Source organism: Apis cerana, linkage group LG11, assembly GCF_029169275.1.
Source record: "Apis cerana isolate GH-2021 linkage group LG11, AcerK_1.0, whole genome shotgun sequence".
Classification (NCBI taxonomy): Eukaryota; Metazoa; Arthropoda; class Insecta; order Hymenoptera; family Apidae; genus Apis; species Apis cerana.
The window spans coordinates 6,567,255-7,021,446 of record NC_083862.1 but is presented as its reverse complement, the minus strand read 5'-3'; the positions used below and the strand labels follow the sequence as shown (position 1 = coordinate 7,021,446).

General features: G+C 21.0%; 34 protein-coding genes and 5 long non-coding RNA genes across 104 annotated transcripts; 20 read left to right on the top strand and 19 right to left on the bottom strand.

The window, feature by feature from the left end:
- Positions 1-24,494: 24,494 nt before the first annotated feature.
- On the bottom strand, positions 24,495-29,718 carry LOC133666947 (uncharacterized). Its single transcript, XR_009831856.1, has 4 exons — positions 29,000-29,718; positions 28,637-28,784; positions 26,680-26,941; positions 24,495-24,873 (listed from the first exon to the last, which is right to left on the bottom strand). It is a non-coding gene; the product is annotated as an uncharacterized LOC133666947 (long non-coding RNA).
- Positions 29,719-35,318: 5,600 nt separating this feature from the next.
- Positions 35,319-92,020, top strand: LOC108000112 (uncharacterized). Of its 2 annotated transcripts, XM_017060291.3 has the most exons (12): positions 35,319-35,685; positions 53,458-53,669; positions 74,604-74,816; positions 79,678-80,065; positions 80,134-80,236; positions 87,580-87,739; positions 87,825-87,903; positions 88,271-88,505; positions 88,622-88,760; positions 88,866-89,006; positions 89,078-89,362; positions 89,570-92,020. In XM_017060291.3, the coding sequence occupies exons 1-11, from the start codon at positions 35,494-35,496 to the stop codon at positions 89,325-89,327; spliced, it is 2,112 nt and encodes a 703-aa protein (XP_016915780.2). In that variant the 5' UTR covers positions 35,319-35,493; the 3' UTR covers positions 89,328-89,362; positions 89,570-92,020. The 2 variants fall into 2 exon arrangements, with proteins under 2 accessions (XP_016915780.2, XP_028523620.2); XM_028667819.2 differs by having other exon boundaries at positions 89,078-92,020.
- On the top strand, positions 72,683-73,758 carry LOC133666946 (uncharacterized). The gene is made up of 2 exons (XR_009831855.1): positions 72,683-73,211; positions 73,698-73,758. It is a non-coding gene; the product is annotated as an uncharacterized LOC133666946 (long non-coding RNA).
- On the bottom strand, positions 80,242-86,629 carry LOC108000140 (uncharacterized). 6 transcript variants are annotated; one of them, XM_017060331.3, is made up of 8 exons: positions 86,398-86,605; positions 86,183-86,316; positions 85,627-85,869; positions 85,021-85,405; positions 84,551-84,932; positions 84,031-84,153; positions 83,654-83,786; positions 80,242-83,567 (listed from the first exon to the last, which is right to left on the bottom strand). In XM_017060331.3, the coding sequence occupies exons 3-8, from the start codon at positions 85,866-85,868 to the stop codon at positions 83,519-83,521; spliced, it is 1,314 nt and encodes a 437-aa protein (XP_016915820.1). In that variant the 5' UTR covers position 85,869; positions 86,183-86,316; positions 86,398-86,605; the 3' UTR covers positions 80,242-83,518. The 6 variants fall into 6 exon arrangements, with proteins under 6 accessions (XP_016915820.1, XP_016915822.1, XP_016915819.1 ...); XM_017060333.3 differs by having other exon boundaries at positions 85,627-85,828; XM_017060330.3 differs by lacking the exon at positions 86,183-86,316 and having other exon boundaries at positions 86,398-86,629.
- LOC108000111 (serine hydroxymethyltransferase) lies at positions 91,498-97,246 on the bottom strand. Of its 3 annotated transcripts, none has more exons than XM_062081633.1 (7): positions 97,094-97,246; positions 94,884-95,072; positions 93,817-94,010; positions 93,425-93,636; positions 92,990-93,314; positions 92,376-92,875; positions 91,498-92,283 (listed from the first exon to the last, which is right to left on the bottom strand). In XM_062081633.1, the coding sequence occupies exons 2-7, from the start codon at positions 95,058-95,060 to the stop codon at positions 92,117-92,119; spliced, it is 1,575 nt and encodes a 524-aa protein (XP_061937617.1). In that variant the 5' UTR covers positions 95,061-95,072; positions 97,094-97,246; the 3' UTR covers positions 91,498-92,116. The 3 variants fall into 3 exon arrangements, with proteins under 3 accessions (XP_061937617.1, XP_061937618.1, XP_061937619.1); XM_062081634.1 differs by having other exon boundaries at positions 96,944-97,158; XM_062081635.1 differs by lacking the exon at positions 97,094-97,246 and adding an exon at positions 95,345-95,502.
- A 1,116-nt stretch (positions 97,247-98,362) lies between these two features.
- Positions 98,363-115,999, bottom strand: LOC108000127 (ubiquitin carboxyl-terminal hydrolase 7). Of its 5 annotated transcripts, none has more exons than XM_017060311.3 (18): positions 112,713-115,999; positions 111,522-111,620; positions 110,680-110,952; positions 110,412-110,530; positions 109,998-110,132; positions 109,524-109,718; positions 109,188-109,359; positions 108,900-109,092; positions 108,666-108,819; positions 108,246-108,440; positions 104,734-104,955; positions 104,160-104,454; positions 103,701-103,920; positions 103,463-103,630; positions 102,881-103,385; positions 102,732-102,803; positions 102,571-102,670; positions 98,363-102,429 (listed from the first exon to the last, which is right to left on the bottom strand). In XM_017060311.3, the coding sequence occupies exons 1-18, from the start codon at positions 112,804-112,806 to the stop codon at positions 102,305-102,307; spliced, it is 3,336 nt and encodes a 1,111-aa protein (XP_016915800.1). In that variant the 5' UTR covers positions 112,807-115,999; the 3' UTR covers positions 98,363-102,304. The 5 variants fall into 5 exon arrangements, with proteins under 5 accessions (XP_016915800.1, XP_016915802.1, XP_016915801.1 ...); XM_017060313.3 differs by having other exon boundaries at positions 98,363-102,408; XM_017060312.3 differs by having other exon boundaries at positions 102,571-102,664.
- A 1,590-nt stretch (positions 116,000-117,589) lies between these two features.
- On the bottom strand, positions 117,590-124,194 carry LOC108000129 (inositol polyphosphate 5-phosphatase E). 2 transcript variants are annotated; one of them, XM_062081630.1, is made up of 7 exons: positions 123,293-124,194; positions 122,405-122,919; positions 121,094-121,312; positions 120,165-120,477; positions 119,520-120,079; positions 118,983-119,451; positions 117,590-118,891 (listed from the first exon to the last, which is right to left on the bottom strand). In XM_062081630.1, the coding sequence occupies exons 2-7, from the start codon at positions 122,874-122,876 to the stop codon at positions 118,777-118,779; spliced, it is 2,148 nt and encodes a 715-aa protein (XP_061937614.1). In that variant the 5' UTR covers positions 122,877-122,919; positions 123,293-124,194; the 3' UTR covers positions 117,590-118,776. The 2 variants fall into 2 exon arrangements, with proteins under 2 accessions (XP_061937614.1, XP_061937615.1); XM_062081631.1 differs by lacking the exon at positions 121,094-121,312 and having other exon boundaries at positions 122,405-124,192.
- Positions 124,195-124,282: 88 nt separating this feature from the next.
- On the top strand, positions 124,283-134,170 carry LOC108000143 (uncharacterized protein CG5098). 9 transcript variants are annotated; one of them, XM_062081625.1, is made up of 8 exons: positions 124,283-126,998; positions 128,033-128,227; positions 128,427-129,635; positions 129,711-131,822; positions 131,994-132,175; positions 132,271-132,589; positions 132,692-132,901; positions 133,252-134,170. In XM_062081625.1, the coding sequence occupies exons 1-7, from the start codon at positions 126,854-126,856 to the stop codon at positions 132,892-132,894; spliced, it is 4,365 nt and encodes a 1,454-aa protein (XP_061937609.1). In that variant the 5' UTR covers positions 124,283-126,853; the 3' UTR covers positions 132,895-132,901; positions 133,252-134,170. The 9 variants fall into 9 exon arrangements, with proteins under 9 accessions (XP_061937609.1, XP_061937611.1, XP_061937613.1 ...); XM_062081627.1 differs by having other exon boundaries at positions 124,297-124,856; XM_017060338.3 differs by having other exon boundaries at positions 124,320-127,002.
- A 3,589-nt stretch (positions 134,171-137,759) lies between these two features.
- Positions 137,760-174,731, top strand: LOC108000152 (uncharacterized). Of its 2 annotated transcripts, XM_017060354.3 has the most exons (6): positions 137,760-138,079; positions 171,948-172,266; positions 172,341-172,493; positions 172,559-172,703; positions 172,922-173,146; positions 173,285-174,731. In XM_017060354.3, the coding sequence occupies exons 1-6, from the start codon at positions 137,992-137,994 to the stop codon at positions 173,531-173,533; spliced, it is 1,179 nt and encodes a 392-aa protein (XP_016915843.1). In that variant the 5' UTR covers positions 137,760-137,991; the 3' UTR covers positions 173,534-174,731. The 2 variants fall into 2 exon arrangements, with proteins under 2 accessions (XP_016915843.1, XP_016915842.1); XM_017060353.3 differs by having other exon boundaries at positions 172,922-174,731.
- Positions 152,222-156,961, bottom strand: LOC133666944 (uncharacterized). Of its 2 annotated transcripts, none has more exons than XR_009831853.1 (2): positions 156,735-156,961; positions 152,222-152,623 (listed from the first exon to the last, which is right to left on the bottom strand). It is a non-coding gene; the product is annotated as an uncharacterized LOC133666944 (long non-coding RNA). The 2 variants fall into 2 exon arrangements; XR_009831852.1 differs by having other exon boundaries at positions 156,731-156,871.
- On the top strand, positions 154,799-159,552 carry LOC133666945 (uncharacterized). Its single transcript, XR_009831854.1, has 2 exons — positions 154,799-155,480; positions 156,762-159,552. It is a non-coding gene; the product is annotated as an uncharacterized LOC133666945 (long non-coding RNA).
- An 808-nt stretch (positions 174,732-175,539) lies between the features above and the next one.
- LOC108000130 (zinc finger protein 271) lies at positions 175,540-192,895 on the top strand. Of its 21 annotated transcripts, none has more exons than XM_062081613.1 (13): positions 175,540-175,679; positions 176,448-176,553; positions 177,430-177,537; positions 177,619-177,825; positions 178,311-178,807; positions 178,885-179,026; positions 179,094-179,426; positions 179,511-179,755; positions 180,396-180,661; positions 185,762-185,983; positions 187,714-187,797; positions 187,882-188,099; positions 189,174-192,895. In XM_062081613.1, the coding sequence occupies exons 2-13, from the start codon at positions 176,503-176,505 to the stop codon at positions 189,645-189,647; spliced, it is 2,847 nt and encodes a 948-aa protein (XP_061937597.1). In that variant the 5' UTR covers positions 175,540-175,679; positions 176,448-176,502; the 3' UTR covers positions 189,648-192,895. The 21 variants fall into 21 exon arrangements, with proteins under 21 accessions (XP_061937597.1, XP_061937595.1, XP_061937592.1 ...); XM_062081611.1 differs by having other exon boundaries at positions 178,308-178,807; XM_062081612.1 differs by lacking the exon at positions 175,540-175,679 and adding an exon at positions 175,795-175,934 and having other exon boundaries at positions 178,308-178,807.
- On the bottom strand, positions 189,795-209,472 carry LOC108000117 (chitobiosyldiphosphodolichol beta-mannosyltransferase). The gene is made up of 14 exons (XM_062081622.1): positions 208,444-209,472; positions 207,877-208,219; positions 207,548-207,795; positions 207,297-207,470; positions 207,107-207,221; positions 206,572-206,744; positions 201,560-201,616; positions 196,980-197,103; positions 196,317-196,367; positions 194,950-195,024; positions 194,627-194,781; positions 194,447-194,553; positions 194,164-194,392; positions 189,795-194,085 (listed from the first exon to the last, which is right to left on the bottom strand). Exons 1-14 carry the CDS (start codon positions 208,718-208,720, stop codon positions 193,946-193,948), a joined length of 2,268 nt encoding a protein of 755 aa, XP_061937606.1. The 5' UTR covers positions 208,721-209,472; the 3' UTR covers positions 189,795-193,945.
- On the top strand, positions 204,922-205,905 carry LOC108000118 (NHP2-like protein 1). Its single transcript, XM_017060297.3, has 2 exons — positions 204,922-205,108; positions 205,365-205,905. Exons 1-2 carry the CDS (start codon positions 205,106-205,108, stop codon positions 205,743-205,745), a joined length of 384 nt encoding a protein of 127 aa, XP_016915786.1. The 5' UTR covers positions 204,922-205,105; the 3' UTR covers positions 205,746-205,905.
- A 951-nt stretch (positions 209,473-210,423) lies between the features above and the next one.
- On the top strand, positions 210,424-214,495 carry LOC108000153 (MATH and LRR domain-containing protein PFE0570w). 2 transcript variants are annotated; one of them, XM_017060357.3, is made up of 5 exons: positions 210,424-211,282; positions 211,356-211,663; positions 211,906-213,088; positions 213,162-213,579; positions 213,745-214,495. In XM_017060357.3, the coding sequence occupies exons 1-5, from the start codon at positions 210,624-210,626 to the stop codon at positions 214,477-214,479; spliced, it is 3,303 nt and encodes a 1,100-aa protein (XP_016915846.1). In that variant the 5' UTR covers positions 210,424-210,623; the 3' UTR covers positions 214,480-214,495. The 2 variants fall into 2 exon arrangements, with proteins under 2 accessions (XP_016915846.1, XP_016915845.1); XM_017060356.3 differs by having other exon boundaries at positions 210,441-211,282; positions 211,903-213,088.
- Positions 214,496-226,336: 11,841 nt separating this feature from the next.
- LOC108000147 (eukaryotic translation initiation factor 3 subunit L) lies at positions 226,337-228,298 on the bottom strand. The gene is made up of 3 exons (XM_017060348.3): positions 228,142-228,298; positions 226,606-228,066; positions 226,337-226,523 (listed from the first exon to the last, which is right to left on the bottom strand). The coding sequence occupies exons 1-3, from the start codon at positions 228,160-228,162 to the stop codon at positions 226,389-226,391; spliced, it is 1,617 nt and encodes a 538-aa protein (XP_016915837.1). The 5' UTR covers positions 228,163-228,298; the 3' UTR covers positions 226,337-226,388.
- A 104-nt stretch (positions 228,299-228,402) lies between these two features.
- LOC108000148 (developmentally-regulated GTP-binding protein 2) lies at positions 228,403-231,453 on the top strand. 3 transcript variants are annotated; one of them, XM_062081594.1, is made up of 5 exons: positions 228,403-228,564; positions 228,955-229,262; positions 229,391-229,821; positions 229,971-230,172; positions 231,103-231,453. In XM_062081594.1, exons 1-5 carry the CDS (start codon positions 228,414-228,416, stop codon positions 231,187-231,189), a joined length of 1,179 nt encoding a protein of 392 aa, XP_061937578.1. In that variant the 5' UTR covers positions 228,403-228,413; the 3' UTR covers positions 231,190-231,453. The 3 variants fall into 3 exon arrangements, with proteins under 3 accessions (XP_061937578.1, XP_016915838.1, XP_016915839.1); XM_017060349.3 differs by lacking the exon at positions 231,103-231,453 and adding an exon at positions 230,483-231,058; XM_017060350.3 differs by lacking the exon at positions 231,103-231,453 and adding an exon at positions 230,367-230,722.
- A 668-nt stretch (positions 231,454-232,121) lies between these two features.
- LOC108000115 (ras-related protein Rab-40C) lies at positions 232,122-234,150 on the top strand. The gene is made up of 4 exons (XM_017060293.3): positions 232,122-232,669; positions 233,067-233,260; positions 233,458-233,680; positions 233,741-234,150. Exons 1-4 carry the CDS (start codon positions 232,510-232,512, stop codon positions 234,046-234,048), a joined length of 885 nt encoding a protein of 294 aa, XP_016915782.1. The 5' UTR covers positions 232,122-232,509; the 3' UTR covers positions 234,049-234,150.
- Positions 234,151-234,439: 289 nt separating this feature from the next.
- On the top strand, positions 234,440-238,522 carry LOC108000121 (uncharacterized). Its single transcript, XM_017060300.3, has 3 exons — positions 234,440-237,050; positions 237,113-237,447; positions 237,521-238,522. The coding sequence occupies exons 1-3, from the start codon at positions 236,723-236,725 to the stop codon at positions 237,707-237,709; spliced, it is 852 nt and encodes a 283-aa protein (XP_016915789.1). The 5' UTR covers positions 234,440-236,722; the 3' UTR covers positions 237,710-238,522.
- Positions 237,834-243,033, bottom strand: LOC108000139 (glucose-induced degradation protein 4 homolog). The gene is made up of 4 exons (XM_017060328.2): positions 242,634-243,033; positions 241,737-241,904; positions 241,426-241,658; positions 237,834-240,078 (listed from the first exon to the last, which is right to left on the bottom strand). Exons 1-4 carry the CDS (start codon positions 242,778-242,780, stop codon positions 240,015-240,017), a joined length of 612 nt encoding a protein of 203 aa, XP_016915817.2. The 5' UTR covers positions 242,781-243,033; the 3' UTR covers positions 237,834-240,014.
- A 455-nt stretch (positions 243,034-243,488) lies between these two features.
- Positions 243,489-246,533, top strand: LOC108000138 (BTB/POZ domain-containing protein KCTD5). The gene is made up of 4 exons (XM_062081599.1): positions 243,489-243,706; positions 244,146-244,442; positions 244,699-244,827; positions 246,342-246,533. The coding sequence occupies exons 1-4, from the start codon at positions 243,515-243,517 to the stop codon at positions 246,369-246,371; spliced, it is 648 nt and encodes a 215-aa protein (XP_061937583.1). The 5' UTR covers positions 243,489-243,514; the 3' UTR covers positions 246,372-246,533.
- A 6,277-nt stretch (positions 246,534-252,810) lies between these two features.
- LOC108000137 (ragulator complex protein LAMTOR2) lies at positions 252,811-254,472 on the bottom strand. Its single transcript, XM_062081600.1, has 3 exons — positions 254,334-254,472; positions 254,021-254,183; positions 252,811-253,112 (listed from the first exon to the last, which is right to left on the bottom strand). Exons 1-3 carry the CDS (start codon positions 254,399-254,401, stop codon positions 252,963-252,965), a joined length of 381 nt encoding a protein of 126 aa, XP_061937584.1. The 5' UTR covers positions 254,402-254,472; the 3' UTR covers positions 252,811-252,962.
- A 79-nt stretch (positions 254,473-254,551) lies between these two features.
- Positions 254,552-259,840, top strand: LOC108000110 (queuine tRNA-ribosyltransferase catalytic subunit). Of its 3 annotated transcripts, none has more exons than XM_062081591.1 (8): positions 254,552-254,688; positions 256,965-257,217; positions 257,727-257,816; positions 257,987-258,140; positions 258,275-258,407; positions 258,907-259,068; positions 259,144-259,312; positions 259,455-259,840. In XM_062081591.1, the coding sequence occupies exons 2-8, from the start codon at positions 257,086-257,088 to the stop codon at positions 259,797-259,799; spliced, it is 1,185 nt and encodes a 394-aa protein (XP_061937575.1). In that variant the 5' UTR covers positions 254,552-254,688; positions 256,965-257,085; the 3' UTR covers positions 259,800-259,840. The 3 variants fall into 3 exon arrangements, with proteins under 3 accessions (XP_061937575.1, XP_061937576.1, XP_061937577.1); XM_062081592.1 differs by lacking the exon at positions 254,552-254,688 and adding an exon at positions 254,830-255,084; XM_062081593.1 differs by lacking the exon at positions 254,552-254,688 and adding an exon at positions 254,839-254,993.
- On the bottom strand, positions 259,786-262,114 carry LOC108000135 (coiled-coil domain-containing protein 25). 2 transcript variants are annotated; one of them, XM_017060325.3, is made up of 5 exons: positions 261,360-262,114; positions 261,212-261,259; positions 261,047-261,138; positions 260,519-260,901; positions 259,786-260,448 (listed from the first exon to the last, which is right to left on the bottom strand). In XM_017060325.3, the coding sequence occupies exons 2-5, from the start codon at positions 261,231-261,233 to the stop codon at positions 260,367-260,369; spliced, it is 579 nt and encodes a 192-aa protein (XP_016915814.1). In that variant the 5' UTR covers positions 261,234-261,259; positions 261,360-262,114; the 3' UTR covers positions 259,786-260,366. The 2 variants fall into 2 exon arrangements, with proteins under 2 accessions (XP_016915814.1, XP_016915813.1); XM_017060324.3 differs by having other exon boundaries at positions 261,393-262,114.
- Positions 262,115-262,784: 670 nt separating this feature from the next.
- Positions 262,785-265,397, bottom strand: LOC108000132 (ubiquitin-associated domain-containing protein 1). Of its 2 annotated transcripts, none has more exons than XM_062081590.1 (8): positions 265,255-265,397; positions 264,994-265,187; positions 264,761-264,936; positions 264,326-264,537; positions 264,152-264,246; positions 263,461-263,651; positions 263,225-263,363; positions 262,785-263,141 (listed from the first exon to the last, which is right to left on the bottom strand). In XM_062081590.1, the coding sequence occupies exons 1-8, from the start codon at positions 265,290-265,292 to the stop codon at positions 262,996-262,998; spliced, it is 1,191 nt and encodes a 396-aa protein (XP_061937574.1). In that variant the 5' UTR covers positions 265,293-265,397; the 3' UTR covers positions 262,785-262,995. The 2 variants fall into 2 exon arrangements, with proteins under 2 accessions (XP_061937574.1, XP_016915809.2); XM_017060320.3 differs by having other exon boundaries at positions 264,761-264,921.
- On the top strand, positions 265,315-269,788 carry LOC133666943 (coiled-coil domain-containing protein 28A). 4 transcript variants are annotated; one of them, XM_062081598.1, is made up of 5 exons: positions 265,315-265,456; positions 266,353-266,509; positions 267,841-268,051; positions 268,410-268,526; positions 268,601-269,788. In XM_062081598.1, exons 2-5 carry the CDS (start codon positions 266,354-266,356, stop codon positions 268,798-268,800), a joined length of 684 nt encoding a protein of 227 aa, XP_061937582.1. In that variant the 5' UTR covers positions 265,315-265,456; position 266,353; the 3' UTR covers positions 268,801-269,788. The 4 variants fall into 4 exon arrangements, with proteins under 4 accessions (XP_061937582.1, XP_061937580.1, XP_061937579.1 ...); XM_062081596.1 differs by lacking the exon at positions 265,315-265,456 and adding an exon at positions 265,632-265,765 and having other exon boundaries at positions 268,446-268,526; XM_062081595.1 differs by lacking the exon at positions 265,315-265,456 and adding an exon at positions 265,632-265,765.
- A 405-nt stretch (positions 269,789-270,193) lies between these two features.
- Positions 270,194-276,449, top strand: LOC107993335 (ATP-dependent zinc metalloprotease YME1L). Its single transcript, XM_062081582.1, has 12 exons — positions 270,194-270,743; positions 271,100-271,228; positions 271,306-271,689; positions 271,774-271,996; positions 272,281-272,372; positions 272,459-272,702; positions 273,273-273,405; positions 274,051-274,288; positions 274,620-274,862; positions 275,592-275,738; positions 275,965-276,117; positions 276,199-276,449. The coding sequence occupies exons 1-12, from the start codon at positions 270,717-270,719 to the stop codon at positions 276,388-276,390; spliced, it is 2,205 nt and encodes a 734-aa protein (XP_061937566.1). The 5' UTR covers positions 270,194-270,716; the 3' UTR covers positions 276,391-276,449.
- A 2,471-nt stretch (positions 276,450-278,920) lies between these two features.
- On the bottom strand, positions 278,921-291,763 carry LOC108000109 (DNA-binding protein RFX7). The gene is made up of 6 exons (XM_062081579.1): positions 291,423-291,763; positions 288,738-288,992; positions 288,411-288,603; positions 287,459-287,672; positions 287,245-287,387; positions 278,921-286,201 (listed from the first exon to the last, which is right to left on the bottom strand). The coding sequence occupies exons 1-6, from the start codon at positions 291,761-291,763 to the stop codon at positions 283,652-283,654; spliced, it is 3,696 nt and encodes a 1,231-aa protein (XP_061937563.1). The 3' UTR covers positions 278,921-283,651.
- A 265-nt stretch (positions 291,764-292,028) lies between these two features.
- LOC108000142 (presequence protease, mitochondrial) lies at positions 292,029-297,012 on the top strand. Of its 2 annotated transcripts, none has more exons than XM_062081581.1 (2): positions 292,029-292,164; positions 293,863-297,012. In XM_062081581.1, exon 2 carries the CDS (start codon positions 293,893-293,895, stop codon positions 296,992-296,994), a length of 3,102 nt encoding a protein of 1,033 aa, XP_061937565.1. In that variant the 5' UTR covers positions 292,029-292,164; positions 293,863-293,892; the 3' UTR covers positions 296,995-297,012. The 2 variants fall into 2 exon arrangements, with proteins under 2 accessions (XP_061937565.1, XP_061937564.1); XM_062081580.1 differs by lacking the exon at positions 292,029-292,164 and adding an exon at positions 292,497-292,793.
- An 853-nt stretch (positions 297,013-297,865) lies between these two features.
- On the bottom strand, positions 297,866-299,773 carry LOC133666942 (uncharacterized). Its single transcript, XR_009831850.1, has 2 exons — positions 298,926-299,773; positions 297,866-298,722 (listed from the first exon to the last, which is right to left on the bottom strand). It is a non-coding gene; the product is annotated as an uncharacterized LOC133666942 (long non-coding RNA).
- A 1,396-nt stretch (positions 299,774-301,169) lies between these two features.
- On the top strand, positions 301,170-306,815 carry LOC108000108 (methyltransferase-like protein 25B). Of its 2 annotated transcripts, none has more exons than XM_062081584.1 (6): positions 301,170-301,666; positions 302,120-302,326; positions 302,429-302,647; positions 302,734-303,316; positions 303,394-303,528; positions 303,804-306,815. In XM_062081584.1, exons 2-6 carry the CDS (start codon positions 302,120-302,122, stop codon positions 304,049-304,051), a joined length of 1,392 nt encoding a protein of 463 aa, XP_061937568.1. In that variant the 5' UTR covers positions 301,170-301,666; the 3' UTR covers positions 304,052-306,815. The 2 variants fall into 2 exon arrangements, with proteins under 2 accessions (XP_061937568.1, XP_061937567.1); XM_062081583.1 differs by having other exon boundaries at positions 301,170-301,671.
- A 161-nt stretch (positions 306,816-306,976) lies between these two features.
- Positions 306,977-311,858, bottom strand: LOC108000107 (mediator of RNA polymerase II transcription subunit 8). 5 transcript variants are annotated; one of them, XM_062081589.1, is made up of 6 exons: positions 311,730-311,858; positions 310,335-310,506; positions 309,800-310,045; positions 308,865-309,035; positions 307,849-307,966; positions 306,977-307,758 (listed from the first exon to the last, which is right to left on the bottom strand). In XM_062081589.1, the coding sequence occupies exons 2-6, from the start codon at positions 310,497-310,499 to the stop codon at positions 307,682-307,684; spliced, it is 777 nt and encodes a 258-aa protein (XP_061937573.1). In that variant the 5' UTR covers positions 310,500-310,506; positions 311,730-311,858; the 3' UTR covers positions 306,977-307,681. The 5 variants fall into 5 exon arrangements, with proteins under 5 accessions (XP_061937573.1, XP_061937572.1, XP_061937569.1 ...); XM_062081588.1 differs by having other exon boundaries at positions 310,335-310,507; positions 311,718-311,856; XM_062081585.1 differs by lacking the exon at positions 311,730-311,858 and adding an exon at positions 310,807-310,983.
- A 51-nt stretch (positions 311,859-311,909) lies between these two features.
- LOC108000145 (tuberin) lies at positions 311,910-321,846 on the top strand. The gene is made up of 29 exons (XM_017060345.3): positions 311,910-312,184; positions 312,386-312,522; positions 312,593-312,786; positions 312,891-313,094; positions 313,177-313,351; positions 313,466-313,666; positions 313,752-313,893; positions 313,964-314,112; positions 314,190-314,362; positions 314,465-314,633; positions 314,766-314,987; positions 315,103-315,364; positions 315,450-315,568; positions 315,682-315,846; positions 315,939-316,104; positions 316,173-316,369; positions 316,454-316,570; positions 316,637-316,818; positions 316,903-317,116; positions 317,238-317,669; positions 317,726-317,897; positions 317,974-318,169; positions 319,721-319,907; positions 319,984-320,160; positions 320,298-320,476; positions 320,562-320,910; positions 321,005-321,145; positions 321,227-321,397; positions 321,596-321,846. Exons 1-29 carry the CDS (start codon positions 312,106-312,108, stop codon positions 321,803-321,805), a joined length of 5,481 nt encoding a protein of 1,826 aa, XP_016915834.1. The 5' UTR covers positions 311,910-312,105; the 3' UTR covers positions 321,806-321,846.
- Positions 321,847-322,308: 462 nt separating this feature from the next.
- On the top strand, positions 322,309-326,962 carry LOC108000155 (calcium channel flower). Of its 2 annotated transcripts, none has more exons than XM_017060360.3 (5): positions 322,309-322,468; positions 322,553-322,673; positions 323,077-323,284; positions 323,398-323,505; positions 324,011-324,170. In XM_017060360.3, exons 1-5 carry the CDS (start codon positions 322,466-322,468, stop codon positions 324,132-324,134), a joined length of 564 nt encoding a protein of 187 aa, XP_016915849.1. In that variant the 5' UTR covers positions 322,309-322,465; the 3' UTR covers positions 324,135-324,170. The 2 variants fall into 2 exon arrangements, with proteins under 2 accessions (XP_016915849.1, XP_016915848.1); XM_017060359.3 differs by lacking the exon at positions 324,011-324,170 and adding an exon at positions 325,138-326,962 and having other exon boundaries at positions 322,310-322,468.
- A 6,217-nt stretch (positions 326,963-333,179) lies between these two features.
- Positions 333,180-371,165, bottom strand: LOC108000116 (adenylate kinase isoenzyme 5). 4 transcript variants are annotated; one of them, XM_062081575.1, is made up of 12 exons: positions 371,024-371,165; positions 353,142-353,675; positions 340,499-340,666; positions 340,081-340,191; positions 339,451-339,593; positions 338,850-339,032; positions 338,513-338,635; positions 337,712-337,871; positions 336,849-337,117; positions 336,531-336,728; positions 335,514-335,796; positions 333,180-334,412 (listed from the first exon to the last, which is right to left on the bottom strand). In XM_062081575.1, exons 2-12 carry the CDS (start codon positions 353,161-353,163, stop codon positions 334,153-334,155), a joined length of 1,920 nt encoding a protein of 639 aa, XP_061937559.1. In that variant the 5' UTR covers positions 353,164-353,675; positions 371,024-371,165; the 3' UTR covers positions 333,180-334,152. The 4 variants fall into 4 exon arrangements, with proteins under 4 accessions (XP_061937559.1, XP_061937560.1, XP_061937562.1 ...); XM_062081576.1 differs by having other exon boundaries at positions 336,531-336,695; XM_062081578.1 differs by lacking the exon at positions 353,142-353,675 and having other exon boundaries at positions 371,024-371,162.
- Positions 356,358-371,768, bottom strand: LOC133666884 (E3 ubiquitin-protein ligase MARCHF3-like). Its single transcript, XM_062081098.1, has 4 exons — positions 371,744-371,768; positions 371,024-371,187; positions 368,817-369,043; positions 356,358-356,553 (listed from the first exon to the last, which is right to left on the bottom strand). Exons 1-4 carry the CDS (start codon positions 371,766-371,768, stop codon positions 356,358-356,360), a joined length of 612 nt encoding a protein of 203 aa, XP_061937082.1.
- Positions 371,769-375,815: 4,047 nt separating this feature from the next.
- LOC108000150 (general transcription factor 3C polypeptide 5) lies at positions 375,816-379,204 on the top strand. The gene is made up of 7 exons (XM_017060351.3): positions 375,816-376,378; positions 376,499-376,672; positions 376,813-377,377; positions 377,465-378,028; positions 378,102-378,310; positions 378,383-378,566; positions 378,882-379,204. Exons 1-7 carry the CDS (start codon positions 376,235-376,237, stop codon positions 379,058-379,060), a joined length of 2,019 nt encoding a protein of 672 aa, XP_016915840.1. The 5' UTR covers positions 375,816-376,234; the 3' UTR covers positions 379,061-379,204.
- LOC108000151 (uncharacterized) lies at positions 379,182-404,505 on the bottom strand. Of its 2 annotated transcripts, XM_062081574.1 has the most exons (5): positions 404,367-404,470; positions 404,145-404,293; positions 400,503-400,638; positions 383,870-384,049; positions 379,182-380,296 (listed from the first exon to the last, which is right to left on the bottom strand). In XM_062081574.1, the coding sequence occupies exons 3-5, from the start codon at positions 400,633-400,635 to the stop codon at positions 379,914-379,916; spliced, it is 696 nt and encodes a 231-aa protein (XP_061937558.1). In that variant the 5' UTR covers positions 400,636-400,638; positions 404,145-404,293; positions 404,367-404,470; the 3' UTR covers positions 379,182-379,913. The 2 variants fall into 2 exon arrangements, with proteins under 2 accessions (XP_061937558.1, XP_061937557.1); XM_062081573.1 differs by lacking the exon at positions 404,145-404,293 and having other exon boundaries at positions 404,367-404,505.
- Positions 404,506-434,465: 29,960 nt separating this feature from the next.
- On the bottom strand, positions 434,466-441,564 carry LOC108000146 (signal transducing adapter molecule 1). 2 transcript variants are annotated; one of them, XM_062081572.1, is made up of 11 exons: positions 441,108-441,135; positions 440,917-441,031; positions 440,062-440,222; positions 439,746-439,991; positions 439,352-439,427; positions 439,079-439,285; positions 438,789-438,908; positions 438,526-438,714; positions 438,226-438,452; positions 437,920-438,152; positions 434,466-437,312 (listed from the first exon to the last, which is right to left on the bottom strand). In XM_062081572.1, exons 2-11 carry the CDS (start codon positions 440,930-440,932, stop codon positions 437,198-437,200), a joined length of 1,590 nt encoding a protein of 529 aa, XP_061937556.1. In that variant the 5' UTR covers positions 440,933-441,031; positions 441,108-441,135; the 3' UTR covers positions 434,466-437,197. The 2 variants fall into 2 exon arrangements, with proteins under 2 accessions (XP_061937556.1, XP_016915836.1); XM_017060347.3 differs by lacking the exon at positions 440,917-441,031 and having other exon boundaries at positions 441,108-441,564.
- Between the last annotated feature and the right edge of the window lie 12,628 nt (positions 441,565-454,192).

Sequence of the window (454,192 nt, the reverse complement as noted above, 5' to 3'; positions counted from 1 at the left end):
TTTTGATGATTTGTGAAACGATCTTATCTCGATTTGGTAAAATTTAAGCGATAATCGATAACATTGTGCAACGTTATAAATAGAAATGTTATGGATTGAAAGTGAAACCTAACTCTGAGGACACAACGAGGAATCAATTGATGGAATTTTATAATTTTGTGTGGAAGATTATAATGAAATATTGATTCTTTATTGATTGTTTTTGTAAAATAATATTGAAAAAATGAAATAGATGTTATGATAAATGATTGTTAATTCATGATTCCATTGTTTTTTTGAAATTTTTTAAATTCTAGAAGATTTCTTTCGAAAAATGTTTCCACGATATCACTTAGAATATCTTTTTTATTTTTGATATATTCTAATGTAATTAATCTTTTTATAGATCAATAAGAAATTAGGAAAATAATTTTGAAATAGAATTTTTATTTCCTACAAAACATTATTTATATCGAAAAATTATTAATTTAAGAGATATTTTAATTGAATTTTATAAAACTTGACGTAGAATCAAAAACAATACGAATAAATAAGTATCATTTTATGTATTTCTTCTTTTATAAAATAAATTTTATTTAATGTCTTTTTATAAAATATAACGATTAGAGAATTCAATAATATACAGTTTTATTTAAAAACCAAAGTTAATTTTTATAAATCCTGTATAATCTATCCATGAAAATTAATAACATTAATAATCAAAATATACCCTTCTCGAAATTATTTTTTAATAATATTATTAAAATTAATAATAAAAATTAATAATATTGCTAAAGTATTTCAGATGATAATGTTAAGAATATAATTAGATAAATTAGAAAAACAAAAGACATAAAATTATGATAAAATAATATAAATAAATGAAGAAATCCTAAAAGAAATAATAAAAAAAATTATCAAATATCATTTTACGTCATATTTTCTGATTTTTTATTAGGGAACAATCTTAAAATTCAATTTTTAAGAAAATTTTTAAGAAAAATCTTAAAAATTATTGCAAATGTGTGTCTAATAATACAATTATTATTGAAAAAGTTTGAAGATATTAGTCAACATTAGATATCGATAAATATACTTCTCGTATTATTTATTTATCGATTTTTACCATCCATTAGAGCAAAATGTGCTTATATTCCAAAGAAATAACAGTATCATGTGACTATAGGTTAAATAACAAGGTAACAAAATAACAGCCCTTTCCATTTCTTATAAGAAAACCATCTAATGCCTCATAACATCCACTCCTCCATCATATCTGACATCCATCAATAGATATTCAATATTACAATTACAAGTTGTCCATAACAAAAATAATAACTCCAAATTTCCGTTCTCTCTTTCCCTTTTCTTTCGTAATCATACATGCATCGTAAACAATGAAATATAACCACATATCGTTAAATGCAAAATATTAACAATGCACGTCAATAGACGTCAATAACTAAGATAAAAACGCCCAAAGAAGCACATCATCCATATTGTATATCTAAAAAAAAAAAGAAAATAATTGCAAAAAAGAAATCATCCATTTCGAATTGAATTTATATATTGTTGTCTTATTTCGAAAAGTGTATAGAATGCATCGTATTTCTAATGTTTAAAATAAATTTGACTTGCAATTAATTTAAATTAGACTTAAAGGTAACCCAAATTTAAATAATTTAAATTAAACTCGTTATCGTGAACTCATTAAAAAACTAATTAAATTAAATAATTATTTAATCGCATTTTTAGTAAATGATGATAAATAATTATGACATTGAAAATTCATTACATATTATTCCATTTGAATCACTCGTACTATTCTCTAAAAACATTATATTAAAAATACGTTAGTTATTATTAAAATCATATTTACGATAAAATATAAATTCCTAAATAACTATCATCGAGTATCGAATTCGATTTCCATATCGTAAAAATCTTTAACTTATTTGCAATTATATATAACATATATTATATTTTCCTCTAATTAAGATTAACACATGAATAAAATTAGCTTATGTAGAAATAGCAATCATCGACGAAAAGATTATTCAAAATGCTGACCTCGACAACGTATCTCCAATCGAAAATTGATAAAATTTATTCCTTTTCTGCACAATTACAAAAAAAAAAAAAACAATTGCGAAAGATAGAAGCGCGATTCCGAGGAACCAGCCTCTCCTCGCTTCCGATTCCTCTCGAAAAATCAAAACCATCCTCCTCCTCTCCCCCTCCTCCCAGTGGGAAGCTCGCGGTTCCCAGAGAAGAGAGCCCCGGTAAAAATCACAACGCGTCGTCGGCTCACCCGTTTCTCCATATATAAAGATAGCACGGATTCGTAGAAATTCCAGGGTGAGAGAGGAAGAGCTAGGCTAAGGAGTGGAAGGTGGCAGTCGGGGGATCCTCCGACACGGGAAAGAGAGGAGGGAGGGATGAGTTCACTCCCGAGGTGGAAGGCAGGGGTATGGGGGATTGCAGCAACCCTGCAAAGTACAAAGAACCGGCATACCCGTGCACCCCTGCCCCCTCCTCACATCTCCCTTCGTCCTCTGCTCCCCAACCCTCCTTCCACCCTTCCTCCAGTTTCCTGTCTGAGGTGACAATTCCTCATCTGCCTCTGCTCACACCTCCGCCCGATTCCTTTGCAACCTTCCACCACCAGCGCCACCACCACCACCATCATCATCACGTGTGTGACACGCGCGCGCACGCACACACGTGAACGCGGTTTCCTCGTTCGCCTAAATGCACCCCCAACACCCGCACACGGCCACGTATATCGACACGTATATATCCACATGCACAGCCGGGCCGGCATACATAACGAGTCGGCTTCTGTCACACACAGAGTATAATATGCAAAGACCCGCCTCCAGGTTGCTATGGAAACTCGAGGAACCGGCGCGAGAGGTGGAGAAGGAGAATGGAGAGCTGGGGAAAGGAGATTCGAGGGTGGTTGAGGGGTGAGGGGGCAGACACTCTTGGAAATTTGTATAACTACCCCCAGAAGGGGTGGGGGAGGAGGGTAAGGAGAAGCTGGGTGACTCTTGGAGGGCGGGGGCACACACATCGATCCGGGGAACCACCCCGCGCTCCTTCGTCATCTCGCGGGGAGAGAGAGAGAGAGAACTATTGCCACCCATCCACCATCCCACCCCCTCCCGTGAACACCACCAGGGAAACTCGTGCATGCCTGCAGTGGCTCTGCCCGGCGAATGTTTATGCCTGCATTAAAACCACCCTTTCTTCTTCGTGCCTCCCCATTCAGGGAGGGGAAGGAATATTATCCATATGTGGACCGATCGTGAATCGCGTTTAAGAGCAAGGAATCTCGTAAGGAATCTTGGACGTGGGATTACGAGGGAGGGAATATTTGATCGAATGTAAATAACGGAGAAGGGGATTGTTTAAATGAGGAAGAAGGGAGCGCGAGGATCGTGCCGTTCGAGGAACGTAATTGAGGATGCTGGTTTCTTTTGATGAGGGTGTTGGTGCGGGTTGCACGGTTGAATTAATATTATTGGTGAAATTTTGAACGTTGGCGGAATTAGGAGCTGCTGGTGCGTAAATTGTCTTGCAGGAGTGACAGGAAAGAGGGATGAAACGAATTGAATTTATTGAATTAAATTAAATTTATTATTTTTTTATTATTTATTACTCGTGAATTATTATGTAAGGATCTAGCGATTGATTTATTTTTATAGAAATAGTATCCAGGTGAACGAAATTTGAATATTAAAATTTATAGTTTTTTGAATTATTGACAATTAAAAAGAAATTGTTGCTTATAGTTTTTATTTTTCAAAGCTTGGAAACAATCGATCAATTAATATCAATGAAGTCAATTCAATCGATCAATATACGTATATTATAAAAATTCTCTCATTATATTAATTTATTCTATGAATATTGAGTAATTGATAATTTTTATATATATATATATATATATCAAGAATTCTTAGTATTCATTTATTCGTATCCTAAAACATTATTAAAAATTCGATGATTTATGAACAATAATATAATTCTTATAATTCTCTTATTTGCGTCATAACTAAATTTCATTTAAATATGATTAAATCGCACAAAAGAATAATCATTAGACATAAATACGAAAACCAAAGATTTCTATAATTTACATATAATTTACATTAATTTCTATTATTATTATTTATTATGCATTACTTCTCCTTACCATTCAATCTACAAAATAACTAAAATCAGTTTCCATCCAGAAATAAGAGCCTCCGGTAGCCGGGCAATTTCTACGCATCTCAACCGTGGCCGCGTCAAACGAATTTCACCACGCTCGTAATCATAATCTATGTACAAATTAAAAATCCCTAGAACCTCGGTTCTAAGACAAAACTAACAGTAATGAAATAACAGTAATAATAACGGTAATAATCGCACAGTTTCAATAACCCCTTTACGTTTCACATAGAAACGATAATTTTCTCGGCCTATTAAATCAAGATTTCACGAACGACGTCAAAGCGGGACGGCTATGGCCCCTAAATAGCGATGGGATCAAGTTCGATTTATTTTGATATTTTGAAAACTTGATAATAAACTGACTTTTTGAATTTTGAAACAAATGTTTATCATGTTTTCGAAAATCAATTTGTAAATAATTAAAATGTATAATGTTTCTAAAAAACTAAAAAAGAATAATATTATCTTATGAGTTATATATAATTATTACTGTATACAATAAATCATAAGAGTAAATAATAAATCACAATAATATTTTCAAAGATAATTAAAAGGATTAATTTAAGAAATTTTATTCTATTAAATATTATATCTATATCCAATTACTAGAAATTTTAATCTAATAATAATCAAGGGTTCAAATTTATTCAAAATCAACTTTAAAGTCTATTTCTCATTTCTGTATATACTTATAACAAATTCCTATCTCTCATGTATCGTTTCTACTCGAAATTATCTTCCTTTACTTCGCTTCACAACACACTTGCAAAACATTCGAATCTTACGTTCAATAACCTACTCGCGATACGCTTAATTCCATCACTACCCCTAAATACAAAGCTCATTAATCCCCGTGGTGGAAACGCAAACACCGTGGTCGAGGGCTTAAAACGCGAGGATCGAAGAGAGCCATCAACACCAGGAAGTCCGATAACACGATGCCGGGAAAGGGGATTAGAGTGTGCCTCTCTCGTAATCCGAACGTAAAGCAGGAGATCCGCGATGGAGAGTCGCTCACGGCGAATCCTGACCACCAGGTTATACACCAGGCCGATTCTAATCGAATTAACTGAACTTTCACCCGGCCCCGTAGTCACCTAACGACTACGGTCCGCGGCAATTACCGGGCCCCTCGTGTTTCGATCATCTTCTCATTCCTATCCCTCGCCATTTTACTCCTAGCATTCTCAAGTATTTGCCAGTTTTTCGTGTAAACGGGGGCACGTTTGTCGGATTTTTCGACTTCAAGTTCCAATTGAGGGCCTTGCAACGAACATTTATTACAAGTTTTGATAGTTTGTTTCGAGTTATTGAGTAAATATCTGGAAAAAATTCTATATATTTTGGGATGTCTTTTGAAGCTGGTCAATAAAACAAATTACAGTTTTAAAATATCTTTGTTAAAAATTAAAATAAAGATTTATATGCTCGATTAATTAATAAAAATATTTTTTTTCAATCTTCTTTTAATTAATATCGAGTTGAATCAATAATTTGTTTAATTTCTTTAAAATTAGAATATAAATATTACATGTGTGATTCATTTTATATATGTATATAAAATTATCTTACAATATTTTTACAATAAATTTAATGCATATTATTATAACGTTTAACGTTTCCAATAATGTATATCTATACGTTAAAATATTTTGTAAGTCAATATCAAAATTCAAATTACAAGAGTTCTACTGCCTGAGGTTTCACTATAAAACTTTTCTATCTATAAAATTTCGAGAGAAAAATAGTTAATAGTTAATAAATTAATTCTACCGCTTGAAACACGTTGGACAGAAAATGCTTGCTGGACAAGATCGCTCCAAGCCTTATCCATCTTTCCTTCTTCAACTGTTTTTCTACGATGCAAATGTATATACAAGGTGTTAATACATTAGATAGAACAGCTTTGGAAAATCGATTCTAAAGGCCAAAATAAATATAAAAATTCGATTGAAGCTCATTTATTAAATTACAAACAACTTACTTGTTAAGCAATTTACATTTATATTGAAAATTTTTACAAAAATATACAGTCCAATAGAGACGTTTCTAACTTAAATTGCTTATAATTTAATAAATAAGCTTTAACTGACATTCTTACGTATCAACTACTTTTATAGTAGATTTAGAAAGGAATTTGATGTCCTTTTAAAATAAAATTATCATTTATTTAAAAAGAAAATCATACAACTTTTACTTTTTGAGATATTCTCCATTACTTTCGATTTTGTCCCATCTCTTAAACATATTTCAAATCCACCAACAAAAATCGACTTGAATACTTGAATGCACATCGATCAAATGAAACGATTTGAATTATAATTAAGAAATCACTAAATAATAATTTGCGATATCTTTACAAATTATCCTTACCCTTTCCAATTAATTACTCTCATCATCGATCAATAATAATTCGAGGATCGAAAGAAATCGTAATATATTACAAAGATATCTCACGAATATATACACCCTATATACGCTCGAATACCATTCATACGTAGGTATCCACGTACGAGTTCCTTGACAGCTCGAGGCGACTGCATCTTCGAGGCCCACTAATAAGTTTTCGTCCCTGGAAGATGGAAGGAGAGGTTAGGTTTGAGGAAAACGCTGTGCCACGAGTGGATTCCATTGATTACATAGTCATAATCATCGTAACGATAATTATGTAGGTAAATGGTACAAGGGAAAGAAGAGACGTGGAGCAAGGAACGAAGATGGGTCCCGATTCCTTCGCTGGCCAGCTGCCTCCTCATCCTTCGCTAATTATCCTCGTAAGCATCGAGTTAATTGCTATACACTGTTCGATCGGTCCTGCTTTTTCATCTTCCTACGGATCTCCATCGTTCCATCGTTGTCTCTCCTTCGTCTCGTTGCTTGCCGCCTCGCTCGATACACTCCGTGAACCTCTCACCGAGGAGGAAGTAGCAAAAGTGTTACGTGGGAGCCGGATGTAGATCACTGGACGATGAAAGAGATAAGTAGGTAGTTAGATGGTTGGGTTGGAATTTGATTTTTAGATTCGTGAAAAATGATTAATCAGATCTCAAAATTTTCGAGATTTCGAGCTCTTGAACAAATTTAGAATGTTTATCTCTTTTTTATTTTTTTTTCTATTTTTGGAATTCCTTGAAGTTATTTATTAAGTTAGTTTATAGCAAATCAGTTAAAAATCACCCTTTCAGCATGTAAATTGATATAATGGGTTAATGAAATGGTATTAATTAAAATGAGTTTGAAATGTAAGCATAAACTCAATTTGTGTTGTTTATGTGTATTATTCTTCACGTGAATTTCAAGAATTTCGATGATTTAAAAGTTTCAAATATTTCAACCATAGATTAACTACTTTCAAAATTGATGATATTTTTTAAAAAGATTTCACTGTTAGAAAAATAAATTTTAATAATAATAATATGAAATTTCTAATGCATACAAAATAAATAATTATACCATTATAGAATTTAAAAACTAGAGCTTTTTCTGAAAAATAATGATTCGATAATAATTATAATAGAAATATTAGGTATGTAGAAATTAATTAAAGAAAATTTATCATAAAAAATTATAACTATATATATATAAAATATTGTAATATTATTAGTTTATATGATTTTTATAAAAAGATTACAAAAATAAAAAGAACAAAAAAATATTCCAGCATCTTTAATTTTTATTAAATATTTAATTTTTTATTTTCTTTAAAATTGTAATTTTCGTAATTACATCATTGATTCAAAAAATAGATACTATTCGTTTCAATTGTTTAATATATATACATGCAAAACATTTTGAGAAACATATTTATAAATAATTAATAATAAATTAATACGAAATCTTGATTTAACATTTATCACATTTTAAGTTAACAAATAAACAATTACAATACTATTTTTATCGTAATAAATTCGATTTACAAAATTAAATTTTTATTCCACGCTAAACAAATTAAAAATTTAAAACGCAACGAAACACGAAAATGAATCGTGTGAACTTTAGAATCAATAAAGTTTACCCATGGCAATCTGTTCCTGACAATCATTAATGTATTAACCTGACTAGTTATTTTCAACACGTCACCAGCGGTAACAAGACAAGCATTCATTTAACAATTCGAATCCAACAAGAATGATTCGGCAGATTCGTAATCAAGATCGGTGAGACGTAGGTTCGCGTGCGTCGAGAAGATTGGTTCCGATATGTTGAGAGGGAGGGCATGTGATACAGAATCAAAGGTATGCATTATAATGTCATACTTAATATAAAAATAATCTTTTCGTGTTATACTTAATCTTACATCGTTATTTAGTCGATAAATTAACGAAGATATTATTCTTTCTGCAGCAAACTTCATAATTGAAATCATTTCTAACAACAGGAAGACTGTAACGAAATAAATTGGAATAAATTTAATGATATAATGAATAACTAAGTAACATTCTTCTGTTTCGTTGAATTATATTATTGTATAAAATCTACAACGATAAATTATAAAAGGAAATAAATTAATTTAGAATATGTATAATGTAGTTACGTTTGGATTTATATATATACTTTCGAATTATTTGAACCATTTATTTCTTCATTTTCCTTTATTTTGAAATATATATAATAACGATGTTTAAAGAAAAATATTCTTCTCATCAAAATACTTACAACATAATCCATTCATAATAAACAAACATTTCATATTTCCAAACTAACACACCTTATCTAAATATAAAAACACACTTTCTTTATTTACTTTTTCCACCGCAACAATTGAACTTACTTCATTTAAAAAAACGAAGATCAAAAAAACATCACAATTCTGAACGCCAATTTCTTCAACAAAATCCGCTGAAAAAAAAGGTATCAAATCTTATCCTCACCCTTATCCCCTCATCCTTGCCACCAAATCCGCCACGATATCTTCCTAACTTAATATCACGCAACGATTCACGGTTACGCTCGATCGTAAACTCGAATCGATGGAACAGAAACAGAGAGAAAAAAAGAGAGAGAGGACCTAAGCACGATCTCACAGCAATCGGTTCCAATGCCTAGATAGGCCGAAGAAACGGCCGCGGCACTTTCACGTGATCGCTAATACTAGATCGGGCAGGGGCGCGAATTCAAATGAGCCGAAACGACCACGGCACGGTTACCGGGGCGCAAAAATGCACGGTACGGGGATGATTACAATGTTACCGGCACGGTAGAACGTAGAATTGCAGAATCGAAGGTGGGACGGGGCCCCAGCGGTGCGGAGCGGAGCGTGCAAACGATGGAGGGGGACGGAGCGCGTAGCCGTTGCGCTGGATAGAAGGAGAGAGGGGAAACGATAGGACTTATGTGTGCGTGCGCGCGCGCGCGCACGATGGTGTTGTGCGTGGCGTGGGTGGAGACTGGCCCACGAAGCCCTACGGGCAGAATTATCATACCCACACACCGGCACCGGCTCCGATCTAATCACACTCCCATATACATAAAATAACCGCTCTACGGGGCCCTATGGGGGCCGCACGGTTGTATACGCGGCGGAGGGTAGAGGGGCGTGAGCGGGACGGGGGACGGCCGACAGTGAGAGGGAGGGAGGGAGGTGGATTGTTTTCAGCTGGGACTCGAGTATAAATTGGCCAATTATTCGGAAATAAGGTAATTATATAAGAAGGGAGTGATCTCCGATCGCGCGGAGGGGGCGAGGGGGGAGGGGAGGGAGAGAGGCGGGTCGAGGGGAGGGTGAGCAGAGGGAGGAGGCAGAGCGGAGAGAATCGAAGAGAGAAATCAAAGGCGATTATCTGCCTATGAGGTAGGAATCGTCGGCTGGCGTCGGCCCGTTCTCTCCTCTCTTAGAAGAATTATTCGCCGTGGGCCCCGGATCCTAGTTGCTCGCGGTGCAAAAGGGCTCGTTCGGAAACGGCAGATGTTTTTTCTAAATGGAGACGAATTAGTCGATAAATAACGATCGATCGTGAGCCCCGCGACGAGTATCGCGGGTATCCCGCGGGAAGGGGACGACAGAACGACGAGGGATCCAGCCTTCCCCTTTTCCGAGTCGTGATCCGAGATGAAAGACAGTTTCGAGACAGGTACGAGGAAGAATTTCCTCGGCGTGCTCGACGTCGAAGCGTTTCCGGGTTGCGAGGATATTCTTGATGCTATATTTTGATTGGTACGAGAGGAGATTATATTTAGAATAGTTAGTGTATTTCGTAAAATTGTTCAGTGTTTAACATTTTCCAAATATTAGAAAGAATGTTATAGAAATTGTTATTTGTGTAAAAATGATATTTTTGTGCTTTTTATGTACCGAATTTTTTTTTTTTTGTCCTTTAAATCATGTTAAGAAAAATTTTTAATTTAATTAGTAATAGTCTTAGAGGCTATATATGCGTCATTTATAAAAATTATATTTACAAAAATGTATAATTATATTTTCTTATTATAATATATAATTATTTTAATTATCACATCAGTTATTAGGAAAATATTTCTTCTTTATAAAAAATTTGGATATATTTAGAATCTTCATTGTTTTTATTATTTTACAAAATTTCAATAAATATAAAAGATTAATACGTAAGAAAATAAACAAAATTTGTCCGATTAAACATTCTAATAAAAATATCAACATATATATTCACATTCTATAAAAATTTTATTTTTGATAATTTTCATTTCTCGTTTGATACAAATACGTAACCCTTCCTATTTATTATTAAGATCGATTTGCAAGAATTTTAATCTTTTCTTATCATAAAGTTTTTCATTTTCTGAATCCTTTTAATTATATTTTAATACGTAATCAAACACACAATTAGATACTAAATAGATACAAAAACATCAAAAAATATTTACCAAAATCCACCATTGCATAATTAATAACAATACAGTTCTCAGATCCCCAATTTCCAATTTCTCACACATACAATCTGTGACGTGGATTATCGAAAGTCACGAGCTGAATTTCTAGCAAAAATATCAAAAAGAAAGAGAGAAAGAGAGAGAGAGAGTAACTATTCAGCCATTGGAAGCGCACGTATACCCCCGGAGGTATATCCGTACACGGCCATTTAAACTCCCTCGCTTAAATACGATAAAAAGTTCCGAATACCTGGAAAACGAGTAATAGAGAGGCGAGATAGGGTAGGAGAGGAGGGAGGAGGGGGGCAAAAGGAGAGTCTCGACGCATTATCCCAATTACACGTACGAGCGCTAATCGTCGACATGAGCCGAGCAAAGGGGCGCCTCTACCGGGACATTAACATTCCGAAAAACCGGTGATTCTCGCCGTCGGTACCATCGACGGTACAGGAGAGACCTCTATAACTACGAGAGATACACACCGTCCCTACACACGCTGTATATACGAGCGCTAGTTGCTGGCATAAGAGCTGTTCAGCTTGGCTATTAAGGGCTGCGTGGTGGCCCGAGGCCGGAATTAGCATACCCTCGAACCGAACTCCACCTCCGCACCGATATCTCGGCTGCACGAGGAGGAATATAACTTAAGTTCAAGCGGATATTATGCCACCATTCCATCCCTCCCCCGTCTGTAATCCGGCATCCCCTGGCCATCCCTTTTTATAACCATTATAGGCGGGTGCATCGACTGGAGTAACAGGGCGATAGAAGAGGAGGAGGAGGAGGAGGAGGAGGTGGAGGAGAAGGAGGAGGATACGGGGAGGATGGCGTAGGATCGGGTCGAAGAGAAGGAACGCGTTGGACGCACGGAGGTCCACTTCCTTCTTATCGATGAGGATCGGTTTTAATTGTAATTATATGCGGCACGGTCAGATAAGAATCGAACGAAAGAAGTCAGGGATACCCAATGGGTCCTTGGTACCCAAGAGTTCCACCCAAGCGCGTGCCGTTTACGCCCAGGATTTTGGGAGGGTTACAAACGCTGCAACGAATGTGAACGAATTTACTCTTTGCGAGTTTTTAATGCAAGTTTTATTAAAATTTATCCATAGTTGCGTAGAAAGAATAAATATTCGTGTGTATAATATATTCGTGAAATATTCGTCCAAGTGTCTAAAAATTAAAATAAAAAATAGAAAAATATCGGCTGAGGTTTATTTATTAAATTATGAACAGTTTAATTAGATAAAACAAAGTGAGAACCGAAATAAAAAGAAATTTCAAAATTCGATTATTTATAATTCAATTAATATATCTTGATCGATAATTTTATATTTCAATTCTCAAAAATCTTATATGAATATTCAAATAAATTTTTAGATTTGAAATTATTCGAATAATAAATAAAGATAGTTATATCTATAGTAAGTATGTGAATATGTAAATTGTTAAATTAATTCATAACAATTGACGAGCTTTATAAAAGATGATAAATAAAAAATGTATTATATAGACATTTTAATTTCAGAATTAATTCCCAGATTTCAGGGAAATATTCGAAATTTAAAGAAAATACATCTGTAATTATAAATGAAATTATTCTAAAGCAGAACGAATCGTATAAATGAAAAAAAGTCGCAACAATGTTACGAAATTCACATACCATTTAATTTTTTCCCTAGACTCCTTCGTCTGGGGGAACATGCGCGCGCACACGGTTGGCGGGAACGCGGGAAACGCGTTTAAACGGTCAACAAGAAGATTCGGTGCTCTTATTACAACGTCTGCTACACACGAATATTGCTTAATGATAGCCCGCTTAGCGGGATGATTACAGCCAACAGGGAAACACAGCCATCGTATACGGCGTTCCTGAATCGATGGATTACAAAAATAAATCGGACGCTGTGATATACCTTTTTTTAAGGTTATGCTATGATTTAATATCTCCCGAATCTCGGCGCCACAATGATTCGTTGCCTCGGGCTTGTTCTTCGTTTTGATTGCACGTTTAATTCCGTCGTCGACGCGTTTTTACCAACGAAACTCGCGTTTAATCCCTATTTTGATGTTACAAATTAGTTAAATAGCTGAGAAGCGGAATTTTGTCGGGATTATAGCTAAGAAACATAACTGGTTAATGAAATTCGAGGAAAGGGATTGAATGAGTTTCGAGAAATGTAGTCTCGCGGACAGATTGAGCCTAAATATTAAAATTTGATCTTTCAGTTGGGAAGATTGTAGATAAAGTCATGAAAATATTCATACAGTTATTAGGAAACTTATCGACTTAAATCTCATTTCTATTTTAATTTATAAAAATTCATGCTATTTGCAGAAAATTATGATAATTGTAAATGTAATTCACAAATTGGCATTCATTATCTATGATATTGTAATATTAAATTCATTAAAAACAAGATTTGTTTCTTCAAAAATTATTATTTTATGAGTACTATTAATCTAATATTATTAAACATTGCATTAGTCTATATTACAAAGTTACTACAAGTTACAATACAAATTTAATTTTTCAAAATTTCTTAAAAGTACTTAAAATAAAAGTAGCAAATCATTTCATAAATCTTCTTTATGTTATGGTTGTACAAACTAATAATTACTTGATATTTTTTTAATAAATATACAACTTTATTAAAAAACAAACAAATTTAAGTTTTTCGATAATTATTAATATAGAAATATTAGTAATCTAATTTAACATTATTCAATATCTTAATACAAACGCTCTATCATCCTATATTACTACAAGATAAAATCCACAATACACATTTAATGCAAAATTTGAATTTTATCACCATGCATAAAACCATCACAAAATCAATACAAAATAAACGCCACAGTGCAACATTTAATCCTCGCTCAACCGCGTTTTTTTCATCGTTCATTTAAAAATCTTGAATAGATAATGACCAGTCAGGCGATTCGAAATTTAATTTCTCGAAAATATTCTCGAAAAATATTCGAAACGGGATTGGAAAAAGATTTTTTAATTGAATTCATCGGGTCATATATTGTCCCATCGTGCATTTTACAAAAGAATCTAGACAGATTTTATTTAGCATCGCATCTGCCGCGGTAGAAAATTCTTTTATAACGCTTTTTCCGCGAGATAGGAAACCGGATACGATTAATCCGGGCCCGCCGGGCTTCGATGATATTATGGCTGATAATTGGTCGTTCAGGTATCTCTCGAACACGCGAGACCAAGAGCGAGAGAGAGAGAGAGAGAGAGGGAGGGAAGGATGGACACAGAGGCGGCGGGGTGGTAACCAGCGAGATAACACGGCGCAACTTGGCCTCGACCAACCCATAACTAAGCTACGCCTTATTTAAGGCATTATAAGGGCCCTAATTAATACAATGTAGGGGTAGGCGAGATTTTTTTACGAGGCCGCGAGGTTTTATCGCCAATTAAGCCACGGTGCGCTACGGAGCCGGCTGAGAGAGTTAAGTAAAGAGAACGCGGAAAGCGTGCTCGAGACCGTGGTGGAATGAGAATAAAGAGGAGGGAAAATTAAAAAGAAGGAAGGGGGATCGTGGAATGCATTTTGCTCTAACTGCTTTGAAACGATCGAAAAGCAAGTGATATATTTCGATATTTTCAATCTGATCTTGGGTATGTATTTTTTTTTTTTTTTGCTTTCCATTTTGCTTTCCAATAGAGTATATTGTAATATATGGAATTCTCCATTATCAAAATTGGGGAAAGTTATATGAGATTAAACGTACGATTTCTGATCTATATAATTTACAAAAATAAATTGATAATGTAAAAATATATGAGCGCTATTTCAAAGCAATATAAAAAATAGAAAAGACGAATAATTACCTTCGAGAAATAAATTTATTTGAAGATAATTTATAGATTAAATTTATTTTCATATAAATATAGAATGATAGAAATATAAAGATTCAAAAATGAAAAATTAATTTAATTCACAAGCCAAGCTAATAATAATCCGATCATTTTATAATTATAAAAATAGGCAAGATATAAGAATAATTACAATTTTAAACTTGTATTATAATTATAAAACAAGCTATTTCTTCTTATCGATTTATTTCGAGTGACCGAACAACTCGAGAAAAGCCAAAGTCGGATGAAGCAACGTTCTCTCAAGACGTGATACTCGAAAAAGAAACATCCGTTGGAATTTAATCCACTTTCCGTTGCATTTCCTCGCTCCAGCTTCGGTTCTAATCGAAGACTCGCCGATTCTATCGTGGAATTGATTTCCTTCTCATCTGAATATAATTTTCCCCGGACGATCACGGCCGCCGCGGATAATGACGGAGTTACGCCGTAACACCTCCGAGGCATCTCTATCTATCCGTCTCCCTTTCTCCATCTCTTCTTCACTTTCTCTCTTCTTATTTCTCTCCATGCCGGTGTATACCGTACGTGCATTGTACTGCATCGGGAAATATTCAAGCGTAAACCAACGTTGTACACCATACAAACTGGCCTCTGATACGCGTCAACGTTTGTGCACTCGCGTTCTGTAGCAATAAACTGACTATCATATGCTCGGCTGACTGGTCAAGACTAGAGGGCTCGAAAATTTGATAGACACGACTGTAACGAATCACAGGAATGTGTCTGGCTGGTTGGATCGAGGAACGGGTATTTACCTTGCGAATATTTAAAAGTCGATAATTTTTCAGTTGTTAACGTGTTGAGTCGTGTAATTGAAAAGTTAGCTCTCGATCGATAATCATATATATCCCATATAATAAAATTAATTTTAAAATTGAAGGTTTGTAAATTTGTGATGAATATATTGGCATTTATTATCTCTTTTATTGTTAGAGGGGACTAAAGTTGAAACATAGAATTTTAAATTTTTTTAAGTTTATGGTTTTATAGTTTTTAGTGGAAGATTATTGAATATATTGATGTTTTTATATTCATACAATAAATTTTTCTAAAAAATTTTTGAATTCTTAAATATAATAATTTAAAATGTTAATTATATATTTTGTGTAAAAATTAAATATATGATATATTAATTCAAAGAATTAAGAATTAAAGATGATAAATCCGATAACTTTTATTTTTATAACATTTAACCCGTAAGAAGCCCGTGTCATATTTTTGAAATATTCAAAAAAATCGAAATTATATATTATACAAAATCAAATAAAAAGATAATTTTGTTATTAGTTTATAGTATATTAAATTTTAAAATTGCTTTCTTACAAAAATTCAAAAATTCATCTTATTAAATATATTTTCTTCATAAAAACTTTCAAGAAAAGGATTCATAAAAACTTCAAGCTTCATCCTTGAGTAACAAATTCCAAAGAAAAAGAATTTTCTTTATTCATTAGCATTACTAATTTTTAAATTAACTTTCCTATAAAAAAACAAAGAATTTATCATATTTTCTTCTATGATCTTTTATAGTCTTTAATGAACCAAATTATTATAATGTAATCATAGCTTTAATATCATTTCAATTTTATATAGATATTATGAAATTGTTATACAATTTAATAAGTTTTTTAATGTATGCCAATAATTTTAATGTGTATAATATGACTGATTAAAAATAGAAATATCATATTTATATTAATTTCTAAATATATAAGAGTAAAATATTTTTCTAACCTAAAAACCTTTTCTTCTTACTTACTATTTAATATTATAAATATGCTCTCATTTTATATTAAAATTTTCAATATCTTTCCATATACCTTTCATCTTCTTTCTAAAATTAGAAAGCACATATGAATTTTATAAAAATGAAGAAGTATTCTAATTTATTTGATCTAATAATACAGACAAATGATAATAAATCAAATTTTCAGATATTGCAAAATAATAGATTGGATTGAAAAAAAACTAAATAATTAACTTTAAATTATTTATTGAAATAAACTTATTTCAATCGTTAAAATTTAATCGTAATTCTCTCTTCAACCCTTCTCTCTTCAACCCTTCAAAATAGCACATCTCGTATTGTCCATCGAATAATCGTCCAAAGAATTCTTTCCAAAAAATTAAGTCTTTTAATTAAGATTAAGAAACTCGTATATTTTATAAAAATTGGAAAATAACAATAAGATAAAGAGAATAATAAAAGATTTATAGGATATCCTATATATAAAAAAAGAGAAAAATAACCTAAACCTCTCATCTTTCAAACGACAAAAATAATAATACATTTCGCGAACGCAAAACATCCCCTATGATCTATCACAATCGTCCAAAGAATTCTTTTCGAAACAACGCCTTTTAACCGAAGCAAGGAAATTCATACAATATAAGAGCTTTAAAAACTCCTAATATTCTAAACTTTATTTTAAAAAGTCGAGGAAAATGATAAAGATCCCGATTTTTCGAATATTTTTCGAAGAATTAAAAAAAAGGCAGAATACAATCGCGGTACTTGAGAAAACTTGAAAAACCTCTCACCCCTCCGAGGCAACGAAAGATGGCGCATCTCGCGAGATGGCGAGACAACCCATCCTCCCTCCCCCCTCCTCCCATCCCCATCGTCCATCATAATCGTCCAGAGGATTCTTCCCGAAACAACGGGCCGTTCTACCAAGATTTATCGGCCGTTCAAGCGTATTTCATTACTCGGGGCTGACCCTCATTGTCCGGCGCGCGCGACATATTTCCATCGGTTGTAAACGGCCGCACGTTGGAGGAGGCGAGCGGAGGCATGCGGCGACCGCACATTTCGTTCGGTTAGACCTTCGCTGGCTAATTCCCGAACGTCCGGCCGCTGGAGAAGTGCATAAATAACCGGGCAATCGTGGGTGACGAGTTTTCGCGTCGCGTACGACGAGCTTAAATCTCCCCGGGGCCCAAAGTGACGCCTCGTAATGCCCGGTTTGCCCCTCTCCCCCCTCCCTTCCTCCCCCACACGTCCATCGACGACACAAGCCCGTCCAACGTTATACCGGTCCCCGGCATTGGCAGGCGTTTGAAATACACTCGGCTGAATTATGAACCGTAAAAACACCAAGTATAGCGGCCGGAACGAAACTCCGTAGGGCTTTAACCCGGCTGGTAACCGTAGGTAACCGTATTCACCCTCGCCAAGGGTTATTACCGTGCGTGACTCGGTGTGGTCTGCGGTCCAAACACCTCCGCCGATGTAAGGGGATTGGACGGAGAGAGTGAGAGAGAGAGAGAGAAAGAGAGATGCGTAAGGTGGTTAGGAAATGGGGGAGAGAGGTGTAGAGAGAGACAGGATGGAATGGATGACGGGAACCACCTCCGGTCGCGAATTCGAGTGGCAACTGTGCCTCGTTAACAGCTCGTCTCGTTTCGAATACGAATGGGGATACCGCGGGATTTCTTTCGGGTTTCTTTCGTTCTTTCACGCGTGCATTGTTCTCCGGGTGTGAGGATTTCGTGGTGGAACACGAAATGTGTTTTACGATACGGAGGATTCACGGGATACCTTTCCTTGAAATTTTGTAATTATTAGAATGGAACGGGCAAATTTTGGTTACTCGAATCGATTCGAGTGAGTGGAATGCGATCGTGGGATGGATATAAGTAATATATTCTTCTGTTTGGAAATTGTTTGTACAATATCCGCTACACTGTATTTTCATAGGCTTATAAGTGAGAAGAAAATATTATCAAAGGTAAATATTATGAAAATTCTTGTCAAAATTTAATGTTTCGTTACATTTTTTTACTGTGATATTTCATTATATTTTTATCGATTATATTTATATTAATTTATTTTGATTTTATTTGATACATATTATATACCATTGTTGTTTGTATTTTATGAATTATTAAAAATGAATGTCAATCATATCATATCAGTTAAATATAGAATAAAATTTTATTATTCCAAACACAAACAAATGGACTAAAATATAGACAGTTTTATCCAAATTAATATTTATATTTATTGAAATAAAAATATGAATTGCATACAAAAAATATATAGAATATAATTTACAATATACGTTAACAATAAAATACGTTTTTCTAGTAATTAATAAAAACTCCATAATAATTCAATAAAATATAACAATTCCAAAAAATCAGTTTCATCTATCTCCTATACAAAAAATAAGAAAAAGTATCTCATTTTCAATTTGTATCTCCAAAATATATTTCCTAAATATTACTTAAATTATTTCAATAAATTTCAAGCAAACAGGAAAAACTTGTCAATCATTTAATATTCACATTGCTCTTCTTCTCCTGCACTTATCGCGCGTCTCCCATTCTCCCATTCTCTCCACTCAAAATCAATAAACATCGCCATCACCTGTTTCAAAAAATTTCTCCAGAGTGCTATAAACAACGTAACAACCTATTAAAAGATCTCCTCCGATCCCCTTAGAACCGAAACACAATGAAAACAGGAATGACCACCTGGTAACGAGACAAAGAGGCATAAAAGAAGAAGAAGAAGAAGAAGGAGAAGAAGAAGAAGAAGAAGGAAAAGGAGAAAAGGTGAAGAGACTCGAAGGTTAAGTACCAATCGGAATGGCCTTACGCGCGTCGTTTGAGGGAAGGTTGGAGGCGGCAAGGGCATCGGCTGTTCAAGGATTGGAACGCGAACCGTGTCAAGTATCTTTCGACATTGGAGGTGTGGTGACCAGAAGAAACGAAAGGCACCGGTCCTCTTCCCGGGATGAAGAATAAGAAAAGGAGATGGACATTAGCGTAATGACGTCCAGAGTGAGGCGTAATGACACCAGGGTCATCGGGCGATACTGCAGCGGATCATACGGCGAGGTCGTGATGGCGAGGTCGTTCCCTCCACCTGAACCACCACCTCCAACACCGTCACCACTATCACACTTACCACCGCTCCCCCCTCCCTCTCTCTCTCTCTCTACTTCCCTCTCTCCCCCATCTTCCTCCCTCCCCTCCTCCTCCTTTCATCCTCCTCCTTCCACCTCTACTCCCCAACTCCTACAGCTCCTCTTTTTCCTCCTCGTATTCGCAAATGCGCCCGCGGAATGAGCCGGCTTGCCGGCCCCGACTTGCCCGCCAATAATAATTCTTACCGGATTCAATTTGAATAATGCCGCGTGCGGTTTCCATCGGCATGCCCGAGCACGCCTTATTATCTCACGTACCAACTCGCCTACTCGATATCCATCGATGGTATATATCCCCCTCCTCTCTCTCTCTCCTTCCTCCCCCTCTTTCCCTCCCTCCTCGCCCCATCCACCATTATATTTTTCCCCTCTCCACAAACCACCACCACCGACACACACACAGCGGATCCCCCGATCTCTCCTCTTCCATCCCATTCCACCCTGCTCTCCACACCGAGTTAGTTTCCTCTTCGTTCTTCCTTCCTTCCTTCCTTCCTTCCTTCCTTTCCCCCTCCCCCGTTCTGCTAGTTCGCGCGCGAGTATAACCCTCCCGATGGTTACAATTCTAGGATTTATCTCTCCTTTATCCTTTCATTCCTGTCTCTCGGTTAATGTCGTCGCGCTTTTTTCTCGGCCCCCTTCTCGGCCGCGCTCGGCCTCGACGAGTTTCGCCGTGTTGCACGCTCGTTTTATAGAAATCCGTGAGCGGGGAAGGAGGAGGACGAGGAGAAGGAGGAGAAGGAGGGGAGGAGGAGGAGGAGGAGGAGGAGGGATTTCTTCGCTCCTCCACGAGCGAAGGGATCGAAGAATATCGAGGATATCGAGGGGGAGGGGAGGGGGAAGAGAGAAAAGGAAGGAAAGGGGCGAGAGAAACGAAGGTATAAAGTGTTTACTTCGGAATCACCCCGCTGGATCGGTTGGAAATCGATTCCAGAGGGGCCTGACCCCTTCGAACGATCGATACATATGTACGTGTATGCCCGCGAAGATTAACGCGATATCGCGCCAACTTTCGTCACGTCGAATTACAGGTCCCCAACAATCTCCCTCTCCGGGGGAGAAATTAACCCACACTTTGAAGAATATTTTTGATTTTTTTTTTTTCTTTTTTTTTCCCCCCCTTTTGTTTCTGCTACTGATGTTCGTTCCAGAGAGATTATCCTCGCGCCTCCTCGCGTTATTCCATCCTTTCATGTTTCTTCCGAGAGATTTTTGTACATCTTTCTTTCTACAATATCGAATATTTAAAATATATTATAAAGTTATTTAGATGTTCATCTGGATCTCCTTTGATACGATACTTTTTTATATTAAAATATTTTCATGTTTTAAATTGCTTTTTGTGTAGTTTTCTTCAGTTTCATATAAATTTTATACTTTTTATTACAAGTTAATTGTTATATTGTTGTGAAAAGATTCAGTAAAAATAGTATTTATTAATCTTTAATTACATCATAAGTGATAATCTTTACTGCATAAAATGTCAAATACGAGTAACAACTTTCTAATCGGGTAACAGGATATATGATGATCTTTTAATCTTGCAACAAACAAGAATTCTGCGTTTCCTTGAAATATTATAACTGTCAAGTAATTTCGACACTCCATATTGTTAATGTTCATAACATACAATTAATTAGATTATATATTATAGATTTTTATTCAATTAATTTATATAGAAATTATGTTATATATAATAATCATTTCCAATGTGATTTTTTCTGTGTAATCGTCACTGTTAATCAAAAATATTTCTTGTCTTAAATATACAACGTTAAAAGAAATGATATAATTTTTATGTAAAATATTATATCGGTCAAACGTTTACCAATAATTGCTTTACAATTGCATATTCCTTTAATAATATTCTTCCTAACACTTCCACGTTTTTTTTTTAATCATTCAACAAATGTTATCCTTCGAAATATGCATATTTATACAAATCTTTCTCTTTAAATATCTCCAAAAATCTCTTGAATCAGAAGAATGGACTAATTCGTTCAGCCAACACTCTTCGTATTTCTTGGGTGATCGATTTTGATAATAAATTTTCATTACAATAACGCGTTTTTAAAGTAGCAAACGGTTCATAATAAAGTTACATAGCGAACATCATATGATTGTTAAATAATAATCTCAGAAGGAAAAAAAAAAGAAATAAAAATGGTGAAACAAAAAGGTATCCACGATACGGAGTTTAACCAATTCTGTTCGCAAGGATGGTTTATCCTGTAATCAGATTCGCATTTAACCATCGCCAAACATAAGATCCTCGCGAAAATTCCCAGGACACCAATCATGCCTTACTTGTATGTGCCATATCAAACATGGTATGTGCCTCGTCACGGTCCAAGCAGACTACATAGTCTGTTTTCCTCACCAGCTTGTTCCATCGCGTCAAGGGAAGCAAGTACATCATCCAAGTGACGACAGATCCTCTTCACAGAGATGTAATTCTGGATTGACATGTTCTAAAGGACGATGTGCAGATTGTCACGCATTTTCTTGTCCACGATTTCGAGTCATGGCTCACCCTTTTTTGGTACTTTCTGTTTTACGCCATTTGCAAAGAACAATTTCATTCGATCGTTTATTAAATTCATGAGATTTTGAACTGTTTTTATAACATTGTATTTTAGGAAATAGTTGATTTCTTATTTAATAATGAGTTGCATAATAAGAATTATTTTCGATCGATATTTTAAGTTGGTAATCGTTTCGATATCAGAAATGTCTACTTCGATGTTCTTGATCTTCAAGGTTGAAATTACAAGTTTTAAATGTAGCAAACCAGTTACATGAATTTTTTTGAAATGAACACCTTTTCCATAAACAGTATACTCTTGTTTTTCTGATAAAAGCAGAGCATCAAATGATAGAAATGAATCATATTTCCTGTCGTCTGTCACGAGATTAATTAATATGTTAAATATTTATTTAAAATATTTTTAGAAATGCTAATATATCAAACTCTAAAATATTATAATACAAATAATTTAATATATTAATATGTTAATATGAATTTATCAAATGATCCAAAAATATTAATTAAAATTGAATTTATTCATTTTGCAAAATACAAAAATTCTTTCGCAATATAACTTTAAATTTTTTAATAAAGAATATAATTACTTTACTTATCTAAGAGTAATACCATTACTTATCTATCTAAAAAAAATACCAAAATAATAAGAAAAAAAAACATGATATAAAATGATTGCATTAAGAGATCTAATGTTAAAATAAGATTAATATATATACTGAATTTTTATTATTAAATAGTTCTATTCAAGATTGATTTGATTAAAATTTTTTGTTTTTATTAAATTTTTATTAAAAATTTTAATAAATAAGAAATAATTTAAAGAAATACACTTTTTATTTTTTATACTTACGTAATGTGTATTAAAAATAAAATTAGAATTTTATATACATTATAGATATATAATAGTTAAATATCATAAATTTTGAATAACAATTATGTTTGAGGTATTGAAATAATGATTATTTTTTATTACAAATAAAAAATAAAATTTTTATGAATAATATTAATCCAAAAAATGATATCTACTATTTAATTATTATTTAATTATTAATTTGATAATTTTCAAACAATATAAAATACAATAAAATGATTTAAATGTTATAATATATAATATATTTTAAAAATTAAAAAAATAATAATTAAATTATGTCAAATTACACGAATACTATCTATCATTTCGTTTATATTATTAACGAATATAAACAAAATGAAATCTAATATTAAATATAAAATGTAAAATAATTAGAAATATATTTAATATTTAATACGTCGTTTAATTTTTACATATTTTTTAGAATTATTCGTGAGATATTAAATTTCCTTAAAAAATTTAGTTTATCGTTACCTCGTCACAAAACAGCTGTAAGTCACAACATTTTTGATATCAAAGTTGAAGTTTCGTGCTACTAACTTTGTAGACCGCCGTCCCTTTCCTCGTTCGTCGACATAATGTCCTTTCAACCCCCTTTTAAAACCCCTAAGCAGTAACAGTTACAATGTGATAGGGAGCTCTCTAGCCTCATCGACTCCGACATTTCAGTCAGAGAGAAAACTGTACGTGACTGCCATTACGAAGGGACCATCTTCATCAAAGTGGTTTAAGTTTATTTTTAAAATGGTTTCTTTCATACAAAAATGTATTACGACAAATAAATTATACGTTACCATCTTATACAATTTTATAAATCCAATTTTATTGTTATAACATAGAGAAATAAATAAAAAATTTTTGAAATCCAATCATATATTAATTGCAAAATAAAAAATTATTCTTAATAATAATATTTTAATTTTTTAAATTGCGAATTATTTATATATCTTAGAGCTTTTTAGTAAAAAATTACTTGTAGAAAATTTAAAATATAGATTAAACAAAATATTCTTTATTTTTAGAAAAATCCATTTGTAAACTACATTTTTTTTACATAAATTTAGAAAATTCTTAAAAATTTTTTTAATAATATATTTTATTCAAATTTTTTTAATACTAGAATTATATAAAGAAAAGAATAATTCATATTTTAAATTTATTGTTCAAAAGCATTTAATTTTTAAATAAAATATACGAGAATTTTCTTTCTTGTATCTTAATATTTATTTATTATGTGAAATTATTTTACATTATCTACATAGACAAAATAATTATTCTTTATAATAATTAAATATTAAATATCTTTTAGTCATTGTTGTCACCAAAAAATTGCGAAAAATAAATAATATTTATTACAGGATTTGTAGCAATCGAATGATAAGCGCCAATCGTAGTTATCGATTACCTGTCGTTAGAATCAAATAGGAGATTGAACGGACTTGTGGTTTGAAAGAAAAACCACTGTAGCATATGTGTCCCGCAGGGGTGCTTTTTATCGGAACCATTATAAAGGTTTTCAGAAAGTTTTCGACGGTCCACCCCACCAACATCCATCGCCCGAGAAACATTGAATGTAGAGCTGCCACGACAAAACCATTTGCTTAAATTTTAAGGATAAAACACTCTTAGTTAAAATTTATATAAAATGGATGAAAATAATATCGAACAAAATGTATATCTGTTAATGAAAAAATTATAAAATATTAATAATTATACGTAATAATATGTATTGTTATTTTTAAATTATCAATTTATTATATAAAAAAAAAATAAAAATAATATCGAACAAAATATCTGTTAATGAATGAATTATTGCTTAAAAATTATATGCGATAATATATACTGATTTAAATAAATTTTTAAATATACAAAACTTTTGATAAATATAAATATTATATTTTTAATGGTATTCTTTAATTTTTTAAAAAAGAAAAGTAAATCTCTTAATTTAAAAATTAAAGAATTGATATTAAGTAAATTTAAGTTTTAATAGAGAAATATAATTTTTCATAAATTCAATGAATAATAAATTGAAAATAAATTGAAATAGATAATGACAATATTTAAAAAAATAAAAATAAATAAATAAATAAATAATAAATAATAAATAAACTATTAACGATATATTATATGAATTTAAAATATTTAATTTAAAATATATTTAAAATATTTTATTGCACGTTAATATAAATTTATTGTATTTTATTATTGTCTTAATAATATTATTGCTTTTTCTTCAGATTTAAATTTTTAAATTTCTATTTTTAATAACAATTTTTTCTGAAATTAAAAAGACAAAACTAAAATTTATTGGATTAAATTAGAAAATATATTTAAAAGCAATTTTATATTTCCAGCAAAATTTGCATCTACGTGAATTCTCAATATTACATCAAATTGATTTCTTTTCATTATTAAATTAGTTTATTAAGTTTCATTATTAAATATAAACAATCTGTTCTTAAAATTACAAATTTGAATCTAATTATGCATTTTTTAATTATTCTCCAATTTTCTAAATCCACTATATAACGTAACCTGTTTAGATCAAATAAATAAATAAATATTTTTATTTGTGATTATTCATAATCTCAGAATTAACGTTCAAATTTGTAACATAAACTCGCCTGATATCGAAATTAAACAAAATCTGTTTATCATTACGATCGAAATCTCGAATCTCATTCAGCGTCATCTGCTTGAGGGACACAACACAAAGGGATGATTCGGTCATGCTGTCTCTCTCAATTTAAAACTCGTCAAGGGAAATTAAAACGCCGCGCAATCAGTCAACAAAATGCTTCTATCTTGGTCGAAAAAGCAGAATCCGCAAGAAGAATAGGTAAAAAACAAAAGGATAAAAATAAAATGGAAGAAGTTGATCCGTAGCCGGGTTGCTCCTTTCGCAAACGTTTGGCTGTTTGCGATTCAATACGACAGAAACATCGGGCCCTGGCGAGTCGCCGAAAGGAAAAAGACAAAACGAGCCGACATCGGGGCCACAGCAGGCTCCACCGCGAGGTAAATCGAGAAGCTGCGCCGCTAGTCGGCCGTCCGGGTGCGGACGACCAGAGGACTCATGATTCAGTTAGGAGTTTGAGGTTTGAGGTCTGGCCGTCATTATGTCGCCTGCCGCCGTAGCTGGCGGCTTGTCTGACGAAGAACGCCGAGGTGGCGGTGGCGAAGGAGGATGGAGGCACAAGGAGGTGGGGAAGTCGGTGGTAGAGGATCAAGAAGATGGAGAACGAAGCAACAGAAGGAACAGGAGGAGGAGGAGGAGGTAAACTGAGGAGGGAAGAGGACAAAAACGAGGCATTAGCGCTGCCCGTGCTACTGTGTGTTCCATGCTCTGACTGACCGCCCGCTGATGCCCATTTCTACTTACCAAATTAGCATTATTACCCGGCACGGACGCAAAAATGCAATCAATGTGTATATCCGTCGGTACGTATGTAGAATCGAAAAAAGAAGGTGCCGACCCCCGTCGGACGTCGATGTACCCGCCGCGAACCAGTGTTAACGACCCTGATCCTCACCGTCCCCGAAGACGTACGAGAGTACCTGCGCCGAGCATCGGTTAGCGCCTCGATGCTTTATACGCGCCACAATTCCCAAAACTTCTTTTTCCGTTTGCTGATTGAACAAGGCTGAAAAACAGGATTACCTTAAGATTGGACGTGGCTCGTGTGTGCAGTAGTAGTCTCGCACTAAATAAATCTTGAAAACTCGATCGTTATGAAGGGGCGGGAACGCTTTACGTATTACGAATATAAGAGAGAAAAAGAGAAAGAGAAAGCGTGAGTGATTTTGTACGCGAGCGAGGTGTAAGAGGAGAAATACGTTATATGGTATATAGACAATCAACATTTGAAAAAACATGTACACAAATAGCTTATAACAATTACTAATTTTTAATATAATTTTAAGATTTTGAAGATCCTTTTTTTATAACACGTAAATGTAAAATATTATGAAACGCTATCTTAATATACATCGATTACGCGGGCAACTTTTCGAACTATCTGATCCGCTCGTTTAATATGCATATTTAAATTTTATGCATATTAGTGTCAATCTTGCAAAAATAATTTTATTTTTAATATCTTGACAGACGATATGTCATAATTAATTATTTCAATATGAACGAACAATGTAGCTTTAAACAAAAAATATTAAATTATTCTTTATCGCGTAATAAATATTACGTTTCTTTTTATTATGTACAACTTTGTTTACATTTTGTAGTATGGTATATCTTTTAATGACGAATAATTTTCATATCTAAAAATAAAATTATTTTTATCATTATAATTCGAATAAATAATATTATGTAAATAAATAATTTACATAGGAATATAAAATTTTATACGAAAATTATATATATATATATACACACACAGTTTTTAAAATTCATACTATATTTTCTTACAATATTTAAATTGTCTTTTAAACTTTAGAAATTCGATTGAATAATTTTTCAATTTAAAATTTCGTTATTTAATTTATATTGTGATAATTATAAAAAAAAATTAAATATCTAAAAACTTCATGTTGAAATTTTATAATCTAGATATTCAAGCATTTATTTTATATTTTCATTTTTAATTTTTGTTATTTAAAAGTAAATTAAATCTTTAAATATACTCATAATTCCATGTTATTAAATCATACGACAATATGAGAATCTAACTATATCATTAAATCATACTTCAACATAGCGATTAAAGTGAAAAGGCATAATCTAGCAAATTCTTGTACCCTTCTAATTTGTCGTGTATATAACCTCTATAACGTCTAGTTTGGCCTCCAAATCAAGCAGCGCACGCCTCACAACGTTTTTATGAGAGAGCTTTAAAATTTATCACGCTATTCACCGTTCATCTGCACTCGAGAAACATACATTCACGTGGCGCATAATCACTTTAATCTTCCGCTAATGAGAGTACCCGTGACCCATAAGCAACGAGATTCCATAATTTTTCAACGATGCCTAACACTCCTCTGTCGGCCAAACAAACACGAACTCATAAAATGGCGTTCTCACGAGAGTTCGATTCGGTTCTTTTAGATGTATACATGACATGCACATGCACACGTACACGTATATTTATATAACATATATTTATACACACATATATAAACATATATAAACATGCACATATACGTGAACACGCACGCATATTGTATGTATGCATGACAAGAGCAGCGAGAAGGCTCGACTTTGGAAGCCTCAGGGCATGTAAGACGTATAGGCTCCCCGTGTTACGCATGCTGCCGCACACGGGACATACATCACTCCACGTGTGAACTCTCACCACTACTAGCAGCACTAGCGACCTCACCTTTTAGATAGCTGTTCCTTTGCTGCTGTGTTCATACTTCGGTGTGCGGCATCGATGTGTTGGTAATTATTATTACGAAGAATAAGAAGAACGAGCTAGGAGAGAGAAACAGCAGGGATCAGTGCGTGGATCTCCTTTCGGTGTTCCCCTGTAATCAGACAGCCGGACTTGACTATAGGACGGGCAAGTTGGAACACAGAGAGAGAAACTTATAAAAGACGTATTAGTGTCGTTTCTGATTTAAGCTGCTGATCGACTTAATTGTTTCTAATTTTTTTCCTACAGAGGGAATCACTGTTGATTTGTCTTCACGTAAAATGAATATTTTTGTGCAATCGGTAATATTGATGGACTTTTACTTACGTTTACCATTTGAGATGCTCTATCCGATGAAAGAACGAAAAGTGACGAACGAAAAATATAGTCGTTTAAGACATCGATCAATGAATAGAAATTGGAAGAGAAAACTGAACAGTTTCATAAATTAGAAGATAATCATAATAACGTAGCGATGATTTATAAGTCAAGTAGCAACTTTTTATTTGTCGGTAATTGAAACTCGGCAACATCGGCCGACAAGTCGCGTATGCGTGAAATAAGAAAGCAACAGTGCCGCGCAGGAAATGTACGCTCAGTTCGGTGCGGGTTAACATCGAATTATCGTTCCGGCAATTATCGTTAGTCGGGTGTAATTAAATTATTTCTCGAAGCCTGCGAGGAATTTAACCCGTTTTACCGCTTTTAGAATATCGCTCGATAGCACGATTGTACACACACAAACCATGGGTTTCAACTACGTAATTACAGGTACGATAATTCATCGACGCGCGCACACGTATGAACCGCATTCATTTGTATGTGTATTCTACATAAGAGTATTCGTTAATAACGGTTTGCACCTCTACCGAGGCTAATTAACGTTTCCCACTCCCGTTACCGCTAATTACACTCTCTTAAAAAAAATTGTCCTTATTATCTTAAACACCGGCTTTCGGTAAAATTTGGATTTGTCGATCGAGGACGATGAGAATAAAACCGCAACGACCGATTTCCTGCGTTTTCTCTTGTCCGTGCAACGATAAATTTTCAACGCAGAACGAGAACTTCGGAAATACTGCTTGGGGGCACGTTTCGCACTGCTTTGTCCTTTCGACTCCTTTTAACCTCCCTCAACCACTTTCCTTTCTGTTTATCATCTCTTTCCAACTTCATCAGATCTCTCTTTGTCTGTGCTTCTTTTCGTTTCGACCTCTTTCTAGCCTTCTTTCCTGCAAATTTACAATGCTCTCGCTTGTAATAAGCGGTTGCGCTCTTCGTTCACGATTATGAGCTCACTTCAGGTACCGAGGAGACTTATCGAGTTAAGGCCCTTCCAAGCGTGCAACCCTGAAATGTCTTCTCTCCCTCAAACTTCTCTGCCACCCTCTTTGATAGAAAACGGATTTTCATTTACGCTGGCGATCCATGATTCACGCAGTTGAACAATCGTTTTATATGAGTATTTAAAATATTATAGAACGTTTTTTTGAAAATCTGAAAACATTGCCATTGTAAAAAAGTAAATAGATTGAAACTCAATGTTTCAAATAAAAATAATTACAGATTTAATAAATCACAATAATATCTACCAGTTTTAAATATAATTGATTATAAAAATTCTTTTCAATATTGCAAATAAATGTTATATGTGACAATATATAAATTTCTTTAAGTTTCTTCAAAAATCATTATTCAAAAAAAACCGTTGACATTTAAAAATATAAATATTTTTTTAATATAAATTACTTTATAAAAGTATATTTATATATAATAATGATATATTATTATATAATAAATTCGAAAATTAACGTAGTTTACATTGTATTTTTGGATAAAATATATGTATAATAGTTTATACATATGGCTTATTAATGTTCTTACCTTGACATTTTCAACTGATGCTTTCAGCAGTTACCATGTTCACATAAACGCCTTAAATTACTTTCTCATGAATAAAGGATTTTAGTAATTTAATCGTTCCTGATTTATAGTTAATTTCATGTCGTGCAAGTGCGTCTATTTAAGAAAAATTATGGTCCAATATTTCAATACCTCTATCTTTCAAATCATTTTCGAAATTTCAAATCTATAGATGAAAGAGAAAATTCAAGAATTTAATATTTTTAACCAGATTTACTTACTTGTGAATTTCTGTTCGCATATATTAAATAATTATAAAAATCAAAACCAGAAAAGTGTGGTAATATTTGATAAGCAACTAATTACCGGATAGCGATAGTAAAAGATATGTAAATTTTCGTACAAACGTGTGACATTTCAAAAACTTGTCAGAAACTTGTCTACGAAGAACTTAATTTTATTAGTTAGTAACCTGCTAATTATTATTCATCATGTTAATATTTTATTTTCGAAAATACTTTCTCAATTTGTTTCTAATGAACTTTTATGATTAATTATTATATTCTAAATATAAACAAAAAAATAAAATAGGAAATAAATAAAAGTAAAAAAAAAAAGATAATAAATGTTTCATTTTAATAATTTAATTTATAATACACTTTTCATTTCAGATATTTCATTTTTTTGTGAACAATTGAAACTGTAGTTTTGTAGAATCAAAATAGATTATATAATAATAACATTGATTTAATATCATCATGCATAATTGAAAATATCTTCTAAGGAAATATAGTATATTTTCTCTTTATTAAAAAAAAAAATTATGTTTACTTTTTTTATTTTTTACTATATATCTTATTTTCTAATTAGTATAGTGTAGTTTGCATTATTTACATTAGAAGCAATAAAATCTTGTGCATGATAAATAAAATATCTAATTAGAAATTTCGTGTCTGCCTTACAATTTTTTTGTTTACAATTCGATTACTATGTTAATAAAACAAATCATCTAATAAATAAAATATTTATTTTCTAATACAAAATACATATATAAAAAATACATATATTTAAATATTTTAAAATTATGATATACGATGAAAATAAAGTAAATAAAAACTGAATGAAGAAATTTTAAATTTAAATCATTGATAAGTTGTTAATATTTATTTATTACTATTTTTCACATATTAAATAAATTATTTTATTTTTTCTTCAATTGATTCCTTCAATAAATATATTATAGTATAATAAGTATAATCAATAATATGATAAATAGGATAAATCATTTAATTATTTTGTTTTAATTTTATTATTTTTGTTTTAACCTTTAATTTAAAAAAGAAATCAAAAGATAAAAAACAATTATTTATTAATTTATTTTATGGTACTTCTTTAAAATATTTATGAATAATTTTTATTATAAACAATGCAGCTAAATTCACTGTTGTTCTTTATTAATCTAAAATTCTAAAAATTGATTTTTCCAGTAAAATATTTCCTTTCTTGTCCACTGCTTTTTCCCTTTACTTTTCAAATATGGTTGAGTAGCATGATCACATATATCGTTCAATAAAAAAAATATAATACGATATCGTTACACTAATGCTCCGCTCTGTAAGTACATACCTACGATGTATGCGAAGCTTCTGAATACTTGGAGGGAAGATTAGGGATTCGAATCAGTGGAATACCATAGCACGGTGTGCTTTGTAAGGGGAACACGTGCATCACATGTTTAAGCTTTAAGTGACGGTCACAGTCCAAACATGTCTCAGACAAGTTAGAGCTCACACAACTCACTGCGACAGCATCCTTCTTTAACCTTTCGCGACTCGACGCACTTTAGAATCTAATAAACTGCTTGAAAAAAAGGATCGTAAAATTATGTACAGGCAACACGAGGTGAATTATTATATGAAAATGTGATGGTTCCTTATAATGTTAAAAAAATGTTGTTTGTTTATTCTTATTCTTATTAATATTCTATATAATATTTGTACCATGAAATTTAAAATATTGATTTTAATATCTTATAATTAAAAAACTATTTTTTTTCTTTATTGAATATATTAATGATTTATGTTAAAATAATATTAATAATAGCAATGATTATTTTTATTATATTTTAAAATTCTTTTAAAAAAATAATATTATTGTTTAATTTATATGATATAAATTTTTATTCATCTAAATATAAAAATTCATTTAATTTCAACAATATAGTGAAATTATTAAGAAAGTAATAAAAAAAACAAAATTATTATTGAGTATTTATGGCCTATGAATTATATTATATTTAAATATTAATATATAATTATATATTTTACAAATTAATTATTAATTAATTTCATACCAATAATTGATTATTTTTTAGATACTGATATTTATTTTAAAAACTTTGAATATATACAAGAGTGATCTATAAATATATTAACTTATATATCCAATTTTATATATATATATATATATATGGTTTAGTGATAATTTAGATAAATAATATATATATTTTTAAATTAATTATAAATATTTTGTACTTATAGTTTACATCACTTATAGTTACATAAAATTACATCTGAAATGTAAGGGTAAGGTTGTTAAAGATAACATAATTTTTAAATTCTATTATTTTTTTTTGTTTTAATATTTATTAGATATAAAAATTAATAGATAGAAAAGATAAAATTTAAATAAATAATTTTATATTTTCTTGTTTAATATATGTAAAATTTTCTATTATTATTATTCTATATATTTTCTTGTCTTTAAATTTATTGACAACAAATTTAATATTTGTTCTAAGTTCCATACAATTATTTTTATTATATGTAGTAATCAACTAAAAATTGATAATCAAACACAATTTTACAAAAATGATGTCATATATTAAATACATCTTTTGAAAACAAAAATTTCACATTACAAACTATAAAAGATATTTACATTCCGTCACATGACATAGTAATATGAAAAAGAAATGAAAGACTCAAGAGAGGGTGTCACAATGTCAGCGACGGTGAAAAATTTGCCAATTAAAAAAATCTCATTTCTCCCGGTAACGAGGGGCGGCGTGCAATTAATGTCAGCGGTGAAAATGATTTATGGGGTGAGGAGGGGAGGATGTAGGTCGTAGGCGAGAGGCTAGCTTATCATAAATTAATGAATTATCAGTTCTCAGTACGGGGAGCACGAGAGAGGAAGTAATGCGCGCGCGCTACGTCAATATGGTATTTAAAATATTCATCGATGCACTCCGGTGTACAAGAAATTTTCTTTAAGCTGTATTTATATCGCGTAAAACTTTTATACGTGTCGATAAAATTGGGATGTAAAATCACCTGATGAAAAAAAATAAGGTCAAAAAATATAGTACAAGTAGTATAAGTATGCATGGGATGATCATAGATATTGCCAGTAATTATTAAAAAGCTCCATCAATCTTATGATATCGCTTATGATTTATTTTAAAATATATGAAAAATTCAATTAAAAACATAGATTATACAACATATAATATTTATAATCAATTAATAAGATAGGATCGCTATTAACGATAATATTAATTATAACATAATTAGAATGATATTAGAATATATGATCGACAAAATATATATTATGGTTCACAATACGAATTGTGTTTATGTTTATTATCGAGAACTACGTCGATATTCCACGATTCACCTCGATGCATTCTTTAACCTCTGTTCATACCGCTGTCTCTTTTTTATTCGTTCTTTTTCTTTCTTACTTTCACAATCGTGTATTTTCTTGTTCTTAATCATAATTCTTTTATTATTTTTGTTTGTTTTTTAACAAAGAAATTTTACATTTAATTTTACATTTTCTTTTCTTTTCATTTGTTTAATCTCTATTAATCTCTAAGAACTCCACTGAAATTCGGATTCAAATCAAGATTAGATGTAAATTAATAATTTTAAAAAAGTATGATTATGAAGATATTGCATTGAACGCCACTGATGCATGAATGTGTTTGATATATATTTAAGTTTTTAATTAATATGTTTATTATTGTTACAGAATTCATTAGAAATTTATAACTATGCATATTATTATTGTTATTTAAAATAAAAAAACAAAATTATATATATACATATATGATATAACTTAATTTTAATATAATTTAACTTTAATAAATAATTTAATAAATAATAAATAATTTAACTTGTCATAATACCTAATGAATTAAAATTTTGTAAATTTATTAAAAAATTAAAAAATTAAATAATAAAAAATATAATTTTTATGTTATATATAAATAAAATTATATTTTATAATATATTCCATATGTTCAAGTGATGATTATGGAACATATATAGAACATATTATAAAATAACATAATATATAATATAATATAATTTTAACAAAAATATTTCTATATTTAAAATTATAATAATATTATGAGATTATCAATAAAATAATTAGCATTAAAGTAATATTAAAATATTAATTTTTCCGATTTTTGAAGATCAAAAAGTAATTACTTAAGAATCATATAATTTTCACAATTATTTCCGTAAATTTTATCGACATATTACCAAGCACTAAATTCAAGTCCTTTTTAAATATGTATGTCATTTAATAACTATTCTCTCCTTTATATGAATACAAATTAACGAAATCTATAACTTTGTATACGAATAAAAGATATATATCATGACATTAAACACCATATTTTTTTGAAAAATTTTATTGAAACATTATTATCTGTTCCTACATCGTCGACTGTAGCTGCTTACGGGAAACGTAACTCACTAATAGAACTGCAGACGGCGCTATCGTCGCCAACATGGCCACGTGCTAGACATGTTTACGCGAACTGCGTCATCTTTCGTATTTTTCTTGCTCGTATACCAAAGTGTTAGCCACAAGATTACGGTGCCGAGTATCGTCATGTCATGTGTGTGTGGTGACTGACAGTCATTAACGTGCTCCTCGTGGGTATGGCGAGTGCGGATGCGCCTGTACCAAGGTGCACCTGCGACGTCAGGAATTTGGCTACCTGTTCTACTGTCAATCAGGATATACCCACGAGTAGAGTCGTAAGAAGTTACAGACCACATGGAAGTCTTGCCAGGCTACTTTACGACAAACAAAAGGCAGACGAACAGCTTGAAGCATACGACAAGACTCAGGTAAATATTATCTTAACTAGGTTACATTTCTCATTCAATCACGTACATTAGACATCTAAACCGCGCGTACTCCCTTCTTCCCATCGCCGCCTGAGGTCACGTCAGTTGTTTCAGGACCGTAGATATATGTGGTACTTTTACATTTAACTTTAAAATTATGTTTTTCTTTTATTAAAAAACTTATTAAAACATAAAACATTATGTTGATAATTATAAAATTTTTTGAACTTTTTCTTGAACTTATATCAAACATATTTTCGATATACGTAAATATATACATAGTGAATATTTATCAATATCATAGGTTAAATCCTCGTTATCGCTTCACGTTATGAATTTGACCTCTCAAGTACGATACAGACTTGAACGTAGATTATGTATTGAAAGCTGAGATTTGTTTAGTGAATCAGATAAGATAGCGAAATTTCGAATGCAGCTGATTCATATGTTATTTTCGTATTATTCCACTATCTACTATGGTCCATTAGTTGTTGATCTTAATCGCGTTTAATTAAAGTAACATCGAGCAGAAATTTCTTTTTCCAAGAATTAAGAACCTCTCGAATCTGATCTCTGGTAAATTCAGAGTGGCGCACAGGACAGCAAGATAATTGAGTTGCCGGGGGAGGAAGCAGCCCCTTAGGCGAATGCAAGGGAGCGGGAGTGAAGAGAGCAGTAATAATTAGTACAATTACCGGACAAGGCCAACCACCGATTACCTTCTCCTTCCTCGAACGGCACTACTCAAGAGTTAAGAGTATACTCGGTAATTACTCGGGATATAATTATGTTCTCGATATTCTTGAAATATCCTCAAACACCGATTCTGACCATTGTTCGCGTCTTAGTTCATCCTATTTATAATAATAACCTACAGTTGCCTTTAATTTAACTTTTCTGAAAGTCACAAACGATCACGCTAGATCCGTGATCGTGTTGCATTTACGGATTACTACAGAAACTATTGGGAGGAAAAGTCTGCGAACTTGGACGTTGCACGCGGCGCTAGTTACACAACTTTCAACATACATTCTATTAATACGACAACAGTGTGTCATGGTTCGCGTTTCAACTCGTCGTTATCCATGATTGTATGTGATTATAAAGAGCGTTATAAATGATGTTAAAAAAAAGTAGGATTTTAATTTTATGATAAAAATACAAAATATAATGTCCTTGTGAGAAAAAAAATTTGTAGATCGATTACATGTGCCATATAATAAGATTGTAGAGAGTGTTTATACATTATATGCAAAATTAAATAAAAAAAATAAAAAAACTCTAAATATTTAAAATTACAAAATATATTTATTTAGTGAATGTTTTAAATTTTTAATGATGATAACTACAATGTATTTATAATATATATGAATTTTTATTTTTATCCATTATTTTAAATTATTCAGTCGAGCATTATAATCTGTTTATATAATATATAAAAATAAAATAGGTATAGAAATCATTTAAAAATAGATATAGATATCAAGAAAATGTATAATATGTACCGATATAGTAATCTTATATTGACATAGTAATTAGTATATATATATATATATATATATATATATATATATATATATATATATAAATAAAAGATTCAGAATCTCTTTACAAACTTCATTCTACACTTTTTATTCTCACTTAAAACATTTTGCATTAAAATTTGTAATGCAAAATATTCCATCATATATTATACATATTTCATATATTTTCTATCCTTAATTAATTTCTAATAATCAGCAAGAAATGCAAGAATCTTTCTGCAAATTTTATATATTTACATCTTTAACTTGCTCTCCTTAAAAATATGATTTCAAAAATGTCTTTTTCACTTCACTATATAAATAAATAATCTTATGAATTTCATTCTACACTTTCAACTTATTCTCATAAAAAACATGCCCTTTTAAACAATTTCCAATACAATTTTTATTTTTACATACATCTTTTAATCCATAAATAATCATATATATTATACATTATATATTATTACAAAACTTCTCTACAAATTTTGTTCTATATTTCCAAATTCCCCTCACTTGGCGAAAGCACTTTGGCTCAACAAAGCAATCTCAAACGGCCACATCCATGTCGTTTTACATTCGACCATAGGATAAAGGAAAAGAGAAAAATATCACACCCTTTGCGTTTTCCATTACGTATCTCACATACGTTCGAGATTCGTAAGAAGTCGACACGGCGGAGGTATATAGCTGCATGCCCCACACGCGTATTTATTCATCTAGCGGAAGAAAGAAGCTTTTATCGGTGTTTGCGAGAACCTTTCGCAGCGCGACAGAGAGCGGCAAATCGATTCGTTGGGCAGCACGCTTGAGCAGGTGCTCGCAGGAAAAGGGAAGAATCCCATTCGGTCGCGTGAAACGAGAAATTTGAAATTCGTGCGGAGGGACGCCCTCGCGAGATTTCCCTCCACTCTCCGCGCGCCCATCGAATCGAGGCGAGACGTCGCTCTTCCCCCACTCCCTGCCACCAAGTCTCGTGCCTCTATCGCCTAATATCAGCCCGAACAGTCTGAAAACTTTACTCTCAGACCGAGTGGCGTCGACTCCGGTGGTGTTTTAAGGTTTTTAAAAGACTGCTGGCACCATTCGTTTCCTCGCGGATCCTCGTGGATGAAGGGATGGGAAAGAGAAACGGGGTGAGAGGAGGATGGAAAGTAAGGCGCTGCTTTGAAATATTAAGTGACTGATGGATGAGACTCCTGAGGGGGAGAAAGAGAAAGCCCCTGCGTCTAGGCAACCACTGTCGAGATCTTTTCGTACTTTTACGCCCCCTAGCCGCGTGTCCCATTTCTTAGGAATTTCAACTCGTCTTCGCGGGGCTGGCTGTCGTCGACTCGCTTGCACAGAAGCTTGCGAAACACGCGTATCTCGAGCCGGCTCGTAATAATAATAGCAACGCTCGTGATAGTAATGTTTATTACCTTCGCGGAGTAGGGGAAGGAGGTATACTGATTGCGGGCAACTTGAGCGAGGCTAATGACGATTCGCTTTGACCATGTTAAATAGAATTTCTCTGTTTGCTTGATGAGAGAAAATGAAGGAAGAGACTTTTGCCTTCTCTCTCGAAGCTTGGACGAGATATCTTTCTTGTCTCCTTTTTTTTTTTCTTTTTTACTACAATCCATTTGCATTGCGTACATGCGGCCGATATTCTTGGTCGTTATCGTTATTACATACTACTTATTCTTAGATCATGTTTAACACAGTAGTTGTGAAGATATTTCATGAAATAAAATGAAAATTGAAAATTTTGATTTTTTACATACGATATAATGATAGAAATACTAAGATATTAATTAATGATTATTATTAAATTATTCCAAATGTACAAATATAAAATTGAAGATATAAAATTTTTTTATTCAAAGCCTTTTTTTAAGCAAATAAGTTTAAAAATTTGTTAAGTATATATGAATTTAATTATTGGATATAATTTTTTATTGGATATAAATTCCAAATGATAGAGAATTTTTATCATAATTCTAAATGTAAGATAAAAAAATATAAAATAAAATTCTTTTATGAAATAAAAAAATTTATAAAATAATTTATAAAATATAAATATATAAAAAAAAATATGAAAATTCATTTTCGAAAAAATTGAATATTATTGTTATTATAATAATTTATTACTATTGTTAACATATCATGATATATCAATTAGAAAGCTCTATACTGTATTGTTAAAATTTATAAATACAATTTTTTTTTCTTACGTAAAATTATATTTATTTGTAAATAAATGTATTAAAAAAAGAAACAAATTAAGTTCCAAAAAACAGATAAGTTATGTAAAGAAATTAAGAAAATATATATATTTCGTGATTTTCTATCCGAAATATAATAAATATTGATCGAAATTATTATAAACCAAGAGCAAAGGAAATATATATTATAATATAATTATAATACAAGATAATATGCTTATAAGAAAGATAAATATTGTATTAAATGTAAAAGAAATTATTTTTAAACTTAATAGATAAAAAATACTTTTCAAAAATTATTTTTCTTTTGTTAAAGTTTATGTTATAGTAATATGTTTTGAGATATATGCAAATTTAAACAAAATTAGCGCGATAAATTTAACTGTGACCTATATTGTCACCTATAAATGGTCAAAGATATAGTAGTAATACTTGCTATTTATATTATTTATTTATTTATATTTTTTATATTATGATTGAAATATGGATCAATGAATATTAATTATAAACAATTACAACATCAAATTTTAATTGCAAAATTTTTGGTAAAAAAAATGTCTTAAACTTTAAGAATTATTTTTTTGAGTAAAAGAATTTTTGTTTTAATATATAAATATATCTATGAAATCAGATTTACTTCATACAGTAATTTATATATTATATATTGAAAAATTTGTCATTTATAGAATAAAATCATATTCTATTTAATATTACTTTTCATAGATTTTATTTTTCATAGATTTTGTTTTATTTTGAATTTTAATTTTTTTTTTTTATTATAATATGTAGCTAACAATATTGTTTTATTTTAATTATCATAAAATGTAAAAGCAATATTGATCTAAATAAAAACAAAAAAATACCAATTTTATCAAAAGTATATAAGATATACAGATAGATTTTTAATATAAAGTATGATAAGAGATAATTTTTTAATTAGTATACGAGTAATAATATTATAGTATTATATTAGTAATACTATTAATAATAAAATAAGTAATAGTTATATTTATTCTATGTGAATTTAAGTCCTACATATAATAATAAATAAATAATAAATAAATTTAAAAATATATAATAATATCTACTTTAAATAATTAATCTTAAAGAAAAATTAACAATTGAATTCTAACTCTCATTATTATTTCTCTTTATATAATAATAATTATTCAATGTAATTATAATAATATTAATAATTCTCATTATAATTCTCAAATAATTATTCATCATTCTTTGAATGAATTCATTCAATTTAAATTAAATATAGATTTTATTTAATAAATTTTGAAAAGTTTATCTAAAATTACTTAAATATCTATCAATTATTTGAATATCTGTATTTCTAAATAAAATAATTTGTGAAATTTTAAATTACTCCCAATTAATTAAAATAAAATGCTATAAATAAATAAATCAATAAATAATAATATATAAGAAGTATCAAAATTGATGCCTTCGACTTAAAATATATCCTTTTAGAAAAAATAAGCCAATCAGAAATCAACTTCATCAGAAATCAATGTACATATGTAATTTTCAATTATATATCATTTGATCTTTGATAAAGCTAACTGCAATACTTGCGAAACATTGAAATATATTTCTTCCAAAAGGATATTTATTTATGTCTAGAACATTCAATTGTGATAATTAATTCAAAAATGTGAAGATCATAACATATATATGTTTGCATAAAAAATAATCCGCTCTAAATAAATTAGTTGACATAAAATTACATATAATAATAAATATTTTAAAAATAAATATAATAATGAATTGAATGAATGAAGGAAATATAGAAAAATTACATAAAATATTTAAAAAATTATTATTTAAATAGAATATAACCTTATTTAGCTCAAAATTTTGGAATAAAATTTGCATTTATTTTTTTGAACAAAAATAATTTTTAACTATTTGAGTATCAAATCTTATATTTTATTTGAATGAGTATAATTTTTTTCTAATCTAAAAATGTCCAAAATACAAATATTATAACTTTATATATTTATTATGTACAATAGTAATTGAAATAAGAATTGTAGCAAATATATGTTATATTGCAAAATAATTAAAATTTATTATTACTTGAACATAAACAAAACATTTTTTAAAACTACAAATTATTTATTATTTCATTAAAATAAAAAATTATTTTTAAATTTTTTCAATCTTATAATATTATTTTTCATAAATCATTCTTTATCTATTTTGAATAAAATTTTTTTACATATTTAAATATTAAACTTATGATACATCTGAATCAAAACTGAAAAAACCATGATCAATAATTCTCAAAATCGAATAATCCATCATCACTAATCAATACATAAAAAGAAATGCAAATGCCAAAAATAAATTTCTCGTATGATAAATACACAGATCGAATATATACTCGTTCATAACACGCATGACGGAGACAAAATAATGACAATGTAAATAATATCGAGCCGCGGTTATTCATGCGCAGAGAATATTGCGACGAGCAAACGAAAAGATGAACGAGAACGAAAACCAGTGACCGTTATCGTTCATGCGACGCGGAATTGTTTCGAGAGAAGAAAAGTAAACGATGATACTGCCCGCGTTTATGGCCGTGGAACAAGATCTAGGATCTTTCACAGCACTTTCACGGCTCGAATCACGGAGAAAGATGTTGTATCCGAGATAATCGTATCCCGGTGGATCTTCGTTTATCAAGTGGTATAATCGCATGCGCGCGTCGTGTGCGCGAACGTGCGTGCGCAGTGGATCGCCGGTCGAAAAACTGATTTCTGGACCGTAGATCCGCGGTCTCGATCCCCGAACAAGTTGTATTTATGTCTTTATTCGTACGCAGAATACCGGTTTCCACGGTGGTGGACAACACACAGATCCGTTTGGATTCCTCTGGTTGTACACGATACGCTTTGTCGCCGAATTTCTTGCGCATGCGGATCCCCGAGCGATGCGAGAGAGGGCCGACTCGATTTGAAATTCGCGGGGTAAAAAACCCTATGGTTCGTGGAGAGGTGAATCGGTGAAACGGAAGATTTCATTAGAGCCACTCTTTTGGTATTTCGCATTTTTGCCGATTTCTTCGACGCCGGCTCCGTGGACTTTTCGTCTCGGATGGACCGTGAAAAAGCGATGTGCTTGTCGTAAGAGATGTTAAACTTCTCGAGGGGACGAATTTATTTAGAAGTAGAAAAAGATGTGGAAGGAATATAATCTACACATTTGAGGATATAATTGGATATTGAAGTTTGTGTTATTTTTGAGAAAGGATTTTATATATTTAATTGGAAATATTTGATAGAATAGAAATATGTATGAAAGATTTTGATTTGTATTATAATAATTAGATTTCTTGACTATAATCAAAATTTAAGTAAAATTATAACGATTTTTCATGACAATTCATTAATTTTTTTTTTTTTTTTTGTTTCTATAGAGAAAGTTTTCATTTTGATATGTTTAAATGGAATTTATCCTGTAAATTTATTATGAAATTTATTTTGTAATTTTTAAAGAAACGAAGGAATTATTGTATAATAATCATGATTATAAAATGTTAATGGAGATTTAAAATATTTTTGATTGCAAATAAAAGAAAAAAATATAAATAACAAATTAATAATATACTTAACATTTTTAATAAAATTTAAAAAGACTGAAATTTTGAATTGAAATTTTAAAATGTTTATTATAGTCACAAATTTTACATATGTCATTATTGTTATATAAAATAAATTGTGATTGTTATATTTGACATTATGTGTTATGAAAATTTTTACTTTCATTATATTAATTTACTTGAACACACAGTTTCATAATTTATCTTTCTCAAAAATTACATTATCTTATATTACCATTTTCACTTATCTAATTTTAAAATATTTGTTTAATTCGTTTAATTAAAGATTTACAATATTTTATATTTCATACAAAATTTCTTAATGTTATTTGTTTGATTTTCTTATTTATATCTATTCTAAAATTCAAAAAAATTTTTTATCAAAAAAACAAAGAAAATATTTTGTATTCTTATTCATTCTTTTAACATTCGTTATATGTCTTGAAATTTATATTAAAATACTACTAAAATATACTCGATATGCTTTAAGAATAATAACATCACAATTGCAAACATTCTAAAATATTTTTTATAAAATAAATAATAAATTGAATTTTCCAATCTTAATGAATTTTATTTTAATTTCAGTATTTTTTGAATATTTGATTAGATGTGTTACATAATATTCTGCTTGTATGAAATAGTAGCTAGTACTTGATTAACTGAATTCTAACTGAGCTCTTAGCCTGAACAAGTTCCTATTGTCTGAATAATTGCTAATCTAAACGTCACTCTATGAAGGTCTAAGATATAAACAGCAATAACGTAACATTTTCATTGTTATGAATGTTTGAATCTAATAATGTATTTTATTAACTGAATAAAAAAATCATAACATAGATAAAAAAATTAAATAAACTTATAGTATCTATATATCTGCATAAAATTTGCTATTCTTCGAATTTACATAAATTGAAAAATAAAATCGTGTATAAGTTGGAATATAATAAATAAATTGTTAGTATGATATAGTAAATATAGTTATATAGTTACTACGATATTATATTTAATTATATTTAAATAAATTCATAGAATTTAAAACAAGAAGTCTAAATAATTCCAAAAAATAATTTAATTTCGATATTTAACTTCAAGACTTTGAAATCAATCAATAAACAAAAATACAACATTTTACTTTTAAAAGTAAAAATATAAATAGCTTCACGTAGCAAAATTTTTTTTAATTAAACTATCAAATAATGTGCTAATTTAAACATTGATTATTCATATATATATTCATATATCCTGTACACTTATAAGTTAAGCTTTTAAAACGTGCCTCTTCAATTTTGATCTACTTTCATAAATTAAAAGCAATTCGTTGTTATGGAGTATAAAACATAAAACGTGTCTGCTCAACAATTTCAGAGATATAAGTGGTCAAAATGATATACCTTAGCGATGTGTTAATAAAACTTGAATTCACCAAAATCACCAGTATGAAGGTGGAATAAGTGGTCTCTTAATAGATCTCGTATCGCAGGATTAAATCCGGTTTACACAATTTTCTCTTGCTAATTGATTTTTATTCGCTTATCTCTTTTAATACGAAATAACTGTTATCGCACATGCACGACGAAAATAAAAAATGGATATTTTTGTCGACGTCAGTTATTGTTAATCATTGATAAAAAAAATATTTCGTGACTTCGATACATCAAAGTAATAATACTCAAGTATAAAAAAAAGTACAAAGTATTTCGCTAAATAATTAAAAATTATTTAACACGTTCATTATATGGGGCAGATTAAAGTGAAACCGGATCTTAAGATCTTATATCTATCTATAATAATAATAAAGTAAATTTAAAATTTTGTAACTTTGATAAGTAATATTAAGCAAAATAAGTGAAATTAAAATTTTAGTAGAATCAATCATTATCAAATCTGTTAAAAAAATCTTTCGATAAGAAGATAAGAATTTTAAATTTTATCTTTTAAATGAAAAACACCTTGGTATTTAAATATTGGCGTTGATTGATCCAAAGTCTGAGGAAAACAAAAAAGGCAAACAATAATTTCAATTATATTATATAAAAAAAATTTATCTAAACACACGATTAGATCTCGAGCCGAATACAATTAAAACAATAAAATTTTACTTATAATTTCCAACGAAACCAACACCACATTTTCTTATCGCTAAAACAAAATTATCGCGCGCAAAATATTATCTTTCTCGACAAGATAAATTAGCAGTTAACATTGAAAAAGAAGAAAATAAGAAAAAGGGGGGGGAAAAAAAGGAAAAGAAAGGAGAGAAAAAGTATACTCTTATAACAACTTATACAACAGCGTGTGGACGTGGAAGAAGAAAAAGGAAAAATATTATCATATAGTACGATACGATAATCCTCGTGTACGTGTACATATACGCGAGCCGATCGATGAGGCGTAGGGGAAGAAGAAGGCCTGTCATAAAAGCCGTGGAAAACGTTGGAAATTCTTGAAAAAAAGCCGAGAAAGGGGACGATGAGACGGTCGAGCCGCACACATCGTAATTTGCAAGTTATTTTACGCGGCTATACGGATCGGATAACGAAGCCGCGGGACGGACACAGATCGTTATCGGCTCGTTCTCGAAATATTCCTTTGGGGCACCACCGGTAAGCCGTGGAACATACGGAGAGTAGATACGTAACCAGAGAGTGCTCTTCGAGCCGTTTCACGCATGATCGATCGCGTCTCGCGCCGGCCAAAGGGACTCGAAATGATTATATCGGTTCCATCGAACGTGTATACGTAATGCACGTCGTACAGTTACACCACCGGTATATATATATATATATATATATGATAGGTGTGCGTACGTGCGTGCCCTTACCATGATAACGATCCGATTCATTTTGCATCATCCGTGGATAGCGCTTGCAAATAATTTCGAATCGTTTCGATGTTGGTGAAACGATCATTCGTGAAATAGTTATAGCTCTTTCCGCCCAGGAAAGACTATACTGTGTATAGTCGGGATAGATAGTTGATTGCGATTGGTTTAGGCATTGGTTAGCTAGGGATGGCTCGTGGTACTGATTTTAAAATTTTATGGCAAGATGGGCGTTCTCCCCGGTTTTATTACGAATTTATTTGGTTGGATTAGAAGATGTTCGGAAATGTGTGTTATTATTTCGGTTTGTTGTGCTTTGCGGTAATAGAGGGGAATATTTATATCTTGGTTTTTGCTCGTCGCAATTATTTGGTTATACGGGTATTTTATTATTTTATACTACGTGTTATGTGTGGAAGTATGCGTATAATTGTAATGTTGTTGTACAGAGACCACTAGGGAAAAATATGACGAGTCATATTTTTTATTTCGTTAATAATCGTAAAGGCAAATAACTTTGAAATTCAATATTTTTTTTTTTTTTTTTAAGAAATTTCGTATTATGAAACATGTCTTTTTATTATTTTAAATATATTCTCTTGAACATTCTCTTTCGTTGTGGTTGAAATTTTTTTTATGAAATTTTATGTTTGTCGCCTATTATTAACGAAAAACTCATGCTTTTTTGATGCTTTTAGTCACCAAGTCAAACATCAAAATCAGAAAATTAATAAAAATTATTATTTTTTTTTTTGTGTTAAAAAACTGCATCATTTATATTCCAAGCAAAATTTCATTCCTTCAAAGAAATTCTTATTTTTATTGGTAAATCTTTTAAATATTTGGTTGAACGAATATTTTCGAAAACCTATGATAAGTAAAAAATATAAATAGCCGTAAAATCATTAAAAGGATTAAATAAATAGAAAAATATAATTTGTTTTTGTGCCAATTAATACGATGCAATCTATAAACGTGATAAGCACAGCATATTGTTCGTTTATTTCCACGAAAGTATGATCTCAAAAATCGTGGATCATGTCGGCAGCCTCGAGGATTTAGGAAACTCGAATTGCCTCCCTTTTCGCGTAAACGAACTGATATTCTAGGCGCGGCCAGCTTCGTTAGCCGATCATCGATCTCGATAGAGAAGCTTCTCACGGTTAGTTACACCGACACTTTCTGCACATTGCTGCTCTTCCAAACAAGTCTTTCCGACCCGAAATGCTCACGGCGTGAATCTTCTAAAAAGAAAGCACACTTTTCTTATTTTCGTGCCTCCATCTTTCGTCATTTTGAAAATTAGATTCTCGCGCTGAATTTTAGAAAATTTGACGAAAGTTTTCTTAGCCGGCGCGAGAAGTCGATATTGATATTCGAAAGAAAATATATGAGTGATTGGATATTGTTATCTATGAATGTGAATTTTTGCCTAGTTTTTTTATTTAGCGAGTTTTCTAATTTAACAGGATGTTAATGTATTACTGGAATCTCTTGGTGAATATAATAAACCTTTTTCCAAATTTTTTCCATTTTTTAATCGATAATTCGAGACTTCGTACATATCATAAAACTTAATATACTAAATAAAAGTAGTAGCAAGAAGAATTCACATTCTTACCTCACTTATAATTTAATAAATTAATATCCTGTATGTTTTGATCTCTGATCTAGAATTTTAGATCCATCAAAAATATCCTATGAATATATTAACACTTTGTATAGCAAAAACAATTACTTTCTTATTCTAAAATACCATAACAAGAAGCGCGCGATTCTGTTTGAAAATTCGTTCGTCGATACTTCAGATAAAATAAAAAAAATTTCTGAAATATCGATCGAGTCGGATCAACAGACTAACATACAATCGAAACGAAGACAAAAATTCGTAGCATTTGCATCGAGTTAATCTCGGGGACGTATCGTGATTCCTGTGAAATCACGTGTAAACGTTCAGAAACGTGTAAAGATGGCGTCGATTTTCTCCCACGGCGCCAATATAACGCCCGTTGGCTCGCGCCCGCCACCGCAGCCGCCGCCCGGAGTAATAACATAATGGCACAGGAAGAGAATGCGTTTGACTCGCGATCCAACACGGCCGTGGAATCCGAACAGCCCCCTTGTACCGACCGAGCAAACATCCCTAGTATTCCTCGCGGTAAGCATAAACTGTTCCACGCCGTTGTTTATCGTTCGCAGTTTTACGCGTACTTTGGAGGCCCTTCTCTTCGATCCTTGAATACTGGAGAGATTTCCAGAAAAAGGAACTCGAACAGAGGCGAGAGACGAAAGAAACGTGCCGGTGATGGGAGGAGACGGATAGAGAGGAAAGAGAGACAAAAATTCGTGATCTCGTGATTCGATCTACGCTTGGCAGAACTCCGTTTTATTGGACGAATGCCGGATAACCGAGGGCAGAAATGATCCGATGTAATCGGTAGATACGGAGACAATGTATGTTGTATACGTACTTGTTCACACTAGGAATTGGATTTTCGTGGATAATAATAAGACGTGGTGAAATATTTTGATAGAGATAGTGTATAGTGTTTGATATATTTTGATTATTAGTTTTAGGAACTATAGAATAGATGTGTAAAAAAGAGGTGGGATTGAGATTAATTGTGTTCAATTGTGTGTAAGTCAGTTGTTTAAAAATTAGAAATTGAAAAAGAAACGAGAAATATTTGTTAAAAATATTTCACGAAATTGTGTAATTTCATTCATATCCATTTTAATAAGTACATAATAAATATTAATTAATCAAATATTATTGAAATAAAGAAGATTTTCTTTTTTACTTAGTTAATTTTATTCATTTTTTATATTGTTCAGAAAGAAATAATGAACATAGAAAAATAATTGATAGATAACAAACAATAGATATACTTTTAAAACTTATTAAAAACTTTTAAATCATCATTAAACGGATCATTTACTTTATTTACTACAAAGAGGAAAAACAGAATATTGTATATATGACAAATACTATAATTGAATTTAATTTTTTTAACATTGTGAATAGCAAAAAAAGTAAAAATTTCTAAAAATTTAATATATTTTCGTTACTGATATTTTCTTCCACAATCCTAAATTTTATAATCTAGATCCAATTAAATAATTACATAAATTGCAAAATTTTATTGAAAATATTAATTATCATATTTCTTATTATATTCTGAGTTCAAAAAAATAATGAAGATGATATCGTACGATAAACTATTACATTTTTTTAAAATAAATACAAAATTTAAGACTAAAATTTATCATATTATATAATCAAAATTGCATATAACAAATAAATTATAAAAAATTATGGAAATAAATAGAATTAAATTTTAAAAAAAATATATATTTATTATTATTCATAACATGTTCAAAAATGTATCATTTTATTATAAACTTATAAACGAAAAAGTGTATATTTTTAGTTCTCTTTATATTTTTTTTCAATTGAAAAAATCAATTAAGAAAAATCTCATTTTCAAAAATTCTTAAAACAAAGATTTTATATATTAGCATTAAAATTGCTATATTATATTATATAATATATATTTTAGATTAAATATATATTATAAATATCAAATAAAAAATTGAACAATTATATTTAACATCAAAAAAATATTTAAACAAGTATCTACATATTCAACAACTGTAAGCAAGACAATAAAAAATGTCGTAACCTTGAAATACTCCCATTGACGAGAAGTAGCGCTAAGTTTACGTTTCACAAGTTTTCCTATGCGCTATAGTATACTGTCATAAAGAGACACATAACCATTTCGGACAAGTGTGTTGAACACAAGTCTCGCACGATGAGCTAGAGAGACTTCATGAACTCGAATTGTGACATAAAACTATATTTTTTTTTAACATAAATTCTGATTATCAAGCACGTTTATCGCATTGTTTTTTATGTTTATTTTTCTGCTTCTGCGAGCATATTTTACATTAAAACACTTGTTTAAGATTCTTCATATAATTTAAAATTTTAATTTAAATTATGAATAAATTAAAAAAAAAAAATAGAAAAAAATATAGAATTTTTCGTTTTATGACATACAATTAGATAAATGAACTATTTAATAAAAATAATTTATTTTTATCGGAAAATTTAATGAATATATGTATAAAACAAATATAATTAAAAAATAACTGAAATATAGATTTACATTAAAAATATAGATTTTTTAAAATTTTAAATTATATTAACCTGCAATCGTAAAAACAAACATGCAGTTATAAATATTTCTTTTCGTTCTTTTACAGTAATAAATTTGTTATTACTCGTCTTAAAATAAAAAATAAAATATTTTGACTCGACAATATCATGTGAAAAATAATATAAGATCATGATCGTGTAAAAATTGTTCAGATATAATAGTTTTTCAATCATCGTTATCGTTCCAAAGTGTGTTACTCTCGACACCTAATTACTGCTATAATTCACTTTTATTTCATTCTATTCGCAAATGCGTGCATCATTGTAGAAAGATCGAGTCTCCATCCGTATCGTTTGTCGGTGCAACGCGAGACGTTGATTTAGATGAGCGTGATTTCCGAGTTGGCTACTTGTTGTCCGAGTCATGGATGGCGATTGGTGCGTGCACTAGTCTGTACGAAAGGTGCGCGAATCTGATTCCCTTTTGCTCCTTCTCTTTCAACCGATTCGTCCCATCTCTGTCCTCCATCGCTGCTGAAAGTCGCCACTAATGGCACAAAGAGGAATGCTGTCCGGCTGTGCGCGACCACGAAGTCGGTAGCCATTTGTAATTCGTCGAGAAAAAAATCGCGAAAAAGTCGAATTAAAGCGTATTGGAAGGCTGGCTACCTGCAATTAGCGATGCATACTATAATTAAAAACGTATATCGCTCCTGGTTCGTTCCCTTTTCTCTCCTTTCGGTTGCTGATTTTCAAATTCTTTTTCCACTGCTTCGTGTTTATTACTATTCCAATTCAATTACCAGGGAAATGTTCCTCGAAAGTTCATCAAAATAATGATATCGAGTCACATGATTCGTTGCTTCGACAGATGTAGAGATATTTTTTGAATATTTTTCTTTTCTTCTGTGTTTCTTCTGATTAATTTAATTAAAGTGTTGGTTTGGGATGAGTAATTCAAATGGATTTAGATAATTTAGTTTGTTAAAATATTTGAAATATTTTTATAAAATAATTAAAGATATAAAATTTAAACATAATTTTGAATAGTTTTAAATTTTAATTAAAACTATTTTATTCTAATTCTAAGAATGAAAAGAAGATTCAATTTTAACTCAAGAATCTATTAATGATTAATTTCTTTGTAAATAAAAAATAAGTAAATAAAAAGTACATATTTTTAATATTTTGCTTTTGAAAAGAAAAATTCCATACGAAACAAAAATCAAGTAAATAATCGAACGTTAAATTAAATTAAATACAATCAGAGATGGAATAATTTTAAATTTCGAAAATTTAAAAATTTTAGAGTTTCGAGAATCGTGGAATTAAAATCAAATAAAAACTTGATAAAATACTTTCAAAATACTTATATTCTCTTATATAGACACATTGTGTCGCTGCCAAAACGATACAAATGGCAAAACCGAAAGTTGAGACGAGAAGGAAATAAGAAAAATAGGAAATCAAAGATGCCTGAGTGCCCGACGATGACAGAGTCGACAGAATATTACAGAGGTTTGCCGGGAGTTAATTCCCCAGAGCCGAGAAGGGACTGTTTTAATTAGAGAATCTAATTGATGGCCGCGTACGGCGTGGCTGCCGAGCAATCCATAAACGACTTCTTAGGGCCGCGCACCTGGGCGCACCACGGCGTTAATTACTCTCCTTCTGTGGCCTGGTCCTTCCATCCCACCATTCTCCATCCTCCTTCGCCGCTCTCCTCCGTTTTTTCAAGGTCTCTTAACTTGCGAGCCTGAGAGAAGCACGGGGAATAATAGGGTGGGAGACCAAGAGCGAAATAAAAAAATAAAAAATAAAAACAGAAATAAGAAAAAAACGGGCAGAGAAAAAAGAAAGAGAGAAGGGGAAAAACGAACGAATTGCCGTGCGAGGAAAAAAGAAAGAGGGAGAGAGAGAGAGAGAGAGGGAGGAAGGGAGAGATAGATAGAAAAAGGTAAGAGAGAAATATGCGGAAGGGGGGAGACAAGGTGAGGGAGAGAAAGCAACAAGTGTCCCCCGTCGCGAGGCGCAAAAGCATTCCTAATTACGCCCCTGCCCTTGGAGCGAAACGAGACAAAAACCGCGTTGATTACATTTTCGTATAATTTCATCGGTCGGCGCCCGCCATTAAGAGCCACCACCGCGCGCAAATTAGATCGATTCCTTAATGCCCCGGCCCGCGTAATTGGTTCTCATTCTCGGAAGCTGACGGTGAAATCGGATATCTGTCGTGTAGTACCACGTTGAACCGCGCCGCTGCCGGCGTTGCTGTTGCTGATGGTGATAGTGGTGGTGGTGGTTAGTGGTAGTCGGTGGTGGAGGACCGGTCAACGGTAATTGCTTCTCCGACTGTTTTGCGGTTCCGCACCGAAACCGTTCGCCGGAATATCGTTAATGTCGCGATACGCGGCTCCGATAATGAAGCGAGAAACACTTTTTGCCGGACACCTTGCGGGATGTTAATGAATCGGAAGGAGGCCGCGGCTCTTATTCCAACGCATTAACCCACCGCGAAATTTTGCGGAGGCCGCGGTCGCGGAACGTGATGCGTATCGTGATTGCCTGCGAAATTGAAAATATTTTCGCCCGATACACAGCCGAATCTCGGCCGATTCGAATTATGTATTTTGCCTCGGTGTGGACACGGTGCGAGCAAACGTGATTCGGGATTATAATATCCCGGAGCGGACAATCACGTGACGACAATGTAGAGAGAATGTTTATGCGCTTGTACGATGTTTTGCACGTTGAGATAAGACTTATAAATAAGCACGATGGTATTTTGTTCGCTTGTATAGCGATATATCGAGAATTTTGCAAGAGGAGGAGGAGGAGGAGGAAAGGCAGATTTATAAAAGATCATTTATAGAATTGTTGGTTCGATTTGCAGAGAATTTTTGTGGGATAATTAGTTTTAATTTGCTGAAATAATAAAAGAAATGATTTGTTTTTTTCTTGTTAATAATAAGAATGATTAATTTAGTGTTATTGTATTAATAAAATAATAAACGATAAGAGAGACAAAGGTAATCTGGGTTTTTCTTGCATAAAACAATTCCAAATTTATAATGATTGGTTAGAAATGGCGATTAAAATTTTTCAAAAAATAATTTTTTCAATGAAAAATCATCTTAACTTTTTTTAAAATTTATAATTTTGTAACTCGTGTTAGTATAAAACGATAAAATTATTTTCATCATTTGGAATCAATAATAATATCAATAAATCAATAAATAATATAACAAATCTTCAAAAGTATGGAAATCGATTTAGAATATTTGATTTTTTTAAAAATTACGTGTACGATAAACGAAAAGTAATCGTAAAATATTAAATTATATCGATTGTTAAAAAATTCCTTTGATCCACACATTATTAAAATTAGTAACAGAGCTTTTAAATTATTACTACAAATATATAAATTCTTTTTGTTACAGTGGTACAAAGTAGATAGAACGAAGATCCGGGAAGATTTGCTCCGTTTATGGATTCCTCTTGGTGCAGGATTCCACCATGATCAACCTGATAAAACCGCCGAAATCTTCCTAATGAAATCCATTGAGAGGTCGGATTCCTTACCATTGCAAGCCTGGCATTCTTTAGCAAGATCTGCTTTATCGTGGTTCATCAGCCGCACTTCTATAAATGGGTAAGTAATATATGATATAAAACATATATTTTAATGCATGATAAATATTAATATTTAATTTTTATTATATATCATTATTGTTTTTTTATTATTAAATTAAAAATATCTTATTAATCTTATTTAAATTGGTATAATATTAATTTTGAAATTAATGAAATATTAATGGAGAAATTGGGGGAATATAAAAAAGGATATAACAATTATAGTTATCATAATTAATTTGTATTGATTTATATGCACATTTTTAAGTAAATCAAGCACATCATAAGTAAACATTAATAGCACAATTATTTTCAAATAAATTATTGCCATTATTCTTAGAAAAAAAGAATTATCTATTTCAAAATATCCAGTTTTATTATAGTTTTGTTTTCAATTGTTCTTTAATTCTAAAAGATAATCCTCACTTTATGAAAAATCTATACAACCACGTGAATATTATGCTATCTACAAATATTCATTTGCAAATCGAATTAATTTAGTCCATATTCTAACATATTATTATATCGAATAAAAATTATTAAAATCCATTAAATGTACTAAATGTCCCAAGCTTTTGGATCAAACATCGTTTTAAAACAAGAGAAAATAAAAGGAATTTCATTCGAAAGAAAATAGCTATCAAATGATATTTATATTATATTCCATTTTTTTCAATAGATTCTTTTCAATAATTCAATACCTAAAAATTACACATGATTCACAAACCATTGATAATACAGCTAGACTATCTGTGGATTAATTTAAACATAGATACGTAAATTCATAAAAATTAATACTTTTCTCGACGATCAAAAAATTATCTTCGACAGTTATTAAACCCTAACGCAACAGCCACAAGAGAAAATATCCATAGATCCCGATCTCTCTCTGAAATATCTCTCTAACAATTACAAAAATTACGCAATAAAAAAAGAAATATCAACCAACTTGCAAAATCAGAAAAGATTGCTTTTCAACATCCGTTAAAGATTAAAACCTATCTAACTCGAACGAATTTCTCCTCGCACAACCGGAAGGAATTGAAAAGGATCCATCCAAATATCCACAGATCCCGATCTTTACGAATCTCTCTACATCGTAGAGGCAAGGCCTCGGCCTTGCTAAGGCAGATCGTTTGCGAGGTGATGAAAGGAGGCTTTCCCTTCTCGCCGGTTAATTAATAACCACGCAGATACGATCTCCGCCTATCTAGCTGTCCGATGAGGCTCGACAACCTGGTGGCAAAGCCACCTCTCCCGGTTGTGCCGGGTCGGCTCGTGAGGTGGGTCCCTTCTCGGGCCGTCAGACGAAGATAGAGCGGCGGGAAGAAGGTCGAAAACCGACAGAGACAGCCTTCCAAAGGGGTACTCCCTGTTAGAGGGAGAGGTTATTGATGACCAGCTTTGTTTGCCCCCCGAACCGTTTATTAAAATCCAACGCGGGTGATTAACCTCTCTCCCGAGTTGTGCGTCGTCCTGCCAGCTACCAGGCGAAACACCTCCGCGTCCGTTACACCGTCCGTGTATATATGGGATTGACCGAGGAACCGTTTATTAAAATCCAGCACGGTTATCCGCGTGGCTACTAGGCGGGCCTCTCGCTTCGTGAATTAGAATGATGCACAGATCTCTCTCTCTCTCTCTCTCTCTCTCTCTCTCTCTCTCTCTCTCTCTCTCTCTCTCTCTCTCTCTCTCTCTCTCTCTCTATCTTCTTTCTTTTTTTTTCGATCTTTTGCTCTGGCCACACTGGATTGAGCAATTAACGCATTGGGAATGATTCGGAACGGGATAAATTCTTCGGGCAAAATATGAATTCCCTTTTGCGGGGGATTTTATTGATCGTAAATGGAAGAACGATGTATCGTTTTGTTGCAGTGTTTCCCAGTGTTTGTGAGTCGTGAAAAAGTGTCGTGAAGTTTTTTTCTCGTGATTATTTATATATTTGCGAGACATCTTCGAAGATGTCGGTTGAAATTTATTTATTAAGTTGTGAGATATTTAAGTTCGTGTTGTGACGAAGAGAGAGGGAAATAAGAAGTATCTAATATCATTTAATTTGTTGAATAGATAGGATTATGGAGATTTTGGAGTTGTATTATTATTTGTGATATTATTTACAAAAACTTTTATAATACAAAAAATGTAAATTGGTTCCTGTAAAAAATTTTCAAAATTTGATATTAATATTGATGATATATTAAAATTATTAAAATATCTAGTGATTTAATAGTTTAGGGAATTAAGGAATGTTAAATAATTTTCGAAAAAAAATTCGTAATGTCGAGTTTGAATTTAGGAAGAATATTATTTGTCAGGTGAAACAAGGGAAATAACTAACCAAATATAATATTCCACGTTCCAAATTGCATTCCCTTATCGGTTGGCCCTGTGCCGTATAATATCAAGATAACCTTCGTTTATATACGAAAAATAGTAATTCGACGATATCAGATAATTTTCCTTATGTTCAACCTCTTAACTTTCATAATCTCGCATTTGAGGTTATTTTGAAAATGGAATCGTATTATTTCCTTCGAAATTTTTCACGTTCAATCATTACAAATCTATATACCAATTATTAACAATATTTAAATTTTTGAATTTTAATTTGTATTAAGATTGATAATTATTATTTATTTTTGTTTATTATTTGTTACTTAATATATATTATTCATCATTTATTATTTGCAACAAAAGAAAAATCTATAGAAAATATTTATTGTTTACAAAAAAAAAGAAGATTAATTTTTTTCATTGAATTCATAAATTTGCAAAATTTAACCATTTGATAATTATTAATTAAATTTATACACATTTAATAATGTTTGATAAAAAAAATTATAGATAATAAAAATTCTCTTTAAATAAAAATTCATTTTTCAATGAAAAATTAATAATTTTACAAATCAAAATTATCGAAAATTAACAATATTAAATTATAATAAAAGAATTTATGTCTGATTTATTTACTTTCATTTATTTTTTCTCAAGACAATACTTTTTCTCAGAATTGGATCGATGCACGGTACATGATCGATATGCACAGTAGCCTAATGCAATAATATTAGACACGAGTTTATTTTGTCGCGATTAATAATCGATAATCCGTATTTTATTAATTTCCAAAAAAACATCATATAGCATTTTTAAACTAAATTATTTAAGCGAAATTATTATTGTTAAAATTCCAATACAAATAGTTGCATAATATTAAAATTCAACAAATACCAAATTGTTCATGAAAAATTTATTTATAATAATGAATGATAAAAGAAAGATTTGAATTTTGTTTTAATTTCAAAGTTGCATTTAATCTTTCTAATGAATACAGACTAAAATAACATTTATTTTCATTAAACTTTGTAAAAGTTTAAATATATATATATATATGGAATATTGTTTTAATTCTATTAAAATATGAATTTTTATAGATATTCGCAAATTTATTATCAAATAATTTTTTGGATAAATATACTATCTATTATAATCATCTGATCAGTATATTACTCGTTAAAATTGTCGTAAAAGTTAAAAAATAATTGTTGAATACATCAAATTGTGGATTCCTTATTTATTTTCAATTTTAATTTTTATATTATTTTTTTTTTTTTCAAAATTCAAAATTTCATGCGAAATGAAAGCATTCCAAATGTAGTTGATATTCTAAAAAAATGAAGACTTTCGAAATGTCTTCATCGATACAATACTTACATATCTCTTCTTAAAAGAATCATTTTTAAATATGCTTTATTTCTTAAAAACATATTTTTATAAAACAACTTTTATAAAAATAATTTTATCATCTTCTATATTTATGTTTAAACTGAATATTTAAACGTAAAAAGTGATAAACTTTAAAAAAACAACTGAAAATAATTTTTATAATTATGATTTGAAAACATAGATTAAACGATATTTCACAATTACAAATTTGTTATTTCATTATTAGATATTAAATAAAAAGTACTAATACGAGTTGAAAAATCATTAAAATCAAAATTTTATTTAGATTGAACAATTATTATTTGTTATTGGATTGAATCTTATGAAACAATTTAGATATCAAAATTGATTTGGATTTATAAAATTGGCTCATATATGTTAATAATGATATGTTATCGCAGCTTAAATAATAATTAACAACCATCGTCCTTCACCTTTCATTATAAGAGTATTCATAAGAGAAAATTCTCTAAAAAAAAAAAAAAGTCTCTAAACTAGGATTGAGAAGAACGATGGAGGAGTCACCTGGATGATGTTCACGTGACATTACAACGCAGTCCTGCTGAGAATATTAATTACATTTCCCCCATGGGTGATCCTCTGTATATCTTGGTAGCTCCCAGCTTTGAAAGCCATACTCTTTTTCGCTCGTCTCACAAATTAATCATAATTAGCGGTGAGATGTCCTCCATTCGTTATCAAGAGAGATACATGAGAAGAGGAGACTTCGTGCGAAGGAAAGGCAGAAATGGCGATGAAAAAAAAGAGCTGATGGATATTAGTAAGGTTAAAACAGATGATGAGGATGAAGAAAGGAGAAAAAGAAAGAGAAGGAGAAACGAAAGTGATCAATTGATCGAAACATCTTTTATAACAACAATCTTATTTTCCTTTATATAAACATAATTATTATATTAAATTATTTCATGAGTGACGACTTTTTTAAAAATTTTTAAAAATTTTCAATAAAAAACAATATATATAATACTTACGTTTTAATCTATAATTTGTTTCTTTATTTTAAAATTCCATTTTCTTTTTAATGTAATTAAAATACTAATTTTAATATTAATTTAAATTAATTTGTTATTATTAATTTAATTTACAATTTCGCAAATTTAAAAAGTTTTGTAATGAAAAATAATTTGATTAACTGGTCGATATAATGAATCTAATAATATTAATATACATTTTCATGTATATTCGCAATTATTTCTATATCAACAAGACAAAGATATTAAAAATTAAGATTGCTTATCTTTCCTCTAAACATGAACACCTTTATTTAACGAAATTACAAATTTTCCCGAATTCTTCTCGATACTCCTCCACCGTTATCCAAAGAATCGTTTAATCTCGATATTATCCTATAAACCGTGGTAAACGAATACGTAGTATCGAATCGAGACCCACGAAGGTTATAAAAGCGAAACATTCAATTAGACCTTTCGTTCATCGCGAATCGTCGCTCATCCGCGTTTCCCTCGTTCGCGGAAGGTATCAAAAGTGGCAGTATAAACAGGTCGAAGACACGCATCCACGGGAATCGCGAATGGAATACCTATATTAGAACTTGAAACTTGTAATAGAACGGGCTATAATTATTCCATGTTCCGCGGAATAAGCCTACCCGTAACAACCGAATTTGCATCTGGATACAATCGAGGATCCGTGAAAATAACAGAAACTCGGTGGTTGAAGAGGAACATTTCCGGCGGACAATTAGAAATAATGGGTGTTCGGCGTCGACGTACCAATCATTGTTAATTGACATCGGAGGAGCTGCGAAACGATTTGTTCGACGTGAGGCCCCTGCTGGATTCCCCTTGGTTCCTCGAAAATTGCGCGCAATTTCGTTCGGGAAAATAAAATTAAGAGGGCGTTGAAGATTTAAAAAATCCACGTCTGAATCCTCCTCCTCGTAGAGCGAGCAGCGATATTCAATGTGCTGCGCATAGGGACTCATATTTTTATAAAAAAAAAAAAAGCTGTTAGTAAAGTAAAAATAGTAGAAACAAAATTAGAAAATAAAATTAAGAATAATTCATGAATAAAAAGAAATAATTATTTGATTGAAAAAACTCGTTTTAAGTCATGTATATAATCCGCTATGTGTATAATTCATCGTGTAAAGATTAATATGAAGAAATAAATAAATAACATTTTAAAAAGATTTTCCAAAAAGAATATATAATGAAATTTTCTTCTCTCATATCATTGAATGCATAATCATTTATATATAACAATAATGGAGAAAATAATTATTTTATCGTTCTTTTGAAGCAAAAATAAAATAATAATAATAATAAATCATCCTATGAGTAATATTGTTTTAGAAGCTCAAATTTAATTATAAAGGAAAAACATGGATTTTTAAACAAATAATATTTAACTTTGATAAACATACAACTTATATAAATCGAAAGAAATTTTTTAATACCATACATAATTCCTGATTACATATATATATATATATATAATAAATATATTAATATGTAAAATTTTATTAAATTATTTACTCTTTCCTATTATTGCAATAATAAATATATAATATGCTATATATCGAAATTAATCATTCAGTTAAAAATATAATAAACATAGTCGAGAAGAGAGGAGTGAAAAACATTTACTCGGCTGTAACAAAGTGAAATAAATCTAAATTTTGAAATTAGAACGCATTAGCTAGTTTTTCCTGATAAGCTTCGGTGATACATAAAATTTTAGAATGATATCTGTCAGAAGATAATCTAGGAAAAGGGTTATTTAATTTCGTGCGCCATCTATTATCTTATTTTCTTTTCCATCTTTGTAAATTTGACATATTTCTTTTATAAATATCAGATTTGAAGAAAATTGAAATAAATTAAAATAAATATTGAAAAGCTGAAATTTATTGAATAATTTCTATTGGATTCTATTGAAAAATCTATTGGATAATTTGCAAAATACACTCAAAATTCGCTCATAAAATTAATTAACTATTTTCTAAGTTTATTATTGATATTTATATTTTTATTAATACAATAAAAAAATTTTTATTGATACAATTTTACAATTATTAATACAATTAATAGAATGAATTATTTTGAAATGATTGAGTCGTGCATACAGAAATATTAACTTCACTTATTTCAGAATCTTTTGGAAATTTTTTAATTTTTCAAAATTGTATTTGATTTTTATATTGAAAGATATTGTAATAGCTATAAAATAATTGAGTTTTATATTATAATATTTGCTGATATCTTGTTCAATGTTTATAGATCATGGTCAACTAAACACGTATATATGTTATTAATTCATTGAGAATCTTCAATAGAATAAATTGATTTATTGATTCTATTTTGCTTTTCCTTCATTGATATGATTCAAATTTTATTCAAATACAATATTATTTTAAAATATATTGAAATACATTTTAATGTTAATATGTTCGATTGCAATATCAGATTACAATAAATACAAATATATAAATACAAAAATAAATAATAAATACAAATCAAAAATATCAATATTCTTTTGATTTTCAAGATGATATATAAGAATTTTTCTTCGTTATTTTTTTTTTTTATATTATTTTTAATGAAAAACAAAGGAAATCGCTTCAATATTCGTATCTAATAAAATTAAAAAAATTAAATTTATAAAATTAATATCTTATTATCTTTTTAGATAATAACATTATCTAAAATATATATAAAAATACTTACCTTACTATATATAAATAAAAAATACATTAAAATTATAATTTAGATAATATTGATAATTTTTTTTACTATGACGAAATAAAATTATCATTAATTTAACTTGTTTAAAAGTACATATGAAATTTTTATATAAAATGATAAAAAAAACCTAATCATTTGTATCTTAATATTTATTTATAATAAATATATATCATAGTTGAAGATTTATCGACTTTTAAATATTACGTCAAGTCATTCGTTTCTATTTCGATGCAAATTGTGTAAACTTATAGTTATACAAGATAAATACGATTTTAACGAGAAAATAGAAATTACGTGAGCTAATAATTCGCGAGAAACCAGACCGAACATTTTCATAATTACCGCCGCGCCGATCGAATCGGTAATTTTCCGGAAACGATTGGGAAACACATGTTGTCGAGAAGGAATTACGTGCCTGTGATGTTTATCACGTGGAAACACGTCATTATGTTCCACCTCATTTTCGTCCGTCGTCGTCCAAATATCGATAATTTTGTAAGTGCTTTGTCGATTCATGATTATAAGTTCAAATTGAGCATCCCAACAATTTTATGGAACATGAAAGTTAATAAGATTATAACAATGTTATTTATCATTCATATTTTATATACTTGCATATTTTTATTGATTGATTGTTACAACGCTATTTCGTTTATTCGTTAGAAATTTTTAAAGAAATTTAATATTAAGGAAATAGAATTGAAAGAAATTAATGAATATTTAGATAATTAATAATCTAATCTAACTTTTAATTAATTAAAAGTGTTGCATTTTATTGATGAAATTTAAAATTAAAATAAAAATTCTATAAAAAAGGAAGGAATATAATTGAAAGTTTAATTTATATTTTAATAATAAAAAATTAGAAAACAAAGAGATATATCTTGATTGCTGAAATTCATATAGAAATTTTTTTTCTTTACTTCGTATTATAAATAATCCTTTAATTATTTAATAAAAAAAATTGCAAAATAATAAAAATTTTAAATTTTAAATTTTAAATTGCATGTGGAATTAATGAGAAATAAAAAAAATATGTTTCACATATTTTAATAATTTTTTCAGATGCAATAAATTAATTGATTTAAAATTTTTTAACCTGTTATTATTGATTAAATTTTTTTTAATCAGTATTTTTCATTATAATATTTTGATTATTAAAATATTATTAAACTAAATAGAAATAATGGTATTTCGATAGTGTTAGTAATGAGAACCTCTACTTCTATCTTAATGATTTTTTATTAGAGGAATAGAGAATTATTATAAGTTGGTATCACTACTTCAAATAAAAAATGCATTAATAAACGATTATGAATTATTGTGAAAATTTCATATCATACGATATAAAACTTGTAATTTTTATTTAAGTAAAATATTGATATCCCATTTCATTTCATTTTGGAATAAATTGTCCCATTTGGCTACGTAAAATATGATAACTTGGAAAAAAAAACTAATTACTTTTCTATTTTATAATATATCATACTTAAATTTCTTATTTAAGATTATTTTAATAATTATTTCTTTCGTCAAATTTAAAATAATTAGAAAACAATTCATTATTTGATATTGTTTTAAACGAATCGATCGATATTATCTGCATTATCACAAATATCACAATATTAAAAATAAAAGAGTTCGAGATATATCGAAAAGAGAGTCGGGATTCAAATTACTTCAATTATAAATAAAATTTGTTACATCCACAATTCACAATCAATAAACATTATATTTCATGTTCACAAATCGTTCTAATCGAAAACAGACTCATTTTCTGATTTCTAATTAAATAAAATTCCCGAAAATAAAGGATTAATGAATAATTAGCACGGCGCAAACTCGCTATCGGGGCTGCGTGGCCACGAAAAGGATAGTACACATGAAAGAAGAACCGCCCCTCGGTTGTAATTAGTGGTCACAGTATTGGGAACAGAAGAGAAAGCCAGAAATCCGCCAGTTTTCGAAGGGGTCGACGCCCACGATGCTTTTCCATTAGACGCGAGAATTCGCGCCTGCGCCCTTCGATTAATTACGGACAGGGTTGCCAATCGGAAAGAGAGCCGGGAAGCGCCGCGCAAACGCGCTAATGATAATTACTGACCAACGAGGCAGCGCCCAGTCTGGACCAATCGTAGAATACTGGTCAAGGAAAGAAACGATTAAAGGGAGAGAAAAAGTTTGTTACAAGATAAAGATAGAACGAGAATAAGCAAAACCTTGAACTAGGAAACTTGTGTACTTAGAAAAGCTTGTTTTGGACATATTATTTTTACAGATTTGATTTTTAATCAATATAGAAATAATAAATAGATAAAAATAGAACTTGTAAAAAATTATAGTTTTGTGATAATATTAATGTTTTTATAAAGTGTGATTTATTTATTAAATATGGATATATTTTATTTAATATAAGGATGAAAAATAATAAAATAATTTTGAATAATAAAATAACATATGTTATAAGTAGGCGCATAATGCAAATTTTCATAATAAGATAAAAAGAAATAATATTTATTATATCGATAATATCTTATAAATATTTTAAAATTTGTCATAAATAATTCTATCTTCGTCATTTTTAGTATTATAATTAATACCACACTACAATATTGTACCATTACTACAACCCAGAAACTTTTTATTCTTATAATTGGAAAAATTCAATAGAAATGTATGAATAATATATAGCTACAAAATCTATTGAAACATTTCTAAAGTAAAGAAATATGTTTTAAAAATAATAATTTTATAAAAGCAATTATTTATTTACTAATTAAAGGTATAACTTAACGATGTGTATAATAAACTATCCATTTATAATAAATAATATATAAAAAAAGTAACAAAAAGAAATAAGTTAACGAGCATCTTAAAAATCATAAAAATGAATGCAAATAATCTTTGAATAGTATATTTCTTTTTACGAATTCGTGTAAAAAATATAAAGAAGAAAGTTCACATAATGAGGGTTTGAAACATGCTGTCATTTACAGAATTATACTTCAGTATTTACAAAGAAAGAAAATAATAGTGGTTAATGGCACCCTATTCTTAGTAACTAGCTTTATTATTTTTACATTAACTACGTCTTTCAGAAAATATCAGAATAAAGAAAAGAAAAGAACCGATCGAATTATGATTGGGATAAGGATTTTTAAAATTCACCCTTACTACGCACGCGATACGTAAATTTAATAATAGATAATACCGTTTCGCAACATTACATAAAATAATCTTTTTATTTTCAATTTTGATTAATTTATTATATTATAATTATATCTAATTTGTTATATTATTGAATAAAGTTTAATTCAAAAAATAAATTTCTTTCCTTAAATAAAAGTTCGAGATACTTTTTTTTAATAATAAAGCAAAATAATATTCTAAAGAATTAATAAAGAAAATAATAATAATATTAAATAAACATGATACAATAATAAAACAATATATTTATATTATGTTATAACATATAACATTATCAAAATACCGTGAAGAATAGATTTTATTTTCAAAATATCGACATTCTATCTCATCAAATAGATTATGAAAAAATAATCTGAACAATTTTGGGATGTCAATGAAATTAAACAATATTCATAAAATTGTCAAAATCGATATATCAAAAGAAAATTGCAACGGAAAATTATTTCCCATTTTCAATTTACTTTCCAATCACCCTTTCCCAAACATGTCTGGTACATTCGTCGAACGCATCGAATCTCGCTCGAATGATCTATCCGATACAAAAATAAACAGCTCGCCACGATGAGAGTTAAAGAGGAAACCAAAAAGCATCCCTTCGTAACAACGTGTCGGCGATACAGGCATGACGAACACATCTTTCCCGTATATATCAGTATAAACCGGTATTTCCATAGGACAGAGAGAACAGAATTGCGTAGGAATGATCCAATTGCAATCCTACGAATTACGTATGCACAAGTGTCGTTCGTAAAGTCGCGCGCTCGCATAAATCGAATGATATAAATTGGACGAACTGACCAATCAGAATAGTTGTTTTAATACCAGATAAAAACTTGTCGCAATCCGTCGCTACCATTTAACTTAACGATCGTGACGAACATGTGTTCTTAAAGTATTGTATTTACATTTCACGCAACTGAGCGAAAGATTATATTTTTAAGTCTTAATTTCGTAAATGAAGTTCCGAAAAACCTTTCTAATTTCGATAATTTTTTTATAATATTTAAAACATGTTATAGAAGACAAAGTTCTAAACGAGTTTTTCTTAATCATATAACAGCGATATTATTTAATAACTTTTAATTTTCAAAATTATGATATTACTATTACATAGAATTTTTCTTATATGTATACGATCGTGACAAAATATAACATATCAGTATTTATCTTTTATTAATATAAACGTTATAAACATATCGTAACAACAAGCAATCAATAAAATGTATAAATTTCCTCGTCAATTTGAAATATCCTGCTATATAAAATATATATATAAATCACAAATAGTTTTTAAAAATATTTGATTAATTATAAATTAGATAACTAATATATTTGAATCGTAAAAAATTAAAAATATTTTGCTCAATTTGCGTAAAACAGTTAGTGAACAGAAAATGGATTATGCGTATATAGTGAAAAATTACCGCGTAATTTTCAAATTAACCTCTTGACTGATTGAACCTTTTGATGTGTATAGATAAATAAAATATTTACTAAGTACTATAAGCTGCATGACAATGCCACCAGCGCATATCTATTTTATAGTTGAATGAATGAAATGAAATGAAAAAATTGTGCACGTAGATGAATCTATAAATCCTTTAACCCTTTAATTTTTTCGCTGTGACATCCTCAATTCTTTGGATTAATATCTTTTTCTTTTTATTGATCAATTTATCCATAAACTCTTTCCTCAATTTTAATAATTTTGAATTATGCTGTCAAAAGCATCATTATAAACTTCTTCTATTATATACAGTCATTGAACAATTAGCTATAGTCGGTTTTCGAATTACGTCTCAACAAATTTTTAATATTCTATAATTCAATTCTATTTATATATGTGCATATACATCAATATACTGCTATTTATTAACTGTTTATATAAACACAATATAATATAAAATTTATAACGTCTAAGTTTTTTTTATGAATCTGAATATATTTCTTTGATCAGACAATTCGGATTATATTTTTCCGATACAAAATATTTTTGATATTTTTGACGGCAGAAATATTTGTTTAAATTTATGATTTTGTATTCGGAAAACATAATTCGAAATAGAGATAGCATATGAAATTTTTCTGGAATTTGATATATTTATTTATCTATTTTATACATATAAAAAGAATTCAACTATATAGTATATTTAATGATTTTATATACCAAAAGTTTTTTGCGAATAACTCGAAAAGTAAAATCGATTGCTGATTATGTATAAAGAAAAAAATTATTCAAAATAATATTTTTTGCAATATATTTTAACATCATTAAAATCAATAAGAAGTTACATTAATTTTTTTACATATCTACTAGATAATTCTCTAAATGTTCTTATCTTTTCGGCGTATATATATTCAATTTCACATGTAAGCTGCTTGGTAGAGTGTATGTCTGTCCTTTTCTATCTTTTCTATCTTTTATGACGCAACAACTCTTGGGGATCGTATTCGAATCACAGTGTTTAAGGCGTCTAAAATTCAGAAATGTCTCCAAGGAAGAGGGGGATTTTCTGTATCTGGCGCCGAGAAGAAACGAGTTATAAAAGCGTGTATTTCCCTCGCGAATAGTCCACTTCGTGCTATATTCTTCCGCGACAATCTTGCTGAAAATCAGACAATGTTCTCGAACTCCTTGCAAAATTACAAACCGATATAATATATCTTCACATAAAAACTTTAAATATTACAATGTTATTTTATTAAATTAAATTTTTAAAAAACTTTATAAAAATAACAAAAATTTTAGAGAATTCAAAACTTTGATTTCTTAACTTTAATAAATTTCGAAATTTCCACATTTCCAATGATTCATTTTAATTTTTATTAATTTTTATTAATTTTTTTTATTTTAAAGTTATTTAAAACTTTTAAAAAAGAAATATTTTAATATGATTAAAGAAGAAAATAACTTGTTAAGATCAATTATAGTATAAATCTATTAAAAATAAGTTATAAATTCATGAAGTTTTATAAAAGTATGGGCATAATTAATGTTATAATAATAATTGTTTAAATAACAAAAAAATATTGTCATGCTAATCCCCAATGTAGAAATTTATTTATAATTTTTTTAATTATTTTCTTTTCTGCTTATATCTTTTGTTTCAAAAAAACAATTATTACAATATTATTGCAAACAACTATTTACAAATGCTATCAATCCTATATAATATTTAATGTGAATGTAATGTGAATTAAATATAATGTGATGTGAATTAAATAATAAAATTATTATTCTAGTATATTATTATACTATTATATATTATACTATTATATATTGAATATTCAAATATTTTCTTGTATTCACAAAAATATTATTCTTTGACACAATCAATAATAAGAATTTCTTTCTTCATCGAGTTCTCGAACAATTTCTTTACGATTGCGACTTATCACAACGGAACATTGAATTCTTCAAAAATTGACGCGAGAAAACAAAAGATAAAGAAACGTAGAATATTGCAATTTCTTCACCAGCGCCCTCTTTCTTTCATCGCAGCATACACAGAAGACATTGCATGAAGAAGGAACCGAATTGGTTCGAATGTGCGACGTATCTAATATCTATGTCTCGATGCTGCGCACACGTTGCTTCATCGACAGTATTGAGTCACGACGAATGCAACACAAACGTTTCAAGATTGCTCGAAAAAAAAAAGAAAAATGAATAATTTCCAGGGATGAAACATTTTGAAATTAACGAAAAAAGAAAAAAATAAGATAAGTGAAAAGTGAAAAAATCAAAAAAAAAAAGAGAGATAGAATAGAGAAAAAGTTTTATATACAATTCTATTTAAGAATTTCTACATATTCTATCTTACCATGAGACAAATCCCTATCTTGTTTAACTTCTAGGCAAAATTAGACAAAATAACAGACAACTATACTCGTTAGTCAATATCTAATCTTTTTTGCCGTTTCCGCGTTCTTATCTGACAGAGGATAATTTGCAAAACTTCAACATATATAATAATAATTATTGTCTGCTGGATACTTCTATCTAACCTCCCTTGGCGTTCTCCGATCTCCACTGCCACCACCACTGTCACCACTACCAAGCTGGCGTGGCCTCCCCTCCATCGCTCATGGACAGGGTGGTCCATGGTCCACGCCTACCCAACATCCCTAACTCGAAGCTACGTCCGCCTTCCCCTCTTTTCTTCTTCTCGCTTCTTTCTTGTACTCTTCAGTCCGTCTCGCATCCTCTTCGGGATTTCTCGTTTCTCACATCCGCGCTGCAAGTCGAGAGAATGAGCAGAAAGAGAAGGAGCGAAAAGCCAGCTAACGAGACTACACCGCCACGGTAGGAAGAATGCTAAATAGACGCTATGTTTCTCTCTGTCTTCTTTGCTTTCCTCGTTTTCCTTCATAGGAAATTGTTTTCGTCTCTTTTTCTCATTATATATCTTTCTCTTCTCCGTGTTCTCCCCACTATTGCAAAGCCCCCTCTACGCGGTGGTTTCTCGTAAACTGATGATATAAGCTAGCCCCCACCGTGACAAACGAGCGTTGACGGGAACGACCGAACGAATCCGAGAGTTGCTACATTATCGTCGCGGACACACACTAGCTGCGCATACGCTGTGTCGAGCGTATCATTTCTTGCTTATATCCATATGTCGTCTTCTTCGTCGCACTTGTACATGAACTTAGAGCGTCGATTCTACAATAGTGGTAAAAAAAAAATGGATGGAAACTAGAGAAAGTATGAGGAGCAACAATATCGAGATAAAGAACCTTTGACTCATTCTTCGTCCATTTTTTTTGCACATAATCTCAAGAGTTTTTAAATTACAATTCTTTTTCATCTGATAAGATTGCAAATTATATTACGTACATTTTTGCGTTATCTATTTACATAAATGAAAATTTAATACGTCTGAAATTCAAAGCAAAAACAATTTAATAAAAATATAATGCGATTTATAATTTGAAATAATAAAATAATTAAATATTGATTTGAATCTTAGAATAAAAAACATATAAATAGTATAAGATAATTCAATTATTAGCGATTTAATTATATTAATATATAATTATATTATTCGAATTTTTAACTTTTTTAAACTTAATTCTTTTAATAAATATATATTAATATATTTATAAGTAAATAATTTAGAATTTTAAATTCATATTTAAATAAATTCTAATTTATATTTATTTAATATCAAGTTTTTAATATTTGACTTTTAATATTTATATTAAATAATAATAATAATAAATATAATTAATATATTAAATTTCAATTTTTTTATAATAGTAAAAAATTGTTATAAATTAAATAACAAAAATATTTATTTCTGTAACAAACTTAATTTTTGTCTATAATTTAAGAGTGGATAAAATAGTTTGACAAAAGATAGTTTATAATTGAACAATTCACGAAGAAATATTTATATATTTAAAATATCAATAATGCTTCATAACAAAAAATATAATTTATACAACCGTTCCATTAATATTTATAACGAAATCAATAAATACATACTTGAGGGCTTGGAATTAAAAGTTTCATGAGTGATTTGAATTTGTAAACATTCGAAAAATTTTTTTAAAGGAAAATTGGCAAAAGATGGATAGTTTTATATACAATAGATTTATCAAATCGCCGTGATTTCTTTGCTTCTCAGCAATTCAAAATATATTTTTCACATTTGTAGACATTGATTGATACACACATACACACACACACACACACACACACACACACACACACGCACACACGCACACGCACACGCACGCACACACACACACACACATATATATCTTAAGAAAATAATATTACAATTGACTATTGAATTAAATAAAGTTTTAAATATAACTTTGAATGATCTTTTATTAGTTATAATATAGTTATAATTATAATAGTTATAATTAATAAAACTACGCGAATACATATTTTAAGAATGATATTAATCTGCTTTTTAATGAAAATTCCTTTTCACTAGAATAAAATTCTTTTTTTAAAATAATTTCTTAAAAATAATTAATATTAGATACTTATTTATCTAAATGTCTATTTTCATGTACAATTAATATATCATAAAATTGAATATATGTATTTATATAAATAAGTACATATATATTATACATAATACAAGAATACATAATAAAAAAAATTTTTTAAAAACTAATTGAAGATAAAAAATAATGAACTACACCTATGTTATTCTACTGATAATTTGAATTCATTTTTATTTGATATCATTTTTTTATTTTCATCGTTATATATTTTATTTTATTTTTATTTTTTTCATATTTAACTCTGAATATTAAAATCTCAAATTTTGAACAATAATATAAATTGCTTATATATAATATTTTTTCTAAACAAGAATCGTTCAATCAATGAAATTATCAAAAAACAAAATTTAGAAAATTAAAAAAGAAAAATAAAAAAGAGTACAACTACATATAGACAACTAATTAAGTTGCACAATGAAAGATGATTTTTATGATGTGGTTGAAAGGTAATCTAGAGCAACAATATAAGAAAAATGAGTAAGAAAGAGGAAAGAAAGATGACACAGGGAGGAAGAATAAAAAGAAAAAGAAGAAAGGTCAGGATAACGCGTTATGCTCGTTCAGAACGACAAACGAAGATAAGGATGACTAGACAGATTTGAATGTTGCTTCAATCAGATCCCATGTCACTCGGTTCATTAATCCATTCAAAAAGTATTTCGAAAAGTTTCACATTATATTACAATGTTACACCGATTTCGAATGTAATGATGTGAATATTATAATAGTTCAGAACTTGGAATCTTGAGCGTGACAAGATTCAATCAAATTATAATTGTACGTCGATGTATCTCTTAAAGTAGTTTACGTTGATTCGAACTTTACAACCATAAATACATGTCTGTTATGTCCTCATGGAACTGTATTAACGTCTGAAAATTGAATACATATACAGTCAATCACAAAAGTCTTTGTATACATTTTATGAAATTTCTATGTATTGTTACTTATTATATTATATGTTACGAAATAAATATTTTAATAAATAGTTTATTTTAATTTTTTATCTTTTAATCTTTTTATAGAGTTAAAAGTATAATTTTTCTTTAAAAATTTGAATATATCTATATATATATTATAGACAAAGATTTTAAATATATGTTTAATATTTTAAGTTATTGAAATTGTTTTAAATCTCAAATTAATAATCATCAATTTGAATTTAAAATTTTATAATTATCATTTCCAGTTTCTATTTCAATTACAATTTATTACAAAAATTCTCATTTTTCTCTTAAAATTTGATTTTCTCTAAATATATAGTATTTTAACTTAGATATGTTTTCCATTGATTTCTTAATACAAATGCAAACACTAAAATCGTACATGAAAACGGTCAGATGCATCTCTCATCGATTGTCGTTAGGTTTCTTCGTAATGTTAGCTTCGATTATTTGCGCGTCCGGTATTGAAAAGACGAAGGAAGATAGATCATGAGTAAAACGATTGGTAAAAGAGAAAGAAATAGGTATATCGAGAGCTCCATGGCAATCCAGCAGAGAGCAGCACGGCTAAAGTAAGGGATTTGCAAACAATAGGCCCGTAGTGGGGTGGATTCTTTAGATGGCGGCTTGATACGCATCGCATTTACATATTATTGCTATTATTAGGTAAACGGTCCTTCGAGCGCCTCTTTAACACTACGCGCTCGCCCTTCGAGGTATTTTACGACCAACCACGAGAGGTCCCCACCGATAAAAGCCGAGACCATAGTGAACTGAATCGCGCCGTCTGTCGGCAAAAAAAATTGAACCACCACCGGGCCGAGTGGGTGGCTAGAATTGTAAATAATCGTCCAGAACCACTGGAAAAAGATCCTTATCATCTTTATACGCGCTACTGTCTCTTTCCATGTAGACATCAGTCATAGACTAACATTAATATTTAAAAATTTATTACAGTCAACTATTTTAATGTTGATGAGATTTTAAAATTGATACGTAATTATTAATAGATACATAGATACAGAGATATTATATAGATACAATATTAAGTTTAGTATTGTATTATGGAAATTTGTTATATATAATATTATGCATAATTAATATTTATCAATTAAATTGATTGAAATTTAAATTATTTGTATTGAAAATACAAATTATAATTAAGCTAATATCAAATTATACAAAAATTGTAATGTCAAATCATCATAAAATCATATTCACAATATAGATTACGAGTATAAATATAAAAAGTAATATACAAATTTTAAAATTTGATAAAAAAAGAATTGTATATTTCATTAAGAAAAATTTGAATTTTTCTATATATAATATTAAAAAATAATATTTATATCATCCACATAATACACATCTATATAAATATTTTAATATTCAACAAATTAACACAGATCTTAATCTTAATTATTTTTTCTTTAATTATTTAAAAATAATAAAATATATTGTCTATAATATAATTAAATGATAAAAATTATATAATCAAAATAAATAACGATTCGATTTAAAATCAGCATAATAAGTAAAAAGATCTTTGATAGATCAGTTTTTTAAACCTGGCAACACTGTAATACGCATTGGACTTCTCTAGACCGCGTGACGCCAAGATCGAAATTAAAGACGCAGCTTTCAAAGGTAGGGGCCCTCCGACGACGAAGTCGTGAAAAACAAAAAGGGCGAAGAGAGAGGGATCGGGATCGCTCGATAAAACAGGGCGATGTTGGAAGCACCGATAGGTCCCAAACGATTCTCCATTGGGAGAAACATCGTGACGCGAAGAGAAGGGAGGAGACTACGTACACACAATGGGATCCAAGAAGAGGAGCTGAGAGCAAAAGCGGTGAATTAATTGTCGCTCGCGCCGCCGACGAAGCCGCTACGATCCGCAAGCCTGATTTGTGAGCTGCACGCGTGTATATCGTATGTGTATCTGCCCGTTCCTTTTTCTCCCTTTCTTCTATTTCTTTCCTTCTTTCGTTTTTTCTTTCGTGCGTATTCTTCTCTTTCCATTTTTTTCATTCTTCACTGGTTGATCTCCGGTGTGCAACAAGATCTGTGTACAGGTTATACACGATCACAGTGGTTAAGACTGACAATAAAAACAAACCTCAAGGATTACAAACTAAACGGATAAGAGAGATAAAAAATGAGAAAACAAAAGACAATAATGAAAAGAGATGTATAAGAAAATATAGAGAAAAAAAGAAAGAATCGTAAATGAATCTGTGAAAGAAATAAAAAATAAAGTAAAAAAACAAAAAGATGCTACAAAAAATACAGTTCATATTTTTTTTCATTCATTCTTTTATTCTCTTCTTCTGCAATTCTTTTTGTCCCCTGCATCTTCTCTTCCTTATTTTCCTCCTACTTCATCCTCTTTTTTTATTTTTATTTATTATTCAATAGAAGCCAGGAGGTGCTCGTTAATTGATGGCACCGGCTATGCTCGAGCACAGAGAATGGTAGAGAGGGAGAAAAATCGAGGTGGGATCAAGAAGAGGTCCACAAAACCACCATCGCCTTATTTATAACGCCGGAGGTAACCGAATTCACGATCAAAATCCCGCGTTCCGCGGCATTGATGAATCACCATAGCCCATGCATCGCGTTGTAGCAGCGCTGATATTTTCAAGTGAACCCGTCCTTTTTCCTCGTCAGCCCTCGCCATCTACTGTTAAGATTTGCCAAAAGATTTCTTCCGATATGGAAATCATCGATATCATCGAATTCTGCAAATTAAACTGTGCCACAAATATGTTGGATCTTTTAATTTCTATATACATGGAAGCTATATCAATTCTTACAATGAGATGTTGAAATATGTATTACTGTTGCGTTGATTTATTTGTATCAAACTTCGGATCTCCCTATCAAATTTTGACATTTATCTTATAATTTATACATTTAAAAATCAAACGATGTGACGAATCAATGGATAAATTTTATAATTTGGCATAAAATGGAAAATAGAAAATTTTTATTTATAAATGCACTTTTTCATTTTAGAATTTATTCGATATCTATTTATATTTATCTAATTTTAATTTTTTTATGTTTAAAGTATTTTTAATTTTTATAATTATATTTAATAATTTTTTCATAAGATGTAATAAAAGAATACATGTTTTTCTGCAGAAAAGTTAGAATAATCTAGAAAAAATTATTTTCTTCTATAATTTTCTTATATTTTCTATTATTATATTATCACTATCATATTACCAAATTTTGATAATATCATATTAAATATTATTTCATCGATATTGAAATTAATATTTTAATTTTCGTTTCCATGTAATAAAATAATTCTTTCAGGTTACTCGGTCGTGGTTCCATGCATGTCTTTTCTTGCGAACAATTTCAAAAATTGATGGTGGCAAGCGGCTTTTTAGGACCATGGCATTCGTTGGTGGATTTAGGGGCAGGCGACGGTGCCACCACTGCTCATGTAGCTCATCTCTTCGAAAAAGTTTATGCTACAGACATATCAGCACCGATGAGATGGGCTCTAGCAAAAAGGAAGTTCACGTAAGTCACATTCAATTTTTCGTCCAATTTGCATCCCACGAGGTAAAAATAAAAGAAGACAAATTTGTAACTCTTAACGAAATTTATTGAATAGAAATTTTAAGAATTTACGATACGTAATAGTGTTATACAGAATTTTTAATATTTTTATTTATATATTATATATATTATTTTTCTTATATCGGAATTTCATATTTCTATATACGTTTAAAATGTAGAAGAGATTAAATTCTTTGCACAGATATGTGAAATAAAATTTTATGTGATACTATAAATATTTCGAATAAAATATAAATATTGAAATATGAATGATGTCTATTAATTTTAAGATATTTTATAAATATTTATAAATCTGGAATATTCTTAAAAATTGATAAACTTTTTATTAATCAAAACTTTTTTATTGGTTAATAATTTTATTATATTAATAAGGAATTAAAATAAGTTAGAAAAGTTCATTGTATAAAAAAATATATTAAAAAAATATACAGAAATAAGGATAAATATTTTAAAATTTTTATTGAATAATAAAGCCTATTCTATTAAAGACAATTATATTATAAGTTTATTAATTATAAATTTATAAGCCTATAAATTGTAAGCTTGAATTTATAAATTTTATTACGTAATTTGTAAAATCATATTCTTAAGAAAAATATAATCTTAAATGTAATCTAAATATAATTTTAACAAAAATTTTGATTCTAAATAAAAATTTTCCTTCATATAAAATTAAAAATCAATTTATAAAAAAAACACTACTATTAATTCAAATATCTCTGTTTAACATTATAAATAAAAAATATAATATAATTTTGTCTTTTTTTGTTGTAATTCTAATATTTTATTTTTCTTTCCATGTTCTCTCTCTCTCTCTCTCTCTCTATATATATATATATATATATATATATATATATATATATATATATATATATATTATAATTTAAAGGTTTTGTTTTCTTGTATCTAGAATATTTTGACTTACTGTTATGTAAAATTATATTATATATATATTTTCATCATCAATATTGATATTATATTACTATTTTTATATTCAAAATTCATTTCTTAAATGTTAAAAAAATAATTTCCAATTAAATCTATTTTTATGACAATTGCAACTTCAAATAGAAATATTAGAATATATTTATATATCCTTAATAATTATTAAACAATCACTTTTATGATTTTAAATCTTTTTATGAAAATAATTAAATGTTATTTTTATATATATATATATATATATATATATATATATATATATATATACAATTTTTATAAATATTATATTCTTAGTTTTTAATTCAAAGTTTACTTGAATTTTAAAAATCATTATATATATAATGTTTAAAATTTTGTAACAAATTCTATCAAGTATTCAGAGAAGTTTTTATCATTTTCATCTTAAAAAATATTTCTATCAAGTGTGAACATTATTTAAATTAAAAATATTTACTGTTATCATAAGATCAATTTATTTTTAATAAAAAAGTGAATAACTGAATAATTAATTGAAGATTATTTTATTTATATTATATTATTTATATTTTATTTATATAAGTTATTATTTTTATTCTTTTATTTTTATTTCAAATCAATTTGTCTAAATCTAATTACATATTATCTTTTTTCTTGTGAAAAATATAATTTTATATATCGAATAAGAAAAAACTTCGTAAGTTTAATAATTTTTACTATTAACAATAATACTATAATTTGAATATATTTAAGTTTTATATATAGAATGTGTATATATTATATGAATTCAGTTTAAAACGAATAAATTCTTCACTCTTCTTCACAGTCTCACTAAGTTATAATTCTTCTCTTAGTTATAATTAAGCGTGTAGATGTATCCAAGAATTTGAAGAATATTTAATGACGCAGTGTCGTCGAGAATAGTGCATGTAATAAGCCGTAGTGCACACTAAGTTTATAGCACCAAATTGATTGGAGTAGAAGTTTATGATGGTTTTTACATCCGGCTTGTCTCGTCTCGATATGGTTGCAATTCGAAACTATTCGAATTTTAAGTAAATATTCGTAGAATACGATATACCCGTAACGTTTTATAGAACATCCGTTTCCTCTTTTCCAGACGAGTTTAGAACCCTCCCTCCTCCGTGATTTTAAGCGCGAATGAAGATCTTCGATGAAAAATAAAAAGAGAAGTACGTGTTAATACTAAAAATATGATTATAGTTAGAGATATTCAATCATCATAAAGAATTAGAAGAAAAAGAATAACATTGATTCTGATCCATGTTCAAGGTGCGGCATTATATGGGATCCAGTTATAGGAACGAATTCGATGCTTGAAAATAATAATAATAATAATAATAAAAAAATAGGTTTGTACGAAAGTATGGTTTTTGCTTCGCTTTGAAATTGACTAATTTATATCAATTGCTATAATTTTATATCTAATTTTATATTTAATTGCTATATTATGAAATATGCAATTCTTTTTTCATGGCTTATGTTATGCACTTTTATTTTTAATTTTTAAATAATTTACAACCTATAATATAAATTTTTATTAATTGTTGAACTTTTATAAGATTATAAAGAAAAAAATGATTAAATAGAATATCAATCTTATTTAATTTTCTTTACTGCTTTTATTTGAAAATTTATTTTTTAATTTAATAAAAATTAAATAATTTATAAAATTAAAGTTTTAAAGTAAATTTATTTTAATAACATTATAAATTAATTTTACATTAAATTTACAATAAATTTTAATAAAATTATTGTAAAAATAAACTATGCAACTTAAAAAAAAGTTAAAATTAAATATATATATATACATATTTTATTATATGAATATATTTTATTGTTTTTAAGTATTGAATCTATTAAAATAAATCCCACATATGATGCTGTATTCTTCAATAGCAATTCATATTTTAATCTATAACAAAATTAATTATTTAAATTGTAATATCACTTATATTTTTATTATTTTAAAAATAAATAAAATTCTAAAATTTAATATCAAATTAATAACATTATATGCTTATTATATAATGTTTCATTCAACATTATATTGTAATAATTATATAATAATGTTTAAGATTATATTTATATTAATCGTTTAAAACTAATTATATATTTATAAATCACATATTCTAATTTGATATCACTACATATCACTATAAATTAAATTTTTAATTAAATTTTCAATCAATATTTTTAATTTAGAATATAGTTAAAATATGCAATATATATTGATTTAATAAATATATATTATAATTTATTATTAAATATAATATCAAAAGTATAATACTTTCATAATATTAAAGTATAATATAAATTATAATATTTATGTATAAATAATTTTAAATCTATAAAATTAGTATTTTTTAAATATAATTTTTAAATATAAATAAAAATTATTAATAATAATAGTATTATACTTTTAATAAAAAATATTGTACAAATATTATTTCTATATCTTTAAAAACATATGTATCTTTATATTTAAAAAAATTAACAATATTTAAAAATTATTTTGCATAAATTATTAATAATAAATTAATAATAATAATATCAATTAAACTATTAATAAAATGAAAAAAATTTTAATTTTGAAACGTTTAAAGATTATGTTTTATCTTTATTTAAGTCATCATCATTACAATGTAATGTTAAACTGATCTTTGTTTATTTATATGATTATAATGTTTTAAAATATTAATTTCTATTCAAAAAAAAAATTATTAAATATCTAAAACTCATCTCATCTCATTTTTTTTATTTGAAATATTTTTGTGAAATTAAATAAAATTAAATTAACATTAACATTAACATTTACATAATTGTAAGCAATTGAAGTGTTTTAATAAAATATTTTAATTAAATAAAAACTTTAAATATTTCGCTTGTTTTTGATAATAAAATAATATATTCAAGAAAAAAGATATAATTAATATCTATATTTCGAAAAAATGATGAACAACAAATTTTTCTCAAAATCATCTATATTCTTTTTAATTTAGCTAGTATTAATAGTATTTTTAATATCATAATTCAATAACTAAAGTTAAAATTAATTTAATTTTTTATAAAACTATAATGATCTTCATATAATTTGATGATATAACTTTGAAAGTGAATAATTTAGAAATATGTGAGTACAAATATAAATAATATACAAAATTTAGCAATACATAGGATATAAATAGAAAATAATTTAATAAAGAATAGAGAAGCAAACATTATTTTACTATCTTATAACAAATACTCAAAATAACTCTTATTAAATATTTATAATCTCTAAATACTTATTTCAATGTATATATTTCTATGAACAATAAATGATTAAAATATAATTAATATTCCTTACAATTTATTATAAATAATATTATCACATATAATTTTTATGCATTCTTTGATATTAGAAATTTAAGAATATTTTTATAGATTACTATTTTAATCTAAAGAAAGAAATCTGAATATATAATCAGATATAAGTTATTAAATATATTGTGATTAATCCAATTATTAATCCAATATGGAAACTTTTTTATTAAACGTCAATCTAATATTAAGATATATCTATTATTTCAATTATATCTTAAATTCAGTATCTAATGATATAGAAAATTTTCATTTAAAAAATACATTCTCATTGTTTTTAAATAAAAATTAGTTTTTATACAATTAAATAAATATTATATACATAAAATATTAATTATATAAGCTAAATTATAAATAAATATACATGATGATCATATTAAATACCTTGTATGAATTAATTATAATAATATACTATTATTCTTTTTAATTACAAATAACATTATATAATTTACTAAAATAAAATATAAATATATATATATATATATTTATTATTTTCTAGGGTGCTCGATGTAGAAAAATGGTACGAAAATAGTCCCTTCAATGTGATTCTCTGTCTGAACTTATTGGATCGTTGCGATCGACCTAACACTCTACTTCGCCGCCTAAAGTCATCTTTAACTCCAGGTGGTCGTTTGGTCGTAGCTTTAGTTCTTCCATTCAGTCCTTACGTAGAAGTTGGTGAAAGAGGTGACCACAAACCGTCAGAATATTTGCCAATAAAAGGGAACGGTCTAGAAGGTCAAATAGCTAGTCTCGTCGACAGAGTTTTCACACCATTAAATCTAAGATGTCTAGCATGGAGCAAACTGCCTTACCTCTGCGAAGGAGATCTCGGTCAAGCATATTATTTTCTTGACGACGTCGTATTTGTTCTAGAAGCACAGCCAGTTAGTACGCAATCGTGTGAATTTCCAATAAAAAATTTTCTATAATCTTATACGTTAGAATATTTTAGGATAACTCACGATACTCTGCTTCTGAATGGATGAATACAGAACCATCTGGAAGAAAATGCTGTAACATACTCGAACAACAGAGTGGTAATGAACGAAACACAGGTAAGTCACACTTGTAAAAACTTTAATGATTGCTGTTCATCAGTTAGAATTATGCAAGAATACAGAAGAGCAATACTGGCAAGCGACAACGAGCTTAATGTGCAAATATAGCGGTAGCATTGGTATTATAATTCATCATCATTAATCGATTGTCCATTTATGCAATCGCTAAATGAACAATGATGGTGCGCATGTTATAATGATCTTACTGTCAAAGTCAGAAGGTGCAGAAAACTTGTACACGGTTCCTATTGATATTAAATATGACGAGAGCGATAAAACTTGGAAATTGAATTCGAATAATAGTTCAATACAGTCGCAACTCTATCTCGCATACACCTAAAACATTTAATTTGTTTCGAGACTCGGTTTTTTGTACCTTTTATCAGACTTTGTTTCCGTGCTCCCTCTTTTTTTTCTTTTCTTTTTTTTTTTTTTTTTTTTTCTTTTTTTTTTGACATGTATCTAGCGACTTAATCATGGATATGCTTAATCGTGTCAACGCTCAACAAGATAAACGGCGACACGTTACGTTAGTCTTGTAATAACTACTAGAAGAAATAGGTCCATTTAGTCATTTTTGCAAATACACTTTGGCGTGTAACAGGTAAATCGTCAAAAATTATTTAATTATATTATAGCAGCTTTACTTTAAGATCATATCGATTAACAAAAAACAAAGAATATACAGGACTTAAATTTCGGTGATATGTATTTCAGATTGCATGCATTGCGCAATTTCTAACATTTTGTGTATTAAATGTAGATGACTCATAATTGAAACTATGACATATTTTATTTGTTAATTTCAACAATTTAAGAAAACATATTTGAAATTTATATATATTTGTTATATATTTATTAAATTTCATCAAAAAATTTATAATAATAATAATAATAATAATATATTTAATATTTCATGTTATTTTTCCAATATTAAGATAACAAAATTAGTTAAAATGAAAACATAAAATTAAAATAAATAATTTAATATTTTATTGTATGTTAAATATTTTTATATTATTATATATATAGACATATATATCTTTATCAACTACATCCAATTTCATATTGCTCGAAAATTACGAAAATAAAATATTTTTGCTTTATATATTTTTTTATATATAATAAGATCCATTATTTTGCAACTTGTATATGCAAACAAATTATTAAAAAATATATTTTAAAAAATGTAAGTAATTTCAAAATATTTTTGAAATATTATTTTAGAAATTAATATAACTAATAATTAATAATTGGTATTTAAATATAAAATTATAAATGAATTGGTGTAAAAAATTATTTAAAATTGTAAAAAATTAAGATAATAATAATTTTCAATTCAACTCATAATATTAAATTAAACAACTTCAAAAAAATTCAAATTTTATTATGATTTATTCATTAAATTCTATCTTACTTAGATTCATTTAAATGTTATCGTGTATAACTAATAACAAAAAAATTACCATTATATTATATATTTTTTATATATTATATAATATATTAAATAATAAATCTATGAACTCAACAAATAATTAATAAATTTAAATATAAAATAGTCAAAGTATTTCAAATAAATAAAATTATTGTCCTATTTTATGTAAAAAATATAAAAAAATTTAAATTTATGAAAAGAAATTTAAAAAGAAATATTCAGATAGGTGTAAATTATTGATCACAGAAATCTGAGCCCTGTTAACGATTGATCATTATAATTGCTGCAGATGTTATAAATAAATATACATGCGTTTTATAACAGACACGTCTATAGAAAGATATTTAAACAGAAACACACATTCATACACGTTCATATAAAATTTTGCTATTTGATAGCCGAAACTTTACAATCATCGAACTTGTATATAACAAGATTCAACTATTCATCCATTTTACACACATTCCTTACACAAATTTACTGTTTATATTCAGAAATATAGAATTCAATATTTTGATATTATCGAGCAAGAAGGAAACATTTTACCATCGCAGATATGCGTATAACAATTGAATTTAAAATGATTTTATTTTTACAACCAAAATAAAATGCATTTTATCGAAAAATTTCGATTGAAATAACGCATGATATTTTTTTTCTTTCTTTTTCTCTCTTTTTCTTTTCTTAGTTTATTACGCATTTCGCGGTTGTCAAAGATAATACCATTTATAAATAATATCAGTGCACAGAGAGAAAATTTTGAGCATTGGTGCAAATCACGCTACAAACATTTTTTAATAATGTAATTCTTTATTCTTTTCTTTTTTTAATTGTATATAGTAATGAAATAATTTATTTATTGAAAAATATCTATAAATTGACCAATAATTTCGTTTTTTACATGTGCACACCGCATGTTACTGCCTATGAAGCTTATAAATTATTGTAAGTTTTAACATTAACTCGACAGATAATAATATTAGACATAACAACAATATATGTTTGATCTATTTTTATAAATAAACAATAATTTATATAGAGCAATTTCTAAAAACTATATATATACGTATATATAGTAATTAAATATTTATTTTAACTGGATAATTTTTGTTAATTCATTTTATTTAAATCAAAACAATATCCTATAATTTATATAATAAATATTCAAAAATTAAATAATGCGAGGTCAAGTAACAACAAGAATTATGATTGCTTATATATACTCTCGTATGGAGTATTTATAACAATGTTTAATTAATAAATTTTTCATATTTATATGCAAGATTAAATTTAATATTTATAGTTTGTGTAAACTTCCAATACATACATAAAATTTACTCATATAACAAAAAACATCTTCATAATAATGTTGATCAGGTATCATTGGAACACAAGTGGTGAGATATTAAATCAATGCATAACAATAAAATATAAATGCCATTTTATAATACATATTCATAATATGTAAATTATTTATTATAAGGTAGATAATTCAAAACTATCTTGCCCCACAATTATAATTTAAATAAACCTCATAGGCAGATTATAAAAATTCACAAAAAACTTAAAACAATGAAATAAAGCTAATTTGAATATAAAATAACGGTGTGAATTTCGATTGACTATATATAAATTTATTTTCACTACCCACGTTTATCACAGTCCACGCATGACTCGTTTTGTCTCTTAGTATTTTGAAGTCCTAAACGCCAACAACATTTGAGCAATCCTTCGGGTTGTTTAAATACAAAACACCCATCTAACCCATAAACACCACATGACTAGAACATCATAGAGCGCAAAGACAAAACTTAGTCTGCCGCTTAAAAAGCGAAGACATATGTTTAGTCTAACTTGCGTTGTTCGCATAACTCTTCTAAACCTCCAGTCTTTCTGCATAAAAATTATAACTCTTTATTTGATATCTCTAGTCATGTAACGAGGGTATACTTAAAATGTAAACCATAAGAGATACTTACAATGATGGGAGATAAGGAGTACCCGTATGATCTAATCGATGTTTATCTTCATTTTTCCAGCTTGAAACAGGAATATGTGGAGGTGGCAGAAAACTTCTTAATGACTGTACAAGCTGTATTGTATCAACCAATGCTGTAAAATCAATCCAAAATATATATATTTCTATTTCATTAATGGAAGAAAATTGACAAAAGATATATAAAATAATCACAGAAGCAGTATTTGATAATAAAAAAGCAGTATATCTGATAATATCATTCATTAATATGATATAAAATATAATTAATTTATAACAAAAATTTATTTGTAAACTTAACAGAAATATTACATTAAAAGATAAATATTAAAATAAATTATAGATAATATATTTTATTACTTTTTTGTAAAGCTTCTGATTGTTTTCCATATGGTTTACACATTGCAGGACGTACACAAGCTTTCATTCTTGCCATATTCTTCATAACTTCTGCAAAAGCTCTTACGATTTTTTCTTGTCCTCCTACAATATGATAATCATTAATGATCATTTAAAAAGTACTTCATTATTTTTTACAGTAAAAAATTTTGAAAAAAAATTTTATAAAAAAATACATGAATTTGAAAAATACAAATTGCATTAAAAATTATTTTAAAGTTTAAACTTCTTTTTTAAATATAAGTTATTTTAATACAAATGAAAACATTAAATTATATAACATATAATTTTCACAAAATATAATGATATAAAATTTAATGATATGTATTTGATAAAAACTATCATAAATATTTAAAAAAAAAAACTTTATGAAAAATTTAAAATATAAAAATTAAAGATTTAAAAAATAAATAAATATTTTATGTTCATCTTTTTTAATGTTCATTTTAAACATTAATTTTATAAATTAAAATCTATTAACCTTCTGAATTTGAAGATGCCCGAGATCCTTTCTCATTTTCTAATGGCCAAGCTCCATTATGTAAAGCTAATAAATCTTTATTTGCATTTCCTATTCCTTGTAAATTTCCCAAACCAAGTCCACTGAGATTGTCCAAATTATCCAAATTCGTTCTTAAGAAATCTGTTAATTTATGATCAGATATTGGAATATTAGATACTAAAGATTCATAATGTTGCTTGCCAGTGGTTTTTTTTTCTTGTGACACAGGTCGATGTGGAATATTTAATGATGGACGGCTTGGAGGACGTTGAAGATTTATTTGATTTCCAGCACTTCTCATTTCAGTCAAATCTGCTGTTGATCCTCCCATATGAGTATTTGGATTAGCAGTGCTTAATGTCTATGATAAAAGAACATAATTAATTTATAAAAATATAAAAATAAATTTAGAATGTACATAAATTAATAACAAAAAAATTCATACTTACTGCTTGAAAATCTGTATTATGAGGAAAACTACTACGTAAAAGAGAAGCTGTTGTTTCATTTTCCTGAATATAAGTTGGTGCCATATGTCCCATTTTTTGAGTTAATTCAAGTTGATTTTTATAATAACGACAAGCAGGATTTGGACAGTTTTGTACCACTTCTATTATAAATTCTTTTTCCATACCAAAACATTCTCGTCCAATAGTATATGATTCCATAACAGCTCTAACTGTTCCTTCCAAGCCTAAATGTAGACCATGTGGACCATTCATATGCTTTAACATCACAGCATTTGCAAAATGTTCATATGGCAATATTATTTTTCCATTTTCCCTAAGAACTAGTCTTCCTTGAGAATCCAGAGCAATTCTTGATGCCATCATCCTATTTGTATATTATAAAACGTATATTTAGAATTTTATGAAAAATTATTTTTTACAAATATATTAATAATTATTTTATTCAAATATATACATATATTTGACTAGAGATATATATATATATATATATATATATATATATATATATATAATGTAACTTTATATAATTTTTATATGCATAACATTATATAAATATAAAAAATATAAAAATTTAAGTATTCTTACTGCAAATAAGCAGCACTTGGAATCATAGATGCATCCTTAAATTCAGAAAAGCATTGCAGCAGTTCGATGCTTGGATTCCAACCTTTGTTTTGAAGATAGGCTTGTAATAACATATACATTTTCTCAGTAACATAACCAGCACTACTTGGTGTTCCAGGATAACCTGATCCTCCACCTGGTGGTCCCATTTCGGTTTGCATACCTTTGGCAACAATATTTTTCATAGTTTCTGCCAAGTCCATTCTGTATAAATAAAATTATCTCTATTAGCCCCCCCCCAAAAAAAATGAAAAAAAATTTCTACAATTAAAAAACTAAAAAGCACATCGTAAACATAAATAAAGATAAAAATTAGTCGCTAATATTATGTGTAATTATAATTTTTATTTTTTTTTTTGTAGGAAAATATAATTTTAATTAATAGAATACTCTTAATTTCAATTTGACGATTATATTATAGATTAATTTGCAGAATCGAGTATCTTTGAACGATTTTAATTTAATTTTAATTCGTACAAAACTAATGTTTAAAATATTAAATGTACAGTAACCGTACCGATGCTAATTGACACATGTAATAAAAAAGGGTCAGGAAAATGTGTGTAGGTTGCCAGGGTAGCAAGCTTGGCATTTTAAAAATCCATGCATATTCGAATCCTCCGGCCATTGTTATTTTCGGGATGAAGACGTCTAAAGAAACGATAAAAAGACACTGATGCGAGCCACCGCCCCCCTTTAAAAGCGGAGGGAATGAACGTTTTGGACACTCACCCCGTACCGAGCACGACTTTCACTCACTCAAAGTGTAACCGGGAACACTACAGGACCCGTTTATCACTCTAATCGCCGCTATTTGGCATATTCTCATTAATGATTCTCCTCACATTTACGAATAACATAAATCGTGATAATTATTTCTGCAAGGATTGTTTGCGCAGCTGGCCGCCAGAGGCGCATTGCCTTCACGATTTTTAGCATATCCATGTATATATGCATCTAAGGCATTTCAACGCTTATGCGACGCCACTTTGCGCATTTATCAATATTACTTTTTATAATTGATAGATTTGACAGTATTCAAATATTTCCTATTAATTGAAAACCGTGTATTACGATTTATCTTGTCTCATATTGTTTTATTCATATTTTAAATTATATAAATTAAATAAATATTAAAATATTCATTTTTTTATAATGTATTTATATGTATATTTGATTATCTATATTATTTAATTAAATTGTACAATTATATTTTTTAAAATAAAATAATTATTTTATCTTATTTAAAAATCAATGCATATATATTTGTTATTTTAATTATTATTCATAAACATATATATATATTATTTTAAAATTCAATAATCATAAATTTTATATTTTGATATAATTTATATAATAAGCAATTAATATTTTAATATTATTTTTAAAAATCTAGCGTTTTTTATAATACTTTTTTAGTAAAAGTACTTTTTTAAAGTAAAAATAATTTAATTTAAAAATAAAAATAAAAGTTTTATCAATTTATATTATATTATTAAATAAATTACATTATTAATATTTAAATATTTTATATGCACTTTTATAAAAAATTATATATAAAAATATAATAATATTATTGTTATTTACTTTATAATATTTGCTTACTTAATATATGTTTATCATTTGCATTAATTTATACGTACAATTAAAATTAAATTTATACCTTCAATATTTATTTTATTAGCACTTATACAATTATATATTTATAAATAAATATATATCTACATGATTTAATTCATATAAGTAATCAATTTATATTAATCTATAGTCTTTGTAATATTTATCGTTACATTTATAATATTTGTAGTATTATATATAAATATTTTATACTTATACATGTAAATATATTAAATTTACTTTAATTTTACTTTAAAAGAAATTTAAAGAAAATTCAAATTTAAATTGCTTATACAGTGATACCAATTACAAAAGTAGAAAAAAATATTCCAAAGAGCGTAAACATGGCCTCGCGGTATAATCACGCTATTCAGCGAGTTTTAGCAAAATTAGAAGCATCTATAAATTCGGAAAATTATTATGAAGCTCATCAAATGTATAGAACTTTATACTTCAGGTAGGTTAATAATGTAATTAATCAACATCGTCAAAGAATCATTTTTACACAATCATTAATATGATTGCTTAACCTCTTTTTTCAGATATCTTGGACAGAAAAAGTATTCGGAACTTTTGGAATTACTATACAATGGTTCTACACTTTTATTACAGCACGAACAAGTATATAATTTATTCTTTCTTTTTTTCTTATTTTTATTAATTTTATTAAACATAGCATTACGAGAAATATCAAAATGATGTCATAATGCAATTTCTGAGCATTATTTAGAAATTTTTCTCGAACAATCTATAATTATATTTTATTGTCAGTTATTAATATTTACTACATTAAAATTTTTTTTGTTTTTTAAATAAAAATTAAAATATTTTAAAATATTTCAAAACACAATAAATAAGAATGTTTTATATCAATTAATAATAATATAATATTTTGAATTTATAATAATATTTGTAACATATTTGCAATTTATTCATATTATATTAATATATAAAAAAATATTGTATTATTATTTTTTATTATTTATAGCATGCAAGTGGAGCTGATTTAGGAATTTTATTTGTAAATGTTTTAACACAATCAGGAACAGAACCTTCTCAAGATTATTTTGAAAAAATTACAAACTTGTTTAGTATAATGAGTCCTTTATCACCTGAAAGAGATGTTTTTGTACAATCTGCTCTTCGATGGAGTATAAAAAATACAGATTATAAAATAGGTCATCCAGATTTGCATCAAAAGATAGCACAAGTATTTTGGAGAGGTAATTATTTAAGATTTATAATATATTAAAACTAAATTATGTAATTATGTATATGTAATTATGTATTAAATATTTTAAATATTCAATCATTATCAAAATAATATATATTTTTTTAGAAAAAAATTATGTAATGGCAAGACAACATTTCATATATAGTCGAGATGGTTCTGGATGTGCTGCAATGCTTGTTGAGCTTCATGAACAACGTGGTTACAAAAATGAAATAGATCTTTTTATAGCCCAGGCAGTTTTGCAGTAAATATTCTCACCTTATTCATTTAAACATCTAAATAATACTTAATGCTTAAAAACAATGTAAAATATATCTTAAAAATATATCTTATTTTAACTCATTTTTAGATATCTCTGTTTACAAAATAAAACAACTGCACAAGAAGTTTTCAATTCTTATACTTCACAACATCCGAAAATAAACAGAGGTCCACCATATCTTCTACCTTTATTGAATTTTTTATTTTTTTTATTAAAAATAGTTGATAGGTAAGTATAAATTTTAATTTATCTATTTAATAAATAAAAATTTATATTAATATATATATTTTGCTTTTTAGTGGTAAACTTGCTGTATTCACAGTACTTTGTGAGCAATATCGAATATCTTTAAATAGAGATCCATGTTATCGACAGTACTTAGATAAAATAGGACAATTATTTTTTAATGTTCCATCCCCACGTCCTCGCAATCAAGGATTATTTGGTACACTTTTACAATCTTTTTTTAATGGTCTTGAAGATGAAGGTTCAGATGATGAACAAAGAAATATTGCTTCAACTTCACAAACAGCACAAGAGCTTGATTGATTAAAAGTTACACGTCACTGTGCAATGTGATGAAAGTAAATAATTAACTTATATATGTGTATATATATATATGTGTGTGTGTTTGTGTATGTATGTATATATATACATATATATATATATATATATATATATATATATATATATTTATAGTAGTGTCCCATATATTTTCAATATACACATTATGTTGATCTTTTTAGATCTTTAAATATATTGAAATTAATTTTTTTAAATGATTTGTACAGATAAACTTATTTAAAATAAAAATATGTGGGATGCATTTCTAGAGGAATTTTTCAAAGTTATAAGTTAGGATTCATCAAAAAATGAACCTGCAGAGACAAAACTTTCAGGAAAAATAGTGACTCATATATATCTTTCTTTCATTCATCGGTCTGTTTTAATATTATATTTGAAGATTATTTGATATATTGAAACTGGGATAAAACTTTCGAATCAGACATATAGAATCTTATTAAAATTATTGTGAAATTTAAAAGTAAACATGAACTTTGAATAAAATCCTTGTACTAATAATAATCTACATATAATAATGTATGTTTAAAAAAAACATGTATTTGAGTATAACTGCTGAAATGAAGATTTATTTTATATAAATTTAATCGTATGACAAATAAACGTGACATAACATTTATAGCTACAGAAAAGAGTGCTTAATGAAATTACTTGTTGCTGAAATACTAAATAAATGGAGTGAATCATACGTAAGTAACTATAGCAGCAAGTAAAATATTTATTTATTAAACTCTATATTAGTATAATTTATATCGTTTAAAAATTTTAGCAAAAAAAAAAATTCCTATTTAATTATGAAAATAAAATGGCCATAATTCTATAATAAAGCACGTTTCTGTACTGATAAAAATAATGTACAATTGCTGTGTATTGAATTGAAAAATATAGAAAAAAAATATGATCAAGAATATAAATTTGTAATAAGTATAAACATATACAAACTTATGTATATTCTTGTAGTACATATGTAGCATACAAAATATTCTTTTATTATGAGATTTATTACAATTTATTTTTCCATAATTTATCAACACAGCAAATATTGTACAAATATTTAATGGTTTAGATTTGTTACAAACACACCTGGTGTGTTATTTTTAAATTTTTAAACAAAAGTAAATTAAATTTTGTTAATAAATTAAATTTCTCAAATATATTAACAGAAGTGATATGTAATTGTTTTCTATATTAATAATGATATAATATATATATCATATTATTTAAGAATTTATTAAAATTTATATCGTACAAATACCATACAAATAATATATGGACATATTATTCTTATATATAAAAAATTTATCATAAAACAATAAATTCAAATATAAAATATTGAAATATTACAGATATATAATATAATAGTAAACGAAAATAACATGCAAATAGAAGATTTGTGTTATGTACAATTATAATTTAAAACTTTTTATTTTAAATTTATTTTAAAAATATTACTTATGTACTTTATAAATAGAATTCATTGTTCATAATTTTGTGAGATATTTTAATTATTTAATGCTAAAAAAACATTTAAACTAAACAAGGAATATTAATTCTAATAACTATTATAATTCTAAATAAATTTGTTTTTAAGCAATAATTGAATATAGATAATATAGATAAATTAATTATAACATTATATTGATTGATATAAATATTATTATTAATGCACGTTAATTTATAATAATTCAAATGGATTCTTAATGGATAAATAAATTATGGCCGATTGTTGATTAAAACTATATAACAAACAAAGAAATATGAAAATAAGATTAAATATTATATATAAGATATATATAAGTGGATTTTGTGGGATAGCTTCGGAAGATTTAGAGGTCAAAACAAAAACACAAAAAATACACAAAATGTTATTTGAAGCTTATTTATTGAGTTATGAGCAATTTAAATTTACATTAGATAAAGTGAGACAGTTTTATTTTTCTTTGTTTTTCTTCATTTAACGTAAATCTTAATTGCTTATAACAATAAATAAATCTTATCCGTCATTTTTGTATAATATTGTGTTTGATATAATCTATACAATTCTTCAAAGATGTCCCATAAATATATTAATATCTTATATATAATTAAATTATGAATTAATTTTCACTTATAATTGGTAAAAAATGAATAACAAATATTTCAATGATTAATACAGCAATATATTTAGAATTTTAAACAAAAAATTATATAAACAAATTATAAATGATAAATTTCTTATGTGTAATGACACAAAAAAAAATTTTAATATTTTTTTATTTGTATAAACTTGGAATTATATTTTGAAATTTTTTAATTTGTTTTAATAATAATTTTGCGAATAAATTTTCATTTTACATTTTACAAAATTTAATTTACATATATAAAAAATATATTTAGTTGCAATAACAAGTGTACAAAGTTTTTAAAAATCGTAAAAAGAAAAAAAGAAATTTATTATATTATATAAGTAATGCAATATTGTAATTCACATAATCTAATATTTTTTAATTGTAATTAAACATTTTCTTGTATTTAATTTCTTAATATACTCATAATAAGCATTTTTTAAATAATTTACATCTGTAAAAATATTATATATGTATATAACTACATATTTCACACAAAATTCCTACATACATACGTTTGTATATCTTATGAGTAAAAAGTGTTCATAAAACAAAGATGATCTTTGTTCATTTTTTTTACAAAATTAATAAAAAGTAAATGCAATATAAAAAATTAATTAAATTTATATAATATTAAACGAAATAATATGATTAATATGTTTCAAAACCAGGAATAGGAAATTGTTTAGAAAATGTTTCAACTTCTTTTCTTAAAGCTGCAACTTTTGCCTTTATATTAGCATCAGTACTTAATACTCTTTTATAATCAACAAGTTTCGGACCAGAAATATTAGATACTTCTTTAGAAAGTAATAACCCTAAAAAACATTTAGATATTTATATAAATATTTTTTATACATGATTGCATTAAATTTTAAATTCTATTTTTACATTCTTTTAAAATAAATACCTTTATGTATAAAGTTTACAACTTTATCAATATCTTTTTCAACTAAACCACGAGTAGTTAATGCAGGTGTACCAAGTCTGATACCACTACAATTCAATGCACTTTTATCACCAGGCACTGTATTTTTATTGCAAGCAATAGAAATACTTTCCAAAATTTTTTCTGCTTTAGCTCCAGTAATACCTGTAGATCGTAAATCTACAAGCAACATATGAACATCAGTTCCATCTGTATTAATTTTATAACCATGCTCTTGTAATTTTGTACATAGTCTTTTTGCATTAGCTATAATTTGTTTCTGATATTGAATAAATTCTGGTGATTTGACTTGTTTCATTGTTGTAGCTATGCCTGCAATTGCATGATTGTGAGGTCCACCTTGTAGTCCTGGAAATACAGCTTGATTAATTTTATCTTCTAAATCATACATAATTTTTTGACCATCTTTTCTAATTTTTCTAATTCCTTTGCGAAAGAAGATAACACCCGCTCGAGGTCCTCTAAAAATTTTAAAAAATTAAATATTATCTAATGAAATATGACAAAAAATTAGGTTAAAAATAAAATTAGAAATTAATTAAAATCATTTATTTATATTATTAATTATAAATTACCTTAAAGTTTTATGTGTTGTAGTAGATACAATATCACTATATTTAAATGGGCTAGGAATTAATTCAGCAGCAACTAATCCTGCTATATGAGCCATATCACTAAATAGATAAGCATTATTTTCTTCTGCTATTTCTTTGAATCGTTTGTAATCTAAACATCTACTATAACAAGATACTCCTGCTATTATAATTTTAGGCTTAAATAATCTTGCCTCTTCAGCTAATTTATCATAATCAATTAAACCAGTATTAATATTAACTTTGTATGGATTTGATTCAAAAAATAATGATGTTGCAGAAACTTTTTTATTTGCAGTAAAAAAACCTGAAAAATTCATCCAAAAAATTTTAATAGTTTTAACTTTAATTTATAATATTCTTATGAATTTATATATAATATAATACCATTATATTATATATAAATTTATATAATACCATGTGTAAGATGCCCTCCATCTGGAAGATCTAGACCCATTATACGACCATGAGGTTCAACTACACCTGTATAAACAGCAAAATTAGCTGGACTTCCTGAATATGGTTGAACATTACAACCCCATTCTTCAGGATTTAAATTAAATGCTTCTAAAGCACGTTTTTGTGCTAATAATTCAATTTCATCAATATATTCATTTCCTCCATAATATCTGAATATGATGATAAGGATAATTATAACAATTAATTTTAATTATTAATAAACATATAAATAAAAAGATATTAAATAATAAAATAAGAATAAATTAAAAGATAACAATAATGATAAATTATAATATCATTATTAATTAATAAAATTAATAAAATTTAAATAACAAAATTATAAACAATACCTTTGACCAGGAAGACCTTCGCTGTATTTGTTATGAAGACAAGAACTTAAACATTGAAGAACGCTAAGAGATGTAAAATTTTCACTAGCAATCATTTCAAGACCAGATTCTTGCCTTTTTTTTTCTTTTTTCATTAATTCAAAAAGCTCTGGGTCTGTTTCCCAGACATTTTTATAAATTAATCCAGGCATATGCTATATAAGTAATAATTTAAAATTTCTTAATATTTATTTTATACATTAAAAATACATATAAATTAAAAATAAATTGAAATTTATTTCATATAAGAAATATATTGAAATAGCTATTTTAATAAATATTTGTTTATTTTTTAACTTTGTAGGAAATTTTATTTCATATTATTATGCAACTTTTAGTTATTATTCTGATAAAGTTCAATGTTTTCGTTGATAACCCTTTGTATAATGACATAATAAAAAAGAAATCTAAATATATTATATACATACATATGAAATATACTTTGATTACTATTATTTATTATTTATTTCATTTGTTTATTTTATATTATAATTATATATTTATAAGAATTTTAAATAATACTTCTTATAATTTAATTAATACATAATATATATTCTTATTTTAATCAAAAAGATATATAAAAGATATAGAAAAGATATATAAAAATTAATATATTAAAAATATATAAAAAATAAAATAAAATATATAAAAATATAAATATTAAAACTTTCAAATTTTTATTTAATTAATTGATTAATACAATATTATTTGTCAGAATAATAAAATAACAAAAATTAAATATAAATTATTTTATATTATTAAAAACATTAAAATTATATATAGAAATTAATAGAAGATTAATAGAAAAAATATATAAATATATATAATATATAATAAATATGTATAATAAATATACATAAATGTATAAACAATAATTCTAATAATTCTAAATAATATAATTCTAATAAATTAAAAAAATTAATATATGATCTATCTAAAAATATACATAAAATTTGTTAAATTTGTTTTATTACTATTAACTATATGAAATCTATTTTTAACAATAAATAATTTATAAAATCACTTACAAGTTTTGATGTGCAACAGGTGGTTGAAAAATATACGTTGAGATTCGAAACGCCGCGAAAGATTTCTGATATACATTCTTGAATAGCATGACCTTTTATATGTTTTGTTCGAGTGATTAACCAATTTTCAACCAATCGAAAATAGCGTTGATTTATATTTGACCAATTCACAGTCATAATTAGAGTTTTCTTAAATTATATATAAAAACTCATGAAATACATACAATGAGAAAAAAAAATATTCATACATTTTTTAAAATGGAATAATTTTTTTAAAATTAGATTAAATTTTTTTTGAAATATTGGATATAAATAATAAATATAAATTTAATAAATATATAAAAAAAAATTTTATAAATTGCTATTAGATAAAATTGTGAACAAAAAAGTAAAAATTATGATTTTTAACTTTTTTATTTGAATATACAATGAAAATTTTATATTTTTATATCTTTTTATACCTTTTATAAATTTAAAAAAGTTATATGCACAGAATTTTATTAAAATCTATTAATATTATTATGAATTATAAATACGATCGAAAATTCGCAATTTTTCACGACTTTCAGCTTATGATTATAATAAATTTAATAAATTTTTCATTTTTCGATATCTTTAACTTTTCATGCATTTATCGATTTCGATGAAACTTTATGTGTATATATATGTATATAATATTATATATATATACAGTCAATCACAAAAATTTTTATACATATCACGCAAATGCAATAATTTGTTGTCAAAATCATATTTCTGTTTTATATTATGAATGTAGATCATGATATTATATATGAAATAATTTTTTTTAAATGAAATATCATTTCAAGATAATGTAATTAATTTTTAAAGTTAAAATTTTATTATTTCATTTTTTAAAAATATAATTTTATAATAAAACCAAAAACAAAATTTTGAACTATATTAAAAATTTTGAATAATATTTAGATTTTAATATTCTATTATCCTCTTATAAAAAATATTTTTATGTAAAATATGAAAAAATGATAAAAATTTAATTGATTTTATTTAAAGAGATTTTTTATCGGAAAAAAATAAATTGCTCTATGTATAATATATTATGTTCTATTTACATACATACAAATTTTTATTAAAATCGAATTTTTTTAATGTAGATAAATTTTTTAAAATATAAAAATTTTGTTGAAAAAATTACTAATTGTAATTTAGATTTATAAAAGATATGTTTTAGAATGAAAAGAATGTTTTAGATTAGTAAATTCAAATAAAAAAATTAAAAATTATGATCTTTACTTTGTTTCTTCACAATTTCATCTATATACACAATAACATTATTATTATTTAATTTTAATTTTTATTATTATTATTTAAATTTAATTTTTTTATATTATTTAATAAACAAACTAATCCTTCTAACATTCCAAAAAAATTTAAATCATTTGATTCAATAAATTATTCCATTTTAATATAAACTATATATGAATACTTTAGTTTCTTACTATATGTATATGACAACTAGAAATTTATTATATTTTGCATATATTAGTTACAGCTATGCATTTAATAACATATGTAATCATATTGTCTAACCTAAAAATTTTCGAATTGAAAAATTTTAAATCAACAACTATTATTAATAACCATCATGTACACGCGCGTAATTTTCAAATTTAATTTCAAACGTTTTCATTTTAATTCAATATCAAAATTAATTTATTTAATTTATAATAGTTATAAATATTTAAAAATTAGTTTATATAAAAGTATAAAATTTTTTCTTGATCAATTATATAATAAATATAATTATTTAATATTTATTGTGTATATATAAAAAAATTTTTAAAAATAATATTTAATATTATATTATATCTAATATAATAAAAATATTGAATATACATAAGTATTATTATATAAATTTTAAATAATTACAACGTCATTTTTTTGTAATTCATTTAAATACTTTTCTTCAGTTCATATTTTTAAAAATAAAATAAAAAGAAATATTATAATTGTTACATTATAATATACAAAATATTTTAATACAAGATGTTATGAGATTATATAATTAGACTTCCTACCAGAATATTCCCTATTAAAAATATGTTACAGATCTGATCAGAAATTTTCTATTAATTATTTATCAATTTAATTAACATATTTTCGATAATTTAATTCCACTTTTTAATTGTTCAGTTGGAAATATTTCACTGCATCACAATGCAACTTACTCTATTTTAAATTTTCAATTAATACGAATTTACAACAACTTTTGTGATTTTACTATAGCAATACCACTTGTTTGAAAGTAAGTAGTTCACTCATATTTTCTTCGAATATATACAAAACTACAGTATACACATCATATTTCTTACTGATCAACTATTAGTTAACTTATTTTGAGATTTTTTTTCTATTACATTATATAAAATATAAATGTATATTGATGATACTTTAATTTTTTTATTTATCTTTTAATGAAAATTTGTCAAATAATTATAATAATCAGAAAATTAATATAATAATTCTTACGAAATTTTTAAAACTTAATTATCATTTCATAATTAAATCAATATTATAAATTTATTATTATTTATTATTATTTTATTATTATTATTATTCATTTTAAATATAAAATAATCATACAAATAAAAAGACCAAAATGTAAAAATTTAACAATTTATTTAAAGAAATTAAGATACACTTACTTTGTAATAAACATTTATTGGCTATAATTTTCATTCCATTTTTTATAAATTAATTTTTGTTATGATAAATATACTAATCTTATTTGTACATAGCATTTTTTTTTGTTTTTTTATATTATTATTATTTTCGAATTTATTAATTTCTTAATATTTAAAGATTCCAAAAAAATTCTAATAAAAAAACTTAAAAAAATAAAATGTTATCATACATAAAGTATTAATATATTTGCGAGATATTCTTAGAGCGTAATTTTATTCCAAAACAAATATAAAAACTGATTTATAAAATTGATTTATTAAATTATAATCAATTGAAAAGAATTTTATTACTCTCTTCATCTAACTTAAATTGTTTATAACTAAAAAAATAAACCTAACTGATATTTTTATGTACTAATTTTCGTTTCTTTTGGGTTTTAAAATCAATTCTTCAAATATGTTTCACAAATATATTAATATTTTATAAATTTTTCTTTCCTTTATTATAGTAACTATTATAAGATAAATAAAAAAGAAAAAAAAATAATAGTATAAAAGTAAAAAATATTTCATTAAAATAAATTCTTATATTTTTCTTCAATAAATTTTTAAAATTAAAATTGAATGAATTTAAAGTATTTGACAGAAATGTATAAAAAAATAAATAATAATAAAATAATATTGAATTACAAAATTTCATGAAAAATATTTACATTATATTTCAAAAATATAGTAAGGATTTCTTCTAATGACAGTAATTATGTTATAATATAATCCGTAAGGAATGATAATAATTATAAATATAACATTATATAATAGTATTAATAATAAATTTAATTTAATATTATAATATTGTATAATTGTAATGATTATGATAATTTTTATTTTAATATCAAATATTATATCTAACATATTATAACTACAATAAAATAATAGTGATATGAATAAAATATACAATATTAACATTCATTATATAATTATTAAATTGTAAACACAGGTTATATTAATTGATAATAAATTAAAATAAATTAACTATTTTAACATCAAATAAGAAATTATTTCATTACAAAAATTAAAAATTAAATATTCAATAATTAAAATATTTTAATTTTGAGTATTCTATTATTCTATTATATTTTGAATTTATTATTAATTAAAGAAAATATAAAATATAGAAATTAATAATTTCAAAAATAATATTAATTATGTAATACGAAAAATTTTATTTAGAAAATCTTTTTTAAAAAAATTATTTCAAATCATTGTTTAAATTTAAGTTTCATTAATTTCTTCTATATTATATTATATAAACTTCTATATGTTTTGCAAATTGTATAATAAAAAATATTTTGCAGTTAAATAATAAAAAATCATTTTACAATTTTTGATATTGTTTAAATATTACATTTATCCAACAATTTTAATTAATACAGCAAATGTGCTTTCTTATACATTAAATCTAAAATATAATTTTTTTTTAAATTTAAAATATCTTTTAAATATGTAAATTTGTATAAATAACAAATAATTTGAATTACTAATTTGGAAAGATAGATAAAAAAATATTTAGTTCTTTGTTTCTATATTGGCCTACTTATATTTTTTATATTTAAAAAAAAAATCAATTTAATTACATACAAATGTAAAAGTTTTCAAGAATAAATTTTTCTTGTAATATATTCCTATTTGATTTTATATTTAGTATTACTACATAGTTTAATAAATTTATATTTTTACATAAGTTAATTTTTTAATAACAATTTGTAATATTAAATGTAATTTGAATTCTTAAAAATAAAATAATATTAACATAAATGTGTTAACAGAAATTAAAATATATGACATTGTTGTCAAATAAGATAATCGATTAAAATCGTAAAACATTCATTTTATTCTATTTATTATCAACTATCTCGTTTACGCATTTCGTAGTCTTGTTTATTCTGTTTTTTATTTATTTAGAAAAAAATTATTGAAAAATTATTGATAAATTTTACAATCGCAATTGAGCAGCTGCTACAATATTAGCTGTACAAAAACAGAAATGCGTTACAATTAATTACAAGCATCATATTATGTATTAGAAGTGCATTTTTTGCGGATTATTTATTATATGTAAATCTGATATATTTTTGTTTTCTTTTTTTTTATTATAATACAATAACTTAAATAATTTTCTTCCAATATAATTTTCATATGATTTAGTGCAAAAAATACATAGTTACTATTAACATTGTCACAAGTGATATTCATCTATCTTCAACTTCGAAATCATCGTTACTGTTAGTATTCATTGAGGAACGTAACAATAAAATGTATATGTATACAATTAATATACATATGTAATTATATATATAAATATATATATATATATGAATAATAAAATGTAATTTATATTTTCATAGTTTCCAGGTGTGTGTATATATATATATATACACGCTATTCCTTCGATCAAAACTTCTGCATTGCTTTTATCAGAAAAGCAAATCGTAAAAATTATCATTAGAAAGAATCAGACTAATGATTTTCATACGTAATTTAATTATAGAAATGAAATTATTAATTTTCTCAATTCTAAAAACTATTTAATATTTCTTTAGTATTTTATCTTTCCATGATTAACAATTTTATGAGTTAAAAGAAAAAAAAAAAAGAACGAAGAAAATTTGAGTTTGTTCAAAACCACATAATAAAATAATTGAAGAAATTCTAAATTTTTAATAGGATATATATTAAAATTATTTTCAAGAACAAAAATAATCAACTGCAGTTGAATGTTTACAACGAAACATATGAAAGAATATACATGATTAAAATTACGGCTGTAGTTAGTCAAACTAGCTGTACAATCACGTTTGGGTTTACAAAATATTGCAATCTTCACAACTAGCATGTCCAGTCTTCATAAATATTACTGCACATCGCATAAATTTCTTATTTATTATCAATTTATAGTAATTATTCGTCGATGTTGAAATGCGCTTTAAAAAATGTGGCATCATCAGAATAATAACATACTCATAAGAGCTACATTTAATACATTTCTTTAAATTATATAATATACCAATATAAATTATCGTTCCAATTGTATTGTAGCAATTATTCTAATAGACTAACTAATTAACTTGAATTAAAATCATCAACTTGATATATTTTAAGAGTTTTGTATTGAACTTTAAAATTCTTTCTTTTTTTTTTAAATAACTATAATAAACTAAACTCTTAGAAAAAAATTTATTTATTAAATAAATTGAATAAATCGCTCCATCTTCTCTCAATATTTAATAACATTCTTAGGTATTGTGGAGCCATGAATTAAAACGTCTCGAAGAAAGACTTTAATCACAGTTACAGACAGGAGAAAATGTTGAATAAAAGATGATTCATAAATAATAGGAAATCTTGTAATAATATCGTGGCAAGTTATCGCGTAGAATGTATGCAGTGAATAAAAAATAAAAGAACAAAACTATGAAATAATTAATAAAACAAAAAAAAGCTTGATTAATGAAATTGTGAAATGACCCTTCTTTTTAAATAATTTTTATCTTCCAATATATTCTATATAGTTTGCTCAAATCGTGATGAATTTACTATATTCAATGAGTTTTTTTCTTTTTTTTTTGATATTGTAATTGAAATTACTTCATTATTAATATTAATCTATTATTACATATTTGCAAAATTTTATAGAATTTCAATAAAATATATAGGAAATACGCATAAAACACACACACAAAAAGAATATTCAAACAAAAAATTTCAGGATGCTTGGAAGACAATCCAGAAATTTTATTTAGAAATTATTTTGTAGATATTTTGTAATGATAATTTTGCTATGAAATATATAATTTAATTATATCTTTCTACAATTAAAGTTTAATTAAATTACATTTTATATATAAAAATGCATTAAGAAATGATATAAAATTTTAATTAATATTTATTATTTTGCAAAAAAATATATAGAATATAAGATTACAACATTAATTATAAGTTTGCGTTTCAAACATCCTGAATATGATATAAAACAAGAGTATATATAGACAATTTTTTTCTGATTATGGATATTAAATATTACATCACGTAGAACAATACATAGTGTTTCTTTGGATCTTGTTATATTCAATTACAAAGATTTTACGTGGCAGGATCAAATAACTAAAATTTCGAAAAAAAATGTACTGTACAGAAGTAGTACGCTATATTTATAAATACCTTTTTGTTTCCTGATACGAGTTTTCTTCATTCTGCAGTTCTTATCCGTATTTCTTTATTTAATAATAAAATATGTATTTAAATAAATTCTTGTTCTTGATAGACTCGAATATAATGAAAACAATGTTTTCAAAAATATTTGTTAAATAATTGCCATTGATCAGCAAAATATTTACAAACATAAAAATTGATTTCGTAGAGAGAAGTGTCTAATCCATTGCTGGAGCATAGTGAAATCAATGTAGTACCATCGATCCAGCCATTACGTAAAATCCCTGTCGATTCGAAAGGGAGAACTTCCATGATGCATAAAGTATCATTGCAGGGTCATTACAGTCTCTTAATCCATCGTATACAAAGCGTAAATTTACCTTTCGTTAACATGATCATAATATTAAAACTGTGTACTATCTGGCTGAAGAACCGAATACAAACGCATTTCCAACCATCGTATATCAGACGTTGCTTTCTTACTATAGAGTCGTATAAATTATATGAGTGGCTGCCTAATTTTATTCTTCTTCGTATGATGAAAATTTAATTGTAAATTTTAATGGCCTTTTCGAGGTAGTTGATACGAGAGCGCTTCGGCGCTTTGTTGACGTGTTCTAGGCCAAGCCAAGGCCTGAGTGGCGATGTGCCTGCATTTAAAAGTGGATAAACTACAAAATTTATTTTTCATCGATGTTAATTTAAAATTTTTTTTATTAAAAAATAATTCATTATTTCATTTATTCTAATATTTTAAATCAAATTTGAATTTATATATATATATATATATTTTAATACTTTTTAATACTTACTTTGATTTGGATGAATACGAAAATCTGCAAGATCCATGCAATATTCTGGCGAATCCATAATAAAGTGTGGTTTACCCATTGTTACCACCGCGAACTTAAACTTCAAAGTTTTTTTATGAATTCTCATAAAATATCAAATAAAATTAGATTAGGATGCCTACCTTTTCAAATTCTTTTTCCTGTACTCCCAATTTCTTCAAAAGTCTTTCCTTCATTTTTGGAAAAGGCTCACCCTATATAGATACAAATAAAAATATTTGTAACTGAAATTAAATTATTTATTTAGAAAATTTTTTTTTATTATACTTACATGTTTGATTTTAAAGAAAAAGGGAATACCAAATGTTGAAAAAATATCCTTATGGAAATGTGCAACAGGAACCAACATTTCATCATCTGCCAAATTTAATTCATCATTTGGAATTTCTTCTATCCTGTATAATTTTGTACCAGATGTATTTAAGTTATCTAAAGGTACATCTTCTCTTGGACCAGGTGAGACTTTACTAGAATTAATTTCTAATATCCTTAATTTTCCGGATCCATTTTCTGATAATTCTACTTGTTTCTTAGCTTCTTCAAGTAATGTTGCTACTGTTCCGTTTTTGTTAGGATAAAGAATAATTTCTTTTTCTTCTTTAAGAGATGGACCAACCCATATACATTTGAATTGCTTTTTATTTTCAAGTTCATTTACTCTAATACTAAGCTGTTGATAATATAATTTTTTCGCTTTAGGTTTACAGTAAGAAACCAAATCTTTCAATGAACCTTCAAATGTACATTTTAATGGATGTCCAGGTGAATCTTTGTAACTGTAAATATAAAAAATGTAATATTTATATATATATATTTAATTATAATATTAAATATTACAATTATATTTTCTTACGTTTGACATTTAAAGAACTGTAGAAGATAAGGATCTGTACCAAGTCTCTGTGCCACAGCTCTTGCCATTTGATCATATGTCATTCTTAATGAAAGTTCCATTGTAAAACCAGTATCATTAGGAATCGTTTTATCACAAAATGTAACTTCTACTCTATGAAATAGATCTCTAAAATATAAAATTTTCATATTAAATTTTTTGTGAAAAATATTAAATTTCGTAAACAATTCTAACTTACTTAAAATATTCTCTACATGTTGGAAGCTCATACATTTGATTGTCTCCTTCTTTTTGAAAAACAATAATATCTCCATCCATTAATTCTTCAAGAACTTTTTCTAATGGTTCTGTTAGATTATCTATTTTTTCTACCAAATTTGGCTTAATTTCTTCATAAAGAGCTAATTCCGTATCAGGTGGAAAACCAGCTCTCTCATTTAAAATTGGTATAAGTTCCTCTGCACAAAATCATAATAATTATTTCTTATTGCTGTGAGATAAAAAATAAATTATTAACTAAAAATTGAATTCTAAATTAATATCTAATTAAAATATTTCCAGAAGATCTATAAATCAAACAATAATTATACAAACAATAATTATAAATTAAATTTTCTTTATTATTTTTAATATTGATAAAATAATATTAAATAAAAAACAAATTAAGGAAAGAAAATTAATTAAAATAAAAACTTACGGACTTTAGCTGTGACAGGCATATAATGATGTCCACAGTAATGAATCTTTTTATTTTTAGGATCATATAATTTAAAAAATAAGAGAACATCAGTATCTTTATCGAAAGGTGGCAATGCTGTTAAATCAGAATCTGGAGGAACAAGTTCAACAAATACATTCCATACATTCGGGTTCTCCGCGCATTGATAAATAGATTTTTGAAGATCATTTTCTAATTCAATTGGCATTGGTCTACAAGTTTGGTTTGAACGTACATTCAGTGGCCATAGACGAATTTGCTCTATTGGATATTTCTGTAGAAATAGAATGAATTCCACAAGATTAATTATTTCAATTTCATAATATTTTAACTCCATAAAATTTTGTTACTCTTAAGTATAAGTTTTCAATCACCTACCGTATTTGTAGATGATCACAACAATATAATATATAATCAAATAGCAGCACATATTATGAAGTCACACCAATATTTCAATCAAATAATTAAAAATATCGATAAAAGAAAATATCGATACTAATATATTAATATAATATGATGAGAGTAATAGCATGAAAAATTTTTCAACACTTACCAAGCTATCACTCAGCAATTCGAGAAACTCGTGCAAGGTACACTGCTTACGTACGCGAAATACACGATACAAAGCATGTTCTGGATCATATAAGTCATTCCCTTGGTGACCGTCAAAATTATCCTCAAGAAGGACGTTGACGGTTATATACAAGTATGCTTCTGTTCTTTCCTTTCTTCGTATTTGTTCCAGCCTCTTCTCCTCTTGCAGCCTCTCCACCAGCTAGACCAACAAAATTAAAATTATCCATATATGTACTAAATTCATCTCATTGGTAATTTTTCCTCATCTGTCTTCTAAAATTTAAACTTTTAGAAAAGCAGTGTACTAGTATCATGCTTTTGAGATTCGAGAACAAATAGTATTCGAAACATCAAAAGAATGAATTTTGTTTGTCCTTTATATAATTTTAATTTTGTTCATCTGCCGCAATACAGACTACTAAGTCAAACAATTACACAATGAAAATTATTCAGCTGTGAATGATGGTTACATACTTCATAAATTAATACAAATAATATTAAAAAATAAATGTAATATTTAAAATATTAATGAATCACAAGGATGATTTTTAATGCTTATAATAATTTATAAAATCTATTAAATTATAGTCTATTATCTAATCTATTAAATTATAAATTTCCTAATATTTTTATTTTATCTATAGATTAATTTTAAATTTTGATAAAATATATGCTCAGTTAAATTTTATTAAAATCTGACCTATTAAATAATTTACATTCATCCCTATTTTTTTCTCATTGTTTAATCTTCTAGCCTTTGTTTTTGATTTCAGATTTGATTTTAAATAAAATAAAAATAGATATAACAAAAAAAAAACAAGATAAACATTAGCAAGAATACAAAAAAAAAAAAAAGAAAAATATCATGCAATAAAGAAAAATTTATTTTCTTTAATTTTCGTTTAATTTTTATGAAAATTGTATGAATTATTGAGATACTTTCAATTAGAATAAATTCAAACATAATGTAATAGTTTTAATATTCAAATTATTATAAATAACTATAGATTATTAAGTAAATAATTATTAATAAAATGAATCCATCTTCATGTCATGATTAGATTTAATTTAATCAAAAAAAATCTCAACAATTACTAAGTTTTCATAAAAATAAAACAAAAATTATAGAAAGTGAAGTTTTCATTGTTTTTTTTTCAATGTTTTTTTCTTGCAACATCCCTTCAGATCTTGATCATTTTATGACTGCACAATGCGTCTATTCTATTTTGTTTAATTATAACTCTATATTTTATAATATTTTCTTGTTTAATGAATTATATTTGAGTCAATTCTAAAAAAAAAGTGCAACATTGTTCGTAAAAATTTAATTATTGTTTCAAACTTAATTAAATTTAACTGAGCCCTATTTTATATAAAGTTTCATATTAAAAATATATTTTTTGTTAAAATAAGAATAATATAATAATATAAATACTGATAAACAGTATGTACAGATCTCAACTATCATATTTGTGTATTATGAATATTTATCAAAATACATGACCATCATTTATGCCAAATAATAATAAAAATGTAATGTATAACTATAGTAGTGTGGAGATGCTTCACATTTGAATTATTATTATGCGGATGTTTTAAATAATAATATAGCTACACTTTTAAGTAAAACGTAAAGATGGTAACAAATTAACTAATGTGATTTTAGTGTTTGAAATTCTCTAGTAATCAATAGTTTATTCTATATCTTTTCATTCACTTTATGTCTAAGATAAAGATTAATATTATATAGGTATTTTATAGTTGTGAAATATGTACATATATATATATATATATATATATATATATATATATTCACTTTGTTCATGAGGCATTGAATTTTTCTATTTATTAATATGTAACAACAAATAAATAGATAGCATCTCTTAATGGTGATACTGACTATTAACATTGACAAAATTTAATGAATTAACGACTCGATTGATTTAGACCTCATTACAAGGTTCGATATCCTAATTTTATTATTAACGTTGATTCAAAATATTAATTCATGAAAATCATAAATTGATTAATATAAATCACATTTCACCTCACTCACTAAATCTTCATTAAATAACAAATACACCTTAGAAGACGTATTAAGGAAGAAACAGACATTAATAAATCCTATTCATAATTCATTTTCTCTTTTTCCACAATATTATCTATTTCATGAGTTTAAAACTCATTATTTCAAATTAGATTTTGAATAATTATCTCATTCTATTAACTAATAAGTCTTCCCTGCCAGTATTTTTCTTATAATTATTCACACATTTTCAACCTATTCTGCGATATGTCTGTGCATTTGTTACCCAAAGCTTTAGAACTACAATACAATTATTTTTTTAGGTATAATATCATACAATATTTATTACAATAAACATTTCAAAACGATTCTAAGGCTCATCATAATAATATCATCATGATAATAGCCTAATAATCAGATTTATGCCAACCCGATTGCAATTTTTAAAATACCTGAAGTGCAACGCGTACATTAATTATAGCTGTATAACCTTTAGACAACTAATATATAAATATAAAATTTGTAAGTAATGAAAAAAATAAATTAGAAGAATCAACAAAAATTTTTTTTACATGACTCAATCGTCCATACAAAAAAATCCTCTGTCGAAAAGATAAAAATACTTTCATTTGAATAAAACAAATCTCTATATAACATTAATTAGTAAAGATCTACTGATAATATACATTTCAGACAACTGTAATATAACATTTTACATTGATTAATTGATTAATCATATTAGAACAAAATATTTTTGTATATAAACTTTAATTAGATGTATGAATATATATACGTAAAGAATTTTTTTCTCTTTTTTAAATATAAAATAAATATCAGCAAAGTAATGCGCGCGTAACACTTTACGTCACACAAGTGTGACATATTACATGCAACATGTACCTGAAAATGGAGACAATGTATACAATATCAACATTTGGTGACATAACAGCATGAAGCTGATAACGCTATAAATTTCTGGTTATTAAAAAATATTAAGAGAAATTTTATAACAAATATTTGAAAATATATATATGTATGTATAGGTGCTAAAAAAAATATTAATTTATTAAATTTAATTTGTAGATATTATTTTCTGATTTAATTCATATATCCAAAATATTGAATCTATTCAAATATGTTTCTATGTTAAACTCATTTCATCTTCATATTTAACTTGATATAATGTTTTATGAATTTAATGATTTTATATGTTATGAGTTAAAATTAGCTCAAAACATATTTAAGAAATGGAAAGTTTTGTTGGAAAAAAATTCAACCAATTTACAACTCTTTCCATCTCTTTAAAAATCATGAATATAGAGATTTGGATTTCGAGAATTTTGCGTGCACGGACGAAGAGTCGTAGTCTCTGTATGTGAGTCTTTGATTGAGTCAGTCGCGTCTTTGTCACGTTCAAGGTCGCTCAACTCCTGGGAAAGCTCTCTTTGTAGGACGTTTCTGACCTCTTGAGGTATATCCTCTTCCTTAACTTCTTGTAAGACGTTTTCCAACTCAGAGTCCCTTATATACACCAACATATAGGCGTTCGTACAATGTTTCACAGCTATAGACATATCCTCATCTTGACCACCATAATTGTGTTCAATAGCTTCTTGTTTTGTACACCTTGAGACGACATCATCGTCGAATTTGCACCACTGTTTCAAGATTGAGTATAATCAATGGTATTTGCATGCAATTATTACTTAAAATTATTTAAGAACAAAATTAAATTGAAAAATATATAATAAATATATAAAATTATTTTTAATAAAAATAAAACATATAAGCGATATATGCTATTAGGAACAAAAATATATAAATTATTTTAAATATAATCTCTATATTTTCATATTTACGTATAATATAAAAACTACACATACTTTTCCATCACCAGCTGGGTTGATAAATACAACATAATGTCCACCATGATTATCCCCACTATGAACTAAGACTGCATGCAATGTGTAATCTGCACTTGTTGTTTCTTTACTTTGTAAATATTTGCCAAGACTTATTTTTTCATAAAATTCAAACCTTATTAAAATAATATATATATTTATAAAGATTAAAAATATATAAAAAAATAAATAATATAATAATAATTTATTTCTTACCTATCATTAAATTTCACAGAACAATCTGTAACTGGATCATATTGAAATCGCATTAAATGTAAATGCAATACTGGTGGAAATGATGAAAAGATAACACCTTTTTCCGCCTCTTGTAAACCATTTTCTCCCGCATCATATTTATTATCACCATCCAGGCTTTCAGTACTCACATAATCATTAAACGACTCATAAACTAAAGTTAATTTTTAATATAATATATTTTATATAATATAAAAAATATGAAATTTTTATCTAATTAAAAAAAGATTTCTTCACATATATACTTACTATTTTTCTTTCCTTTAATATTTAATTGAATATCATAGAAAGTTTCAACCCTAGTTGATTTATAATCAATATTTTTACACTTGATAAATGACACCATTTTTCCTTCAAATAATTTTGGCACTGTACCTTCTACACATGTACCTTTCATTTTACTTTCCAACTTATCTAAAAGCTATAACAATTATTAGTAAAATAATAAAAATCCATTATCTATTTATAGAGATATATAATTAAGATATTTTAGATTAATATGTTAAATATATTATAAATTTTATAATAAATAATTGTAATAAATTGTAATAATAAACTAATTCCTTAACAATATTAATTCCTTACCACTCGTAAAAATTCTTGTACATCATGTTGCATAAAAGAATCCAATGTTTCCCAACCAAAACTTTTAGTTAGTTTTTTTGTACCTACTGGTTTATCAGAGAATTGCAATTCATGAAATACCCTTTGTAAAGCCAAAGCAACACTTTTGCTAGAGTCATCACTTTCAGTCGGCATTTTATAGACTGCTTTACGTAACTGAAAATATAAAAAAAAATAAATGATTAAATATTTGCATTGCAATTTCAAAAATTTTAGACTCTAAAAAATAAAATTGCTTATTAATTTTGAATTTGAAAAATATTGTAAAATTTATTTTACTTGAGCTAACCTGATAATCTCATAATATCCATATTTTGTTGTGTTCCACTATTATTTTATATTAATATAATATACACAATATGCATTGTAACAAATTTTAAGTTATAAATTTAATTTACAAATTTTCAAATATTTAAAATGATTTTATTAATTTACCTGATTAGTAAAATACAAAGTTTGAAGCAAAGAATTCATATAGCATGTAGCACCTTGATTTTTTAAACCTACAAATCCTGTATGCTTTTTACTATCCCAACTGACACCATGTGGAGCATCAGCCATGACATGAACCTGTTTTAAAAAAATAAATCTTATAATATTTTTTATAATATTATAAAAACAAATGAATATGAAATAGAAATTAATGATATTTATTTCGTAATTCTAATTTGAAAAATTAGTTTATAAAGGAATCAAAAAGTTAAAAATTTCATCATATTTTAATTGAAAATAATTTAAATTAAATAACATAATAAATAATGAAAAATTTAAAAATCTATATATTATATTTAAATACAAAATGTTTATATTATCTTTTTTAATTTAAATAATATTTATAACATCACTAACCTCAAGTGTAATAGAATCATCTTTAATAAAACCTTTATCAGGATCCAAGACATCCTGCCATGTCATAAAATGACTAAATCCCCAATCATTTTCTTTACTATAGAAAAGATGTTGAATCTCTAAAATGAGAATTATACTTAAATATATTTAAGAATACAATAATATGAGAAATTATAATGTATAAAATCTAAAAAATTAAAAATTAAATGAAATTAATCAATAATTTATTGGAAATAAATATATAGATATATATTGTATATATACTAACTTCTACTAAATGGTTCCTGTCCTTCCTTACAAGAAAGTAATCGAAGATCTGCAACTGCATAACAACTCCATGATGATTCACTTTCTCCATTACATTGCAAGAAGAAACCAAGTGATTTTTGAGGAGCTCTATCTTGTGTTTGACTTGATCTTGGCATTACCATTATCTTCCATGGCAAATTACGAACATAACATGGAGGTGATAACTGAGTTTCTTTCATTTTAGAAAGATTTTCCACTGTATAGCGAAATGTTGCTTCTGATCTTGCTTCGTCTATTAAAAAAATATTAATAATAAAATTTAAAAAAACAAAAAATTAAAATTTAAAAAATTTTTTTTTATTTTAGATATTATAATAATTACTCTATTTTAATAATTCATAACTGATATTTTCAAATTTTATAATATAAATATTAAAGAAAAGAAACATTAAACAATTTTTAAATAATATAAATGTTTTTAATAACATAATATAATAATATAATTTAATAAAATAATAATAAATAATAAATAATAAATAACATAAATTTTTTTATTTTTTTAGTTGAAAATGTGTACTAAAAGAATTAAAAAATTCTATTTTTTCTTATTTACATAAAATGCTATTTAAACCATATTTTTATATTAATAACTGTTTTTTATTAAAATTTATTCAAATTTTCATTATTATAACAAAAGTTTTTTGAAGATTATATAAAAAAAATTGTTATTTTATTTTTTATAACAAATTATAATTATAAACCATAATTTTAAAATTATATAAAGTTAAATATTATATTTAATTCAGAGTCAAAAATATTATCAATAAAATAAATCCTTTAAAAATATTATTTTTTTCCTACCTTCCTCCATTTCTTGATCTTGAACTATACAAGCTAATTCTGATTCTCCGTTCATAGGACTAGTATCATTGCCATCTCCTCCACCATCATTTGGTGTTTCTAGAAGGTTAAGACATCTATTACTGCAAAATTTTTAAAAAATTGCTTTTTGAAAAAAGCTTTTATAAATTTAAAAATAAATTGGATGGATAAAATTACATTTTACGATGAATTATGCACTGTTTTATATATGATATATAAATTTTTAACATTAGTGTACTTTATATTTTTTGTACATGAAAGATTGCACATTACCAAATATAATAAATATTTTTGTGCTGTAGATTACCTATAACATTAAATATGAAACTAAAAAATTTAATTAATATTTTATAATCTTAATAAAATGATTTACAGAAATATCCATGTGGTAATTTATACAAATACTTAGTGAAAAATGCTGTGTCTGATTTCAATCATTTTGACATAATTAAATAACAAATGAATGTTTCTACCAAATGAAGAACTACACATTTATAAATTGTTAAAAAAATTATGCTCAAAATATTTTTATTAATATAGTAAAAAAAAATAAATTATAAATTATACAAAATATATTTAGAATATTTTCATTTTATTTTTTTATCACATTAAATAATTTGTAATATTTTTTATACATACTATATTCATATATATATGTATATATATATATATATATTATATATTTATATGTATCTAATATATATATATTAGATGTTATTGATATTCTTATAAAATCTATTATAAAAGATATAGATAATTGGATATCATATATATAATAACTTTTGATTTTATTCTTTTACTTTTTAATATAAATTGTAACTATATAATAAACTAATCTAATCAACTATAATAAGTCAAAATTATTCAAAATGTAACATGCTGGCAAATTATATTAACATAATATAATATAAAATATCTATTATATATATAATTGCATTATTTATATTTTTAACTATAAATTTAATATATATTTTTTTTTATTTTAAATTCTATTTAAAATCCTTTTTAATAAATGTACATACATATGGAAACAAAATTTATTGTAAAATGTTCATAACGTATAATATTCGAAGTATTTTCCATAACCTTCAATATGAAAATCAAAACATATGAAACTAATTTAAAATTATAAAAATTAGATAAAATATTACAAATGAATGAAAATTGTACCTCCTTCTTGTGTATCCATTTCTTCAACTTCATTAACCTGAACTGGTGCCAGGTTGAGTTGTTTAAGATTTTCTTGATCGTTAACGTGGTTCATCGCAATGCCGATATTGATGGTCGTCTTGATTGCGCCGGGAACCTCGGAGGCGGCTTCCGCCGTCGAGGTTACTTCTGAAGTTAATTTAACTGGTGTAACTATGAACGGATTGCGAGCAAAAATTGACTGTTGTCGTTCGATAAACTGATTATTCTCGTCAGGGACGAAAGATTTTTGCTCAAGCAAATTTTGCTCTTGTACTTGTTCAATTCCAATCGTAACCGGGCTCGCGTCACTACTACGACTTGAGAGCGACGTCGTTTTACCACACGACGACGATTGATATTTACTTGTGATGAGCCCAATTTCTGCGGCTATCAAATGCCCCCGCTTTTTCGGGGGACGCCCACAACATATATTCCACCCTTGTGCAATATCTTCGTAATTTCTACGTTGTCCCTGCTTTTGTCGCTACAACTATTTCTTTTCTTATTCCTGTAGTATCTATCTTGCTCACACTTTTCACTCTGTACTCCCTCACTCTTTCTCGACCGATCCGAGAAACGGTTTCCGCACCGCGGGACCGGCGCGCTACTAATCGTGAAACCTACGTACTTCTTGCAAACTTCAGCTCCACTATGTTTCGATCTTAATACTCTTTCCAACCTCTGCCAATAATTCTTCGTGCTAACAAATTTTTTTATCAGTGCTTCCAGTTTTTTAATTTGATTACTGAAACACTCAGCTGATGTTTTCACGAACAAAGATAGAACGATCTGCTTTGATGATCGTCTCTCAAATCTCTTTTACGTGAAAATAAACAAAATGGCGACGAACTACACTGTTCTATTGCTTACCTCTTGCCTGTCTGTTCTGCATGCAATTCGTATAGGCCACGAAATTTTCATGATTCTTTAGATGGCATACTCAATACTATATTTTAGTTCATTAATAAGAAAAGAATAAGGATAATATGAGTATAAACTATTCTATATATTTTTTTAAAAAATATTTTTGTTTTTATACTTTTAAATTTATATTAAGAACAACAAATTAATATCTTTTTTATTGTATCAATTACTTAAGAAAAATAATAATTAGTTATTTATTAATTTTAAAAAATATTTTTTAAAGCTAATTATGGTTATAAAAAAAATTGAAATTAAATATTTTATATATTTATATATTAATTTTTATAATTGATATCATTTTTATAATAATAAAATACATATGTATCAAAAATTTCAAAACAAAAATACAAGAATAGTATAATATTTAAACAATAACAAATATTAAATACTTATAAACTTTTATTATCTTATTTATAAAATAAAATTTAAATATCGCGCTTAATATTAAATTTATATATCTTTTATTGAATCAGTAACAGAAATAAATAAATCAAATCATTATTTAAATATATAAAAAAGGAAATAAAAATATAAAGAAATTTTTTTAAATAAATGAAATTTTAATGAAATTGACAAAATTGAAGAAATTTTTAATAAAATTAAAATGTTTAATAATTATAATCAGTATAAATTATTGCATTTGTAGAAATCATTATATATTTTATGATTTAGATCTATTTTATATCTAATTTAATATTATATATTTTGTACATTTAAAAATATTGCATTTTATATATTTTTTTATATATATTTATATTTCTATATATTTTTATTTATTTTATTTTATTTAATTAAACTGGAATAAAATAATTAAATAATTTATTAAATTTAGAATAAAGTGATAAAATGAAAATAAAAATAATTATTGATATAATTACAATTAATTATCTATATATAATTTGAATATAATTCAAGATTAAATTAGTTTTAATATTAAAATTAATATTAAAATATAGTTTTACAAAAATATTGTTATATTTTTGTATTAGAATAAATTTATTTTTAATTGTAGCAATTTCATATATTATATTATATATTTCATATATTATATCGTATATTATGTTGTAAATATTACAGGTTTAATTTATACTATATAATTCAACAAGTATAATATAAGAATATATAACTTTGAATTAAATTTTAAATACATACATATATAATAATATTATGAAAAATGCATATTATAAAAAATTCTGTTATATTAATAGATTTAATTTTAGGTTATAGGTGAAAAAAATTATTAAAAAACATTATAAGTTTTAACATTCATGATAGAATATTGTTGTTTTTAAGTTCCAAAAATAAAAAATATTTCTAAAATTTATAAAATTCTATTTCATTTTACACACACACGTACACACACACGATAAATGTTTTAAAAATACATACATAATATGATAGATGTTTTAAAAATTTAATGTATAATACAGCATTTTTATAATAAATATTTTTATTGATATATTAATAGTTTTCAATATTATTAATATATTAATTTTTGTAATATATGTTAATTTTTATATAAATTTTATTTATAATTTGTTATAATTTGTTAAATATTCATTAATTATTTTATTTTTTAACTTATATTTATAAAATCCAGTTAAATATATATTTTAAAAACAATTTTTTCTATTTTAAATTAATTTAAAATAATAATAAGTTAATAAAGTTTTTAAATCTATCTATTAATTAATTCTATTATTTCTATATAAATAAAATAATTTCATTAATTAATTATATTACTTACTTCTCATATTCATAATAAAAATAACTTTTCATATATTATGTATTATTATTAATAAATAAAATTTATATAAAATATTATCTAATTTTATATAAACTACAAGCATATAATAAAAATAAAGAATAATATTATTAAATAAAAAATATCTTAAATATATAGATTATGTTAGATTATGTTAATAATTTAATTATATATATATAATAAATTTTATTATCACAATAAATAAATTATAATATGAATAAATAATTATAATTATTTATTACATTTTATAAAAATTGATATAATAAATTGCTTTAAAAATTATACAATAATAAAATTATAGAAAACAAAAAATTATACAATAACAAAAAAATATATAACAGAATTTAAATATAAATTAATCTTAATATAAAATAATTGACATTTATTTTCATAAAAAATAATAAGATTCTACTATACAAAAACTTCCATTAGTTATTTAAATACTGATAAAAAAAAATTTTGTATTTGTAAATATTTATATTATAACTATGATTATTATATGTTAACAAACAATTTTTTAATAAAAAATATTAATAGAATTAAAAAAAAAGAAAGAAAATAAATAAAAAAAATATATAAAAAATTAAATTTTATTTATAAATTGAATAAATATATACATAATTATTAAATGAAATTAATATATATTAAAAATAAATACATTGATAATTTAATATAGCTATTATTTGAAAAATAAATATAATATGATACATAAATAAAATACTATTACGTTAAAATTATTCAAAATTAAAGTAAATTATTTAAAAATTATTCAAAGTAATAATTATTCAATTATATTATATTGTTTAATTATTCTAGTTCAGTATTTTATATATTTTAATAATATATAAATCTTCTTTATTTTTTCTCTATAATTTTTACAAAGAACAAATACGATAATTTAAAAAAACCTCCTTATAATTGTAATAAAATAAAATGAAAATCTATTACCATAAATTTCAAGCAGATATTAGTTTTTAATAATACATTAAATCAAAAATTTATAGAATTTGTTTATAGTAATATATATGTATATTATTTATGAACTATTAAATATTAAATAAGGATTGTTCTATTGAAATCAGTTAATATTTAATAGAGAAATATATATTTAAATTTTATAATACATTTTTTAATAGATATAAATTCAATCAAATTAAATATTATTATTTATACATATAAATTCATTATGTTTTTATCTTTAATTCAATTTATAATAAAAGATATTAAAGTTGATAAATATAAAAAATAATTAATAAAAATTTATTTTTTATAAATAGAATACTTATTATATTAAAATATTTTTTAACAAATTCAAATTTTTAAAACATAATAATTAAACATTATTAGATCAATAATTATTTTTTATACATATAATATTGCATTTCTGTTTCTATTTTGTTTTATAGCACTTATTTTCTATTTCTAATATATAATATATATATAATATAATATATATAAAAATTAATATATATATTATATATTATACATTATATATATATTTGTATAGATCCTCAAATAATATATTACTATATTATAATTTAATATAAATAAAATATTGAATTGGATTATAGGAAATAATAAATATAATGATAGTAAATAGTAAATAATAGTAATATGTATATATAACAAATATAATTTATTTTAATAATCTTTTTAAAAAATATTTTATTATTAAATAATAAATTATTAAATAATTAATATATATAATTAAATAATATTAATAATTATATTATGATAAATAATTATTAGCTTAAGCTTTATTGAACATTAGAACATTAGAACAATTGAATATTAGATCTTATAAATATCAATTGTAAATTGAAAATCTTTTTTCAAATATGTATATTGTTGGAAACTATATTTCCAATATTTATATATTATGTACTAAAAAGATAAATAATATATTTCTATTATAGGTTCTGTAAATTTAATTAATCTTGATTATCAATAATCAAGATTAATACAAAATACAACATACAGTAATACAAAATACTTTTTTAATTTTTTAAAATAAAATATTTCTTATTTCAAGATAAAAAAATTAATATATAAATTAATAAATTAATAAAAATAAAATAATAAATATTTTAATTTTTTAAATTTATAATATTAAATTCAAAAATCAAAAAAATTAATAATTATAATTATTAATATTTAAAACTAATACTGAACAAGTTATATAATTTTTTTATTTTGACTATAATATTTGACAATATAATATTTTTAAGTTTTCATATAATACTGTTATCAATTTTTTAAAATATTTAGAATAAAATTAATTAAATTTTATTATTATATTTAAATAATTATAGTAATAAAAAAAACAAATTTCTTTTTCAAATTTAATTATGAAATAAAATTTATTATATAAATAATTTAATTATTAAAAAATGGAAATTTCGAAAATTTTTACATTGAATATAATGGATGGCCCCAAAAATTAATTATAAAATTAATATTTCAAAATATAAAAAATATATATTATAGTACTGGAACTACCAATCTTTAATATGTTCTTATATATATAAATGATTGGAATTGAATAAATATAATGAAAATAAGTAAATATATATCAGATGTTCATTTCAATAAAATTTAACATTAATTTTACTATAAATAATTGCATGATATTGACATAAGTACAAAAATAAAAAATACATAATTTTTAAGAATTTCATAATTTTAATATTAATATTATTAATATATTTTTGTAACTTACATTACATTTTAGACCTTATATTTTTTATGTAAATTATTTACTTAGAAAAAATATTCAAAAATATAATTTTTTTAAATAAAAATGATTATTATAGTATTTATGTTTCTTAAATTTTTGAATATTTTTATATTTTTTAAATTTTTTAAATAAAATGACATATATAAACGTAATGATAAAATAACATTAAAATTTACATATACCTGTAAAAAAAATGATGTCTTTTATAAATATTTTAAATTTTAAAATAATAGATTATTTCTGCTTTATTTTTCTTCTTTATATATATTTTTTAAAAATGATATATATAACATCTAGCACTTTTATTGCTAGTTATAAGAATGGAAATTCTAATATATTTTGATTAAACATTACAAAGTGCACATTGTACAATATCAGCGTATTCTATAAACTGCACTAAAAAACAGTATTTGTTATTCATATAAAAAAGTTATGAACAGTTATAAATTTATCATATATCGAGCATACAAAAAAAGAAGTAATATTAATTGTAAGAATTGCAATATTTGTGATCTCACATTTTGGCTTTAAAAAATTATAAACGAATATAATGCTCATATTATATAAATTTTATCAATATGAAATTTTTTCTTTAATGAAATTTATATTATTTATATTTATTGAATTAAACATACTTTTGAAGTTCCATGAGATTCATCCATAGCAGCTGCTCGTCTTTTTATACCTTCTAAATATATTTCACGATTAAACAAACCTCCACCAAGAGGTATACTATAAATATAATTAATATAATATAAACATTAATAAAAAAATATAATATAATTTAAAAATAAATTGAATTATATGAATAATAAGTACATACGTATCAATACCAGGTCTTATAGTTGTTTTAAAAACTCCCCATACAGGTTTATGATCTGAAGTACAAATACTTGGTACAGAATCATAAACCAAACATTCTATAATTCCATCTTTATATGAACTAGAGCTTTCATGACTAACTCTTCTAATATATCCTCTTGTATGTCCTTTTCCTTTAAAGAGAATTCTATCAGTGTATGCAGGTGTACGTTGTTTACTGCTTGAATCAAAATTTTGTGTTCCAGGATCATATTTATATGTAGGAGGAAATGTAATTGGAGCTTCTTCAAAACCACGTAAAACTGCTCCTTCATTAAGAATTGTTTGTAATTGATCTTTGTGTAAATTTACAGGTAATTGTTGTGGAAAACATGTATCTGTAACCCATTGAATAACTTCTTCTCGTGGTTGTGCTAATCGAAAATTTAAATCACCACACCAAAATATGCAATCAAAATTTTGAGTTACATCTGAAAATATAATATTCATTTATTTTTATAATACAATAATAATAATAAATAATTATATATATATATACCTTTGCTTTTATGTCTTATAGGTAAATCTTTAGGAAGATCAAGATTTCTAACTATTCTTTTAATATCATTTACTCTTTCTTTAACTTTATCTTGATGTGCAGTTAAATGTGCAGTAACAAACAGAAAGCTTGTACCAAATAACATTAAAGCTATAGCTACTGCTCCTTTTGTTCTAAAAGCAGTTCCTGTCCTAGTTGAGAAACTAGCATCTTCAGGAATAGAACAGAACCAAATTAAATCTCTTCTTAAGAAAAGTGCAAGATGCAATGTTCCTAAACTAGTACTATAAAGTAATACATGAGAAGGACCAAGAGTTTCTTGTAAAGCTGCTTCCCATTCGCTTCGCTCAGAACAAGATTCTTGTGTTCCAATTGCTAATAAATCTGGAACAGTTTCTATATCTGAAGGTAACATAAAATCGTTTAACTCTTTTGGTGGATTTTGTCCATTCATATTCCATGTTCCAATAAAAATTTTTAATTCGCGATTCGGTAATACTTTTTCAAGTTCTACTGGTCCAAGCAATGAATTTGCAGCAATTCTTCCATGAAGAAAATTTCTGTAACAAAGAAATAGTAATATTTATTATTAAAGATAAACACACACACACACACATATTATAAAAATTTTATGAAAGTTTGTACCTTTCTCGTGCTTTTTGTGTAGGAATCAAATTAAGAACTTGAGCAGCTAATAATGCTTGTTTTGCTAAACTATCCATAGATGCTCCAGTTGTTTGAGATTGATGACGTTCTTTTTTTTTGGACAAAGCATCATGAGATGTGGAACGTGGTTTTAGTTGAACAGGTGCACTTTTTATAGATTCTGGACTTGAATGCCTCATAGAATTTGTTGGTGAATTTCCTACTAAATTATCCACAGATCGTCTATGAATTAGTCTTTGTCTTAAATATGCAGGAACATTTGGAGAAATAGATCCAGAAGATGAATTTTCTCCTAAAACAATAAAATAATATAAAATTATGTAAAATAATATGAAAATACAAAAATATAAAATTTAAATAACAGATATATAATTTAAAATAACATCATATGTAAAATAGAATGTTAAATGATATTACAAGATGTATTTGTAATGAAATTAAATTGGTTCAATTACTAGTTATTCTTGATGCTGACAGAGTTATTAGAAAATTAGCAGAAATGTCTGTGATTCATTTGAAGTTCATATTTTATTCTTTTTTCCATAGATATGTAATTATATATATAAATAAAATTGAATTATTTCTAAAATAAGAATACTTATTTATACATAAATAAATAAACATATATATATATATATATATATATATATATATATATAAAAGTAAAAATTCAAAATAGTCACTGTAAAGATTTTTCAATATGTATTATTCAAATTATATATAATTATATAATATTTTTAATAATATTTATCCATAAGTAATAATTCTATTTAAATATTATTGTACTTTACAAGTGGCCAAATCGAAGAAATAATGTAATACTTATATAATAATAAAATAAAAATATTTGAAGAAGCATAAGAATCAAATTTTAAACTGCAATGTATATTTCATTTATTTTGTTATACCTTCTTTTCCTGGTTTTTCAGTATTAGAGTCATGGTATTGAACCATATTGTAAACGTCAAAAGGATTGTAGAACTGCCGTTCCATTTCCAAGAAGAAATAAGTGATATATTTTCCTTTTGTAAAATACTCATCCTTTAATTTTATTTCATTTTTTTCATTATCAATAAAAAGTTCGTTTTCATCTTCTGATGATTCCTCAAATGAATCTTCTGTTGACTCTGCAGAGAAATCACTATCTTCACTATTCTCTTGTGACATTATATTCTTTCTTTTTAATAAAAATTTATGCATTTTTTGTAAACAATTTATACTATCAGAATTTATAATTTTTAAAAAAGAATCAAAATATTTTAAAGAATCACTTTTATTTAATAAATGTATATTTTTTATGTTATAATCTTCTTTTAAAAATACAATTTTTTTATTTCAATATCTATCTGAATTACATTTAATTTTTTCCATTTTTTTTTTGAATATTATTTTCATTAAATGCTTTCCTATGTTTTTGAATATGCTTATATGTGAATTATTAGGATATAAATGATCATTTTGTTTAAAAATTGAGTTATATTTGATTTATTTTTATGAGAGATAATTTTATTGTTTTGAAAGTTGTTATATAAATTAATATTTTTTGTGTTATCAAAATTAATATCATATTGAAATTTAAATACATTTATTTTTTTATAATATTACGAGATTTAATATTTAAATTTTCAGTATATTTTTCAAAAGCTTCTTCAAATTTTAAATTTTGCTTTGCTTCACTTTTTAATTTGCCACTTTTATTTTATTTAAATATTTCATATAATTTATTAAAAAAAGAAGTTTTTTTATTTTATTACTTTATTTATTAGATTAGACATGTTTAATATATAATTGAATAAATAGAATAAAATATAATATTTAAAACAATTTTTGAAATATGTTTATATCAAAGATTAAGTATTAACTGACTATCAGTAACTGACTATCACATCTTCTTACTTAAATATAATATAATGAAAGCAATTTTGCATGTAGAAGAAGATAAGGTGGGGATATGCAAGGTCGTTATCTCATTTAGTTAAATTGAAAGAAAAACAGATAAACAGAAATAACAAAAACAAAAAATTTATCACAATGATCATAAATAAAAAATAATATTAATTAATCTTATATATTTTAATAATTCTTTAATGAATAAAAAAATTATTTATGGAAAACAAATCATTCATCAATTAATTAAATAATTAATCTTAAATTTTTAAGATAAATAAATTATTTTTAATACAATATAAATTTTTAATAAAATATGTAATGATTCTTACCTTCAATAAATGTACTTTGTCGATCTTTATCCATAAAAATATTATTTCTTTCTATATTTTCTTGGACATTATATGTATTATGTAAATTTGCTATGTAAATTTCTTCTTTTTCTATCATTGCATTTGTTTGACAATTCCCATTAGCAGAAGCTACTTCAGATTTAACAGAAGTATGACTCAAAGTAGTGGGAGATAATCTACTGACAGTTAAACTTTGCGGCGGTGTTCTGCTGCGTTCAGTCATTGCACAGCATAATGAAAGTTTTGTAGTATGAGATCCATGTTGTGAATTTTCCAGTTTAGAATTCTTATTTGAATTACCATTTTTGTAAGATGTTTCTAAACATCCAACTTTGGTTTTTTTATTCATAAGCATACGACAAAGAGACTTTTTCTTTTGCTTTGATTTAGGAGAAATATCAGTTTTAGCATTTGTTATGCTAGAAATATCAGTTTCTTCATATTGCTCCATTGTATTTGCAGTTTTATATTTTAAATATCATATAATTAGTTCACTATTAATAAATAAAATACTTTATTACTGCATATTCCAAATATGTTTAAAAAAATTATTAAACTATTAATAGTAATAGTTTAATATAATTGATCTATTATATATTTCACTATTAAATAAATCAAAACAAAATCATTCGTAATTTTTTCATATAATTTTTTTTTTTATAATTTAATATATAAAAAAGAATTCTTTTAATATATTTATGATTATTAATTATAGATAAGTACTTGTACGTATGTAGCTTTTATATGAATAATGTGCAATTATATTAAGAATAATATATATTTTATTGTACAATATAGACTAGAATCTTAAAACAAGACATTTATCTTGTTAACATCTATAATACTTTTATCATATTAATATATTACCATTATACTTCTCATATTTAAAGAAATACATATAATGTTATTTTAATAAATAATTGCACTTCAAATATTAATAAATTTAAGACTTTCATATAGTGAATTATTTATGAAGAATAAATATAGTAAATATAAATAATGCATATTTGTAAATATGATATTTAGAATGACAATTTAGTTCCCACTTCTTGATTTTTTTTTATAGATATAACATTCATTTTCTTTACACAAACATATATTCTTTCATAATTAATCGAAGGAACTATAATTAAATTTTTCAATATTGTGCTGTAAACTAAATTTGATAAAAAAGCATTGTGCTCATTAAAGATCAGGTTAATTAGATTCCACTTATATATACTTCTCTTATATTATTACGAAATTCACTTTGACTTTGAGTCTCACATTGACTATGCATTGACACGTCATTCGCACTAAAATTCATAACAAACTGCATTGTGATTGAAAATACTTGAAAAACGATGATTAACTCTAACTTCCGCCTCCATATTTAAATAAAAATAAAATAAAATATATAACATGTATGTTATATTTTCAAAAATTCAATACAAACTTTGTTAAAATTATCATTTTAATAATAATTTGTTCCTATTTCGGATGAAATTATCACAAATCTAAATACTCGTATCTTTTACTACTTCGGCGCTGATTTCTAAACCTGCGCAGCTGTCAATCAAGCAGACGACAACATCATTACATTTCGATATTTCATATAAAATAATATTTTTCTAATTAATACTTAATGTAAATCATTATAAAAAAAGAATTATTAATATTTTAAAATATTTTTAAGATCAACACGTAAAAAAATTATATTTTTAATTTATTAAAAACATAATTGTCAAATCTAGCAGACGACGGTCATTGGCGCTTTAGTGTTGGCAGCCATCTATGATGCAATATACTTCATATACTCAATATATGCATATACATATACAAGTATACATATATATACATATATATATATGTATATAATTCATAGCTAGTATCGTTTGGCGGGTTGCGTCACTATAATGTTTGTTTACGTGACGATAAGTGTACATTTAAAGAAATATAAATATACAATTGAATTATAATAAAAAATATATATATGTTTAATTACTATAATTATATTATTATAAACAAAAAACAGCTATTTATTCCAACTTTATAATTGTTTGATAATAAACAATGTAAATAACATGTATTTAAATGTAAACAAATAATTGTGTGATACATGAACAATAGTGTAAAATACATATTTAAATTTCAATCGTATAGCAACTAATATAAAGATTATTAACTATATAAATTTATATATTTATCAAAGAAGATTCCAGAAAGACGTAGAAGCGATACTGTACATAGAGAAATGTTTGTATATGTATATCGCCGCGGTTTTTGAAAAATATTCGTTTGATGTTAACAGAAACAATATAGATTTGACGGAACAATATAACATAGATTTGTTAATTATTAGGACTTAATTATAGTGAATTATTATTATAAAATTACATCGAACTATTCTAAAAAATATCAAACATAATAACAAAAGAAATGCCAGGATATGGTAAGTATTTTTTTTAAATGACGTAATTTAATTTAATTATAAATATAATATATAATAATATTTGTTAATTTTTATATGATATTTTATAAATAAATAATTTTATGTATCTTTAGAAATATTTTTATAAAAATTTTTTAATTATTAACTTTTTTTAAAACTAATAATATTTATTGTTTATAATATATATACATATTTTATAAACATATATTTTAAGTTTAATATAAAATTTTGTTTTATATAAAATTTAAAAATATAGATAATTAATATATAAAAAGAAAAATATAAAAAATAATAAAAAAATTATTTCTAAATATAAATATCGAATTTTTAAAAGAAACTAATTATTAATTCAAATAAAATAATATATAGTTTATATTATATTAATGATAATTTCTTATATATTAAAATTTTTAATAAAAAATTTTTAATTATATATATATTTTATTTTTTGAATTATCAAATTTTTCAATTAAAATTTATACGCGCAATTCTTGATATATAGTATATACATATGAGTAGAATTCTAATAAAAAGAAATAATTTAATAGATATAGATCATGAATGTAGTTGATGATAAAGGTAGTTTCAAGTTTTCATATAATAATTATTAATAATAACATTATTAATATTTAACATAATGTAATAACATTAATGCTATCATTAATAAATATGATAGTACACAAAATTTAAACATAAAATTGTGTTTAAAATATTAATTATATTTTATATTTCGAAAATTTAAAAAATTTACAATTATAAAAAAGATTTTAAAATGTATGTTTTAAATTTTATTATTTATATATAATTTTTAAATACATTATATTTATATATTATTTATATACAAATATATTTATTATTTATTAACAAATATATTTTAATAAATTTAAATATCATTTAATATTATATTAATGAGAAAATATTATTTGTAAAATTTAATTTAACAAATAAATTTAAAATATACATATATATTTTATATGATTATTTTTGTTAAATAATTTAAAATAATATGCTTAAACAAATTTTAACAAATATAATAATTTTTTAATTTAAAATCTGTTATTAAATATGTTGATCATTGATATGAAAAAATAGTAGTAATAATAATTCATCAAAAAGAATTATACATATATGTAAGGTAGAATGTATGATTGTGAACGGTGAGTGCAAAGAATTAGTAAAAGAGGAAATAAGATAGAAACGTAATTCGCGCCGCCACCGCGAGGTGTCAGCATTGCATGCGGCTGGCTCGCTAGCGGCCACCATTGTTGAAATTCTGCTTTGGTTGATGCCCCGACGATTTTTTGACCAAAAATCGTAAATTCGCCAGCCCCTGGCAAGGGCCCTGTGCGGAAGGTGCGTATCCCGTGGTAATCCCGTGATTATGTCAAAATTATAGCAACCGTCAGTAGCATGTTTTACGATAAAAGGCCTACCGGGAAAAGCCAGTGAAATTGAATGTGCCCATCGATTTACGCGAAAGAAAGAGGCATCCATGTCCGTGTCGTACGTCTTGTCGGGGTGTTGGTGTTGTGTGCGCTGCTTGAATTGTGCATGGTACGTGCGTGCATGCGTGCCGGTACAATGCAACGCGTCTATCTTGCGCACCATGCAATCTGTCGATCTTAGATCTTGGTGTATGAAGTGAAAATTTCAATTATCAGAATGTTCTGGGAGTAAGATATTTGGGCGTTAGATAGAGATCGCGCGGAACTTGCAATTTTTGAATAAGTGCACATTGTTCCGCGTGTCGGCACGCGCGGCTCGCGCGTTATCGACGATACTGCTAGGTGCGGGAACTACATCTTTGCTTGGTGTTTCGTTGTGTATGTGCGTGAAGTTTACGGGGTTAGATGTCTTCTTTCCACGCTTTGCACGTTGTGCGTGCATAGGCGTGTGCACACGCAACGCACGTCATTTATATATGTATACATTCATAATATCCGTGTGTTTCTATGGGTGTATATGCGCGGCTTGGTTAACATGCTTTCTTCGTATATATGCGTGCTCTAGTGTCGTACGTGTACGCATACTGCATGCCATTGGAATTCACGAAAAAGTACACGAACTGTATCCTGCTACCACGCCGTTGGATGAAGAAATCGAAATACACAGTGTTACATTCGCATGTCCATCGCTTCCCTCGTGGGTAACATCGGCTATGAAACATTTACAGTGTTATTACTTACGTTGTGCTTCTGTGGAAACCGTTAGAATTTCTTTTCGATACTATTGTGATAGTTTAGTTTTTTTAAAAGAAATAATGATAAATCTATGATGAAAAAATTTCAAAATAAACTTAACTTAGTGCTTTAAAATTGTTGAATATATTAATGTTGACACAAATGACAAAATACTGTGATTTTTCTTCATTATTCTTAAAATTTATCCTCAGATCTTCAATTAATTTATATTTTATAAATTATACATCTCTTATTATTTAAACATATTGTGAAGGGGTACTTTCAATTATGTATTCAATTTATATATAATTATATATTATATATATAATATAATATATAATATAATATATAATTATATATAATTATTGATAAAATAAGATTGTTTTTTCAAATTTCAAATGGTTTTTATCAATTTTTGAAGTTGGGATTATATTTACATTTTTTTTAAATGCAAATACATTAAAACTATTAATAAAGTGGTATTCATTTATAATATTGAAAATTATAAAATTGTAAGACAACCACCATTAAAAAATGTAAATATTGCAATATATCATAAACTTTGTTGCAAAAAGAATTTGCGCTTTGTGAAATACATAAATTACATATAAATATTTTAATATAAAATTTTTAATTAAGTAATTTACTTAATTTAAAATTAAGTAAATTAATTTAATTAAAATTAAATAAATAAATTTTTTATATTCTACAAATTTATGCAATTATATGAATTGTTACAGAATATCAAGAAGTTATAATTTTATATTTATATTAATTTGATATTTTTATTTATATTTCTTTATTATGAATATAGTAAAAAATAAATATTTAATTATTTTATATTTTTTTATAATAATTTCAGAAATAGAAAATATTTGTAATTATAATATTATGTTAATAATATTTCAAAAAGAAATGGCCAAAAGTTCTGATTTATATCTTATATTTTTGTGTTAATTATTACTAATATAGTATGTTTTCTTATAATAATTTCAGAAATAGAAAATATTTATAATTATATATTACAAGGAGGAACGGCCAAAACTTCTGATTTATATAATTCATTAAATAATTGTCAATATTATTGCACACAATATATATCATTAATGAATATTAATGAACAAAGCGTAAATATTTTATATCAGCATTATGGTGTGAATTGTCAAAACATATGGACTATTCCCAGTAATGGTAAACATAATTTTTAGCACCTCTTTCACATACAATTTATTATAAAAAAGGAAATTTATTTTTATGTAATTTTTTAAATATTATTTATTTTTTTAAATATTTGTATTTAAAAATTTGTTTAATATATAATTTTTTAAATTCTTCATTATAAAATAAGTTATGATTGAAGTCAATTTTTAATGATAATATTTGTTTACAGGGCCATTTATACTTGGAGTTGCGCCAAAATGGGCGCTATCAAATAATTTCATGCAGTGGGATTATATACAAGAATTGGTAGCACATAGTGATGTGCCTGATGTATATGATTTACGTCACAAGGAAGAAAATATAAATGCATCAGATTTAGATTTATCTTATGTTAATCAGTTTATAAATTTCATACAACCTATAAACAATAATAAAATAACAAATTCTGATATACAGAAAGATATAACTGATAAATGCTTATCAGAATTCTCAGAACTTGTGCTTAAAAACCATAAGGAACATTGTAGTACCTGTCATAGTGACGATAATAAAATAAAAACAACTAATTTATTGAATACTAACAAAGACACAATCATTTATTCATTTTGTAAAAATAAAATTGAAAATTTACCTGAAGCAAAGAAAGAAATTGAGCATTATCATAAAGTTTCTGATTGTTTTACTTGTTTGTCGGAACAATCAAATATACAAAATATTACACAGTACAAGACTTTGTCTAAAATTTTGGAACAATATAAAAATACTTATAATCTTCTTTGTGGTTCTGAGGAAGATAAGCCACTTAATTTAGTAAAAAATTTGGAAGATAACAAAAATTGTTGTAATAAACAGAGTGAAGATAACAAAAAACTTTGTAATTTTACAGATATAAAAGTATCTATAAAGGACTGTGCCATTTCAAATCAAATAAATCATTCCAATAACATAGAAAATTGTTACATTACAAAGTACAAGGAAATAGATTATGGTTTATTAAAATTCTCAGATCTAAATGAGATATCTTCTAACATAAAAATTGACAAAACATTACTTAAAACTCCAAAACATAAATTATGTAAAAATTTAGAAACAAACTCAGATTGTGTACTAAATAAATATTTAGAGCAAGAAAGTTTTCTTGCTCTTGATAAACATTTGAATGATAAAACATCATTACTTCTATGTGAAAAGAAAAATAAAGATCTTTCTTATATACATTCATATCTGAATGTCAAAAATACAGGTATTAAAAGTGAATCTTCAGACGAACAGATAAATAAATCAAAGCACACACATTTTGCGAGTGCTTGCAAATCAATATTAATTAATTGGGAGGATTTCGAAATGTCAGGACAATATCCAGGTCATAGCCGACCTCCGGTTGGTACTCCTCCTCCTCAGACGGTTTGGAATCATCTTACAATGGCACAAAGTCAAGGTAATATTTTTAAATGTTTTTAAGATATATAATATAAAACAAAACAATTTTTTTTGTTAAAAATAATTTTTATAGTTTCAGGTTTGAATATTCATCCAACAGCTTTATCAGGTGCTGCATTAAGTCCAGCAGGATTTTATACACACCCATCTATGGCAAGAGCATCTCATATAACATCACAACTTACACCACAACTTGCACATACTCAAGCACCTCCAACATGGCATACACCAACTGTTCCATCAAAGACTGTAACTCCAGCCAATACTCCAGGAAATCCTTTGTTTAGTTTACAAATGTTGGTAGATAATAGGCAGAACCAAAATCAGTATAGAAACTCACCAGGTTCACAAAATACATTAGATTTATCTTCCACATCTGAAATTATTCCTGAAAACTACTCTCGAATACCTCAAGATATTCCAATAAGTTTAACTGCAAGAAATGTAGATAAAGGTAGTAGAAATGGAAATATTATTTCTCCTCCAATACCTCTAAATGGAGAAACTTCGTCTGATAGTGGAATCAGTTCATCGGTTCCAACACCTAATTCAGTTAGTGAACCAGTTTCACTTTCAACTAAAGAAGTTACAACACCTAAAATAACAGTAAAAAATTTTGAAAGCAATTTAAAAGGAGTGGCAAATCTTCATGATAAGATTAAGGAAATGAATGTCGATAATTTTACGCAAAAAGTTATAAATTTACCACCTAGTGTAACAATTGAAAGGGTAATTCCAGAAAAGAAAGAACTTGAAGTTACAAAAAATAAAGATACTTTAAGTGTTATTGCACAAGTGCCAAGAAATGTTCTACCTGTTATTGTAAACCTTACATCTAGAATGGATAAAGATGTAACAGATAGTCCAAAAAGAGAATCATCTTCAGAACGAGATAAAAAAATTGAAGAGACAAATGTTAGATCACCTAAAAATTTGCCAAAAAGAGGTAAAAAAGGTGTAGATTCTCTATTAGAAAAATTAGAAGGTGGAAATAAAAAGCTTGGTAGCGCAGAAAATATTGGATCTGTTATTGTAATGCCAGTAGAAGAAAAAGATAGCTCGAGCGTTAAAAGTATGTCCCCTGATAGACAAAAATCGAAATCTCCAAATAGAGAAGATGAAGTAGTATCTCCAGCATTTAGCAATGATGATTCTAATGATAATACTAAACAACGCAGAAAAAGAAAACTAGAAAAACCTGTACGACTTAGTAAAGACTCTAAAACAGAAGTAGAAGATATGGAATTAGAACCTACAGAACCATCAGAAGCTAGAACAAGTGAACTAGTACCAGAAGAAAGAACAAATACAACTCCAGTTGTAAAATTAGAAGACAATATTGACACAATAGAACAAAGAATATCTGAAAAAATTGAAGAAAGCATAGAAGAAACAAGTGAAGAAAATCAACCTATTAGAAGGCGGAGAAGTAGTGAAAGTACACCTCCTAGTTCGACTCCATCAAATCAAAGGGTGAGAAGAAAATCTAGTGATGATGCAACTGAATTTTCAAAAGTAACAAGTCCAAAATCTGTAAATAATACAAATCCATTTAATGAGGTTGAATCAGAACTTGAAAAAATGTTTGCTGGTATTGTTGAGACAGAGACAGATGTCAAAAAAGAAGAATCAAAATCAGAACTTACAGAATCCGATCTTCAAACTGGCAGTACAACAAAAACTGAAAATTTGGAAAATAATATATTGCATACAAAAGAGACACAAAATGTAAACCCCACTGATGTTTCTTCTACTGTCGATACCAAAATATCTGGAAAGAAAGGGAAGAAAACCAAAGTTCAGGGAGGTAAACGAAAAATGTCTAGATCATCTGAAAATATTTTTGGGACTGTTGGCAATGATATACCTCAGAAAGAAATCAAAAAGAGAAAAGTTTCTAAAAGTTCAAAAAAGCAAGACGCCTCGAAAAAGACTAAAAAAAATGTAAAAATAGATGGAATAAGAGAAATGGCATATGATTCTGGATCAAATGCAAGTTCTATTAGATCTCGTGGACCAGTAGTTCATGTTGAAGGTCCAAGAGATAGCCCATTGAGTATTCAGGTAGTTAATGCTCCACGGGAAGAAGAAGAAGAAAAAAATAAAGAAAAACGAAAGACTATTGGAAATAGTAATGCAGGAAGAAGTAAGAGGCTCAGTCATCAAAACGATTTAGACTATAGAGGTATGTAGTTTTGATTTGAATATTTGTTTAAAAGAATATTTATAGATATAAATTATTTATAAATATAAATTATATTTATAAATAATTATATTTATAATAATTATATTTATAAATAAATAATTTCATTAATAATATATATTTATAATTTAATTTGTTATATATTTTGCATAGGTAAAGTCAGTAGAGCGGGTCTCTTTAGTTCAACATTATCATCGCGTTATGATGCACATACAACAGATTCGACATGGGTTTGTGTATTTTGTAAACAAGGTCCTCATTCTGTAATTCCTGGGGATCCAGCTCGACCACATCCTAATTTAGCTGGTCCACATATAGCACCTGGAACATACACTGTATGTGTATTTTTTTTCAAGTATTTGTATTAAATATCTTTCAATTCAATTATTGATTATACATAAGATTTAGAAATAATATTGTTAAATTATAGGTTCCAGCTGGTGTCTTGAGTGATTTATTTGGACCATATTTAATTGGTAAAGAACGTTTAGAAGATGGAATTCTTTCTGCTGATGAACAAGAAATTACTACAGAACAGAAAAAAGGCGGCAAAAATAAAAGAAGTTTGAGGTATGCTGGTTTAGCCGATCAATTTACTGCAAAAATGGGTAAAAAGAAAAGAAATTCCATTGAAAGTAACACTAATGCCATGTTTACGGGAATGACAATACTCCCTGGAGAAGAACAACGTTGGGAAGTTTGGCTTCATGAACAATGTGCTGTTTGGGCAGCTGGAGTATACATGGCAGGTATAGCAAAAATAATTTCTTTATAAATGTTTATTATAAAAAAAATTGATTAAATATAAAAAAATATGATATTATGAGATTCTAAAAAAAATATTATTATAGGTGGGAGAGTAACAGGTTTGCAAGAAGCTGTGTGGGATGCAGCAAAATCGATATGTGACTCTTGTGGTTTAACAGGGGCAAATATTGGTTGCGTTAAACGTGGTTGTAAAGCTGTTACACATTATCCCTGTGCATTAACAAAAGGTTGGCACTTGGATACTAATCAGTATATACCGAAATGCAACCTTCATCGGATTACGTGAAACTTCGGTGAGTTTGCTTATATAGATTATTATGAAATAATATTCAGTATTTTACAATATATGGCTTTAATTTAGAGCACCGAGTGATGATTAATAGTTATAAAAATTATATTCAAATTTATTTGTAAAACAAATTTGTTATAAAAATATACATTCAAATTAACAAAGCGTAAAACAAAACATCTTCACATATTTATATATATATATAATGGGATATATTTAACAGTTTAATATTTTGTTTACTATTTATTATAACTAATATATTTTATTGAAAAAAATTGAATTCTAATTTCAATTTTATCTCTAATCAATTTTATCTCTCAATTTTAAATCTAATTATTAATTTATATTTTTCAGCATTTAATAATTTTGAGACGTTTTGAAATTACGCTTTGCATCATTCGATGCATAAGTGTGTTTGAAGTGTGAAAGTAAAAATGTTAAATGTATAAAGGACAGAAGTATTGTAATTTGCATACACGAAATATCAATATGCTCGACAGAAATATCTTCCAATGTACAAGATGTTGAAACGAGAATGCTGTTACTGTCTTGAGAATTAAAAATGAAAATGGAAATTAACGGAAATGAAGACATGGAAGTTCTTCTCGTTAATTAAATTTAATTAATTTTCTTGGCCTGTGGCCTTGAACAGTGGCCTTTTCGACCTAATGTAAAAGGAAGATTTTTAATTTAAAATCTGTAGTATAGATGAATTGTTGCTGAGGAACAATATTAATCAAAAAAGTATTTGCTTTTTTACTAATATTTATAAAATTTGAAAACAAATTTTTCCCTAAAACATCATGTACGCGGGAATAAAATATGGGGCATATTGTATCAAAATTTGAACAAAAATTATAATTCAACAAAAGAATGAAACAGCACTGAATTTCTTCTAAGTTGTATGTGTGTATATAAAATGGGATGGATTATTAATCAATTAAATTGATGGAATTTGAAGACTCTTGACACGTTTCGAAAGAAGTGTGGATAAGAAACATATAGACAAGTGTTCTCCTGTGAATGTAAGAAATCACCTGTAAATAACAAAGTTCTTATGTGAAAAATGACTATTATATTATTATACAATTTCAATCATAGAAAAATATTTTTTTGTTTTTTAAAATCATATTGCTTTAGTAAGCATGTGTAGTTAATGTTCTTTATTGCGGGAAAATATTAGTGTAATAATACTTATTTCTATTATAATTTTTTGAAGATCAATTGTGACATATAAATCTCATGTAGGTGTAAATAAATAGATTTTCGCTCATATATTTCCTTTTATTTCTTAACCTTGTCTATTTTATAGCTACATATTGAAATCATTTTTTTATTTAAAGAGAACGAGCTCACATGTTTACTTGAAAAGAGAACACTTGTAATAAATGTAGCTATTGTTATAATCTAAAAAAAAATGAAGATTTGTTTCAGAAATATTATCTTCTCTTTTTTTTGGCATGTGACAATTATAATTTCATTGTATATTATAATTTATGAGTGTGAAACCAGTGATTAAGATTTAATAGCATATATACAATTTAATGATTAAATTAATTGCTACTTATTATTATATAATTTATGATAATTATTACTGATTTATATTATTTTTTTCATATTATTATTATTGTAATCATTTGCGCTACCATTATTGTCATTGTCGTTTTCAAATTTTGTAAGAATATAAAAGAATCAAGATTTTGTAATAAAAAATATAAATTGATGATATTGATTCTCTTGATGTATCAGGGAGAAATAGTAAAAAGCAGGAAAATTGTATAAAAATATATATAGAATAAAATGTATATATAATATTACTTTGAATAGGCGATATATATATATATATATATATATATATATGCATGCTGCGCGCGCCTGTGTGTGTAATATATATGTAATATATATAAAATGTATACACACACACACACACACGCACACACACACGCGCGCGCGCACACACACACACACACACCCGTACACACATCAGCAAATATTAAAAAATGATTTGCCATTCCTCCTCTCACAACATAAAGTATGGCAAAATAAGAATAATCATTTTTAATTATTAGTTATATAAATACAAAAAATAGTTGTCAAAAAAAAAGATTATTTGTATATATATGTCATATGTAGTAATAGATATCTTGTAAAAAGAATTCAAAGAACGTAAAAAATGCATTTTATTTAGAATTGTAGTATATCTGTTTTAATATAAGATCAGACAAACAGTTTACTTAAAAGTAAACGTATTTAGATTTTTTTAAATTCCTCAAGACAGAGCTCATTACTTATATGTAAAGAGCAGTCTTTGTAACATAAAAAACAAAGAAACAAATAGCCAAAAAATACTGCTACTGAGTTTAATAAGAAAATTGAATTATAAATAAAACGCTTATATTATATAATTATGTATGAAAGAGAAACAAAATTCTATCTTAGATGGAACTATAATTAACTATAATTAATACTTGTGATACAAAATAATTTTTGGATTGAATGGTGTGATGAATAATTGCAGTAATATTTTTTTTTTAAATTTAACTTTGCGTACATAGAGTACATTATAAGTACATATTCTTGTACAGTTCAATTTTATGGTAAGGTCATTATATATATATATATATATATATAAAACATATTTAATCTATTGAGAAAGATATAAATCAGGATATTACAAAAATTTTAAATATTCTAGAATTCTCTTTGTACGCATAGTTCACTTAAATTTAATTAATTTTGAAAGTGATAAGAAAAATCTTTTATGATCTGTCTTGTATAAATGCTAAATTTATTTGGTTTGTAAATTGCGAAAGAAATAATTTAAAGCACTGAAATAATAATGCGCAAAAAATTTGAATATTACAATGCCTAAGTAATTTGTAAAATAGATCTGTAAAATAAAATTGTCACATCGTGATATATAATGAGAGAAATAACGTAGTAATGTTCGTGAATTGAAAGTAGCAAAAACAATTATGTAATATTAAAAAATTAATAGGTATTTTTATTTTTTTCCTTCATATTTTTTGAATCTAATTTAGTTACAATTTTTTTTTCCTTTTTATTCTATCCTTTTTCGTTTCTTTCTATATTTATTTTCGGAAACTATTGTAGTTATATATATTTTCTGTGACCTGGCTTAATATTAGTAATTAATAGAAAGAAAAAAAAAATATTGATTTTTTTTTTAATCTATTTAGTAATATCAAATAATAGAAAGAAATTCGCGGAATGTATTTGAAATCGATACAATAATATAACTAAGTATACATTTTTGTGTAATATAAATATAATGAATAATAAAATACATGATATAAGTCATAAATCGGAATAACTACAAACAATTTCAAAATAGCCCTTATATAAATAAAATTTATGAATGTACAAAATTTAAAAAAAAATTGTGAAATTAAATTCTTGTACCAAATTTAACTCCATTAATCAAAATAAAGTAAGGAAAAATTATGTGAAAGAATATGTACAAAGAATACACAATTTCGATTGCATAATGCAAAGTTTTACGTATATAATAATATAAAAAGAATAGTATTATTTTAATTCGTAATATTTAATTCTTTTTTGTTATAAAGCGTAATGAAATCTTTGTATATATATTTAAATATAGTAAATCTATAACTAAAATATATACTTTTAAATTGCGATGGCACCAATGAGTTACAGTTTTCTTTTTTTGTTATTATATTCTGTTTTTTGTATTAATATTTAAACATGATATCTATCAAAATAATATTATAGTTATCTTATTTCATATATAGCACAATAATATTTTTAATAAAATATTTTTTTACTTAATCATTAAAATAGATTAAGAGTCTTTTTATTTCAATTCAAAATGATTTATAAACAGAAATTTACAATTAAATTATATTTTTAGTTTAGAAAAAAGTTTTTATTAATAAACTATAAAAAATGCGTTTAAAATGAAGAAAAAAAAATAAGTAAAAAAATATATTGTAATCATTTTACTTTTGTGACATTATATTTTCTATATGATGTATAATATAAAATATTACGAAAATTAAATAATTTTCAATATTTTATTTTATAAAGATGTTTGAAATTTATTTAAAAATTGATTATATATCACTATTTACATAACACGATATATTTGTAAAAAGATTTATAAAAATTTATGTTAAATATGATTATTAGATATTCGTATTTTTAGTGTGAATCGTAAAAATACTTTGTTTAAAATATTAATTTATTTTTTCTTTTAATATATAATTTATAATGATATATATATGATTTATAATGATTCATACTAGACTATAAAATATAAATATTATATAATAATAATAAGTATTTTGTTTTATTATTATAGGATGATATTCTTTTAATAAAACTATATAAATATGAAGAAAACGACTTATTTATTGTTTATTTTTATATGTATATATTATATATATATTTATTAAATTTTTATATATTATGAATATTATTACAGTTATTAATTTATAATCTACAATTATAAATTCATATTCATTAACAAAAAATATTTAATATTTTTGCTCATAAAAAATTGCTATTTTGGAAAAATGTAGATTATATTATATGATAACCATATTATAAATTACATATTTTATAAAATTATTATGCTATAATTATTATTTTTGATTTTAATGAAAAAAATGTTTTCAATTATTCATTATTTGACTTTTCTTTAATATAAACATGAATTATATTTGTTATAAAAAATATAAAGTAATATAAAAATATGTATTCACAACAAAATTCTTCGCGTTTAAACTTAATTTATTACTTATATGTTTGTATATAAAGTAAAATTTAAATATACGCATGCGAAATTATATATTGCGCTTAGTGCGCCATCTCGAAATTTAAAGAAAGACATGCAATGTTGTGTCTTATCCCTAATATATCAATGGTTTTAATCTTCCTGTCATTGGTCAGGGAATGAGAAAGTCTTCCCACTTTCTAGTAGGATTCGTTTCTTCAGTATGTTACTGACTGCGGTGAGATATGAGTTTGTTGTGCAGTGTTCATATGATGCTCAAGTTTTCATGAAGTTTTGTGACTTTTGCATCGACATAGAAATTATGTCGACTCAAAATGGGTAATTTATCAATACTAGTGAAATTTAGTGCGGTACTTTTCTTTTGCACTTTGGATTATACGCAAGCTGATAACGAATTACAAGGTAATGAAAATTTTCTATATCTTTTGTATGGTGTTTTCATCATCATGTTACATCAAAAACACGTGGATATTCTAATCTATCATATTTAACTGATTTTTATTTATATTTTTTGACAATTAATATTTTGATTTTATACTTTATAAAACTTCTTTATAGTATATAAATTAATAACTTTTAAAGATTAATCAAATATCTGTCAATATTTTTCTCTTACTTTTTAAATTTTAATTTATAATTAAATTTGTAATATTATATGTATATATGTATTATAAATATATACATAATAATGTATACATAATAATAATATTTATATATTATGTTTAGAAATATAAATTAAATAAAAATGGAAGATAAGATATTTTAATCTTATTTTAAATAATTTAAATTTTATTTTTTTTTTACTCAATATATAATATTGCTTTTTAAATTATATTTTTTAATTAAATTTTAATCATGTGTTTATTAGATCTGAATATATTAATCTATATATCATGTTACTATATATGTTATTATATTTGTATTTTGTTTTATTGCATTTGAAACACAAATAATCGGTCTATTTCATCTTGAAATTAATTATTATACAATGATAATTTGTAAGCGCATTATACCAGAAATCCTTCTTTCGTATCAATTTTGTTCCTTCATTTTATATTTATTCTATTATCATTAATTATTGTATTAATTATTCATAGAATTACTATTTAATACTAATTGCATTTTGCTTATATAATATTTAAATTAAAATAATAATTAAAAATTTAAATATTATATAAAATTTAATTTCACTTTTTATTAATATTCTTGAATTATTCTTTTTATTTAATATATAATATATAATATTATTTTATATTAATAAAATATATAAGAAAATATTTTTAATTGTATGATTACATGATTATAAATTGTTTTTTAATTATATTGTTTAAATGTTATTTGCAAATAATATTATAAGTTTTGTTTGGATTAAATTTTTTAATTTCGGCATTTTTTTAGATTCTTTCGAATCCACATGCAAAAATGCAAAAATAAAATATAAAATAATTTTTAAAATAAATTTTGATAGTAATAGTGATATTAATCCCATACTTAAATATCTATTTTGTCCAATATTATAATGACCAATCTCATAATGAATAGATACTAAATAAATGTAACCATAATTCAATGTAGCCGTTGTACATTGTATTAGATGCCGATTGTCCTGTTCGATGTGTTTATATAAACTGTTGATAAGGGATAGTTGGCATACTGACGCATACGCTGTCACATACTTAAAGGCAAAATCAATTTAATAACACTTAAAATTTTTTGTAAATTAACTTAAAAACTTAAACTAAAAACGATGATGGCATAGAAATAAATAATATATATAAAAAAAATTATTTAAAATGTTGATTTTTACTTAAAAAACGATTTAAGTCGAGAATGTGTTCATTTTCTAAATAATTAAAAAAAAAATTTTTCTCTTTGATATATACATATATATAAATATAATACATATACGTAATAATACAATATATATATAAAACATAATAATATAATATATATGTATATATTTTAGCAAAATATAAAATATTTCATATAAATTGGGAATACATAATTTTCTTTAATGTTGTTCAATATCGGAAATATTCGCAAATGAATTTTTTATAATTTTTTTATTAATAGAATCAAAATTTAGAAAATAGAATTTAAAATTACAAATGTACAAATATTTGTTTGACTTTCAAATTCTTCTATTTTTTGTACTATTCTGATTGCACATTATTAAAATTTAATTTTCATATTATTTGTAAATAATAGACTAATATTTGAAATAATTTTTGTTTGAATATTATTTGTCTGTATAAAATTCAACTAAATATATGAATATTTTTTAATTTTATAAGATATATATATTAAATCAAATTATTTTAAATCTTAAATTAAACTATATTTATATTTTGTATATAATAAATTAATGTAAATTTAATTTCCATTTTTTTTCAAAATGATCTTCTTTTTACACTGAAATAATTTTTATTTCCTATCACATATAACATACATTTCCTATAACATACTTCTTACAATTCATTTTAAATTTTCTTAAATATAGATATACAAAATATCTCATTAATTTCATTCTCGAATATGAAAAAATAAATCAAATTAAATTTTGTCAATAAAAAAGTTCTAAAATAATTGTTTATTTTATTCATAAAAATATTTATATTATTTTAATGTAAAAATTGATAATTGATAAAAAAATTCAAATTGAATTGCAAAAGATCTTTTATACAATTGAAAAGAAAGACTTTTAGAATATATTTAAAATAAATAGAAGTGAAATCGTGGAATTAATATAATAAGAATAATTAATATTATATTAATTAATATAGAATTAATATAGATATTTAAATTAGTTTAAATTAAAAATTTTCTTAACACAATCTTATTTCTTTTTGATTGCACTTTATGTATACCATATTTTATCGATTTTAATTTTAATTTTATTTCATTTAACTTAAACTTTGAACTAAAGAAATTATACCAGCAATTAGTTACAATTTTACAATTTTGTTTACAATTTTGTGCACAAATAAACTTTATATTATATTTCGAAAAATAAAACATACAATTTAAATAAAAATTTAATGTTTAAAATATTCTAAATGTATTTGTGTATATATAATATATAATGTTAATTAAAATTATAAATAATAAATATATTTAATTAAAAATAAGTAAAGTTTGAAATATAATAATGTATTAAAAATATAACTATATTTATAAATTTTTATTATTATTTAATTAAGATTAATACAATTTATGAAAAAGATTTTAATATTTTATTTTGCAAAATTTTTATCAGTTATGCTAATTAATAAATTTGACTTTAAATCATGTAAACCTCTGAATATGAATTGAAAATCTTTAATTTCAAAAATTAAAATCTCCAGTGAATTGCAAATTTTTAAAAAAAAATTTTTTTTAAATTTTTAAAAAATTAAAATCACATAATTAAAAATTTTGTTAAAATTATCATTACAATGACGTCAGTTATATATATATAATATTTATTGTCTAATTAATTTCAAATTATATGAAAATTTAAATAATATTCGACAAAATCTCTACCTGCTTTTTATTAAAATAAATTTAAAATAAATTTGGTTACAAATTAACATCTGCAATAAATAAACTCAATATGAAATGAATATAAAATTTAAATTAGATTAAAAATTTTACGAAAATTTGATTATAGTAACTCAAATTCAAAAATTACATAAATTATATAAAATCATATAAAAGATTTTTAAAAAATTTTTAAAAAATATATGTTCATCAAATTTATTTTTATATTGATTAATGTTAAATCTCGTTATCGATTAAAATGAACTTGATTATAAATCATACAAATCTTTGTTATAATCAAATAAAAATAAAAAATTTCAAAAATTAAAATTATTGTAAATTATATGTTCGAAAAAAAAAAGAAATAAATCGAATACTAAAGGTGTTCATTATTAAATAAGTTAAATGATATTAAACCAATATTAACTTGTTTGTGCAAGTGAAAGGAGATGAGGATCGCTTTTACATTGAAATTCCGTTGTATGCAGGCTCTATGTTAAATAAGGCTGTGCTCACCGGCCCTGACCAGGACGTACTACCATTATGCACAAGAGCATAGATGTAGGGGAAAGGTATAAATATTTCTAAGATAGAAGTATACATGAAACCTTCTAAAAGCAAATCATTTGCAATCACTTCTAACATAGTTGTAATGATTTAAAAATTTCCGATTTTTTTAATATTAGCATATCTAGATAAATTTTATTTCAAATTGAAATAATAAATAATAATAAATATTTCAAATCAATATTTTCAATATATTTACATTATGATATAAAAATTTATTTATTTAAAATAATAGTAGATAATTTTAAATAATAAATAATTTCGTTATTTATTCGTATTTTTGATAAATAATTCTAAATTCTAAATATATATATATATATATATGTATATCATAATATTTCAAATAAGATTAATAAAGAAGTAGATGAATAAATTCCACTTAATGTCCGAAATTTAATTTTTCATTCATATAAATCCATTAATTATGTTAATTGTTTTCACCAGATATAAATGAATTCACTAGTTACATTCATAACTTTTATTGAATTCATTATTCTTCAAGAAGTTAAAGACATAATGTTAGAAATTCATTATTTGATATCGTATAATGCTTGAATATTGCTTTAGTAATTTAAATTCTTGAAGTTAATATTAGATTGTCCGCAAAGTTACATATATATTTAAATACAAAAGAATTAAAGTCAAGAAAAGGATAAGATACATATGAATTTTAAATATGCATATATAAATTAAAAAGAAGATTCTTTTCATATACTTTTGGAAAAATTTTATTTTATTGTTTAATTTTTTTTCATATAACTTAATGATAAATTTATTTGAACATAGGGGAAGAAATTTTATATTTGAATATCCTATTTACTATTTAAATTTTGATTAAAAAATATCAAATAATAGAATAAAATATTAGTAAGCATATTTAATTTTTTTTAAATTTTTTGGTTTCTAAAATTCTATGGAAGCTTTATTGCATTTTTTATTGAAAAAAATGTCATTATAAATATGGTAGGTATTCCTTTTGAAAGGAATTCTAAAATGATTTTTATTCGTGAAAATAAAAAAAATATTGTTTATGACTTTTATCAATTATGTTTTATTTTTTATAAATATATATTAACGGATATATAAGTTTTTATATTTTTTAATGATCTTTCCTTAAATAAAATATTTATCTTGAATCATAGAGTACAATTATTCGTAAATTGCTTACATAATTGAAAATAAAGTATGTTGAAAATATATTTTTGGTATAAATTGAAAATATATTTTTTCAATTTAAAATATTTAATATTTCACAGTAATTCATAATAATTATATTTAAAATATATATATATATATTTCACAATTTAATAAAAATAATGATTACACCTATATTCTTTTTATTTTTCTATGATTTTTATATATAAAACAAAAGTTAGATATTTTTGTAATTATAAAATATATTTACTTATATTTCATATTTTTACTACAATTTTTAAATTTTTTTAATTTTACAATATTTTTCATTTTTTAATAATCTTTATATCCATATATGTATTTCTAGTACTTATATTCTATAATTATACACATTTCTATTCATGACGATTTATTCTATTAATAGATTTTGTTATTTTATTCAAGAGCTTCGTTCAAAATGATAGAATACAGTTCGTAAATCGCTATATTCATATTCCATTTAATTACATAGAATGTAAAAAGATTGTAATGAATTTTTTAAAAGTATGTAACATGTAAAATAATAAAGTAAAGGTATCTATTATATAAAACTATTTGCACCTATAATATATTAATGTTTCAATGAAAATATTATATGTTAAAATGATAATATATAATCATTTCATGATATATATTTTAATTAAAAAATTTTGAAAATTAAATTAAAAAATTATATTTTTGATTCAGTAACTTTTAAAACTTATAAAAATTTCTATAATATATTAAATATATCTGATATAATAATAAAATTAATTTAAACTATATTAATAATTGAATACATCTGACAATAAAAAAAAATTAAAAAAAATTATAAAAATAATAAAAATTATAAAAAATTATAAAAAATAATTATAAAAAAATAATATAGCTAAATAATAATAAAAAATTTGCAACATATATATATATGATTATATATATTCTTAAATCAAGTACATATTCTTAATTTCTTAAATTTCAATTAATAATTTTTCGTAATATGTTTTTATGATATAAAAACAAAAATCACGATTTATTTTTTATCTGATTTTTCATCTTCTGCGAAGCAAAAAAGAAATTAAAGATATATTTATTTCTTTCTACTCAATTGTTACTTTTAAGTTGAAAGAAGCTAACGATTGATTTTAAAAATATGACAATGATAATATGTTTTATCAAATTAAAAATAACTCATTGAAATACATAATTCTTTACATACGAATTACATAGTTCCTTAGTGTATAATTTCTTCATGTATCAAAAATTTTAATTATTGGCATTTAAAAAACATTTTCATATTTTATTAGATCATGTATAAATGCATTGCAATGCATTGCAATATTATAATATATTATAGAATACATAATATGAATTTATAAGAAATATATACTTAAAATTGAACTGGGAATTTTATTAGAAATGTATTAACGTCATGATCATCATGATTTTCTTAATATTGCACATTTTTAATAATATCTATTCTACTCACATTAAAATTATCAAATTTATAAGTTTTTAGATTTTTAGTTTTTACAATTAATAAAAATAAATTAATATTAATTAAAATTAAAAATAAAATATTTAATTAATTTTGATTTTTACTTAAACAATATTCATATAATTATAATTAATGTCTAATCATTTGTAATATATTCAAGTACATAATCAATAATTCTTTTAATGTTTAAAATATTAATATTATACTATTATTGCTTATATTAATAAGTTAAGTTGTATTCAATAATTTTTTTCATTAATTTCAATAATTAATCATTTTTTATTTAACTATTCTTATTCATCAATATTTTCTATATTGAATAAAACATACATATGTATATATACATAGTATATATAAAGTCACAATTATAATATATACATAAATGTTCACACATTTTAAAATATGGAAAATAATTTTATTTTTTAAAAATCTATGCATTGTATATTTAACACAGTAATATTCATTTAATTAACACAATGACATTTGAATTTTTATTTAGTTACGTAAGATTTTTGATTATGTGTTCACCAAAAGGTGAGATAATTAATCTTAGACTCATGAATTTATTATTTTTCATTTTTATTATTTCTTATTACATCTTTAACACAACTTTAACATCTTGGACACTATTCACATTTGTAAGGATATTTCGTGATTATTTCTTTATATTATGCTTTTGCGATCATAGTGAATGTTAGTCGTTATGATGAAAGCGAAACTTGTACATAAATACTTGTTACTTTTTATATCGCATTACAAGTAGAAAGCAGGTACTAGTTACTCGTACCGACTAAATTACTGGCAATTTCTATCATAACATTTATATAGAATAGCACTATAAAATGTTCGTATGAAAAAATGTATTTTAATTATATATATCATTTTATGCAAAAAATCAAAAGTAGAATTTTATATTTTTATTATGCATAGATATTTTGCTTTTTGAAATTCAGTGAATTCTTAAGCGATTATTTAATATGTTTGAAAATATTAATAATATTAATAATAAAAATATGAAATTATATATTTTACATTTTTACATAATGAATTTTAATTGATTATTATATATATACACACTTTATATTTATTTAATAAATTTTTAAATAATAATATTATTTTTATTTCATATATACATTATTTTTTATTTTAATATTATGAATCAATTAGTAATAATTTCGCATATTCAAATTAGAAAATAATTAAAGTATAAAATAGAAAATAAAAGTAATCGTAAAATCAATGATTTTATTGAATTATTTGCTTTATTTAATTAAAATTCACAATTTTATATAATTTCTGATTTTTGAATATAAATATCCAAGTAAAGTACCAAATTTTTGAATATAAATATTACAAAATTTGATTAAAAAAAAGAAATATTATATTAATAATAAGTAATTAAAAATTAATAATGATAAATAATTCATATATTTAATAATATTATTTTTCCATAGTACTTAATCATAGTGATATACACAGAGAAATTTTATGTCATTAGAAATCAAATTGTGGCAATAATTAATCAAAAAAAATTAATTATATTAATCATTATATATCTAAAATTAATATAAAATGGTACTTTAAATGATAGTATAAAATTATATAATGTAATATTATAAAATATATAAAATTATATATATCATAAAAATACAAAATCTTGTTAAATTATTATAAAATTATTATCATAAAAAATGTTATTAAATTATTATATTATACAAATTTACATTAATTATAACTTATTTTATCACAAACAAAATTTAATTTCTTTATTTTCTGTATTTCATTTTTTTTATATTTAGATATATTTGCTTATATTTATTAAAAAAAAATAATGAAGTATGATTTAGATAATTAATATGTTACTTTTTAAACAACTTTTTCTTAATAACAATAAATAAATATTTTAGTTTCATAATGAGATAGTAGTAAAATATATAAAATATATAAATATTATATATATAAAAAAATAAAATAAAATACAAGGAAATATAAATTATACTATAGATAATAGATACTCTATTTAAATTTGTAAATTTGTTAATTATTTCTCAAATTAATTTATTAAAAAATATTTCAAGTAGAATTTATTTTAAATTTTTAATTTGATATATATTTTCCTGATTATAGTAAAACACATTGAGAAATGATTTTTCTGAAACTTCAGTTTAATTGATTGTAACTTCGTAATCAAATTAATATTTCTTATAAATATAAATGAAATTGATTATAAATTATCCAATAAATTTATCAAAATCTATTTAATTTTATTATATGTCTTCGTTTATTATATGTACTTATATTATGTACTAGTATAAAATAATATTTCATCAAATCAGCGTTTTTGAATTATTTTACGAATAGAAATAAAAATTTTATTTTTTTTTTCGTGTAAAATATAAAATATCTTAAAAATTTGAAATAATCGAATAATAAAATCGAAAAAATTTCTTGCGAAAATATGCGATAAAAATATTTTTATAATTCTAATTTTATATCTTAGTATAAAATATTCTTATAGTTATAATTTTATAAACATATAACCAAAATATATTGATATATAATAATAATACTAATATTTTATATTTCAATTAAAGTCGCTGTTATAACTTTCCGAAATGTTTATAAAAAAATATTACGATATTTCGTTTAAATGAGAAATATGCATATATGCAACAATTCATTTCTTTGTCAGAAAATTATTTCCCCTCTAATTCACCAAGCATGTCGGGAGTTGGCACTTATGTACACATTTAGTTCTCTATCGTATACACGTGCCAGTAGTGGATCGTTGATAAACGGTGGCATCCTGTGAGCAGTATGCTTAATATAGTACTAAGTTATCATTTAGATGAAAAGATTATTTTAAGAGTTTTTTTTAATTGGTATAATTATATGTGACTTATATTTTACAGTTTCATATGCATCGATATGATTAATAATTACAATACGAAATAAATAAAATACTGATTATTAATAAATATTAATAATTAACTGAAATAAATTAATACTGATTAACCTCTACATATTTTCAATAAATAAAAAACTATATACATATAAGCGGTGTTACTTAATATGATGTTCCTATTTTAAAGTTAAAGCTGATGAGTGTTTTTAATATGAGGAATGATATTTTAATTTTTAATATTTATTGGTATTTTCGTCAAATATTTAATTTTTATTGAGATAATTATCAATAATATATGTATATCTTTTGATATATTTTAGGACAATATTATTCATATTATTTTTATTTTTATAGAATTAATTATTAATTACGAATTTTCTATTCTATTTTTAATTTTTATTTCATATGTTTTTATAATGTTCAATATTGGCTATTTTTATAGAGTTAAATTTTATTTTAATTTATTAATAATATGATTTCAATATAGAGAGAATATGAATTATTTTAAGATTTCGATGATATTATTTTAATAATTAATAATGTATTTTTGATACACAATAAATATTTATTTTAATTTCAAATTTTTATTCTTATACGTTATGACAAAATAAAAATAATTAATATTAGACGTTAGAATTTTTTGTATTAATATGATAAGTTAATTGAAATTATTTATTTATCAATTAACTTTTTTTACTTCATTGAAACGTATATATATAATTTTTCATTTTCTAATTATTTTGTATTACTTTTATTGTTATTTGTATTTATTTATATTGCTTAAAAAAATCATGATCCATAATTCTATATTAATTTAAGTTTTTTTTATATATTATTTTATGTATTATTATTGTATATTATTTTTATATATTAATTAAAGTTTTTTTTTTTATAATTCAAAAATTATTTGAATAATTATATTTCATAAATCAAAAACAAAAAATCAGCAGTTTTTAATATTTTATTTCTATTGAAATCGTTTTTATAGTATTGTGAACATTTTAATTAACATAACTATCAGTTAAATTATTTATGCGCAACAATACTTTACAAATTATACATTTTTTGGAATTAGATCAGAACTGCTGTTTTAGTCTATGCATATACATGTTTAATCTATGTATTTACACATAATTTAACAAATCGAATTAAAAATTAAATTTTGAATTACGATCATTATCTAATAGATTATCTTTTTATTAATTAATATAATAATATAAAGTTAAAAATAAATGTTTTTTATTTATTTTGAATTTTATAACTTTAATATATGCTTTAGATTTTTCAATCTTATTTTGAGATGCTCCATTTAGGAAAATTAAATAACTTATGATCTTCTCATAATTATATAAAAATGTATATTTAGGATACTAGAGTAAAGTTTAATAAAATAAATTAGTAAAATTTAATAAATAAAATTTAATAAAATTTAAATAATATAAAAATTAATATAAAAATTTGGATGATTTAAAATTTAACAAAAATATTAAAAGTCTATCATAATAATTATAAAATAATATATTTCTAATAATATACATATATATGTATTTATGATAATATTTACGCGCACGCACGCGTGTGTGTAATCATAATTCCATATAAATATTCTATATAAATAATTGTAAATAAGAATAGCTATTGTGATTCTTTAAAAATCCTGTTTTATTTTTTTACGAGATATGTCTTTATAGATTAAAAATCCATGCTCTAGATATTAACATTATATTACTACAAAATGATTTACATATATTTAAAACAATGATTTTACTATAATGATACAATATATAATACAATCTATATATAGAGAAGACTTGGTAATATAAAACATTTTAATTTTAAGATATCGTATTTTTAAAATTTATGTAAATTATTAAATTGTGTTAATTATGTATTGTTAAATAAATAAAATATAAATAATTAACATATATAAATATATGTTAATTATATAAATATATCATATATAAATTATATATAAATTTATGCAAAATTAATTGAACTATGACAGTTAAAATAGTTTTCGCATAATTCTTGGAATAAAATAGTGAGTTATTATACAAATGTATAGAATAACAAATATTTTGTAAAAATTCTTTTCATACTTTTTATCCAAAAAAGGTTATATTCTCATGATTTAAAACTCTTCTCATGTCACAAAAAGAATCCATTTGTACCATTTTTCTATCAAACTCCTCAATTTAATCTTCGCTCAATGATCAAAATGAAGCCAATTCTAACTGGAGTTCTTCAGGTTCGTTAAGATCAAGCGAAGGAAGACTTTCTTATCTAGAACCATACTCAATCTCTAAGGCACCGTAGGTAAGCGGAATCTAGATTTTTTCGATGCGGAGCGTTGGTATATGGTAGAAAGGGAAGTGGGAACAGTAGTCTCTCCGCACACAACTCCTATTTGATTTTCCAAGGTACCGTTTTCTTCCACGAAACTAACCTGATCCATCAGAGTCCTGTACGAGAGGCAAATTAACTTCTACCTACGTAACGAAACTTGCATTTTCCATTTACAGCTCCTGTATATAATGTTAAAGAAATTATTTTTTTTTTTTCTATTTATCTATTTATCTACGCTTTCGAATCGAACAAATGAACAGTAGTATATGATCCTACAGCTGATTTCTGAGTATATTATATAGTATGTAATATATAGTATATAGTAAATAGTGTATAGTAATTAATAAATATATAATAAATATAAATAGTAAATAAATATATAAATATTTAATTATTTACTAATTAATAATTAGTAAATAAATAAATAAAATATATAAATAATGCTGATGAAATGATCATTTTTCAGATGTTTTCGTTTCTTTGTTTCCGTTGTTAGATATTCGATTTATACGATGAAATTGCTATTTTATAGTTCTTAAATATCGAATTAAATAATTATTTAAAAAAATTTAAAAAAAAGAAGCGGAAATTTCATAACAGAAAAACTAAATTACAATTAAAATTTCTAATTAACATAAGAGTATGTTATAAATCATCAATTGTAATTTATGATATTAATTAAATCATTGTACGGTTCAAAAAAAAGAAAATAAAAAATAACGAAATTGAGATAGAATATTTAATCAATTAATTAAATACATATAATATATAATTTTTGAAATTCAATTTTTTAAAAAGAAGAGATTTAATTTTTTTTTTTAAAGGAAAATTTTATTTTTTATTTATTTTTGCAAGTAAAGTATTCGTTGTTTATTCAATCGATATTATATATTATAATTAATTATAAAGTCATCAACAATATCTCAAACGTAATTTCGTTATTTTCGTTTTTTGTTTTATTTTGAATTAGAAAATCTCTTTAAATTCTGTATTAAAAATTGTAAGACATTATGTATATATAGAAAATATATACAAAATATATACAAAATGTACAATGTATATATAAAAGATTTATTCTTTTCTAGATAATTAAAAAAAGTATTAATTGTTTATTTTTTTTAAAGTTTTGAATAATCTTTAAAATCAATCTATTAATAATGAAAAAAATAACATTGATCGAATTATTTTTTTATAAATATTGACTTTATTTTAATTTATATATCGTCAGAAAAAAATTTGAATAAAAATTTCTAAACCCATAATTATAAATTAAAAGCAATTGATATTGAGTTATTTTTTTTTTATAAATGTTGATTTTACATTAATTTTTATATCATCAGAAAAACTGAATAAAAATTTCTAAAATCATAACCATAAGTTAAAATAACACGAATCACTAATATTATATAATATGACAGTAATACTTGAACATAAAAATTTTATCTTTGAAAGTTTCATAAATTATGAGGAAGTTCAACAAAATTTACATTTGTCATAAAGGAAATAACTTTAAAGGAAAAAAAAGAAAATTATTGCTTGGAATGTAGATACATGAAAAAAATTACAACTTTCATATTTTATAAATTTATTTGTAGATATTTTTACAATTTTATTTTAGTTTTTATTTTACAGTTTATTTTTTATAAGAAAACAATAATATAGAAATAAAATTTCAAATCTTAATAAGAATATTAATAATGTAATAATTATAAATAATATAAAAATAAACTTTTCAGAAATAATATAAAAAATAATCTTTTTATGATTTATATTTAAATTTATCTTGTTTTAAAAGTGAAATAATTTAATAATTAATTTTTAAAAAATTTTATAATTATTTTTAATTTAATTATATAATTGATTTGAAAAAAATTGAAAAATATAAATAATTTTACATTTATTATAGCTGAATTTATTATTTTTCAATATGAATTATTATTCGATAAAGTATAGTTTATTTTTATGTATAGCTTCAGTAAAACTCCCAGCAAGAAAGATATATTCTATTAAGATATAGTTATCGCTGTTTTAAGCATATTTTATGATAAAGCATAGAATACCTCAAATAATTCATTGCTTATGTTTTCTGTTTATTTTTATTATATTTTAAATTAAAATATAAACTATTAGTTTTTTAAACTTCATTTTTTTAATGCTAAATTGATATCTATATTTATTCTATATTATTCTAATTATATTTATATATATTATATATTGAGTACTTATCAAGTATGATGAGAGAAATTAAAAATATTTCAGATTTTTATTTTTTTAATGTTTAATTTTGCTATTAATGGCAATATTAGCATAAAAATAAAATTCAAAAAAAAAATTCTTCAATGTATATTATTTTATTACCAATATTTAAACATTTATTTTATTTAAATTTATTTATTTTTTTTTATTTAAATATTAAATTTATAGAAATCTTAATACTTCTTTATATTATTCATAAATAATTTAAACTTCAATATGTCATCAATAATTAAATATTTGATAACATTATTGCAAGAATATAATTATAAAAATATAATAATAAATATAAAATATAATAAATATATAATAATCAACATAATACTATTTTTATTAAATTTATCATTTTCTAATGTTTCATTACAACATTGATAATAAATATAGATATTTGTACGATATAAATTTCAAAATTAGAATATAATAAAAAGTATAAAATTAATAAAAAAATTTCTAATATAATGTAAGTTGATGCTGTAACGTAAATATATACAATTTGACATGTGTATGACAAAGTGACTCTTTAAAGAAAGCAATAAGTTTATCGTCCAAAGTTTTTACGAGGTACCGAAGCAGTCTTACTATCGGCATCCGGCCTGACAACTTCCGTCTCGGCTCTGGTAACTCATCATCAGTGAAACATCTGCATCCTTCTTCTCTCCACCGCTTTATCATTTTCCGTTCCCCTTATCCTCAGCTATCTCGTTACCTGCTATAAAGGATTTTAATTTGCTGAGAATAATTTCGAAATGCAATACTCGTGCGATAAAATAAATAAAGTGTAAAGTACTTCGAATTTTTATAATGAATTTTATATATATTATCTATTTACATGATTAATTGATTCTAAAGAATTTAAATAATATTTCTATCAATATTTTGATAATTGATATTCTATTTATATTTTATATAAGTAATTTAAAGAATATAAATTAGAAATTAATAGTATTTTATGTATGTGATAAAATAGTTTTAATTAATATTTAATTTAGAACGTTTAATATGATTCATTCGTTTTAATTTAAAATAATTTATTAGATATAAGATTTATTTCTTAATTGAGTTTATTTTATTAAATTTATTGTTAATGGTTATTTTTATTCTTTATTTAGCTAAATAAATGCAAATATAGTAATGTAAATATAAATGTATATAATCTTGTATATGTCATTGGATTGATATATTTTATAATTTATATATAAATAAATAATTTAGTTTAATATTTACACGTATATTTTATTTTTATTCATTTTTTACAATTTGTTTATACAATTTTTGTAATTTGAAAAAAATATTAGATAATTTAACATATATAATAATTTAATATTTTTACAATCAAATTTAATTTTTGATAAAAATATTTTTTTATAAAATATAATTTTTTTAAATTAACTTAAATAATTTTTTATAATTAATTTTCTTAATAATTGTTATAAATTTTAATTTATTGATTTATTTTAATAATCATAAACTTCATAATTTAAACGAAAAATTATTTTATAAGTATAATATACTATATTACTTTCTCCACTTGTAACATGTAGTAAAATATTATTTATGGCTGAATAAAAAATTTTCAAATTTATACATGATTTCATACATTTAAGCTACTATAACTAAGATATTATGACAAAATATTACTTTATTTTTCTCAATTTTGTGGTTGTTTTTATATTTTTATTATGATGTAGTATATTTGTATTATGATGTATTAGAAACTTGAAATCAATGAATGTTGATTCATTTTGATATTGGGAAAAAGTATTATCACAATATTTAAATTTTCTCTTTTAAAAATTTTAATTATTTTAATGAATTTGTAAATCTTATTATTTATTATAGATCTAATATAATATTATATTTTTGAGTAATTAAATTGAAATGAAATTTCGTAAAAGAAATATCCTGATTTATTAAATTATAAATTAATAATTATAAATTAAATATATAGTTGATTAATATAAATAGTATCAATAAGATATCAATAATTATATTTATTTTTAATATATTTCTATGAAATATCAATGTAAACAATTAATAGATTTTTAAATAAATAATTAAAATTATATTTAATTTTATTAATTGTATTATTAATTATAAATTGTATTAAGTATTAATAAAAGTATAAAATAAATTACTTTATTATTAAGTATTAATTCATTATAATTTAGAAAAAATTAAAATTTTATGGATTACACACATATAATTATATTAATTATAATTATTATATTATATTAATTATAAATAATTATAATTTTATTTATAATTATAAATAAATATAATATAATATTAAATTCGCAATCTTTTTTATTCAAATCCAATCGTGTGAAATTACGAAAGCACGAATAGTATTTTTTAAAAATTATTATAATTTCAAAATAAATATATTCAAAATAAAAAAGGGAATTATTTTATTTAGTATCATTATAAAATGGAGTATAATAAGATAATATAAATTATATTTTAAATTTTATCTTTATGAAGATATAATTTTTTTAATATTATGCTTAATATTACGTTTCTTAAATATTATTATAAATAATATTATTAAAATAAAAGAGAATGCATAATCTAGCAAAAATTCTTCAAGGATTTGAAAATATTTATAACAAAGTATATTTTATATTGTTTATATATATTTAATAATAATATATATATATATATATACAAAAGAATTATAAAAATAGTAAAAATAAAAAATAATAGTAATAATAAATAATAAACTTTTAAAACCATTCAAATTAGAATTAAATCAATCAAATTATGTATATAAATATATTTTCAATATATTTAATCAATAATTAATCAAATTAATTTATGTAATTCTTCAAATATTATAAAAACTGATATTGGATAAATTTATTAACAAAAATACTTTTTTTACGCATAAAAATCTTTATAAATAAATGAAAAAAGTTTATATTTAAATTTATTTAAATAATAATTATTTAAAAAATTATTGTATATATGAACTTGAAAATTTTGATGAAATTTTTTTTCTAAAAAGGGAAAATTTCTAAAAGTATTTTTGAATTATATAAATAATACATAAGATTATTCAAAGTTTACATTATTGATGAATTGTGGATAATAATAATGTATTAAATTATCTCGTTAAGTTGAGAAAAATATGGAGTATTAAATTAAACATGCATCTACAACAGGTGTTTGGATGCAATTCGATTGTTATGCAAACGACCTCCATTACGAATACATTCTCTCTCTTGTGAATCTATTCTGAAGATCGTTACCTATATTTGAAAGTACAGTTTAACCGATATTCTGTGAACGCGCGCGTGTAACGGTGTCGTGTGAATGGAAGAACGTATAATACATTAAAAATTATATTTTTCTTTCATTGCAATTCTTCACTGGATAATAATATTTTGCTATTAGATTAAAGTTGTTAATTTTTCTATTCAATATTATATTAACATTAAAATTTTGTTCTACTTTTATTGGAATTTTTATGCATTTTTATAATCTGTATTCTAAAAAGAAGAAAATAATCAATGATAGAATAGAAGACGATAATCGATTTTAATTAATTCATTAGGCTAATTATTAAAGTAATAATAATTGATATGATTATATAAATTACATATAAATAAGTTAGAATTAATGATAGAATAATTAACAATTACTAATGAATCAGTAATAATATAGACATTTATTTTTAGAAAATATGAGTATTTTAAGAGATAGAAATAAATAAGAAAAAAATTAATATTAATTATTAACAAAACATAAAAATATTTCTTCAAATAAATGTATCTAAAAAATACCTCATGAATCATACTCTTTTAACTATTACTATTCTTTCAACTACTTCAAGGACAAGTTTTTAGAACTAAAAAAGAATGATTCAATTTTTCATTTAGATATATTTAAATGAAGACAAACTTATAATGTTGCTAAACGAAGAACAAAAGGATATAAAGAAAAATATACTAGAAAAGAAATGTCATACTTAAATGATATGTAGCTATTGTACTTTAATATAATATAATATATGAATTCTATTTCTATTTTAATTATATATTCATTCTTGCTAGTATTATATAATATTTAAGAATATTTGAAAGAAATAAATCTTAATATTAAGATATTTTATTCAAAAAAAACATTTTGTGAATAATATTTTAATAATATTTTAACCTGTATTAATTAATTAATTAGGAATACAAATTGTATGATATAAAATCTATTTAAATTTAATTTAAAAAATTATATTTTTTTATATGTTTTACATTTATTTACGAAAAAATTATTATTTATTTTAGAATTAGAAATAGAAAATTTTGGGATTCACGGAAATTTGAATCCGAAATTTTGTAAAGTTTCGAAAAAAATTTTAAACTTTCCAAACTATTATTCTTTCTTCATAAAATTGTTATAAATTATAAAATGTGCTAATTAAAATGTTAATTAATAATTGAAACATAAACTCAATTGAATTATTATCCATTAATTAAATAACAGTGTATAATATTTTCTTAAATTTCAAGTTACGAAAATTTGTGCAAATTATTTTTTTAAAAATAACAAAAAATTTCAAAATTATTGAAGATGACACTTTTTGAAATTTTAAAGAATTTCGACGTTTTTCGAATATTACATTTTTAATTAGAATATTTTTATTCAGAACTTATTCAATTCTGTTTTAACCATTTTTTCACAAGCTAGATAATTTATAAATAATTTATAATATATAATTTATAATAGATAGATTAAAAAGGGACACTTTGTATATTGCTAAATAGCACCACTGCGCATTTCAAGATAAACATAAGTCATTTATAGATGGGAGTGTACATACATACTTAAATCAACTGGTAAATATTTTTCAGGTCGATGTGATTCAGTTTCAAATACCAACACCTGTGCGTTTCCTCGCAATTTAACAGAGAAGCAGGTTCTTGTATAGGAAGGCAAATATTCAAGAGAAAATGAATTCGAAATCGTGAAGCGGGATACTGACTTCATTGTTATGCGGACAACGTTGCTAGGTCACCAGTGCATTTCACGCGACAATGCACGACGATAATCCTCCTTTGATTTGACGTCTCTTCCTTTTCATTCTTTCCTCCCTCCTCTTATAATATTATTATTTCACGGGACCAGGCCTCGAGTTATAACTGTACATTTCTGTAGTGGCACGATAGGTCTTGGCATTAACTATGTTACGTAATGACTGGTTTTCTCGGAGAATGAATTCTTGGTGCGCGACCTGCCTCTTTTTCCTTCTTCGAGACCGTTCGCTTCAGGGACCACACGAGTAAATCCCAATGTACAGTTACTTATTTGTACAAACATGAGAAACTCGAGCGACGATATCGGTCAACGGACCCCAAACTTGTCCATCCTCTTTTATAATATAATTGACAAATATTAAAAAAACTTCTAATTGCGAAGATAGTGAAATTTACTTATATCTTCTACAATTTTCATATTGAAATTCTTGTCATTTTTTCTTTTATAATAATTATTAGATCAAATTCTAGATCTTTAAAAACACTTTTATTATTATTAAAAATTGAAGGACGCATTAAAGTTAAATTATTTTTATATATATTTTGAAAAGTAAAATACTAGATATTTAAAAAAATACTAGATAGTTTAAATGGCAGAATCTTTATCCAAAAAACATAATTGATTGATGAACATAATTGAAAGGCGTTTTATTTAAAGAAATGATCTTTCGTGTGCAACATGCAACAGATGTTGCATGTATAGTCAGTTACAGAAATACTTTTACTCTATATTACAAGAAAATTCAATTTATCCGATTTTATTAAAATTTTGATTTTATTAAAAATTTGAGTGTATATAAAGCAATAATGAATTATATATTGGAACCATTTTTTTTTTCATTGGGAAATTTCCGGTGAAATTTCTGAAGAGGTGAAATCAATTGAAGTTTCATTATTTTTTTAATTTTACAAAATACAATTTCGTTTAAAGATATTATTCATAAGATAATAGAATATTAAAAATTAAATTTATTATTTAAAAATTTTATAATTTATAATTTAACTTTGTAATACAAGATAAAGTAAAATTTTAAATTATTTTGAATATTATACTTCATTTCCTTAAAGATTTTAATTTTTATATATAAAAGATTATATATAATATATTATAATTATAAATATATATATAAATGATTTATTGTATTTGATATATACTCAAATTAATAAAATTTTTGGATAAAGTAAATTCTTATAATATATAGTAATATTTCTATGATTAATTATATTTTAATAAGTTATTGATTTAAAATTATAAGCAAAAATTCATTTTTTTAATTGATTATTTAAATTATATATATAAAACTATGATAATATTTATTATCTATTTTTTATTTAATCATTAATTATTCAAGAATAACTTCTTTCGTAAATATGTCTTTATTTTAATAAGTCCTGTTGTAAATTCTTAGGTAAATTAAAATAAAAATGAATAAAAATATTATAAGTTAATAAAATTTAATTAAAATAAATTATTCTCTGTTTAGATGTTTAAATATTTTATTGATTTTTAAAAGAAGATTATGAAAAAAGATTATGAAAAAAACAAATTAAGATATAATCTAATAATGTTAGTAAATTTTGTTATTTCCATATTGCTGCAAAAATTGTTGAAGATCAATGTATGAAATTTTATATTGCTATTAATATTAATTTTATTATATTAAATTAAAATAAATTAAAATTACATGGATATTTAAAATACGAAATATAAAATATTGTAATCAAATAAATTTATTGAATGTTATATATAATATATATATAAATATAGAATTTATTATTCTATATAAAGACTAGTATAAGATATAAAAGATATATCTATTACATGTGTGAATAAAAGATAAAAATCATTCAAATAAGTATGATAACTATCTTGAAATAGACTTAAATGTTCTATTATCAAAATGATGAGAGACCAATGATACTGTTATATTCTAGTCATGTGCAAGTCTCAATTGAGGCTACTCGACTACACGATTAGGATTCCAATAGAATTTGGTCACTTCCTGATGTTATCGCAATTTCGTCATTTTGGTGCCAAAGAAATCTGAAAGTTAATTTCAAAATATCAGTTTATACATTGCAATTGAAATTAGAAAATTAGAATCATCATTTAATGATGAATGCAAAAAATAAAAATTATTTCTATTAATTTATTTAATTTAATTTAAAATTAATTTTTGTAAGAGCTTCCAAGTTTTAATTTTTTAATTCCAATTTTTATTGTTATCAATTGTATTTTATTATATATTATATTGTTATCAATTGTATTATATTATATATTATATTTTTATTATCTATAATTGTCATTATATTATTATCTATAATTGTATCATTATATTATTAATTATAATATTTTTATTTTTTACCTTATATTATAAATTTATCTTGGTATTTTAAAATAAATATGCAAAAGAATTACAATAATAAGTAAGCAAGATAATTTTTGCAAAATAATTCTTTAATCTATTTTAAACTTAGTTTAAATTAGTTCTGTCCAAAATTATTTTTATATGATAAAAAATATTATTTGTCTAAATATAAAAATATAAAAATTAAATTAATTGTAAATTAATGAATAAAATTCAATAAAAAATATATAATTTTTAAATTGATTGCGATATTTACTAAAAAAGTTGATTTATTTTAAATTTTAGTTATTAGAAATCATTTTCATTAATTTCACTATATAATTATATTATTATATTACATTAATATAAACATTATACATATTTTAATATAACATATTTTAATTAATGTATTTAAATATATTATTGTTAAATTTGTTGCACTATATATCTTAACCATATTTGATACAGCTTTAAATAACGAAAGGAGAAAAAAGGTATCATTTTTTCAATTTTTCTAAGATAAAGATAATAAATATTTTTAGAATGGAAATAAAAATTGATTTATCCAATGATATCCAATGAGAATGGCAAGTCATTCCATTTTCCAGTATTTCACTGCCTTTGTTATATTCATTAATTAATTCCTTTAATTCCTTCATCTGGTTCAATTACATACCATTTAACTCTACAGTAGAGAAGATTAAATTTACTTTTTACTATGATAATTATATAATCGTTGCATTAGAACTTTTATATTTTTGGAAAATGCAGCCAGCAATTATGTCCGATTTAAAAGGCGTGACAGCGTTTAATTACATCAATCCGTGAAGTATTTTCATACTCTGTTTAAAGATTTGACGAGAAAGTTTCTCTTGGATTTAAACATTGATTGTCACACGGTGGCCGAGGAACTTCCACTTTGTGAAATGGGAACGGATTCCGCAACGAGGAAACGTTTAAGAGAGAACTCGGTTCCTACTTTGGCAATGATGCAGATTGTCGTTCTAGATAACTAAATTGATCGTGGGTACATGGAAAGGTCTCATAAGCGTTTGACAATTTCTCTTTCACTAATTGACCGAAAACGAATTTAAATATCATGTCATGCGTAATCAAAAATAGGTTACCTTTGGTACTTTTATGAACAAGGTTGATAATGGTCGGCTTTTCACTTTCTTTTTCTTTAAGTGGGAAAGTGAGTAAGCATTGTTCACTTTGAGAGTTTCAATAAATAATAAATATTACATTCAAAATCATTTGAAATGAAAATAATGAATAATTATTTCAAATAATATAGCAATTAAAGTTTGGAAATAAAAATATTTAAAAAATTATTTAAAAATAATTGATTATTATTTGAATATCATTTGTTTGCCAAATGATTATTCTTTCTAAATTTCAAATAATAATAAAAAAAATGGAAAATAATAAATAGGAGAATTTAAGGAAATAAGTTTTTTTTTATATAAGAAACAACGATTTTATCTCACAATTAAATAAAAAAATACGAGAAAATACTTAAATTTAGATACCTATCTCTCTCTAGATATCTATCATTGAATAAATCAGTTTTTATTTTCATTCCAAAAATATTTATTATCTTTATTTTTTTCTATATTTTCTTATTATTAATATAATAATAATAAAATATCTTTTCAGTTATATTCCTCAATATAAATTTAGAAATACATAAATCAATAATAAATTAAACAATAACTTAATAGTTTAAATATTTTAATTTTTAAAAATTATAATTTTCCTTTACGATGATATATTGAATCGTTCAATCGTAAATTTATTAATATTATATTCAATATAGAATTTATGAATATTATTTTCAAACATAGAAAATTATTGAGAATTTATAACAAATTTACGCAATTATCTAATATTTATCTAAATATTAAATTTATTTCAATAATTTATCATAAAATTTCTAATATACAAATAATTCATAGTTACATAGAAATTACGTAATCAGTTCTATTTCTTATCAGGAATGATTATCGATTCAAATATAAAGATAGAAATCAATCTGCAACTAGAAACTTATAAAATGTAGTTCTATGAATTACTGGCTTGAAATGTAAAAGTCGAGACTTTCTCCTAATGTTCGTCGATCATTGCCTGAGAATTCACGAGAAATAGTTGGAAAGTGAATGTTAAGTTCTATGTCAAAACGATAGAATTGAATTGAATTATTGATAATTGAATTATCGAATTCAAATAATTTTATATGAAACAATTTTATATGAACATTGAAATAATGAAATTTTTATATTACGAAAAAGAATAGGAAAAATTCTAATAAAGAAAATTATTTTTACAATATTGAAATTAATAATAGTGTGCATTTATACATATGTATATTTATTAATATAATCAAATTTAATATAATATAATATAATTATATAATATATCTAAGAATTACTTACATAAAATGTGATTTTAAAATTAATAAAAATAAAAAATGTTTTAATTAATTAATTAAAATGCAAATAAATTAATTAAATTATAGATTAAAAATTAATTAAATTTCAATATTTCATCGATATTGTTGTTATATATTTTACACATCTTTCATGACATGTATCGAATCATCGAATTAAAAGAATTTACATAAATATTATTTATCTTAACAATGTAATATTTAACTTAAAAAAAAAATAAATTTCATTTATTTTATTATATTATGTATTTATTTATTCTATTTTATTCTCATAAAATGAATCTTTAAAATCTCATTTTTTTCAAAAAATCACTTTGCGCAAATATCTTTAATAATTAGATTATATAACGTTTATTAATGATCTGTTTAATTAAAGAATGAAAATTTAATTGGCAACAACTCAATTATGTCTATATATATGTGTGTATATATATATATATGTGTGTGTGTGTGTGTGTGTGTGTGTGTGTGTTCTTTCTTTTTATATTGAATATACAAGATGATCATTGTATCGCTAAACAAAAGCGTTGCACCAATGACGTAATGCATTTATGCGATAATATAGCATCGTAAGAGAACTTAACATCAGTACAACGCAGTCAATAAAAAGCAGTAACGCAGTTCGACATTTAACAATGTGAATTTTTTAAATACAAATGTTAATTGCGAGATGTCACGGATTTATCCATGTTATAAATCATATCATAGATACGACATAACAATTCATATATTTGAGATAATTTTGTGTTATAAGATTTATTATGATGTGGAGATTTTTGGCGCATAAATTAATTTTTATTGATAATTGTCAATAATTAATGTCATTAAAATTAGAGAATCGAGAGTATAATAATTTATTTTAACTTATTGTAATACAACTTATCATAATAATCGTAAAATATATTTTTAATAGCAAATTTTTAGTGCTTATATTTAATTATTAATGATAATAATATAATAGACTTAATAATTATTGTTATTTGTTAATAATTATTGTCATATTGTCATATCTAATATTGTAATATTAATATATTAATGTGTTTAATTTATATAGTTAGAAAAATTTTTCGGTTATTTTTTGTGCATATTCTTCGTACATATAAATATCATACATTTTTCCAATAAATTTGCAATCTAATCATAATAATAATTATTACATATTTATAAATATTTTATTTCATAATTTCATAATTTTAATAATTTTTAATTTTCTATAACAATTTCAATAATCTATTTATTTCAAAACAACATTATATACTATAATAAAAAAGCGAAAAAATTTATCAATTAATGATTAATTATCCATTGCCTCAATTGAATAATTAAAGTAATGCGATAAGTAAAATGTACCATATCTTTATTCGACCTCGCGCCATATTTATCGCAAGCATAAATTCGTTTCGTAGTTAATTAAAATTCGTAAAACAATCGCCTATAAACAGTTGCGATAAACTTGAAGAACGGATCTTTCTGGATATTTATGGAAAAAGTGCTGGCACAAAATCGCTTGTTCTACGCATTTTATGTCAGATTAAATGCGCGTACGCACGAATCGGTCACGAGCATCTGCTTGCCATCCGGCTCCATTTACCAATTGTGCTTGTTAATTTCATGACACTCCGTTTCTTCGCGTTAATTGGCCGTTTTAATAGATTTCATGCAGGTCAAAATGCCCGAAAACATATAAGTCGTCAGCAAATTAAACATGGACGACTTAATTGTTTATTTAGATGTTAACGAAGATACATCCTGGATGTTGTGAATTAATTTGTATCAAATGGAAAGGGATCTATTTTTATAAATTGTAACAATTTCAAATATAATTTAGTATACATTTTAATACTAGATAATTAATAAATATATCTTGTATAATATTATAAATGTTGCAGTCATTTCAAAATCATTAAATATTCGAAATTTATTTTCATTTGAATATTATTCTCTACAAAAGATTTGAGGTTGTTAAAATAAAAAATTTTTGATATTTTATTGTTGTAATTATTAAAATAAATATTTAATAAATAAATTATTAAAATTTCAATTAAAATTAATATTAGATTATATTAAAATAAATATTTAATTATGCATATTCGTTTATTTTCATGACATTAATAAAATTATGATCATTTATATATTTATTGTATACATTTATATTAAGTGAATTTAATAATTAAACTAGGTTGAAATTGAAAAAAAAAAACTAGAGAAAAAAATAAGAGAAAAATTTTGCATTGTTTAAATACTTTTATCATTTTATAGTTCGATTTTTTTTCTTTTTCTTCATAAAAAAGCTTGGCATTTAATATTAATGAAATCAACATCTTGAAATGTTTCAAATTTTATATGATTTCTATTGTAACATTAAATCTTAAATCTAATGAAAATCATTCCATTTAAAAAAAATTCATAAAAAAAATTATCATAATTTTTTCCATTATACTGCATTAAATTGCTTTTTGAATTAATCAAACGTAAAATATTTATAGTTAATTCTTGAATTACTTTACGACTTAAAACACACACATATACGTTTTCTTTTTCTCTCTATTTCTTCTCTATAAATTATTCAAAAAATAAAACTTCAAAACTATTATTATAACGATAGTAATTATACACAATCCGCCTTTAACATTTAAAGCGGTCCACATTCTGATTCCTGTGATCACATTGTGAATACACCACGAATATCAAAATTTATCGTAAGAAAATTTTTTTAGTGAAATTATTGCTCGCAATATTTCCTTTACCCGTTTTTTTCTTTATTCCTAATGAAAAATTTATAATTTCATACAATTAATATTCTCATTTAATTAGATAAATATAGAATTCATCTTTGTCTATAATATTTGAAATATTAAAAAATAACAGAAAAAAAAGTAAAATATTTATAAGACATAGATAAGTTTTAGTATAAGTGCTTATATAATGTGATTTTGATATAATACAATTTACAAATTGTAAATTACATTTAACAAAATGTTTCGATGTAATTTATATATAATAAATTGATTCATAAATAAAATTTATATTTTACTTAAAAGAGTTATGTTTAACTTATTTTTGAAACATAAATCAACTTTTTATATGTAATCTGAACTTCGTATAATGCAAATCAATTTTACAAATTATATATCATTGATATATATATAAATATAAATATATATAGATATATACATATATATGTTAAAATACAATTTTTAATATTCCAAATTTATAAATTTCTATATATTCAATTAAGTATTTATATATTGTTATAGATATTAAAAGTAATATTAGAAACAAAACTCAATTACAATTTTCTATTATACAATTTTCAGATATTTATATATCTAAGATTTATGTTTATTATCATGTTAAAATTGTGTTATTAATAGATTTTATTAATAGATTATTAATAGAAATCCAAATTTAAAATTTCATTACCAGAAAATTATTTAAAAATTAAATTGTTAAATGATGAATGATTTTAAATATTAATATTTATTTTTTTCTAAAAGATTATAAATATAAGTTATTATACATAGATATGTATATACATGATAGAGATAATTTTAATTTATTTTTCATTTTTTTAGTTGCAACAATTCATAGATAACTATTAATAATCACTATTAATAATATTAATTGTATTATTATTATTAATTTATTAATTTAATAATATTATTAAATTAAATTAAATAGTTTAATATATCTTAAAAATTGTCTTAAATGTCTTAAAAATATTTCTCGTTTTTAATATTTTTTTGAGATTGATTTGAAACAAGTTTCTTCCACATTATTATAATATCTTCTGCAAAATGTAATGCAATATACAATCATGATTTTCATATTCTGTCAATATTAATTAAAGATTTTATTCTAGTTTAATATTTGTCTCAATGCATGAATCTATACTATACTTACTATACTTACTATACTTACTATACTATACTTACTATATGTTCATTCATTTCTTTAAAATTTATTATATAGGTTAGTTATTGCGAAAAGGTGAATAAATTAATTGAAACATTGCCAGTGCTTTCACATTTTCCAATTAAAAAAATCAAGAATTTTCTTTTCATCCTTTGTACATCTGGCGCACAGGAAATGACTAAACATTTGCGTTCGCAGATTTATATCTTATATATTACGTGTTTCGATTTCGCAATAGATTTATTGCTTTAGCTTATCGACCTCTTAACGTCCTTGCAGTGATTCTCAATGAATTGATACTTTTTGATAGTTTACTTTATTTCACCAAAATATTTGATGAATATGTTATCTTTATTATTAAGAATAAAATCTATTTCATAAAAAATAGTTCTTAAAAAATTACTTGTAATTTTCTTGTAAGTTAATCAATTTTATTATAAAAAGATAAATTCTTGAAATATATTTAATATTTTTATATTATTAAACTGTTTAACTATGAAAAAGTTGTTTAATTATGAAAAAAAATTATGAAAATATGTGATAAAAATTATAAATTTTAATTAATATCATCTATTTTGATTTTAAAAAAAATTGTGAGAAATAAATGCGAGATGAAACGAAGTATGATTAAATGAATACATAAAAATCTTAAAAATAATGGAAATAAGTTATATATTTGTTATTACTATATATATTGTGTATTTTATCATATATTTATTTGTTAAAATTCATATAAAATTAAAAAGAAATTTTAGAATTATATATAAATAAAATTATATTGTATCTTGAAAATTTATTTTAATAAAAAAAAGTTAATATCTTTAAAAAAAATTGGTTTTAATAGTGCTTGTACTAGATGTTTTTTTTTATCTTATTATTTATGAAATCTTTCAATCCTGAAAATAGTTCAAGTTTATTTTTATTTCCTATTTCTTAAACAATTTTTTAATTTGAAAATAGCATAATAAAACTTTTCATTTTAATAATATGTCAAAAATTCTCTTTTTTCAGAATTAGAATTCTTAAAAATTATTTTTAATAAAAAATATCAAAAAAATATCAAAAATCAAATCGAGAGCAAATTTCATCAATGAAAATCAAGTTAATCAATCTTCATAAAAGTCAAATTGTTTCTCACAGAACTGATACAATTGAAAATTGAATCTTTCATCATAAAATTGATCGATAACATGACTTCAGAATATCTTTATCTGTAAACGTTACAATTACATTGAATTATTAGATTAATTATATGTTTTTTTTAAAGATAACGTATTATTATTTATTCATAGTGATTTTCATACTATCGATTGGTATGTATGCTATAATTTACTCTTTTATCAGTATAATTATTACTCTTATATTATTTTAATATTATAAAGATTCAAATTGAAATATAAAATAAAATATGTAAAAATAAAAGTGTGAAATTCCTTTTATACATAAAATAATCATTATAAAGTTTTGTGAGATCTTTTCTTGGAAATTATTCACGATATTCAAAATAATTAAGAAAGTTCGTAGCAAACTTGAAAAAATCTTAAACATAATTTATATATATGTAATTAAACTTTTATAAAATAACATGAGAAATTAGTAATATAGAATTTTATGGATAAATATCCACATGATAAAAATAATATTTTTATATATATTTCAATATGGATATCTATATGCATAATGACTTAATTATACAGAATGAGGTATAATTAGAACAATTTTATAAGTAATAAAGTTTTTTTTTTTTTTTAGTGATAATTTATGATCTTATAATTATTTTAATAATTTTAATAATATTTTTAACTATTATTAAAATTTTTAAATTAGAAAATAAAATAAGCATTTAATTTTCTAATTAGTTTATTCAATGTATTCATGTTAATATATGCATTAAATCAGAATTTTATATTATTAGCACTAAAAATCTTGACTAAAAAACTTTTTTACTTTAAATAAAAATAAAAACTATTTAATTAATAATAATATATATAAACTATTTACTAATATACTTACTTACTAATACTACTTACTTACTTAAATTTAAAAAAAAGAAAAAGTAAATGAAAATCAAGAAATGGTTTTTTATTGTTAATTACATGAATAAAATAAAACTTTAATTAAATCGATCGAGAAAGGTTGAGAACCTTTTTTAAGGTAAATCACCAGCACTTGATGTTATGAACAGTGCACCAATGGCAACAAGAGGGAAATGCCGCATACGAACCGTTGAAAAGTTTCACTTGATTAGTAATGGTACTTCCTACTGATCAGGTGAACTATACTTTGATTCATTGGGGGCACATACCCTTGATTAGATTGGCAGTTTTAAAATTGTACAACTTCCACAAATGTGCTGTTAGAGATACTGAAAAATAATGTTATTTCTTCTTAAAAATTTTTATTTTCGATATAGTATACAAAAATATTAGTTATTTAATTGTCACGAGATAATATAATTAGGAAAAAATTTTGAACTTGGATAATCAAATTGATAAATCAAATTTTTTTTTCACACTTGATTTTCTTAAAAATGAAAAAATGTTATTTCATTGAAGAACAACAGAATCATTGTTTTTTGAAAACATTAAAATAATTTAATTACTGCAAAATCGAATATTTTAAATAAAATATTCTGTATGTATTAAAATATCAATGAAATTGTGCATTTTAAGTTATTGTAATTTCAGTCTATCATTTATAATTAAATATCTAAATAATATTGTTTTAGTCATTATTTTGAACTCTCTTATTCTATTAATAATTTTTACCATTTTAATGTTAATTTTAATATTCTAATATTAATTTTTTTATTTGTTATCGAATGAATATTAGGATGATTTGAATTGAAATCATATAGATATTTGTTATTTCATTAAAAATAAAGAAATATAATATGTCATTTGAAAAAATAAAAACTTTAAAATAAAACTTCATTTGCAGAAAAATTATCATATTATGATTCTCTTCATATTAAACAATTTTTGTAAAAACATTTTTTTATATTTTATTATTTCTTTTTGGAATATTTAATCGAATTTAAATAAAACTCATATCTTGTATATGTTTATATTTAATTCATGTAACTCAGTTAAAAAATTAATAAACAAAAATAAATACAAAATTAATAAAACATTAATTATTAATTATGAAATGATATAAAAATTTTATTAAGATATTTTACTGTTTTTTTAGATCAATATAATTAATTTCAATTTTATTGATATTAACTTTTTTAACTTTGTCAATTTTTATTTATATTATTTATATTTCAAACCATTTTTATTAAATTTATCAAAATAATATATAATTATAATTTTATTAAATCAATTTTGTATGAATTAATATATTGTATTAATTAATGTATTATCATATATGTACATTTTATCGTTATCAGAATTTTTAAAATCATTATTTTTAAGAAAAATTAAATTAAAAAAATTAAATTTGAAATAAGAATATTTAAAGCATATTTCTTATAAAATATAAATTTAAAATAAATATAAACTAAACTAGATATATAAATAGAAATTTGATTAAATCAAAGTAATCAAATAAAAAAATTCTTTAATGTTTCTTTAATATCTAGAAGAAATTTTTTTTATTATCTTGTTATTATATCATAAGAATTTTAATTATATTTATTCATTTAAAAATATAAATGCGAATTAAAGTTTCAAAAAAAATAAAATTCAAATAAAATTGGAAATATTGGAATTTGCTTAGTTTTCTTTTTGACAATTTGCATAACGATCATTTAAAAATAATTTTTTAATTTTCTTTATTATTCCTTTTTTCATTTGATATCTCAAACAAGATTGCGAAATCAAATTTTTATTCATTCTAAATATTATTTTCATTTTTAAATTTAAATTTAAAATTAAATGAAAAGTTAAATACTTTAATTAAAGAAATAAAATTTTAAGAAATATTATATTAAAGAAAATAATTTTAATAAAGAATTTTAAAAAATAATAATATAAAATGAAATTAATCCTTATATATATTTTTTAAAACTCAATTGTAATATATATAATCTAAAGAAAAAGATATAATTTTAATCTAAAATATGTATATATAATAATTTTAGAAAAAAACCTGTAGACACAAATTAGATTAAAATATATGCCATTAAATCAGTTTCATTTTTACATGTAAAAATGTTATAATGATATCAAAGTTGTTTTTATATATGTTAAAATATTAATATGAATATTTTGATTATTATATTATCATATTAATACATATTATTTTAATATATATTATTATGATAATATAATATATGATGATATTATTTTAATATATATTATTATTATTATGATATAACATTTTATTTATTAGAAACTATCAATTAATAAAAAAATAAGAAATTATTTGAATTATTTGAAATAATTATAATAAAATTATAATAATTATAATATTTAAATGAAAAATAAATAGAAAGTTTTTGAAATAAAATTTTATATTATAAAATAGTTCGCAACTATTTAATGAAGAATACGAGATATTTATACAAGATGAGTTTGATAATTGAACCGAATTATAGTTTTCTTTTTTTTAAATATAATTAAAAAGTAATTATAAAGAAAAATTTTATATAATTTTATACTATATAAGATATATCTTTTATACACATATATATATATAAGATATACATTTTATATATATATATTTTTATACATATATATATATATACATATATACATATATGTATTTCTATACTTTTAAATTATTTTAAATTATTTGCAATCTGATATTATATTTTCTTATTTTTTTATATTTAAAATAAAAATGAAATAAATTCAAATAAATTCAAAAATTTAAAATTTAAAACAAAACAAAAGAAACGGTCACGGAAATGTTCTCGACTTGGAGAATATGATTGTTGATCTTTTCGCCATCCTATAAAATAGATTGGACACGTAATCAAGAAACCAACAACCACATTCCTCATATATATGCTAATAGATTCTTGAAAAATTTACTTGATACGAGAAATCCATTTCATTGCTCTTCTTTTCTTAAGATATATATTTTTTTTTTATATAGAATTTTAAAATTTGATTATATTTGGTTATGAATAATATAATATAAATAATATAATTTTTCCAAAAGTAAAAATAAACTCATCAATATAAAAATTTCATAAAGTAAAAATAAAAAGATACAAAAGATTTTAATAAAAAAATAATTAAAAATAATTTAAAAAAATAATTAAAAAAAAATAAACAATTCTTGTATTTTAAAAATATTTCATAATATTTTTAATCTAAAATATATTATAAAAAAAATGTATTATAAAAAAATTTTATAACATCATAAAATATTTTATGAAATGTAAATAGAAATTATTAAAAATTAAATACATTTCATAGTTTAAAAATATCTTTTGAGAGAAGAGAAAAAGAGAGAGAGAAAAATTAAATCCATTAAAAACTAATTGTATTCCATAAAATTTTTAGATAAAGAAATTTATAATTTATTTATATAATTACATTATATATTTAAGATCTATATAAAAATAGATTTATAAACTGTATATATATAAAATGATTTTAGAAAAAAAATTTATATTGATAATAACTTAAAAATTTTATTATGAAAAAATTATATATACATAAATTACATGTATATGTACTATATGTATACAATTATATATATATATATATATATATATTAAGAATATATTACATTATTATACACACACACACACACACACACACATAATGTATATCTACAAAATATATTATATATAAAAATTATTTTATTTTCTTTTTAATTAAAATACTATGATAAAATATTATTTTATATTAATATTTATATTAGTATTATTATATTATATATTTAAAAATTAAATCTTGTATAATATGTCAAATTTGATCCATAGCATAGTTTCAAGCTATGGATCAAGATAAGAATTCGATTTATTACGTTTCTTATTTCTTATACGCGATTCATAAATTGTCAGAGAGTTTCTTATAGAAAAATAAAATGTTTATCAAAATAAATTTATTATCAAAAATTTAAATATTATAAATAAATTCTATAAAATATTTTTTACAAGCTTTTAAAATTAATAATATTTTTTATTATAAATTTTGAATAAGGATAATCAGAAAATTTATTATATTTAATAATATTTGCTTTTATATACTTATATATAATATACTATTTATATATTATTTATATACTTATATACTATTTATATATATATATATACTATTATAATATATATATTATTTATATACTTTTAAATATTTATTATTTTATCAAAATGTATTTTTATGTTTTCAGAATGTATTGAAGGACAAAGTGGTTGCAAAAGATGTAGAGATGGAACATGTGCAAGATGTGCAATTCTTTTACATCAAGGTACTTGTGTTGATACTTGCCCACCAGGCCATATTGCAGATTGGTCAACTAGAGATGAATACATGGGAAAAATTTGTAAAGAAACAGGATATATGTTTGGATTTACTGGTAGTCAAGTAGCTATTTTGGTGGGAGTTGTTTCTGGTGCAACTATATGTATTCTGATAATATTATGTGGAGCTATAATTGTACATAGAAGAAAAAAAAAAGCTGCTAAATTAATCCAACAGTTTGAAGACAGGTATTTTATATATATAAATAAAAAATATAATTAAAAATAAAAATATTAAAAGTTTAATTTCAATCATATTTTAGTGCAGAGAGAAGAGAATTTTTAAAACATTTGACAATATTGAGAGGAGAAGGTAATACATTTCTTTCCATGCTCAATGATACTAGAAAACAAGTTAGGGAATTATACTATTCTGGAAATAATGGAGATGGTGCTGTTGGAATACAAGCATATAGGTATAATTATATAATTAATATAAATTGACTGATATATTCTTTTTTATTATGATTATGATTTACAGACCAGTTCTACGTGATTTGGCAAGAATATTAGTTCTTATTAATAGAAGAGATGATGAAATACCAGTTCCTCCAGATGATTGGCAAAGACTTTTTTCATGGGCAGAAAGACTATTAAGGCGATATAAAAGGCATAGTTCTCCTGAAGTAAGATAATTAATTTCATAATTAATTTTAAAAATATTATAATTTTAAAATGCTTATTACTTTAAATTTTTTTTCATGCAAGTCTCTAAAACACTTTGGTGAGTCATGTATGTTAAAGAAATAGTTAAATATGTATAAAAAAGATTATTTTTTAAATGAAATGACATAATCAAATTTATATATTATGAATTTTAAAAGATAATATCTTATATTTCAAGGTGGCTCAACTTGTAACATTCTTGCAACAACCAACAGTATCCGTCCAAATGAATTTACCACAGCAAATAACAATCACGCAATCACTTCAGTCTTATGAACCAAGAACCACTCCAACTAATCTGACTACATTCCAACCAAATGTACCACTTACAACATTTCAAGCAAGTGACAAATCAAGTATTAGTCCTGCTAGTTCCAGTCTTGGATATGTAAAAGACAGTCCTGTAAGTTCCAGTCTGGGACAGAATAGTTCTGGAGTTTATAATGAGAAACTTAGTCCAAATGGATCTAGCATAGGTCAAACAACTCCACTAGTATATGATAATCAAAAACGACTGAAACCTTCAAATACACATTTTCAGGAACTTGCTATTTCAACTTTTAATCATAATTATAATACTGGTGCATTAACAGAATCTAATTGTACAATAGATGAATGCGAGGCAAATGGACTTGATCGTGAATTAAATCCTCAATGGGAATTTCAAAGTAGTACAGAGGCTGCTAATTATACTATTTTATCAGATTGGTCACCTGCTCGTGAATACCTCATTGATGACTTTACAATTCTTGGTTTTCGACCACAAGATGAAATTACCACAGAACTGTAAATAATATATAATAATATACATAATTTATATATTTTTTTTATACTATTTCCTCATAAAGATACATTTTCTATATTAAAAGGACATATTTTATATTTTTTCATTGATTTTAAAATTATAATATTTGAAATTATTCAAAAATGTTATATATCTTCATATTATTGGATTAATTTATTTGTATTTAATATATTTTCAATATAATTATAATTATATAATTCATTTTTATAAAATGAAATTTTAAACAAATTTATTATTCTATATTATTTTTTAAATGTTCAAGTATATAAAATATTTTATAATCATGAGACAAGTTGAAATATTTTCCATACTAAAAGAAATAAAAAAGTTTTTTATTATATTTTAGATCAAAGTTCAATTTTTAAAAATAAAAATTTAAAAATCACATTTTTAATGTATATTATTTAAATATTAAATAAAAAAAACATATTGACTTTATCAATTCATTTTGACGAACCAGTCGAACAAAAAGAATAATAAAAGAAAAATATATTTTAATTTATTAGTTTACATTTAAGTTTTAAATTAACATAGCAGATATAAGATACAAAGATATAATATTATTTTTTGATTTTATAATTAAAAAATATACATATAGCATAATTTAAAATCTAAAATTTTTCAAATTGTACTTTTTTATTTCTTTTAGTTTAAACAAAATTATTCTGTACATGATTTTTAAAAAAAAATCTGTGTGTGTGTATGTGTATGAATGCGTATATGTAATGTATGTATTATGTAAGTATGAATTTTTCGATAGAACGAATTTATAATGATACCAAATAATTATAAGCGTTTTGATTTAGATAATATTCTTTATTTAATTTTTATATTACAAATGTTTAATAATTATTATATAATTACTATACTAGTCAATATTTTCTTTCATAAAATTGTGTCACAAAATTACATTCTTTGATCATCAATGTTTGAAATAAATTCATTTCAAAACATAGTTTTAATTAAAAACAAAATTAAAAACAATTTTAAATCTTTATTACAAATATTTTTTATTCATACACCAACATATCGTTATTATATAAAATATTATTAGTATATACTGATTGTTATAACATTTGTATATTGTTACATAAAGAACCAAAATGGTCAATTGTATGTAAAATTGATGTAAATATTATTAATAACTGTAAGAGGATTATAAATATAATATATATATTCATAATTAAAGTTTTTTTTTTATATTTTTAATCCTTTTTCATATCAGATAAATTAAATAATAATAATAATAAATTATAAAATAACAAATTTATAATATTATTTTTATAATTTTAATAATATTATTTTTATAATTTTAAAATCTCTTTCTTATCTTATATAATAAGATAAAATTTTATATTTTTTGATTGTTTTTTAATTATAAGAAGATACATAATGAATGATACATATGATCGTAAGAAAATAAAAATAAAAGAAGAACAAAAACAATAAATATTTTAAATATATAATTGATTAATATTCAATCATAAATTGTATTCATACTATTTTAGATTTTATTGAATTTCTAACTTGGCGGTTTTTGATACAGGAAGTGATCAAACGGCGCACGCACCCGGATGCTGCGCGCGCATGCTGAATGAACTAACAAAGAGCACTTGACAAATTTCATTTTGCTATATTACGAATTAGATAGTTTATTTCCATATAATTTTAATAGAAATTTGTTTTCCATCGTAGCAAGTTTATTTATAGAATGATTTTTAAATAGAAATCAATCAAAAGATGGTCGACCAAATGATACCCTAAACGCGTAAGTTCCTGCGGGGTGGGCGAAGGACGCCATGACAGTCGTATTTTCTGTTAACTGCGAGCACGTATGCTCTTGCCAGCGTTTTTGTGAAATTCTTGCCCAGTTTGACATCTATCTGGATCAAAATTGGCAAGCCCGTTTCCTGAATTTGACAAACTTTGCTTGGAATATATTCTGGAAGTGGAGGGCGAGGGCGCGTGGCCATTATCAGGGATTTGCTTGTGGGTACCCGTGGCGAGGTGAGACGTCGAGAGGTGGCGAAAGGCGTCCCCCCCTGCGTCGGGACGCGCGTCTCCCTGTATACGAGACGGCCTAGGGCCGACGAAGCGAGATGCCAGAACCGCCGACGGCACCGTACACCACGTGAGTTCACTTTTCGAGCTCTCTTGATTACCACTTCGGCCCTCTTAAACAGTTCTGTAAATCCCCTTACCCCGAATCCCGAGGAACCTCCATCTTGTAGCCTCTTGTCCTCGTTCTACGAGTCACGATAATTGACGCGTCATATGCTTGAGACACCAGAAGATGGTGCCCGTGAACCCTCTCTTAAATACGAGAGGATATACGGCGAGTCCTGGCAAATGTGGAAGCACAACTGCGTACTCATTCAAGCTGCTGGTACGCTAACATTTTAGTATTTCATTATCAATCTTTGCTGTTTTAAAAAGATGGTATCGGATGACTCACCCTTTCCCGCTCACTTGACAAAAAACTCTTAAATATCTATGAGGTTAAATTAACTACTTTCTTTTTTCTTTAACATATCGATACTTTCTTTACTATATTAACCTAACATTTGAGCATTATATAATAATAAGTATCCGCCCAATGATGTTCTGAGTTCATTGTATTCAGAAAGAGTTATTTCGCTTATTAATATTAAACCAATTGATTTCGAGGTTAAATCATAAGATTTATTTTACTAGACAATTCCAACGGTACAAAGGGCAATATAGTTATTTTACTATATATAAATATATATAATTATATATTATATTTTTTTCTATAACAATATTAATTTCAATATTAATTTTTATTTTATAATTAATGAATATATATTATTAGATTTTATTTAAATATTTGTATAAAATATCAATAATAAAAAATAACTTTAATTAAATTATTTTACAGGATGAAAAATGAAATATATCAAAAACATTTAATTAGCATCCTTCAGTGAATAAAAATGAATAGTGAGCAGCATGCATTGCCAGCGACTACGCAGGCACAACAAGAGGTAAGAATATTTTCAATATAGGCTATTTACCAAACTACAAATGCGCAACTAATATGTCAAACAGTTATAGTTTAAAAATACTATGAAATAAATTTGAAGTTTACATTCATTAAAAAATTCTTATAAATTTTAAATTTAAATTTATAAATCTTTCAACAATTATGTATATATATGTATATATATATATATATATATATATATATACACACACACACGATATTTTTTATTTTAATGCATTAATTTTTTTTATAGTATTTGTTACTATTTTTGTTTATAATTTTTATTTATGTCTGCTTATTTTTTTTGTGCAATTTTATATAATGTATGATTATTTGTGTTTGGCACTAGAAATCAAAATTATATGTTGATAATAAAATATTATATAAAATTTGTGATATTTTCTTTCTGAACTTAACTGCTTGTAGTAAATTTGTAAATGAAGTAGCTTTTGCTTGAATATTTTATATTTATCAGCTTGTTCTTTTTGCAATAAATATTTATAAAACATATTTTTTATATCAAAGAAAATAAATCTCTATAAATAATATGATGCATTTATGATATTTTATAATTATATTTATTATGCTAATAATGTTAGATATATAAAAAAATATATAAATTTTTAACATTTAAAATTAGAAATAATAAATATTAGATTAAAATATTTAGATTTAATTTTAATTTTTGTTAAAATATAAATTTTATTTATAAGAATGGAAAATTGGCTATGGTTGCACGAATTTAATTTAATTTATAGCTTTTGTAATGCTGAAAATGAATTTAGAAATTAGCGCATTTGTCGATTGGATTTAAGCCTGGTGCATGCTATTGCATGCTCTATCAATGTTGTACAAATGTTTGAATGTATATCGGTAGGATGTAAACGCGGGTCAAAGTGGTCGTCCTTCATACCCAGGTGGTTTGGCTACAGCAACCAGTCTTGGCAATGTAGGGAGTACCCCGCATTCATCCGCGGACCTGCGTGTAGGTACAGCTGTAGCGTTAGCCTCCTCGGTAGCTAAATATTGGGTCCTCACCAATCTCTTTCCTGGACCGCTACCTCAGGTCTCAGTCTATCATCATTCCCACCACAACTCCTCACATAGGAGTAGTGGAAGTGGAGAGGCATCTTCCAAAGAACCAACCTCTTCATTGAATCAAGAAATGGCGTTGACTTCCAATTCGCATCATCAGTCAACACCTACACATCATCATCATCAATCTTCAGTTAGCAGTAGCAGTCATCATAGTTCTTTACAACCAAATCCACAGGTTTGTTTTCTTAGAGATATGTGATGACTAGTTATTGAGTGTAGCTTATAAATGACCCAGGTTTAGTATCTGCATTTGCAGGAGTGTGGTAATATACTGTGATATACTATAATACTATAAGTGTGAGTAGAAAGTAAAATTGCTTGTAATACATAATAATATATGGAATGCTTGCACATTTATAATTTAAAATATTGCTTTTATATTATATTTTTTTTTATATTATTTTTTCTTTTTAATATTTCATATATAATTATATGCTAATTGTATTATAAATATGTATGTACACACACACACACACACAAAATACTGATACTATTTTCAGTTGCATTTGTTATTTAATTTATTATTTAATTTATAAAATGAAAAGAATATAAATAAAAAATATATTTTATTATTAATTTAATGATATTTTAAACTTATCTAATTGTTTATTTATATAAAAAAAATATTATAATATTTTTTATTTGTATTTTATTTAGCAGATACCAGTTTCTCTACCAGGCCTTAATTTAGACGGAGCACATATACCTGCCAGTGTCAGTCATTTACAGGCAGCACATGCACAAATGCAACAACAAATGCAGGCAGCCCAACAACAACAGCTGCATCAGCAGCAACAACCTCAACAACAACAACAGCAACAGCAATCTCATCATCAAATACAAAATCATCAAAATGCTCAGAATAGTGGACCAACTGCACATAATCAAAACGCACAGAGAGATGATAATAAAGTGAAAGATGAAGGTGGAAGTTGCACAACTGAACGTTGCAGTGATAATCAAGTTCACTGTCAAGTTCAATGTGATCTCCAATTACAAACGTCTCAAGATTTGCAACAAAGCCTTATGCAACAACAACAGCAACAGCAACAAATTGGTGTGAATATAAGTGGAAATTCATCAAGTGAAGGTGGAAGTCAAAATAATACAGAAAAGCCTGAGAAAGAAAAAGAGCTACGTCAATTAAACATGACGCAGTATGTTCATACAATTTATATATATATTAAATTCAATAATTTTTATAGTTTGATAAACGATTATAATTTTTATGTAGATTCCAAGTGCCAGATTTAAAACCAGGAGGTCATATGATGGATGTAAGAACAGCTGATGGTTCAGTTGTAAAAATTAGTGCTGGAAATGAACAGGATTTAGCAAAAACGCTTGGTGTTGAAATGGTGCAAAATATGTATAAGGTGAGAAATAAAATATTGTAAAATATAGAACATATTTTATATACACAATTTTTATTATTTTCTACAGGTAAATGTTGAGGATATTAATCAACTTTTAGCATATCATGAAGTATTTGGGAAACTACAAAGTGAAATAGCAGCCGGTACAACCTTAGTTGGAAGTACAGTTCCTACCCAAACAGTTACCACTATACAAAATGGAACTCCAATTGTGCAACAAGTTCAATTAAATAAGTTCGATATTAAATCAAGTGATGGTGAAGCTACACCAGGACCAAGCGCTTCACCTGTATCAGTTGGGAGTCATGCATGTGAAATATGTGGAAAAATTTTTCAATTTCGCTATCAACTTATTGTTCATCGTCGATATCATACAGAAAGGAAACCTTTTACTTGTCAGGTATGTAATAAATATTTTTAACTTATTTTGTTTTATTTAATTTTTATTAAATAGAGACAATTTAAAATTCTTTGAAATTTTTAGGTGTGTGGGAAAGCCTTTTTAAATGCAAATGATTTAACACGACATGGAAAGTGTCACTTAGGTGGATCTATGTTTACTTGTACAGTTTGTTTTCATGTGTTTGCAAATGCACCATCTTTGGAACGTCACATGAAACGACATGCTACCGATAAACCGTATAATTGTACCGTATGTGGAAAAAGTTTTGCAAGAAAAGAACATTTAGATAATCATACACGTTGTCATACTGGAGAAACACCTTACAGGTAAATTTATTTTATTTTATTGAAATTCATATAAATTAATAAAAATAATTATAAAAAATAAATTTAAAATATTTTTGTTATTTTAACATTTTGAATTATTTATTTTATTTATTTTAACATTTTTAATTTAAATTTAATTTTAATTTAATTTAAATAGGTAATTTATCATATTTTTATTGATATTTAATCTTAAATATTAATATTATAATTTTTAACAATATATAGTATGTTAATATTATTAATAATATTTGAAAAACATTTAGAGAATTGATTTCAGAGATTGAAACAAACATAAAAATTTGAATTATTATTTATTAAATTAATATAATTAATTTAATAATTAATTTACATTTATGTTAAATAAAAACAGACACGTGGAATATTAATATGATAAAAATAGATCTATTTCGTTCTATTTTATCTAATGCATAATCTATTCATTTAATGCAAAATTCAATTATTTATAATTTATTATTTATAATTTAATAAATAAATCTTAATCACTATTTTTATAATCAACTTTTTGCATATGTTTAGCCTTTAGAATTCAATTATAAATATAAATGCATGCGAGCACAATTTTTAATTATTTATTTAAATAGAAATAAAATTGAAATTATTTTATATTTATATTTTATAGATGCCAATATTGTTCAAAAACATTTACTAGAAAAGAACATATGGTAAATCATGTTCGTAAACATACGGGTGAAACTCCTCATCGATGTGACATTTGTAAAAAGAGTTTTACTCGTAAAGAACATTTTATGAATCATGTTATGTGGCATACAGGAGAAACTCCTCATCATTGTCAAGCTTGTGGCAAAAAATATACACGTAAAGAACATCTCGCAAATCATATGCGTTCACATACCAATGATACACCATTTCGCTGTGAAATATGCGGTAAGTATTTTATTTTTTTAATAATTTCAAATATTACATATACATATATCATACATCATATATATACGTACATATACATATATACATATATACACTATTTACATATAATTTCTTATATATTATAATTTATATTTCAATAAATATTTTATATGCTATGCATAAAAAGTCATTAAAATAATTTTGACAATATATTTTTTTAAATTTCAAGGTCATTTTTATTATTTTAAATTTTATATTATATATCATAAAATTTATTTAAAATATTAATCATTAATAATAATATAATTTTTATTTTTAACATTTTTGATAAAATTTTGATTTTTTATTTTACCATATATTATGGTCAAAAAGTAATAATATTATTCTATGAAAATAAATATAAAAAATAAAAATTAATATAAAATCTTTAATATCTAAAACTTGTTAATTTTGTTAAATTTTTATATGAATTTTGTTTAATTTAATCAAAATTTAAAATCTTTTAATAAAATGATCTTGAAATTTTTATAATGATATGAAAAAAGATAAATATTATGTATTTGTGAAATTCAAATTTTTTTTAGCAATTTTTCAATAAATAAATATAAAAATATTAATTAAAAATATAGATTATCCAATGTATAGCTTTATTTTATAAAATGAAATTTAATACAGAACAAAATTTAAAATTCGAATATTCATTTTAATATGATATATATCAAATATATAATATATATCAAAATTTTCTCAAAATATAAAATATATATTATATTATGTATAAATGATTAAATTCTGAGAAAATTCTTTTAAAATAATAACTCTTATTATAAAAAAATTGATTATAGAACTATTTTTACTATTACTTAATAGATATTCAAAAATATTCAAAAAAATTTAATTTATTCATTTTAAAAATTTACTAATTAAAAATAGTTATTAAAAAAATAATCTATATATAAAATGATAATATTAAATTGATCAATATTATTATTATATAATATAATTATATAACATTTTTTTTTTTAATCGAAACACAATAATGGGGCGATTCCAAAACATTTTTAAAATTAATGATAAAGAATTATATAGAATGTAATATTTTTAGTTAAATTTTATTTTTACTTCAAAAACATCTGTCACACATACTATGATATATCACACATAATGGAATGAGTTTATAATATGCATGAAAATAATTTTTGATTTTATTTCTTTAATATTGTATTTATTATAATTAAGGTAAGTTCCAAATTCAAATATTGATTGATAATTAATATTTTAATATTTAAAGAATTATTTTATTATCGTGTGAATATAGATATTAAAGAAATATCAATTTAATAGAATAATATTAATATATAAAATGATAATATTAAATATATAAAATATTTTAATAACGAATAATTGAAATATTTATATATCTTTTTTTATGTTTTTCATTTAAAATTAATTATATTTCTTATGCATTTGATTTGTTAGATTTTTTAAGAATATTAAAAAATAAATGATAAGAATATATAGTAAATATTCAAAAATAAATAGTGAAAAAATATTATATTAAAGTATATTAAAAAAAGAAATAATAAAATAATATTCTTTAAAATCCTATATTTAAATTTCTATCTATGTTTTTAATGTAGTATAATATTAATAATTCATAAATAAAAATGCACATATTTATAATTCATAAATAAAATGCATATAATTGCGCAGATAAAATTTCTACATTTAAAAATAAGATAATAATATTTTTTCATTTAAAACTTTGTTTTGAGTAAATTGTGTGAAAATTTTTCAAATTAACTAACTATGAATTTAATTAATTCTGGATACATATGGAAACGTGTATTATATATATGTAATATTTGGAATAAAATTTCATTTCAAAATTGATTTTTGAGGAAATTAAATTTAAAAATTCAAAAATAATATATTAAATATATTAAAAAAATAATATTTTATACAAGTATATTATACAAATATTGATTAACATTTAATTTCAATTTTTTTGAAAAAAATTTGAATAAAATTTTTTTATTTTTTAATTTTTTTATTCTGCATTTATTACTTATTTAGGATATAAAATAATTAATCAATTAATAATTCTCTCATATTTAATTAAGAATTTTTGTTTTTTTATTTTTTTTATTTTTTTATTTATTTTTTTTTTTTTTTACATTTAATAAATTTTCAAATTTACTTTTAAGGAAAAACAATAAAAAAAATATTAAATCTTTTTTTGACATTTTCCTTCATATAAAATCACTCTTCATCTTGTCTGTTTTAACCATTCTTATGCAATTATTCATATTAATATTCAGATATTATCTTATTATCTTTTTTTTTTATGGGAAAGAATTATTTAAATATCTTATTGCCTATAATATATGAAAATATGAATCAATAATTATAAATACATTAATAAATTTATAAATATATTAATAAATTTTTAGATATTTATACAACAGATTTTAAAGAGAAAAATATTATATAAAAAAATTTTTTTAATCGCAAAATATTTAAATATAGTTATCAAAAAAATAAAATTCATATTTTTTTTATAAATTTTACAAACAAGTATTTCTTTGTCATAAAATATTTATAGTATTTTGAAAATATAATACAAACTTGTTTAAATTCTATTTTACAAATAAATATCATTATTATAACAAAAATTGTTTATATATTTATAAACTTAAATAGTTTACATATTTTACAATATAATAGTTTACAATATAATAGTTTATATATTTCATAAGCAGTATAATATCATGTAAATTAATGTTGATAAATGTTGTATATAATAATATTGAAAATATTATTGAATATTTATTATTAATTTAATTTTTTAATTTGTTTTGCAATTAAATATAAAAATATTAAAAAAATAAAAAATTTGAAAAAATGATTGCCCATATTTATCTATCTTTTGTCATAGGTCGCGAATTCTTTTACAGAAACGACTTTTTAACGACCTTCGAATTATCAGCATGTTTTAGTCGACTTATATTATTTTTTTTAGTATCCGTTACTATCAGTGATGGGTTATTTGCCGCCATACGTCTACACTTTATCACATACTTCGATGTCATGATTTATTTTGTAAATCTAAGCGGTTGGTATTGCAAACAAAATTTCGTCAACAAGATTCAATTTTATTTTCTTGAATTTCATAAACTTTTCAAATTTTCCTTTATTTTCGATCATAATCTTTTTAATCAATCAATTAATTAATAGTAATTTAAACACATTAATTCAATTTATATTCAAATTTAAATATATTAAGATTTTCTTCGAGAATTTGAATATTATATATGTGTATATATATATATATATATTATTAGAGTTTTATATATATTTTTTAAATCAAATCTGGAATTTTATTATTATAGCATCATAATTTGATTTACAAAAATTAAAAAAATATTTGTTAAATATAACTATTTACTGTTAAAATGCTGATTTCTGAAAATTAGTCATTATCCTTGATAATGATTATGACAAAATTCAATAATTAACAAAGGATAATTATTCATTTTTTTTTCTTTTTTATATCTTTTTTGATATGTTATAATTTAATACTTCAATTTATTGTAATATTAAGATTTTATTATGAATAAAAAATATCTTAAATTTCGAATGATATTTTGTATATTTAATTTTTTAAAGATATTTCTAATATGAGAATAATAAATTTTCTGTGTCCCATATATTATGTATAATCATTTTATTTTATATTTATTAAAAATATAAAAAATTGATTTATATATATATATTGTTGATATTCTATATTTTATTTTTAATTACATAATATTAAATTACAAAAAGAAAGTTTTTAATTCTTAAAAAAATAATTAAATATGCTACAGTATAAAAGCATATTATAAATATTATTTATAAGTATTTTTGGCATTATCTTTGTGTATGTAAATTTAATTAAAATATTCTTTTTAATCTTTTAATTTCAAAAATTAAATAATAAAAATTGTTTATTCATTTCATATAATTACAAAATAATATTTAAAAATTATTTAGTAATTTTTAACGATTTATTGATTTTTTATTGTAATTAATGTGTTTATAATTTCGTGATTATTTCATAATTTATAATCTTGAGATATTATAGAAAATTATAAATAGTATAATACCTTAATTTAATATTTATCATACTTTATAATAGTAATTCCATCATTTTTTCCATTTTTTTTGCATGATTAATTGTATAAAATCACTCCTGTTATTCTTCAAAGTTCATTTCTTTTTCAATCCATTGATCTTTGTAAAATTATTACTAGATAAAACACCAGCCAAAACATATGCTAAATTTTGAAAATATCGTTCATAAGTCAGTTATTTTAAATAAAAATTGAATATTTTATACTCTTGTTCTAAAATTCCTTTTTTCGAAATAAAATATACATAACGAATATATAGATAGATAATAAAGACTTTTCACGATAATATGTGCTTTTTTTATTCACGTTTCATCATATATTCTTTGAATCTCAATTGCAAACTCTGCAATTTTTAATTTTGTAATGCTGTGATTTACAAATCCTATTTTTAAGAAATTATTATATATTCAATTTAATTACATAAATTATACATACTCCGTTCTTTATCCATTTTTATTTATCATTCTCTCGCATTGATTATTTTATATTTTCATTCGCTTAAATTCACGTGTATTCATTTTTATTTTCGCATAATTCATCTTCCCATATTTATTTAAATTTATAATATTTTTTTATATATTTTTCACTAAAACATTTTTAGTAAAATATAAAGATAGCGCCAATTGCAATATTCAGAAACAACAGTTATTGTAACAATTTTTAATTATGTAAAATTAAATAAAATAGAGAAGAACATAATTCTTTTGTTTATCTCTAATGTTTTTATCGTTTAGATCGGTAAAATTTTGTCATAATACTAAAGAATTAATCATCTTGGAATCGTCCCATATATGTATGTACATATTATATATTTATATATTTAAAAGTTTAATTACAGTCTGATTTTGTATTACAGTTTAATCAAAACATTCGTGTTTTTTTTTCTTTTTTTTTTCTTTTTTTTTTCTTTTTTTTTTTTTTGGTTCTTTTATCGCTGCGAATACAGGTAAGTCGTTTACGAGAAAGGAGCACTTCACGAACCACATAATGTGGCATACGGGTGAGACGCCGCACCGCTGTGATTTCTGCTCGAAGACATTCACACGAAAGGAGCATCTTTTGAACCACGTTCGCCAGCACACGGGTGAGTCTCCACACCGATGCGGCTTCTGCTCCAAATCGTTCACCAGAAAGGAACACCTTGTTAACCACATCCGCCAACACACAGGTGAGAGCGGTTGGCAGATGTCCACTTCACGGACAACCGATTGTAATATTTGTCTCTAAGAATAGTAGTTTTATACGTGATTAGAAAAATCATATTTAGTTAAGAAACACGAAATTTAGGTTACTTACCATATTCACCATATTCATATAATAACGTATCATGTAACACATTATATCGAAAATTTGTTCGTGTATTCGTCTAAATCTAAATCAATCCATTGTCTAATGTCCTAATTGCATCGAGAAAAAAAAAAGATCGTTCAAGTGCATTTTGCTTTCAAACGCACAAGTACATGCATATAGAGTCACTCGATTTCGCTTCTACCCGATTTTTAGCTATGATTTGCATATTTGCATGAGAATAAAATAGACATTCGTTCGTGTACATATTTCTTTTCTATCTTTTTTTCTTTTTTTTTTTTCTTTTTTTCTTTTTTGCTTTTTGTTTTTCAATTTTTATATATTATAGAATCATATATAATATATATTATATATATAAAAATATATATAATAATATATCGGGAGATAATGCGTTTATCGTTCGTGCATAACAATTCACATTGTGTCTAACTAGCAATTAGCTTTGACCGATCACGATTATCCTATTTCATCATCGAATCCTATAGAGACATTTACTGTTCTGCCTAATACACCGCTCTCATACATGCTTTTTATTAACTATTTCAGAACCTTCTTGCTAAACAAAACGTTCTTATAATGCCTTTACGTTGCAGAGACATTTTTTATTACTTGACTTATTGTTATTATTATTTTTTTCCTTTCTTTTTTTATTTCTTTTTTTATATTTAAGATTTATGCATAGTTCCATTTTCATTTTCATTTCATTTCGTAGGTAATAAAATCTTAACAAAATTTAATTTAATATAAAAATATATATATAATCATATTATAAAATAACGGTTTATAATTCTTTCTTATTTCTTGTTATTTTTTAAGTATTCAAAGTTTTAACATCTTAAATATACTGTTATATGAATTTAATTTTTCATCGATGCAACGCATAAAAAAAAATATTAAATATTAATTTAGTATATTTTACTTTACATTTACTTATACTTTATATTACTATAAAAATAATTAAAATTAATTATGATAAAAATTTATTTTAGAAGAATAATTTTTTTATCTTTTATTTTTCATATTTATCTATAATTCTTGAAGAATTAAAAAATATTAATTAAATGGAAAATAATAAATTTTAAATAATTTATTTAATATTTTGATGATCTTAATATTCATGTACATTTTAATGACACAGATTTTTTTTAATATTTTAATACATATATTTCTATAAATTCAAAATACAATATTGATCAATGTATCAATGTATGTAAAAAATAGATGCAATGATAAGTAAACATTTGATATATTCTTATGCATAAGACAATAAAAATTTAACAATATATTTCAAAATAAATGAACATTATAATTTTTTTGTGCAATGTTATTAAAAAATATTATTAAAATATATAATTATATAATAGAAATAATCCATATAATTATATACATAGATATAATAAAATAAAAAAAAAAGATATATGTATTGAAGTAAAGATAATCCAATTTTAATTAATGTTATTGTTAAATATATATATATCTAAATATTTTTATCTATATGTTGCATCGAGGAAAATTGATTGAATCGCATAAAATTAATCATAATTGGTTGAAAAAGTAAAAGTCGCGGTATTGTTGTTTAATGTTGCGCAGGAGAGACGCCTTTCCGCTGTCAGTACTGTCCGAAAGCATTTACGCGGAAGGATCATCTGGTGAACCATGTCAGGCAACACACGGGTGAGTCACCGCACAAGTGCCAGTATTGCACCAAATCCTTCACGAGGAAGGAACATTTGACAAATCACGTGCGTCAACACACAGGCGAATCGCCACATCGATGCCACTTCTGCTCCAAGTCATTTACTCGTAAGGAGCATTTGACGAATCATGTGCGAATCCATACTGGTGAATCACCACATAGGTGTGAATTCTGTCAGAGAACGTTCACCAGGAAAGAACATCTAAATAATCATCTCCGTCAACATACTGGAGATTCATCGCACTGTTGCAATGTATGCTCGAAACCATTTACAAGAAAGGTAGGTTCCGATTATGGATGTGTATTTATTCTAGATGAATAAAATATAAAATCTATTTGAAAAAAATATATAGAAAATAAAATAAAATTTGTTCATATAAAGTTTTGTTTTCGAGGAAATTTACTTTAAATAATTGTTTGATAAGTGTAAATATAATTATATTATGTTTTAATATAGTAAACTTTACTGTATATTTATATTTGTATTTATTATTCAAGTAATATTTATACTTATTATTTTTTAATACTTATTTATTATTATTGAAAAAATAAAAAAAATAAATATTGGAATAGATTAAATATTAAAATGTTAAATTGCATTCTCACAGAAACAAAGAAGGATTTTTTTTTGATAATTTTCTTATGTTACGTAAAATATGGAACTTTATTTAAAAATTTATATGTGATCTTATAGCGGATTTTTGAAATAATTATAAAATAATTATCATCATATATATGTTCTTTAATATGTTCCTTCATGCAAATATATTTTCATATTTTTAATGTACATACTTATAAGTAAAATGTTCAAAATAGTAACATAAAATGTTTTATTTATTATATGTTTTATTAATTATATAATTAATAGAAGTGTAGAAAATATGAATATTCGATGAATGATAAATATTTAAAGAATACAATGTTTTAAAGATATTTTAAAAATTGTTAATAAAACATGCTTCATTCAATTCATGTCTTCGATTTTCTGATATCTAAATTTATTCAAAATCATATTTTTTATTTCTTCTTTATTTCATGTTTGATATCGATAAATGCTATAATTCTAAAAAATAAATTTTTTTAATTATCATTCATTAAATATCATTCATTATCATTGATTTGCGTTTACTTGCTGACAAAAAATGCAGTTTTGAAATCGAAATAAAATCCAAATGTTATTACATTACTTTAACGTAATATTTTTAAAAATTTATGTTTTCTAGAAAAATTTGGAAATAAGTTTCTCGTTACTCTTTTAATGAAAACATAGTTTTAAATTTCACTCTATTTTATTGTCATAATACGATAAATATTATCACAATCTCATCAAAATATTTTAAATTTTTTGTTACAGGAACATCTCGTAAATCATATGCGATGTCATACTGGTGAACGTCCGTTTGTATGCACAGAATGTGGCAAAAGTTTCCCCTTAAAGGGTAATTTACTTTTCCATATGCGTTCGCACAATAAAGGCAGTAATGCCGAGAGGCCATTTCGTTGCGATCTTTGCCCAAAAGACTTTATGTGCAAAGGGCATTTAGTATCTCATAGACGATCGCATTCGGATGAACGACCGCATAGCTGTCCAGATTGCGGAAAAACATTTGTTGAAAAGGGCAATATGCTTAGACATTTGAGAAAACACGCGGCAGAAGGACCACCAACTCAAGTTAGTACTCCCTCTGCAATTCCTCAATCTGGTGTTTTGCCGATTCCGGCAGCAGCAGTTCTTGTCGGCCATCCTTTGGCGCCACCCGCACCACCTGTAGTACCGCAACACACTGTAGTTGTGCCTACTCCACCAGGTGTATTGACCTCCTATTAAACCAAATCAAGAGAGCAAGCATGTAAAGGAAAAACAAAAAAAAAGCATTTTTCATAAGAAGAAGAAAAAGTGAGTGTATACATGATGAATGTCTGTGTTTGTTGATCAATGAAAGTGCACCGTTTGACTGTTTTCTTTTTTTTTTTCTTTCTTTTTCTTTTTCTTGTTCAACTGTTTTTCTCCAAAACAGAAGAAGAAAAAGACTATTGAAACTTGCAGTTTCTACGGGCACGAAAGTGAGTTGATTGATAAAGTGTTGTTATGCGATAGAAAGATCGTTATGAATCGTGACTACAGCGTCCCATTGTTCACGTTTCAAACGTTTTTATCGCAATACTCGTCTGTTGCTAAATACAGAAAAAACGAGAGAAAGATTTATATGAACTTCATCAGTTTTGAAGAATTAATCGTGCTGCTACGAACAATAGCAGTGTATTATCCAAAGTTTGAATTTTTTTTGTTTTTGTTTTTTTTCCTCCTTTCTTTTGTATAATAAATATAATAGATCTTTTATGAAGAGAAAGAATATTCATTATGTGTTATCGAATTCCGCGCGTTGAATGTCGTTGCGTTGGAATCGATGCTCGGGTCTTTGCGATTCGATAATGGGCACACGTAACTTTGCTATTAATTCGAATATAATTAAAACTAACTGCGGTAAGATATAACGCTGTATTAGTTTTATACAATAATTTCGTGTAAAGAAGAGAGAAACAAAAAGGAAAAAGTAACGAAATTAATGTATTTACTAGTTAAAAAAAAAATAAAATTCAGCGTGATAATGTAATATACGATATACCTCTGAGAGATTGTATAATCGTAATTTAAAAGATTTATCGGGTAGTTTGCTTGGAGTACAAAGTGTATTTGTGATTCAAATTATGTGCAGTTTTCTATACTTTCTGTTAAATTAAATATCTCGTATATTTTATAAAAAATTTTTTTATTTATATAAAAAATCGTTATTGGAAATGATTCTAAAATTATATTTACATCTGCCACTTTATTCAGTATCATTAATCATTTTGCATTAAAATACATTTTGTACTATTACTTCCATAAAGCAAAAATTGGCTAATTTCGTTAAATATGGAGTGGTATTTCTTATTTCTAATTATAGATATCTTTAAGATTACAATTCTGAAAAAGATTTTTTTTTTTCTATTTTAAACAAAAAGCATTATAAGTTTGCTTTTTCTATATATTTATCTCTAGAAATAGAGAAACATTTCTATACAAAATCTAATATCATAATAATAAATATATCATTTTATTATTTCTGTAAAAAGAATTCTACGTAAACGTGAAAAAGATAACAATATATTATAATAATTGATATTCGATTTATTTAAATATCTGTGTTTACTTATTTGGCGTGTAGTTTTCTTTAATAAAAAAAATTATATTTAAAAGAACTTTAAAAATACTTTAAAAAAACGATTGATTAATATGGATTCTTTTATTAAAACGGATCCAGATATCGAATTAAAATATCGTGTCAATTGTCCGTTTTAAGTATAGTCAATTGTTTTCTCTTTTTTTTTTTTTTAACTCTTCTTGTTTAATTATAATTATCGTAATCGAGTGCAATATATTTTTGCGAATTTCACTAAAGCGTTTATCCGCAGCAAATACCAAGTTTTAATACATCAGATCTTAAGTAATAAAAGAAATAAACGAAAAAAATAAATAAAGAATCAGATGATAGCAATTCAATACTTTTTTATATATAAATATAGGGACAAATTTTGATCATTTTGATTTTTTAAATTAATTTTAAATGTTTAACGAGATTTACGTTTCACTTTTGAAAAAGAAAAATATTATTGTCTCTAGCGATCTTGTAAGGCCATGTATTTCATATTTACATATTAAGGGTAAAAAATAAAAATATTGTAAGCTTGGTTTTGCGACAATGTTGTTTAATGCTTTAAGTTACCTGAATATATCGTATATATTTGAAAGATCATTTGACACCAAATTTTTAAAATGTAAAACAAAAAAAAGTTAAAAAAAAATCTTACAATTGCATATTAACGATTGTTGCATTATCAAGCTTATTCTACTTATGTATAATATTATAATGATAACAACTACTGAAATATAGACATGAAAAAGATGATAAATTTATTAACGCGCGTGCATGCGTCACATGGAGTTAAATGTACGATATCGTTCATCACTCCGTAGAAATCTAGATTAATATATTACGATAAATATATCTAAGTATATCCAAACAATTAGATATTACGTACTATTTAAAAAAAAAAACAAGAAAGAAAAAAATAATGAGGGAAAAATTAATGAATATTACAGGGTCACTTTATCAGTGACACACAAAATATATGTCACATATGGAGCATAAAATTTTCATATTATATTCGTAGAAAAAGAAAAAGAGATATATAAAGAAAATGAGAAATGGTAATAGAAAGGAAACGTATAAAATATGCGTTGTGCAAAGATACATCTAGAGAGGAGAAACAAATATATATATGTATAATATATATTGCTCATGCGTATATACATTATGTATATATATGTTGTACACGACATGAATATGAAAAAGAGATGAAAATTATGATGCCGTACCGAAAACACTTGATACAAGTAATTTTTCCAACAATACATGTAAAGAATTCCTCTACAATTTATTTGTGGCATCGTTCCTTGTAATTTGCTAAAAAATCTTACAAGGAATAAATAGAAATAATGTTTATATGAATAATTATTATTATCTTATTATTATTGATAATATTATTATTATTATTATTATTATTATTATTATTATTATTATTATTATTATTATTATATTGATAAAATTATACGTTACAAGAATAAAATTAACAGTTGGTTCATGCTTTTAAGAGATTTAGTTTCGTGCTTGTTCTAAAAATAGCAAGCAAATATCAGATCCAATCGTTCCCTTTGAATCAAAGCGACTTTATAAAATATATTAGTGAAATAGATGTTATTTTATTTTTTCACTAACAATCACGATTTGTTATTTTTGTGTATAATTTTTAATAAAATTTCTATCTAAATGATCTTATATTTCCTGATAGAGATAAAAATCATTTGAATGGAAACGCTTTGATTCAAAGTGAAGTATGATGGTGAAGGAAAAAATTCAAAATATGATTTACTTTAGATAGAATGAAATATGTATAGAATTTTATTATGCACCATTGTAATATTATGTATCCCAGTTGTGACACAATATACACTGGTGTTATGTTAAATGTGAATATTACGTGTTCTGTCTTATATGTAATAATTTCCCATGCTTTAATTCTATTTTAAATAAAATTTTTAGCATAAATCGATAATGTTGTGATAACGAGGATTTATAAATTCAAAATCAATCGATCAATATTTTATAGTAATTCTAAAAGATATAACATTCCTTTTGACACACATAAAATATACAATAAAATAATAATTAATATTATATAAATGTTACAACTAAGTGAAACAGCAAAATATCTTGTTGAAATAGAGAGAAGTTGAAATTCTCAACAAAAAATTAAAAATTTTAGTAATTGTTCAATTCAAAAAGAGACATCATAAATTCTTTTTTGCAGAAAGATTTTAAAATCAATTTCATTTTTTTAAACAGAATCATATAATTTACATTAATTAATTTATTTTAATTTAAATATTTCGCTTATTATTAGAATTCGAAAACTGAAAAGATACATTGCATTTCACAGTTAAACATATATTAAATAATAGAAAATATGAGCAATTCAATATATAAATAAGGTAGTAAAAACTTAAAACAAAAAAAACTATTTAAAATTAGTTCAGATTATTCTTTGATTTTTCTTCAAAAATTTATGAATGTTTTGATTGAAAACTTTTAATAATGCAAATTAAAATAACAAAGTAAAGTATTTAAATTAAATAAAATATTTTAAAAAATTTTACTTTATTATATTATATATTTCAGTTATAGAAAAATATAGTTATAATAGACTCAGTTCAAATTAGATAAAGATTAAGAAAACAAAAATAAAAATTACGTCACACAAAATATTAATAACAATTCGTAATAATAAATAAAATTATTAACGTTGTAGACAATATGTAAATATGTATATATTGAATATTATTTATAAAAATAACCGAACTATATTTTTTATATATATGAGTTCATTTTTATTTAAAAAATATATCATCATAATTATTTTTCTACTATATATAGTTAAAAAAATGGAAAGAAAATCTCAATTTTAAATTACAATTATAAAATTAAATTTAAATTAGATAATATTAAATAACAAAATATCGATAAATTATATTGTATCGGTTTTCTTGAATAAATAACATTGAAGAAATGTAGACTTTTTCAATCCAGTATAAGTTATTGGATAATTATAAATTAAACTCCGAGATTCTTCATTTTCATCATCAAATTTATGATTATTTTTACGTGCTGCACAAAGAACAATTTTAATTCAAATTAATTCTTAATTTTAGAAATAAGAAATAAAAATATTTAAAAAATCGGTACCTTCGTTAACAAAGAAATTAGCAAAATATTGTGCAATTATAGTGGAATCTTTCCCATGCGGAATATTTTTCTTTTTAATCCATTCATATAAATTTTTCTCAGGATGAAATTGCAAAGCGTAAAAAGGTAAAGTAACGTGTTCTAATGAAGAAATAAATCGAATTTTAGTCGAATCATTATTTAAAGACAATATCCTAAATTTGTCTTCTATACCAACATCGTTCAAATTCTGAAAAAATCAAGGTTATAGATTTCAAAATACTATCTGATAAATATAATTTACTTTTGTCGTAACACAATATCGATGATAATTTCCTGTCACGTTTTTAGTTTTTAATATATCTATAACATTAGATGAAGTATTGCGAAACATTCTACTATTCCGAAAATCTGAAATATATAAAGAAATATGTTTTTCTTCATAAAAAAAAATTATTATTAAAAATATATAAAGATAATAAACCTTTTGTGAATTCTAATGGAAGTGGTTGATTCATACTATTACAATGTGTTCTGTGTTCAACGCGATTAGCAGCAACATATGTTAACAATTCAAATCCCAAACATATCCCAAAAAGTGGAAAATAATCACCATTTTTATTCATCTTTTCCGCAATGCTGAAAAAATGATTGTAAAAAATATTAAAAAAATTTTTAATACTGCAAATTAAACAATTTGAATCAATAGATAAATACATATATATATAATCTTTTTTATAAATATGTAAGTGAAAAATTTCCAGTTTTATCTTAAGAAACAAATATTTTTACAAATATCTTTATTACTTATAAATCATATAGCCTGCATCTGCATATCCATTACTTTGATTAAAATACGTTGATCCACCAGGCCATAGAACTCTATAATAATAAAAATAATCATATCAATTCCGAGAAAATAGATTTGTCAAAAAACTATTTTTATGTCGATATACCTAAAATTTTTATCAATACACGAAAGTATTTTTTTATAATGTGTATTAGACTGATTAGATTGAATTTGTGTTAAATTTCGATTCGATGATTACTGATGATCGAAATAATTAAAATAATCTTGTTTTTAACTAATTTAAATAATAAGGATTTATTGAATAGTAATCTACAACTTAAAAAGTTGCTTTTTTTCAATTGATACAAGTTGAACTAGACAAAAATACGACGGTTAAGAAATGGCTGTCTATATACATTTTAAAAGCAGACCATCACACTATTTAATTATCTATATTATTGACAATACAAAAAAATATTTCAAATAAAAGTTTAATAATTTTAGCGAGCATACAATTTAATATAAGTAATTAATTTTTCTTGTAAAATATAGAGAACAATTTTGTTTTTTTTAAATTAAATTATATGTTTTTTCACACTATTCGTTAGAAACATTTACATTTTCTTTAAAAAAATATTTTAAGATTTTTATTGGCATAAAATTATTAATTCAAAAGATATTTTTATTTTTTGAACATCATATTTTTTTTAATTTTTAAAATTCAAATATAATTTAGTTCTTTAGTTTGGATTTAATTTATTTCTCAATGATTATTAATTCTTTCTATAAAAATTATTTCAAATTTTTAGATGTTGTATAATTTATATTTCAATAATTGGATACATAAACAGTTTTATTGAATTTCCACTAAGATCGTCTGATTTGATATGTTTAGACTTCTTTTTGTAGGAATATTTAAAAAATAAAAAATATATATAAAAGAATGTAAATTTCTTAAAATAAATAATTTGAAACAAATTATTGAGAAATATTAAAAAATTTCTATAGAAATATAATATATATTTCTATAACCAGATTGAAAGATATACATTAAAACATTAGACTTTAAAAAAATACGTAATATTCAAATCAAAATATCTTCTAAATTAATAATTTCATTCCATAAAGTTGTTTTTATAAGAAATATAATAAAAAATATATAATTCAATCAAAAAATAAAATTGTTCTTTTGTACATCTATTTACAAAAAATTAATTATGCCAAATTATATAGCCTCTAAAAAAATTAAACTTTTATTTCAGATATTTTTTTATATCATCAACAATATGGCAGGTATTCGAATGGATCGATTATATGCGAAATATAACTTATATATATTTTTATATATATTTAACAAAATATAAAAATACATTTTTTTTCTCACCCATTTATTTTACTTAAAAGTTCTTCGTAGTACGATTTATTCTTTCCGATCCTAAGAAAAAGCAAAAGAGATAATTTTAAATAAATTTTGCAATAAATTTATATCAATGTAAATAATATGTTTCTTAATGTATAAAATTACATTTATATATAAAATATCTGATAAAAGAAAAATTAATAGAAAAATCCTAAATAAATTCCAATAAATACTTATTTCTTATTCATAAATTAATAAATAAAGTAATATAACTTTGATATCATGTATTCTTCAGTTATTTAATTTATATATTAATATCAGATATTTATGATTAGAAATTATTTGTTATTATTAATTAATTATTTTTTATATGAAATAACTAACTTAATTAAGTTAATTAGTTATTCATTTCAATATTATTTATCTTATAAATTCTATATATCAATGTTATTAATAATAATATTAACAATAATAATTTGATTTATTAATCATTATTATATAATTATGTTATGATAATAATATTATTATAATAATATTATATTTAATTTTAGTTATTAATCTTATTAATAAATTTTATTAATTATTAAATCTTATTATTGAAAATAAAAAAATAAAATTAGAAAATTAAAAATAATAAACATTTAGATATTAAAATAAATACAAAAATATAAAATGTCATATACTTACCAAATTGGAACAACTCTCGCACCAGCTCCTTCAATAAATTTTACATATGATGCAGCAATATAACTATCATATTCTCCTGGATATTTTTTATTCAAACTGTAGCTTATTTCTTGCGATAAAATACCTTTTTGAAAACAGTTTAAAAAAAATTCATATAAATATCTTTAAATAAATTTACATAAATTTTTAAATCTATTTTATATTCAAATATCGTACGATAGATATAATTTTATCTTTATATATTCTTAAAATATAACATGATAATATAAAAAACTATTTGCAATAAGAAAAAAATGATATAATTAAAATAATATTAACAATCATTTAAAAATTATTATACATTAATGTAAAATCAATCTTACCAATTCCACATGAAAATAGATAACTATATACAGAATGTTTATCTATAGCTATTTGAAAACTTAAAAAATAATTTTTCGAACTAAATTAGACGAAAACCAAGAATAAAATCATTGTATTATCAGTTTTATATTTTTATTTAACAATTAAAAAACGGCGGAAATATTCATAAATGTAAGTAAATTTTTCTAAATGAATTAATAAAAGATAGCTCAAACTTCAAAAAACATAATAATTCTTAAAACCCACACAAGAATCAGTTTTGTCTCATACAAAATTATAAAAGAGAAAATTATGATATCGAAGAGTAACATAAAAGATATTTCAGCCATGTATTTTCTATATATTTCATATATTCTATATATATTTCATGTATTTCATATATTTATATTTCATAAATTAAATATGTGAAAAATATTTTTGAATATAATTTGAAGATTAACAGAAAACTGATCGTTCTATATTATGAAAAAAACTATTCAAAATAATTAGAAATTCTTAACAAAAAATTCAGAAAATATAAATGAAAAGATATATAATGACAGATTTATCAAATATGATTCAAATTATATTTTGTTGTTCCATTTTAATAGAAAAAATATTATTTACATATATAAATAATATTTCATAAAACTCAAATAAAATATCTATATGTGTAAATAATATTTTATGAAATTGTTTCAAATTCTTATTTATTTCATTGGTAAAAAATGAAATTTAATCAAGAAGTGAAAAAAACAAAAGAACAAAAAAAAATTCTTCTAAAAGAAAAATCTAAACATTTTTAGAAATTTAAAATATATTTTTTCGATAATTTTCTTTCATAATATTAACTTTCTTTTCACTGAATTTATTCTGAATTTCATTGAATTGCAACTGAAAATTTTTTTATTCTAATATTATTTATTCATATTCTAATAATATTTATTCATAGAAAATTATATTCGAAATTATACAATAAATAAAATAAATACTTCAAATAAAAACACTAATTTTCCAATATAAAATGATAATAGCAATAATAAGAAATATATAATAATATTGGTCGTGTTTATACATACAAATGCAAATAAAAACTTTAATAAAAAAATGAAATAATTTTAAAGTGATATATCTATGGTAAAAAATATAATAATCAAATCAAATTTAATTCTAGGAATGAATAATAATATACGATGTTGACAAAAATATTGAAAAAAATTACGATTTTACTTTCGTAAATATAACAAAAATCGATATTTTTTATTCATTTTTTTTCTAAAGATAAGCAATTTTTATGATTAAATTCAGATTTAGCACATGAAATTAATAATATACGTAAGAAATTTTTTTATTTTCAAGTAACAAGATTTTATTGATTTATTTTTTTCTTACATTATCGTTTTGTCTAATTATTTTTTATATAAACGAATTAAATTTATAAATAAAAATATTAATTTTGATTATTAAGCCTTTTCCTATATTATTAAGAAAAAATATATAAGCATATACATTGCACTAATTTTGAGAAATGTTAAAAACCATAAAATATATTATATACTATTATTTTGTTCAGGAGTATGTCATATAAAAATTAATGATAAATATATGCTTTACAAGAAATTTTTTAGAAAAAATACGAATCTGATTGATTTCGATGATACTAATATATTTAATAAAAATATTATATTTTTGTACTGACCAAAACATCTATAGATAAATATAACATCGCATATCAATAAAAAAGAAAATATCCCATTTCGAGAAACTTCTTATCAGTATTAGTTGTCTTCACAATCCACGTGTAAAAATTGTGTATTTATGTTATTTATTGTTCATCAAAGGTAGACATATTTTAAAAAATTAACTAATTAAAATTTCGAATAAAATTAAATTAATAATTAATTATTTTATTTCTGTTAATAACTGTTAAGTAATGTGGCATGGAACATATATATAGATCCTATAATGAATCTTTTTCTTGGGCTTTTTTTTATTCAATTTTCTGTATGTTCATCATATTTCCATAATTTTTAATTAAATAAATACTAATTAAATTTTTATAAAATAATATAATATAATATATAATAATATAATATATAATAAGAAACCACTTATTATTAAATCACTGTAATAATTTAGATATAGAAACCTTTTCGATAATTTTGAAAATGTGACATCTATATAAATGATATGTTTTTTCAATATATAATATGTCGGCACGTTAAAAAAAAAAAAGAATTTTATGGCTATATAATATCAAATTGGAAAAGCATCTTCATACTAGAACCAAGAAAACTTCTAGCAAAAAAATTTTTGACGACATTTTTATAAAATACAATATAAAATGATATGAAATACAGATCTCATAATTAGTGAATGATATCTAGCAATTTTTTATTATATTTCTCTAATAATTTTCTTTTTTTTTTTTTATTTAATTCTTGTTATTTCATGTTTGCATTTCACATATAATTCTTTTGAAGAAATCAAATTAAAAAAGTATATTATTTCATAATGTTAATTTATTATAAATATATGCAGAAATTTATCTAATGAATGAAAAAATATTAGTGACAAATTATTTACTTTTTCAATTTATAATTCAAAAGGAAAATATATTATTCTAGGATTAGTAAAGATTAGATTTTTAAAATTATTTATCTCTATAATATTATAGATTTTTATCTTATTTTTTTCTGATAGATTTGATAATAAATGTTATCATAACGATAAAATCTATTTTATATCAATAAATATGCTTTTTAAATAATTAAAACATGTAAATAGAAAAAATCAGCAAATTGAAAAATTAAACATTTACAATAATAAAAAAAATGTTTTTATTTTTGTTTATTGTCGTATTATTAAATTATTAAATATATTTCTAACAATAAATTCCTGTTAATTTAAAAAATCTTTGTTAATTTAAAAAATAATGAATTTGTTTTAATAGTTATGCTGTAGAGATAGATTTTTATTTGTGTTAAAATTTTGTATTTTATTAATTATGAATATAACTGATTATGAAAAAAATAGGTTATAAGATCTTTTCTAGAGCCAATAATAAAAAAATTTCAGAAATATTTGATATTTGACAGCATATTTATGATAAAAATAAAATTTTTTAAAACAGATATTTAAACAATATATTAAAAATAAAATAAATCTAAACTTATTATTAACTTAATTGCATATCCTAGCTTTTCTAATATAAAACGCAAACAATTATAATATTTAAATGTTAATTCATAAAATTTTGATATAAAAAAATAATATTATTTGACTATTAAAATTAAATTGTATTATATAATAAAATAATACTAAAATAATACAGGATATTTGGAATTTATCATTTGAAAATTTTGATTTTAAATTCTACTAACTCTACTCATTAAATAAATGTGTACAATTTAAAAATAAAAAAAAAAGCTAATTAAAAATTAAAAACAGTTGTTTTATAAACATAAAATAAATTCATTAGATCGGTGGTTCTTAAACTTTTCTTTATCATGGACATCCTAATAATTTTTCGTTATTGTGGATTAAAATTAAATATTAATATTAAAATTTAATATTCATTAAATACATAGAATTAATCTCAAAAGTTAATCAAAATAAAAACATAATATACATAAAATTTCTATTAGTAATTAAAATTGGCCATTTTACAGAGTGCATAGATTTATTGTGCCGCGCCAGATTTAACTTTTTGATTTTGTTCAATTCTGGTGACTCATCATCGCGGTGACGTATATATTAATACTACCGTCACAATATAAGTCTATGTATTTTATAAATATATATTTAATTAATATATTTAATTAATAACTAATTAATTAAACCAAAATGAAAATTTTTGAATGAAAAAAGTTATTTAAAATCATATCAAGACTTATTGGTTAAATCTTGTCAATTAACTTTTAAAATATTCACAATTCAAATTTAAAAAAAAAAATTATTTTAAATAAATAAAGCAACGAATAAATATCGTATATTCTCAATATAACTCAATATACTCAATATAACTCAATATAACTCAAGACTTTACGACCATTTAAAGATTCACAAACCACAAATTAAGAACCACTGACATTGATTATTATATATTTCATAACAACAAACAAATATTTTATAAAATTGCTGAAATCCTCCATTATTATCTTTTCTTATATATTCTTTTCTTATATATAAAGTTAGAATATTTAAGTTATGTATGAAATACATAAATAAATACTTGCCAATTATTGGTCGATTATTCAAAAATGTATTATCTTCAATTGAAAGAATAGAAATTCCTGAAACAGATCGCATTGCGATGTATATTGAAGTAATAAATTTAAATACCAATAGTATTAACATTATAGATGATAGATGCTTCTGAAAATAAATAACACCAGCGTGCACTATAAACGATACTAAAATGAGATTTTTTATTAGATTTTTATTAGATTAAATTGAAATTGTTATTTTTTATTTTCGTTATCGATACACATCAGATATACTAGATTCAAGTACAGCATGAAAAGAAAACACTCGGAAAAAATACAATCTAATTGATTTAATACAAAAAGATACACGTATTTATCGAAAGTCTCACATCTATTAATAAAATCATATGACGGAAGCAAGGAAACAAAATATGTACTCCTTATCAGTACGAGTGTCGTCATTCTATTTCTAAATGAATTCAAATTAATTCTCTGGAATTTTATTTATTTTATATCAAAATGAAAAATTAGATCATTTGCACACAATAAATATCATGCACATAAAAATGAATTATTATTATAATATAAAAATTTATGCAATATATAAACTATCAATATATATATATATATATAGTCAATACGTATATATGTTTCAAAAATATTGGAATATTCATAAATTGGAGATTCTTAAAATAATTCAAAACAACATTTTCTTTTGTAAAAACTTCTGTAACGATTTTATTAACGTTTATTATTAACAAAAAACATTAGCTAATCACAGAACGTGTAATTTAATCAAATCGCAACAATAGTATTGGTTATGTGCTGCTGATCAAGCACAAACAAGTGCAAATAACATATTTCTTACAAAGAAAATGTGTTGAATTAAATATTAATATTAATATTAAATAAATATTCTTATTGATAAAAAATTATATCGAATTATATCAATGAGCAATGAATAAATAAATAAATACAATTCAACACATTTTCTTCGAAATATATTGCCTGGATTTGTTCGTGCTCAATCAATAATGCATAGCCAACACTACTATTGCGGTTCAACTAGCTACATGTTCCGTGATTGGCCAATATTTTTTGTTAATAATTTTTTGTTAATAAAGTTTTTGTAAAAAAAAATATTTCTTAAAAATTTATCTTGGGAATCTCCAATTTATGTATATTCCAATATTTTTGGAATTATGTATATATACTAACATACTAATATACTAACATTAACATATATATACATATAACATATAACATATATATACATATATATATATGTGCTCATTGCTCGAAAGAAATCTTGCGAAATAGCAAAAGAGCAAAGAAGTCTTTCATCAAGACAATCTATGTCCTTGATGCTTTTGGAGAACTCCCTCTTTAGCTCCCTAATATCACATGCTATATAATAGGAAATTTTCTTTGAATAATTCAAAATAGTGAATCAAAAGATTCTATTGTATAAATAAGACAATAAATTTCATTTATTCAATTATATGAAATTAAGATCCATGTCATCTTTCAATAGATTTTATTGCTCCTCTTTGACAATTGAATTATTATATTAATATACATGTCCATATAAACAAATAGTATGCTAAAAAATGTATATGAAAATTGTTACTTTTCTTATACTTTGATCAATCAAATCTACATTTTTTCCGTGGGATTTCTTTTCATATGTATATACATATTAAATATGTGCAAAATATATATATATATAATTTTTTATATTTTTATATATATTATGTAATATTGGCAGCACCTTTATCTGTTTCATCATTTTTATTCACATCGAATTTTTGTTTATATAATTTTAAGATTTTTCGATATAATTGTTTTAAAGTATTATTATTTATTATAAATGTTACTTTTTTGGAATTTGTAAGTATTGACTGAAGAAAATTGACCGAATTTTTCATAACTATTACTTTTGAATTAAATCATTTATATATGTATTTTATTTGCATACTTTAACATATTTAAAATTGACACATTTTAATATTCATAATTTATGCATAATAATTCATTTTAAACAAATGAATGAAAATGAAATTTATATATATATATATATATATATATATATTCATTAAAAACTAATGTCATTTTTTTTTTCAATTATTCTGTCCAATAAATAAAAAAAAATAAAATCATGTGATCAAAATCTAGGGGGAATAAAATAACTTTGAAAATAAAAAAACTATTTTTCTAAATGTTAATATGTTAATATTTAAAATGTTAATACTATAAAATATTTATATTAGAATTCATATTATATAAAATTGTCAAATATATCTGTTAAATTCAAATATATTAAATCAAATATATTTATTGATATTAATCAAAATTTAGTGATAAAATTTAAATAGAAAATTATCACTGAATTATTCATAATTTATTACTAACTATTAGCTAATAATTAATATCGTAATATTTAAAATGTGATTTGTTTACTTATTTTTTTTATACGACACATTAAAAAAGTTATATATGCTTTATTTATATCAATCTCAAGTATCTTTAAAATTATTTTTTGTAACTAATCTTATAACTTTTTATAAAATTGAAAATATTTTAGATAAAATTTAATAAGATTTAAACAATACATAATTTGTAATTATTTTATAAGTATATCCTTATTTCTTAATAGAATTATATTTTAGTATATTAACTTTTTAATAATAATTTTTAAAATTATTTAATACAATTTATCTATATAAAAAACTATAATATAAAAGATATTTTAATTTCATTTAAAAATAATATATTCAAACTCAGAAATTATTATAATCATTATTATTGTAACGTATATAAATAAATTTTCCAATTATTAGATTGATATTATAGATAAAGATAAACATTTTGAATTTCTAACATTAAAAATAAAAATTTGATATTATTTTACTTTTATCAAAACATTTAAAAATGAAAAATGATTATTTATTAAGAAGAATATCATATATATATGTATATATGCTTATTTATTATTTGTACTCAAAATAATATAAGATATGAAATTTAAGAATAATATCTAAATTTATCTAAAAAAATACTTAGTAAGATCGAAATTAACCAAAGAAATTTAATAAATATTTAATATATTTATATATAAAAGATGTGAATTTTAAAAAAATATATAAATATATTATAAATTTTATGATAAATGATAAACTTTATAATAACTTTTAATATAAACAATAATTCTTTATGAAAAATGATGAATTATATTATTCATATTAATCTAATTAAAAATAAAAATATCTAAATACATAAATTAATTTATATATATATAAATGTTTAACTTTTATGCAAATTATTTTAAAATCAATATCAATAAATTCCAAGATATTTATAGAAATTGATATAAATAAAACACCTTGTATATAGCTTTGAAACTTGCGGAAAGTTGGAGAGTGAGAGTAATAGTATTGTGTTTTATGAGTGAAGTGATTTTGAACGTTTGTCCTCAGTGAAGCGGTTTTTATATAAAAACGCAGAGAGGAGTATTTAATTTTTAAAAATTATTTTTAACAAAAGATATAACTTAAAAATATAATTTCATTAACAAAAATGGTAAATTTTCTTAATAATTATTCTTCTATAATTATTTATTTTTTTATATATATATCTTATAGGTTAAGTTTCATACACGTGGTTATTTGATCATTTTAGTTAATGTAAAATATAATTATAAATAACAATAATTTTAGTTATTTATATTTATTTATAAATTAATATTATATTAATATTATATTTATAATATATAATAATTTTTTATTATATTTATAATATATAATATTATTGTTTATTTTTTTATATTTTTTTTTAGGGAGATGAAGTTAATCCTAAAGCATATCCTTTAGCAGATGCTACATTAACTGCTAAGATCTTAAATCTAGTACAACAAGCAATGAATTATAAACAATTAAGAAAAGGAGCTAATGAAGCAACAAAAACATTAAATCGCGGTCTATCAGAATTTATTGTAATGGCTGCAGATGCAGAACCTTTAGAAATTTTATTACATTTGCCATTATTATGTGAAGATAAGAATGTACCATATGTGTTTGTTAGAAGCAAACAAGCTCTAGGTCGTGCTTGTGGTGTATCTAGACCTGTTGTTGCTTGTTCTGTGACAGTTAATGAAGGTTCTCAATTAAAACCACAAATTCAAGCCATACAACAAGAAATTGAACGTCTTTTAGTTTAAATATTTTGTACCTGATTCAAAATCATTCTTTTTAAATATAATAACCAATTATTTTTATTTTTTAAATTTGTGAATAATTACAAATAATTAAATTTCATGTACTTTTCATACAATGAAATGTATAAGTTATCCTTATGAATAAAAAATTTAAGTAAATATATATTGATTTGTCTGTTTTATATATATATATATATATATTTATTTATTATACAATTTATAATGAATAGAATAAAAAAAGACAAATATATAATAATAATATATTTCATTATATCATAATTTTATAATATATTATAATTTTTATAATTCTTTTATATTTTTTGATTTTATTTTTATACATAATGCAAAAGAATGATTTATATAGATTTATAGTTATTAAAAAATATTTTAATAAGTTATTTTTGATAAAACATTAATGGTAACTTGTTTATTTATCTAAAATCTTATTCAAACTTTTAAATATATATATATATATATTTAGAATTTATTTTATTGGAAAGTAAATTTTTAATATTTAATTATACATAATTAATAATTAGTATTATAATTTACATTGATTTTAATAATATTTAATTCAAATTTGTTTAAATAATATTTTAGTCTTAAAATAATTAAAACTTTTTAGGATTTATTTTTTAAATTAATAAAACGCTTTATTATATATAAAAATAAGGAAAAGGATATAGGTTAAATTTTTAAAGATACAGAAAAATTAAAAATTATATAAATAAAAATATATTATTAAAAGTTAGAAAATATATGAAACAAAAAAATTAACAAGCCATAAATTGTTGATTAAAATAAGGTAAAACAATAGAAGTCCAATTACCGTGCCATCGGTTTTTTTGAAATTTGTGCAATTCTTCTCGAAATTTCTTATCTAATTTGTATTGAGTATTATTATTAGGAAAGTCTTCAAACCATGATATTAATTGTATTGCTAATTCTTTCTCATTTACAAAAATCATACTATTTTCATTGTGTCTAACAAGTTCTGATAAACTGAAAAATAGAAACCTATATAAAAAATTTGGTAATAAATATATTGGTAATAAATAAAATATAAATATTTATATATTCCTTTTTGAAATATATTATAAACTAAACAAAAATAACATAAAAATAAATTTATTTTTATTAAAAAGATATTGAAAACAATATTAATATTAATAAAGATTAAGATAAAAAAGACAAAATAAAAGTAAATATAAATAGATATCAAATAATCAAATTTAATATATTTTAAATGATACTAAATCTGCATGTAAATTAAAATTTATATTTATATAAATATAAATTATATTTATATTTTATATATATATATATATATCATACTAAATTATTTATAAAATATATCTATTTACCATTTAAAATTATATGCACAAACTGGTAATTCACAACCAAACATATCAATAACTTTCATTGGTAAGTCTAATCCACTAGATGATATATGAAGACAAATACCTAAATCTGCACTAGCTATAAACATGAATTATATTTTTTATGCACAAATATATATGAAAATAAATACAAAATTTAATTATATTTTAATACCTAACATTTTTGGATAATCTTCATTTTCAAGCCAAGGTGTTATTATTGTAATATGTTTCCAATTCTTTAATTTTATAATAGCTGTATAAAAATTTTTTAAAGGACCTTTACCAGTTATTATACAAATTAAATTAGGCAAATTATACAAATTTTGTACAATTGCATTTTCATATTCTATAATATAAAAGATTTAAAATATAATAAATAATTTGAAAATAAATAAATGACACATATATTAAAATATAACATACCTTGTAACGCATTTAATAATATTGAAAAATCTTCATCTTCTGTCCAACTTGTACTTGATATTATAAAACCTGGTCTTTTACAAGATAGTTTTATTTCATTTTTAATACATTCTGTAAATATAGTTGAGTTTTCTTTTAGTCCTTTGAATGTATCATATTTTTTACTTAATTTTAATAAAAATTCATGTTTTTCTTTTAATGATATAGGTTGAAATTCATTACTTGGACGATCATATAATACCTCTGCACTAAATAAAAGAAAAGTAATGAATTATAAATTCATATATATTCATAAAATTATATTTTTTTAAATTATAAATTCTACTCACATAATTTTCCACTTTAATTGTAAATCTTCTTTCATTGTTTGAGATACACAGAAATTATAATTTGCTTTAGAACCAAAATACATTTCAATTGCTTTTGCAAATCTTACAAGTAAATGGTCATCTTTTAAATTTAATGCCATAAGAGTATATGCATAATTATGCCAATCAATAATAAATTGTGAACCAACAATGATAGAATAAAACCAACAAATAGGAATTGTTGGTATTGAAGGTGGATTTTGTACCAATATATAATTTGATAATTTTTTACTAAATAAAAACCATAAAAGATTAAATGTTTGCCATATTGTTTTTATCACATAATAACATAAAGGAGATAATTCTGAAATATTTAAAAAAAATTATTTTTTTCAAAAACATTCAAATTTATGTTATATAACATAATCCTTTTTCAAATAAGAATTTTTAAGAATTATTATTTTAAAAAAAATAATTTGTAATTTACAATTTTCAATTTATACATGAAATAAAATATATAAACATTTATATTATGCTTTAAATAAAATAAATTATAAAATTCTCATAATAATGATATTAAGCACATACTATTTTCTATTTTTGGAAAGGGATAAAGATAATAAATATGTATACAAGGATTTTCTCTTATTTCTCTTAAAGGTATTGAACCAGGATAACCTATAATATCTACTGTAAAACCTTCTTTTGCAAATGATAATGCATGGTATTGCATTCTGGGGCTCCTGCCCAAATCTCCAAGAACAATGATACAAACATTTTTATGTATCCTATATATATTTAAATATAATTTTCTAATTATAAACAAAATTAGAAAAATAGCACAAAATAAATAAATATTCCACATTTTAAAGGGATATATTATTCAATGAGTTATTAATAGAAGTTAAAAGTGAAAGTATAGAAATCAAATCAAAATGACAAGTGCCATTGATTATTGGCTACTAATATCGGTATTTTTATGTATTCGCTTATATTATTTGATTCAAGTTAAACAACTATGATAAAAATTTTTATAGAAAGCGTAATAATGTTTTATTATATTATATACAAATAATATTATAATAATATTATTATGCAAATTATATGTTTAATGTGTTTAATTAATAAAAATTCATGATAAAATATTCACTTTAAAGAAATCGTAATTAAAAATAATATGAATTATCAATCAAAATATTATTAAAAAATTGATTTATTAAAATTTATTATAACAAAATAAGAAAACATCATATATAAAAATTTAATTGAAAATCTTAATTTATCTAATCGTATATATGTTTTCAAAAAATATTATATAAATATAAATAAAAATATAAATATTATTAAAGTTCAATATAAATTCAATTAAATCTAAATTACAATTTTTTTTAAAGTATAAAAATCAATTTAATTATTAAAAATTATTAAAAACGAATAAAGTATTTCAATATTTGATGAAATTAAAAAATCAAATAATAATTTCTTTCAGAACAAACATACAATATATAATATTAAACTTTTAAATTTAAACTATTAAATTTAGATTAAAATTACACATTTTTACATTCATGCATATTGACAATCACTATATATCAAACATCAACATGTTTTTATTTTTTTTTTTTTAAACTAATCACATAACTATTAAATTGACATTTTATTAATTCAAAAAATATAGAATTATAAATATTAAAATATTAAAATCTAATATTAAAAAACTTAATTATTTATATAATAAATAATAAAAAACAAAAAATTTTCATAGAAAATTTTTTAATTATTTTATGTATCTGTTATATGTAACCATACTTCTTATTTTTTTTAATTTATCATTTATATTTTAAATGATAGTATTGAGTAAAGATAGTATTGAGAATATATAAAATGAAAATATATAGTATGATAATATTTACTAGCAATCATTAAACATATATATATATATATATATATATATATATTATATATTTAATATTTTAAAAAATAAAAAAATCTTACATAAAATTAGAAATTGAATAATTAAATATGTTAATTTTGAATACTAAAAATTTTTTTTATTTTATTTTATAAATTTTAATAAGGAAATTAAAAAATGTTAGACTTCTATTGATACAATTTTTGATACAACATTATGATATAATTTATATTCTTTAACCGAAAGACAATTTGAATTTGATGAATATAATTATCTTCCAATGTGATTAAAGTATCGGATAAAAATTCAAAATGGCATCATATAATTAAAAAATATTAAATTTTATATTAAAAATATTAAAATTTATATAATATATGTATAATTTTTAAATTTTAAAACAAATTTTAATAATTATTGATAAAGATAATCAATTATATGTAAAAAATAATCGATTTTATATATTAAAATTTATGAAAAATATAAAAACAAGTTCAAAAAATAATAATTCTTTAATTAAAAATTTAATCAAGGTCGTTATTTTTGAAATTTATATATGAAAAAAAATCTATATAAAAATTTATTTCAAATTTTCGAAAAAATAAAAATAAAAAAGAAACAAAAATAACTAAATTGGAATATTAAATTTTAATAGTATATCTGAAAAAACCCTAGAATAAATAGAATAAATAGAGAGCAATAATACTATAATGAAATTCATAGCAATATTTAATGTATTTACACATGTATTGTGGCGCCAAAATCTCATTCTACTATGAGTAAATAATAAATATTATCTATATCAATTATACTTTTATCGCCATTTTAACATTCTTAAAGTCTCATGTAGTAATGAAGGATGAAAAATATTACACAGTATTTTGAAAATACTGTACACTCCAATAATAATATATCGATATATTCTAATGATGATACAAAAGAAGAAACGAAATATAAAAATTCAAAAAAAAAGCGCAATCGTGTAAAAATTAAAATATCTCGAACGAAATCAAAAGAAAGAATATGTGACATTATAGAAAGTAGCAGTGATATGATTGATAAAACACCTAGTCCATTTTCTAAATTAAATAATGAAAACAAAAATTTATATAAAACATCCAAAAATTGTTCTCTTTCTGAAAGTTTTCAAAATCATTTTGAACACAATGAAACAATAAATCATACTTTATGTGATATAGATTTGCAAACAAATAATTATAATATCAAAAATGAAAAGAAAAGAAAAGAAAGAAATTTTAAAACTTGTTTAACCAGTAACAAAAAATATAAAAGAGAATCAAATGATAAAACAAATATCAATAAAGATATAAATACAAATAATAGCAATGATAAAAAATATTTTAAAAGAAAGGTTGCCGATATAAAAGAAAGTGAAAAGATAGAAAGAATAACACAAAATCATGTAAAACCAAAAAGAGAAGAGAAAAAAGATAATAATACAAATACAACTATTTTAAATCATAAACAACAAACTAGTAATTTATTAAATTATTTCAGGTAAAAAATTAACAATTTATATTTAATTATAAACTATGAATTATTTTTAAGATTTATTTTTATTTTCATATAGCAAAACTCCTGTTAATTTAGTACATACAAATATGACAAATGTATCTACTCTTGTAGTAAAAGCTGATGTACATATAGAAAACACTATTAGACATGGATTATATAAATCAAAGTTAAATAATGGAATATTATCAAATAAAAAAAATAAACCAGAATTTTCTGAAATAGATGATATTCAAGTCATTGAATCTGAAAATATTGATATATCGAATAATAAGGAAAAAAATCAAAATGTTGAACAACATAATAAACATAGATGGTCATTAAGAATCAAACTTCAAACTCATAAAAATGAAAATATTATATCAGGTACCTTAAAAGTGGTAAAGATATTAATTTTAATTCTTAAAAATATAATATATAAAAGTTTTGAAGAAATATATATGATGAGAAAAAATGTATATAAGTCTCCCAAATTCTAATAATACAAATTTTGGTTGATGGCAATGAATTTTTACACTTTGATCGCTGAGTTTTTTTTTTCTAATATTTTATTTCATATATGTCTATTAATTATATTTGTTTTTTACTAACTATTTTTTTTCAAGCAGATGGAAGCAGTGATGAAGAATTATTTTCACCAAAGACGAGAATTATATTAAATAAAGAAAAACATAAGAATTTTAAATCAAGTAAAAATATAAATTCGGAAAATTTATTGAAAGAAAAAGATAAAGAAATATCAAAGCAAACAAATGTACATACAAAATTAAAAATATATGATCAATTGAAAAATCCAAAGTACAATTATATAGCAAACAATAATAAATGTTTAAATAATAGCCATAATGAAAATAAACAGAAATTAATTAACTTTAATAAACATGAATTGATAGAAGACAAAAATTTATGTAAAAATCATAATTCTAATTTAGAAAATACTATAGAAAATGAACAAAATCATGATAATAATTACAAAATTATTGGCGATAACAATTTAAAGAGAAAAACATCTGATAAATTAGCTCCTTTATTTACAAAACGAAAAAAACCAGATCCAGAAATAATAGCAGCTCGCCGGTTGTTTTTACAACCAGATGTAATTGATAACAGTAATAGAAATGCAAACAAAAAAATAAATGTTCATGGTACATTACCATTTCCTCTTATAAGTCATATTACACAATTAAGCAATGTATTATGGAATGAAAATAACATTTTTCATATTCCACAAAAAATTCATAGGAATTACATTCCAAATATAAATTTAAATCACTTTAAACATATCATAGATTTTTCCAAAAAGGAATTAAAAACATTAGAAAGAATTAATAAACCAAAAGTTCAAGAAGCCTTAACAGATTTAGAAAAACATTATACAAATGTAAAAGATATGTGGAATGTTATTTCACATATTGTTAAGGAAAAGCCCAAAATATCAATATCAGCTACAACAAGAACTAGAAAAAATAAACAATTACAGAATAAAGGGACAATGGAATATAAAACAAAAGTAGATCAATTTGAATGTTATAATTGGACTTATAAATATAGACCAAAAAGTTCTTGTGAAGTAATTGGAAATGAAGAAGCAATAATAAAATTGAAAGAATGGTTACTTGGATGGAAAGCAACTTTTACAAATGAAGATATCAGCAGTGGAGATGAATTTTATTCGTCTGATAATAGTCGATCAAAAATTATTGAAAATAATCAAGTAGCAATATTATTGGGACCATATGGATGTGGTAAAACTGCAAGTGTTTATGCAATAGCAAATGAATTTGGTTATACGTAAGTATTAAAAGATTTAATTAATGCAATCTTATATATTTTCTAAGAAAAGAAATTTTTTTTGTATCTTTAGTGTATTAGAATTGAATGCATCATCTAAAAGAACTGGAAAAAAACTTTCAAAAGAATTAGAAGAAGCAACTAAATCACATCGAATTAAAAAAGATGAAAGAACATCTATTTTCTGCAATTCACTTTCAAATGAAATAATTACCCCAAAAATACCACAAAATTCACTCATTCTTATAGATGATGTTGATATTATATTTGAAGAAGATGAAGGATTTATTTCTGCTACATATCAATTAGTATTAAATTCGAAACGACCAATTGTTATGACATGTAGAGACATTTGTCCACATTTGAATAAAATGGCACCTCAACAAAATAGGATTTATTTTAAAGATGCTCTTAACGATAGAGTTTCTATTTTACTAGAATTAATTTCATTGGCAGAAAGCGGTTATAGACTTCCTCCTAATTGTATAGCGGTAAGTTATGCAATTAAACTAATTGAGAAAAATTCATCCAAAATTAAACATTGTCTTAAATATCTTTTTTAAAGATTTTTTAAAAATTTAGTAAAAATCTAATATAATTTAACTTAATATCATATGGTAAATATAAAAAAGGCAAATATTTATTTTCTTTTATAGGAATTATTGCAGTATGGAGATTTACGAAAAGCTATATTACAATTACAATATATATTACTGTCTGGTCCACCACAAATATTAAAACAAACTATAAATTTTAAAGATTCATTTTGGCGAAAGATGAAATATTATATATATAAGCCAGTAATTAAAGAAAATAATTATAAAAGAAAAAGAGAAAAAATGATAAATAACGAAAAAACGATTGCTGATAAAATTATGTTATATGATGTAGCAAAAAAATTAGATAATATAGCTTTATTGTCATCTTTAATTGATATAGAAGATTCTGCATTAAATTTAGAGCAAATAAAAATGCATCCCAATTTGTCTTTAGTTGAAAATAGTGCTCAATATTCAGCTTCCAATAATATTTGTTCAGAAATAGCTGAATGGATGGGTAATCAAATTATAAACAAAGATCAATTATTTGGCTACAATGAAGTACAGTATCAAAATAATATTATGTTACGAAAACAATTAAGTAAAGGATTAAATATAGCCTTATCTCATACGACATCATTATTGCTCGATCGTCAAATTATGGCAACAGATTATCTTCCATCTGTGAGAACGATATGTAGAGCTGAAGAATTGAGAGCTAATAGTAATAATAAAAGAGGAAATCGTTTCTTTCATTATCTTCATAATTTGAAAGCACCATCTACATTTTTCAAATCTAATGTTTTAGCAGCAGCATGCAAAGTAATGTATGACGAAATTGACAATGAATAAAAATAATATTAATACATCATGAACATTTTTTTATATTAAATATGTTATAAAATTCGTAAATAGTGCAAATATCATTTTTAAGCATATTTTTAAAAAATATCATTAAAAAATATTATAAGAATTATTAAAATTATAGTATTAATATGTTCATTGTTTAAATTTTAGAGGTCAAGTAACATAACAATATAAAAGTTAGTATAAAAAAAATGTTAGTTAAAATTTATTTATTTTAAGCAATTGAATTAGATGAAGCGAGTTGAAAACAGCGAAATGTGACAAAAATCGAAGTGTTTCACTTTGTTTATCTTGCTTTATTTACGAATTTTAATTATTTATAACTTAATAAAAAAGATGTTTAAATTAATATTTTTGTATATTAACTTTTATATTTGTTTCTATTTAATAAATTCTCCAAGTGATATCCCATGAATATATTAATATTCTATATATCATTTGGTCTCTCATTTTAAAAAAAATAAATTAGAGATTATTCATCATATAAATTTTTAAAATATTTAATATATTTCAAAAAAATATGTTTAAATGTTTTATATTAATAATATTATAATAATAATTAAGTAAAAAATAATTACATTACATAACTCTTTTCAAAGTGTGAATGTATAAAATTATTAAAGTTATATTACAAATTATATTATACATGATGCCTTAAATCATTTATTAAAATGACAGATTATGGTCTATTTGATTTATCATCTATTATGGTGATTGATTTTAAACTAAGTATATGAATAAAAGATATATTTATTATTAATCAGTGTTTTTTATTTTATGATACTTTTAATAATATTATATAATATTTTATATATAATATTTTTGATATTTTTTATTTTTTACTTTTAAAATGTAAATTCTCTTTAAACTTTTCACATGATAAGCAACGTTGTAATATAACATGGTATCGACCAAAATTAAATTGTTTACATATAAGTTAAGAAGTAAATCCTAATCAATATTTTTATACATTAATTATAGTATTTTTTTCGATGTCTAAAATTAAAAATATCTTTTATATTTTTTAATACTTTTTCCTATTCGCGGATTTAATATTCATTATTTCACTTCTCTATGATCCAAAAAATTTATTATATGTAACCAATAATAATAAAAATAATAATGGGTAATAATTCTAATTATAAAAATTTAATTCTAGTTAAAAAAAAAAACTTAATAAAAAATTAATAAGCAAGTAAAATTTCACATACAATTTTATGTGATAAATAAAATATATGTATATATTTTATTTATAAATATATTATATATATTAGATATATAATAAGGTTTTTAATATATAATAATATATAATAAGGTTTATATATAATAAGGTTATTAATCACAAATTAATCTTCTACAAATACAAGAATTCTATAGTACAATACATTATGAAATAATTATTTTTTCGGTTATAATACACTGAATTATTGAATACATTATTTGCTTATAAATAATTGTATTAAATATTGAAATGAGAAAAGTATCAATTCGGATTCGTATTTATTATAAAATGCATAATATTAAATTAAATAAAATAACAATTAACTGAAATATACAATTAAGAACATTCTTGTTTTTATTCCCTAAATGTTTTTCAAAAACTATAATACAAAAATACAAAATAAACAAGTATAAAATAAACAAAGTTTTCCATTTTAAATAAAACAATATAATGTATATAATATTCTCTCTATATATTATTCTATATATATGACAAAAAATTTTATCTTTTTCTAAAAGTTTTTTTCTAAAATTATTTCAAATTTTAAATATATTGAAATTCAAGTTATGAAAATACTGATTGTTTAACTAAATTAATTGATTAATAAAATACTTAAATAAAAATCGATACTCTCATACTTATTTGATTTGAAAATTTTCATAAATTTCAACAAATAAAAATCCAAAAATATCGTAAAGCAATAGGAATTCATTAAAAAAAGATTTTATTTTTATAATTATTATAATGATAAATTAATACAATGATTTTGACTTATTGAGAGTTTATTGAGCTTATGATCATTATAAATCTCTTATAGATTTGAATCAAAATTCAATTTAATTACATTACTCTCTCACATAAGTGTTATCAAGTGTTTCAAAGTGTAAATATGAAAATGATTCGAAATTTGAATTATATTATATATCTATGCTATCTTTGTAATTTATAACAAATCAATTTACTAAAACAAATAATTAAGTTATAAAAATATTCTTTAAATATATTAATTACTAAATCAAACATATTAGCTTATTTATATATCTCAACTTTTTGAAAAATTATAATTTTAAAATTTAGAATAAAAATTATAATTTATTATAACATATTAATTTATAAATATAAATTTAAATATATAAATATTGTAGATAATTGTATAATAGCAAAAACAAATCTTATGGAGATTATCAAGATTTCAAATAATTTAAGATTTAAGATTTAATTAAAGATAAAGATTTAATAAAAAAAGAAACATTAGATTAAGATATATCAATTAATTAGTAATGTAGTTGAATTATACAATTGAATAATATGTATATATTTATAATAATTACGTCATTTTTTTCATAATTAATCAATCGAAATATTGCATTATAATATTAGATTCATTATATTAACCTATTAGATAGATTGTTAAAAAGAAAACATATAATTATTATTTTCCTTTAGTTATAGTTTTTCTTTCGTTATATTTTAATAATATTGTAACTTTTCTCAATTTTTATTATTTTATTTTATTTTTTTTTAAAAAAGCTTTTATCTTATTATTAAAATGAGAATCAAGTATCAAGAATATAAAATAATAACTAAATTGGTCATGAAACTATTTTCATATATCAATTTATAGCGATGAATATTTCGCAGAAATGCGAAAATAAAATATAAAAATAAATAAAATAACACTTGAATGATTGAATAAATTATTAATATCGAAATTGCATTATAACTATGACTATGATTAGTTTTATATTTATTATTTATATATTAATTATATTATGATAAAATAATAGTAAAATAATCTTTTTATAAGAAGAATATATTTTTATAATTTGAGTTATATTTTTGAATAAAATATTTGCAACAGCACTAACTATATTGAATATCTGATACATTACAATATATCATGATCATAGAATATTTAATCAAAAAGATTTATAAAACAATTGTTTTAAAATTTCTAGAATTAAAATTTCATGAAAATTTTAAATTTCAAAAATCATTATTTTATTTACAAAATTTCTTAAAATTATTAGAATGTAAAATTCTAAAAATATATTAGAAAATTCTGGTATAATATTTTGTAATATTTTGTATAAATAATTCTATTAAATTGAAAATAATGGATATTTATAAATATAAATATATATAATCATATTTACTCTGAAACAGTAGCATTATAATATCGATTTTATATTTTTCATAGCAATTCATTATTTTCTGTCATTTTACATGTAAATTAAACAAATTTTCCAATAAATTTTTCAGAAACTTTTATCAATAAATAAGATATTAAATCATTATAATAATATATAAATTTCTTAACTTTAAACAAATATTAATTTCAAATTTTTAAAACAATGTAAAATTTCTAATTTTTATCGTTTAATTTTATCTACGTTTTGCTTTTTTAAAACTAAAACAAAAAATATTTTTAATGGTAACAATTTAATTAAATATTTTTATAAATCTCTTGATAATGTTAAATTTAATAATATTCTAATAATAAATTTTTATATTACACAATTTTTAATAAATAATTATTAATTTTAAAATAATTTTATAAAGAAACTATATACAACATAATGCAACATTAAAAACAACATTATAATTAAGGAAATGTTAACAAATTTTACTGCAAAAAATATTAATCCTATACCAGCATATGATACAACAAGATATAATGGAGCAATTAATCTCCAAGAAAACGGTAATAAATATTTCGTTGATTCGAATCAATATTCACCACGTAGTACAAATCTTGGATTTCCTTCAACATGTACGAAGATAGATAAATGGTCAAAGAAAGAATCGGTAAATATATAATCGATTATTTAAAATACTTTTAAAGATATATACTTATTCGATTAAGATTATTACTCTTACATATTATTTATAATGTTATTATATATTTTAATTGCATCAAATGAAAGAAATGATTTTAATGTAAAATAATATGTTAACCAAAAATTATTGAATATATGTATATTCACAAATTTCTGATTTATGTATAAATTATATCGATATATTTTATTGACATTAATAAGATGAAATGAAAAATGATATGTAAGTATAATCATATAAATTCTTTATAAAAAGTTATACAAAAAATTATGATACATAAAAAATAGATTTAGCTGAAATAAATAATGTATATTATTAAAAAATAAAATAATCAATATTTGTTTCATTTGAGTATTTATCAAGCTATATTTAATACTTTTATCCCAAATAGTTTATGAAGTAGTTTCAAAACTATAAATATATATAAATTTGATTATATTTTTATATTTTTGGGATTAACACTATATATTTCTAAATTTATTTATATTAAAACATATTAATTAATTTTTAATACAAAAAATACATTTTATATGTTAATATTAAAAAATGAAATAAATTATCAGATTCCGTAGTTTAACTTATGACTTCAAAATGAATTAAATATAATAAAATATAATAATGTGAATTAAAATATCGATTTAATAATATAGTTAATATCAATACATAACGTAGAGAAGATTTGGCTAATTTTTGGATGATTTTTTAATATATTGTTGACAATCATATTTATATTGGATTAAAATTTTTAAATTTAATTTTAAAAAAAAATTAAAAATTTATTTTTTTATAGACATGAACGAAATTTTTCTTAAGATTTCTTTTGTATATGCTACTCAATATATATTATCTAAAATTTTACTAAAAGTATCAATTCAATATAAAAATGTTTACTAATAGTTATATTTTTAGTAAATATAAATGTTTACTAAACAATGCATACATTTTTTTTAATACATTAATAAAAATATGAATTAAATTTAAAATAAATCCATAAAATAATATCTTTAAAATTATTGATTAGATTAGATTTTTCTTTCAAACGCAGTAGACAATCGGTAATAATAATATATAATGATTGTTTTAAAAGATATTGTTTCAATATTGAATCAATTTATATCGAATTGAATAAATGAAACAATATTAACATATTAAAATAAATTATAAATCATTGGAATCATTGAATTATTATTGAATATTAAAAATTAATGAAACCATTTAATGTTGATATATCAAATAAGCCCCTAACATAAAAATATCATTTACTCTAATTTTTTTATAAATAATTTTTATTTTTTTTTTGTTTAAAAATTTCTAGTTTTTAATATATCATAAAGTAATATTCTAAAAAATTATACTGTGAAAGTAAATAATATAAATTTATATTATTATTTATATTAATATTAAATATATAAAAATATATATAATAAAAAATATTAAATTAATTTATGTTTAGAGAATTAAAAAAATAATAGAAATAATAGAAAAAGAAGACATCATATGCAATAATTCTACAAAATCCAGTATTCTGTCAATTTGTAGAAATGTCAGTAAAGAAAGCAGTCATTGTACATGTAAAGACGAAATATGTACGTGCTTAATAAAAAAGAAAACATTAAGCAAAGTTTCTTCGATTTGTTATCCGCATTGGACAGAAATTTATAATTTAACAGACACTTCTGATACGAAATTAGTAGAATCATTTGAAAAATTATGTGATTATGTAGAAAATAGCGAAAATACAAATATTTATTTCGATTTATTGGATCCTTATCCTCGAGAAGAACAACAAATAAAAGGCAAAAATCCGCCATCTGGATATAATGTGACCTTAATTCTCCCACAATGTCTTTGCTGTAAAAGTAAGAATTTTGAAATTTTCATTTTATTTTGTTAATTATCATTTTGATTGTATACAATTTTCTTAATTTATATTTATAGTAATTTTTTTTAACAATTTCATAATTTTTTGAAATATTCAATATATAATATTGAACAACAAATAAATTTCGATGTATAACTTTTTTGCAAATTTTAATAAACTTGAAATTTTTTAAGGATATTCAATCAATATAATTCAACCAAAATGAAAATAAATTTTTAGGTAATGAAATAGAGAGAATAAAGATTGAATATTTTAGCTTTATTAGTTGTGAAATATTAATAAAAATTTTCTATATTGAGTTCTGTCTATAAAGATATTATTAATGAAAATTAGTTCATTATAGTTATATTATTGTTATCGTTATAGTATTTGTTATTGTCCATTATTAAGTAATCGATAGCATTTCATTCATTCTCAAGAAGTTAAATATATTTATTTGTACTAAATGCTATAAATATAATGTTCTGTACAAGCAAAAAAAAAATTAATTTCCAAATGACAAAAATATTTGATATATAAATGAATATTTTGAGTATTCAAATAGAAATAATCTCATAATAGCTATTGAATAGAATAAAAGTAGTTTTTTTTTTAAAAGTAGTTCTCATGAAGAAAGCCAATATTTGGTTTTATTTATTTATTTTTAAGATTGTTATAGAAATAATATATATTTTTTATATAATAATTTAATATTATATAATATTATATATAATATAATATATATTCAATGTATCATATATATAATTTCTATGTATGTAATATTTTAAGATCATAGAATATTGAAAAATTTTATCAATATTTCAGAAACTAATAAATAATTAAAGTTAAGATTTTAAATCTTCACTGCTTTATCCTTCCTTCAAATTTTGTATCGATTTTTTTTAATAACCAGAATTTTTTTTAATAATTCTTAATATATATTTTTAATAAGTTTAAACATTCTAGGAATTTTCAATATATATGAAATGATTTTAGTTTTCAATAGTTACTTGCAAAAATGATTATTTATTATATAAAAAGACATTTATTATATAAAATTTTGTTTAAATATATATTCCTGATTGTATTGATCGATTAGATTTTATATATTATATAAGATAATGATTCGTTAAATTTTATTAAATATTACTATTTTTTGCTACAAAGAATATGAAAAATAGAATATCGCTTTTATGTTCTTTATTTTTCATATATTAAATTTTATATATACAAATTTCAAATTAAAATATTTCTTATTTAAAATTAATGATTTTTGGACATAAGTAGATATATTTTTTATAAAAAATGCCAATTTATCAGTTGATGCTATAAAAAATATATTATTTTATTTAAAAAAAATTTGATTTTATCAAAAACGAAATTTCCAGTACAATTTTATTATTTTTGATATTTGTTTTATTTTAACAAATTTTATCTTTTGAATTTCACTTGTAGCACAAATTAACTCATGCTAATATAGTATAATTATTTAAAATCTTTATATATTACTATTTAATTATAGTATTCTTTATTTTTTTCAAAAGTTTAATGCAATTTTTGTAATATAAAAATTTTAATAGAAAATTTTTTTTACCAGATCAATATAAAAATATATAAAAAATGTATTTGAAGTGAAAATAATTTTTACTGCTTTCGTGAATTTTTTAAATCTATATTTTTACATTAATAAATTTATTTAAAAATTTCAAAATGATATGTTTCACTTTTAAGAAAAAAATACTATATATGTTACTATACGTACTATATATGTAAATATTACGTATGATTTTAAATAAATTATTTCATGAACATTAATATATTTCTTTATATTTTTTATATTTCTTATCTTCATCATTTGTACAAATAAATATTATAAATATTAATAAATTATACTTTTTACTATTTCTTAACATTTTAAATATATTATTTTTCATATTAACAGATTTTAAAGATAATAACAAAATTGAATTAAAAAAAAGTAAAGAAAACTCTGATGAAAAATTACAAAGTATAACCAATTTATTATGTATATCCAGTATTATGGACCTTTCATGGGATATAATGCAATCTGGAATAATTGAAAAAATACCTGAGAAATATACAACAAGTATTTTTGAGTAAGATAGCAAAGTATTTTGAATAAAATCATAGAATAAAACATATAATTTTCTAATCTTATACTTCTTATGAAAAATTTATATATTTTAAATTGCAGAAATAAAAAAGTTAAACCAACAAATAGTGAAAATTCCAAAGTTTCAAAAGATGTAGATGCAGAGGTAGATGTAGAAACAGATTCTCATACAACATATTGTTTACATAAAATATTCTTGGAAAAGCTAAATAAATTTAATTTTTTAATGTAATTGATATTGATAATTTATACATAAATATAAAAAATTTGTGATTACAAATATTATTGATCAATTTGCCGATTAATTCTTTCTTTATTGATTTTAATAAGTTTTAAATATAACCGACTTAACTTTAATTCTCGAATTACTTGCAAAAAATTTTAATAGTACATTTTTTTTAATAATATTATTAAAATATAATCTTGATTTCCTAATTTTTTATTAATTTTCTTTATGAAATTATAATAAAAAATATTTTTTTCTTTTTTATAAGAATAACTATATATTGTTATACAATTTAATAATAATGAATTTTTATATTTTAATTGTTAATTTTTTTTCCTAATATTTTATTCTATGTACATTATAATTGTATTTGTTTTACTAATTATTTTTTTTTGAAACAACGATGAAAAATTATTAAATTAAGAGAATTATATTAAATAAAGAAAAACATAGAAATTTTAATTCAAATATAAATTCAGAAAATTCATTGAAAGAAAAAGAAGATAAAAAAATATTAAAAGCAAACGAATACATACATATACGAAATATACAAATACATATATATACGAAATTAAAAATAAAAATATGTGATCAACTAAAAAATTCAAAGCACAATGATATAGCGAACGGTAATAAATGTTCAAACGATAAACAAAATGAAAATAAACAGAAATAATAATTAACTTTGATAATTATGAATAGACATTAATGAAAGGAAATTTATAGAATAATTTTATTTTAAAAAATATTACAAAAAATAAATAAAATTATGATAATTATAAAAATTATTATATATATATTATAAATTATTTTATAACAATTTAAAACATCTGTTAAATTGCTCCTTTATTTACAAAACGAAAATTTAGATATAGAAATAATAATAATAATAATATTTATATTATTTATATAAATAACGGTAGTAAAAATGTAAACAAAAAAATAATGTTCATAATATATTTTCTCTTATAAGTCATATTACGCAGTCAAATAATATATAGAATAAAAATAACATTTTTCATATTCCACAGAATGTTTATAAAGATTACATTCTAAATATAAATTTAAATTATTTTAAATATATCATAAATTTTTTCAAAAAGAAATTAAAAAGAATTAAACGTGCAAAAAACCATAAATTTTAAAAAAACATATAAATATAAAAGATATGTTAGATATTATTTTATTTATTATTTATAATATCATTTATAATAAGAAACAACCTAAAATATCAATATTAGTTACAAGAAGAATTAGAAAAAAATTAAAGAAATGAAAAAAAAAAAGAACAAAGGATAAAACGAAAATAGATCAATTTGAATACATTAACTGAATTTATAAATATAGACTAAAAGTTCTCGTGAAATAATTGAAAACGAAATAACGATGTTAAATTGAAAGAATGATTGATTGGATAAAAAATAATTTTTATAACAAATAAAGATATCAGCAATGAAGAAGAATTTTATTCGTTATTTTATAATAGCTAAGCAAAAATTAATGAAATAATCATATTATTTTATTATTTAGATGATATGATATAATATAAATATAATATAATATAATATAATATAATAAAATTACAAACATCTATCTAACAAATGTATTCGGTTATACATTAAAAAAGTTTAGTTAATATAATTTTCTTGATAATAAAAAAAAAAAAATATCTTTTATATCTTTGTTGTATGTATATTGTTTGAATATATTAGAATTAAATGCATCAAAGAAATGGAAAAAAAATTTTTAAAGAAATTAGGAAAAGTGACCAAATTATATGGAATAAAACAAATTTCAAATCCAAAAAAAAAAAATCATAAAATTCACCAATTTTTGTAAATACAATTTATTGATATTTGAAGAAGATTAAGAGTTTATTTAGTTACATATCAATTAGAATCAAATTTGAAACATCAAATTGTTATGAAATGAAACACATTTATCCACATTTGAATAAAATGGTATTTTAATAAAATAGGATTTATTTTCAAGATCCTTTTAATATTACTATTAGATAGAATTAAAAACTTTTTATTAAAATTAATTTCATTAACAAAAAATGGTTATAATTTTCATGCTAGTGTAATAAATTAAACTAATTGGAGAACTTTTATCCAAAGTTAATTATTATACTGAATATTCTTTTTTTAAGATCTTTTTAAAGATTTAATAAAAATCTAATGTAACATATTTTAATATCATATGGTAAATATAAAAAATGCAAAGATTTTTTTTCTTTCACAGAAACTATTACAATGTAGAGATTTAGAAAAAGCTATACTATAATTACAATTTATTACTGTTTGATCCACTATAAATATTGAATAAATTATAAATTTTAAAGATTCATTTTAGTGAAAAATAAAATATTATATACAAGATTATTGTATTGTAAATAAAGAAAATAATAAAAGAAAAAAGGGAAATAAATAATGAAAGAACAATCAATAATAAAATTATATTATTTAATGTGGCAAGTAAATTAATTAATATAATTTTGTCATTTTTAATTGATATAGAAAATTCTGTATTAATTAATTTAGAAAATAATTATTAATTTAGAAAATAAAAATAAAAATAAAAATACATCCCAATTTGTTTTTAATTGAAAATAGTATTCAATATTCAACTTCTAATAATTATTTATTTAGAAATGAATGATTGAATAAATTGTAAACAAAATATTGTTAAATGTTTGATTATAATAAAAACATACTATTATAATAATATTATGTTAAGAAAACAATTAAATAAAGAAATAAATAGTTTTATGCTATTATTACTTGCTATTATTATTACTGATAATTAAATTATAACTATAAATTATTTTTCATGTAAAAACAATATATAGAATCAAAAAAAGAGAGAGAGAGAGAACTAATACCAGTCATAAAAGAAATCGGTTTTTTCATTATCTTTATAATTTGAAAATATTATCTATATTATTTAATTTCTAATATTTAACAACATACAAAGTAATGCATATTGTTATATTATATTATATATTAAATCAATATTATATTATATTATATTATATTATGTTATATTATATTATATATTAACAATAAGTAAAATAATAGTAATTTGTATTAATATATCATATTTTTTATATTAAATATATAAATGAAAAATATAAAAATTTATAAACAAATGCAAATATTATTTTTAACATAATATTTTTAAAAATATTATATGAAACATGAAAGAATGTTAGAGAAATTGTTAGAATTATTATTTGATTTCTCATTTTAAATAAAATAGATTAGAGATTGTTAATCATATCAATTTTTAATATATTTCAGATAAAATATATTTTAATAATTTATATTATGTTAATAATATGTTAATAATGAAGTATAATAATGAAAAAATAAATATATTATTTTTATATAAATGTCAATATTTTTTTTTAGTTTTAACTTAATTCTTTTTAGTTTTATATAAATATAGGATTATTCTAAATATATATTATACATAATGTTTTAAATTGAAATAATGAAATTTAATTTATCATTTAATATGGAGATTTTGAATTTTATGATTATATGAATAAAAGATATATTTATTATCAATTTTTTTATTTTATATAATATATATCATTGAAATGACATATTTAAATTTTTATATGATGTAATTTGCGATTTAATTCCTCAAATTTGAGAATTTTCCGGATAAAAAAATCTCCATAACGATGTGCCACTTTTGTATCCGCAATGTGAATCATGTCATGATCAATATAAAAATCCAGCTATAATAAATATAAAAAATAATATATATAGTAATAATAATAATTATAATTTTTTTAAATGTATAATTCATTTATAAAATACCTCTGAACCAGATTGAAATTTTCCATCTAATCCTGATGCTCCTTTTGTCCAAACAATATTTTTCATTTTATGTTTAAAACATAATAGATGAATAGTTAATGCACTAACTTCTTTATCTAAATCCCAATTTTCATCAGGTCTAGTATTACTACACATAAATGTAGCTAGTTTACTTAATGGTAAAGTGGTATATAATTTTAAATATGAACGAATTGTTGGTAACATTTTCTGTTGAACAACTTCATCCATAAAGACTTGAGTTTGATGTTTAATTGCTTCTCGAACATAGTCTTCATTTGGATTATCAGGATTTGGTGGTGTAAGTGACAAGAATTTTGGACATGCAAATAAAAAGCATGATTCAAATTCAACTAAATCTCCATATTGCATTTTATACATTTTTTCATGATAATTCTTATCACGTAATGCTTGTTGTAATCCTTCATCTATACATTGTGGATGAAGAACAAGACAAATTGCTAGTAAATGATACATTTGTTCTGTTTGTTTATTAATTTGATCATTTTGATAACTTCGTGTTGCAAACAATTGTTTTGTTCTTTGAATATATAATAATATACCAGAGAAAGTCCTAATTGCATCTGCATATCTACGCATCATCATATAAGCGAAACCAACATAGTATGCTGTTGATATTTGACAACCAGGAACATGTGAATATGCACTTTTTTTATAAAGTTCAACATTTTCTAATACTTTAATTGCTTGATAATAATCTCCTAAAAGAGAATGTAAACGTAATAATCCTACAAGAGAAAAATATCCAAGCATTTTGTATAAAGAATGTCTTCCAAATACACCAGCAACAGAATCTGGATCTCCACCACTTGCATATACTTCTAATTGACTTTTGATTTTTGATTTATCTACTAAATAATGTAAGACATTTAAAACACACAATACATCCCATGTCTTACTATGTGCATTTAAGTTTTCAATTTCTTCAGGTGTCTTATTTGATAAATTAGCACGATATTGTGTAAAAGATTGAAATTGATAAACAAATTCATCAATAAGCTCCCATAACCATTGATCAGGTAATTCCAATTGGACTGGTGTCTCAGGACGTAAAATATAATTAAAAAGATCACAATAATTATAAAAAGAACCGAGACGTTGTTCTAATGTTGGACCTTGCATACGAGCATAAATATGACGATAATAAAGTTCTTTATACAATGTAAGAAATACTGGATCATTGTCAACTATATGTGCAATTGTTTGAGTATCTGGCCAAGAAGATTTATCAAATAATTGTTCTGAGATTTTTGGAAATGTTGTTTCATAAAGATTTTGAATTTCAAAAATCATTCCTTCATTTATACAATTTCGCAAAAATACTAAAAAATTTCGTACAACTTCTGGTACTTGGCGATAACCTAATCTGTCATATTGATCGCTATGAACATCTGGTGGTCCATAATCATCATAAGCATCGTACTAAAAATAATTTAAATTATATTTCTATTAACATAATAACGTTATAATATAAACATTTATTTAATTAATATTTACCTCATTATAATCGTCATACATGATTACTACTTTTACCTAATTATGTGAAATATTTTATATAACCTCTAGTTTGAAAATCTACAAATTAATGCAAAAGAAAAAAGTTCATACGTACGAATTACTGTGAATAATATAATCATAAACTAGTATAATTTAAGATATGTTTCTTTCAAATTATATTTAAACATAAAACTCAGCATTTATATTAAACTGTTAGATGGCGTCATTGAATAGTGATGGACGTACTTCTAATAATTTATTGTTTATGGTAAATGGTTTATATATCACGCACACCACGCGTAAGAGTGTATGTCATTTTTGTAAATGTAAATTTATTGTACATTTGTTACTTTATTAAAATGGGAATATTAGAAAAAATATCTGAAATTGAAAAAGAAATTGCTCGGACGCAAAAAAATAAAGGTTTGTTTATATTTTAAAGCTATTTTTGTAATCTTATATAAAAGTATATTCGCTTATGCATTTGTGGCATATGCAAAAAATTATAAAATATTAAAAATTTTAACTTCTGATGTAAAATATTTTATTCTCAATTAAAATTAAATAATTATTATAAAATATAATAATTTAAATTAAATAAATCATTTTAAAATTAATTTATAATAAATCTTTATTATATTTTTATTAGATTTTTCAATATTTTAATATAACAGTTGAAATTAATATAATCATAATATTTGATAATAATTTAATATCTAACATAATATTATCATCATAATAATATTTAAAATAATAATGATTCCTATAAGGATCAAATTTATTGTAAATTAATTTAATTTAATTAATTTTTAGCTACTGAGTATCATTTAGGTTTATTAAAAGCAAAACTTGCGAAATATAGATCACAACTTTTAGAACCACCAAAAAAATCTGAAAAAGGAGAAGGATTTGATGTATTAAAATCAGGAGATGCAAGAGTAGCTTTAATAGGTTTTCCTTCTGTAGGAAAATCTACTTTATTAAGTACATTAACACATACAGAATCTGAAGCAGCATCTTATGAATTTACTACTTTAACTTGTATACCTGGTGTTATTGAATATAAAGGAGCTAATATTCAACTTCTTGATCTTCCTGGAATAATTGAAGGTGCTGCACAGGTAATTACAAAGTTTTTTAATATAGTTTATTTAATATAATTTTAATTAATAATTAAATATATATATATAATTTTTATATCAATGAACAAAAATAATATATAAAATTTTTATATCTATAAATATTTTAGGGTAAAGGAAGAGGTAGGCAAGTAATAGCTGTTGCAAGAACAGCTGATTTAGTTCTTATGATGCTAGATGCTACTAAACAAGATGTACAAAGACAACTTTTAGAAAAAGAATTAGAATCAGTTGGTATACGACTTAATAAAAAGAAGCCAAACATATATTTCAAGATAAAGAAAGGAGGTGGATTAGCATTTAACTCAACATGTCCATTAACAAAAGTAGATGAAAAACTAGTTCAAATGATTTTACATGAATATAAAATTTTCAATGCAGAAGTTCTATTTCGCGAAGATTGTAGTGCAGATGAATTAATTGATGTAATTAATGCTAACAGAGTATATTTACCATGTCTTTATGTACATAACAAAATAGATCAGATATCAATAGAAGAAGTGGATAGAATTGCCAGGCAGCCTAATAGTGTAGTAGTTAGGTAAAATTTTTTCATGTATTTTTAAATATTTTTATTTATTAAAACGATTCATTTTTTTTTAATTTTTGTATTGTTTAACTAATTGTATTGTTTAACTATTGTATTGTGAACTAAAAAAATTATAAAATAATTTAACATTTTTCTTATAGTTGCAATATGAAATTAAATTTGGATTTCCTTCTTGAAACATTATGGGAATATTTATCTTTAATAAGAGTTTATACAAAAAAACCTGGTCAACCACCTGATTTTGAAGATGGTTTAATATTAAGAAAAGGAGTTACAGTAGAACATGTATGTCATGCAATTCATCGTACACTTGCTCAACAATTTAAATATGCTCTTGTTTGGGTAAGAATTATTTATAATATATATTTAATTTTTATATTTTTATATTTATAATCTATATTTCTTACAATTATTGATTAATATTTTTTAATAAAATGAAAAAAATTTTGATTTTATTAATTATTAGATGCTTACTATTAGAATAAATAAAAAAAAATAAATATAATACCAAAAAAAATATATATATATTTTTCTAGATCAGTGCTGTCCAAACTTAGTTACTAATAAAATGGGCTCCATCTACATCCTGTTATTTCGCGCGAGATTTTTATCTCTAATATATAGAATTCAAACTTTAATCGATTATTTTCAGAACAATCAAATAAAAGGATTGATTATATTTGGTCTTAGCTGAAGAAAATATATTAATAACACTGAACATAACATATGCTATCATTGAATATAAAATGAGGAAATGTGACTGAAGAATTCATAGAAGATGGAAATGCATGAGTTACTCCACTACTTTTGAATACTAGCATAAAGGGAGATAAAACCGCGTAAAGGGCCCCATCAGTGGACAGCACTGTTTTAGAACAAAAAAAAAAAATTGGTAAAATATTCTCCTAATAATCAGAGATTTTAATTTAATAACTTTTTAATAAATGATTTATTTTTATTATTTATAATACAATATTTATTTTTATGAAATATTTATAAAAAAATTAAAGAAAAAATTATTTAACAACAATTAAAAATAACTATAAATATATAATAATAAATATATATTCTAATTATAAAATATGTAAAATGTATGTTCTATGCATTTTTTTTGCTAATTTCCAAAATATATGTAAATATAATAAAAATAATAAATTATAAAAAAATAATACATAAAAATACATGTAATTTTTCAAAATTAAAAATAATATCTTAAAAAAGAAAAAAATTTTTTTAAATATATATTATCTTTATAAATATATTATTTTTCAGGGTACAAGTACCAAGTATTCACCTCAACGAGTTGGATTACAACATATTATGCATGATGAAGATGTTATTCAAATAGTTAAAAAATAAAATTTATAAATTATAATTATAAATTTATAATTATAAATTATTTGTGAAAATAGCAAAAGTAGAATATTATATAGTTTTGTTTATACGTTTTATACATGTTTGCTGGAAAAAAAGAGAGAGAAAAAGAATTGTCATTTAAAACTTAAATGCTAGATTTATTCTATTTAGTATAAGAAAGAAATATTTATACTAAATCTTTTTTAATACTTTAAAAATTGAAATTATTTAATAAATTTAATAAATATTAATCATGTATAAAAATAATTCTAAAAGTTATTCTTTTTATTATATGATAATCATATATTTGTCAAAAAATAAAAAACAGTTTATTCTATATATTTATTATAACTTATGTATAAATATATTATTATGATGCATATTTACATAAAAAAAAATAAATAAATACATAAATTAATCAATGAAATTTATTATATATTAATATTTCAAAAAATATTGTATATAAGTTATAATATTTAATATTTATCAAATTATATATTATAATTTGATTTAAAAATATATAAAATTGTATTCGAAATTTTAATATTTTAAATCTTTTTTATTAAAAATTTATTGCATATTTCATAAATATGATTATTATTATAAAAGTACTCAAATTTAAGTAAACTATTACTTTTAATTATCATTTTACATAAAAATCTATTTTACAATTAATAATTTTATTTCAATATTTTTTATTCAATTTTAAAATTATTAATATATATATATTTATTAATAATTAAAATTATTATTTTTCTAAAATTGACTGATTTAAGGGAATTTTACATTGTCTTAAAATAAATTAAATATAACATTAAATTATTTATCTACTTGCTTAGTAAAAGAATAATATTTCTTATCAACAAATGATAATAAAATATTTTTAATAAATAACTAGAATAACTAAATAAGAAAAAATAACTAGAAAAGATACTAGATAATGATTTCTTATATAGTTGCCTTAAAAGTTAGTTAGTTACTTAACGAACATACTTAACCTTCGATAATTTTAAGAATAGATACCTCAACTAAACAATTAAACATAAAATAAATAATATAGTGGAAAATGATGGAAATTCATTCTTGTTTTGTTATGATTTTGTTTAAAAGAGTAATGGTCATTAATAAAAAAATGTCATAAAGAATTATTAATATGCAAAGAGAATTTTAGTTTGAAGAGTGAAACATGGTCTGATTTGCAATAACAATTTATTAAAAAAGTTTATCCGTCCACGGATGCTTAAATACAAAAAACGTTAAAAGAGCGATCAGTGCATAGAGGTTTGCCTGCAGTATGCTCAGGGTTTCCAATACAGGATTATTATGGCTGCAGGTGAGGCCAGCACAACGAAATCTCGTCAAGAAAAACAATACGATTATCTCCTCAAATTTTTGCTGGTGGGTGACAGTGACGTTGGAAAACAAGAAATCTTGAGTGGACTTGAAGACGGTGCTGCCGAATCTCCGTTTTGCAGCGGCAGTGGTATTTAGAATTTTTCTTTCTATTATTTATTCTAAATTACTTTTTCTATTTCAACCTAATTTTGCATAGAAATATAAATAATATATTTATATTGAATTCATTATAATAAACTAATATTTATTTTTAATTATATTATATTTGGAATTGAGTAGTAATAATTATTATATATACCAATATAAAAAAAAATTTCAAAATTTCTTTATTGTTATTGAAAATTATTTATTAACGTTTATAATGAAATTTTTTATATAATATTTATTTTATATTATTTTATATTTATTTTTATATTTTATATCATTTTTTATACAAATAATTTTAAATTTATTTTATTTATGTTAAAACATTATGTTTATATATTTATTTTATGGATAATAATTTATCATTATTTATTTTCTAGCATATAAAACTACTACTATTTTACTGGATGGAAAAAGAGTAAAATTACAATTATGGGACACATCAGGTCAGGGTAGATTTTGTACAATAATTAGATCTTATTCTCGTGGAGCTCAAGGTATATTCTTAGTCTATGATATTACCAATAAATGGTCTTTTGATGGTATCGACAGATGGCTAAAAGAAGTTGAAGAAGTATGTAATAATTATTTTAAATATGAAATATATTAGAAATAAATTATTTTTTAGCATTATTTTTTTAAACTAATTTGTTTGAGATATTTAAATTTGAGATACTAAATACTATTATTATTAATCAAATTTAAAATTTACTTTTTAAAATAAAAATTAACATATATTGAAATTATATTTAATTTTTATTTATATTGTAGCATGCTCCTGGAGTACCAAAAGTACTTGTTGGTAATCGTCTTCATTTAGCTTTTAAAAGACAAGTAGGAGAACGTGATGCTGAAGCATATGCAGCTAAAAATCACATGGCATTTTTTGAAGTTTCACCTCTCTGTGATTTTAATATTCGTGAAAGTTTTTCTGAACTTTCTCGAATGGCTTTACATCGTAATGGTATGGAAAGATTGTGGCGCTCTAATAAAGGTAATGCATTTCAATTTTCGTTATAATTTCAAAAAAATTTCATATCATCTTATGTTTTAGTTCTCAGTCTTCAAGAACTTGCGTGTCGTGCAATAGTTGCAAGAACAACAGTTTATGGTATTGATCAACTTCCATTGCCTAAATCTATTAAATCTCATTTAAAATCTTATGCAATGACAACTACATCACAATTGAGATATAATGGAAATAGATCATTGAGCTCTAGTAAAAGTTTAGGTTCTCATCATCGAAAATTACGTTTTGTTGGTGTAGGCCATAATGGATTATCAACTCCAGGTAGTTCACCTGGTAGTATAACAGATTCTCGTACCAGTTGTGTTGGTCGTAATTCTTGCACAATATCTTGAGAATAATTTTAAGATTATAATTGTAAATATACAATATTAATTCTTCCTTCCTGTTTTGACATAAAAAAATTTGTTAAAATGTGCCATCACAAAAAATAAAAATATAAATTTTTTTTAATAGCATGAAATAGCAATAAAATAAAAAAACAAAATAATTTGCTTATAATCAAGAAATAGAAATAATCATGATACTTTTATATTTAATTTAATGATTATTTAATATTAAAATTCTTTTTATGTGATATTTTTTTAAATTTCAATACAAATAGAATAACAATAAGTTCAAGAAGAACTATTTCATAATTTTTCATCATAATTTTATGATTTTATATAAATCTTAATAATATTTAAAATAATAGTTTACATTTTCACGAAAGATCTTGCAGAAAAATATATTAATAAAATATAATAAGTAATATAAATTGTATTGATACTTTGTCAAATCTTTATGTAATATTTTTTTTTTCTTTACATGTTAAATTTTGATGAGCAATGCTTTTTAAGTTGAATATATATTAAAACAGGAAATATTGAAGCAAAGTACAAGTTCGTTAAGTCTACAAAGGTTGTGGTGTAGACTAAGATTAATGTAAGTTTAATAATTTAGAGCAGCTAATTAAATAAGAATATATGAAAATAAATCTTGAAATCATAATCATTAAAGTTTTTAAAAATTATATTATTTTTTAAATATTCAATAATGAATAAAGAAACTTATCTTAATATATTATTTTTGAAATTCTATTTCAGTATGTATCTCAAAGCAATCCAAAATTAATATTAAACAATTAATTCTTTTTCTGTTCTTTTTAAAGATTATGCACAATTGAATTACATTTATAATAATGCAAATATTATTTTTTATTTAAATAACTTAAAATAATTGTATATTATTTTATGTGTACAGTATAAATTTATAATATGTATTATGTAAATATAAATAGACTCAATTGTAATCATATTTTGATAAATTTTATTACAATAGATTACTATGATCTCTTAATATCGGTAATATAATAATATATATATAATAATATATAATAAGTGTTTTAATTTATTGAGTTTTTTATAATTTCATTATAATACTTTTTTTGCTTATAATATTTATTTTAATGTTTTAATAAAAAAATTATTGTTATTATCATCATTAAATTAAACTATAGAAATCTGTTGTATAAAATTTATCAATCTGTAATAATAATCTAATGATAATTTTTTTTTAAAATTATATGATATCAAGAAATTGCATCAAATGTATTTATACTATGTAAAATTCAAATTAAATTATAAATGTGTATATAAAAGCAGCTATTAATTAGTATATTATATATGATATGATATATATATAATCATAAATGGACTTATCTGTCCAGAGGAATATATTAACATATATATATAATATTTATAAAATAATTTTAATATTATAACAAAAAATATGATATTATTTATTAATATTTTTTAATTCATCTTTCTCTTGCTACTTTAACTCATTTTTTAAATTGTTAATCTTATATTTTAGTTAAAAAAAATAATATAATACAAAAAAAAATATTAATTTCATTGCTGTATATACATTATTGTAAAATAATAGAATTTTTTACAAATATTAAAAAAAGAAAGGGGCCATTTGAATAATTGAAAAAATAAAAAAATTATCTTCTCATTTTCATTTTATTAAAATTTGCTTATATTTTAAATTCAATAAATAATTTTATTATAAAAAATAACAATGTAAATAATACATGCACAAAACAACTTACATAATTTGTAATCATATATTTTATATGTTATTACATTTTAGCATTATGTTTTTAAAGTGCATTGTAAATGCATAACTGATTTTTTTTAACTTATTAATGATCAGCGGTAATAATTTTTAAAAATCAGTCAGTATGGTTGTGGTTGTCAAAAGATTAATAAGAATATATGATTTAATATTTGATTGTATATAAATAACTATTTTAAAATTTCATCAACTATTTCAAATTAATGTAATTTTATGCAAATTGTGTCTTTAATAATAAAAATTTTTATATGTAATAATTGGATTTAATTATATTATAAATACAACATTCAGATAATAGATTAAAATTAAAATCTTAAATCTTATCTATTTTATAAAATTTTATGAAATTTAAGTTATAAAATATTGTTTTGATTATAAAAGAATATTCAATTTTAATCAATGCATTGTGGTTGTATAATAAAAAAAGATATCTATAAAATTGCTTTTTTAAAAAAATTATTTCAAAAATAAAATGAAAAATGCATTATATGTAATAATTTATTTATAGATATTTTTTAAATATATAAATTTTGAATGTCTTAATATCAATATTGTTATTATAATTTTCATAATTATATCCATATAATTATTTTCGTGTTAACAAATCTATTAAAATTCAATATCTTGTAAAGTAAGATTTAAAAAATAAAATAAAATTGTTTTATTGTTATAATGCATTTAATTATTATTACACAGAGTATACTTAAAAAGTATTCAATTGTTTGATAAAAGACTAATGCAATCTAAATTTATTTCAAATTTATTTCATTTATTTCAATTTATTTCATTTATTCTTATATTTTTTAGTTCTTACTATAAACTTTACAGACAGATATAATCAATGTTTATTTAAGTAATATATTTGTATAATTCAAAGAAAAATTAGAAATGACAACAATTGATAATATATCTATGATTGAAGATAGTGGTGATCTTCCTTTCAATAAAAGGAATCCCTGTATTCCTCAACAGTTATTAGAAGCAAATGAATTGTTAAAGTCAATCAATACAAGATTGGAAGATTGTGCTTTAGAATGGCAAGCAGAGATTTCTCGTAAACAGTGGAAAATTTTTAATTCTAATATCATTGGTGTAACTTTATCTGAACGATCTCTATTAGCAAGAACATATTTTACAGAGAAAAACCTTGATGAAGCTTTTCAACATTTACTTTCTTGTAATAAAATCTTTTCAGAATATTTAAAAAATTTTATTGGTAAGTTAATTTAATAATAATATATTATTAAATTTTAAACTATTATAATAATTTATTATTAGATCTTTTACAAGATGAAGTATCTACTTCAAATATCAAAAAAACATATGATCTACAAAATGAAACCAGTAATACAAACAAAAATTGTAAAGTAGTAGATATTAATAATATAAAACAAATACAACTTCCTTCATTAAATAATCAACAATTAAATAGGGAAGGAAAAATTCAAGATTATATTGATAACATATTAACAGTTCAAAATTCATTTACTGATGTGATAAAAGCTAAAGTTAATTTTGATACAAAATTTTTAGGATTTGAAGCTATATTACATAAAGCTACATCTACATCAACTGATACAATTTGTCTTTGTCAATATTGTTCTAATATTATGGTAAATATATTGTTATATCATATTATATTGCTATTATAGTACTATATCTAAACAATTAAATTGTATAATTTAGCAAACTACACATGGTACAAATAGAAAATTGAGAAGTGTAACTCTTAATCAAAGAAATCGAACAGTTTCAAAAACTAAACGCTTAACTAGATCTATAAAAACATTATCCAAAAAGAAAACAAGAGAGAAATCATCTATAATAATTGATAAAATTAGTGATCAACCACTTGAAACACACACAAGTTCTTAATTCAATTTTGTTATATTATATTTGTTATATTATATTTAGTTTATCATTAAATTTTTGTTAACTTATATGGGTATTCAGAATTTAAACTAAATAATATATACATATAAAGAAATAACTAGCATAATTTAATGGAGAAGTTTCTTTATTGTATTTTACATTATTAATACATTTCATTCTAATGTTAAAATTGTTTAAAATGAATAGATTGCACTAAAGCAATCAATAGTTTTTTATTTTGGAAGAAATTTTATTAACTTTCAATTAAACTATTAGAAAATTTAAACATTGAAGTGATTTGTACCAGTTATATTCCTTAATTTATTTATAATTTTATTTTTATATTGAAAATATCATATAATAGTTTTAAAGATATATTTAATAAGCAATTTACAATATAACAAGAATCTACATATTTTTTTTTATACTTAATTTTGTAATGATGAATTGATATTTTTTTCTTTGTTTTAATATTAAAGTAATTACAATGTACATGAATTCCAAAGAAATATTAAACTCTACTTTCTGCTAAAATATTAATTTGGAAGAAAATATATTATACAAAAAAGTCAATTGTTTGTTTTTAAATGTATATTACATAAAAATATTACAACAATTAGTCAAATAAGATATGAATTTATATATATATATATATATATTCCAGATTTTTAAGATTTATATTTGAAAAAATATTTTTTGTAAATTAACTAACAAATGAATATTAATAAAATTATTTATATAAGTAACAATTATTTACTATTAAAATTTTATGTCGAATAATAAGTTTGCTATTTTTTAGTTTCATTTAGTTTTACTGGAATAAAAAATAACAAAAATATATTAATCAATATAATAAAGATATTTCAATATAAGCTACATATAATGCTTATATATTTTATCCTGTTCATATCCTGTTCTACAAAAATAAAATAAAGAAATTAAATTTTTTTTAAATAATATACAAATTTTATTATTTTGATAATATTAAAATTTTTTTTAGTGATTAAGATTAAAAAGAATAATTTTTTTCATTTCTAAAAAGAGATTCAAAATTAATAATAATCTTTAATATTTAATAATTTACTGAATAAATATATCAATTTAAATTAATTTAATCAGTAATGAATAATTAGTATTCTATATCTATAACAGATTCAATATCTTATTATTCAACATTATATTATGATTTCTATAAACAGCCAACTTGTATCAAATTTTTTATTTTATTAATATTATGAATATTCATAAAAGATTTCTTGTTCATTTGGCTCATTAAAATTGTACCACTTAGGGGAATCTTATAAGGAAAGGCTTTCTTCATTTGGTATGTTTTTGTGACTAAGAATTTATTAATTGTATTAAATATATAAAACAGAATTAATGAATACATAAACTGATTTATATAGATAGAGTAAGAAAATTCTTCCTAACAAAATTCTCCTTAAATGGAACGTTTAATCTGAATTTATCATTTAGTTTGTATCATGCTGATGCAAGACAATAATATCAACATGAAATTTTGATATCTTAAATTAATATTAAAATTACTTTCATATTCCAGTGTAATTTTTATTACATTCACGCCAATTCATTCAGTCATTATCGTTCTTTCAGTTTAGGCAAACAGATCTCATAAGTATTTGAATGAATAAAATATAAAACATTAAATTTCCCTGCAGTAAAATATAAATCTATGCAGTCATTAGATTGTCTAATAAGTAATTCAAATATAATTATATTTATCTTTTTAATTTTAGAAAATTATTCTTATTTCGTGTATTTCTAAATATATAAATTAGTAAGATTTTTAACTATATATATTAATTATTAAACTTAAACAAAAAATAGATATATATTGCTAATAAACAATAATACAGTCTTATATAAAAATATCAAATAATTAACAACAATTTAATTGACAAAAAATATCAATTAATTTATTTCGATAAAACATCTTACAATGAATATCAATAATATCTAATTTATAATCAAGCGTATCAATGACTGCAATCTTTGTCATTTTTTTTAATTATGACTTTTCTTTATGACATTTCTAATATTTATATAAATTAAATTTAATATATGTATATTCCATATATTATATACTACTGTTTAAAAAGAAAGAAAAAAAAACCTAAGAAATAAGTAGTTAAGTCTTTCAAGAACCTTATTTTTAACATAAACAATTTAAAAATTGTTGCTTGTTCAAAATTGAATTAAACTACTTGACAGATTGATTTTTATGAGATCTGTATGCTAGGAGAGGCAAAATATGAATTTGGAGAAATAACTGAGTGAGTCATTGATTTCACCTGAATTCGTAGATTTGTATGCTATGTTCTGGGACGTGTTTTAAATTCAATGATTGATACCTGAAATAATAAAAATTTTGTTAATTCTTTGCAAAATAGAAATACAATAGAGAAAGAAATATAATATTGATATAATTTTTTATAATATATTATTACAAATTTTTATTTTTTTAAAATACAAAATATATATAAAAATAAAATTATAAAAATATTAATATTTTAATAAAATAATATTTAAAATAAAAAGTAATATACAAATAAGATTTATATAATGAATAAAGTTTAATTACACACAAAGGATATTGAGTATTTTTACAGATATCCAAAAATTTAAGAGATGATTCTATAAATCAAAATATGATGAAAATCAAAAATAAAAAAAATTGTAGTTTCAGTTTTATTTTTGTAATTATTGATAATTAATAATAAATTGATGAAAATATTAAAAAATATTCTTTTCAGCATAAGTCTTCTTATATGAATAAATATTAAATAAGCAGCAGGAAAAATCTCTCATTATCAAACCCAATATATGGATAGCAGTTTATTTTATATAAATTGTAAAAGAAAAAATTCTATTGAAAATTATGATCTATGTATAAATATATAAAGAGTTTAATTAAAGTGTTTAATTAAGTGTTTAATTAAATTTTAAACATAGAAAATTTTTTGAGTTTTATTCTTCTTTTATTATTCTTATTTCAATATCCAATTCTAATTACAAAAGACAAAAAAAAAGTAGATTAGAAAAAATAGAATAGATTTCTCGAGCAGTAATAATTAAAAATCGATATTTCAAAGAAATACCTAAATATTTAAAGAGAAAAAAATAATGTAATAAAAATAATCTCACTTTCTAATTTTCATCTTATATTTATGAAAATAAAATTTATGAATTACTAAGATTCTTCCAATCAAAATGAGATAGAATACATACATATTTTTATTAATAATCAACATTATCAATAATTATTGATAATAATTTAATTAAAATTAATCCAATTCAAAATTGTGATTATTCCAATTACATTTTGAATTCATTTTAATTATAAAGTTTTCATAATTTATTGGGATTGTTTTTATAAAAGTGAGATCAAATCAGAAAAATCAAAATAAAAAGTGAAATTTTTTTTATTATATGAATATCTTTTTCTCTTGTAGCATTTGAAGTGCTCAAATATCTCTATTTGATATATTTAATCTATTATTTTTTTTAGTTATTTTCTCTCACTTTATCAAGATAGATTTAAATTAATTCCTGAAAAAAAATGCTAACCTGTTCATAAGAATTTTAAAGTGATTCAAACTTTTTAAAATTTAATTATATACCATTAATATATAATATACATATTTTTTTATATTATAGAAATATATTATAGAATAGAAATATATATAAAATATAATTACCATTCAGAACTACGATGATAATAAAAGCCTTCAATTGTAGCAGCAGATTTTTGAAAACAAATATAATAAAATCCTGCAAATGAGGCACCGTTGATATCTTTAATAGTATGATCAGGAACCAAAAAGTGTTCCTTCCACCTCATAAAAACAAAATCAGTTCCTTTTAAAGCCTCATAATCAAATGTATCAGAGTTAAATGTTTTAGCATATTGACGAAATGATTCAAATTTGCTCTATAATTAAAAAAAATATATAAAAAATTATAAACAGATATTCATTAGAAAAAATATATATTGAAATATAATACAAACCCAATGTTTTCTGTCAACATCTTCATCTGCATCCCATTTTCGAGTTAAAAAGGGATATTTCTTTGATATAATTTCACCATCAAAAAATGTAGTCAATGTAGGAAATTCTTCTGTAAGACCTTTAATTTTTAAATAGCCACATAAATAGCTATTTTCTTCATCTACATGCTGTAATACAAAAATATTTATTGAAACAATAAATATATATATATATATATAGAGAGAGAGAGAGAGAGAGAGAAAGAGAGAGAGAGAGAGAAATATAACTATATTAAATATTTATCTATAAATACATACTTACACATCATTTTTCAATATAAAAATTTTAGCTATCAAATAATTTTGCAATAAAAGAATTAATTTAAATTTTAAATCAATCTTCATAATATTTGTAAATTATAAATTATAAATAAATTATAAATAAATTTATTAAATAAATTAATTTTTTTGTTCTCATTAAATAATATTATATATATTAATTTTATATTAAATTTTATAAATATGTTATATAGATATATATATACAATATATTAAACTGTAAATAGTAAAGTAATATGATAAATATACATATATATATATATATATTAATAAATAAATTGAGAAATATAAAAAAATTTTTTTAATTTTTTTAGTGAGTTATTTTTTGAATTATTTAAATATGTAAACAATATAATAAACTAATACAAATATATTATATAAATAAACTAATATAATAAATTAATTTCAATAGAAAAAAAATTATAAAATAGAAAGAATATACATAAAAAATAAAAGAGATATAAACACGCATACATACACACATACATACATATAATCATTATGCAGTAGCAGATGTCAAAAGTGCAATAGAAATTTTGGATATTTGTGGCGCAATTTCCAGAAAGACGAAGAACTAACCTGCAAAACTACTTCTACGTCATAACTGTTGCCTTTAGACTTTTGAGAGCCTTGAAATCGCGAACCGTTGTAAAGCAAAGATTTTGTGACACCCGGCTGCTTTGAATTTGCGGGCGGTGGTGGTACTACGTCAACTTTCACCGGCATTCTCGGCTCAAGTGAACGCTCTTAAAATTTGCCCTCCTTGGGCGACAATTCCTTCATTACAAAATTCTCGCAATGACTGCCGGTAATTTTCAGGACGTAGATGTATTTATATAAAGCCTCGAACCCAGACACGCTCGCGGTCGTAATTTTTACACGAAGATTGAATTCGATGTGTCTTAAAAAAATCTTATTTTTTCATACAAATATGCATTTATTATTATTTTTAGTACACACTGAAGATAATCTTCTGCTACTAAAACAAAAAATTATATTTTCACTTGTTTTATTAACTTACGCAAATCATGTCCTACAAAATTTTAGTTCTATTTTGCCGGATGTATAGGTACTTATTACTTACTAACAATTTAAATATTAAATTTCTTTTCTCTCTCAAATTATATACTTATATTATTAGTTTTATTAATATCATCGTGTCATATCTTATAAAAGATATATAATAGGAATTTTATTTTGAAAAAAATAACAAAAATATTGTTTATATTTATTTTTTTGTAAACAATGATTTAATTTGTTTTCGCGCCATAAAATACTAATCTTAAAAATAATATTATGTATTAAATTGCATCAAAATATGTTAATAAATAAAATATAATATTCGAATTTTGTTTAAGAAAATATTATAATATAATTTTTATTTTCACAAACTTACAATTAAAACATTGATTTGATTCTAGAAAGCTATGAGCTGAAAGTACTTAAGTTTCAAAGCAAACATGGAGGATTTCAGTGATACGAATTCGCACGAAATGACAGAAAATCACATTCAAAAACGGTGTAACAACCAGTGGGTTCGATTAAATGTTGGTGGTACATATTTTTTGACGGCAAAAACTACTTTAGCTAGAGATCCCAATTCATTTCTCTACCGATTATGTCAAGAAGATTCTGAGCTTATTTCTGACAGGGTTAGTTGATGTTTTTAAATAAGCGCGAATTTTAAAATATCACTAAATTATTAAATATTAAATATTTTCATCTATATGTATATTATTTATAATTTTTATATAATTAATAAGAATAATATCTTTATAATTAATAAGAATAAATCAATTTAGATATTATATATATTATTATTTTTCTATAAAAAATATCTTCATATTTAAAAAATATTAAAATTTAAAAATTTAGTATATATAAGCAAATTTTGTTAATTTTTAACAATTGTAGAAATTTATATGTGATTTAAGATATATTGATATGACATAACATATATTATTATTATATTAATATAATTATATAATAATAATATTTAATGTAATATGAATTTTAATTTATTTACATAAAAATATATTTTTAAAAAATTATATTAAATAAATCAATTTATTTATATTTTTTATTATATAGGATGAAACTGGAGCATATTTAATAGATCGTGATCCAACATATTTTAGTCCTGTTTTAAATTACTTACGTCATGGAAAATTGGTTATTAATAAAGATTTAACAGAAGAAGGTGTCTTAGAAGAAGCAGAATTTTATAATATTACAGAACTTATTCGATTAGTTAAAGAAAGAATTATATTAAGAGATACTAGACCATTAAGAGATTCAAAGAAACATGTTTATAGAGTCATTCAGTGTCATGAAGATGAATTAACTCAAATGGTATCAACAATGTCTGATGGATGGAAGTTTGAGCAGGTATTTTTTTATATTTTAAATTAAATATAATTTTTTATTTTTATTTTATAAATATTTTTATTTTAAAAATATAAATAATTTATAAATTATATTTTTTTTTAAATAAAATTATTCTTTGAAAATGTTTGTTATATTTCTAACAACTTTAATTTATTATAATATATAAAATTATATTAAAATATTTAAAATGAATATTTATATATATTATATATTATTTTAAATATTTATTTTCAAAATTTACTTCTATTTGTTTTAGTTAATCAATATAGGATCCCAATATAATTATGGAAATGATGATCATGCTGAATTTCTATGTGTGGTTAGTCGAGAATATGGAGCCAGTCAACTTAATAGCAAAGAACAGGAATCAACTGATCGTGTTAAGGTACAATTTAATTGTATTTTTCATATTACTTTTTTCAATCAAAGTAGTATATTATATATATATTTTTATAATTTTATTAAATAATTATATTAATTTTTTTATTTAATTTATATTTTATTATAACTTTAACATTATATTATTAATATTAATAATTAAATTTATATTTTGATGTCATAAATTATAATTAACAAAATATCGAATTGTATATAAAATATATAGAAAATTCATAATGATTTCAAGAAAAAGATTTATAGATAAAATTTTTGCGTCTTCATTTATATATATTCAATGATTTCTGATTTATCAATAATAGCATATATATGGTTTTTATGAATATTTATATAACAGTTTTTTTTAGTAATTAATTAAATTAAAGCTTAAAAATAAATAGAATATATAATATAGAATAAATATAAAAGAAAGAAATATTAATATATAATATTAATATATAATATATATATATAATATGATAATTTTAATAAAACTGCAGAAATATGTAATTATTTTTATATAACATATTAAAAAAATATATAAATATATTTGAAATCATGTAAATATATATTTCTTTAAATTTACATGAATAATTATTGTTATTGTAAATAGAATGAATAATTTAAAATACATAATAAAAAATAAATAGCAATATTGAAATAAATTAAATAACATATTATCATTTTATTTTTTACATATAAATAATTTATGAATTATAAAATATTTATGAAAAATTTAAAACATTAAATATATGTCAATTATATTTTTAAATATTTTATTTATTTTTTAATTTCTAATTTTCTTAATATAGTTTTTGTTATAATTATATTATTTTATAATACAAAATATAAAAATACTTTATAGTTGATATTAAATGTATTATTATTATATTTTATATTGATTATTTAAATTGAGAAATGTTATTTTTTCTTTTTTCTATGACTTTTTTTATGACTATAATGTGAAATATAATATAATATTTTTGGTAATTAATTTATTTATTTATTATTTTATTTATCAAAAATTTTCATATTTCATATTAATTCAGCCTAATATAAGCACAAGATTTTACCTCTGTTATTTGTTGTACATATCATGGTTTTTGTATTGCATGCTATATATAAATATAAAATATAAATATATAAATATAAATATAAAATAAAATACAATTTTTTTTATTGATTTAACTGATTACTTTTTCTCCTATTATCTTATATTATTTTTTATTTATTATATTTGAATTGATAAAAAAATATAAATTTGTAATGAAATTCTAGTAATAATTGAATTTATATTTTATTTTATTTTTATTAATAATATATTTTTTTGTAATGATATTTTATCATATTAAACTCAAATTATACAATAAAAAACAGAGGTTAAACAATATTAAAGATAATATTTTTATGTCTCAAAAATTTTTTATAAATTAATTAATGCTTTTCTTTATATATATATAAAATGTATTTTTAATATAAATATAACCTTCTACTAAACTTAAATTATTAAATTTATTATTTTAGGTTCTGCAGCAGAAGGGTTCTCGTATGTAATTTCTATATCCGTCCTTTTCTTTTTTTGCTTCATTTAATTAAATTAACCGCGCAGCAACAAGATGAAGACTGTTTTTATTTCTATATATAAAAGTTTAAGTTTATGTAATATCTTCATTACTCCATTAATGTATAATAATAACAAAAAAAACACACAAAAGTATAATTTATAGATACATAGTTATTACGCAGCAACATAAAACATAAAGCTTTAAAATCGAAAGTATCACACATCGATAAAAAAATCTTTTCTTTTATTTTCAACTGATGTTTGGCAAAAATGAATATAGATTATAATGATAAAAATAATATAACTATAAATTAATTACAAATTATAAGGGATCATACATTTTATAATGAAAAAAATTAATATTAAAGCAAAACTTTCTATCTCACTTATAATCTATAACACTTTTCTTATAAAAAAAAAAGTGTATTAAATATAAAAACTATAATATATATATATATATATATATATATATATATATATTATATATTATGTATTATATAATATATATTATATTATATATTATATATTATATATTATATATTATATAATATATATAAATATAATATCACAAAATATCCTATAAAAAATTATTATTTAGTAATGTTTCAATTTCACACTAAATAGTTTAAAAAGACAATAGCATTCATGAACGCAATCTTTTTCATACAAATTTGTACAATGAATATAAATACTCTCTAGTAATAAATAATTTATCTTTTTGTAACAAGTCTAAAAAAATCATTCTTTTCTAATCATATCTTTGTCATAATATTATCTAAATTACTTACCTTTGCACTGCCGCTACAAAACATAAAATAATATTTGTATATCTAGTATGAGACTTTTAATTATCTGATAAAAGTTATAATTACAAACATTAAAATTAATTTTGATGTAATATGGATAAAAAAGAAAAGAATGTAATTTTTAACAAAAGCAATTTATTATATCATTTATTAATATATAATAATGTACAGTGAAAAGATTTGAATATAAAAATTTTAATCATATAAAACATTTTTAACAAATTAAATAATTTTTAATTACTTTATAAACTTTTATAAATATAATTTTCATTTTTTAATATTTTATTTTATATTTTATAAAATATTAGGAAATTAAACTGTAAAATTATGTCAAAAGCATATTATTTTGCTTTTTTTATCTTTTCTTCTTTTATTACTTTTATTAATTTATTTATGATTTATTTAGTGTAAATGAACTTCCATTTTTGTATATATTTAAAATTATAACAAACTATTAATTTTACGTTGTTATAAAAATAAAAAATTTTATAAAAATATTATAATTATGTTGTCAATTGTTGAAGGCCTATTAAAAAAATATTGTAGACAATATACTTATATTTAAAAACATTATTCATGAGAAAAAAATTACATATAGCATTCAATTGTTATACTGTTAGAATTATTGTTAGAATTATATATAATATATAATAAATTATACATTATATTGTAAATATAATGTATAATATATTATATATCTCACGCGTGCGCGCGCACACACACACATAATAGTTTTATGAAAAAGTTCTTTTTTAAATATTGTAATACAGTTTAATGATCTTATTAATTAATTACATATAATATTAATTTATATTCATAATATTACTTAATAAATATTAATAAAAAAATATTTGATTGTATGTTTCTAACAAAAAACATAATTATAGTAAAAATTAGGATCAAAATTATTTTCTGCAATGTAGTGTAAGTTAGGTTAAAAAATGATATTATGTTATATTCATTCTTATATTAATAATTTAATTGATATTAGTATTCAGTATTATATTAAGTAGATATATATAACTCTATATGTAAAAGAGTTTGTACTTTCATAGGCATATTTTTAAATCTATTGTAACTGTTTGATGTTTATTGTTAGAAAAGAAAATAATATTTATATGCATTCAAAAATAAATTTTTTAATACAAATAATTATCTCTAATTAAATAAAGAAATGATTATAAAAGGAAAAATACAAATACAAATATGACAAATGAAAATTTATTATGTACAAATTATGATATACATCTAAAATAAAAGCAATTTCATTTATATATATATAGAATATATACATTTATTTTTTTAATTATAATATTATATAAAAATATAAATTTAACATAAAATTCTAAAGTATTTTTATTTTTTTTTTTTTTACTCTATATATACAGAATTTATATAAAAGTTTTGATTTCTAGAATTCTTCAAAAATATTTCATGAATATATTATCTTATATATGTATATAATAATAATGTTTTGTTTTGTTGATCAAAAAATTTAAGTTATAAATATTTTATAATAACAAATAGTAAATAGAAAATTATTTTAAAATTATGTGTATATCTTTTATATATTTTAGTATATGCTCAAATTTAAGCAAAATAATAAATATATACATACTTATTATGTTAATCTGTAACTATATTATGTAATCTAACTATATATACATCTGTAACTACATATATATATATATATCGGTATCCAAATTGTTCAGATCATTAATTTAATTAATTTTAAATTTCAAACTGAATCATAGGATTTATTAGGATTTTTACAAATTTTTTAACTTATATAATTTTTAGTCCCGAATTTTATAAAATTTAAGTTTTTTTCAATTAAGAAAAAAAAGAGAAGATAATACTTCTAAAGATATTCAATTTTCAATTTTTCCTTAAATTAATCGCGAACAAATATATAAAATATAAAATATAAATAATAATCGTAAAATATATAATTATAATTTTAAATTTATTTTCAATTTTATTACAATGTATGAAATAATATCATTTATCAAATAATTAAAAAATATCTACATAATTTATGTAACTATAAATTATCTAAATATTTAAAAATTATTTACCAATAATATTATTTTTTATAATATTTTTAATATTATTAATATTCGTTTTATTAATACATGGACAACATATGGTTTTACAAAATAATTAACTAAACATAAAATCATAAAATTAAAAGAAAATCTTTCAAAAATATTAATATTTTTTTTTTCATTAAAAATATAATGAAGGATTTTCATTTGCATTTGTACAAGATTTCAGCATGTTTACATTGTTATACATTGAAATATGTAAATATATTTAATAATGCATCAAATCTGTCAAAAATATAATAAGTACAAATATAATATAATGAAGACATATCAATTGATAGTTTTCAATAGTTGAAATTGAACCATAAATCATTAGTTATTGATAATTATTGTAATTTAGTTATTGAAAATTATAGTAATAGTATATAATATATTTTGTATATTTTACTATTATTTTATTTAAAGAATAAAATATATTTATAATTTAAATAAAAAATCATTATTTCATTTTTGTACATCATAAAATTATTAATTAATAACTATGCATTTTTGTTTAAAAATATTATATTAATATTATTTTAGTTTTAATTTATTTTGTAATACTAATATTTCTTTCGCTCAAAGATCCAAAAATATAAATATTACATAATTATATAATTATATAAATATATAAATACATAAATATAAAATTTAAACATTAATTAATTCAAAATATTTATTTTAATTTTTATATTAATTATTTTTTTTAATTATTCCAAATAAAAAAAACTCTATCGATTTTAATGATTGATTGATACATTATGGATAGATAGAAAAGTTTAAATAACCATTTGGCCCTACTTTTCGAAATATTTACAAAAAAAATTTGATAGATAGAGAAGATTTCTTATATATAAATTATATACATAAGAATTATATAAAATTTTTCTTATATATATGATTGTAAAGAAAAAAGTAAAAAAAGAAATTGTTCAAAATATTGATTTTTATAACATCTAAAAATCATAAAAACTGGTAGGAATCTTTTATTCTAAATAATATATTAATATTATTTAATACTACATATATATTTCTTATTTATCTATCTTTACGAATAAGCATGAAGATATATCATAGAGATATATATCATATAAAGATTTTTGAAGTTAGAAAAAAATAAATTCGGATATATGTTTGTCTTGTAATCTTGTTTAATTGGATAGAAATCAGCATAAGTGATAGAAAAGAATGTAAACAGTTTCTGTAATTTTTTTATAATATTTGAAATGTATCAAAATGACACATTTCAATAGTTAAAATACTTCAAAATTTTTTTTATATCTTCTGAAATTGTTATACATATACAATGTTAACATAACATAACATATATGTTATACATATACAGTTCAATATTATCCAGTATTGCATAATTTGATTATTGATTTATTGATTACATCAAAAATTTATAAAATTTTTTTAATCATATTGTAAGTTATTAATTAGAACTGAATTAATTAAATGGAATTCTAGCATGTTTCTTTGATTTAAAACTTTCTATTATTTTAAATTTTGGGTTCTATTCTTTAAATTTTAAAAAATATAATAGATAATTGATTTTTATTCGGAAATTTCTCAGAATATAAATTACATTCAGCATAGATATGGACAATGTCAATACTTTTTTTATCTTTATATTTTATTTTCATTACAATTCTATGATTTGTACAAATATATAATTGCAACAAATGATGAACAAAACAAATATAAATATATAATATTAATAAATTTTATCATATAAACAATATTAAAACATATTAGGGATTGAAACGATATCAAAAAAAAAATATGAAAAAATAAATTATCACAAATTATACGTAATTGTCATATTCTGAAATAATACAATGTTATAAATTCAATAATTAAGTGATTTTTAAAAAATATATATTTTTAAAATATATTTTTAAAATATAAAGTTAACAATTACAATGGATATCTTTTTTGAATTTTTATATAATTTTGTTCATAATAAATTATCAGAAATAATTATTAAATATTATTAAATATTTAAACTAATTATTTTTCATTATAAATAAGTTAATACTTTTTTATAGGAATTGATTCGGTTGGATCAAATAATTTATTAAAATATATATGATTTAAAAACATAATTTTTAATAATTTTCATGTCTTCCATACATTCATATAGCAAAACTAATCATATTAAATTATGAATATGATAAAATATTTTGAAATTATTTAATTTATTTCTAAAATATTTTTTAATATTATCAAAAACAAGAGATATTCGAAATAATAAAATAAGATTGAACATCCTGTATAAAATTAATTTAAGCTAAATCTTTGATAAATAAAATATTTTTTTTTTTCATAACAAAAAACATTGCTATCAATCAAACAAATTATTGATAAGTAGTTAATATATTTCTTATCAATATTTTTTTCCAATGGATTTTGATAGTTTTTATAAATATAAAACTTCACTATTAGTATATATAATATAAAACTGATCATTTTTTATAGTGATCAATAATCATTGATTATTGATAATTTTTCTGATAATTTTTCATTAATAGCAAAAATATATCAAGTTTTATTATATCTCACATTTATTATATTTTTACATTTCAAGTTCATACTTCATTGCATTACAATATAGAGTCATATTTCTTATGTTTCTAGGGATTAGAATGTTAGAATGAATCTATGGAATGTCATTTCCATAGAAAACAGCAAATTATAAATAAAGCAATATTAAATATTAATAACTTGTAATTATTACAATAATATAATAATAATAATATATAAATAATAATATAATAATATTGTAATTATTACATAAAATATAAAAAGACATAAGATCTGTGTCATTAAAACTTATCTTATGTTTTTTATTTTAAAACAAATATAATTATGTAATTGTATATTCTTTTTCATTAATAATACTTACTTGTATATCTATTATATATCTATATCTATATATATATATATTTTCTATTATTAATATGTATTTTAATTTTTTTATATATTCAAAACATAATAACATAATAAGCTTCATATAATGACTAATTTTTTTTCCATTTATTTATGATATTTATGATATACAGTTGCATAAATTATTTTTCAATTTTATAATTAATTTTATAATTAATTATCATTATTGTATATTTCATTAATACAATCATAATGATACATAATAATAATAATAAATATATAGACATGATTTAATCTTTGTAATGAAAATGTTTCTAAATGTTTTTTGCTACAGTTTCATTCCATATGTGATTTGCTAATCATTATTATCCAGATCAATATGTGATAGAGTAAACATTAACTGAATGTGATTTTTTCAAATCATAAAAATATAATTTGTAATAATTATTAATTTAAAAGAAACAAATATAAACAAATAGCATAATTAATAATATAATAAAAATTAAAATTAATTAATATAATAATAATATATATAATTATTATTATTATTATAAAAATTATTATAAAAATTATTATTATTATTATTACTGAAACTTTTATGTGGTATTATTTTAGTATAAAATAACTTTAATAAAGTTAATGTATAAATTTTAATACATAAAATTTTTATTAATTGAAAAAATATTATTTACAAGACAATACTAAGAATTAATTTTTACAAAAAATTATAAATATTAGAATATAAAATTAAATATTATAACATAGATAATAATATATATCTATAAATATATAATGATTAAGGCATATTGGCTATTGTTTTCAATGGTTTATCAAGATATCTTGCCAGAGCTTGTGCTTTTTCTCTTAATAAACCAAACCCCACATTTTCTTTAGCATACAAACATAGTAATAAATTTGCTACTTCAGTGATTACAACTTTGCCCTCCTAAAAGGAAATTGTTTTATTGAAAAAATATAATAAACTATTATATTTGATACCATTTTTCATTATATGATTCCATATTAATAATCTGTAAATTCTATGCAACATCATTTATATGACAAATTCATGAATGTTTTAATAAATTATTTCAATATTTAAATATATTATTATTGAATTATATTTAAAATTTCTTTATAATAATTATGAAATTAAAATTACTGATTATAAATTTTAATTAATCATTATAATAATATCAATTATAAAAATTAAAATAATAATATTTTGATAATTCTTAAGTAAAAAATATTTAAAAAAATATATTTTATATATTAGATAAAATTGAATTTTCCTACATATAAAATTTTAATTAAAAGATATTGTTTTATAAATTGATAGAATTTGACAAATAAATTTCAAGAATCACAATTTTAACTTTAAGAATTTATGTTTAAAAATCATGAATATTTAAATGTAATTCAATATTCATCTCGGTTCAAGAAGCAAAATCAATAAAATTAAAATATAAAATATAAAATTAAAAGATTTAATTAATATTTCATTTAAAATGTATCTTTAGATCTTATACATTTCTAAGATTAAAATTATGATTTTCTTAAATATACTTGTTAAGCTTTATCTAAAATATATAAAATTTCTTGTATTTTAATTTATATTAGATTATTTATATTATTTAAATTATCTTATATATAATTTATTTTTAATTTATATTTTTACTTCATTAAATATATTTTTTAATATATCATAAAAATTTTTATTTTTAAATTAATTAAGAAAAAATATTAATTCATATAAAAAATTTTGATTATATATATGTATATAATTTGATTAATTAGCATTTGAATAGCAAAAAGTGATAAACAATTAATTAACAATAAAATATTTATAATTACCGCACAATCCATCAATATAAATTGCAATTCATCTTCCTTAAATGCATTTCGTCCATTTTTTTCATAAGCTGACCAAATGTTACTTGTAATAGCAGCAGTTACTCTTGCATCCTTATCACCATAACCACTATAAGCTAATAAACCACCATCTCTATTTAATAATCTGAAATGCATTTTTATTTAATATTTAATTATTAAATTTTATCATTTTTTTAGTTACAACAGAAATAAAAAAAATAATGAATTTATTTATATAATTAGTTTAGAAAATATATGTAAAGCAATAAAAAAAATATTTATGTATTTTACTTACAATGTATTTTCTACGCCGCCAGTATTAGCTTGACTAAGCACTTGTGTCAAAGCTTTTGGTTTTAACATAATTTTATAAATAATAAATACAAATTTCTTTTTTTTGTTACGTTTTTAAATTAATTTTTTTTATTTCACCGTAAATTTTGTATAATATAATAACAATAAGCACAGTCTACTTTCGATACAAATTATGATAAACGTAAATTTGGCAACAATGCTGAACATATGGCTGAATTTACATACACTCAAATTTCGATATAGTCAATCAAGTTACTAAAAATTATTAGTTTCGTTATTTCCTGCAATTTTATAAAATATTTTATAAAATATTCGTATCAATATATATTATCATGGTAAATCAAAAATAAAATATTATATTATTATAGTTTAATAATATATATATAATAATATATAATATATATATATATATATATATATATATATATATATATATATATATATATAAAATACTTCAATAATATAATATAATATATAATAATAATATATATAATTGTAACATTATAATATGCAAATATAATGCAAATATTTTTTATATTTATTTTCTGTTAATTACATAGTTAATTATTAGAAACTAAAATTTTTAAATTCTTATTTTAAGCATTTTAATTTTTAATCGTTAAATACAATAATTTAATAAGTATAATAGTTTATTATTACTACGTATAACAGCAATAAAAAGTTTTTAGTATTAATTTATGTAGTATTAAATTATAATATTATTTTTTAATGTAAGAAATAATATAATTTTGATTTTCATAATTAATTTCATAATTTTTTGTTGAATTGCATTCAATTTTATTTATATTTATATTCAATATATTTTTATTTAATGATAGAAATCTTACTTCTTTTTCACTTTTATTAGCTTGTTATTTATTTTTAAAGCTTTCTTTAAAAAAAAAATAATTTAAAGTTATTTTATTTGATATTCATATATCAATGTAAATATTTTCAATATAAGCATTATAACCTCAAATGTAAAAGAAATTCATAAATTTTTTTTATTTTTGAATATTTATATTTATTATATAATATTTATATATTATATATTTTTTATTAAAAAAATTATATCATTTAAAATAATTTATTTGAAAAGCCTTAATTACATTTCGGTTTTTCATTTATAATAATACAATATATAAAGTTACAATAGGATTAAAAAGTATCACGTATCTAAGTTTAACATTATTTTTTGTATCTAAAGTAGATTTGAGTATATGATTTATATTTATTATTAATTTATGAAACATGAGATTCAAACATCATTGAATCTCAATCTCATTTGTTTTTATTCATTACATAGATAATTTACATTATATTAAAAAATCTATTATTTCATTTTTTTATATTACATAAATTACATTAATATTAATCAACATCAATTTTCATTTGTTATATGGATTTAATATTTTTATAAAAAAAATAATGCATTTATTAATTATCATTGCTTTCGAGCAATTATATTTATATTAGCAATTTATATTTAAGATAAATAATTCTAAAAATAAATTAATATACAAAAAAGTTTTTTATTTCAGAATTTTGAATTCAAATTTGATTTTCTTAGAAAATTATTTTGTTTTTATATCATTAGTTTTATATCTTATATTTACATTCAATGATTTCACTGAAAAAATATATTAATATTAATTTAAATTTTACAATCGCATATAATAACAATATATATCTAAAATTTATATATATAAATATTTTATATCACATATTGATGAAAATCATTGTACAAATATATTTTTTATTATAAAAAATATTTTAAAAATGTTAAATTATTATATCAATATAAATATAATATTTTATTGAAGATATTTATATATTTATTTGAAAAAACAGTTAACAAATTATTTTATGTGATAAGTATTTGTATACATTCATATGCATATACACTATTTTTAAAGAAAATTTAATAATCATACTTCCAATTTCTTAAATTTTTTTTTCATATATTTAATATAATTCATTAATTCTTAAGAAAGTGTATTTGAAAAATGATATAACTTTTAAGGTCTCAATCAATTTCTTGAAAATTAATATCATTGCTTAATTTTTTATTACAACACATTCAGATTCAAGAAAATGGAATTTAAATATAGATTCTAAGCTGATTATAATATACAAATTATTAGACAAATATTTTAAACGATAAAACTGCAATTTATCAACTTTTCCCAATTTTAATTATTTCATTATACTGATATATTCACATACTTTTTTTTTTCAAAGAACTTAATTTTATTATTAAAACGAGAAATCGAAATGAGTGGCAGAAATTTAAAAAATGTTACACTTTTTTTCATTTCTAAAAATAAAAGATTGCTGTTATTATATAAAATTTCGTCTATACACATGCATTCGTGATAATATAAACACTATCATTTATTTTTTATTTATATAGAATATACGAAACAACAATTAATATATATAATAGATAAATTGATTAAATGTTTTTTCATGATTGCGATCGAAATATTGCGAGACGAAATATTTCAATTTCAATCTAATATAATTTAATTCAATATTCAAAAGAATATACAAATATATATCTTTAATAATATAATTTACAAACTATAATATAAATATTTTTTATTTACAGTAAACAGTTATTTATTTAAGATAAATAATCAATAGTTATTAATAAAATATAATATATAATAATAAGATTTATAAAATTTTTTATTAATCGTATAAATTTAAAAAAAAAATTAATTAAAAAAATGTTACAAGTAAAATCTCCATTATTTTTTGAAATATTTTATGAATGTCAAACAACAAAAGCTAGAACTGGTAGAATATCACTTATTCATCATCAAATAGATACACCAGTATTTATGCCAGTAGGCACACAAGTAAGTTAATATATTAAATAAAAATTAATATTTTATTAAATATATCATACATATATATATTTTAAAATATATTAGAATGTTCAAAATCAAAAATATTTTAAATTTTTTATGATATGCTATAATAAAAATAAATAAAAAATAAATAAAAGTAAATAAAAAATAAATTTTTATGTTTTTTATGTTTTTATTTATATTATTTATTTTTTTATATATATTTTTTATGTTTTTATTTATAAAAAAACTATATAATATTTCTTTTTATAATAAATTTTATAATAAAAAATTGTTTAGAAATAATTCTACTAAATTTTCTATTTTATATAATAATTTTATTTTATTTTAATTTAAATATTACTTTTTTAATTATTTAGAAAATTTCTAATATTTTGGAATATTTATAAATTTTATTTATTTATATTTTATTATATATATAAATAATATATATATTATTTTAATATAATATATATATATATATATATTATATTTTTATAATAATATTAATATTTTAGGGTACTTTAAAAGGTTTATTACCTCAACAATTAGAACAATTAAATTGTCAAATTATACTTGGAAATACATATCACCTTGGAACAAGACCTGTATGTAAAAAATATTGTTACATAAAAGAATTTTTTATTTTTAATTTATTTAAACATGATAATGTAATTAATATAATATAATATAATTATAATAATATAATTAAATAGCTTGTTCAAATAATTTAAAATAATTTAAAAATAAGTTCATTACTAAAAGAGTTATTATTTAGGGTCTTAATGTTATGCAAAAAGCTGGTGGTTTACATAAATTTATGAATTGGAAAAGAGCTTTATTAACTGATTCTGGAGGTTTTCAAATGGTATCATTATTAGAACTTGCAAAAATTACAGAAGATGGTGTTAAATTTAAATCACCATATAATGGTAATTATTATATAGAAATAAAATTTAAATTTAATTTGTATTTATATTATATTATAATAATTTTATGATATACTATCATTTTTACAATATTAAAAAAGAAAATATGAAAAATATAATATTTTAATATTTCATAGAATCAGATTGTATGTTGACACCTGAACATTCCATACAAATACAAAACATAATAGGTGCAGATATAATTATGCAACTTGATGACGTAGTTAAAAGTACATTAACAGGACCAAGAGTAGAAGAAGCAATGTATAGGTAATGTTGCATTAACGTATGAATGAAAAATAATTGTCATAACTATCATAGTATAATTTGCAATGATAATCACAAATAAATCGTTTTTGTAAAAAATGATTTTAAAATTATTTCAAGTTATGATTTTCAAATTATTATTTTTGACAATATATTTTTGTGTTATAATAAAAATTGGATAAATAACTGTTGTGTTTCCAACAGAAAGTTTATATTTCCATATTTCAGCGAATTTTTATAATAATGTAAAAACAATATTTGACACTGCTTTTCAGAAAAAAATCCATCAATTCGACGCGATTTCCAATAGCTATATGAAAATTTAGTGATCAGAATAGACAGATTTCTGAATTAGAAGTGTACAATTACTATAATAATTATAATATTAATATATATTAATAATTATGATATATCATTATTTTTCATATATTCTGTACATAATATAGTTATATTACTTAATTTACATTAAAAATGTTTTTGATACTTAATATATTATTTATAGAACAACTAGATGGTTAGATAGATGTTTGAAAGCACATCAAAAACCAAATGAACAAAGTATATTTCCAATTGTACAAGGAGGACTTGATCCCAAACTTAGATCAGAATGTGCAAATCAATTAATTAAGCGCAAAGTCAATGGTTATGCAGTGGGAGGATTAAGGTATTGATATTTATACATATATAATTAGATAAAAAAAAATATTATTCTATATTTAATTTTATTTCTTTTTTGTAGTGGTGGAGAATCTAAAGATGAATTTTGGAGAATGGTATATCTCACTACAAATATACTTCCAAAAAATAAACCACGATATTTAATGGGTGTTGGATTTGCTATTGATTTAATTATTTGTTCTGCTTTAGGAATAGATATGTTTGATTGTGTATTTCCTACAAGGACGGCAGTAATTAATTATAAATATTATGTTTTTGAATTAAATTTAAAAGAATTTACATAAAAAAATATAATAAATTAACGGAATGCGATTTATATATATTATATTTAATTATATTTTTATAATTAATTATATAAATTATATTTTTCAGAGATTTGGTTGTGCATTGGTACGTACTGGCCAATTAAATTTAAGACAAGTTCAATATCGTAAAGATATGAGACCGATAGATGAATCATGTGAATGTAATACATGTAAAACATATACACGTGCTTATCTTCATCATATTGTAACAGTAGAAACAGTTGCATGTCATTTGTTATCTGTTCATAATATTGCATTTCAAATGAAACTAATGGAAAATATTAGACGAAGTATTAAAGAACAAAGATTTCCAAAATTTATACAACAATATATGTTAGATTTATATCCAAATAAGGAATACCCTTTATGGATTGTTAATGCCTTGAAAACTGTTGATGTTATATTATTATAAGAGATGTAATTTATTTTCATAATAAAATTTTTCTTTTTCAATACATATATATTACAGAAATAAATTATAATAATATTTGATATTTGATTTTATAATAACTAATTTTTTTTTTTTAATTATTGATAATATCAATATATAAATATAATATCAATAAAAATTATCACTTGTGAATAGTTTATACAAAATAAGTATTTATATATTAAGATATATTTTTGATTAATTTAATTATTAATAATTTATAATTAATAATTAATTATAAATTAATTATTAATACACTTAACATGTAAGAAAACTATGTAAAAAAAAATTTCAATGTTAAATGTTTAATATAGTTTTGTAATTTATGCAAAATTTATATATATTTTAATTGAATTTTATAAAATTTTATTAATTTTCTCATTATTTTGTTTTAAATTTTTATAAAGATCTTATAAATACTTTTTTACAAAACAATTAACCAAATTAAATTTCAAAGTTATACATAATAATTTTTCTTTTAAATATATTTATCTATTACTAAATTATAGTAAATAGGCACAAAAATTACAAATAATATTAATAATTTAATCACATAAAATCATCTGAATCATATCCACTATTTTCTGTATTTGATGTCATATTAGATGTATTAAATAAAGAATTATAACTCCTGTAAATTAAGTTTAAAGAATTTAAAAAACTTATATATTTTAATAATAGTATAATTACTTTTATTTTACCTCATTTCTGCTTCTTCCTTTCTCCGTTTTTCTTCTGCCTTTTCTCTTTCCTTTTGTTCTTTTAAAAGTTTCTTTTTATCTTCTCTTTCATTTTTGTCTCGTTGTTCTCTTTCTGCTCTTAAATTTACTTGTTCTGAACGTTTAGTTTTGTTCAATCGATTAATAATAGTATTTATTCGTTTTGTAACATGAATTTTTCGAACATCTTTATCTTTATGGAAACCAACTTCTCCTATTTCCATTCCTTGTGTTTTTTTCAGATTTGACCACATTGTATATACTACATCAACATCATTCATTTTACTTCCTTCAATACTATTTGCTTTTACTAATTGTGCAGCATCTTCTAAAACTGCACTAGGTATATCATCTATTGTTTGTCCCTATAAATTATGTACATATGTATATATATACATACATACAATATTTATATACAATTGTATATAAATATTGTATATATATACATACATACAATATTTATATACAATTGTATATAAATATTACATGTTTTTAATAAAAAATATTTACAAGATGAAGACGAAGGTATACATGTGCTGAAGAATATTTATCAACATGAAACCAAACATCTTCTGGCCATCCCCATCTAATAAGATCTTCATCTAGAAAATCATATATTAAAAGAATATATCTTAAACATTATAATTACATTTTAGATTTTATATTTTTACTCACTTTCATATTGATCAACTCCCATAAATAATGTTACTGGTGGTTGCACAACTGTAATTTAAAGTAATGATTTTTAATTCTAACCTTATTTAATGTTGTTTTAGTAATAATTTTAATGTATATATATAAAAAAAAAGATAAATATACATACACTAAATATGAAACCAATGATAAATATTATTACCTTCACTTGTAAAATAATAAACCATTATTACAAAAAGTTTTGGTTGAAACACGTGAAGCAATTTATCTGTCAAATTTTAAATTTATATTATCTTGGTAATTGTGCACAACTAAAAAGAAAGCACTTAGAAGAAAAAATTTAGATTTGATTGGTTATTTCTGATAGATCCAATATAATTATGTAAATAAGCATATGTATTGGTTGATAATTTAACATCTAAAAAGATCATATAATTTTAAATAACGATAAACAAAAACATGAGAATAAAATAATCCGTTGATCTATGTCTCTTTTTCGTTTTATACAAAACTTCTTGTACTACAAGTAATTGCTCATAATAATATAACATTTAGATTTCACAAAAATATTATGCTATAAAAATCGCATTATGTTTACATTATATATAAAAAATGAATATATATTTTGAAACAATATTTTTAAATATAAATTTTATCTATCATGTAAATATAAATTGTTATATCGAAATTATTGTATAAGTACTGCATTATATAAAGATCGTTACAATTTATGAATTACGTTATATCAAAACTGTATTGTAAAAGTATGGGATTATTATAAATAAGGTTATCATATTTTTATTTGCTAAATCAATAATATAACTAAAAAATTATAATAAAGAAAATTACTTCGAATATTTTAAATCGCTGTAAAAACATCACATTAAAATATTAAATTAGAAGTTCACAATTTCCCTTAAGTTGGCCATACATATTCTTATTTGTTTGCTCAGGATTGCCAATAGATGCAAACTGGATTTGTAGGATTTAACATCACATGCTGATTGGCAGAAAAAGAAAAAACTAAAGAGAAATAACTGCATGCGATTATTATATTCAAACACATATATAAGGTATGTTTTCATGCAACGATGCAACACTAAATCATTGTTAGCAGTGTTAGCATCGCAATGTTAGTAGTAATGATACTATGATACTCTATTATATTATAGTAAATTTAATTCCATGATGTGATAAAAATCATCAAAAGTTTTTTTTCTCTATTATTTCTAATCAAAATGAAATATTAGATTTTAAGAATACAAAATTTGCATTTGGCAATCCTGTTCTAGACATATTTGAAATTGATTTGGAACTATGATATATTATTGTAGAATTGATCTTTACATTATTATAAAAATTAAATGACATAAAATAAAATAATGTTTATTTTATCAGAAAGAATAAAGAAATGATTGATATAAAAAATATATAACTATATAAATATAATTTTTCAAAAGAATTAACCTGATTCTATATGTTTATATACGTATATAATTTGTATATTATATAAAAATTACATATAATTACAATGAATTATGTTATTATTGTAAATACATGTTACATATTATTAACAATAATATATTAAAATATATTTTTTTATAATGTTACAGAAATTTATTATTTGCATATAAGTTTAATACAAGTATATCAAATATATAAACATGATGTTGCTAATAATTAATTTTATTAACATATTTATTATAAATTTGTATTATTAGAATTTGCAAAATTTTGCAAATTGTAATATTTATTTAATGATATTGTTTATAACATGATATTTATTTTAAGAAGTAATTTTCTAATTAAAAATCAATTACATATTGATTCATATGAATTGCATGTTTTTCAGCATGATACATTGCAATAATATGATCAAGTACTGGTCCTATTTCAGGATCCCTTATTCGTTCACCTATAGCTACAGGTGTTTCCAATAGGGATAAATATACTAAAAATTCATTTTTCATTAATTATATTATTTATATTATTTAATTATATTTTTTTATTACTCATTAGTAAAAGTAATTTTACCAAGTAGCATATTAGGATTTGTAAGACTAAGTTGGATGCGAGGATCATTCATAATTGCTTTATAAATTGGATTATCTGAATCAAGTTCTTTATCTAAATCTTGTAAATTGTGTCTTCTTTCTCCAAGTAACCACTCACACTAAAAATAAAAATATATTAAACTTAAAATTTTATATTATGTAAAATTTATAATGAATTTAAAATTTAATAAAATTAAAATTGTATAAATTACTTACAGCATTAATTTGATTGTTTCCAGTAATTTTTAGAGCCTCAATAATATTGCTTTCTTCAAATCCCATTTCTAATAATAATTGTACTGCTCTAGAATTAGGTTTAAAATCTATTTTTCTACAGTGATGATAATTTTTTAACAAACGATCTACTACATTAAGTATATTCTCTTCCTTATTTAAATCTTGACATCCTATATTATTATTAAACATTATTTTATATACTATGGAATGAAAACTGACATATGTAAATATATATAAAACTAAAAAAAATTTTTAATATCAAAAAAAGATAATAGTTGAAATAATAATTATTTTCATTTTTAATATATTTTATATATTTTTAATATAAAAATTTTTAAATATATATTAAGCATATGAAAATCAAATGAAAATATAATTTAGAAAAAAAAATTGTAAGCATATTTATTAAATGTTTATTTGATAAATATCATTTTCAATAATAAAACCAAAAATATTTGTTTCATATTTATCTTTTTTCATTGCTATAACTGTTACTTTCTCAATTGTATTATTATTTCTTATTAGTTTTTATTAAATATTGTTCTTTAAATAAATACTTACTTCAATACTTATTTCATTAAAATATTTTTGATAAATATATCAAAAGAGATCATTATTTTTACGAAATTATTTTTTTAAGAAATCATTATTTTTACTTTTTTATCATTACCTGTTTCAATAGATTCTGAATCTAAATCATTATCATCATCTTCTGGATCATTTTGATGTTCTGTTAACCATTCCAAAGCTTCCATTATATTTGATCTATAATAAATAATCATAAAAATTTAGCTTTTAATTTATTAATATTTATATAAATATTAATTTAAATGATAAATTGTACTTTCGTAAGCGAAGAATTTTCAAGACTTTTTTCTCAGAATAACCCATTTCTGTAAGAGTTTTTATAGCATTTGGATTAATATTTGGTTTACATCTTGCTTCTAATTTTTCTTTTAAAATATCACAAAATTTTTGTGCTTCTGGACTATATAAAATAATTCTTGCTGATGCTTTTACAAGTGTTATTAAAATTTTTCGCACTTCATTTTGAAACTGAAATATAAAATGTATAATATAAATTTTATTTATATAGAAAATGTATAGAAGTTTTTGAAAAAAATGAAAATAAGAAAAATATAAAAAAAACATAATGTATAGATAAGTATATATTATATATGTATGTATTATTATTATATATTATATATATTATATATGTATGTATTATTATTATATATTATATATATTATATATGTATGTATTATTATTATTTATTTACATCTGCAGGACAATAAAGTGAGGGAATATGTTTAGGTGGATTACGTATAGGTAAATTTTCTGTTACTTGTAATATTAATTCTTTACTTGGACCTTTCAAAGCCTTTTCAGATAAATCGTCATTCGTAGATGTAGAACGAATGTTTATTAACATTAATTCCTCTGTAATATAGAAAACTATTTTATATCATTATGAGTTTAATATAAACTTCAATAGTTTTTTTAATATTTTACCATTTTCATTAATGTTTTCATTTGTTATATTATAATTATCTATGAGACATTTGAATTTAGTTGAATGAATTAAACGAAAATCACTTGGATTTCTTGATGTATCATCACCATAAAAATGTTTTATTGCAATATTTTTAATAGCATTAATAGTCATATCTGATGTTATATTAAAATTTGTAATCATTCCTTCAGGACTATATAAATAAATTATGTTTAATAATAATTTTTAAAAAAAATATCAAATATTTAATAGTATATTACCTTATAATATTAATTAATAAAGATTTTGATTCAGACATTGCGCAATTTTATAAATCTTTGTTTTAATAAAAGAAATCGTCAAAAACTTTACTTTTTTTTGATAAATTTTTTATATTGTACTAAGCATTTGTTATATATTCTTGAAGTTTTAATTATAAAGTATATCTATAACATGAAAAAATTTTCATTTTTGATCAATAAGGTAAATCAATTTAAATATTTAGTTATTATTAGATTAAATAATATAATATAATAAACTTCAAAAATTAAAACAATATTTATAAATTTATCTTTTACATATATATTACCAACAAATACTATTTAAATAATTTTATAATTGTATTTATAATTTCTAATTTTATAAAATAATTATTATATATTTATCTTTAAAACGAAAATTTTTACTTATATTTATATGTATTTTAAATAATATGTCACATTGTTTACGTGTAGTTCATATCAAGACACAAAGAGTGCATCCAAAAATATATAACCATGAAAAATTAATTTCGTAAATGTTTATTTTTGTAAAATATTTCTTTTTAAATAAATTAAAAAATTTATTTTATTTCATTAATGTTCTAAATATAATAAAATATGACAAATATAATATAAAATATTTTATAAAAATATTTCTGTGACATATTTGAAAGCACATTAAAAATATTTTTGTAATATCATGTCATTTAAAACAGGAATCAAAAAAAACAAAACAATTATTAATAATGTAATCATAAATATTATAACATATTTAGATTTTAATAAATTATAGATAATAAAAATTATATAATTATAATGTTTTAAAATATATTTTAATAAAAAATTGTTTATAACAAAAAAATAATTTTTTTTAGATATTTTATATATATATAAATTTTATATTCATTTTGATATACATATATATTTAAATATATACAATATTATATCAATATATCAATATATATTCTTTCTTTCTTTATAAAATATTATTTAAATTTATAAATATATATTAAGATTTTATAAATAATATTTGAATTTAGTAAAAAGAATAATAAAAAATATTAAAAACCAAATAATAAAAAATTAATAAAAACTTTTATCAAATAATAAATTTGATAGAATGGCTGAAAAATCTGGATGTGGCGAATTACAACAATTAGTTCAAGAAGAGGAATGTGAAGAACCATTGAGTCAAGGTGGAGAAGCTACACCACCTTCCACACCAGCAAAATCTCATCATCCAAGTAAAAATGATATACGTAGTTCTCATATATCGGTATGAATTTAATATTAGTTATCTATTTATCTTATTAAAACATAACTAATATTATTTATAATAATATTAGTTATATGATATATATTTATTATTGTTTGTTTTTAATATTGTTTAAAATTTTTATTTGTTATTCTAAATGAAATACAAATATTATAAAAGAATTGTATTTTTTATAATTATAAAAGAAATAATAGTATTATTCCAGCAGAAAACTTATATATCAGTTTTTTAAAATAACTATTTATTATTATTAATAACTATTTATTAATTAATTTTTTTTATTATTTTGTTTCTATTTTGTTATTACATTTTAATATGATATAAAACTATCTCAATAAAAAAATAAAAAATTTTTCTATAAAAAAAATTAATAAATTACTAGATTAATAATATACATAAAAATAATGATAATAATTATGATATATATGATGATGTTGCATATTAACAAAAGAAATAAATATTGTAATATAAATTTAACAAAGAATATATAAAATAATAAAATTTGTCAACTTGAATACAATATTGATTAAAAATTATTGGATAACATAATGATACAAAATAAATAACTCATTTTAGTCTATTGTAAAATCATATAAATCATAATAATGATATTTCTTTTAATATTGTATTATTAAATATATATTACAATAATATAAGTCTAAGAGAAAATGGAATTATAATATAATATTACATTATTTTCAATTAACCATGAATTTCAATGTATTAAATATAATAAAGCTAACACAATATTAAGATTAGAGAATATGCAAATATATAAATAAATGAATTTTTAAAATATTATGCTTCTTTTTTAAATATCAAATTATAAATAAATTTTTAAAATATTATTTGTAAAGATTTTTAATATATATAAAAATATTAAATAAAAATATAATAAAAGATTTAAAATAGATTTACAAAAAAAATCAAATTCTTTTCTTAATTTGTATTAAAAAATTATTTTTTTGTTATTTTTTAAAATAGAATAAATATTTTATTTTCTTCATTCTTTTTAAATAAAATTCAAATATTCTTTTTGAATTTTTCAAATTATTTATATTTAAATATAAATAATTCATACTCTTCATATTTTTTATTAATTTAATTCTTTCCTATGTAAATGCATAGATATACATTATCTGTATATTTATTTTTATGAAATAATACATTTAGATTTATAAATTAATTTTAATTAATTAATAAATATTACATATAAAATATGTAAAATTAATTAACTTTTTTTTAGATAATTATAAATTTAGATAAACATATTGTTTATAAGTAATGTTAATAAATTTATATATAATATAGAAATTTATATATTATTTTAGCAACAAGTATTGTGGGAAACAAATATACAAACATCACCTATTGTTAGTAAAGGAAGTTCTGGTCAAGCAACAAGTCAAGGATCTATGGTTTCTGGTCGAGCCGTGAATCTTTCAAATCATAGTAATCAATCTCGATTAATGTATATGAATGAAAAAGAAAAACAAAAATCACATCGACCAGAATTATCAAAAATTAATCGTCAACATAGAGGTAATTTTATTTTTTATAATAAAATATTAGATTTCTAAGTATCATTTAAAATTTATTACTATAGTATTTATTACTATAAATTTATTACTATAGTTCTAAAAATATTTGCAATAATTTAAAAAATATCTTTTATATTATTTTTATATTTTTTAATAATATATAATGTTATAATTGTATAATTTATTTGTATATTATTATGAAATTCTTATAAAAAAAATATTAAAATAAAATCCTTAGTTAATGATAAATTTTTTTTAAATTAATAATAAATTATAATTTTTTTATATATTTTTTATTTTTAAGTTTTTTTATGTTTTCATTATATTTTTTCGTTGTGTTTTGGTGTCATAAAATAAAGCTATGGCACCATGCAAACATCATTGCTTTTTGTCAGAGGTTCCTGATGTTCGACGTATGGAACAAGCTTTATTACAACTTTTGGAAGATTTTCATAGTGGCAATTTACGAGCATTTGGTATGTAAAATATGTAAAAAATGTATCTAAACATATTTTAGCTTATATAAAATTGAAATATTATTTTAATGTAGGAAAAGATTGTAGCATGGAACAAATGACAGAAATACGAGAACAACAAGAGCAATTAGCCAAACTTCATTTTGAGTTAGGTCAACGACAAGGAATTGGTGGAGATCAATCAGGTCTCAGACATTCAAGTGCAAATATGGATAATTTATTGGAATGTTTGCAAGAACTTAGTGTTTGTATTGAAAAATTACATAGCAAGTAAATATAATATATATATATATATATATATATATATATATATATATATATATATATATTATATATATATATATAAATTTTAAACAAAAATTTAAATAGAAATATGAACATTGATATGATATTTTAAAAATATGAATATTTTATAGAATATTTTCATATTTTAAAAATTTTTTATAATATTGTTTTTATATATAATTGTATATTTAATTTCTCAAATAATGAAATCTTGAATTTTTTGTTTTAACCTACTTAAAAATTCCTCTTAAAATAATAAATTATAATATTATTTGATAGTATTTAATAAACAATAAAATATAAGTAATGTTATTAATTAATTATTTATTCTATTAAATTAAATTTGATACTTATTAATTGTATATTTATTTAATTATCTTTATTAAAATTATATATAGAATAAGATTGAATAGATAATATAAAGACAATCCGTAATTTTTTTTTAAAAATTAATTTAAAATTTTTTTATCGAATTTAAAAAAAAAGAAAAATATAAAATTTTTATAAAATAGTATAAGATTTTTTTTAGATCAAGATCTTTCTTTAAGAAAATTAAATTTAAAAATTCATTGAATTATACGAATATCTAATTACTTTTATTTAATTTCTATTTTCTTGAAAGTAAGTTAGGAAAAAAAATTTTATTTTAAATCTAATATTTTTTCAAAAACAAATCTTTAAAGAAAAGAATTTTATTTTTTTTTTAGTTTTATATTGTGTGATTATATTTTTGTTTAATTTTCATGTTTTATGTATATGTCTCTTTTGATTTTAATAAATATTAAAGAATATAAATATTATTTATGTCTACTTTATTATATACCTTATATATCTTACATAATATATAAAATGCATTAAATTGTACATTTAAATATATGTTAATTAATTATATGTTACAAAATAAGTACTAAAAATGTTTATTTCCAAAAATGAATTATAAAATAAAAATTATGAAATAAAATTTTATTTTTTTAATATATTTTTTTAATATTTTTAAAACTTGATATCTTTAAATATTAAAATATTAATATAATTTAAATGAAAAAAAGTAAATTTAATTTATTTATATTTTTCAATCGTAATTTTTTTTTTAAGCTTTTAAGTTTATTTTAAAATAAAATAAAGTAAATTATTTATATTATTAAACAATTTATTTCTAAATAATTTAATAAAAATAATATATTATATTCATTTATATATTTATTTTCACTAGTAATTCAAGGAAAACAAACTATTAATAGTTCAATATTGTAAGTATAAAAACACTGTACTTGTGTAACAAATGAATATATTCATTTATTTGTATTATTATAATTATATTTTATATATAAAATATAAATACTATATAAACTTGTATTTGAAATAAGGTTAATATGTTTTTTAATGAAAAACAATTTGATTTTAATTTTTTTTTCATAAATTTAAATTAAAATTTTTATTTCATAGTATTAAAAATGTTATAAAAATGATATATAAAGTAAATTGTTTTACGTAATTAAATTGTATTTTAAAATAAATGAAGCACGCTTAAAGGTCACAAAACAATTGTTTTAAATTGTGATTATTAATTCAACAATTTAATTGTAAAATAAAATCTGTTGTAACACATATAACAAAATCAAATTTAAAAAAACATAAGTTTTATGATAAAAATTTAACGTAATTTTAATTTTATAATCCTCAATCAATTATCAATTAGTTTTAAACATTCGGAAGTTTATAGACAGTAGTCATTTCCGTTACCTTGCAGTATCAAAACTATATTTCGTACGAAAGATATCGATGTCATGTAGTTAATTTTTTTGGATATGCAATAAAAGGAAACAATCAGTTGAATTTAGTTCTATTTAAAAAGGTGAAACTTCCATTTATTTCATTACATCTGTTAAATAGGACTAATCTTCAATGTTTTCTTTCCAACCTCATAATCAGGTCTGTATTATTATAATATTGATGAAGTTATAACCATACAAAATCAAATTTTATAGATAGCTCACTAAATATAATTTTAAATTTTATAATATAATATATAACATATTTTATAATATAACAAATATATATTAAATTTATTTTTTAAAAATATTTATATATTATAATTTTAAATATACTGTATTAATAAAAATTTTCGAAATTTGCATTATCTTATATTTTTATTATTAAGAATATAATTTTTATTTTATTTTATTTAATATTACAAATCACAAATTAATTAACTAATATTGTTATAAATTGTTATTTAATAATAAAATATTTATTTAAGAAGAGATATTATTATTTAACATTTTTAGGTGTTATATCACCTGGCACAATTAACTTCAGTAGTTAGTCCAAAATCTACGTCATTTTCAGTTAAAGTTAAAAAACAAAATGAATTTAAAAAATCTATGGATGATATTTCCTTTAGTAATTTTTCAGAAGTAAGCTATTATGATAATGTATTATATAAAATGATAATGATAATGATAATCTATTAAATGTATATATTATATTTCAGGCTACTAAGAATTATATTGATAAGTTAATAGGCAAATTAAAAACATGTGATGTAATTGCAATGTTTGATATAAAAACAAATAATATTTTGGTAGTATTAGATAAATTTTCCACAAAAATTTGTAGAAAAAATTTAGAAAAAAATAATAAGTGGAAAATATCAGATATATCAGAATTGAATTTCAAAGAAAATAGAAAGAAATATCATAATTCTTACTATCAATGTACGAAAGAGATTATTTTACCTACCTTACCTAGAAAATCATCTAATTATTATATACAAATTCGTAATTTTAGAACAAAACGTAATGTAAATGTTGAATTAGAAAAAAAGGCATCATTTGTAAATAAATTTAAAAACTTGTTTGGTCATTTTTCTGGAACAGTAAGATTATATATTATATATTATATTGTTATATATTATTTATATTAATATTTTAGAGATATCACAAATAATTTTATTTCGTAGAATATAGGATATAGAGCAAATATTCTGAAAGAAAAGGATTTGACAGCAATTAAAAATTTATTCAATAATCAAACATCAGTAGAAGAATATAGAAAAATTATATTAGCTTTCATTGAAGGATATGAAGCAGGTCTAGCACGTCAAACATATCCTTATTTTGGATGGTTTAAAGTAATGTGTACTTTAATAACAGGAACTATATTTGTAATGTTTTGGTATGGAGGTACGTAAATTTAGAGATTAGTTTCTTTTTTACCCATAATAATATAATGACTAGATATAATTTAATATTATTTTATAATAGTTATGTCTTATTATTATTAAATATAGTAAATAAAAAAATTATAATATTCCAATAATTAATGAAAAATTCAATTCATAAAAAACATTATTTATATATTAATTATTTGTACATAATTATTTTATAAATAAACAAACATTAGATTATATAATATTTAAATAATATTAATATGTTTTAAATTAATAATAATGTATCTTTTCTTGTAGTTTATTTAGTAGGAAGTGGGCTACGATTTTCAATGGATGGTATTAAATTTAGACCAGAAACAACAGATATAACTTTCAATGATGTTAAAGGAGTAAATAATTCACTCTTAGAATTTTAATATTAATCATTTTTTTTTTCATTTCACTATTTGTAATTTATCTATTTATATGTAATTAGGTTGCAGAAGCTAAACAAGAATTAAGTGATATTGTCGAATTTTTAAAAAATCCAGAAAAATTTTCTGCACTTGGTGCGAAGCTACCTAAAGGTGTATTATTAGTAGGACCACCAGGAACAGGAAAAACATTGTTAGCGAGAGCAGTAGCTGGTGAAGCTGGTGTACCATTTTTTCATGCAGCTGGACCAGAATTTGAAGAAATTTTAGTAGGACAAGGTGCACGCAGAATGAGGGATTTATTTAGTAAGTTATAATAATATATATATTGAAAAAATGTAGTAGGTTATAAATGTAGTAAGTTATAATAATATATATATTGAAAAATATTCCAATTATTAAATAAAATTTAAAGAAAGTTGTTAAAAATATTATTTATATTTTTTACTTTTATTTTTTTTTTATATATATAATTGATTATATAAATGTTTATATTATAAATGTTATATATATGAATCATTTATAATCTATTTATTTTAATATATAGACATATGTATATTGAAAATTTTTATTTAAATCTATTTATGATTTAATGTTATAACTATATCATTCTAAAACTATTTCTAATGTTATCTATTTATATATTTATATTATAATTTAATAAATGTTCTAAATAATTGCATTATATTAAAAAATTTTTTTTATTTTTATTTTAAATTATAATTAATTATAATATTTCACAAAATATTAATATTAACATAACATTATTCTATGTTATTCTATATGCAATTGTATGAAAATGAAAATTTAACATCAAATTTTTATTTTCATTCATTCATAATTTATTAATATTATTTATTACTACTATTTTTTCAGAAGCAGCAAAAGAAAAAGCACCTGCTGTAATTTTTATAGATGAAATTGATTCTGTTGGTGCAAAACGAACAAATTCAGCTCTTCATCCATATGCAAATCAAACAGTAAATCAATTACTTACAGAAATGGACGGGTAAACTAAAAATTCTATTTCATTTTTTTTGCAGTATACAGGATGATTTTAGCAATTAATATGAAATTAATGATTTCATGTCATATTATCATATGATTATATGAAAAGAAAAAAATTGGTAGAAAAGGAAATGAAGGAATTATTAAAAATTATTTCTTATTATAATATAATTTTTTTTCTAACTAATTATTCTATAATACAAGAAATATATAGTACTTATGTTAATTGATTTTTAAATTATTATTTTTTTTAATTTAATCATATATTATGTTTTGAAAAATTTTTTATTATTTTTTTCAATATATTTTTTTAAATTATTTTTTTTTATTATTTCATTATCGAAGAAAATCAATTTACGAAATAATACAATATAAATAATATATATATATATACATATGTATGTTATATTTAATTATATGGAAATTAAATGATTTAATAGCATGAATAAGTAATACATACTAATTAAATAATTCAATTTTTTTTCCTCTTCTCTGTAGTTAATTTTATTTTTGCATTAAAGTTTATTTTAAAATTTTTAAATTATTAATTTCGACTATCATAATTTATAATTATAATATATTAAATTTGATATTGATATTATGATTTATCATTTATCAATAATTTTCTTCTTTTTTATATTTGTAGATTTCTTCAAAATGAAGGGGTTATAGTATTAGGAGCAACAAATAGACGTGATGATTTAGATAAAGCATTAATGCGTCCTGGTCGTTTTGATGTTGAAGTTGTAGTTGATATACCAGATTATTCTAGCCGAAAAGAAATTTTTGATTTATATTTATCAAAAATATTAACACGAGATGTTGATACAAGTTATTTAGCAAAATGCACTGTTGGATTTACTGGAGCTGATATAGAAAATATGGTACTTTTTTAATTATATAACTTTTCATATAGTATCTTAATCTCTTACATGATCAATTTATGTATAAAATAAAAATGATAAAAAAATTAGAAGATAATAAAAAAATAAATTCTTGTTACAAAATATATACAATTCAAAATTAAAATTTTTTTAATTTTTCAAGTTATTTATGTTATTATTTTTTTTTTATTCTAAAATGAACTATTACTACTAATTTATTTATAATAAAAAGTATTTTTTATTTTTATTGATTATGTTAGAGATTAATTAAAAATTAATTCTGGAATTTTAAATCAAATTAATTTCATTATTATGGATTTAATTTTAAAAGGTAAATCAAGCAGCTTTAAGAGCTGCCATAAATGATGCTGAATATGTTTCAATGAAACATTTAGAATATGCTAGAGATAAATTAATCATGGGTCCAGAAAGAAAATTAAAAATTAATGATACCGAAACTAATAGTATTACAGCATATCATGAAGCAGGACATGCATTAGTTGCATATTATACTAAAGATGCACCTGCATTGCATAAAATTACTATTATGCCTCATGGACATTCTTTAGGACACGTAAGTATTATAATATATATATATATATATATATATATATAATATATATATATATATATTAACGGTTTTATTTTATTGATATTGTTACAAAATTTTTAGAAATAAATTATATCTAACCATTTATTTTTTTTTCTTAATATAATCATTTATAATTACTGTCTTATTTTTTTAATAATATATATATATACAGAGTAGGAATGCGATATATTTATGGTATATTGGACCAGTTTTTTTTTAAAAATGATAAATTTTTTAAAAAGATAACAAAGAAAAAAGTTAATATTTTTTATGACGAACATAATGTACAAGAAATTTTTATATTTATAAATATAAAAAAAATCATCTATAATATTATTCAAGCAATGAAAATCAGTTTTTTTTAAAAAATATCATAAATTTGTTTATGAAAATCAAAAAGAAATGCATCAAAATAAATTTAAACATGTAGCATTATGGCATATTATGGCCTTTAAAATCAGACAATATCAGAAATAAATGAAATAAATTGAATTTCATACAATTTATAATATTCTATTTAGAAAATTTCATTTTTGTTTCTTAAATAATATTGCATATGAAATATACATTATCATGTTTGTCATAAAAAACATTAAAAATTTTTTCTTTATCACTTTTTTCAAAAACTTATCATTTTCAAAAAAATTGATCCAATGTATTGAACATTCTGTATATATATATATGTGTGTATATATATATATATATTTATAGACTGCATTTTTATCTAACAAAGATCAAATTCATATAACAAAATCAAAATTATTGGCTCAAATGGATAGTGCAATGGGTGGTCGTGCTGCAGAAGAATTAATTTTTGGTCCTGATAAAATAACAGCAGGAGCACAAAGTGATTTTAAGGTATTTTCAGTTTATTTTTAAATTAATAATTTTTTCCATATTTATACGTATGTACATTATAAAAGTTAAAAATTAAATATCTAATATAAAAATGTTTCTAATATTATTTATATATAATAAAATAAAATATTATATAAGAAAATAATATATTATATTATAATATATATATTGTATTATATATTATATCGTTATATTATATTATATATTATATAATTATATTTCTTAGGCTGCAACTTCTATCGCAGAAGAAATGGTAAATTTATATGGCATGTCTGAAAAAGTTGGTTTTGGAGTTCGCATGGGAAATCGAACAGACGGATATCCATCAGGTCCGAACGCAAATGATCTTAGTGATAATGAAGTGAAACGTCTTTTACAAGTAAATATTGCCACCATATGATGTTAATTCCATGGCATATAATATTCTATAATATATACATTAAAATATTTTTTATTTTAGGAATCATATGAACGAGCAAAAATGATATTACAAAAACATGCAAAAGAACTAAAAAAAGTAGCAGATGCTTTGCTTAAATATGAAACATTGAGCTCTAAGGATGTAGAAGCTGTAATTAATGGAGAAAAAATTTCAACTGAAACTTTAAAGAATCAATCACGAATTATAGATCCATCTGAACATGTATTATAATTACCGTACTAAGATTCAATTTAAAATAATAAGCAAAATAAATTATTTGGTGCAGTATCGATGTTGCATTTTACAATTAATATTTTATTATAATAATCATAGACGCAGAATTATACAATTATTCAATTTTAATTAAAATGTATTAGATTTTTCAATTGAAAACTTCGTATTAAATTACTCTTATTTTTTTATTTAATTATTTTAATATATTGAAGTTTATATAGTAATTAATGCAAATTTATTTATCATTATCATTTTAGAGAATTTCTAAACACGAAACAATATATAAATATAATAAAAAGCGATATATAATGTATTATACATAATTATATTTAAAAATAAAATTGTATATAATTATGTATTGTAATGTAAAAATTATTATATTGTTTAAAATTTATAAGAATAATTTTACAATTTTAAAATTTTAACAAAATATATAATTCTGCAAAAAAATTTATTTTTTATTTATAAAAAATCAGTTATATTAATTTAAATTTTATTATTTGCAACATTGAATGGGTAATATCAATCTTAATTTGTAATATAATTATATTTTGATTGAAAATATAATAATTTTTTTATATTAACAAATTTATTAATTTAAGATTTTATATAAGAAAACAAATTATTCTCAAAAAAATATCTTTAATAAATAATTCTTTTTTTTTAAAATGAATTTAAATTTTATTTACACTAATTATTAAGTAATATATTTTGAAGAATAATATTTAATTTTTATTACCATGCAATTATATTTGATTGAATTTCATTTTCATTTAAAATATGTATGCAAAATATTTTAAAAATAATATTAATAATATTAAGACCATATAAGAATTAACATTTTATTTACCATATAGACATAAATTAAATACAAAATTATATGTTACATGTATTTACATACATGTTTTATGTTTTATATAATCTATTTTCTTATTATATCTATAGTACGTTTTGGTATGATTAAAATTTATTTAACATTGCTTCTTTTTTTTTTAATTAAAAATATAAAGTTTGAAATATTAATTAAAAAACTCATAAAATCAAAGTAAAATTTTTAAAATAAGAAGCTATAATATTCTAATAAATCTGTGTTTTGAATAAATAATTTGTATAAAGTATATTACATTTATATGTGAGCAAATGTAAACCAAAGAAAATGATCTGTAATATATAATTCTGTAAAATTAAAATACATATATACAATAAAAAAATATACAGAAAAGATCATTTATAGAAGTATTGATATACAATATTTATAAATATCACAGTATTTATTAACTTCAAGAAATCACAATAAGTAAAATTCTTTAAATAATTTAATACAAGATAAACAAAATTTGATAATCTGGAATATCTTAGTTGTTTATAATTATTGTTTATATTAAAAAATTTAATGTAAAAATTGGTTTTAAGGAACCCATATTTTGATGTTATTAGTTTTTATAAATTGATATATAAAGTCGATTTTGATTTTTAAATGAAATCATATAATTTTTTATTAATGCAATATGTTATTTGCTATAAAAAAATGTTAAACTATATATTATATTTTATATTATAAACTATATATATATATTAAAAAATCATTAATTTTTAGAGATATTCTAATTTAAATTATATAAAATTTGAAATATGAAAAACGAAAATACGAACAAGTATTTCTTATTTTTTATATAAAGTCTAAAATTCAAATTAAAATATCTTTTAAATTAATATTCTTTTGATATAAACAGCTTAATATTTTTTGTAGAAAATAATGATTGCATCGAATAATGTATTCAAATATATATAATTTCATTAAAAAAAAAAATTGATTTTTATAAGTCCTTTTAAATATTATCTTATAACTAATAAATCAAAAAATATCAAAATATACGCTCCTTTCAACTTCCGTTTGAAATGTTTTTTAATATTAATTAATAACAAGATATTTTATAAACAATCCACGATCAAATTATTTTGTTCATCCTATATATATTAAAAACATCCTAAACATTAAAAAACCAGTAATGAAATATAAATTCAAAGACTATTATTTCATAATGAACGAAATAGAAAATGAATCAAATATTGAGATGTATAATTTTATTTTAATGTAAAAATGCCTAAAATAAAATAGTAAAAATTTGTTCATATTAATATAAATTTTTCAGTAATTAATTTTTTTAAAACACAAAAATTACAATTACTGACATATATAATATAATAGAAATACATAATATTAATTGAACAAAAATAATTTCAAATATTATTAAAAATGTTTATATGATACATATTTTAAAAATAGTTTTTTTTATAAAAATATTATTTTTACTGTAAAACAAATAAAAATTGATTTAAACTTTAAAAAAATTTTTTAAAATAAATACTTCACAAGAATTAAATTTAATATCCAATTTAAAATAAAATAATTCTACGATACAAAATATTACTTAAAAAAGAAAATTTCTGCGAAAAAATAATGGAAATTTATCATTATTTTATAAGGAATAAAGGGAACTGCATTTGTTATGTTTCTTTTTAATGATTTTTTTTGCACTTTTTTTTTTTACTAAAAAAGAATTTTTATTTACAAAGCAAAATAAATTGCCAGTGACACTAGCACATGCAATGGGAATACCGTTTTCCTATTGCTTGGTTTAGTCTACCTGACATTCGACCATACAAAATAGGTAGAGAAATTTTTATTTTTTTCTTTTTTTTTTTTTTTTTTTTCAATAACGAAGCAAAAGGATCTTGAAGAATCAAAAAAAACGATCCTTCGAAGATCAATAAGCCTCAAAACGGCAGTAAAGCCGTATAGTATCGCCAGGTCTATTTTTTTCAGTGTTGAAAGTAATACAAAATCTTTGACAAGAAACAAAACGCAGATCGTTTAATGTGGCAAGATTACGTATATTATAAATATATTTGACGGAAAATAAGCAAGGCGAGTTTTTTTTCTCTTTTAAATTATTAATAAAATCAATCTGCGAAAAACAATATTAATTTTATTCATATTTTCTTTTGGTTTTTCCGTGCAAATATATTTCATGTATTTTTCACTTGATTGTATAGGATAATATTCATTCATGATGACGTTAAAGAATAGAAAACTCGAATTAAATTAATTTGAATCATATTTTAAAAATTAAAAAGAGAAAAATATCTTCGTGTTAACTTATGATCGATGGATCTTGTTTTATGAAAATTATTTCATTCTACGTATTCCTAATTATAATTGATAAATTATTGCATTCTACAATTACGACATATAATATTTTACTGATCTATAAAACTGTTCTACCCCATGCAATATTGTTATATCCGAATAATTATTTATTTGTACTCCATTTTTTCTCCGTCGAAATTTATAGTTCAATTCGAGAAAAAAAATATTAAACAACATAAAAAAATAATTACATAAAATTTTTGTTATATTATTGAATTATACATGGTGGAATATATATAAATAAAAAATTATTTAAAAAAAATATAAATATCCTAAAAAAAAATTTAATTAATTTTAATTATTAATTTTCGATGGAGGAAAAAATACAGTGCAAAGTTAGATTTAGTTATACTATGCCCATTTAAATAATCTTGTCTCATTAACGTATATTCGTTTTTTTATTGAAATAACATAGTATTTAAATGTTTTATATAGACAAGATCATTATTATTATTTAAATATAACTATATCTATTGACTGTTCTTGTAAATATGAATGTATATATGTTTCAATATAATTTGTTTCCGTTGTTTTATTTTTTTTTCTTTTTTATAAATCGGTGCTGTTATGTTACAGATTTCTAGATACTAGTATCAATTTTGACAATTTCTTGTATTGTTAATTTGAATCGATAATTTTATAATTTTTTTTTCTTTTCTCTTTTCTTCCTTTTTTGACAAATAAAGAGTACAATTATTGCACATTATAATTATTTTGTAAAAATGTTTCTCTTTTTTTCATAAATATATCGATATTTGCATCTAGATGAATTCATATCGTAAGTCAAACAGCACAGACAACCCTGATTACACGATAATATCGAATAATTCCTACTTAAAATCTTTGTGCGTTACAACAACAAGTAATATCATAGTACATATTCTCTTTTACTTACGAGTATAAATAGCTGTACTATTATAGAAATTTCCAAGATCTTCGATCATTTGGTCAAGGTAATGAAAGTTATTTATTTATGTTTAATAACTTTCTATACTTGCTCGATTTATATTTTTCATTAATTTTTCTTTCATCATTTTTTTTTTTTTCATTTCACATTTCACAATTAATAGGTCGAGTCCTCTTTTCTCTTCGTCCATTTAGTTAATTGCTAGTGTCAAATAACTACTTGGTTCGACGAATGTTTCTTTTTATATTTGTACAATTCACAACTCGCCTTACAGTATGATTACCGTCTTATTAGTTGTTTTAATAGTTTTTAATAGTTTAAAATATTTGAAACTACGTTGTAACTCATTTCATAGAAAGAATGTGTTACTCTCACTGTATTTCAGGTTGCGTGGGAAACTGTTTTCTTGTTGCTTATAAATGTGTGATGTAATTATCAGAAATATTTATTAACTCTTTGAAGTATTTTTTTTTATTTTTTTATCTGTGATCTTATTCCACATTTGAATAATTTGAATCCAGATATAAAAATAAATTTATTATGTTGGCGCACTATTCTTTACAATGCTTTATGTTTTTTCAATAATATTCAAAAAATTTTTTTTGATTTTCTATTCTTAATTTATTATTAATTGTTATTTAAAAATGTTATGATATGCCGAGAGATTACTTTCATTGAAAAAATTTTCGTAGATATTTTAAAAAGTTGCTTTTCAAACTATCTGATCATTGTCTTAGATCGATGAATACTTCAAAAGGTTAATAGAAACGTGCAGATTACATTTCAAATTCTTGATTAACATTATGAATAACATTATCTAGATTCCCACATATAATTAGTTACGGTTCATGAAATGGCGATTAAAAACCGGTATTAGCAATGTAGTGCCTTAATAACATGGTAATAACATAAACCAAAAACGAATATTCGAAATATAATTTGAACTTACAATATTATTAATGAAAAATTAACAAAATAAAAACATATAAACTATGTTTATATTTTAAATAAAAAATATAAATTATAAATAAATCATTATTTTTAATTTATTTTCTTTTTTCCTTTTTTATTGTCACAATAATGGGTAAATTATTAATTATTAACAAGTTAAAGATTAATGAAAAGATAAGATTTGGTTTATGTTATTAACATGTCATGTAATAGTAACTTTCAAAGAACAAGATTTCACAAAAATCATACTACATAATATTTTACATGGTGTTAATATATTCGTAACGCCATATAATTTTTTTATAGAATGATAATATAGAATTCTTGCAAATGCCGTGCATTCGTGATCATTTGCGAGTAAATAACATTTACCCAATATTTTTATAAAAATCTAATACTTTACGACATGAAGCGCACCATTTAAAACTTCGACATGAAAAATAATTTTAAGTGATAAAATTCATTTAATTGTGATCGACCGTACCATATCCATTTTCACATGGATTTTTTACGACTGATCTATCTTTTTCTGCTTTAAAAGCTAAGTAACCACGATGTGTTAGGAATAAAAATTGATTAAATAACTATCCAATTCATAAAATTCTTGATTAAGAGCGCCATAGAAAAATATAAATTGGCGGTGTATTTATGGTAATTCGGATTTCATTGACGAACAAAACGACATACCAGGAAGACCCGCCATTGCAATAATTATTTAGCACTATTATCGATGTAGAATCCAGTACATATCATAAATACGCAATGTTATATTTTTTGAAGTTTTTTTTCATTTTATTTTTTGTTTAAAACAAAAGTGCTCAAACTTCAATTACCAAATTGTATGAATTTTAATTAATTTTTGAAAGATCCAACTAATATTAAATATAACAATTTGAAATCATATTTAAAAAAAGCTTATGATAATATTCAGTTTAATAGATATATTAATAATAAAATCTAAAAACATAGAATATATAATAAGAAAAGAAAAAATATGAAAAAATGAATAACATGATATTATGAAGTTTGAATACTTCTGATCTAAAATGTGATGTTTCATCAATTAAATATAAATTTGACAAATATATACGTACAAATATAAGATAAAATAAAACATTTACAAATTTACATATTTGCTCTTTGACAATCTTCTAATTCTTTTCTAGTCAAAAAGAGCATATTACATACTGGGTTCAATACCGATTGTTATGTAAAAAGAAGCTCACCAATGTCCAGCAGGTGATCGTAAATATTTCTTAGAAACGCTTGAATAACAAAGTCGCAATAACGCGTTCTTAAATGACTTAGAAACAAACGTTTCGAAACGACGAATATAAAGTATTTATATAAAATCAACTTCCACTTATTCGAATCTCAAATACTTCACAGCGACAATCGCTCCATTTGAGCAATTTCTTTGTCATATTTTTTACACTTGTAAACTTAATGTTCCACCAAAGATATCTAAAACTTCACTGAAGAAGACATTTACACTTTTTAATTTCACTAGTGGCAAATCCAAAATATATAATGTTGAGAAATTTATGTTTGCATCACAGTGACTTTTTTTTACTTCAAAAAAATAAACAATATAAATCTAAGAATATAATTCTTCATTTTAAATTATAAATAGTAGTGATAACTAGATTAAAATTACATATAATTTTGTAGTCAACTTTTTTAAAAATTATTTTTTTTATATGAATTTTCCAATACGTTGCTTTTATTATTATGTTTGTACAATACTGCAATTAAAAAGATAAATTAATTCTGATAATATTTTTCTTATTATATATTATATAGGTAATAAAAATTTAAATATCTTGATAAATAGTTACAAATGACAAATTCATATTTAATAAATATAAACAAAATAAAATATTTATTTTAACAAAAATTGATTTAACTTTATGTTAACTTTATATAATCACTGTGATATAAATTATTTGATATTACCACAAAAACTGAGATTTTTTTAATTAATTAATTATATTGCCACTATAATGCTTTGCATATTGAAATGGAATATTTATACAAAGTATTATTATCATTATAGAATGTTGTCATGCATACAATTTAAAAATTATTTTTTCAACTTTTGATAGATCATTTTTAGATAGATCACTATACAAAATCACAAAAAATTCATGAATTATTTTTGTATAATTCATGTATTTATTTTGCATATTTCAACGATTAGGCTCTGTCACTTCATTAAACAAAGGCGTCAATGAATCAACATCTTGTAATCCATCAAAATTACCAAGTGTATCTAAATCATTTGTTTCAGTATCAGTTTCTCCAAGAAAATTAGCTTCAAGCAAATCCACAACATTCCTACACAAACTGTTAGAAGTAGACTCATTAGCAGTTTCATTGTGCAAATTTAAAGAGTTCAAAGTAGGACTTGAAAGCATAGGTTCATTAGTTTCCTGATACGTTTCTTGTGATTGAACAGTATGTAATGGTGTGGAAGGATATGATCTTGATCCATTACTATCTTCTGTATAAGATGGTGTATATGTTGATACTGGCACAGGTAATGGTGTATTAGGGTAGGAGCGTGACTGTATTATTTTCTGTAAAGCTCCACCTACTGGAATATCAAGTACATTTGATGGATCTAACATATCTTCTTCTGATAAGTTTAAGTTGGAATTTGGTAAAGCATCCAGCACTATTGAATTATTTTCCATTAATCCTTCTTCTGTAGGTTGCTCTGGTATAATTTGCAAACTCTGAGTTCCTTCTTCATCTAAAATATTTAATATATTTGTTATGTTTTCAGGTGTAATTTCTTTATCACTCATTAAAAAATTTTGATCATCCGATATAAAATTTGGATCAACATCATCAAGTAAATATGTTGAAGGTCCTTCTGATTGCCCTATTGATCCAAAATCATTGAATTCACTAGGTACCGGTGTAGGTGCTATAGAACTGTTTGTAGATGGATTAAAACTTTGACTTTGAAAAGACGATAAGCAATGTTGTGTTGAAATAGGTGACATCAATGCAGGATTAACCATTCTATGTAATGGAACTGATTGTGATCTATAAAGTTCATTAGTAAATTGTTTATTATTATGAAATAATTCACTAATTTCTTGATCAGGTTGGTTTTTTTGATAAACATTTTTAATTTCTTGCAAATTTTCTTGACTTGGATAATTAATAAGTAATTGCTTTTGAGGTGCTAAATCAGAAGATAAAAATGCAGTACATTGTGATCCTTGTCCTTCTCTTTTTGTAACTGAAATTTGAGTTGAATTACTATCAACTTGCACTTCCGATGATTTAGTAGAAATTAACGGTAATTGTGGTGTAGATGATGCTTGTCTAACTAATTCTGGACCACTTGTAGGAACAACAAAAGTATCGTTTTTACTAGTATAAGGCATACTGCAAGATATTGAACGTGATAAAGATTTATGAACACGAGCTCTAGAACTATTTGCTTGCAAATTACTTCTCGAACGTGGCACAGGTGTATTTCGTGGTGAAACAAATGGACTGGCATTTGCAGAGTTAGATTTGGAAGCGCGACCATTAATAGGAGAATGTGGGCCCGGTGATATTGGTGTAAAATTAAATATTCGACGACGTGTATTTGGACTTTGTGGAACTGTATTAGTAATAGTATTCGAATCTTGGACATGTTCTATAACATTCGTTTCAAAACTAACTCTACGTCTGGTATTATTTTGATTCGAATGGTTTAATAAAGTTGGTAATATTAAGTTATGTTTTTGAGTAATTTCACGTTTTTCAACATTCTGTCTAATGATAGTAGTAGGTAATACATCAGGTGCATGTACAGTTCCTCCTTTTAAATTCTGTTGTAATATTAATCTTAATTGAGAAACTTTATCAGATCTTGATATTTGTTCATCAATAGTAATGGTATTTGCTTCCACATCTGAACTCGATGAATTGCTTTGTTGAAAATACTGTAATAATTCCTCCTCTTGTTCTTGAGAGTTGTTACCTCCATTCAAATAATCATCTAAAGCATCCGAATCAATAGAGCCAAGTTTTTCAGTTTTATCTGCAAGATTTGAGTTTTCTTGCAATAATCGAATTTGATCTTTAGTTAAAACTGTAGATTCCTCTGTTGCACTTGAACTAGACTCAAAACTAGTACGACAACCATTTAATTTTATGCAACTTTTGGAACATGTTGATTCATTATCACAGTTTTTAATAGATTGATTATTAACTTCATTTGTTTTACACTTGGTAGGCTTCAGATTACCAGCTAGTATCACTGAAATCTTCCTGGGACGTTGTATAGATGTAAGTTTAGGCAACAACATATTGGAATGCTCTACATTCTCTTGTATCTGCTGTTCTGTAAGTTTTGTTTGTTTCTCAGGACTTGTTTCTGATGGTTGACTCAATACATTGGCACGCTTTCTGGAATTTTTAGATTTGATATCTCTCTGTTTATTTACGCAGTTGGTCATTACTACACTAGGGTTGCTATTATTCTGTATTTCTTCAATTGATTGTACCACTATATTATCACAGTTGGATTCCAGGGAGATGTTACATGGCTGACTACTAGCTTTAAGAATTTTCTTCTGCCGATTATTTATTACAGCAGATGAACTCATTTTATTTAATGTATTTTGCCCACTTGATACATTTGTACCTTGAGATGACTGATTGAATTTAGTTTTTTTATTTCCTTTATTTGTCCCTGTTTTATTATCAACAGTCTTCTCTTTATTCTGATTCTGAAAAATTTACAAAATATTCATTTCTTTCATTTAATATATTTATTATATGTACAAAATATGAAATGAAAATGAATATGTGAGACTTGAAGATAGAAATCCAAACAAAATACAAAAATTTATATACAAAAATATCAGTTAGAATTTATTTTAAAAACTTATTTATTAAATTATAAATAACTTCAGGTTTGTCTTAAATGAACTTAAATGGCAAAACTTAGATAGTAACTGTTTTGGTTAAAAGATTCTCTCAATGAAAAATTTATAACGCAACAAATTCAGAACATTTTAAAGATAAAATTTTTTATAACAAAATATAAATATAATGTAATGCATGTTATATCATATATTATCAAAAAAAAATTTTTTAACATCTATTATTTTAAAAACACTTTTTTATTATATAAAATATCAATGTAATTTAGTGAAAAAAAATTTATCTTATACAATCTATGGTGCATCTTATGTAATTTGATATTATAAAATAATAATTATTTTAAATAACTATATGCACCACAATTTATATAAGCTTTTTTTAAATTAATAAATTACAATACATTTTTTATAAAGAAACATTTGTTATAAAGAACATTATAAAGAATACATTTGTTATAAAGAAATATAAATTACATTAATATTGCTTTATATAAAAAATATTTTTAAAACATTATTAAAAAAAATTGTTCATAATCATATGCGATATAACATGCATTATATTATTTTTATTTTATAATAAATGTATTCAAAAATTATGTGTATTTAGAATGCTTTTTGTCGTTATAAATTTTATTATAAATTTTTTATTGAGGAATTCTGCAAATAATTAAGCAATATAAGCATTATAGGCGATTTAATATTCTCCTTCACTTAAAATAAATTTAAAATTGTTTATATTTTATAAATGTCAATTAAAATTATTTCAGTTATTATTTATCCATATTTTTGCATGCACATTCTATTTTGGCTTCTAGAATCAACTCTCCAAGTATCTTCTATGCTACTAATATTATATTTTCTCAATTCATTTAAAAAATATTTTATACCTGTATAATAGCATCAAGATGACAGTGTTTTTGATCCCTTATATGTTCTCGCTGTTGTAGTTTTCGTTGCAACTGTAATTGTGCTTCTCTAAGCTTTCCAGACTTTCCACTTATAGGTGTTGCACGTATATCTGTATTTGACTCTGAACATATAAAATAATTTCTAATATATATTCAGTAAAAATATTCTTGTAAAATGTGGTAATCATCAAACCTTTATTTGTTGATGCATTAGAATTTCCTGAAGCACATAATATGCATATAGCAGATAGAGATTGAGTATCAACATACACATTATCAACAAGATGACGCGCTAAGGCACTCAAAGTTGGAAATTTCAAACCTAAGAGACTTTCTGCCCATTCTCTGATCAATGTAGATGCAGCTCCCAACATTTCTTCAGTAATATTTTCATCTACTTCATCACCCTAAGAAATTTTGAAATAAAAAATTTTAAATTAGAATTAATTCTATCAAATATATATATATATATATATATATATATATATATATATATATATATATATATATATTAAATCACTAATTAAATTCTACAGATTGTATGCAACTAATAATAAATTGCAAAATTTTATATAAATTTTATATAAATTTTATATAAACTTCGATTTTAATTTTTATTTTAATTTTTCTATTTCTCATGAATTAGCTATTTTGATATAACAAAATATATAAAATATATTAGTTCAATAGCATAAAATAGAAAAAAATTTATATTATAAAAAAATTTTTCAAAAAATTAAAAGAAAGATGTTCATGATAACATTAAAGTAATAACTATCTTATAATATAATAATATTTTATGGTGGTATTGCTTACAAATTAAAATAATCTTATAATTTTACATTATATATTATAATAAATTAAAATAAAAAATTTATTTTTAATTAAATTAATTTTCAATTTATTCTAAAGATATTATGTGTTGAAATATATTAATAAGCATTTAATCAAGAAAAAAATTAGTAACATTATTTTAATAAATGTTTTAACATAAAGAATTCATAGATATTAGTTTACATTCTAATATTTTAAATTAGTTTTAAATTATATTATTTTTAGAAATATCTATGAAATTATATAATTATATATATTAATATATAATTTTTTAAATAATTTCATATTCTATATATCTTTATATATCTTACAGTTTGAGTGCCAGATATATTAGGCAATGTTGGAGAATCCAATTTAACTCTTTTGCGCATTCCAGCATAACAATAACGTGAATTTCCACGTGTGCCTAGTCGACGTGGTCGAACTCTTGGATATACTTGTTTCATAACTTTGCCAAAATCAGCAGTTGATAGAGGTTTCATAGAATTTCGCATACAATACATACTATAAATAAATTAAAAACAAAATAGATTTTCAGAATTAAATATTTTATGAAATATTCAAGATATTATCTTTAATTTAATAATTCTGAAATTTATAGAATAATATTTAAAATATATTGAATTTAAATAACTTACTTATATTCATCATAAACTTCTTGTTTTGGTAAAGAAACATCTGGATCTTCTTCCAAATGTGTTTTAATCCACATGATAGTTTGATGAATTTCATAACGATTCCCTAATGGATTTAATGGTTGTCTCAAAGGATCAATAGTTCCTCCAGTATTAGTCAATGATAATGGAAGCTTCAGGTACAACAATAATTTTTCTTCTATTTTCAATTGTTCAATTTGTGAAAAGATTTCTTGAATACGTGTTTTTGATTCATCACTAAAAGACAATAAAACTATTATAATGAATGATTTAATATTAATATTTAGTCAAATATACATTCATTGAAACAATAATATATAACATAAATTTCTACAATATGAAAAAAATTATAAATATTTAAAAATAATTCAAATTAAATTTAGTATAGTATAATATAATATGATATAATATGATATAGTTATTGCATATATATAAAATAAAAAATATATAATATCCTTATTTATTATTATATTTATATATAAAAATTTTATTTTATAAGGATATAATAAAAATACTGTTTAGAAGTAGTTAATAATAATGTTATAAGGAATTCTCAATCTATAATTTAAATTTTACTTTTATTAAATTATTTATTTAATTTAAATATACTAATCAATTTTTTAAATTTATACAAAGAATGTCATTTTTATTTCATATATTATTAATTCTGAAATTACACTATTTTGGAATACACATATATATATATATATATTATAAGTTATTATATATATATTATAAGGATTATAAGTAATCTAAAATAAAATATAAATATTTTAAATATTATTGAATATTTAAAGATTTAAATTTTTCATTTTCTTTAAGAAAATGATAATTATAATATTTTATTTTCATGTAAAGAAAAAATACCAAAATATAAAATATTTTAATAATTTTCTTATAATATATCTTTTATAATGTTTTTGATTATTTCATTTACTATTATTATTATATTAAAAATATAATTTATTTTATATAAATGTTTTTGATATTTTTTAATTTATTAACTATTTTTTAACTATTTTCAATTATATAATTAGAATAAATAGCAATTTGATGCTTTATAAAAATATTTTTTCTACTTAAAATATATATCTTTTTTTCTTTTTTTTTTTTTAGGACAAAATGAACATCTTCCACTTAATTTTTTTGTTATTTGTACATTTGTGACTTTTTTTAAGTTTTAGTGATTCAGATATAATACATCAATTATTCAATATATTTTAAATATAATTATTTATAAAATGTTTTTTCAGATGATTTTTTAATATCAATTTGTTAAAAAAACATGTTAATAATTGAATCAAAATATTATTATATTTTTAATATAATTAAACAAAAAATAATCTATTATTTATTTTAATAATTAAATGCTTAAGATATAGATGTCATTAAAATGAAGGATCATTAGTAATTCTAAAAATTAGAAAAATGTTTTTTCTAACTTTCTACTAAAAACATGCAAAAAATTTTTCTTTTTCTACTATTAAATAAATTAAGATAAATTAGAAAAAAATAATATTCTAATATTTCAATATTCTAATATTTATATATCATAATTAAATTTTGAAGTATTGACAATTCCATAATATCATTTCAGTATCATTCTATATTTTAATATAATTATTTTAAATATAAATTTAAATTAAATTTATTATTAAATTTCATAAAAAAAATATTAAATTTCATAAATAATAAAATATCAAATTATAATTATTTTAATAATTCTACAAAAATATTTATATAATATAAATGTGCATTAAAAGAAGAATGATTTAAAAGAAAAATGTTTTCTTATATTAACATAAGATACACATAATATTCTTTTCTAATTGATACTTGATTTATATAAAAATTATTATATGTAAAATATTTTATTTAATCATAATATTATAAATTTTCCAAGAATAAAATAAATATAATTAAACATTATTTAATTAATTAAATAATTAATTAAATAATTATTTAAATTAATTTTTAATTTTAATATCTTGGAATAAATAAAAATAAAAAAATACATTTTACTTAAAAAGGAAAATTCCATTTTATATCATCATTTGAAATAAAATTTTATTTATATATTTTATGATAAAATATATATAATTTTTATTTTTAAATATGGATAACAATAAATTTAAGTAAAATATTGTGTATATATATAATTTAAATTATATATATGCATAAATAATAATATTTTACATTATTCAAAAAAATATTTAAAATAACTTTTAATCATAAATAAGGAAAAATAAAAAAAATAGTTTTCATAGCATATATTTTGAGAAAAATATGTTTTGATACAATATATATTAAATAACTTTAATTTTACAATTGCTAATAAATAAATCATTAATAAAAAATATATATAATTATATAAATATATATAAATTAAATTGAATATAACTCTCTAAATTGCAAAATAATCGAATTAGTTAAAAAACAATATATTATACATATCAAAAATCTAATAATTTAAATTTTTACAATATTTTGTTTTAATATAAAATTTATTATTATTATTAATTTTTCACAAATACAAATTATAAAATTACAAAAATTTTTAAAACTTATTAAAAGAAAAATAAATGAAAGAATAAAAAAGCAAAGGAACAGAAGAGTGAAAAAAAGGAAAAAATGAAAAAAGGAAAGAGAAAGAACAATTGAATTAACCTGATGCTATCTTCGATCATGAGCCGAATTTTGTCGTACTTAGTGGTTGTGCTATGATTTGCCAGGGCCGTGAACTTGGCCGCGATGATATCTTGAAGTAGGTCGTCGTCGTGGAAGCCGTTTGAAAATCTGCCGGCAGCCGGTCGCTGACTCGACTGTATTTGCTTATTGGTATCATTAATGCCAGTACTGATGCTACCATCACCATTTTCAAGCGAAACGTCAGTTCGTTCCTTTTTAATTCGCCTGCCGTCGAACGCACTTTCGTCGGCATTAAGCTCGATTCTTGCGGATGGTTTGCTGACGCAGGGCTTCGTTTGATCATGGTTATCAGTACTCATCGTACCCCGTCAGCGGAGGCGCTTCAATTATGTATATAAAAATTTATCACCTCCCGTAGGACAACGCGAGTACCCTACCATTTTGTCAGAGTCAGCTGGACTACTTGTTAACATTGCACTCCCGGTGATTACACATAAGCGCCATTCGAGACCCTCCACTCGCGCGAACCGACAAGTCGCCGAAGCGCATACAATATGAGAATAACCACGAATCCGTCATACCGATCTCACGTGCAACATTTTATCCATTCTTTTTGGCATAGTTCATTTTGACGGAATGCACTTATGCGCAACCCATGACGAACTTAAATCGTAGGATTTGTGGACGGTCTATCAGGCACGGAAATCCGAGCACTTTGCGCGTTCTTCAATCGTCATAGATCTTGCGTTTTGTCTTATGAGTATGTCGCTTTATGCTGCTTTCTCCTATTCATTAAGTTGCGTTTTCATTGAACTCACATATTTCTTTAAAAATAATAATCATTGGTAGATTCTTTTCCTACAAAGCAGAATGAATTTACATTTTTTTAAATAAATATATTATGTGTTTTATTATTAAAAATTTATACAACTTTTATTTTACAAAAAATAAAATTTAACAATAAAAAATATATTTTTTTAGATTATAAAAAATATATTACAATTTTATCTTTTTTATTTCTTTAATATTACATTTCTTATTGGATATTTATAATTGAATATATACAATTATTAATTTATATATTATGATTCTAAAAATATTAATAATACGATAAAATAAAATAATACGATTGATTAGTCAACACGTTGAACGCATTAAATTAAATTAATTAAAATTAATATTTAAAAAAAAATTATTTATATTTTTTAAATAAAAAAATATATATAATATTGTAATATTATATGATATAAATTATAATAGTGTTATATCAATAATAATTTTTAATAAATTATATATTATTCACGTTTGATCGAGATATCGAAACAAATAGAAGAAAAATTATAGCTAATATCAAGAATAAATATCTAAAAATTCACATATAAATAAAAGGTAAAATTAGAATATAGAATTAATTTATTGATTTCGTTAATATTGAATTAAAATTTTAATTTTTTTCATATATTTAACTATTTCCATATTATATTTAATTTTATTATTAAGTATGTAGTATTAATAAATTTCATAATTACAATCATATACTAGTAAATCATAATTTATTATTGATTTTTTTATTTTATGAATTTCAATGCAATTACTTTTTTATTTTTCATTAATTATTTTACATATATATATATATATATATATATATATATATATATAATATATTCAAATGAGATATAAATTAATATTATATTTAGTTTTAATTAGTTTAAATAAATTTAGATTAAATTTGGAAAAAAACTGTTTAAATTTATATATATATATGTATATTTGAATATAAAATTTTAAGATATAGAATTTTAAGATAAATTTAAATTATTATAAATTCAAGTTTCAATTTAATTATATTTATATTCACATTAGTTAATATTATATGTATAATAGAGTTATTGGATTTTTATTTAAGAAAGGATACATTATTTTCTTTCATTTTTTCAACAATAAAATTTTTTCCGTCAATTCTATTATTAGTTTTTTAATGTAATCAATTATACATATCAATTATAATAAATATAAAGATTTTTATTGAAAATTTTTCAATAATTTAATAATATATATTATAATAATATAGTATATAATATAATATATAATATATATTAATATATAATATAATATATCAAAACAAATCAATTCATATATCATATTTTATTTCATAAAATATTGCTTTACTATTAGTAGACTCTTGCTATTAATATAATTTTCATTTAATTAAATATATGGTTTAATATTAATAATTATCATTTATAATCATTACATTAATATTCATTGTCATAAAAAATTATGTTGTAGATTTTTTTTAGAATAATTTAATAATTTATAAATTTATAAAATTTATATTATATTATATATTATATATTAATTTTGGTTAATATGATATAATATGATGAATATATAAAAAGATATTATTTTTAAAAAATCTTTTGTGTAATAAATGATTGACATTTTTAATTTTTTACAGATATTGAATTTTCAACGTATATAGTTGAAAATGATGAATACATCAAAAAATTTTTATTTATATCAATTTGGATTGAAACGTTATGTAAAATATTATAATTTTCATTTAAAAAGAAATATAACATTTAGTACTACAAAATACAATAGAAATGTAACAGAAAATTATATTAATCAATTTAAAACTGGACAAATTATTAATGGTTTTATAGTAGATGAAATTGCAAAAATAGATGAAGTATATCTAACTGCAGTGAGATTGAGTCATTTGGGAACTGGAGCACAATATTTACATTTAGCTAGAGATGATAGTAACAATGTATTTTCAGTTGGATTTCGTACAACTCCAAAAGATTCTACAGGTTTACCTCATATATTAGAACATACTACTCTCTGTGGTAGTGAAAGGTATCCATGTAGAGATCCATTTTTTAAAATGTTAAGAAGATCATTAGCTACATTTATGAATGCTATGACAGGACCTGATTATACTATATATCCATTTTCTACACAAAATTTGAAAGACTATCAAAATTTACAATCAGTGTATCTGGATTCTGTATTTAGACCATATTTAAGAGAACTTGATTTTAAACAAGAAGGATGGAGATTAGAACATGCAGATGTTAATGATAAAAATTCACCTATTATTTTTAAAGGAGTAGTTTTTAATGAAATGAAAGGTGTCTTTAATGAAAATCAGACAATATTAGCTGAAAAATTTTTAAATCATATTTTACCTAGTCATACATATGCAGTAATTTCTGGTGGAGATCCTCTTGTTATTCCTACTTTAAAATATATTGATCTGCTTAATTTTCATCAAACTTATTATCATCCTTCTAATTCTCGTTTCTATTCATATGGCAATTTTTCTTTAGAAAATCATTTAAAATTTATTAATGAGCGATATTTATTTCTAATGGATAATATTGATACATCTATATCAGAAGTTCCTTCAGAAAAACGTTGGGACAATCCAAGAAAAGAACATATTACGTGCAGATCAGATCCTATGGCTGCAGATCCTAGTCGACAAGGTAGCATAGCTATTGGTTATTTGTGCAATGACATTACTGATGTACAAAAAACTTTTGAAATCAATATTTTATCTCAACTTTTGTTAAGAGGTCCAAATTCAGCATTTTATAAATCTTTAGTAGAATCAAAATTGGGAACTGCTTTTGGATCAATGACAGGTTTTGATTCTCAATGTAAAGATACTATGTTTATTGTGAGTTTGCTTGGTACTAAACCAGAAGATTTTGAAAAAATAGATGATGTCTTTAATAAAACTGTACAAAGAGTTGTTGAAGAAGGTTTTATAGAGGATCATGTTGAAGCTGTTTTACATAGTATTGAGCTTCAATTAAAACATCAAACTTCCAATTTTGGATTGCAATTACTTTTCAATTTAACACCATTATGGAATCATAATGGAGATCTTATTCAATCAATGCGAATTAATGATGCAATCAGAAAATTTCGAGAAGAAATAAAAAATAATCCCATATATCTTCAAGAATTAGTGAAAACATATCTTATGGATAATAATCATAGACTGACATTAACAATGTTGCCATATGAAAAATATGATTATGAAAAAGCAATTGCTGAACAAAAATTATTAGAATCTAAATTAAAAGAACTTTCCAAAGAAGAAATAGAACATATTTATATATATGGTAAAATTCTTCTTGAAGAACAACAAAGACAAGAAGATGTAAATGTTCTTCCAACTTTAAAAATAGAAGATATAAAAGAAGATGTAGAACGATATAAATTAGAAAATAAAAAAGTAATAGATGTTCCTTTACAAATAGCTACTGAACCAACAAATGGTGTTTGTTATTATCGAGGAATTCTTAATACGCAAGGTCTAACACAAGAATTAAAACCTTTGTTACCACTTTTTAATAATATCATTTCAAAAATGGGTACAAAAAATTATGATTATAGAAATTTTGATCAAATGATTCGATTGAAAACTGGAGGTTTAAATTTTATGAATCACATTGCTGAACATAAGAATAATTTGTTGCAATATGAAGAAGGAATATTAATAGAATCATATTGTTTAGATCGTAATATAAATGATATGTGGAGATTATGGTTAGAGTTGTTCAATAATGTCCAATTGTCTGATATTGAAAGATTTACAACACTTGTTAAAATTAATGCTGTTGATTTGATTAATGGAATTGCAGATTTAGGACATACCTATGCAATGAGTAGTGCAGCTAGTTTAGTCTCACCAGTCACTAAATACAAGGAAAGTTTATCAGGATTACAATATGTCTCAAATATGAAAAAAATAGCACAAATGTCAGATTTAAGTCCTGTATTAAGTCAAATGCAAGAAATATCTGATTATATTCTAAATAAACAATATTTGAGATCAGCAATAAATTTATGTAAAAATAACAAGGACATGATATTAGAAAGTGTTACTAAATTTTATAGTTTATTAAAAGGCACACCTAAAGATATATATACTTTTACTCATGATCAAAATCTTGAAATAGGAGATAGAGCTATTCATTATGTATTACCATATTCTGTAAATTATACAGCTAAAACAATTTTTACTGTACCATATACAAATCCAGATTTTGCACCTTTACGAGTACTTTCTAAATTGATTACATCACTTTACTTACATCCAGAAATTCGAGAAAAAGGTGGTGCTTATGGTGGTGGTGCTACATTATCGTCAGATGGCATTTTTGCCTTTTATTCTTACAGAGATCCTAATTCTACTCGTACTTTAGATTTATTTGAAAAAACTTATGAATTTTTATTAAAGCAATCATTATCCCAAAGTGATATTGATGAAGCAAAATTAGGAATATTTCAACATTTTGATGCACCAGTTTCCCCAAGTAATCGTGGAATGATTCAATTTAAATACAATTTAACAGATGATGATATTCAAGAACAAAGAGAGAGATTAAAAGCTGTAACTAAAGATCAACTTATACATGTTGCTACTAAATATTTGCAACCTGATCAAAAACATATTAGAGTAGGACGTGCATTAATTGGTCCTGTTAATCATGATTTATTAAATAGACCTTCAGAAAATTGGAAAGTTCAAAATCAAGAAGAAAGCATTCGAGTAAGAGCAGTTGAATAAATATTTTTTTAAAATAAATGTCGTTTTTATTTATTAAAATATATTTGATATTACCATTTACATACAAATGATTTAGAAATATCAATTTCATATTTTATATTTCAACAAATACATTTTTTAATTTCATTATTCAAATAAATTTATAATAAATAATAAACCCATCCAAAATACATATCCATTTTTTAAATAAATAATTCATTTTTGTTATAACTTATAAAGAGAGAGCATAAATGTGAAAATTATAAATTTATTTTTAAGATATTTTAATATAAATAATTTTATATAATATATTTAATATAATATATTATATTTATTAATTTAATATAAATAATTTTATATTGGATTATTTTATCTTATTATGTTATATTATATATATTATATTTAAGCATAGTTAAGTTATTATCATGTTATTGTTTTTTTTTGAACCTAAGTTTCAATTCAGAAAGTTTGTGAAATTTCTTTTTTTTTTCTTATTGTTCATGTTTTTTCTTTTTTTTTTTTTAAATTTTACTATAGAAACATACAACTGAACATATTGATTTAATATATATTATAAATATATTTTCAATTTTATAGTTATAAAGTTGAAAATGTATAAAATATATTTGTGAAAAACATATATATAATTTTTAAATTTTTATGATTAAAATAAGTGAAAAAAAATATCTTCTATATAAACTTTCTGAAAAAAATATATATTCAGTTGATTTCATTTTATTGGAAATAATAAAAATATAGTTGCTAGAATTTGATTTTGAAAATAATAGAAAGAGAAAAAATTAATTGGAAAAAAAAGTATATAGAATGCTATGCTGCCTGGGACGTATTGAAGTATATTTTCATGTCAAACAGAATTATTAAATAAGCATAGTTAATCTTCTTATTAAAAATGGTTTAATTCCCTTCCAGCAAATTTCTACATAATGTTACATTATCTCTATTACTATTGTTAGAGATACATTATGATACAACAATTTTGGCAAAAATTTGATGTATTTAACCTTATCAAACCACTAAACTATTTTTGGATGTGCAATTTGTACTCTTGTAGTATGTTGAATTTTCTTAATTTGTTATTTTTAATAATTTACAGTTTCAAGAAGTTTCATAATATTGTTAAATAAGATAAATATTTTTGCTAATATAATTTAAAAAATTATTTAAAATTTATAATATATAATAATGCTTATTTTATATATAGATAATAGCAAAGCTACAATAACAGGAAAAAGAAAACAATTATTTCGTAATGCATATTTAAAGGACTCAAATTTGAAATTCAAAAAATGATGCACTGATGATTTATAGAAAATAAAATGTAAAGTTTACAATAAAATTATATATGATATCAAAAGAATGAGTTTTTGAAATAAAATACAATTAATAATGCAATTATGATTAAAAATATATTAAAAATGCAAAATTATATATCCTCAATAATATTTTGCCATATTTAAGAAATATGAGACTATCACTATTTTTTAACTCCATAAATAAAAGGGAGAAATAAAATATTAACAAGAGCAACTATTTATTTGACTGCAATTTTATTATTTACATTACATTGTTATTTATATATTTATTTAGATATTTATTTAGATATAACCATCTGATTTATATTCTTTCACTCCCGCTATCATTATTCGAAAGTTATTATTAATTATCATTAACGTTGAGTTTCTAAAGTAATAATTGATTAGATTTTTTTTAGGAAATCCTTTATGTGCACTAAAATAATATAAAACATTAAAATTTAAATATAATGAGAAAATATAATATTAATAATTTAAAAAGTAAAATAGATATTAAACACACGAAATAATATTAATAGATGATATAATTATATATATTATCATTTATATTCAAATGATATAGATTTATATATATGATTTAAATCTAATTATAAATCTAATTCAATGACATAATTTTACCTGGTTTTGATGGTTGAAAAAATGATCTACCGACTCATTAAAATATTATATTATTTAAGAGTTTAAATATATTGAATTTGTTATACAATATACAATATATATATATACAATATATTATACAATTAATGTATGTAATTAATATGACTATAATACATGTTATATTATATACAAATAATTCAAACTGTTAAGAACAAAAATTATTTATGTTATGTTAATTATTTAATTTTGATTATTTAAATGATCATAATATGGAATAAATTATCACTGTATATTGATATAATAATATATTGTAGTGACATAAAATAATATTTAATATTTATATACATTTTGATTCTTTTCAGAACACATCACATCTTAAACTTGCTAAGCATGACAAATCAAAGACACAACTTTATTTAAATATATTTATAATTGTCTTTCTTTTCCTAATTAAGCAAAAATTTCTATTTCTTCTTCCATTTTTTTTATAATATATAAAAATAAATATGTAAAATAAATAATATATAAAAGAAAATTAATATTTTAAATATAAATATGTATACATTTATTCAAAAAAAAAAATAAAATTAAATAATATATATAATATATATAAATTTTGAATATATATCATGAATGAATTGAAACAAATTATAATCATATGACTTACATTTTTATCACTAAAAGAAATTTTTATATTATATATATTTTTTTTGAATATCTTTTTGGACATTGTTTTTTCCTAAGTTCTTTAAAAACAGTTCACAATAAAAATTTTGATTTATGTAATGTTATGATTAATATATATTATAATATATAATATTTGTTTAAAAATTTTGCACAAAAATAAATTTAAGCATATTTGTTTCTATAACAATGTTTTTGTTTAATTTGTTTATCCAATAAGTTCATTTTGAGTTAAATACATTTCATGCATACAAGTGATCTAATTTTTTTTTAAAACAACAGCAATTTTTTTAAATCAAGAAAAGAAATGTAAAATGAATTATCAACAACATTCTCATATAAAATTTATTTTTATCAAAATATAATATATTATCTGCTATAATTTAATGAATGAGATAGTTATAAAGTATATAGAGTAAGTATATAAGTATATATAGAGATAGTTATAAAGTAAATTTTTATAAAATATAATATATTATCTGCTATAATTGTTTTAAATAAGATAGCTTAGTTATGAAATAAATGACTGTTGTTATATAAAAACTATTAATAAATAATAGTTTTTGTCGTTGTAAAACATTTGATTGCTGTTTTTGATCATATATTTATTGCTCTTGTGAATCATTTACTCATTATTGTTATTGATTATGTCTCTATGCTTGTAGATGTTCATGTTTGTAGATCCAACTGTTGTCTTTATGTGATTGTTGCAATGAACCATATTGCTATTGTTGACTATATACTTGTGAAATATGTTACTGTTGTGAATTTGGATTGTTGCTCTTATGGATTATTTTATTACTATGAAATAAAATAAAAATTGTGGATAATATTGCAAATTTTGTTTTTTCTTTCCCATATATAAAATAAAAATTTATTTTTAATCATTTATATGAATTTATATGAATAAATTATTATTTTATTTAAGATATATTAATAGCATTATAATAATAGTATTTTTTTGTTTCATTTTTCATCACATTCACGTCTTTATTCGTTTATAACAAAAATATTGTTAACTTTTTTAAATACTATCAATGTAAATCATACAATTAAATACAATTTAATTATATACAAAAAAAAGTATATTTATGTTAAATTTTTTTTAACAATTTTATACATTAATGTTGTGTTTAAACATTAAATATGTAATTCATTGAATATTATAAATTTTGTTAAGTTATACATATCTATCAATTGATAAAATTTTCTAGAAAATTAAATTTATTAATTGTAAGAGATTTTATGATGTGATATTTTTTAGAATACAAATGTTTTTTAAATTTTACAAATATTTTTTAAAAGATATTGATAAATTTAAATGTTTATTTATATTTATAATTATAATTTTGAAAAATTAAAATTTTTAATTTTATTTCTATGTTTGTATAAAATAATTTTCACTTTGTTTACTTTTTTTCATTATAATGTTAAGTTGTTAATAATTATTCAATTTTGTTATTATTATATTAATACTATTTTATTATTATTATATATATTATATTATTATTATTATAAAATTAATTAAAATATTAAAAAAAATAATTGTAAAATTTATGTAAATTATATAATTGTAAATTTGAAAAAAATGACATTTAATTTATTATATTTATTATATATAATAAATATCAATATCTATCTGTAAAAGATCCATAATTCAAATTAGTCTATTTAAATATTTCATTTAGTAGAGAACTATAGTTCTTAAAATGATGTGATGACTTTTATGTTTCTTTAAAGAATATGACAAGATAATATATTTGAAGCGAATATCAACTTTTTTGACACGATCATCACTAAATATTAATCTTAGAAATTTAGTATGTCCAATATGTTTAAATATTTTAATTGAACATTGCTGTGCACATATAATTTACGTTTGAAAAATACATGAATACAAAAAAATAGAAGTCCTCTGAGTAAAATATGAATCTGTTCTTCGTTACGTATTGTAACGAAGATTGAAATATTAATTAATAACAATTTTTGAGAATTAATTCAAACTAAGTTTTCTAAAGAAGTTGAAAATAAATATAACGGTGACAATAAAAGTTGATTTGGATGTTGATAAATTTCTAGTAAGGCAAGATAAATAAATATAACATAATTTAATTTTTTAAGAAATCAAATTATATATCATAATTTTGATTTATATAGAAATATATAAAATATATTTACATAAACAATATATTATTCATATTTATTATAATTATAATTTTTTAATGTTATAAATAAAATCACATTTCAGAGAAATATATTGTTTCTTTATTATTTATATTTATTGATAATTAGAAAATTATTTAAATCTATATATTTAAATATATATATTTGTAGGCTAATTAGATTTTCATGAAATATGTAATATATTTGAGAAATAAATCTTATATATATATATATATATATATATATATATATATATATATATATAAATAATATAAAAATTAATATTATATTTGTACTATATTTAATACAAAATTATAATTATAAGTTAATAATTATCCTTAAAAAAATATTTTTTTTTTCATAATTAGATGGCAAATGCAAATGAATATATAGCAAATATATATTTTTTGGATGCTTTGAACTTATTTATTGAAACACAATGGCTCTATAATATTCCAGTTACTAATTTATTAACTGAAAAATTACTTGATTTATTTCCAAAAGAATGGTTAAATGTTTTACAAACTTTAGAGAATGAAGAATTTAATAATTTTGTTATAAAAAAAATAACAAAGGTTAATAAATAAATCTAACAGTAAAATATACAAGTAAAATATTAAATATATATGACATGTATTTTAATATAACATTATAAATAAATTATTTTACTTTTTTAGCCAGAATGGTCAAAGACTTTAAAAACATTTGTTAAAAAATGTAGATACATTGATCGATTACCAAGTATAAACAATATAATACCAATAATATTACCAAAAAAATTTCAAATAGGTCTTAATCTTAAAAAACAACATGAAATAATGCATTTAGCATATCTAGTACATATGCAATGTACATCGCAAAATGTTAAAACTATTATTGATCTTGGTGCAGGTTTGGTAAGATATTTATGTTTATATAATGTCTGTGTATAAAAAATAAAATTTGTATTTTATTTTATATTTATTTTTTTTGTATATTATAGGGATATATTTGTCAGCTATTATATTATTTGTATGGATATAAAGTTCTTGGATTAGAAAAAAGCCAAGCAAATGTAAATAATGCTCGAAGTAGACAAATAAAAATGTATTCTGATTCATTGGCATATGTTAAATATAATTGTTGTGATTTAACATATAATTCTGTTGAAATAATAGAAACTATTTTAAATAATGAATTTCAAGAAAAATCAGATGTTTGTTTAATTGGTCTACATGCTTGTGGAGATCTTAGTATACATGCATCAAAAATATTTCGAGATATGAAAATAGCACGTATTTTTATTTTAATTCCTTGTTGTTATCATAAGCTTTCAATATCAAAAAGTATAAGAATAAATGCATCAAGTGAAAAGCAATACTTTAATAATTTTCCTTTATCTAATTGTTTTAAAACTATTATTAATAATACCAATTTTGATATTGGTACCTTTTTGAGGCAACCTTTTTTACGATTAGCATGTCAAGAACCAGTAGATAGATGGTATAACATGTCTATTGAAACACATAATAAACATTCTTTCTATGTTCTTGCAAGAGCTGTCCTTCAATTGTATGCAACTAAAAGTATGCATATTTCATATAATTTTTTATTTCAATTGATAACAATAATATAAAGTACATATAAAGTATAAATGTTTCAGATGGATTTTCTCTTAAGAAATGTACTCAAAAAGGAACAAGAAAATCACAATGTTTAAATTTTGAAACATATATTAAAGATGCATTGACTAGATACATTTTACAACCACAAGAAAAAGAAACATTTAAAAAACAAGGTAATATTATACAAGATATAAAATATATATAAATTATTAATTATAATTAATTATATTATAATTTTATTAATTATTAAGTATGTATAAAATACTTTATTATCATTACATTTACATTATATCATATTAAAAAATTTTCTATATTTTTATGATTTTTTGTATTATATATATTATAAATATATATATTACAAAAATATTTTTAGATAATATAAGTTTTGAAAATAAAATATTATTATTTAATATAATGAAATAATATTAAGATATTATCTTTGTTTTAGATGTAGAATTCAATCTTGATACACATAAAAAAAATATAATAGAATTATGGAAAAATCATTGTGATAAATTTAAAATTGTAGAAATATATACTGGTTTACAACTGATGTTGCAAGCACCAGCAGAATCACTTGTTTTACAAGATAGATTATGTTGGATGGAAGAACAAGGTTTAGAAGCAAAAATTGTTCCGGTAATGAATAAATATTTATCCCCACGAGCATATGCAATTGTATCTCATAAAAAATAATAAATATTTTTATATATTTTATACATTATATATTATATACGGATAGACTATGATAAAAATATAATAAATTAAAGACTAATTTAATATAAAATATAAAAAAAAAATATTATGTAAAAATGAATAAATAAATAAAATAAATAAGATAATATAATATTTAATAAATTCATTTAGATATACAAGATGTTAATTCTTAATTATTATTAATTACTAGAATTTATTATAATTATTATAGAAGATTTTACAACTTTTAGATGTTTATAGCATTATAGTATATAATGTATATTAATGAAATGTAAATACAAATAAAGATCCAATTCAGTTGTTTTTGCTTTGTATATATAATAATGAAAAGAAGTCTGATTGAACAATTACAAATGTATTAAAATTTTTTTTTATATTTATATTTTGTTTTTTTGTATTATCATTATTTTTATTTTTTTAATTATGATTTTAATTTATAATATTGATTATGATATTTATAATATTTTTCTTCTTAATAATCTTATGAATTTTCTTTGTAAAAACTATAAAAAAAAACAATAGATGTTCAATTTTGAATAAAAATAAATATAAAAAAACTAAAATCAGGTAAAATTAGATTCTATTCTCATAACATACAAAATGTAAAAAAGAAAAAGAAAACTATTGATAATCAATTTATAATAAAAATAAAAATCACTAAAAATAAATATGAAAAAGAATTCATGATAATATTGTTTTAGTTATACCTTATATAGCATTAAAGAGAAATAAAAAAAAAAAATAATATACTTATTATAGACAAAAAAAAAATAAATCAATTTTATTAATAATTGAAAACATATAATCATCAATAATTTCATTAATCATAAACATTAGATTCTAATTGAAAAAAGTACATACTTGATATATGGCATAAAAAAATTGTGTCATGTAAGAAAGAAAATAGAAATGAATAAAAATTAGATGCACTTTCACATGTTTTTATAATAATTAAGAATTAATATATTTATAGAATATTTTCTATTTTATTAATAATTGAAATCAGGGATCTATTCTAAAGACTAATATAAAAATATAAAATATTAATATATTGATACACAATATTAATTAAAAATTATTTATTTAATTTATAAGCAATTTAAGTTTATATTAGATGAAAAGAGGCGAAATAGCTGGTGATATAATAGAGATAGAACTATGTTATTTTATATTATTTTATTTAATACAATATTACTTAATTTAATACAAACTTTAATGACTATATATTTAATGATTATGTAATTTAATAAATATAACTTTAATATTTTTGTGTATTATGCTTTAACTTTTAAAGATTAATAAATAGTATTATTGTAAAAACTTTTTTTCTTTGGAAAAAATATTACGTGATTCCTATTATCACTCTTTATTCTTTACATTTATGTAATATAAATTCTACTTTTATTTCTATGTCTATAGTATGATGTCAAATGCATAAAGCAAGTTTTCCTCAATTCTCTTAAAATGACAACCTTGATAATATAAGATATTTCATGTAATTGCCATCATGATTTTTTAAGAATTTCAAATAATTCAAAGAAGCATTTAAAAAAGTTTAAAAAAAATTAAAAAATTTAGAAGTGGAATGTATCAATAAACGGTAATGTTTTCGTGAAAAATTATTTTATTTGGATTAAATTTTATATTTGTCAAATATGTTTTTCAATAGAAAAAAAATTTGTAAAAACAAATTAAAAAACGTTCAAATAATTAATCAAACTTAAAAATATTAATATTTTTCTTAAAATGCATATTGAATTATTAATTAAAAATTGATATTATTTAAATTAATATTTAAAGTAAAAGTTTATTAATTAAAAAAATTAATAATTTTAATTTTAATTTATATAATGAAAATTTTTAATTTAATTTTAATATATAATTGAATCATATTATGGCATTTTATTTTATTTAATATATGTATAAAACTAATAAGTATAATGTGTACGTTTATTGAGTGTTTGTTTCTACTGCAATGTATATAACAAATAAATGCATATATTTTATTTAATATATATAGCTACAACAAAAAAGAAATATTTAATATTCAATGTTTAATATATAAAATTATTTATTAAAAATGTCCGAAAAAAAATTATTGTCAAAAAAATTGTATTTTTCATTATGAATAGATAATGCATTTAATAATATTAAAATGTTAATAATAATATTATTAAGAAAATGATATATACATCACAGACGTATATAAAATAAAACACATGTAGAATTTAATAATATAGTATCATTTTAAACGTTTAAACATTTATTTATAGTTTAAGAATAAGTTATTTTGATTTTTAATTATTTTTTAATAATGTGTTTATAATCAGTAAATTTATTATTTATAATTTCTTTTCTTTACTTAAAATAAGTATTTATGTGTGCGAAAAAAAATGTATATATAATGTATTTTTTTTATTAAAAAATATTCCACATAAAATTTAATTCCAAATAAAATTTTTATGATAAATGATAAAATTTCTATGATAAATAAAGTCTAGATTTGAATTCCATTGAATATATTTCTTTCATTTAAAAAAAAATATAAATATAAATAATAGAAAGAAATTTTTTATTAATACTTCATATAATGAATAAAATAATATTAATATGCATAATGAAAAAATTAATACAATATATCAAATTGTCTATAAAGCTTTATAGCTATAAAAAACTATTGTACAAAATATTAAAATATAGTTCATGTAAAATATAAATAAAAAAGAATACATTAACTTTAAAATTGTATTATTTTATTGTATTTTTTTTTATCTGTATAAATACCTATTTCTTCATTTATTTATTACGTTATTTTAGTAAATATAGAATGTAAAAATCATTATGATTTTTCAAATATTTGAAATGACTTTGAGTTCAGAAATTTGGGATCAATGAATGAAAATATTTGAAGATTTGAAATCATACCAATATATTTATATTATTTTTAAAAAATTTTATTATTAAATCTTAAAATATATGTGTTTTCATTTTTTAATTGAAAAATATATTCATTTTATGATTTTATTTTTTCATGTAAAAATAAACAAATTCTATAATATTTAAATATAATTTGTAAATATAGATTCTTAATGTGATATTAAAATATCTCTAATAAAATTTTAATAATTATTTTTATAATAAAAATTTAAAATTTAATATAAAAATTTTTTAAATTTTTATCATTTTATCTATACTGCTATTTATTATTATTAAAAATTTCAAATTTTTATTTTTTTCATTTCAAATAACAGGTTTTTAAAATTCAATTAGTTTTTGTAAATATAATAATTGCTATAAATGATTTTCATTTTTTAATAGATGAATAATTTTATGTAAGATGGTATTTTTTTACATGAATTTATTTAAAATATAATTATATTTATATTTTTAATGTACATTATTATAAAGTAAGAGCTGAGTCGTAATATGTATGATTTTCTATATTTTACAATGAAATGCTGATATTAAAAAAATGATTTTAATTAAAATTAAAATCAATTATTTATTTTTAAAAAATTATTTTAATGTTACTTGCTATATGTTAAAAAATAATAAATTAAGATGAAAATAATTTTCAATTTAAAAAATATTATATTAAAATTAATATTTTTATCTATATGGATGAATTTGTGGTGCTGCCTTGATATTGGTTTTGATTGTACTTGGAGCTTTAGTCATTTGTCCCACTAAAATATATAAAATATATTAATATTATAAATATAAATTTTAGTTATAAAATATTATAAAAATAAATAGATTAAAATGAATTTTTTTACTAGGTGGATTTCCTAATGATCCTTGTCCTGGAGTTTGTTGCTGATTTCCAGGTCTTCCTACTATCATTCCACTAGGTACTGAATTTACACCTGATTGTACCATTTGAACAGAATCGGTCTATAAAAATAAAATAATAAAGAATTTTAACATAATTTTACATAATATATTAATACATTTAATAATATATAATACAAATATAAAGTTATATTATATATTGTATTGTATTGTATTGTATTGTATTGTATGTATGTATTTAAAGATAAATTTACATACAGAATTTATTGTTTTAAATATACAAAATATCCTAAAAATAATAATACATAAAATTATTCACAATTACAAAAATATAGATAAAGATAAAATTTATTTTTATAATTAGAAATTAAAAGTATTAAGTTAATTTAATATGGATAGTATGAATGTATGCATTATTTCTATTCTATTTTCTATCTTCTATTCCATGATAATTGAAATATGGTTGTATCATCAACTTTTCTAAGAAATATGAAAGATGAAAAAAAATTTTTCACATATCCGATTTTTTTTTGCAAACGCATTTAATATAATGAATTCATTATTGAATTTTGTTGTATTATTTTTTATCAATTTAAAAAATGTTTTTTTTTATTTACTATTAAAAATTTTTTATTTACTATCAATAATATTTATTATTGGATATTGTAATCAATTTTTGGAATATTAAATATGTTAATAATTTTAAATTTAGAGTGTAATATATTTCATCAAATGTATTTAGAGCAAATAATATTAATTTTTTGAATTGTTATGAATATATAATATTTTTTATAATAAATATTAATGTATATTTAATATTTTTTATATAAATTTATTGGCTAACTGTATCTTTTTAAAAGATATAGTTTTTAAAATATATATATTATATTATTAATATATAATGTTATTATTATGTTAATGTTAAACATTAAATCTGTATATATATGTTTTTGATAACTAAAAAATTAAGAACATTAAATTAAAAAATAAAAATATTTACTTTTAAACCTTTACCCATACCCACAGCTGCTACAAGAGCATGAGTGTCTGCTGTACTGCTGGTTTGAGCTTGAGTTGCTCTAGAACCAGCTTCACTTTCCCACTCTTCACGTGCCTTATTTGCTATATCCCATACATGATTAATAACTTTTGTGTATTGAGCCACTTGTTTCTGAAAATTATAAAATACATATATATTTTAGAAAAAAAAAAACATTTAGCGTTCCACTCGCTAAATGGACCTACTATGAAATTTTTATTTTCAAACTATTAGAGGGAAATTAATCAATTTATATATAATATATATTTTATATAATATTTGTTTAATACTACTAAATTTTAAATAAATATATGATAGTATCTTTAATCAAAAATAATAATTTCCTCTAATAGTTTAAATAATAAATTAATAAAAAAAAATATATTTTTATTATTTTAAAAATTTATCTGTACTTATATAAATATATATAAATATAAATAAATTGTAAAATAAGTTGCAATTTATAATATTAGAAATACTATTATTCACTAATTTAAAGTATATGTTATAATTAACTAAATGCAAAATTATAAAATAAAATATATATTTTTAAGATTTGAAACTTATTTTATGTATAATTTTCATAATTATTTCAATTTCAGTCCAAAGCGAATGGAACTAATAAAAGCTGAAAGCTAACTGATAGTAGCTTACATTGCAGTCCTAGATGATGTTTAGTTAGCACATTAAAAAAGAAATAAAACATCTTAAGTTATCTTTAAGCTTCTACAATAAAATAACAGAAATATAATTTTATCTCAATCTTAAAATATTTTCAAGATTTAAATTTATTTAATTTTTTAATTATTATTAAAATGAAGTTAAATTTATATATTTCATAATTATATTAAATTTTTAAAAGATTTAATATATAAGTAAAAAATATTTTTTCTTACATGTGATGTTTCATAATTTAAATTTGCAGCTTTTGCTTCAAGCTGCATCATTTTTTGTTCAGCTTGAGGTTCTACTTTAGTTCGTAGATAATCTGGTACTAAATCATGAGCAAATGTGGGAATTCTACCTTCAGTTAAACGAAGCAATTCTTCATCTTTCTCTGGACTTAATCTTAATGGTAAAACTGTTAAGTTTCTTAAATTTGGTGCCTTATCATGTCCAAGAATTTTTGAAAGACTAGTCAGCTATAAAAAAATTTATTATGTAATAAAACATAAATATATAACAAAACTAAATTGAATAAAATTATAATTATAATTATACAAACTTCATTTAAAAGTTATTTTAATAGATATTATCTTATATTTCTATTATTATATTTCTACTATTATATATATATATATTATATATTATATATATATATATTATATATTATATTCTAATAATTAATCTTAATATATTTTAAATTAAAAATCAATATATTTTGATTAATTTCTATTTATATGTTACAAATAAAATATGTAAAATACATACATGTCCCGAAATAAGAGCAAAATTATCAAGAAAATTAGGCCAATTCAATGTTTCATATTCATGTTCCAATTTAAATATCATTGCAGCAATTGCACTCTTTAAATCATTTACTCTCATAATAATTGCCTCCAAAGCAGAATCTAATTGTTTTTCTTCTCTTTGCATTTTAAACCTTATAAAATATAAATAAAAAATAATTAAAATATAAATAAATAAAAATGTATAATATTTTTATTCTTTATTATTTGTTACTATTAATAAAATTTATGAAAATTATGTAAAAAATTATATATAAAAAACTATTTATATAAAAATATAAGTAATAATAAAATTTTATTCAGATAACAAAAAATTTTTTCTTCAATTTTTCGATATATTTTGAAGAAATCAAAAATGTCAGTTTTAATTAAATCAAAATTTATAAATACGTGAATTTTAATATTTTCACATCTTATACTACACTATACTTTACACTATTATTGACGCCATATTGATTTTTTACACAATTTAATTCTTAGGTATAATTTATTCCTATAATAATTAAATTATTTATAAATATAGACAGATAAAGAAAACATCAATTATGATAAAAGAAAATTCAAAATAGTTGATATTGAATCATATATGTTACTTATATGTTACAATGTTAATTATATGTTAATTATATATACAAGATTACATATTTATTTATAAATAATTTTTAAATAATTATTAAATAATTTTGAAAAATTATTAGAAAATAATTACAGATTAAATATTATTAATCTCAATTACAGATTAAATATTATATATAATTACAATAATTAATTTAATTTTTTCAATAATTTAATAATTTCTAAAATATACATTATAATGAGCATTAAATTTTATTTTTTATATTAAAATTATATTTAAATTATATAATTATATTTAAATTATATTAAAATTATAATAAGTATATAAAATATTTAATATAAAATTAATAGTTAAAAATAATAAATAGTTAAATAACTTAGAATTCGTAATTAACTCTAAATATTTCCTTATCAATTATGTTTTGTATGAATTGTTTTTATTGCTCATTTTTACTTATATATTCATTTAAATTTTTTTTGTTTATTATTGAAATTTTTATTTCATTTTTACTTTTATTAGTTTATATTTAAACATTTTTAATTTCATTTGTAAAATTTAAATACTAAATACTATATATATTTATATTATAAATACTAAAAACTAATATTAAATATTTTATACTAATATAGTTTGAAGCAATGTAATATATTTGTAATATAAATATTTTAAATTTATTTACTATAACCTCAAACTTATTCATAATTTGTATACTTTTTTTATTGTTTTCAGCATTTAAATATTATTTCTATTTATAATTATTATACTTATCATATTATTTACACGATTATTAAAAATATTATATATTCAAACTAATTTCTTTAAAAAAATTTTAATGATTTTGCTTTTTGATTTACTACAATGTTAAAATAAGACTCCATATTCCATACTAGTAAAAGCGATGTTGCCAAGCTTAAGACCATATCTTATATCTAAAGCAAACTATAGTATTCAAACTATTGATGATTTTTGTAGTGTCTTTTTTATGGTTACAAATTACAGCTGATTGGTGTTTGACTTTCTGGCATTCCATCTCTTTTTATACGGTGTATTTCACTGATATTTTTCTATTTAGATTTGGTTTTGATATGCCTACTTATTACTTATTACAATTCTTTCTGGATATACTCTAGTGTTTTCTTTTAATTCATAAACTAAAATGTCGAAAATGAGCTCAAAAGATAAAGATAATAAAACGTTACATGATAAATTAAAACAATTTTTTCGTATTAATAAAGGTGATTTTATAGATATGATTTTCATAATTTATAATTATATCGAATTATTCATATATCTTTATATACGATTATCTTTAAATACGATTATTTATAAATTATATGAAATACAAAACTTATAAATTATAACTTTAGATTATAGTTAAATGATAAATTATAAATTCATAATCTATTTGAACAAATTAATAATAAACTTCTTTTTAGGAAATTATAAAAGTCGTGAAGATTTTACATTAACACATGATCTTGAAAAAGAAATTAGTCCTGAAAGTCCTGTACATCATCGAACAAAAGCAATTAAAGATTTGTGTGATGCAGTTCTTAATCAGCAATGGGAAGATGTAGGTTGATTGTTTAATAATAAATTTCATAATGAAATATATAATATTATTAATTTTTATTTTTTATTAGAAAGCTGCTGAAAGATTATGGTACTTAGTAAAAGATCTTTTAGAAAAAGATGTACCTCGTGAACATAGACACGTAACATTTAATTTTCTGCGATGTCTTGTTCAAGGTCAATATTCTAAATTATCTTCTCTCATGAGAGTAAAATTTTTTATGGTTGTTAAAGAACATAATATTCCTGAAGATATTGGACCTAGGTATTATGATTATATTTTTTAATTATGTTTTATTATGCTATTATTAATTAATTGTATTATATTTTTTATTTTTATTTTTAATTAAGTTATGAATTATTATACAGATTGGAACTTTTACAAAGCTTAACAGAAAATGGAAAAGATATATTACATCTAGAAGAGAGAATGGGACCTTTCTTATTAGATTGGATGCCAATTGTTACAGCAGGAGATGGAAAAAGAGGAGCTGAATTTTTATCACTTCTTGTTAATGTCATTAAGTTTAACTCAGCATATATTGATGAAGACATTATATCAGGCCTTGTTCAGTAAATGTTTTATGAATTGATTATATTATAATTAATTATTAAATTAACTAATTAAATTAAACTTTATCTTTTGTATATTTAGGTATATCTGCCATCTATGTTATTATAGTAATAGTAGTGAAGTTGTTTCTGGATGTTTAGAAGCTTTAGATGCAATTGTTTGTTACAGTAATTTACAGTCTGATTCATTACAAACTTTTATCATAGCATTATGTGGAAGTGTTAATGTTGAAACATATTGTCAAATAAGTTGGAAGGTATATTATTATTAAAATTTTAAAAAGTTTAAATCAAATATATTTATGCGCATTATTCATAAGTTAAAATTATAATATATATTTCAATTTTAAAAATAATATGACTTTTTGTAGATAATGCGTAACTTATTAGGTACACACATGGGTCATTCTGCATTATATACAATGTGTCGTTTGCTACAAGATACAAATTTTCAGAGAGATGTTCGCCTACTTAGAGGAGCAGTATTTTATGTAAATATGGGTCTTTGGGGAACTCATAAAATTCCAAAACTAGAATGTACTCCTACATCTGTTTTACCTTCATTTTATCAAGTAAGTAATTAAAATCTAGTAATATTTGATTATTTTGTTTAATTGAAAATTATAATTGTTACTTATTGCTTTGTTGTTTCATAAGGCTTTAAAATGTAATCATCCAGTAGTTATGTATGAAGTTATATTATCAATTCAAAGATTAGTAAATAAATATGGAACTGAGTTATGGGATCCTACATGGAGCATTATTCTTGATATTATTGAAGAAGTTATTTCTCATACAGGTAAAATCAAAATTTGTAAATTTTAATGTCAATATTTGATTTTTATTAATATTTGTATTTTTTTTGTTAGAAACAAGTAACCAACCTGCAACTAGACAAGTTTCAGTAAATTTACATGAAACAATAAATAGTATTGAAAATTTACTAGATATTAATCATTATAATGGTTGTATTCAACGATTTTATGATCTTGTTGAACGTTGTAGTGATGCAAGACCTGTAATTATCAATCATATTTGTAATTTAAATATAAATTTAAATACTTTTTTTAAAAAAATAAAATTAAATTTTTCTAGGAAAGTTCTGTTTTGAAATTAATTGAATATCGAGCGCGTTCTATTGGACCTACACATTATCATTGGCAATTTAAACTAGCAAATTTAATGGAACGTTATTATAAGATTGAAACACGTACCAACATTAGAATGAAAGTTCTTGATGTTTTAACAAATGTCGTCCAAATTAATAGGTATATTAAATTAATATATTTTTTTAATTAGATAAATTAGATAAATTAGATAAATTTTGATAGAAGATTAGATAATTTTAATTGACATTTTTTTTTAAATAGATCTAGATATGAAGAAGAATTAATTGAACGAATAATTGTGCCATATTTTCAACATGTTGATATGGATTTTGATATCACTATTCGGAATGGTGTTGCACATTTACTTATTGATCTTTGTCTTGAATGTGATACAAAAAGATGTTTAGAACTTTTAGATATATTAGAGAAGGTACATGATATTTTAGCTGTTTATTTATATACATAAAATATATGATCTTTAATATAACACTTTAAGGATGAAATCATATAATATTATATGATACATTGTATAATATTTTTAAGATGAATTATATATGTTAAGGTAATCAATAAACCTTTTACATCTGATATACCAGTTACAAAAGATATTGATATCAAAGATATAAAAACTGCAGTTGTTGGTGTGATAAAAATCTTAATATCAAAAATTTATTATTTACCTTCAAGTCATGCTATACGAGCTTATAAAGTTTTAGTAAATTATTTGGAACAGCATTATAAAGAGCCAACTATTTTCTATGACATTCCTACTATTCGATATTTGGTAATAAATAAATATAATATATAATTATTTTAATTTTATATAATATATTTTTGTATTAATAGTATATTATATTTTAATATATATTATTTTATCATAAAATTATTTTGCATTTTAGATTTTTGAATGTTTCTTAAAAATTAGAGCAAACACACTTTATCATCTTGGATTTCCGGATACTCAAAACTTATCCGTGATAAAGTTTAGTCCATATTTAATTTTAGAACATACAACAACTGAACGAATAAATAGTGGAGGAAGTGGTAATAGTCCTCCACCAGTTAATCCAGCTCCATTGCAACATTTATCTTGTCAAATTACTTACATGTCATTGGCACTTGCATGTAAAGCTGTTATTTCCTGTATTAAATTGGAAAAAGGTTTATATTATGTATTTTAAATTAATGTAATTTTTTTATACATAAAAATTAAAAATTAATATTCGTATTTATTATATTTTTGCAGATTGGAAAGTTTTACAGCTGGTATTAAAAGAATTACCTCAAGTGATGCAAAATAGAGCATTAATATTATCACGACATACAAATGACATTGATTATTTTGCAAATGCACTTTGCTCAATGGTATGTTATTTTAATTTGTATATATATTATAATATATTATTTTAATTTGTTTCTTTTTTTTAATTTTTAAAAAAATTTATTTTAGTATATTTTAATATATTTTAATATTTTAGGTTAGTGACAAAAGTTTAAGACTTCCAGAGTCTCTTTACAATGTTCCTCCAAAATTTACTCTTTCAGAATTTCGCGTTCATGTTTTTCCAGTATTAGCATCATTAGCTTCATATCATGCACATTTAGAACCTAATTTACAACAGCGTTTAATAAAATGTTTAGAGGTAAAAATAAAATTCATTTTTTAAAAAAATTACACTGATATAGCATTTATGTAATTTAGTAAATAAAAAGTTCTTTAAATTTGTTTATTTAGGTTGGTTTAACAGCAAAGTGTGCAAGTCAATGTGTTACTAGCCTTACAACTTGTATTTTAGAGATGCGTGATGCAATGAATAAACTTTTATCTGAAGTACTTTTAAATTTATCAAAAATTTCAGCGACAGTACATATAGCTATACCAATTTTAGAATTTTTATCTAGTAAGTTTTATAAAATCTATAGAACAATTTAATTATGAAATATGTATGTATGTATATATTTTTTATAGCTCTTACTAGACTTCCAAAAGTTTTTGCAAGTTTTATTGGAGATCAATACATGTCAGTTTTTGCAATTCTATTACCATATACAAATCCTTTTAAATATGATCATTATACAGTATCCTTGGCACATCATGTAATTGCTGTATGGTTTTTGAAGTGCAGATTACCATTTCGAAGAGATTTTGTTAGATTTATTACTACAGTATGTGAATTAATTTGTTACTAATATAATAATATTATTAATAATAAAATTTTAATAATAAAACTATCTTTTTCTAATAAATAGGGTTTGAAAGCTAATGTAATAGTTCCTTTTGAAGAAGGTCATTTAATGAAATCAGATTTTAACTTTATAAATGAAGATTCTTCAAATAGAAAACGTAGTTCAAGTTTAACAGAACAGGTATAAAAGAAAGTAATAAAATTATATTATATTATATTACTATTGTTATTAAATCTTTATTTGTAGGGCAGTAGAGGTAGGAGAGAAAGACCAATAATGACAAATCGTATGATAGGAGATAATAAAGCTTCAGATTTAAAGCCTCCAATTGATGAGGCTTTAATGACTTTTCATGTGGAACTTACTGAAACTTGTATTGATCTTATGGCTCGATATACATTTTCAACTTATTCAGCTCGACCTAAAAGGTAAATTTGTAATTATTAATAAAGATATTTTATTGATTTTAAAAAACACAAATATAAGTTATAATAATAATTTATATTTATTAGATTACCAACTGCTGATTTTTTACTTAAAGAGGGTCAATCTATGACATGGTTACTTGGTAATAAACTTATTACTGTAACGACAAGCGGTTGTAGTAATAAAGCAATGCGAAATGGACTTTGTGATAATTGTTGGGTTGTGTGTAAATCTGGCCCTCAATCCCCTGAACATTCAAAAGCATTGCAATCAAATTTACGACGAGCATCAACTATAGAGGTATTATCGATATTATTTATATAATTATTTTATTTTATTTTTATTTTATTTTATTATTTCCAAATTATTCTAAAGTATAAAATGGAAATATATATATATATATATATATATATATATATAGATAGCAAAAGAAGATAAATTATCTAGACAGTTTTCTGGAGGTTATGGAAGTTCTACTGTAAATACAGCTGCAAATTCTCCAACAGAAGAATTGAAGAAAACATCAGAAGATTTAGATTCAATAAAAAAGGATCATTCTTTAGAAAAAATGGATAAAGATCAAGCAGAATCATCAAAATTAGAACAAATACTTAATAGTGAAAAACAAGAAGAACATGTTCTTTGCGCTTGTTGGTGTCAAGGATGGGCTGAAATATATGTGCGTAGACCTACAGGTGATATGTCTTGGATAATGAGAATTCAGAATTCTATGCAATTTGAAACAAATATAGATTTTCCTGTGTATGACATAATGGCTTTATATAGACCGAATCAGGATTTAAAGCAAAAGCAGCAAGAATTTACATTAGAATATTCTGGAGATGAAACAGAGGTAATAAAAATATGTTTTAAATATTATATAGAAAAATTTACAAGAACTATTTACAGGATATTGCAGATAAAAATATGGATCAAATAAAAAATGATCATAACAATATGAAATCTATGATATCTTCTGTATCATCAGGTCCAATAGCTATACCTGGTTCACCAGCTCGACCGAGTCCTTCAAGGCAAAGTTCACGTGATAGTTTAGAAAGTTTAGAAGATGGTGAAGATGGTATGATTAAATAATATCATATTTTATTTATCTTAATGAATGATTGAAAAAATTTATATATTAAAAAATTTGATAGATTTACGTCGTTCTCGAAATCCTGTACGTAGATCAAATTCTAGTCCTGAAATGAGTGCTAATTGGAAAAATCCATTCTTGAATAAAGAAAAATTAAATTTACAACAAGTCGATCGTGATTTTTCAGCAGATATAGAAACTAAACTTGATGCTGAATTAAAGAAACCCGCGAAAACTACGTATGCAAAGGATATGAGGTATTATTATTTCGATATTATATATAGTATAATTTAATGAATTGATAGAGGAACTTAAAAATAAGCATTTAGTTTTAAATAAGATTTATAATAAAATAGTACAAAATAAAAAAAAATATATCATAGTTTCATATTTTTTCAACTAAAAAAAGAATTGCAATCTTGATTTTAAAAATCAAAGTCAAAAGATTTTTTATTATGTTGTATTTCACTTATTACAAAAATCAAATTTTTTAAAAAATCATAAATTACAGTCTAATGATCAATTTAAAAAATAATGTTTAAATTTTTTTATATTAATATGGTTTATTAATCCTAATTCTATATTAATTTTAATTAGAATATCTTCACATTTCAAAATTAGAAATAAAAAAAATAAAATAAAATGTATTATTAACGAAGTAATTTTTAATGTAATAGATGAAATAAATAATTTTTTACCATGTGTATAAACTGAGATTTCGATTTTTATTTTGTTTGAAAGTTATTTTTATTCTATAAATAAATATTTCTAAAAGAAATTAAATAATTAAAGAAGATATAATTTGATGTTATTCATTTTTTTAGATGGATATGTTAAGAAATACATATGAAAATATATAATAATTCCTGTATATGGATATACAAATTGATTATATTTATTTTATAATCCTTTATCATTTTATATAAAAAAAATGAATTATTTTAATAATATTGAAATAAAAAATATTTTCTAATTGTTTTTTAGCGTAAATATTAAATAACATAAATATTATAAAAATTAAATTAACATTAATGAAATGTATTAAATTAACATTAATGAAATATAAATATATAATAAATTAACATTAAAAAATATATGATTATATTTAAAAAATGTCTGTGTCCATATAAAAAATATAATAATTAAATTATTAATTTCAATATCATTTGATCTCTATTGAAAATATTTTTTTATGTAACAATTAATTTTCAAATATTTTAAAATTGATAGGATAGATATTTTACTTTGTGTTTCATATGCTGCTATTTCAATACATAATACTTTATTTAACTTTGAAATATGAAAATATTCTAAATTATATAAAATAATGCTTGTGAAAATAAAATGTGAAAATATTTTAAATAAAATATGAAAATATTTTGAATAAAATTGATGTAAAGATTAATGAAATATCATTTTCCAAACAATTGAATTGCAATTTATGATTTCTTTAATTTCAAATAAAATCAAGATCAATTTTTCAGACTTTTTTTTAGACAAAACTCTATTAAACTAGAAATAAAGAAATTTATTTTTTTATATAAAATATACTTTATAAAATTTATAAAATATACTTTTTTAATATTCATATTTTAATTTAATATGATTATAATATTATAATATTATAATATTAATATTAATATAATATAATTATAATTAATCATAATACTAATAATTATAATTATAATATATACTATATATTAATAATACTATATAACATATTATAATATATTAATATTATTGCATGAAATATATCATTTCATGAACTTTATATATAAATAATTAATAAAAATATAATTTATATATAGAGTCAGTTGTGAAGCTATACCAGAAGAAATATTTGGTATGGGTACAACACCTCCATCAGAAAATGTATCAGATCATCCAGCTGCATTACAGTCTCAATGCTCTTATCCAGGCACAACACAAATAACTCAAATTATTACGAATACTAATTCGAGTAATACTGTTCCCCCATCTCCTACTACTATACAGGTATAGTATTCAAGTAAATATATAATAAAATTTATAATATATTCTAATAACGAAGATTTTTTATACATTTTTACAGATTCAAGGAAATTTTTTGGGAGTACAAGGACGTGCAACACAAATTCAATCTGTTACAAAACCTCCACAATCACCTACACAAATTTATCCTCGATTATCTAATTTTGATTCTGGTCAAAAACAAATACCATTAGGAACAGATAGTAAACCACCTATTGGACGTAATTTCCTAGATAAGGTATTATAAATGATATTATTTATATTTTTATTAAAATATATATTTTTTTATCAAAATTGATATATATTATATATATATATATATATATATATATATATATATATAATATCAATAAAAAGTATATATATATATTTTAGCAAAAAGATGAGAAAGCTGATCCTTCAATGTTACCACCTTTGCCATTACCTTTCCGTGATAGAGGTCATACAATTTCTGTAATGAGTCCTGTTAAAAAATCTCGTGGAGAATGGGATAATATTCGTAGAGGAAATTCACCACGAGTAAAAGAAACTCCGAAAACTGGTATTAATCCTAGGTAATATTATAATACTTTTAAATAAAAATATTTAATAATTATTTTTGTTACAATGTAAAATTTATATGTAAATTATAAATTACAGTTTTGTGTTTTTACAACTATATCATACAGCACATTTTGGTTCGCCTTCAGAAAAACCTTTATTGGTTCCACAGACAACGGCTGTGCAAAGAGCAGTAACAAATTTAGATAGAATACAACCATATGAAACTCACAAAATTGGAGTTCTTTATGTTGGTCCAGGACAAGCTTCTAATGAAACTGAAATTTTAGCTAATCAACATGGATCACTTCGATATACAGAATTCTTACAACGATTAGGAACATTAGTTCGATTGAAGGATGTTGATGAAAGTGTGTTTTTAGGAGGATTAGATCGTAATGGTGAAAATGGAAATTTCGCATATATTTGGCAAGATGACGTTACACAGGTTAAAATGAATTATTAAAATTTTTGTTGTTCTATGTTCTTAATAAATTTTTATTCTATATTCTTAAGAATATAAATTTTTTAAATTTTATTAGGTAGCATTTCATGTTGCTACATTAATGCCTACAAAATTAAGTGATCCAAAATGTACATCTAAAAAGCAACATATTGGAAATAACTATGTTACTGTTGTTTATAATGAATCTGGAGAATCATATAATATACAAACTGTAAAAGTATGTATTATAATATTATTTTCAAGATTTAATTAAGTTATAATAATTAATATTTATCTTAATATTAATATGTTCTTTTAGGGACAGTTCAATTATGCATGTGTTGTAATTCAACCTCTAGACCATGGTACTAATCAAGTCACAGTCCAAGTAAAAGAAGAATTAGCTAAACATATTAGACACAGTGAACCAAAAATTATTTCTGATCAAAATTTAGCTATTTTATCTCGACAATTAGCTCTTCATGCCAATGTAAGATATAAAGTAAAAATTAAATTATGTAATTATTAATTTCATTTAATTTGATATTATATTTTAATTTTATTTATTAAATTATATTATTTATTTCTTAAATTATATATTAAATATATATATTTAATATATATTTGTTTAAAATGTAATTCAACAGAAATTACAGAAAAATTAAAAATTCCGTTTTCATTTTTGCAGCTTGCTTCAATGGTTTCATCATCATTAGAACAAAACAGTCACAATCCATATGCTTCTAATTGGTTAGAACGTTTACGACATATTAAAAGACTTAGAAATCGTGTATTACAAGAATCAACAAATAATAATCCAGATGGAACAACTGATGATCTATCCCCAAGATCAAACAAACGTATTTATATGGATGATTTTACTGAATATACTACATGATTTGATTTTAATAAAAAAAGTTATTTGATAATTATCATTAATATGTCTATATTTGTTATAAAAATATGTATATATTGCAATAATTAAGTATTCTTTTTATATATTATTACAAAAATAATTACTTTAGGAATATCTTGTATCAAATTTTTAATTCAAATTTCAGTTGATTTATATAAATATAAATTTTTTAATATTGTGATTAATAAAAAGAAGAGCAATAATATATTATTTAATGTTTAATATTTAACTTAATATTGCTTAATGTATTTTTTTTTTCATAATTGTAAATAAATAATTTGATAAAATTATTTATTAAGTTTCAAATAAATGAACATTTTTAAAAACATACTTATGTATAATATTAAGAATAAAAATAATATAATGTTATGAATAGTATTACAAATATTTATTTGACATTGATTGGTAGAAATTTGTTTCTGAGGTTATATTTATTTAATAAGTTGGTAATAGAAACAGTGCTTAACCATAAAGAAGTTCACGTGAGAACCACGTACAAAATCGTTGACAGATATAAGCGCCTCTGCCTATATAATTAAGAAACTCGGGTCGATTTTCTATACATCAACATATCCTTATAATATATACTGTCAGTCTCATTTAGTCCTGTCAGCTGGTGAAGGGGAGAGTAGAACGATAAAAATGGTAAATATATTTTAAATTATTGAAATTTAAAATTATTCAGATATACATTATGTGTTCTAGTAATAGTAATTTCTTGACTTTTAGTCGTTCGCTGAGAAAATATCATCGATTATGCAAAGACCAGGACAGGACCCTGTTGCCAAGGACGATGTACCTTGGTGGATGAAATATGCTGGTCGAGGACTTGGAACTGTGGGTAGTATAAGTAAGTCTTTAAATTTAAAAAATATTATAAGATACATATTATTATAGAATTAACTTATTATTACTATTTTTTTACAGCATTTTTTTTACATATTTATTATATTTTTCAAAAATAAATGCAAATAATAATTAATATTTTATATATACATATACAATATTAAGATATGATTTATGGTTTGTGATTTTTTTATATTTACAAATAATTATATAGCACTCAAATATTTTAAATCATTTTTATCATTATATAAATTTTATTATTTGTATTATTTTTATTTATATTATTTATAATAGATGTTACAAAGATATGTAACAATTTGAATTTATAATTCATATTATCATTCATAATTTATAATTTATAATTCACAATCTATGTTTATTCAATAATTTTTATTGATTTGTTACAGTTGCAATTTTTCTTGGAGTATGGAATTGTGCATCGATATTATTGGGTTCTGTTGATTGTCTAATAAGTGGTATGTGGCAAATGGTGGCTGGTTTTATAGTTATAATGATAGAAGCACCATGTTGCTGTCTATTTATTGATTTTGTACAAAACTTAAGTGATTGGGTTGAAAAGAGACCTTATTGGAATAGAGCAGTTGCATATTGTTTGTAAGTAGATCATGTATTTGATGGGATATATAAGCTATGATTTCAATTTTTTTTTTTAATATTAATTCATATTGTTAATATTTAGATACAATGCTTTTTCTTATTCTTTTTAGAATAGCACTTCCTTCAGTCTTCCTTTGTTTAGGAATGAGTAGTCTATTTGGCAGTGGTCTAATATTTGCAACAGGTGTAATATATGGATTAATGTCACTTGGACGAAAGTAAGTTATATTTGTTTCATTTGTAGCATTATAAGATAAATTATTAATATTGAAATTATATAGACAATTAAAAATGTATTTCTACGAATAATTCATTAATAAATATATGTTTTGTTTCAATTCTAAGAAATTAGTATAATTTTTTATATAATTATTTTGTTTAGTTGAAACATTGAGTAATATGTTGTTATAGTAACATGTGCATATTATTTGCTTGGGATGTGGGTGAAAAACTAATTTTATTTTATTTGTGCCTATGTTTTAATCTATAAGTATGGTTTATGGATATTTTCTATATATAAATTAACTAACATATAATATTTTTATTTTTGAAGTCTTATAAAACATGTATCATCACACAATAGCAAAGCAATAAAATATATCATTTTCATTTAACAGCTAAGTATTGTTAATAAGCTATGTTTTGTTAAAATATAATCATAAAATATAATATATTTGACAAGTATAATTTTTATTTTTGTTACTAATACACTAATCACAACAGAGGAACCAGGCCCGACCCAGCAGGAATAACGTCGGGTGTGAGTTCCCCACAGGGTACAGTACCTCCTACTACAGATCACCATACTACTCTCGTGGAGGATCCTGATGTCTGGAGGCCTACATAAATCATCAAACATTCATTGCACCACTTCTCTAACCAGGCAATAATATATAAAATTTATTGTCATTCTTACATTTGTAGTTTCTTAGATATATAAATTTTTAGGTTCATGGTTATATTTTAATGTTACTGTTATGCCCAATATATTTGACAATATGCATTTAATTTTTTGATGTTATAATTAAGTTATTATTTGTGCATAATGATTTTTTTTTTCTTTACTAATCTGTTCGATTAAGTTTTTATTCTAAAGTTAAATTATTTAATTTAATAAAATATAAATATTTTATATTTTTTAATATTTTTTAAAATTTAAATTTATATTCATGAATCAATTATCTTGAAAGGCTTATATGTATGCTTAAGCTTAAGAATAATTTATAATTTTAAATAATTATTTAATATATTATTTATTATTATTTAATATAATTACTTAACAATTTAAGTAAATAATAATTTAATTTCAATTATAATTATCTATAATAAATAAATACATTCTTTTAATTTCATAAAATAACATTTAATTTTAAATCATATTTAGATTTTTCTTGTATTAGAAAGATATGTTTGCTTTGTTCTATTTTTTACATTGTTATATAGATTAATGACTTGCATGCTGCTGCTGGTTTCTTTCATTTATAATTTTATATATAGTATTTAAATATAGTATTAGTAATAATATTTATATATTTATAGTATTTAAATTTCAGCTTTTTTTAGTTTTTATAAATACACTTATAAAGTACATAAAATACAATAATATTAAAATTTTTTAAATATTTAGAATTATTGTTCAAGATATTTCAATATTATATGGATGCAATTTTAATTAAATAATTTTAAATTATATTTTTATATTTTCTTTGAAATCTTTATTTTCTCATTTTGTAACTTTAAAATGCTTTCTTATAGTTTATAGATACGTGTTTTATAATACAACTTCTAATGCACATATTTTTATGTGTTTATTAATTATTTTGAATCTTAATAATTTATGAATTTTTTAGAGCACCTTTCCGTGAAATGAGATCAGCAGCGACGAATATTGAGGTTCCTTCATCGAGTATGCAAGCTACACTTGTTGAAAATGCTCAACCAATGGGTTTTTCCAATAAACCAGATAGTAATATTTAAATTTAAAGAATTAATTGGCAAAAAAAAAATTTTGGTGTGAATGGCAATGAATGTTGATTTGATGAAATAACTAATAACTGAGCTCATAAATATGTATTATTTGAAATATTAGTTCCATTAATATTTTAATATTTCATCATTTTCAGCTTATGATTCTATAAATTGTTATATTATTTCTGTTGAAATATAAGTAAAATAACTCATTCTTTTTTTTAAATAATTCATAATTTAATTTCAGTTGTGAAATTTGACATTAGGATTATATTAATGTAATATTAATATATTATTTACTAAACTATTATTATTATTTATAAAAATTATATGATTTTAATTTGTCATTTGAAATAATGCCAAAGTTAAAGACTGCTATAAAAATTATATTCTGAAATTATGGGCTCAGTTTTTTGTGATCCTACTTGTCTAATGTGTGTCATAATGTTCCAATAATGAAATTTACGATGAAAAAAATAATCCTATGTTAGTTGATTTTGGATGTAGTTATCTTTAAATTTTGTGTTTTGAGGTAATAAATTGTAATATTTTCAGTTAAAATAACTCTTCCAAAATCAAAATATCCTAAGACTTTGAAACTGATCATTTATAAGTTATAGAAGATTAACGAGTCACATGTTAGCTTTATCTTTACTTATTGTTTATATAATATAATTGAACACAAAATATCTGGCCATCTGAGTATTTTGTATCTCATTAATTAACATATCATTTTTCATTCTATTGTATTTTCAATCAATTAGATTATCACTATAAATAAATTTCGAGTTATTTTTCTTTTATTAATATATTATTTCATATAAAATATACTGAATACCAATATGGCTGAATAGTTTTGTGACTATTTGTATATTTGGAGTAAGTCATATAGTTAGAACAATTTCTTTTTTTTTCATTCTTTTATCGTTCAAGATAAATTGATTTAAGAAAAAATAAAATAGTTTAAATTATTCAATTAAACATATATTAAATTATTCAATCAAACAAAATTGTATGTGTATTCTTTTTTCAAATTGCTTTATACATTTTTTTATATAAATTAATATTTTTATTTTACAAATAAAATTTGTAATATTTTGTGATATTCATTATTTGAATTTTATTTAAAAAAATTGATATTTGATATATTAAAATTTATTGTGTAATTAAAAAAACAATTATTGTTTCATTGTTTTATAATTTGTATCACTTTTATTATTTTTTTCATCTTGAACGGAAAGAAAGTATGAATTCTCCTGATTGTATTGTATGAATTATTGTATATTCTTCTCTCTGCCAAATTTGTAAATATACATGTATACATATATTCATATGTTGGAAATGATTTTTAATTATTTCGCATATAATATTTAAATTTATATCTACTTCCATATATTCTTATATCTGAAACTTCCAAACTTAATTTTTTATATTTTAAATTTAATTTTGTAATTAAATATAATATAAGGCAGAGAGAATTCATAATCAGTTATATTATTATATTTTACTATATAGTTTTTATTAAAAATTTTATGAAAATATAATTAGATAACATTCTGATTATTTTAAGAATATTTATATTATTCTATACAAAATTTTAATCAGAATCAAATGTATTAATGATTTTTTGACAATTTTTAAAATTTTTCCCTGGTAAATCAATATCATGTATTTTTAATCGAATAAGCATTTATTTCTTAATTGAAATTGTTAAATTACTCCATTATCTTTCCCTATTCCTATTTTTTAATACATTTAAAATACATTTTTCAAGAATGTAAAATTTTAGAAATACTTTACGAATTGACTTTTTCTAATTTTTAATGATTTTTTTTGCGTTTATTAAATGACTTCATTTCAAATTTAAATATCACTTCTAAATGCGATTATTGTATTTGTATTGTATTCATGTAGTTTGTATTATAATTATTATTTATTGTGATTTTTACGTTGCATTTTATTGTGATTTTTTTATTATTAAGCAAACTTTTAATAATTTACGTTTATGAATAATAAATAGTAAATTAGAAATAATAAATACTATATTATATTTAATGTTAATAAGCGTGTATAAGAAAGAACAGAAGCATGTATGTAATTAAATTATTGCATGTAATTTTTATTCAGATATATATTGATTTTCATGTTTTATAATTATTTCAAAATTATAAAATATCTATTTTAAATTTTAATTGCGTATTTTAATATATATAGAGAAATTTGAATGTATTTATCTTGGTAATGTTATTGATATCAATTTTAATGTAATATTTAATAGTAAAATGAATGATATAAAGAATGTTTTATATTAATGAAAAACATTCAGCTAAAATAGATATTAAATATTTTCATGATTTTATTTGATTTAAATTACATAAATTTTAATAAATATTTATAATTTAAATAGAAGATATTTGATTAAATTCAATATGAAGAAAATGATATAAAAATAAATGTTAAAATAAATATTCAAATGAATATTGTATAAAATATATGATAAATTACATGTGGCATTTTATGCTATTATAGATAGAAACAGAAATATATTTATAACAATTTTCTGTCAGGAAAAAATGTGTTCAAATGTACATGTCACATGCATTTTTGATTAATTATTATTAGCAAATTAATCATTTATATAAATACATACATAATTTACTTTAATTTAGAGAAGTATAAACTTTTAAGAGTATATAATCTTTAAAATATACCAAAATATATATATGTAGATATTTAATTTTCAAATATTTATCTATATAATGCTTAATATACTTTTATTATTTCAAGCTATCAAATTTATATATATGTAAGTAAAAAAGTTCTTTTAAGTAATAAAGTAATAAAGTTCTTTTAAGCATATCTTGATTTTGTTAAAAATATAATATGTTTAACTTTGGAAATAGAAACGAAAAAAACTGTTATGTATAATATTATAATATTATACATATTATAATATTAATTAAAAGCAATAAGTTAAATTACAATGATGATTGTATATGATCTTGATTCATTGCATATATGTATAGTAAAATTATCAATAAATATTTATTAAATTATATAATAATATATAAATAATTTTTAATCAAATTAATATTTAATTAGTTTTTATAAAATTATATGTATTATTTTATTATTATTAATTAAATATTTATTAAATTAAAATTATAAGCAACTTAATTTAATTTAAATTACTATGTACTTTAACATTTTTTATATTTAAATTTTTTCAATTTCATTTTTATAAAAAAATCATTTTTATATTTTTTTATATAATTATATAATTTATTATATATTTACAAAATATTAATATATTCAAAGGATTTTGGAAAATCGATTTCAGGAATCAAAACAAATACAAAATACAAATATATAAATATACAAAAAAATTATACAAAATGTTGTTTGAAACTTATTTATTAAATTATAAATAATTAATTTTTTTGTTTATGAAGTAAAATAGAAATAGAACTATCTCATTTTCCATGTAACATTTTATCTAAGGGAAATTTCAATTAGTTATAATTTAATAAATATATTTTTCTATATTAACTTTTGTATTTGTCTTGGAATTTGATATTCCTTTAATCAAATATATTAACATTTTATATTCAAGTTATAAATTGAAATTTACAATTTTTAGTAATAAAAAATCCAAATACAAAAATGTTTAATGAAAATATATAAAAAATTTTTTCTAAATTATATTGTATATATAATTTGTAACATTTATTCTTTGAATGGAGTAATTAATTTATAAATAAAGAAAAAAATTTAAATAATTTCAACAATTAATTAATTCTAATAAAATATCAAAAGAATTGAAATTAAATGATAACTAATGATTTTTAATGATATTTACAATTAAGATTTAATTATTTAATAATTTATAGAATATATATATATATATATAATAAATGATGCTGTTAATTACTTATTTTTATTTTGTTTTAGCATTTCATTTATTTGATAAATAAATTATTGGATGACTTTGATTATTCCTCTTGTCTGATTTTATTGACTTTATATATATTATAAAAGGAATCATTTTGAGAATTATTTTCCTTTACAACCATCAGTCTCAATTTTTAAGTTATTTGAAGAAAAATGTTCGGTATTATATATTAAATTCTGCTTATATAAATGTGTTCGTAGCAACACGTGACAGTTTTATCACTTTTCAATTGTTCATATAAAGTATCTTGAAATTATGATACAAAGCAAATGTTAAATGTTTCATAATAAATTTTATAAACATTAAGTTAAAATATTTTTTAAATTAAAAATTTTTTAACATGAATAGTTTAGTTTTTAAAAAATAACGAATTGTATCTATTAATGTAATGAAAATAATGGTTCTAAAAAAAAAATTAAAATAAATTTTCATATGATCTTTACAATCTATAGAGAAATTAATATTATATATAATGTATATATAATTAATATTATATATTGTATTTCTTTATATCAAATAACTTCTATAAGAATATTTTTTTCATAATATAAATATTTCGTTAATTAATTAATTAATTTAATTTATCTAATCTTTATTTTATCTAACATAAATTTAAACTTATAATATAAATAAATAAACTTCAATATTTTTGCATTCTTTTTTTTTTATGTTTGTTTTAATTTATAGAATCAATATTTCAATATATTAATATTCTATATATTATAATATTATTAATATCATATATTTTAAAATATCAATAAATTAATAAGCTTTTTGAATTATTTTATGTATTTATTTTTCATAATTTTCTTTTTTTTTTATTACTTTTTTATTATTATAATATAAATGATTTAGATTTAGAAAGAAAACACACATAAAACATATATAAAAATAATTAAATTAATTAGGAAATAATTATTGATTTTATTATGAAAGATATTCATTTGGAAAATTTTTAAAGTTATTAAATACATATATTAAAGCAAAATGAACTTCATTATCAATGCTGAAGAACAAAGTAATAAATAAATAAACAACAATCTTAAAGAATTACTTTTATTTATATATTAAACTGAACTTATGAAAATAAATTTCCAAATCTGTTTAAACTAAATCAAAAAAAAAACAATATTTATTATTTTATTAGAAATGAATTGGAATAAATTAAATAAATGTTTTAAATGTTTTTTAATTAAATTTAAATTATTTATATTTCATCATACTTATTATAAAATAATTATTTAAATATTATTTAAAGTAGTATGATCCAATTTTTTTTATTTGTATCTTTTTTCAATATTTCAACAATTTTTGTTTCATCCAAGATAATAATTATACATATTTTAAAAAAAATATAAATTAGATATTTTGTCTTCTTAATTAAAAAATATCTTAGCATATTTTGTTTCAAATAAGTTCAAGATATATTAATTGTATTGTAATTCTACATATTTTTAAAATATATTTAAAAAATTCTATATATTTTGTAAGAATTTAGAATTAGATTTATATCTTTTCTAAAGACGTAAAGAAAATTAGTAAAATAAAAATTTTCATTTTTTTCTTATATTCCAAAACGTTAGATATAATGTTAGATATATTAGATATAATGTTAGATATAATATTTAAGGAAAGTATTTAATTTTAAATATTTTTAATTATTCATTTACAATATTTAGATTACTTCCTCTATGAGATTATTTCATATTGATAATATTATTTTTGCAAAATAGATGAAATTAAAAAAAAATTTTTTTTATATGACGTTTTTATATGACGTTTGTAAAAGAGAGAAAATAATTTAAATTTAATTTTTTTTATTTATTTTAATCATTTATTACTTCAATTATAGTAAAATGCTAAAATTATTGAATTTCGGTTATCTGAACATAGAAAAAATTATATATAATATTTATATATAATATAAATATATTTAAATATCTAATATATTTAAATTATCTAATAATTTTTAATATTTATATTTTATGGACAAGAAAAAAATAACAGATAATAGGATAATAAACGGATTTTAGAATAATTAATTAATTTTTTATAATATATTTTTTTAATGAATATTTGTATGAATATTTAAAAATTGTTTTTTTAATTTTATGATTAACAATTATTTTATTCATAAATTTAATTTTTCCTGATCAGTTATCTGAAAAATTATTTATTTGAATTGTTTATTTGTTTCAATTTAATTGATACAATGAGCCATTTATTTGTTATAATATCTAAATAAAAAAGAAGAAAAAAGAAAAGAGAAGGAAAGAGAAAAGAAAAGAAAAAATAAGTACATATTTCACATTACATTTAAATGTATTATATAATTATTTAGTCTCGAAATCTTAATATTTCAATACTTGTTCAAAGTTTTTTTTTTACACCAAATATCTTATTTTATATATGTAAATATTTGCAAATATAACTTTGTATTTGGCTTTATTTTTAAATTCTCTTATATTTATTTAAATTTATTTAAATCTATTTAAGTCGTAGTCGTTTTAAGGCACGATGTGAATATAATTATACAGATTGTTTTCGAATTTCCTTTGTAAATCATGAATATATAATATTGAAAATAATTAAAAAATGTTAAGTAAAATTTGGTCATAAAAGTATACAAGGTGTTAGTACATTTGTGAGACACTTTTGAAGGATCGATTTAAGACAAATATAAAAATTGGTATACAAAAATGTTAATCGAAGTATTATTCAAAAATTTTATAAAATTGTAAATTAAGAGCAAACAAGATAGAGAACAAAATGGCAATATAACAGAAATATGACAGAACTATTTTACTCTATTTCCCTCGTACTTTGTTTATCGCAATTTTAAATTGCTTACAACTTAACAAATAAGTCTATATTTTTCTATATTTTTATGTTTATTTGACTTCTAGAATATATTGATCTTTAAAACATGTCCTATGAATATATTAACATTAGTAAAGATATAAAGACATAAAGATGATTTATTCATGTGATTCAATGATATTCATCATTTTAATTTATATCTTTATATTTTATTATTATTTGTAGCAAAAAATGTTTCATATACAGTTGAATGCAGTTGAATAGTGATAAACGAAATTAATTAATTACAAAAAAATTTGATTTCATAGTAAAATTAAAATTAAAATATATTTTAAATAAAATAAAATATAAACTAATGATTTTTAGACATAAATAAATTAATATTTTTTTATAGGGAATGCCAAATTGATTAATGCTTTAAAATATATATATATGATTATTAAAATATATATGATTTCAATTAAAAAACGTATTTGATATTCATATATTTTTTATGCGTTTATTTAAAAAAATAATAATATTAAAATCTATTTTTTTTGAAACTATTCAATTGTATATGAAAATTTTTACAGTAATTAATAGTAATTAATAGTAATTTAAATCTTGTGTATAATATGTAAAAATATGAAATAAAAATTGTAGATTGCAAATGATATATAGATTAGTTAGGAGAAAATTTATTACAAATAAAACGCGAAAATTATTTTGTTATATCAAAATGTTTAAATAAAATTATTAAACAAAATATTAAATATTAAACTATATAATTTAATGTTTTCATAAAAAAAATATTTATTTCTTTTTTATAAAATTTCTGTTATTCTAAATATTAGGATAATATAATATTCTTCGTTTAAATAAATATTATTTATTATTAATAAATAATATTTATATATTTAATTAATATTATATAAGATATTAATTAAATAATCATCATTATGTAATTATATCATATTATATAAATTTTATATATAATTTAGTAATAAAATTTAAAAATAATTTTACATATTTTTATATATAATTTACTAATAAAATTTAAAAATAATTTTACATTATTTTTTATATATAATGGAATGATCAATTTATATTTTCATGTTATAAGTAATATGATATTTAAATAATTTTTTTATACAAAATAGAAATTCAATAATAAATATCGGAATATTAATTTTTTATTGAAAATATGAAACAATTTTATCTGTATACTCATTATATTTTTTACATTGAAATAACATAATATGACTAGTATTTAATTGACAAGTTTTTTCACTTTTCATAAAATAATTACATATATGATTACATATAATATATTTAGTATTATAAAAAATTAATTATATAGATATATTTTTTTTAAATTATGAAAATATTTCACATGTATTCTTTATAGTCTAATTTTTATTTCAAATTTAAGCATAATCTGATTATATATATTTTTTTCATTTTTTAATTCTATAGAAATATATTTTTCAACATAATTAATACAAGATAATACATAGTTTAATATAGATAGATTAAGCAAAGATAAGCATTAAATAAATAATAAAAAATAATGACAACAAATATCTTTATTTATTATATTTCTCTATTTATTAATTAATTTATTGTCTAATTTTTGTTATAATAATAAAAACTAAATGGAAAAATATTAAATTTTTAAATATTATAGACAATTTGAAAAGAACTTCATCATATGATATATAAAAAATATATATGTTAACTTTCGTAATAATTTAGAGATATTCTTTCTAAAACTTATTTTCAACACTAAGATCTTTTTTCCATTTTAAAATTTTATAACTTTTCTTTAATTCTTTTTATACAAAATTTTATATAATAAAATATTATAAGATTAAAAAAGGAAATTTTATACAATTCTGTTTTCTTATTTTTTTTTCGATTACACTCTAACAGGTTATCAGGAAATGTCGAATATATTCTGTATAATATAATACGTTGTATATGAGTAAGTATGATATATAATATTATACTACATGTTTCATTAGAGAGGAACCTTGAGTTAATTTAATTTCGTGAATATTCACATGATCGATTTAATTTATAAAAAGATAGGACAATATTAAAAATATTTTTTTTTCTTTTCATTTGAACGATGATTTTTATGCTTTTATATATGTAAATTTTGTTGATAACCTTCGACCTCGTTGTACATTTTTCTCACAGCATCTGTTGTGTTATTTGGTAAATAATTTTGGATTGCCGGTGCAATCTTGTTATTATTCAGCACAATTCCATTGGCCAAATGTGCTACGCCATTTTGTAGCATGTGTGTAGCGCCATTCGCGATACCGTTTTGCACATATTCAATACCATTTCTTTGAGCATGTTTCGTACTATTCTTTAATCCATTTATAATTCGTGCTGCCCCTGTAAACAGAAATTTGTATCGTGAATTATCAATTAAACCATATTTTTATTCTATTTAAATATTTTCAATTTTTTTTTATACCATTTAATTTGATGCAACATGATTGATACTTGATTTTATTTAATTATTTAAAAAGATTCTTATTTAAGAAAATTTCTATAATTTAAATTTATAACAAAAATATTACTTTTACTTTTTCTAAATGATGTTAATTTATTTTTAAAATTTATGAAAACTGTGAGCAATTTTCGTAACGCAGAATTTAAAAAAATATTTCAAATATAATTTATTTCGTTTTGAAAAATATATAATTTAGATGATTTTTTTTTAAATGGAAATATATGAATATTAACTTTGTTTTTTTGAATGGAATTATAGATATTTTTAAATAATTATTAATCATTCATTTTATTATTATATAAAACTACTTATTCATTTATAGCAAAAAATTATTAATTTTGAGATTTTATTTAAAATTTAAATTTGCAAGATTGCAAGAAAAGCGTAAAATAAATAGTAAGTAATATATTGTACTCATATTTTTCTTATTTTTCATACAATTAAATTTCACATAATTCAATATATCTTTTGAATTTCTAGTCGTTTTTAGACATACAACAGTCACAAAAAATATTTGTATCATTATAATTATTTAATATGGCAATTATATTATATTAATTAGTTCAAGTATTTCCAATTTTAGTAATTATATAATATATATAATTTTATTATAATTGCAAAAATTGGATATTATTAAATATTGATTTTTATAAAAAATATTTCATTGTAAAATAAGAGTATGTATTTATTTTAGTCAATAATTAATTTTTTAGTGGAATATAAGAAAATATATTCTTTAGTGTATAAAAAAATATGTAATTCAATTTACAAATAGTTTTGAAATCTTTGAAATGTCTCTATTTTCGTATCATGTGTGATACATGCTATATAATATATTACTTCAAATTATTATTTAATATTAGTTATTTAAATTTTTGTTCATCTTCTATCATTTTTATTTATTCTTCTTTCATAATTTATTTAATAAATAACAACTTTATTAACATTTTTACAAATTGAAAATACAGAATATTGTTTACCATGTACACTTATCCCATTCATATTCTTTATAGTATTGGTTGCTTTTTTCATATTTGATTTACTATCAATTATCTGTTTAGAAATACCATTTGGTATAATTGATTCATTCTTATTGTTAAAAATTAGTACATTTGATTTTGTGTTATTTTCATTATCTTGTACTATCTGCGACTCAGAACTATGTGGATCGTTTTCTTCTTTGCGACGTGTTTGTGTCATTAATTGATAAAGTGCAGCTGCAAATTCTTGTTGCACACTTGGTACATCGGTGTCGCCATCAATCTATATTTAAAATATTTTAATATATAATTATTTTATATAATTATTTTCAGATATTTTAAATAATAATTACAATAAATTGAAAACAAATTTTTGATTTATAAAATTCGAAATTTTGGGAAATTTTCGAAATTTTAAAAATTCGAAACACAGAAAAAAATTCTCAAAATTTAAAATGTTTACTTCTCTTTTTTTTTATTTTATTTCTTATGAAATAGTATTATTTTATCAAGAATTAAAATTTTTAATAATCTTTGAAATTTCTGAAATTTTTTAAATTCAAATTGAACAATATATTATCTTTGGTTCGCAAAAATATAAATTTTTATGTTTTTTTTCTAAATATATTTTTATATATTTTTATATTTTTTAAATAAAAATTCAATTGGATTTATTAATTAAATAAAAATAAATTCATATTGTCACAATAACTTATAACTTTTTTTTTTTAAAATTATATGAATTATTTTTTAAAAGATTATCTGATAATTAACTTACTGCAATATTTGAAATATTTTAATATCAATTATTATATCAATTATTATTTCATGTTAATATAATCATAAGAGAATTGATTTTAAAGTCTTTATATATTATAAAAAATAGATATAAAAGTTGATATATGAATATATTAACATATTGTCATGTGTATATATATTAACATGTGTATATATACATATTCTGGAAAATTTAGAAGTTCTAAGGAAAATATTTTAAATAAATTGAATTATACTTACAATTGTTAAGCGATTCTCATTATCCAAAGCTTTTAACATAGGCAAAGATATCTCGCGAAAGAGTTCTAATCTTTTTCTAAATGCAGATACATTATCATCTAATCTTCCTCTGCCAAGTTGCAGTTTTGAACAATCCAGTAATACTAATGGTGGTTGCTGGCCAAACTGATAACATTTTTGAAAATAAGCTCGAATAAGCTTATTCACGGAATGTTTAATATTAAGTCTTACAACCACAAAAGCAAAATATTACATAAGCTATTAAAAATAATTATTGGAACGCACTATATGTACATGATTTGTTTTATCTTAAATTACCTTATCCTCAAATTCGTGAACTTGATTTAAATCTCTCGGATAACCGTCTATTACTATACCATCCGTGTTTCGATTTAAAATAATCTGTTGTTCCACTACTTGCATCACGATGTCTTGCGATACCATTTCTCCAGAAACAATAGCTTCATTGACAATGGTATTTGAGGATGCCATTGTTCTCAATAAACCACCGATACTAACTTGAACCCAGCCTGGCATGTTACGAACAGCTTGAGTGCATAAATTTTCTTTATTGCTTCCTGGACCACCTAAAAAAATGAAATATTAAAAGTATAACATAGAAAAATTTAATAATAGGATGATCTTAATAATTGAGCCAACTTTTGTAAAAGAAAAACTATTTGATCGTATTTATAAAAATTTTACTAGTTAATTAATCTAAATTTAACTTCCATTTCATTCGAAATAGTCTTTATTTGTATTAATATAACGATTCCATTTCTTCTTAAATTTATTAAATTTTTGAACATTTTGATAATTTATATTTTCAATATAATTCTATATAAGTCTATAATATTTAACTTGAATCTTCGAATATATCGAAATGATGCTTTCTATACATACTTTCTATACATTTCTATACAAGATGTTAATATAATGTAAATGAATATGAAATAATATTGTTATTTAATTTTATTTTTTAAATTTAATTTTTAAATTTTAATATTTATACAAAATGTGATAAAAATTTCGGAAAGTTCACAAATCTTGAAATTTTTTGCTAATTTATTTTTCTAGAAATAAGAAAGTTATGTGAGTGCGTAAATAACTAGTAATATATTCTTTTTATTTATAAAAATCAAAAAGAAAGAGTATTAGTTCAACTATTTTTTTATACTTACCTATAACCCAGATGAATGCAGGCAATCCTTTTCTAGGTTTATCTGCGGTTTTTGTAGATTTGACATTCACAGTGATAGGTAATTGCATTATTTGTGATACCATTTCCTTCTGAGGAGATGGTGATTTTGGAATAGATTCTTTTCTTCTTTCGACTTTTACCTGAAATTTAATTGTTATTCATTGAATAATTCAAATGTAATCTTTATGAGAAACAAATATATTAAATATAATTAATTATTAATTATATTTATAAATTAATAATTTAATTATTTTATAAATTAATATTAATTTATTAATTAATAATTATTTTTCATTTTCTAGTTGTATTTATTTAAAATATGTCTATAAATATTAAATGACACGGATAATATATTCAAAATGTATAAAGAAAATAATATAAATTTGTTATTCACTGCAAGTTGTTAAATTGCATTTTTTGATATACTAATATTTTTGAATATAAAAATTTATAAAAAATTTCTCCACATAAATCATATTTTATGTTATTTAAAGAAAAAATTATACAAAATTATTTGCAACAAAATTTAAATATGAATAGGAAGTTATTAAAGTCTCATTTCAAATTCTAATTTTAATTGATAATTAAAACGAATGAATTACATATATAACATTTTATTTTTTTCAATATTTTTATTTTTATGTAATATAGTAAATAGAAATCTATCTATCTATAAATATAAATTTATAATATTTAGATAGAAGAAAATCAAAAGATTATAAGAGTTATTTGATAATTGGTATAAGAAATAAATTATTATTATTAAAAGATAGTAACTTACTTCTGCTTCTAATGATTGAGGGACGTTTTTATCTCGTACTTCATCATTTGATAAACCTAAAATTTTGAAAACTGCCTCACGAAAATCCATATAAACTTCATTTGGATTTCTTTCTCCATTTACCTGTAATTATAAAAAAATACAATATTATTCCTTTTTATATTATACAATTTACATAAAAATGATAATTAAAAAATAAAAAAATTTATTGAAAAAAAAGATAGAAAAAATCAAATATTATTATGTTAAAGATTTTATATCATCTATGCCAATAAATTTTAAAAATTGATTCAATAATAATAAAAATAATTTGATCATTTCAAAAATCTTTTCTTACCTCTAATAACATACCACTTTGATCGAAATATTCCGCGACAGGCATAACGTTCCTATAAAAATTATAAAGTTCCATCCTTGCAAGTTCGATTACTACTTGTCCGAGTTGTGCTCCGAAATCGATTTGTCTTTCGAGAATCTCTTGTCTCCAGGACACGAGAATTACACCATTGACAATTTTGATCTATAGAAAAATATTTTTAATTTTTTATAAAATAAAATATATAAGAGCGATCTCATTTTTGTCTATAAATATTTCTATTTAATTTTCATTATTTATAATTTAATAAATAATTAAACTTTAGCTAATATTTTTATATATTAATTTTTCTTTTTGTTTTAATTCTAGAATCGACTTTTTAAAGATATTCCAGTATATTATACTTTTAAACGTACATGCACACACATATATTTTTTTATTACAATATTTTAAAGTCAAATTTCTTAATTTTTAATATTAATCTCAAGTAATAATTTATGAATTTGATGTTTATTAAATAATGTTATTAAATAGAAAATGAACATTAAGATAAAACTAATTGTTAGATTAAATAAATATTAAAATATATTATACTATTTATATTAAAATATTAGAAACTTACTTTCTCGGCATATTCGACTACATCGCGCATATTACGTGGATAACCACTAACAAGAAAGACTTTGGAACCTGGAGACATTTTTATTTCGAGCATAAGGACTTCCGCGACAGTTTTACTGCTAAGTTGTCCGAAATCTTGCATATCTATCGTAAAAATAAAGAATATAATAATAATAATAAAAATATAATAATAATAATATAATAATAATAACAATAATAATAATAATAATAATAATAAGAATATTAATATAAGATGTTAATATGAATAATTGTAGAACATTAATATATTAATATTTCTTAATATAAAATGATTAAAGTTTCAATTGAATTAAATAAAAAATTATTTTGATTATTAAGAGATATATAATAAATAAAAATAAGAATTTACAAAATTATATTAAAAATATTAAAAATATTCATTTCTAAAAAAATCATTAGTATATTCTATAATAGATTATTGAAATTTGCGTAATAAATTATTTCTTATAAACTATTGTAGTTTTAATTATCATTAAGTAGTTTTAATTGTAAACATTTTTATATAATATTTATCAATTTATTTAATAATAATATTTCTTTCTTCATGACTTAATAATTTATAATTAATATACATGTATTTATATAAATATACCATTTCCTAAAGCATACTGTTGAAGAAGATCCATCATATTAATATGTGTTATGCCCTTTTTCTCTTGCATTAAATTATCACAATGTGTCACCTTTCCACTACCGGGTCCACCTAAAAAAAGATTGAAAATCTTGTAAAAATAATATAAAAATATAAAAATTATTATGTTCTTATTATATTATGTTCTTATTTTCAATATAAAATTTTTTTGAATAAAAAGTTTTTGAAAAAAAATCGACTTGGTATATATATATAAAATATATTAAAATTTTAAATATTTAATATATATTCAAATTTATAAAAAAATATTGTGTATTTTTTTTTATATAAATATACATTAATGTAATATAATTTTATCTTTTTAATTTTCTAAAAAATGTACTCTTTATATAACATTTACTCTACATAGAATACGAACCAAGCACAAATATAACAGGTACTTTTGGAACTTCGAATTTAACTGAACCAACATTCTGTTGCGGAAAATATCCGTTTGGAGGAGTTGATAAGAGACCAGCCTCTCCTCGCCATTTTCCTGCGCTTCGAGCATCAGTTTCCTCGAACACCTGCGATCCATTTTGTTGGTCTGTAATAAAAATTTTCATTTGATTAAAATAAAACGTAATAAATATTTTTGTTATTAATGCACTTATTTGAGACTGATGAAAGATTTATGAAACAATTTGCATTTTATCCTTTTAATTTTAAATAAATAAATATTGATTTTTAATTTTTAAATATATTTTTCTTTAAACAATAATTAATTATTGCTTGAATTATGATGTAATTTTATAAGTAACATGTTACTTATAAATTATATAAATTAAAATAAATAATATAATAGCAAATAATATAAATTAAAATAAATAATATAAATTGCATTTTTAAGGGATTGAAAGGATAGTTTTTAAAATACAATAAATACAAGTTTTTATTTTGTAATTTAGAAATTTAATAAAATATATATTATTATATTTATTGAAATTTAATTTAATTAATATACAACTTATTTACAAATTATTAATCATTAATTGTTTGTTGTATAATAAACATTGATTTATTTTATTTTAACACCATAAAACATATAATAATAATTATATTCATTTAAATATTATTTTGTTCAGGAAAATCTAGTTTATTGGCTTTTGCTGATTTTTATTTAATTATTTATATTAGCTACATGATATTAAATAGTTGATTAATTTTTTTTTTCGTGGAACTTATTAACAGAACAAACAATTTTTTTTATTTTTAATGCATCATTGGTACTTTTATTTGAAATTTTTTGTAATTAATTATTTATAATTATATTTTTTTTATAAAAAGTTAAATTTATATTATTTTTAAAGCAACAATATTAATAGAAAAAGTTAATGTAATTATCCATATTATACTAATTAATTATCTATATTAATTATCTATCTATTATATTATATCTAATATATATTCGAAAAGTTAGTTCAACTTTATAAATTATTTTTGTTATCATTGATTTATTATTATTTATTATTTTTTTTTATTATTGATTTAAAATATCATTAAAAAATTCATATATTTAATATAATACTACACCAATGTAAATATATTTAGTACATTTTTAAATTTGTTCTAAAAAATGAAAATTCATGTGCAAAAAATTTATTCTGTGTTCGAAGATTAAAAATTTGAAAGGATATAATTATATATTTTATGCATATATAAAATATATTTTTGAATGTTATATAAAATGTTATATAGAAAACAATTTTTACAATTTTGAATAATTTAATTTCTATGTTGCAGGCACTATTGCGTGACAATTTATATCATCCAAGTTTATATACATTTGATTTGCATATTAATGATTACAAATTGAATAACATTTTTATTATATTTATTTATTATATTTATATTGTGTTGCGTGTTCATAGTTTTTCTTTATTCAATAAAATCTCCAATATTGAAAGATTTATCCGTAAATACTTTTTATAATCTGAAAATTTTACTATCAAATAGTGAAAACTACTAAACTATTATATTTACTACTTATCTAATATCTACTATTATATCTATATTTTATCTGTATCTATTTTTATTCAATTCATTCTATTATTCAAACATTTTTCTATATATTATCAAAATAAATAAAGATGTAAAACAGAAGTATATCTTTCTAAAATCTATTCAATATTTTTTCTATTATTGAAGTATGAAATTCATATATATATATATATTTTAGCTTTTAAAATATGTCCATTTCATTTTAATCTTTTTTTTTTGATGTCATAAGATAGATATTTATAATAATATATATATACACACACACCTTAATTCCAGTGAAGTAAAAAAAAAATATATATATATATATAATATATATATATCTATATATTATTGTAAATATCCGTTTGACATCAAAAAAAAGTTAAAATGAAATGGAGATATTTTAAAAGCTAAAAAATATAAAAATTTAGAAAAATATTAAGAATTATTAATGATATTAAAAAATGCAAATATACAATTAAAAATTATTCAATTATTTTTACAATTGTAATTGTAATGGAGTTAAAATATAAAAATCTAAATTGTGCTATTTTATTATCAAAAAGATAAGAATATTTGGATTTACGCTGTAAAAAAAATTTTAGAACTTAACTAAATCAAAGAACTGAAACTAATTTAAATGAATTCAAAAAGCAAATAGAAATATAATTCAATGAAGTTTTATGGATTAAAAAATATATATAATTTATATAAATATATTTTATTTGAAAATATTGTTATTATGTTATTATCTTATTTTTTTAAATATTATATATAATAATAATCACAAAGAAATACGAAAATTCTGTATTCGAATATGTTTTTTAATTAATTTAAATTTCAATGTATTACTTTTGAAAATCTTATATAATATCTTATATAAAATCTTATTTAATATAAGTAAGAAATATTTTAAAAAATCAGATAAATTTAATGTAATTTTTAATCAATTTTTAATAATTAATTTCTTTTAATTGATTATTATCTAACAATATAATTTCAATCCATATTTTAAAATACGAAAATTAATGCAAAATTTTAAAGTATGAATGATGCAAAATATTTTAAATGATACGATTTCAGCAATTTTTATTAGTTTATTCTATTCTATTTAGTTTATTATTAATCATTAATCAAAATGTGCATTAAATATATATTAAATTTATCTTCTTATTAATTATAATATTATTTATTTTATTAATATTGAAACCTAATGATTAATATTAACAGTATAAAGAAATATAGTACATAATAATATTTTACATGTTAAATATTAATGATAGTCATTAATAATAATTTAACAAAAATATATAAATTCTTAATAAATTTTTTATAATAAGAAACAGAAAATTTCTGAAGTAAGATATATTTTTTGGAATTGATTATTCTTGGATTATCTTGATTTCGTTCTATCAAATCTATTTTCACTCCGATTTCTGTAACAATATGTAAATTCGATTTTTCAAATAATTCGATTTCTTCAAAGAAATTGCATTTTTTCGGATTTATAAATAGATTTATTTAAATACAGAAGAATACTTTCTCAAAATTCATTGTTTCTTTCATTTTGTTCATTATTGTCATTTTTTTCGTATTATTCCTTTATCATTATTTTTTCAAAAATTATTACTATCGTTATCTAGATAAAGGATATTTAAACGTGATAGAAATGTTAGAGAAATTAAACGTTATGAATTAAATTATTATTTCAAACTATTATAATCCTATTTTCATGCAAAAGTTTTCTTTTTATTTTTTCCATTTATTTAAATCTACAAATATCTGCTTTGCAAATCGATGGAAAATTAAATGGAAAAGGATATATTTGGAATTGATTTTTTTATTCTAAAAACAAAAAAGAAATTTTTTTTTTATTTTGTTCAATTAATGACAATCAGTACAAAATTCTTTTTTATAAGTATGATCGAGAAAGATGATAGTTCTTTGATAGTTCGTTCAATTTTTTATAACTATTGTGACGTTTGTTTAATAGAACAATATCGATTTTATGCTGAATAATATTGCATTTATCAATTTCTTCGAGATTCTTTGTGAAAACATCTTAAAATTCAATTCTGCTGTTTTATTAATTTTTCTGTACATTTATAGAATTTTTATAAATGATCAAGAACTCTTTCTCTTTCATTTTCTTTTTTTTTTTTCCTTGTTCTTGAAAATGATTTCTCTTCTATTAATAAATTAATAAATATTTTTCTAAGCGAAAAATATAATTAATATTAAAGAAATTAATATCTAAGAGACAATTTTTATTCATATCAATAAATCTTTTTTCTTTTTAAAGTTTTTTCTATTTTTTAATATAAAACTAGCAATCATAATATAATATAATTATACAATTTTTCTAAAAAAAAAATATAAGAAAATATTTTTTAATTGCGCCAAGATTAGCTTCAAGATCTATTTTCGAAATATATTAAAACAATAATCTGATAACTTTAATGAATTCTTAAATAATATCTTATAATTTTTAAGAAATATAAATTTTTTCCAACTTAGATTATCATTATATCTAATTTAATTCCAGTGAAGTAAAATTACATACTAATATATTCGCAAAGGATTCTAGAAGCGAAAACAAATATAAAAATTATTATACATAAATGATTGAAACTTATTTATTAAATTTATATTAAATAAATATGAAATAGAGAGCCAATTAAAATTTGATGGAGACAATACGAATTCACTTTTTTCTCTCACTTTATGCAATTTATAATTAAAAAATGATATGGTTTTTCTCATATCAATCAATCCTCCAAAAGTAATTAAAAAAGGATCCTCTTATGAATACATGAATATTATATATAATATATGTTGATATAAAGCAATGTAACTATATATTATAAATATTTTATTTTTTTTCTTGATAATTGAAAAATAAAACAACATTGTTTAATTTTATACAGCTTATATATATGTTAAATAATCAAATAAATCAAATAAAAAAATAATAAAAATATAAAGTATCATAATTAAAAATTAATAATTAAAAATTTTAACAATTTTAGTAATATATAAATAATTTTTTTTTTAATTATTGAAATCGAAAAAAATCTGATCATAAACCAATATGTCGTATTTAATTATTTATAAATATATTTATTTGAATATTTCTATGTTATAGCACAACATATATATATAAATATATATATATGTATTTAAATGTATAGAATCTATTATGTAGATTTATGTAGAGTTTATTCTTGAAATTTATTATATATTTTACACACACACACGCGCGCGCATAAAAACCAATTAAATTAATTCCAAGAAATATAGTATAAGTATAATTAAGTGTATACGGTAAACAAAAATTGTTCGAAATATATTATATATATATGATTGTATTTTAAAAGCATATATTAATATGAATTTTTCAATGCTTTTTTCTTTATTATGAAACTTAAAATTAAATTTTGTAATTTTTAATTATTATTAATTATATGTTGTTTGAAATATTAAAATTATTTACGTTTTAACATTAGATGAATTTTAATTTAGATATTAGATTTTTCGAAATCAATATGTATTTAGATAATTTATTAAATATTTAGATTTTTAGATATAATATATTAGATATAATTTTGATATTTCAATTAAATAATAATATTATTATTTTTGATTTTTTAAAAATCAAAAAATAAGAGTTTCATATTATTAAAAAAAAATAAAAAATTTTATTAATTAACGAAAAAAAAATTTATAAAGAATGAGAAAAATGAAAAAAAACGTAATACAGTTTTTAATATAATTTTTTATAAGTCTTTAATTGTTCTTATTTTTAAAAATGATGTTTTGATCAGAAAACTTTTTGCTCTATTATTTTTTTATTAATTTCATAATAAATAATAAAATAATAATTAAAAAAATATATTGATGATTGTTGATTAATATATCAAATGATTTTTAATCCGTGATTAAAAATTTATATGCATTACATAACAGTTTATTAAAATAAATTTATTAATTTAAGAGATTAGATCGATTAAAAATTATCATTTTAAAAGAAATTGTTTACTTATCGATATTTTTTAGGACGTATTATATAACAGTATAATAATTATCATTTGAATATTCATTTCAAATGTGAAATTTATCATGATAAAATACCGTGTCACATAATATAATATTATTTCTCTGCAATATTGATTAAACTGTAAACGTAAATTGTGTATAAACTATGTTCTTATGGTCTTCTTTGTATTGTGTAGAGAATGTATAGAGAAATGTGTCTAATGTTGAAGCATCTACTTACTTACTTATGTGTCCATAAATGAACGAAATACATACCAGTAGAACGATGTGTTTCTATGAAAAAGATGGTCACATATAGAGATATGAATTAAAAATTATGCTCAAAACTGTATGTATGGTTTAATAAAAGTTTTTTATTAAGAGAGATTTTATGATTGTAAGATTTCCTTAAGAAAAATATTCAACTTTCTGAAAGAAATTCAGAAATAGATTTTAACGATAACATTTTAAAATGTTTTTATGGATTAATTATATTTATATGTATTTTTATGCATTAATTATATTTATTATTGATTTTTGATATAAAAAATTTTTCGTAAATTGTGATGCTCATTATGATAAAGAAGAATTGAATTTAATTTAATTTGATGGCAATAATATACATATAATATTATTAATAATATACATTTTTTTATATACTTTTAATAATTGGTGATAACATTAACAGATAACGAGTAATTGAGCAATGAATATTCTCTTTGTATTATGAAATGAAAGTTAAAAAATGTTTTAGTTATAGAAAAAGAATTGAAAAAAAAATATCAAATTTTTTCTTCATAATGTTAAAAAAATAGATATGAAATATTTGATTAAAAGTTGTTTGCAAATTTGCAATAATAGGTTTAGGAATTTCTTAAATCCTATATAAATCCTATATAAGAGTTATTTTATTCATTAATTGTATATGTTATAATATATATATAATATATATACATATACATTTACTAGTAATTTAAACTTATTACATTTTATCACACATCCTTAAATATATTTTATTTTTCTTTAGTTATATTTCTTTTTAATTCAAATATAATAATATTTATTCAAGTATTTCATAGAGATACATGTCTTATACATGTTCAAATAAAGCTAATAGAAAATTTATAAAATAATTTTATAGATAAAAATAAACATAAAAATTGATATAAAAAAATATCTATTGAAATTTAACTTATTTTTTGGTATAAATAATTTAATTTTGTATTAAATGAAGAGACTTTTTTACTTAAATAAAATAATGAAATGTTTTATGTTTGGCTTATTTTCTTTAATGAAAAATTAATTTATAACTTAATAACTAAGCTTAAATTGATATTTTTGTACATTAATTTTTTTGTTCGTTTTAATTTATAAAATTTTTTAAATTTTGCTTCGTTCAGACACCTCAGTATATATAGTATATATATCCTTATATATCCTATTAAATATTTAATTTCTCAATATTTTATTAATATACGTATAATCTAATTATTTTTAATTGTGTTATAACGACAGAAAATTATAAAGAATTAAAATTAAATAACTTAAAAAATAATTATTTGAAGATTTTTAATACAATTAATATCAAACACAAAGAACACAAAAAACAAAGAAACTTGTTCTTTGTTTTATATATATATATATCATGATAATATTAAAAATTTATTATCTATTAGTTTGCCAAAATTTCTTTCAAGTTAGACTGTAAAAAAAGATGAAGAAAAATTGATTGTTTTATAAAAATTTTTATATAAGTACAATATTTTAACAAGAATTTAATAATGTGTGAAATAAACAGAAAAATAGAAAATTATGCTTGAAATCTAATTTAAATTGTTTTAATTTTAGTATTTCTATTAGGAAGAAACATAAACACGTTTGTTTAGGTAACGACGAACGTCATGAACTTATATATTTGTAATATTGATTTTGTTACATGACTCATGACTATAGAAATTTCTTTCTTGCCATCAAGGTATTCATTTCCACGTAAATCGTCGAGTCTATGGCATGTCTCATTGATTTATAAAGAAAATATATCTATGTAATATAAAGAAACTACATATAATGAAAGAAACATATTTGCTTAATACTCAATTGGTATCATTGGAATATGGATATTAAATATCAACAATTTAGATTGGATTGCTATTTTATTTTGTAAATTACATAAATTAATATATATATGTACTTATTTTTTAATCTATTAAAAAATCATTAATGGATTTTATTGTTTAAATTTAAAAAACAGAATAATTTTCAATATTTTAAACCAGTATTTTTCATTATTTTTTATGATATCTTTGGGCTAACAAATTTAGTATTTTAAAATTATAATTAAGAATCATAATATATAGAATAACAATTTTTATTTTTGTATTGAAAATTTTATAAAGTTGTTATAGAAAGTTTAATATTTACTAAAAAAAATGAAAATATTTAAAAGAAATACTGCTAAATATAAAAATATTTATAATTAACAAAATTACTCATAATCAATCAAAAAATCAATAAATAATCAACATTTCTAAAATTTTTATAATAATTAAGATTATAGATTACATTAATTAAGATATTAAGATTATATTCTGTAATTAATAATTATATTAATTACATAATAATTATTTTTAATTGACTCATTTATTCATAAATCTTACTTCTTATTATTATTTATATATATATTGATAAATATTATTTAAATTTATTACATTTAATACAATTATAATGTATTAAATATAAAATATAAAAATTTTTAGGATATATGTAATTCTACAAATTTATAAAATTGCACTAAAAATTATCAATATTTTAAAAGATATATGTTTATTAAAATTATTGTAAAATTTTTTAAATTACATTTTTTTATTTGTTTAAATAATTAAAAAATTTTCTTTTTATTATATTTAATGTGAAGAATCATTATAGAAAAATCTATTTAATATGAAATCTTTTAAAATACTCATTTATAATGAGTTACAGTAAAAAAAGTAGTAAAATGTATTATATATAAATTATAAATATCTTTGAAAAATTATTGTAGAAGTTAAAATAAATATAAAAATCGATATATAAAATTGTTAATTGATTTATTTATTTATCAAATTATAAGCAATTCAAATTTTTTTTACATTAAATAAAGCGATATTTTATTCACATCTTGTTTTGTTTAATTTCAATTTCTAATAACTCAATAAATAAACCTTATTTTTGTATATCAATTTTTGAATTAATTTATTCGAATATTTGAGTATTCCATAAATATATGTCTTGTATATACATATATACGTATATGAATGTATATTTATCTATAAATCTAAATTATATGTATATAACTTCCTATCTTCTTCTTGTCTAAATCAAAATCTAATTCATGTCAAAAATGAGTTTCTACTTTTCTTTTGGGAAATCGTTGGAAGACTTTATCGATCGAATAATACATGTATGTAATGTCAAGTACAAGGTATATATGGGTCACACGTGTGTTGTGACTTAAGATGGTGAAAATGAAATGAATATTTTGCTAAATCATCATATTTTCATGTTTCATTCATTTAAAAATGTTGTTTAGTTGTTTTGCAATAGAATATAAAGAATTTTAATTAGATAAAATAGTAAAATATAAATGTAAATAAGATGAAAATAAAAGATATGCTTCTTTTTTCTTTATTTATAGACATATTAAAATAATTCACATATATTATTTTAGAAAGAGAAAATAACATTACATTAAATTAAACAAATTTAAATATGTAATAAAATATGTGTAAATGCTGTACAAGAAATTTTATTAATTTAAATTTTATTTGAATAAAATTTATTTAAAATATGTCTACTGTTAAAAATAAAATTTGTAAATAAAATGAATTTACAGAAATTTTAAATAGAGAACTAAAGACGATCATTTTAATATCAAAGTTACCAAAATATTATCAGACTCAAATATGAAAAAGAGAGAAATATGAAAGAAAAAAATGTAATATTTTAATAAAATGATGGCAAGATACTAGAAATATTTAAAATAAAATAATTTTTAAATATTAAATTTCATATATATAAAAATTAAAAATAATTAAAATTTATATCATTTTACAAATATATTCATATTTTATATAAATATTTAGATATTTTTTTCATAATAAATTTTAAATTTTCATTCATTAAATGATATAAAATTTTTTATAAAAACTATTTAAATAGAAATTATAAATAAAGAGTTATTTTTATTATTTTTGTAGTTATTAAGAGGATAATTGTGAAATTTATAATTTAATTATAATAAAGAAAAAAATTGGAGACTATAAGATAATATTCTTAATTATAATTTAAAGATAAAAAAGATAATTTATTTCTTCTTTTGTTATATTGTTTTCTAGAATTATTCAAACTCAGATTCGTAATCAATCAATGAATATAATAATTATCATTTTAATTTGAAATTTTTCTTTCTTTATAATTATATATCTCAATATATAATTATATTATAATGGATTCCAATTATAATGAAATAAATTAAAATGAGTTTTAAGTACAAGTTAAGTTATTGCTATTAATTAAATTTATATTGTTATAATATTCTAATAAATTATTTATACAAATTATTCTTGATTTTGAAAGTTTTAAATAATATTAAAATTTAATGATTTTAAGATTTCGAACATCTCAACTTTAATTATTTTCCATTATCCTAACATTATATTATTTCCTATATTATTTTACAATGAAATTTGAATTATAAAAACAAGTATTTATTTCACATGTGCTTAATTTGAAGCAATATTATCTTAAGATATATCATTGATATTGTCTCTCAGAATTAATCATTACTAAATTTTAGCTATTTAATATTTACGCAAGAATTTGATTTTACAATGATTTAAAATGCTAAAAATAAGGAGGAAACACTAAAAAACACATCATTGTTTTGTTTGACTTAGATATGAAAAATTTAATTCATATTGATTCTGATAAGTTCATACATCGGACAGTCAAACGTTCAACGTCACCTTATCGTTTTATTTTCTTCTGATAAACAAGGAAAAGAAATAAGAAAAACTAGCAAGTTAGAGTATTTTAAATGAAATTCAATTTTTAATATACATAAAATGTATCTTTTAAGTTTATATTAAAGTTAAATATTGATATTGTTTTTTTTGAATATTGATTAATTAAGATAAGTCAAATATGCAATATAAATTGTAGACTAAAAATTAAAGCAGAAAGTTTTTTAATTTTTTATATCATATAACAAATAATAAATAAAATTATTATATTTGTATATTGATGTAATAAATTATATAATAGTAATAAATTTATTATATTATAAAGATTTATTATATTTGTCTCATATTTCATTATATTTATTTTTTTATATTTTTTATGTTAAAATTTTAATTTATTTTTATAATAATATATATATATATAATTTATTATCTTTTAATAATATATTAATAATTTTTTAATAATATTTTAATAATATTTATAATTTATAATAATATATATAATAATTTTTATAATAAATATATTTTAAATATATTTTAAATATATTTATTATGTTATTATTTTATTATTCTAACTTTCATTAAAATTTAATTCAATAATATCGGATTAATCAAAGTTTTTTAAATATAGTGATACAATTACAGAAATACAATTGATGATATGATTATAAATGTTTATGTAAATATAGTTGTATTTACATAAAGAAATAAAATAAGTAAATTAAAAATAGATAATGTAAATATAAACATATAGGAGAATAATTAAATAAATATAAAAATGTAGTTACATTTTTTAAAAATATGTAATATTAATATTAATATATATTTGTAATGTTTGTGCTTATTAAAAATATGTAATATATTTGTAATGTTTGTGCTTATTCACAATAAAACATTTATTTTTTCTATAAAAATAATATTTTTTATAAAATTTATAAATATATATATATATATATTTTCTATAAGAAATTTTATTTATTAAAACGTATTTATTTTATACAATGAAAAATGAATGGAAAATAATAAAAAAAAATAATAAAAAATAAAAATCTGATATTTTGAGACTTCAGCAATAATAAACTGTATTTTTAATACAATAAAATAAAAAATAAAATAATTGAAAGAATGATTATAATTAATAATACAATTTATTAAAAAAAATAAAAAAATACTTGTAATACGCGTATGTATAAAAAAATAATATATTTATTATTTATTTAATACATAACAATTATTGATTTTTTATTTATATGAAACAAAAAAATTGAGAAACATAGAAAATAATATATATATATACATACTAATATTGAATTTTTTTTATATTAGAAAAAATTGAAAAAAAAGTATACTTAAGTATATTTAATAGAAATTATATAATAATATAGCAATATTTTATTTATTATTTATAAATATAGACATATATTTTGAAGTATTTTATATATTTTAAAATAAAAAATTTACACAAAATTCTTAGTTTATTATTATTTATAAAAAAAATAAAGAAAATAGGAAATAATAAATTAATTCATAACAAAAAAATTTAACTTTATATAGTTTACTATTATCATAATATTCTTGGATCTATTAAACTAAAAAATATTTTAACCTACTTATTAAAGTCTCTATTTCATAATGCAACAGGTTTCCAAACTAAGAGAAGAAATTCTTTGTTAAAAAAATTCTTTAATAGCAATGTTTAATTAACACGTGAAAGTATCAAAAGTGAAATTTCTGAAATATGTTTTAATTTAACAGATTTGTTAAAATTTTATTTTTTTAAATGAAATTCGAGAAAAAAAGATATTTCTTGGCAAAGAAAAAAAAAAAAGAAAAAATAAAAAAAAAAATTATAACCATTTCGAAAATTTCAAAAGATTTGAGATTTTATAAAGTTTTGAATTTGAATTTCATGAATCTAAAAATCAGATTTCAATTATTTCTATTTTCTACCTATAATGAGTCACACATAATTTTGAGATCAAAATGCAAATATTTTCAACAAGTACTTACCAGTGTCCAGGCAGATGCCCATAGTAGGTCGTTCAAAGGATGCCAAGATCCTACCACGGCCATTTACTCACATTCTTCCAACTAATTAATTCACTTTTTTTCGACACGTTTCTTTGAGAACCAGTTATCACAATCAACAATTTATTTTTCACATTAGAAACTTTTTTATTCACAAAACTTTTTTTTTTATTGATAGTTTCTTCGAAACAACTTTCAATCAAGATTTTTCACTTCTTTAAAAACCGAATCAATGATATATTTCTCATAGAAGCAAATCAATTGAGTTATTTAAGACTGATAAATCAATATTTAAGAACAGGTAAAAGCTCAATTCGTCGTGTTTCTATTACTACTTGATTAAATTGTTGCAGTTTTTTCAGAAAAATCTTCAAAACGATTGTTAATAGCAACACTATCCACATATAGTTGAATTTTCGTTCAATATACGAGATTCAATGCATTTTTTTTTATTGGTTATTTCTCGACGTATTCATCTTTAGCCCGAACGATTTTGCGTGAAAATTATTTAGTGATCTGAAAACAATTGCAATTGGTTAATTCTCAAAATTTTGTGCAATTATAAGAAATATATTATAAATATATAATATATAATAATATAAATATTAAAAATATTATAATCAATTTATATTTCATGTAATTCTGATTAAGTATATAAAAATAGATAGAAATATATAAAATAGAATAATAAAATTTGTCTTTTTTTTTAAATATTTACATATTACATATTTTATATATTATTTATATTTTATATAGTATTTATATTTTAAAATATAAAATTATAAATAAAGTTTTGAAATATATTCCAATTTTATTTTTTAAGATATTAAATTGCAAATATATATCGTATTATAAATATTAACTAATAACTAATTAACTAATAAATTAATTAATATTATCAAAATTAATAAAATATTTATGATTTTTTTGGAATCTGAATTACAATCTTTAGATCTAAACAATAAAGACTAATATTTATATATCTATTAATATTTCATTATTGCATATCTCAATGTTGTTTACATATATAAATATTGCATCTATAATTCAGATTTAGATGTAAGGTAAATATTATTGTGATATATCGTTGGATTTATATTCACTTTCAGATCAATATGAACTGCTATAGTCAATGCTGATTACTATTTTATGATATATTACATATATATACAAATTATAGAGGAACGAAAATATTGATATATTTTTCTATGTTATATACGAGATGTATGTATCAATTTTAATTCTTTTGTACCTACTTTTGTAATTATTTGTTTGTTCATTCTAATATAATTTTCTAATATAATGTCATAGAAATCTTACAATTTAAAAGAAATATTCTGTATCAAATTTTCTAACTTAAATATTCTTTGATTTGTTTTTTCTGTATATATGTATAACAAAAATAAATATAATAAATAATAAATAATAAATGAAAATAATAGATGAAAATATAAATGTATTATTGCATTGAATCCTTTATATTTCAATATTATTAATATGATGAAATTTTATAAAAATATCAACTATCTATCTAATCATCAGAAATCTGAATTTAAATTTGATTACACATTTGTTTTTATTTCCTTTAGATTTAAAATATTATATTTTTAGAAAATATATTGGAAAATAAAATTCCTTAAAATTTTACATTACGCAAAATCTCATTAACAGATTCCATAAACAGAATTATTATCCTGGATAATAATTACGTTATTGATTTTCTTGCTCGCAAAGTAAATATATTTAAATCTGCAACATAAAAACAAGTATGACAATTATCTGCTTATTATTGTATCTTGCCTTTGTTATTTTTTTATTGTTTTATTCGAGAGACCTTTTGGCCTATTTAATAACGTAAATAAATAGATAAATTTGATAAATTAATAATTATTTTAATATTTTAATAATTTGTACATATATTAAATATTTTTCTATCGATCCATATATTAATTTATTAATTATTTATGAATCATTATCATGAATCATATTATTTATCTTTTAAAAAAAAATATACACCACAATATTTATATGTGAAAAATAAATGATTTAATGTCAAAATAAATTTTTATCTATTTCATTAACAATTTTTTTATAAAAAATTATATTTAATAAATACTGTCTAATAATAAATTATAATGTTAATACTATAATGTTAAATAAAATATAATTTAAAATTTAAAATTTAAAATTTAAAAATTAATAATTTAAAATTTATTATACAGTAATCTAATATTTAAATTGTATATAAGAAGAAACTATATTATAATATTAGATGAACAAATAAAAGAGAAATAAAATTATCTTTATTTATTGATATTGTTAATAATTCCTAGCAATTATTCATTCGAAAATCTGAATATAATACAAATAAGATACAATTTTATTAAGAATATTACATTTTTGAATGTATATTAAACATAAACAAAATTAAAATTGTAATTCCTTTTCTAAAGAATCTCTTCTCAGATTTTTACCAAAACAAAATAATCAGATAAAAAGTATCTACAATCTAATAGTCAAACAACACAAAAAAACAAAAATCAAAAAAGAATTTTCGAAGCTTTTTTATCGAAATATCAATCGTGTTTCATTTTATCGAAAAGACATCGATCGCGTAATCTTTCGGGAAAAGCAAATCACGCGACAGAAAATACCATCGTGAGCCGATTCTAATTCTTGTCTGTCTAAATGAGTTAAAAATTTTTTATAATTCCTTTGAATCGTTTTGTTACCGATTATCCCAACAATTGAATTATAATAGAATTATCATGCGCAATGATTAAAAAATCGAATGATCAACTCAATTGAGGTTAATCATTTGATTTGTAAAAAGTTAAAGTTAAGATAAAAAATTGATAAAATAACTAACAATAATAATACATCCTATAACACTAAAATAAAGAACTTTTCAAAGAAAAAAGTAGATTTGATCAATCATGTCTTTCGACACAATTGCACAATTGCAACGCTAACCAACTTACATGATAAATACACGAGAAAGTTCTTTCTTCTTAATACTTGTTCTTTTCATTTGATCACTCAATTCCACTGAAGATTTTGTTTACAAGTTGTTAACTGTAAATCAAAAGGAATTTTGTTTTCGACGACTAAAAACACGAGGCTTTCTGAATGGAACTTTCATAGACAGAGGTTTCCTAGTCGCGGCGTGATAACGCTATAATGGATTGTTAGAAACGACTAGAGGTCGTAGTAGGAGTCAATCGTCGTCATAGATACGCCCATGCGCACCTTAATTCTTTTTTCTATAACGATGCTTTGAGTTAATGGCCATTCTTTCGCGCTCGTTATAATGTGTATAGGTATGCGTGCATATGTTTCAATGCCAATGTCTATCCTCGCGGTCAGATAGTTCTCGAACAAGCGTAATAAACAGCTGGAAATGAATTAATTCCTTTCATATCGTTTGCATTATTTGTAACTAGACGTAGCTGTAACATGATTTTTTTTTTTGACTTTGTCATTAATGAACAGAGTAAAATATTTTGAAATAGATAAGTAGAAATAAAAATCTTTTATTTATTCGAATGATATAAGAATTTTTTGGAAATAAAATTTTTTTTTAAATAATAGTTACATGAAAGTCACTTGAATGTATATTTTAATTTAAATATTATATAATTGAAATAAATACTTGAATGAATGAATTAATTAGTTAATTAGTGAAATCTTTTTTCTAAACAGTTTTGATAATATATTTGATAAATAATTTGAAACTCGAGTAAAAAATTAAAGGAAAATTCGTTTTTGAAAGTCGAACAAAAATTTGAGAATCTAGAAAGAATCACATATTGTTGAATGACTGTAATAATATCAATTTATTTAATGATATATTTTAGAAAAATTTTTGAAAATAGATAAAAATAAATAATGTTAGATGTATCTCTTTAAAAAAAATCAATATTAATTAACCATAATTATCAATTAATGAATTATAGATAAAAACTATTAATTAATTAATAAATGATTCTATTTTTTTATGTATATATTATTATAAGTAAAAATATTTAATTGAATTTGATTTATCATTATTTATCAATATGATTTTTTGAAACAAAATATTTAAAATGTTTTATAATGTATATTTTGAAAATTTAAAACAAATTGATTCAATTTACATTATTTTATATAAAATTTAACTCAAAACTTGAACAATTGAACATCGAATTGGAACAGATATGTTTGAAATATTTAAAGATTCTATATAAAATATAAAAAGAAAGAAAAATTTTTAATAAAGTTAACGAGCTTCTTATTTAAATTTATAATTAGCTTTATTAAATCCTAGTTAGTCTCAAAATTAAAAGATTTAAAGATTGCATATTTAATGATAAGATTTTATTAAGTTTATATTAAATTATATATTAAAGTCTAACATGAAAAATCAAAATATTTTTAAAATATAACAAATATAATTTTATAAACAGATATCAAATTTTGTAAACTAGATTTATCTCTTCTAGATATATATAAAAAAAGTATATCTGAAAAATTTTGTTTTATTTTTCAATTTTAGCGAAGAAATAACGATAAGTAACAAAAAAAATGTAGATGTTTTAGCACTTTCTAATTTTTTGGTAACAGGATCATATAATTATATGCAATATATTATACATTACAAACATAAAAATTAAAAAGAAAAAATAATATATAGACAAGGCAAAAAATTTAAATTTAAATTATTATTGTACATGATGTTAATATATATCTTTGTGCATTTATATATCTATTCTAGAGAAACAAATACACAAATTAATATATAAAAATGTTGCTTATTTATTAAATTATAAGCAATTGAAATTTGTATTAGATAAAGTAAGATAAAAATATTATTTTACCGTTCTCACTTTATCTCCATCCTTATTTCATTTAATGTAAACTTTAATTATATTAGTTTATTATATTAGTAATGAATAACTTATGAATAATCTTCATTCGATATTTTTGCATATCAATTTTTGTGTTTCAATCATTTCAATTTTTAGAATCGATCCTGTAAAGCATATAACGCACAAATATATTAATATTTTGTATATAAGAAACAGATTTAATCTCAGATTGTAGAAGCGCGAATTAAAAGAACATATTTAGGTTTAAATAATATAATTATTTATTAAGTAGATATCTAAATAAAAGAAAAGTTTTAAAGAATGAAAGTTTTTCATAGAGAAATCATTTGTAGAAAAATATGTAGAAAAATAAGAAAAATAAATCTTTATATTTTAGTAATGAAATCGAATACCTAAATATTGAATAAAATAATAAGTATTAATATGAAGTATTAATATAAGTATTAATATGAATATATCTTTCACATATATTATTTGTAATATTACAATATTAATATTTAAATAATATTATTTAAGATAAAATATAAAAAATATATTTAAAAATTTTATTTGAATAATTATTTAAATAAAAATTTATTTCAATAAGAAAAATTTTGAAAATAAATTGAATTTCTATAATTAATTTCTATGTTTAATGCAGAAACAATATAATATATTGTACTTGAAGACTCTATGGTCCAATTGCATTAGATCAATATAAATTTTTTGTATTAAACTTTATTGAAATCAGATTTCTTGATTTTTATTTTTTATTTATTTTTTAACATATTCTAAAAAATTTGAACAAAATTATTAAACTTACTAAACTTTATAGCAAAAATATATACAATTATGATTAGAATTATACAAACGATGTAATTTTTATAAATAATATGATTATATACATTAATCATTATTATATTCATTGTATGGAATTTTTTTTTGTACACAATTTATTAAAACTAAAAAAAAAAAAAAAAAAGAAACTACAAAATTTAACATTAGAAAATATTCAATATTGCAATATATGATGTCTGCTGTCTGATTTTTGCATTATATTTCTACTGTGTTATTACTGATTATTCCTCTTCTTAAAACTCAAAAATAAAGGTAAAAAACATTGAATATTTTTGAAATAGGAGAAGAAATTTTTAAAACAAATTTATTTTTATACTTAATATATGATTATATTATATTGCAATTTTCTTAATATATTATTATTTATAATTATAATTATTATTACAATATATAATTATAATATATAATAAAAATAATCTATTTTTAAAATTTCAAATTTCAAAATTGTATTATTTTAAAAAAACAAGTTATATTGATAAAGAGAATATTGTATTTTGTATTTTTGTGAAATTCATCGATCGATTGAATTTCTTTTTTAAAATAGTTATTAGAATTTATACGCAATATAAAGATATATAGTATGTTGCATTCGATTAATATTACTATTTATATTAATAGTCATTATGTGAAAACATTTTCTTATTACAATAGTAAATTATTCTAACTGATGTATTATCATTAAAGTCAATTATATTTATTGAATCAATTGTTTTTAGCAGTATTATGCATAAAACATGATCCAAGTTTTTCTAAACAAACCTTAGTAATATCACAAAACCCAGTAGATTCTATAAGTAAAGAGATCAAAATATCATATAATATTATATCATATAGTATATCATAAAATATTATATATAAATATTTTATCAAAAAATTATATTAAAAATATGAAAAGTGAAAAATCAATAATATCGTTTCGTTTAAACAATTTTACTTACAATATTTAACTATAATTTACATAATATATTAGATATTATAATATATTAAATTAGGATTTTAAATGGCCTGCGCACGTTTTTACTCTTTGAGTTATAAGATACGATTCGGAATTATTCGTAATACGGTCAGTAATTGCGGAAATGTGACCTTATTTTATTTCACAATTGCTTTTATCCGTAATCATTGGATGGTAATATTGATATATGAATTTTATTCACAAAAATGAGAGAAAAAATAATAAAGCAAAGAGGAAATTATACATATTTCTGAATATTTAATCATTATGCATTATTTATGCATATTAATCACACATATTTGAAGCATAAATTAAATACGTATACATAAAGTATAAGTTCGATTTGGTGATATATATAATGACACAATATTCGAACATTATTTTACAAAGAAATTCATTTAATTTCATAAAATTTGTATGAAATTATATATAGAGCATAATAGATATTATACATAAACCAATTTTTTTATGAATCAGAAAGCTCTATATATATATGGAATCATCATATTGAAATTAAGAATTTTCTAAATTATTGACATTTTTTAAATACAAATAATTTTATGTGAATTATTAAATTTGAATTAATAAATTTAATATAATATTTTATAATATTATTTTTATTATTATTATTAATATATATATTTATTTATATTTATATTATTACGTATAAGTTATTTTGCAAAAATTATATAATATAATAATTTATAATAAAATATATTTTATATTTAAAATATAAAATATAATAATTTTTATACACAATGTATAAAATAATATATTTTGAATTATATCTAAATATACTATGAATAAAATTACAGATATTACTCTAATATTGTTTTTTTAGAAAATTAATTTATCAGCAGGATTTTACATTATAATTTTTTTCTTTATATATAAGTAAATAGATGCATTAGTTACTTATTTATTATATCATTGTTATTGATATAAAAACTGCATAATGCACAACAACGATATGATATGAGAATAAATAATTAATAATAAATAATGGATTATTTTGAATCATTTTTAATACTAATTCACTTAGCAGTGAGAATGAAGAGAATCAGATAAGTTTGAATTTACAGGTTACTTTTGACTCAATCACTATGCTTTGAGAGCTAAAAAAGTTATAAAAAAATTATAAAAATGAATTTCTTTCTTACAAATCTTTCTTTTCGATAATAATCAATTTTTCATCGAATATAAAAATAATATAAGTTATAATCATCGTAAATTCAAGTCGATGTATTAGAAACTACTTCTTTCGCAAGACTTTATCCTAGAGTGTTTGCATAATTCGTTAGTCAAATGAGCTATAATCAACATCCTTCTTCATTTCTTGAACGAAAACGATGAAAGCGTTCGAACATACATTTGAAAAATGTCAGTATACCGTTGACGCTGATTAAATTATTTACATATCCACGATACAGCTGCTTTTACTCTCATACCTCTATACATAATTCTTACAAGGTAAGTCGTTTAGGTAACCACGCCCGTTTTCCAATGACATGCATCATCTCCGTAACATCGAATCACTCCCTAAAATACGATTTACCAAGCTTTTCCATTATTTCCTTTTCATTTTTTCCTTTTTTTCTATCGCTTTTTTTATTTTTTATATTATATCTAGTCGATTTATAATTTTAAGTCTTTGAAATTTCTAAAATTTATAAGAAGAATCTATGATTTAGAGAGCTGTTTTCTTAAGCGATTCTTTAAAAATATATTTTTAAATCGTTATAAAAGAATAAGAAAAAAATATTAAAATCAAATTTTTTATATTTTATTATCTAATCTTAGAATTAAAATATAAAATTTAAAAAAATATTAGGTTGAAATGGAATAAGAAAATTAAAATGTATAATTATAATTTTTTAATAGTGAAAAAATCTTATTGAATTTTGTCTGTACAAAAGAGTAACATATTTCACATTTCATATTTTGAATAAAATATTTTGATATAAACAAAATAAAACAAAATATGAACAAAATGATATAAAGATAATTTTTTTCAATAATTTATCTTCATATTTTTATGAATATTTAACTATAAATATATAGATATATAGTCGAATATATAATTTTATACGAACAAAAAAAATTTTAGATAAAATTAAAAATTTTTTTTGTAAAAACAATAGGTTAGTTATGTTTAATTTCTATTTTTATTTAGATTTTATTAATATTTGTTTAGAAGACAGAAAATTTTAATAAAAAATGTGAAAATATTCGGTCTTTTCATATACTAAAACTATATATAAAATTTAATATAAATAAAATTTAGAGCAAAATTAGTGAAATTAAAATTTATTATAAATATAAAAATTAATTTAATTTAATTTAATAATGTTTAATTTAAATATATTTATTAATTTAAATATTAAATTTATTTAATTTAAATTATTTTAATCTACTTTAATTTAAATAATTCACTTAAATTTAATTATTTGTTTATAAATTATTTATTTGTATTATTATTTTATTACTTATTAATTCATATTTTAATTTATGTTAAAAAATAAAATCGCAAATTGAACGTTATGTTATTTTCTAATATTAGTATTTACTAATTTTTCGCTATAATATTCCGTTTCTTTTCACAGAATATAATTTTCTAAACATTAAATATTCATATTTGAATGTCAGATACAAAATCAAAAGAAACATCAAAATACTATGTAAAGACTAGGTAAAGCATACAATATACAATATGTATATCATAGTTAACTCAATAGATTTTTCAAATAAAAAATTGTATATAATAAAATGTAATGTTTTAATTTTTCAAATAAAAATTATACATAAAATCACCAATATAACATTAAAATTATTTCAGAAATTTTTAAAATGCTCTAAAAAAATATTCGTTAAAAAATGAATAATTAATCGTGATATTATTTTATTATCTGAAAAAATCTTGATATTTCAAATTTCAAGAGAAAAACTTCAAATTATCGAAGTTTAATCTTCGAGGAATTTTTTGAATAAAAATTAATAAATAAAAATTCGGTATATAAAAGGTTTATATATATAAAAGTTTAATTTTTTTAATTATTATCAAAGAAAGAAAAGTTTGTGTATTATTATCTTTTGAATGTTGTTTTCAGACATTAACATCAACATAATTTTAATAATTGAAAAGAAAGTAATATTCAATGGTCGATTATTGATATATAAGAATAGCAAAAGCAAAGGAATATTTATTTATTTTTAATAATTTATTAGTTATTGCACATAATATATCTAAATTTTTTAGATACATTTCATTTCTCTTTTCAAATAAAACAATAATTTAATCTAATGTTAATGTATAACATGATTATTTCATTGATAAGAAACAAGAACTTCTGTTATTCGACATAGGTCGAGGACATGTGACATTGTTGATGCGATTACTTCCTTATTCGAACGTTAATAAAATATTAATTAATAATAATATATAAATTATGAAGATAATATCTATTATTATTAATTTATTATTATATTATTATTAAATTATTAAATATTTGTAAAAATCGAATAATTACTAATTGAAAGAGTAAAATTTTTAAGAATTTAAATTACGCTTTTTAAATATTATTACGTATTATAATTTTATTATTAAATATTATATTTTCGAGTATTATTAGAATAAGGATTATTATTTAAGGATAATTATTTAGATTTTAATTTTAATTATTTATTATAATACACATAAATATAGAACAATTTTTTAATTTAAATAGTTTTATATATTTTTACACAATAAAAATATTTAAATATTAAAAGAAATAATAAATAATTAAAATAATAATAATAAATAATAATCTATTTTACGATTGAAATTTTTTTTTAAATATTATTTGTATAATATTATTATTTTATTGCTATATATTTTGGAGACTGATACACATTTCAAAATAAATCTAAATTATTTTCAATACTTTTATATATTCATATATTAATTATTATATATTAATTATAATTTCCTTATTTAATTATTTATATTTATTTAAGAATTTTTATCTATTTTTTAATATTATTTTAATTTTATATTTATTTAATATCTTTGATATTTTCTTCGGTTTTAATATTTGACTATGAAGATCGATATTCATATGCAAATTTTAACAAGTACAGAAAATATTTATATTATATTTCTTCGTTTCCAATATTATGGAAATATTCATGATCTTTCAAAATTTGATATAATATTGATATAATATTAAATATTAAAAATTATTAATATAATTAATTCACTTAAAATTTCATATATGAAAAAAATTTTTATGAAAAAAAAGTAACATTAAAAATAGAAAAAAAATTCATTAAAATTCTCAATCAAATTAATACAATAATGAATAAAAATATTACAAATATTATATAAAATTTAATTAAAAAAAAAAATGTTTTTTTTGATTTTATCATATGTATATTTATTGTTTATTATTTTTTTTCTTTTTAATATTTTTATATATATATATATGTACCACGTCATAATAAAACGATTAGTCATATTAAATGTATTTTTTATGTACTATTAAAGCTTGTTAAACTGTTCCTATGATTTGCATACATGAGTTTCTTAGAAAGTTGAAGGTCAATTGAATAAAAATTGGTTATAGTTTCTAAGAAGTTCTATCCTTTTTCAACTTTAATTCTATATTATAATTATAGTGCACCTATTAACAACATGATTAATCAACGATTACGTTTTTTTTAATTTTTCAAAATTTTTTTTTCACCTAATTTTGAAAAAAAAAATTTTTTAAAAATATTTTGTTTAATTTTAATGAAAAAGTAATTAAAAAATTGAATATTTTTATATTGTAATAAAAATTATAAATTTTAATAATTTTTTCGATATATAATTATTTATTCTAGAATACAAAATGATTTATTTTCGTTATAATAATTTTTATTAGAATCTCTTTTATAATTTAATTGAATAATCTATATTTATATGACAATTTATTATGTAAAAATGTATAAATTTTTATGTTGTAAATAATTTTTTGATTTCTAATTTATACTTATTATGAAAAATTCGTATAAAATGATATTATTCATTTATAAATTTTTTTCTAAATTATTAAAAATAAATATGATTAAAAAAATAAATTTAAATAAATTCTTTTTCATGTAATTATTTATTTACAAATAAAGTAAATAATTTTTTTTGATTCTTGTTCATTGTTTATAATTTCAACAGATTTTAAGTTTATTTTACAATACAAATTGAACAATATTTATAGATGATAAGTAAATTATAAGAATAGTTAATTAAATGAAATATTATTTTTTTTTTTAATATTTTAACAAATAAATTTTTAACAAATTTATATTTATTACATATAAATTACATATTACAATTTTATTAGAATTTCTATATTATTAAAATATTATTATAAATTAAATGTAAAAAAAAATTCATAATTGATTAATTGAATATTTTTCAGTATGTTAGACAAATTATAATTGAATGATAAATAAATAAATGAAAAATAAATGGTTTTTTAAACATCATATAAAAGTTTATATTATTTTCACTGTATCATTAGAAATTTTTAATATTTAATTACAAAAAAATATATCAAAAACTTTCTTGCATTCATTTCTAAAAAAATACATTTATAAAAAATTGCACGTAATTTACTGAGTTAGCACGCTCTATATAAAAAATAGAGTTTAACTCTCGACATTAATGATAGATAAAAATAAATTATTAATTCTAATATATATAAATAATCTTAGTATAAAGATAAGATAAAATGCATATGTGAAATTGTTCTCAGCCATATTTTGTTATTATTTTTCAACTTAAAATAAAAAAAGTAAATATATCAATATCACATAAGAGAAAAGCATTTTTTACATTAATAAATATTATTGAAAATTCCTTGAAATTTGAAAAATATTTTTCATTTAGTATTTCTAAAGATTAGTAAGCAGATTTTCATTCGTTTTTTAAATTTCAAGAAATGTGTAAATTGACTTTTTAAGTTATCAATAAAACTATGGCTTTATCTTTTGGTTCAGGTACTTCATTATTTGAGCACTTATTAATATTAAGCAATAACGATTTACAATATTAACGTATTCATGAGATTAATAAAATTGTTTTAAATAAAATTATTTTGTGTTTCAGGACGATAATATGCAAAATTGAATTGTTGAATCACAGATTCGATCAGAATATATCTATATCCTTAATAGTATATTTTTATTTACAATATTCGATGTTGAGTCGACGAAATAATTTTAATAATTCCCAGAGAAATTATTTCTAGAATAATATAAGATAAGATTTTTTCAAATTAATATATAATGAATTACAACTTTTAAAGGATTTAATAGTTTTTCAATAAAAACTATTAAAAATTTTTTATTCAGTTCACGTTTTTCCACGTTTTTTTTAAAATCTAAATTATATAATCTTTTAAGATCTAAATTATTTATTTTTAATGCTTGTTATTTAAATGATTTGAAAATTTGAAAATCCACGGATTTTATGTTTTACTATTAACTTAACATCTTGATTTCTTCTACGCCATTGTTGCCACGATTTAAAATGAAATCTGAAAAGTTTAAATTCAAATTAAAATTAATTTTATTTTAATATCATTTTAAAATATATGCATTTCGTAAAATATTATTTTATATTTTTATTTATTATCTAAAATTAATTTTATTTAGAAAAATGTATCTACTAAATAACTTATAATCCATAGAATATCTATATAAAATATGTATTTATCTACTTCTAATCACTTGTAACAGATTTAATTCAATTTAATTAGATTTAAAAAGCATTTCTTTTTCGAATAAAATAGAAATACAATGAAATTTTCAATAATTAAATTAAAAAGAAGATATAAGATTTTTAATTAATAATAATAATTAATTGAATAAAGAAGTATTTTTTTATAACACAAAATGTTAATATTCAGGACATTTTTAAAACTATTGATTTTAAAAAATTAAAATAAATATAAAATTTGATATACAAAATTCTTTGAATCTTATTTATTAAATTATAAATAAATGAAGTTTACATTAGATGAAGTTAAATGAAGTAGGCAGAGATAGATAGAGAGACAGTATAATAAAATAATAATAAAAGATAAAATTATCTTACTTTATCTCTCTTTTGATTATAATTATATCATATATTAATTATAATGAATAAGTCTCAATCATTCTTAAAGTCATTCTTATATATCAACTTTTATTTTCGTCTTTAAAATCGAAAAAGTATCTTGCAAATTTTATTAGTCTGTGTAAGATAATAATGACAAAAAATAAAATATATTAATACAATCAATGCAAAAAATAAAATATATTATAGGTAAAATTTTTTATAATTATTTGTGTATCTGTGTACATATTTTTTATATATTATATATATACATATATTTTTAATATATTAAGATATATTCAGATATATTTATTCTTTAATTGGATTATACTTTATGCTTTGAATTATTTTAATGACTATTGTTTAATACAGTTATAGAAAATATTTATATGTATTTTTTAAAAGAAATTTTTATTCTACTATAGAATCCAGATTAAATGATATCAGTTAATTGAATAAGATATGTAGAGATATTTGATAGTCATTCTTTTTTATTGATAATAATTATTGATAATGAATTGTGCAAGATATTAGTCATCAATATTTATTACATTTACTTTCAGTCAACCTTGGAATTTCTTACAATCAAGATATACAATTATTTATTAGTGTATTATTATATAGTAACGCTGAAAAAAAATTTGATTATATTAGATGGAAAAAAATATTAGAATTTCACTAATTCTTCATTCTTTTTATTTATTATAATAATTTTGTATTAATTACTTTTTTTAATAATTTTGATCTTCTCATTATTTTAGCAAAAATTAAAATTCATTTACAATAGAAGCAATTATAATAAAAAAAAATATAATATATAATGAAAAAAAATTAGTTACTTTAATTTTTTATTTTTGACATGATAAACGAAATAAGTGATGATAGTCGAATATATGTATAGTATTTAGATAAATATTAATCATTTTTGAGATATGTACAATAATCAAATATATAATCATATGGTAAATTTTTATTCTTTTAATCATGATAAATCATAAATAGATTATGGATGCTTATACATTTACTAATACATACATTAAAAATATAAAATTTGAAAAATACATATAATATGCAAAAATATATAAAATATTTAAAATAAAATACTCATTATATTTAAAGAATGAATTAATATTCATTATGATATTTAGTTTCCATTTTTATAATTATAATAATGAAATATAATTGTATAATTAGTAGTAATATATTAATTTATATAAATATTCATATTTCTATTTATTATATTCTAAATTATTTTTCTAAATTATTATATATATATATATATATATATATATATATATATATATATAAAATATATAGCTAATATTGAAATAAGCAAGCTAAATCTGAAAATTTTATAGAATTTTCTATATAAAAAAGATTTTAATAATAAGAATAAATATAGTTTAGGAAATTTTTATTTATATAATTATTTATATTAGACATTTAAAATGCAAATATAAACAAAATTATGAAAATACAACTTTTTTGGAGATCACAATAAAGACATTCATAATCTAGATGATATATTAGTTGAAAATGATAAATTTATTCTAATTTATTTCATTTTAGAGATAGTTTTAATATTGTCATACTGCAAAACATTATTTCAATTTCATTGATCTTGCAGTGATATTTTTATTTTAATTCTTTACCGAGATATATTGTCGATGAATTTTATTATAACATAATAATATAAAATATTATAAAATAATAATTTTTGGAAAAACTTTTTGATGTAAACTTTTGATATAAAAATTGAAATATAAATTTATAACAAACAATTATTACAAGCAACCTGCAGTCTTTAGCGAATATCCCAATATTTGTTTCAATTGTTTTTAATTCATAATCTTTTATTACGTGAAGAATATAAATCATACCTGAGAGTTACGATCAACCACAAACAATAAGTGGTCACCAACATGCAACAAAGAATAGCCAAACCTGTTCCTTCCCAAAAACCAAGCCTGCTGTAAGCGGATGCACCAACAGCGCATAAATATGTTGCCGCAATACAAAGTGGAGTTAATACTATCAGACACACTATATCACCAGTTATACCTTGCGGTCCGTATATATTCCTAGTCCTCCACCATTGTTTGAAAGACTATAATAATTTGTATTTACAATTAATTATATTTACTTTTGTATAGATTTTTTGTCCCTCGTACCAGAGGAAGGAATATCAGTAAATTTTATCTTTGAATAAGAACATAAATTATTGAATTGCATGTATATTCCTTTGCGATAAGTGAGACGATATAATTTTTACAAAAATTGTATTTATTAGAATTATCGATAATTAAAAATCATTGATTTTGAGTATTCTATGAAATTTAGATCAAATTGCATGCAATTTTTACATGTATAATTATTCGTTATTTATTAAGATATATTGGAATAAATACAAATGTTTTGAAGAAAATTTTTGTTAATAGAATATTTTATTTATAGGAAATTTAAAATACCTTATTAATTGGATAATCAAATATTTAAATAATTTAAATAATTAAATATTACAATAATAAATATTGTATAAGAAATCATACAAAAAATGACTGCATATAAAATAGATATCAATAATTAGAATAGAATAGAACTAATAATAAAAAATTTATATATATTTAATAATAAATAAAGATCAATAATTTTTTTTATTATTGTCGTATAATTTTCTTTTATTTATAAAAATTACATATTAATTTAACCAGAAAATAATCTTAAACTGGATAGTAAATTAACTGTTTTTAACAATTCTTAAAAATATAGTATTATATTAATATAATATATAATATATATTGTCACATTTGATATTTTTTTTTTTTAATTAAATGATACATTCTAATTCAAAATCTAAAGTTTTTAAATAAGTCAATGATCCATAGATTTTACTTCTTTTTATTATTTTGTAAGTTAGAAATGTAAGAATTCATTTTTATAAGAATGAGTAGTATGAAGTGAACAAAGGATGACTTTTTAAATTATCTAACTAAATTATCTAAATTATTTTCATAATTATTAAGCATTATAAAAGCATTATTAGATTTAAAAATTTTAAGGAATCGAATATTGTATTATTTTAAAACAGTGTTTTCTTTTAATGATTAATGATATATAATAATAGTACACTATAATATATATTTATAATTAATTAATTAGAATAAAAAGTTTTATTTAGTATTTAGAAATAATATCTAATATTTGTTATTATTTACACAAAAAAAAATTTTTTAAATATTATTATTAAATATAAAAATATAATATTAATACAAACAATTTTTTATAACTGATAAATGAAATATTTAAATGAAATAAATGAAAATAAAAAACTAATGACTTTTTATTGTCATATTAATCAACTTGTCTATAATATAATACGTTTATATTAGAATAATAATATAAATAAAATAATAATATAAATTGCGTTTCTCTATATTGTTTATAAATATCGATAAATATTAAATATTTTTATATTTAATAAATTCTAATAAAATTTTTGCAACATCATATTATTGAATATTATTATATAATTCATGTAATATTATAATATATAATTGTAATATTACATGAATTAAATATATATAATATAAGTTAAAAGAACAAAATGCTTAATGTTAATGAATGACTCAACTCTCTTTTAAAAAAAATTGAATATCTGAATTTATCATGGATTTTAAAAATGATATTTGTAATAATAAATGTTTATTAAATATTAAAATATTAGCAATAATAATTTGTGATGTTTGATTTTGATTACAAGGACATTTATTGCAACTCCATTAGAGGCATTATTCTAAATTAAACAAATATCTGATAATATATGTAATTAAACAAATACTCGAAATAATCCGAATTTAAATGTTATTATTTAAATATATTTTAATATTTAAGAATCAAATAATTAAGACTTCGATATTGAAAATCGGATAATTTGTAAATCCAAACAATAGAAAAAATACTATTTTTTAATTAATTGATTAAATGATATGATTGTATAAACAATTTAGATTTTTAGTTTTAAATTTTATATAAAAAATACTTTATAAGAAGTAATGTAAAAAATAAAGCGAATATTTTACAAATTTACCTGTGACAACGATTTATTTTTCCTTTGTATCGAAAATAAATGTTTACAAATTTCGCAACGATCCGTGTTTGACATGGACAACCATTTTTCCAAACAACAAGTATGGATTAGACCCAATGTGCCAGAACATTCGCAAGGATTTATCAATTCTTCTACGGTTCCATCTATAAAACATTTTTTTTTGTTATTTTTTCAATAATTATCATAATCTCTTATTTATTTAATAAATCATTTATTTATCATTAATAGATTAATTTATATGAATAATTTTAATATAAAAATAAATATAATATAAAATTTAAAATATTAAACATTATAATACAATAATACAATGGTAACTTTATTGATTTATTAAATATTATTCTAAATTATCGTTCCAAATAAAATTTTTATAAAATTTTTATAAAATTAGTTTCGAAATATTCAATAACAATATTAAGTATTGTTATTAAGTATTTTTTTTTTTATTTAATTAAGGCATGCTAATTTTGTTTTTTTAAATTTTTAATACATTATTTAATATAAGTTTATATATATAAAAATAAACATAATATAATATGTTATAAATATAAAATAAACATAATATAATATGTTTATTTTTATATTTATATATAAATATTATAAATAAGTATAAAGTTAAAAAATTATTAATTTAAGAAATATTTTAATTTTGCAAATTATTTTGTGAAAGACAAAAAAAGAATAAATAAATGAATATACACTTTGCATATTCTTTATCTTTCATACAATAATTTTTATAAAATTTAAATTAAAATATTATCTAAATTAATAATTTTTAAGTACTTTAATACTTTTTTTTTATAGATTTTTAACTTATAAATATAATAATTTATAATATTTTATTATAATTATATTATATTATTAATTATATTATATTATTTATATTATTTATATTATTTATATATTATTATTTAATTATATTATATATATATTATTAATTATATTATAATAACTTTAACTTATAAATATAAATAATTAATTAAAAAACATATAATTTTATTTGAAACAACAAAGTTGATTTTTATATAATCTTTACTATATAAAAAATTCGTATATAAAAAATTAATCAAACCAAAATATATATCTTTTATAATCATACAATTTACATCGAAACATTTATTATAGTGACTAATAATAATAATAAAAATCAAAGAGTTAATTTTAAATGAAACATCTTATATATTTATATCTTTTATTTTGATGAATTAAAATATCATAAATTATTATAAAAATGTACATATATAGCTTTCTTCATTCTTTGAACATTTAAATCATTCTATTTCCGATTTTCAATTATCGTATCTTTGCAACTATATCACGTGCTGTATTCACTCGATCATTCATATAAATCGAACTTATTTTATTTAAACGATTATTTGAAGAATTTCTGAATTAAATGTTTTCAATCTAAAATAATATCAAAATTTTGTTTATTAAAAAATTAGTATAATTAGTTCTTCGAATAATTATTTTAATAAAATAAAATTTATTTTTATAGATAATGATTGAGAAAATGCAAAGTAGCAATGTGATGATCGAAAATCACATAAAGAATTATTTGAAAAAAAATAAAAAATTGACATAATTTATAATAAAATAGTAACATAATAATTATAATATAATAATATAACATAATAATATATTATAATTATTATATATAATAATATAATATAATAAAATATAATAAAATAAAAATTTATAATATTATAAGTTTAAATAAAATTTTATTAAAATGAAACATATCTTTTTGTGTGAACATACAGATATATATATTTTTGTATATATACATTGTACATATTATGTTTGCGTGCATATAGTTTGGATGTTACTGTTTATTTGTAATTTATACTTCTTATCGTTTCATCGCAGAATCTGTAAAGATTGTGACTCATAATTTCTTTCGAAACGTCATTGGGTTTTTTATGATATCAACTTCCTAATCGATTTTAAATGAGAATTTAAGTAATTATTAATTAAAATTTAATTGATTAAAATATAATATCTATACTTGTTAAAATATAAACAATCAAATTATTATCACATATAAAATTCATTGAATTCATTGGGTTTTTTATGATATCAACTTCCTAATCGATTTTAAATGAGAATTTAAGTAATTATTAATTAAAATTTAATTGATTAAAATGTAATATCTATACTTGTTAAAATATAAACAATCAAATTATTATCACATATAAAATTCATTGAATTCGAAGATTACACAAAAATCTTCCAATATTTAATATTTATTTTTAAAGTAATAAAATAAATATTTTTAATATAAATATTTTATATAAGTCAATGAATAAAGTGAATTATAATAAATATTTTGTTTTAACATTGCTTTACTGAAAAAAAAAAATAAAAATATATGTGTACATATTTTAAAAAAATAATATACATATTTTAATTTATTTTGTATTTTAAAAGAATTTAAGAATATTATAGAATTTTTAATGTTTAAGAGTATATTTACACAAATTTATAAATATATGAAAAATAAAATAATAAGATAATAGTAATAGAAATAATAGTATTTTAATATATATATATTTAAAATAATAGTGTACATAAAATTTTAATTATAAGATAATTATAAGACATATTATAATTATATCTTATAAGATATAAATTTAATTTCTTATTAATAATTTAATATATCTTTGATTTTATTATTGGATGAATTTGAAAATTTTATTATGAGTTTATTATTTTTTTATTGTTTTTTATAAAAAGATTTTAATATATTGTATCAATTTTATATATATATATATATATATATTAAATTATTTTAAAAATCAAAAGTAGCATGCAAAAAATGCAAAATTGATAATGTGTTAATGTTAGTAATTTTTTAATAAACTTATCGTATCATTTCTTATCTGCTAAATAAATCAAATATAACAATAATAATATAAATCCTAAATTAATTATTGTTATATTATATAACTTATTAAAATTTTCTTATTATTGTACACATATAGTTTCATTCTTGAATTTATTATATAAAACTTTTAGTATAAATTTGTAACGAAAAATGCAATAAATTATACCATAATAATATTGTACTGGTACGTCACTATTTTCAAACTTTCCTATTAATCACAAATTGTTATAAGAAAATAAAGAGATTTTTTCAAATATGTTTTGCAAAAATACTATTTTGTTTTATTCTAATTTTTTAATTTTAATTATTTTTACTCATATAATATCATGATATATATATATGATATATATATATATATATATATATATTATGAAAAACAAATTAGAATAATCTTCAAATATGATATTTATGTTAATATCTTAAAAACTTAATATGTATTCTCATTATTAATTTCCTTAATTCCATAATAATTAAAAAATTAAAAATTGTATCGCATGATTGATATATTTAAAAATATAAAAAAAAAATAAAATAAAATAAAAAATAAAGTAGAAGTTGTCAGGCGTACCTTCATGACAGATTCGACAGCAAACAAAACCGGGACTTCGTTTATCCGGTGTCATATTGCGTCGATACAAAGGTGAGGAGATTTTCGGCGTGTTGATTTCGGCGTACCCGAACACCACTGTTGTTGCACTGTTCTGCTGAAATTCCATGGGACAATGAGACCCGTTATCGAGCTATTATCGAGGAATTATCACCGGCTATACATTCGTTGCCGGACGTCGTTGTAGCCTCGTCCAGATGAAATTAACCGGTTGCTTTGTCACAGAAATCAAAAGTCAAACTTCGATCATCGATCAAATCGATGTTTTCATTTTGGACGTAATCACTGAAATGTTTTGATTCTTACAAGAATTAACTATGTAGGAAATTCCGATTTATAATAATGAAAAAAGCTGTTAAAATATTAATTTTGAATATTTATATTTTATTTATTGTAATGAAATAGAAATAATATATGATAGTAATTGTTTAAATATATTATTATTGTTTTATTTTCAAATAAATTTATTATTAGTGAAAAAGTCATATGTTACATTTTGCATAATTGTTTAAAGATACAAGGGTTGAAATATTAAGCTGATAGATGATTGTGAAATAATTTATTATTTTCATATTTAGAATTTTATAATAAATTTAAGATTATCAAATAAATTACATTTATTATTATTTGTTTCTTATATATTATTATATTGTATTATTATTTTTTCTTTAATTTTCTTTATTTATTATTATTATTAGTTCGATACATTTTATTTTATCAGTATTGATATTTTATTATATGTACAATATTAATATATATATCTATATATATTCTTTTTTTTTTTTAATAAGAAAATCATTTCTTAATATTAATAATAATATTAATAATTGTAATGAATATTAAATTGTAATATTTTATTTAAAATTTAAAATTTATTCTTATAAAATCAATTAAAAAGATAATATGATATAAAATGTAATAGATATATATACACATATATTAAAATTATAAAAATATTTTTTAATTTCAACTTTATTGTTAACATATATTTAATTTTACAAATTAAAAATTTAAATTATATAAATATTATTAAATTATATTAAATTATATTAAATTATATAAATTATATATATAATTATACAATTATTTATAAAATATTCTTTTTTAAATTATTTAAAATATTATATCAATATATATATATGTACAACAATATTTGAAATATATATTTTTTATATATTATATAGTCTTGTATAAAAGAGAAATAAAAAAGTTTTTTTCTTCAAGATTAAATTTTTAAAATTTCTAAAATCTATAGTTAAAGAATTCAAATAATCCACGTGATATATTTCTAACCTAAAATGATCAAGTTCATTGTGAATCTAACCTCAAAAGTAAAAAAAAGGAGTGTGAATGTGATATTCATTAGATTGCGTGTTATTATTTTATAAGATATAAAATATAATAATTTTTCAATATATAATTATTAATATTTAAATAAATAAAAGTTTATTAAACTCAAGTACATTAAACTCAAAAATATGCCAAAGAAAGATAAATGAAAATACAATTTCATTTTTATAATAAAATATAAAATAATTTAATAATTTACATAGATATATCAATGTATATTAATGTCATAATGATATTCTCATTACTATGGTATCTGTTGTACTGATATATTATTTATGAAAATTTATCTTTTAAGAAGATATATACATATATTTATAATTTAAAGAATTCGATATAAAAAAGTGACATGAGTACATCAAGTGATACTAATGACGAAAATTTTGAAATACTAAATGAAAAAGATAAAGATTTTAAGATCGATAATTATGAAAAAGAAATTGATAGTGATGATTCTTATTGTAATATTTCAGAAAGAAATAATGATGAAAATGTAAAATTAAATTAATATTTTATGTTTAATTTTTTTTTATTAATAAGATTTATTTTTCAAATAATTTAAACATTATATTTTATAAAAATAAAGATTTAATTCATTATAAATTTCATATAGGTAGAAAAAAATCAAGATAAGGAAGATAATCATCCTGAAAATGAATATGTTGGACCAATACTTCCTGGAGGCCATAGATTTGATAAAAAGTTTATCTGTGTTAAATATCCTGGAAATGTCATTAATCCGGATAGAGCTATAGAAACTTTAGGTGGCCTTCAAAGTATATCAACGGTATGTTATTTCTTTATAGAAAATATTAATTTTGTTGTAAAATATTAATTTTTAACATTTATAATATAATTATAATTGTTTTAATTATTATTATAATTGTTAATTACTTAAATATATATATATATATATATATTTTTTAGGCCGTGAATACTCCAAATCGACGTTTAGAATTAAGATTTAGACCAGAAGATATTTATTGTAAGCCAACTTGTGCTGATAGACATAAAACTAATGGTTTTTTGCTTAGAGTTAGAATTAAAAAATCTAGAATAAAAAAATTAGAAGAAGATGAAATCAAACAAAAAAAAAAACAATCAACAAATAATTTTATGACTGATAATAAAGATAGTAAAAATAATGTAGATAAAATGAATTTATCAGAAATTCAAAATGCATTTCAATGCAATGATAAAAATCAACAAGATCAAGTTATGACTAAATTAATTGATCAAGTACAAAGTTGCAGCTTTAATATATTAGATGATGCTGTACCTGGTCCTTCTCATGAGAATTTATATTGTGAAAATATCAAAGAATTAGAAGATCTATCTTTAGATGCAAATGATGTAAATTTATCAAAGTATAAAAAAAATATAGCACCAACATTTGATCGTAATAAATATGAGGATCTTTCAGAAGATAAAGACTATGAACTCCCAGAGTTACAAATTTTAGGTCGAGTTGAAACAGAATTTAAATTTACAAGTAAATATTACATAAAATGGAAAGAATTTAATTTATTGAAATATTTTCATATTGTATTTAAGAAGTCTATATAATATAATTTTTCAGATCTTTGTGATTTTCAATATTTACCTATAACTCAAAGCAAAGAAGATTCAAAAAAATTAGAATGTATATATGACAAAATTTATCCCAGTAATATGCCACATTATTCTTGGTTAAAGAATGATGTGCCTTATTTTTTACCACCAGCTGCGTTCAGCAGAATGGACACAGTACAACAATATATACCAAAAACTGAAGTAAATTCATCTCCAGAAAAAACTAGAAAAAGACGAGCGGGATTTTTGAATTTTGTTGATTTTTCGACACCGGCAGTTCCTTCTAAAGCACCAGCAGGCATAGAAACTGCCATGAAAGTTAAATTTATTCAAAATGTACATTTTGAACAAATACATCAAATTTTTGAGGAACGACCAATTTGGTCAAAGAATGCAATCATGTATAAAACTAAATTTTCTTCTCAACAATTAAAAATTTTATTACCTGCAGTGTCATATTACTTTGTAAATGGTCCATGGAAAATCCTATGGGTAAAATTAGGATATGATCCAAGAAATGACATTTCTGCCAGAATATATCAAATTTTAGATTATAGAGTGAGAGCTATGCGTAAGTTTTTCAAATATTACTATTAGTAATATAATATAATAATTTTAATTATTTTATTGTTTATTTTATTTAGATGGTTTGACATCAACTGTTAAATGTAAAAGAAATTATTCAGAATATACATTACCATATAAATCAACACCAGTTTCAAAACAAAAAACAATTGTGCAAAACACAACTCCGAGTCAAGAACAAAATTCTAAAAAAGAACAGGATTTACATGAAAATGTGTATATCTATCGAGAAGGAACAATACCTCCTTCAAGACAAATGTTTTATCAGGTTTATTATAATTTTATTATTTTTATGAATTATTTGAATATTTTATATTTTAAATATAAGATTTTTTTATAGTATTGTGATGTTCTTGTGGATGAAATACAAGAAATGTTAGCAAAATTACCTGATCCTTTACCTGGTACTAAATGCGATGAAAAAAGAGGCTGGCTACCAAGTGGTTTTGATGTACAATGTAGAGAAATTATTAATAAACAAGTTCGAATTGTTTTAAGAAAACAAATGAATATTCCTGATGATCGTATGTATTAATATCTTAATCATCTTTTAACTTAAAATGTTTTTATTTTATTATTATATTAAAAGTTAATTTTAATAAAATTAAATTTTTTTTCAATTTATTTTTTTCATATATTGAATTATACATAAAAAAAATAAATGTCAATTTTTAGAGTAAAAATAGATAATTTATTAATTTATCATATATTTATAATTATAACTATTGTAAAAAAATATCAAAGTAAAAAGATAAAATTGCATAAAGAAAAAATTATTACAAAATTAGTTATATGTATTATTTTTTAATAATTTTTTTAATGAAATATTTCATTTACAGATCCCACATCTTTACCTCGAAAGCGTAAATATAAAATGAAATTAAAACGTAATAAGTTTAAAACTAAAAAAAGAAAGAAACAAAATAATTCTATCTCTAGTGAAGAAGAAAATGAAGAAAAATATGATCAACTTGAATCTACTACTATTGAATCCAATACTATAACAAAAAATGAGTAAATTATATAAATTATGAGTAATATATATATGAGTTAATATATATATGAGTAATATATATATGAGTTAATATATATAACAATAAATTATTCAATTTGTCTATAAGATTTGGTAAATAAATGGATTTTTTAAATACCTATAATTAAAGTTTATTCATAAATGTACAGAGTCTGCCAAATATCTATTAATAAATATCTTTATATTATTATTGATTGATAGCATAATTACGAATTGAATATAACGTATAAAGATTATTGAATTTCTTTGAAAAATGAGTGCAGGAAGAGTACAGCGACGAGACACATTCCAATGCTATTTATGATTGCTCAACAAATATTTTTAATACATGTATAACATGTATGTATAATAATTGTAATATTTGTATTGTAATAAAAAAATAATTAAATGCTTTTGAAAAATTATAATTATAGTTTTTCAATAATATTGAAGTTCATACAAATTTTTTTATACAAAATTTTGTAATTTAATCTGTAAATAATAAATATTGTCTTTATATCAGTAAAGCAAACTTATTTCTTTTATATATTCAATTATAAGTACTGTGTATTTTAATAACTATATATATATAATTAATTATTTTTATTATTATTTTGTCATATTTTATTTTACATTTAGTAAATCTAAATATTTAAAATTCAATTTAAACTTTTAATATGTAAATATGTTAATATGACAGAAACAATATTTTAAAATTAAACAGACAGTTAATTTAATTAGAAAATATTTGACGATCGTTTTTTGTTTTCTGTCTGTTTTTAATTCGTGTCTCGTCTAAACTACAAGAGAAACGGGTAAAACAGGTGCTAATGACGTAGATTATTTATTCACGAAGCCTTTAAAGGCGAATGTTGGGATTAGTGCTGGCCACGTAGTTCAAAAGTTCTTCGGAATCTTCACAAACAAATGGTTTCTGGTGATAGCAAGCCACATCATGCCAACTGATTCCATCTTTATAAACATTGTTAAGAATAGACATGCAAGATTCGCTGGTGCCATTTATATCAAATTCAGCGTTATCAGGTTGTCTAACTTTCTTGTGTCCAGTTTGAGACCATGGATTGAAGGACCAACCTTCAGGGATTTGATTTGTTGGTGACATTTTCTTTCTGTTGGCCGACCAGAACCATCCGTAAAGAGCTTTAGGTTCGAGGTCACGACGATTTTCACAACCTTTGAAATCACAAAGACGTCCAGAAGTCCAAATATAAGGAACATCATCTGTGATAAGCAGAAAATAATTTATTAATGTAGATTATAATTTTTAATAATTTATATATTATATATGTATAAAATAAATAAATAATAAAATAATATAGTTTTTAGTTTAATAAAAATATAATAAATATTTAAAAATTATATAAATAAGTTTTTATTATAGTAAACACATTAGAAAAATAAAAATTTTATATTATAAAATGTGTATATATGTAATAATAATTTATTTTAATATAAATTGATTTAAAATTGTAAAAAATATGTATTATATAAATTTCTTTATTTTTTATATAAAAATAATATAAAATGATATATCAAAATTTTATTTTATCATTATTTTATCATTTTCGATTTAGTGAAAATTTATTTGTTTTCTTTCAATAATTTTATGAAAATTTATTATTAAAATATTCAGAAATGAATTTTCAATATGAAAAAAGTATTTAATATAAAATTTATATTTCTATTATGCAAATAGAAAATCTTAAAACTTTCAAAAAAATAAAACATATTTTTATTTTATAAAAATGTCAACTAATTTTCAGATTATATTATTTTGTGGTAACATACACTCATATATGTATGTTAGAAATGATTAATACGTTCTGTGATGTAATTGTATATATATATATATATATATAAAAAAATGAGATTCAGCCTCAACCCACTTAAAAGATCCTTCATTTCGCCTTGAAGATTCTGTCGTTGGCTTGCTAATGTGGAGATTCTAATTTCTCGACAATGAATGAAAATTGTATCTCTACTTGCAAAAGTAATTAGTTGTATGCAAATCAACTACAGATAAATTTATATAGATATATATGCATAAAATGAATTTTTTTATTTATTAAAATACTATAAAACTGCTTAATTGTATAATCTTTTCATATTCGATTTCAATATTTGTTCTTAATAATAGATAATTATAATAATTTTAGATTTTTCTTTTTTTTAAATATTTGATTCAATAAAAAATTTTTTATTTATATTATTTCGTAATATTATTTTAATAATTATTGATTATAATTAATAAAAATTTATGCAATTTATATATTTTGTTATTGTTATCGAATAAAACATAATTTTATAGATTTTATAAATATTTAAATAGTCATAGCTAATAATTAATTAGTTAATTAAATTATATGATCAATGATTGTTTTTTATTTAATAAAGTTTTGAATTTTTAAAGATAGAATTCTTTAATTATAGAATTATATTTGTAAAAAAATATTATATCTTTGTTTTTTTTATTTTTTATTATATAAAATCGATATTTTATTGAAAATTTTTTGAATTATTTCAAAATTATATATAATCAATAATTAATTGCAAAATTAATAAATTCTTTGTTTTTGTTTTTTTAAGATGTTTATAAGTTTTTTTTATCAAATATTATATAATATTTCAAAATAATTATGACGGATAATAATATTTAATTATAAAACAGTTTTATGTAATAATATTGATTCTAGTTTTTTGAAGTATTCGATCAAAATATATTTCCACAATATTGTTCTCGTAATAACCAACTATAAAACTACTGATTGGTCTTTCACTTTCTTCAGTTGTGAAGAAATACTACGGTTGAAGACGTGATGTTACAAGCCACTTAACGTGAAGTCGAAGCATCGTCGGCAATGGATCATTTGTTTCGAAATTTCTATACTATCTAGTTGGTTAAAGAACGAAAGTTACACCAGGTAATAAATTGTTCACGAACCTGCTTCTGTGTTCCTGTTGTCTTTGATTCTATCTCAGTTATAAAACTTTCTAAGCTCTAAGACATTGATGAAATGAATTTGTTTTCATATGCATTTTGATTAATATGTAAAATTTAATAAGTCATATTATATGATACCGTTGAATATTGTTTAAGTTTAAAAAAATATTTATAGAATGCGGTTTTTTTATCTTTTGAAAACTATATAATTATATACAAGTTTTTTCTGTTGCTATTTTACATATGCAATGATGTAAGAAGTTTCAAGAATTTTTTTTATATATGGAAGATGATAATTCAACGGTTATGAATCTAGAATTTCACTTTTTTTTAATAAAATTTCATCATTTGAATTCATTTTCTTTGATGAATGATTAGAATACAATTTATTTGTTTATTCATTCAATAAAATTATTTTTATAATATCTTCAATATTATATTTCAAAGAGTATATATTTTTTCAATGATAATATTTTTGTCATAAATTATAAAAGCCTAAAATTTTTTTTATAAAAATTTCTCACATCATGATGGAAAATAAATAAATATATTTTATTAAATATTTTTTTTGAAATTTTTATGAAATATGATTTTTTTCATGACAAAATGTATTTAGTATTAATATTTATTAAACAATTAAATTATATAAAAAAGTTATCTATTAATCTAATTGTTTAAAAATTATTTCTTTTTATGTTACATAAGGACAAAATTTTCCTGTCACTAATGTATACTAAATTTTATTTATTATAAGTATACATATTTATGTTTAAATTATATAATAATTTTTTAAAAAATAAATAATTAAAGTTGATAATAATATAAATTGCACATACATAAAAAAAGACATATTTTATAAAGAAAAAATTAAGCTAAAGAAGAAATTAAAAAAATATAATTTGAATTATCAATGTGCATTGAGAAAATCGATATTTATTTTTTTTCATATTATTTATATTGATAAATTTTGTTGTATAATAATAATAATAAATTTGTTAATAAGACAAAAACTTTCTAAATTGTAAGTTATTTAATAATTATTTATTTCATAATAATTTATTTATTTCATATGAAATTATTATTCAACAGATTTTTAAATTTTGATAAAAATACATTGATGAAAAACACGAAAAGAATATGTAGAAATTCGTTTCTATATATATCTACCTCTTTCTTAATAATTTCTTAATAATATTGCAAATATGCGTGAAACGAATATTACGAAATGAAAATTATGTGAAGAAGTGACAAAAAAAAAAAAGACCAGAAGAGGAGTTAATTACGATGCAATCGGGATATACATTGAGGCCTGCACGAAACCGAAGGTAAAAGCGTTTCGTGATCACGCGTCAACTGTTCGTGAAACGTGCCTGTGCATTGTACATTAATGAATCATTCTTCTTTTTGTGATTATTCTCCTCAAGATTATTCAATTGAATGGAAGACCTCGTTTTTCCTCATGAATAATTAAATACAGATCGGCAAAAATTTTTTGTTCCATGGATTGATTTTTTTTCGAAAGAAAAAATTTTAACTTGAAGATTAACTTGAATAATTCTGAAATAATTTTTTTTTTTCATTTGTATTCTTTTTTTTTCTTTTTTTTTGCATGAAATTTTAAGCATCAATTGTATGTGAGAAATTTTATTAGTTAGTTAATGATTTGAAATAAATATAGTTTTTATATTTTTTTCATATTGTGAATTTATACAAAAATTTCATTAAAATAATTATCTATAAAAGATTTTTTTCTTATAAAAATATTTGAAGAATTCTAACAAGTTACATGATTTTATTACTATAAAATAATCAAGAAATTTGATAAATTTTTTTAAAATATTTAAATCGCTTACTTTGTTGAATGAGTCTGAAGATTAAATTATTTTCATCTTGCGTTTCCATTGAAACAAGATCCATACAATATTCTCTGCAAATGTTTCTAGCATCCAACCAATCCACCCTTTGATTTGCGTGAGCGGGAATATGTCCGCTGTAGAAATAGTTGTGTCCTCTATAATTGAATTCTTTCGGTCCTGTAAATTGAATGTAAGATATAAGTTAATTAAGTACATGTAGATTAATGCGAGTTTAAAATGGAATATTCGAATTAGCATAAATTATGTAATCCTTAAATAGAATAGTTTAATGATTAATGAATTGATTATTGATTATTGATGAGTGATAAGTAATAAATTTTAAGTTGTAAACTTTCGTTACATAAATAGTTTCTACAATTTTATAATTTTATATTTAAAATAAAATAATCAATTGATTTTTAATTTATTGCAAAATTTAATTTATTAAAAATTTAATTGCAAAATTTGTTAGTTTCTAATAGATTTTTTAGCGTTAATGATAATTTTTGAAATTTTACTTATAAATTTAATTAAATTGTATAAGAGAATTAAAATCGTATTTAATGTGAAATTTAATATTGAGTTTTTTTTAATATAAAAATATACAGTAGATATGATACACTATAGATTATGTTATTAAAATAATAAAATTTTGAAAAATTTTTTAAAAATAAATATAAGATTTTTTGTTTATTATTATTTTCTAATTGATATTAATAAATGTAATTGTTATGATCATAAATAGATTGCATTAGAATAGTAAAGTAGATATTTATGGATTTGTGAAAAATTTGAATATATAAAAATTTACTTTAATATATGAGATATATGAAAAGTCACAAAATACCTAAAATATGCATTATGATGTTTGAAAAATGAAGCAAATGTTTATTTAGCTCCATTTTTATAATCTTATTTATAAAAATTTGAATTTGTATAAATATTCGTAATTTAATCATAAGATTTTCATAAAAAAATTCTTTTTAAAAAATAGAATCAAATATCAAATGAAAAGAAAAAGTTTCATGATTTAGTTATAACTATTATGTGTAAAAATAAGATGAATCTATAATTGATTGAACGTGATTATTGCTTAAATGTCAACGGTCTTACATTTTTTCCTGTTGATTATGCAGGAATGTCTCTCTTGTTGACGATTTACGACGTGTATCTCATTATGAGAACCTAACGTTTCGATTGCGAAAGGGTTGCTCGTATTCAGCAGTACTATTACAGGTCATCATGATTTTGCTTTAAACCGCATACATGTATATTCTTTTGAATGCCATTAAAATTTTAATTTTCTCCACTTGAAGAATTGATAATTTCCATAAATAATATTAGGTAAATAAGAAAACTCAATCATTTTTCATATGACAAAAAAAGAAAATGATAATCAAAATAGTTACTATTCATCTATAATTACTTTTCTTTGATGAAAAATAAAATTATAAAAAAATTGGTTTTATGGAAATTATTAGTTTAATGAGGAATTTTTTGAAATTTGTTTTTTTAATTTTGAAATTGATTTTTCAATCTTTATTTCTGAATTGTTCATATTACAAATAATTAAATATTTAAATAAATTAGAAACTTTACAATATTATCGATTTGGAAAAATAATGGTATAATTTTTCAAAGGCAATCATGATTTTTTTTTATAACAATTTTTTAACACATTGAATATTATATCAAAGAAAATTATTATATTAGTTAAAATATAGTATGTTGCGTATCTTGTGATATTTGACACATTTCATATGATGTAATCATAACGATAAAACCTGTGAATACCGCATAAAATATTGTTAATTTTTTTCGAAATAATTACAGATATTAACTTCTTTTTTATTTTTAAATTGGTTAAATTTCTTTTTTAATGATTCAGAGTAACTAATTATTTAAAGCAAAATTTTAAAAGTAAATTTTATCGTTATTATTAGATGGAGTAATCATTTCGTTTATTAATATAACTTATTAATTTTATTTTATTCAAATAGATATTATAAAATTTTAATATTACTTATTCTGTATATTATCTTTTTATTATGTATAATTTAAAAGTTATAAAGAAAAGAATTTTTATTTCTTTTATTTGAAGTTCTTAAATATAAAAAAGGAATATATGAAGATTAAAGTCAAATTTCAGTTATTTAATATATTAAGTTTCCAAAAAGCGATAAAAAATAAATGAAATTTCATATTATCATTCTTTTCTCTATTAATTGTTGTCTCTTATTTTCCAGTTTTTGTATCTAAATATTTATATGAAATATTAAATAAAATTATAATAGTTATAATAGTTATAATAGTTATAATTTATTCGTAAAATAAAACATTAAAAACTTACTAAATCCTCATCGAATTATTACATTATTTTCACATATATTTATAATATATTTAATAAAAAATTAATATCGTGAATTTCTATTTATACAATCTAATATTATCAATTAATACTAATATATTAAAATCTGTTAATATATTCAAAAATTACATCACTATATACGTATATTATTATTATTATTATTATTATTATTATTATTATTATTATTATTATTATTATTATTATTATATATTTATTACACTCATATTATATATTTTTCATAGCTTATAATGTTACAAGCAAATGAATGATTGATGTGTGCATAAGTATAAGATTTAACTTTGGAGAGGAGTAATCGCGTGTAATCTTTTCGATGGAAAAATAACTATTGAACAAGAGGAAAGAGGAGAAAAAAACGATTAAATTGCTCGTTCCTTCTGACATATCACGAAAAAGAGAATCTCACGGTGAATGTCATCGAGAATGGTTTGATTTTCTGAATGATTTCCAAGCAGAAATTGATTGTTCAATTGAGAATCGAGGCTACAGATGAAATTTCTTTTTGAGAAATGATAACTATAGAGAGAAAAAAATAAATTATTGAAATAAATAATTATAAATATTTTTATTTCTCTAATACAATAATTTTGCGAATCAATTTTTCTTTGATATATGTTATGTAAAAAAATAATATTTTAAATATGCTGAGTTGTTCCATATAAAATAATGGGAAAATAAATTTTGAAGTAAATAATTATAAATAAGTATTTTTTTTGACTGATAAAGGATTTTACAAATAAATATTATGGAATAATATATATTATTATGGAATAATATATATTAGATAAAGAAATAATTTTTCAATAAAATTATATAGAGTGTTCTATCTAAAATCTATTCAAAAACTATCAATATCGATATAATTTTTTTTTTTTATAAATTAGATAATGTACAAGATACAATTATAAAAATTTTGAGAATAAATCTCGATGAATAAAATATCATTTTCATTTTTTTTTGTTTAAATAGAATGTCATTTTTTTATATTTAGATATTTAGATTATTGCTATTGAATCTAGTAATAATTGAAATGTTTTTTTTATTCTGTATAATTAAAAAAATTTTATACGTATAAGAAATTGTAAAAAACAATTCTCCAATATAATTTAATAATAATTTTTCAATATTATAAAAGAGAGAGAGAGAGAGAGAGAGAGAGAGAGAGAATACATCATTTCATTAAAATTTGGGTATTTTTTTAATTCATATAAAATAGATTTTTTTATGTTTATATTTTATTAGAAATAATTAAGTATTAAAAATTAAATAAATTATCTGTCAAATAATATTGTAATAAGATCAAATTTATTCATTTGTAAAGAATTTTGATTCTATTTATTTTTCGCGATAAATATTTTTTCATTGGAACTGGAAATAATAATTATTTCAACCATATCAATAAAGATTAAAAATGTCAAGATTTATAATATAATTTATAAAATAAGCTCGTGATTTTTGTTGCTGGAATCAATCCAACGAAATTTCTATAAGAAATTATGATTTTGATGAAATAAATGCAAATAGAGATATCCTCGAACATTTGATATTTAATATTTCGTGATTCTTGTAAAATGTTTATTTGTCGATTGTTAATTTAATTTTATATGAAATATAACTATGTACGAATTACTTACATTATCCGTTTTAAAAATTATTTTAAATATTTTCTTGTTTTTTGATAATTTAAAGAAATATTTTTAATTATTTAATTGAATAATTAAGAAATAATTAAGAATAAATAAATAAAATTAAATTATTTTTTTAATTTTAAAAAAGTTATAAAAAAAAAAGAACAAAAAATCTTAAAAGAGTTTGTTAAAAATATGAAGAAGAATAAAGATTTTAATTGTATTAAATTATATGATGCATTATATATTAAGAAAGATAAAAAAAGAAAAAAAGAAAAAATGATACTTATTAAAGTATTTATAATTAATTAATTTTAAAAATTAAAATAAGATTAAATAATAATTATTAAAACATTTTTTAATATTGATTATTCTTGATTAAATAATTTGTAAAACAAATATAATTTTTTAAATATCAAATTGATTCTTCATCTTAATAGTAAGATATTTCTAGATTTGATGTCGTTTCTCTTTCTTTTTGTATAATCTTGCATTAAGTTATACAATGAATGTTGGCAACAATGAACGTAAAAACAATTACGATATCATATGTGATCAGGTCTATTGTACGCTTCATAATATTTGAGAAATTATTTCCGCCATTTGTAACTCAAGTTTCCTTCTTTTTTATTTCTTAATGACAATAAATTTTCTTTTCTTCTATGAACGATAAAAAGATTTAAAAAAATGTTCATCTTTATTATTATATCTTTATTATTAATCTTATCATCATTATAAATTATTGATATGATGATTAAAAGAAACATTCACCTTTTTACCTTTATTATTATTCATAGTCTCATTATCATTATAAGTAATTTATTTTATATATTTATTGTAAATTACTTTTCTACATTCGTTATTACTATTTGACTATATTATATGTAATCGATATCGTCAAAGATTTTTATATTTGATACATAACTTTCATATATATATATATATATATATATATATATATATATATATATATATATATATACTAAGTATTGAAATAATTATGTATATATTATATTTTATATCAATTTTTTTTTAGTGATTTTTTTTTCTATTTCTATTTTTCAATTTTTTTTAAGAAATAAAAATATTATTATAAAATTACAATTTCTAAAGAAATCTAAAATTAATATTATTACTATTTTTTTCTAATTTTCAATTTTTAAATATTGTATTACAAAATTAGATTTTAAATGTAAATTAATCAAAATGATAAAGAAATATTGATTAATTGATTGAATATAAAATTTTAAGATTCTTAATATAATATAATATGCAATATAAATTATTTAGAAAATTATATAATATTATATAATTTGATAATTGTTTAGAATTAAAATTATTCTTTAATGAATGAGACTGTCTGAAATTTAAAGAAATTTTATAAAAGTACTGGTATATTTACTTTCTTTATTATTCTTTTATTAAATTAAAAAATTTGTTTTGAAAGAAAAATACTATGTACATAATTTTTTATAAAAATTTTCAAAGGAAAATTTAAAAAAAAATTATGTACTATATAAGTTATTTCTCTCTTTTTCTTTCTCTCTCAAAAAATAAAATAAAATATATTATTATTGATTAGATACATATATATATTTATTTAGGTTTTATATCAATAAATCATATAAAATCATAATTTTTGATATTCTCTTAAGAAACATACAAACAAAAATTAATATGTATATAGTAATTTAATAGATATGATATTTTGCATTTAAAAGATTCATATAATATGTACTAATATATATTGGTATATAAAAGAGTCATAAGACGAGAGGTCAAACAAAAATGACATTAAATAGACTGTCATGTTTCACGAGATTATTTTTCTTTATTTTCTCGTGAACATGCTTTTGTATTTAATGGAGGTTTATGAGAAAAAAATTTAATCCCTCCCACTTTATCTTCTTTCGATTTTCTTTTACATTCATAATTAACGAACGTTATATCACCGTTCATTAAACATTTATGCCTTAGAAGCATTCGTACGTTTCACCATTGTGTCAAGGAACTAGGAACGATGATCATTTAAATCGACCTCTTGATTCTTTTCTTTTGAAATCCACCAACGGTTTCTCTCTTTGAAAATTGGTTTTATTGTATTCTTAAGATTTATATGGTGTATATGTCAATTTTAAGCGTGTCAAACATTATAATAAATGAATTATTATATTTATTGTTTTCATTTAATGAATTCTTATAAAATCTTTCATTTATTTTTTTGTTTAATGAATAGTAAAATAAAAATGTCATTTAAAAATTACTAATATACGCAATATGGTAAGAAAGTAATGAGATTGGTAAAAATATAAAATAACAATACATGCATATTTTTTATTTTCTTCCTTTCTAAAGTAATTTTCGAAGAAAATACTTAATTATACAGATTACTTAATTATTTAAGTTCAAAAATTATATAATTTCATTTTTTTATAATTAAAAATTTTTTAATTATAAAAAAATGAAAATTATAATTGTAAATTTTACATGTCTATCCAAAAAAAACTCCAAAAATTAAATTTTTTTAATAATCCTGGAAGATAATGCAAATGATATATTATATATATATATATATATATATTTATATATATGTATATAATATATTATTCATATATAAGATACAATATATAAAATATATATATAAGATACAAATTTAAAATCATATAAAATAATTATAAATTAAAATTTTTATTAATAATTATATATAATCTTGTAATTTTTTAAATATTTATATTTCTAATTATTTTTTCTAGTGTTTGTTTAATAATGAAAAAACAACTTAAACAAACTCACTTGATTGTTAGTCAAATAAAATATCAATAGTCAATTTAAGACGGAGAAAGTAGAATTCATTAATTATGGATAGTAGATATTTGTCACTTTTCACATTCCCTTTCGGCATCATTTATGATCATATTTGCATATTTGCATGTCAATTCATTTCAAGAACTTACATCAGTTTTTTCCATTCGTATAAAAATATTTAATTTTATATTTATTTAATTTTTTTGTATGAATCAGATAATAATAACAAGTAAAATATTTCTTTTTAAAAATTATAAGAAATTTCGAAAAAAATCCTAGTTTATAATAAATTTAAATTAATTACTATTTTATTTAAATTTTTTAATTTTAATTTTAATGATATTTAAAATTTTAAATATCTTACTAATTAAGTATTATTTTCGAGTGTCAATAAAATTTAATTTAATTTATTTATTTCGATTTAATTTGTAATTTATTTCTAAAAATATTCATCATTATATATATTTGTAATAATTTTTCAAATTATAATAATTATAATAATAATTCAATATTTAAATATTTTATATGTAATTTAATATTCTTGTTATTCAAAAATTAAATCAAATATAATACATTTACTTTAAAATAATATTTTAAAAATTATATTATACTGTGATAACTATAAATATAGTAACTTAATATGCAATCAATTTGTTTTAAAATTTATAAATGATAAAAATATATAATATTTAATTGTGAATAAAATTGTCATAAAAAGAGCAAAAAAAGCAAAAAAAAAAAAAAAAAAGAGATAAATGAAAATGAATGTTATAAGTAACAAGCATGATTTTTATAAGATTTTAAAGTGGTTCTTCAAATAAGAGGTGTGTCAAAGGAATGGAAAGCTCTCGCTTTCACGTGTCACGACCTGCACGTGTTTGTTTAATAATAGCGTTGTCGAAAGATTTCAGAAACGTTTAATTTATGCGAACGAAATGGTTAATATTTACAGACTATATTTGCAGATAACAGAACGTGAGAGATGTTTGACATTTCTTAAAAAGAGAAAAAGAAAGCGTACAATACTTCTTTTTTGACGCATAGTAAGTACATATTTTTCCAAGAAGATAAAAGATATAATAAATTAATAATAAATTATATAAATATAATTATATAATTTATAAATAATAAAATATAAATATAAATATAATAATAAATTATAATAAATATATTAATAATAAATCCTTTCTACGAACTCAATTCTTTTGTATTTTTATATAAAAATAAGATTTTTAGAACAATTTTTTAAAAAATAATTAAAATAGATATTAAAATGTTAATGTTTATTAATTATAATGTTATTATATTAGAGTTAACTTAGGATTAATATTTTATTTAATATTACAATATAAAAAATATGATCGTTTATTTACTTATAGTTAAAATTTATCTAAATTAATTAAAAAAATTATAAATTAATATAATTATAAATTATAAATTACCTCTAATTGATCAGAAATGATTTCTATATATATTAATTTCGATATAAAAAAATGATTTGTTCATTTCCAAGATTATATTGTAAAAATAAATGAAATTTAATTTAAAAATTATTGATAAAAATAAAGAGAAATAAAATTAAAAATAAAGTAAAATGCAATTATTAAATATTGTGTTAATCTATTCTTTTTCGATTTAATTCATTACTTTTGATTATTAATAGTACTTTTACGTTTTTAATCATAAATCAAATATTTATAAAATATTAATTAATATTTTAATATTTGAATGATGTTTCAAATGAAAAATCTTGTAACATATGTCAAATTTCATAAATAAACAGTAAAAATGCGAAATATAAAAATAATTTTGATCAAAGATGCGAAGAAAACGAAAGTCAAGACGGAGGTGAAACTTATTCCCGCAATTTAAGTCAATGGGTCGAGATTCGATTCGTCTCATGACCAAGAATAACAGGTTTTCTTTTCCTACATCATCTTTCTCAGTTATATATATTCACTTGGATACGCAATTTTCATTATTATTCAAAAATATATTAATAAACGATGCAATATGAAATTAATTAATTAATGTATAATATATAATATATAAATAATTAATCTTTTTTTTATATTTTAATATTAATTGTAAGATTAGAAGATTAAATAGTATGTTACTATTTAAAACTAAATAAAAATAATATAAATAATAATTTTAATGTTAAATTATTAAGTGAAATTGAAATTTTTGTATAATCACATATATTATCTAATATTTATTAATATTTAATATATATATATATATATATATATATATATATATATATATATATTATGAACATAATGATAATTAAATTTCAAATAATTTTCGTATTTATATGAAAGATTACTTATTATTATTTTTTTTCTATTACTTATATATATATTATATATTTGTATTTATATATATATATATTTATATATATTTATTTTCAAAGGCCAATTTTTTAATAAAAGAAAAATTAATTGTTAAGTATTTGTAAAAAAAAAAGATATGAAATTTTGAGATATTTATAGAAAAAAGAAAGTTACACAATTATAAAAATATACATAATTTTTAGAAACAAAATTATATGTACCATGTTTAAAATCGTTATAAAAGAGCAGAATCACAAAATGATTAAACGTTATGGACAAAGAAAATAATTTATTGAATTCGAAATTTACTTCGAAATTAGCATCCATGTGAAAATAGATATAAACTATCATTTGAAGAGTGGTCATTACAAGCCAGTATAACGAGCAATGCTGGAATTATCTCTGTGGTACATTGTTGTTTCGTTTCGCAACAATTCTTGACATTTTCATGGCGGCGAAGCATCGGCCTTTTGTGATGTTGTTAGTTGGACAACTATATAAGTATATGTTGCGACACATGATTGGTCAGCTGTACTGTCATAAGTAATTTAACGACAATCTAAGGACTTGTAAGACCAACAAGTTAAGGACCAATAATGTTACATAATTTTGATCAACGATTTTGATCATTAGAGTCATTGAATTTTATGAATTAATATTTAATTTCTGGTTAATTCAACTAACGTTTTATTTATAATGAATAAGAACAATTACTTATTGAATATATTCAATAAGAATAGATAAGAATTTATATTTTTATTATTGTTAATGTTATAATTTTTTTTCCTATTGTGATTCATTAAATATTCATGTTTACGATTGAATAAAAAAAAAAATTAACGGTTTAACAATATTACTCGTTTATTCGAAATTATTTTGAAGTAAAAAAATAACATTTACTATGAGCTATTGAATCTTTTTTTTAATTTATTATGGATCATTTCATTAACTTTCTAATAGTATGTCTTAAGATTGACATAAGAGGACGCACCTAGTGCTTTTAACGTAACTGTTTACTTTCACTCGATATTAATTTTCATAAATTTTACTTGAAATATTCTATATGTATATGTATAATAATTTTTACATAACAAAGAATACCGATAAAATAAAATAATTAAAAAAAATTTTTTTTTTAATCAAATCGCATTAATAATTAGGTCATTAACAATAAATTTGATCTAATTTTCTTTAATTATATTTTATTATAAAGTTGAATTTCTTTTAAATAATTTAAGATTTTAGGCTTAATGATGATGTTATACTAGTAATTGAATTTAAAATATATTTACATTTTTGTATTTAACTTGTATAAAAACTTGATATAACTTGTATAAACTTGAATATATATTGATTATGTTATTTTTTGTGTTTATTTATTGTTTTCATTTATTAATATAATTTTATTTATTTTATGATAATTTTAAATTTTATCAGAAATATGTAATTGATGTAATGAACTTTCAAATGATCAAGTAATCAATATATCATATATTAATCCTGAAATATAAATTCTAAGAAAGTTAAGAGATAGTTTTCTTTAAATTTCATATGTTAAATGTTATTTTACATAATTAGAATTTATGGTGAAATTGAGAGTATATATCTAATTTTTATTTATTTTACTTATTTTATGTGATACCAGAACTTTTAAAAATCTTAATAATAAAAAAATATCTTATTACTTTTTCAGTTATCTGTTTTGAATTCTTTAATTTTAATTTTATTACATTTTTTTTATAAATTAAATTTGTATACTTTATATTGATAAATACATATTGTGTAATTAATGTTATATTTATGTAACAAATTATGTAACATTATTAGAATTTATTATACATAACTATGTATATATACATATATATAAATGATAAAAAAAAATCTTTCAAGTAATAAGTAACTGATGTATTTTGGAAATTATATATGAAGTATAAGAATGATCATTAAATTGTTTCTGTATTTAATTCGTAATTTTTACAATCTAAAAAATAATCAACCAACAAGTATCTTCTATTATTAATTATTAATTACTATTAATTAAATTAAATCATTATTATTGGTAATGTTTTTATTATAAATACATATAATTATTAGTTATTTAAATATATAGAATATCTACGAAATGTTATACGAATTAATTAATTAATTAAAAATTAAGTTTTTTAAGCAAACAATATTTCTCTTTTAAATTTTCAATACAATCTTCTTCTAAGTCTATGATAATACAAATATAAAGTTTTTGAATTTTTATTGAAATCAATTGCCAGAGCATTATTTAGCTCATATTATATTGATTTGGATATCTTTAAAATAACAATTTATAATATAATTTATCTTGATAACGGAAATATCAATTTCAATACGTAAGAGATATTGTTAAAAATTCTTTAATTCAATTTGAATTTCTCATTACTCAATGTTTCAGATGGCAATAAAGAATTATAATCATATTTAACAAAAAACTTCCTTCAAATATATATATATATATATATATATATATATATATAAATATATATAATTATATAGAATTTTGCGTTACTAATCAATTGTGACAAAAACAGTTGGATAATTTAAATAATAAAAAATCTCTGAAAAAATTAAAGAGATAATTAATAATATGCATATTAGACTCAGTATGATAATAATGTTTAATGAATGTTTAATGAACTTACATAAATATAGCAAATATTAATTATTTATTTTTGTTATTGATTTCTATCGATTTAAAAATTATAATATCTTTTAACAAAATATATAATTTATGAAAGATATATCATATTTATTTTCATTCTTAATTGTAATTTATTATTATAAATTCATTTTGATGTTTTTTTTTTACTATAGATTTAACAAAGAAAAAATTTAATATAAAGAATTAATAATATTAACACAATATAAATGAAAATTTTAGAAATTATTATTGTCAATGCTCATAAAGTTCAAATGCTCATAAAATATTAGTGGAATTATGAGATTTTATCCAGTTATATTAAATATTTTAAATATTATGAATATTGAAAACACATATAATAATATAATCAAAAATAAATATTTTAAACATTATAAATATTAAAAATATTTAAACGTATAAAAATATATGTTTAAAAAATTAAATTCTATTTAAAAAATGTCACTGATATTAAATGTTTACAATGATGAAATATGGAATATTATTAATGATACATAATATATCAAATAAAATATTTTTCATTATTTAATTCAAATTATATTTTTGATTTTAGAAATCCTAAAAAGTGATCATATAAAAAAGCGATTTTTTTTTTAAAGAAAGAATTTTATCTAGAATGATTTCATCGATCCACCACGAGATTAGAATTTGTTATTGTTATTAACAAGTGAATGCAATTCTAGATGATCGAACGTTTGAAACGTGAATCATTAGGATGTCAGACGATCATAATTTTACCCGAATATCATTACATTCTTGCGACAGAAATAATTTTCACGTGATTAAATATGAAAATGAGACTATGAATTTCGAAATTTCTAATATCTTTCATTATGATAATCTTTATATATATTATATAATATTATTATATAGTATTTTAATGTATAATATTTAATATTTTTATGTTTCGAATACTTTCTTGAAAATATAAATAAGAGAAAAAAAATGATTAAAATTGTTTTTTTTTAAAATAAAAATAATAAAATTAACTCAAGAGATAAAATGATTCAAAATATATTGGTGATATTCAAATATATTGGTGATATTTATCCGAATTGTAATATCTTGTATAGAAAAACTTATACAATTGAATAATTCTTATTAATTATATAAACGAATAAATAAATGAAAAACAATTGTCATTTTTCATCCAATCGGCGAATTTAATCTATTTAATTAGAATTAAAATTAAATAAGTTTAGATTTAGTATAGATCATTTTTGATTCCAAGTATAAAGTCTTAGTGAAACGACAATAAGTAACTTTCTGTTAATGTTATGTTTCTTGAGAAAGGTACTAATAATTGTTTCTGCATATTTCTTCATGTTTCAGTAAAAAACTTATTGCTTGAGATAAATGTCAAAGAAAAATAGGAAACATACGTTAACACATCACAACAAATGCCATTTCAGTTTATGTCAGCTAAGCAAAATTATGCCTTGAAATCGAATATAATCTTGAAAATCAAAATGTTTTTTGCATATATATTGCTTCAATGTTTTTATAATTTGTTCTATTGAATACTTTGGAATATGCAATAATGATAATCAATTGCATAGAATATTTGCTTCAACGAATAGTTTTAAGTTTTATATAAATTTTTTGAAAGTGAGATATATCTCTAGTTAGTGGCCTCCTAGTTAAGATACACACGAATGAGAAATAGAGATTAATATGAAAAAAATGAATTAAATATAAAAATGTATTCTCAAAGCAGATTCTTGAATATAGAAGAAAATATATATATATGATATATATATATATGACATCGTAACTTTTATTGCTATTATTTTTGAAATAGATTCAGAATAAAAATTATTTAAAAAGATAAAGCATTGTAATTTTCATTGCTATTAATATTATAATATTATTATTTTGAAATAGATTTAAAATAAAGATTATTTAAAAAATTTAATAAATTTCTATATATCGCTGAAAATAGATTAAAATAAAATTAAAAAAAATTTATAAGATTAGATCAATTAAATAAATTTATAAGATTAATCTTATATAATATTATATAATGAAATAATTTAAAAAATTTGTAATATAATTATATAATATAATAATTATAATATAATTATTATATAATATAATAATAGTATATAATAATTATAATAATTATATAATATAATAATTTAAAAAACAAACATAAAAATAAAAAGCAATTGATTATTATATTGAAATTATTATATATATATATATTGGAATTAATTATAAAATTTATAAAAATAAAATTATATAATTATATAAAAATAAAATTCCAAATAAACATAGCTAAAAAACATGTAAAATAGTATAAGTATTAAAAAAAATTTTATAAAAAGTGAAAAATATTTTTACAAATAAAAAGAATATGTAAAATAAAATCATTTTATAAATAAAAATTTAGATTATTGCAATAAATATATTATTTAGAATAAATCAAAGAAAATACTATAAAAATACTAAAAAAAATACGAAATTATAATACAAAATTATAATACAAAAAGAAAAATTAATAATGGTACCAAATATCATCTAATGTTAAGAGTAAAACATACAAATTTTTTAAAATACGATCAATAATGATTTTATAAAATAATTCTTACAAATTTAAAAAAAAAAATAAAAAAAATCTTTGAAGAAATTTTTGAAAGAAAAAAGAAGCATAATTAAAATAATCAAAAATAATAATATATAATATTATTTTTGATAAAACATAATCTTCATAATCTCTTTGCACAAAAAGCTTTTTAAAACAAAATAACAATAGTGCTAAAAAATGATATAATTATAAAAAATATTGGCAATTGGTAATAAGTTTTTTATAATTTCACGTTGAATGAGTCATTATATTTGCAAGGAGCTGGTCAAAACAAAGCCGACGAAACATCCTGTTCAAAATTACGTAACTATTCTGTCGACTCTCGTTGACCCCAAATCGGTGTCTCTCCCTTAACTTCGTCTTGTTACACGTCCTCTCGCTAATTATCATGGCACGATTGCGAGATATCTGCCGGTTTCTTGATTTTGCATCTTAACCGTGAGAAAGTGCATTAAACATAAAGTCAAAACATTCTTGTATTCTATGATTTGTTAATAATAAGCTATCAACTAACTAGATTTATTTACTTATACTAGATTTAAATAAAATTCAAATGGTTTCAAATAATTTAAAATTTAGATTTCAAATAATTCTAAATGAGAGAAAAAACCTCAATAAAAAAACCAAATAATAAATATGATTAAGAATTTAAAAATTTACAATGATTTTAAATAATATCAAATGAAAAAATGCAATTGAATTATAATCAGTTTATATTATCGGATTATATAAATTATAATCATCAAATTGATCTGGTTTATAATATTTAATTATAATTTAAAAAAATATATTAATTTTATTACTAGTAATTGAAAAGTTGATGCGAATGAAAAAAAAATCATTCCCATGAAATAGTTAAATATCAGAACTTGCATTTAAATCATGTGAAAGTATCTTTTGAGTATCTACTTCATATATGGAACGATTATTAAAAAATTAGACAAATTGTAAAATAAAATTAATAAAATTATTCATTTGAATATATTGTACATATATATGTATTTTGTATTTAATTCTTTTTACCATTTTTATTATATATACATATAGAATCATAATTAAGAAACTAATAAATACTTTTTAACAACAAAATTTTTTTTAGATATTATTTTCTTTATTGATATAAAATTTTGCATAAAATCTATTGAATATGATTGAATATTTTTGTATTTTATTAATTAATTAATTAATAATATTAATTAATAATTAATTAATATAATACATATAAATAAATGTAATAAAATTAATATATATATATATATACACATTGATATAATTTTTTAATAAAAAGAAAAATAGAATTTCATCGGTAATATAATTAAAACTGAATAATCTACTATATATATTTGTTTGCACAAGAAGTGAATGTTTTGTTTATGATCATAAGATTGCGCGAGAGTTTTGTACATGAAGCTTTAATCTTAATTTCTTTTAATTGTTGGAAAACGTGCTAGGGTATCTAAATACCCCGAATCCACGGAAGGAATTGTGTTTATCGCTAATATCGTCACGGATATTCTGTCAGTATATCGTGACTAAAAATATTGAATTTTGACGGAAATTCTATTGGAGAGAATTATGTAATATTATTATAATATATGTGAAAAAAACAATCTTAACTTATAATAGGAATTTAGAATTTTTTAGTTTTTTTATATTCACAATTCATTTAAAAAATAAATTAATATAACATTATAATCTTATTATAAAGTCATATATTCATATAGAATTCAGATATAGAATTTTTCTAATGTATCCGTGATATATATATTATTTTATTATTTTTGATTTTGTTTTATAAAACATGAAATAATTTTTTATAAATAAAAAAGGACTTTTTAATAACTTTTAATAAAAAATATTAAAAATATTAATTAAATTGAATTTTTATATACGTTTTGTTAATTTAAATAGGTTTGATTTGAATCATTATAAAAATTATGTTATTTAAAATGATTAAATATTAAAAAAATTTAAATGAATAATATGAAATTTATTTAGTTATATAAATAACATTTATTATTAATAATTAATTTAGTCTTTGAATTTTAATTTAAATTTCAGGTTAGGTTTGTTAAATTAAGCTTCAAGGATTAGTTAAGAACATTTATAAAAAATATCAAGAAATGTAAATATGGTAGTATTGTATTTACTAAGAAAGAATTTCAAAATTAAAAATTTTCACTCAATGTTCAAACTCACGGTTTGCACATTTTTGAGGTATAGGAAGAGACAGGAATCTTCCTGGCCTGTTGCTTTGTGGCCGAATTTCATTTATAGCTGGTTGGGCGTACACCAACGCTGCAAAAAGTACCACGGCCAACGGCACCAACATTATCTAAAAAGTAAATTTATTTTTAAATAATATATAATAAATTAAATAATAAAATATAATCAAGTAAATAATATATTATAAAAATTAGATTAAAATATTTTTATGATTTCTTTGTTTTTTATATAAATAAATTAATTTTTTTTATTTAAATTATTAGAAATTACAAAAATTATAATTGAAATAAATATTCATATTTTGTTTTGGAAATAATTAATATTTAATTTAGAAATAATAATTTTGCTTTGATGCATGAAATATCGGATATTTTTAAAAAAAATAAATTTTAAAATATGATATTAAACATTTTTTATCATTGATTTTTATTATTGAAAAAAATTTTATTTAAAAATTTATGAAATACAAATAAATTTTATAATTTCATTTTTTATTTTTAATAAAATTTTAAATCATTCTATAGATTACATATACTATACATAATTATACATACGATAATACATACTATATACGAATTGAATATTTATAATTAAATAGATACAGCATTGTGTATTTTATATTATTTATGAATAATATAATAAATATAAATAATAAAATAATTAAATATTAAAAAAACATTAAATGAATAATGTGAAACTTATCTAGTTATATATATAACATTTATCATTATAGTTATAATTTTTTCATTATTTAAAAAAAATATTAATTATTAAGTATAAAAAATATTAAATATTAATTATTAAAAAAAATATTTGTTAAATAATATTTATCTAAATAATAAAAAATTAATTCTATTTAAAAAAAATGAAAAAAATTTTCTTTCTTTATTTCTTCTAAGGTTACTTCTTTTTGTTTTTATTCTTTTTAAATAGCTATCTCTATAATTAATAAAAGTAAAAATTTAACTTCTAATATAATATAATAATAATAGTAATTATATAATTATAATATAATAATAATTTTTCATTCAACCAAAAATTACAACTATTAATCAAAAATCAATAAAGTAAATTTAAAAAATAATAATTAAACAATTAAAAAATTACATATATTACAAATGTTTATTAAAGCAATGTTATTAATATAAATTTATTTCAATTTGTAAATCAAAACTTTATAACATAATTTTTTCAAGAAATTTTTTCAGAAAAAAAATCTTTATAAATCACAAGATGATCGCACAATCTTTCAAGATTCAAACCATCAATGAAATCCTAGACTATCGAAGGACATTAATTTTAATTTTAAAACAACTCATATTGTTGGTATATGTCTATACTTGTCATTCATATGATGATCAAAAACTTGTAAAAGTTTTGCTGGTTAAAACTGACATGTAAGATAAGATCGTGACTCGATATATACATTTAGTTTAAATCAACAAAAGTTTCACTTAAGGAATGCCAATTTCGTTAAAGAAAGATAAAAATTTATTTTTCTTTTACTTTTATTTATTTTTTATTTATAATTAGATAGTAGTGTTATTTCCAGTTTACTGCTATGTATTATATCACATAGTGATCTGATAATTGATAGGAATTTTTTTCGTTATGAACCTGGCTAACGATCGAACGTTCCCTTGTACAGTCGAACATAACGATTATCGAGACATCGAGAGTTGCTTCTTTGCTTCCTCGAAGAAAAATGAAATAACACATGAAGCAAGAATTCTCTTGCGTAATAAAGGATAAAAAATTGCATAATTAATATAGAATTGGTGAAAAAATTTTGTAGTTTTAATATAAAGATGTTTTTTATATTTTGCCTTGTGAAAAATTATTTAGAAGAAATAAAAAATTACATTTTATAAAGGTATTTTTATTTTTTACTTACAGAATGTTGTTAATTTATTTTTTTTTAACAAAATAATATATGCAATACAAAATTTATTAATAAATCATTTATGTATTAGCTTATTTAGTTTATTATTTAGCTTATTTATTTATTTAAATTTATTTATTTTGGATTTAATTAGTTTGATTATATTTAAGCGAGTTATATTTAAAGCGATTTTTATATATTTTTTTTTAAATTGTAAAATATAATAAAAAAAAGAGAAAAAAATTTTATATAAGTTAATTTATAAAAAGAAATTGTATTATTATTAAATTTAAAATTAATTTATTAGTATTTTATTAATAATATATTTGCAACAATTTTTCTACAAAAAAAAATTGTAAAAACATTATAAAATTAGAAAGCATAACAATTGGTTTTTTTATAGATAGGATATTTTATATGAGATGCAAAAATTTTATTTTAAATCACAGGATATTCTATATAAGAGAATATAAAAAAAAATTTATTTTACTAAAATATGCAATGCAAAATTTTTTATATGAAGTATTCTTCATTATGAATTTTTAATTATATGGAATAAATTATATGGTAAAAAAATTTGTAAATGTTATTAAATTCAATTTCATTATTTAATAAAAATTAATATTTCACTTTTTTCACATATAAAAAACTCATTCCATTCATTTAAAATTTATTCTAAAATATTAACATTTAGACCATTTAAGTTTATATCTACATTGATTTCAGAGAAAATAGTTTATAATATAATATATATAATAGTTATAATATTTTATTCAAAAATACTAAAAATTTAATATTTATATTAATTATTTTCTATGAAAAATTTTAATAAATTTTTAAATTTTAATAAAAAAAATAGATTATTTTTTTATTTATATTATAGATTTATTTATTGTTATTATTATAGATATATAAATATTATAGATATTGTAAAATAATTATATATGTAATATATATAAAAAATATTTTGTTTTTTATCATAATTAATTATTTTTCATTATTATTATATAATTTTCATTATTTATTATATAAATTTTAATATAAAATTATATATATATTTCAATGTAAAATAAAATTTTCATTTATTGACAAAATTTTATTTTTTTAAATATTATTTTCAAATATTCTTAATATTTTTATTTCAATATTATTATTTCAATATTAAATACTCTATAGAAAAACAATTTGTTGATGCTTAATGACAAATTAAATATTTATATAGTTGAAATGGAAAACAGGAAAATAAAAACTTTTAATTAAAATAACTAATCTGTAATATCTAAATATTTATTTTACATATATAATTATAATTAAAGTGATATTATAAAAATAAATAGATACATGCATAAAAATTTCTATAATAAATTACAATATTAATTTTATCAAAAACGTTTTTATATTATATATTTCTCAATATCATATCATATATCTAATATCTTCATATTATATATTTTTTAATAATTGTAAAAATATAAAATCTATTATTTTTAAGAGTTTTAATGTTAAACATCTCTAAATATTATTATATATATCTTCATTTTATTTTAAAAACTTTAAATATATAATACTTATTATTTGTATACATAAAACATTATTCTCTATGAAAATACTTTAAATAATTTTCAAGATGCAAAATAAACTCTTATAAGAGTACTATTTATAGTTCTATTCTTCAAACAATTCTTCATTGAATTAAGTATTGTATCTTTAGTATTCGTTATGCAGGAACGTACAGCATTTATATCTGCAATATTCCTTATGATATATATATATACATATATGTATTCAGTTTGTTGCACTTGTTCTATCTTTCTTTTTCCTCTCTCGTTTAACACTGGTGCGATCAGTATTCCGTAGATGACTTTATAATCGTGAGAATTTTCTAAATAAATAATGGACCGATATAAGCCACGCACAATATAAATATTTTTTTTGTTCTTTTTTAAAACACTCACCTTATCTCACTTCTCTTTCTTTTTGCGATTTTTTTTCAGATTAAAATGGGACGGACGAAGAGATCGACGGTTAAAGAAACGTGCTCACTGATAGAATTATGAAGAGACAGGCACATTCACTGTCGATTATATAGAAATAGTCCCCACCAACTTGTAGACTCATCCCACCCTGGTTACAAGGATCCATCGAGACTCTTCTTATTGTTAGTTCGACCTTATATATAATTGGCTTAATAATTGGGGATTAAGATTTTTCTTGATTTTCATGCATCTTTTCATCGCGTTCGAGATTTATTCGAGAAGAGAAAGAGAAAAAGAGAATAATTATTTAAATGTATATTTAAAATGTCTTTTTTTGTTACATTTGTGTTAATATTTTCTTTATTATTTTATAGACAATGACTTGAAGTGGATTGTAAATAATTAGTATAATCCGGAAGCGTGGAAACATAGTTTTTATAGATTTAAATACTTGTTGAGTAGAAAAATCGATACAAGTAAGTATATAAATTTAAGTTTATAAAATATAAATTTTAAATATTTAAGTAAGTAAATTTTAAGTTTTGATATTATATTATATTAATATATTTTTTTTAGGCTAGATTTTTAATTTTTAATACATATATACATATGTATATGTATAAATAAATATGTATAATATCTTAATACATATAGATATAAATTTGATTAAATTTTAAAATAATAAGTTTGTAATTTCATAGAACTACAAATTACTATGATTTACAAATTACAAATTACTATTATGATTTTCAATTCTTTTTCAAAATTTTTTTGTTTTTTTTTTTTATTTTTATTACAAGTTTTTTGATAATTTTTGGATATGATTAAATATAGAAATTACGAATTTGAAAAATTATATATTATTATTATATTTCATAAATAAACAAATAATTGTTTTTATTAATACAATTTATTTTTAGCAATATTTTCAATATTTTTTAAATAATTCATATGTATTATATGAAAATTATATCTATAAATATATTGAATACATTAACTTAAAATGAAATTAAATTAAATAAAAGAATAAAAAGATATTAAAGTCATTCACCTATATTCATCATACCTATATCGATTATACAATTTTTATAATTAGTGTATAATAATTTAATATAATATGTAATCTCTCTATAATCAAAGTTTTACCCATAGTTTAATATAATATAAAATAGTAACTAATAGATAGTTAACTATAATGGCTTAAATTAAAATAATGAATAACTCATATTAGATGATATAATGATTCATATACACAAAGAGATTATTAACTGACCTTGAGAATTGTCTAAAAATGTATTTTTGCTTGTTTTGTATTTTATATCATATTTCTTTTATGCTATTTTTTATGAAATTGTTTCTTAAATATAAAATAAATATATTTCATTTTATGTGTACAATTTTGTTTATGTGCATAATTTGAAAAAGATAAAAAATTTTAATTAAAAAAACTTTAACTTTATTTAAAATTTTTATGTACATATATAATATATGTTTTATATTTTACAATTAGATAATATAATTTGCTAATTGAAATTATTATTTGAAATATTATTTTTAAATCCTGAAAAATTTGAATGTCAATAAAAATAATATTATATTATTATATTTTTATAGATTGTATTTGTATTATATTTATATTTGTTAGGAATATTTAAGAGAAATTTATTATATTAAATTCATTCATAATTATTAAATTATTTGAATTAATAGTTAATTATGTATATTTCATTTCTCATAGTAAAAATTATTTTTTTTATGTTTTTATATATGTATTTGTGAATAATTTCATTTTATATGAAAAATCTAATACGAAATTTATATATAATGTTTGAAAAATATATAAAATATATTATAAAACAAATGAATGTATAGGAAATGTAATATTTGTATATGTAATATTTAAATATAGATATAAATAGAAAAAAATATGTATATTATATATGTATATTACATATATGAATTATAATTGCATTTTTAATTAAATGATATATTGAATTTTGTTAATTATTCCAGAACATTTTTATAATAAAATACTAGTGTTTTATAATAAAAATTTACGGTGACAATTTTCTTTTCTCTATTAATATAATAAAATAAAAATATTTTAAATTGAAAATCATTTTAAATTATATTAAATATTCAAAATATCATTATTTTATAATTGTAATTTCTTAAGGCCTTAATGCACTTTCTATTTATGTAAATACGAATAAAGAATATTTATAGTTGAAGAAATCAGGCATTGCATTTGTAGATAGCGTAATAAATTAGAGATCAATTTGAAAAAATGAAAATCATAAGAATAGAACTAATATTATATTAAGTATTGCACATTATTTCGAATATTAAATAAAATAATTTTTAATCTGCAAAAAATGAAAAGATAATTTATTTTTCTAGGAATATTATTTAATAAAATTTATTATAAAAAACAAATAGATTTTAAAATTTGTTTTTGCTTGATTATTTTTTTTTTAATTTAACATAATGACAAAGAATAGAGAACACGTTTTTCAAAATATTTAGCATGATATAAAAATACATTGCATAGGAAGAAAGTACATTAAGCGATGATAAAACTATTGAATCATTAATATAGTTCTCGTTCTTCAAAACATTTACTGAATTTTATTAACAGTCCATATATCAAAATAAAATTTATTTATTGCTTTTGTTGTTGTTATTATTATTATTATTATTATTATTATTATTATTATTATATATAATAATAATTATAATAATAATAATAGAATAAAATAAATAAATGTTAAAAATTATTAATTCAAATCGCTAATTAAAAAGCTCAATATAAATCATTAAATAAAAATGAGATTCTTTAAAAGCAACGATCATTTATAAATTTAATTGATTTAAAATAATAGAAAAAAGTTCTCAATAATAATAATCAAAGTAAAATTGGATACCAAATGGGAAAATTTTAACACTTTTGACCATAATTGAATAATGAAATGTATAGAAAAAAAAAAAGATAAATTTAAAATACAAAACCTTAATTCATAAATAATTTTTAGAAAAATATCCTAAAATTGATTTAAAAATATGTAATATTCAAAAATTTATATTCTAACTTATTTATAATCGTTTTATAAATATATTGTTTTATAAACGATTGTGTGCGTAGTTTAGTTAATAAGTAAACAGCAAAAATAATATTTCTGCAGTTTCCAAGTTATTGGTTAGAAGTTAGTCGATAATAGATGCTCGACCTAGAAGAAATGTATTTTCCCTACATTCCATCGCATTTATTTTTAAATAAATCTTCGCCTATTCACGTAAATATCTCGTGTACATGCAAACGCTGTTTAGAAGCTTTCATTTTCACTCAGTCGTCATATTATCTATGAAAAATACACGAAAAGTTGGTCTATGTTTCGCTTTTGTGTATAAATTTGAATTTATTCGTTTGCAATAGTGTCGCAAAGAAGCTCTGTGGAAAGTTAAAATAGAAAAATTACGTAGGAAGTGATGAATAATAGATGATTTGGTTAATTGAAAATTTATAAATATTTATATAATTCTTTCTTTATATACATGTTGCATTGATTTGTACTATTTTTCAGATTTAATTATCTTTTAAGCTTAATAATTTAATTGAAAATTAAGTAATTAATATACTAAAAAAAAGTAAAATATAAAAAATATAATAATTTGAAAAAAATATGAAAATATGATAAAATTTAATAATTTTTAATTTTTTCTAAGCGATAAATTTGTTTTAATTTAATTATTTTTTTTTATTTATTTAGATATATACATTCTAAAAAAAAAAGAGTATTTATAAAATATAAATTACATTTGATTTAACAATAAAAAGATGATGCCTATAATGATAATATAATAATAAAAATATCTTTATAAATTTTTTTTATCTTTTTTTTCATAATAAACTTATATATAAATTATTTTATAAATTGAACATTTACAAATTATAATTTAGAAAAGAAAGCAATATTTGTATTTTAAAAATTAAATATTTTTAGGAGATAATTTTATAGTTAAATAATTTTATTTATAACAATATTTTTAATTTTATTCAATTTAATTAACTTTAATTATTTATTCTTTATTTTAATTTAACTTTATTGTTATTATTTATAATTTTAATTTATTATTCATTTGATATTTTTTTTCATGTTATATAATATTTCATTATATGTTAAAAATATTCACATTATATATGAAAATATAATAAAATTACAGAACCAATTGATTCCATTAATCAATTGATGTACATAAATTATATCATACAAACAAGAGATATATATAATTTTTATGTGAATATAGTTGTTATTTATATAACGCTCCATAAAAAATCATATTATCAGTTTAATCGGTGCTATATTTATTCTTTCTAAAATTTCTAAAATTTATGTTTCGCAGAATATTCTCAATATAGAATATTCTTTATATTTATATATTAGATTTAAATTTTTATCGTAACATTTATTAATTATTGTTTTTTAATTGCATAAATTAAATTTCCCGCTAATTTTATAAAACAATTTTATTTTAAATATTCCTATTGTATAACGAAGATTAAAAGATTCGTTTTATTATCATTGCAGAAAATTCTTTATAACACTAGATTTGAATTTTATCATCTATTAATCATTTATGAAGTTTTTTAATTGCATAAATTAAAACTCTCATTAATTTTGCAAAATAGTTTTATTTCAAATATTCATATTGTATATCGAAAATTTATAAAAAATCAGAACTATAATTTAATTATTTTATCAAAGAATATGAATTACTTTTAACTTTTTAAATTAATATGTTGTTTTGTAAAAAAGCAATTTTTTTATATGAATAATTAATGAATTAAAAATATTGTAAATATTAAGATTAATAATTAAGTAACTAAATAAATGAAACATAATAATTTAATAATAATTTAAAAGAAATAAATGATAGAAAATGATAGAAATATATAAACGTTTAATTCATGGAAAAACGATAAAAAATAAAATTGATCAAAGCTTTAGATTCTAAAAAAAATTCTAATTATGAAAATAAATTGTGATATTAAACATTTATATTTATTTTTCTATATTTATATTCTTTAATAATGAAAATTTTTTACTAGCGTATATAATATAAAGTATCTAAAATGTTTAAAGAAATTTCAAAATCCAAAACGTATTAAATATATGACCAATTAATTATTATGTTCATAATTTAAACATATTTACAATAAATTCATGACACATCATAAACTTTTACTGGCCACAGTAAATTCAATCATATGATTTTCATACACTTTTCTATTGCATAACGAATGAAAGACTTCATATCGATAATTATGTTTACGGGAGATAAAAGGAAACCGATTAATTAAAATAAGGAAAAAAAAACAAAAAAAAATGAAAAAAAGAAAAAATTATAAATGTAAACACACGCAACATGTTACATAACATAACGAACCAGATGTCCATAATTCCGCGAGCATCTCGTCATTTGCCCCTGGATGGGAATAAAATGGAAAAGGTCATTTTCGATCTGAATCGAGTAACATCCGAATTTCAAAAAGACTCGACAACACAACGTTTTGGTTTCTTTTTCGCCGATGACCTTGAGAATGCACCGCCTTATTAACTTTCACTGTGTAGTTATATTCGAAGATACCGACGAGAGAACAAAATGGTAGCCAATGTCAGCTATTCTATGATGCAGCTTCTATGATAGATATAGTCAAATCTATTATGATTTGTTCATTTGTGGAAAATAAGAGGTTTTGATTGAATAGAATTCGAAATTGGAAACCTTGTTGAATTCTATAATGATTATAATAATAGAATTATAAAAATATTTAGAATGTTTATAAAGAAATTTGAAAAGATTTAAGAATGTATTACTTTATACAATTAAAATTTTGTTAAATGATATATCTGTACTTTTTTTTAAAAATAGAATATATTATGTTTACTTTTTCAAGAAATGATATTTGACATATTTTTCGTTTAAAATTTCTTATTCTTTTTTTGATATGAAAAATATTAAATTATAAATCGTTAGTTTTCAATATAAGATGACACATATTTAATCTATACTTGAGATGCCTCAAAACCTGATTTTTATAATTCGCGGAACTCGAATCCGGAACTTCGTGAAATCTTAAAATTCTTGAAACTCGAAACTCTTGAGAATCTTTATTTTTTTTATTTTTTAAAGATATATTTATTTTATTAAAAAAAATATTAATAAAATTTAATCTTTTGAATCCTTTAAATTTAAATTCAACTTTAAAGTAAATTAAAAAAAAAATTACGTTGTCGTAATTTTTTGATTTGCGAAAAATTAAATTTTTATTTTATTTTTATTGTTTCTATGAAATTATGAAATATGAAGTAATTAAAATTAATATAAAATTTAATTGGATTATTATTAGTTATATGTTAAATATTATTAGTTATTAGTTAAATAAAAAGAATCCTCATTATAATAATATTCTCATAATTTGTTTATAATTATTCTTTACTTGAATTTTGAAAGTTTCAAATTACAAAAATAATAAAAACAATCCAGAATTTGAAACTATTTAAATTTTAAAAGATTTCAAAATTAAAGATTTCCGAATTTCAGTAAGTCATTCCTTTATCTTATTCCAAGTCAATTAATAAAAAAATTAATGGTCTTTTCTGGATCTAGTATATTTAAAATTTTTAAATAGTATTAATTAGTTTTAAATTTTTTATTTTTTAAAAATTATATTATTGAATATATATTTTAAAATTTAATGTCTTTATATAAAATATATTTAAAATTTTTTAAAGAATTTTCTTCTGATATGTTAAATTGTTTATTATGTAGAAATCTATATACATTAATAAATAAATAGAATTTATGTTTTTATTGTACTTATAACGATTTCCAATATATTTCCAATATATCCAATTACATAAACAAATATTGAATCATTAAATTCATTTAAACCAAACATTTCCTTTCATGTTCATTCATATATTTTTACAATAAATGTTAATAAATATTAATTTAAATATTAATATTGATATTAATATTAATATTAATCATTATAATATTAATCATTTCATATATTGATAAAATTATAACAACAAATAATTATCATGAAAGAATAATTATCGAGTTAAAAGCTTAATTTGTTAGAATATAATAATGAACATTTTAGTCGTTACAATCGTTCTAAGAATAGCTAATTTTATTACTTTGCATTGTTTAACTATGGTTCATAATCTGACGTGACTGACAAGTACCTTGCGTTCAATGACTGCAAATCTGCATTTAAACTCTCTCTGACATCAGAATATTCTTTTTAAATGAAAGATTATATGAGTAATCGACTAAATGATCAAACCTGTTTTTCAATAATGACTTTTGTTATGACGTGAGGAATGTTTTATAAAGTATATTGTAAAAACGATTAATTATTAAAATGAAATGCTTATTTTTCCAGTTCTAAACAAAACAAATATGATTAATGGAAAATGTATATTTATCTTCTATTAATCATGATTAACAGAACTTTATTCTTACGCATTCCGTCCTGTTCATGTTGAATGTTCATGCATTATTAAAATTTCTTCTCAAATTAAAAAAAATTATAAGAATTATAAAAATTATGAAAATTTTTAGAAATTTTTAAATTCAAAAAAATTAGATGCTTATATTTCATTTGAAATATTCATTTAAAATAAATATTGAATTTAAAACTTTTTGAAGACTTTAATAGACAATAATAGATAAAAGTAATAATAGATAAAATAAATAAAAAAAGAATCGTAAAAATACTTGAGTAGTGAACCAATTATAATTTTATATTTATTTTTGTAAAGACTATATACTACTAAATATATTATTTAACGGAGCAAATAAACTGATTTTTATAATATTAAATTTCATCCTTTATTTAATTTATTATGATAATAATTATGAAATAATTATGAAATAAAACTTTCTTTATTTTTATTGATTATACAGAGCATTACATTTCAGCTTTTATTATCATTTTTAGTATATTAAGAAATAATCCGTAATATCATTAAAAACAAATATGCAGAGCAAATCAATCTTACATACTCTAATGTTTGAATATATAAATTATTATATACATAACTTTTAATACTTTTTGAAGAGTTTCAAATGATTTTCTAATAATTTTTTAAAATAAGTCTTTAATAATAATAATAATTTAACATTAATAATAATAAATTCGCAATTTTCAGTCATCATATTTTTACAAAATTACATTATAAACAACACAATGATGAAATGAAATGATGTTTTAAATGAAAGTGAGCCATTCTACTATTTATTCGTTACTTGGTTCAAATTGAAGAAGAAAACAAAATAGATAAATGAAAAATAAATAAAACATTAATAATAATATAAAACATTAATAACAAATAAAACAAAATTTCACATAAGTTAAACGATACTTAAGCGAAATAACTATATGGACAGTTATCAAAGTTATTTCAAAAAAACGAATAAGATCATGTTTTAAAATATTTTTAATTTTAATATCAAAATATATAATTAGTATTTAATTTTTTAAGAATTACGATATTACTAATTTTATTTTCAAAAGATTTGATTAGAAATTTGATTTTGTGGTCGAATTATCAACAATATTTCTATTTCTTACTTTTTAAATTTTAAAATATATTCTTTTGAAAAAATGAAAAAGATCAATTTGATTCAATTATTAATTGAATAGTGTAATTTGTAAGAAAATGCATAGAAAAATAAATTTTCTACTGAAACTTGCAATAAACATTTTGATCCTAAAGAAAGTGAAAATGTTGTGGTCATGGATTGATGTAATGTTTTCATCATAGAATCGGTAATTCAGGAATACTTACTCACGATACGTGTTCTTAATACTTGCTAAAGAAAACTTTCAATTTCGTGATTTGAAATCTATAAATTCATTTGGATTCATTCTGAAAAATTACAATTGCTATTTTTGAATTTAAATTTGAATTACTTGTTTTATTAATTAAAGACAGTGAAATAATCAAATTAATTGCATAATCTTTTTTTTAAGTTTTGAAAAAATTGTAATTTAACTGTTTTATTACACATTTGAAAATTTAATTAGAATATTTTTAAATTAGATTAGAAATAAACTATTGATAAACTTGTATTAATATATAAAATATTAAAAATAGATTATTTCAATAAAATAATTGAAATATTATTTAATAAAATAATAATATATTATTTTATTTCATTTGTTGTCGTAATGTTATTTTAAAATAAATATAACTTTTTTTAAATTTTTATATTTATTAAAATATTGTTTATTTGGAGGAATTTGAATTATTCTTCTTATGTATTATAAAAATTTTAATACAAATAGTAAAATTTATAAGTGGTTTGAATAAAAATATTCTAAGAGTATATATAGAGTATATAATATTCTAAGAGTTTATAGTAATAAAAAAGCAGTTTTAATATATATACATATGATTACACATAATATATAAAATATTATATATTATATATATTATATAATATATATAGTATATAAAATATATCTTATTAAAAAACATGAATTTATGTAAATATCCAACTTCATTTATCCAACAATTATCCAACAATTATATATAATTTTACAAAAATACTGCAACAAAAATGCAAATTACTTTAACTAAATATTAATGACTAAATATTAATAAAATAATTAATATTGAATATTAAAAAGAAAAAACAATTAAAAACATTGCACTATAAGATATATATAAAATCTTCAAAAATCAATTTATAATTCACTGTTATTACAAAATTTATAGTTATAAAATATTTATTATTATTAAAAAATGTATTAGAATTTATATTATAACATATAAACTGAAAAAAAACAATTTATTTAATATTAGATTACTCAGATGAATATGAAGATTTTATTCATTATTTTTAAATATATTATCCATAGCATGTAATTATAATAAATATAAATATTTATAAATAATAAACGAAATAATAAATGCAATAAATGAAAGAATTTCCAATTCCAATACTTAAATTATAACTATTTTGTAATAAAATTTTAAATTAATAATTTATTTTGTTTCTCTTATTTTTAATTTATAAATTAAAAATAATTTATAAGAAAAAAAATTTTATATTCAATATAAAATTTTATTTTTATGAATATTTGTAGATTTTTGAGTTTATGCTTGAAACATTGCTTTTTGTTAATATATATTTTTATTGATTTTATCAATGAAAGTAAATTGCTCTTTTATTTAAATATTATTGTGAAATATTTTTTTTTCAAAGCATTTCAGCAGATATTGTGATTTATAAAAATTGAAAGAATTAATTTAAATTATATAACAGGCGATTAATAAAAATTTATTGTTATATCTATTTTATTTTTTCAAGAATAAATTTTTTATATGATAGAATTTCGATAGATACCATTTTTATGTATGATTTATTCCTTCTTTTTTATTAAATATTAACTAATCTATTATATATATACAATATGTGGCATAAAAATTTTCAATTAAATTTGATTGAATTTTCTTAAATATAATAAAATAATATTTTCGAATTCGATTTTATATATTACATATATACATATATATTACATATAACATTTAAAGTAATGCATTTAATTTTGTACAAATACAAAAGATCAAAACCGTTGAATTTTATATGCATAATATTTAGGAAAAATTTAAAAAATTAAAATCTCTATATAATATTATTTATATACTTTATTTATTTATATAATTATATAAATAAATAATAATATTTTTTATTTTGATTTATTATCTTAACATGGTTTTAATATATATTCAAGCAATATTTTTAGAGCATTGATTGTGATTAAAACAAACACTAATATATGATACAAAAATGTTAATTGAAGATTATTTATTAAGTTACAGAAATTAAATAACGCATTAAAAAAAATAGAATAAGATGAAGCATTCTCATTCTATTTTCCTTTTTTTTTTCCAATTGCTTATAAATTATTAAATAAACCTCATCCGATATTTTCATATACTAACTTTTGTATTTTTTTTGGAAGAATCGATCTCTCAAATAATATATAATTTTATACGTTAACATATTTATTCATTTTTTAAAATTAACTGCAATATTAATGAAATATACTATTATTTAAATTTAAATCAAATTATTATTTAAATATTTAAATCAAAAAACTTACAATATATTTCAAAAATTGATACAGATAACAATTCAGTGAAATATTCAATACAATACAAATGAAGTAGATAAATAATGTATATCACATGTTATTCAGATTTCTTTATATATGACTTTTATTTATTGAAATTATTTATTGAAACTTTTCAAATATATATTATATTTCCGTACATATTAAAATTGAAACTAAGTAACGATTATGCATATATAAAAAACTTTATAAATACACTTATAATTAAATTATCTTAGGCTAATTAACGATTTTTCCCTCATTTTTGGAACACCTTGTATATATAAATGAAATAACTCAAGATAGTGTCCTTCATAACATATTTAACTTTATTACCTGTCGTTTTTGAATTTTTATGTCTCACTTTCGACCTTGTTCCGACAAATAAAGATTCTAATGTCTCAACAAAAATTTTAGCATAAAATAGAAAAAAAAATTAAATGCGATTTTTTTTATATTATCTTCAAATTCAAGAAATTTATTAATGATAGAAAATCATAATTGGATTGAAAATGATGAAGAATAATTAGATTGAAGAATGAAGCAAGATATTAATATTATCGAAATGTGAGGTAATCTTCGTTGTAAATAATTATCTTTTCAAAATTTCATCATTTTTAATTTCCATTGCATATCTAAAATGATATTACACGTTTAAATAACATTTAGATTAAACAACTTTAATTCTTCTGACTAATTAATCTATCTGAAGTCATTCGTAAAAACTTATATATATAATATGATAATACTTATAATCAATTTGTTAAATGATTTGAAAGAAATAATTTTTCTTAAGAATGAAAAATAACTATTAATTGATGTTAAGATTATTTCATATTTTGAAATATTAATAGCCTTTAACAGAAAAAGTAACTTTAAAACATAAATAAATAGAAATATTTTGAGAATGTAAAAACAAGAATTTAAAATATTTCTTGATGAAGTTCAATCATTCAATAAATAATTCAATCAATATACAAACTATAATATCAATATTATATTATATCAATCAATATACAAACATTGATTTTATTATTTATATTAGTTTATTTAGTTTATTTATATGATCAATTAAATTGTCTTCTTGCACAATTGAATTAATATTGTTAATAAAATTTTACAAATGATAATTAGTTTAAAAGATTAATATATATCAATAAATTTCACAAATTATAAATAACCAAATCTTTTCATATAAAAATATTCAGACCTTATAATTTTATACTTTAATTTCATGTGTTTGAAATTTAATTCATTGAAAAATGAAACTACAAATAAAAGAATTTTATTCTATTTTTTTTACTTATTTCTTCACATAGAATCATTTTTTAAAATTTAGTTCAGTTAAAACGAACAATTTTAAACAATTTTGATCCATTGATTTTGTCACTTAACTTAAAATTGTACATGTAGCTTAAGACTACGTTTAAGATTATCATCCAACATGTTAAATTATTATTACTATTAAATTATTAAATTATTATTGAACACGTTAAATTGCACTCAGAACAATAAGAATCGCCGAATAATTATCAATGACGATCCTTGAATTTAATCGAATGATCGGTTTATGCGCTATAAGGAATGATAAACGAGCGGATCGAAGTTAAAAACAAGGTAAACAGCATCGCTATAGGGATCGTCTCAATTGTCACGGGTCGAATCGCAAGAGAAAGGACGCCTTAAGGTCTCGTGAAATTACGAAATTTCATAAACCATTTGTTTTTCGATCCTTCCATGTTTAAATGTCGCTTGTACTTCATTTAGATTAAGTATCATAAACCAACATAAATATTCTTTCGCACGCGAATTTTGGCCATGAGATTTAATGGATGATCCTGATATGAATGGTTTGAAATATGGCAGAAAGTGTTATAAAAATTGAAAATTTCGTATCCATTTACTTTTTGATCCAATATATAACTGAATTTATCTCTTACTTTTATTAGTTTATAGTTATTGATAAGAAGAATTCTATGCAATTTTGTAATAGTGATATATAAAAACTAGCTTGAACAAATGTAAGCTTGAACATAGCGAAATAAAGATAAAGATGAAAAAAAAGAAAAAGAAAGTTTATATTTTTGATTATATTTAAATTAGAATTAATTTTTGCAATTGTTAAAGATGTATTATATATTATTATGTATTATATATGTATTATATATTATTATTTTATGCATTTTATGAAAAAATTATTATTGCACATTAAATAATTTTTATTTAATCTTTAAACGAAATATTATTTACTTTATTAATTATATACATATAAATAATAAGATTTTAAAAGAAAATAATTAATAAAAATTATAAAGAATGTTACTTAAGATTGAGATATTTAAATATTTCTTCATTTGAGATTTTCGAATTTAAATAATTCATGTCCTCTTATAAAAAATATTTCGTCATTATTAGATATAAGACGCAATAGTATAGACATTATATTTGCCATTTATTTAAGAAACATCATGGATTATTGATTATCAATCGCAATTTTTAATTCATGATCTCATTTCTAAGAAAACCTTGAAGAAATTGAAGGCACTCATTTGTCATATACATTAACAACATTACATTATATTACATTACATTATATACATTAACAACATTGAATTTTTATAATTCAATTTCATTATTCAACTTTTATTAATTTTCAGATATAATATTATTTATAATGCATATATTAATTTCTAAACTTTTGGCAATACAATTTATCTGTTTTAAACATACAAATTAATTATTACAAGAAGAGATTGATTAATTTTATTAAAATGTATTATGTAATATAATAAATCTATTATATAATTATATAATCTTATATGTAATGTAAATTAAATTTAATGATTAAAACGATTAAAAGGAAATAATATTGAATGGTTACTAGTATTGAATAATTAGTAAATTTTAAAATATATATATATAGATTATATAGATTCTTATTCTGAATTCGATTTTCATAGATAAAATAACATTTAAATATATGACAAATAATACGATTTATAATAAATTTTGAACAAAAGTGAATGAACAAATACATTCTAATTTAGAATTAATTTTCGAATTATAGAAATTCTATTTTTTTATTTATCTTTTCTCTTTGATAATTATTAATTCTAATTTAACATACATATTATATACATATTATATTATATAACATGTTATATTTATATTAACATACATATTGTTATAATTTTTCCAAAACGATTTTTAATAACACGTTCATAAAACTCTGTTTATTATTATATTTTTACAATATAATTAATATGATTTTTTAAATAAATATCTAATATATAGAAAAAATGATTAACATTAAAATCACATATTATATATTGTTATATGTATATATAGAAATATATTTAATTTTATTAATTATTAGTTAAATATTATAAGCTAAATATTATAAGTTAAGCCTTATTATATTAACTTAAAAGGAATATCTATTTAGTTTTATCCAAATGAATATTAAAAACTTTTCTATTTCTATATACATTTAATATCTTTGATAAACAAAGAATAGATATCAGAGAATTGCATATATTCTTTTAAAAATTTTTGGAAATATTCTTCTCATGCTATGTATTTTATTGTATTTTCCAAAATTATTTTATATTTGCTTTATGTAATTATTTACTGATGGCGAAGATATGTTACTAACATTTCTCTTACGATGTCTCATGAGATAATGCTGCATTATGATATGTGTAGAATGGAAAGATAAATGGTCCATTGTTTATGCGGCACGACAGCTTCTGACATGAGAAAATGACTTTTTAATAAAATGTATTTTATTTTTTTTATGAATTGCTTTATTTTCTTTTATAATATTCAAATAACTTGTAATTTCCTGCAATGTAAAGACACTTTTAAAAATTAACACGGTTTTATCATTCATGACTAATAGATATCACTTTGACATCTCTAAGTGTAATTAAAATAAATAAATATTAAAAATTATTAAGTAAAAATAATAAGAACAATTCCATTATGGATTCACGAAACAACTGTTATAATAGAAATAAGAAATTTATAATTTTGAAATTTTTATTTTTAATACATTTTTTAACTTATATTATGATTTTTTTTTATTTAGCAAATAATATTTATTAAAAATAAAAATGAATTTTTATTTTTAATTTATCCTATAATATGTACAATAGAAGAAGATTATCTAAATATTGGAAATCATTTACATAAATTAATTTAAAAATTTAAAAAAAAATTTTTTTTACTTCAATTTTTTAATCCAATATTTTTATGTATATTAATATTCTATAATATTTGAATGATTTAACAATAATAAAATGATACAAAAAAAATATAATTTGAGAAAACTGTAAAGAAAAATAAACTTTAATATAAAAATCAATATTCCAAATATTAATAAATATATATATATTATTGTAAGTATTTAAATTCATGTATTCATAGACTTCAAAATTTATAAAAATATCACAAATAGATAATATATAATATAAAATTTGTGTGCATTCTTTTTTATTTCATATTATTTCATTTATATTATTAAATAAAATATATTTATATTATTTTTTCTTTAAATTTATTTGTTAATTCATTATGTGATCTTTATATACAATAATCTTAAATTAATTGATCATTCAACATCAAATGTATTTTCGTCTGTTTCTCTTAAATGAAATATGTAGTCAAGTTGCGTATCTAAAACAATAAACATTGTTTCGAGACAATAGTGTAAATTATTATGCATCTCGATAGCACGATTTCGCCTCACACCGGTACACCAATTACGAAAGTTCAAACTACGATTGTACCTATGTTTCCTTTTCACCAAGAAAAATTTCTTTAAAGCGAAATCTTTCATTGATTTTCCAATTATATTTGAAATCTTTAAATTTTTCATGTAATTCATTTTTATTGTTATTTTATTTTGAAATTATATGAAAATAATTAAGATCAATAATGGATAATAGTGTTGCAAATATTATTGTCTATTGTTGTACAATTTAATTTTATTTTTGGATTTTCATATTGTAAAAATTTTTATCAATTAACTATATAAAATTACAGAAATTATAATGAATGATATCATTTTTAAAAATATTTGTACATAATTATGAAATAACAAAGCTATTTTTATTAAAATAAACTATATATATAAAGTATGTATGTAATAGTATGTTTATTTTTAATATATAAAATAATAATAAAACAACAATTAATGTTTATTAATTTTTAGTAAAAATCATTTTATTTATAAAAGATTTGATTAATTAAGCAAGAATTAATTATTCATTTATATTATGAAAATTAATCCAGATGAAAAATTTAATTAAATCAAGTTTAAATAATATTTATAATTTTATTTGAAATAATAATTTTTATTATATCTTGATAGTTACATTCACAAAAAAATTTTTAATTCCAAGATTTCTATTTTAATTTTCAATTTAAATGATACTTTGTTTAAACTATTTTTTATTTATTTTTAATACTAATGTTATTTGTGAAATAAATTGTTTGAAAATAAGGATCAACAATTATAATTAATAATAAATGTTTCAAAAACAATTAATAATTTCTGAACATACCAAAATTTTTATAAACATATTGAAAATAATCTAGCTACGCATCAATTATATAATAAAATATCAAATTTTAATTACATTACGCAATATCTTTATCATAATCCTTTTAATTTTTTCCTCTTAATTTCAATCTTATTTCTCTCTTAAGAAAAATAGTTTTACATAATTGAAAAATTCTTCGTCGAATAATACAATATACTGTAGGTACTCTTTTGCATTTTGTTAATTATATCGGATCTTATTAAATCGTTCTTTGTTTCCGTTTTCCAATTATCTACGCTTCAAACATTCAAGAATATATTTCTCACGGAAACACAGTTGCAAGAGAATTGCTGAACACTATAAGATGTGAGATGAAAGATGATAAGTCCTCGAAATTTCCAAATTATATCTATAATTTATTGTACCAATTTTAAAAACATTTTTTAATGAGATAAGAAGATTTTATAATTTATAAATTTACGAACATTTTTATTTTGAATAAATATATTTTTTTCTTTATTATTATTATCTTTTTTTTATATTTGCAATCTATTAATTTTAAAAATCTATTAAAATTAAAAAATAAGATAAGAAAATAAGCAAATATAAATAATTAATTTTTTTATCACATCATATGGCAATTGTGGAATTAGAATTTATTTAATCTTCATTATTTTATATATAATTATTTATTTCACATTTATTTCAATATAAAAATTATCTTTACTTTTAATAAACGATATCTAATCTTGAAAGATTGTCTATCGTATAAATAACTAATAATCAGAAGGAATGACCGCATCCTTTTGTAACCTAGTCGATCCCTTCAAGATCGATCTAGTAATCGTTCAATCTTCTCATCCGCGCGTATAATGTTGCAACACTGTGTTAAATGCTATTTTGCAAGTCCATCCATCGTTGCAGTTTCGTCAGACGTTTGTAGTTAATCGTGAATCAAGGATGCTCCGCATTCCAGGATATTCTCCTTTTACGAATCTTCTGCTCGATTATCGAGAATGGACTGTGTAATAATGTATAATAATGAGTTACAGTAAAATATCATAATATTGACTTCCACATTAAATTCCTACGTAGTTCATGGAATTTTATAGAAAAAATAATCTTTATTTAGTGTAGATATATTTCAATAATGGAATATTATCTATATTACATATGTAATTATTTATTTAAAATGGATTTGTACTTTCTTGTTTCTTTTATCTTTTATATATCATATGATCATGAGAATATCTTCTCTAGAAATGTTGTGAAAATTGTACTAAAATTTTATTAAATATAAAGATATTTATAAATAATATTGAGAAATGTAAAATTCGTACAAATCAATCAATACAACAATTGAAAAAATATTGTTTTCATTGATATCTTCTGGTTATTAAAATTTTAATCTTTTGCTAATATTATAATATAATATATATATAACATTTATTTTTTTTATAAATAAAAAATAATCTATAAAAAAATTTGACATAGAAAATTTTTTCATATGATATTTTGTGATATTTTCAACATACTAGTATAATTTTTAATTTGACAATAATAATTTTAATTTTTAATATTATAATAATATAAAAACTGAAATAATTAGGAATATAAATTTTTTTACTATTTTAATTATTTATTACATTTAATAATTTAATTTAAATTTTTAATTTAAATTTAAAAAATAATTTTTTTAAATTATAAATTAAATTTTTCAATTTTTCAATTCATAATTATTAGAATTAGAAAAAATTGATAAGAAATATTAATGATAATTTAAACATTATTAATTAATTTCTTATGACATTTAATATATCATTCTATTTCGTTTGAATCACTTACAATCATTTTAAGGAAATGGAATTATCTCTCATTTAAAACTTGAATTACAAGTATTATTTATATCCCTTGAAAATATTTTATGAGCATTATTAATTTTATATAAATAAAAAATGATGGATATTATTCTCAATTGAAAGTTAAAAGTTTATAATTCATTTTTAAAAAAATATTTTAACATGTCATATTATAAAACATTTCTATTAAAAAATTCTATATGAATTTATATTTTTCTTTGCAAAAAAGATAATATTAAATATTACCATTTTACGTTAGTTATTTAAATTATATTATTATCCTCGGAAAAATGGGACATTGTTACAAATTATCATTTTTTATTTCAAATTTATTTCAATTTTTTATTTCAATTTCATTTTCTATTTCAAATAGAAAAATTATTTTTGCATTTAAGGATAAAAGATAATTATATAGATATATATAATGATATATTGAAAATTAATGTCAAAACTGATGATGATGCTTACAATTTATATATATAAAAAATTTTGGAGAACTTGAATTTTATAAAAAATAGATATTTATTAAAATATGTTACCATTTGTATTTGTATTTATAAATTTTTATCAAATACATTTTTACATGGGAAATAGTGAAATCAAATCAAAAATAAAATGACTAATGATTTAATTATGAAAATTTTTGTTATCAAATGTTTATCAATAAAAATTACTTTATCTATAATATTAAATTATAAATGTTATTTTTTTATAAAAAATGAATTACTTTCAAAGTGAAAATAATTTTTTGTATAGATTCTAATATTAATAATTTATTTTTTTAACACATATTTGTTCATACAGATAAATGTTTTTAATATTTTATTAATATACATATATTAAATAATTAATAAATATTAATGTGATGGACTATCTATGATCTGTACACATGCAATATTTCATTTTCAAATAAAAATAAATATATTTAAAAAATATTAAATTTTTTAGAAAGGGATTAAAGAAGGCAAAGATGATTCCTGAGAAAGTAAGAAGTAACACGAGGTCAACGATCATTATTTAATGATTGTCCCATTTGATGAGCCGCATCTTTGACCTTGTTGTTCGAAAGGTAGGAAAACGATTCTTGTTAAATCAAGGATTTACAATTTGATCGAGCTCATTGATTCATAAAATTCTCTTAATTATTATATTATTACTTATGATTTATACCTATATATGTAATTCGTAAAAATGTAATTACATATATAGATATAATAAAGAGGAGATGAAGTAGGAATTTAAATTTAACTTATTAATTTCAAACAATTTATATGATATTATATATATTTAATGTTTCGCATTTAAAACTTAATTTTAATTATAAATATTATTTTGTAATTTTAAATAACTTTTAAAAAACTTCAAAAATTAAAAATTGAAAATTATAAAATATAGTTAAAAATTTTTTAATTTCAATAAAAGTTGTTAAAAATTTATTGAAAATTTCTGTTTTTTTGGAGAATTAATTTATATAGTTTAAAGAATATAAATGAAAAAATATAAAATATAAAAAATATAAATAAATATTTTATATTGTTTGGAATATCAAAATTTTTATATTTTATTCAAATTTTAAAATTTTATGATTAAATTTATTATTTATATATTTTATTAAAAAATTTTTATATTATATATATTATTTGAAATGTTTGATAAAATTTATATATTATTATAAACATATATATATATCATTTGTTTTTTTCTTTTAATCTTTAATCAAAATTGTTTTAATTATTTTAATAAAAGACGATATTTAAACAAACTTAATTATTTTTAAATAAATTTATATAAAAAAATTTGTCGAAAACATCAATGTTCTTTCTAGAATTTAAACATTTAAATATTTTTAAATATAATATTAATATTAAAAAAATTTTGATTATTTATATTTGATATTTCTATAAATAAATTATAATAAAATAGTCACACGTGTTTGCATAAATCAAATGAAATAGATTTTAAATTAAGTAAAAACGTGTAAAATTTATTCAAAAAGAAATAACATTCAAGAACCCTAATATATTTATGATATAATATATTTACTTTTTTTTGATATTTTAATTTAATGAAATAAGGTAAAAAAATCAAGCATATAAATTCAGAGATTCGTGATTTCATGAGTATATATATGTACTATATAAAAAAATCTTTAATTTTTAGAAAATATTACATATATATACAAGGTGTCTCATTGTAAGAAATGATTATTTAATAATTTTCTATAAAATTTTTAAATTATAAGAAATAATATAATAAGTTTATGAGTTAAAAATTTTTTTTTTAAATTTCTTTAAAAAAGTTTCTTCAATATTATTGAAACTATTTTAATTTAGTTTCTTAATGTAATTATTAGTAAGTTTATATTTATATTTATTATATATATATATATAATAAATAGAAAATTTATTAATAGAAACATTTTGTTAAATTATTTGTATTATAGAATAAGAAATTATTATTTTATTTATTAGCTGATATTGAATTTATTTTCTTTTTACTTTGATTATTAACATGATCATTATCTTATTTATTTATTGTTTATTTCATTTTTATATGGGAAATATAAAAATGCGTTTTTATGCATGGAATTTGAAACATTTGTTATAATTCAAATTATAATATAATTCATTTTTACCACAATTGTTTTATTTCTCTAATAATTCCAAAAATTTATTGATTGTTTGCTTTAATCTATGTAGCAGACAATATAATTTCTTTAATACCCATTATATACAAAATATTCGTATATCTTTGATATGTTTTTATAAAATTATTTTTATCTATTTTACAAAAATATTTTCCTTTAAATCTTCTTATAGATTTTTTATATATTTTTAGTATATGAGATTATACATAAAATTTTTAATATATATAATGTAGATAAAAATTCATTAAGGAACTATTAAGAAATTTGTTTATTATTATGTAAATATTTGATTGGATAATAAATTTGAGTGGATAATAAATAATAGTTAAAACTTGTGATAATATATAAAAAATTTTCTATTTGTTAAAATAAAAATATATAAAAGAAAAAATTTATATGCGATAAATGAAAAAAATTAGGATAAATTATTTGATGATTTTAACATCAAAGAGAATATTTATTTATTTTAAATTAATTTTTGAATTATATTTCGTGTAAGAAATATAATTTAATATAACAAATTACACATTCAACTTATGAACTACATATAACTTTTAGTTTTTTTTTCTTTTTATTGTATTCTATGCAAATTTTCATAATCATTACCACGAAATTATCAACAACTTAATTAATCGTTAATTATGAAATTTAATATAAATTAATGAAATTTAATTTAAAATTAAAAATTTTTATTGTTTTGTATAATTTAAAAGAGAAAAAAATAAGATAAAAAATATGAGATTATATTGAAAATTTTAAATTTTATAAATTTTTCAAAAAACTTTCTTCGATATTAATGAAAATTTAAGAAAAAAATATTCGTTTATTTTTTATATCATTTATACAATAAAAATAAAATATAATATTTAAATTATATATTATATTAATTAATATATTATAGCAAATTATAAATTAATAATTTTTATATTATTATTTATATAATAGAAATTGTTATGCTATTATTGAATTTTATACATTGAATTTTAAGAAGGAATTAGGAAAAATTAATAATTAATAATCATATTTGATAATCATATATATTTATATTTATATAATATTATATACTAGATATCCATTAATAATTATCATATGTTAAGTGCTGATGAAATGATTGATTCTACAGAAAAAGATGTGAAAGATTTTTTTGGCCAAAATTTTGAAAATTTTATTTATTTATATTCGAAAAAAACGAATTAAGTATAGTTTCAAATAATTTTAAAATAATTAGTAATTATAAAAAAGATTTTACTGAAATAGAAAAGTTTTCTATTCTTTTATTTATATTCTTTACAAATAATATTCAAAAATTCCAATCTCTATAAATTTAAATTTTCAAATTCAAATATTTAATTTTTAATTTCCAATTTCTAATTCATTAATTTAAATTTTTTATTTCCAATCATAAAAATTTTTATTATAAAATAAATTTTAATTAAAAATTACTTCTATTCAAATAAATATTTCAGAAAGAAAATGTAAATCAAATTTTATAAATTGACAAATTATGTAAAATATAATTATAGTTTGATAAGTATATTAATACTAAATTCAAATTTATTTCTTATGTTACACGTGTTTCATATCTTGAATAACATATCTATCTTTTTCATACATATGTATGTTAAGTTTTTATAGTTTACGATCATTTTGTTTATAAAATACGCATAAAATTATTGAAAAGCGTAAATTCCTAATTGCTATTTAACTTATATAAATGCATCTTGAATATATATCTAATTAAAAGAATATAATAAATGATAATAAACACATATGTAAATTTTATACAACATTGAAACATTGATGGTTGCATAAATATTAAAAATGGATACAAAACTGAAGGAAGTAGAATGTTAATGTCAAGGTTATTCCGTTCATTGTCGATGTAAGAAATGCCATTGTCAAGGAAGACTGCTTATTATTCTATCGATCTTTAGATTAACAGTTATAAGGATTCCACGACCAATTATTGATGCATTCACTGATATCCTGGTTTGTAATATTGCATAAACTTTTTAATATGATTGTAATGTAATGAATATAATGTAAATATATAATAATAATAAAAATTATATTATATTATATTATATAATTATATTATATTAAATTTAAATTAAAAATGTATTTAATATAATTAATTATATTATTAATATAATCAATATAATATTGATTATATTTTGTTCTTAGAAATAACAAAAGATTATAAAATAATAATGTTATAATAATATGAATTAATAAACGTAATAAAAATATTTCAAATTCATAAGAAAATGAAATCTCATTATTTTATTTATAATATCCTATGTATGTATCTTAAAAATAAAATTCTTTTATTTATTTTATTAATTTATTAATATATATTTTATTTTTTAATATAATAATATTAGTAGAAACAATAATTATGTATAATAAATAAATTTATATAATAAATTTAAAATTAATATTTAAATTAATAAATTTATATAATAAATTTATTTATTATATAATAATTATTTATTAAATAATAAATTTGAATAATGAAATAAATAATTAATAAATAATAAAATAAAAAATAAATTATTAATCAAATTATATTTTCAATATCTCAAAATTCTAAAAAAATATTTTAATTTAGAAATATAGCTTTTATTAAAGTTTTTATTTCTATATAAAATAAATATCCTGTTATTTCATTAATTTTTCGATTGCTTATCTTTTTATACATAAACGGAATTTCCTATACTTTTAAACGATTCATTCAACAGTATTTAATAACTGTAATGGAGTAACGGATAGGTAAGTCATGCGCGATTGTATAATTATTCGTTTGTTTCTTATTCAATGATTCATTAAGTTCCCGTTGCATTGAAAGAAATAAAAAAAATGTTATTGTTTTTTTATGTGCATGTCGATTATGAAGTATTCCTGAAAACAAGAATCCGTTAATCAATTACGATTAATTACGTGCTACGTCCGGAGGAAAAAATCTTTTTCAATTGTTTTTCATTAAAAATTTTTTTGATAAACATTTATTTAAATAAAATAATTATATCTATAGAAATCTTTATTATATTAATCTTAAAAATTTTGAATATTTAAATGCTGAGCAACTAATTGCTAAAAATTATATACAATAATATAATATAGAAATTAAAAAATAAATTGTACAATTATTTGTAAATATTTATAGTATTTTATATGTAAAAAATGTATGTATATAAGATAAAAAAAGATTTAAAAAAACTATATTATAAAAGTATTTTTTAAAATTAATCAAAGTAATAGCTTTGAGAAATAATATTTAAAAAAATTTGTTGATTTATTTTTATAATATTTAATTTATTTATAATAATTAACAAAATTTTTATTGTTATTACAAATAATTAAAAAATAATTAAATTTAATATTTACGTTTATAATTTTATCGATTTTACTATGTTTATAATAATTATTAACACTTAAACAATTTTAAAACAATTATTACTATTTTTAATGATATTATTTTTGTTTTTTTTTATTTCCATATTCTTATTGTATTCATAATTATATTGCTTCTTTTACTTTAATATTGTTAATAATATCTCACTTATTTTTTTTTAATAAAACTATTGTGTTGTATAACTTGTTATACATAACTTGAATATTATTTAATTTTTTTGTAGTAAGAAATTTTATTTTTGATATACTTTCCTTATAAAATTATATTTATTATAATATTACAATTTAAAGGGAATTATTTTAAATAAAATATTAATAACACAAAATTTTATATTCATTAATTTCACTATGAATTTTATTCATTATTTCTTTAAATAATAATTTCATTCATTAAATCATTCATATCTATCAATCTATCTATCAAATTAATTAATCTATTTTCATATTTTAAAATTAGATCCTAAAAAAAGAAATAAGCTAAAAAAAATAAATACATAGTTTTCTATAAATAATAGTTCAAGATGTAATGTTTGAAAATTAAATTAATTAAAAATGAATCTACAAGTTTAATTTATTTCGATATAATTTATAATAATTTATAATAATTTTAATATTTTAACAATATGAAGGTCTTTTAAATTTTAAATTTGTATATAATTTAATATAAATTATTATTCATATTCAAATTTGTTTCAATCTATTAATATATGTAGATATATGTATAACAATAGAAAATTTGCTCTTTACAGCATTTATTATTTATAATACTAAAAAAAAAAAACGAAAAATATGAATTGAATCAAGTTTAGATTATCAAAAACTTGATGCAATTTATAAATATATTAAAATATAATTTAATAGCAAATAAGCAATAAAATATAAATCTATAAATAAATTATTTAAACAACATATGATATGCATTATTTGACTATTTATTCAAATCAGATAGCGATACATATCCAATATTATTGTCACGAACTTTAATGATTAATCATTGTTTTTCGTTGATAACTGAACGAAGTCGAAACGAAAAATTTCGCAAAATGAAAAGTTGGTGGAAGTAGTTTAAGAATCAATTAAGCGTTGTTGAATATTTCTAAAATATCCTGTATAAGAAAATTTTCTTGAAAATTTTTAAATATTTTAATAAATATAAAAAAAAAATATATAATCTTTACTTGATATTGATATGAAATCCCATATATAGAAATAATGTGAAAAAATATATCATTTCATTTAGATACATTTGCCTTTTTAAAAAATCATTCTGTTATTTAAAGAAAAAATAATAAACATATATTTGCCAAAGAATTTTGTTTATTTGCACATTGCATATTTGCATATATGATAAATATTTAAAGAACATCATGATAAAATTTATGACATTTATGACTTTTTTGTAAATAATTATCTACAAGTTTGTTAAATGATATAATCAATATGATATATCTCAATGTAAGAGAACTAGAATTCCTTATTATTTTAAAATTCTTTAATTCTTTAAACTAGAAAAGTACTTTTCAAAATAAAAGAAAAATTTCTTAAAGTCTTATTTTTATTCTATTCTTTTACATATAAATGAATACTATATAAGAATTAAATTAAAACGAAATTTATATAAATATATATATATTTATTAAATCAATTAAATCGTCAGTTTGTTAAAAAATAAATTGATTAATTCTATATCGTTAACTTTTAAATTTCCAATTTTAAATTTTATTTTATATTTATTTATTATTACAACTTTTTCTTGATCTGAAATAAATTCTATGTCACCAACTTTTAAATTTCCATAATTTTAAATTTTATTTTATATCTATTTATTATTGCAATTTTTTCTTGATCTGAAATAAATCATCGAAATTTAAGATTTTTTATAAATAAAAATAATTAGTTTACTATTATTCCTTTAACATCGTGTTAGCATTTCAATTGGCTTCAGTTTCTTAAATACTGTCAGCTTTTTATAGAAATGCGAGGAACGATGATTTATGATGGTGTCGCGACACGATATCTTTTTACGATAAATTCACTACTATGTCAGCTATAAATTTTAAGTCACGATTGGTTCGTGTACACAGTGAATCGAATCCTATTCAGGGAAAATGACGAGATTTCTAACGATTTTTCAGAATCACGATTCATTGTGATAAAATTAAATTGGTCAAACTTGAAGTTTATTTATCAATGTACATAACTTGATATTAATTATAATTATTTCAACTTTTTAACAAAATTTTTATAATTCGTATTAAAATTTTTGTTTGATTTTAATTTAAATAAAATGATTTCAGATATTTAGTGAATAATAGAGTGAAATGAAATATAAAAACAAAATTCTTTTTGTGATTTTTATGACTTTTTAATAAGTAATAAGTAATAAGCAAAAGAAAGTGTATTTTATTATAATAATATTATTATAATAAAATTTTATTATAAAAATAGATATTAAAAATCACTTAAAACTTAGTATTTTCATTAATTTTATGAATTTTTGTTCTAATAATTTACAGTAATTAAAATATTTTGTTATTATTTTTAGAAAATAATAGTTTTGTTTAAAAAATTTTTAATTAAAGAATTTAAATTGTATTAAAATAAGGCAAAAATCATTATTTCTTAATTTTATTTATTTATACTATGAATATGATTTTATATATTTGTCTAAATATTGAAAAAATTTATTTATTAAATTTTTCAATATAGTTTATATTTATTATTATTATCATATTATTTATTTAAACTAATTTTTATTTGGATTAATGACAACTTATTATTAATATATTATATTTCTTAAAAAATTGATTAGGATAGAAGATAAGACATTTATACTTTACTTAATTTTATCCATTAAAAAGTTATTTCATTTTTCTTATGATATATAAGAATTATTATTGATAATATATATGTTGAAAAATTAATAAAATGTTTGAGATATATAATTAAAATATAAAAAATTAAGAAATACTTTTATTCATTATATAAAAGTTAATAAATAATATTACCAATTAACAAATTAATGAAATACCTGAGAATATTTCTATATTTGATATACAAAACATTAATTTTTTTCTGCTATCGTTGTACAATGTTTTTGATGAATGCTGAAAATTGAAAAAAATAATTGTTGATATCATTTTTTTTATAATAATTCTATATTTTAAGTCATGCGTCGATAACAGTAAATACGTCGTAGTGATATATCGTTAATTACGTAATTTAACTTTCTTTAACTGTGCTCATTTACCTTGTATTAGTTAATTTGATATTTACATTATCGTAAAACAAAAAAGAAAAAAATGAAAGAAAAATAAAAATGAGAAGAAGATCAATGAATTAAATTATAAAAAAAAAATTATGCTTTCTATAAAGATATTTTGAAATAACTTTGTAAGAATATTATAATATTAATATTTGCATGAATATTAAGATTATTTTGCTCATTTTAAAATAAAATCATGATTTTAAATTATGGAAAACAAAATTTTTCTAAATGTTTTAAAAATTAAATTAAAAAAAATTAATCTTTGCGAGATCACAAAAAATTTATTATATTATAATAACTTTTGTTAATTAAATTATTATTATTATAATAACTTTATGTTAATTAAATCTGAAAAGTTATTATTTTTTCAATTATTATTTATAAGATTAAAAAAGAGATTGATATTCATCATTTGTTTTATTATATCATACAGGATATTAGAGAAAGGATCTTACTTTTACTTATAAGAATATTCACAAAAATACCCATATATACAATAAAATAAATTAAACTCGAATAATTATTAGAAACTTATTAAAATCTTAAAAAATTATTATTTCTTTTGGAATTAATATATTAAATGATATAATGAATCAAATATATGATAAAACTGCGAATAATTTTCTGATATATTATCATTTTATTAATATACAATATTTATTTCGTTTCTATCTTTAAATTTTTAATGTTTTATTGAAAAAAAATTAAAATAATATTTTTACAATAGAACTATTTCTATGTATATCATTTATTTGCTATAATATTAGTATTAATATTAATATATAATAATAATATAATATATAATATAATATATATAATATATATAATATAATATAATATAATAATAATATAATACATTAGTAATATTAATATTAGAATATTATATAATATTAATAATTTAAAAATTATTTTGAATATTACTGCGTAAGAATTTCACATGAAAATGTCAAATTAGAAATACACAATTAAAAAATATAGATAGAAAGTACAAATAATAATGATTTTATTATGCAATAATTCAAAAACTATAAATTTTGAATTGTATTATTGTTGCAGTAAATATATTTTTTATTTTTTTGTAATAAATAAAAATGTATTTTATTGTATATTGTGCTGCTACAAAATTTAAAGAAGTTTTAAAAATGAAATATAATTTTTGTATTTTTTCTATATAAGGTCATAATGAAAAAGTACAAAATATATGAAAAAAATTTTATTTGTATTTTAATTTTGATATCAAAATACATATATTACATACATATATTGATATTGATTTATTTGTTATTTAATAATTAAGCAATATTTTAATTATTTTTATTATTAGTTGTTAATTAATTATTAAAAAAATAATCGTAATTATTAAATAAATAAAAAAATAATCAAAATTTATTTATTTAAAGAAAATTTTAATAAAAAGTATATAATTTTTAAAAAAAAATTTACTTTTATTTTTTAACATTGATCTACTGATTTATGTTAAAAACATTTTACCAAAAAATATTTAATTATATATTATTATATATAATAATTAATAATATATAATAATAATTATATTTGTTATATATAAAAAATTTGGAAGATTATAATTTATCATGTATAGATTATAATTTAATATTCATGTATAAAATTTAATTTTAAATAACATTTGTATAGCGATTAATTCTAATTTATTAAATATGGTTTAAGTATTTACAAATAAAATTAATAATAAAATTATGCTATTTATAATATATTATAGCTATGAAAAAATTATTCTTATATTTTTTTGTAGAATTTTCTTTTATTATAAACAATAAAAATATGTAATCAGAGAGAGTTGAAAATATACAATTCTATTCAAATAGTTTTCACAATTCTAACGAAAATTGATGTAAAAATAAATGCAGTATATTTACTTTTTAAATTAATATTCTAATATCTTTTCTAATTTTTAATTCCAACAATATTCTTCATTTCTTGTGATTTATTTTGTACATTAGATCGTACATTTATTCTGTACATGTTCAAATTAGATTAAAAAAACCTATCTATTTTTAATTTTTCTATTTTCTGAAGTATTAAAAAAAATAAATTTTGTATTTCAGTCTTTTAAAATTTTAATTCATGCTTTTTCCTCGATAAAAATATAACAAAGGAATTCATAATCATCATTTACGTAAATAATGAGAGTTTAATGGCAACGTAACATATACAATGTAAATTACATCTATTTATCTTTCTTTTTTATAAGATCTATTCTTTTTTACTTTCTATGTCTCTTTTATCTCTCTCTCACTCTCTCTTTCACTCTTTTTTTCTAGGTACATATACAATGTACATTACACAATCGTTACAAAAAAGCAATATGTTTTTCTTTTTCGTTTTAGTTTCTTTCTTTCATTTAATACATTTATATCTGACTTAGCTTCTTTCTATTGCTTTACAAGATTTTTACACGTTTTTATTATTTTTTTTTCTTTTCTACACATTGTCGATGCAATTTATTTTTTTTCCTTCGAAATTCTATATCAAATCAAGTATATATTGCACTATCGTATCAATGCGCCCTGTCTTTTCAAAGAAACATTAAAGAGGCTGTTCTGTATCACGCGTTCAAAAATCAAATATCTTTTCAATAATTCTATTTCTTTTTAAAATTGTATTTGTATATCAGTCTAACATTATAGAAAATTTAAAATTTAAGAAATTGAATGGTTATAAATTTTATGTATAATTTATTATAATGATTATCTATAATTATGCTTTTTTATTCTTTATTTTATGTTTTTTTTCCACCAAAAAATATTATTTATTACATATGCTTTAGAGTGCAATTTGATTACACTTACATAATATTATAGATTTAATGAATGTTTCATTTCTCTGTTCTATCATATAATATATATATTGAAATATTTTTATTTTAATAAATATGTTGTACGTAAAAAAAAAAAAAAAATAGAGTTTTTCAGAATTCTTTTCAACTTAAAAATTCTTAGAATTTTTAATTTGAGTTATAGAACAGCCTTTTTAAGTTATAGATTTATAAATATTAGATTTTAAAACTATTTTCATCCTTAAATTAAATTTTTTCAACTTATTCATCTTAAAAATCTATTTTATTTTCAAATGTATAAAATATTTATTAGTTAATTAATAAGAAAATAAAAAAATAATATATATAAAGAAAAACTGAATTAAAAATATAATATGCATAAAAAGAAATAATTTCACATAATTAGTTTAATTGATTTATAAGAAATATAAGTTATTTAAAATCAAATAAACACAATAATTGATATACATAAATTTAAATACAGAATTATACACATTTTACTATTAGATCTTATATAATATACAAAGAATTTATATGAACAAATATAAAATTTCAATTTCTTAATTTGAAATATTTGCTTAAAATGTACAATTTAACATTTATAATTTCTTTTTAAATCTTTATTTGCAAATGATTTGTATGAAATATTTTTTCTATATTATGTTTGATGTATACAAAGTAATTTTGATGATACCAAGTTTATTATTTTTCTTAATAGACCCTTATTTTTGTACTTCAACAAATCTTAAATTACACTCTAATAGTAATTTGCTGATCTATTAAGACTTTCTTTTGGCCTATAAACGTTACTAATATTATCTTCTAATTTCAAAATATAAAGTTCACTTATAATTACTTTAAAAATAAAGGTCTATTAAAGAAATTCTTGAGAATTAATCTAATTTAAAATTTTTAAATCTTATTTTTAATGTAATTTTAAAAGAATACAATTATCCTCTTCAGTTTTTTATTATGTTTTCCTGGTTTTTCGTTCTTTTTTTTTTTTTCTAACACAGACAGGGTCGCCTTTACGACGGTATGAATGCAACTATGCAAATATTATGCGTTAACAATTCATAAAAAGTTCCTCGCAGATCGCAATAAGCATTACAATAGGAAATATGTTTTATTATACACAGTGGACAGACTAGAGTCAAGTTTAGACGTCTTGTCGTGATATTATAATTGTTCTTAGATTTATACTTCGGCTCTCGACTATTTAACTCGAGCTGTTTATTTCAAAGCTACTATAATTATAGTATTATATATATTTATCTTTTTCTCTTCTTTTGTTTTTTTTAATTTAAGAAAAAGATTAATAACAATTGTATTTCAAGGCTCTTTTATAGTTGTTATTTGTTAAGAATTAATGACAGTAAAAAACTATAAAATACGGTCGTGCTTTCGATACAGTCTCCACCATTATCTCCACAGTCGTGTACAATTTCGTGTATTATCGCAATTATATATTAAACGATAGTGCTGTTTTCTTTAGAACCTATTACAAATATATGATAAATTTTATACAACGTATTATAAATAAGTATAATGAAGTATATTATTACAATACAAATTCGATGATGTATCAATATGAATTGATGATTCCATAATATTTTTTCTTCTCCTTTTTCTTCTTCTTTTCTTTCTTTCTTTTTTTTTCGTTTCTTTTCGCCTTAATTTTATATTTTAACACTTTAGAAGTGTAACATTTGAATATAGTTATATGATTGAAACGCAAAATAAAATACTTGGATATAAATCAAACCAAAGGAATGTGTTAATTGAATCTGAATTATGAGAGTAATGAAGATATTTTTAAAAAATACATATCATATTAACGATAGTCAAACGTTAACGTTAATAAAATAACTCGCTCTTTGCCTAATGTATTTTTTCATGTACGTGCCTACATAATAAGCTTACGGTAAGTTTCGAATGCAAAACTTCCATCAAAAACCCAGTATCTTTGGCTACTTCGGGTATGTTTATTTAAATAATTATAATATAGTAATATTGTATATAGCTTGAATTACAGTTCAGGATGAATTTGGAACATATAGCATCCTTTTACATCATGTGTTGCCCATTTGGTGGAGCATATTGAGGTTGTTGGCTTACCGAAGGTCCTGTTGGTCCTGGTGGACCATATGGTCCTGGCATGGGACCAGTTTGAGGTGGATATCTATTATATATTATTAAATAGTTCTTCATTGAGCTTTCTTTTTTTATATTTTTTATTAACCCTTTAAGTGACTAGTTCATGACAATTATTAATTTAAGTCATATTTATATTTCAATGAAGAATTAATAAAAAAATTAAAAACAAAACTTAAAATTGTAAAAATTGAAACATTAGATATTCTTACTATAAATATCCAATTTAATATAATTAAATTATTATATTATAATTAAATATTATATATATATAATTTTAAATTCATTTTTATTTTTTTAGTAATAAATTAATATTTCTTATTATTGTTGCTTTTATTTCAAAATTAACTTAATTTATGAAAATAAAATAAAACAAATATATTTTGGTTGATTTTTTTTAACACTATTGATCGTGCAAGGGGTTAAGTTACATCTTATTTTATTAAATGTTTTAATCATATTTCATATACATAATATTTAATTGTAAAAACTTATTTATTTCTTTATATTAAATAATATTTTTTCAAAAATTTTATCAAAAAAAAAAAATTTAAAGATTGGTATTATATGCTTACTATATATACGAAATAAACATAAAAAATTTTTATATTTATATTATTCATATTAATACATACCCTTGATGAGAATAAAGATTGCTTTGTTCTGGTACTGGCTGACCTTGAGGATGTCCAGGAGGAGGTTGATGTGGACCTGGTGGTTGCATATGAAAATGTTGCGGTAATGTTATATTTGGCATACTTGCAGATCCCATGTAATCACTAGTTGGAATAGTGGTATTATATGGTCCAGATGGACCACCTCCAACAGGAAAAGAAGTTTGATGAGGAGGAGGTACTCCATTAAATATCTATAAATTTAAAATATTTTCTATTAACTTATGTAAAAAAATTGAATTTATTAAGAAATTTAAATATTCTTACATGTGGAGGTGGTGGTCCCTGATTTTGAAATTGATAAGGATTTATGTGAGGTGGCATTTTAGATAAAGTATAATTTGATGGTGTAGGTGGTGGAGGTTCTCGCATCAGTGTATGATATAGATTAAGAGCATCTACTAAATCAGAACTCAACTGAGTCAACTGTGCATGCCTCCTATCTACTTTTTCTAAAGCTGCATCTATCAACGGTCCCATTGCAGTAACTTGTTCTATAAAATATCATTTAAATTTATTATATTTATATTAAGTACAAAATATTATGTAAAACAATAAATATGTTACCTTCTAAATCAAGCATTTCTTGAGTATCTGAAGTATCACATTGAGGATCAGCTTCATGTAATAAATGTAAAAGTCTGTCCATTTTTCTTTCATCTATTTCAACTTCAACCACTTCTGGTTCTCTTTTTACTGTTTTCACTTCTACTTCTTCGGCAAATTGAACCATTTTTTTGTTACTGTGTTCTAATTCTATGTATAAATTCAATGTAAATATATTAATCTTTGAAGAATGTATGAATAGTTTAACACATTTCATATCTTACTTGTGAATTGTTCAGGTTCTACAGATAAATCTGCAGTAACAAAATTAGAGGGAAACAATCCTTCTCCGTTTTGATTACTACCTTTCCACCAGTTTGGATCAGAATCGTCCAAAATGTTAACTAAAATTCAATAATATTTAATAATATCAAATAACAATAACTTTAATATATAATATAATATAATATATAATATATTTATTATATTTTTATTGTAATAATTTGTAATGTTTTGTTACAATTAAAATAATATAATTATATAAGAATAAATTTTAAAAGAATCTAAGTCATACTTATTTCTCCTGCAAAAAATGTTAATTCATTATCTTCTGCTGCTTCAAAATCATATAAAGCACGGACTTTCCTGCCTTCTGTATTGCTCGAAGTACCAAGTGCAGAACTTACATTAGGATATAAACTGGTATACTTAGTAGATGGTGAACTATGTGAAGAGGATGCTTGATTATGAACTTTACTTTCTTTAAGTGAAAGTTCTATGGCTAGAAAGAAAAATAATTCATTTAATTTCATAAATGAGAATATGTGAATAAAAAATTTGAAGATACCTTTTGCAATATCTTCCTCTTCTTGTGAATTTGTTACTACATTTGGATCTTTACTTAATACAGTTGTACGTTTAGGCTATAAATTCAAAATGAATTTATTAAATATAATATATATAATTATATATATATAATTTATATTTAATTTTATTTTATATTTTTTAACAAAAAAATAATACAAAATAATATAATAGTCTACATATTTCCATGGAATAATGGAATATTTCCTCAGTGGAATAATTTATTCACTTGATGAATGATTACAAGAAAAACATAACAGGACGTCAATAAGTGATAGTCTTATCTTGCTACTATTTAAATAAAAGAGTACGTGTAACCATACATGTTTTGCAATAAATAAGAATCTTATATTGAATTTGTATATAAGAAAACTTACTGTATCAGATGTAGAAGTGAAATCATGACCTTCATTTTTAAGTTTATTATATAAACTTGGAATTAAATTAAGCTGAGGATCAGTTTTGAAATCATTTTCAGCCCATTTTTTTAGAAGCTCTTTCATTTTCTCAGCAATCTTTGGCTCAGAATGGTTAACAAGTTTTCTCAGATCATTTTCAAAGTCTCTTGATGCAATTTCTAAGTGAAATGTTTTTCCACAATTGATGACACACACATCTAATAACTAAATTCATATTTAATAAATACTAGTTATAACAATTTAAAATTATATGTATTTTAAAAAATATACTAACTGTCAAAGCTTGCATAACAATATGTGGATCTGGAGAATATAATCTTTTAACAATTGATCGTAAACAATCCTTTGCATTTTGAGTAGAAGTACCAACTTTATCACAAATATCCAACATTTTCCCCCATTCTATAGATATATTCTTTTCACTAGTTGCCTTTTCTATTATAAGAAAGATCATAATTAAAACATATCGTAATTAAATTCTTCAATCTTAATATATTATTATATTATCAAAATATATTATTAAAATTTTCATTTATAATGAAACATTATATAATATCAATATAAAAATATTAGTCCTATTAGTTTTTATTAAAATAATAAAAAATATTTTTATTCTTATAATTCAAATCCTTTATCAAAATATTAATTGATATTTTAAGATAATAATATATATTTGTTTTAATTCCAGTTAATATTCAAGTTATATATTTGTAATAGTTTTGCTTTTTTTTTATTCAATATAATTAAAAATAAATAATAAAATATAAATAATAAATTTAAAAATAATAATAATAAATTTAACATAGCAATATCATTAATTTTATATATATTAATATATATCATTTAATAAGTATAAATATTAGCTGTTATTTACATTAAGAATTTTTCAATGTTGCAAATAAAACAAAAATTTTGCTTTATATAAATTTAAATTAAAAAAAAAAGCAAACAACAGCTTGAGAATTTTCATATTTTGGAAGACTAATATTTTTCAAAATACATTATGTTTTTAGAGTAACAAATATATTTTCATAAACATAATGCAAATAATCAGTTGAAATGATACAAAAACAAGACTAAAATAATTCGCAAAATCTGATGTCTTAATTGGAGGTCAAATGTCAACAACCGCTTAATGCATCCATCAAACATGGAATTTCGATGTTATGTAAAAAAACCAAAAAGAATCGAATATAGATAGAGAAACAATGGATGCGAGTTGTTATAGGACAAAAGATTTTTTCCTGGAATTAGAATATTACAGATACAAAGTAGTCATGCTATAAATGAATTAAGGCTAAGGAGAACTCTGCTACTTACCAACGTCAGCGTCGAAAGGAGAGGAAGTCTGGAAAAGGCCCATTTTCTTCGTAGATTCTTTGATCGATGTATATTCGATAGTTACATCCGTTACGCGCTGTCACGGAATCACGTTATGTTTTTCTTTACGCATCCAGCTGATATTTACTTACAAACACGATACGAATGACTAATAACATTCTAATCTACCATCGAGGGACATCTTTCTTTCGATCTGCCAAAAAACCTCGATACTATCGAAACATCTCGAGCATAATGTTAAACAGGAGCGATTCGCGTGATGAAATACACAATTAATTGATAAATTCAATATGCGAATATTAAAAATTCAAATAAACGATACATACTTTAAAAGATTAAATACATATAACGTTTAGAATTACTGGTAATTTACGCAATTCGTGTCTTTCCGAAGAAGACATTGAAATGAACATCGATAATCGATACATCGTATATTACGTTCTACTATTGCCATCTGGAAATAATTTTTAACATTATTCTATAAGAATATAATTTATCTATTGATGATAAAAAAAAATATAATTACATTTATACAAATATATAATATTTGAAATTTTATTTTAAGGAATCAACTATTACTTAAATAGTACATACCAGATATAGCTATTATCTTATGTATTTTTGTATATAAAGTTTGAAAACTATCTTTTTATCATTTTCGCGTCACATGTAATATTATTGATTTATAAAATGAGGTAATAATGTAAAACTTTTACAAAAATTTTAATTAAATGTTGCAATAATTAATTATTTTTGACATAAAAATTATAATTATGATCGATTTATAGAATTTAATTTACAAACAAAAAATAGAATAGATCTTACTATGTATTATATCATATTATATGATACATATTAAATGATTTATACATGATGTAAAAGCAACAAATTGCGATTAATGTAAAAGATTCATTTATGAAGATTTATTGTATTCTATTCTAGATAATATTTATAATAAATTTTTTTATTTTTTTTTTTTAAATTTTTTTTTTAATTTAATTTTTGTTTTAAATTCTTTTTTGATGTTTCAATATCTTTACTTATATCTTAAGTACATTTTTGTTGATTTTCTTTCCTTTTATATTATATTTGATATATTATATTTTTATATATTATATTACATTTGATTATATTATATTTTTATATTTAATTAATTTTTATTTAAATGTTTAATATTATGTTCTAGTTTTTTCTAATTTGATAATTAAATAATTTTTATACTAAATTAATTATAATATAATCTTATTATATTTTTAATCTGTCTTTGAAGGAATTCTATATATTATAGAAATTTACAATTAAAAATTATTATAATATATATACTTCAATTTTCGCAACTAAAATGAACAGGAAATCGCTCCAGTCAGTCAATCAAAAAGTTATTAAGATCTAACAGTAAGATAAATCAATGTCATTTATAGTTAAAAATCGTAATTGTAGGTCATGTTTTTATAAATAATTATATAAAATTTTTATTAATAGAGTTATATTATGTTATTTAATTATAAATTTTTAAGTCTTATTAAGTTTAATTAATACATAATTGTTTACATAGTCGTTAATACATAGTCGTTATTATACTAAAATTAAACATCTTTGTGACAAATTATCATTTATTTTGTAAGAGAAATAGTTTTGAAAGTATAGTTTTAACATAATAGTTAAGAAATAATTGGAAAATTTTTATACAAATATGGTAAGATTTTATTTATTTTAGTAAAAACATAGTTAATATAAATTTTTATCGTCTTTTTATTCATCATAGTAATAAAGTAGCTAAATTATTATAATCAATTATTTGTATATATTTTATGCATATTTTCATTTATTTATTTTCATTATATTTCTTTTCTAATTGTATTTATTCATTTCAATTTGTATTTGTTTTAATTCTATATTTTTATTTTCAAAGCTCTAAAAAACGTTTTATAATTCAAACTTTTTAAGAAATTAATGATTTAATCACATTCAATATATCATGATTTATTGATTTCGAATTATCGAATATCCTCCTTCTTTTTCAATTTGTCATTCGATTTTTCAAATCGATATGTTTTGAAATAAAAGCTATAAGTTTTAAATACTTTTTTCATTCATTTCATTTTGCTAAAAAAATATATTTAGACAAATAAGTTGCCTTAATGTATTTTCATTAATAATTAATTCAATTATTTTTTTAGATTATATTTTAATTATTTTTTTAATAGATGTATTCCATTTAATTAATGATTTTTTTTAATATCATTAAAATTAGAACAATTTATTACACTTGATAAAAAATAAAATATAAAATAAAGAAAGTATATAGAGTTATTAAAATTTGAGATATAATAAAATTATACAAAATAAAAATTCATTTAGTCCATTAGATGCAAAATATTTATACTAATTTATCTTTTTTATCGAATTAAGATAAATAAATAATCACTTGTTTTTATTCATCGATTTTTCGAATGCGATAAAGTAGATTTCGAAATGAATATTGTTATATAAAATATACTTTTTTATCGATAATTATCTCTCATTTAAAATTATGAATTATTTATATATATAATATGTATATTCATATATATATATGAATTATTTAAGAATATTTGATAATTTGATTCTTTTTCGGGAATATTTTTTGTTTCGTTTCTTAGATATAAATTATCTTTTAATTCAAGAAAATAAATAAGAAAAAGAAAATATAATTATGAATAATGTTTGATTTTTCTTTCCTAGAAACTGATTTTATTATTGAGTTTAATTCTATTATATAATCTTCAGGGACTTAATTTTGAATGGAAGCAATATTATTATTCTTTATTTCCATTAATTTTTATATTAAATTTGTTAAAAAACAATTTTAAATACATTGTTAAATAATAACAATGTCAAAAAAACATTAACTTAAATTATAACATACTAGATGGCAATTCTTTTTTGAGATTGATATTTTAGAGTATATAATATAAAATTCCGTAAAATATTATATCTATTTTATTTCTCATCTGTGGTGTCTTTTACAATTTAAAACAACAAAACAGAACAAGAATTACGTTTAATTTAATAACTAAAATTGATAAATGAAATTTATAAAATAATAATTTATTAAAATAATTTTTTAAATATATTCTTTTATAAGTATTTCTTTGTATTATATATATTAAATTGTGTAACATAAATTTTGATTGTTATAAATAATAAATAAGCAGACTCATGAGACTATGAATTAAATTAATAAAGAATTGTGAGTTAGGTTAATATTTTTTTAATAATATCAATTTGTGAATTTTTTTATAAAAATGAATTGAAATAGAATACTAATTTTATATATATATGGTATATATTTTAATAACAAAAATAAAAAAATAATATTACAAATATTTTTGGCATAAAATTAAAAAATAATTTCTGAATATATTTATCATGATATATATAATATTATCATATAGTATATTTATAATATTATCATATTATAAATAATAAATCATCTTGTTATTCTCCGTTTAATATTTTAAATGTAATTTGATAATACTTTAATAGATAATAATGAAATACGTTAATTATGAAGCAAATAAATTATCTTAGAAATTATTATCTTAGAAACATGAAATTCATCATCTTATTCTATTATATTTTATTATTTAGGTTTTATTATATTTATTTATATTTAGGTTATATATATATATATATATGAATAAATTATGTATAAATAAATAATATCAAAATAATAAAACATCAAAATTATTTTAAATTACTTTACGATGTTTAATTCTCTATTAAAAATTTATAATATTTATCTTTATTTAAATTTTTATTATAATATTTATCTTTATTTAATATTTATCTTATAATATTTATCTTTATTTAAATTTTTATTTATTAATTTATGATGCTGAAATATTATAAGTTAAGTATGAAATTGTAATTTCGTTTTAATATTTCATTTTTTATTCTAATATCTATTTTTTTATTTATATTATATTATATTATATTATTTATATTATATTATTTATTTAAATAATATCATTAATTTTCACTTAGAAATGTTGTGACATAGAAAATCTATATGTATTAGCAAAAAAAGCAAAAATAATATATCTTATACAACTTATTATCTTATTCAACTTATTATCTGATTCATTTATATGTCTGTAATTCTATTTGCTCTATATTGATACTTAAATAATAAACTTCCGTGTAACCATCCTTTTAATGTTTATTGTATACCGGTCGTGAAAGTCTCGATGATTTCACTATCACTATTCAAATGTTTAAATATCACTTTCACTTTTCAATATATATATAAATAATATACATATTTAATAAAATATAATAAAAATTTGCATTTGCATTTTAATGAAACTTATAGGTTATAAATACGTTATATATTTATATATTATATTATGTTTAGTTATATATTATACAATGTATTACATATAACTAGACAATAATTTTCAAAATTTTTATAATCTTTTTCATTTTTTATTTATTTTCTTTATCTTATTATCTTTATTTATATTCTTTATCTTATTAATTATAAATTAATGATTTGAATTAAAATCGTTATAACAAACAAAAACAAATAAAATCAATTTTCAACTAATGAAATTATAGATTTTAATTCAATAGATTTGAATTAGATTATTTAATTTTTTAATTAGAAATTAAATGATAATAAATACCCGAAATTAAAATAATTAAAAATATAATATTATAATATTATCGATATAAAAATATAAAATAAAAATTTTTTATATAAAGATCAAGCTTAAAAATTTGTCACAATTTAATATTGTATATAAATTAATATTAAAAGATTATAAATAAAATAAATTTTTATTCAGATAATACTTTTTTAATCAATCTTCTATAGAAATATTTAGATAAATATGTCAAATTGGTATTTATGATTACATCTTTAATAATTTCATGAATAATTTGTAAAATGTATCATTTAATTATCGAAAACTTTCGATGAATTAAAATGATAAAACAATAAAGAGGAAAAACTTGATAAATCATATTTTCTAATTTTTATAAAAAAATAATTTTAAAATTTGATTTGTTGTCTTAATTTCCTATAAATAATTCTATGAGAAAAATGATCATATTATTTTGAAAATTTTTAATCCTTTTAAATTTAATACATTGTATTTAGCTACTACATGACAAAGAGCAAAAAATTAATAAATAAAAAAATATAAATATAAATATAAAAAAAGATAAATATAGCAAAAAATTAATTTATCAAGTTTTTCTCTATGATTTTGAAATGTCTATTCGCAAGATGAGAAAGATTGGAGGAAGTAACCAAGTAAGAACTTATATCCCCATTTCCGTTATTAATTCTAAATAGCGGGTGAAAGCGCATACGTGTTTAATTATATATATATTTAATTATTATGAGACAAAAAGCAATTCTGAAGAAGAATTGGCGAAAGAGGATAATCAATGAAGTATTGTTGCGTCTTGATGGTACTGTAAAAACGATTATTAAGTTATGGAAAAGAAGTTTGCAATTTCCGATATTGAAGATTTGCAGAATATATTATGGAAAATATTGTATAAAAAGAAATTATTATATTTATACATAGCAAAGAATAAGATCAATAGCATAATTGGTCATAATAGAATAACAGTAATTAAATATTTGAACATCAAATAAATTTATTCATTATTTATTAAATTAATGCATCATTAATCATTTTTTTGTACTGTAGAACAAAATTTTGTTTATTAATAATTATATATAAATATATACATTTTTAATATTGGATAAGAATCATAATAGAGTAATCATAATTATGTAAAAAATATTTTGGAAAATTTTTATATTTAATTTGACATACTATTAAAAAAAAAAATCTTTATATTATATATTTTTATATTTTCTTTAATATTATTGATTTAATAAAAAATTAAAAATCGTATCTAATACATTTAAATAACATAATATGCTTAAATAATACGAAATTTTATAGCAATTTTTTATTTTTGGACTTAAATCACTATTATTTTTACAAAAAAAACATTCACAAAAATTTAAGAATCTTTTCGAAAATAAATTTGATAATCAAAATATATTATATATTGTGCAAATTATACATATAATTTTATATATTACTTACATTTTACATAGACACTTTTAATGGATCGATCCTAAAAGACAAAACAAACATAGACAAACACATAAATTATCATTATACATAATTTACATTAGTTGAAAAATAGAAATACAATGAGATGCTATTTCCATTATATTATCTATCTCCATTTAAATCGTTTATAATATTGTATATATATTTAATAAATAAATTTTAATTTGTATATTAATTTTTCTATTTATTTTACTTTCTAGAATTAACTTTTTAAAGAATGAATATATTAACATATATAAATGAATGTATTAACATTCTATGTATATTGATTTTGCTTATAATACAAAATAGACGCATAAATAATATTTAGAAAACATCTAAATATCGGTAATAAGAAGATGCAACAAAAAATTATATAATAAATATAAAATTTTATTTAAAATTTTTCAAGCTCATTGCGAAATCAAATAAATATTGGCATTGTATGTATGTATCCTATAAACATTTATTTCAAACAAATGTTTTCTTATGTTATTCATAGAAATATTCAAATATTTCTAATATCTGATTTCATATGCATTATATATTAAACATTAAACATAATTAATAATTAAAATATATAAATTATAAATATATATATGTATACTTTAGAAATATTGTATTTCTTTTTCTTACTAGAGAGATGAAAGATTTTCTTTCTTTTTTTTTTTTAAGTTAATTTATATAATGTAAAATTATATTTTTTCTTTTTATATTTTTCTTAACTTGCAACTCATCTTAATTTCACAGTACATCAAGGTATTATTACAATTACACCACGAGTACGAGGACAGAAAATATGTTGGCAAATTGTCTGGACAATTATCTTAGAAGACAAGAGAAAATAAAGAAGGCGCCGACGAACTTAAATATTAAGAATGCAAAAAATAACAACAGTACGACAGGTAAAATTGTATTGTTTAACATAAATTATGTCATATTGTTCTTTTGAAAACTAGCTACATTCAGTCAAAACCTTTCACCATATTTGCGTCGTTTTGATCTTACAAAATTTTAAACTATCATTTCTATTATAATATAATTTCTGGTTTCACACGAAAATTTAATTCACAAATCATTTGTCACAATCAAAATTAGATTCAATTTTAAAACAAAATATTTTTGAATATATATTTATGAATATAATCCTTGAATAATATTTGAATTATATCTATATGAAAATTGGAAAAAAAAAAATTAATAATAAAGAAAATTATTAGAAATTAAATATCTTCTTCAAATTTACTTAGGTTATATTCTCAGACTTATTTCATATGTATGCACGTTGATCCGAAATTAAATTGCTTATAATATAAATAAATCTCAATCAATATTTCTGCATATCAATATTTATATTAACACAAATATATTAACATCTTGTATAATATATATTTGTCGAATATTGAAGAGTTTAGAAATTAAAATAAATATAAAAATTGATATACAAAATATTAGTCTTATTTAAATTTATTTATTATAAACAATTTGAATTTATGTTACGAAACGAGGATATATATAATATATGTATATATATATATATATTTATATTTATATATAAAATAAATATTTTGTTTCAAATTTTCTTTCATTGTAATTCATGTAATTCTCCATTGAAAAATTTCGAAAAAAACTTTCTTTTCTAAATCCTTCTTAACTTGTAAAGATATTCTATAACTTACAATAATTACAATAATTTGATTATTTTTATTTCTTTATTATGATATCTTTATTATGATCTCTTTTTATTTTTTTAATCTCATTATGATAAAAAGATAAAAAATACATGTTAAATATCTTTTCGAGAATTATATCTTATACGTATAAATTTCATTAAAAACAATGCAATAAACACCATAGAGAGATTATTGCTTTCTTTCACTATTTTATTTTATCTAATGCAAACTTAAATTATTTATATTTATCAAATAAGTTATAGCTATTTTTGTACATTAATTACATTTTATATTTATCTTAATCTTTATAATTGACCCTGCAAAGATATATTTTCACAAATATATTAATAATACCTAGTCTTTAATAATATACAATAATTACATACAATTAATACAATAAGATCAGCGAATCAGTGAATAATAATGAAATATTTTCGTTAAAATTTACTTCCTTTTTTCTTTGAACAGGTGAAACGCTTTTTTAATGAAATTCATCCACGAGCATAAAGGAAAGTGTCTTTCCCATCCGTGATACTCCTTCACACAATACTTTTTTTTTTCCACGAGTTGTCTCGTTCTTCCGAGATGTCTCGTATCTGATAAATTATACGAACATTGTGTTTCCTTACATAATACATCTCTCTTGATCTTTACATTGCTGTTCTTTGATCAAGGAATTTCGTGATGCATCTGTCCTCTTTTCCTCTTATGTGAGGAATATATTTTTCGAGAAATATTAATTATTTTTATACTTCCTAAGTTATTAGAATATTAAATTATAAATAAAATATAAAAAATTTGTTTACGTTTTTTTTATAATAATATTTTACCTATATACTTTTAATAGGAATTAAAAATCCAAATTTTTTAATAATAATAAATTATTTTCTAATAATGAAAAAAAAATGTTTTTATTTTTCAGATTTAAAAAAAAACTTTTTATGAGATTAATATTTAATATTATAATTAATATTATAAAGAGTTTTTTAAAGAGTTTTAAAGTTTTAATTTTTTGTTTTATTAAACAACATTTTTTTTTACTTTTTATTCTTATTTCCATTATATTATCTTATTTTTTATTATTACTTAATTAATTTATATTATATTATCTTTTATCTTTTATTACATATTTATCCTGAAATAGAGATTCCTATGTACAAATTTTAAATTTCAATTATGTTTATATTAAATAGCTACTAGTTAAATTATATATTATATATATTATATATATAATATAAACATTAATATAAACGTATACTTTTATAATTTTTTAATAAAAAAAACAAAATAATAAATAATAAAATTCTCTTATAATGAAAATATCGAAAAAAGATGTTAACATTCTGATTTTTTAAGAATCTCTAAGAATTTCATCCTAATGTTATTCATATTTATATGGAGCACACATCATTTCACGACATGTATCAAGAACAAATAGTTGCTTCTATTTTCAACGAAGAAAGTAATGATATTATACATATTACAACATCCTGTATAAGTTTAAGATTATTTGTTGTCTTGAAATCGAAATACAGAAACTTTTTAAAAGTTATATTTTGGAAAAGTTAGAACAAATTTATAAAATTAAAAATTAAATATATAATAATTTTTAATATATATTGAATATATAATATATAGAAAGATATATATTGATTGAAGAAATTAAATTATAGAATATTTTTTGAAATTAAAAAATTAATTATTAGCAAATTACAAATTACGTCATAAAAATCTCTTATAAAAGAAATTAAAATGAAAAAATTGCAATTATATATATATATATATAAATTATAATTTAGAAAAAGAACGATAGAGATTAATAAATTTTTTATAAGTTATTAATATTTTAAAAAATTAAACTATGTAGAAATTCATAGAAAGATACTCTATTGTTATAAATTGATTTGAAAAAATTTTTGTTCATATATCATAAAATTGATCAAATTAATTCTTAAAAAAATTTTTTTATTCATCATAAATTGTTTTTTCATAAATATTTATCTTATCATGAATTGATTTATCCAATATTAAAAAATTTTCGATGAAACAAAACAAATAAATAACACATCATCCTTATGAATGTTAATGTATACATGATCGTGCGAAGCAAGAAAGTTTCTTCCGAGTTTCGTACGAGGAAGAGCATTCATAATTAGCATTGTAATACACAGATTCTACCTATGTTTCTTAAAAGGCAAGAAATGGATCACAAATGTATGATGCAAGGATTAATTAAATTTTGAATAAATAATGAGACCTATCTTTACAATATGTATTAAAGAAGCTAAATAAAAGGCAAGGAAATTTACACAAATTAACACGAATTATTTTATTATTTATATTATATTATCTTCCTATCGTTGTGTAAAATTTGAAACTTATTAAATAAAATTGATATAATTTATGTTTTTATGAATATTTTTTATGGATATTTGATGAAACAAAGAAACTAATAAAAAATTATAAAATAAAGAAAGCGTTAATTAAATACTTTGAGATGAAATTAATGAATATAATAATGATTAGATTAGTTCTATCTTTATAATATCTAATATTACATAGATTGCAATAAGTAAGTTGTAAGTAGTACATATAAAATAGAATGTAAAATCTAATATGTATCATTGATAACTAGTGAAACTTGGAATGTAGGTAATGCATTTAGAAATTTGCATTTAGAAATAACATTAATAATTGTATTAAAATTATAATAGATAAATACTAATTAACACTATCAAAAATTTAACTTTTTTAACTTTTTTTACAAATTACAATAAACATATTCTAAGAAGTAACTTTAACTATTATGTTTAAAAAGATATTTTACAGAAAAAAATCAAAATTTTCGCTTGATTCTTGATTCTTACGTCATAATGGTGATCTATCTTATAATAATCAATTTTTTATCTTAAATAATCAATTGATAGTGTCATAAATAATTTTTATTAAAAAATGATATGTAAAATTTATTTTATTATAATACTTTTTTACCATTTTTTACATTATACAATTATAACATATGTAATATTTAGAATATTTATAAAAATAATTTAAAAATGATTATTAAATATCATGACAATTTTTAATCATTATAATATTTTTAAATAAAATTTTCTATCTATTTATAATTTCTTAACATTATTTTCCACTTTTAAATAAATACAAATATCGAAATATATTTAATATGTTTTATATATATAAATATATTTATAATTTTTCCTAATTTATTTTATATTATTAATTATAATAAAATAATATATATATTTAATAAATTAATTATTTAATTATTTTAATTACTTGTTTATTAATATTTATAAAATATTTTATTAATTGAATAAATATATTTTATAATTTGTAATAAAGTTAAATTTACTATATTTTGTTCATAGAAATGATTTCTAAATTATAAATATTTTTTCAAACAATTTTTTTTTTTGAGATTCTTCAAAATAGATGAACAAATTTAAACTCGTTTTTAATAGCGGAGAAAAGACGAATAGTGATCGCATTTTTATTGTTTGGAATATTTAAAAAATATTCTGCAAACTATCTATAAAATCGACGCTCATCGAAAATAAAATGTGATTAATTTGATTGGATTTAATTGACTTACAATTTTACAAATTTAACATTTTATAATTTATTAATTGTAATTTTATATATGCAAAGATTTCTAAATTTAAATTACTTATTTGAAAATATTATTTTAAATATTAAAAGATAAATCAAAAATTAAAATTAAAATTTATTTGATATATTTGATGATCATAAATTAAAAGATATATTAATTGAATACACTGTATGTACATTAAAATACTTGCAATAATAACTTCTAAAGATAATAATAACTTGTAAATTGTAATATAAATTTTGTTTAATTTTAAATTATTTTTTATTACAAAATTATTAAATTAATTATTATACATAGTTAATATTATTTTAATTATTAGGAATTATTAGGAATTATCGATAAAATTAAAATAACATTCAGAATTTATATTAATGTTTAACTTTATTCACTGAATTCAATAACTTTATTCAATGAATAATCGATATATTTATTTATATTTTAAGAAGAATATTCACATACATATAAATAATAATGCAATAAATATTATAAAGTTTTTTAATTATTTACATCATTAAATTTATTATTAATAGATTTTATGCTATTTTCAATTGAATGATATAATACAATTATATAGCACTTGATAAACTATGTTTTACATTAATTATATAAATAAAGAAATTCATTGCAAATATCTGTTTTCTTTCGTTGCGTTTTATTTCCAATTGACCAACAATGAAGAAAATAATAGAATAAGAAAGTTTATCTACTTATTTAAAACTGATATTTATCAATAAAACTAAGATAATATTCAGATTATTATTATGAGAAATTTAGTTATTATTAAAATTATTATTTAATTAATAACTAGAACTGATATTAATATAATAATAAATATAATAATAATAATAAATGATTAATTATAACAATTTCATCATAATATCTTTATTTCTAAATTATTCTAAATTAATCTCTAATAATTCCATAAAAAATATAAAGATATTTTTCAATCCATTTTTCAGACCAAATATTGATTTTTAGATCATAACATCTTGGACTGATTGCAATTAACAACAAATGTTTTTTCTTATATTATTTGTAAGTATATTTTTCTTCCTTCAATTCTATCAAAATATTTTATTTCATTTTATTAAAATATAATGGGATATCATGTAAAATTAATTCATATTCTTTAAAAAAGCAAATTCAAATAAAAAAATCTAATTTTATATATATATATATATTTGTTTTTTCTTATTTTATAATATATATAATTTTTTTTAAAAAGTCAAAAAATTTATAATTTCTAACATTCTTGAGACTATTTTAAGACTCCTTATATTTTTACATATATTTTTTTCCAGTATACAATAATAAAATAATTATTCATTTTTCATTTCTTGAAAGTCTTTATTCTCAAAAATTCGGAAACGAGCTGATTCATTTCAGTTATGATATTTCCGCGAGCACAATAAACGATGATACTAAAAACGATTTATTATTGGAAATAAATGCCGAAAGTATTTATAAAACGGTACGATGCACTTTTACGCATTCTTCGGAACTAGATGCTTATTCGAGCGTTTCCGTTCACTTGAGTGGTGTTAAGTAATCATCTGATAAAATATATCGAATCATTTTTTTCCTTTTAAAAAACATTTACGTAATTCTTATGACCATTTCTTTGTATGAAAAATG

What these genes read in the sequence shown, in the direction of transcription:
- LOC108000116 (XM_062081575.1), bottom strand. Translation starts at nt 353,163, where the DNA reads ATGGGCATCTGCCTGGACACTG. An exon ending in ATGAGAATCGCTTAACAATT is followed by an intron (nt 335,797 to 336,530) that starts GTAAGTATAATT and finishes TTTTAAATATAG; the next exon opens with ATTGATGGCGACACCGATGT. An exon ending in GAATGGGATAAGTGTACATG is followed by an intron (nt 334,413 to 335,513) that starts GTAAACAATATT and finishes TTCTGTTTACAG; the next exon opens with GGGCAGCACGAATTATAAAT.
- LOC108000143 (XM_062081625.1), top strand. Translation starts at nt 126,854, where the DNA reads ATGCGTGCTCTAGTGTCGTACGTGTACGCATACTGCATGCCATTGGAA. An exon ending in GCATGTCCATCGCTTCCCTC is followed by an intron (nt 126,999 to 128,032) that starts GTGGGTAACATC and finishes TAATAATTTCAG; the next exon opens with AAATAGAAAATATTTATAAT. An exon ending in AGCTGGAGTATACATGGCAG is followed by an intron (nt 132,590 to 132,691) that starts GTATAGCAAAAA and finishes ATATTATTATAG; the next exon opens with GTGGGAGAGTAACAGGTTTG.
- LOC108000135 (XM_017060324.3), bottom strand. Translation starts at nt 261,417, where the DNA reads ATGGTTTATTATTTTACAAGTGAAG. An exon ending in TATACCTTCGTCTTCATCTT is followed by an intron (nt 260,902 to 261,046) that starts GTAAATATTTTT and finishes CATAATTTATAG; the next exon opens with GGACAAACAATAGATGATAT. An exon ending in AAGGAAGAAGCAGAAATGAG is followed by an intron (nt 260,449 to 260,518) that starts GTAAAATAAAAG and finishes CTTAATTTACAG; the next exon opens with GAGTTATAATTCTTTATTTA.
- LOC108000111 (XM_062081633.1), bottom strand. Translation starts at nt 95,060, where the DNA reads ATGACTGTGAATTGGTCAAATATAAATCAACGCTATTTTCGATTGGTT. An exon ending in TGGAGGGCATCTTACACATG is followed by an intron (nt 93,315 to 93,424) that starts GTATTATATAAA and finishes TGAATTTTTCAG; the next exon opens with GTTTTTTTACTGCAAATAAA. An exon ending in TGTAAACTTTATACATAAAG is followed by an intron (nt 92,284 to 92,375) that starts GTATTTATTTTA and finishes AATGTTTTTTAG; the next exon opens with GGTTATTACTTTCTAAAGAA.
- LOC108000127 (XM_017060311.3), bottom strand. Translation starts at nt 112,806, where the DNA reads ATGAACCACGTTAACGATCAAGAAAATCTTAAACAACTCAACCTGGCA. An exon ending in GCCTGTCACAGCTAAAGTCC is followed by an intron (nt 103,921 to 104,159) that starts GTAAGTTTTTAT and finishes GATTTTGTGCAG; the next exon opens with AGGAACTTATACCAATTTTA. An exon ending in ACATGTAGAGAATATTTTAA is followed by an intron (nt 103,631 to 103,700) that starts GTAAGTTAGAAT and finishes TTTATATTTTAG; the next exon opens with AGATCTATTTCATAGAGTAG.
- LOC108000132 (XM_062081590.1), bottom strand. Translation starts at nt 265,292, where the DNA reads ATGTCTGAATCAAAATCTTTATTAATTAATATTATAAG. An exon ending in TTATTAATTAATATTATAAG is followed by an intron (nt 265,188 to 265,254) that starts GTAATATACTAT and finishes TTATTTATATAG; the next exon opens with TCCTGAAGGAATGATTACAA. An exon ending in AAATCCTAATATGCTACTTG is followed by an intron (nt 263,142 to 263,224) that starts GTAAAATTACTT and finishes ATGAATTTTTAG; the next exon opens with TATATTTATCCCTATTGGAA.
- LOC108000142 (XM_062081581.1), top strand. Translation starts at nt 293,893, where the DNA reads ATGATGAATACATCAAAAAATTTTTATTTATATCAATTTGGATTGAAA.
- LOC133666884 (XM_062081098.1), bottom strand. Translation starts at nt 371,768, where the DNA reads ATGAAAGATAAAGAATATGCAAAGT. An exon ending in AGATAAAGAATATGCAAAGT is followed by an intron (nt 371,188 to 371,743) that starts GTATATTCATTT and finishes AATGTTTTATAG; the next exon opens with ATGGAACCGTAGAAGAATTG. An exon ending in AAAATAAATCGTTGTCACAG is followed by an intron (nt 369,044 to 371,023) that starts GTAAATTTGTAA and finishes AAATTATTATAG; the next exon opens with TCTTTCAAACAATGGTGGAG.
- LOC108000130 (XM_062081601.1), top strand. Translation starts at nt 176,503, where the DNA reads ATGAATAGTGAGCAGCATGCATTGCCAGCGACTACGCAGGCACAACAA. An exon ending in CTACGCAGGCACAACAAGAG is followed by an intron (nt 176,554 to 177,429) that starts GTAAGAATATTT and finishes GTATATCGGTAG; the next exon opens with GATGTAAACGCGGGTCAAAG. An exon ending in GGAAACCTTTTACTTGTCAG is followed by an intron (nt 179,427 to 179,510) that starts GTATGTAATAAA and finishes TGAAATTTTTAG; the next exon opens with GTGTGTGGGAAAGCCTTTTT.
- LOC108000115 (XM_017060293.3), top strand. Translation starts at nt 232,510, where the DNA reads ATGGCTGCAGGTGAGGCCAGCACAACGAAATCTCGTCAAGAAAAACAA. An exon ending in TCCGTTTTGCAGCGGCAGTG is followed by an intron (nt 232,670 to 233,066) that starts GTATTTAGAATT and finishes TTTATTTTCTAG; the next exon opens with CATATAAAACTACTACTATT. An exon ending in ATTGTGGCGCTCTAATAAAG is followed by an intron (nt 233,681 to 233,740) that starts GTAATGCATTTC and finishes CTTATGTTTTAG; the next exon opens with TTCTCAGTCTTCAAGAACTT.
- LOC108000137 (XM_062081600.1), bottom strand. Translation starts at nt 254,401, where the DNA reads ATGTTAAAACCAAAAGCTTTGACACAAGTGCTTAGTCAAGCTAATACT. An exon ending in GGCGGCGTAGAAAATACATT is followed by an intron (nt 254,184 to 254,333) that starts GTAAGTAAAATA and finishes AATGCATTTCAG; the next exon opens with ATTATTAAATAGAGATGGTG. An exon ending in TTATATTGATGGATTGTGCG is followed by an intron (nt 253,113 to 254,020) that starts GTAATTATAAAT and finishes ATTTCCTTTTAG; the next exon opens with GAGGGCAAAGTTGTAATCAC.
- LOC108000110 (XM_062081591.1), top strand. Translation starts at nt 257,086, where the DNA reads ATGTTACAAGTAAAATCTCCATTATTTTTTGAAATATTTTATGAATGT. An exon ending in GTAGAAGAAGCAATGTATAG is followed by an intron (nt 258,408 to 258,906) that starts GTAATGTTGCAT and finishes TATTATTTATAG; the next exon opens with AACAACTAGATGGTTAGATA. An exon ending in TATTTCCTACAAGGACGGCA is followed by an intron (nt 259,313 to 259,454) that starts GTAATTAATTAT and finishes TATATTTTTCAG; the next exon opens with AGATTTGGTTGTGCATTGGT.
- LOC108000139 (XM_017060328.2), bottom strand. Translation starts at nt 242,780, where the DNA reads ATGCCGGTGAAAGTTGACGTAGTACCACCACCGCCCGCAAATTCAAAG. An exon ending in ACGTAGAAGTAGTTTTGCAG is followed by an intron (nt 241,905 to 242,633) that starts GTTAGTTCTTCG and finishes TTTGTATTACAG; the next exon opens with CATGTAGATGAAGAAAATAG. An exon ending in TATCATCGTAGTTCTGAATG is followed by an intron (nt 240,079 to 241,425) that starts GTAATTATATTT and finishes TTATTATTTCAG; the next exon opens with GTATCAATCATTGAATTTAA.
- LOC108000140 (XM_017060330.3), bottom strand. Translation starts at nt 85,868, where the DNA reads ATGGACTTGGCAGAAACTATGAAAAATATTGTTGCCAAAGGTATGCAA. An exon ending in GGCATCTTCAAATTCAGAAG is followed by an intron (nt 84,154 to 84,550) that starts GTTAATAGATTT and finishes ATCATATTGTAG; the next exon opens with GAGGACAAGAAAAAATCGTA. An exon ending in ATCAGAAGCTTTACAAAAAA is followed by an intron (nt 83,787 to 84,030) that starts GTAATAAAATAT and finishes TTGATTTTACAG; the next exon opens with CATTGGTTGATACAATACAG.
- LOC108000152 (XM_017060353.3), top strand. Translation starts at nt 137,992, where the DNA reads ATGGGTAATTTATCAATACTAGTGAAATTTAGTGCGGTACTTTTCTTT. An exon ending in AGCTGATAACGAATTACAAG is followed by an intron (nt 138,080 to 171,947) that starts GTAATGAAAATT and finishes TTATGTTTTCAG; the next exon opens with AATGTATTGAAGGACAAAGT. An exon ending in ATCCAACAGTTTGAAGACAG is followed by an intron (nt 172,267 to 172,340) that starts GTATTTTATATA and finishes ATCATATTTTAG; the next exon opens with TGCAGAGAGAAGAGAATTTT.
- LOC108000138 (XM_062081599.1), top strand. Translation starts at nt 243,515, where the DNA reads ATGGAGGATTTCAGTGATACGAATTCGCACGAAATGACAGAAAATCAC. An exon ending in CTGAGCTTATTTCTGACAGG is followed by an intron (nt 243,707 to 244,145) that starts GTTAGTTGATGT and finishes TTTATTATATAG; the next exon opens with GATGAAACTGGAGCATATTT. An exon ending in ATGGATGGAAGTTTGAGCAG is followed by an intron (nt 244,443 to 244,698) that starts GTATTTTTTTAT and finishes TATTTGTTTTAG; the next exon opens with TTAATCAATATAGGATCCCA.
- LOC108000153 (XM_017060356.3), top strand. Translation starts at nt 210,624, where the DNA reads ATGAAAAATATTACACAGTATTTTGAAAATACTGTACACTCCAATAAT. An exon ending in AAATGAAAATATTATATCAG is followed by an intron (nt 211,664 to 211,902) that starts GTACCTTAAAAG and finishes TTTTTTTTCAAG; the next exon opens with CAGATGGAAGCAGTGATGAA. An exon ending in TTCCTCCTAATTGTATAGCG is followed by an intron (nt 213,580 to 213,744) that starts GTAAGTTATGCA and finishes TTTCTTTTATAG; the next exon opens with GAATTATTGCAGTATGGAGA.
- LOC108000145 (XM_017060345.3), top strand. Translation starts at nt 312,106, where the DNA reads ATGTCGAAAATGAGCTCAAAAGATAAAGATAATAAAACGTTACATGAT. An exon ending in AGAAGTTATTTCTCATACAG is followed by an intron (nt 313,894 to 313,963) that starts GTAAAATCAAAA and finishes TTTTTTTGTTAG; the next exon opens with AAACAAGTAACCAACCTGCA. An exon ending in GACGAGCATCAACTATAGAG is followed by an intron (nt 317,117 to 317,237) that starts GTATTATCGATA and finishes ATATATATATAG; the next exon opens with ATAGCAAAAGAAGATAAATT.
- LOC108000109 (XM_062081579.1), bottom strand. Translation starts at nt 291,763, where the DNA reads ATGAGTACTGATAACCATGATCAAACGAAGCCCTGCGTCAGCAAACCA. An exon ending in ATATATCTGGCACTCAAACT is followed by an intron (nt 287,673 to 288,410) that starts GTAAGATATATA and finishes AAAATTTCTTAG; the next exon opens with GGTGATGAAGTAGATGAAAA. An exon ending in ATCTTGATGCTATTATACAG is followed by an intron (nt 286,202 to 287,244) that starts GTATAAAATATT and finishes TAAATTTTTCAG; the next exon opens with AATCAGAATAAAGAGAAGAC.
- LOC107993335 (XM_062081582.1), top strand. Translation starts at nt 270,717, where the DNA reads ATGTTTTCTTTCCAACCTCATAATCAG. An exon ending in TGTAATGTTTTGGTATGGAG is followed by an intron (nt 271,997 to 272,280) that starts GTACGTAAATTT and finishes CTTTTCTTGTAG; the next exon opens with TTTATTTAGTAGGAAGTGGG. An exon ending in GAGCACAAAGTGATTTTAAG is followed by an intron (nt 275,739 to 275,964) that starts GTATTTTCAGTT and finishes TATATTTCTTAG; the next exon opens with GCTGCAACTTCTATCGCAGA.
- LOC108000151 (XM_062081573.1), bottom strand. Translation starts at nt 400,635, where the DNA reads ATGTTGGTGCCGTTGGCCGTGGTACTTTTTGCAGCGTTGGTGTACGCC. An exon ending in ACCTCAAAAATGTGCAAACC is followed by an intron (nt 384,050 to 400,502) that starts GTGAGTTTGAAC and finishes TTCAATTTACAG; the next exon opens with GACCGAAAGAATTCAATTAT. An exon ending in CTTCAGACTCATTCAACAAA is followed by an intron (nt 380,297 to 383,869) that starts GTAAGCGATTTA and finishes TGCTTATCACAG; the next exon opens with ATGATGTTCCTTATATTTGG.
- LOC108000147 (XM_017060348.3), bottom strand. Translation starts at nt 228,162, where the DNA reads ATGTATGACGATTATAATGAG. An exon ending in TGTATGACGATTATAATGAG is followed by an intron (nt 228,067 to 228,141) that starts GTAAATATTAAT and finishes AATTATTTTTAG; the next exon opens with TACGATGCTTATGATGATTA. An exon ending in AATTTCAATCTGGTTCAGAG is followed by an intron (nt 226,524 to 226,605) that starts GTATTTTATAAA and finishes TATTTATTATAG; the next exon opens with CTGGATTTTTATATTGATCA.
- LOC108000129 (XM_062081630.1), bottom strand. Translation starts at nt 122,876, where the DNA reads ATGGAGCAATATGAAGAAACTGATATTTCTAGCATAACAAATGCTAAA. An exon ending in ACAAAGTACATTTATTGAAG is followed by an intron (nt 121,313 to 122,404) that starts GTAAGAATCATT and finishes ATTTCTCTGCAG; the next exon opens with AGTCAACAGAAGATTCATTT. An exon ending in TGAAAAACCAGGAAAAGAAG is followed by an intron (nt 120,478 to 121,093) that starts GTATAACAAAAT and finishes TTATTGTTTTAG; the next exon opens with GAGAAAATTCATCTTCTGGA.
- LOC133666943 (XM_062081595.1), top strand. Translation starts at nt 265,686, where the DNA reads ATGTCACATTGTTTACGTGTAGTTCATATCAAGACACAAAGAGTGCAT. An exon ending in AATTAATCGTCAACATAGAG is followed by an intron (nt 268,052 to 268,409) that starts GTAATTTTATTT and finishes CATAAAATAAAG; the next exon opens with CTATGGCACCATGCAAACAT. An exon ending in TGGCAATTTACGAGCATTTG is followed by an intron (nt 268,527 to 268,600) that starts GTATGTAAAATA and finishes ATTTTAATGTAG; the next exon opens with GAAAAGATTGTAGCATGGAA.
- LOC108000108 (XM_062081584.1), top strand. Translation starts at nt 302,120, where the DNA reads ATGGCAAATGCAAATGAATATATAGCAAATATATATTTTTTGGATGCT. An exon ending in TTGATCTTGGTGCAGGTTTG is followed by an intron (nt 302,648 to 302,733) that starts GTAAGATATTTA and finishes TGTATATTATAG; the next exon opens with GGATATATTTGTCAGCTATT. An exon ending in AGAAACATTTAAAAAACAAG is followed by an intron (nt 303,529 to 303,803) that starts GTAATATTATAC and finishes TCTTTGTTTTAG; the next exon opens with ATGTAGAATTCAATCTTGAT.
- LOC108000155 (XM_017060359.3), top strand. An exon ending in TGGAACTGTGGGTAGTATAA is followed by an intron (nt 322,674 to 323,076) that starts GTAAGTCTTTAA and finishes GATTTGTTACAG; the next exon opens with TTGCAATTTTTCTTGGAGTA. An exon ending in TTAATGTCACTTGGACGAAA is followed by an intron (nt 323,506 to 325,137) that starts GTAAGTTATATT and finishes TGAATTTTTTAG; the next exon opens with AGCACCTTTCCGTGAAATGA.
- LOC108000148 (XM_062081594.1), top strand. Translation starts at nt 228,414, where the DNA reads ATGGTTTATATATCACGCACACCACGCGTAAGAGTGTATGTCATTTTT. An exon ending in TAATTGAAGGTGCTGCACAG is followed by an intron (nt 229,263 to 229,390) that starts GTAATTACAAAG and finishes TAAATATTTTAG; the next exon opens with GGTAAAGGAAGAGGTAGGCA. An exon ending in CCTAATAGTGTAGTAGTTAG is followed by an intron (nt 229,822 to 229,970) that starts GTAAAATTTTTT and finishes TTTTTCTTATAG; the next exon opens with TTGCAATATGAAATTAAATT.
- LOC108000112 (XM_017060291.3), top strand. Translation starts at nt 35,494, where the DNA reads ATGGCGAGTGCGGATGCGCCTGTACCAAGGTGCACCTGCGACGTCAGG. An exon ending in AGCACAAGTATTTTGGAGAG is followed by an intron (nt 88,506 to 88,621) that starts GTAATTATTTAA and finishes ATATTTTTTTAG; the next exon opens with AAAAAAATTATGTAATGGCA. An exon ending in TTATTAAAAATAGTTGATAG is followed by an intron (nt 89,007 to 89,077) that starts GTAAGTATAAAT and finishes TTTGCTTTTTAG; the next exon opens with TGGTAAACTTGCTGTATTCA.
- LOC108000121 (XM_017060300.3), top strand. Translation starts at nt 236,723, where the DNA reads ATGACAACAATTGATAATATATCTATGATTGAAGATAGTGGTGATCTT. An exon ending in ATATTTAAAAAATTTTATTG is followed by an intron (nt 237,051 to 237,112) that starts GTAAGTTAATTT and finishes ATTTATTATTAG; the next exon opens with ATCTTTTACAAGATGAAGTA. An exon ending in AATATTGTTCTAATATTATG is followed by an intron (nt 237,448 to 237,520) that starts GTAAATATATTG and finishes TGTATAATTTAG; the next exon opens with CAAACTACACATGGTACAAA.
- LOC108000150 (XM_017060351.3), top strand. Translation starts at nt 376,235, where the DNA reads ATGAGTACATCAAGTGATACTAATGACGAAAATTTTGAAATACTAAAT. An exon ending in TTATAGAGTGAGAGCTATGC is followed by an intron (nt 378,029 to 378,101) that starts GTAAGTTTTTCA and finishes TATTTTATTTAG; the next exon opens with ATGGTTTGACATCAACTGTT. An exon ending in AATGAATATTCCTGATGATC is followed by an intron (nt 378,567 to 378,881) that starts GTATGTATTAAT and finishes TTTCATTTACAG; the next exon opens with ATCCCACATCTTTACCTCGA.
- LOC108000107 (XM_062081585.1), bottom strand. An exon ending in TTGCTCTTATTTCGGGACAT is followed by an intron (nt 310,046 to 310,334) that starts GTATGTATTTTA and finishes ATTTTTTTATAG; the next exon opens with CTGACTAGTCTTTCAAAAAT. An exon ending in ATCATTAGGAAATCCACCTA is followed by an intron (nt 307,759 to 307,848) that starts GTAAAAAAATTC and finishes TATATATTTTAG; the next exon opens with TGGGACAAATGACTAAAGCT.
- LOC108000146 (XM_017060347.3), bottom strand. Translation starts at nt 441,150, where the DNA reads ATGGGCCTTTTCCAGACTTCCTCTCCTTTCGACGCTGACGTTG. An exon ending in TCACTTCTACATCTGATACA is followed by an intron (nt 439,428 to 439,745) that starts GTAAGTTTTCTT and finishes TTGAATTTATAG; the next exon opens with CCTAAACGTACAACTGTATT. An exon ending in AGAACCTGAACAATTCACAA is followed by an intron (nt 438,715 to 438,788) that starts GTAAGATATGAA and finishes ATTTATACATAG; the next exon opens with AATTAGAACACAGTAACAAA.
- LOC108000117 (XM_062081622.1), bottom strand. Translation starts at nt 208,720, where the DNA reads ATGTGGAATATTTATTTATTTTGTGCTATTTTTCTAATTTTGTTTATA. An exon ending in GAATAATCGACCAATAATTG is followed by an intron (nt 197,104 to 201,559) that starts GCAAGTATTTAT and finishes GTTTTCAAAAAG; the next exon opens with GTATTTTATCGCAAGAAATA. An exon ending in TCCATTAGAATTCACAAAAG is followed by an intron (nt 194,554 to 194,626) that starts GTTTATTATCTT and finishes TATATATTTCAG; the next exon opens with ATTTTCGGAATAGTAGAATG.